General features: G+C 36.9%; 13 protein-coding genes across 29 annotated transcripts in view; 5 read left to right on the top strand and 8 right to left on the bottom strand.

Moving 5' to 3' along the window:
• The window catches only part of sns (sticks and stones), a 503,193-nt gene extending 376,681 nt beyond the window's left edge, over positions 1-126,512 (bottom strand). For all 3 annotated transcript variants that reach the window (XM_069109978.1, XM_069109977.1, XM_069109981.1), the window contains exon 1: positions 125,057-126,512. In XM_069109978.1, coding sequence (XP_068966079.1) covers positions 125,057-125,138 — 82 coding nt within the window. In that variant the 5' untranslated portion in view covers positions 125,139-126,512. The remainder of the gene's footprint in view (positions 1-125,056) is intronic.
• Positions 126,513-129,493: 2,981 nt separating this feature from the next.
• On the bottom strand, positions 129,494-138,864 carry LOC138178292 (angiomotin-like protein 1). 4 transcript variants are annotated; one of them, XM_069109985.1, is made up of 14 exons: positions 138,688-138,864; positions 137,694-137,808; positions 137,387-137,568; positions 136,826-137,088; positions 136,547-136,742; positions 136,123-136,412; positions 135,641-136,041; positions 135,420-135,565; positions 135,019-135,353; positions 134,812-134,946; positions 134,541-134,722; positions 134,306-134,460; positions 132,480-133,256; positions 129,494-132,111 (listed from the first exon to the last, which is right to left on the bottom strand). In XM_069109985.1, exons 2-14 carry the CDS (start codon positions 137,770-137,772, stop codon positions 132,073-132,075), a joined length of 3,180 nt encoding a protein of 1,059 aa, XP_068966086.1. In that variant the 5' UTR covers positions 137,773-137,808; positions 138,688-138,864; the 3' UTR covers positions 129,494-132,072. The 4 variants fall into 4 exon arrangements, with proteins under 4 accessions (XP_068966086.1, XP_068966085.1, XP_068966083.1 ...); XM_069109984.1 differs by having other exon boundaries at positions 132,334-133,256; positions 138,688-138,863; XM_069109982.1 differs by having other exon boundaries at positions 129,494-133,256; positions 138,688-138,863.
• A 393-nt stretch (positions 138,865-139,257) lies between these two features.
• On the top strand, positions 139,258-140,553 carry LOC138178296 (thiosulfate sulfurtransferase/rhodanese-like domain-containing protein 3). Of its 6 annotated transcripts, none has more exons than XM_069109992.1 (4): positions 139,258-139,485; positions 139,817-140,020; positions 140,091-140,253; positions 140,329-140,553. In XM_069109992.1, exons 1-4 carry the CDS (start codon positions 139,428-139,430, stop codon positions 140,381-140,383), a joined length of 480 nt encoding a protein of 159 aa, XP_068966093.1. In that variant the 5' UTR covers positions 139,258-139,427; the 3' UTR covers positions 140,384-140,553. The 6 variants fall into 6 exon arrangements, with proteins under 6 accessions (XP_068966093.1, XP_068966098.1, XP_068966095.1 ...); XM_069109997.1 differs by having other exon boundaries at positions 139,268-139,425; positions 139,834-140,020; XM_069109994.1 differs by having other exon boundaries at positions 139,270-139,425.
• An 18-nt stretch (positions 140,554-140,571) lies between these two features.
• Positions 140,572-141,966, bottom strand: LOC138178295 (NKAP family protein CG6066). Its single transcript, XM_069109991.1, has 4 exons — positions 141,722-141,966; positions 141,533-141,617; positions 140,982-141,361; positions 140,572-140,886 (listed from the first exon to the last, which is right to left on the bottom strand). Exons 1-4 carry the CDS (start codon positions 141,814-141,816, stop codon positions 140,709-140,711), a joined length of 738 nt encoding a protein of 245 aa, XP_068966092.1. The 5' UTR covers positions 141,817-141,966; the 3' UTR covers positions 140,572-140,708.
• A 2,854-nt stretch (positions 141,967-144,820) lies between these two features.
• nkd (NKD inhibitor of WNT signaling pathway naked cuticle) lies at positions 144,821-158,532 on the bottom strand. Its single transcript, XM_069109419.1, has 5 exons — positions 157,750-158,532; positions 151,612-151,817; positions 149,833-150,240; positions 148,971-149,272; positions 144,821-148,542 (listed from the first exon to the last, which is right to left on the bottom strand). The coding sequence occupies exons 1-5, from the start codon at positions 157,826-157,828 to the stop codon at positions 147,891-147,893; spliced, it is 1,647 nt and encodes a 548-aa protein (XP_068965520.1). The 5' UTR covers positions 157,829-158,532; the 3' UTR covers positions 144,821-147,890.
• Positions 158,533-168,019: 9,487 nt separating this feature from the next.
• Positions 168,020-173,199, bottom strand: LOC138178293 (micronuclear linker histone polyprotein). Of its 2 annotated transcripts, none has more exons than XM_069109987.1 (7): positions 172,874-173,199; positions 171,827-172,311; positions 171,120-171,582; positions 170,773-170,930; positions 170,495-170,662; positions 169,783-170,247; positions 168,020-169,694 (listed from the first exon to the last, which is right to left on the bottom strand). In XM_069109987.1, exons 2-7 carry the CDS (start codon positions 172,278-172,280, stop codon positions 169,570-169,572), a joined length of 1,833 nt encoding a protein of 610 aa, XP_068966088.1. In that variant the 5' UTR covers positions 172,281-172,311; positions 172,874-173,199; the 3' UTR covers positions 168,020-169,569. The 2 variants fall into 2 exon arrangements, with proteins under 2 accessions (XP_068966088.1, XP_068966089.1); XM_069109988.1 differs by having other exon boundaries at positions 171,827-172,304.
• A 964-nt stretch (positions 173,200-174,163) lies between these two features.
• Etfb (Electron transfer flavoprotein beta subunit) lies at positions 174,164-175,902 on the top strand. Its single transcript, XM_069109237.1, has 3 exons — positions 174,164-174,657; positions 174,910-175,308; positions 175,384-175,902. Exons 1-3 carry the CDS (start codon positions 174,607-174,609, stop codon positions 175,693-175,695), a joined length of 762 nt encoding a protein of 253 aa, XP_068965338.1. The 5' UTR covers positions 174,164-174,606; the 3' UTR covers positions 175,696-175,902.
• On the bottom strand, positions 175,424-179,159 carry Epp (Ecdysteroid phosphate phosphatase). The gene is made up of 4 exons (XM_069109236.1): positions 179,001-179,159; positions 178,415-178,652; positions 177,646-178,347; positions 175,424-177,564 (listed from the first exon to the last, which is right to left on the bottom strand). Exons 1-4 carry the CDS (start codon positions 179,105-179,107, stop codon positions 176,773-176,775), a joined length of 1,839 nt encoding a protein of 612 aa, XP_068965337.1. The 5' UTR covers positions 179,108-179,159; the 3' UTR covers positions 175,424-176,772.
• A 3,833-nt stretch (positions 179,160-182,992) lies between these two features.
• Positions 182,993-201,152, bottom strand: bs (serum response factor blistered). 2 transcript variants are annotated; one of them, XM_069110268.1, is made up of 5 exons: positions 200,518-201,152; positions 197,531-197,782; positions 187,457-187,562; positions 185,176-185,280; positions 182,993-184,960 (listed from the first exon to the last, which is right to left on the bottom strand). In XM_069110268.1, exons 1-5 carry the CDS (start codon positions 200,992-200,994, stop codon positions 184,764-184,766), a joined length of 1,137 nt encoding a protein of 378 aa, XP_068966369.1. In that variant the 5' UTR covers positions 200,995-201,152; the 3' UTR covers positions 182,993-184,763. The 2 variants fall into 2 exon arrangements, with proteins under 2 accessions (XP_068966369.1, XP_068966370.1); XM_069110269.1 differs by lacking the exons at positions 182,993-184,960; positions 185,176-185,280 and adding an exon at positions 186,316-187,365.
• Positions 201,153-202,793: 1,641 nt separating this feature from the next.
• LOC138178424 (ribosomal protein S6 kinase delta-1) lies at positions 202,794-212,652 on the bottom strand. Its single transcript, XM_069110270.1, has 7 exons — positions 211,746-212,652; positions 210,363-211,496; positions 210,132-210,265; positions 208,952-210,068; positions 208,777-208,872; positions 208,616-208,702; positions 202,794-203,098 (listed from the first exon to the last, which is right to left on the bottom strand). The coding sequence occupies exons 1-7, from the start codon at positions 211,839-211,841 to the stop codon at positions 202,928-202,930; spliced, it is 2,835 nt and encodes a 944-aa protein (XP_068966371.1). The 5' UTR covers positions 211,842-212,652; the 3' UTR covers positions 202,794-202,927.
• SMC2 (structural maintenance of chromosomes 2) lies at positions 203,662-208,246 on the top strand. The gene is made up of 8 exons (XM_069110266.1): positions 203,662-204,007; positions 204,225-204,647; positions 204,721-204,999; positions 205,069-205,842; positions 205,958-206,545; positions 206,604-207,225; positions 207,312-207,565; positions 207,648-208,246. Exons 1-8 carry the CDS (start codon positions 203,840-203,842, stop codon positions 208,071-208,073), a joined length of 3,534 nt encoding a protein of 1,177 aa, XP_068966367.1. The 5' UTR covers positions 203,662-203,839; the 3' UTR covers positions 208,074-208,246.
• A 3,170-nt stretch (positions 212,653-215,822) lies between the features above and the next one.
• LOC138178149 (uncharacterized) lies at positions 215,823-273,019 on the top strand. 2 transcript variants are annotated; one of them, XM_069109670.1, is made up of 20 exons: positions 215,823-216,213; positions 216,531-216,597; positions 216,861-216,928; positions 217,174-217,274; positions 262,857-262,920; positions 263,161-263,266; positions 263,402-263,500; positions 263,585-263,768; positions 264,125-264,311; positions 264,897-264,985; positions 265,258-265,531; positions 266,143-266,224; positions 266,312-266,464; positions 266,543-266,738; positions 267,234-267,412; positions 268,912-269,278; positions 269,687-270,030; positions 270,527-270,844; positions 271,656-271,769; positions 271,841-273,019. In XM_069109670.1, exons 7-20 carry the CDS (start codon positions 263,411-263,413, stop codon positions 271,979-271,981), a joined length of 2,718 nt encoding a protein of 905 aa, XP_068965771.1. In that variant the 5' UTR covers positions 215,823-216,213; positions 216,531-216,597; positions 216,861-216,928; positions 217,174-217,274; positions 262,857-262,920; positions 263,161-263,266; positions 263,402-263,410; the 3' UTR covers positions 271,982-273,019. The 2 variants fall into 2 exon arrangements, with proteins under 2 accessions (XP_068965771.1, XP_068965770.1); XM_069109669.1 differs by lacking the exons at positions 215,823-216,213; positions 216,531-216,597; positions 216,861-216,928; positions 217,174-217,274 and adding an exon at positions 257,866-259,806.
• A 44,986-nt stretch (positions 273,020-318,005) lies between these two features.
• CARPA (Carbonic anhydrase-related protein A) lies at positions 318,006-552,746 on the top strand. 4 transcript variants are annotated; one of them, XM_069109130.1, is made up of 10 exons: positions 408,196-408,422; positions 441,365-441,412; positions 479,152-479,288; positions 499,654-499,845; positions 524,841-524,936; positions 530,970-531,036; positions 548,814-548,968; positions 550,089-550,214; positions 551,012-551,060; positions 551,164-552,746. In XM_069109130.1, the coding sequence occupies exons 1-10, from the start codon at positions 408,221-408,223 to the stop codon at positions 551,211-551,213; spliced, it is 1,122 nt and encodes a 373-aa protein (XP_068965231.1). In that variant the 5' UTR covers positions 408,196-408,220; the 3' UTR covers positions 551,214-552,746. The 4 variants fall into 4 exon arrangements, with proteins under 4 accessions (XP_068965232.1, XP_068965231.1, XP_068965229.1 ...); XM_069109128.1 differs by having other exon boundaries at positions 551,146-552,746; XM_069109131.1 differs by lacking the exons at positions 408,196-408,422; positions 551,012-551,060 and adding an exon at positions 318,006-319,290.
• The last annotated feature ends 23,970 nt before the right edge of the window (positions 552,747-576,716 follow it).

Here is a 576,716-nt window from a genome sequence, read left to right as displayed (position 1 = left end):
GAGGGACGTTATTATCGGATTTTCATAAAGTCGCTTAAAAAGAGCGAGCATACGCCCATACTTTGGAGTCTTGCAGCTCTTCCTTTATTGCATTTTTACTTATTTCTTCCTCCCCTTTCTCCTGTCTCCGTTTTTCGTCCTATTTCCTTCTTCCTTCCTTCCATTACACGTTACAATCTTCGTTACCACCCATTACCCATCCGCTCGTTCGCGAGATGTTTTAAGGTTAATAATTGAATGAACCTCGCCACGATGAAACAATATAATTTCGCACACCCTTTGTATCGCTTTTCCTTCGCCGGCTTCGAGAATTTTCCGTCTCGTCGTAACTGGCAATGCTGATCGATAGCGAGTTAAACTTTTTTGCGATATTTTATCCAATGTTAATATTTCCGAAATAATTCTTCATCCTACGATAGACGCGACGATATAACAGCATGAGTTATAATACGTTGAAGCTTGAAAAGAAAGTACAAGGACGAGCATGAACGAGTGTTTGAATGAGGATTAAATTTAAAATATCTCCTCTTTGCAGTATTTGGAAGAATTATTGACAAGTATAACGTTTAAATAAAATTGTTGCGTTTCGTTTGTAACGAATTAACTGGTAATAATTTATCGAGTTGACAGAAATATCTAACACACTTGTACAGCAGATCATTAATCTACGTGGATCTGAAAAGCCAAGAAGCATGGATCTAGCAGATAAAAAGAAATAAAAAGATTTAGGACATCGCTATCGATAAATCGATGATGAAGCACTCGGCGCACGACACGAATTTAAAGGGAAGATAGTTAAGATCTTCGAGATCCGATCTCCTAGGAGCTCAAAACGCAACTAATTGGGCCACTTGACATCTATGCCGATCATTTATCTCCGCATTACCTCCACCGATGCGCACATCCGACGCGTCAAGCTCCCTTTAAACTCCAGAGACATATATACGCGAGTATGAGGAAAGATGAAATGCTTCAGAAAGTAGCGCTTTTCTCAGTAAGACATTTTCAGAAGAGAAAACTACGATTATTAATTGGTTAGCTGTTTTCGACGAGTATATTTTATGTTAGCCCTGTCGATAGTAAAATTAAAATACAGGGTGGTTGGTAACTGGTGGTACAAGCGGAAAGGGGGTGATTCTACGCGAAAAAAGAAGTCGAAAATATAGAATAAAAATTTTTCGTTTGAGGCTTTGTTCTCGAAAAAATCGACTTTGAGTTTTCGGTCGGTACGCGTGTACTTTATCACGTCTCGTTATAACGGATCTCACTGTAGATCGTTGTCTCGATGGAAAAATTTAAAAAAGAAGAAAAAAGAATTAAAAAAAAAGAAATTTTTATTCTATATTTTCGACTTCTTTTTTCGCGTAGAATCACCCCCTTTCCGCTTGTACGACCAGTTACCAACCACCCTGTATGAAACAGTCGTTTCATTATAAATTTCATTATATTACAACAGCCACAAATACTCTGTATTTGACGAATATACTCGTCATCGGTTACTTTTTGCGACACATTTTCGCTATGGTACCCTATTGGGGGTAGCCACCCACGTGATAATCAATCAGCTAAAAAATTCTACCAAATGTCCAAATTGGACAAATTGTGAATGTGAAATATTAAATAAAAAAAAAAAAAAACATTTTAGCTACACATTTTTCTAAGTTTTCAAGGAGATCGCAACAGCTAACTGGCTAATTAACATTCTCAGCGTTTTACACGATCTTTTTAACAATTTCCGTGTAATCTTTCACACCGACTAATTAATTTAATTATTTAATAATTATAAGATAATTTCTTAGACCGAGTTTCGGAAATATCAACGGAATGCTCGGGATAGTTTGCTTGGAATTTCGAACAAATACAAATCGACGTTACAAATACGTTAGCAAGTTACTCTGACTTAAAACAACGAAGTCTTCTCGGCCATTCTAACCTCGTCATATTCTACTACCTGTCTAAATCAAAAAATTGAAACACGGGTGAGCACCTTTCTCTCGAAAGTTAAATTACGTTCTTTAAATAACGTTTTTAATTAATTTCAACGTTATTTCCGCGACTGGACAAACACCGGCAGAGGGAGCAGGTTCTTTGCATACTCGCGGTCATTGAATAGAGAAAGCACAGAGGTTGGCGCGCGAGGACGCGTTCGTTCCCTTTCGCATTTTGCTCGCACAAAAGACCGTGTTTTTGCGGCACGCGAATTTCGGCTCTCTCCTTCGCCGACACACCTCCGTCGTCGGCAAATTTACGAGTCGAAATTTATCTCTCTACCTGGCCAGAGACCCGCGTTCCCCCTTTTTTCGCCGCTCCATATAGCCCACACTCTTCTTTGCTCCTTTTACCATTCTACTTTTGTTTCCCTCTCGCGTCACCGAAACATAAAGATATTTTACATCTCTGTTGAACTCGCGTCGCGTTTCAGCACGATCAGTAAAACTTGTCCTAATCGCGAACGTACGAATATAAAGAGGTTTCACGAGGCTGATATTCCTGCGATTAGGAAATTTTGAAGACACAGGGTAATTCGAGCGAAGATAGGCCAGGATCCTTTTCCGCGATTAAATCGCCATTGTCAGAGAAATTTATGAAGTTACAAACCAAGTACAAGTTAGCAGATCGATGCTTATGAAATATTGTTTATCCAAAGTTCGAATTTGTCGAACTAATACTACTGATTAAACTTTGTTCTACTTTCATTCGGCAACTGAATTAAGTAAGAAGCTTACTGTAAATTATGCAGTGTCTCGGATGATCACGAACGATGAGAATATTCGTTTTATGTATGTTCCTGTGTATGATAATAGCGAGGAAACGACGAACCTAAAATTTCATTTATTTGTTTTAGTAGTAAATTTCAATTTATAAAAATATTCTGCTACTCAAATACTGAATGACGTTCAGCATTCTGAAAATATTTTACAAATGGTGTACACGTCTCTCAGAATGAACCTGTTGCGGAGTAAGAAGATTGATAAAACGCTTGTTAAAATACATTGGAGCAGAGAATTCGCGATCAGCACGGAGTTCGTCTCGACGAGGTTCGCAACTTCAAATAACAGCCATCATTTTATGAAGTACAATTGAGAAATTATCGTGGCGCCAATTAAAAGCTTGCAGTACGGGGAATAAAAATAGAAGCAATCTTGCATTCCGATATCAAAATACGAATCGTTGATTAAATTTCTAAATTTCACCGTGAAATTGATATTACGAAGGTTTCAGGATACGATGAGCTTGCGGAAAAACGTTCTCTGTAATAATGGAAACTTTTATAGGCGGATGGTTACGGCGCGGTTTGAAAGAACAGAATTTCGAGAGATCGGAATTGAACAAGCTTTGTAGAACTGCTCGAAGAACGGCGTGAAAACACGGTTGATTGAAAACGATTCCTCCGTCGATATGGAATACCTTCGATTCGTCCTGGCAAGCATTCCAGCCGCGTCGTAATTGTTTTAACGAATTCCGATATTTTTTGTATCGCGTGATATTTACAACGCACGTTTTGTCTGCCTCGTATCAGCAACAAAAACCGGCCAAGTGAATTCCATTAGCGCGAAAAATACGCAACGGTTCGATTTAACGGAGTTTACTCGATACGCTTTCAAAAATATTGCGTCTCTCCCTTTTTTTTCTTCTCTCTTTCCCCTCCTACGTCTTCTGGCAATTATTCAGTCGGAAGTATTTTACTTCGTTTGCATAGGTTTGCTGGAGGAATCGTGCGCGTACAAATTTTCTTGGCGAGTGGCTAGCATACTTCAAACACACTCATAAAAGCAATACAAATCTTTTCTACCTTAATTCCTGATTCTATGAATCTTCAAACGTGATACGTATTCATTTTTCAAAGTCCTGTTGTTCGAGGAGGAACGTTCTTCCTCTTGTTTTCTAAAGAAAACGATTTCTAACCAGGAAATTCGCTTTGCGAGAAAATAAGCTCACAGGTTTCTGTATTTTCAATGATCAATTATGCTATGTTATATCACGGAGAACGCGTTTCTTCGTGATCAGGTGATTTCTCGATATTTAACGCTGGAACTACCTCTATCTCTATCAAAACCAGTGAAAATGATTGATCTTTAAAAAATACATAGTGGTGGAATATTTTTATATTTATTGATCTATCATTATCTTACGAAAGAAACTCCATGCTCTGAGATCATAAAAACTATATACTAACAACTTTAACAATAACAATAAGTAGAATAATGAAGAATATTCAGTACCAAAATCTTTGGTAACAAGAATATTAAAATAAATTTCCATTGGTAAATGTAAGAAGTACAATATAATAATATAATAATAAGCGTAATAGAATAAATAAAATACAAATATAACTCAAATTATTAGGTAGAAAATTTATCATTTCTTACAAACGTAAACTTTCTTCTGCGTGCATTTTCCGCACACATATTTTTTACAACGCTGCGAAAACAAACCTGCCCTCAGGTGACCATTAACAATATAACAATTTCTAACAAGGATTCAGTCAGATATCTGGCCATGATACTGGACAGGAGATTGACATGGAAACAACACATCACAGACAAATCGAAGCAACTCAAGGCTAAACTTAACAAATTCTACTGACTCATTGACCGACGTTCCAACTTAGGCAGAGCAAAATTACGCTCTATAAGACCATAATAAAACCTGTCTAGACCTACGGAATCCAACTATAGAGAACAGCAAGTAAATCCAACATTGAAATACTTCAATGCTTCCAATCGAAAACTCCCTGATAGATGCACCCTGGTATGTTACCAACGAAGCAATACATCGCGACCTCAAGATACCCACAGTCAAAGAAGAAATAACAAAATGTAGCAATAGATATATCATAAGAGTTAAGAATCATCGAAACTCCCTAATTACTAAATTACTTAATACGTCGGACCAGATCCGCGGTCTAAGAAAACACTATCCTTTAGACCTTTAGAAAATAAACTTATTACAAATAATTAGACATGTCACTGCGCCACGCCAGAGAAACTTACTCAAAATTCTCAATGCGAGAATTGATTGTAAAGTACTTGTAAATAAAAAAAAATATTTTTTACAAAGATTGCAAATGGTGTTGGTCTTGTTATTATTACAGTAATATCTGTCACCTATCTGACACCATTTGCGTGAATAAGACGAATTCTTTGACGTACTTTCGATATCAGATGCTCTTTGTCCTATCCGTGAGTTTTCATTGTCAGCGGCAAGTTCAAAATCTTTTCTGGATATCTGCTCATCTGTGGTTTCCTTGTATAAAATGTAGACATTTAGGCCAGATAAATCTAAAATATTAAAAAATACTTGAAGTGACCATCTTTTTGATTCACGCCGTAATTGGAACATAGTTAAGTCGTTTTTAATTTCTCTATCTAATAGAAATACACGCGAAGATGCATCGTCGTCGTAATGTACGTAGATACTCAGAATTATATCATTGTACAACCATTTAGCGAAACTTGCGGAATTTGCTGCCGGACTTCAATGAACAATTTGCTTTTCTAACATAGGCGAACCTCGTTATACACAGTTTTGCAATATTCTCCGGTAAAATTGGACAGACCCCGTTAAAATCACTTAGATAGATCTCTCGATTATAATTGTTCAGATACGCAATATCTCAAGTTTTCACCTAGTTTCCTCCGGTTTAACTAGCTTAATGCTGGGTAACCGGTACGGAGCCCTCGTTGATAAATCGAGGGATCATCTAATTACCTGCTGCATAACGTACAGTTATACGATCTCCCGACAGACGATATACGCACGTTATGCCAGAATAAACGAGATCCTCCCCTTTCCATAACTATACGTTCCTTGTCCATCGATGACGGCGACCATTACCTTCGTCGTTACAATATGAAACGACATTTGACGCGGTTTCCGTCATGCGATCGATCATCGAATAAAAACTAATCGATAGCGCGCTCGTGATTGAAAAATTAATCGTAATTAATTTTTTCTTGTTGCGTCTCACAGGTTGGTGCCGGTTAGGAAAAAGGAAATTGTCATCGAATCACGGTGTAGATGTCAACGATTATTAGAAAATGAAAATTTAACCATTCTCCGATGGTGTAATAACAGAACGATTGGAAATTAAAGAAGCATCTGTAAAATGGTATATGTGAGAACGTTTCGTTAGTTATGCAATTATAATGAACGGAAAGTGTAGTAGGAATATTTTTGATTTTATAATTAGTTAAAATTGTTGAGTTTGTAACATTGAAAACAGATTGAAATATAACACGATGCTTTTTATGTGAATAAGTAACAGAGTAAAAATTGAAATTGAACGTAAATATTGTATCCTATTGTTATCCAATAGAAGTTATAAAAATAAAATTTTCCTGGTAACTTTTCTGTATTAATTGAAATCGTATTTATTTGACGGATATTGAAACGAAAAATATATTGAAAACACGAGATAAAGCAAAAACAAAAATGAAATGTTATCTAACAATGAGGAATTGTTGTTAATGCTACATGCGTAAAAGATTGATCGTATTTCCAAAAAATATTACAAAGATTTAAAAGTCGGTGATTTCATACGATCCGAAGAGAAACATTTTAAATTACTAAAAAGAAACAAGCATCGACGAATCAGATTTCGGTTTTCTTCTATCGGCAGTATGATAATTATTAAGCAAACAGCAAATCCATTAACGCGTCGGTAAAATCGTTTTTCGACGAGAAAATTTTATTCCGTCCATTTGCAGCGTCTAACGCCTCTGTTTCCCGATTATTACAACAAACATTTTTCCTCTACCCTACGAGGTTCCCTGAAACTCAACCAAAATTAGAACACGCGAGAAACGTTTTGATCTTCCCGAATTGAGACGAAAATATTTCTTGTTTGGATTCTACTTTTCACTGAAATAGAATGCGAATTATCTACTTTAGCCAACAAATCATTGTCATAGAAATGTGAAATTTTTCCCCATCGTGGGTTAATAAAATTTTGAAAAATCAATTCCAGAGAGAAAATTCTAAATATATTTAAAAAAACCTAGAATATTCAAAGTATCTGAATATACTTATACTCATTATGTTCATTATAAATTATAATATTAAATTGAAAATATCCAAATACACTAAAAATTTTGAATATTTAATTCTGAAATTTCTCTTTTTCTTTCAAACGCTTCTTACGGTATCTTCGAAAACAACGTTCGTATTTTTTATTTCACAGGGCGCAACCGTTGAATTTCATTATTTTTTCGATTTTCTGTAACTCGGTCCTTGCAATTCCGTCTTACATAAAAGAAGCATACCAGAGAACGAAGTAATATTTTTTATTGTACATCATTTATGACGTATCGTTTTATTTTTATGCCGTACACACTTGCCACCTGACCCGACAAAAAGCTATATTTTTATACGACCAACAGAATGCGTATTAAACGTTCAATCACAGGACACGGACCCGGATGAACGCGTAAAAATTCAGTTATTTTCAACAAAATCCGCCTCTCGACAGAAACAAACCGACCCTATCGTTGTATTTATGCAACCGTTGCAACTTAACCACGAAATTTACACGAAAGCATAGAAAACCATCTATATCTCACCGGTGGAAAACGAATTATTATCTTTCGAATCTATCTATTGCTTTTGGCCACTGCTCTTCTACAAAATTTCATCCAAATCAGAGCCGAACTCCGCCTAATAATTTTACTACTCTGAACTTTTATAAAATTTGGACAAACTCTGGGATACTTATCGATATCTTCGCAGCATTGTACAATCTATTCTTAAACGGAATGTTTAAAAGGTATTTCAATAGAAATAAAATTTCACTTTTAGAAGAAACTCACGAATGAAGCGTTCCCAACTTAACACGTTGACTGCTAAATTCTTTAAAATGATTAATTTTAAAACTGTCTAACGATGTGGATGACTTAGAAAACATTGTCAGGGAAAGACGCGTAAATACAATGCAATATTTCGCAAGAATTAAATTGTATCGTACAGTGAGAAGTATATTTCGATCTATTGTTGCTACCAGGGCACAAATTATATAAAATTCGCGTAATAATGAACGTTCTGAATAAACCCAGATCTGCCAATAGAACCATCCTACTGAAGGTTATATCCTTCCAGTAACGGTACAAAAAATTGAAAAGACAAAAATTCAGAATTCCTGAGTAATCCTAATCCTATTTTTCTTTCTTTTTTTTTTTTTGTGACTTCATTTTTGTTAGAATACAACGATATTAATCTTATACAGACACCTACACAGGTATTTGAACAGGACACTTACACAGATCACACTCACTACTGTATAGAGAGCGGGGTTCAAAATCTTTTAAGGGGCCATGGGTCACTACGTACAGTCAGTCTGAGAGTAACTGGCCGACTGTCAACAATCCATAAATTCTTTACCTGCACACTTTGTTAATTATACCATATCACTCACTTATATTTGAAATACATTTGGTTCTGTAATTCTGTTTAATAAATATCACCTAATTATTATTTCAACATAAACATTGTGTCTTCCACAAATTATTTATCTTAACTTTAAGATTAAATTCGAACAATTTTAAACGAGTTAAATGCTCGTCTCGACATCCATTCGTAGTACGTAACGCACTGTATTGATCGGTATCGTTTTCGCGTAGCCACGGAATCGGATAAATGAATTATCGATTGTCAAGAAGCCGACCAGCGGTGTTCAGATCGTTCAACTTTGGGAGGGAAATTCGGGGAGAGACCGGGACAAATCCGAGTGGCAATTGACACGAGAAGTTAACCCCGATTGTACCGTTGGCTCGTGTCATTCACCATTTAACTCCGGTACCAATGGACGGAGCCCAGAAGAGAACTTCGAGGAGTTTGATGAGTCACGGTAACACGCCGATGGAACGGTTCTACGTGCCGTTAACACACTACTGTAACCTTTTACACGGATTTCATTCGTTCATATAATAGATAATCGTCTCGTTCACGTCTTTGTTACGACCACAAATTTTCTATGTACGAGTCTTTTGTACAATGTAATAGAAACGTTCATAAGTACTTTTAGAAAGATTTTTTTTTTAGAAAGTTTGGAACAACAAAAATAATAGATTTAAACGTGAACGATTGAATTTACGTATCGAATGGGAAAATACAGTGATTATAAAAAGTATTATATTTGCATAACGTTGTATTCGTTATGGCATTTAGTGATAATAAGGTACTTTTATACGATTACTGATTATTTGAATGAAAAATAAGGATATACGCAAATATTTGTTTGTACTGTAGGTACGTATAGGGAGGATTAAGGTAGAAGATTTGACTTTACCTTGGACTTAAATAAAATTGAAGAAAATTGTGCAATTCTAATGAAAATTTATATTATATGAAATATTGTATATATGTACATATATGTCAGCTTGTATGATTATATTAATAATGGTTAGCATAAATGGCTTTAATGTAGGATTAACTGTTTGTTAATATTTATAAGCGTACATGGAGGATTGTATTTATGCCATAAAATATTCAAACGATTTATCGTATTTCTTTTGAATAAATTAATAGTGATATCTAAAACTACCGATTTAATTTGGAAGTATATATCGTTTGTAAAGAAAAATGTTTCGATCCAAATAAATAAAAAAAAAAAGACTGACTTCTTTATAACAGAGATTCTCGGTTATTCAATTTTCCATTTCCCAGGAAATTATATCTCTTAAATACTATATTAAATAGCGAAAAGAATCTCCGGGATAATATGAAATTTCATTGTAAAAATCGCGGAAGTTCTTCTCTCATTTTCCCTGGCTTTTTCTTTGTCTGTTATAAGCAACTGTACTTCCACGTTAGTCAGTGAAACGGAGTTTACGAACTAGAAATTATTCATTTAACAGGAGCATCGTTAAGTATTAAACACATGTCACGATATCGCAGTAAAAAGAAACTCTGGTTTGTACCGTTTATCGTTAAATTAATTCTCATCATACATTCCGAAATGTGAAACATGCCAGTTGCTTGATATATTACCTTTGGCCATGTTTTTCTCCTTTTAATATCCACGATAACAACATGACGAAACGAAATATACCTACTTCCAGTTGTGTTCATTCGCCCCATTCATATTGAATATACTACACATTTAAAAAGCCAGTCAAACTATAAACGACTAAAACATGAAACCATATATTTAGATAACTATATCTGCTGAGAATATTTTCCTTAATAAAAATTATTTCTTTCAATGAAGTACAATTTTAAAGAAATTATTTTGCCAACAAAAATTATTCAGAGAAGCTAACCAATTCGATCTAAACATCGAAGACCTCGTATGAAAATTAAGCTTCCGATTGTACGAATCTACACTAAATGAATAAAAATAGAAATATTCCGATAAAAATAATTCCATAAATATCCCAACAATGAAACGATACCAAGAAATTTTATATCTTTAAGAAATAATACGATAAATGTCTCTCCTCTATTCTATCTAGAATAATACGAAATTATTCCTCGTTTCCTAGTTGTCTCGTAAGATACGATAAAAAGAATACTCAAGAAGAAAATTAGAAAAATACCTCTCATATTTCCAATATTAATTCGAATCAATTTTACCTATTCAACCATCCTTCAAAATTCATCAATCTCGTGGATATCTCTGCCCAAAGTAAAGAAAGAAAAATTCGCCTGTAAATCTTTCAATCTGGCGGCTGCGAAAAGGAGCCAAGTGCAAGATTATCGAGTCTCCCACGTCGAATCGTATGCAAATGTTCGCGGAGCTAAAAGCGGAGCAGCGATACGGAATTGGCGCGATCGTCGATTCCAGGAACTCGAGAACTCGAGTAATTTTTCTCTCGGCGATAGACGGCCTGGAGGGAAAGGGGAGTAGCCGAGGAGAAATTAGCATCCTTCTCGGGAATGACCGCGTGTGGTGGAAGATTAAACGCTCGGTCCCCATATTGGATCGTACTGATTCGATTCTACCTCGTTGAACCAGCCTCGCAATTGACCCCGATGACGTCTGCGAACGAATCTTTGTTCATACGCGTTGACTGATGTCTCTTTAAAGTGATTGACAGGTCGCGCAGCCTGGATCGTCCTCCATCCCTCGGTTGAGTTTCGCGATCTCCCATGATCCGTCCTCCTTTTCAATCTCCTCGAAAGCTTCATCGCAAACGTCATCGAGCTGGCTAGACGAACCGAATGTGGTTTCTTCCTGAGACGATCGCGCGACAACGATCCGAGGAAACAAATCGAGTTTCTACTCATCGCGTCGTGGATGAGCGATGCTTAATTGCCGATCGATCGAGATGATCGGAGTTTCATGTGACAGAGGATAACGTTTAATTAAATGCAATTTACAGTATATTTTATGGCTATAATAGTATGAAAAATGTTATGTAAACATAGATGATTCGAAGCTTCTTTAAAACATTGAGAAATATGTTTTTATAACTGATATATGTATACCGATATACAGGGTGGTTGGTAACTGGTGGTCTACGCGAAAAAAGAAGTCGAAAATATAGAATAAAAATTTTTCGTTTGAGGCTTTGTTTTCGAGAAAATCGACTTTGAATTTACGCTCGGTACGCGTGCACTTTATCACGTCTCGTTGTAACGTCTCGATGGAAAAATTAAAAAAAAATTTTTTTTTTAATTTTTATACTAACTACTGTATAGTAACTACTATATACATGAATTGTATAATTTAATAGCATAATCTATGTCGGTAGTTATCGGTTGAATCAATATAGCTTTCTCTGTATTTAAAAATGAAATACGAAAGATCGATTTCGTGGTTTGAAGAACTTGGTAATTGGTTAAAACTAAAAATTAAATCTTTGGAAATTGTATTTTGATAGATTCGCTGATTATGTATGTAAAAATACAGAATGCATTGAAATAAATTATCGTTGCACGATCAAAAAACAATTTTCGCTTCACACAGCCATAGAAAAAATAAGATATGGGTAGGTAAGCGGAGAAATATTACGATGCTGCCTCTAGTGTCAAACAGATCGAATTACAAACTAGCGATAAACTTCCGAACGTGTAGCTAGAGTCAAGTGTCCACCCCACTGATAGACATCACGAGTTGTTTCTACGAAACTCTTCAAACTAAAGCTGTAGACGTGGGATCTTTTTTCTAATTTTTCGTCACTCCGTATCGCTTTACACGTGTACACGAATGTTTACAAACTTCAAGTTTTTAGAATTTTAAGAATTTCTACATGATGTTTCGTACTTTCCTTTCTCTTTTTCTTTCCTCTATTCCTATTGATTTCTTCCATTTCTTTTTTTTTTTTTTTTTTCATAGACTGAACATGTAACTTGCGATTAGTAAAGACTTACCGTTTACCACACGTGGAGATAAAACGAAATCTCGGATTAAATTGAAAAATGAAATAGTACGTGTAATTACTTATGTAATCCGCAAAGAGATGCTGCAATTTCATTCGGATAAAATTTTTACTGCCACTACATCGATCGACTTTCAAACATTTCAAATATTATTTTACGAGTTCATATTTTATAACCTTCCACTGATATTTTATCGCCGCTACTTCCGTTTTATTTTATTATATTTTTATTTTACATAGTGCCATTTTAACAGATATCAACATAGTAATCTTCCGAATGTTTCCTAAGGATGTAAAGTTGAAACGTTCCAACTTCCAAATGACACTATTGACCAAAACACGTATCTCTCTATATATGAAACTAACTACCACAGATATCTATCTATACTTTATCACTTTACATGGATATCTCTTTATATAATTGTTTATAAACGTCATCATATCATGAAATATTTAAACACATACTCACATGAAAACCACGTCGAGTCGAAGTTTAACCAAAACAGAGTTACACGTATTTCTCACTCACCTGAAACAGATAAAGAATCACGCAATGAGTACAAAATATTTCAGTTTCAACGTTAAAACATCTCTTTCGGAACTAAATCCCACGAGAAACATTTGACATTTTCAAGTTTTTCATGTTCATTTTCAAGTTGACGTTTCATGTTTACGTTAAAATTGTTTGTTTAGCCAATACCTCTCGAGTGTAAAACGAGATCCACTTGAGGAGCACTTTAATTCCCAGGAGTCCGAAGATCCAAATAAAAGGCTACTTTCTAAATGCTCTTATACCTTACTATGATATCCAACTTTAATAATAGTAAAAATCATCCAAACGCCTACCACTTGAAAAATACGATGTAAAAATCATATCCATTATACCAACTAACAGCTTTACGTATTTACAAACTACGATAAATTCATACGTCCATACCATAAACAACACGATATTTGAATATTTAGTCGTGTCATAAGCGAATATTAATGTAAGCAACAGTACATACATAGAACCAAAAACTAATCTACTACGAAAAAAACCCACGCGTTACAGGCCCACGTTCAAACAGAGTTGGCCCACCAAGCATCTCGAATTCCACCAAAAAGACCTCCCCGGCTCATCCTACACCGTCATAAAAATTCAGCATCGTAGCTTCGTTCTAAAAAAAAACCGAACGAGGAAAATTTCCAGTACCCGTTAGCTTGGTGCACAACAGAAATACATTTGAAATTTCCTCTCTTCTGAGGAAGCTATCAACGGCGTAAAGAAGCGTTCTTCGACGACCTTCGATAAATTCCCTCGTGTAAACAAGAAAATCTGTCGGCGAATGGCGGCAATCTCGACGCGGATCGTTCGATTTTACGATCTGTGAGCCGCGTGCGGCGTTTCGCGCGCCTGATGCAGCATCTTTGACGAAAAGAACCGCGACGAAAAGGGGAGACGGCAACCGACGGATCGTCGTCGTCATCGTTCGTCTCTTCAGGGGACGTCGAGACACGGAGATAAAAGTACTGGCTGCAGATGTTGCAACTTCGCGGGAGGAGGCGATGCCTCCAGCGGTGGCGGACACACGCTGCGACCACATGTTCTACGCCGCGGAGGACGAATCGCCATATGTGAGCGGCGTTTTCGAAAATCACACGGTGGCCGTGTGATTTGCTGACTGGCCCGGTTCGAATGGCGTAACGACGGACACGGGAACCGGTCCAACCTCGTCGATTTTATAGGGAGAAGGATAGATGCCACTGATGGAAAAAGACAGTCACTGCGGAGAATATGTGAAACGTGATTTCTTGCAGATTTAAACGCTTGTGAACTTCTTGTGCGTTGATTCGATGTCGAACAGCGATGAAATGTAATATCACGCTAGAAAAGTTACCGATAACTAGACTGTTTTTTCATACCTGTCAATGGCTGCAAACTATTCGTTGCGTATCGATTTTATGCAAATATACAATAAAATAAATTTAATACGTCATTTATTCAAGACGTTGTGAACGTAGCTTAACTGCGAAACTTTATGTCAATTAGCTAGAAATTGGTTTAACGGATATTGCACTTCTCTATATTCGCACAAGTGGACGCGCCTACATACTCGAGAATTGTGTTTGGTTTTTATTATGGATTTTAGTGCGAATAAACGAGTATCTTTATACCTTTGGATGGTTGTGGAGCTTTAGCGTTTTAGAGGGACGGTATAATACTGTGCTGAAAGGACCAGCGACATACAATAATTATCGCTTTTGGAGACAGGACGGAAATTACTTTTTCAGTTGCACGTTTTAAATTGTCCGTTATTTTATCACGCCATAGAGAAGCTAATAAGTTTCAGTTATCTTGCTTACAAGTCTTCCATTATATTATGTACTTTTTATTAATCTCGTTGTTCTCTCCTATGTTCCAGCCATTATTTATCAAAAATCCCATCAGCGGAACTTCTTTCATACGTAATAAACTCGAAAACCGACGAAAACTTTGCCATGAAAAATGCAGCGTGAGAAACTACGTATCCAGAAAAATGAAGCAGCGATACAGCGTATTTCGACACCGGCAAGATAAATCATAGGACCGAACAAAGCAGCAAAGTATCTATCACTACGTAACTATTCCTCGCGTTACTCGATTACACGTTCAATCTGCTTTCGATGTTTTACTTTTTTTCAATTACCGTTAGCAGGTCGCGCGTGTTCGTCCGTATACCCCGTTCTCCGAAATTAATCAAACGAATCATTTGTTTATCGATAACGAAATCAAACAAAAATAGTGTGCAACAAATACGCAGCGTAGAGAGGTAAAAAACAAAACAAAAAAAGGTAGGAAAGGAACCAAAAATGAACGAACCATCGCGAATGGAACGCGGGCAACGTTTTTATTGTTTTTTTCCCTTCCTTTTCCATCGTTGGAACGCAATCTCGCGATCGAGCGAAAAATCAATGACCGTTCGAAAGCAATGACGCGAACACGCGTATATCGGTTGGAATATCTGCCCTGTAAATGCAATTCAATTGTACAGTAGCGTTGTTCGCCGATTGCACGCTATTTATCCTGCCTAATGACACGCAACTCCGAAGGAATGGCGTGTACCATCCGTGTTCTCGTTCGCGATACACATATGTAGAAAAAAAAAGTGCTGCTTTCGACGAGTCGAGTGGGCGTGCATCGTCGAAATATATACCACAGGACAAAAATTTAAAGTCGCTTGTATTTCTACCGATTCCTCTGCTAATCCTTTTTCGTGTTTCTATTATTGATAAACGATGAAAACAACATTTTTCTCAAGGTGTAAAAGAGTTCGGGCCTGGTCAATTAAAAAACGAAGCGATTTTCTTTACTTGGATGGAATTTTTAATTTTTAGAAAAATATTTTGGAAAAGATAACGCAAGCCTAAACGTACTTTTCATTTGAAATGCATTGAAATTGGTTCATCTGCATACGTCGGAGTTGCGCAAAAGTTTGACCGCATAGTTTTTTTATTATAAATATATATTTTATTTTTGTACGCCACTATATATCTGAGAAAAGGAAAATTAAACTTGGAGAATGTTCGGATCGATTTGATTCGTGGTACCGTTACCGTTCTCGATAAAATATACACGAACGTCGATGATTGTCACCGCAATTTGCATTTCCTTATCGCGATCCAGGTACAGGTGTAGCCACCGTTTCGAACTTGAGTCTGTTGACTAATCTTCTGTGGTTGAGTGGAACGTTAAGTGGCATTTAAAGCATTCCGATTTGTCGTCTTGTAGCGGTGAATTTATGATGTTGACAGCCAGCAGGATTTATTTCTGGCGATGCAAAGTAGGCGTTAGAAAGGTAAAACCTTATTCCAAATTCGATTTTTCAAGATTTTGTGTGATATATGAACTGATCTATAGTATATACATTTAATATAATTAAGTACTTCATAACTTTCATCTAAAACAACTTTCTTTTTCTCTTAAATTTCTTCAGATGTGTCATCGTATAGATTTAAACCAGATTCTCCGATATTTTTATACAAATTTCTATTTCCTTCATATATAGCGATAAATTGGAAAAATAAATTAGAAAATAAGAATTTAGAGAAAAGATATCGAATATTGGTTAAATATTTTATAAATGTTAACAAGATTAGAAATTTTATAAATCAAAGAAAATTACAGTTATCTACTTTAATTACAACCAACAAAACTAATTAAATATTTAGACACAATATATTAAAACATGATAATGTTTGCTAGATCAATGTATCATGACTCAGGATATATCGAATTTCTAATCTGATTAGCCTGTCGCTTTTTTCCGCTTCATGTATAATTTAACAGATCCTGAAGTACTTAACCCTTTGGGAACCGGCTTCCCTTTAAATTTCGTCGTGGACTATTCGCAAATCCCTTACCTCCCTGAAACCTTCCCTGCTGCACGGTTATAAGCTTCTTCGGTGTGGTTTACCGAGGATCGTTAGTATTCAACTAAGTGATATTATCGTTAAATATTCAATGATATTATTATTTTAGATCGAGTTTCTGGATAATTTTGGATAATTTCGACGAACCGTATCAAACGGAGCATGCTAAAGGGAAGCCTTTCATTTCTACTTACTGAAATTTCAATTTCATGGCTTATTGTCATCAAAGAGTTTGTCAACTTTCAATGAGAAGCATTTCTCACACCGAGTCCCGTTCGAAATTCTAAAGGAAACCTATTTCCTGCGAAATAAAATCGAACGAATGGCTTATTTATTACCATTACTATTATTATTAACCATCAGATGCTATAAATTCATTTCGATATTACTTTCGTCTAAAAATGCGTACGCCGATAATAGAACATAATCAGCGCCTAATTAGTCGACTAATATCCTCATCATCCTATAATCACCATAAGGGGACTAATTGTACGTCCAACGCTAATTGAATTACATACAAGTACAGTGTTTAGCCGACCCAATATCGACAAAGATTTCAATCTCCAATTCGATGTTGACTTTGACCTCTAACGTTAAGAACGAACGCAGCATTAATCTCCAACAGTTGCACATCTCGATCATTTTTAAAGTAGACCGACCAATTTTTATCGGAATTCCGGCTTTCTGCGCGATTTTCAATTTACTAAATCGACTGACTGTCCGTTACTTAGACGCGTTATTCCTGTGATTTTTCCATAAATCGCTAGACGATCCAACGTCTACTATAATTTCCACGCGACGAGCACCTCTCACGCGACAATGGTCAAAGGGTAGGTTCACTGAACTCTGCTTTTCCACGTTTACTTTGCCAGACGTTTTTCCCTTGCAACGTTGTTTACCTTACGCGTTGGTCCTGCTTCGGTATTATAGCAAGGGATAAAGAAAATACTCTGAGGTGGTTCCCCTTCCTGCATCGATACGCGGGACACGTGCATCTCGAGCATCACAGCGCTAATTGCTAAACACGAGCCCCTCGCCTTATTCTGTTTATTCAACGTCGATACTAATTAAGTGAAATCAGCGTACTTGAGCGTGGCTGAACCGTCAGTTTATAACCTGTTCTCGTCGGCCCAACAACTTTCTTACGACCTCGAGCATCGCCGCGCCGGCTAGTTGAAGATTTTCCAAGCCAGCTCCTACGACGCGACAGTTCCTTCAATCTCCCGACTTATTTCTTGACGTATAATTTATCCACGATGAGTAGACTGCGGATTTTCATCCAAATTCGTATCTTCACGAGCATAATTAAAAAGAAAAAATAGAACCTCGATCGAAAATTGTTTTACCTACCAAAAGAACTATACTTTGCGCGTTTTATACATTCTTTCTACACCATGTACATTCCGTAGAATTTTGTGTTTTCAGGTTTTTTTTATAAATGTATACAAACATTCTCACAACCAAGAACTCTTTTTTATATTTTCGTTTGTATTATCGTTTCTTCGATTCTGTGCAATTGCAAGCAGTTAGGTTGATGTATATGAAGGTTGAATTGTACAGGTCAACACACGTATCAAGCGCCACATATTCAATGCACTTGTATTCTATTTCAACTCTGCTCTTCGTTAACTTCTTAATCGCATCGGATACACGGTGAACGTTTAATTTTCCAGAAACAAATGGCCTGTCATAAGTTCGTTCCTCGCATGAAGACGGTATCAATGATAATAGATTCTAAGGTAAATCTCAAAACCACGGTTCACGATACAACATCGCGTTTCTATATTTTGCAACCGATGCGATTGATCGATGTAGTTTCTCAACAGCGCAAACGTGTTCTCGTCATTTGTGGATTAAATTGCGAATAAATTGTGGATCAAAAGAGAAGATATTTGACTTTGAGACCGATGGTATCGCGACTTCCAGATGCAAGAAATTTCTTTCAATAGAAATTTCGCAAAATGAAGAAACGAAAAGTGACTGCCTTTAAAAAGCGTGTTTACGAATCATCGTGTAATTGGCGAGGTATCGTGGACACGCTTAATATTGCAGTAAACATCATTGAGATTTAACAAACAGACGAAATTACGGTTAATATCGTTCACGATTCTTCGCGCTTTGTCCTTCGATTATCGCCTATTGTGACGTTTCCTTTGACAGCCAGATAGAAGCTAAATGGTAATCCCAGTGGCATGCCTCGTGCCGTGATGTTCACTATGATCCGCTTCAAACAGAATCTTAATGTCTTAATCCATTTCCAGTTCTGACTCTAGATTATGTAAACTTCGTTATCCATACGCTGCGAGGATACGAAGGGATGGATCTTAATAAAAGCGCGTACGCGTAGAAATTTCGCAAGGTACGAACGTACATATAGAGGTAACATGGTGTTTTACTGGAAAATTCAACGTAAACACGAGCCTCCAGGGCATAAACTAACGAATGACTTTGGAATTAATTTATCATTCGATCATATATAAGGTTATGTGATTTAGAAGCGACGTAATCTATAAATAATAATGTAGTAAATATTCTTGACTTCCCAAGTCATGGTTCAAACATTTTTCACGTTGGCAAATTGTTAACTCTCGGTAAACAGACATATGTTTAGTATTTTGTACACGTACAAGCCTAACCATTTTGTTGCTCTAAGCTTCTTAACGTATGTACAAAAATTCTAAGGTACTTATTCTCGTATTTACTGTATCGCGTAATCATTTATCAATTGAAGTGTTTGAAACTTCTCTCGATGAAAATGGAAGTTCTTCGAAGAGAAATTCAAGAACAAAATTTTACTTGAATCATCGATAATTCCGCCTTCTATGAAGAATTGAATGTAATAACTGTTAAATCGAAAAATGTTTCTTTTTATTCTCAATCTACCTGTATCAACAACGAAAGTAGCCAAAAAGTTATATTGGAAGAATTTGATTTCTATGCCGAAGAACAAGAAAGAGAGTCTTAATTTAAAAACAACAGTCGAAACGAAGATAAAATAACATCCTGCATGATATTTATTCGGACAATCATTGTACGTTTTCCACGAAGAAAAATCCCGAGAATTTGGACGGTTCTCTCGATATCGTACGGTATTCAGGGTATCGTTCCGCCAAGAATATTCCGCAAAGGGCACAACCACTAACGCGGGAGTAAATTTTGCTATTCGATTACCGTGTAATTGAGTCTTCTGACGCTTAACGAGCATTAACAGACATTTCCATCGTTGCGAATCAGCTTCGCTGATCTAGAAGCAATTCTCCTTAACTGTTAGGCAATGTCTTCCTTCCGTTCAAAAACTTGTCTCGATCGAAGGATGTCGAAGAAACTTGGTCGTAGAGAACCGTAACACGAATAAATGTAAATGCTGCATGGCCTTTATTGTTACGGCGAGAAAAAAAATACTTAACGCTTGATACTTAATACTTAAATATAGTAGCGTATAACGCGAGGTAGAGTGCGAGATACAAAAATAAATAGGCAGATAACGAAAATATTGGGATGGCAACTAAGTGATTGCGGATTTTGTCATTAGGTGACATTGACAAAATTTTGATTGTCATTAGGTGATATTGACAAAAATTTGAAATATTGACAAAAAATTTTGTCAATATCGCCTAATGACAAAATCCGCGATCACTTAGTTGCCAACCCAATAGATACGGGGGAAGTTGTGTTAAATACGACTTGTTCGCACAAAGATGTACATATTAATTTCAATTATCTGCTAAATAACTTACTATAAGGATATACAGGGAGGTTAGTAAGAATAAAAACTTTTTTTTTAATTTTTTTTTAATTTTTCCATCGAGACAACGATCTACAGTGAGATCCGTTATAACGAGACGTGATAAAGTGCACGCGTACCGACCGAAAATTCAAAGTCGATTTTCTCGAAAACAAAGCCTCAAACGAAAAATGTTTATTCTATATTTTCGACCTCTTTTTTCGCGTAGAATCACCCCCTTTTTGCTTGTACCACCAGTTACCAACCACCCTGTATAATAAATAAGACTGAAATTCGATGAAACTTCATCGATATGCGACTACTTATTTCTACCCTCTACTGTATCTGTATTATACGATTGGAAAAACGTACTATTGGCGTTGCCACTTCTGGTCACAGACTGATATAATTGTCGTAAAGGTCGTGAAGCTCGACAGATCCGAAGAAACGTGTACGAGTTCGTAAAACTGCTCGATATTTTTCCAGGCTGTTTTTATCTACGTCTCGTGTCGTTATCACTGTGTACAAGATACTCCGACGAAAGGAAGTAAATGAAAGCCACGGGAAAAAGAAAGGGAGAAAAACTGGAGAGAAGACGGTGAACCGTAAAATCCAAAGGAAAGCTGTTTGTTGTCGCGTTTTCCATTTCGTGAGTAGCCATTTTTCCAAGGAAATCAGCTGTTCACCGCGTATAATTCCGTCGTGCAAGTTAAGATGCACAAAATTACGACCGAAACTTCCAGGCATAATTTACGCAGCAGTTTTGTGGTTGGTAGCGAACTTCCTCGGCGATCAGGTGTCGGGATAAGGGTTTCTTCCCCGGGGCTTCTCCGCGAGATCTATCCAACAACGAGAAAGGCCCTGATTTTCGTTCGGATAATGTAACGCAATATTGTCTTGTCCAAGAAGAATTGCAAGAGAAAGAATGGATGTCTTACCGGTTCTCTAGCTGCCAATCAAGACAGCCCTCCTTTTTCTCTCTCCAACATTTCAGGTTTTAATGAACGTTTATTTTAGTTACACATTTAGATACACATAAATGGCTGGGAATAATGGTTTGTTAATTTTCACATAAATAATTCGCGTATTTTACTGGTGATAAAATATTCATAGATATGCAAATTATAGTCTTTTAGGAGGAAAGACAAAAGCACTTCGCGTTGTATAGCTTTACGATTATGAATCATTTATTAAAATGTAGTTGAAATTTTACTCGTTGAATATTCTCTATTTTTAATCTTTTATACCGCCACATTACGGTGTTTATACTTTCACTTTTGAAATTGCATATTCATGGATATTTCAAATTATTAAAGTCGATAGTTTTCCAGGTGTTTTTCATTGCCGATTATGACCTACTATACCAAATTTTTCTAATTCGTGAATCTTTGCTAGATACGAGTGATTTAACGACGCAATTACCTGACAACATTTAAATAAAAATGGATACAACTCGTGAATGAATTCTGTCTCTGTCCCTGTGACGTAATCGCAGTACAGTAATGACACCATACGCAATTATGGATTTTCCATATAGCAAATGAAAAGAAAAGAAAAGCAGAAAAGAGGAAAAGAAGAAAGAGTATCTCTAATTATTACAAGCAACACTGTACACGTATAAAAGTAAATTCCATTTACAGCGAACGCTAAGGAAAAAGAATTCGTGCTCTTTATTTCTCTACTTTGTTTGATTCGATTCGCTTGGAACAGGAAGCACGAGTTGCTACTTATTGTTAGAAGGAAGTTGGAAGGCAATAATCTGTCGTTACTTTGACGAAGACCGTGTAAGTCCCTCAGACATCGGGTATCGATCGTGTTAACCGTCTTTCTGATTGAATTGTGCAATTTGTGCATCGGGAATCCTCTTTACAATGCATCGAGCAAAATGGCCACGTATATATCTCGACGCGATTCACCATCGATCCGTCTCGGGTTTTTATTGTCAGCGCGATACTCGGCTCTCTCTGGATAAGTAAGTTTCTTTCTCAACTTCGAAACTTGCTCCTTTGAAAAATTATACCATTGCATTGTACGGATTCAATGAACAGCAACCGAAGGTTCGCGTGTATCTTATTGCGTACGAATGTTCGGAAAGTCCCAATTCGAGAACACGCGCTCTTCTAAAACTGCATCCTTTCGATTGTAAATTTAGTTGGATCCTCGAATAACGAAATCTCTCCGCCGGACTATAATTAAAATAAGAAAATAGATTATACGACAAAAATTTTACTTTTCCATCGTTAAAATTAAACGCGATCTTTTTCTCTTCCGCGTGATTACGTTAGACAGGGATTTTCCCAGCTTCGATAGGACAATCAGTAAGGCATAAAGATGGTCGTAATTCCGAAATAAAATGCATAGAACGAGTATTTGTATCATCATCTTTCGTACATACGTTTACGAGTGAATTGCATCCACTGATGATAAGATTAGTCGTAAAGAAATTTTTACTGAAACTACTAATTACACGGTTATTATTTCTAATAAACGAAAGTTGAAGAAGGTGTTCGATTACTAATTTCAGTTAATTTCAATTACTCGATTTCAGGAAGTAAAAGACACGTAGTAAAGACCTGTAAGAGCTTGCGACCAAACATTTGGAAAGTTAGAGACAGAGAGTTGGGTTAACATCTTCTACGTTCGTTATGGTTCCATCGTATAACGTCCACGTAAGTATCATGCGACTTGTCTCTTTGTCTCGATACAAACAGTGCAAACAGAAACGTTCTCGTGAACCAGTTTTACGATCGCTGTAACAGTCGTTGCAGTACAAATACGACATAGGGTAAAAGTGGTAGCGGTCGGACTGCAAGCTAACGATCGTGCGAAAAGACAAAGTTGAAGAACCTAGAGCGACCATGATAAATATAGGTAAAATAGCTTTGAAAGTCGAGGGAACTGGAGTACCAGGAGAAACAGATAGCGCCGGGCCCGGGTCAAAAAGACGCTATATTATGCTCGGAATAATATTTAAACAGCGCGTGAAACGAAACGGACGCTGATCCAACAGGAAATGCAAATCGTTTTATCGGGAATTCCTCCACGTCGCTCGTTTCTTTGTATCTCTCCAGCCAACGGAGATTAAATGCTAACTCCGCCGACTAATCGTTATTTAAAGTCTAACATCCCCTTCTCGATCTTCCGCTTTCTTTCTCCGTTCCTACCTTCCTTTTATATGTATTTATCCCCTGTATATCTATCCGTTTTATCTACTTTCGGCGAATTCGTACATTTCCTGCGAATCCAGAGGAAAATCTCAAAGATAAAACAGTATCTATCCCTTTTTATTGGTAGCTTGGACTATCTGTTAGTGTTCCAAAGTTGTAACTGTTTACAAGAAGTCTAACAAGTCAACAACAATGTCTACAAGTGCTCTGCGAGCAACTGGAATTTCGAAACGGGAATCGTCGCTTTCCTTTCGAGAAACATCGATTTCTCGACTTACTTCGCCAGACGTGACTGGTCCAACACCAATCACGGCTCGAGTCTTTGAAGTTTTTTAGTCGACGCTTCTCTTGGCTTATGTGGATTATGTGGAGAAGATGGTTAAGCCCGGTGTTTTCAGCGGATTCAATATTGGAGCTTCCCATTAGAGAACATTTTTCTCTTTGCTTGTTTATATATATATGAATTCGAGAAACGTAGATCGTAAGTCAATCGGTGCTGGAATCACACTCGAGGGGAATCAAATTTATTTTCGAATCGATTCGTCGATCGAATCACGTAAACGTTTACGCAGAGGTTTATTCGTTCTATGAATTATCGATCGAATCGAGTTCACGATTAAAGACGATAGCAGGATACTCGAGATCCTGTGAGGCAACAATTTGACACCGGGAAAATTATGATCGGCGAACGATTTGCATCCGGCCGGCATGGGACGGTTGGGTTACAGCAAAAGTAATTGAAAACTGGAACCAGTCGGCTGCAGCGGCGAAAAAACGTACAAGGTCCCACGGCAAAACTGGTTCTCTTTAAAGCCACGGCTACTCGATCCTCCTCTTCTTCTGCTTCAACATCGATACGCGTGTTTCTTCTTGTTCACCTATATTCTTGCCTTTTCAATGGAACTATAGTGATCATACCTTATTTCAATGGCTCGTGTGTAAGTTGGATTTGAAAAAATGATAATTACTGGAAAAAATGAAAATTACATACTTTAAAGAAATAATAATCAAATAATAATTTACGCGTACTTTAATCTTCTAGACGTTAGTAGTAGTAGTATTTAGTCTTATCGAATTGTATTTAGCGTATTCTATTTTTCTAAATGCTAACTGTATCTAGTTTTATCGATGAATTATCCTGATGACGAAAACATGCGATTAATTGTTTTTATTTTAATATATTTCATTCTTAGAAGAATTCTTTATCACTTGGTTCAGTGTAAAAAGTTTGCACAACTGTATAATAACTTAAGATATTCGTATGAGGGGAAACTTTGATGGAAAATTCGTAAGAAACTAAGTCATGAATTAAGTAATTCGTATAAATTGATACAACCTTCGAAATAGAAAGTTTACAGGAAAGAAGCCGAAGAACGGTCTTACTTCATCCACCGCTTTGCACGTAAATCTCATCTCAATTCATCTTTTATTTTAATCTAAACGCATTATCTACTACAATTCTAATCTTACTTATCTACAATAGTTTATTGCGGCTTGTCTTTTACTTCCTGAAATCGAGTAATTGAAATTAACTGAAATTAGTAATAGAACATTTTCTTCGGCTTTCATTTATTAGAAATAATAACCGTGCAATTAGTAGTTTCAGTATCTACGATACTAATCTTAAAACAGCGATATTGGCATATCCTAACATACGACGACTGTCAACTACGATCCCACTGAATATCAAGATTAATTCACCTAACGGATGATTTAAACACTTTCCTGAATTATCTGCAAGTTATATACTCGCACTAAATATTTTATAATTTCTGTACATAAATTCTCAAATTGATGTAAAACTCTGCCAATATAATCATACGATGCTCAAATCTCATAACATTACCAATACAATTTCAAAATGTTTCGTACAACACGTATAATATATATACAGGGTGGTTGGTAACTGGTGGTACAAGCGGAAAGGGGGTGATTCTACGCGAAAAAAGAAGTCGAAAATATAGAATAAAAATTTTTCGTTTGAGGCTTTGTTTTCGAGAAAATCGACTTTGAATGTTCGGTCGGTACGCGTGTACCTTATCACGTCTCGTTATAACGGATTTCACTGTAGATCGTTGTCTCGATGGAAAAATTAAAAAAAAAACCGCTTGTACCACTAGTTACCAATCACCCTGTATATAGAACATTTTGAAATTTTATTGACAATGTTATGAGATCTGAGCATCGTATGATTATATTGGTAGAGTTTCAGATCGATTTGAGAATTATACATATCCCTAAAATGTTTCTACGAGTGTTGGAATATTTTCTTAAGCCGGTGTAGTTGCTTTTCTCTGAAATACAACGTGAAATAGCGGTATCGCATCACGTAGCATGGAGAAACCAAACCATGTGTCCGTCATCGTCTCCGATTTTCCGAAATGCAAGGCTGCCTCGTCTGAGAACGCGCAAATTATTCCTGTTCATCCTCCGCCGTGGCTCGTGTACTTATCCTGCCGGTTGATGGTACTAGGTCCGAGACAGCGTGCGTGATTGCTGAACGGTAGATCGGATTGCTCCTCGCTGGCGGAGCACACTCTAAGACCTGCTTGCAGCGTAGAAGCCTGCAATCCAGATCGTTCTCTTCGCTTGCTCTCGTTTCACCGTTCTACAGCTGCCTCGACTCCTGCCGTTACCCACGTTCTACGTCGATCCAGAACATTCACTCTCCCCCCTGCCGCCCCCCTCCCTCTATCATCTCTCTCTCACTCTCTCTCTCTCTCGCTCGCTCGCTCTCCCTTTTCATCTTGTTCCATCGAATGCCTGGAAACGAGAACTGAATCGAAAATCGAGCGAAAACGATAGAATTGCCAAAGACAAACGGCTCTTGACGAGCATCGCTACGTGGATTAACCACCGTTCTTGAGGGGTGTTTAATGTTTTATGCGGCCCACTCGGTTAAGACGTTGGTAAATTGAAAGTAAAAGGGGGTTGAAAGGTGATTGTTAAGCGAGATAATCGATTGATTCGTTCGCAGGATGATCTTCGTGTATTTGCTGCTTGTTAATATTGCTTTTGCATTGCGGATTTTCCAAACGACGAACGTCACATGGTACGAATTTACTGGGTAAACGCATGTTTGACGCGTACGTGTGCGGATGTTAACCGCTTTGATTATTTCACCGAGTACTATAATCCATATACCGGGTTAACTACTCTTGAAAGATACTTAGAAGGTTTTATGCGATTTTTTCGCAGGATGATCTTAGTGTATTTGCTGCTTGTTAATATAGCTTTTGCATTGCGGATTTTCCAAACGACGAACGTCACATGGTACGAATTTACTGGGTAAACGCATGTTTGACGCGTACGTGTGCGGATGTTAACCGCTTTGATTATTTCACCGAGTTCTATAATCCATATACCAGGTTAACTACTTTTGAAAGATACTTAGAAGGTTTTATGCGATTCAGTTGGCTCGGATATCCATAAATCGAAGGGTGGAGAGATCGAGAAGCGATGGAAAGGAAATAATCGATTGTTTGACTCGTCGAACGATCGTCGAGTATTTGTTGGAAGTTACATTCTGGAAAGCTTGCAAAACGGTGGAAATTCGTCAAAAGGAATACGTAGAGATAATGATATAAATTATTGAATATAAATTCACCCGAGAAGCACACGATTGTTAGCCTTCTTCATGTGTTCAACGAGTTCTACAATCCACATGTAGTGGTTTAAATATTCTTCGAAGACGTTTAACGTTTTATCCAGTTAATTCAGGTAAGATGGTAAATTAAAAGTAAAAGGGTTGAAAGTTGAATGGTAATGGAAGAGAAGTAATCGGCTGTTTCGTTCGCCAGACGATCTTCGTGTACATGTCGGGTTCCAGAGAAACGTATATACGTGATTATTAACCCTCTCGATTCTTTTATCGAGTTCTGCAACCTATATACAATGCATTAACTATTTTTAAAAGACGTTTTATGCGATCGATTCTGGTAGGATGTTGGTAAATCGAAAGTAGAAGAGTTGAAAGGTAATGAAAATAAAATAAGCTATTGTTTCGCTCGTAATACGATCTTGTATTTGTTGGATGCTACAGGTATAAAGTAATTTTTGTAACAACGGATTATAAAAAAAAAGATAGATATTTGTGGAAGGAAATATATAGCGAGGATACATGCAATAATAATATGAATTACTGGATAAATTCATACGAAAGGAATATGTACGTGATTGTTAACCTTCTTGATTCTTCCAACGAGTTCAGCAACCCGTATACTGTGCTCGCTGATATCTATAATCTTTCAACGCTCTATACCTGTGATAACGCAAAATCACCAGTTCTTCCGTATGTACGATTACAGCTGCCCCACGACAAAGTTGTAAGTATAGCTGAAACTAACTTCAACCCGACGATCCCTTATCTTAACCTCTTAAGGCACAAACTTATCGAAGGTAGCGAGAGGTAATTATATTTTATTTTATTATATTCTTCTCTGAGAAAATAATACACGTGTGCATCCATTGGACAGCGAGGTTAACTGTTCGTGAAAGGATTTCATATACATATTCAAGAATATCTATGCGCGTTAATGTTTCCTGTTTATTTCTCGATTATTATAAATGAAAAATAGTTTACCAAAGAATAGAAAGAACCTGTTTACTAAAGAATATTTTTACGCTTTCTTACTCATCAGCTTGGAGTACCTCGGACGAGTAACTCGATTAAAAATAAATATAGATTCCATATTTGCTCTAATTATGTGTATTTAAATATTTAGAATGGGCTGCGTGTACATGAGAAATATCATTAAGATCAAAAGAGTCCTGGGAAAAGACCTATCATTACCCTGGAAGACTGTAATCAAGTACGTGGCGTGACAAACGCCGCGGTTTACATATCAGCTAGAACACATTAGCAGCGTGAATGATCTTCAAAGTACGCGCCATTAGAGCTGGAATGTTACAACATCTGCGAACAAATTTGTCGACCGGCAAATATTCCAGATTCTCCGTTCATCAGGGCGACTTTTCATTAAGTAGTTTAATATACGCGTAATTCACGTAATTCGTATCGAAATTAGAAAAGTACAAGACGCGGCTGTTCCAGCGGAAAGTTCATAAAAAATCCGCCCAAGTAAAGGAAATTACTGTTAATACTTGCAGCACTAACTCGGAATTAATAAAGAAATTACCAGGATATTCGATCTGATTACAATGGAAAAAGTAATTTCAAACTTTCACCCTTATTCGATCCTTCTTTATCTTGTCTCGATGCAAAACACGAGTTGAGGGAAATTGTTTTTCCTTATATCTCTTGGAAAAGTTTGTCGCGTGCGAAAACTCCGAAACGTTATCTACGAGATGCTCTGAGCGTGGCTAAAAAAAAAGAAAAAGTACCTATAGCAAAATGAAAGGCAGGCGTACTCGGTGTGAAGATACCGAAAACAGGTGCACCGCGACGGTCAAATACCAGAGTTCTTTGTTACAATAGGAAAACGTCTGAAAAGAAGATGACGAGATCCGACGAAACAAGCGTCGCGACGAACAAGAAATTTTACTCAACGTGGCTCGCTCGGCAGCTCGCTTCTTGCCTGGCTCTTTCGCCAAATGAAACTGTATATCCGAAATAATGCAACATCGTGTCTAAGTTCAGCGCGTCCAATTCTCTCTCGAGTTTCCTCGAATACGTCTGTCTTATTAAATTTCTTTTCTTACTTTATTAAACGATGCTAAAATAAGATTTCCATCCGAATAATCTCGTGAGATCTGTCGTAACAAAATAACGAACAAACGTTTCGTTAATGGAATTTCGTACGAGTTTTCCGAATATAACGAGCAAGGTGGAACGAAAATTCATGCCGATTGCTGTCTGAATTGAAGGAGAAGCCTGTCTTAATTCCAGAGCTCACGAAGAAGCGATTACATCGTCCTGGGAACACCCATCCGCGTTAATAACTTTCGAAACGCGCGCGAATTTCAAGCCCGTGCCATTCAAACTTCGACAATGTTCCATGTCGTCGGTCGACCGTTTGTCTAAAAATCGCCTAGCGGAAAGTTAGGATACCATCGCGGGGAACGACTATATTGGTAGGTGGTGTCACGTTCGCCGAACTTGTGCCATTTTTGAAAAACTTTCAAACGAACGGGGCTGTTTACACCGAGCGAAAATTTTATCTTACGGCCGACTTTGGATGTTGGGATGTTTAAGGAGTCTTCGATAAAAATTTGTTCCTCCTTGGAAACCACTTTGTGAAATCTAAGGAAGCAACGTTTTAAGATATTACGTGGATCGGGAAAAAATGAAAACGCGAGAAAAGGAATTCCTTTTTCTCCAACTATTCGCTAATGGAAGATACAGTTCTTTAAATTTTTCTCTCAAACGCACGATTGTAAATTACAGGAAATAATATCAATAACGATCACCTTCTATATTGCTCAATTTATAATTCACGAAGATGATTTCTCTGACACATACATAGTGTATAAATCTTTAATTCGATGCGATAGTTACTAAACTGCGAATATCTATAATATTATATATATAGTATCATAATATGATACCATAATATCGTAATGAGTACCACGCTTTGAATATTTTATATATTTTCGCATATTCCATTCGTTCGAGCAGTTTTCAATTTCTCACAAATACCATCTATGAAATGTTTAGTAACGACACGATAAAACAATTCCCCAACGAACCATCTTCACGCGTAGAACCTTTCATCCCATAAGACTCATGCTGCTACATCACTCATCCAGCTACCCTACCATACCCATAACTCACCCACACGCATCATCCAACGCATCTCGAGGTACATCGAAAGAAATAATAACCGAGGTGTCAACAATTTTCGCCGAATATTAATGTCTTCATAAACGTAGGCTCGACGAGCATCAGGCGTGGGTTTACGAGTGGATTCAATAAAAAATCTTTTACAACCAGCCTCCACAGGATCAGAGACCCTTATTTGTCTTGGTGCTGGTTTATTGGCTGGCAGCTCGATATAAGCACGTGTCGGCCGTACATAAACGAACGAAACGGGTATAACGGAACTCTCGAAATCTCGAAAACCGATTTCTTTCTCTCGAGTGTTTTCCTCTCAATTTCTCTGTAGAAGCGAAGCGAACGATTTCGTAAGTGTCGAAACTGACCAATGGCCGATCCTATTTCGGCCAGGTTCGACGAAACAGAGAAATGGTGAAAGAGGAATAGAAGATGGAAAAGAAGAAGGGAATGAAGAAACGGTGGCAGAAAATGACGGCATTCGTCTTCTTACGGCATCCTCCACGCCCAAAGTGACGTATTCTCCACGGAGAAAAACGCAACCTGCTCACGGACAACCGGAGACGGATGATGGTCTGCTCGGATAGGCAATGAACGGTGCAATTGCCTGCAAAACCGCGGTACGATCGAGCCAAAGCAACTCCGTGCAACTAGCTTTTTCTTCGCCCGTGAAAACACATCGAAAAAGTCGCTTTCTTCGATCGCGAATAGATCGTCTGTTTTGTACACGATACCGAGGATTTTTAATCGCCGACTCTATTTGGAGTCGAATCTCTCTTGTTCAGAAGGTGGATAGATAAGTTTCCTTTCTAAGTGCATTAATATCGTTTTGGTACGTCCAGATTCGGATAATTTATGTGGCGTACTTTTTATATGTAGCCGATAACGATTCGTTACCATGTTGTAGTTGACAATTGATGTGCACTGTGTTTGCTATGTTAAATGTTTTGGTAAACGTGTATTAAACGCGAGATAAATTTGTTTGACGTTTTAATAAGATAAAAAAGTATTGTTTTATTGCTGTGGTATTTCGTTATCCAGAATATTTCTAAGTGTCGAGTTACAAAGAACGATCACGTATACAAAAAATTTTGTTTAATTAATATAATACATAAAGTTTATATACTAAAAAAATTAGACCTGTAAGAAAACACGATATTCGTAGTACAGAAATAAAATTTCAGTGTTCGTTTTAATGAAAATTTGAAATAAATTCAATCTACTTTATCGAGTACAGAAATACCTCGTCCCAGTAGTCGACAGTAAAGCTTCCACTCGATATTCCTTATACGTATGAAAATTGGCGCAAAGTACTCGACTGAATGTTATTCGCGAAATATCTTCATCGATTTTAGGCGGCCATCGCCACACCGACGTTCAGCAAACTACCTTTGACAAGGTACGAACAATTAATGCACCTTCTCCAAGTACTTTATAAAGCAAGTGGCGCATTGTCCTGCTTTCGAAAGCCATGGAATGTGTAAGTGGTGTCTTAAATGCACCTTGTCTAACGTGTTACTCGCTTGACATGTCACGCAAGAACGGCTTCTAGTCTCTGAATAACTGCATCTTCTTTTGTACCACGCTCAAAAGACAGGTTTTTAACACGTGGAAGGACTCGCGTGTTTCTTACACGACACATTCCTTTCTCAAACGTTAGATTAATATTGAACCTGCGATTCTTGCATCAGCAATTTTAATCGATTAATCGTGATTCAGAGAAATTGATTTCAAATTAAAACTATTTCTTGCGTCTTACATCTTTGGAATTGGAATTATTATGCTTTACGCTTATTGGAAACTAAAGAATTTTGGAATTGTTATTAAATAATCAAGGAAAATAATTGGTAATTTAAGAACAAGAAATCCAAATTTTATTCTTTACTTCTATTCTATTCTTCATTTCTAATAAATTTCAACATTTTTCCTGTTTTTATTCCTGTTTTTGTCTCTTTTTTTTCAGATTATTCGATTTTTGCGAAACGCGAAACCATAAAAGCAAGCATCAGGCATCGAAAATTTTCATTACAACTTCACTTTCCGCGTAACTGCAGCTTAATTATAAAGCGCAAACGTCGGTTCAAAGAGATAAATTATTTAGGTAAATCGAGTATCAAGCTTTCGGTTGCTGAATTGTTTTCCAGCTGACCACCCCTGATTTCCAAATTATGTTCAGCAAATAACAATTCTCTTGTAAACGAAATACACGCGACGCGTAGCGCGTTTAACGCGTTTAACGCGTTTTACGCTTCAACTTCAGAACAGTTCGTTGTACCCGGTGCAAGAATTGTAAACACTTTTGTGTCGTTCAATTAAGATGTCGAGAAATACTGTTCCACTAATCGTTTCTCTTTGCTGGCCGAGTTCGAACGAATGAAAAACAATTAGGAGCGATATGCTGTTCCATTAGCTGGCTAATTCAAAATTTCACAATGTCCATTACAAAGGCAAATATAAAAAGTACGAATGCAAACGACGCTGTTTATTGCATAATATAACGTAGCCGTTACATTTTGCATCTTTCAATATGGATATTTCAGAGAAGAAAAAATAACAATGCGCGATATGTTGTAAATGTTGATATGGAATAAACGTTGTTATTTATAACGAACGTTCGATGAATATATTCTTGTTTATTTTTGCTTGTTTAACGATCCAAGTGCTATAGGAGCATCGAATGATAAACGCGTTAAAAAGTGCAACGTTAAAATCCAACAGATACCGAGTCTTGTTCGTAAATCAGGTTATTAGAAAACAAACGTTCAAATAAAATCATAAAATCAGCCTTTAACATAATCTCGACTATTACTTAATGCAAAGTTTGCCACGGAGTGTACGGCGAACAGGTTCGAAAAGGAGAAATGAAAAGGTAACCGAGACCAAACCTCAATCACAGTGATCGCCGAACAACGGCGTCCATTCACTCGGTGTTGAGCAGTTCGAAACTGCTTTCCACCTGGCTACGTCACGAAATAACCCCATTATCGACGAAAGGACTATTTAAGTCTCGGCATTCAAGGGCCGAGCCCTCGATAACGATTTCCGTTGCGTGTGTACCACGGCCAGCATGAGAATCCTTCGCCTCGAATCTCGAAGGCTGGCCGTGTTCAAGGCCACGGGCGTTACTACTTATTCTTCGACTTTCTATTTTTGCGCTCGCAGGTTCCCCACCCGGTTACCAGATTGTGCGAGCGCGTCTTCGTACGAGATGTTCTCGGGAAACCGTGGATCACCATCGGATCGCACGCTACATCACCTTTGTCGACCATAAATTTTAATTTACGAGATAACAAGAGACTGCAAAGAGCAGCAAACTTCTCTCTCGTTTCGTCGCACGTTGATACGCGTTTATGGTTAATTACAATTTAGCCGAGAGACGTTTTCATTGACAAAAAAGAACCGTGTTAAAACACGTGATCGAGTTCCGGCGAATGTGTTTCGAACGTGTTTACGACGGTACCGTGGATCAGGCTCGAAGAAAATGGCTACGATTATCGAGTTCGTTGCGACGATTTAGCTTCGACGACGATTGATTTGGGTCGACGAGTCTTGGATCAAAGGGTTTAATGAGAGAACGGTGGTAGGAAGATTATAGAAAGTCGTCTGGCAGTTCGTAGGCTAGTAAATGAAGTCGACGATGCATAAAAATCGCCACGCATTTTGCCGCTCGTAAAATCCCGGGCGCTCAATCAGAGGAATTACCAGGAGTTAGAGGATGGCTATAAGAAATGTCATTTTGTCAGGACGGTATGGAGTTAATGATTGTATCCTCTGATGGTAGCAATCAGTGCCTTCCGTGTCTCGATTGTAAAATTTAACGAGCGCTTCGTTTTAATTGAACTCGACATTTTCCAATAATCAATGAGATACCATATCCTGCCCTTGTACTTTCGACGTATCGTATATCGGTTGAAAAAGTTGGCATGATATTCCGACACGTTTCATTCCTGTCGATAAGAGCTGACGAGTCCAAATGATAAATAAACATGATAAAAGTCAGCGCTGAGGCTGAAGATTTTTTATAGAAATAAAAAGCACGTATATTTTGTTGAGGTTATTAGATGTATAAACAGAGAAACGCGTGGATAAATTGTAAGGTAGAAAATAGATTTTAATACAGAAGTGTAAGTACAAGTAGAAATATAATTTCAGCTGGTTCAGATATAACTGAAAACCCCGAAGCCCTGGTCGCCTGTTTATGGTCTGCCTTCGTCCCCATCTTTTGTCTATACTCTGTCGATGACTTCGGTGCTCGAGAAAACTAAAAAGACCAGATGTAGAGTTTTCTTAGAAGTGGTGACCACTTCAACACATTTAAAAGAGTTGACGAAACTGTTAAAAAAGTAGCTACGGTATTTATTAACTTCCTATAAAAATATTGACATCTATATACGTAGCCTGAAATTATTCTCTTTCTTGTAACGTTTCTCAACATATTTCACACAGAAGAAAGATATCCTTTTTATTTTTCCCAGGTACATCTTTTACCATTTCAACTGCTCAATTCAAGAAGAAAGGCCGCTTCCAGCGAATCTCGTACAAAATCTCGAATACTCGCTGTTCCCTCCGCTTCTTATATCCTTCAAAACGTGTTCCCTATCAATTGACAAACGCTCGATCACACAGAAAACCAGCTGGACGACCAAACCGCAGTTCTGGCCTGAAAAGCGGCTCCCTCGGCGGAGGTGGAGTAGCGGCCATCAATCTGACCGGCCTGATATCGTTACTCTTCCCTCGCACGAAATCCAGGGAAATGTTATTCCGTAGATGCTGGCCGGGTCCTTTTTGCCACACGTAACCACAGGTATAACAAAGACGGTAGCGGGACGGGAGCGAGCGAAAGCAGCCAGTAGCAGCATCAGCGGCAGCAGCACCGGCAGCAGCTTCACTTTGCCGCAGCCAAGAAAAACGAAGGAAACGAAAGGCCCCGCAGGAAAGAGGTTGTGTGTGCGCGCGGTCGGTTCAACCGGAGAAGAACCAGAGGAGGATCAGAGAAGAACAAGAGGGGAAAGGTTCGAGAGCAGGGTCTGCGCGTGGCCTCGACGTCGTTTCCTGCCCTGATTGGACGTTGGCTCGTGGCCGGCGCTCGCCATTCACCGGAAACCCAGCAGCGCTGTTCCAACGTTCGCGTGCACCCTCGCCTCTCCATTTCTCTCCTGCTCTTTCTCACCTGCTTCCAACGATCCTCTCCTTTCTTCTCTTTCTCTTTCTCTATCTATCTGCTTGTCCTCTTCGTCTCTTTCTTCTCTGCTCCATACCTGAACGCCTGGCCAGGCATCATCACCGGTTAGATCGCTCTTTTTCTTCGTTTCGATCCTCTCGTAAACTCTCTTCGCTCGTTTCACCGGTTACGAACACGAAGAGCAGTGGAGAACCTGTTCGACCGGTTCCCTAGGTGCTACCTGCGTCCCGAGCCATCCACCAGAACAGACCGGTGAACCGTGGCCTCTCTTTAGCTTCGCTGTAATTGTAACGACGTGTTTCGAGGACCCGAACCTCCGAGATTCAACCCAGTTTCGACTTCGGGGTCGAGGCACGACATTCTACCGTCCGTTTAGACTGATCGATAATAATCGCTGAAGGGGGAAACAGGAAGCCAGCGTTTCACCTTGCTCGGAGAGTTGAACAGCCGATTCCTAACTTCCAGCAAAACATTGATATCGTGAGAGAGTAACAGGCAGGAAGCTATCCAAAATCGATTTTTCCTGTGCTCGTTCGGGTGGAAGTGGTAAATTCGGGTAATTACAGATGGACGATGTTAGGGCGATGAAGAGGATTCGAGTCACGATTAGAGCAAGCGTAATTGATTCCTGTAGCGACTGATCCTGATTGATCGCTGACTGACAGTATACTGCTGTAATAGGTACTAAGTACGGACTGCGATCTGACTACCGACTAAGTTCTTCGACGTTAACCAACTCGCGTGTCCTCGAACGTTATCCAGTTATGGGCTGAACTACTTGTAACTCTGGATGGTTCGTCTGTATCGTCCATCCTGCGGATATCGCGAGCAATTTTCTAACCTTCTCTCTCTTTCACTTTGTTTCTCAGTTCTCTTGTTATCAGGAATAAGCGAGTGCAAATTTTAGGAATTTTTATTATATTTCCCTATGGGAAATGACTCTATATATCTGCCACGTATTTTCGTGGAATCGTATTCTCTTAGTCCTTGACAATTTCTGAAATTTGGATAAAATACAAAAGAATTCTTATTGACACGCGTAATTTCTCGTTCCTCAATTTTACGACTTTCCTTGGAATAAGAAAAAAAAGAAGCTTTAGCAAGATTACGACTAGCCATGACATTTATCACCAATCCTGAGAAGTATTTCTTCGTCGTTTTAATAATATTCCAGATGACTTGGCGGAGACCAGTTAGAAATCAAAGATTCCGTCGAGTTCTGTCTTCTAAATGAAAAAACGATCGGAACATTTTTTTTGAATCTCGTTATTTCTCCATTCTCTCCGGTTATTCCCCTGGTCTTCCGTTTTAGACGGTCGAGTAGATGGCGCACTTTATTAATGTCCTCGCCTTTAAAAAGATAATGGATTATACGGGGAGGAAATGGAGCGAACGACGAAGAAATACGTCTTTGACTCTCGGACAGGATTTAGATAAAGAGGCATGATAAATTCGGCGTGAACATAGACAACAGGGGACAACAACGTCTCCTCGGACGAGATGTAAAATTCGATTTCTCCTCTCTTTCTTTCTCTCCCTCTTTGTACACAGTGTCGTTAAAGGGTACTGAAACGAAATCGCTCGCTCAAGTGAGTACGTTTTAATCGAAGCATTTACTTTCAACGGCCTCTTTATTTAACCGCTTCTGTTGCATTCTCTGCCATCTCCTTTTTATCCGACCAATCGTCTTATTCACGCCCCGGAACGAGTTGCCACCGTTTTACAGGGATTTGCCGGGAAAAAATTCCCACTTGCAACAATCCACGAGAATATTCGCGAGAGAGGAATTAGTTTTGTTAACACATTCACAGTCTCCGAGATGAAGATATACTCAGTTCACGACTCTCAATTAATGTTAACTCAATTAATGTTATTAGCGAAATTTTAGAAATCGCGAGTTCTATGTTAACGGTATTGATAAGTTATCTTACAATATAACAGTCGCGGGTAAAGTTCTAGCTAAAAATTACAAACCGTTCGATATAAAATATCATAGTGCAAGGTAGTAACAGTCCGATCGTGCAAGATGATCCATTTGAACAAGCTGTGCAAAATATTTTATAATAACGTATATTAAATAATATTTACAGACAAACATATTGCGTTAGATCGAAAGATACCGAGTGTCCAATTTTGTTGTGTCTACGTTCTAAACTTTCTTTTGTAATAAATATATTCTATCCTGATAACTGCATTCACGATACACGACCGAAGTTTTTAATACCTCGATACGTAAACTTATGCTTCCTATAATTCAGTGAGATATGAACCGTTAAAAATCGAACGTTTCGTGTTACAAAGCATATTCTCTGAAACTTGCTGAAAAAAAAAAATAGAAAAAATAAAAACACGTATTCCTGTTGTTTGTGTAAAAAGATACTTACGAAATTTCCGGTTTCGAACGCATCTGACCAACAGTTGAGTGAGTAAACGTCTGTGCGAGGACTATACCGATATACGAGTCAAAGGACGGTAAACGCGTTTAAAGTTTAAAGCCATCCACGCAACTTCATCGGATACAACGTACGATTGGCCGCGTTTTAAATATCGGTATCGGCGATCGAATCGCAATAACACGTGGCAGGCTGTCGCCAGGAATTTATCCAGTCGCGAAATTCCGCGACTGGATCCAAACTCGTTTCAGAATCGTAACAGGGCAGGATCATATTGCAGTAACAAGCGATATTAACGACGGTGAAACGTTTATGACCATACGTTTTTACGCAGTCTGCCGGGAAATTCCGTGAAACTCTCCACTGGCCGAACGAAAATGCCATTCTGACCAACGCAGCTGAAAAGATACGATCCTATTCGGAGATGGAGCCGAAAACTTTCGTCGTTCGCTTCACAACCGTGAAAACCGTGTATAACTCTCGTCGGCCTGGTTCACCTATTGCCTCTGCAACTTTTGAAACTTCCAAGATATACGATTATTATCTCTCTCTCTCTCTCCTTTCCTGACATTTCCTTAACACGCAAATTATAACGTCGCCTATACGCCCGGCCAGCTGATATTCAATTGCTATAATTTAGGTTATTCGATCGAGTAATTCGACGAAAAGTAGCTTGCAATGTCAGTTTTGACGTTGCATCCACCGCCTCGATTATTACACTTAACATCGTTGCACTGTGCAACGTTATACCGAGTTTCAATGTATTCTTTGACACCCTGATGAAGCTAGCAAGGTGCAATGTTCACAAAACGTTATATTATATTTTCTTGTTGGGCGCGATTCTTACTCGAAAGCCTGGAACAGTACTAGATTCGACGCTATAGAGTCAATTTCATTAACGAATCTCTGGTTTTTCGTTCGAGTGTCGTCGATGTGCCGGAATAGCGGTGCAACTCTTTTGCCTCGTCGATTACTGGTCCCATTTGCAAGCAGCCCGTGACTGCGAGCGAGCAACCGATCGTAGAATTAATCGGGTACAAATGAAATTAGTAAGTCAAGTGGTAGTCGGAGTCAGCGAGGTAAATTCGTAGCACTTCATCCTCTTAGAAGTTCGGCCTGCCTTGTTTTCGCTTGTTACACCCGGGTCTAGTTGACTTGACAAATTGCGAAACGAGACAATTACATCTTCGCGTTCCCAGGGCTAGCGGAGCAATCCTCCCGAATTTCGTTTATAAAGTCTGGAAATCGGCTAAACAGATATGACTCGATTCGTTGTACAAGTACAATGTTCTGAAGAGAACGTCTTTGCGAATAGATAGTCTGCCGTTATTGCTTTCGAAAGTGGAAGAAATTTCACGTTCGCCCTCAAATTCTCTAGAGAAGATACTTACTTTCAGTACAAATTTTCTTTCTCTACATCTGCGTTTCACTTATCGAACCTCCCTGAACATTTAAAAATCAGGCGTTTCTCTAGAAGGATAATTCCTTTTTATTTTTAACAGCACTGCTCGCGTTTAGAGTTACTCGTCTATTTGGACAATTGGTGTAATTAACGATAAAAACGTTCCAATCTAAATACGTGCGTGCGATATGAAGATGAATATACTCGAATTAGACCAGAAGCGTAAAACGACATTATCCTGGGAAACATGGTGGAAATAGAAAACAGGTAAGGAAAGTGTAAAGCCGTGTATCGAGTATAAACTATGTGATATCGTTAAACTGTGAGAAACACCATTGCTTCTCGATTTTATCAATTTCACGTCATCGTTTTCCATTTATCATCTTCCGGTTGCTTGGTATACTAGAGCAAAACACCGTTTACTCCCTGTTATAATATATTGTTTTACGATATTGACTCATTATTGGCCGTAAATATTATTCCGCTGCCGACGTCGTCGATATTGGATCAATAATGGTTGCCACGTTGTGCTACGGCCTGGTGTTCCAAAGATCACGATGTAATATTGCGTGATCGATATTAATCTAACTCCTGAGATTGAATTAGTGCGCCTGGCCAGCCAGAAGCAATTTGTTTCGTGAAAATTTGACGCTATCTAATCTCGATAGTGTAAAAATTTCTAAGAAATATTTTAGTACGATTTCTAATCGCCTCTATCGTATCGTAATTTATATTTTTCGATCTACTTTTCGATTTTCCGCGAGACTTCTTTAAAATGTTTAATTCGTGTTTTATTAAAAGATCTCAAAAATCACGTTACTTTGTTATTTCAATATTTTTTTATTTTATATATTTATTATATATATTTATAATTTTTTTTTCGTAATATTGGCACGATAATTATCACGTTTCCAACCGTGTTAGAAACTTTAAAACGTTTGTCTCGTTGTTTTGAAATAACCCCTTTCTTGTAGTACTGTGCAATTCAAGCGAAACTCGGAGTTGAAGTAAGTACTCGATATTGATCGCGAGGCGGGTGTTATATTAGGCAGCCTGAATGGCAATTACTTATGAGCAAACACAGGTAACTGGTAATTACAGATGGTTGTTCATTGTTGCTTCATCTGGAATTACGCCCGTTAAATGACAATTGTAATATGTAGAGTCTAAATCAGCTTTCAAGAAGGACTTCACTAGGGTAGAACAACGTAGAATGGAATATTCTCAATATGCGAAAGGTCAAATAGTCATATGGTAATATTCTAATCTATATACGTAACCAGTACGCAATTTTCTCATTTTCTATCTAATCCGTTTAACCTACCCTAACTTAAATTCTACATACAGAATTATTTCTTAGAATGTCGTTTGGAAAAAAATGGAATCTAACTATGCTACTTTGAATATTTGTCTTGGATCCCTTTCAAGAGTTTTCTCGAATTTCTATTTGAAGTATCGCGTTTAATATCTGTTCCATTTATTTGAAGAAATTAAGATTCGACCTTGCAATGGTCTACGAATCTTTTTGAGAATTTTCCGTAATTTCAAAGAAATATTTTTATAATATATAGTATGTAATAATATAACATATACGATATCTACTATCTAATACTTATATCTAATATCTAATATTTATTTATTAAATAATAATATGTCATGGTTTTCTATAATATCTATCGTACGAATGTTTTAATAGCAATCACAGCAAGATTCGGGTTAAAACCACGCGTTCGAATTTATTAAGCGAATCGAGGATAATAAAATTCACAATTATCGTAAAACAACGAAACTCATCCCCGTGTGAGAAGGATAATTTAAAAAACGCAAGCTGATCGTGCGCCGCGCCTCGACTGAATGAAATTCCCGAAATTTCGTGGCATCAGCAGCGGCGTCGAAATTTTTAAATCGTTTGCCGCACGCGAACGCCACGAGGGAAATAGGGTTAGTATGGTTACGGGGTAAAATTTACACGCACACACGCGAGCCAACGAAGCGTAGCTTCGATTATCAAAGAGGGTTAACGGTTATTTCATCGAATCATGGCAGTTCGAGGCGAGTAGAAATTGGCAACAGGTGGAACTGGATTGCCGCAGAAGCCACCGCCCTGATCAATACTTAATTACGTGATTCTGGACGACACATTTGTTCTCCGTTCTTCTATCATCGGCCAACCTTCTCTTACACTTCTGTCGGTCTCAACTTTTGTCATACGTAAACATTTAGGCGTTTCTCCATAACAATACTGTGACACTCGCAATTTGCGAAAGTTGGATTCAAAATGTCGCAGATAAAACGACGCTAGAAGTGATACCATCGACGCGGACCTTTAACCTGCCGACCCGATAAACGACCCGGCTCTTACCGAACTTCCTCTGAAACGCGAGTATCGAGCTCCGAAACGAGCTTCTTCCACTGTTGCTTCTCGCGATTCGTTTTATCTTCTTGCTATCGCGTCACCGGTATGTCGCGTAAGATTGCGTTTAGCGATAGCGTTATTCGAAGAATTTAAACGATTTGTTTTATATCGTCTATTCATAGCGCAGAATATTGTGCAATTTTTAAGAGCAAAGTTAGCGTAGACAGGATAGACGTTCGCATTTTTAGGTTTCTTTTATTTTTAATTGGTTTTTTCGTTTGATTTCACACCAATGGACGTTTAGAGGATACGATGCTTGTATGTGTTTATACATTGCTCTTAGGAACACGAATTGGTCAACTTCGCTTTTGATTAATTTCTTCATTTCTACTGATATTCAATTCTCAGCATCTCGACATAGAAAAATATTTTTAACGCAAATGTACCGCAATATTTACATCGTAATTTAACTTTTGTTAAACACTGTCTTGTTTGGCAAGACAAATTCAGCGATGAGAATTGAAAACATCGGGAGCTCTTTCACGCAATCTTATAAATCTTTGAACTTCGAAATTTCAAATTACAGTTGGTCGGGAACTTGACGCATTCTCACGATACTTGTCTCAATTCCTCGCTACACCTGCAATTGCCCTACAATTACCGTAGATGGTAATCAAGAACCAAAATGCTATATTCTGGAAAACCGAACCGCCTCTGTTGCCATAATTTCGATAAGGATATCCGGCGGGCTAATTAAGGACTGTTTGCGCGATAACCAATGGACGATCTGGAATGAAACATCCGGTTCGAAGCACATTCACAACAAAGTATCGAGCTCGTATGCACAAAGACTGGTCGATTGCAACAAACGCTAACCGTCGTTTTCAGTCGAACCACCTACATAAATATACCAAACGATTATCGTCTTTACACGCGGACCTCCCCGTGCATTTTACTCTCCATTTATTCATTTGTTTATTTATGACTCGAATATTTTATACGCGATACGAATGAAAGAGAAAAAATGTTGAATTACAATAGCCTGGCAATACATCAGTCTTTCAAATTCAACGTTTCACTTTCGGATTAGTAAAATCAATATTTTTATTCAAGTTACTTCTATGGAACAATTCAAAGAGAAGATTAGCTACTTCTGTTGTTTCTAGGAATCTGCCTTTCAAAGGTATATTGAAATTACAATATACAGGGTGGTTGGTAACTGGTGGTACAAGCGGAAAGGGGGTGATTCTATGCGAAAAAAGAAGTGGAAAATATAGAATAAAAATTTTTCGTTTGAGGCTTTGTTTTCGAGAAAATCGACTGTGAATTTTGGCTCGGTACGCGTGCGTTACGTTATAACGGATCTCACTGTAGATCGTTGTCTCCATGAAAAAAATAAAAAAAAAATTAAAAAAAAAAATTTTTATTAATCCTGTATATTAATCCTGTATATTATATTATACAGGGTGGTTAGTAACTGGTGAAAATATAGAATAAAATTTTTTCTTTTTAATTTTTTCATCGAGACAAGGATCTACAGTGAGATCCGTTATAACGAGACGTGATAAAGTGCACGCGTACCGAGCAAAAATTCACAGTCGATTTTCTCGAAAACAAAGCCTCAAACGAAAAATTTTTATTCTATATTTTCGACTTCTTTTTTCGCGTAGAATCACCCCCTTTCCGCTTGTACCAGTAGTTACCAACCACCCTGTATATGAAAATAAACGAAGATGTATAGAAAGTTACCGAATCACCCAACAGTTTAACACGTTGACTGCCACGCGTGTTTTCAAAGAAATCTCCGTCAGGCCACGCGTACAGCAGTACCAAGCGTTCTCTGCTAGGTGCTCCCATCGATATTTTAGTAATGCGAATCGCTCAAGTGATGACCTCAAGAATGATCTTTCGTTTCATTTGTTCGCAACATTAAAACCACTAGCTGTTGTTGAATATAACGAAGGAAAGTGTGGTATAGATTATTCCGACCAAATGGTTTCTTATGCCACCACAATTGGAAAAGGAATCAAATGGTACAGATAACTTGGCATTCAATTCTTTCTGGGAATTCTATTGTAAACACTTTGACGGTTTACATAATTGCAACAAGGAAAAATATAAATATTAGAATATTTAGACAATTATTAGTTGCAAAATTATTAAGGTTGTCTGAAAATACAAAAAATCCTTGTCTTCGACGGAATCAGCATAATATCGCCGTTCGGAAAAATGATTCCGGAAGGAGCATTAGACGCGCATGCAAACTATGTTATGCAAATAAAAGACGTCGAATGGACCGAACAAAGGCACAAAGGAATTTGAAGAAAACAACAACTTCTTATCCAAATTGTCCCGACCAATCTCAACTATGTATAGAATGCTTTAAAGTTTTACATGCTAAATATTTCTTTTAATAAACCATTTTCTTATTTTTATTTTATAACAAGTCAACTATTATTACAATTAATTATTAATTAACAATTTATTATTATGGAATATCTTTTCAAATACCTACGACGATCCTTCGCAAGTAGTCAAATAAGCGACACCCGAATATGGGTTACGTGGCCTGACCAGAAACTTGGTCACCCGACATCCGAATACGGATGTCGTGGCGGTCAACGTGTTAAAAACGTTGTTGAAAACTTTCAAGACGAGCAGAAGCTCTACAATAGTCCAATTCCTCCGTAGCCACGGACGAAACTATTGTCTCTCTGCTTATCTATTCCACCCTCTAAAGCAACGTTTCTCTAATTGACTGATTCTAAAATTCTGCGCCACGCCAAACAATCTATCACGTTCGGTTCCACACGGGCCATTCACACCGGACGATTATTTTTGCTCGATCTAAAGAAAGATAGGTCAGTGACCCTGAGAAAATAAACAGGTATCGGTATAAAAATCATCGGTCGGAACATCTTCGAATCTGATTTCTATTTGCACGAAGGTAAAGCTCCTCGTTTAACCAATGGTCCAACAAAGCATTGTTCTGAACAAACGGAGAAAGAAAGGGCTAAACCGGAAGTGGGAGGAAAAAAAGAAGGTTGAAAGAGGTGGGATGAGAACCGAAAGAAAAATTGTATTCCGAATGGGCAACACAAAGGCCATTGTCCCGCGGCTATGTGTCACCGACAGGAGATTCCGACGAGCTGCAGTGAAATTAGTCGCGAGCAATTAACGTCCGCTCGTAGCACAGATATAAATCCGGCGCGTGTTGCAGCCACGCGAGCGCGCAGACGCTCATTCGCGCTCGCCACCCTCTGTTGTACCCGCGTACACCATCCATGGCACTCCGATCTGCACTCGGTCAGGTACGCATCAAAGCGAAGTAATGCAGTTGCCAGTCGAACGCACGCACAATACCAGCTAATGAGTCAGCTCTTGATGAACCTGCCGACGATGACGCGCGCCCATAGACAGTGGATTGTCCGATCGTTTCCCAGCCAGACCGACCAGTTCATCCCCCGGGAGCGTTGTTACTCGTTTAATTCGACGATAGATGTTCATTCGGATTACCGCGGTTTCGTTTAGCGGCAATGTACATTCTCTCGCTCTCGTTCCTCTTTCCTGTGTTTCCATCTTTCTTCCATCGTACCGCGTCCCCTACCTCTTCGCGTGTTTGCGAAACAGAGTACAGATATGCGCGTAGATTTATCGAGGGATTGCGAGACAAGCGTCGATTATGAGAATTATTATTTTTGAATTATTGTTAAATTTGGAACCTAAGGGCGGGATAATTTATAACGCCTGCTGCGAATTTTTAGTCTTTTGCCGCGTCTTTTCATTAGAACGTGGAATTCGGGTAGAGACCAGTTTGCTGGTGAGTTTTGCTCGTAAAGGTATAGATCCGCGTGTACGTTCGCTGGTTTGGTATTAAAATGAAGAATTTTTCAGGAAATCTAGTTGAATATATAGCTTGACTCCTGAACGACTCAATTAATGGCAGAATCTCGCCTTGTATAAAATTTTGTATCGCTAAAAATACACGGATAAGTTGTTAATTTTACGCTTCGTAGATCTTAGTATCGGCGCGAAGCTTAGTAGCTAGAATCATACAATAGCCATTTCGTTACGGCAACTATGATCGCCCTGTTATCAAAGAGTACGATTATGCAGTTTGTTAAGCATTCGATCGAGATAGGCGATATAAAAAAAATAAAATGAAATAAAATTGACGTCTCGGGTCGATAAAATAACGGGCAGACTATGTTCATTAAACGCACGACGACTTAATTTAGATGATGATACAGCGAAAGATAGTATTTAGAGGCCGTTCTCAGTTGATGCGATGGCTAAAGTCGACGTTAGTACCTGCACGTCGTTTCGTGAATATATAAAGCTCGTATTAGGAACGAGGATAATACGTAACAGAGTATGACATCATTTTTAGTCCTTATCCAATCTTTGTGTCAGTTTATTACGTCGCGATAAATCGTCTGAAAGATTGTTTTATTATATTTTAAAAACGCGTTGTTTTATTATTTTCGAGAGAATCAGGCGGGAAGTGATAAAATCTTTGAGCAAAATTATTTTCTATTACGAACACCCGTATGTTCTCAAACGTTAAGATATTTTACCACGCGTAACCATGAAGATTTGCAAATTCGTAACAAAATCTCTTCCAGACAAAGAATGCACCCCTATCATTCTTCCACCGAGTTTCTCCTTTCTACAAATGATAGAAAAAATCTTACGCGTCTCTTCTTCGAAAGATAATTATTTTTCTAATCGTCCGTTTTGCACTGTGCGTCGTTTTATTACATTGACAAAGAGTTAGGCGAAACCTATGGCGAGACTCTTCATTAATTGAAATCTATCAGAAATAGATTCCAACTGGAACAAATCGCAAGCGACTAATTTCTTCGAACATGGCACATTACACGTCCCAAAAACAAGGGAGCGTGCTGTGGATATCACGAGAGCTCGGTTCAATTCAACATTTCTAACACGCCACACACGGAAATCGAAATCTCCGCACTTAACGCCATTGGGAACCAGTGAATCGCTGGACCCGGGAATACACACAGTCTCTCTCTCTCTCTCTTTCCATGTGTGCACCAGAAACCGATTCAACCATGCATGCACGAAACAAGTTTCGCGGGAAACGTTGCGTTAGAAGCTTCTCTACCGGTGCACGATCGTGTACACGCTGCTGAACGAAAACGCGAGCTTCGAGTTCCGCGTGAACCAGATGCGAAACCGCTCGCTGGCATAGTTGAATTATCGGAAAAAATGATCGTCTACGATAGAAGAATTAGAGGCATGATAAACGAAGGGAACTTTGCCGATGGTTAGGCGGACGTTGGTTTCAAACAGGACAAAGTTTGCTCCACCTAGCCGATTTGTGCTTTTAGTACTTTGGTTCCAATAGTTTGATGCGGTCTGATAATTGGTAAAAGTATGTCATATCGGAAATAAAATTATAAATGGTAAAATTTTCTCAAAGCGAGGGTAAGTCAATAAATGCGTGGCAAATGGTCACGGTCGACTTATGGCATGCGGATACCTTTTCCAAGAAATAGAATCTCAGAAGTGAATTTTCTATCATTTGTGGGATATTACAATTATCATAATAACGAGATGGAAATACCTTAAAAATTACAGGCAACGTCTAACGATGGCTAATTAAACTATTTGAACTTGAGAAGATTCCATAGTCGTTGTAAAAATGAAATTATCCGTTCCAACCTCTGGACATTTAGAATTCCTATCTCGTTCCTTATCCTTATTATCGCTGTTTTAAAAATCCAGCGAATAATATCAACTAATTGTAAGTAAAACTAACAACCACTTCCCAGTATCTATTGTATTTTCTCCCCGCTCGTTGTTCGTAATTTATACCAAATACAACGCAGCAGCAAGAGAAACAGGTCTCGTTCAGATCGCAATCTTCTGCTTACAAAGCCGACATTATGCTTCACGTTGTTCTTAATTCGCTTGCGTGACACACAGAGGCGATCGTGACCAACTCAACGAAGGGACAAGCTGATCTCTTTTAAAGTTTCCTGCGATTCGTTCGACGCGATCTGATACGACAGATACGTTTATGAGAACCACGGTCGCTGAAAACTGCCTGGTAATTGAAAATCGCTCATCACGCGAATAGAACACGAGAAGTTTCCATCGCATTCGCGATTTAATGACAAAAAGAACGGCGTATTAACGCAGGCTGAAACGAAAGCGAGCGCGATTGCGGATACCAAATTACCGAGATACGTGTTCGTGGTGGATGATAGATAAAGGGAGCGAGAATGGGAAGAGGCGAGAATTCTCAGCGCTGAATTATCCTGGATCGAAGGATTTCCTGAGGAAATCATGACCGCGAGCTACGCTACCATAAATTTGTTGGGTCTGCCGCTTCCTTCGGCCATGCCAAAGTGATGCTAATTTTCTCGTAAGTGAGAGTAACGAGACGACGACAAATTGAAACAGGAAAGCTTTTAGAGACGAATAAAGAGAATCCTTTCGGCGATATTCGAGGAATATTTTCTCACTTTCGCATATTTTCATGGAAAAGCATTAACAATCAAGCATCGACGTTTCTGTTCCAAGGAATTAGAGCGGTCTCTCTGAATCCTGTAATTCCAATTACCTAAAAATTTACTCCGATTTCTCTCCGCAATCCCTCGTAATCCTATCAATCGCATTAAATCGATTTCTTATACCTAATCAATTTCAGGATGGCTAATACGCTGATTCGCGAATGCAGCCAGTTCCTGCTGTCGCTATCATATTCAACGACGGTAACACCGAGACGAATTAACCAGCTGTAAAAAGCGCAAGCTTCAAACTAAAAGGAAAATTCGAGGGAGGAAGAGAGGGAGAAAGGAAAAAGATAGAGGAAGCCATAATTCCAACCACTTCGATTCGAACGAAAGCGAGGAAAAAAACATCGAACCGGCTCGGCAGCTGGCTTCATTCACGAGTTGCGCTGCTCCATCAGTTTTCAAGCGACCCGTCGTAAAAATCCGTTTCGCGTTCGTCGCGGCACGGCGGACGTCGGGGAATTGCAAATCTTCTGATTATTACATCGACGACACCGACTCGACTGAAACTGGAATAAGAGGAAGACATAGAAATAGAACAGACAGAGAAAGAGAGACAGAGAGAAACAGAGAAAGGCGTTGAAGAAGAAGGGAGCAATACGGTACTACACGTTGCGCACCCGGTACCCTGCATTGGGACGATTTTTCCAGCGGAGCCTGTGAAACAGGTTGTTCCGGTGGTGCGAGCGAAAAAGAATAAAAGAAGAAGAACGGAGGAAAGATTATAGCGAGGAATGAACGGAAGGAGGAGAAGCACAGCCGGTGAATCAGCCTTTTTTATTCAAGCTTGCTCGGTTGCTTGGTTCAACGTACGGCAAACGTACGTACTCTTACAGGGCTGCTGTAATTTCCCATCTCTCTCTGTCCCATTCTCTATCTCTTTCTCTCTTTTCATCCCGTTTCCTAACTCCCTCCTCTTCCTCCTCTCTTTTTCTCTTGTACTTGATGGTTTTAGTAGCCTGTCTTTCTCTGCCGGTTAAATTTCTCGCTGATAAGTGGTCGAATTAATCCCGTCAAGTAGATTTTCAGGCATCGTTGGCTCGCTTTCACCGTACGATCGGTATTGTTTCGGAACGATACTTTTGCCGTCAACCGGGACACCTCGACAAATTGGCCGTGGTATCGACGCGCCTCGTACAACGTTGCTGGACGTCGCTGGAAAATTTCTAATTGAGAATCCGCCGCCACCCGGAAGAATCGACAAAGCGATCGAGGTCCTTTCCCAGCGGATCCGGTATCTGGCCTCGAACAGCCCTCGATGAATTGTCTCGGAAGGAGGAATGGAGATAGTAATAATTCCGATCGCTTTGTTATATGTTTAATCACCTACCTTCTGTTTTTTGGGGCTGACGAATTGATAGGATCAATAATGGGAGAAGCTTCGTGATAAGGCGAATTATTATCTATTACTTCTTGATTGGCCGTATTAATGTGATTTTAATTTAGGAAAATAAAGCAGCAAAATGACGACATTTTTGCACAAGTAAATATTTCATCAGGATTATACCTCGTATCGTATTATATAGTCAACTGTAGAAAGATTTCGATATTATAGAAACTGTATTTCAGAGGATAATCAAAGAACGTAACATTAAAACTTCTCAAACTATTGTTTTATTTTATGCGGATCTAACTATGTTGTATATAAATGATTATAATTAAAGTATTATGACGGGAACAAATACACACACACATAAAAAAATGATATTTCTTTCTCGGTAAAAATCAACGTTAATTTTGCCAAAGATACAGACCTTCGTGTTTCGAGATAACACTCTGTACTGTACTTCTAATTAAATCTATTTCTAATTCAAATTCTAAATTACATTCTAATGTTCCGTTTAATTAAAGATAGGTAATCTCCAAAGAGCAATTACATTACCAACATGTAATCACCTAAGCCGTCTGCCTGAAATTACGCTCGAATTACAATTATTACAGCAAATAATAATCATAATACTCCGCAGTATAACGCTATTGACAATTACAAACATTCCTTTCCCATAATTCCCGTTTCTCGCGCTGGTTACCCAGCGACACGTGCGTTAACACGAATCTCTCGCGTTTCCATTGGAATTAACACGACAATACAAAAGATAAATCTCGACTTGACAAATATGAAGCTACGTATATGATTGTACACATATCCAACTGACAGAACTCTCTAATTGGTATGTAATCGTAACAGAGATTGGCTCTAAATATCGAGGTAAATCAATCGCTAAAACCACTTTACCCGAACCCGTGGAAAAGCCACAGAAACAGGACTATCGTTGAAAAGGTGCGTCGAGGAAAAAGATTTACTAGCACTGCAACTGCTTTGCTAACATTGACAATTATATTATATTTTATATAAATTTCGTATTATGCAAAGAATGGATCTTGAGACGCGAAGAACGATGAAAAAAAAAACAGCGTAGTTTGACGCATCTGACGATTTTCTATGAGAATCGCGTATCAAAGAGACAGAAATTCTCACGCGACTTTGAAAAGCAACGCGAAGAGAATAATGAACTTGGAAAACAGTGAGTCGATAATACGCGAATATTCTCGAAGAACGATAACGCCACGTGTAACAGGCGCTAAAAAGCCTCGTAAACGGCTGGCTCGAAGGGGGCGTGAAAAGGGCGTTTCTGATAGCCTTGGATCCAAACGTTCCTATTACTGGCGATGGAATCACGCTAATCTCGCGATGAACCTAACGCACGCTTCTCCACCCACAAGCACTTCATTCCTGCTCCGATGCGTTTGACGAGTATGGATGATATTATCGCCATAGTTTGGGACGATCTTTGCGACTCACGCTTTCACGAATGAATCTGCTTTTTTCTGTTTCAGTAGGTTGGAGCAAATTCGTCCATTCGATAGGTTTAATATCGTTGCGAGAAAACTTTAGTCCCGGCTGTACAGTGTGAGACTACGTCTTAGTTTCAATCGAAGATACGTAAATTTCTTTTAGCAACCTGGCACGTGGGTTAAATTCTTTTATTAGTAGAGCGACTGAAAGATTGACGTTTTACGAGAAAACTGAATTTTTATAAGTAAAATGTAATACGACCTTTCGAATCTCTTTCTTCGTGCAGAATTAAAGCTGTTGATTTATAAGACGAGTAACGCTGTGTAACTTAAAAATTCAAAAACACAACCAAACCGGAACAACTAACCAAAATTTGACACGGTACAAGATACTTTGCTATGGAAGATTCGCCTTTCGGTCGCATCCTAAGTTTCCAATTCGATGGAACGTTCGTAAGGGAAAAGGAAACGAGGCAAGATGATTCGTTAGAAAAACTGGAATTGCCAGTGGCACAGAAATTAAAAAAAAAACGTCGTAGATAAAACGCGACTCTTTCTAAACACACGTATGCGCTAATGTACTTTAACCGATCCATCGGTTTGCTCTCTCCACGACCGCCAATAATCGGTTGCGGTTATAATTTCATCCGATAAACAACGACTACCAGTTCGACATAGAACACCGAAGTCGTAAAGCGAACGCTGCAGCTAAAGACGCCGCTGATAAAAGTTCTTTGGCAGCAATATTACAGCCCTCGACCGCAAATGGTTAATACCGTGCGGTTAGTTAGGGCGATACTTTACTAAGCGAGACCTTCCACGTAGTCGTACCTCTTATTTGCAAGTTTACCGAGAGCGATTAACAACCATCTCGGGTAGAAGTTAGCTGAATCGATCGATCGCTCGAAGCTACAGTGAAAGAAAGAGGAAAAAACGAAGACTTTCGATGAAAGGTACAACCATTGAAAAATTAGAGGCACCGGTTGATTTATTGCTCGTCTGTGTATCGTGTTTGATTAATCGAGTAGCTTGTTGTAAGCTTAAGAGATGCTGAAAAACCGAGGATGCTAATTCGTGGGACACGATTGAAAGAATTTTTTCGACAATGGGGAGGTTGATTGATTGAGACGCGAGTTCAGCGAGATCACTGCCTTCTTTTTATAGGAAAACGAGGATGAGACTGAACAGATTCTTACTTGGCAAAAGGTTTAAGGAGAAACGCGATTAACTTTGCATTTCGTAACTTGTTTCAATAATCGGAATCCTGTTTAAGGAATTAAAAGTCAACGCTTTACATCGAAACGTTTACATACGCGAAACATTTACATCTTATTGGTACATAGAACAAAACTGTACTTCATACTGTTTGAGAAAACGTAAGTAGCGTTCTTCCTCTCGAATTTCCGTAATTGTTATTAGCATTCTTCTCTATGTATCTTTCAAAATAGTTGCCTTAATAGATTCAACTGAGAAATTCTGTATACGTAGAATTTGCGCTTGCAACAGGTTTCTTCCTAAACTTAATCGATCGACAATTAGCACCACCCCTTTTTCCATAGATCTCTTAATTTATTATACAGATGCGACTTTAACAAGTTTATTTCACTCGATAAACAGAAAAAATCGGACAAGATGAAAGATGGAAGAGCAGCAACCTCGCAGTTAAAAATATCCTTACGCGTTCTTCCCACAAGGAGATCTAATTCTCCGCTCGATTATTGTTACCGTATATTGTGTATATTGTATGTATCGTTAATTATAATTATCTTCCAACTATTTAACAATTTATTCATTCCTCTTCCCTCGTATCCTCCGTCTTTATTATTCCAATATCCTTCCGGTAATACTGCACCGCTTTTCTATTATTTATATCGCGACAGTCGAAGCTGTATATACATAATATACCCTTCAACTACACTGCAATTTATACAGGGTGGTTGGTAACTGGTGGTACAAGCGGAAAGGGGATGATTCTACGCGAAAAAAGAAGTCAAAAATATAGAATAAAATTTTTCTTAATTTTTTTTCTTTTTAATTTTTCCATCGAGACAACTATCTACAGTGAGATCCGTTATAACGAGACGCGATAAAGTGCACGCGTACCGAGCGAAAATTCAAAGTCGATTTTCTCGAAAACAAAGCTTCAAACGAAAAATTTTTATTCTATATTTTCGACTTCTTTTTTCGCGTAGCATCACCTCCTTTCCGTTTGTACCACCAGTTACCAACCATCCTGTATAATAGACGCCTTCAGACGTACAAAATTGTGAATATACGAGCTGAAAAGAAAACACTTGCCAGCCAATCTAACGCGAATTAAAGTAAGACGCAGATTTCATCGTTCGATCTACTTGCCCCGTCTGGCAGTCCGTTATCGCCATTCTCCATCGTCTTTAAACATTCTTCAGCGGCGGAAATAAGTCGATCGATCGATTTCCATTACTGTCCCGCCGTCAGAAACGGAATGTTCCCTTAAATAATACTCCACCGTGAAGCAAATTACGGGGGCTGCTTATGTATTATTGATGTTCCCGGACAGAAGGTCGCTAATACGAAAGAAATGACAGGCGAAGAAAAAAGGAAAAAACGGTGCACGGTTGATTCTCGCGAGGACTCTCGATGCTCGCGGGCTAACGAGAAACGTTCCTTCCAGTTTCTCCATATTCCGGGGAAGAATTATTGACGCGCGTTCGTTATGCCCGTTTCACAACTTCCCGATACGCGGTCGCGTCTCTCTCGTCAAATGCTCGCTAGTCCAGAGAGCTTGTACAGCCCGAGAAAAGTAAATAATGGAAACGAAAATGGGATAGAGTCGTGAAGGATGAATAAAATGAAACAGCTGCCGATACTTTTGTTTACGCGCTTTTAATTAGATTCGTTAGGTGAACTTCGAGAAATTAGGATCTAACGACAGGGGTGGTAACAAGGAACACGAGCTTTCAGCAAATTAAAGTTTCGGTAGCTTTGTTAATGTGCTGATGTTATTACGATAGAAACGTGAAGATAGAATAAATGGAATGGAGTATAGTGAGTAGAAACTACTTAGTTTGTGGTAAAACTCCAGCATATGAACTCTTCACGTTGTTGTGGAAATACCATGTCCAAGTGTTTGCAAGTGTTTGTAGAGACTTTTGTTCTTTCAATTTCTTAACTGTACACAGTGTACAAGTTCATTGTATAGCTGTTCATTTTTGTGTGCAACTTGAATTTCCAATTAAACGATATAAAATAGCCTATCAAGATATTAAATATTATCTCTTATATTCTAGCATTAAACATTTCTTAAAATTCTTCGTTATTCCTGTTTAAAAGTAGCTGCAATTACTTTCCATCACGTCGTAACTCCTTATTTACACATTTGATTAAGCGATAAAATCTTGTAAAGATCTCAATTGCGTAAAGAAATGGATAGGAGATAAAATGCAACGATACTGACATACTTGCATCGATGAAAGAACAACGTCATAATTATAAATCTGATGACACCGATGCTAAGAAAGGCTACCATTATTCCTTGAAAAAAAAAAAAAGAAAAATCAAAATTACATATTTAATACAGACATTGCCATTCTCTGTACCTACGTACACGTTTACATCCTGGTGAAGTCAACGCAGTGTAAACTAAATAATAGGTGTCCATTATTAAATACCACGAAATTACAACGTTAAGCTCGTTGAACAACCTTTCAACGCGTTCTATGCCTCTCTTCCGAAGCATAACGCGTATCACGGGAATGCCACGGTGGAGACGCGACACGATCCGGCGATCTTATTTCGCGATAGGCGAAAAGAACGGCCACTAAGCTTGACGGTCACGCGCCGATTCGTTATTCATCGCGCATCGTGTAATTGCGGATCGGCGTTTAAGCGCAATTTGCCGGCCTGTTGGCCGCTCGTTTCATCTTTGGACGCTCTGTCGGCGTTTCTCTTTTCTTCGCTCTCGTTCATCCTTGGAAATTAAGCGAAGAGAAACGGTCCGCGCGGCGTGTCGCAGCGACCAATATTCCCCGATAAACGACTGGACGAAATTACAGGTCTTTCCCATTCCCACGCTATGCTTCTGTGCAACGCGCGACTCTCTGTCCAGCTTATTTTTTCGAGAAAATAATAACCGCTCTCCGAGCGCTATCACAGCGAGCTGACGGGGGTATTCAACGGTTGGCAAAAACACGAAACGAGCTGGCGACGTTTAAGAATTCGTCGTGTTTTCGCGGTGGAAATGCAGGGAAAAATTTTTAATCGTCCTGTTAGCAAGCAAATAAATATTTAAGTGATTCCTGATTCCTATAAATTCACGGACCGAAATTTCGACTCGCGGCGTACTTTCTACGTGAAGTTTATTTATTACTTATTATTTATTATAAAAGGACGCATTATGTTTTTTAAGAGCAATACATTTTTTAATGTACGAAGATTTTTTAATGTATATATAACGTATGACGAGTATGTTCTTGCGAGGTGAAAAATTTCGACATCTCGCTAGCTGCCGCAATGAGACGCGGCTGTCGTGATTATATATTATTGGTAACATTTCAAAATGTATAGAGGTACACAGGATATTTGTTAGAGCGACATATTTTTAACGAAAAATTAGCATACACCATGAATAACTACGTCAAACATATCTCTACGAAATATACTCAACTATATGTCCTGTAATTCCTATATACATTTTCAGGTTCGTTTCGAATTTTACCAACATAATCATGATACTCGTGTTTCATAACAGCGCAGAAATTTCAAAATGTTTCGTATAACGCGCGTAATACATTCATAAAATGTGTTTACAGGCGTGTGTATCTTCGCAGACACACGTAATCGTGATTCTGCGCAAGTTAGAGAACACAGAGACAATTGTATTTTCTTTTTATCGGAATGTTTTAAAATAAAATGATTCTAGTTATACGTCTTGTTGGTCAATAATCTTGTTTTCTTGTTTCCGTATAATACGTTTCATCGTTGATAAAGGAAAACGGAGCTCGGTAAACTAATTTTTGTCGGTTCAAGTCGGACGTGGAATTTCACGGAACGACTGGGAACTTGCCCCGAAGTGGTGTATTGTGCCGAAGAGTTTTGTTTCAGAAGCTGAAACAAGGCTGGATTAAGAGTTTGACCGCTGTTATTCGTTCCCTTGAATCGAGGATCTCGAGTACTCTCTTTGTTATCGTTCCTTCGCGTTTCTTCCCTCGTTTTAAGCGTTTCTCTAATTTAGGAAAATTTTCACTTTGACGACAACCGATACTCCAATGCTCAAGACAATGCTCGCAATTTTTACTTTTACACCAGCCTCTTGTTCGTCTTCCTTGTTAATATAATTTCGCTTCGCTTGGTATCTCTTGTCATTGCTTCTTGTTACTTCACGCGTAAAACTTTATTGAAATAATCTTAGATAAAAAATTATAACGAGAAGAAGACTCTTCGCTTTCAATGTTATGCTCTATAATTATATTACTTTATTCTTGAAGACTGAAATATCTCTAGTTTGCACGTATGGGATGCAAGAAATAGTTGCACATACTCTTCTTTTCGAACGAAGCCTTTTCTTTTATATCAAATCCTATACATCTCATTTTCATGCTATTAAATCTTTTTAGTCGTACGAAAGCACTAGCGAATGATACTAAAATTTGGAATACTTGGTACTAATTAATTAGTACGTAATATGATAAATTGGCAGAGAATTCTCCGTATGATTTCAAACTTTCCATTGTACGTCTGAATCGCCCGACGCTCGAAGCAAGAAAGACGAACGACAGAGTTGTAACAACGACCCGCCGCGATTATGCCACGAAACGTAACGTTTTTCTTATCACCACATACAGCAGGTATAGCGATTACGTCAACTTTGCGTCTCTCGCAACACGTAAAGGCTATAACAAACACAACACTGCGCAAATATTATTTATTTTCACTGTAGATATTTTTCCATGCAATAAATTGGATCGTTTGTGTCCAAGCGTAATATCTTAACTGTCGAGGTTATTCGATGTGTAAACAGAGAAAACTCGTGGATAAATTGTAAGGCAGAAAATATATTTGAATAGAAGTGTAATTATAAGTAAGAATACAATTCGAGCTGGTCCAGATCCGCACACTAGCTGTGTTACCCAATAACTGAAAACCCCGAAGCCAACTCGCCTGTCTACTGTTTATGGTCTGTCTTCGTCGCAGTCTTTTGTCTACACGCTGTCGATGGCTTCGGTGCTTGAGAAAACTAAAAAAGGCCAGATGTAGAGTTTTCATAGAAGTGGTGACCACTTCAACATTAACCATTCGAAGCTTTCGAGAAATCTGCCGGTTTCTCAGCGGTAAAATCTGCTTTTCGCAGCTATTGTACGCAGCTATTAAAAGATGTTCAGAACCGTAATTATTCCGTAAATTTAAGTGAAACGACCGGACCTTCGGCATCGAGATATCATCATCGTTTCCAATTCTTCTCACGTGTTCCAATACTTAGATCGTGCAGTAGCATCGACGTGACCCAATGGACATTGGGAACGAGCTTTTACGATTTAACGTAATACCAGCCGCGAGAGCTCGTGCTCGTTGCAGTGCGCGCATCCTCGTGCTCGGGCGAAACTTTCGATTCGACCGGCAGCAGTCTCACGTCAGGTGTGGATAGTCGAGTTACCAACAAATAAAATTCAATTTTACCACCGTGCCCGACGACGCCGTCCGCAACGTGGTCGGGCGTCGTAACCGGAAAGTTAGCGCGGTGAAACGCTTTAAAAAGAAGATCGGCGGCTGGCTACGGGTCTGGAAAATCGGCGTCATGCGTTCTACGTGAACGAAATGCAACGCACAGACTGTACTAAGAAGAAGGTAACTCGATTTCTTTTCTACAAACTTGGTAATTTTCGTCCGATTTAACGTTAGCAGAGCAACGTTCAATTTAGTGGCTGTCGAAAGTTCCTCGCCACGATCATAATTTTATTATTATCGTTGAACTAAACGATCTTTGAAGAGGGTATATCGTGGAATACGTGCTGTAGGTTATAAAATACAAAATGTAACGTGTTTGCGGTGTTCTGTAACTGGTGGTGTAACTATATGAAGACTATAGGAAAGGAACGTGGCAAGCCACGCTTTTTTATTTTCTACGGGAAATTTTAAAATTCAATATCCTGTTACTAAAAATATCATTATATCTGATTCTCGAGACGAACACGCTCTTTCGTCCTTTTTGAAACTTTCTGAATCTTACTCTGAAGCTCTGATAATCTTTATCGTTCTGAGTTTAACAGATCATCTTTACGATTTTAGATCCAGCAGAGTATTTTCATTCGGAATTATATCGCGTTAAAATTCTCCTGTCCAACCATAGGATGTTATTAAAATCAGAAAATCAACAAAAATATACTTATCATCCTCTCCTGTAATCTTCGGGTACAGTTCGTAGCAAATCGCTGGAGAAATGTTATTTTTTTAAATATTAGCGAATTAAATCGAAAATCATTTATGATAATAAATTGCATCGCAATTGCAGTCGAAGGTAGAGCTTATAGCAACTACAGGATTTCTGATCTTTGTAACAACGTTTATCGATTAAATGCCAAAAGCAGGATAAAAACCTCGAAACGCTCGAGGTTACGTAACATGCGTACATACGTGTAATGCTATGATAATAATACAGAAGTAATAATTGCAGATAGATCGTAACGGATATTAAATTCTCGTTAATTCCTGTGGCGTTAAAAACAGAAGAAAAAGTGCCGTGGAATAATTTAGAGGAGAATACACTGTGGACTCAAACCTGGTTAAATTTTCAATCTCACGAAGCAACATCACATTCTCGTCGCAGAACACGAGCACATGGACAAGAGGAAAAGTTGGAGAATAGTTGGGTCGTGTACCGTTAATGAGGCGAGAAAATTGCCGCACTGTTTCGATGATAGTAAATGGATTTATTTCCGCTGTTTCTATTCGTCGTCGTTCCACCTTTTTAACCCACGCTTATGACTGATATTTCAAATAGAAAGGAAGCGTTTGTAATGGAATTGGATTTCTTAAAATTTCGTTACCCGATATAGTCTCGTTTCCGGAATAAGCTTCCTTTTACGGTAGAATTTTCATGACCTTTCTCAGTTTTACAGTTTCATAACCATGATTTTATAATTTCTATAGTTTCACAATCTATACGAATGTACATTTTGAACAAAATTCGTAGCTACGTAGAACAGAAATTACCTTAAGATTCTATCATCGCCGACCACAAATTAAATCCTCGTCTCTTAATATGAAGATTAAAATAAAACAAAATCAGACCGTACCTCTTTCGAACGTAAAACAAATTTTCACTCTAACTTTATTTCTAACTACACAATCTCTATGAATCTCATAAATATTTACAAGATTACTGAATCTAAATTACTGAATGCAAATTGCGTGTAATATTCCAACGTATAATACATACTATTAACCCACTAAATATCCGCAGAAAGAATCATAAAACAAAGAGGTCGACAACTTGCTCTATGAGCACGCGAGGAAAACCAGTGTACGATGCAAACGAGCCGAACAAACGACCGCTATAAAACGCATCGATCATCCGTGAAAGGAGAGTGACCGGTCGTTTCAATGAAAACGACCAAGGATCATGTAAGACACCTGTTGACAGCTAATAAACGCGATAAAAAGCCTTCTCGTTTCACGGAGAGGCGGAAATCATATTGAAACTGACACGTCGTGTCTCGTCGATCGGTCTACGGTTTTATATCCGATTGATTAGATCGCGGAACCATTCAAAAAACGAAATCGTCGACCGCGACCGAAAGGGACAGATTAATGTCGATCTTCATCAGCGGCGCGTGAACATGCCATTCGTACGCAAATTTTATCGGTCTGCGAAGCTATGCGCCGGTTTTTGTCAGCCGACTGAGCGAACCGAATTTATTTGCCGGACAACTCCATTTTCCTGGCCGTCGAATCGGTCGACGGTCACCGTAAAGCTACGTCCCCACCGAAAGAACAACGAGCAACTTTTTGCTGCCTGTTGTTACCGCTTCGCAGACAGTAGCCGACGAATATTAACTTGTTGAAACATTTCGCTCGCAATAAAACAACGTAATGGGAGGATTTGTATCTTCTTTGCTTTCGAAGCTACATTTGTCCAAGCAACAAGTTGTCAACACGCAAGTGTGGCCATCAGTTTATTCCAAGCTACGGATGTGGAATGACTGAAGAAAACTTGCTCCTTGTAGTTGCGACAGTTATCCCCATTAGTGGTACGAAAAAAGGAACGAAAGACGTGGGTTCGACCAAGTTTTAAAAGACGTCAGAAATTTATCAGCGTGCAACCTTTAAATGCATCTGAAGAGTTACGACATGTTGATCTAAAGTAGAATTTATTTCTCATTTCTCGTTGTCGCGTGTTTCTTTATTTTTCTTCCGCACTTATCCTTCCGTGACAGAGAACAGGTATTTCTGATAGACGCAGCGCTATTATAAATAGAAGCAGACGTATTAGCAGAAAGTGTTACGTATACGAGACATATGTAGCAACGCGGAGACGATGTACGATGGAAAGCAGTATTTCCCTTGCTACTGTAGCGGCTTATGTTACCGGCAACGCAAACAGGAGAAAGAAACACGATGAAACATTGGACAACGACCAGCAAACTTTTCAACTTTGCAGGATGAAAAAAAATGTTCCTCTGTTGGAACCTTGTTGATTCAGTGAGGACGTAGCTTTATGTTGGGCGCGTCGATCACTGCCGGAAGCTGACCCTGTCATCCACCACGACGGTCTCACCGGCGAGATATCGGTGTCACGAATATAATTCCTCCGCGGAGGCTCTCCCAGTGGGAAACCAGTGGTGGAATCGCATCTCCATGTAAATAGGTCGGGGCAAGGTATGGAGAGATATAAAAGTTAAAATTTGATAAGTCTAACGAGAGATGGGTGAATGGGGAGGATAGCGCAGCTCGGTCGATCTTTCTGGAAAATAGTCGACCAGGCAAGATTGAAACGTAACGAGAAGGAACGAGCGTTGTCTTCCACTGGGTTGGGAATACGGAATGGGATGAAAACCATCGAACTGTCGAACGATATCGAGAAGATCGAGCTAAGAGTTTCCAACGGGATAATAGATAGCAGATGAAAATGGATAATTCAAGATTCCACGGTTGGAGATGGGACAGGTAATAATTTTCCGTTATTCAGATGTTTTGCGACGATTGCTATTGTTTTATGTTAGATATTTCAAGGATACTTGGATCGTTTGGGATATTTTCAGATATCGAGAATTGATTAGTTTACGAGTAGCTTGCGAAAGGTATCGAATAAATCTGCGTCCAAAGCGGTTAGGACAATGGATACCTATACACAAGGAAAATTAACATTGCATTAATTGAATTAATTGATATTGGATACAGAAATTACACAAGAGAATAACTTAATGAAGAACCTAATAAATCCCAACTTATAGACAAGTAACTTTAAGATTCAACATCTCGATTCATTCGAAAATTCGATATTTCGAGAACGTTAATTGCTATGATATTAGCTACGCGTTTGGGATTTTACAAAGTTTCAAGAATCTATTATCCATGTCCGAAAGATTTATATTTTTCAGCCTGTTCGTTGCTCTGCTTCTTTTCAACCATCAACTGGCACGAAGATCAAAAGATACATCACAGATACGCTTATCATTTTCCCCTTTCAGTTTTCCATTGCTATTTGTTATTACACATACATTTATTCATGAAACTATCTTCTCTCTTACAACAATTCGTACTATATCCGAACTACTATATTCGTACTATATCCGAAAAATAAGAAGACAAATTCTCATCGAGATTAATCATTCGTACTCTATTAATACGGTATCGATGTAAATGGCAAACGCCACGATACAAAATAACCGGTGAAACTAAAGAGAACGAGCGAATAACACGCGCCACGGTAAATGGATTTCGTCGTAAGCTAGTGAAGCTAAGCCAATGCGGCTTCGCCGTGCCAGTTCCGACATTAATAAAACAAAATGAATCTGGAACAAGTCAGTGCCCTACGCTTGTATCAGCGTACAAGATCAAATACGCCATAAATGAAAATTAGCCCTAAACTCGTACTTTACGAGCGGCTCACAGTTTCCAGGCTAACCAGATCTGCATCGTATGCGATACACGGTATATACACAGGGTACCGGCGTGAAAATCACCAGTCCACTCGTTCGCGGCGGCCATGATCGTGCACGCAACCGTGTACCGTGCACTTAGCGGATAACCATGATGATCAACCAGATTTTGAGGAACATGGCATGTGTCGCATCGTACCGGTGCGACGTCTATCAGCTCGGTTTACAGGATTAAAGGGTAAAGCAAGAATCAAAGCGAGGGGGAGTCACGGAAGAAGCGCGCCACGGCCTATCGAGTCGGTCGTTAAGCAGCGTTAATTAATTTCGACTAATTGCTAATACTGCACTCCAACTTCCCGTAATTAGAGACGATTAATTCGAAAGCTATCCCTGGCCCAACCCTCGGCTGCGCCTCGATCGATATCAATCGTTTAACGTTAGAGCTCGTAGAAGGGATGCTTCGATCCTCCTAACGGCCTTATCTCCCCACTCCTGCGCGCCTCTTTCATTAAGCGCTAGACGCGTCGACTTCGATTAAAGGGACGATTCGCGCGAAACGTTCGTTAGAAGCGTACACTTAGCCTCCGCCCGACTTTCCACGCAAGAATTTCAGAATCAACACCGGGAGATGTTATCGAGCCGCACCACGGCTGAAAAGGTTCCGACCGCGTTTCACTAGTTCCGCCGACGGGAAACTTTCCGGACAGTTACCTCCTTAGCCTCTCTTTCGAAGGTAAATGCCCGGATAGAATTTTCGGTAACGTGGAACGCGGACGAGACGCAGCATGGCAATTCCGTGAATTGTAGGAAGAAAACAGTCGGTTAGGGGCTAATTCATCTTTCGAAGGTGAATTGGTAACAATTATGTATGAAAAATGGTCGTCTTGAGATTGTAGTGGGAAACTCGGAAACGTAAATGCGTTAGACAAACTGACGGTAAATCCTTAAATGTTAGTTGGAGAGTCTGATCTAACGTCTCTTTCTAAAAGATCAGGTATCGCGCAGGAGTTAAGGAGGAAATTAGATGAAATATAGAATAATTAATAATATAATAGTTGAATAATAATTAATAGTAGAGATGAAACTTTTAATTAGGAATAAATAAATTAGAAAGTAATCGGGAGGAATGTTACAAGAAATTATTTAATCTTACGGAAAATAAATATAGCACGATGGTAAAGAACGTTGTTTCGCGTAAAAACAAATTTTGTTAAAACTTTGTTCTTAGAGCAGGTAAAGAAAATGCCGATGTTGACTGTTATTCGAACGAAATAGTAATTTAGAGTATTAAAGGTGTGTCTATGGATAGAGTAGCAAATATAGGAAGCAGCATCAAGTGTATTAAAAAATTTTTAAGTAATTGAAGTTTGCGCGTCACTGTGCGTCACGTGTGTCATTTGTTACAAGCTGAAACATCGATTATCGGGAGCACACGGTGATGAAGTGTTACACAATCTACTATCACTCATTCGATGTCACCAGTGGGCGTTCGATTAGAGTAACGAGCTTCTGTTGATCATCAAACTTTAATATCGATCTAATTAAGCTTTCTAATCGTCGCAACTTTTCTATTAACTTTAAATAAATCACCCATCGTCATCTATTCGTCGCTGTTAATATTTATTACAAATCTTAACAGAACACTGAATTTTTGTTTATTATTTAGAAATTTATTCGACAGTTTCAATCGTGGTAATTTTAATCAAACGTGACTGAGAATTTCACATCACATTACCATAAAATTTTGACGAAAATCCTCGATCTTGATTTTTGCCCAGACGAATAAATTTTTATGCGCCCATAAAATTTGATATCAATATGTTCCTCGATGAAATATTTACGCCATTCTCATAAAATAAACCTCAATAACGTGTAGCTATCTTGCTAATCTGGAATAATGATTGTCAAGCGTAATAGCGCAATCACTATCAACACCGTGGGATTCAAGATGAATGGACCATATGTAGTGCGATATTGATGGACGACGACACGTGATCTTTGAAGTTCAATATCTCGAGACTAGTTTGTGCAAAAGATAGATAGATAGATAGTGCTTTGAAGATGTTTCAAAGGTTACGAGAGTATGCGATAAAAAGTATAGGTTTTCATTAAAAAATCTAATCTTCTCATAGCTTTCATTTTTACTGCAATACTCTTTAATCCTTTTGAGATTAATCAAATTTTAAACAGAGTTACTACTTTTCTAGCATCACTGAAATTTATTAGAGACTTACTATATTTTCTACATTATGCCAAACTTATTTTACTTTTCAATTTCCACGTGTTATATGCCATTACATTATCGAGTTTATCCTTAAAAGAAAATATCTATGTTGATGGAATTGACGTCGTGCAATTTTCGTTTGGAACATTTTCTCAAATCTTTTTATATTCTTCGAATAAAGCTAAATCCGAATAAACAAAACGAACTTACCGATGCCGAACAAAGAATGGCTGCGTGATTTAAACAGCAAGATCTATGCATATGTGTTCACAGATCTCGCACGAAAGAATAGCGAGATCACGAGCGTATCTCGGAACTTGGCCCGATAGTCGGAATGAATTTATCGCTTACCTGAAACAGAAAGAGGATCCTGATTAGCATTCGTGTTATTGCGCAGATGCAAATTTCGCGAAGGCAGATTACGCGGAATTCTCGTGAAATATGGTAACTTTCGAAAACTGCGAGCAGCTTGCACACCGGAACGACGTAGTCCGATTCTAAAGCTGATTTATTGAAGCGGAAGATAAAGACGACGGTTCTGACGGTAAAAAGCACGAGACGAGAAGAGAACAGCGAATATGAGAGCTTCAAAGTTTTTTATTGTTACCGCGGTAAAGTCACGGTCCTTGCGAGACTAATTTGAAAATGGATATTGATCGCGATCTCTCGTTATCGTTGATTTTAATTAAATAATGCTTGTCTCGATGAAATATTCAGTCGTAATTGTAGTGAGCAATTAAGCGTAAATATATAATGAATTAAAACATAGAAGACTTCTGTGACTAAAGTTCGTCGATAAACTGAAGATGAAACCGATGTCGAAGTTATTTATTGCTGCAGGTATAATCGAACCAAAAAGAACGTATTCAAGTATTTTCTGTATATATTTACATTGTACAAATTTCGCATTAATAAACTAAATTTCGTCTGCCAAAGGTGATTAAACAAGAAATTACTACTGTTAAATCTAAAAACGATTTGAATAATTATAATACGTATATTACTGTATAACTCTTATCAAACACTTAAACCTTCTGAACCCTAAATTTCTACAATTTTTGTGACCTAAATTTATTTTAACAATTCTAAATTTATTTCGACGAGAAAAAAATGTTTTGTAAAATTATTTATACAATAATCCTTTTTCCCTTTCCATTTCCACAAGAAACAATCTGCGCATTATCAATGGTATTATAGCGACGCAGTCAGCGCAGAGATACAAAAGGCTGCGGCAACGATACGAGAGGCTGAAGAAGCTGAAAGAAGATTACACCGAGAACCCGTTATAATTTTCCTTATCTATCCATCTATCAATTAAGCGCAACTTTTAACGTTATTAAGCGCGTAATGTCGGTTAAACTATTCGCATACAGGGGAAACGGATTATGTGTCCTTTTACGCTTAACAGCCCGGATAATACCAGTTATGAACAGAAACTGGCTCTACGTACGTTGTACCGTGAATATCGGCGAGAATAAATCATCGTCCTTAAACGAGGAGAGTTACGATTCCCGATCGAATGCAATACCTTTCTTTTCCCTCGGACAACCTATCGAAAATATAATTGATAATAAAAGTCCGAAAGTTAACGCGTAACTACGTGCTAACTTTACAATTTATGAGCGTAACGCAATATGTGTTGCGGCAAACGGATGCGCAACAAGGAGAGAGAGAAAAGGATATACCCAGAATAATCCTTGCGTATTAAAAGCAGCTGTACTTTTTAAACTCGATTTAGAACTTTCGACGTCGTAAATACGAAATTTTCTCGTTTAAACGAAAAAAATTAAGGAAAAGTGTGGATGCGACGGATGGAGGGGGTAGGGAGAGGAACGAACGAACTGATTTTACGGCAAACTTTCTTTCTTTCCCCTCGACCTAGAAACTTTAATTTATTCTCTCGTTCGTACGTGCAACGACCGACGCAAAGCTTATTTATTCCCCCATTGTGATAGAAGAACACGCGTCTGTCCTGTTTTATACGGTACGAGCTGGGTGGAATGTGGTTCGATGAAGCTCCTTTGAAAAACCGTGGCTCGTGCCACGGCTCCTCAACAGGTACGAAAAAGTGGTTGCCAGCTGCGTGGCAGGTGAAAGATTCACCTGCCCGCAAGCTGCCGCACAAGTCGAATATCCTTACCGATTTTCTACGAGGACCATTTGCCACCTGGATATCATCGTTTGCTTCCACAGCAACTTCTATCATTAGGGAAGTGAAATGGCATATCTAGAGACAAAGGAAGTCTCTTCCTAGACGCTTGTTCGCTCCTTTTCGAATCTATGTGTATCCTCGAGCTACTCTTAATTGCAAGTGTGCGCTACCTGTCCTACAGCGTTCGATGTAATTTCGTTTTACGGCTATGACTACGTATTGGCTTAATATTCAGACTATTGGATAATGTCACGAGCAATGTACGGTTTTTGTGACGCAGTGTCCTAAATCGAGTGCGGATTATCACGATGCGTCGTGGTAGCGGTTTTATTAAACGTGCTAACCAAGAAAGACGAGTAAACTCGTGATTAGATTGCCAGTCTGCGCGACGTAATTTAATGCTGCGTTCCATTTTCGTTACGAACCAGCTATATTATACTTACTTCTGAATAGAAGATTAAAGTGTCTTTCCTCGATGAAGGAACGCGCTTTGTATCGTTACAAATTTATTCGCGTAAGTATCAACGGCTATTAACGAGTTAATTAATAATGAGAAAATATTTATTTTCGGTTAATACAGAGGCGTGTATCATCGAATAAATCCGTGTTATTTATATAACGGTGTAGAATTTTCTCATCTTCCATAGAAATTTATTTCCCCGTTAAGCTTCCTTAATATTTTCGAACGTCTACTGTCCTAAGTTTTAGTGATCGTAAAAATTGGACGTTTTAGATATTTCTCGCACTACCTGCGTTTAATTCTGTCTGTCGATATTTTACCGTATGGCGAAGCATTCAATCGGTCGATTCGAAACGTAGCATAAAAGAGCTAGCCCATAAAAGAAGAGGTAAACAAGCATTCGAGGCCGGGAATTACACGCTCGTAAATCCAGAAACTCAATTTGTCCAGTGACGGGACAAATCTCATTATACATTTAAGAAACTCAATTAATCCGCATTGGACTCCGATCACGCGGCTTCGATATCATTAAAAAAAAAATGGAACGACAGTGGGGAGGTGTACGGGAATCGGTTGTTTAACGCGTCGAATCTACACCCGTTTAGGAACGACGGCGTAATTAGCGCCGTTGATCGATCACGTGGCGGCCAATAAAACACAATAACCGTCCCGCGCCATTAATTATACCGACGCACCCTTTACAGCTTGAAACTGGGTCCACGCAGAAAACCAATTCCAATTGTTTGCTTCACTCTTTAATCACGGCATCCTTTACAACCGAATAAACCAGCCGCTTCATGGACTTGCGCTCGCTTCAGCCAGTGCAGCGCGGAGTATTCGAGGAGAAAAGCCATGAAATGGCAACGAGATCACCGTCGACGATAATTTGTAGAGCGAAAAAAGGGTCTGCCTGCTAGAATTTTGCTGAGCCTGGATTCAAACGCGGATCTTTTAATTGCTGCTGGATCTGGTCGCCTCTGCCAATCGAGCTATCCAAGCATTTTTACCCTCTGCAGCTCGTAATCAAAGGGAGCTCGCCACCTTTCGTTAAACCAACTTGACGAATACACCTGGAATTCGGCGTTCAAAATAACGACGGAAATTTGGTATAAAAATAAGAGAGAGGGAACTTGGAATATTTTAATCGCCGTGTAGTTCTTTTATTAATTAGACCAGTACTGTGTGGTAGGTTTTAATCCTTAAATAGGTGAATACTGTTGCGAGTATATTTTACCTACGATCATGTTACAAATATTTAAATTACGATATTTCAAAATGTTTTTGTATCCATTACGAGACGCAAATCTAATCTTTGTATCGTGTCACTGTACGCTCTTCGTTGTATCGACGTACTATACAAACCACTTGGCAATGGTAAAGACTTCTTTTCTAAATTAAGGAATTTTATATACTCAGGAAACATGTAATTTATGAGTCGTCCTTGAAATTTATGATCAAAAAGTAAAGCAGCTGAAACCTGTGTGCTCAAATTAAGCCAAAAACCAAAGCAGGCGCAAACGCAACGCAGATACACGTCTTCAAGCTCACCGCTGTAGAGTATTCGCAAATAATACGAAGAAGAGAATCCACAAAGAACTAAGCAGATCTATGACTACTTCCCCCTACCTCACCGTGATCTTAAAGAAGAAAGATGACACGGTGAACGACACAATCCTACACCCTTCCAACAAAGAATCCAGCCATCTTCCAAATTATCCTTCAGTATCCGTCGTTACTCGCGGAGTGACGAGACGCAACTCACCGTCGCCTCATCGAGTCGCAAAAGTAACGAACGAGTCAGGGGTGCGTGAAATGCACTTGTGCCGCCCTCGAGGATCCGTGTGTGCACGGAATCCAGCGACCCTCGTTCCGGAGGCGGCTCACGGCGTCGGAAACAAAACGCGATACAGGGTGGCTGCGTCGCGGAGTGTAAACAGTCTCGAAGACTGCGGCGTCCGCATTGTACGGCATTCGAGCGGAACGATACGAACGAGAGACGGAACGAAGCGGAACACACACCACCGGCGCCGCGTCTGCCTCTCACGGAAGCGAGTAAACGCTGGAGAGAGAAAGAGAGAGAGAGAGAGGGAAAGAGAGAAAGGAAAAGGAGAAGAGAGGAAGGTAAAAGGAGGCAGGTGGCGTGTTGCAGGTGCGCTTCGAACTCCCCGACCCTTTCAGACTTCGAATTACCGAAAGTAAACTTTCCGCGTTTAATGCGGTTAAGCCATAATCGGATCTTCCTGCCCGATACGGAGCGTTGGCTGCGCCGTCGAGCTCTTTAGGGGCTCGTGCCGAGCGCTGCAACGAGGCACGGAACGAGCCCCTATCCGCCGAGCCATGTTCCGTTGCGTGACACCCAATGCTAAATCTAATAAAAATGTGAAAATGTCTCTTCGATTGTTCCGCGCTCTCGATGTCGCGTTTCTGTTTGTCAGGCTGTTGTTCTTCGATGGTTTTGTTGCGCCCGCAGGAAAACGTGAGATGGTAATCGTTGGAAAGGAAAGGTGTAAACGTGTTAAACGTCGCTGCTGCTATTGTTTAATTTTCAGGGTTCGTCTTCAAGATTTTTATTGCAGATATATTTTGCATAGATGAATAGAATATTTTAGAAGAATATTTTTATTTCAAAATCGACGAAAAATTTCACCGCGACTTTATAATAACTTTCATAGGGTTAGATAAAAATGAAATTCTTTAGAGAATACTATTTTAATTGAAACATCTTGTGAAAACGTTATCGGTGACCGGTGATCTGCAACGTCAAGAGAATTCGCAGTAGAACCTCGCGAACAGCAATTAGAATTGACAGGGTTCTCTTTGAAGTTGAAAGAAGTTTATATGAGCTCTGATAGGAACGATCTTCCCGTTACCAAGCAAAGGATATACCTACTGAATGCTGACTGAAAGCAGATTATGTTACTCGGTGAGGGGGGGGGGGTGGATTAAGAGAAATTCAAGAAGGAGATTCTGTCTCTTGAAAAAGTGGATCTTCCTTGTAATAAGTTATGGACGAGTGAAGTGCATGCTAGTCTTTCGATCTACCCTCTGAATCACTGTATTTTATTAATCGCGTCTGTATATTACACCTGTAATTAATGGAAAAAAAATACAAAGATTAACTTGAGGAACTTGTTGCGCACAAACGATATTACACAGATCGACGCCTTCTAATTAATCTTCCTTTCTTTGCTAAATAATTGCTAACATTTGTAAATCGCCGCGAAACAAACTGAAATCTCTCGGGAAAATCTGACAAGACAACGCGATTCCCTTTATCGTTAAATGACATATCCACCGTTGTAATCGACGCCAGTGCACACTAATGAGCGCAACGACGGAGATAAAGGTTGCATTTATAAAATAACGCGGCCATAATTACACAGGCTGGCCGTGATAGCGTAATATCAATTTCATCGCATTATTAACATTTTAAACGATGATACGAGCCGACCGCTTCCACGTAAGCAAAATTAAATATGTAATTGATATTCGTCAAGCATGTATTTGTTAACGGTCGATATCTTCAGTCCTTTAAAGCCGCATTGATCGAATATCAGTGACGCGGCGGTGCTCGGCATTTTCGAATGCAAGTGTCTCCTTTCTTCGGTAACAACGTTCGATCAACAAGCACGAGCACACAGGGAAACGCGTTTCCTACTCTATAATAATCGCTGGAGACAAGAGAAGAAGACAAAAACGTACTGTGAAATAGAATCGCGACGACTGTTCGCCCCTCGAGGGCAATTTCCCATCGCATCTTTTTACCGTTGCAACACGAAACGTCTTCCCGTGATGCTTCACCTCTTTGTAAAAGGAATCTTCGTACCTCCTTATGTATCGCAATTCCGATGTACGTAGCCATTCAATTAATTCCATGTCGAGGCATATTTGCGTAACGCTCGTATAGCGTGTAATTGCAACCACGGAATCCCTTCCAGCAACGATGATAATTCTTTAAGGGGTTTTTCTCTGGGATCACGACCATTGTCCTTTCCCCCTTTATGTTTATTTCTCTTTGCCATTGTGTGCAGATAACGCCTGGGAATGAAGCGATATCGTTCTGTCTCGATATATCTAATTTCGGAAATGAACACGGTGTAATGGTACGAGAGGTGAACGTCGTGGAATAGAGAAAATGTCGCAGATTGCAAGATGTTCCTTTATTGAAACTTTAGATGTTTATAAGTGAAATTTCGTTTGCTCGTAAACGGACGGGATATTCCAGCGGAAATATAGAAACTGATAAAAAGAAATTAAACGCATATTGCGAAATTTAGAGGGCAGAATACAATACTTTTATGTACGTTCCAGCTACAACTTTTTCATTTATCCTTGCAAACATATAAATTTACGTTAGCCACAGTGGTTCGCGTATAACAGTAACGCGCATGATAGATGAAATGACACAACAGACAGGTAGAAGTTTCTGCGTGATAATTTAGTAATTAGATCGTTAATTTAAGAGATACGAGGAAAAGTGGTTAGTTAAGAAACAAAAATATTCCCAGGTCCGATATGATGGGAAAGTAGGGCGGGAAGTGATAAGCGGCGGTAAAGTTAATGTGATTCCTAATTTTCTATAATTGAACACCGCGTTGGAACTTTTCGGCCTAGTTTTAAGCTCCCACCGGAAGTCTTAAACTTGGTATGACGTGGGAACTAGCCCTTCCATCGAACCTATCAAGATTGTTAACGGCTCTTCATGCTGGAATTACACGGCCTCTTTTCAATGATGGTAGCGAAACGGAACGACCTGGCGCATATGCTTGTTTATTTGTTTATGTATCCTGGGATATTACGATTCAAGTCGTCCACGTGAACTTCATCGATATTTGTAACGAACGCATCCGTGCAAATACGATGGAAATCATTCGCTGAGAAAAATATATTTTTCTCTTGAAAACGTCTGTGATTTTCTTTTCCCCCGATGCACCGTGTCATTAGACATATAGAAGAAAGAACGAGACGCTTGAAAAAATAAAAGTTATCCAATAATCACGTGTATGAATTGTTTATTGAACGCGAAACATCATTCTCAGTAAATGAACAAAGGGCAGCGATACTGGCATATGCGCGGCGCGACTAAAATTCAATATTCCTTGGCACATGAAACAAAACAAAAGGCTTGGAAAATTCACGATATTTACAATCGAGCAAGACAAAACAGGCAAATATTATTAACAAAATTTACATTTCGTTGAAACGTTTGAATACTAATCACGAGCAACAAATACCGCGTAAATATTGATGCGCGTGTCGCGTGGCAACAGTGCTAATGAATTTTTTAGCATTCCAAGGAAATGAATTATTCGCTGAGCCGTTGTTAACTTCAAAAATTTCATAACGCAGGGGAACTCGAGTAAAGGGATCGAGGAACAGCTCGCAGGAAACTGATCTTATTCCCAGATATTCCTAACAAAAAGGAGATATTTTTCAGTGGCGCGGATACAAGTCGTGAGACTTCCAACTTTAATTACCTGAACTCCTACTAAAGAAGTCACCCTCACGGTCTCTCGTTTGACGAGGGAAGTTTTATTCCTGGTAGCCAGTATCTTCGTTCTTATTCCATCCACAATTACCCGATAAACTTATCGCTTTAATTACGACAGGTCTTCCAGGGAACAACTACTTTCAACCGTGCGTACGTATCACCTAAAAGTTGTAATTTAAGATATCCACGTAATTTCGCTAGGAATCTGTATAGTTAACTATCTTTACTGGCTCGAACGAACATCAAACGAACCACGTAGCTTATCTTCGTTCGGTCCTAATTGTTTCAAATGGAATCGGTAATGTTTCTTAATCGAAGAGACTACGGTAATATGGACCGTTCCATTTTACGTACATATATCTTTAATTACGAATTCTACTCGATAGCTATAACGCGATTTTTAAATAATTCTTTCTGATATATCCAAGCCGCCGGACGATGGATTTGGCCCGCCGTAATTGCAATTCTTTTAATTATGCCAATTATACACGGTGCAACATCGGTGGAAATATCGAAATTCGTGGTATTTCTCAATTAAAAAAAATCGCGGCGAATATATTCTACCGTCCTAATTAGCATTTACACAGAGAGGAGTTCTTCAGATCTCACAAAAGAACCAGAAACCTTCTATATCGCCGGGAACCGCATGCTCGTCAATTAAACACGAAACTACTCTAACGCGAATTACAAATGCAAAAACGTTCTTCTATCTTAAATACCGTGAAATTCGACCCTTGAACGCGACACAAGTGCGCGACCTCGTCCTGAACAAGCGTAATACGCGTTTAATATTCAGCTGAATTTTAGGTAAACTTAATTCCCGCTTAATATTCCCCAGGATTTCCTGTCCGCCTCGAGAAACGTAAAAAAAAAACTTTCCGCGCGAATTACATACGACCGTTTCGTTTAGATTACGAAAGTACGAAAAAAAAGAGAAGTTTCGATTAATCTCACCTTTCGAAGAATTCGATCAGCCGAAGAAAGCTTCTCGATTAACTATCCATTTGCTGATGACACGGGTCGCGGTTAGCGACAGCCCGTCGATCATCTTGCTTTTTTCGTCGGCTAAACCGATCTTCTTTCTGTCTTACACGAAATTGCGACGTTAACATGTTTTGACTGCTACGTGGAAAAAGAAATTACTCGAGGATCTATTTTTCCGAACACGTTCAAAATAAAAACCATGGCTACCGATGGCAAGCACCGCAAGTAACTTGCAAGAAAATAGATAAGAAGAATGTATTGTCGCAAGAGAGGAATCAAAGATCACGATACAGTGTCAAATATACGCAAAACTTGGAAATTTCCATCCACGTGCCCACATTGTCCATACACATTTGGATGGCGTGTTTACGTGTGTACACGAGTGTTCATACGGGTACAGTTTATCCATAAAATCAATCAATCAAATACTTTCATGAGTCACTCACTGACAACAACAGTAACAATCACATCGAATCGCACGACTTTTATAAAAAAAATATTTGTATCCGAAATATTCTCAAAGGATTAATAATCGAATGATTGAAAATACCTAGGAAAATCATATTCTTTCATCGCCTGTAGCCAAGTGAAACTGACAAACGTAAGCGGATGTCTAAGGTAGCACCTGAAATCCAACGAAATCCTCGACGAACGATTCAATTTTTTCGCCGGTATCCTAAAATAAATTGAAGGGGAACGTCGAGGCAGACGAAGCTTCACCCACAAGCTCGTTCCTAAGTTAAGGCATTTGTAGTTGGCGCAACTCAATCCCCGGCATCCACGAAGTTCTCTGTTCGCGTGGCATCTACGGGCTACGAAATCCGCGGCAACTTGCCGAATTTATTTACACCGTTAAAATGTTCGCTATATGTATTTCTATGTAAATGGTTGGCGCATTAAGCGAACGTGCCACTTTTAATAATATATTAATATTAATGCAGCTACGTTTACGGTAACGCTGTTCGCTAGTCGGTACCCGACTGAGACGCCAACTACTTCATCCGCGTTTCTGTTCGGGATGCGAATGTAATTGCGACGTTATTAATATTCATTTTGAGATTACCGTTACAGACATGACTTTCACGCGTGAATTCGAACTTGCACGAACGTTTCTGCGAGGGAAGTCGTTTCTCATCGTCGAGCTTCTTGCGACGCGACATTTCTTACGACATTCGAGCACGGAGGGGAATTAACACATCATGTGCTGCTTACAAATAGCTACGTCTTTTTCCTCAGTTTCTTCTCACTTAACCACCGATCGCACGATAATATATCGGTCACTTTTTCGATTGTTGCAATTTCTCTAAGAAGAGAAAGTGAGTTTTAAAACGGAACGTGAAAATGTATGAGTACGTGCCTGTGATATATCACTGTTACGTAATTATAATACGATAGAAGGTAAAAGTGGATAAACAACGTTTATCGCGATAACAAGCCAGCTTTACCTAATTGATATTTTATCTATCGAATTAGCGCAGTAACGCGTTGAGTTTTTAGGCTCATACAGAGAAAAGTGGGTAATTTTCGAAATACGAAGATCTATAGATACGGATTAACATCGGAGCTGTTGAATTTATTCGACGAATGAGATCGTAACTCGGTAAATCAATTTGTATCAATACGAAATACAAATATCGTTTATCTGTTTCTGCTGTGTATCGCGTTAAAAGCAAATTCATTAACGTCTCCTTTGCATTTCGCTTTTTTATTACAATATTTTAACGAGATAATTATTAACAAGGAAACTACTTAACATCAAATAATATACACAATATTCATCATACGTAGGTGTTTATTTCCATTGGTGGCAGAGCAGATTAATAAAATTTATACAGAAACCTTTTAATACACCCTGTATAAAGCCACGCTTCTCTTCAGCCATTTCAACTTTCTCACATAAATTAACAAGCTTCTGCAGCCCCTTTTTTTCCAGTTCCAACCGAGCGAACTCGTTTCAGTTGGCGAGCGTCTTCGACCATCTTTGACCCTTGTCGTTAACACTGTACTTCCTTTTCGTGGTCGATAACGTTGACAAAAGTTTCGGCCACTTTCTCTACCATGCCGCCAACTACCCACGCTCGCGCGATTTCGGCTTGTTAACCGTAATGACAAAGATGATCCTTGACGAAATCAAGAATTTTAATTGGAACATAGACTTGTATGGAACATAGTAACGCGATGCGAACAAAAGTTTCCGCGAAACAAAAACCATTGTGCTCGCTCGTTTGGTGCATAAACGTCTGATGGAAATGTAATTAACATCGATTAATAAATTGAAATTTAATTTGTGCCAGGCATCATTGAAAACGCTGGCTCCATGTACTTCCTCCTTAATTACTAACCAAACAAATGCGAATTAAAATTGATACTATAATTAATACGGAATTACCGCGTTGTCCCGAGTTACTCAAGAATCGAGAAAAAGAAGATGTTTTGTACGATGTTTTCTGCGCGAATTGATCGTCTCGTGAAGACTCTACGATACTAAACGAATACGATGTAGCTATTCGTCAAAAGCAAAAGCTAATTATTCTCGATATATCGGAATTTTAGCTCAGCATTATAACGAGGAACGTTATATGCCTTTACAGAGCGTGTGTCATACACAGTGACAGCTACACGAGTTTTAGATAAAAAGAGCCTGACAAATATTTAGGGCCAGTTTTATGACTTCCACACATTTCACGATCTAACCATCCTCACGATTTTCGCAATATTCAACTGGAAATATATTTCGTGTTATACATTACGATATTCCAACATTAACTATCTTTGTTTGTCGCAATGATAAAATTTCTAAAATACTGTAAACATTTGTTGGCGTCATCGTGCCCTGCAAGCAAGCTCCTCCGACGAATCTTAACCCATACCACTGACTCGCGACTCGCCATTTAATCCCTCGCTCGAATAAAACCGAACCGTAAAAGAAATTACAAGCTTCTGCTCCTTTACGCACAGAGACTTCGGTCGTGCGAACTTTCCCCAGCATAAAGAAAAAAGGAAAAACCTTATTCGCGACGCCGTGTCGGCTCGAACTCGATACGGGCAAACATTAAAGAGTCTGCAAAAGGTAGCTACTAGCTGGGAAAAAGTCGAAGCGGAATAACCGCGAAAGGGTATCCGCGGCGGCTGCTAATCCTCGCGATGTAATGATTTAATGACGCCTACACGAGGCCGTTTCATAATGCGTTTCCGGTATTTATTTATGCGCGAGACGCGGCGATAATGCACACACCAGAGCGTTCTTTCTCACGGCTCGCGCGTAATTTCGTCCTTAACGCGTCTTCTCGTCCTCGTGTAACCCGCCTCGAGGATACGGCTGAAAAGCGAATCGACCTTACCACCTTCCTCCAAGCTTGTCTCGCGTCGCTCCTCGTTCCACGCTCTGTAGAGTTCTATCCTACGGCAAGCTTATCGTGTCCCACGAAGAACAGGCGGCGAACTTTACCACGGAAGAAACGCGATAATTGCGCGCGGCCAATTTCGCCCGCGAGAACACGCTCCCGCTCCACGGCCGGCAACGACAGCTTTGCGACGCGTTAATTAAATTAATTCCAGTAATACGAACGCTACGACTTCCTTCGCCAGCGTTCAACGCTGCCGAGTACGACGGTCGGGACGTGGATCACGCTTTTCGTGGAAAACCTAGCGTTTTTCATTTCTACGTGCGATTTTTCCATAACCACGAGGAACGATTGTTGGATGTGACCACGATGGAACAGCGTGGCATGTCGTTGAACTTCGTTGGGTGGATAGGTTTTTGAAGCGTGCGAAGGTTCACCGATTGTTGCGAATGCCACGTGAAACTATTATTTTGTGATTTAATTGCGGCATCGCGCGCCGCGGTCGGTGACCACCTTTCTCGTGTCTGTACTGCCATAAAAATGCTTTAGACATACGTTGGAATTATAAGCGAATCGTCACTTTGATTCGAGTTTTATTAACTTTGCTCGGTGACACGATGTGTATTCGAAATGGCATGTTGCAGGTCAATGAATCAGTCACGAAACAGAGCATACGTTTACCTAACGACACTGAAGATAATTCCATTGGAAAATACAGAAATCGTATTAAAATTTCGTTCGTTTAAAGAGAGAAAATTTGAAATCGTAAAGAAAATTGGAAAAATTCTTTCAGTTAGATCTGGCGAAGGCAAAGTGTTGCAGGTTCCAGAAACGAAAAAAGTGTAAACGTTTCGGCGTTTTGGTACGAAAGAAAAAATTAAGTTTGAATATTTAGCCGGAGAAAAAGAGAAAGCAGGGAGTAACATGTGCTACGAGCTGTTGAAACTTTGATTTTTTTTCAGTCTACCTCGCCCGAGTCTGTTACGGTCTTCCAAGTTTCTTGGACGCAATTACGCTGTTGTTTATTTCAAGAAACTTTTCGAGTAAAAGGAAATTTTAGCATTGAATTGAAACGAGAACGCATAGACGTTAATAATAAACTTCTTTGTGTTTTCTTGAAGGGAAATTTTTTAATGAAAAGGGATCACCATTGGGTTGAGAACGACCTGTATCCCGTAGCAGAGTTAATCTTTTGTCTTGTAATATCGAGGTAGATTGCTGGCTGCAGATGATGGGCGAAATCCAACAAATACCAACTATGTTCGTAGAGAACCTATTCCATTCTTGATTAAAAGATAAGAAGAAAATAAGAAGAAGCACACGCTGTAGCTAACATTTCAATTTTCTTCTATAATAATTTCCCGATAACCAATTTTAACATCTCGAATTCGTGTCACAAATTTGCCAAGATCTAATTCTGCTAGCTATTGTATCATATCTTAAACTATCTTTGAACGTTTTATCGAGTTATAGAAAAATTATATAAGAAAATGGCTAGTGACAAGGCTAGTAACTAATCCGTAAATATTCGTTTGAAAGTATAATGTTTTTCCCAAGTTATGGTCACCTGTCTTTCAAAGACTCATCATACCAGTACTTTCAGACCGTCTGCTGATCGTTAGTCAGCTAATTTCACTATAGCTCGTAAGAAATTAATTAAAGCTATGAATCCTTAATAAGAAGTTGCGAATATCACTACGGATAATTAGAGGCTTAAAAAGGGCGTGTCTTTTTAAAAACGCGAAATGACATTCTCCGCCACTCTCTGCAACGTAACTCATCCTACCGCGATTCAAGGAGATCATTCTCCTCGCAGGCTTAATTGCTGACATCCGGCCAACGCTTCGAACGTCTATCCTCCGTAACCGCAAAAAGGACGCTCTTTTTATCAGCGTAAAACGGCGCCTGTTATATTCTGTTTTTATCCACTGTGAGAGTCGATGCGTTTAAAATGCATGCGCTATTTAACGACAGTTCGAGTAAATAGCGTGTTTTAATAGAAGAATAAAATCGCGCGGAAATTTCTTTCCCAAAGTGTTAAACGTTCCGATTGTTTCGTCGAGCTCGTCGCACAGCCTCGGCTGTAGTTCTCAGACGAGCGTGTACAGAGAAACGGCTTTGTTACAAGAGCTGGAAACATTCACGGTTCATTCCGCTTGCAGGACGATTTGATTATTGTTCGTACTCGGTGGTAGTCGAACGCGGGCGAGAATCGAACATATCTAAACAACAGAGGACGCAGTCACTCACGACGAAAGCAGACAAAGACAACGCTAACCCGTTTCCAACTGTCTATCGGGGATAACTTTTTCGGCAACTTTTTCAACAAATACACCGTTAGTCGTTGGGGAAAAAAAGGAACGTATGCCCGAACTACGGTAACTGTTTCCAACTTGCAAATGGATCCTACGAACGGTACGATCGCAAAAATTGAATATTTTCCCGGAACACTCTCCGGTGAAACCAGACCGGTCTCCTTTCTCCATCGGAAAAGTGTTGAATATATTTAATAAAAATCGCAGAGAAATAAAATCCACCAGGGTGAAACGCGATTCCGTTCTATGACTAGTACCAACATGGTATCCATCTAACTCCATCGGACAAGTGTAACGAATCGGATCGAGAGCAGTTCGGTTCGATAAAAGAAAATACAAATTGACGCGATACAGCGAATTATTATAAATTATATCGAACTGTCTCTGCTGGCAAAAGATTTTTATTTCGTCTTCCTTACTATTGCAAAGTATTAGACGTAGAGAGAGCTTCAGCGCTTTCAGTTTTATACTTCATGTACTTTCGCGGATAAGCTGTACCTTTGTAACATGTACAAAGAGAGTGCAGTATTAACGTGTCCTTTATCAACGATCATTGCGACTATTTTTTTAAATTATATCTATACGACATATCATTTAAAAGATTAAACGCATTACAGAATTTCAGTTAACGATATAGAATATCAGATCAACGTCCCGCAATCTCTTTCTACGTCTAACGTAATACGCTCGGAGATGGATTTGCAGAGTATGTTGTCGATAATGAACGGGAAATAATCGCGACGATTGATTGGCAGCGTTGTCTGTCCAATAAGCCAGATAAAATTTGAAATAGCGCGAAAAGAGCAAGACGGAAGTATCGCGAACAAAAGGTGAAAGAGAGAAGACAGAAAAGAAAGATGAAAAAAAAGAAGTGAGAGAGAGAGAGAGAGTCGAACTCTCGGTGGATCTGTCAGAGCAGAGAGCACGAGCAGGAGATGGGTAGAATCCCTTGTTTAAACAGAGGCACTTCGTATCCGGTCCGACGAGCGGCGCTTCGGTCCATGAACAAATGCGACTGTTCTTTGGATACTTTAATCCCAGGGATTGGCTGTAATTTATATCATTTGCTTCCCCCTCAAGTTTTTCCCTCTCCGCTACATCCTTTTGCTCGGCTACCTGTCTCTGTCCGTTTGTAAACCTAACCGGAATCAACGAACGCTTCCTTCTGCTTCCATCGCTCTTTCCTTCCCTTTTTCCCTTCTTCGTTTCACTTTCCCCCCTCCCCTTTCTATCATTATTTCGTCCAGTCTGTTTCCACCCGACGCGATCAGAAAAAGGGTCGTGGATCCAAAGGAAACATTAAACGTTCATGCCTTTGAGATAATCGAGAGGAAAAATTCGAATATATTTTCTCTTCTTAGATTAGACGCCTGATTTCAAGGGTTGCGTAGTTTGGAGTGTAAATAATTGCAGGCCTGAGATTAACGAGTTAAGAAAGCTGGAAGAAAAGAAGGTAGGAGATTAAATGGGTCTGAGGTAATTACTTCTTACTTACGTCAATCTTATGAATTTAGGGTAAAAAGAGATCGTGGTTATTACGGTGTTTGTACTGTAAACTATGATATTATGTGATATAAATATCATGACGTTGATATTACATAGAGAGACTTATGTTTGTAATGAGATTAAGAGATACGGCTTAATCATTTAGACGATGACGTGTAATATAGGAAGCGCAGTTTCTTCTTCGAAGAAATTAATGATATTAGAAAGACTTATTGAGAGGAAGCATAATGTATAAGAAAGTACACGGCTGTTAACATTTCCTATTAACCTTTGTAATAATATTGATGAATTACTGTGGTTAGGATTTTTTTAATCAGAAGATCGTAAGTAGTACACTAAAGTGGACAAAATTCAATAAATTTGCTAAAATGTAACCGATTACATTTCTTCTTTCCTTTTTTATTTTCTTTTTCTTCTTTTTTTTTCTACGCTCGTGATTTTATTAAGATTGGTTTAGGCTTGGAAACATACGACAAAAATACGATATGGAAGATTAAAAACCGTTGTAGTCGTGAGAGATGGTCTCAAACAATTTCCTGCTTCGAAGGAAACGAGTTTTCGTCTATAAAAATCTGCAGTAACGTATTTCAATCGCGACACATACCCTCATCTGATATTACAGCTGAAAATATTAGATTACTCAGTGAAATGTCTTCGCCGTTCATTGAGGTACCTCGGTGCTTTAAAGGCTTCGATGTGTCATACAATGTAGAAAGCACTCTTAGTTCTAGAGTGAACGTACCTATAGGAGAGGAATATTCAATGAGAAGAACTCGCAATTTTAAGACAAAAGCCTTCCAAGTTAAGCTACGTAGAAGAAGCAACTCGTAACACCATTATACATTCTAGCCATTCTACCCACCGTTTACTATTCCTCTGTGCTATATTTTAATCTCTAACGAAATATGAATTACTTCATTCTAGCTATATTAACGAAAATATTATGGAAATCTACAAATATATTGGACATCTACAAATATATATAATCAAATATATTGGAAATCTACAACACAATTACCTTCCCATTCTACAATTAATAATTCTCATAAATTGTCCATATCAATTAACCATTGAAAACATTCAAATAAATGGTTAAATAAATGGCGTGAAAATTACTCTGATCAAATGTAGGATGTTCTGAGGAACCTACAGGCAGCACGACTTCAATCGAATAGCCTCGGCAAAGATTGCGAAATAACATCCCTAACAGATAGCCCTGGAATGTGATATATTTACAAACAGAATGACAAAATCCATCAGTGTTTAGAGTTTCACCCCAGCCGAACGGTCTTGCACACCACGCTAGTAAAACACGCGAGACACCCACGACCATACAGGTTTCCAGAGTGGTGCAGCGGAGTCAGCGAGAAGCCGCAAAAAATTCAACCCTGGAGAGCTGAGCCGCAGCTAAAAACGCTCTGTAGCAAATAACGGAGTTTATTTTATGGAAATTCGTGGCATCGACTGGCCGTAAGTGCCGCTTCCTAGAATATTACCGCCTCGCAGAGAAGTACTGGTAACAGAGGAGTCGTTCGAGCCTCTTGTGAAACGAGAGACGCAGATGAGGTCGGAGCTGAATTGCGAGAACAGAGGAGGTAACCCGCGTGACATTCGAGCCTCTGTACTTGCTTGAAAGCGAAGCTTGGAAATTCGGCCTGCGCTGTCGTGTTCAACAGAAACTCCTCGGCTATTAACGTGTCATATAATGAACTGGCATTAGCTCTACCCTCTCTCGCTTCATCCCCCTGGCATTCCTGGATTACATTTGAATCGAGAGAAAATAAAATGGGGCACGTTCAGCTGTATGTGGGCGAGTTGTATGTTGTCTTAAGGTCCAGCAACCAGTTCCATGAAAGAGAACAGCTCACCGGACCACTCATTAGTATGCTAATAGCCGCGGTGAGAGCAGGTGTTAAATTTCAGGTTTCCAGCTTTCCCGCAAACTGTTCTACCCGCTAATGTCCGAACTCGCGGCTGTTAACTTTCCACCTTTCCGTGACCTGCTACTCGCCACCATGATCTTTCGCTACTTTTTTGGTGAGAATTCGCAGTTGCTGTGAAAAACACCGGGTAGAACCCTCCCTGTCTAGCTATTCTCGTTCGAAACAGCAAAATCTTCTGCTCTCGGTGGCTTACAAATAGTTATATCGCAGTAGTATTGCATTTCTGCAGTATGTAGAGGTTTTGAATTGTCGTAGAAATGCTTCTAACGAAAACTGGTTCAATGGTTTTTCAACGAAATTGGTCGTTTTTAAAGATTCCTATCGGTTAAATTCTCTTATGAACGAACGTAAATTCTTATTATACGAACGAAGAATCATAAATAATGTTTGAAGCATGGAAGCAAAAGAAGAAGAAAAGAATAGAAGAAGAGTCTCATTATATGAACAACATGACACCCGGCAAATTTTATATATAGACGAAATTCTACTGTACCGTAAAAATATACCGGTGCCATTGATGTGTCAGAAAAGGTTTCTAAATATAATGGATCCAAAATTGAATCGAATATCACCAGTGCTGTATAAAAGCACTGGCAGAAGCCAAAATAAAATATCAAGACCACTCTTCTGATCAACTACTCCGAGTGACAGACAAAAGTGATTTTCACTTGGAGAAGAGGCTTGCAAGCAAAGTGAAGCGGCTCGTACAGCATCTATAGGTCAGCCCCATCGGTATCTGTCAGGAAAGCAAGACACGTCTTCTGATCTTAGAGACAGGAACACAGTCGTTCTCATCGGTAAACAAACTGAAGAGCCAAAGTTTGCTGGCCGTGGATCGTGATGCTATTAAGGGATATGTCTGCGGTAAGATCTCTCGCTCGATCCCACTATCGCCATCGATAACTCGCTTCTCCACCCTCTGTTCCTGAATCCTTGCATGATTCGTCTCCATCGTGGCAAAGTTATCGTTTAATGGCAATCGCTTGGAATTCCAGGCGTGAAGATTCGTCCAACAGTTGCGACCTCGTATCGCTTCCTTGAGATCTAAACGACGATCTACTCGATGAAAAACAGGTACAATTGATTACACCTGCTTACGATCGATTACGACTATCCTTGGCCCAAAGGAAACGCTGCCATTTAAAATCTTTCGATTTGATCAGAATATTCTAAGAATTAGAATTGTATTTATTGATAAAAGGGAATGATGTTTATCGAGGAAAGAGTTAGAACAATGTTGAAAGAAAGAGAGGATGCTGACAGAAAAGAATTTAAGTAATTCTAGCTACGATATTTTTATTTCATTCGTCTAGAAACGAGTTAAACGAGATCTGGAAGAGGAACTTATGTCACGAGAAATGACTCGTACATCGATAAAAATTATTTAACAACCATAAACAAACGAAACTGACTCTTCCAGAATCCAATTGCAAAACTATGCCTACTATTTTCTATTTACGATTCTTTCCTAATTATTTATTCGTATACGTCGACCCTAATCACGTCCAATCCTTTCAATTCCAATCCAGAACAATCTTCAGCAAATGAAAACTCAAAGAAGCGTTGTATATTTCATCATTTTAGAATTAAATTTCAACGAAGTTTGGATGCGCCAAAACCACCGTTAGAAACCACGTACATTTCAAGTAAATTATCTTACAGCATCCTCGAATGCCGAGACCATCTCCGCCAAGGAACCGCGAACTGATTAATCCTCCCAAAGCACGGGTTCAAAACACGCGAGCAGATTAATCAGACAATAATTAACGAAGAACCGGCGTAACCCCCATCAGGCACGTAATAAGCCACTATTAACCTCCTATCTCCACGAGTATTGTGTTTCTACGCGGAGGGTAGTTCACTTATCGTATAGAGAAGATGAAGGCAAGGGGGAAATAGTTTCGTTTCAGGAAATAGGAAGTTAGCCGCAACCAGACGACTGTACGAGCCACGTCTAACGAGCCGACGACTAAACCGGCGAGTCGAGTTGACATTATCTCGAAAGAGGATAGGAAAAGGGAACGAAGTCGTGAGGAAAGTCGAGAATCGTCTTTACAGCGACGTTCGTAACGTCCGATTCAAGAATTTTCCGTTCTGTTTCGCTCAATAGGTGCAACACTGCTACTGATATCGAATTCCACGCGTGGTGCCAGGATTTTAACAGTTCGTTTCGTATCACGTTGGTTAATTCGCCAATCTCGATCGACCCGAATTGACCTTCGCTTCCACCAACTATGATCTAACGTGTCCGAATCACTCATTCTATTTATCGAATTCGTTGCTGTTGAATGCTCGGTCGTCGGCTTCTTTGATGTAATATCTTTGATTTATTCGCTGGTCGTCGCGTAAAAAGTGATTTTCCAACGAAACCGCGAATAACGCCCCTTTCTACTTACCTTTTTCTTCTCTCTCTCTCTTTCTCTCTCTCTCTCTCTCTCTCTCTCTTCGCTTTTTTTCTTCGTTCGCGCTTGCGTTTTCCATGAAAACATCGATTTGCGGGAAAATCTTGTTGGTTTAAGTAATTAGAGAGGATTGCGTGCGCGAACGTTTTTAACTCGGTCTGCGTGCGACATTTCCCCGACACAGACAACTACTTTGTGGGAGACTTTAAACAATCGCCAGAGGATTTGTTTGAGTAAAAAGTTTAACGCTTGTTTCACGGGCTCCCGTGTAATTAAAGCAAGTTCTTTTTCCTCTTCAAGGTGTTCTTTTTTCTTCCTCTTCTGAATTGTCGATGTTCATAGCGAGTTGTTTATATTGTTAGATAATGGATACTTTTATTTATGTCGTTATAGAAAGTATGTGGATTAACTTGTCTAGCTGTTTCTATTTCTTCTATTGCATTCATTCGTTAATATCATCCTCTTTGTCTTGAACTTCATTGAAATCGTTTTTCCTAATTGTATTTCTTATTGTTTTTGTTATACTGTATTGAGTATTGTGTGCGATATGTGCATGAAAGCGGGACACTGTAAAATCTTGTTGAGAAAAACAATAAAGATATGTACAAACATAATTTTATTTCTTCAAATGATCAGTTTTCGTAAATATTTTGAAACACGTATAAACGAATCATCGTAAATTCTTTTGAGAGAATCAAAATAGCGATATCAATGTTTCAAACATGACCAGCGCCATACAGATTAATCAATCACCGAGATTCTTGTAATATTAACATCCTCGTTATTATAATTCTATGCGAATGTACACACTAATATTACATGTTTACACTCGATTAATACATTCGTTGTATTTTATTCCTATATCGCCTTTTAATCCCAAAATTAAGGCGGGAAAGAGTAATTAGTTGGACGAATTAACCGTAAATATACATTGGAAATATTTCTAACTCGGAACTTCCAAACAATTTCAATTATTTCGAAGCAACTGCAAACACTTGGTAAGGTTTCATAAATCACTGGAAACAACATTGATTTTACCCTCGTAGCAGCATCGCCTGTACCCTATGAAAGATAACCCGAGCGTAAGCTTGGAAAACGAAGAAAATGAGGCGGAATAGGAGGAAAAATATGTATCAATACGTTTAAAATGTTCGAGCAGTTTTATGCGAGGGCTGGTAGTTTTTACAATTAACTGACGTTCGAGGCGGTCCACGCTAATAGAATTTCTTCGCCGATCGGGGGACAAAATAAAACAACTTTAATCCAGGGACAGAAACTTTTAAATCTTCGGTAATCTCACCTCCGACCGATTCCAGCAATATTACAGCCAGAATGAATTGTTTCTGGCGGACGTCGAGCAACGCCATGGACAACGTGGGGGAGGATATATATCTGGTGTCTCGTTCCGTGGAGTTTGCATTCTTAAGCGGAGCTTGCGCGTATATTTTCGTGTCGCTTAAACACGCGAGCATTTTCCAAGATCAATATTTACGGACGGTCAACTACGATGGCAAAGTAGTACCAACAGGGAATCGTAAATATATTACTTCTGAAAAGCTGGCTCAGGCAAGGGGATTGAACTTTTCATCTAGTTAAATGTGTATGTAAGTCGGTTTATATTTTGGGTAAACTTCAGCTTTTCGTTTCGACGAATTAAAGTGATTAGTGCAATATTGCTTTAAAAGATTATTCGGTGTTTAATATCAGTCACTTGGATCAAACGCGAAACGTGATCAATTTTGTAAAATAAATTTAATTAAGCTTGTTTCAATCGCGATGAATTCAAATTTGTAAATAATCAAACTGGCTCAATGCATATCGAAATTAATTCTTTCTTCACGGTGTACCACGAAAGAAACTCGACCGAGCAACGAAATATAGTACACTGTTTCTACATCTTGAATAAATCGAACGTAATGTAAATTACGCGGATTTTATTTTCTATAAAAAGTCTAAACTTTATATATCCAATACCAGAATGAGGAAGTATACATATATAATTATTTTCATATAAGTCATTCATTCTCAATTCATTGTTACTTTATAACGTTACTCTGTCTAACTGGATTCAACTTTCTTCTAATTAACAGTCGCTATTTTTAAATATCTACAGTCGAAAATGAACATTGGTCTAACTTACTCTAAATATTCACTGCAATCTAAAGAGTAACGGATATACACTTAGATTTCAGCTATATATTTCCAGCTAACGTAGATGCTGTTTCTAACGAGAGTTTAAACGATCGCTGTGCTTGAATATTGTAGAACAAACTTACCTTTAATTTTGTTTTAACCGCGTCGAATTAAAGTTTCTAAATTACCAACGTTCATAGGTATATTTATGTGGAAATCGATGTCCGTTTAAATAAGAATTTTTATTTTAATCTCTCTTTAAACGCATAAATATCTACAATTTCAGTAAATATCCGTTGCAATTTAGAGAGTAACAGATACGTAAACTTAGATTCCAGGTATATTCTCCACCGGCCAGCGTAAATGTTCAGTCTAATGAGGGTCTGTACGATCGGTGGCGCACTATACGTTTATCCTAATCCCTTGCACAACTGTCTATAGTCCGCGTATGTAGACATAGATCGTTTGCCCATGTACGAACGGAATATTTATCGGAATACAATTAAGTAACGCTGTACAAGAACGATAAAATGGACGTGAGAAATAGTGAACAAATTACAAGCTTACACTAAGATACAAAACATACCGATTACTAATTAATCTCTTGACAAATTTTTCTTCAAGTAAATGCCTTTTCACTTGCTTTTCTTTTTTCTTTTAATTATCTAATGATAAATGATAGAATATTGTAAAATGCAAACTGAGTATTCGATGAAAACGCTACTGTGTCGAGTAAATGACGGGGTTTTCAATGTCGCGATTCGCTTAATTTTTCTTTGAAGTTTCTTTTGGGTTGAAAAATCTCGATCGATAAACCGATCGATAAATCTACAGAAGAAGAATCGTTTTTCGAAACCTTAATGCAGAGCTTGTTATTTCGAGTCAATTCGATCCCCGATAATTTTCGAACGCGATAATCCTCGGAATTGGGTCAACGGTGTCCCGACACCCAGAATTTTCGCCGCGACTTTATCAAACTACCCTACTCGAGCCCGTCATCCTGACAATCGAAACACTCTACCAGAGCAAAACGTCAAACGACCACGCTGATAATATCCCATACGATGGACAACAAAAAATCCAATCGAGTGGACGTGACGCGATACATCGGCGTTGACCTTCGTAAACACGCACGACTCTATCAGAGCTTCAACCCCCAGAAGAAATATCCTACAACTTCATAAACTTCTCCACTCTCGATCTCGAAAACCTAGATCACTTACATAATACAAACGATAGTAGATTCATCGCAAATGATTTGCAAATAAGAATCATAACAGGCGTAAACACGTTCGTTCAAACATACAAAAAGCAGTAATACTCGAAACAGCAGTAATAGTCAAAGAACATATAAACTTGTTAAATTGTAGCCTCAGATATGAGCCATAAATTGGAAAGCAGAGATAATATAATAATGTCACAGATATCATTTTCTCAAACTTACTTTAGAATTTACCATTATTTATGGCATCACATTTATGGCATGTTTTGAAAATTGATTAATGAAATGTAAGATACATAAAAATGGAAGTCCGATTAATTTAGTTTCCGACTCTTTGTCTCGATGACAATATCAATGAGACCGAAGAAAGGTATCTGTCCTTCGACCTTCTCGGCTACTAAATCGTAGAAACTCAGCTTACGTTCACCTACGTCCATTTATCCCTCGAACTAAGCGCCCTAATGATAGAGATTGCATCGTTTCATAACACGTAATTAGATTGCCGATGTTTATACATTCGTGGAAGGTTGAAAGTTGCAAAATGTACCAGCTGCAAGTAATACGAGAAAATAGGATATATTAAACGCGTTACAATATTCAGGAGTTCAAACAAATCTCTCAATTTCTCCAATGGCGTTCATAAAAATTCGATTTTGCATAAACATAACCAAGAAGGATCGAGTGGCGAAGCTCGCGTCTGTTTCGTTCTCGATCCACCCCACGACACTTGCAGCGGTTGCCTCGGTCGGTTTTGCCGCGGGAAAAGTCAGCAAAGGTTCTCGAGGCCCGCGGCGTGCTCGCAGAGCGTCAGAGAGAGGCAGTAACTGCTCGGAATCGCGTGTCCTAGGGTGGAGTCAGCCTCAAGAGCGACGTAGGAGAGCAGCGTTCTAGGTGCGGATGGCAGCGGGGGTGTAGGTGCTGCTGCGCCCTCGGGCAGACCGCGAATCCCGGATCGATCTCCCCCATAGCTATGACGTCATGGCCGACCCACTCTCGCGACGCCACCCTCGTTCACCGACAACCGCCCCCGCAGCCCCGCAATCCCGCAGTTCCGCAGCACCGCAACTCCAGCGACCTAGCCATCCAACCTTTCCCTTCTCCGCTTCCGGCTGCCTCTCCCTCTCGCTCTCTCAACCCTCTCTTTTACCCTCTCTGTCTCTCTCACTGACGGCTGGACCGCCGACCCTGGAGCTACTGACGTGCACGCCAATATCGTCTACCGGCTGCACCAGCGTCCCTCATCTCCGCCGGGAAACGCTGCTTGGATTTATTCTAAACGCCTTTTTTCCCAGGGAGCCAAGCTGAAAGCTTCTTTCAACCGCGTCCAACTAGACAGGCGACACCTTCCACGATGTTGATCGAGGTGAATGTCTGTTTCCAGAGAATACGATCTTGCAACGTGTATGGGCTATTGAGAGGGTCGTTGTTACACGCGGCAAATTCGATCGCGATCTTTCGCTGGGTGACTGTTGCAGAGAATCGTATGGAGTAGGAAGATGACGATAAGGTAGGACAGAGATTTTTGGGGAAGGGGCAAATCGTTAGGTAGATCGCAAGTTTACTGGTTTTGGAATAGGAGATATGAGGGATAGGAGGTGAGCTTGGACTAATTGTACTTTGGTGGTTCGAAGATTTTGGGCTATACGTTGAGGTACATGATTTTGGTAGAAATATAAATGTACGAATAGAGTTTTCTTGTGCGTGTGCACAACCCCTTAACCTACGATTTACGTTCGAGAATTTTGGGCCGAAAACCTAAACAAGCTATTATATATTACTATGTATTATATATCGTACTACGGACTATGCCCGTAATATTTACGTTTGGTCCGATCATCTACTACGGGCTATGGCCGTGATATTTACGTTTGGCCCGATCATTGTACTACGGGCTATGCCCGCAGTTGTAGGTTAAGGGGTTAGAAATCTTGAAGTAATTATTGTAGGTATATTATGTTATTATTATAAAATTTAAAAATACATTGTAAAATCGTCAGATATAAGTTCGTAATTTACACCAGATAATCTATACCAAATATCAAAGTCTTATTAAAAATAGGAAATACCCTGGGATTTTTAAACGAGCGTACGTATATGTATACTACGTAGACTATGTAGTCTACATAAAAGTATATGTATACACAATCTACTGCACACATAATATGTACGTAGATATCAGTGACTTTTTATCTAATTACCACGTGTGATTACTTTATTAAACATTCTTTGGATATCAAACGAAACTTGATCTTCCAACGTTACGATCACATTTTCCATAAGAGTGAAAAGCTCCTTAAAGATTCGAATGCATAACGTATACTTATATCACTGTAATAACGAGTCTCATTTTTCTTTCCAAAGATTTAACAACATCCTCTCGTATCAGTAAAACGAATTCTGAAAAATATTTTGCCTTCATACACAAAGCTCTTGGACAATAGAATGAATGAACGTATTGTATATGATATACGTACTTGCATAAAAGACACGTAACGTAATTACGTTACTAATTAGTCAAACTACGTAGGTAACAGAAACTCCGACTTGCTGCTTTATCATTAATAAATATCACTCTCGCTCTTTATCGAATCTATTATCAAATCATCCAATATTCAGAGGAGGATCGAGACGAGTGGTCGAGAGTCTTGATTTATGGATTCACCTGGAATTTCAAACTTCAACATTCAGCGAGGGGACGAGAACAAGGGCCGGAGAATATGGGGGTGTTTCACCTTGACCCTTTCGAACGTTGTTGCTACACAAGTCGCATTTTAACCCTTCGCGAGATAGCGGCGGTTTGAAAGGATGAAATATACTCGGTGCTCTAACTTCTTCGCAGGTTATTCAGGTGTACAAAGTAGGCGGACTTTCCTCGTTTCTTTCCCCCTTGTTCTCATACTTTTCCCCCTTTTCTCAAAAACGAAAGCTAGCGAAAACGTGTCATCGCTTTTCTACCAGTGGAACGAGCGTACGCGGAAACGACGCAAGTTATCTAGTCTAACAAAGCACTCTCGTTTCGCGGGTATACGTTTCAGTTACTTGTTCATCCTTTAAATAGTCGCGCGAAGTTGCGGCCCGGTCGTTTCAAAGTGTGTCGTGTTTTCTTTTTCTTCCTTCCCCGCCTTTCTTCTTCCTTGCTTTTTGTACAGTGTACAATGAAAAAAAAAATGACCCGGATGAAAATGGAGAGGATGAAAAATATAATAACGCATTCTATTACCGTTGCCTTCGTAACACTCGCTGCGGTCGCTGTAGCTCGCCGTAAAAGGAACTCATAATGAACTAGCGTGATTACTTTTTCAAACTGAACGTTTCTTTGACTTCGCGTTACGCGACTCTCGAAGACAGAACCGCATTAGAACAGCGCGTACAATCCACGTGTTGATCAAGAACGACGATACTTCTCGTATGGAAACGCCAGACGTATAAATTGCGAACGATATCGATCTATGTATTAATAATTTTTTAAATTAACCCGGGTCTCTGAAAGTTTTCCCAATAACAGAAAGAAAAATGAGAGAGAGATTCCATTTTCTCGGCGAGACCGAAAGAAAACCCATCTCGTTGGCTGGGAGGAGGTGTACGTATAAGGATATCATTCGGCCTGCTCGGAATTATGCTGAACTTTTACATAAATTATTCAAGGAACCGGGGCACGGTTCGATGTTAGTCGCAAAAATAGCAGCTAATATCAACGCAAACTCCTCGTTGGTTAACTTTTTATCGAACAAGACGCTCATCTACAAATTATACTTGCATACGTCTGGATCTATTCGCGGATCCGATGCTCTACCATTTATTCCACACTATTCTAGAACGACTACGAAAATTTTCAGACATCATTGCTGTACATTATTAACAAATATATGTTACTGTTGCATAGAAAAATGTGTGATCTCATGTATAGTTGATGTGAAGTTGATAAATGATTGACCATTTTACGTTTTCAGTTTCAATTGTATATTACAATATTTACAGTTTCATAGTTTATATGTAATTGTACAAAGTATAGTTCTCAAGCATGAAACTCAATTTCTTCTAATTTTATAATAATAATAATATAGTAACTTTTAATTCCTATGATGTTAAGTCATAGTATGGAAACGATTATGTAATAGAAAAGAAACATGAATTTCTATTTTAATACAGTCAAAAGATAATAATAGAAAGTCAAAGCTGCAAATAAAGAGATAATTATTAATTAATGACTATCATAAATTAGCTGAATACCCGTAATACTTAACACGACTCTAAAGGAATGCATCTAATTTTATAACCAAACGCTGCTGTAAGCTGCAATAACTTAACAACGCGTATTAATTCGACTTAATTGCTTCTAATAATTTGGTTTCGTTTATTCGTGACAATTTAATTTACCAAATTAAGCGATCTTTCGACTTGACGCCTGATACGGGCACCTCTCCACTTCGCACCCCTTTCACCGAATTGTAAGCCACCATTTGCTTACATTCGGGCTATTAGCGTATTCCTGCTGTTACATTGCTCTTCCATTAAACGAGGTGCCGCAAAAAAAAAACACGCTAAATTCGAATATTTATCTTAAATTTAAAACGAAATCGAATGTGTCAGGCGAAAGGATTAATTCGTGTTTTGCCCTCATTTTTACGTATTGAGAATTTTGCGAGTATTTATGTGATCGTAAGATATTTCCTTTGATGGATTATCGGGCTAGTTTTATACGCGGTTTTAGTATTTACTATTAGTTAAACCGGTTGCTTTTGTATAAATATTAGAAATATCCCAGAAAACCAATAATCTTCCTCTGAAAAGGATCTGTTTGGTTTTGCTTGCATATTCTTTGCTGAGAATGTTTGCAAAAGAATTCGTTTTATTAGGTATTGACTAGTTCGCGGAGAAAAATTTGTAATTAACAAGTAAATACGTGTCCGGTAGTACGTTCGTACAAAAGGAATAATTATTCTTTCAAGCGTGAAAAAAGAAATCTTATTAAATTCACATGAGTGAACGCTTCAAAGAATCAGACATTTTTACACGAGAAAATTCGCGTAACTTTTAACGCGCATTACTTTTCATTTGACTTACTGAAAGTTCCCACTTTCACGCGCATAAAACACAAAAATTAATGATAATGCCAGCGAAATATTATATTAAACAAAGATACGGCTGGCGAATAAAATTAGCCAAATTAGTTCATTATGCAGGCTGCATTATTAAATTATGACAGGAATTCGTGCAACGAAACGAAGAAACTGTTCAGCCGTAAAAAGAACTTCATTGTCTACGATAAATGAACGTTTAACTCTCCGAATATCTTGATAAATATTAATTAATAATTCTGCAACAATCTACTTGAAAACTCATCTTCATTACCGTCATTTTCGTATAATCATGAAAACGGTGAAAAATATCTTAACCATGTGCGTAAATTATCCTCAACTATGTTGCAAACTTTTTGTATAATTCTCCATTTCGAAATCATCGCAAGATAAAAGCTATCGTATTGATATAAAAATATTACAATAACAATTTTGTATTTTCCAATTTGTTACGCAATATATCTTTTTTCATGCTGTTCCACGCTGCGTGTAATTTCTCGTTATACGTATACACAATGTAACAAAAAAGCATGGACATCGCCGGAAATTACACAGAACTTTTTAATTATGTTTCCCGTAGCAACGGAATGGCTAAATTTCTTTACAATCACTCTCGGCTGAAATATATTTCCCGAAAAATTCACCAGCCAGAAACAGAAAGAAATACGTACTTCGTGACGATATTCAATGCCTAGTTTTTCATATTTATTATTTATCTACGCTAACGTATTTAAACCACGATTGCATCGTTCGCCGGGAATTCATTGCAATTTTCTTTCGCATAAAACTCGAGTATCGAGTATGGATTAATACCATTTTGAATGCCGAATCACAAATATCACGTTACTTCGTCGTATAATCGGTTACACGTACTAATCGATTTCATTTCAATTAATTCTCGCTCCTTCCCGACCGGTGAATCTGGTCGAGCCTTTCATCAATGCAAAATTCATCGGTGAACGTGACCTTTTTTAAGCGACATTCCGCGAAATTAAAGCGGTATATTTGAAAAAGAGAAAAGAAGATAAAATAAAGAAGAGAGAGAGAGAGAGAGAGAGAGACATAGAAAATCAAACGTAACGCTCCGAACGAACTGTTCTCGCGTATACGCATAAACATATTTTTCACCAGTATTATACGACATTCGAGCAATTTGACCGGCGTAATGGCGGAAAAAGAATCGCGCGCCGAAAGATCGTGATTTCAACAAATAACGATATAATCCGAAAAAATGTAGTTTGCTTTTAAGCCAGGCATTTTCATCCTCGGAATCCGCGAAATATCGCGAGCTTTGTTTCCATCAAATATTTCGATTTTTTTTCATTTCCTTCCCTCTACATGTAGAGGAGCGTGTGCGTGGGCGTACGCCAGGAAAAATTTTTTTTTTTAAAAAACCTTCGAATCAACGAACCTGCAATAAAGCAAGATGAAAGAAAGTACATTTTCCATGTAGATGAAATTAAGTATAATTTATAGAAATATTCCTTCCACGTTGCTTCATACTGAAATACTTCGACGAATTTGATTGTGCCAACAGATCGATGTTCGGCTGGAAATAATCGCAAGAGAAAACGTGAATTCTGTTCTTCGATTTATATGATCAATCGCATCTTTCGTTTCATTCGTCTTGTATATTCAATTGCACCTAACCATTATAATTATTATACACGTGTACACTGAATCATCTTTTCACTTCTGTTCATAAGTATCTGTAAATCTACACTTTGGTAGTTATTGTAATTATAGGCATATAATTTTTGCGATTGTGAATTACAACTAATAAACTGTAATCACGCACGCACATACACACACACATATACATATATACATTTCCAGTCCGATTAATAGAGGAACGTAATTATAGTATAGGCAGAAAATATACATACCTAATGTTATACAACGATAATCTATTATTTACTTCTTTATATTCAATCCTTAGATGACTCGCTCGTCAACGATTACGACAATGACTACCATTTTGCGTTTTCAATGTGCGATATCTTGTCGCGCGATCGAAGAACAGTGCAGACGAGTCGGAACGGCTCGCTTTAATTTCGATTCAATCGACAATGCATTAAACGTCGGCTTAATACGCGGCAACGATAACGATCTGTCCATTACCTATTCGTAAATTGTGTCAATATTTATTAACAACTGGCAGAAAAGGTAATAGCCTGGTTGAACGGTGATTTAAATACAATTTACATAACTATTTCGATCGTGGCTGTTTACCTTGCTGTTCGTACAACTCCGCGGGGATGCACACGGTCTATTACACGCGCTCGTTTTAATTTCCATCTGCGCCAGCCAGAGACGAAAATATAAATCTACGTTTGGAACGCTCTACGGCGTTAATTAAAACGCGCTCAAAATTTTTATTTATCCCGAGACAAGAATGTTTCCAACGATACACTGCGGTCTCGTAGCTGTAAGTCTACCCTGAAATTCCCATTTCTTATACACGCACATGTACCACATACGAGATACGAAATTTGATTAATAGTATGGAAAATCGAACCTGTAAGAATTATTTTTACAGTTCCATTTTATCGTATCCTGAGAATAATCAAATACTGGTCTTACAGGTTACAGGAGACAGAAATAAACTGGTTTTTCTATCGCGTTTCATGCGCAAGGAAATGATAAAACGTTTTTCAATAACACGGCATACTATGTTTCTTATCTTTTGGCTTATTTTACGCGTTGAAGAGCATACGACAAGGAACATGACAAACGTGATTTTACTAATTTTTTTTGACTTCGATGTTACTCGAACAAATTGTTAGAATCGCATACATAAGCGTGCTAAAAATTAGCGATAAATCTATGAAACATTGACGAACAACCAAGCAAAGAATCCTTTATCCTCGCAAGTAAATAAAAGAACAGTTTTAGTAACGTGGAATTGATCATTGAATTTTAAAAATTGCTTATCGTATCCTTCGCCTGTGGTTATAAGAAAGATGGAAATAAAAGGAAAGAAAAAGAGGAATAGAAAGGAGATGATTCTTGTCGAACGTTTCAACGATGGATACTGGTCAGGCTAGGCGGGACTTTATCATCGACGAGACGACGGCTTTCAAGTTCCGGGAAATCCGTCGCGGGAAACTCTGTCCACGATCGATAGCAGTTCTTCAATTACGGCGAATGATTTATACACGAGTGATAAAACAAAACGGAAGCGCGCACCATTCAATCCGATATTTATGAAGCGCATCGGAGCGGAGCCAGTTTTTTCGTACAGGCTGAGAAACCACGATACAAGTGCCAGGAACGCATATTGCCTTCCTGACGTTGACAGAAACGAAATCAACCTTCGGCTTCTTCCAGCGACGTATTCGAATAAAACTCGCTTACGAGACATACATACGTATACCAGGTATGTAAATATGAAACCGGAATTTTTGTATAGAAAATGCACGTTTATTGTATGAAAATGATTAAAAATATTTTATTCCAAGTATTGCCCATCGCTAGCTATACATTTTTCCCACCTGTCTGGCAATTGGTGGATGCCACGCCAAAAAAACTGTCGCTCTTTTGAGGCAAACCAGTCATCGAGCCATTTTCGTATATTTTCGTAAGAAGTGAAGTGCTGGTCAGAAAGTGCGTGTCCCATCGATGCAAATAAATAGTAATCGGACGGAGCCAAGTCTGGTGAGTAAGCCACGTGCGAAAGTATTTCCCAACTGAACGCTTCGATCGTTTCCTTCACCGGTTTTGTTGTATGCGATGGTGCATTATCACGAAGCAAAATTACTTTGTGTTGACTTTTTTGATATTCTGGTCGTTTTTCACGCAAAGCTCGATTCAAATCGATCATTTGTTGTCGGTAGCGCTCAGTATTAACGGTTTCGCCAGGTTTTAACAGCTCGGTGGTCTTTTTCGGTGGTCTTCCACGTTCTTCGTTCCTCGTGTCAAAATTGCCACTTTTGAATGTTTTAAACCACTCAAAACACTGTGATTTACCAAGAGCATGCTCACCGTAAGCTTCGACAAGCATTCGATGTGATTCAGCAGCAGTTTTCTTCAAATGGTAAGAGAAAATCAATGCTGTCCGCAAATCGTAGTTTCCAGGCACAAAATTTGACATGTTCCACGCTATTACAAACTATGCTGTTGTATGAAACTTGTATTGTTCTGAGTCGAAAATGTTTGTGAGATGTCAACAAAGACTTTTGGCATCCATGACGCAGTTTAGTGATAACTACATTATCAGCTAGGGCCATCTATAGGCAAATTCCGGTTTCGTACTTACAGACCTGATACAGTCCGAATTCTTGGCAATGAGCGTGTCGCGCATTGAACTCCTCTTTCCGCGTGAAATCATCGTCGTCCGACCGTTTCCCCTTTTATTACATTCCCATAAAATATAATTATCGAACGTTTCAATGGGTGAAAATGTTATAGCAACTTGGAAATCGAGTTAAGTGTTTAAAAGTTTGCGCGTTCAGTTACGATTCGGTTTCAATTTCAGTTGTGTTATGTTTCAGCGGTGAAGGGCTATCGGATCGAAAAACTCGTGGTTGCTTTTCAACCACTTCGGTTTCGGATCATTAAACACTGATACACTTATCAGAATTCACTTTGCGATAGAGGAACTAACGTAGTAATAGGTTTGCAACATTTCCACCACTTTGGCAATTTAGGTAAAAACCTAACCCTCGATCGTGTATCGGGTTTCGTTTCGCTCGTTGCAACGCAAAAAAAGACACTAAGAACTTTCAAAAACTTCTCCAAAGCATCGGATCGCAAAGTCATTGGATCGTTTAACGAATTGTAGAGATAGTCCAACTTTTACAAACATACCATTTTTTAACGACCGTATCTCGGTTCGTATGAGATTTTACAAATCATTAAAGACACTCGACAGAATGAATTTTGGACATCAGTTTAATCCTTCGGTCGCGACAGGATGTTCTTGTTACGTAATTGATAGGGGCTAGAATTTTACGTAACCGAACACGGTGGATCGAAGACTACGTCGCCCAGGTATGAATTCTTGAAAATATCGTAGAATATAAAGCGAGCTGAGATTTCGGACACTAAATGAACGAACTTGCGTGTCATAAATGAACAGGAATAATATCACTTATTTAATTTACACAAGACTCGAACGCGTCCCCGATTGTAGGTTAATTATTCTGGAGCAACGTGTATTATTTGTAAATTTTAATCAATGTTACGCAACTGATATCTGACATTCCTGCCTCTAGAAGCAAACGTGTACGATCTCAAAGCACCTAGGACACCAGCTCGAAATATTAAATTTCGAATAACGTTTCATCGTGAAACGATATTTCCTACGTGCATGCACGATGTCGCCAACGCGAAAATTCCACTTAATGACCCTTCCTTCTTGCCTTGTATAGAAGGAAAGCGACGTTAATGATTGCCAGTCGTCGTTTCGTCACAGCCACTGTCTAATGCACTTGCGCGCATCCCACGCGACGATATATTACGGTGTTTGTAGTACACGCGAAAATGATAATGAATACACGTGTCGCCAGGGTTGTGTAACACAAAGCTATATTGGCCGACTGTATGTTGGGCTGCATACTTGCAAGCTCATGACGTTTAATATGTTAAGCAAATTGATGGATTCGCTGGAAGAAGAACGGTTCCGGGGGCAAGAACAACAAGAGCTCAAATTTTCAGGGAATTTCGGGCGACGTAACGTGGAATTATTGAGAAGAAACGGCTCCATCGATTCGCACAAAAAGGCCCCGGTAAAGTGGACCCAGAACAGACAACACGACGCCAACGAGCAACGAAAAAACCCACGGTGAATTTATGGATAATCGCGGTGGATCGACGTGAACGGACGCTTGTCGCTTTTTCTACGGTTTCTGATGGTTTAAAATCCGTGGAACGTTGATCTTGTGATAGCGCAAAAATCGTTACGTCGAAACGTTAATTTCCTCGTGTAGTATACGATATTTCAATCGTATTTATCTAAACGTTTATTTAATCTCGTATTATATTTAACAGAACGAAAAGATTTTATGGAACAAGTATCGTTGCGACGTGGACGTGGCAAACCATTGATATTCGTCGTAAAATGATTCTTTCTGTTCGATATATTTCTGTATAGTTTGAAATCGATACGAATAATATGAAAAACACGCTTAATGCAAATTCTCACGATTTCTATCTGCGCTACGATCCTCGCGATCAAGTCCATTTATTGAATCAAAAATTCAGATCTCATTATCGATACATTAGTTTATACGAATGTACAAATATTCATATATTGTACCAATCAATGTCCTAGAGTTAAGGCGAAAAGTTGGAAAGATAAAACGATAGCCCGTCCCATCTACGATCGGCGTTTGTTAAATTCGGTAGCACGCCTCGGGCCAATAGGTCGAACCCGGCCAGCGAATCTCTTCCCTATAAAACAAAGTCATTCTTTAAAACTCGAACGTTGCATCAGCTTCCGTGATCCATCCGAAACACAAAGCTACATACACACATATATACAGTAGAAGCACACTCCAACCCTGTAGCCTGGACGATCGTCGAGAGAAACCGGCCGCTCGACATTCGTGCAAACAGACATTCCAATTCCGCTCTTCGGAACGGTTTTTTCCCTGTTTACCGGATTTCGTAACGAACTCTGTCTCCGAGAGACAGACCAGTACCTAGCCGGTAACCCGTCATCAGGCCGCGAAGCATCAAAAACCTGTTTGCTCTCGATTTCCTCTCTGTCTGGGCGAAGAAACGCGCTCTCAGCGAAGAGAGTCAGAACGAGCGCGCTTGTTCGACCGTTGATTCTCGATGCCTGTTAGCCGACGTTTTCCAAGCGGAAACATTAAGACGACAAGCGAACCGACGAGCTGGAACACGAGAATGTTCTTTCACAGGCTGCTGACTGATTCCAACAATCGAATATGTATATATATATATATATATGTACATTGCTCTCTGTCTCTTTTACATATTCATATTAAATCTGGACGATGTAGGCGAGACGAAGTTCTCGCAGATTAAGTACGCTATCAGGCTTCGTATTCCTCGCGCACGGTTTTCAGATGATCTCACACCACCGGACCAAAACTTCTTACTAGAGAGACACTTTCGGCTCCCACGGCCCGCGCGCGCTGTCTTCACAATACCGCACGTACTACCAAAGTTATCTCAACTGCTTTATCCAACCTCCCTCCTACTCGTTGCACTACTCGTTCCCTGTCTTTACCCCTTTCTCTCTTGGTCCTTCTCTCCGTACTCGCCATTTTCCAACCCACTATCCGCCCCCCTTGTATTCTTCCACGGCTAGCGAGTAAAATTAAGTAAATTCGCGTTCAATAAAAGCTGCAAGGACGAAAACGATTTTCAGCGTTTCACGATGGAATGTTAAGTCAGGTGACCGTGTTTAACACAGTTATCAGCAACTTTTATGCTGAGTTTATCGTTACCCAGTGATGGTAATATCGATGAAGTCTGCAGTTAATTGTAAGCTTAAGGTTTTCTGTATTTTTTCTGTGTTTCGGACGTTTTATAGTACTATCGAGATATGTGTAATTTTGTGTGTTACACTAGATTAGCCGCGTAGTAGTGACATACATGTATGAGTATGAGTGGATTGGAGTATGTGTGTGCACAGCGTCTCGTAAAACAGAAGAATGCAACTGTTCCGTGGGTAGCGTGATAAAGAAGATGGTGAGACAAGGAGAGTGCTGAGACGCGTGCAAATATGTATCGACGAATATCTTGTAAATCGCGTGTTAATTAAATCTGAAACTATTTTGATATCAATTCTAAGTGTACTCTAAGAGTTCCTATACATTTATTTCGGCGATTAAGGTCCACAATTCTCAACAAGTACATTAAAATATTACAGATTTCTCAGAGCCTTTGCTACTGTGCACCGTTTCAAAGGTTTCTATAGTATATTTGGATATTATAGTTTTCTTGATTTCTTACGTTATTTTTTCTCAATTTTCTCCATTTCTCTAATATTTAAATAATGTTCGTGGTAATAACGTTTCTCAAATTTCTCAAATCGAAAGATGTAAGTCAGTTCGCTGTTATATTTTTTCTTCCAATTGCTATGAGCAATACGGCAACATAAATTGTCATTCCCTGACACAAAACGTAATTTATTTTAACAAAAGAACACCAATGCGTCGTCGAATTTCCTAATTTAGGCGATCACGATTGCGTACCAATCGACTTATTGCTCTCACCCGGCTATCGGACAACTGTGGATACCGATAGCTTAATAGAAACCCCATTAAAGTGTGTCTCTTGCTATCCTATCGCGCGTAATGCAGGCAAATTCGCGACAAATTGTTCCTACTGACTTTTCCGCGCTTCGAGTGCTAATCGATTCTACAGCGTAACAGCTCATTCTATAAGATCGTGGTTCACAAGGATCCAATTATTTCGATTTACCAAACGAAGAATTTACAGCAACGAAAACAGTAAACACCGACATTTAAGTTACATTTGTTAGAAGAGAGGGAAAAAGTATAAATTTCGTACTCAAGTATGGGAAAATTTATTGCTACGAATTTACAGCACATTTCAAAAAGTGATCCGATTTCGAGTTAGTTTTTTTAATTTACTCAAATTAATGCAATTTCAGTTCCATCGATTTCTACTCTGATTTTATTAGACCGCGAATATTCATGCAAATTCATATTTTTACCAATAATACTAAAAAGAAAAATAAGAAATGGAATTTCAGCAAATATTTGTTTTACCCACCAAATATCGTGTTCTTTCAATATTCTATATATTTTTGTAAATTACGTGCGTTCTGTGCATTTTAGTATTTTCTTAATTTCCCATAAATGCATAAAAATCTACGGTCTGCTGATTATAACGATCGCTATCACCACCGTTATATGGTAGCTCGCTGAGAATCTTTCATTAGTCGAAACATTTCTATTCGTTGTTTAGTGAGAACGCAAATTTTCGTAGGTAGAAAAGTCGATTGGATTCCCGAACGACCTCCAACCTACCACCCGAAACTTGTGCACCGATTGCTTTTTCGATACTTGCTTCGAGCAAGTGGGTTAGTGTGCTGATAGATTCCTTCTTTTGTGAAGTCGTTGCTTTAGAAACGAGAATCATTTATGTATAGAGTTTCGCGGCGGTTATATGAGACGGGTATGTGGAATCTCAGAGGTTTTACCGCTTTGGGAATTAGTTTATCGATAATATCGGCTACCGATCGTTGATCCATTGACTTCCGACATTTCGTTAGTTTCTTTGCTACCCTATACGATGGCTTTGGGGAAAGAACACGATAAATCAAACTTCCTGCTTCTCACGGGGAGTCAGTTTTAAAATTCAGTACGCTATCAATCAATCCCATGCTAAGGGAATCTGAAAATTATCTTTTTATTTGGTGTTGAAGCTCAAACACGTGTTTTCTCGTATTATCCAAATAACTGTAAGTATCGTAATAATTGTACGAATTTTGCCAATTTATTAGCTACTTTTGACGTACGTGCATCTTAGGACCAAAGATTAAGATCCTTCTGTTTGATCATAAAGTGATATTAAAATAAGAAGGTCGACTCTCATGCGTGTCTTCGTGTGGAATGACATTTTTAGAATTTTCCTGCAATTGGAATTTCGTTGACAGCATTATGACAGCATTATGACAGCATTATGACAGCTACTAAATATCATAACGATTTTGGGAATTTTGATATTTCCATATTTCCTATAAATGCGCCAAGGACCACGATCTAACGATAAAATATCGACGTTCGTGGAGTTAGTTACTACAGAAGAGCAGAGATTGCGTGGAACTTAAATAATGCATCATGCTGCAACGAGAAACATCGTGTTCCCTCTTCAATTTCTTGCTGAAAAACGTGTACACTCCCCGAGAGCAATATGACGTTAGAAGCAACGTTAAAGAATATGCAAGTCTGGAAACAAGCCGCACGGTAAGATTCGTCAGTTTTATTCATTCCTTTCAGACATTCCACTGAAAAATGAGAAGAAAAAGCAACGAAACTGGACGTTCCCTCCATTTAAGGCTCTGTCACGAGGCTCTAAGCTTTAACAATCGTTCTCAGAAGATTTCTTCAAAGACGGACAGTTCTTATGAATAAAGAGAAGAAATAAAGCACGAGAAAGAAGAATAAAATAGAGAGAGGTGGATAACGGAAGGAAGGAATGGTAGGAGAAAAAAGAAAATCTTTAATTGTCCAAAGTCTCTCGAGTCGCGTAGTCTAGACAACGTTATTCCGACGAAACTTGGATTTACCGAATGACGAGACCAGAGAAATTCCGGAGAGCGTTGTTCGCTTGTGCAGAACGAAAAGTTCTGCTTCGCCTTGAGGAAGGGAAGGGGGCTGGAGAAGAGCAAAATGGAGAAAGCGTGGCATCTTTCGCGACACTAGCCCAGGATCATGTATACTTTCAAGAATGTTCCCCTGTCATTCGCCCCCGCTGATGCTTTCCCGCTGTTCCGTTGTTCATACTCACCCCCTCCTGCTGTTTTGCAATCGAGTTCCAGATTCATCCGCGTTTTTCCCTCCGAGCTCTCGTTTCGATGATCTCGTTTCACGGCACGACACTCCGAACAAGCTCTCAAACTGCTTTTTAAATTTAGTTGAAAGTTAAATTTCGTGGAAATTTATTAAATTTCGTTAAATTTCGTCTAATGTATTCAACTATTGTACAATGGTTCTTTCTGATTTGCTGATTGATTGAAAGAAATTGGAAGTGTTCTCTAATTGCTATTTCCAAAAGAAGTTTAAACGTTCTTTTAACTGGAGCTCTTGTCTCAACACTGTTGGGAAGCATCATAGGTTTGATGTCCATTCAACAAACCGATCGAAGTTAGATGAAAATGATCATTCAAATGTTTGAAAACGTGGCGTTGTTAACGTATAAAAATTGTATAGAAAATTATCAAATTAGTCATTCTGGTGGTACTGGCGTTAAATTATCGCGGATGCGCTAAGAATTCAAATCAAATTGAAATTTTAATTCAACGAAATCATCCATCGTAAGGGAACAGTCTATCTATCAGATAGACGATTCTATACCTTTCCATACATTTTTACTACTGGATAAAAGTAACGTAGAAAGACGCCAGCAAATAATGTAATACGGTTTTCCTTGCTCTCTGAGTCGATCTTAAAAGAAGAAGCAATGCTTAATCATAGGAGAAGTCCAATTTTATCAGAATTGAGCAGCATCAAATTAGGCCACGTTACTATTTAACGGTAGAAGAAAGAACGTGGGACCGGTTTGATGACCGGAATCAAGCGGCTATTTTCAAACTTTATCGATTACTATATTCCACCAGTGCGTCTACTAATTAGCGGAGATGTTCTTACGAGTACTTTTTCATGTAGTGCCATTTAATGGTCAACCCAAGACCAAATCAAATTTGCTTTCTTTGTCAACACCTTCAATTCCATTTGGATATTTGACGAGTTAGAAATAACAAATTAATGGGAAAAAAATTCATGGGCATTAGGGAATTGTATACACGACTGAATCGCCGATTTTTATGCATTTATACAAAATTTAATAGACGAAAAATTTGTAAAATTTCCAAAGTAAGGTATTTGTCATGATTTGTTCATAGATGAAACAAATCCTCGTCTGGCTTCTATTTCTTTCCTTGTGCATATTCGTAAAAACATAAATTTGCATGCGCTATCTATAGGTACATGACGTCGAAGGTTCCTTGGAAAGAGAATTTGATTTCGTCGAATCGATGACCGCCAACGTCATCTGGCCAGTTAATTTCCAGAACGTTCACCCTCTGACCATGCTTTTAATCGAATGCCCAACCCTCTTTGCCTCTGGGCGACCTTCCCAACCCCTGTTCCTTCACCTTCGATTTCTATTCTTGGCGCAAAGGATCTGACTACACCTGAGGGACGATACTTCTCCGAAACGATCGATCGAGCGCGGTTAAATCGCGCGTAATTTCAAATTCGATCACCTACGTTGAATGGATTCTCCACGCGGACGTGGGTCGCTTTGAACGAGAGGCAAGAGAAGTTAATAAAGAACCTCGACGAAAAGGTCGATCCATGGAAATAAGCCAAGGGATGAATGACAAGTGGGAATAACAAGGATAAGAGAAACTGTAGAATGCACGAGGTACTATGAGGAATCTTAAAGGGCAAGAGAACAGAGTAACGAGGGGAAGGTAGACCAAACGAGATTTTTAAAGGTAATCGAAACGTGGGAAGAAAATTTTGTAGGGATGGGAGAAAGGGTGTAATAAACCATAGAAAGAGAGAGAGAGAGAGAGAGAGAGAGAAGGAGGGTTATATTAAAGTAGAGAAGAGAAAGATGGAAATATTAGATCGATGTGTTTGAAATGGTTGATTTTACGACCGTGTAAGATCATTCAGAATTTAGTGGCTAAGAATATAAAAATATTTTATTAAACGTCGATTTGAAGCTGGCCGAGTCGAATATAATTGGTATTTCGTCAATTATTTTATTTTAAGAAGACAAACTATGTATTAAAGCGATCCATGGACATGAAAGTCGAATTTGAATTGTATAAAAGCGAGCAACTTTTCAAAAGCTACATTAAAGAAACCCAAAAGCTGTCGTTGATTTATAGTAAAGATTTAATAATTATACAAACGTCGAAAATGGACTACGAGAATATCAATAATAATCAACCGCAAAGAGTACAATTCTAATAATCGTAGCTTTATTTTACAATAGTCAGGATGCAATGTATCTATCAAACCGCGTTTTAATTAATATTATACGTCGAACGTTTCTAGCTGTCTCGATCGATAAACTTTGAACGTTCTCTATTGCCAATTTGACTATTTCATTTGCAACGACCTAATAATTATGGAAAAGAACGGTGCGACAAACTATGAAGGTATAAATTTGTAAAGATGTGCATGAGAATTTATGTTACTCGAACATCGTGTGCATCTGCGTGCGTATCAGAAAAAAGTATGAAAAGAGGAAGTTTTGCGTAATCAAGTTTATTGTATCGTACGCGTTTATTGTGTGTATACGCGTGACGATCAATGCACGGTCGCATAATGTCGTATCTAATTATATACCGACAATTTCAGCGACGATTATTAGTAGCTAATGAATTGCCGGAAACGGACAATATTCGTATGCATGCGAATAATAATGGTAGCATTGTACAGGTCTCATTGAACGAAGAGTAAAAACGAAAGAAGAAAGAGAAACGAATAATAAACGTGTATAGGTTATCGTACGCAATAATTAATCGTCACGAAGGTTACCGTGGGTCGCATTTTAAATTGCGATCCGTGCGTTTCCACGGCTCAGAAAATGTTCTTGGTATTCTATTGAAAGGTACATCGTGGCTTTGAGAAACCTTTCTCCTCAGATTCCTAGAAAATTGCAGGAATAAAAAGATAATTTTACTCTGTATATATTTTTAGTTATATACTCTATCTTGTGCAAAAAAAAAAAAGATATGACCTTCCATTTAGGCCAAGAAGGAAAGATAATGATGGCGTTTCTACAGCAATTGTGTAGTTACAAGACTATATAAATTATAAAATTCCAAGTCGGTCGTAAAACCATAAAAACAATATGGTTTTATAATGAGCCGAAACCAAATAATTTGACGGTATACGAACTAGGCAAAGTTACATTCGGTTGAAAGCGTTATGTAGTTGTATAATTGTAAAACGTTGCTCATATTTTCCGTTAATTACCACAAACTTTTCCATACTTCGTCGATTATCATTTTTATTGCAATTGCCTTTAGCATTCAATGAAGAAGTTCGTCATTACCAATACCAGTTGACAACGAATTTATCACAGGTTTGCAAAGAACAACTTGATTTTTAATAAACTCCTTTTGACCTACTGAACTTGTCAAAAGACAGACTTAACTACTTACAACTGCAATCCTTTCGATCTACGAACAAAGCCAAAAGTGTAAAAATCTGTTTAAAGATTACCGTTAAAGATCCAATTATAAAAAAACATAGTATATCTCGATAATGTTATAAATGATAAAATAGCGAAACCAAACACTTTCGATACAATTTCGATACCTTTATCGAAGCGGGAACGATCCGTCATTCGAGCAGCCGCGAACGATACCCTGTACCCCGTTAAAAAGATCGCGCGCGCAAAAAAAAAAAAAAGAACATAATTACCAGTATCGCGAGTCTCTCACAATTTTTACCCCGCCAGGGACAGATCGATGTACATATATGTAGAACGCCACTCTCGTTCAGAATGTTGAAAAGCGAAGAGTCGCTATTGACCATAAACGATAGTCATCCGATGAAGAGATACTCGATCTCGAGCACAGCGGCGTACCGTGCACGATCTCGTCAACTTCCACTGAAATATTTCGCAATTCCGTAAAAACGTAAACCGTGTTGCACAGCGGTGCCGCCATTTCGATCGAGCATCGTTTCACGATGTGTGGAACGGGTTATGTTCCCTGGATCCGGCATGTAACAGTTCTTTACACGGTAAACGTATCTTTATGGTAATGAAAGTGGGCTCGATTAGAGGATGGTTCCATTTATCTGCTTTCATCCGTGAATAAAACAAAAGCAAGATATCGAGGGAGAAACGGTTACTTATTTAATAAAAGTTGCTCTGCGTTTGATGTTCCCGACGCATTGCTAATGAAATTTTCTAAGACACAAGCTACTGGTATTACTAAACAGCCTGGCGTAACAACATTAGCAAGTTCGATAACGGTACGAGTAGTACGTTAAAAGTGAATTTTGCTAACTGTTGATTATTTGGTTATCCTATTTGATGGAAGAATTGTAAAATCGTAATACAATTTGCAACTTGTCGATTTACTGATATTATTAGCTGGGGAATCACTGTGCAAGAGGACCTTGTTGTAGATGATGATTTGAATAGTTGTTTTATATGTTTTCGAATCTTATAGAGAGAAATTGGTGGTTCAGAGTGACGTTATTTTTATACTACTTTAGTTCATGAACTAGTATAGTATATAGTATATCATTACAATTCTTTAAATCTTCCTTAGTACTAACTTTCTTACAATTAATCTTCTTTACAATTAAATTTTGAAATTCGCGAACAATTCATGAGCAACGCGCGGACTACCATTTCGTGCGATATGGACTGACACGCGTCAAACTTTCGTCAGTTCTCTGAATTTCCTAAAAATCAAGCACTTTCCTTTTTTCTTTTTATAGATTAATTTTCAAATTTTAGGGCAATCCACGGGCAGCGTGCAGACCAACATCGTGCGTCACTCGATCGGATCGCGACGTTCCGGATTACGAGAAATACTCGAATCGGGATGATAGCGTGGCGGGATCGCGTGTCAACGGAATAAAAATGAAACGAGGTAAACGAGCGGGCTGCCGTTACACCGCAGCCTCGCTTATCCCGTGACGGTGAATGCGGTTTTTCAGTCGCGAACTGGTAATTGCCGACGAGTCGTAAGAGCATCGAATTACTACCGAATGACTCGAATCTCTCTCTTTCTCTCTCTCTCCCTATCTTTCTATTTATCTCCTTCTCTCTCTTTCTCCTTCTATCTTTTCGTTTTTATCATTAATTGAAAAATACAACTGCCGTGATTTCCGGTGAAATCAACTACCGTTAAGGGGCTCTGTGTCACGACAGAAGGGAGAAAAAAAGCGTGGAGAAGAAATTCATGGAAACGAGTTATATTTATCGATGAATCGCTATGTACCCTAAGCCATTCATTGAGCCGTTCTTTCATCGGAAGCTTGGTTGTAAAGATAAAATTAATAGATACGAAGCAGGTTTTAGATTCAGTCTTGGTATTGGTATATGTAGATAGGATATAGGAAGCTATTTTTACTTCGTGTAGAAAATGACGTATTAAGATGTAGCAGTGATATCCAGTGAATTAATTGTTACGTTTGTACGATAATTCAATTGACGAATGAATTTATTTGATATGATTTATGATGATTGATTGATTTATTTAATATGTCGTGGATGGAAATAGAATATCTTGTTGATATATTCCAAATTTGTTAAATTATCAAAAAATGACAAGAAAGGAACTGACTGTTATTCTAAGTTTTCTGTAGGTCAACCTCTTTTATTCTAGAATTAAGAAATTCGTCAAAATGAAGACAATTTAACCGAGTCAATCTTAATCGTGGCAAATATTAATAGAACGTTCCTTATTCTCTGCAGAGGTAGGAAACGATGGATTTGAAAATAAAAATCCTCAAACACTTGCACAAATTGCTACAAGCAGAAGCTAATTCGAGTGACGATTTAACTCGTTCCATTAATTATTAACATATTCCGCGTTAAAAGAGACGCATTTTGAAACCTTCAAATTACCAAGAAACGCATAAAGGACGAGATCAACCTTTTTTAAATTCTACCTAGAACGGTCTCTTTAGCGTTCTTTTCTTTTCGCAGAACTTTAAATCCAAGTGAAAGAGTTACATTAAAATACATATTTAGTTGAAGAAAGAGAACTTTCCTAGCACTGATTTTCTTTTACGTTTGTCTTGCTCGACCAACATCTATAACAAAGAATATCTTTGTTCGACTAATAAAACTTTGACATACTTTTGCCAAACTATCGCGACACCGTGGTAGGTAGAAGTATTGACGGAAGTAATATTCAGGAAACTTAACTATTCAGGAAAATCAAGGAAGATGTTCTTCATTCGTGATGCGCGAAAATTTAAAAGGAACGACAATTAACGAAACATAAATTAGTAAGGAAACGCTTAACGCACGCTTGAATTAACAAGGAGACATTTAGACACTTGAGACTATCTCAGACTCTCTGAAAATCCTCTAAATCCAAATCTCTCAGTGTCGAGGAATAAAAAAGATTGTTTTAGTTTCATCGATCGACAACGTCTATCAGTGATAAATTGACGACTAGGCCGACTAGCGCGGTATAAATGAGACACACGTAATGTGTCATTAATCGTAAGGACGATATCGTTAATCGCTCGTTAACGAGAATTCAGAGATTGGATCGCTCGTATTCGAGATAAACGTTACAACTCAGAAACATCGACATATGCAGGTACATAAAGAGCCGATTGTCGATCGTTGCATAGTAATTTGGATACTGCAATCGTTGTAATTTTACGTAAATAATATAAATGAAAGGACATATACGCCAACCGTAAAGGCATAATGACCTATAAAATTAATTGCAACTCGCCGTTGTTTGAAATATTAAAATATTTCCTTCGTTTTAATCTTTCGTGCTGTACGCTCCGCGTAAATCCAACTGAGGAAGTTTCATACGTTTTATCAATTAAAATGTAAATTACGTAAATGGATAATTCCTCCGAATAGAACGTAATTATACGAATTTATTCCTTGAAGGGTCTACGGTGCATACTGACGTCAGTATGGTACTGGTAAAGTGCAAAATTGGAGGCAATTTCGAGTTGTATTATTTTCGTTACAACGGAATGGTGCGTGATTTGATCGCAAAATAAACGCAAAATCAGCCCTTCTACTGTTTGCTCGCAGTTCGAATAACATTTAAAAGGGAAGAAAAATACGCGCGAGTGCGATAAATTACCTTTTAATTACTTCGCGCTGGAGTAATTAAATTCAACATTCGACTACATCGGTGATCACCAAAAAAAAATCCGATACATCGCCGTATACAAATTTCTTGCTGAATAAAAAAGAAAATTTATTTACCCATTAAACGTAAAGGGGCAAATGGCAAACCGGAATATCCCAATTTCGTGGCCATCGGTGCAGCTACAAATCCGGAAAAAAAAATTGTCAAGACAGAACATCAGTCTCCAACCTATGCCAAAAACGAATAGCAAGCGGAACAAGTAAAAAGCAAAAGCTTTCACGCAAAAGCCTATTCAAATTTTCATCTCTCTAAGCACATATTTCTTCGTTAAAAGCTGTCTCTATCGAGCCAATATTGTCATCGATAACACGCAACAACCGAACGCGGTTGAAGGATCCAAAAATTTCCGTCTCTGATCGCAAGTTGCGCGAAAAAAGCCGTAAACTGACCGGCTGTACATCGAACGAGCATCCAAAAATTTCCGCGCTCGACGCGACACAATCGACAACAAGCGACGACAAACCCTCTCGAGCCAATCTACCAGGTGTTTCACAAAAAGACATGTAGCATCATCGTAAGAGTTAGGAAACGGTTGAGTTCGATTGTACGATTCGAGAACGTGTTGGATGATCGACTCACCGATTCATCGGATGATAAGATTTTCGTCCCAAGTGGTATACAGGTACCATGAATATTTTAAATTACCGGGAAGCTGGAAAGCGAGTTACGAACGAGGAAATGCCATACCACGTCGAGATTTTGTGTCATTGCTGCAAGGTTTAACTGGCAATCGGCAGTCAATGCACGTGTTACGACTGAATAGCGAGGAATGTACAGTTTTCCACATGGTACCATAGCTAACAGTTCTTTCTCGGAATGCTATTCTTCGACAGTTTGTCCTGGAATTCTTGTCGATTCTTTGCAAAACTCATTTGAGGTAAAAGGTGCTGATTTCGATTGTCCGTGAGGCAATTACAATGAGGCGTTTACGACACGGAAGAACTTCTTCGTGCTTCGCGTAGCCTCTTATGCTGTCGCAGGCTCAGTCGCAAACATTCATGTTATAACTGTAGGAATGATATATTATAAATAACAGAAAGAACAGTATGATAAACACAATATCGTTGCACTCTCACAAAATCGAATACAATATCGCGTTTCGCGTATTTGTTACTCGCTAATTCTACGTCACAACAACACGACGAACTTCTTTCGACCATGGTAAATTCAACTCTGACAGCATTTACCACGCTCATTTTTCCCTTAACAAGCCTTGGTAACGCTCACAACATTTCTTGACAACATTAACATATCTTGACAACGTTTATAAACAACACCTCTCACGCCACGTCCTTCCCTGACGTCACACCATCCCACATAACTTACAAATATGTTATATTACGTACTAGACTGCGAATGTTTATGCGATTTTATGTTTCTGCGGACATAATTAAAGAAATGGAATTTAAATAGAAATTTGTCCCGTCTAGTAAATATCATGGCAAGTGCTCTACTGTAAATATCGCATATATTTTTGCATATTACGTGCGCTCCGCAAATTTTTGGAATCTTAAATTTCTCAAAAACCCATGAATAACCGCAGTCTACGTATAATGTTATAAAACTTTGAAACTAATGACGTTGAGGCCGATGTTTATTCAAATTTTATTACCCGTTCTGATGAGGTCGGCGGGCTTCTGCTGCATTTTCTGCTGCCTCAATTTAGCAGCAACATTCTGAAGCAGCCTGTATACGTTTCGAAAGCGACGAGACCGCCAGGAAGAGATCGAGAGGCTTCTAACGGGCGTCCGTTTCCTCGTGTCCGCCTGCAATCTGTCCACTAGCCGCAACCCCCGTTTTCGTCCATCCCCCTTTTACTTCGCGCGTCGCCAGAGACAGAAGCATTTGGCGCGCGTGTACTTCTGCCATTCCATTTAGCTGCTGCTTCGCGTGGACCGAAGAGAAAGCCCCGTATACCAACGATGCACTCGGGAGAGTGTACGATGATAACGTGCAGGGAAACGCGACAGAGAAATTCGTGGGACGAAAAGAGGCGAAAAAAGAAGGGGCGGGAGATGAGAGAAGAACATGGTGAAAGAGATACTCGGAGCCAAAGCGTCGCGCCAACGCAACGCAACGGTTAGCTTGCACACACCGGAATTTCCTGAGAGAAAGAGGGCCAGTCAACGCATAGGTGAGGAAGGGATGATTCAACGTATGCGTGCGGGGGTAGAATGTCTATGTAATCCAAGCCGGTTGCATTATCTCGTGTCTCTGCATGTCCCTTTCCACTGGCTGTCACGCGACCATGGTTTATGTTCTTTCGCCGCGACTTCTCATTCGTTTGCTGGCCGAACAACCAAGATTCCGTGTATCGATCTCTCGTCTAGCAAACGCGAAGCTATCCGATTTCGCGAGTACCCTGTTAGCTTTGCGTTATAGGGATGAGGGATGTCAAAGTAGAATAAAGGGGTAGGTTCTTTTATCTTTCTTTCCTTCTTGCTGTTTGGTTTTATTTTAGAGCGCGTCTAGACCAGGCGAACGCTGGCTCGCTCGCTCTTCTCTCATTTTAGTAATATCTTGCAAGATACAAGTGTAAGCGAGAATTTGTACGCTGTTTAGCGATTGTTCGCCGAATTAGAAATCGAACGTCCGAATGGATGCTCCAGACGAGAAATTTATAATTAAAATTTCTTCGTCAGACATCGGTGTGACAAGGCCGAGCGAACACTGAAATGAGAATGAGCATTCTAGATACTCGGGCTAATCTCTACGAACATTCGCTTCGCGTTCGTCCTGAAGTTCCTTTGGTGTAGGTGAATTTATGGACAGGTCGCTCGATGACTATACTCTCGTTCTATATTTGCTCGTTTTTCCGAAACGCACGTTTACGTGGATGATACGATGAGTTTTGAGGAACGCTGACTATCATCGAGAAACGAAATTGAAGCAATCCGTTGGATCGGTCGAATATTTGCGCCGAGTACCATTTTATGGTAGCAATCGACGTGATACGATGGGAAACTCGCGAATGTTTGGTATACTAAATAGCTCGTTTCCTTCCTGACCATCGTTAACCTTTCTCATTGGAAGTGAAACTATGTCTGGTGAAAAAGTACCTTTTAAATAGCCAGGATCGGGTCTCTGTGATTAATTACGAAACGAGCAAGTTAATCGTAGGATGATTATTAATCACTGCTTTAAGCGCAGCTTTGAATAAATGTATAGTTTGAAAAAATAATTTAGAAATAGTCGCGTAGATATTTCCAAAAGATATTTTTCAAAATATTTGTCCATAAAATTTTGATGAAAATTAATACTTCAACCTGTGACAAGAGAATCTAATTAGAATTAATATCACTTTGTTCATAGGATGTCTACACGATCGTTATAAAATAAGGTTTAGTAACGTACAATGTAATAAAACAACATAACTTTTGTCGACTTGTGGTTCATCTTACTTGTAAAAATAACGAATACTAAAAAAGATAGCGGTTGTCCTAGAAAATGAAAAGGTATGATATTCAGTACTTTTTAAATATTTAAATTCGGGACACTCTCAAAAACGAGCTTCCTCTTTCCCAGAATACCTTAAACGGGAATATTTTAGGACGAATACTTTATCTACCAAAAATATTACTTGCACAAAATCCTCGATATTTCTCAATTTCCATTAAATCATCGAAAATCAAGATTTTATAAATTAAAGATTGGAGAGGAAGATAAATGGTATACTGTTCGTGATTAATTGTCAGTCGCATTGAAAATAATTCGGCAAGACGAAAAGAAAAGAACGATGGAGTTTCATTTATTTGAAGTCAGAACGAGTCTCGTAAATTGATACCGACGAAAATTCGGGGGAAATATTAAAATTTCATTGTATTCTCCGTTGAAGTTTGCGCCTCCGCTCCGATCTCGTTGCACTTTTACTTCCTTTCGGAGTCGCTCTAATATTTTATAGGGTTTCCTCCTTGCACTCTTCGAAATAAATATCTAGCCGCCAGCGCGATATTAAATTTGCGGTTTCATACTGTCTCGTTTTTATTTAACTAGACATAGCACGTCAAATCCGTTGACTCTACTGAATATTTTACTAACAAAATTTCCCTGTTTTCCCATCGAATCTTACGTTACAAAAAGCCAGCGACATTTCAAAGTAAAGGCAGACGTGTTCACATTTATTTGAACGTAAATATATTTAAATTCGAGCGGAACTAAAACCGAGGAGAATAACAAATTTAACGACGTCAAATTGAAAAATACGATATTAAATGAAAATAATTAAAAATCACACGCTTTCCCGTGTTTCACGGATATTTCAAATTAAACGAAAACCGAAGAAAATGAAATTCAATAATGAAATTATCGAAATTTATCGTTTATAAATGTCTCGCTGACAAATGCAAACTTTTAAATCTCAAATTTAAAAGCTAATTCTTGACAAACTTGGCGGTTATAAATCAGACAGATGTTAACGAGACAAACTGTGAAGCCAATAAAAATTGGAATATCCCGTCTGCAGATGAACGTTCGTTCTCGCACACCGATGAAACAACGTTTCGGTTGGCATGTTGCTATCACCGCGGAATTAATACGAATTTCCATAACTATTGGATGAGGTTATAGCAACTATACGTGTATCCGCATGTAATAGACGAGCGGTTAAACTATAGAAACTCGTTCGAACGGGCAGTAGTAGAACGCGTCTTTAGTTTTACCTACGAATCATCCGGAAACAGAATGCCCTGTGATTTCGATCATGCATTGTGCAAATTCTCTTCGCCAGAACAACTCTTATTTGATATTTTTACAAATTTTTAGAATCAGGATTATTTTTAGGATAATTTGCCTAATAAAAAATTTTTTAAATTTTTATCATTAGAGAAGATCGATTTATTCTAGGAATTTTAACGACTGCGATATTTTAATCGAATCGAATCTTATTTTACAGATCATAATCGATAGAATTTAGTTTTAGAATTTAAAATGTTTACAACGTAGTATTTTATTCTTGATATTTGATTCTTTTAGTTCTTAAAACAGCTTTTCTCGATATACTGCGAGTATTTTGAACGATTCTCCATATACCAACTATATTTCAACCAGTCAATGTCTTTGGGAAATTTATGGGAGTTGGAATAACTAGAAACGTGTGCAACGTTGTTATGACTTGGAGGAAGTAAAAGACAGCGGGAGAATGGAAAGAAAGACAGGAAGAAATTCGAAGCGAAGTTCAATCTCGAAGAAGAATCAAGCAGATTACGGTCGAAACTTAAAGGAAGAGGAACTTTCAGTGATAAATCACGATCAGAATTTCTCATACAGATCGCGTAACACTTCAGGGATCGTAATTTTTCTTGCACTATCGCGACGCCAAAATTTTATGGACAATTGAGTTTGATATCCTAAATTTTCACGATCCAGCGTTTTTCAAACGTATGTATCTCGATCGTAATTTTATACACCGTATTCTGGGATACGATCGTCAAGTTGAACATCTTTTTGTCCATAAAATTTGTACGCAGCGCTTCAGCATTCTTCGAACATTTACATGCATTGCTATCACGATCGCTAGTATGCGTTAATACACTTTTTCACGTTCTCCATCGTCGATTTTTAACAATTACTATCTATACGATAATCTTGACAAAAATGTGAATTCTAAGTTTTCCAAGTATTCCATGATTTTTCCATGTTTTCCATGATTTCCAAGTATTCTGTCTTGGTTGAGAATCAGAAACAAGCTTTGAAATGAAGAAGTCTTCGTAAATTCTTAATCAAGGAAACTAAAATTTATTGCACGCAAGAGATGACTGGAAATTAACATAATCGTTTGTAATTTTCCTTTTGGTCACGAGCAACCTATTTCTTTGATTATAAAATTCTTCTAAGTTATTTCTAGAACAGTTCGATTCTTAATGATCTTCGTTCTTAGAATGACTTAAAAATTATTCGTAAAGTACTCGAAAGTACTTGAACATTCAATAACCTTCGAGTGAGATCAAAGCTAATATTTTCATGTTCAATGTTAAAATAGCTTGGAAGCAAAGCAATGACCGCATAAATCGGCATAATCAATTCAAATTGCAACTTCCTCAGTTACGTGGTCTAATTTTACAATAGCAAACCTGCTATTCCAATTATAGAATTATCACATATTATTTCTACCAGACTCCAAGAGAAGAAGATTCCGATCGTTTAATAACCTACATTCGAGCTTCGATTTCCATCTAAAGCTACCAATAACGAAACAAACTCGAAAACGAGTCAATCTCCGCGAATCCTCCGCCAAAGAGACGAAATTGATTTCCAACAAGAACTAAAAAGAAGGTAGACAAAAGAACGAAAAAAAAGGAAATCTAATGGAACGGCTTTGTTCACAATTTTTCAATTTATCAACAAAGCTTGACTGCCCCGTCGAAATTTCAATTCGCCAAAGAGCCGAACATTGGGTCAAAGTTTGATCGGCATCGAGCCGGAAACAAGGACGCATGGCGCGAAATTCGCGACTCAAGCAACAAATTTTTCAACGTGCCACCGATAAATCACGAGATCGCGACGCGACGCCGGATCCACGAATTTCGGACTGTCGTCGACGAATATTCGCGTTCGTCGAAATAATAGATGAAAATGAACGATGACGGACGGGAGAGAATATCAAAAATTAAGAATAAGGACAAAGAGACTATAAACTTTTGTCGTCGTATTTGAATATTAAGTCACAGTTGAGAAAACTGTAGATTCGAGGATGCACTTTTAAGAAGATCGTCTGGATGATAGTATATATACTTTAATTAACGGCTATCACTTACTTTGACCTTAAATTTCGAAGGCTCGCCGTGTCATTTCCGACGCAGACGAAAAAAGGAAGTTCCCTTTTAAAAGGGAAGAGGAAAAAACGAGGAAACGTAACACACAGACGTAACTTTCTTAAGTCGGGTCTCTGTTCTTTGGAAGTGGAATTTCAAATCAACGGTGTCTCGATCTTTTAAATAAATTCCTGCTATCTGCGAGATGTTGTTACTTCTGTTTTATTCGTCTCAAAGCGAATAACAGTCTTAATTACTATTACATTAGTTATTATTTGCGAATATAATTGGTGAATTTTCGTGGAAAGGAAAAATAAGAAAAACACGCTTCGGTGAGTGAGAAATAAATACTCGCAGTTTGCTGCACTTTTCCAGTAATTTAGCCACGTTCTCAACGATTCTGGCCGGAAAAAAGGAGACGTTGAAACCCGATACGCTTTCGTTAATTAACCAGGAATTTTTAAAAACCTTCGCGGTAAAGAGAAAAGATAACAAGAAATAACAATGATCTTGCAATTACATTTCTTTCGAAACGGCCACGCGAAAGAGAAAGTCCGTATCGAAATTAATTTTCAGATAAATTCCTCGCTTCTGTGCAGATAACGAGAGCTGGCAAATAAAACTTTCATTCCGCGACTAAACAGCGAACGAACTTCAGACAAACAAACAAACACCTTCGCCGTTCTTTCTCTACGCGCATCTCGATACACAGCCGCTATTTTTCACCGGTAGAAAACATCGGCTAAATCTACAAAAGATAAGAGCGAACACGAGATACGATTTACACGGCAATCGAAACTCGGCGGCGGCGCCATATTTTAACAAGAAAATCGATCGCTGGCAACGAAAAACCATGAAAAAGGAAGAGGAACGAACCACGTGGAAGCAACAAACGATCGACAAAGATACCTTTGATAACAACCTTTTAAAGGCTATGGATGAGATTTCTCCCTGTGGCAATTTTTTTCTGTTCATATTATTCACCTGATCGTCGTTGTGTTATTTGTAATTACTGCAAACGGTAACTTTCTTAATTTGCGTATAATTTGTTCCACATTTTTATTTTATTTTTCAAATAAAGAAATCCACCGATATACAGGGTGGTTGGTAACTGGTGGTACAAGCGGAAAGGGGGTGATTCTACGCGAAAAAAGAAGTCGAAAATATAGAATAAAAATTTTTCGTTTGAGGCTTTGTTTTCGAGAAAATCGACTTTGAATTTTCGCTCGGTACGCCTGCACTTTATCACGTCTCGTTATAACGGATCTCACTGTAGATCGTTGTCTCGATGGAAAAATTAGAAAAAAAAATTTTTATTCTATATTTTCGACTTCTTTTTTCGCGTAGAATCACCCCGTTTCCGCTTGTTCACCAGTTACCAACCACCCTGTATAATAAATAGTACATGAGAGTGTATTTTGAGCAGTAGATTTTGAACGATTTTACACTCGTCTGTACGATCAATTTCATACGCAACAACGTAATAACAAAGCTGAAACATCGAAAACCGTAAGAGATCTCGATGTTTCAATGTGTTTTATTCTCTTTGCCGGTTCTTTCGCGAACATTCGATTCGCATAAACTGGGGCGCTTTTTCCATTTGGCGGGACCAAGGACTTGGCTCTGTAAGAGAATCGCACAAATAACAACCGCAACCCTTTTGTGAGTACGCCGTAATGATGTATAAATAGAGACCGCTTTGTAATTAATATTCTTTCCTACGAACAACTCGACTCGACCTGGCGACCATTGCGCCAGCATCTGTACGTGTAATATGCAGCGAACAATAACGTCGACCTTTTTAATATTTTCTCGTGCAGGCCGACCGGCTAAAGGCTGATTCTCGTTTTTCGAGCGCGGTGAAAGGAAAACGCGTGCATCGTGTCTGCACGGCCAGCTTCTTTTTTTAATTCCGCTTGGAACGACATCGAACACGCCGCAGAGGAGTATCAACCTGTCTCGTCCGGAGCAACAACGACAAGGAACGGTTCGATTTCTTCGACTTTCGTTCCACTCTCAACGTTTGCTTCGAATCACCAGAGGAATTATTAAACGAGACTGCCTGGTATTATTATCATCGGCAGTGCGCCTGTTATCGTTCTATTTTCTTGTATTTCGTCTTTATCGTTCTGTCATTCGTTACCATTTCGTATACGTTGCGTTCGCTGCGTACGTTTTCGTTCTGAAGGTTTATTTGGCGAGAGAAAGAAGATTTGGGGATTTGTAAGTTACGAGTTGTAACAGATACTTAAATAAGTTAGCTAACTGTTTACTGCTCGTTGGTCGTTTATTATTCTAAGAGTTCTTTGTCATTTAGTATTCGTATCTATCAGTTATCGGTTTTATAGATTATAAGCTAACGATGAAAGAATAGCGTTTATCGTTACTATATATCAACAATAAGTGTATTACCTAAACGACTGCTTGAACAGTTTTGCGACAGTTTTATCGTTATACGACGAACGTAGATTTTAAACCATTGACTATACCATACTGACGTCATACTATCAATTAAAAGAAATATAAATCAATGAACGGTCGTACAAGTATGACATATGAATGAGGTAAAGTAATATTTGAGAAAATAACCGACTGAAAAGCAACGTATTTTTTTTTTTTTTAACAGAGAACAATATTTCATGAAAATAGCATAACGGAAAAAACGACACAAAGTATAGGTAAAAGAATATAATAAAGTGCGACCTAATAATATCGTTAGCCAAACGAAATTAAAAACTTGACAAAGACCATTCTTGTTACGAACCGTTCGATTATGAACGAAAAATGACGGTCCTGTAGTAAACTATATCCTAAATTTAAAGGTCCTCGTATCCTCTCTCGGCTCGAACTACTCGTGTAAAATATCGCGTTCGGAAATATTTAGTCAGCAATTTATCCTAAAAGGTATTTAAGTTCGATGTAATTCCCGAAACGATTTAATATACATCGAGCAAACCTATTTCAATTTTAAATCTCGTAACGCTTACATCCCTTTTCCGTGGCGTTTGCTCCGTGAGTTTTAATATTTCCGGATATTCTCAGCCTCGGTGCATCCTTTCGAAATTCCCAACCGTGAAGAGGAAAATCCGCAAGGAGAAGCATCCTTCTTTTCTTCGTTTTTATTTCCACGAAACGTGGTGATCTCTTTAATTCTGCGCGACCCATCGGGTTTTCCTGCTCCGTGCCATCCGCCAAATTAGGTAATTACAACCGGCTACCCAGTAAAAATCAGATGGTAACGAAATTCAGAATCGGAATACGCTAATCCCGACCTCCAGAGAAATCGAGGGAAATATGAAAATCGTCGGACGCGGCGGCAAAAAGGGAAATGAGAAAAAATGGAGAAGGTGAGAAAGAAGAGATAGAAGACGAACCGGCTTCGAAAATCTCATCTCTGAATTACATCGTCTCCGTTGGCACGTTCGTCCTCGGTCAGGGAACCTCGCGCTGCAATTGTAATTCGTTCTGGTCGAAGATACGAGTGCACCCTCTCTCAAGAGAAAGAAAAGGAGAAAGATACGAAAAAGAAAAAATAATGGAGGAAAAAGACCGGAAAAAAAATCGTGAAATTTGTCGAGTACGTTATAGAAAATGTGAAACTCGAAAAGCTTCGCGCGCGAGACACGAGGTGAAAATTCGCGATACGAACATAACTTTCCGCGTACGCCTCGTTTGTTTCCATTCAACTCCGTATATAATTGGAACGACAGCTTTCCAATGTTTAACATCATTGGGAGAACCGATCGAATGACAAACCGAGCAATTTAATGTGGATTCATGGCGATCAATTAACGAATCGATCCCCTGATTAAATGCGCGTCGCGTCTTCCGGTTAATTAGCCGCTATGACGCGTTTACAGAATTATGAGGAAATAGTTCTACGGTAGATTACCTCATATCCGATCCTTGCTTAACCAATCTCCGCCTTAACTGACCACATTTTCGTTCAGAGATCGTTCCGTGTTAATTATATCATTCGTGGTTCACCATGTCTATGGTAAAAAATATTAATGGTGTATATACAGGGTGGTTGGTAACTGGTGGTACAAGCGGAAAGGGGGTGATTCTACGCGAAAAAAGAAGTCGAAAATATAGAATAAAAATTTTTCGTTTGAGACTTTGTTTTCGAGAAAATCGACTTTGAATTTTCGCTCGGTACGCGTGCGGTACGTTATAACGGATTTCACTGTAGATCGTTGTCTCGATGGAAAAATTAAAAAAAAATTAAAAAAAAATTTTATTCTATATTTTCGACTTCTTTCTTCTGTATAATATAATATACAGGATGGTTGGTGAACAAGCGGAAACGGGGTGATTCTACGCGAAAAAAGAAGTCGAAAATATAGAATAAAATTTCTTTTTTTAATTTTTCCATCGAGACAACGATCTACAGTGAGATCCGTTATAACGAGACGTGATAAAGTGCAGGCGTACCGAGCGAAAATTCAAAGTCGATTTTCTCGAAAACAAAGCCTCAAACGAAAAATTTGTATTTTATATTTTCGACTTCTTTTTTCGCGTAGAATCACCCCCTTTCCGCTTGTACCACCAGTTACCAACCACCCGGTATATTATTTTGTCGCATTTACTCAGCTAAGGTTTTACAAAAACCATTTCACTAGATATATTTTATCGCCTCTAACGAATATTGAAATATTTGAGATAATGAAGCAACAGAGTAGAGGAAGCGGTTTGTTCTAAGAAATTTGTTAAGGTGTAATTTATCATATTATTCAAGTTCACGTATGTCGGAACTATAGAGCGTACATACTTCTCGTTCACAACGGTAATAAAATATCTTTTGACGTGCGAGATCCAGGACGTGTGATAAATCATCTCTCGAATTGTCAAATCAACCTTACCCTCTGCTCGAATACAAAACGTCGTCTATCGATAGTAAAACACGCATATTTTCAGGATCAATCACAGAATCACATCCAAGTCTCGCTTCCGGAAACAAATAGCATGAAATACTCTTCTCGAAAAATTTGGAGAATACAAATTGGAGAGATGTATACATACGGTACCAAGGGAAATATAACATTCAGATATTTTACTAAAAATTATTCAAATTCCTGTGAACGATCCAATCTATAAAATCTCTATGAAAAATTACACTTTGGTAGTTCTAGCATCAAACCTTTTTCTACTAATTCTCGAATTCTTAAACATCTATCATACGTAAACGTAAGCCAAAGTACGAAAAAATATCAACATTCTCCTCGAGATTAGAAAAGATTTTACCAACCCCTTTTACGTTTTTCATCTTCTCCATAATACTCTACGTATTGCGACTGGCAAAAACAAATCGCGTTGTTCGTTTACAAGCTATCAAGTCCCGAAAGGGAGACACTGGTACGCGATAAACAACGAAAATCCGTATAAGCTTTATGCAAATAATAACGAAACGATAACGACAACGCCAACGAGAGGAGAAGGAGCGAGAGAGAAGGGAAAAAAAGTGGGGAGAAAAACAAAAATTCGATCCACATTCGTCGTGGACACGAGGTCGTGGTTCCATTTATCGAGTGATTGGTCAGCTGAATGATTGGATGGCCGCCTTTTGGCGCAATTTTGCCAGATCCAATTCCCGCCGTGTATTTTCTTTATCGCACCCGTGCTTCAATCGGTTGAGTTTCCGTGCGCGAGAACCGTTTGCCCTGGACTTCGTCTATGCATGCTAGTTGGAAATCAGGTTCAACACCTAATTGCTCCTCAAAAAGGTTCTCATCGAAATAATTAAGCCAAAGTGGGAGCTTAATAACTTAACGAGCGCGTGGACGTTTCTTCTCTTCTCTTCCCTTTATTTCTTCCTTTCTTTCTCGTTCGACCCTTTTTTTTCTGACAGAATTTAGCGTAATTTCGAGGCAAGTATAACAAAAGACTTCCACGAAGGTTTATCCCGGGTCGTGATACCAGCGTCGCGTGCTACAAAATAGTTTCCATTGATTCTGAAGTGGTTGCTAGTTGTCTGGTTTTTGTTCTTTTTTGTAGTCCTTATTTATATCCTTTGGAAGATAGCGTTTCGACAACCTTCGACAACGCGTCGACTTTTATGGTACGCTCTCAGTATTCCTAGAATAGCGTTGAACACGTTCCTTTTCAAATTGATTTGAAAAATTGCCAACTTTTAATGAACGTTTAAAATGTAACTACGTATTTCCTAGATTCTTTTGCACGAATTAATATCCCTAGTGGAACTTTACACGTCGCAAATCGCAAGTTATCGAAGTTAATAAATTCTCTTGCATAACACTCATAAGGTTGGTAATAAAACAGACCAAGTTATGCATGTAGTTTTTACAAGTTATAAGTCAGCTGATTATTTTATTCGGTGTAAAATTGTAGAATTGGAAAAAATGAAGTTTATACCTTGTAACCTCTAACTAACTGATATTATTCACTGGTGAATTATTGTGCAATAGGATCCTGGTAAAGTGTATACTCATAGTTTATATTCGTAATATAAGAGAACATAAGGGAGAATTCAAGGGAGAAAGGATATAACCTATTGTAAAGAAATTAATATTTGCTTTGTAATAGTAGATATTTACGCTGATAATCGGATACTAAAGGTAAGAATATTATTTAACACGAATATGTAGCGAAGATGATACATGTGTCAAGGCACGTGTTCAAATTGTTGAAATGTTTGTCGCGAAGTAGATTCAACGTTCAATTCAATGATAATTCGCTTAGCAGTTAACGTATTAAAGGATTCTCACTGAAGAATCGAAAATTGAAAGAATCGTGAAATTCATTTTTTTGGCGTATGAACGCAGATATATGATTGTAAAGAATTCGATTACTATGGACTATGAACACTTATGTTCGTTCTACAAAATTTCGGATCATTTTACTTTGTGTCTGTATCTTATTTGCAATTGGAAAACGGAATATTTTATATTTTTATCATAATTAATACCTAAAAATAGAAGAAAAGGAGGAAGAAGTGCAGGTTTCAGTTACTTTTTTAGACACTGCTAATTATTCCCCAGATACGACGCTTAATATACCGCCATTTTTAATTGTACACGATCCGCGCCAAAAGTATTAAAAATGGCAAAAGAAGAAGTATTAAAGGAGGTAGCTTATTTTATTAAAATATCGCTAATTTCTCCTATATAGATACAACACTTAATATAACGCCATTTTCAATTTCGAAAGACTCACATTGAATGTATTAAAAGTAGTAAAAGAAGAATAAAAAAATGTAATTTTCAGTTAATCTGTTAAAATATTGCAGATTTTTTTAATATACTATCCTACACCTTTTCAAATTTCGAAATATATAGCAATGCGAACTTTTAGCTTTTTTCCTATCCGCGAATTTCACCATACGTACACCGACAACGATTTCACGATTTATCGAAAATCGTTTGAGAACTGTCTACAATTGGACACTTACCTTTCACGATGGTCGCAGTGGAAAAAATGGTGAAAATCAGGATCAGCCTCATCGGTGACAGTTTCATTCCGTACTCCTTCATGGTTAGAACGAATCCGCTACAGGAACATAGATGAACACACCGAACACGATAGAACGTATGTAAACACAGAATGGTCCATCCACTCGCACACCGAACGCGTATATTTATTTCGTTCTAGAAAATAAGTCACTTCACAGTTTACACGCACAGTACACCTTCCTTATTTATCGTGAAATCGACATTCAAAAATGTTCGCTGTGAAACAACGAATATCAACATAAATCGATTGCACGCTCGATACCCGCATTTAACCTTGCATTTAAGAAGTACGTATTTCCAATGAGCACGTAACTTCTTCGACGATATCCTTGTTTCGCACAGATATCACCTGACCAGTTGTTTACCACCAAACCGAAGTGCTATCACGTATACAGAACACAAATATCGCGACAAATCGTCATCTGTTAGTATTTCTCCTTATATTTAATCTTTCGTCTTTTTCACATAACACTTTTCTCGATTCTTCACTTTCTTTCAATTCGAATTCAATTCTAAATGAACGTTGAGACGTAACGCGTCACTATGTTCGAGAATCGGTAGCACTATCGCGATCGAAAAGTTTGATAATCGTGATGAAGCGTGTCTGATTGGCTGAGAGATAATCAAAAGGAAAGGATCACATCCAGAACGATCTCTCGAAAGAATCGTGTACCGTGCGATGTCAAGAAACAATGTTTCTGTAGCAACCGACGGGTACGCGCACTCTACCGGCTTATAAATTACAAACGCCTTTGTCGCTGCTTTCTCGGTGCACTTTTTCCTCTCGACACGCTCGAGACGTAATCATATCCGACAGCAGGACGTCATACGAATAGTATGGAAGCTCGCGATCGACGCGTTCGAGAGATCGATCAATCAGGGTGGTGGGGGAGGCAGGGGAGAGTTAAACTGCACCGCGAGTCCACTTGTAACAGGTGAATTGTCAAAGGACGCGGAATCACTACGTTCAAATTCGTCGACCGTCGACAGCTCCGAAACCAGTATCACTCGATGGAGTATCCACGCGAGAATCAGCTTTATTTCTCGGCCTCTGTCGTTCGTTTCTGAACACGAACATCGATGACACCGATCGCACCCTTATTTTTGCCGGTTTCCATTCATGCTCGTTGTTTTTCCTTCCTAATCTCGTGCTCCGTCGTTGTCAATCTTTCAACGATCTTCTATTATTTCGTTTCCCGTACGCGTCACTTATTACACGTCGAGAAACAACGTGGCAATTCGCGTTATCACTTGTAATCTAAGGGCGGCCGCTACGAACACGTACTCATCACTGGATCGCGCGACGATGAAATAAAACTCGGCATGTACCACCGCACACCTACGCGGGAGTGTGAACACTGTGGAATTGCTCGAAAGGGAAGGAGGCCTCTGCCCCCGCAGAGATCCACGGAGATTGCCGAGCGAAGCCGAGCAGCCACGAACGAACCGACGATCAGCATCCAACTGCACCTCCCAACCCCTACTGCCTGTGAGCGCAGTGCGCACGCAAAGCACTTGACACGATGAGGATGAGAAGAACAACGCAGATGCGGAAAATCGACGGAAAACGTCGTCAAGATACCGTGGATCCTACGGGCAGAGGGTGAACCGATTGTTTGGATCCTCCGTTCGCCTTCGCTGCTCCTGCAATCTTTTCGAACTGTCTATCTGTACACAGAGAAAAGTATCGCTTTTTAAGTGAAACGTATATGCGCGCCATATAAATAACTCGACGAGTTACACGAAGAATGGAAAATATAAATTTAACGCAGAGAATGACTACGAGTTTATCGATAATAGAAAAAACAGAGGAGCAGAAATGATTAGATAGAAAATGTAGTGAAGATGAATTTAAAGTTCACTGTAAAAAAATTACAATAGCAAGAGAAGTAATTTTAGAAAATTTTGATATAGATTTCAGTTAACGTAAAAACTATATAGACTTCCTTTCTTCTTTTTCCTTTGAAAATATTACATGTTTCTGAAGTATTAATACATATAAATTTGAATATTCTTTACTATCAAGTATTTTATAACTAATATATTACGCTCTTTTGCCTTTGTACAATTAGTTGTTTACATCTAATGATTATTTATATAAAGGTACAAATTCTTTATGATAACGATCGTCTTACAAGTATGATTTTTTATTTAAATAAAATTAATTATTGATCTTTTTGAAATACAGTTTCAAGTATATTACACGCAGGACTGTTTAACAAATTCTGTAGTACAATGTAGCTTTCCATATGAACACTGTCCAGTTGTGTCACCCGGTATAAAGTCTAATTCAACATCTGGTGTGCATACGTGCACACAAGCAGTGCAGAATTTAATAAACAAACTTCTGGTTTCAATCTATGTATATCCTAAACTTTCACAGAAAAATTATTCATTTTTTAACCAGATTATAACCAGCTACTTTTCTTTCTTCAATTTACATTCAACAACGTAATATAGGAATTGTAGAGAACTAAATTACAAAAACGTAATTGAAATTCCAACAACTTGTATCTTTTAAGGAACGTAAATTAAACTGTAACCCAGAAGCCACAGTATAAAATAAATCCTTTATTCAACAAGATATTCGATCTTGCAATGAAAGTGTTTTCCATTTTGCAGATACAGTGATGGCATTTTAAAATACCAAAAACTTATTTTACTTAAGGACCTGAAGAAAAAAGGAAACGGAATATAATTGCATTACATTTTATATAAACGTTCTATATTTCGGAAAACAACGAATATATTCGTGTAATAACAATATTTCCATATTATTTTAAGCAATGCAATTTATTAATAAATGGATGCAATGCAAATAAGCATCAAATATTTGAAACAGAAATTTAATAAAGTAACATCTTCTATTAATTGCTTGATATCAATGATGTGAATAATTCGGAAAATATTAATTATCTTAAATACGCAAATACATAATCCTTTATATGCAATATATTCAATCGAAAAATAAATATTTCAGCCAGGAAGATAAAAGTTTGTTTCTCCCTTTTTATCTCTTTCTCGACAAGCATTTATCTATCTTAACTACAAATCATTCGCTGCTTGTAACTTTTCAAAAAGAACAAGATGAGAGTTTTCAAGCCACCTGCTGCAAGGTAATAATTATCAGATGCACACAAAGTGCATTGTTTCTAGAAATGAAAATGTAACAAGCCGTCCCCAGAGATTCTAATATTATATTACAAAATACTACTGTAATATTGTAAGTGATCTATGATTCTAAGAGTCTTCATCATTTTATCACTGGATACATTTTATTATCAATCATTCCAATTTGTATTCCATGTTTTTAGAGTTATAAATAGAAATTATAGCTTTAAATAATTCATAACTTTTATCTAAAAATTTTAAATTAATTCAGTTGTCTTTAAGTTTAGTATTTGGTTATTAGTTAAAAACAAAAAGTTTTTTTTTTATTTATTTTGGAGACTTTACTGCGACTCTCAAAACTTCTATTTTTATTTATAAATCGATTTTATTCGTTGCTTTAACTAAAGTAATTTAGCTTAGCCTGACAATAATTGAATCCCATATTTTGTTATAAAGGAAAGACAAGTTGAAACAAACAAAGGTATCTCCACTCGTCTTTAAAAGTTTATATTTTAAATAAATAAATCAATGAGAATATATTAGCGACAAAATTCAAAATGTTTCCCTTTATTGTTATCTTTATTTACAATATTCATAGAGCAATCTTTTTATGGCAAAGATCAATAAAAAGTTACAACCTACGAGAAATCATCGATAATCCAAATCGTCGATTTTTTTTGTAAAATTTACATTTCACGTATTTCAACACAGATCTTTGAATATTCGTGTATAAAAGAGCAAATCTTCATTTCGAGAACAAAAAAAAAACGTACGCCAGTGGCAGTTCGCATATCCTCTAGGTTCTACATCACAATCAACGTGTGTTATAACTTGAACAATACAAAATCCACGCGTGATAATTATCTCCTGTGACTGGTACATCGTTATTTGGAAAGGAGGGTGATAGAACAATACGATAAGCGTATTATATAGAATATATATTACGTTTACAAATACAGGATGTTTCACAAGATCCGAAATATTCAAAAAATGAGAACACTCGATTAAAAAGATTTTTTTTACGATGAAATTTTAATAGGAATAAATATTTAGATAATAAATACCATTTACAATATCGTGGTTGCGATAAGAGTGATACAAAAAGATATTCATTTTCTGAGATTACAAATTTTGTTTGTAAAATATTTTAGGAGAAGATCAATATATCCATATTGTAGAAGATAATAATTTTTGTACGTATATATACGAATGTATATAAATAAAGAAAATGTTTGTGAAAATAATATGAAATAAAAACAATGCTCGTCGTAAGTCAATTTTTATTTCAAATTGCTACAAATTGCTATGTCCTACGCGTTTATCTTCCGTTTCGATAGAGATCTTTACAGCCAAAGAAAATTTCAAACTTGTTGAAAACCTTCGTTTTTAAATATTTTATATATATCGCTGTTAAAATCTCGAATTCGAAAAGTACTGAATCGTATAACTCTTATTACAAACGTGCGAATTAGGTCAGAGATCCCTCATTTTCTAAACATATCGTATCTTAATGAACACCCTACGTATACAGGGTGAGTCTTTTATCAGTCGTCACTCGGTTCTAAATTCTCCTACCATTCACGTAGGACCGCGTGCTTCAAAACGGAAGCTACACGATAAACCTTCCCCTCTAAAACGTTCACGGGAAATAATAATTGATAGAAAATTCACCCTATACGTAAAATAGATAATTAACACAAAAACGAAAACAAATAAATACGCTAAAATTATATTAGAACATATTTGTCATTATAAATCGTAGTGTGCGGCATCCTAACTTGCTTTGGCATTCTACGTATTTTTCTTCTTTTTTCCTTTTTATCATCTTTTTTTCTCTTTGTTTCGCGCGAGACAAAAATAAACGATTCGTCCTAAAAATTTTCAACGTCTCTGCGGAAACAACGACGTTACACACGTCCAGAGATTTTGTTCCCCTCTATTTTTTCCTTCTTTCTTTCCTTTCCGTTCTTTCTGCTCTCTTTTTTTCTTTCAACAGGCTACATACCATTCGTCGAAGGGATTACAGAGAATGCTAATGAAATTTCCGCTATATTTACCACGAATATCCCTGTAGTCTTCAAGGAATTCGTATCGTGAACAATAGACGTTTTAATGCACATGAATATTCGTGAACATGCATCAACTTCAGCTATGTCTGTCTGTATACATATATTCCTGGCTGTATGTAGATGTAAATTCGTGCACACGCGCGAAGGGGAGAAAATAGGGTGAAACGGGATGAGAGAGAAAACATGTTGTAGCAAATAGCGAAGAAGAAAATTTGTTTCGTCGGTATTCACTTTTTTCAGTCTTATAAGTACCTATACTAATCACGAAAATTATAATAACCTTTCCATCAGGCTGGAATTCGCAACGTGACGCGTTCAACTTCCTAGTAACATAAATTATTACTGCTTTATCACTTTCATAACTCCTTTTGTAATATTTTTTTTCTATGATTAATACACGAGAGATAAAAATACAAAACATGTACGTTATACCGGAACTTCACAATATTTTGACTATGATTTGTAATCAATCAGTTCAATTTAAATGTAGCCTGATCTTACACTGTTTAAATAACGTCTATAAAAGGAATATGCTGAAAACAAGAAATACGACGTAAAAATAATCTGCCTAAAAGGTGAATATCATCGATCGAGATTACTATCGTCAAGAGTTTCGTTGATATTAAAATCGAAATGCATTTAAAACCATGAAGCGGGGCAAGGGGAAAAGTACCTTTCGACCGGCTGAACGATACTTGGGGGCGAAATGTAAATGCTTATGAAACTGCTCCATCGTGAAATATATTATTTCTAAGTATTACGTATGATTCATCACCGTCGCTACGTTTACTATGTCACCTTAAATTAAGCGAATCACCGTTAACGATTTACGTAATTTCTCTTGGTGTAAAAGAACACTCAAAATCATCGAATCGAGACACGTACACACGAAAATGTGATTATATAAAATATATAATATGTATATATATATATTTATTTATATATATATACTAGTCGAATTGCTTGCTGTGCATCCGGACAAATCGAATTTTCGTTCGCCTTACCATAGTTTCACTTTTCCATCGAAAAGCGAAACTGACTGGATATCTCGCGTTTTGTATCTTTATATGGTTTCCAGCAGGAAACGATCTTAAAGATACATAAAAAGAAAAGAGAAGGAAAAGAAATATGTTTTCATAAGGCACGCGCAGAAATGCGATACTCCTGGCGAAAGGGTAAAATTATAAAATACACGTTCAAAAAATAACGCGTCCACTTAAGGGGTCACGCGATTGACTTTATCCAAAGGTTCCGTGTCCTTTAGAATTCCGAAAGTTATTCCGAACGTATACTCTTATTGCTAGTTGTACCGATCGTGTATTTCTTTTTCACGCAGTCTTTAACAAGGCACTTTTTCGCGTTTATTATACGAATATTATTATTCAACAAAAGGCCGCAATGTTCCTAGATGTAGTTGCGTACGAAACGAGAGGAAATCAATTCCGTTTTCATTACAGAAATTACTTTGGTAATGACTAGGTCATGCATTATCGCTACGCGACGATATATTGTGATTCTTCGCTATGTCGTTGCGATCGGCTTCGCTTCTTCGTTATTAAATGGTAATAAAGGGAACTAACGCATCGTTTAATATTATGGCTGTGTAGACGTATCGCTCGCGCATACGTATATTAGGACTTCTAAATAGGATCTGAACTCCTGAAGGGCGAAGTAGGGACGCTCTCAAAACCAGTCAACGCTTTTGATTTTTGCCTTCGTTCATTAATCCGCCTCCCATTTTATTCGTCGTTCACCGCTCTTTTCCATTCGATCATCTAACCATTCGACCCTGCTGTGCTCCTCTCTGACATCCACTAGAAAGAAATTTTCCGTCGTTCGTTGAAAATGCAATAGAAAACTTAAAACAGTAGAATAAGCATCTGTATCAATGTTTGGTAAGGAAGATTCTCATAAATGGAAGATAAAGTATGGAAAATTATATCCCACGAGTTACTCTTTATACGCTACAAGGAGTTATACACTCCTCTGAGAGAACATCTCTTTGAAAGCCAATATTTGTAACAAGGAAGACTAACTCGATTCCAAACATTATAAATTAAAACTGAATGCGGTAATTGCTCGGACGAGGTATGGATCTCGCTTTGGAAGGAGGCAACGATGACGTGGACGCCTCGCTGCTAGCGGTGCCTCCGGAGTCGCGCCCTCCGCTCTTGCTGCTCACCGTGCTTCCGGTGCTTTGTCCTCGTGAACCAGTTTGCTTTCTCAAGGTGCCATCGCTGAGGCGACCGTACTCTCCGATACGACGAGACGGCGGAGGTATCAGCGAGCGACTCTGCATTTCCCTGTGCTTCGTTTCTGAACTGGAAGGCTGTTTCTTGCGAATATTTTCACCTTGAAGACGCTCGTACTCGTGACTCGTCGTGGAGGATGGCTTTTTCAGCGAATTATTGACGACCAACTGTTCCGTTCCGGATGATTTCTTTCGACGCTGAGCCTTCGTGTCGAATCTGCCATACTCGATGGTGCAGTTGCTCGTATCGCGCACCTTCATGCTCACAGAGGTGTCCAAAGCTGGACCTGGATCTGATTTCTTGCGAGTCTCCGTGTCGCTTAGTCTGCAGTAACGCGAGTTCGTCGACTTCAGATTCTTCGGTGGCCGCGGTAACGAGCTAGGAGGAAGACTACCCGCGCGACGTGGTTCGCCCTCTTGCATTCTCTGCCTCTGAGAGCTTCTGCCCTGCTTCTCCAGCAGCATCATATCTTCGGGCTTACCGTCTGACAATCTCGATACAGTGCCTTTCAGTCTCGAGGCTGCACTCGCAAATTCCATGATACCCGGCGAAACCTCGCCACCGGAGTCGTCTAATAGGCGACTCTTGCTCGAGGCGGTGCTCGAGGTACCTGTGCTATCTACACCCGCCAATAATGGCTTGGGTATTTTTCCTTTTCGCGACGCAGTGCCTGGATTAGAGAATCCTGGAAAACAGCAAAGTGCCCGCTGAAACAAGAGAAAAGCAGAGCCGCGTTGGAAAGGAGGCCTGGGACCTGGAAAGTGGGGGTTAGTGCTCGCTACAACAGCGCATGCACACTCCAGGATCACACGGGATGAGGATTGGGTTGGGTTAGTTTGAATTAAGAAGGATGGAGGAAATGTCTTTTCTTTTTTCTTTTTTTATCGTCTAATCGAAAATATACGATTAATATATAGTTAATTATAAAACGAAAAATCAATGGCACACAAAAATTTGTATTAGTGAAAATACAGTTTACTGAGTTTTTAGATAAAAAATGAGCAGCAAATGCATTCTTTACATATCACCTATATATATATTGTCTTATGATTTATGCGGAGTTTGCTTTTTACAAAATATTAAATTAGTTTTCCTTCCAATTATCAATTTTTATTTTTATATAAAAGTCTGATAACATACGAATCTTTTGAAGGTTTGTTGTAGGTAAAAAGCTTACTCTGTATAAATTTGGCTAATAAAGCGAAATAAAAAAATATAAGAAATTCGTAAAAAAAAATGAATTAATACAACACATAGTTATGCAAATAACACAACTACAATGTACTATGCAATACTAAACACAAGAGAATAGTTGACGCATTTAATATATTTACTTAATGTATCGAATGCATCTGACAATTATTTATATATCAAACAGAAGATATTATAGATTCTTGATGATACATCAACTATTCTTGTCCATACGACTAACCCAAATAGAACATTAAAATACCTTTGATTGTATAATCTGTAATATTTTCATAGTCTCCTGTAGCTATAAAGCTAAAGTAAACACTAAAGAGTTTAACATTACAAAATCAAAACATTATGTCGAACGCAAAGAGTACATAGAAAAAAATAAAAATAAAATTTCATAAAATGTAATTTTGAAATGATTAAAATTAAATGATAAAATCCTACTTTTATCCTGTTCTTTACATAGTTACAGAACTATGCTGCCTACAGAAAATTAATTTTACTATCACGAAATTATTTCTACGTCTAGTAACTATACGTTTACTGGGAGCTTGCATACCTTACTAAGTAGCTGGGAGTCTAGTTCTTTTAATTGATCATCGAGACTTTTATTCGTTTGTTCGAAGCTCCCCTGCTTCCTATACTTGTAACTGTCCGTAACACCGTACGAACCAGTACTTCCATAACCACTACCACCACCCAATACACTGCTTACTGTTAAACATAAAAATGAATAATTAAAAAGACATTATAATTACTAGTTTTCGAAAAAAGAACTGCATCAGAAATCTTACCGAGTTCTGGCGTGCTTGTTAGTGCAGTATGGTGATCCGCTGATGTGCTTGAGTGAGACGAATGTGCAGCAGGGTAACTACCAACACCACTACTGCTACTACTATCCTTGTCGTACGTATGTTTTTGAAGGACTCTAATCATTGCATCCCTTTCAGCTAATTTCGATTCTAGATCCTTCATTCTATGAAACAGACAAGGGTTTGTATTACTGTAATTCTATTTAAATGACAAAAGATATAAAAAGATTATATGAAATAAAAATAATATTACCTAGATTCAAAATCAGCCAATTTTTTCTGTGCCGCGTGTACTTCATCCATGTGTCTCATTTTCTCAGAACGTGCCTCTGCAATTAATTTCTCAGCGTCTTGACTCGTCTTCTCTAACGCAGCTATCTTGGCGTCCCTGATTGGTCAGATAAATAAATTGTAATTAATGTGCATATGACAAAAAAATGTATTAAGCGAGCAAACTTACTTTGGTAGACTGGCTGCATCAATTGCCGCTTGCCTTAGTGCACTTTCTTCGAGATAACGTTGCTCCCATTTTGCAACGTCACCCTCGAGTGACATAATTTTTTCATCTCTTTCGCGTATTCGTCGTTTTAATTCTGCGATCGTTTCTCCATTGGAGGATTGTTCATTACCATTAGCACCACCGCCACCGCCACCACCGCCTTCTCTTAATTCCCGTTCTAATTGACCTCTCAACTGTCTTTCTGTTTCTTCTCTTCTGTCACTGGACGCTTGAAGAGAAGACAAAGCTCGTTGAAGTTGGCCTACCCTTTCTACGTATACTTGTTTCTTCCGACACTGTAAGAAACGAATGTAACAAACAACTTACAAAAAACAATTTACTGGAACATAAAAAAATATTACCTCTTCTTCAAGGCGTACAACGTTGCCTTGTGCGTTAGTGAGAGCAGTATCTAAAATATCTATGTGTGTACGTTGTTCTTGTAACGTTGCTCGCTGTGCTGCTAATTCGATTTCCTGCCTTTCTTTCGCCGCGGCTAATTCTTTATCTAGTATAAATATCGATACGGTTAAAATAATATTTTTATCAACAGAAACATTAACGAATAATAAAATTTACATACTTTGTGTAATCAATTGACCAATTAATAATTCTCGTTGCGTTAATTCCTTTCTCATAGATTCTACGATCGGAGGACTATCGGTACGTGCCGATAATAAATCTATTTGATCTCTCAATGCACGATTTAATTCGGTTAGTCGTCTGCAGTCATTTTGTAACCTCAGTCTAGCAGCTCGTTCCAGTTTCTCTCTTCGTTCACTCGACGCAGCCAATTCCTCATGAGCCCTGTGTACCTTCGCGATCTCTTGTTCCAACTTTTGAGATTTAGCAACTTTGTTATAGCATCGTTCTAATTCTAATTTTAAGGCACTGTTCTCCTGGATTACAATTTGTATCATCTCTGATGGTGGCCAAATTTCACCCGTTGCAGATTCTGTCTCCTCTCTTCCTTTCGTTTGAGGTCTATGAAAAATAAGATATTATTTACAAAAAGCGATCATTAGAAGTGAAATAACTTGAAGAAAATCGGTTTAATTAAATCACCGTGGAGAAGTTGCCCGCAAATTGTAATTATCCATATCTGGTTTGCCTATTCTAGATAAATCAGGTTGTGATCTTGATAATGTCAATTTTTCCATAGGCCCAAGAAGTCGAGATTTATTTTTTAGTGGTAGCAGAACAGACATATACGAAGGTGGTGGTCTATCTTCTGATTCGCTGTCATTCTGTTTTCCTCTATCACTATCTCTCATTCTCATATCAATATTTCCTCCATTATTAGTTAGCTTGCTATAAGATGGTACTTTAACTTCTTTTGCAAGATGTTTTAATACCTGCTTAATTTAAATGAAATAAAATAACGAACATGAAGAATTAATCTCATTTAATAAACTGTATCATAATAATATAAAAGTATTAACAATATTCATTTGTTAAACATATATTCCAATACTACTAAAATAATCACCTGTGACTGACTAAGATAATCATCTGGTATATCTGTAATTTCTTGACATCCCCCATTATTAGGTTGCTCATAAACATGATCTTCATGAGATAAATTCGATAAGGACTGCATAGTAGGGCTATTCGAATGTCCTTTACCACCACCATCACAATATAAGTAACCCATATCTCCATGTTCTCTTACTACACCTGACAACCTAAAATTAAACATTGATATATAATTCATAAATATTTACCAAAGATTATAAAAATAAGAATTTTTCTTCAAAGTATATATTACCTTCCAGATGGTACCCATGAATTATCATCATTAGCACTGTGTATAATAAGTGTGTTGTAAGAGCTTGTAGACACATCTAAGCTACTTCTATTTGACCCTACACTGGTACGATTACTTAAATTATCCTTCAAACTATTTCTATTAGAACCATTAATGCTGTCTTTAAGGCTATTTCTATTAGAACCATTCAAATTTTCCTTCAAACTGTTTCTGTTTGAACCATTTAAACTATCCTTCAAACTGTTTCTGTTGAGCAGGTTACCCTAGATTGCAATAAAGTAATTTACACTTATGTGACTTAATGGTAGTGATAGCAATTTAAGATATATCAGAATAATATAGTTAGATAACAGACATTAAAAAATGGTCACATGTATCTCAAAGATAATGACAAAGAATGAAAGTATGTGATATATAAAAGTAACTAATATTCTTCAAAAACTAAAATATTATAATAAACAACATAGATGTATATTATTTTAATGTGAGTCACTGTTAGAAAAATGATTAGAAACATATATTGTTTAGTAAATAATTACTAACAAATGTTTTCATACTTACTTGTATATTTGGTATATTTTCCTTATGACTGGAAGATCTCGATGGACTTTGCTGCTGATTTTCTTGGCCTTGAGGTTCTTGACGAGCTGTATGTCTTATAACATATCGATCTTCATTAGTTAAGTTCTCATTTGATGTTGATACATCAGTTTCACTACCACTCAAACTTTGTGGAAGACCACCTATTAAATATATATCATGTATTTTGAAAAATACAACTTTTCATAGATTAAAATTTTGTTCATTTAAAAAATCTTAGAAACAATTAAAAATATCAAGCACAAATATTATAAAACTTGTCTTGTACCTTGCATTGATAGTTGCTTCCTTTGTATATTATTATTTGAAAAAGGTAAGAATCTGCTACCTTGCTGCAGAGAACTCATTTTTCTATTGTTTCATTTACACCTGTTCTATTTAATCTGCAAATATATAGAATTAATTTTTTACAATCATTCAGGAAATACCAAAGAACAGTTTGTTTATATGTAATCTCTACATGAATATGTTATTCTAATATGCATATCACATGGATTAATAATTCATTGCATGACTAAATAAATAGATTTTGCGAAGATTGATTTATTTTTCTTTCAACATGCTTTTTGCACACTCGTACATACAATGTTAAAAAAAATAACAATGAAAGATCTATATTTACAAGCTTTTAGGAAACGTGGATTTATAACATGCCTTATTTATAACATTCTTTGATAAAACGTGTTTTTATAATGTATTTTAACCAATATTTAGAAGCACATCACATCGAAACACGTCGAAAATGCGAATGGAGATAGATACGAACAATGCCCACAAATTAATCACTCTCACATCTCTAAAAGTTAAAAACCAGTGGGAACGTAAACCTATTCATGCATTCTTCTATTTGACACTACGCGGCACTCGAAAACGAGGAACGAAGACAGAATTATCAGAAGTCAACGTATAGGAAAGAGACAACGATGTTATAGTAATGGTAAAGCAGAGCGCTCTGACAGAGGTGTCAACACTCTGGAATGTTGATAATCCGGAGATATTGAATTTTTCGTTGATGCGTAACATCGTAGTGGGATAGTATTCGAGGTCTCACGAACGCGACTCATTGGTATATGCGTGTTTGCAACACCGAAAACGATCCTGTTGCACACGGTTTTTAATATTTTTACAAGTTGCTGAACTTGAAGGGCTGTATAAATAAACAAAAGAATATACTCGAACTAGAATCCAGCGAGGATTTTTCACATGCCGCACTACAGGAATGCAAGCAGATGGTCCTAACGAATGGACGTCCGATTACTCACATTATGCGAAAGTGCAAAAACAGGACGAGTGTCGTAATTATTTCAATAAATTAATACACTTTACTGCTCCATGCACGAGAAATAAAAATTGTTAGTTCCCGCATTCCTCATCAGGGTGCGACGTATACGAAAGCGGGATACGCTCTTCCTGACTCTTCTAAACTTTCCCAACTTTTTTCTTCATCTGCAGATGAATCACTGAAAAGCAATGTACGCAGAATATCATCTTGGTATCTGTTTTTTATACCATTGCATGATAAATCTAATTTATTTTTCTTTCCTTACAGATCGAACAAAGTTTTATACTTTATTCTTAAGTAAGATATTTAAGTCAGGTTCATTGCGTTCTGACGATATAAGCAATTTAAATGCACACGACAGATTTTTGCGATAGGCTTTTATTTCATTTTCGAATAATTCTTATTTCAAATTAAACACTCTGTTGTGTACATAAAAATATATTTGATGTAAAATTCAATTAAATGAAAAGAATTTTTATCGTTTTAGTTATTTAATATATAATCTCTGATATAAATACTTAATTAAGTCGCGTCCATTGGTATATGATAGCACGCAATAAAAATTTGCATTAAGCGATATTGTTATCTTTAAGTCTTTTGAAAAATATGATTATATTACGGCGATGAATCATTTGGAAGATTTGATGAGAATATTATGATATTTATACAAATAATAATCTTTTTCTAGAACACAATTTGACTTACAGTATCTTTAGATGTATGTACTGTTTGATACTATGTTGCAACATAAGTTGTATAAAATTCATACTGTGTGATTGTGAGTGGATCAGGAAGTAATTATGAATTTTAATAAATTACGACAATTTATTTCTTTCAAATCACTACATCAAAGTTCATATGTTATACCAAAACCATTTATTTATGATAAATTGTTGAAAATTGCTTCATATAGGATATTTTTTCATGGTAATCTACAAAAAATATTAAAAAAGGAGCCTGTAAACTTATTGACAATTCCGTAAAGAATATAACGCGTGATTTAACTTTCTTGTTTTCGTGATTTTTATAGAAGTTTGTAATTAAAAATAAGATGTTTTACTGTAAATATACGATTTTATTTACGATATATCAAACATATTGTTTTTTAGTAAAACCAACTTTACAGTTTTCAACCTCAATACTTCATAATACAGATGTTAAAACCATGTCTGGAGGTGATAACATTTGCCTTAATGTTGATTATAATGAGATTCTAAAAGCTCAAAATGATAGTAGTGTTTTAATCATCGATGTCAGGGAAAAGGAAGAAATTGATGAAACTGGAAAGCTACCTGGAAGTATTCATATACCAAGTATGTTCTAATATCATCAAAATCATGCTTTAAAGTATTAGGCAGTTATTGTTGAATTTTATTATTATAGTGGGAGATGTTGCAAATACATTGTTGAGCCTTTCTGAGAAAGATTTTAAAGAAAGATTTAAGAAAGAAAAACCTTCCAAAAATACGAAGATCATATTAAGTTGTAGATCTGGGAAAAGAAGTGGCATGGTTCAAGAAGAAATTCGAAAGCTTGGATATGAAAAGTATATTATATTATAAAAGTATATCTACACATGTTTTACAGATGTATTAATTAAACCTATTTATTTATATTTTAGTGCATACAATTATGTTGGAGGATGGCTAGATTGGGAAAGCAATCAGAAAGTATAAGCTATTGTTGTAATTATTTTTACATGAGTAGATATATTTACTTATAAATATTAGTAAACACTTATATATAATTTCTTAACTTACATTAATAAACTGTTATTAATTGTTTAAAATGAAAATTTCTTAAGCTAATCCTCATTGATAAATAATATCATATGATATATAATCAATTAAGATAATATATTTACATCTATTTCCATATATGTATATATCTACATGCGTATAAATAATATTTTACAATGTATTCAATTCTTATATACACTTCTTTCATACATAACTTCTTGTTATGTTAAATAAGATGAAAATTATATATCAAATAATTACATTACTTTTTCTTCTGTTCTTGGGCTAATTTCTGATTAACCATCTCTCTGAATTGCCCCAAAATAAGATTTTCTCTCTTCTGTCGTTCTTCTTTACTAAACATAGCCAATGCTCGTTTCTCATCAGCAGAATAAATTTGGTTTTCCTTACGGATACGAACAGCTTCCATCCGCCGATGTCTGAGAAAAAATAACGTCAATGTTATAATAAATTTATTTTCCTATACTTTAGTAATTTTCAAACTATGAAAATAAATTTTCAAAGGATATCTTACCTGCTACCACTCATAACATAACCAACAGATTCATATGCAGCTATCTCTTCTGAAGTCAGACCAATTTCACCTCTTCTAGGTATACGTTTTCCTTCTGCAACGTATGCAGCCATAGCAGCACCTTCACCAGGTAAAAGAGCCTTGCCAAAATCTTTAGCAGATAATGTCACATGTGGCTTTTGAACTGGTCCCACTACTTCATCACCACTCTCATCTGAACTTGATCCCTTTTTAACCTTTGCTTTATCATTAATTCCATTCTTTTCCACCCATTCTAATTCCTCAGGTTCGCTGTCGGAGCTACTATCTGACCTTTTCTTTTTCCGTTTCTTCTTTTTGTCTTTCTTAGCTTTCTTTTCTTTCTTTGATTTTTTACTTTTCTAAAACAATGATAAAAAACATTTATTATAACTTACAAGAAAAGTCTGTAACAAATAACGTTATAAAGAAATTAATTTTTACATACACAACATATAATAAGAAAGATATATGGAACTATGAAAATAAATTTACTTATTAAATTAATGAGAAGTTAAACTATGTTTTCATACCTTCTTCTTCATCTCATGTTTCCTTTTTCTATCTTTTGGTATAATACTGTCTTTGTACTTGTTAGTTTCTTCATCTTCGTCAGAACTATATTAAACACAAAACATTTAACAATTTATAGGAATAAACATATATGTATAACATAATTGATGTATAATTTGATTACAAAATAAAATATTATAAATTCTTACTCTTCGATTCGTGTTGGTGATTTTCCCCAAATTCTATCAACACCACATAACCCAATTTGCTCTCTATCCCGTCTCCGTGCGTCCATTTTTTGCATCTGCTTTTATTTCTTATTTACAAGCTATGACAGATAGAGAATGAGAGTGCTAACGGCTATGGTTCTGGTTGTTTCAGGATTAATGCTGCACCATACGGCCAAGTGCTGAACCATGAAACACCTTAACAATACAAGAACGTATAAAATTAGGGATCTGCTCTGTTTGGTTGCACGCTAGCATAGACAAGAACCTATTAAATTGCACGGTTCTACGAATAACAAAATCGCGCAATAATTTATGTCGAAAAACTATTAGTATCGGACAAACAAATTTTTGGAAGAGTTGAAAAATATAAATCTTTATGTAACTATATTGAAAATCTGCTATCGACTACACCAGATAGTGGCAAGCAATATTACTCGATCCGATGAAGTAACAATGCAACAATAAAACTTTTATATTCGGTTGATATCACGTACCTTGAATGAATTAACGTTCAACGTGGAGGAGGTTTAATAGATCGAGCGTTAGCGTAATTTGGCATTTTATTTGCACTTGTTGTATACAAATAAGTCTGAACACGACGGTTGTAAGATCTTGTTGAGACTGAAATATCACACACGCACAGTACGACGGTCTGTTGATGATCGCCCTAGTATGTCGCTGGTGCTCCCCACCAGTCGTTGGGTCTCGTCCGTCCATCGTCTCCACCAGCCGTTGGGTCTCGTCCGTCCATCATCCCCACCAGTCGTTGGGTCTCGTCCGTCTATCGTCCCTACTTGACCGGAGATTTTTCCCGACCTTTGAACCCTCGGATTTGCAGTTCGGGGAGGATAGATATAATTCGTAATTTCAAATTTCAAAAAAGGGATAATTATTGTCTGAGCCATATACGGACGGTCACTCAAAATCCCGACCAGATAGATCTATTTAGAATGAATTAAACAGGGAATGATGGTTCTTTAACGTGAACTAAATATAGTAATGTGCTATAACTAAGACAACTGAATAGTTAATTCACAACTCACAACTAATAGTTTACAACTCCTCACAACTCGACTCTTCACTCACGACTATCTCAACTCGACTTTTCATCACTCGACTCTGAACTCACAACTCCTCCACTCGACTCTTCAGGTAACGAACACCCGGTAACGATCCGGTAAAAACTCCCGGACCCTTTTGGCTTAACGGCACTTCAACGTTTTATTGTTTATTGTTTATCGTTCACCCGATATTTCTTAGGCCATTTGTCCACGATATTACACTCGGCCATTTTGACAAATACATCGAACCCCAGATGTACTTATCGTCGCTAATTTCACTACTAACTTCAACAATGTCCCACCATTTCATATAATCAGCCGCCGTGAAGGTCGTTTGGGGCCTCTCGTGTTCGCCTTCTCACTGCACCATATAACGATCATTTCGTAAAACTTTCGCCACACGGTACATCCCAAGGAACTTCGAGTGCAGCTTTAACCTAGGACCAGCTTGCGTATTCTTGATCGCCACCAGATCCCCCGTCTTGTATGTTGTCGTCTTCTTGCGTCTCTTGTTAAACGCCCTTTACGGACAAGAGGTCGGATTGATAGCTTGCCTTCGCACCACCTGAAATTTTCTCGTAGCTGCCTCATTCTCGCTTTTCATTCGCTCCTTAGAACTCGTGTTCTCTCCATCCTTCATCAGGGTACCAACTATCTTACATTTAAAAGGGGTTTCCTTTGCACGACATTTATGGAATCGCGAACATCAGCCGCTTTCCCTTGTTTCAGCGTCGACACTTCTGAGTTGCTTCGAGTGCGTTCAAGAATATCGCCCCACGTATTACCTAGCTCTTCATCTAAAACGAAAGTCGGTTCTCTGGCTATCCGCAATTCTACGGGTTCCGAAAATGTTTTAATGCGTTCCTAGCTTCGACGATAGACATACCACGCAGTCTACGTCTACAAATTTGAATGATCTCGTCACCGATTCGAAACTGCTTCGATTTGGCTGCGAAATCATTATGCGAAGATACTAAGGAAACTTTCGACGTTCCACTGTTGCACCTGACGTACTCGTGCTAGGTTTTATTTTTTCGACTGTACAGTTCGCACGATATTCTGTAAATCCTACGAAATCCTCATCGTGTTGTCTCCATACGACGCTACCTCGGTTATGTCCGTTGTAACCGATTCGTCTAATAAATTTTTTTTCATGACAATGGTGTCCTCAAGACAAGGACTCGTGGAAACTACAACTGCCGTACATTCTTTACTACTTTCCCCGATAGGAACATGAAGAGATAAAATTGAGACTGATCTATTATTCCGTCTTGCTGAATTTCTGCATCTATCTTAAACACCTCTGGGAGTCTATTACCTTCTATCGTATCCTATCTATCCTATATGATAAGTTTATTGATCGATAGATCTATTTACGATGGATTAAACAGGAAATGACGGTTATCTAACATGAACTAAATACAATAATGTGCTATAACTAAGATAACTAAATAGTTAATTCACAACTCACAACTAATAGTTTACAACAATATGGTACAATATGGTTCACCCTATATTTCTTAGACCATTTGTCCACGATACTACACTAGTGTGCAACCAAACAGGGCAGATCCCTAACTTTATTAAATACATAGGTTCTTGTACATGCTAACGTGCAACCAAACATGGCAGATCCCTAATTTTATAGGTTCTTGTATATGCTAGCATTTGCCATCTTCAGCACTTGGCCGTATGGTGCAGCACCTGTACTGTGAAACAACTGGAACTACGAGCATGAACACTCACATTTCTTCTCTGTTATAACAATTTAAAAGGAATATTAAACATCCCTTTGGTTTTAGTCGCAGACACTAAAGGAAAATTGGCAGCATTTACAAAGTTTATTCGCGATGCAATTAAAAGATATATCTTTATCATTCTATCGTTCCATGATTTCAACCGACTTTCTAAAACCTTTTTACAAATATTAGAATAAAATATGGAGGTAGAAAAGAAGCGCACATAGAGAAGTGAAAATAATGTCAAAATTTTATTGGTTTTCTTTATGAAACACCCTGGAGTGAAAGAATTCCATAATGAATTCCGATGATGTAGTATCAAAATGTGTTTTTAATAAATATCAATAAAAAATACATTACACAAAATATCTACAATGATTACAAAGATCGATATAAAATTACATGTTGCTGGACAGCACCACCATCCAAGATTTATAAATGTACAAAGTAGCAATTGTCATAGTTTAATCGTATTGTTAGTAATATCTATTGTAATTAATAAATATTATAATTATAATCCTTTTTTCCTCGAGTACTCCGATAGAAAAATATCCGTAACAATTCCAGTTGTTAGATTCTAAGCATCATGCATTTCCAAATTAATATAAAGAAATACGTAGCTTAATAACATACTGCTAGTGAAAATTATTGTAGCTGCGTTAATAATAAATGGGTCCATCGAAATTCAAGGAAGTGTTTTCGTACATTGAGATTCGATAATTAATACTTGCGTAGTAACAGAGATATGACAAGGCACTCTTAACAAGTCCATTCTTTTCAGCTTTACCTTTTTTTTTTTTTTTTGTGAAAATCTTATGCATGTTCAATGTTACGCCTCAAAAGATACGTATAATAATTCTTGACATTAATTTCTGACATTATAATATTTTTATCACTCATACGCTTGGATTAAATTTATTACATCAGTCGTAATTATTTCAAAAACTTTATGTGTTTTAATCAAATCCTCAATAACGAACTATTGGATAATAAAAAATATAAAAACTTTTGTAGTAAATTATTTCTTTCTCAATGAATTTACTTTATGTCATTTTTATCGTTGTGTCGTATCTTAAATAATTATCAGCGATAGTCTATATAACAGAAAGATTATATAAACATAAATATTTTGCTTCAACAAAAATTCTGTGCCACCGCATATTTTCCTACCAAGTCTTCGTCATTTGTGAGTTACAGAATTGAAACAATAATTGGAAATATAGCGTACAGAATTGTAAATTTCATAATTGTTTTCTTACGATTACATTATCTTAATACTTTCTTGTATTGTCGAGAAATATTGTATAAATACAATGAAGTAATGATTAACGCCATTACGGGGCATACTATTGTATTCGTTGGAATATAGAAGCACCATCGATTTGCGATGTAATCGTTACGAGAAAAAAAAGTTTTCGTAAAAATTACAACGCTGAATATCAGATCAAGGAAGATATTGAATGACTGCAAACGCTTTAATATATTCTATAAAAGTTATTTTCTTCTATATGTTTTTAGATCAATAAATTTTACTTCCTTTACAGATATATCTTTCTCTCTCCTTTCTTTAAATCAATTTTCTGAGTAAAATCGAATTATTAACAAAATTTAGCTGATTGATTTCAATTGATTTATGAAATGAGTCATTCATTATTTTCAATAAATATTTATCTGCTAAGTAACAAAAATTGTTACTTGCTCAATGTTTTGCAATCAGCCAATATTCCTGACACTTTGACTAAATATTTATCTACAATTTTCTTATTTCATAGCTCAGTTAAATAAATACATTTCGTCGAATTACAGATTGTTCCAAGGAAAGTGTCCGAGAAAAGTTATTTTAAAACGCTTAACGTTCAAGATAAGATCTTGGGCATTCTCCTTGAGGTTTTGCTCATACCTTCAGCAAGAAAGCTCTAGTCAGAAAAGCACTTTGTCTCTTATTATTTAGTGTTATTTTCGTATTTATTCAACGCCACGAACTTTAAAATATTTCTAGTTCTCGTGATTTTCTACTTTGCATACGTATGTAATTTTTAGAAATTCAATTCATACTCTCGCTAGGCAACTTTATTCTGTATAGTGGTTACGTTATTGTTACGCACTAATACTGTTCCGTCTAAAATGACATTATACATTATAAATTAATTGAGTAAATTGTTTTAAAATCATTGTTATAGTAATCAAAACAGTTTGTATGTTCGTCGGATTATAATAAAATTTCTGTGTAGAACAAATCTTTACACTTTGTACTAAAATATGTAAAAGCCACGTAAATTAAAATGGAGGATTTTGTACGATTTTGTACGTGATTCGAGTTCGAAGGAAAACTAAAAGTATTTCCTTTTAATAAATTAAAAGTCGGTTTAAAGAATTGTATAAAATCGTCGAACTTCGTTCATATTTTACACACGATTATGTACAAAAACGAATCACTATTGTGTATGCGTGTGACTATAAATATCGAGCATTACAGTAGCGAGACGTTGTAAAAATTTCAGAAATAACAACCTTCGTAATAAGCACTTCGGTATAGTAATAGATCATTGGTATCATCTAGATTTTCATCATCTTAGATTTTCTTCGTTCACTTGTAATACTATTACAAATTGAGGAAGATACATATCCGTTGTTCAGGAAATTGAAAACGTAAACGAGGAAAGATCGTCTTATACCATACGATAAATAATTAAAATATAAACACGATTACATGTCTCAAGAATAAAACTTCTCGATACATTGCTTAGTCGATACTTACAATGATCCAAAGCTATTCGAGTATCCATTTTTAAAAATCCGCTTTGGTTCGTTATTGATCGACTATGTTAAAATCGGGTTCGATAATACCTTCTTTCTAAAAAGAACGAAACATGGCAGTGATCTTCGTAACTTCCATTAGAATATCTCGATATTTCGGAATTAAAATTTACGCAGGAACTCAGTACATTCGAACTAATAAAAATGTACAAACCGCAAAGTGTAGGAATAGATCAACAAAAGTTTGGCTGTAGGTGTTTTTTAGTACACTGATCCTTGGAAATCATAGGATGAACGACTGAATTCGATTTCTATTCTAACTGTGAAATATTCATTTCAATCACTACAATCATTATTATAGGGATGTGTAAAAACAGAAGAAAACAGACTATAGTTTTAAATTTCCAACGGTCGACCCTACAGCTAAATAATAATGGATCAATCGACAGATTTTTGACAGCCGGCAATCAGAAAAAAATCTTTTAAAGAACAGCACAGATCACTCAGTCTCCACCCTATCGCTCGAGGACTAATGCAATCACCAAAGAATCTCGTTACATTCGCGCAAAAGCTCCTCGAACGAAGAACGAATCAAACAAGCGCCTCCGTGTGGTAATGATGGTAATGATGATGAATATGTTCGTGAACGTGCTTCCTACCGGAGCTCGCAGCGGCGTTCTGCGAAAATTCTCGTTCCAACCAACGAACGACTTGGACCATAGCTCTGGCCTGATCCTGTTCCCTGGTCGCATGCTTCAGTTGATGTTTCTTGCTCGACTTACCACACTGTTGAGGCGTTTGACCAAACTGCGTCTCGCTACGCTGAACGTTATGATTGTTGGTTGGGGTTTGATTAATAGGGTGCTGATTGTTCGATATCAGATTGCCGCCATTACGATTCGCGTTAGCTTGTGCAGTGGTTTGTTGATCTGTATAGACGTTCGGGCTGATCACATTTCTCGGTAAAACTTGAGGTTGAACGTATGCTCGTGGCGGTTGCATCGTCGTGTTATTCCTCTGAAGTCCGTAGTGTGCTCGCGTCTTCCTCAGATTCCCCCTATGCTTCGCAGGTACCTTGGAGAACGACGTGAAACCCTGAGGCTTTTCCCGAGTAGGCTTATGGTAAGCTGTCGCCGTGGGCCGAGATTCCGATGGTGAACGACAATCTTGATTGTAGTGAGGTGAAGTCTCGACATGCGGGGCTTGGGATGGAATGCGCAGTTGCTCGTTCTGATGTCGTTTCCTGGTGTGTCAGAAGCGTTATCATATTTTTATTATTACTTTCTTCGAGCGAACAGTAAATAACAATTGTGAATTTAATTATTATTATAGCATATATTCGGTCGATGATATTAACATAAAGAAATCTTACCGATGGAAAAGGAAATATTTTACGGAAATATGTCGCAGATTTTTGCGAATACTACCAAAAAAATAGATTCTAAGAAAAGATCGATTTAACTCATTAAAAATTATCTGTATTATGTATCCTATACATAACATATGCGATATATATTTACGCGAGATATCAGAAAATGTAGATAAAACTACTGAAATGGAACAATCTTGTTAGGAATCTCTGTTTGAAATATGTATTTATTTGCGCTATAGTTCCTTTTCTTCAAGAGCACGTCACGCGATTTTCCATGCGATTGAACGCGAAAGACGTACCTTGATGTATGAAAACTGAGATTATTCTTTTCCATGTTCGCCTGAATAATTTCCAAGAGCTGTTGCCTTTGTAGGGCACCACTGCGTTTTCGCTGATTAGTCGTGAGAAGTGGCGTCAAGGGGGAAACTGCGGGAGAAACATCACTGTCATCGCTAATATCACCCTCGGAGCTATTGGAATAGGGTGATGGTAAATGAGGCACGGGCCCCACCCTTTTGCGTAATTCCTCCTGCTTTATTCGATTTGTTCGTGCGTTTTCACCGTCATCCTCGCTGTGGGTATCCACCTCCTTCTCTTCATTCTAAAACAGCATATAAAAATAACATATTTTTATTTATCGAATGTGTAATGTTACTTACAAATAACATCATTTAAAAAATATACAAACACTTTTTGGTATTTCTTGTATACTACATAAAACATATTTTTATCGATATGTACTTATTGTCCTACGCATTAATCTGACATCCTTTGACATTAAAATATAAAAATTCCTATCACAAACCTATCTTCTTTATATTCCAAGATTCAAATAACTACCATACAACGACGCGCAGCTGTTTCATTCAGAATTCCGAGAGTTCGAACACCCCAACAATAAAAAGGCAATCCGCGAGGAACCCTGTTACATCTGTCCAACATCAATAATAAAAATAAAAAAAAGGGGGTAGGGGAGAAAAACGGATAAAGAAAGAATCAGAAAGAACAGACCCCCTCCTATCCCGCGAACGATAAATCTCGAAAGGCAGAAATGATAAATCCGCCACTAGCTTCTAGAATTGTCGGGTTACGAAAGAGGAGACGCGGCTCCATAAAAACCCAAAGCCTCGAATCCTCGCCTCGTAGGGGCATCAATCTTACCTGGCAACGGTGTCGTGGCACCCTCCTCCTTCTAGGAACTCTACGTAAACCATGCGTGCCAGTATGGGTCCCGGCATTGTTGCAGGACGCGTGCTTTAAATGGCAGCAGGACGAATTTCCGGAAAAGCTCGTAGCAGCAGCCGGCTGCGTGGACGCGTTCAAACAGCCGCCAGCCGATCGCGTCTGGCTAGTTCTCTGATCTGGCGACACAGTCAATTTCACCTTAATCGTCTTACTGCCGCACGGTGGTACCTGGATAGAAGCGCCCAGAGTATCGTAAATGGTAGTAACCAGGCCGGCTATGTCGTCCTTTGTTATCTTCCCGTGGCCGTCGAAATCGTACAGGGTGAATGAGAATTCTTGCCGTCTTCGGTCACCCTCCGCTACCGAAACGTCGCATTCGAATTCCTGCAACCGGACCAAGAGTTGAGTAATAAAAGTTTCAAGTCAATAATAAATAGAAATGGGACGAGATATTTTATTACTTGGAATATGTAAATTGTGCAGAGTCTGCGGTCTGAGCAATATCTTATTATTGATTCTACAGGGTGGTTGGTAACTGGTGGTACAAGCGGAAAGGGGGTGATTCTACGCGAAAAAAGAAGTCGAAAATATAGAATAAAAATTTTTCGTTTGAGGCTTTGTTTTCGAGAAAATCGACTTTGAATTTTCGCTCGGTACGCGTGCGGTACGTTATAACGGATTTCACTGTAGATCGTTGTCTCGATGGAAAAATTAAATAGAAAAAAAAAATTTAAAAAAAATTGTTATTCTATATTTTCGACTTCTTTCTTCTGTATAATATAATATACAGGGTGGTTGGTAACTGGTGGTACAAACGGAAAGGGGGTGATTCTACGCGAAAAAAGAAGTCAAAAATATACAATACAAATTTTTCGTTTGAGGCTTTGTTTTCGAGAAAATCGACTTTGAATTTTCGCTCGGTACGCGTGCGGTACGTTATAACGGATTTCACTGTAGATCGTTGTCTCGATGGAAAAATTAAAAAGAAAAAAAATTAAAAAAAAGATTGTTATTCTATATTTTCGACTTCTTTCTTCTGTATAATATAATATACAGGGTGGTTGGTAACTGGTGGTACAAACGGAAAGGGGGTGATTCTACGCGAAAAAAGAAGTCAAAAATATAGAATAAAAATTTTTTTTTTAATTTTTATTTTTTTTTTTTTTTTCTTTTTCAATTTTTCCATCGAGACAACGATCTACAGTGAGATCCGTTATAACGAGACGTGATAAAGTGCACGCGTACCGAGGGAAAATTCAAAGTCGATTTTCTCGAAAACAAAGCCTCAAACGAAAAATTTTTATTCTATATTTTCGACTTCTTTTTTCGCGTAGAATCACCTCCTTTCCGCTTGTACCACCAGTTACCAACCACCCTGTATATTAATTTATTATTATCTTCCATTTGTATCTTATCGCGATAAGTTAGTAAGTTCGATAAGGTACTTAGATACATATATTAGGTTAAATTATAGCTCAAAAGAATATATTTTATACCGAGTTTGAATCGCAAAGAATCTAATGATACAGATTTGCTGTAAGGATCGATTACATTGTATAATACCTTAGGAGATCAAAATTTGTTCTAAAAGATCTACTACCTTTATGTTTGCAATGAAAGATTAAACGTAATGTTAGAGGGTTAATCGAGGATTAATTTAGAAAAAAAGTTCTCGAAATTTAACAACTAGTCGCCAGACAACAAAAACATATGTTTTATTGTTTCCTCTTTAACAAGCAAGGGAGTTAATAATACCTCGAAACTGAGTTGCTTCGTTGTACTAGCACTCGGCTGCTCGTCATTTCCGGTGGCCGGCGTAGGACTGGTGGAAGCGTCAACCGCGACCTGTGGTGCCTCTGTTTCTAATAGAATTGGCTGGGATTCCGGTGGCGAACCGCTACGAGGTGCCGAGATACCGCCAAGAAGTTCCTCCGAGTCGCTGCCTTCCGTATTACCAACCACTGTAACCAAACAATCGTTAACTTCTCAGTAATAATGGATGGACCAAGATTTAACCAATATTTAACCGCCCTCTAACTATCTTAAGATAAACTGCGACAAAAGCTATGAAAATCCTATGCAAGTGAGATTATATGTTGTATAATAATCGTCGATATTCACGCAAGTGGATTACACTGATATTTTAACGAATGAAATTTTATTTTAAGAGAGATGTTGGTTTTATGAAAACGAAGCTTAATATAATTATAAGATCAGAGTGGTTCTACTCGTTTTACGCTAGCTCGTTAAACATATTCCTCTTCATAGCTTTGTTTTACGTTGCATGAAGTTCTCATCAAAGGGAATGAAACTGTTATCTACGGTCGAGCGGCGGCATCGCTCGTAAACAAAAGTCAGAATCTCAAAGGTATCAAAGTAACATCCTCCACGGTAAAGCCTATATTTATAGTCAGTTTCTGAGTGCCACTCGGTACTTAAGTTACGGAGTGTAGGAAGTATTTTCGGACTATTTTGAAGGGGATGTAACTTTGAATCACCAGAAATAAATACAACAGATCACCAAACCTATCTCACGGTCACGTTTTTTTCACATTAAATCGAATCCAACGAGATTATTCTTTACGTGTCTCAACCTAACCCCAATCTACTACGACTTTTAAAACAAGAAAAGAAGGAAGATCTAATATAGACAAGAAACAAAATAAATAAAAGACTGGCATGAAAATAAGGTGAAAACAGAAAGAGTCAACGACGTTAAAAAGATTTGAAAAATTGAGCAAAAAAATGATAGAGGAAAAATTTTAATCGGCGGAAGCGTGTCTAGAAATTGATGGATGCGAACGCGTTTAAACGCGTAAATTACAGATCAAAGGGTTGCTGTTTCATAATTACAGAGAGACCGGATTCCGTGCATAAAAGCGCAATTATCTTTAATGCATTCGGTCTATTGCTCGGCCGAAATTATTCGCGCGGTGCGAGCGAACGAGCGAGCGAACGAATTAACGAAAGTTCCACTGAAAGGGATGGCGAGAACACATCCATTTCCAGCGTTTATTTCAGAAACGTTTTGCACACTCGCCGAAGGAAGTGTAATGTATCTTTAATGTGTCTGCATTACACTGCCGTTTACCGTTACCTAGACGCCTGTGTAAAAGCGTTCTACGAAATGAAATACTGAAAAGATATCTTTGCGCAACTACCATACATAAATGAGCATCTACGAAACACGACACGTCCGCCATGATGCGGTACATGGAGCGCCACTTTTTACAAAATTTCTAAAGTTCTCACCGACGATAGAGGAAATGCATCGTTTAAAGCGGCCACGGGACTATATTTCCTGGATGGTTGGATTGAATAAATTATATAATTAAATATAAAATGTTTTATACGCTGTGTATTCATAGAATATTATTAGAGAATGTTTCCATATCTAATACCTAAAATAACCTAAAAATAAAACTTTGAACTTTTATAATATAATTTTTCATACAAACAATTTTGCCAAGTTCGCTAATAACAATAGTTATTTATTACGTAGTTAGTAAGAAGGTGTTAATTCGTATACTCGTTGGTGGTAAATGTACAACGATAAGATTTGAATGGCAAGATCAATATAAAGGAGTGATAGGGAGCAATAAATTTGGAACGACCTCTTTCCCACCCACAACGTAAAAGGAAAAGAGAATCTTAAGTAAAGATTTTATCTAATGGACCTCGCCACACACGTAGGGACAACTGTTCAAAGGATTTTCTATATCTAGGAATTTCGTATACACATATCGAAAGTTAGGAAATTGAACGCCGATATAAAAAAATTTCATCTTTCTTTTTTTCTTACGAAACACATGGAAACTATCTCTGAAAAAGATACTTAACTTATTATCTTTGTCAATTTAATTGTTTTATATCTTATCAAACAATGTCAATCTTAACAAAATGTCAATCATAATACTAATTTGTCAATATCAATGATGATTAACAAAATCTAATAATAAAAATATAAATAAATAAGGAAACGACAGAGGTGTAATTTAACGCAGCGTTAAACACATTGGTGCACACTTTTCTTATTTCATAATGATCAGTATAACGCAATAAGCAATTCAATTAAGAAGGAAAGCTTTTAATTTCTTTTGGAATTCATGGATTGTAATAGGCGGTCGTCCTACATGCGTCCAACATCCAGCCATAGTAGAAAGAACAAGCTCTAAGAACTGTCAGCAATTACTGCTCAGACTATTGATCAATGAATATTGAAGATACACGTTAGAATTTTACGAGGGTCTTGCAATAGGTGCGAGAGTTTAGAAAAAGATTCAAAAGTTTCGTATGTTTTTTCCGTGATGAACATTCAGAATAAAAATTTCTTTCGGAAAAGCTAAACGTTTACAAATTTTGTACAGTTCCTGTTATTTTTAAATTTGTATTATTTTAGTATTTAAAAATTTGTTAGTATTTCATCGTATTGTAGTACTAAATTCCTTGTTATTGCTATAATATTTTTTCTCGACTCGATAAAACAATGCAAAAGGAGAAAAACATATTGCAGTCCCAATTAAAATACAACTACGCGAATGTAACATAGCTAAACGTTAGAATTATTTAAGCTAGTTGGATCGGATTCTGTTGCAAGATGGCCGAGCAATCGACCAAAATATTAAGGGAATGCTCAATACATAATCGGGGTTCGATAAAACGAGTTCCGCGGCGATTCGAGTTCCGAGTAGCCGGAGAATGTTTCGAGTGCTTTGGCCACCGTTTACACGTTTCCCTTCTACGATGGTAGGCCGTCTCTTCGGTCTCGAGGAGGCTCCGCTTTTATCTTAATTCACGCGATACATCATTAAGCCGGTGCAGCGTGATTCCAGTAAAATATATACTTAAAAACGTCGGCATCAAAGGGACCGCGAAGCAACGATAATTAGCGATACGAAACTCGTAATAAACGAAGCCGGCCGCTAATTTCAATTACTCGAGACCAACGGGGGGAAAAAGAATGAAAAAGGAGGGAAAAAACGACGAGAAAACGCTTGCACACGCGCGCAGAAAAGAGAACGAGGAAGGAAAAAGAAATAACGAAAGGGAGACAAGGAAAACCGAAAGTAGGGCAGAGATAAAAGAAAACACGGGAGAAAAACGAAAAAACAGAACCAAAAAATTAGAAAAAAAGAGAGAAAAAGAGAAGAAAAAGCGGGATAATCGTATCTGCATAAAGAAACGGACGCATATACGCGTATAATGATACCTGCCGTGTGGTAATTACGCCCGTAACTCTTTCGTGGGGCGAGCGTTAAAGACCCAAGACACTGAACGCACCGGGGGAGAAAAAAAAGGGAGACAAAGAATGGCAGAGAGCGAAAGAGAGAAACAGAGGGAAGAGCGTGATAGAGAGGAGAGGAAGAAACATAGGAAGAACAAGGGGAAACTGAGATGGAGAGTGAAGACCACAGTGGAACGGGTAGAAAGAGGGAACAGAGAGAGAGAGAATCTTTGCTTTGATATCAAAGGAATAGAGAATAGCCATGGACGCCTTTTATCTAACCACCGGACTAATGTATGTAACGAACTTGCAAGGTCTCGATAATTAAACTCCACCCTTGACGCGCGACCCTCCTCCTCGTGCAGCTACGTGTATAATCTATAGTACGTGTATATGTAGTCTGTAGTACTATATATACGCTGTGTACGAAAGAGCGCGCGAGCGCGCGCGTGTGTTTATACCGTGTGTACCGTACCGCTTTTGCGCCCTCTTGAATGAAAAGCAGCGGGAGAGCGGGACACAAGCGGCTTCTGCTTTCTTCTTTGTATATCACCCCTTTCTGTTTGCTCGGCTCGTAACTTTTATCATTTGCCGACGCAACAGCTTTCCCTATCCCTACTCATTCGGCTCTCGACTCGTATGAAAATTTTGCCCCGCGACGCAAGAGAAAACACCCATAAAGAGAAACACCGTAAGAGAATCCGAGATCGGCCGATCTTCAAAAGCGGGATTCGCTGCGCCGCGCGCCTCGCCCATAGACGGATCCCGGCAATTGTTCCACGATTTTCGATCAGTTTCTCTTCCCAACGACGCGACTGTAGGACGGAGGATAGAGATAGACTAATAGACGACATGGAAAAATATTGTGTTAGTTGATTCTTGCTTTTACTTCTCTTTTCTGTCCTTTTCTGATTTTTGTTTTCCCTTAATACGATAATTTTTAATCAGTGAGTCTGCATGGCTTTGATTTACAGTATGACAAATGTAAGAGACGATTCGTAGATTACGTAATACTAATATTCGGAATGAAATGAAATTTAATTTTGTCTGTAGTGAATATAAAATATGAAAAGTGAAATATTATGGAAATATAACGAGTAATATTTATTATACTGACGAATAAAATGATTAATTTGAATAAATTTTTATTGAATATCATGGAATATCTGACTTTTATTGAAATATTTACTGTTTTTAAACTGTTATTTAAACTAGCGACTCTTTATTTCTGAACGATCCACTTGCAAGATGCGAACGAAGATCTGTATCAATTAAAATTTTTCGAATTCTGGAACGCGGCTAACTAGAAGCGCGTTTTATTTTTACCCTCCATCTTACGAGTAGATGTTAGTCTTCTGGTGGAACATACATAGCTATGTTTGTTTCATTAAAATAGGTTTACAAGTGTTAAAAATTATGGACTAATGACATGTTAAGTGTTATTTATACAAGTGAGAAACTGTTATCCCCTTCGCACCGAAATTTTTTTTCGAATAACTAAAAGTAAAATTAAATAAGTAAGATAGTAAATATTAAAATTTGTCACCTTTCTCTTTAGAATAGCATAGCTAAAAAATATAAAAATAATTCACCAGTGGTTTTTGATAGAATACATGTCGCATTCTTTTCATCGCATATCTTTATTTGCATTTATAAAATGACTATGTTATTTCTTATAGTATCTATACATATTATGTAAATGTTTTTTTAGTTTATTGAAAGATCGTTACCATGTAACGATAAAGTAGTTATTTGCTGATAGAGTGCCGCCTTCGATATCAATATCAATCATTCAAATATTTATCTTCACGCTTACAATATTTTACACATACGAAACTAAAAATGATAAGTGTCAATGCGTATTTCAAGCGCTATTCAATTTATTTCTATCTACTCTTTTTGAAACTAACAATAAAACAAAACATATATTTGTATTATTATTACAGTTTACAAATAAGTAACTGCACGTTCAACCATATTTCAACCAATATTTAACATTCATAAATATATACTGTTGCATAAACATTATACAACTAGTATAACGACGTATTGCCTAAATAGAATTTATAACATCATCGATGAATTTATAAAATATATACCAAATAATATTAGATAATACCAAACTGTATAACAAACTGTAAATTTCGTCTCTGAGTCGGTAATAATCCATAAAAGTGGTTGATGCGACGTTCAATAATTAATTGAAATAGAAAAAAGGAAAATAATAAAAATATTTATCATTCAAGTGCGTCAGAAAATATTCGAAAGCTCTACAAATTGTTCGAAAAATAAGAAACTAATGACAGTTAACAGACAAATTTTTAGCAGAACAAGGTTATAGATCAACGGGTAAGAAAAATGCAAGTATGACGTAACACCACGTGGGATCCACTTCTGTCATACTGCAGTAGCATCATCGAGAAACACGCACCACGCGGCTCGCAACTCGGGCAAAATATCACGCCTATAACCGGACCCTGACCGAACAAATCCGTATATGGTATATCTCGATCTATCCATGCATCGGCGATTTCGACGCACATCGATATTTTGACGTGTATATATGACAAAAAAGAAACATAAAGGAAGAAAAAGCGGGGGTCGAATGGATAAAAGTAGACGAATAGAGTTGATAGCGAGAAAGACAGAGAGGCGTCATAGTAGCTTACCAGAAAAGGGTCTATAGCCAGCGAGGAACCTTGCCCGCCACCACTTTACGAATCCAGTAGCCATGAGACCCTCATGCATCCACAAACGTTGCGCACACTTTCCTTCCAGGCTTCTTGTTTCGCCACTTTGTTTTTATTTTTCTTCCCAAACTCGTCACCGTATTAAATTCTTCCTGTTCCTTCGCGTCGCAACAGCCAGCCGTATGTCACTATGACGATCGACGAATATCGCCGTGTATCCGATGTTAAAAAAACACGGCTGTGTTTTCACCTGACAATCATTCGTCGTTCTCTAGTCGTGCCCGATTTCCCCCGTGCACGGTTCACCGTAGCCACTGCTAGAAATTGGAAAACACACTTCCGCGAACTTCATACTCTCCTGATAACAGTCGGTCGACATCGGTTGATCACACAACGATCGACGTGCGCGACAACGCACCGAACGAACGACACGTGTTTTCGAGGGTTGGTTGCAGCGTTTGAAGTTACGACTTACGACCCAGTCGGCGCCCAGTCAACTTTCTCGTCTTTTTCTTTCTATCTTTTGTTTATCGTGCTTTCGACGCAAAGGCGAAACGTTCGTGCTCGCATGCTCGTTCCCCTGTCACTGACTTTCAGTTACACGCACGTAGGCAGCCGTGTGGCTGCGAAACGAACAACACTCGGTGTCGAATTTAATCCAGGTAAAAGCGACGAAAGAGAAAGAAACGCGGTCGCGACGAGAGAGGTCGGTCACACGACATCGCTCGACTCGTGGCCCGACTACGACTACGGACGATCGTTCTTGCCTAAACCACGTTCCCCGTAATTCCCTTTCCCCTTCCATAGGGCGCTGCGTCGTCAACAGTGCCGAGCCGTGGATACATGGGCCCTGAAGGTAGGAGGCGCGGCTCGGAACCTCCGATTCACGCTCTTTCTGTCCGTCTCTCTTTCACCTCCCTCCCTTTGCCACTTTTTCGTCAGCTTTTCTCTGTTACTCCATCGAATCCGTCTCCTTTCCTTCCTCTTCTCCTTCTAACTACACCGGCCGTCTCTCTTATTCTATTCCCTTCTTCTTCTCGTAATTCCATCTCCCTCTATTTCCCTTTCTTTCTGTTTCTCGCGTTCTTCCTTTTCTACGTTTCCTATCCTATTTTCTGTGTTCTCTCCGTCTTCCTCCTATATAACCTTCTTGCTCTACCTCCATCTCTTTCCCTCCCGTCTTCCTTTTACCTTCGTACTCGTTTTCTCGTACTAACCACGCGTATACTTTCCTTTTCTCCTGATCTTCTCTCTTTCCTTTTTGTCCAGCGAAGGTCTATGAGAGAGGCAAAGAAGGATAGCTTCGTACGGCTGGTGGGGTTTTGAAAGAAGCCGATGATGGTTCAACGTGGTCTACGACGACACTAAATGTCGACGCCGCGACGTCGAACGGCATGCGTAAAAAGGGAACCGGGGGCCTCCTAAGGATTTCGATTATCGCGGTCGCAAACAAACCTTCGCCGGATTTTTGCGTCGGTGATCGCGCGCGGACGTTGCTCCGATTCGCTCGCGGAGAAAGTCGCTTTTAAAGGATTCGGAAAAACAGGGCTCCTGTCTGAAAGGACCCGACGTCGAATCGTTCCTGCGGGCGAGATTGTCGCGTCGTCGAAGTCGTCGCTAGAATCCCGTAATTCGTCAGAATGACGCACAACCAGACTACTGTACCTTCCGTCGCGGCAAACTTCAACCGATGAGTAATGGTTTAGGGTCATCTTTGGTTTTTACTTGGTCCGCGCTTTAATCTTCCGTCCACCAGAGATAATGATAATTATTCTTAATATTTCGACGCTACGTTATAGCAGAATATTTATCGTACAACATCTTCTGTTGCTTCTGTTAGCGATCTACGTAACAAAAACATTCGTTTAATTATCGTCTTAAGGATGAATGATAATTAGGCCAGAAATTAAGATGGTTTTAATGGAACTAAAATTTGAGTAACTGTTAATAACTTTCTAAATTTTAATACCCACTATACTTAAGGAAACTCACAGCGTTTCCCGAGTTAAGCATAATTTGAGAAAGCCGAGATAAATGCCATGCTTCCTAAACATTTTACTATTTGTTTTTCAATTATTCAAGGTTAAAGTGTATAAATGTAGTAGTGTAGTGGGATAAATGGGAAATACTCTTTTTGGAGACTGTACCCGCACGCTATTATCTCCTAGCGGTGTTTCAGAAGAAACATAGGCGTCACCTTTGACAATGTAATGAATGAACTTTACCGAAAAGCACTTTGTCATGTATACACGAGACCCAGTAGCGGTCTTTCGTGTCTCTTGTTAACATAATTCTGTGTCAAAATCATTATTCAATTTTCTACTTATCTATTAATATTCATTTTCCACGTTTCCACTAACTTGTAACTAATTTACACCAATGGATATATATGCACAACAATTATAACTCCCTTCTTGGAACAAAACAAATCGATAACAAACAACGTGAAACATTGAAATTCTTGTTGTATCATCCATATCGTATCGTCGATAAAGCTGTTGTATTTCGTCAACGAAGACGATAACGCCTACGTATAAAAGACAATGAAAATTTGTTCGTACAATAACGTTTCAAAGAATCAGAATCGTTGAAATAACAATAAATCAGGAAAACGAAAAACACGGTCCCTGAGTAGCTGCGCCATTGGCTTGACAAGTACCCCCTTGCTCTCCCTGTACGGAAAGTCTCTACCCACCATGCCACGCTATGCCGTGCTGTGCTACGGTTTGCCGTGCCATCCTCAACCGCGTAGCGTGGCTAGTTGTTTCTTTTCTTTATTCCTTTGTCGGAAAGTCGGTGGCGAGTCTCGTTTTTAAGAGAAGAGTAGAGGGGAGGAGGCAAAAGGAAAACGACAACCGCTCAGCAGGGGCTGAGGAAGGAATGGTCGGGCCGGGGCTAGGGGGAGGGGCACGGGGAGGGAGGGAGGGCCACGCAGCAAGGAGAATAAAACGTACGGTTCAAAAACTCAGTACAGACTAACCTCGAAATAAAGCCGGCATCTCGCTCGGGAAACCAAGGCATATCTATTAATAATAAACTGTTTTCAGTGAACTGTCTTCCTATCGTCTGGAGAGAAAGGAGAGCCCACGACTGCTCCTTTGCGAACGCGACACGCCGCGCCGGCTTTTGCATGGTCTCTCTCCCATTCGAAACCGACGTCGTCTGGCCTGGGCGTCCGTTTCGTTTGCGTTATTATGTAATGTTACGTGCGAATAGCCACGTGTATATGCCACGCCGGCTAAGATGCTGTTGCCACTATTAAAGAAAATTACCGACACGCGGTAGTAAATAGGAAACGTCGTGCATTCTTCGATACGGTCATCGACGTATCGAACTGCTCGTGCGATCCGTGAATGTGAACATAAATTCTGCTACATAGTATCGTTCCGTCGGGACTTACCGGTAATAAAAGAATAGGGTGAGATCGAGGGAAGTGAGATATATATTTATCGAAGCGCTTTCCCGTAGGGTACGATATAATAGAGAAAACGCAATACCAGAGAGCTTTAGATGTTTTTCATGGTAATTGTCACGCTTGCCAAATGTCTAAATTACAAAATTTTATATCGTCTTGAAATTTTTAGTATGTATGATTAATCGAACGTTCTTCTTCAATTTTTCGATTGCTTTGAATGGTTCGTTAAAAAGCAATCTTAAATGAACAGTGTAAATACCACTTATCCTAGCTACCAAGCTACCAGGCTGTGTTATCTCGATACTCGTTATCAAACGACACTTCAGCTTGGCTGCAGGCTTTGTTTCTCGAACGTCAAAGATGATGATTTCGATATGATCGTCTTCTAGCGATTGCGATATCTTTCACGTTATTTGTTCCTCTCATACAATTACACTCGTTTCGAATACAAACGTATCAATTTGTATTTTTCCCAATTGTTCTCGCAGAATGATGTTAGATTGTTGATTCGAATTTTCCAGCAGGGATCTCTGCCGTTACAAAAATATCGCAAAATGCATCACGGCAAGGTCATTATCATCGCATCACTTGACACTCAACGTGCGAGGGGAAGTAGTACGCGTGAATTATAATGTTAGGCGACACTGAAATACACGCGGGAATTTTTCTTTTGAGCGACGCGATAATTAAACATCGACGAAAGAAATTATTTATCCTTGATTCAAATTTGTGTAATTACCAGATTGTTAAAATCATACAATCTAACGTATTTTTAATCAAATTTCAATTTTTGTTCGAATACAAAAGTCTTCTATGTGTTACACAAAATCGTAATAGGCGAACAATATGATTCATCTGTTCTGAAATTGTACCGTTTCGTTTCAATATTTGTCGAAACTCCAAAGTGCAGTCTTATACTACTTATGAGTAATCAGAAAGATTAAATTATAGAAATTTAAAGAATTTAATTTGTCATAATTTAAAGAATTTACTTCGAAATCGCGTCATTCCATTCGTATTAAAAAGAAAGAAACGAAAGCAAAATATTCTTCTATGAATTATTAAAGATAAACAATTTTATTTTCTCAGCAAAGTCCATTAAAATTATCATCTAAACTTTATGTTCCTTGGATTGCGTTTCAGAAACGTTCGATCTGTCTTTCTTTCTCCTCCCGACTGGACTATCGGGAGAAAAACAGGAAGGGAAAGATGAGGAGGAGAAAGGAAGAAATAAAAGAGGGAAGAAGGTCCACGACCGGATCTTATAATTACGCTAATTAGGCAGTAACGTGTAAAAAGAGCGGCGCGAGTATTTATCGCAAGGTATCGTGGAAGGTATACGGAGGTCGGCGAAGGAGGACGTCGTACGACAGAATACGACAGGAAAGGCTATAATACAGTTTTGCCGCGAGCATCAGAAGCAACAGCAGCAGTCACGGCGGTAAGCAAGCGAGCAGCAACGCCGGTGCCGAGAAACAGGCAAGTCTGACGTCGGTTTCGTTGTACGCTCTTCGCGTCTGACAGATGTCTAATTTGAAGAAAATCCAAACGTAGGAATGCCTTCTTAAAAGCCGACTGAGAAGCTTAAGAACAGAGTTTGTAGCAATAAATATATATCGGGATAGGTTGGAATAACTCAAGATTGGAGTAACACTGTTTAATAATAAATATATCAACAATACGAAGAAGTCATTTATGACTATTCATAAATATTCAACTATTCGTTTAATTGTAATAAAAGATCGATGAGTTGAAACGAAATTCTTGTGTAACTGTAAATGCAACTATGCAAATATGTAATTATTTCTACGTTAGAAGACGGATATCTAGCCGGGTAAAGATGACTAGTGTTCAGTTTCTAAGTAAGCAGGTCAGACTGTGCAAATTTAGACTTTGAAATAGAAAGTAAGCGCAGCGATGAATAAAACTGAGAGATAGAAGCAAGTTATCAATTAAACACAACAGCAATTTTAAATTACGAGATTGGTCATAGCGTTAAAAATCTACATCAACGTTAATCATATGCCTTAACGTCTCAACACAGGCCTGGACCGAGCATCCTCCAAGATTTACGAATAACGAGGGATGTTCAAAACTCAGGAGGAACTTCCATCCTCCTTCATGAAAATTAGCCCGTTCCAACGTACATAAGTACATGAGACTCGTTTCGTTTGCGCGTGTTTCCCCTAGCCAGAGCGAGGGGTGGTGGTGGTGGTGGTGGTTCATTCAAGCGGAATTATCGTTATCGCTGGTTTCCCGTTCTATTTTTCCGTGGGTGTGTAATCAGCGACCGACAAACCCGGACTGAACGTGTGTGGTTGCTACCCGTCAGAGATTTTTCTCTCATCAGGCCAGAACAGGCCGGGACTGAGCGTTTATGGGTACCTTTGCTGGATGGATTCGTCGGAAGGGGAGGGTCGTGGGATAGGGGGGTTGGGTAGCGGTGGTGGCGGCGACGTGAAGGGGAGAGAGAGAGGAAAGAGAGAGCCTCGGCTGGATTACGGGCTGGTCGAGCCGGGGCGGGGGTGGGGGGAAGGAGGAAGCGGTCGGCGCGTTTGATCTCAGCCGCGGGCGCCGACAAAGCGTTCATCCACTCTCCTACAACGGCGTGCTGTCTCGCGAGCAGGAGCGCGACAATGCTCGCCGAGCAAAGCACGCGAGAGAGACAATGGATAAAGCGAGTCAGCTGGTAAGGTAGCGTAATACAGAGCAAGAAGGAAGAGAAGCGGAAAGAGAAAGCTTGAGCAACGCCGGACGAATGGTGCGCCGCGGCACGATGGGAGAAGGGAGAAAAACACAGAGAGACCGAAGAACACATGGAGGGACCGAGAGAAAGAGCTCCCTTCGGTCGGACGAAGAGGTTACGAGTGGAAAAAGAGGGGCCTACCAGCCAAGAGAAAAGACGGAGAACGAGAGAGTGTGTAACTGTGAAGGAGAGAAAAAGAGACCGATAGGAAACAGAGATGGCTCGTAGGAGAAAGAGAAAGAGCTAGAGGAAGGGAGGGAGGTTGGAAGGAAGAGAGGAACGGGGAAAAGATCCGAAGATCCGTTCCACGATCTGGTGCTGTCGCGCTCGCTTTAGCATGGCACTGCCACTCCCTTGCGCTGGCTACACCAGCTTTGCTATTAATAAATAATGCTCCGTGATCCGCATTACAACTAAAGCGATTCGTTCCGCTCTTGCCTCTTTATTCCCGATATCTTCGAACGCTTGGATATCCGCGAAATCCCTTGTCCCTTCCGTATCGTGTCGGATCGACGGTCTTTTTTAGCGGGTCTGAACTGAATGAACCCGCCTGCCCCCGGTTCGACGAAGCTCGTATACGACTTTGAGGAACCTTATGCCTCCTTCTCGGTCGAGTTGCGAGAGACGCGCCAGAGAGGTTCTAATTTAGAGTATTAGAGAAGCAACGACGTGTGAGCCGGCGAACATGGTTCACGGAAACACGGACGCGTCCATTTGATGGGTCACGAAACTGCTGTTTGTAATATTTCACGTTTATGACCCGTACGCGATAATGACGACGGTCATCAAAGGATGATGATACGTTAAATTTAATGCGAATAAAACAACTTTCGGATGATTGAACGACAATTAGAATATCATTTGTGTTAACGCTATTTGTTTTAAGCGAGTAATTTAAAATTGTATAGCTTTCTTCATATAGTTATTTTCCATTTAGAATTCCAAGAATGATTTCTTTCGATATAATTTTTCGGTCGTGGTAATTTTCCAGTTTTTAACTTCCAAAGCGATAGCGCTTGGATATCTTGGTAAACAACAATTTTAAGTACATACTTCTCAGACGCTATATACGTGAACGTAATTTCAAATACGTAATTTCCTGCTTTATTTCATTTTAAAGATCCTTTGGTAACTTTCAACGGCAATCTAGTTCTGTATGGTGGTCATTCGAGCAGTACATCGACCGTAACTTACAGAAATTTTTATTCGTGAAAATGTTGTACATACAAAGCTCCGTGTTTTCATCCTAATATCGATTTAAAAAAAACCGCATAGTTCATATATGATTTTTTTTTAGCCTCTTTTCGAGTCGTTGCACTCGTTGTACACGCTTCGATTGCATCTAGGCGAATCTCAAGCTCTGGAAATTGTACGGGAATATAACGCGAATAAAAACTGACTCCGATCACCAAACTCACAATATCTTTTATTATTTGTAAAACGCTGATTTCTCAAATTCTTCGTGAACTTAAATCACAGGGGACATATAGATTGCACCAACCATCATCAGCTTATGATTTAATTAATCCGACAAAATTACGAAACAACGTACATAAAAGGAAACAATACACGGTACGGCAGGTAGAGGTTCCTCATTGTGATTTGTAATTAATCATTTTACAATTAGATAGTAGAAACTCCTTGCAAATGGTTTCCAAATAGTAGAATCGCATGTAAATTGTATAGAATAACTTCTAGAAAAATGAATCTCAAAAGGATCGAGCCAATTTTACTTGAAACGCGCTCTCTATACATGTACAACTTTTATTTTCTGCCATTGTGCTCCTGGTCAAATAATTCTTCGTGTTTTAGGTACTGAGTAGGCCATATGAAATATTATTAAATATGTGTGTCGTCGATCAATAAGAAGTATGAATCGAATTTAACTTTCGATTTAATTTCCTACTAAAGATCATCGTAGCTACTTTATTATAATATTTAAAAAAAGATCAGTTATATGCGATCTAGAAAAATAAACAATCTCAAAAAATACAATTGGAATAAAATTATAATACAATCATACCTCGAAAAAATTAATATCTTTATGCTAAAAGATTGTCTTTATCATATTTTGTACAATAATATAAGACTTTTGAAAATTCGATTCAATTCTCGAATTGAAAACGACAACTAAATTTACACGAAATATCAAATATCGTACATTTACTATTTGCGAATATTTCCTAATGTAAATGCTAATTCACGCGACCTCGAAGCAAAAAGGCAGTCTTTAGTAACGCGTTTCGAGCATGGCTCGATATTTTCGCATGTGGGCTGTACTTTTCGACTATGTAAATATCTATTCTTACAAGAATCATAATTAGAGGTAATCGCACGATCGCTTTTATTTAATCATTTAAATGTCTATCTAAATGCGATACGCGTAATACGGTTTGTGTACTTATTACATAATTAGAATGCAATCGTGACATTCAGATTAATAAGGGACATATGCTGTAAATTCATTGAAGCAGTGCTTAGAAGTCAAGTGAGAGCCAATAATAGATTTCGTGTGTGTAAAAATAATTGGCACCGCAAACTGACCAAGATTATTATTTTGGATTGTATAAGATACAACATTTGATATCGTTGGACTAAAACATCCTTCTCATTTAATACAAAAATTAGAAAAATATTAAAAATCAATAAAAATTTTGAACCAATCAAGATTCATTTATAAAGATAGCACCAAAATAGATAAATATAAATTTTGTTTTCGTATTTCTTATCTCAACGTAATATCACTTTTATATATTTAAGTATTGGATGAAAAGGACATTTCTAGATGCTGATAATATCAAATGTTATATATTTGCATATCATATATAAGTAAATCATAATGCAAATAAAATGAGGTCCCTCTAAATTATATGTATCTAAAATCAGAGATACAATCTTTACATTATTGTAGAAATAAGTCATATATCGAGGTAGTTGAGATCTTATTTAACGTAACACTTTAAACCGATGTTTCCTAAATTTTGGGCTAAAGATTTGATACTTTCATGACAAACTATTTGTACTTTGAATTTTACATATACTTTTTTGTAGCAAATGTATCTTTAGCTCTTAAATTTTGAACAACGATTTCTAGTCTTACTTTAAAAAACGCAATCGCGAGAAAAAACGAAATTAAACATACGAATTATTTTTCCTATAATAATGACAATACAAAATTTGGGATTTACTGGCTCGAATAAACATTTTTTCACATATGTATAATAAATTAATACAGATGAATACAAGTTTACAGTTCATCGTGTATAAAGTGAAAGATGATTTTCTTTACTGGTCATTTACCTAGTGTCTACATGTTTAAACTTCGATCTTTGAAATTTAATACATTAGTTTTAGGTATCCTCAACAAATATCAGCCCGCACGCAAATATATAATTGCTTTTCGATTCAATTTCCTTCGTACTATTCTCCCGTCTTAAATTTGCAAGTGGCTCACGAGAAGAATATCGAGAGCTGTATTTATTCGAGTTATATGTTGTAATCGATTTTGCTTCACGAAATGATAAAGTGCAGCTTGTCTTGAAAATTTATTATATATTACATATCATCCATCGACGCTAATGATAATATTTAGTCATAATTATTTGCACCATCCTATGAATCATCTCGATATTATACAACTAATTTTCAGAATTGCTTTCAAAGCAAAATCGAATAACAATATAAGCAAATTCCTCGGTTTTCATTAGAATTTTTTTTCCTTCACTAAATTTATACATTACGTTTGCGTATATTTTAAATTTATACATTATGTGTGTGTATACTTTAAATACAATATGCAATGGACCAATGACAGGATTGGTATCTTATTCATCTCCTATCTCAAGAATTAAATTCACCTTAATCATTTATTATAATAATTATATCCTATTTTCAATAGAAGTCGATATGCCTATTCGTTTAAACGGCATTCTTGAGTTGTCTTTAACGTTATAAGCTTATGAATTATATGTACATCGTACATATGTTCAATGTTTCCTGAAATAAGAGACAAAGGATTTTGCACTGTTCATTCATATTGCAACATAATAAATTGGAACACACTGTCAAATGAATAAGATACATTAGCCTTCAAGATTCCAAACGCTTGTATAGATTTTTATTCATTTTCACAATTTTGTTTACCTAATTATTATATGTACATACAGATAAAATCATGTAAATGAGAAATTATTTTCTCATTTAAGTTTGTGCAATATTCAACGGCCGATGCATTAAATAAGTTCACACAATTTCGACGACCGAATTTTTAACGAAAAAAACGATACAATTTTAATTAATAAAATTCATTTTTCATTTTCCTAAAACCCAAAGACTTTTCTCATGTAAAACAACTATGTATTGTATGTCCTTGTACCACTGTAATGTAAAAAACAAATACATGCCTCGATACCTTCGTTCAATGTACATACATAGTAATAAATTGATTTTCATAATTTCCCTTTCTTAATATTGATACAAAATTTGTATCCCCAATAATATATTTTGACACAAAATATAAACTATAAACTACATTAAAATATATGAATTTAGATTTGGTGAAGAGTGTGTATAAATCATAATCATCTATCTTTCAGTAAATATACACTTTGTCCATAATCTTTGAAAAAATAAAATAATACATAGATAAAGTAAGTTTTTACACATTTAAATCCAGACTTATCAGAGTAAATAAGTGCTATTTTGTTTGTTTTTTTTCTTAAGAAAGGATTATAATGTTTAAGTGGTTAAATTATAGTTTGATACCATCATAATTAATATGATTCTCTTCATTTTTTATAACAATGAATTATATTAGAAATTCATTGACGTAAATGATTCAAAAATAAACTACAGTTAAAACGTTACATCTCCAGGCATAAGACTCTTTCTTTTATGAATCCATAGATTCAACAACAGGACAAGGATTTACAGTTGAGGGCACTTTTTTCTCTGCCTGTCTTTAACATAGGCGCTGGACCATTTTATATGCTATTTTTTAAACAGCAAGGATTCAGCATAATGTACAGATATTGTATTTCTAAATCTACCGATCCATAACTTAGAGATCGATAATTCACGGATTGTTCTCATTCTCTCGTACTCTATTTTCTTTCGTTTTCATCTTTTTATAGAGTACGTTATAAGCCCCAGATATATATATTTGTACATAGCTATCATATCCAATGGAAAGTGTACATTAAACTCAACTGAATCACGTACAATTCACTCACAACATCAAAAATAGACTATTGCAAGAGTGCATTAGCTTGTGACACCCTGTAGATAGTTATTACTCAACCAAGGTACCGTTCTTCATACACATTCCATGATTTTCTTCTCCTGTAGGAATCTGAAACGTAGACGATATGTACAAATTTTGTATGATATCACAATATCACTCTTATAAGTCTCTGAGTCTTTTCTTCGTTTAAATGCGACTTGCCGCATCGTAATATAAATTGTTGATCCCACATTGTTGGACTATAATATAATGCAGCATCTGATAGATAATAAGATCATATATATTACATTATAAATCGATCGCAATTTTTAAAGAGTGTACTACGTGTACATATTGCCTACGATGCAGATTCTGTTCTAGATGCAGTACAGGAAATACAAGTAAATTACGTTAATCTTATGCTCGCCCACGTGGCTTTTTTCGAGAAGCTGCTTCCTCGGTTGGCGCAACACCTGTGGTTGCAGCCATGCGCTTTGGACGACCTGCTGTTTTGTTACTTTGTTGTGTGTTTTGTACAGATGCTAAAAAGTAAATTGTGATAGTTTTAGAAAAAAATTATACCAATATATTGATAGATATGGAGACTATATATTAATGAGAACTTCTTACCACGTAGTTTCGTCCTTGAAACCCCACTTGCGTTATTATTATTCTGTTGCTTTGTGCTCTTTTTATTTTCACTTTTTTTAACATCAGTATTATTTTTAATTGCATCTATTGATGTTGCGGATGTAGTTACAGTTGCAGTAGTAGTAGTGGTAGTAGTAGTTGCAGTACTATTAGTAGTGGCTGCAGTAGTTTCACTTCCAGACTTTGTATTTCTGTTCAATGCTCTTTCTGCTCTACTAGATCCCTTTGCAACGGATTTTGCAATAGCCAGAGCTTTGTTAACCGTTCGCTTTTTAGAACGATTCGATTTAGGTGATTTCTTTCCTGATTCTTCTTCGGTAGCATCATCTTCAGAGAAGCTTTCAGTTCGTTTTGATTTCTTACGCAAACTTTGTTTTTGTTTATGCAAGTTGTGACTTTTTCTTCTCTTTAATTGTGACTCATCTTTATAAAGTGAAAGGTCAACTGTGGATAAGATATTAACATTTCAATTTTATGAAATATTTTTACAAAATTTCAAGAATATAAATAAGAAACAAGTAATATTAAAGCTGAATCTTATTGACTTTGAAACAAGAAATAATGGAATAAATTAAACACTATCAATAAAATCTATTAAAGCTGAACAGACACAAAATTTTAGTAACATTAATAAATGACATTTGAGCATTTTTTGTAAAAGTTTATATAAATAGTATATAAAAATACTAACGTCCATCTGGGTGTTCTTCCGTTACTCGAGGCTTTTCGGATACGCCTGCTTCAACATCAATTGCTCTTTTCAAAATATTTTCTGTACGTAATAATTCAATCTTGGTTAGCTGGAATTTATTTTTGTCAATTTTGTTTAAATTTAAATTCGTTAATATACAGTCGAAATCTGAAATTTAAAAAAAGAAAAAAATAAACATAATCTGCATCGTATAACATAATAAATATTACAAAATATAAGCCAAGTGTACATGACATTTAATAACTATTATATATTACCTATATAATCATAAAAATCTGGTGAATATATTTCACCATTGTTTTTATCTTGAGAGAGCCAACGTATACGAATTCTTCTGCTAGATTTATATATATTTTGCATTGCTTGACATACGTAGAAACTTCCTTCCGCATTTCTCACAGCCAAAAATTCATTTCTAATAATGAATATCAATAAAAGTTAATGCATGTGATGACATTATTAATTTTGCTTATATTTATGTTCAAAACCAACGTAAATTATCATATTTGTGAATGAAAATTTGTATAGAGATTAAACTTTTTATTATTATTCATCATTACATCATATTTTACATTTTTGGAAATGTCATATGACTCATACTTACTTATAGAATACTATAAGTTTGTCGTCAGAAGCTTTCGATGGTGGAGGCTTATTTAAATTTTTTACAAGCAATGCAATTTCTGGTAGTGGACTCTGATAAGGCTGTGTTTGAATTCGATTTCTTTTTGGTTTGCTTGCTCCATCTGAATTTGCTGAAATTCCCCTTAAATCTTTCAATTCCCTAGACTTTCTCTTATTTGTTTTTGGTGAACCAGTGACCTTTGTTTCAACCTTTGGTGGATTATTTGTTTGTGGTAATGCAGAATTATCTGCCACAAGTTTCGTACTTTGAGTTGTGGTTTTTGACTTCTGACTATCAGATTTTACTGACCCATCTTCTGATTTGTGTGATGACAATTTTGTTTGCAAATTTGTATTAATTGGAATTCCATCAGATTCTTTTGAACCATTATTTACAGGAGTTTTCTTTTCTTCAACTTTGTTTTGTAATTGTGGACATAAAGCTAAAGTAACATATATATGCATAGATATAGGTAAGTATATTATATTTGTACATTTTTACATGCATTATAATGTTAATAAATTCAATGTGCAATACATGTAAATAACTCGTTGAATTATTATATCCAATGATATACATGTAAGTAAAAATATCCGTGATGCAACATTGAAGTATATTCGATGAACAAAATATATATAAAATTAATTACATACTTAAATTAATAAGAAATTTATATTTTTACTAACCAGGAAAATCTAAATTGATAGGTGTCATCTCTTGTTCTGTTTGAACTTCTCTTTGTGAATCTTGTGTAGGATTATCTGGACTTAAATTATTATTTCTGTTAGATTCACTCTGCTTTATAGAAACAGACATATTCTGTTCTGTTTCAGTTTTCATAATCTCTACTCCATTAGGGATTAATTTATCCAGGTCTGGTTCCTTTTCAGAATTGCTGCTTACATAAGGTGGTGTTTGATATACAGAAGGTCTATGATCTTGTACTAAGCTCAAAGGTTGACTGGGTGGTTGTAATGTAACATAGCTTAATCCAGTTCCTGGTAAAGGCTTCATAGATCCTGGTTCTGATCCTGATACGACTTTCTGTGCCATTGCATTCATAGGAAGAATAGAATGACTGGTAGAAGTTGGGGATGTACCTACTCCAGGTATTGTTGATTTTATGGCCGATGTGCTCATTTTTCACTGATTAAATACGTCTTTCTATATACTTATAAAAAGCCAATGTCAATTAGTTGAAATTAGCTATGCATAAATATACATTTATAATACAGAAATATTAAGAAATAAATATATATATATATATATGAATAACGTTTGCAAAACTATTGATATATAATTATTTTATGTTTGGTAGTATGCTAGCATTCTTCATCAAAATAATATCAAAAAATAATATCAAAAGAATATCAAGAATAATTCAACAAAGCAGAGCTAACATTTCATCAATATAAATAGCGATTTGTATCCTTTCCACAGTTTGGTTATTGTAATCAATGTAATAACAAACATATGAGATAGATACCAAATCCATATGATGATTAAGAAAAAGGCAAAGAAGCAAGGCTATAAAAAAGAAAACACTCGTATAAAGCATGAAGAAAACGAGGGAGAATCTCAATAAGAATTGAGGCACAGAAGGTGGCTGAAGAGGGAGGGGGTAATTAGAGGAGTAAACATAAACACGAAGGAAACTTTCAACGGATTTAGATTCTATATATATTTAGAGAATCAACGCATACTTTCAATCTCAAAAATTAACATTTAATTACCTCGACGTTATCACGTCCTGAATATGGATATATATTCCTTTGCTAAACTTGCACGGATAGTTGACCACTGCGCGTTAACACACGGTTAACTCATTTTCCCACACACTTTCTTTAACGCGTGAACGCTTTTTTTCAGCTAACATTTCATTCGGCATACGCGTAGCATAGTCGATTTATCAAAGATATCCACTTAACTTACCGTATTCTACAAAACAAAACGATAAAGGCTTGCGCGCTATAGAAAGCCGTGATTTTACCCGCACGAAAAAAACAGGAATGCCAGACGTTAGATGGCGTCGGTTCTTGGACGCCATGTGTGGCGCAAACTTGATTTCATATTCATTCTGATTGGTGCAACAGCGATCGCTCAAAATCTCTTTTATTCTAATTCCATTGGAACATGAAAATTGTATGTAACTATTTTCATGCATTTTGAAAGTTTCATTTGTTGAAACGGATATGTGCTAAATTTTCATTGATTCAAAAGCAGCATGTTTGTTAGTAATATTCTGCAAATGGAAAAATTGCGAAAATTTCTTTCTTTCTTTTGTTAAAAATATCATGCTTTAAAAAAAGGGTTTATCAAATATTTAAAATGCTATTATACATAAAGTAGTAATAGTTAATGATTTATGACTTACTCTACAGTTACATATATGTAATGTATTGAGTCATATGAATATTCAAATCATTCAACGAAAATTTCGTTATTCTACATGAACCATGTATTAGATCAAAAGAACCGAACTGCATCGATCATTTTTTTAGCTAATACCTTAAATTATAATATTAAAGTATTTGTTAATCTGGGAATAAATTAATTTCGTAGCAGTAGTTAATATGTATATTTTATGTATTGAATGATTTATATAAAAATCCTTATTATTTAATATTAGAAATAATTGATATTGTGATTTATAATTATAATGCCGATTGAGATAGTTCAAACTAATCGTTTTAAAAAAATATATAATCATCTACATTATATTCTTTTTGAACGATAAAACAACAGTAATTGAACTAAAATGCATGATTCATCTCCTTACTGTTTTATTTAAGAGATGCATGTAACATACATTTTATATATATATATATATATATATATATGTACATTGAAAAATGGAAAATGGCCTTAACGTGTAATATACTATATGGAATAAAGCCATAAAACGAAAAGTACTGTTGTAAATTATTTATGAATTTGATTCAGATAAAAATGTCATCACTAATTGTATATATATATATATATATATATATATATACGATTACAAATCTCGCTGTTTCATTCATCATAAATAAGTTAGGATCTATGAAAAAAGTTATTTTAAAAACAAGCCATGTTTAATATGAGTTTTACATTCTGGCTTGCAAATTCGAGACATTATTTTTATATTTTTATTTTTTAAGCAATCTTTTGATTATTTAATCTAAAATCTGAAATGATCATGTTATGACGTTCACAGTTACATCAGCGCGAACTATATGAAAATATGTTCATGAAATCAACACAGGCATTTATAACATATCAAAGCAACAATGAACTTTAGACCATTTACCAAGTAACGGAGTGAAGAGTGAAGAGTGTTAAGCAAGTCAATAAAATACTCAGACTACATACACCGTATATAGCACATGAGAGGTTAAAGTAGTTCTGTAAACACCTCGATAAATATCGTGAAAAAAAAATTATAACTTGTAATTGTATAATTTATCGACCTCTTTATTAATTAACAATGACACGAGCGCTTGTAGGTGTAAAGAGAGTTATCGATTATGCAGTTAAGGTAATTATCAGTAATATAATAATAAATGAGAAATAGTATATAGTACAGATTACAGTAATTGTAGATCAATGGAAAGTATTAGCTTATGTACTATGTAATTCGTAGATTCACTTAGAATTTATATTACAATAAAAAATGAATATTATAAATTTAAATAATTTAAAATTATATTTCTTAAGAAATGTGTACATATATTGTTTCAAATATTATCAACTATAGATAACATTTTTATATTTTGTTATTTATTTTTAGATTCGTGTCAAATCAGATAAAACAGGTGTTGTAACAGATGGAGTGAAGCATTCAATGAACCCTTTTGATGAAATTGCAATTGAAGAAGCTGTACGAATGAAAGAAAAGAAATTAGTAGAGGAGGTCATTGCAGTTTCATGTGGTCCTCCACTATGTCAAGATGTGATAAGGACTGCACTTGCAATGGGTGCTGATAAAGGCATTCATGTTGAAATATCTGGATCTGAATATGAAACTTTACAACCTGTTCATGTTTCCAAAATATTAGCCAAATTAGCTCAGGATGAAAAAGCAGATTTAATTATTGTTGGAAAACAAGCTATAGATGATGATAGTAACCAAACTGCACAAATGATTGGAGGTATTTTGGATTGGCCAACTGGTACATTTTGTAGTAAGGTAAGTTAATTGAGTAAGACCTTAAACAACATATTTTACAAGTATCTTCTAATATAGATTATTTTTTTGTAACAGATCGAAAGAAATGATAGTGAATTAACCGTAACACGTGAAGTTGATGGAGGTTTAGAGGTTATTAAAATGAAAATGCCAGCAGTTTTAAGTGCTGATCTTCGGCTTAATGAGCCACGATATGCCACATTACCCAATATTATGAAAGCAAAAAAAAAGCCAATTAAAAAACTAACAGCAAAAGATCTTGGTATAGATACTTCAGCAAGGATTGAAATTTTGTCAGTCGAAGAACCACCAGTCAGACAAGCTGGAGCTATTGTACCAGATGTTGATACATTAATTGCAAAATTAAAGGAAAGTGGACATGTGTAATTATATATATTGTTATTGAAAAATTTTTTTAAAATTATTTCATACTGTTTTACATTGATGTTATTTATATATATAAATATATAATTACATTTTTACTAAAGTCTATCTTTATATAGAAAACTTTTTATACATTATGGTATGTTATATATTACACTTGAATAAACTTTTTCTGCAGTAAATAAAATAATAGGTCCCTTCATGATATAACTGGTATTTGTAATGAAATAACATCTTATATATTTCTTTGGTAAATAACATTATTTTTCTACATTAATTTTGTACTTCTATTTCTTCACACATTATTCATGCCAACTATTGTTTCATAGACCTGTACAGTGTGTGGAAAAATTTTATTATTTACTGATTTTTGTAATTTTTGTACACAGATTTTTTGTAAGAATAAAGTAAACCTTTACTAAACATAGTAGTAACAGATTCTAAATCTGATTATATATTCTGCGTGTATAATAATACGTTCAAAATACATGCAGATTTAAACATTTGAATAAATAATAGATTGATTCAATAACCATATGAACTTTACAAATTGTGATTAACATTACAGCAAATCATCATATAATCAATTTTTTAATTTCATAATCTTTTAAATACATTCTTAAAAACTCTGAATAAACTCTCAATATTTGCCTGTTAAAGGTTATAAATACTATACTTAGTCTTTACTAAACATTTTCTAAACGACCAGTAGGAAATCTATGAGAATATATCTTTTTCAAAATATTAATTCATACATTCATTTTAAATGTATATCTTACTTAGTATATCTCTATAGAAAAGGTGGAATTAAAAAAATCAATACCCGTATTTATTGCCCTACAAATGTTAATTGTTTTAAATATTGAATAGATGACTGGCATATTTTTTATTATGTTATAAATAACCCAACCCAGAAAATAATCTTTTTAATACTTTTTCCCTCTTTCTAATGTAGTTTATATAAATTAAAATACATATATTACAAAAAATTCATTGCATCTGCATAGTCTTTAATGATTTAAGTTTTAGTAGTTTAAAAGATAAAAAGAGAAAAACTGTATTTAAAATATTAATTACTTTTTACAATAATACTTTCCAATCAAATCTAGTATTACTGGTATGGGTTATAGGAGGAAAAGGAGGTGGATGAAGTTGCCAACCATCCAACCCTTCACGTGCTGTTAAACATGCTAAATATGGTACTCTCTGTGCTAATCTAGTAACTTCAGAAGCTGGTGGCACTTTCCCACCTGTTAATTGTCTGGTACAAGCGGCCAAAGAAGCAGCATGAGCTACTATTAGAATATTTCCTACTGTATTTTCAATAATTCGTTTGATTAATTCATAACTTCGTTCATAATACTGGGCTGCATTTTCTTTCAATGGAAGATCTTTTGCTTTAACAATTGGGTTATAACTTTTATCTACGTTAAAACCTGCTTTTATTAATTCTTCAGATGTCATCCAAACAGGAACACCATTTGGATACCATGCTAACCACTCTATGAGACCTGGCTCTATTTTCATTGGAATGTTTAAATCTAATCCTTTTAAAATGTGGGCCAATGTTTGTATACATCTTAATGAGGGAGATGTAAAAGCCACGTCTATTTTAATACTAGATGATTTCATAGCTTCTCCTACCAAACTTGCTTGTACTTCACCTACAGTTGTTAAAGGACTATCGTTTCGAAAGTCCTGTATATTTCTTGATGGTATTTCCTTTGGCATATTCAAGTCTCTACGAACATAGGATCCATTTGATTCAAAACAATAACGAATCCATGCTCCAAATGTAAAATCTACTCTTTCTCCATGACGGCATATAAAAATTTGTCTTGAGGAACTTGGAGGTACTTCAGAAGCTTCAATCTGTATATGTAGAAGTACAATGAAAGATTAGAATTCGAATTTTTATATGGAAATAAATAATAGATAATTGATGTCATTTACTGATTCAGTAGTTGTAGCTACTCCATCAGGGCTGTCTATGGAATCACTCGATAACAATATTGGTGGTTTCCGAGTTGGGGATATTTCTTCTTTTCCTAAAATTCCGCTTTTATTGTCAGTAATTTGTATGGTAGAATGTAAAGTCCATGAATCTGATTCAGCTGTACGTTTTGTATGATTCAAAGGTAAATGCCCTGAAATACCAGTTAGCCAAGAGATACCTTCAACCCAACCATCTGTAGATACACTACACGCCCCTTCTGGAATGTAAATGTAATCTCCCACTCTCAATTCTAATTCATCGTGTTCCCTAGGCATGTGAGGATGTGTCACTTTATGTACATGTGCATTTTGTAGCCTAGAATCTCTGGAATATAATCTGAGTTCCCAATTAGTTGGACAAATGAGTGTCAGTTTTTCCACCATCAAGCGCAATTGTTGATATAAGTTGCTGGGAAATTGATAAGCCAATGTCAAATGTAAAGATTTTATTTGGGGTTCTGCAGAAATTCCCAAACTTGAAAGTTTGTTTGCATAACAAATGGCAATGTTTTTTAGCCATTCTGTATTTACTTCCTTAACAAATAGACCCATAAAATTAGGAGAAACATAAGTTTCTAATTCAATATTATCTGATAATTCATCTTGGTTAACTATACTTTCAAGCGCGTTTACCAATTCCTCAGTAGATTCATCTGGTGCCTGCAAAAAGATGTTTTTGTACTACTTGTGACTTTTATTTACATGTATTGTTAAGATGATGTTATACCTTGAAAAATGATACAAGCGTAATATGTGGCACATAATTATGTGCTCCATTCCATATGAGTTCTTTACTCTCTGACCAAAATCTCATAAGTTGCTCAGCTAATTCACCCGTAGGACAAGCATACAAAACATATTGTCTATGGGTGTCAGAATCCAAAGTTGGATCTCTAACATGAGCTACTAGCCAATCCGATGCAAGTTGAACACCTCGATGTCCTGTAGCAGCTAATGCTTTCTCTCTAGAAGCAATAGAATATTTATTTGGATTGTTACAGATTATACAATTAGTCAAATAATTCCAGTCGCGTTATGATTACATAATAAAAGTATAGAATTTTTTTGAAATTGCGTACTTTGTACATCGATTTATTAAAACAAAAAGAAGATAACGATAAAGAAGTATATATGTTAAATTTTTATGATAAGCATAGGCAATGACGAATCAACAAAGACAAGAAGAAAACAACAATGATACTTAATGTTTGACAGCTGTTTGTTTACATTGAATGTATTATAATCGCACGCAATTGTTCGTAGAATAGCAAAGAGATATCGATAGTGTTTTACAATCTTACTCTAATACTCACGCTCGATGTTTCGGAAAACCTAATTGTAATAGCGTTTGCAACGGGGTTAAATGCTGTTTTAAAATCTTCGTCGGAGTTGGATTTTTCCGCGGCGGTAACGTCGCCATGACGGTCCATTACACCTTGATACTTGCTACTTGCTGCCAACATTGTTCAAAGGAACGCTTTACACGTTTTTATATCGAATCGAATCTTCGATTCGATTTTCTTCGTCTTAAAACATCTGTTTTTAAAATCGCTTAATGTGTTCCAAAATTTTCCATTTATGTATATACATATATGATAAAATCACACGAAGCGTTAAAGAGAATCGTTAATTAACGATTCTTTCTTAAGAGAAATAAAATTCGCTGCTATAATAAATAGACTCTGTATTTTTAATTTGAAAATTACATTTAATGTTAACGTATTTCGTTCGAATATTGACGTTAAATTAGAATTTTTTTTCTACCATTTGTGTATGAGTTTATCGACATTGGTATACAACCATCTTATGGCCGAATTAATTGAAGTGTCATTTTAAGTAACAAGGAGGATACAATTTCTCAGTCAATTTCTTGAATTAAAATAATTTGTCTCCAATTTTTAAATATTTTTTTAAGTTTAGGTATAAATAACAAATTCGTGTTGATTAATTAAATAAAGATAAGGATGTAAAAAACAATTAAAATAAATAAATAAAAGGATCGGAAATAATAACTTCTGGTTCGTATAATTGATATAAAACCCACAGTATCCACAAAAATTGTAATTCGAATAATTATATTTCATTTCTTCGTATCCGACGTATTCGTCACAACAATTCTAACAATGTTACATGATCGGTACATTACGTAAAGTTAGTGTAAAAAAACAACGATATGTCTACATATGTTCATTCGTTACAAACATTCTTCATGCTGTAATATATATTACAGTAGAGAAGTAATAAAAAAACATTGCAATTCATGTATAGCCGAGGGTTGTTGGAATTTTATCTATAGTATGATTGCGATTGTTATGAATATAATTATTTGTTACATAATCAATGATTTGGTTCGATTTTTTACCATAGATGTATTTCTCTGACATTTCGGGAGTTCTTTCTCTTCCTTTATGTATAACAGATCGGTTGAGTCATTGAATGATCTTTGTAATATTACCATTTTATGTACATCATACGCATACATGGAAATATTAAAGTTTGCTATATAATATTTTTTAAACATTTTTTTATCCACTAGTAAAATTATTATGATAAGTGTACAAGACTTTTGTTATATAAGAAATCTTTAAGTTTAACGTTTATTTATCACGAATTAACGATTATGTTTCGGTGAATTTGTAAGAATAGGCAAAATATCTTTAGATTATTGACAGAGATATAAGGATTGGAAAAACTGGAATAAGTTGTAATTTACACTAAATATTGAATAATCTCTGATATAACTACTTGAGAAATTTAAAATTTTCTACTGATATTTGTCTTGATAAAATTACATAAAATACCTGTAATATTCTTCAAATGTCTTTATTCATAAGAAAATTATAAAATCCCAGAAAAATTTAAACAACCCTCGCAGCGTATATTACATAGATATGTATATATAAATTGTATATAAAATAGAACGCATTTAAATTTGTCATTCGTCGAGAATTTGGATTCCCAACGGTCATGCTGAACATACGAATTGCTCTACTATTATACAAACATTAAGCTCGAGCCATGGCCATCGAATTTTTTGAGGTACTGCACTTTATGAGGTTCATAAGACATCATTCGCGTGTTACTCTTCATTTTTTTAGATATTAATTGCTCGTCTTTACATCCGAAACATAAAATTTCATGAAAACCAATGATTCTTATACTATCGTCAAATTTTCTAATTTTACTCGATCGTGTATCGAATGTAAAGAAATATAATCGACGAAGAAAGTAAAGAACACTCGTTAAGCGTAGATAACAATAACGCACAAAAGCGAAGTAAAATTTTCGAAAGTAATATAGATAGTTCACAAATAGACATTTCACGTGTTCCTTCATTCAAACATTATTCCATCTTCCTTTAGCACTTCGATAAAGTTCCATCATAATTACACGTGTACACACAAGTTATAACGCTCGAATTGTTTCGTCCCATTATTATTTTACCATATTTGCCTCGTGAACGATTTATAAATACCTTAGCTGTTGTAAATATCATTTTCATATGTGATCATAAAATCACTCTCCAGTAGCATGCGTTTTACGAACTATAATTATCTTGTAATATTGCATGGTGCGGCATTAAAAAGTATGTGTGCATTTGTGCGATAACAGAATGTAGAAATTATTGTTTGAATTTTCTTCTTTTTGCCGTTTCATATCGATTTTAATTTACATAACGCGAGATTAAGGTGAATTCCATTCGCATTTGAATAGGTCGATGTGCATCATGTATACGTATGTTTAATTTTCAGAGAGCTGTGTACCTTATCTTTTTGGATATTTCTTATTATAGGGGAAAATTGTTTACGGTAGTTATCGATGTAATTATTGCACGTGGAAGCACGAAGGTTGTAAGTAATTTCTATCATTCTCTTGGAATAACAGAAGTCGTTTTTCAATATTAAAAATTATCTAACGAAGTTAAAATAGAACTTTTGATTGCTGTCGCCGATTCGCAGGGTGACAAGAAGTCAGTTTGGTATTCGTAAAACCGCGAGTATTTGTTTTATGAATTTTTACTATGCAGGTTTTACGTATTATTTATTTACAACAAAACCAAAGTATTTAAGAACGAAGTTTAGCGAAACATTTTTAAAAACGAGTTACGTACTACTGTATATGAAATATATTTATGATCAAGAAAGATATAAAATGAAACGAAATCGAACTTCCACTATTTCACGTAAGATTATTTTAATCACTAACAAGATGAAATAATAAAAGAAATGCCTGAATTCTGTCATGTAATTCGTTTGAACAGGCCAGCGTTGAAAATTTCGAAAGATATAAAGTGAAATTTGATGTTTTCAAGATATTTATGATAAATGCATGATACAACGGTATTCCCTTTTGGACGAGAATGTATGGATTTTGGCATAAGAATCTTTCACATTATCCCACGGATCGTACTATCGTTCATATTATAAATCTCTTATTCTTATGGCAATCCATACAACGTATTCATTGCTCAAAACAATGTTAAGATAATTTTATACAATGTACAGGTGATAGAATATTTCATTTATGATATAAATTTCTATCGAAACAGATTGTTAGAAGTTCCGCGATTGGTTCCTTCAATTCAGAGTTCTATTTAAATTTTTATCAGATTTTTTTTATCAGATAAATTTTTTTAAATTTTTATTACTTTAGTTTCTTAATTTTCATTAAGTAACTTTATTACATTCTACAGCTGCTTCGAGCAATGTTACGATACAAAAATTAAATGCTTGTTTATGTTTCATTGCACATTTCAATGACTAGGTATAATACGATCTTTTGACTAGCATTATCTAATGAGAAAAGTTAATAAAATTCGTAATACATTTGCATTAAGTTTAAAAAATTCATTCTAAGGAGCACATAGTACTTATAAGTGTAATATTAAAGTTTTTTTCTTCAACTTTTTCCAACATCTTTTAATTCTCTAAGAAGGCACTATCAAATAATATCGATTAGACATAAATATATAAAATACATAAAAAATTCGATAATTTTTAAAAAAAGTACATCATCATTTTGCTTCTTTTCTAAACTACGCTCTTTCTAATTTTTCTTTCAATAAGCAGGTACCATTCCAGAATACTTTCATGACCTAATAACGTTTACCCCAAATAATATCGATGAAATTTAGAGAAGTAAAATAAATTCGCATTAAAGGGAAGCGTTACATCTTTAAAATTGTTTAATAAAGCAAAGGGAAAAAGAAAGAAATTCATTTGGTAAGTTTGACAATGTTCCTCGCGCGTGTCGATAGTACTATCCGTGTAAAAATCATAGATTCATTGTAAAAAAAAATACAAGCTTTTCGCGTGTTATCTATCACAAGCTGATAGTTTATTTCCATATCGTGTAAAATAGAGATTACTGTGTGAGTAAAAATACTGTTGAATCAATTTGGCTGATAATGATGCGTGCTTATCACTATTTTACGGTTAATGATTAAACATTATGATCGTATAAACGAACGGTTACGATTGCCAACATTATCACTGACCAATTGAACGGTTCCGTTAATTAACCCGATCTCGAGACACTATTATCGCCTTTTACATTCTGTGACTGATTCACGAGGAATTTGTGTAATTTCTATGTTTCAGTAACACCGCGAACACGTCGTTGTTTCTCGAGGAATCATCATCCGGGTAAGCTAATAAATAATACAATTCGAATAAACCAAAAAGGTCTTTGGTTAATCGCACTTCCGTGTTAGAAAATATATCGAATATTTTCTTCTCTATAGCTCAAAAAAACGATAACGCTAGCTTATAGATTATTTTTAGAAGCACCCTGTACGATTGAGAAGTCATCATCGCCACACGATTCATCGATCTTCGATATCTCTCTTTAGTTATCTCCCTTTTCTCTCAAATAATTCGCGAACAACCATATGAACTTGCGTTTCCTAGGATGAGAATTGCGAACGAATCGCCGCAGTCGAATGGTGTACCGCTTCGAGCTATAAACCTGTAAGTTCTGTAATCGTTTCGTGATGATTTACGTTGGAAAAGAAGAAAACGTTAAAAATTACAAGCTTCAAATTGTTGATATATATACAATTATAGTACATAACACACGTGATACATAAAATGTATCGCTAAAATTTCGATATTTTATTATTACTTGCTCATTTCTCTATTATTATCAAATTACTGCACTCGAATGCGTCTCATTCGACTCACCAATTCCACGAATCTTCAAATATCCCTATATAACGTTTAACGTTGAAAAAATATCGAATTCCTTTCCTCTCTGTTAAGTAATTTACGAAACGTTAAATAATAACTCGAAAGGCAGTGAATTCTACGAAGACAGTGTAAACAATTAATTCGTGGCACGGTTATTGGGTAAAACCTTCGACTAGTATTGCACGAATATCGATTAAACGCCGGCTAACAAAGTCCAGTATCAATAAAAATTATACCAATGCGCATTGATAATTTCATACCACAACCAATCGTCGGTCAATGCTAATTTACGCACATAGTATCGTACGCAAAGATCCATCGAAATTTGCCACCCTTACTCTCGACGTATTCATCGTTGCAATTTGATTCGTTCTCTGGTTTTATACAATCCTCTATAAAATACAACACAGTACCGATAATTTGGCAAAATTTCATCAAACGAATATCCTCGACCAATGACAAGCACCTCCGCGTTGCAACGCGTTACCGTCGCGACCAGCTAGATCGCGAGCGCAAAGGAGATCTCGACAAAATCCAGCATCTTGCAAAATACAAATCAGTCGATCGTACACGATAAGCAGCAAATTCTATCCGTATGTATCGATAGCATTGCAGAGAACGCGTCCATTTCGATCGTCGGATCAATTCGGCTCGGACGTACGATCGAAACAGGTCATCCCGTCGCGTCGCTGAAGAGAAAATGTTCCGCGCGAGATTTCCGAGTTTCTGTATGCGTCACGGTTCGCTCCGACCTTCTTTGGTGAACCGAAACGATCGTTGGAAAAAAGATGGCCCGTCCAATCTCGTCGGGTCAAGCCTTTTGTTGCATCGTCGAGCGACAAGCTTCGGGGAGGGTTTTTTCTTAATCGAGGCTCGATCCGCGATATATCACTCACGATCTTTGCTCAGGTCCGATGGTAGCTCGCAGCTGGACGTGGCCGATGTCGTTGGTGATCGCGGCGACGGCGACAGATTCATCCTGGATGTAACCGGAAGCGACAAGCCGGCGGCACTCATCGCGACGTTCAGCGGTATCGTGATGAACGGCTGATTATTCTGCGTCGAGTTAACCGGGGCTACCGTGCCTGCGAAACAATGCCAAAAAACCTCTACTTGGGGAAACAGGAAGAAGGACGGGCACGCGTTTCGCGTCGGGTAAACGTCTGTAGCAAGAGCAAGGTGCCGGTATCCATCTGGGTTTTCGTTTCATTTCGTAACGCTCGGCTATCGGAAGGATGGCTGGATGTGTGTGTTTTTTGGGGGGAGAGATCGATTCCAGGGGATGATCATGGTTTCTCACCTCCTTCTTGAGAGATTTGCACTGGCTGGCCGTTTTGCCCGATACCGAGTAGAACCCCCGGAGTCGGCGAGTAAATTACTGTCTGTGGCATCTGGTACATTATACCTGCACAGAATCACGGCCGTTTTCATGAGAAATGACATGATGATCGATTAGTCATTTTATGGTGAATAAATGTTTATCGATAACGATGTGATTCAACCCTTATTGTAGACAATCTAGATTCCACGGTTATTTAACGCGTTTACAAGTAAGCTTGAAGCTTCAATATTTAAAACTTTCTTGTAAATTTCGACGTGAAAATATTTAAAGAACGAAAGATGAAAACTCTGTTAAGAGAAATATAGAAACAGGCATCCGATTGGCCGCAATAGGGTTGATATTGGACTTAATGGGTGGACGAGTGGTTAGAATTAGTAAATGGACGTTTTTAAATGTACAGTTAACGATTTTTGGCGTCACATACTTTTTTTTACTAAAGTTTATGAAGAGGAAGAGAACGGAGCGAGGCGGTATAACGGATTTACTCATAACCGTCTGCTTTTTGGGTTTCTTTCACTACTTAAATCGATCGGTCGTAGGTCGAAAACACCGCTAAAAATATATATTTACGTAATCGACGTGATACGAAGGATGATATAAAGCAATGACATAATCATTAATATGACATAAAACAGAGATGCACACAAAACGTTATTAGATTTTTAGAAATGTAGATTAACAAACTTTTATATTCAGCATCTGTCTCTTCCGTATTTTACAATTACTCGTTTGAAAATCTTCAGATATCTTGTAAAAACACCACTTATATTGAAATAAACTATAAAGTCGACGTACCATGTATCAAGAAAACTAATACAAGAACTGTTTCAGAGGAAATTCGATAAAACATTAACAGAGAGTAATGTTTACTCTGAAATAGTAAAATTGTGTAATTGGACCTGGTTCTTCTTATCTATTCAAATATCTACGCTTTATTATACAGTAATCATTCTTATTTCATATATCGATAGATAAATATATTATAATTTTTACCTACTTTAACGAAAATTATCTTCTGTTGATGTTCCATCGAAATCTATCTTTATCCTCTATTTTCGATCAACTAATCGGTCGATAATCTTATCCAAAGTAAATTTAGCAAAATCGTCAGAACGGTGAAGAAGCAAATGAAAATCATAAAGGAGAAAGAAGTTCGAAGGGACGATCGAGTTTCGATCGGAGGGTAAAAGATCGGCGGGACGCGGATCGTGCCGGTCGGAGATATGAACGCGTGGCGAGTTATCAAAATTCCGGCGGGGAGACTGTTTGTGCCGCGGGGAACAATGGAAAGGCGAAAAAAAACGTACGTCATGCGATCGGTAAGTCGGATGGCATCCACTCCATATATTAGCATCGATATTTATGTGTACACCTGCATCGGAGCGCGGCTTTCGACCGGATCTTACTTCCCAGTTAGGCAGCGCGTCGTTGTCTTAGTTTGGTCATCGCGGCCCGTACAACTCCTTATGTACTCCCCTACACGGATAACCTCGTCATCGCTCGCACACTTTTCGCATTTTAAGTGTCCTCTTTCCTTTATCTTCTCCCTCTCTTTTCCCCTCTTTTCTCGCTCGCTCACACGCGATCGCGCGCGCGTACGCATCATATACGTTTTACCTCTTCTGTGATACCATTCTCTCGTTCTCCGACGTTTCTCTCCTCTCCTCTCCGCCAAACTCTCCTCTCCTGCTCTCTCTCTTCGTTCTATCCGTATCTATCCCTTTCTCTGTCTACCGACCTACCTGACTGATTGGATTGTACACGTTTGCCTTTGCTCGACTACCTACGGCCTGGCTCTAACGATTTTCCACGCCACGGCTTTTACCGCTTGCTACTTAGTCCGCGACTCGCGACTCCTGCTACGCCCACGGGGAAATTCGTTAATTACTCGCCACGTATGCGCAGCTGTACGATTGTCTTTCGTACTCGGCGTGGCACGGGCCGAGAATCGCGGAACGGACAGGTGAAATTGTTCTAGCACGACGGAAGGGAGGAAACCACGCTTGGGAAGCGTCCACGTTCGACTAGACAGCCACTACTTGGATGGAAAAGTTGGCGAGGATACTCCACGTACGGAACTTTTGTCGTTAATAAATCCTTTATTTGAGAGCATACATGGTGTTCTGTGTAAATTGTCTTTAGTTCCTTCTGAAAATGTACGACGAGAAAAGTTTCATTCGCTTGGGATGGAAATACGCAGGATGTTTCTAGGTAGATAGTTTTTGGTATGTACGTTTACCTGAGTGATTTTTTGAGAGATCCTTTGACACAGGAGAGTCGCCATCGCTGGTGTCTCCGTCGCTTTCGTTCGCGCAAACGTCCGATCTAGGTGAAGTGCCGTCTTCCTGGAACAATGAAACGAAATTTGTTGGTACGAATGGTGTACGCATATTGTTCGTATTTGAAATAAAAACGTTGTTTACGAGTCCTGAAGATAATTCTGGTTAATTCGTACGAAGATAAAATCGATGAGAGAATAACAAATAGGAAGAGAAAAAAAAACAGAAGCCAGCGTGAATCAGATTTTAATTTTGTTTGCATACATTAAAGTTCTCAAGAACGTGTCGCCCTGCTACAAAATTTATGAATCATCGTTACAAGGCTCTTGCCTCGTTCTACAAACCACTACTCCTAGAATTCTGCCTACAATTCATATGCCTAACATAGGAAGTACCTGCAATTAACCGACGCAAATTAATTAAAAAACCCGACATTCTCCTCTTTGCCCAACGTTCGAAACTTCTATTACAGTAAACGAACGAAAATCAAAGTTGAACTATCGTCAGAATCGATCGTTTCATCGACCGGTACCGGGCAAAGCTTCACGACGTTGTCGTGAAAACGATATCACGATGACGTACGATCTGTATCAGGTCTGTAAATTCCGGATGCCTAACGAGCGATGCGGCGACAAGCAGAAAACAAGCCAGAAGAGAGGAGAAGCATCGCGGCTCGATTCGTAGCCTGTAAATCGTAGATAACGCCTCTGTAATAATATCGGCGAGCCAATCAAACGGGCAACTAACCAATCAATCAAGTGGAGCCTACCAAGCAACTAAGCAACCAACGAAACAACCAACGAACCAACTTACCTACCTACCTACCTAGCAGGGAGAGATGCGCGAGCTTGTTCGCGCGCCTTATATGGCCATCCGCGCGGCCTCAACTCGTACCGCGCTTCCACGGCAGATTCTCACAAATTTACGCAGGACTACGGTTTCCCCGGGTGACTTTCTCTCCCCCGGTCATACCGCCACCACCGACGGATAGCTTTTTTTCCCTAGGCTTAACCGTTTGTGCGCTGAACCTGTGCGTTTTATACATGCATTTCGATTCGTTCGTTAGGACGCATGTGTGTATACACGTGTCGACCGACGGTCGCGTTCGAGAGAAAGCAAATCGACCAGTCGAGAGTAAGGAACCGATGCTCTTCGAGAGAATTAGGAAATGCCTGTCTTTCGACTGCCAAGGAAGCACCGATTTGGCGAACTATTCCGTTCGTGGTTGCTTGTTTCGTTGTGGAAGATAGTTTCAACGATTTCGTATTATAGTAGAATTCTATTCAGAATCTTGGTTCCTGGACTACCGAATCCTCGTTCATACGAATCTCTATACTTTAGTTTGTGAATTACCGTCCTCCTCAATCCGATTGAATCTGCTTAGTTTGGTTCATGAACTTTTCCGAGTTACGTGCATTTATTTGAGAACATGAATTCTTATTATTATTAATGTCGGAAGTTAGAAGAAATCTCAGGCAATGGGAAGCATCGATGAATTCCATGTTTTTCGCCTGAGCTCGGACAAATCGGGTTTTACCGTAGCGATAGGAATAGAAGTTTTTATTAACGGTTTCGTCACGATGTCGTTGATCAGCTGTATTTCTTTTTGGTTAATCTTAAGTCAGTAGTAAATTTGTACTACGGTAGAATGTACTACATGAAACGATTTAGTGATACTGATTTTAAGTACGAATTTGCCATGGATGTTCGTGTAGTTTGGATGATTTAAAATGTCGAAAATAATTCGAGTTAATTGAAGTACTGTACTTTCGAATCGGTAACTGATCGAGCAACTCGATCACGTCCGTTGTTTTCTAGAAGAAAACTGATATACCAAAGAAATAGATGTTTCCCAGAAACGTATACGGTCAAAAAAATGAAACGTCCTTTAGCCTCGGAAAAATAAGGAGCAAGGAAAGGGATCTCGAGTGCGCTGTAAGGGTTCAACATTCCAAAAATAGTTGAAACCGAGTCAATTAATTAGACTGCTCCACTTTCCAACCAGTCATTCACCAAAGACTTCAATTATGTCTGCGGTGAGATATATCATTTATCACTTACGAGTAGCAAAATCGAAGCTCAAAAAGCGTCTTTAAAAAATAACAAACTTTATCTTCAAAAGCCACTTATTAATAAAAAAAAAAACAAAGCATATTTACAATTTAATATGAACGTACGTATAAAATTCGAAAAGTAGTCTAAATTACTCGAATCATCGATCGAACAGCTCGCAATTGTCCTTTCGATCGACGTCGAAGCTAAAACACTGACGCAAAAATTCGAGAGTCATATCACATTCCATGCATGAAACACGGAAGCTAAGAGAGTGTCTCAACTTCCGTGAAGCGTCAAATCGTTCTTAAGTCGTAAGCTCGGAAGGCTGGTGGCCGTGGTTTCGTGACGGTTCGTGGAGGATTTCCAAAAGTGCCGGGAGGGCTGGTTTCGCGACCCTCGTCCGCGTGCAGCAGGCGTTGTGTCGACGATCACTTCCGAGTCGTATTTGTACCCCCCATTACCACGGGTGTGTATAGAAGGCGCGACAAAAACCGGCATTCCTGATTCTTAAGTTGGACTCTATATAAGTATCTGCCATCGCGAACATTGCCTGTATATGGCGACAACCAGGCTTTGACAAAGGTGACCGTATATGGTATTCTGCTTCCACCTTCCATACCTTCTCTCTCTTTTTCTCCCTCTTTCTTGCTCTCTCCCTCTCTTCCCCCGCCTTCTTTCTCTTTTCCCTTCCATCCGATTACTCCCCACCTGTTTCTGCCCTTCTCTTTTTCGCCCTGCCAGCCACCAGGAGAGCCGCCTGTTGTCTTCGTCGTTTCCTCGTGGCCGCGATCCACCAGGGTGCCCTCTTAGCGAAATGCATCATAATCGTTAAGTCGTTAGATCGTAAATCGTGGCTTCAAACCCCTGCCGTAAACGTGCCCCGTATCAAACCACCGTCAAGGGAGAGAGCTTTTCAACGTTTCTTTTTCTTTTCTTTTTTTCTTTTTCATTGTTATTACGGTGGACAAAGTTTCGATCCGGTTTCTTTTACGTACTAATGGGGTGTTTAACGCATCCTAGGTTTTTGCGTCTCTTTTTATTTATTAGCTTAGCGTTTATTCGCGCAGGCTTGCAGAAATATCGTCTTCAACTCTTTCAGACTTGTTACATTCAAGATCCAAGATGTTTTCTTTTTTCTTAATCCTTATATGGAAATTTTTGGGTGGAAGATTGTTTCAAGTCCGAGAAAGGGATGTGAAAGATGAAAGAGAATTTCATCTTTCACCTTAAGAGAATTAATTTGTGTTTTCTTTATTTTTCTTTTGAAACTACGTTGGGACATTTGTGTCTGAAAGAGTCAAACATTAAAGCAATGTATAGGAAAGTTCAGGAGATACGATTTTTAAAAAGAATCGTTAAATTTGAATAATCCGTGCGTATCGAGAAGCAGACCTACCTTGTGAGTTATGTTGAAGGGATGATTGGCAAAATGGAATACTGTTGATCGGTGTCTTATTCTCAAGCGGATCGGAATATTCTTTCTTTACAATAATGATCGCAACGTAGATAGAATTATTATTTAATCTTGTATAATTTAACGCATCTCGTTCGTTCTAATTCTTAACATAACTGTTTTTCCTCTCCATTATCTATCGCATCAAGGGCTGATTATTGTTCTTCGATAATTACATATACGAAATTTTACGTTAATTCTTTAAAAGAGAGAAAATAAAAATCGTCTTAAAGAGTAACAGGAGTTTTATCGCGTTAATAATTATTCTTCATCCGTTTACGAATGATACCGCTGTTCTCTACGTTATTTACAAAACAAAAGTGAAATGGTTTTTCAAACTACATAAGACAACAAGTACCATTAAGTTAAATGTAGCAACTCGTTTAGGCTAATCGCGAGAATTATATTCACGCACAGACGAAAAGTAAAAAAGCGTCGATACGATCTCGTCGATAAAGCAACAACAAAATCCAATATAAAATTAATATAAAGAAACACATTTTTAAAATGTCTCATTTTTTCATTCTTTGTTTAAATAACAATACCGCTAATCGCAAGAAATCAAGTTAAAAGTGGTTCGATCGTGTTAATACCCCTCTTTGATCGAGGCTAGTTTCTTTAATCATCTCGACGCAACTAGTTTAACGTTTCACGCGAAACTATTACCTAATCGTACAGAAATTCCTTTCTTTCGTTTTGTACGTTTCTTCATCGTCTTCGTGATCGTTATCAACGTGGTGATCCGCGCGGCAAACAGGATGTAAAATAAAAGGTACGAATTATGTATCAAATGGTCGATCGAACGGTATCTTCGCTAAAACAGGCGGGTTTTTTTTTATACCTACCTGTTCGCAAACGACTGGCACCTTGTGCCAATAATTGTTGGCATTCGTGTGTATATCGGTTAAATGTATCGTTTGACGAAACGACGACCAACACTGTCATGGGACCGTATTATTAAGCGAAACAATATAATACGTACGTGTAATATAAATATTATCACAGTATTTTACAGTACACTATTTACACATGTGATACATAAAAACTAAGGCACGCCAGCCGTACATTTCGTGATTACCGTGTTGCGTTCAGGATTATCGTATAATCGTAAAGTTAATTATATTATTTGTACTTTGTGCGTCGACGGGAGAGACCACGGATAAATTACATTTCTATTCGGATTTGCGATTTTTCTTTCTTTTTTTCTTCTTCTTTTTTTTTCTTTTCTTTTTTCTCATCCATATTTTTTTCTTCTCACGTTTAATCTCCCTTACTTTTGCGCCTGCACGTAATGCTCTCGTGTGCTTATTCGTTTTCTTTCGCGTTTTCACCTTCCTTTCTTCCGACGTATAAACGTTTATCTATTTTACCTATCTACCCTCTATATTTATATATTTTTATATATATTTATATGTATCTGTTCTTCTTTTTTTTTCCAAAAATATTTTAAGCGATACAAAAAAAAAAAAAAAAAAGGAGAGAAGAAGAGAAAACAACACACCACACGTACACACACACGTAAACATGCATATTGTGTGAAGAGGGAGGAGAATCGAGGTTTTCTCTACTTGTGGAAGAAACTTAAGGGAAAGGGAAACGGAAGAGGGGGGAAATGGAGAACAGGCGGGGCTCGCCTGGGAATTTAAATTAACAAGGTATTTTAAATACTAGCTACTTAATCTACGAAAGAGAAAAAAAAAACAAACAAATACTACACATGCCACTTTCAGTACAAACACATTACGGAACAATGTACGATGCACACAACAATATCTATATATATATATATATATATGTATATATATAGATATATATATACATGTATGTATGATGTATATATATATATATATATATTCAATGCGCAACAATGCCAAGCGTGCACCGCCGGGTCTACTGGCTCGGACTCGCACCCACGTACTACGATTTCTCGTTTCTTCGTTGGCTTTTTTTGCGTTTCGTCCCGGGGAACGAAAGGCGAAACGTCTCGACCCGAACGACATGAGTATTTGAAAAAAATAATGGATGCCTCGATAAGGATATTTGATGGGAGGGGGGAAAAAAAGGGAACGCTCGGACGATTCGATTTTTCCTTTGATTCCGGCCTCGCCAAATCCCACCAACTACTAGGTACGATGTTTGTTACAATATAAAAGTACGATCGAGCGATTTGGAACTGAAGGGAGCCAGCGAAACGCTAATTGGGAATCGTACTTTCTACGATCGTTTTTCTACGCCGGTAAAATGGATACCACTGCTCGAAACAATTAAGAGAATACGGCCATTCTCGGTTATGCGTTCGAATAAATCGAATGTCGAGGATGAAATAACGATACTCGTAATCATTGTTAAACTCATTCTCCGAGTTTTGCAACGTTTGACTCCCTTTGCGAGAGGATTGTGATCCGGATGGACGATTCTTCAATTACTTTGGAGCAGATCGTTAAATACTATCGACATCGTTAAATACTATCACGCAGTTAAATACGAATGATCGAAATTTATTTTTCGATTGTCAAATCACGGTTCGCCTCAGTTCCATTTGATTCTCGTTGCTCGGCAACGATCGATCAACTTACAACGTATATACAGATCTTTAAATAAATAAGAGAGATTCTATCGTTGTAAAAGATATAAATACGATCAAAATAGAAAGAAGAGAAGATGATATATATATATATATATATATATATATACGTATATATATATATATAATACACGGCTCCTCGAGTAATTCATCACATGAGTTACTATCCTAAGTGCACGATTAAGAACTGCCTCTCCATTCTCGTTTTGATAAACGAAAATTTCCATCGATACGTGTCTTTCTATGAGTTTCGTTCGTTTCGCAAAGAAATACGATTCGAAGGAACCACGTATCGTAGAAAAAAGTCTTTGGACTTTGATTAACGTATAGATCCAGCCATTAAAATTGTCTATTTTCTGAATTTCCTAATGTCTTACTCTTTAATCTTGTTTTCGTATCACGAGCACCATAAAAAAGAAAAACGAAAATGATTGTAGCTAAAATTTTCATCCGTTTCTAGCATTTCGAACGTCTCTATCGAGATCGTTGTCTTTTTATGAATCGGTCTTTAAATTGTGAAACAAGCGAAATTATCAAATTCACGCAAATTACAAAATATCTTACTCGATACTTAATTATTAAAATTATAGAGCGAACTTTTGCTCTATGGATATTATAACGGATATTTCTATAAAACTATGTATCAATTAACGTATTTATAAAAATCGTAAATTCCATGATTTCAATTGTTTCTTTAAACTCGAACTGTCGAGAGCAAGAGGACGGTCGATTTCGGATCGTCGGAAAAATTCATCGATCATCTTCGTCGTTGTTCACTCGGGTAGATTAAAACAACGTGGACGTAAATCTCGTATACATTTACAGTACGCGTCGACTGGACTAGATTTATACGTTGGAAACGGAACACCGTACGTTTTCTTGCGCTCCGATCGGTTTTCATTGAAAACACCATCACACGCCTCGGTTAACGACAAGCGTCGCTCGATCACGATTGATTTCCAAGAATATGTCGCGTCGATCAATCGCGGGACTCATAACAAAACCGACTCTTGTAAAATCTTTCAATCTTTTAGACAACAATGTATTTCTAGTAACCAGCTACGTTCACATTATGATGGAATCGATGTTATAAAAAATGATCTAAAAAGTGATCGTGACTTGTCATCGAATGAAAATTAACCGGTTCTATAAAAACTTTTATCGCACAGTCCACAACGTTATAATTTTATTAAATATCATCAGCGAGTATTACTGGTAGGCTCATAGAATAATTTATATAGCAAAAGTGAAATGTATCGACCAGAAATTACAAATGTTAAACTATTCTTTTGCTTTCCTGGAGAGAGCTAAACGCGTGGACAAGGGTTGTTTTTATTACGAGCCCTTAAATTTGTTAAACTTGAAGAAAGCACTGCTCCCTGAGCCTATCAATATAACATGTTTATTATACCTTGAAACAACGAATAATAATCGAACGGTAATAGTTCTTAATGTATTAAGTACCGAAAAGCTGCTATTTTAAGTACTGTTCGACCCTATCCTGAGGATGACAGGTGTCCTTAGAAGCCTTCTACTTGCGATACCGAGTCGAAAGAAGAGTTAATTGCCTGAAACTCTTCCCAGCGAGCCAGCCGTGGCAAAACATCGTTCTGATTGTCGTTAACAACTGTACTAGGATCTCGAAGCGCGCGCGCGAGCGCACGTTACCATAAGTAGTCTCGATTTTACCTCGTCGACTGATTTGGTTAAATCTTTTTAGTGCACCTGGCACGCAATTATGCGAGCTATTTTCTCGCTGTTAGCGTTCTACTCGGTCGTTTCATAAGCCTTCGCATTGACGTATCACGAGAAGCGGATTTGTCGAGAGATTTATCGATAAATTAATTCAGAAACGATAGGAAATTATGCAAATATATTTATAATAAACTGGCATATCGAATGCACGGAAAATCGATGATTTCATTGATATAAAGATTTATTTGAATTGGAAAAGAGAAAGATTTATGAAACGACCTGATACAGGCGTTTAATTTCGTTTCAAGTTTTTGCCATGAAAATAGTTAATAACTTGTAATCGATATTAAATTATATAGAAAACTATTTCATATAGAAGATTGAATACGTTAAACACGATCATAACATTGAGTCAACTTTTCTAATTATTAGTCCGGCTACGATCTTCAAAGTTTTTAAGTTTCGAATTTCAATAAACTTTTATAAATAAAAACGTTCTTAAAGGGAATCTTCGTATAAAATTAAAACAAGTGTCATCGCGTAAATATCAATAAACATTCTTTCATATTTTTCTCAAACTTAAACAATTTTTAAAGATAGGAAAATACTATCGATGATCCAAATGACGTAGCAGGGTTTTAATCAAACGAAACTTCACTTCCTTGAGATTTACGTCAAATTAAGCGTGAACGTGCCGGGTGTTCGGCATATTAATCTCTAGGATCGTAACTAACGTCATTCGCGCTTCGTACGAGATGCTACTCTCCTCCCTACACGCACACACACACGAAAAGAAAATAACCGTACTTTCATTGACACCGGATGTGATGCGCCTCATCGAGAATTTCGATATTCATCGTCCGGAAAAGAAAGTCGGATGTCGTCCGGAACTTCCTTCGTCACGCTGATTCGTTATTCAGCTTGCAAACGACGTACGATTTTACGTCCATCGAACGACGCGTTCTCGATATAACGAAGCATAACACAACATAATAAATCCACCGTAACGATAATACGTCTATTCTTTAAAACGCCTCGAAAACGATCAAAGCACCGTGGAAAGAAAAGTTTAACGCGTTCCCGCGCACCTAACTTGAACGCGATGCACTCGCACCATGGACGGAATTGCACCGACGCCGAGGCGTCTGTTCGAGGAGCCCTTTGCCGCCGTGAAAAGTAACTAGGAAACAGAAGAGAAGCTTCAAGAAACCTAGCAAGCATTTCTACAGGCTCGAAGCACGGATCGTTGAAAGAAAGACCACAACCTGGTTTTATTCTTCACCGATCCTGCTTCTTGCTAATGAAATCGCTAGAACGATTAAGTGCCCCCATGGAATCCAGTTGAGCTGTATAACGAAACCATTCGAGCCTATATACAGAAAACACAATAATCTTCGTGTTGTTCAAACCTACTGTCGTTCAACCAATTTACATCCATCTGCAAAATCAACGTATCTACTCCAACATCGAGTAAATCTCGTAGCGCGTATCGCGCGAACACGGAGCGGCCGTTCGAAGTCGACAATTGTCACAGTCAATCGACGACAGACGTCGTGCGCGATAAGCGTACGCGGATAATTGCGGTTACGCCGGTGGTTCGTGTCGGCGACGGTAGTCTTCTAACTCCGCGGACACCGACTCTTATCGAGCATCTCCTCTCTATATCCACGGACGCGTTCAACCTCACGTTCTTTTCTCCCTGTACCTCTTCCCTGTCTCGATATTCCGTAGTCATTGATCATGGAAGATCATACGCGAATCGAACACGGTAGCCAGCGATGGATACAACGGATGCAACTGACGACGTGACGAATGCAACTGGCGATGTAACAGATGCGAGTGTGCGATGCATCGGACACGGACAGCTGGTAAGAGTCGGAGGACAAGCGATAGTTTCAAGTACTAACTAGGGTAGTACTACCGTTGGGGATGCGAATGCGACATGTGAGGATGGTAGGCGGCGTGATGGGGTGGCAGAGGCGACGGACAGGACTGTTGATAGGGACCACCGGCTAACATGGGCCCAGGACTGGAACAGGGTACCAGGTGCGAGCTCGGCGAGGCCGCGTGTGCATGCGCAATCAAGTGCGCGTGCTGCGCGTGCGAGGGTGGCGCGTGCTGCGAACCCGGCGGCGGTGGCGGCGGCGGGGGTGGCGGATGGCCAGGAGGCCCTCCGGTCGGTCCGCCACCAGGATAACCGCCGTGCAGCGAGCCACCGTGCGGCGAGCCATACACCAGTTGCCTTACTTTCTGCTCGTCGTCGGCTATGTTGTAGGTCAGTTCGGTCTCCTCGAACCCGGTCGCGGACATCCTCTGGTCGCCGGAGGAACCGGAGGCGGGAGGGTCCGGGCTGTTCAGACAGGTCTGGATCAACGCCTTCCCGGCCTCGCTCGTTATCATCGGCTGCAGCTTTCGTGTCGCGAACGTGTACACATGCCCGGTCTCGCTGGCTACCAGCAACATCACCTGTGTACCTGTCAGTGTCGACAGCTCGTACGCCTGCAACCAGAGATAACGATTAATTAGGGATGTCCCGGGCTCCTTCTTCGGATCGTATTAACGACGCTTTGCTCCAGATTTTTCCTTCTTTTTGCACTTTTATCCTCCGTCTTTTCGGACTTTGGTTTTTGTCTTTTTTCATTGATCGAATACTGGTTTTAGCCGTTTTTAAGCGAGATGGATTTTAATCGAAGAAAAGTTTTTTCAGGAAATTGAAGAACGATGGAAGGGTATAACAGTGGGACACTTGTGTTTCCTGTTCGATGGAACTACAAGTTTGAAGATCGAATGTATCGTAAATTTAACTCGCTGCATTGCAAATTCATATCGTAATTAATTAAGATAGTATCTGCTTAAAGAATCAAAGTACGGATGTAAGTAAAGTAGCAAACTTAGATTCTCGAGTAACGAAAGCAATGTTTTCCATTCGACTCTTAAACGATCAACGTATATTACAAATACTTGCTACTCAGCGATCTTTATAGAGCGGTGTTATGCAAATTATCACCGCCTGCATAATCATTAATATACAATTCTCTTAAATAATTAAACGAACACACACGAATAAAAAACGATATGCGCACTCAGCGCTTTATGTTCGAGAGATTATACCTTGTAATGACATAATAATTATCAAGGTTTACCGAAGCGTTTACTAGCGTGATGCGGATGGAATTCTTTCTTTTTGTAGTGAAAACTGACAGCCCGCTATTGTATATTTAAGTTGAATCTAAATTATAAAAATTCAGCCTACTAACAAGAAACCTACCGGTCGAGGGGGAACAACGCAACCATACCATAAAAATGAATAAACATAGTGGAACGTTATGAAATCGTTGTCTTTAACTTAGATCAGAATGTCGCTGCGTGTTTACGCTCAACGAAAGTATTTTGTTTACTTAACGTTTGTAATTTATATATTCTTTCAAACCGAACCTATCTGTCGATTTTCATATGTGTAACGCAAAATTCTATATTTTTTATCTAGAATACTATGATAATGCGATTAGGTGATTAATTTGCAGCTTGCAAGATCCAGAAATTTACAATTTTTCTATTTATTTTGCGATTTATTTTTCGATTACTTTCTGTATATTAATGATTGATAAATCATTTTAAAAAATGTAAATATTATCATTATAATGTAAGTATCGTACAGATAAAAAATACATACATTAAAAACTTAAGAAGAATATTTGATTCAGCGCGTTAAAATTTTATATTTTAGCGTTTTAAGAACTGTTAGAAATTGGGAACTTTTTTTTAGCAATACGTAATTCTTTTAACACTGACTACGAATTTAGCCTAATATTTAAATTCGTACTTTCTCTTACATAATGCCCCTGTTTATTTTAAGTTTAACGTAAGTTTCCAGTTTTCCAATAATGTTATAAAGCAGTTATGTCAGTTTCGTGTCAAAACATAGCTAATTATAGAGATCCGTCTTTAGAAAAGGGGAACAATCTATCTTTGGTTTTCTATATTTGTATGAAAGATGCAATTTGCCTTAGGTTCTTCTACGGATTTAGCTACTCCGCCGTTTGGATCAGATAAACAACTGTAACATGATTAAATTAATGTTAAATTAAAAAAGTCTGACTTAAAAAACAATTAGATTATTTTCAGATTATTTACTCGAGGAACACGTTGTTAATAAAAAGTTTATAATTATAGTGAGCGATAAAAGGTAAACAAAAATGGATACATCATTTTCGAGAAATTAAAATAATGCGCTTTTTAGACGAAAGATTAAGTTTGACGTGACAAGACGTAAAAGCAATTTTTACGATATTTTGTAGTGGCTACAACGCGTTCGTTACCTGAAATATAAAATACAACGTTAATGTCAATATAGATGCGTAACCGTTTACAGAATAGATTCTGTTGTGTACGAAGCTTTAACAAAAAGAAAAAAGCACACATAAATTTTCTGACGTGTAACTTAATCGTGTAATTTATAACTTTAAACGTATATTTATTTACTGATTATCGTTAAACGACCTCGCTAACTATTTTTATGTAAATTGTATATAATTAAGATTAGAGAACTAAGAAATATGTACGGTCGATTCGTAAAAAGTCATATAACAAGTGCTCATCGCAGAATCATATCATAAAATCACGACTAATGTACTATAGCTTTCTTGGGCGTATTTTGATACTAAACTACCAAAGCTGTCAAGATGATCATTTAGTAATCTTTCGTAGTAATTTCATAGATTACAACGCTGCATTTCTAGGGATTTTTTAATGATTTTTGTAATGCATTATGTATTTTTTCATATACCATATGACTTTCTTATTTTACCATTTTCATCTTTCTGATAAAAATTATGTACTTTTGTAGTCAGTAGGTCTAATGGTAATCCAAAATACACGATTAAGTTACTGGCGTACAAATATATACGACAGCGAAAGCACAGTTGTCACTCATAAATCGCGCGCTCGCTAAACTCATCGGCTTACGTTTGATTTGCGCAATACGCGCAACCACACAACCATAATACACTATTTACATTTGCTATTTGTGTCATGTACTTTCTTATCTCTAATCTCTCGTCAATTTTGAATGCACTTAAACACCATGTTTGATATAGGATTCAATGATCACACGAAAAGAAACGATCGATCGTGACGATCGATCATCGATACCCGACGGATTCAACACACTGTTTTTGCGACAACCGTTTTAATTAACGAGAGAAATAAGGTCGACAGGTTTGTCGGATACGAACCTTCTTCATGATTCCGGTTTTCCTCTTCGAGAAGGTGGTATACCTCCGTAGTTTATTGTCGATGTACTCCATTTTAATCTTGACCCGTCCTTTGGTCTTCTTACCGTTCGAGGGGGGTGACTTTTTCGGCTGGCCCAAACTTGTAAATGACTCCTCGAGATTATCGGGGACACAGTCTGTGGACATTGACATGGCCTGCTGTTGCGAAAGTGCCTGCCGTGCGTTACTGTCATCGTAACAGACGTCCGAAGTGGTCCTCTTGATACCCCTCTGTACAGATCCCACGCCGGCATTCGGTGCGCCTGCAGCAGCCGCCGCTGCCATCATGGTGGCGCCACCGCGGCTTATTTGAGAAGTTGTAAGTTGGGAGGTGGACGGTCGGCCGTACATTTCCGAGCCAGCGTCGCTGCCTATCATCCCCATGCTGTAGCCAAGACTTGCGTACCGACTATCTCTTCCGCCGCTAGGGTTGTCCATTACGGACTCGCGCACATTTATTCCCTTTCCCTCGGCCCTTCTCCGCCACGGAATCGCGAAAACTCGGCGCAATGTTTCCCACGTGATCAACCATCTAGAGGAACACGGGACAACAACGCGCACTGTACGAGCGCTCCCCGCGAACTGAATGCGCGCAGAGTATCGTAACTTGACCTACGTGCTAGCGCGGTGCCTTCGTGCGTTCCTGCGCAGCTGCTACCCCCACCACGCGCCACGCACGCGATAAAAAACTAGTCCACTCGATCGAGATAGAGTCACCTGGAAGAAGATCTTTAAAAATTTCTTCGTAGAAAAATTAACGAATCAACCGTGGTCCTTGATCTGGCGTTAAATCGGTTTTGCGCGAATTTGATATCCCAAAATTTGCGGCTGAAAGATCGCGCGGAGTGGTACAGGAATCAGCGAGAGGGCGTCCCCGGCTGCCATATTTAGAAGTAGACGTTACCATATTAGGGAAAGTTTGCCAAATATGGTGAACAGAGGTGGTCCTTCCTTTTCAAATGATCACTCGGCGCGCCGCGACAAAACACCAATCCAACTGACAGTAGCGCTTCCTGCACGCCTCTCCTCCCCTCCTCTTTTACCGGTATGTCCTTCCTATTTCTACGTGCTTACTAAAACATACGGCTGATAAGCGGCTTTCTGTGTTGATCCGCTATTTCTTACTATCTTCCAGCTTTCATACTTTTTTATCTGCTTCTGTTTATGTTCAGATCGATGTATTTCATTTCTCAGTCAATTGTGGTTTGATCGAAATAAACAGTTTGGTTAAAAATAATAGGGCGAGTTAACATCTTATAATATATAAAACTCTTGCAAAAGTTTCTTTGTATTGATATATTGTTTCTGCTCAACATTAACATTAATTTGAATATCATACTTTTAATTCCAATGAATATCTAATCAATATTGTTGTACACAAGGATACATTAGGGACCACGTACTGATATTTGTTTGCTTTTAATGTTTAAATATACATATGTAGAAAGCATTGGAAATTGTGCAAGAATTCTATGTCTCATACAGTTGAACTTAGTAATGAATAGAACAATTAAAATTTCATGATATTCATATTAGTAAACTTTTTTTTCATGCAAATGTCTTGACATTACTTCTTATAATTGTAAACATGTTCATCCATTGTATGTTTATCTAGCAAGAGTTCATACAAATCGAATGACTACTGATTTGTTTTATTGTTCTTACATAATGTACTTGTTATGATTCACAGAACTGATATCTTATTATAGATGGAGGTATGAAGAATCTTACATATATTAATAAAGAAAAATATATAGTATAAAAAGATAAAATAAAAATCTTTTTTAGATAAAATAAATTAAAATTTTATTAAAACAGTATAACTATACATTATTGTATTATGCTGTACAAGGCACAAAAAAAGACACATAAGAAATTGGACTTACAGTATTATAAATTAGTAATTAACTATTATTATTTTTATCATAATAAATTTCCTATTAACAGCGTCATTCATTCACCTGATGCTATTGATTGTGCAGCAGAAACTAAAGTATCATGAACTTCACGAACAAATGAAACTTGAGCTCTTACAGTCATCAAAAACTGAGGATATGTTAAAGCAGGTCCTTCTTGAGCTCCAACAGTATCAGTACGTGTTGGTATAACAGATACTGGTAGGTACCTTACAGAGCTAGAATTTTGTGATAAACATTCTATAGAAGTCTTTAAGTGTAATTCTATCTGATCGCAAATTGAATAAAATTCTTCCATATTTTTATTGAATCGATGATCAGACTGATCCACACCACCCTTTAGAGATCCAACATCTACCAAACTGTTTTGATGTAATGTATGTGCTGCAGTTTTAAGAGCTATGGCTAATGATTCCCTTAATGGACCAATTAATGATTTAACTTTGGAAATATTGTCAAGCTTTTCTTGAGTTTGCTGTTGTTGTTGTTGTTGTTGCTGTTGCTGCTGAACCTGTGGCTGTTGCGTTTGTTGTGGATTTTGCGCAAGCTGAGGATTTACAGGCTGTGTCATTTGGCCCACTCCAATTGTTCCTGGTTGTTGAATTGGTGGGATATTCATAGCGGTCCTAATAATACAATAATTTAAAAAGGTCTATATATTATGTATAAACAAAAATAGAATTCAAATTTGCAGTTGTTATTAAAAATTATTATACTGCGAATGATATAAACTTTGATTTATTGAATTGTATTGTAATCTTATATCCGATTCTATAAAATACCTTTTACACTATTTTTAATTTCAATAATTTCCAAGATACCTTTTATTTTAGTGCTAAAGAAATTATTTTCTTTGTAGTTTCACGCCTTCTCTCTAATAAAGTATTTAAAAAATAAAATGATATTCTTTTAATATTCTAAAATGTTTTGTTGTGGTTTGAAACCGAAACTTAATTAGATCGAGATGCTAGCTCGTTATTGACATTTTATACCACAGGTTAGGTGCGTGTTAAGAAAGTCATTCTAAAATACCCTAGATCGTAAAATGACTTTTCACTTTATATTTTATAATAAATTATATTCGCTATATTTTGGAACAAAATATTAATTGAAATTATTGATAATTGTAATAACAGTCACAAAATTAAATGAGAGATTTATACATAAATTTTTGAGTGAATTTTGGAACTCAAATGTGGAAGAGATGTCAATGGCTGCAGATGGCTACTTGTTCCCAAGTTCCCACTCTATATTATCCTAAATGATGTGTTATACCGGTCAGTGTCCACAATTTGAATTTATAGTTTTCTTTAGTGCGATAAGTGCAACTGAAGTGATATTTTCAAGTACATTTACTTGACTGTACAATGTATATTAAGTCTATGGTACTGGAAGGATTTAAATCATATGGGAAAAGAATCGAAATAAATGGGTTCGATAAAGAATTTAACGCGATCACAGGATTTAATGGTAGCGGGAAATCAAACATCCTCGATGCAATATGCTTTGTTCTGGGAATTTCGAATCTTGGACAGGTGACACATTGTTTTTTACCTTTTTTTATTAATGAAATATTTTAACTGTAACCTCAGTGTACTCTTGCTTTTCAATACAATTATAGTTTTATTGAAAATAATGTGATGCGAGTTGCGTGTAGTTACATTATAAATATGCTTTAAACAATTTTACTCAGACATTAATATTTGTATTAAATTAATTGGAAGAAACATATTTTTTATCCTTTTATGATAGGTGCGTGCAACATCATTACAAGACTTAGTTTATAAATCTGGTCAAGCAGGTATAAAGAAAGCTAGTGTTACTATAACATTTGACAATAGAGATAGAAATTCGTCACCTATGGGATATGAACATCATGAAGAGATAACAGTTACAAGACAAGTTGTAATTGGTGGCAAAAATAAATACTTGATCAATGGATCTAATGTACAAAATAAACGTGTCCAAGATATGTTTTGTTCTGTCCAATTGAATGTAAATAATCCACATTTTTTGATAATGCAAGGAAGAATTACGAAAGTTTTGAATATGAAGCCTATGGAAATTTTGTCTATGATAGAAGAAGCTGCAGGTACTCGAATGTATGAAAATAAGAAAGAAGCTGCTTTAAAGACCATAGAAAAGAAAGATAGTAAACTAAAGGAAATAAATGATGTATGGATTAATTCTAACAATTAAGTCTGTCTAATTTAATAGTACGTAATTGAATGAAAGTACTTTATTTTAGATTTTAAAAGAAGAGATAGGACCAAAACTAGCAAAACTTAAAGAAGAAAAAACACAATATGTTGAGTTTCAACGTATAGAAAGAGAATTAGACCACTGTAAGAGAATTTACTTGGCATGGAGATACGTGACAGCCTTAAGAGAATGTCAGAATGCAGAAGAGAATGTACAAAATGTCAAAAATAAGATAGAAGATAAAAAAAAAAGCATTAGTGCTGGTGATGAAGAACTTAAGAATATAGAGAAAGAATTAGATGAAATGGTTAAAAAAAGGGACGCAGTACGTATTTTAAATAAAAATGTATTGTTACATTTTTACATTATTTATTCATCTATCTTATTTTTATAGGAAGCAGGAGGTCAATTAGAATCTTTGGAGAATGAATTAAAAGAAGCAGAAAAGAAACAATTTAAATTGACCGCTGAAGTTAATAGTAATAAAGAAGATATTAAAACTGGCAAAAAAGAAATAGAACAATTAAAAGCTAACGTAGTTGATGATGAAAATGCTTTTACATCAAAGCAGAAAGAATATGCCAAAGTTGAAGATCTTTTTAGGACATTAAAAGAGACAGATGAACAGGATTGTAAGGCAGTATTACTAGCGCAAGAAAAGTACCAAAAAATTAGTTCTGGTTTGTTAGAAAGTCAAGATGGTGAAAACGCAACACTGGAACAGCAATTAATAAGTGCCAAGCAAAATGTAACAGAAGCACAAACGCAACGTAAGCAATGTGAAATGACATTAAATCATAATAGAGAACAACTAAAGAAAAAGAAAGTAGATTTAAAAAATACTGGAGACGAATACAGAAAATATACTAAAGATCTTGAAAACAAAGAAAAAGAAATAAAATATTTAAAAAACGAATTAAAGAAATTAAATTACGAAGATGGATCTGTAGAACGACTTAAAGAAGAAAAACGTGCACTAACGAACGAAGTATTAACATTGGAAGATGAAGTGGATCATTTTGAATCAAGATATCCTCAAATTAGATTTGAATATCAAAAACCAGATCCTAATTTTAAACATGATTCTGTGAAAGGAGTCGTATGTAAATTAATCACAGTAAAAGATAAAAAAGCAGCATATGCTTTAGATATAGCTGCAGGAGGGAAGGTATTTAATGATTTTTACATAAAATTTATTTTCTAAGTAATACTATTATGCTCATAAATACTTGTAATACTCGTATATTCAAATTTAATAGCTTAATGAGTTCTAAAAATTTCAGTTATATAATGTAATAGTAGATACAGAAACTACTAGCAAGAAAATACTTCAACATGGTCAGTTACAAAGACGTGTAACTATTATTCCTTTGAATAAAGTAAATGGAAGGCCTATGGATAATCAATTAATTAATTTAGCACAGAAGATAGGTGGTGTGGAAAATGTTCAACCAGCATTGTCTCTCATAGATTTTCCAGCAGAAACTACACCTGCTATGACTTGGATTTTTGGACAAATCTTTATTTGTAAAGACATTGAAACTGCTAAAAAGATAGCATTTCATGATAATATAATGAAAAAGTGTGTTACTTTAGAAGGAGATGTTGTTGATCCTGCTGGTACGTTATCTGGTGGTGCACCGTTAAAAACTGGATCAGTTCTTTTGAAATTAGACGAATTAAAAACTGTACAAAATAAATTAAACTTCAAAAAACAAGCGCTTCATAATGTTGAGTCTACATTAATGAATATAAACAGTGTTGCTGAAAAATACACTTCATTAAAACAAACGTTCGATTTACGGAACTACGAAATCGATATGGCGAAACAAAGATTAGAACAAACAGAATATTATAAAATAAAAGAAGAGGTATGTAGAATAAATATAATTTACAAGAACGAATAGTTACTTAATAAGTTCTTTACAGATTGAATCCTTGGAGAAAAGTATCGAGCAACTTTTGCAAACAATGGCAGTGGCAGAAAAAAATGAGAAGGAAAGTACTACACATGCTCAAAATCTGGAGCATCAATTGAAAGATGCTGGTAATATCCATGAAAGACAATTAAAGGAAGCCAAATCTGAATTAGAAAAATTAAAGAAAAAAGCTGAAAATAGCCGTAAAGAGTGGGAAAAACGAGAACAAGAAGCAGAAGTGCTTAAGTTGGAAATAGAAGAATTACAGAAAAGTATTGTAGCTGGGAAAGAACAGTTAGTAGCATCTGAAGAAAAATTGAATGTAGTAGAAGAAAAAGTAACTGTGTTGGAACAAGAATTAAATGAAGTGAAAGCTAACGTAAAACGTATACAATCTGGTATAAAAGAACAAAAGGACATTATTAATAAGCAAAATGTTTATATGCAGAAGCTTATGACACGAAAAGAAGATATCATAAAACAAAGTAAAGAAGCAGAATTAGATATTAAAAAGCTAAACCATGAAATTAATTCAATTAAAAATATTGCTACAGATTATAAAGAAAAAGTTTCAGAACTTACACGGAAGTATGAATGGATTGAAGAGAATAAAATTTATTTTGGGAAAGCTGGTAATCTTCTTTTTACATTTCAATTACATATTGCATTTGTTTTTAATTTTTAAGTAGTGTATCTATAAAATATTCATGTTTTATAGGCGGTATTTATGATTTTAATGTCAATAAACCGAATGAAATGGAACAAAAAATACAACAGCTGCAATCGATCCGTGAAAATTTAAGTCGAAATATCAATACACGTGCTATTAGTCTTCTTGATAAAGAGGAAGAACAATATAATGAAATGGTGAAGAAAAAGAAAATAGTTGAAAATGACAAACGAAAAATATTAGAGACAATTAACCATTTGGATGAGAAAAAGAAAGAAACATTATTGGAAGCTTGGAAACAAGTATAATTATTTAATTTCAGTTAAGTTGAATTAACTTACATATCAAATTTATATTATATAATTATTATATGTTAATTTTTAGGTAAACAAAGATTTTGGATCAATTTTCAGTAGTTTACTGCCAGGAGCTGATGCAAAATTGCAACCCCCTGAGAATCAAACAGTTACTGAAGGATTAGAAGTGAAAATTGCATTTTCTGGAATTTGGAAAGAATCGTTAGGAGAATTATCTGGGGGACAAAGATCTTTGGTTGCCTTGTCCCTAATATTGGCTATGCTTTTATTCAAACCTGCTCCACTTTATATTTTGGATGAAGTTGATGCTGCATTAGATCTTTCTCATACGGAGAATATTGGTATAATGTTAAAGAAACACTTTAAACATTCACAATTTATTGTTGTGTCATTAAAGGATGGAATGTTTAACAATGCTAATGTAATATTTACAACTAGATTTATTGATGGAATGTCAACAGTGTCTAGAAGTGAAAGAATAAGAGTTAAGTAAATATATCATACATTTTTCAATCTACATAAATCTATTTGTATAAATATACATATATATAAATTAATTTTATATCTAATAAGTATTTTTTTAAAATGATGCTCCTGTACAATAGTATGTTGAGTAATTTTTATAAATTGTCTGAAGTGCGTGTATCATATTTTCATTATTAAAAAAATTCCAAATATTGGATTCCATATCAAGATATAGAAATATAATTTATATTTCTAGAATTATATCGATTATATTATATATACATATATTTACATATGAGTATAATAATAAATGATAATGATAAAAAATTAACTTTGTCTTCATAAACTACATCTTTATAAAATATACATATAATTAGTAAATTTTAATATTTTGCGAATATATAAATGCTTTTGTAAAATACTGTTCAAATATGTATATCTTACTCAAAAGAAGAACTATAAATCTCTGTTTTAAAAGGAATCCATCATTGATGGGAATTTTTTTAATATCGATATATTCTCTAAAAACATAGTAAGAACAAATTTCTCATATCTTTAGAGTGTATTTACCAAACTTGACCAATTAATATCTTTGAAGAACGGATGTTGTTTTATCTCAGGTATTGTCATCCTTTCGTTTGGTTCATATTTTAGAATCTGCAAATTTTGCAAAAAATTTATATTTTATGTTCATAGATCATTTAAATATAAAATGTGATGTAAAAACATACATTAAGAAGCAAAGACTTTGCATTTTCAGAAAGCTTGTTAGGAATGTTAAGTATGGAATGTGACTGAAATAGACCAGGGTGCTTTGCTTGAAATTTCTGCAATAAAAAGTATTTATATAGTATCTGTCTTATATCATATTTCTGTAAGAAAATTTTTATTTTTATTTTTACATACATTGCCTACTATTAATTCATATAATATAACACCAAAACTCCAAATATCTGTAGCGGATGTAAGAGGAATCATAGGTGAAAACGTGCATAATTCGGGAGATGAGTATGGATATTTGTATTTTAATAAATCTATATCGTGACGAGGTACAACATATGTTAACTGTACGTGCTCATTATCATCAAGCAATATATTATCAGGTTTTAAGTCAAACACAAGAACTTCTTGCTGATGTAATGCTTCTAGCGCTAAAAGTATTTCAGCAGACCAAAGACGAATTACATTTTCTGGTATTGTCCAAAGTACCTGTTCAGTGTCTACATTACTGTTTTTTGTTGATTCTGTTAGAAGTACATTCCTTTGAATTTGCTGATTATTTGATATGCAATAGGTATTCGTTTCTAGTTGATTATTAATTTCTATTAATTTATTTAATTCGTATTTTTTTGGAATATTATCATTTTTATTCTCTACTGCAAAATATGTACTATCTAAAGAACTTGTTGACTTTTTTCTTTCAAAATGAAGATTTTTGTAACTATTTTTTAATGATGAACTAGCACTGCTATTATTTTGTGACAAGTAATTAGAAGTTATCACATTTCTCTCAGGTATTTTTTCGTTTATAATGGATTTATTCATGCCGTCAATTTTTAATGATATATCATTAATATCTACTGATACTTCATTGCAACTTTTTGATTGGTATATACTGTTTTTAAAATTTAATAACGAAGTACTATTCTCATGATTTATGAAGCAGTCCGATTCACATAAACGATTAACAACCGAATTACTTTCTTTTAAAGTTGCATTAACCGATTGTAACAGTATTTGTGCCTTCTCTAATAATTGCGTAGTAGATACATCGGTATATTTTTCGTAATTTTCTTCTACTGTAATCGGATGTATCTCCATTTGTACTTTGGTATTTGTACTTATAAGGTTTACATTTTCCTTGAGTATAGTGCTTTCAGTTTCATTTACATCATTTTTCCTTAAAGTAATATCACTAACATCGATTGTTTTTTCAGTATCATCTTTTGCAGTTTTTTTATCACAATTTTTATTATTATTGGGATTGTAATGTGATGTTATAAAATCCCACAATCTTCCATGGCTATAATGTAATTCAGTTAGTTTTCAATGAATATCAGATAATAATGTTATTCTTAATACATACCTCAGATGTTGTAGGATAAGGAATACACTTGTTTCTGTTTCAACACATGCATGTAAACGGACCATGTATGGTATTTCACCACGTAATATATAATTATTTATACTTTCTTTATTTGAAGGTAACTTTTCTATGGCCTGAAATTATTAAGAGAAATGTTAAATGAATTTACTTTGGTGTTCCATATTTTTGTTGTAATCAAATTACATCTTTAAATTATCTATATAATGTTACTTTTACAACGTTGAAGCAGTTTTGACGAATATCCTTTACAAGCATTACTGACTCTATTATTTTTAATACTTTGTAATATTGAAGTTCTGATATAGGTTTATTTAACACTGAAATATTACAATTTAGATATCTATTATAAAGCTTCTCAGCATGGTCTAAATATTTCGATATCTTTTCTTTAATTTTTTCTGCTCTTTTTTTATTTGTATCAGATTCAACACCAGATCGAAGACTAGAGATTCCCATTTTATATTGAGTAAATGCCTCTTCATACTCCGTAAGATCTTCATGCTTGACAGCTGCACTCATATGTGCAGATGCAACTAAAATATATTGTGGTGAATCTGCCCATGATTGTGGCAGATCGGAATCTTCATGAGTATTTATTGAAGTGTTTAAATCGTTACTAGTAGTATCAGTATTTATATTAGTGTCTGATGTTTGTACAATTGCAGAATTACTCCTAACATTATAATTTTTATCTTTATAGCAATTGTTATTTTTGTTACAAATTAATTGATTATCTCCTAATTCAGAGACAATTTTACTGTGATCATTATCTTCTATTAGCAATTTATTATACTTGCTTTTTGTCATAGATACTTTTTTATTTTCAGTTTCATGACTTAAATCATTTTGTGATAAAATTTGTTCTTTGGATTCAGATGCTTCTTGAGACTGCTTTACTTCATTTTTAGTAGCAGATAAATTTGTCAATGAAGTTTGAATACCTTTAGGTTGAAGAATACTTTGAGAAACATTATTTGGCAGAGAATTTATGTAAGTATGACGATCCTCCTCTGCAGATGTATCAGAACTAAGAGATTGAGAGCAATCATTTAAATAATAATCTGCATGACTAGATTCAAAGAACTTTATGAAAATATCACTAGAGTATAAATACGAATGCCTGCCTATAAATTCTAGAAACTTTAATGCACATTCCCTTCTCTCTTCAATAACTTCAGCTTCAAATCTGCCAAAAAATTTTGGTTTTGGAAATGATGGAAAGCTTTCCTTAATTCGCGATTGCGAGTATAATACATTTAATTCTGAGTGGAGTTTCTTAAAGTCATTATAACGTTTCCATACAGATACTTTAGAAATTTCTTCATGAGAGCTTTTCAAAAATACCTAAAAAGATATAAATATATATAGTTATAAATTATGACTCACAACATTTCTATAATTAAATCATAGAATATGTTAATTTATCACAACATGTATTAAAAATGAATTTTAAAATTAATATAATATTAAAAAATCACGAGAAAAAGCAAATAAATGAATTTAAAGATATTTTCTTTGATATTTGATTATTAATTTATCTGATTATCGGACTGTTTTACTCTATATACATCATATTGATATTTTATATCATACCACAGACGTGACTTTGTAAATAGTAAAGCCTTTCTTATGCCGTGTCGTTTCTGGAATAATAAAACGCCTCACCCATTTGTCTTTAGTGGGTGCCATTGTTTATACACTTTAACTATAAAACCAGAAGCTCAATAAATTGATCGCTTTATCGCTTTAATTTGTGTATTTCTGTCATCATACTTTCATGCATCTGGCTTTTTTCTTCGTTTACGTGGCATGTATGTCGCGAATGATTGATTCTCAATTAATGTCACTCATATATATTTGCATTTATTGGTGCGATAAACTAGTTGGTTATTGTAGATGATTGTTTATAACATATGTAGTTTTATTTTTTTTATGAAATTCGTATACTTCCTACGCACTACAAATGAACAAGTGTGGAATTACGAGTTTTTTTTTTACTATTTTTGACAATTGTCACAAAGAATTAGATTGCAATTCTCAATGCAACCTCGTCTCACTATTTACTATTTATGTGTTGCAACTGAACGAAAAAGAACGATTATTTCCACTCAACCCTTTCTTTTTCACCACCTGAGTGGTACTGCGCTTGCGATGCGATGTTATAGACTTAAGAATAGAACAACATACATAGAATAGGAATCGGAATAGAAATTGACGCGTAGGACAATGTACAGTGATTATCATTGACGTTCTTTAAAAGCTACCCTCTTATAAACATACATATCTGCTTCCTTATCTCCATTGCTAATTTTAGAAGTTGTCAGATTTGTTTATATTTGAACAATCATTAATATTAAACTGGGTTTACAATATGCTGTAGAGAATGCTTTAATGATATAATCTTTTAAAATACAATTCTATGAATCATGTATTTTACATTATACTGTTCTTTGGTTTATGTAATTCGCAGACGAAATAAAGGATGGACTTAATATCACGTCGTACCTTCAACGCATTTTGTGTCACGTGTTTCTACCATCCATTACTATGTGGTGTATATATGACACTATATACCACTTTCGTGTCGCATGCGACGTTATCGATATAATATAGTAGCGGTTTGAATTAAAACTAAAGTCCTTTATGAAATTATAAATAAAATACATATAGGAAGGATATTCTATAATCGCAAATGAAATATAGAATTTTATACTTATACATACTCTTATTAATGGATAACTTAATTATGTCTAATGAATAGGACGAAAAGAACAATGAAAGAGTAAAAAAAATCAACAGAAACTTGCTTCTGTGGATAAATACATATATATACTGATCAAGTACATCAACCTTTATGAGTATACTAAAATTGAGACTTAAGATTTGTGTAATGTCTTCCGTGATATCCTGAGCGATGTCTTTTTACACAATGTTTTGCGATATCTTGAAATATTCCATGGCGTCTCATGATGGTTGTTATTATTTTATTTCTTGCCTAATGGAAGAGAAAAGAATTTTGGAAACATATCTAATAAAAGATTATATATATAGAAATATATATACATGTATATATAGAATATACATTACATACATAAATGCGATAGACTTTGGGCTACAGATTGCGTAGTTCTTAGGTTGGTATCATTCTTTGAATAGTAATATTGGGAAATATTAATGCTTGTATCCTTTTTCAAATAGTAATATTACGGAATATTAATATTTGGAAAACACGACATAAATTAATACTATTTATCGATAAGATATCTACACTACTACAAAATCTTATGTTTTATCATAATATAATACATAATTTATATGCATATTAGAAAGAATTATGTAATTAACTTGCGTAAAAATTTCAAATTTTTTCATTTTTTGTAGAATTTCCTATGAAAGTAAGTATCGAGAAAATGCAGTATCAGGGTAATAGAACATAATACCAGGATAATACGTACCTGAGTCATCTGTGTTCTTGATGGCAGAAATAGGAATTAAATTTTAAATTACATCATTTCGCGCGGTGATCTCATATTGAAAAGTGGAAGTAACTGCAGAGAGTTTGTTATAAATATGGAAAGTTTAATATACATCGACATGTTAAATGCTTCAAAAGGGTGAGAATCTTAATTTGAATCGTTCTGTATTCACAGTTATTAACATATTGCAAACGGATTTAGTGCTTGAGGTCGATCATGAAAATTCTCATATTTTTATTGTTCTCATTTAGAGAGAAACAATTTAACTAAATGCTGAGCGTAGTTGGTAATAACTATTAGTCTGCTATATGTTAACACAATTTATAGTTATTTGTCGTATTGCCATGTAAACATACGAATATGGAAATTTTCAGGAAAATCCGATTAGTATCTGGGTACTGATAGAATGTGATACGTTCCTGAATCAATCGTACTCTGGTGGTGAATTTTGAAATTAAAATTTGAAATTACTCCATTTCGCGCGGCGTCATATTGAAAAGAAGAAGTAACTGTCGAGAATTCGTCGTAAATTCGTCGTTCATGGAAAATTTGATATACAATACGAACACATTGGTTTAAAATGGTGAGAATATTCATTTGGTTCATTTTATAATACAATTTATAGTGATTTGTCGTTTTTCGATGTGAATAGAGGGTTATTAGTTTTCGATCAAAATCACCTACATCGAAAGGCGCAAATCACGTATTATTAGAATGAAATTTTATTCCTTTTTATTTCCTTTGACTCTCTTCTTTCCCTTTATTTTCCTTGATAGTCTATCCCTTATTTTTTTTACTTTCTTTTCCTTTCCTTTTATACATCAAATTATGGTAATTAACGAAATATAATTCGATAGTCATTCGATTTTACGGTAATAATAATTTTACGATATTTTATTTTAATTTTGTTCGTTTACGTTATATCAATTCGTGCGTGTTTACTTTATATGCGTATCTCCGCGTTTCAGTCTGACGTATTGTTTTTTTCTTGAAACATAATATCGGCCTGTTGGAAACATATCCTTTCCAAGAATTCGACGACTCTTGTTCGTACACACTCGACTTACCGGCGACGTCCTCCCCACCCCTCGCCAACCGAATTCCCTTTGGTAAATCGGCACGCGGAGCTCATTCTATCGACGAAAATCGGATTGATTAGTTGTATACTCCGCAACAAGTGTCCTCTTTCTACTACGTAGTATTTTTGTAGTGATTTTTCTACCAAATTCACGCTACTGCTATGTCTAATTAATGTACGTTTCATTCATTAATTCAGTATAATCTATTAGAATCCATTATTAGATTATTTTTTTTTCTTTGATCTATTTTTTGTTATCGTATTTACGGGTAGCTTGTACAATGAGCTTTCAGAAGCAACTTTAACCTTAATTGCTAAAACCCAATTAATTGCTTCACTTTGGTATAATTTGTTACTTTTATATACTTATTTTAATGTTTCGGTCTCTTTTTGTGCAGATTATTGCTTGATTGCGAGGAAAATTTGAAGACATTAGAGAGACGCTACGAAATTCGAAAGAACGCCACGGTGTCTGATTAATTTGATAGTTTTCTATGCAGATATGGTAACGCTTGACTTATTCTAATGAAGGCAAACGTATTTATACGTTTGTTTGTTCTTTCTATTGGACACTTGGTAATATTTATTTAGTATGTAATCGATTCTTAACAAATAATTCGCAATGTTAACACCATTAATACTTAATATAACAAAATTATAAATTACTTTATGATTTATTAAGAATACGAAAGTGAAGACGCGATTAACCGCTTCTTATTTCGGATATAGACACATATTAAATTAGTTTTTTATTTCAAACATATTAAATGAAATGCTTTATTATTTAACATTAACGTAGAATCTCCAAAGTTCTATTTAAATACGAAATTAAAATAACTTACATTTTGCTGCATTCCCGCGAATTTTCTGCAATAATATTGTCATTTCACAATTTTTTCAGTAATTCCTATTATTTTCGAGAAGAAATGCTATTGCATGCAGGTTTAAAGACATATTTTGTTAGTATAAAATGTATTTGAAACCCTAATAATGGATATTCAGAGTTATAATTTGTTCAAATTGGGTGCATTATGGAATATTGATAGAGATTTGAATAATATTTTAACTAATAACTGCATATTTAATATTTCATATTCTAATGTGATATTTGTCTGTGGTAAATGAATAATAATTACTTCATAGTTTTGAAAAAGCAGTATTTTCATAAATGAACACTGGATAAGAAGAAGAAGAAAAGTAGTATTTTAATAAGAATTTTTTCTTCTAGAAAATTTTTGTGACTGCGCGCAATGCGGTCAGTAAAGTCAGTGTTTGCTGCGTTATATTACTTTTCATATTTTTTTAGAGCGTAATAATTTTCATTAAATTTAATTATAATAATCAGATGCGAAAGTAGAGTCAGTGTGTTCGCCAATTGTCACTTGATTTGAACGGACGCGTTAATAGCCTACTATTCTTCTTCTTTTTTGTTAAACATTTGCTTTCGGTAGTAGAGTCGCAGGTCTCGCAAGAGGATATGATAAAGCCTCTCTTGGAGCTCGACAATGTAAGTATTTTATTATTCGTATTTAGTTTGAATTACTATTAACTTCTGTTGAAAAAAACATCAAAGTTTTAATGTTGAGGTATACAATAAAAACATTTAACGTTCAGAAATCAGTAGAATCTTAATTTTTATTTTTAATTTTTATGTTAAGGTACTAATTTTTATTTCAACAATTAAGCTGTATTAGAATTTCAATTCTTTTTGTTATTAAAATTTCAAATTTGAATAGAGTTTTGTTTTTCGTTATTTAAAATTTTTTAAGAACCAAAAGTCCGTTTTCAAGGACAAATTATAGCATTTCACATGTTTTGTTACAGGTTTTTCATAATTTCCATTTTTTCCTCTTCTCTGGGAAGGATGTAGCGGTACTTCAAATTTGAGCATGTAAGAATCTTTGCACATTGTATTTTATTAATTTTATTCCTTGTATTTCGCTGTAATTATTATTAATTAGAAATTAAAATCTGACTTTTAATTTTTTTATTAGCATTCCAATTCCTATAGTAATTAGAGTTTATTAGGAGTTTAACGTTTTTGTTATTAAAGTTCTGTCTTTACAGAATTTCATATTTTATTATGTCAGATTTTTTTATTAATCATCAATGTGCTTCTCAAAATAAATTATAACAATTCATATTTTGTTAAAGGTATGTCACTTCTTCCCGTTCTTCCTGTTCCCTGGAAAAGATTTACTGGTGCTTCAAAACCAAAGAATGTAAGTAACTATTTATTTTGTGCTTCATTTAATTCAATTCTTTATATTCTACGATAATTATTATTCATTAAAAAATAAAATCTAATTGAATATTTGACAAGTTGAACATTTTTCATTCTTGAATTGAATATTATTACTAAAAATTTTTATTTAATAGAAATTAGTCTTTTATTTTAAATAAAAACTTTTAAAGTAATTAACACCATCATTACGAGTAAATTAAAATATTCTATACTTTGTTACAGTTTTCTCCCATTGAATTCGATGATTCCAATTTGATGATGGCTTGATGACGAACTCCCTTGGATCAGAACAATATCGAGGACAACATTCTTCACATCTAATCGTGAGTCGCACGTATTTTTGTTCCTGCGGTCTCTCAATCATGTCGAAGGATGAAAGGTCCGAATTGACACGTGTGATTGGCTGTATACGTAGAATTTTTGACGAGCATAGCGACCGCGGATATTTATTGTACTCGTGAGTAGTAACATTTTCTTGTCTATCATACAAGATACATATTACAGAAGTATACAATTCTGTATGTAGGTACTTCATTTGTAAGATGTGTTCTGTTCAATTTCTTATTTGTAATTTCATAGGAAATTTTTGTTTCGGTTCAGGTCACTACTATACTGTATCGATAACGTCGCATGCGACATAAAAATGGTATAAGAGTAAAATTACCTCAAAAATATGGGGTGTGAAAAAGCATTGCATATCAGGTCTATTCTATACCTCGTCGGTGATTAGAACCACAGTTAGAAGCGACAGACGATCTCATTCTTAGATAATAATGTGGATTTACGTACACAGGGTACGACAGTTGCATGGTGCAATCGATTGCTTTCAATGAGATACAATTTCGTTTCTAGATGGCGCAACAATGTTCTGTCTATGAGATTCGCATCTTTAATTATTCTTATATCCAACAATAAATTTATATGTTAAACAAGGGGGGTGCATATGCTCTATGAAGTATATATAACTTGTAATTAATATTTTCTTAATGCAGCGATTGAATAAGATAAGCACATACTTCGTATATCATTTTTTGGCTATGATCGAATTCAAAAACAGAGTAAGTAATTTAACTTAAATTTTTAAAATGATTACTAAATGACAAGTAACATGCATAAAAGTAACGTCATATTCTGTATAAATTGTATTTAAGATTTTCATTGTTTAAAGTTATTCAAGTCATCATATCCATCGAATAAATTTCCATATCTATAGTATAAAATTAAAGACTACTTAAGAAAGAAAAGTATTACTTTAGTATATAATGATTATTGTTATACGTATACAACGTTTCATAATCTATTATAATACATGTTCGTTATATCGTTATACATTTTAGGATTTTATTAGAACTTTGGTATTCAATAAACCTTGTTTTCCACCGTGAAATTATGTATGGTATATAACCATATCTGTTCTTCAAATTGCAGTTGGTAGTCGATGCACTTTGTAGACATTATGCAAAAAAATGTACGCCTGTTAGATGAATAAATATGTATATTCCGTAACGGCCATCCTTTTGTCCTTCGTCGTACTCCCTTCGTTGTACTCGCCACCTCACTCCAGATCTTATAAATTATTTATTCTCGACGAAACCTGTGCGCTCCCACCGCTAAGACGATTACTTTAATTAATGTCGATCGTTATCGGTGACTTGAAAGCCAGAAGGGTAGGAGTCACGTCAACGAGATGCTTTTAAATTCTAATACGGCGAAGTGATGCCACGATCGCATCCCCCGTCCCATTTGCGGGATTCCTTCAGGACACGGTGTTTCCTGTCTATTTCTGTACCGTAAACGAATCGATTTTAAGGTGTCACTATTCACCTGCGCTCAAATACTCTCTTACTTTCTTTCATTTCCCTTTCTTCTACTTCACTCAAATATTTCTACGTAAAACCTTATTTCTCTCATTTTAATTTTACACCATCACGAAGCACTTTATTTGTGGCTTTCATAGTCGACATAGCTACTTTCAGTCTGTTGATTACTTTCAATTTCTTGTTTAATTCTATAGGAATAAACTTTGTTGGTAGAACGAGAATTTATGTTTGATCTTCTGTTTACTATTTAAATTAATATTCTCTTTATGGTGATCAAAGTAATCACGTACATTGAACTTTTTTTTAAGTTTATGAATTTTATCGAAGAATCTTCCAAATTTTCCTCCTCATATCAAAGAGAATTCTAGCACGTGAATGTAAAAAGAAATAACATAAATTTTTATATTCCATATGAATAAATGTGTACTGATAATTATAAAATCGGTTGACAAAAGTTGACAGAAGTTTCTCGTTGAAAGATGGTTGTTCGTATATGAAGGCCGTGGGATGCGATTTAACAGAATACCGCTTTTAATTTGATGGGGATTGAAGGATGTGTAGATGTAAGCTGCAATTTCACGTGGAGCTTTCTGCCCGAGGCTGGTCCGTCTGGAAATCTGCACTTACAATCGACCACATTTACGGTATTACGGCTTACTGCAAACGGAGAACCATGAATGCCATTTGGAAATCATTGCCGATCGGACAGCCAGAGAACTGGTTGTAATACTCTTACGAGAACGACACAAAGTGAAAGGATCCCCCGATTTGATCTGTTTGAAAAGGTCCGGTTCGTCCTTTTTTCCTTCGTTTATACCGAAATATGTATTTCTGATATCATATTGAATTTGTCTCATAAAACGTACCTACAGAAACCATATTGATTTCTGTTCAACCTATTGTCCTATATGTTTGTCGATGAGGTTGAAACAATATTTAATAATAAAATTCATCTTTTGTAGTATCATCTTATATTTGATAAAGTGTTTTTCAATTTGTTTAACTAACTCTCTATAATATTAAATGTATGGTTGGGATTATGTCTCCAATTAAATAGAGACAGATTTTATTTTTAGGGAAGTTTACTTTGATCTGCAATTTTAATTTCAATTTTTTAGACTGAGGATTATTAAATTCAAATTACAATTACGATGTCTCTAGTAGTAGTAGTAGTAGTAGTAGTAGTAGTAGTAGTAGTATTTATTTGTTTCAGCTTTTACATACCTTATAATCGTACTATACTTTAACATTCTTACATTTTAATATTGTAGTCTTTCCCCCATTCATATGTATATTACTTTTGCACATATCTTTGGTTTCGTACGTTGTGTTTATTTACATTTCCTTTTACATTCTTATCTATTTGTTTATTTCATTTTTCTTATTTACATTTTCTACTTATTTGCCCATGTCCCATCTCATACTTCTCCTTTTCGCTTTCTTGCACCTTCCTCCTCGCTATTTTCAAACTCCTATACCAGTCTATAACTTTTGTGCGATATGTCTTTGACAATAGCTCCTGCTTCTTCAAATTTACTCTTCCAAGCTTTGTGCATTCCTTTAATAAGTGTTTCAGTGTTTCTTGGCTTTTTTTTTTACCAAGTATATATCTTCTTCTCTCTTCATTCAACAATATTTATTATATTTCTCCATATCCCTACATCTCAATCTCGCTTATCGTACAATTACTTTGTGCATTTATTCTTTTCTTATCGTATGTAGATAATCTAGCAATAAAACTGTTACGTGTCTATATATATATGTATATTGCGTACGATACCTGTATATTCTTTAATTAATATGCTGAATATCTAACGTTCACTTAACACTTCATGCGAAATTTCATCCATTAAATTCATCTGCTCCGAACTTTTATTTTTATTGAAAAAAGTCTCGAACATTTAACTTAACGAATGATTATACAATTGATAAGAATCTTAGCGCTTCCTCAAAGTTTATGGAAGCTTAGACTAGTGAAAACGTTAGGCTTGGACATAGGTGAATCCTACCGCGTATGCGTTTATTAAGGAACTCGATTTAGGAATTCGAATGCACTATTAAAAATAACAATTAATACTCATCATGAGCGTTTAAAATCTAAAAGTGTGAAAAATTAAGCCGGTATACTTATTTACATTGTGTGTTGTTCAGTCATTTTGACGGACCTCGTATGGCATCGCGTTTTCTTACGATCATCAACTTTCGCAGCCGAATATTCAGCGGCGTGATAAAAAGATGATGGGGTGGAGCGACGAGGATATCGGGCGTGGAGGGTAAAAGCGTTTCCATTTAATTACAATCGATCGAAGTAGGCGAATCGCCTTCAGTGGCATTAACGTAGTCGAGACGGTGGTTTTATAGACGGTCAGCCAGGGGTAGTTCGTAGACCAACGTTAAAACCACCACTCAAATTTGCAGAACTTTTTATTTCCACCCTCCTCGAACCTTCTTACCGACTGCTACCTCAGTTCTCTCTTCGAAAGGGTTTAAAATCGCAGACGTTTCCTATCTTCTTTATTTTTTTCTTTCTTCTCTCTATACCCTTTGTACCTTTTTTCCCCTCTTCTCTTCTTCACGTCATTTGGTTAAAAGAATTTCTCCTCTTCATTCCTTTCACATGCTCTTTTGCCGGAAACCAACACAAATGTTTGATCTACTTGATGCACTGGGCGTCTTTAACCATCTCTTCTCATCGTTCTCGGTTTCGAATATTTCTTCATCTATCTCTACCACATCAGGCTGAAATCTCGTGTTCTTTTGTGCCTCTCTTTTTCTCTTCTCTTTACCAGAGGGTTAAAACGCGTATAGTTCGATATTTCGAGAATTTCTTACTCTTTCTCGAGCGAGGTTGCTCGTATTTTTTTCGCCCTGAAGCATAGGATGGTGATATTCGAAATGATATTAATTAGTTCAAGAGAAAATCTCTGTGGAATTAGTGCGATTTTGTTTTGAATCTTCCGAAATATAGAAAGCTCGTACATTGTGACACGTTTTTAACTCTTTGGAACAGAAAGTTTAGTGCAACAAAAGTTTAATTCTATTTGTAATTACACATTTGTTTCTTATCAGTGTTTAAAGGTGTGCTAGATGTCTGTCCTTTCATACAAAAATAGATGTTTAATATTTAATTTTAAAAAGACATTCATTTTTACCACACCATCTACAATAACAAAGCGTTCTCACGCCATTAAGTCATCGCAATAGTCAAGCACAATAGAAATACGTGATATCATACAAAGCGAAGCAACGCAATCGAGTGTGACAAAGCTAAAAAAGGATGTTTTTGATATCGTGAAAAGTTGTACCTCGTGGAATAATTCTTCAAATATTTCCTAACATTATTAATATCTAAAATAATACGTCAACGAGTCATCTTAGTCTATTACGAAGTCGTTTCTTAATTACAAAATGTATTTAGTAAAGAAACAAATCAATTATAATGAACAAAAATTTATTCGATAATCGAAACGATCTACAAGTTAGGGAGCAGGTAAATTATTAAACGATTAGTCGACGAACGATTCCAAAAATCTGCAAATGTAACTAGGATATAATATATTCCCACGAGAAGCGAAAGAGCACGTAAAAAGATAATGGCACGTAGAATAAAGACCGAAGAGATTATTCCCAAGAGTTTGGCATAAACGACAAGTTAACTCTCCCTTCTTTCTCTAACCAACGAATGATTCCAAAAATCTAAGGATATCCATGCGCGATTAAAATTCAACGATCATCCACCGGATATCCGTATTATTTCTTTTTCGAAGTTTGCGATCTTACTCTGGATTCTCTCATATTTCGTAGCTCGTTCGTGATGGCCATTTGTCACTTCTCGAGTAAAGTTCAATGCTTTTCGGGCCATTTGACGTGCGCTACAAAAAATGTAAAAAAAAGGAAGAGCAGAAAGGAAGGAGGAGGAAAAAGCAGGAGGATGGTGGAGGGACGAGGCAAGAGGAGGGCAGGAGAAACACTTCGAGGCAGAGCGAAAGTTTCGAGTTGGCGTTATTGATGTCTTCGGTGGATGTGTGCCGGGGTTGGAGGTGGTCGCGGGTGGTAATCCTGAGAGCAGCCTCAAAGGCCAAATGAGAAATACTTTCCGATCGGGCAGCGAGGCTTAAAGGACTTCATATAACGTCTCTGAGCCGTGAGATCTTAGACTCGCGTCGAGATTTCGACGCTTTTATTATGTAACGAATGTGCGTTCGTGTTGGTTCTTCTCGATTTTTCTTCACCTCTCGTTCCGTTACCCTCGAATTGCTGTTCTTCGTTTCCAAGCCGGCGAACTTTTGTAATTACGAGTCGCTGTCTTTAAAATGACGGTCCGAAATTAATCCCGAAGAGACGATTTCTCCTTCGAGCTACTTCCACTCGCTTTTTCCTTTTTGTGATTTTTATCTTTATATTTATACTTTTTATGTTTTGCCGTGAAAGAAAGAAAGACAATGTACGGGTATAAGTACGTACATAGAGTGTTCATGAATATGTGTTTTAAATACTTCGACTATCAAACAATGAAGGAAGTTTTTATTTTACATTATTTAATTCACATTATGCTAAAAACTTCCTTACAATACTATGTTACAAACTCAAAAATAGAAGTATTGAAAAATATAAGTTTTTTTTATTAAATTTTCATATCTTAAATCAATTAAATAGCAGTTTCTCGAAAAGACACATCGTAGAGTATACGATCTTAATTTCATTTCACCGTTTTAATCGGTTTCGTATAATCCGTAGAATCTTGCACCGGTAATGATATAATCTTCAAGGCAAAGATTCATTAAGTTTTACACAGAAGGTAGACGTGAAATGACGGAAAAAGAAAAAAGGAAGGATACACGTAGCCGGTTAAACGAATTTCCTGATGAAGAAGCTAAATTGCACGTATAACGGTTGAGAATAATTGCGTTGCTCGAATAAATATGATTCACTGTTCCCTGTTTATAGTTTATACTACCGAAAAAGCTTGGCCGATCCTTATGCCTCTCGCGCGATAAACCCGACGTAACGAGAAACCACGGGGCAAAAACCGGGGAAAAGGAGTTGAAATTAATTGAAAGTACAGCCAACGAGGTGCAACGTCGTTTAACAGCGAACCGGTGTCCTGAACACGAAGGCACACGAAAATCTCGTAGGCGGTAATAATAAAGTAGGCGATAAATAACCGCGTTTAAGTGGTAACGTAATTTCAGTTTGTACCCTTACAGGACCATTAAGGCCATTATTGCGAATCTCTTAATTTGCGAAAAACACTGTTTCCTCAAGAAGGTTGCAGGAACGTCGTTTTCACAGGCGTTAAGTGGCAACTAGAGCTCGAAATTGCGTTCTTGCACTCGTTGGAATATTATTCATTTTGGGGGTGAAAAGGTCGTTGATGTTCTCTCTCATGGACCCCCCCCCTCCAACCTTCGTTCTTTAATTTCATTTTGCTCTGTTTGGAACGGTAAATAGAATGTCGGAGGTGCTCGAATTATGGTCCTCAGTCGCTTTAAGATATATTTCTGATGATATTTTCATAGAGAGTAAACGTACTCCAGTTCTATTAGAAGTATGAACGATGAAGAGGGTTCCTTTTTTCGTGTTTCGGATTGTGTGATAATTAAGTTCGCTTATTCGATACAGTTTGATACAACAAAGTGTCGATTATTAATTAAAGTAGTGAACTGGATCGATATGTTTAGAACTCTGTATGCCCTACATTTTTAATTGGGGGTTGATGTTTAGCTAATATAGTTTGCCATGATTACATTTCTGTCAGTAATTGTATAAAAATTAACTTAAAAATAAAAAAAGAAAGAACAGCCATTCCAGTATATAAATAAAGGTTGCGTTGACTCATTAAGGACAAAAATTGAGAAACGTAAAAGCTATAAACAATATATTATTATTGTATTAAAAACTTTGTTTATTATATTGCACGATAAATACTTCAATTTTTTCAAATTTCTCGGAAGAATAAGTAACGGCGAACAAAATATGGAATAGGTCCTCTCATAAGCACATTATCAAAAAAGAAACAAAACTTAATAACATAAATTGACTGAAAAAAAATTGGAAATGAAATATTGCGTTAACGCAACGTTGGTCCTTAATGGATTGATGAAATTAACTTTGAACAGAGCAATATTAATACAGGGGCGAAAAGAAAACTCTCCACGTTGAGTACTGTAATTTAAAACAGCGTAATTTACATAGCCACGTTTAATCCAGCAGCCGATGGAAATATCCATAGAAGTTCGCACGCATCTCGATCCAAAGCGGCCAAGTTATTACATTTATCTTCTGATCGTCTATTTTCCTGCTCGTAACAACTTGTTAATACCCGTGCTCGGTTCGCATGAATTTTTCATGCCCGGTTCCATTTTTTTTCGCTCCTTCGCTTAAATGATTCCGCGCGACGCGAACGCGAAACTCTCCCCTATTTTTCCCTCTACTTTTTTTTCTCATTATCCCCACCTTTTTCTATCCTCTCCGTTTCCTCTTCTATCGTTCTAGCAAGCCAACCCTGTTAATTATGATTAATCATGTCTCGGAAATTAAAGCGATTAATCTTCCACGTTGTGACGACCGCGAGCATGTTGGTTAGCCTTACGCTCGTGTAACAACAGCCACGTGTAACAGTGTGCGCTCGAACCTTATGTTTTCCACGGCGAAGTGGTTTTCTCAATTAGTTCGCCCGCTAATCGTTCCCGGTGACTTATGTGCGTTTTCATACTGGCTGCCGTGAAATCGCCGGAATTTGAAAACGCGACGATTTTAAGCTGGCGACGTTTGTTACGAAGTATATCACTTTCCCATCTCATCTAATAAAGAAGAAGTTGAACTTGGGCAAGTTCGTATAATCGAATACACATCGTACGATACTGTACGAAAGCTTCAAGCGTTATTCAGATTAATAAAGTTTCTTGAAACCAAGCAGCCTGACTGATCTTAAAATATAGAGCGAAATTCCGTGAAAGCGAAGAAGCCAATCGATTATCTCTCGACCATCGACAAATCAATTTTCATTAAATCTCTAACCAACCTCCACTTCTCTCACATTATTCTTCGCTCCACAATTCTTCATACTCGCATTTCACTTAGCAAGCTCAATCAAATTCACCTTTCCGTATCCGTCTACTCCCTTGTTTATCAAGAATTATCGCAACGATCGCTGCTTTGGGCCGTTCGTTCCAAAAGATCTTCCAGTCCGGCGAGCTTTCTCGTCGTCGAAGGGCGAGGAATTTCTGTTTCGACACGCCAGTCGAGTAGAGTGTCGGGGGGAGGGGGGGCGACGGTGGCTCGTGTTTCTTATCGGCAGATGGGAAACGAGGAGCTGGCTGGAGGGACGGCCACGAACAAAGGCCGTCGATATAGCCTCGTAAACCGTAAAAAGTAGGAACTATCGCGAATAAATAACCGATGGAAAGAGTGGCCGGGAGAGGTCTTGTGCGATGGGGTGGGTGGATGGTTGAAGAGGGGCGAAATGAATGCGTGTTACGTAGAAAACGGGGCTGGCCGTCGTTGAATAGAAGTGTCAGAATAGAAGTAGAGAAACAGAGCGTGAGTGAAGGAAAAAGATAGAGAGAGATTGGTGGGGAGAAAGGGGTGGTTTGGTTCGAGAGCGTGAAAATGCGGGGGTTGCACCTCTTGTAAAAGAGAAATAAATAAACTCGAAAGGCCGATAAAGTCAGTACCCGCTGTTACGACAAACTCGCTTCCTTTTACCCGGATTCACCTTTTCTCTTTGTTTCTCTTGTCCCTGTTCACCTCTCGCGTCTCGGTCCAGAATTCGAAAGGGGAAGAAAAATAATGCCCGTACCGTGACCTCTGTCACGCGCAGAACTCCGTTACTAGGTCGCTCTTGGATGCACGATCAAACTCTTCTGTCTTCTACCCTCTTCCTTCTGTTTGCGTGTGGATTTTGCACGCTTCGTACTCCCTGACCCACGCAAAATTGAACGCCGCGGATTATTCTCGTGACGGATTTTTCTTGATAAATTGATTGATAGTTTTCAATATTTACTTTCTTGTATGAAGAATGGGAAACGTTTTGTATTTGTCTCACACACCTATTATTTGTGTTAGATCAGTCAAAAAGTTCTGCTGTTGGGTTTTGTCTGTACGTTTGTGATTTTATTCGAGGATTTTTAAATAAAGAACATTTGATATGCATACATGAATAGTACAAGATACAACTTATAACGAAGCAGTGTAATATTGCTGAAAAGGAAACAACTCCTTCTCCGAAAAAGTGCAATTAAGCATTGTATTATATACGTACAATCATGTCTCTGTTTTAAATGAATTGGTAATTTGTTTAGATTTCTGTCATAGTTTTTTATCGATCTAATATTTTATCAGTTAGTTGTAGAATTTATCTGTATTAGATATCCATTTACCACTTTGCATTTATATTACATTACAGAAATACTTTAAATACCAAAATTGTAATTATATTCACAATAAGAGTAATTATTTAGATACACTATATTTCACGTGCTATTCGATTAAATTCTCTGTCAAACTCTCTGACAAACTCCTTCTCAACTATCCAACAAACTCTCTCTCAAAAACTCTCGTTCTCAACTACCATTCTCCACAACCATTTATCCTTGCACCCGCACATTCTTTTACTCTCTATTTCTCTATCTCTGTCACTCAATTCGGGTCTTTCTACGACTCCTAAAAATCTTGGAATAAAACGTTACAATATCATTATAGTCTCTGTTCGCCGAATTAAAACCGCTTGTAAAAGTTTTCTTTTCTGTGCAACAATTTATATAGAAAATTTTTCTCGATTATTCAAATTATTACTAAATATGCAAGCAGGCAATTATTTAATAAGAGCTAAATTTTATTTTCCTTTGTATGTACTTCTAAAGATAAGACATTTGCTTTCTGAGAAGTTGTACACTAACAATAGGGACCTAAGTAATGAAATTGAGAAATTTACAGAAACGAAGTTGATGATTAGTAATTAATAAATTTTGCTATTACAGTTCGTTGATAAGCCTTTCAAGTATATAAAGAAGATAAACGTTGTTAAAAATTTTCAATTGAATTTGATCCTAGTTCAATGACCAGGATCTACACATACGTTTCCAAAAAATTATCTTCTTTGTTAGATTCTACCATTTTCCCAGAACATCCGATAGATTGAAAGTAACTTGTGTTCATCGCGAATGGGAATATTTCGAAAGGATGTCGGCGTGACTGCGAGTTTCTGCACGCAGAAACGCAGAATCCATACATCGACACCATCGAATTCCTTTCTCGAACAGTCATAAACTACTCGCGAAATATCTTTTCCCCATTTTCCATTGCATCGTTTCGTGATACCTAGAACGGCGGAAGGGAAAGGGCAGAGAGACGACGAACAGTTGCAAGAGGGAAGCGGAAGGCAAAGGAGAGAAGAAACACAAAAGAAAAAGTGGTGAAAAGGCGGACAAACGAGCGAAAGGCGTAAAATCGCGGGAACCGGTGCACGCTGCGAGTACATAAACTCGAAAGCGCGATAAACTTCGCAGCTACGCCTTGCAACTGCTACGTTTCCTTCTCTTTTTTCTCTTCCGCCAATTTTCCACCCCCATTCGCCGCCCCCTTTCTTTCTTTCTTTCCTCTATTTTATCCTTCTCTTTGGTAAAATTGGTCGACGGCCGCTCGTTCGTGATGCGAATCACGCGCAAATCGCTAAGTAGTAAAGTCAGACGATGGCCAGACATTGTTGCCACTCGCAGAAACGCGCGTAATGTGAAGGTTGGATTTTTCAGTGGACCTTCGTTCGTTGGGCAAAAGAATGATATGCGAGAGGAGGAGGACGTTAGTGATCCCTTTTTGTGGAAGATTTAGATACATTTTGGATTATCGTTTGTGATCTAATATGAAAGTTATATTAAAAGAAAAATATTCTATTTTCTAAAATCCAGTACGTTAGCAATCAATTGTGAATTACCAAGATTATCTGCTTTGGTTCTGGAATTTAACACGTGTTTTCTCATACTCTTCAAAATCTTAGAAACATTGCTCGTCATAATATTAAAATATTATTCGTCTTAATAATTATACCTTTGGCGGCCATAATATCTTGTGCATAAAATCTCTTTTGCCTTATGTTCCATTCGAGAAAGGGGAGATAAGATTGTTTAGAAGAATAGAAAGTGAACGAAATAAAATTTCTTGAATCAAAATTCGATGAAAATTCCGAAGATTTCATTGAGATTGAAATTTAAGAAAGTTCAAGCGTTGTCGATCCGATTGTTCGTAAAATCAACGACGAACGCAGGGTGATCCATTAATTTCTAGGAAACAATGTAGCAACAACAATGGAAGGCCCTGCAGTCTGGAGATTTTGGTTAAAGTATATCTTCAATTATAGAACCGGAGCACGAGGTTGCTTTCCTCACTCATCTCTGTGTTCCAACAGACTCCGTGCTTCAAAGAAAACTTCCACGCAACGGAAACAATTAATTATTCAATCTGTTCATAGGCGTTATGAACAAAAACCGAGCCGAGGTAGAAAGTTGCAAAATCGAAGAACTTTTAACAGTACTGAATTTTTTAAAACACTTTTTTTCAACTCGTCCTTCGTTCTTCATGTTATTGATATCGTTAGTAAAATATATAGAATTTTTGAAGATTTTTTTCTTGAATCTATATAATTAATATTAATTAATTTCGAAAATGAAAAGGAATTACAAAAAGATAGTGATAAGTAAGCAATCGTTCATAGTTAGAAGAATTATACGAAAACTGCTCTCTTGGAATTGAAACGCCATTTTATTCCACTATTCGAACTTCGACTGACTAATTTCCTTAATCGTGCTGTAATTTAATAAGAGTCCAAGAAAGTTCAAAATTTAAATAATAATTCATTGTCTAAAAACATAATTTCAGTGCTTTTAATCGTGACTAATTTTTATTTCAACAATGATCTAAATTTAGGAGCAGACACATCTGATTTTTAATATTAATCAGAGTACCCTCGAAATTTTGAAAAATATAAAAAAGAAAAGGAAGTGTTATAGATAGCACGAAAAGAGTATCTTTGAAGGTAAATAACAGAATCATCCTGTAGATCGATTGGTCATAAGCGTGAAACATAGTGTCTAAGTAGTGGATGTACGGTCTGGAATTTGATCGGGACCATAACTTTCACTATCAAATATTCATTCAATATTGACTAATAGATGTCAGCCTGTTGGAGAACCAATACGTGCAGAAAATATATACATATATACATGACGGACACGTTCACTGGATGGACCACTACCGTTTAAAAATGGCAAATCGATCGCGGAGTGAAATTTCAGTTACGAGACATCATTCTTGATATTTCAATTATTCTCGTAATTTTCGTAACAAGATTAACTTTCGCGGTAATTTATATTAATCAAACTATTTGGAGGTTCTTAAACTTCTTATGGAAACAAAAATAATAACAATTAAGAGATATGTTCGTGAAATTTTATTTTTAGTTACTTTAAATAAATCATCCAAATAATCATCTACTATCAGAAGGGATAAACTTTCCATTCGTTTATTTCAACTCGGAGTTACTCTTAAAATACAATAATACATAAAAAAAAGAATCAAGATTAAATAGAGTACTGTTATAATAACACGTCAAACATTTATCTCAAATAATTGCGTTTGCCAAAAATATGGTAGCAAGAATTTAAACCACGAGCCCTATATTTTTTATATTTTCGTAACATGACATTATCATTGTCTCGATATGTTTTAAGCCTGTAGTGCGATTCGATCGTACACGTAATGTAAACCAGAACTCAACCTCCGACGATTGTCGTCCGAACAGAAAATCGAATCGACAAGGGACCCTTGTCAAATTTTCCGTTGAAGATATTACCGTGGCTTATATTGAAGAATAAAACGAAAGCAAAGAGGGGAAAAAAAGATTAAAAGGTAGAGAGATAAAAAAAAGGACCGATCCCTTTATTTCTTTATCGTTGCCTGGGGAATTCTACGCGCATTGAACCGGTTAATACCGAATATCCGAAGGTAATTATTCAAATTGATTATCCAGTGGGCATTTGCACGTACAATTGGTTGACGACGATACGATCTTTTTTCGGCCCAGTAAGCTCCCTCTCGATTTTTCCCTCTCTCTTTTTTTTCTCTGTTGCAACAATTGTAAACGATTCTAGCTGTATAATATATTCAAACGTGATCGGTCGATCGACGACCTCACGCAAATGGTCTAATTGATTTTTTGAAACGGTCGCGGAATTTAAATTGCCTCGAAAATGAACTTTGCACCGTGAACACGAAGAAGCTGGAATTGCTAGAAATACCTCGAGTTTTAGTTTTAATTCCCATCCAAATTCTTCTTCCATTTCGTTCTTAGTTCATGATGATTTATCTGTCGATCTAATAATTCAACGTTTAGTTTTGTTTTGTCACTGGACGGAATGTTCTATTTCGATTGGTGAAAAAATATGGCAAAAATGATACTTGCAGTGATAATCGGAGTGGAAACATACCGTCAAACAAATTGCGGTTTTTAGTATCAATTATCTTCAAAATTGATTAAGATATAAAAAATAGAATTGTATATAGAGTTTCTGAATAATAGGAACACCTTGCAAATTTATAATAATTTTTTCAACAAAAGAATATTCTAAGGGTAACTATATTGCTTAATCAAATTCTCTTATGTGTATTATATAATATTAGTATAGAATCTCCCTTTGTAAGTTTCAACATTTCGAAGATATTCCGAGTTACATATATAAAAAATAATCACATCAAAGGATTCTTTGGCAAGATGTTTCCATCCTTAACAAAGGAAATTTGTTTTTGCATTGCAAGCATATCTTCTGTAATATTTTCAAGTTGATTTAAAAAAATTCGTCGTTCCGCGCTCTAGTTTAACATCATTCTTCTTGGAAATTTTCTAACAATGCACTTCGCGAAGGAAATCTTATTTTACGACTCGCCACTTTCCTAACGCTTTACGACATTCCAACGCGTCGTGCCTTGGCTAGCTTATTGTCACTAAGGAGAAAGAAGCGTAAGGACGAGGGGCCGATAATCGAATGGAATTTCGAGCCATCGTTCGCCGTTGGAAATAATGCCACCGAGGAGGATAAGAATGTTTAGAAGATAGAAAGAAACGTTCCCCTCATGGCAGAGGGTAACTGCCATGATGTAGGAGCTACTTGGGGGACAACAACGTTAAGGAAACTGATAACCAAACGATTATCGTGGAAATTCATGATTGATAAAAAAGGAATCGAACTGTGTATTCCTTCGGGAATCATACGAGTGTCCCCTAGAAAATTATGAATGAAAATCGTCTCGATCAACAATCTTTCCATACAGACGATACAATTATGGATACAATTGGCAGAAAATACTTGAAAATTCTCTTGAGATATATACGTAACATTCCTAGAGAATTTCTTTTTCTCTGAAAAGGTTGATAATTAACAATAGAATAAAATTGAATTATTTGATCACGAGAGATCAATCCTACATACGAAACACACACTTCTCTCCAAAAGAAAATAAAAAAGTAAAAAAGAAAACAGAATCACTCGAAACTAAATTCTACTGTCGCAGAGAGTGAAGAAATATCTCGAGAAGAGGTTGGTGAAAAAAGATCCAAAATTCTATCTCGCCTGTTGTCGCCAAATAACTTCTTCCTCCACCCAACTGCCACCCTCTCCTCGTAAATTTTTCCAAGTATATTAATCGTGTCCGTCCAAAGAACAGACAAGAAGAACTACACATATACGTTCTAGGACTAGAGAGAAAGCGAGGATAGAGTTATTCCAAATGGTAACGAATTTCATCGGCACGGAACGCGCGCTGTACAAAAACGAATTCAGGGCTTTATCTCTGGCTGGCTAACGTCGAACAACTTCTCCCGCGATTCCCTATGAACCGTCAAACAATTTATTGAACGTCGCACCGGTGTATCAGTGACGTTTATTTCGAGCCAGAACGTTTTCGCTTTGCAGCCAGTAGCTCGTCCTTTTTCGTCAGTCGGTCCGATGTAGTATAACTACCCTTCCTCTTCTCGTGCGTATGTCCGCCCTTTCGTCCCGTCCCTTTCGCACTGTTTGCCTTTCCCATTTTTTCTTCCTCTTCTTTTTTCTTCTTTTTTTTTTTTTTAATTTTCGGTAACCAGTCCGGTCGCTGCGGTCTGTCGGCAGTGAAATTGTCGAAATCGATCGAGCATTTTCAACGACCAGGTCCCACGAGTGTGTCCGCGCGAAATCCACTTAAATACACTGGCCCATTTTTACTCACACCGTACACGCGAATTGAAACGCGATTCTTTGCCCGGTTGCGGTAGAGAGAGGGAGGAGGAGGAGGAAAAAAAAAGAACATCGTCAAATGAAAAACCATTCACGGCGACTGTGAAATATTAATAAAGTTAGGTCGGTTCTTTTTTTTGCTGTGAATCCGAGTCCTGTTTGTATGGGGGTTCGCGAAGAGTTCCTCCTTATTTGGTGTCCCCTATCCGAAATGTCACGTATTCTGCGTTCAAATTACCGTTCCATATCGATTCGATGTAATTTCGTTTGCGTAGAATTCGATATTTCGTAAAAAACGGGTTCGTTCTCCTATTTTCCCTTTTAAATAAAAAGAAGAATTGATAGAAAGTCGTTCTATATTTTAATATCTGAAATATACTAATTAATCATTTGTAACATAATCATAGAAAATAAATCAAATTAGATATACAGTAGTGACCAAACATTTGCAATCACATAATGAGAGTGAGAAAGAGAGAGAGAGAGAGAGAGAGAGAGAGAGAGAGAGAGAGAGAGATCCTACCTATTTTTCTGTTATTCCAAATTAATAATCCAAATATCCGCTAATTGCAATTTTTTAACGTGTTTTCGATGTTAATGCAATTGTAAGTTTTATTTCTATGAAAATTATAAAATTATGGACAAAATATTTGGCCGTTCTTTCCGTCTTGGTAGGTCTTTAGCTCTAAAACGCTATGTCTATTACAAATATTAAATCACAGGCGTATACTTTCGAATGAGTTTCATCCTTCATTAAATGGAGAATCGTCATCAAACTGTGATCGTTTGCTTCCATCTGGGAGGCACGTGATTACACCATCGGTCCAGCAGAATGTAACATGAATTGATATTACAAGCGAATTTTCGGGACACGGCTGAAGCGATCAAGTCACAGAGAAAATGGAAAGCATCGTCGCGTGATGCTAGCGAAATAAACAGGATCGTTGTGCGTAATTATGCCGAACGCCGCCGGTCAACGCAAAATCATTCATCTCTTACTCCCTCTCCCGTTTCGCATGTTCATCGGTCTCCCTCGTGTAATGGAATTTTCTCGTCCCTTCAATGTACTGTAACGTTTTATTTCGACAAATAGCATCCACGTCTGCCCGCGATAACAATATGAAACCAAATATATATTAGCGATTAAAAGATCCATATGGCGAATAAAATGAAAATTGAAAACTGGGACTAAATTATTACCGAATGCTTTTTAAACAGGGGGAAAAAAGAACATAATCTGATATTACAAATATTCCTTTATTTCCCAAATATAAATCGTATGTTATTATGTAGAATATGGCATGAATCCATCGTCGTGATATTTGAGTTGGTAGTTTAACAAAAAAATATTTCAAGTAAAGGTTTATAACAGTATATTGTGAAATTATACATATGAAATATGGAAATATGATAAAATAAATAATTATATATCAAATATAAAATATGATCAAAGATTTGAAAGTATCTTTTTAAGTGGCTTTAAAAATGCTGGAAATACGTTTTTGCTAAACTATGAGAACCAGTTTAAATATCATGATGTAAAAAAAGAAAATTCATGCTGCATCTCCTGTATGTAGGTATGTATACCTATATATATATTTTTTTTTAAATAAAATACCAGTAAACAAGCGAACAATATTCTTTAGAAGATGTGACAGGATTTTGGCTCGAAATATTTTTTACGCATATTACGTGAAAAATTACACTCGTGGGTAATATGCATACAGCGTGTAAAACGGCTTGTCAAGGATTCGCATGTGTGAGCTTCATTTATGACAAGCCCTATTATGAAAATTTGACGTACTGGTACGTGACGCACATATATTTTAGCCTGCTTTATCGGTCACATATAAATTTGATGCTCTAACCCGTCATTCATTGCACATAAGCGACTATTTAAACGTCACGTTTGGACATCAACAGGCACTGATTTATCGATGGTACTTAAATTTGACACGAAATCGCGTGAATCGGCCTGAACAGATCAAGATTAATCAGTTTTCATGCGAAACATCCTCCCGTTACCCTTTAAAACATTAATATTCCAATAAAGAAATTAAGCTTCACATAAATTTTCACGGTAGTTGGTGTTGTGATATTAGGTTGATTAGAAAATTCTGTCATTTTTGTCCATTGGAAGGACAGAAAAAATTGTGCAACTTATCTCTACTGCAAATTTTTCTATTTGACATCTGCACGATATACAACAACTAAAATACTCTTTGTGATAGATAAATTTTAAACAACAGAAAATTTCATCAGCAATGTTACACTACTTTTTATGAGTTACGTTTGCAGTGTTAAAATATAATGGTCATTTCATTTATCTACACGCTCTAGACACTTTAAAATGAAGTTGCAAATATAAAAGCAACATCTGATGGCGGAAATTTCTAAAGTTTCTAATGTAATTAGTCGATAATACGTAAAAGAATATCATTCTTTATTATTGGGTTATTTCTCAGAGTGTTACAAGTATGAGAAAATAGTACAATAAAAAAGTAGCAAAGTTTAAAACGAAGGTAATTCCGTCAGTAATCTCACGCACCGTCTGCAACGACTCTTTTTAGTTTTTTACCCTGCACATCCGGTCGTTGTAAATAAAATTCCCTACGCGACGGCAAGTCAGAGCTGAAAAACACCCAATGCCTCTTGAAAGAACCTATTCCAAGGGCCGTAAAACAAAGGAAGATGTTTGCGATCCGAAGGGAACGAAGACGTCTTACACGAGTAACGGTTCAAAGGAACAATAAGACTATCCAACATATGTAACCTGTCTCAAAACAGTGAGAGAAGCTATCCAAGCTACTTGGAACCACCGAAGTTTCCAATTCTGACTGCATCTAATTAGATCCTTGGCTAATTTTTAGGGCTTTCGGTATTTGAATGACAAAATCTGTTCGATTCGACAATTTGCATCAATTTTCTTGTTCACGTAAAGAATTAAAGATCGAGGTGGTCGATTGACTAGTTTTTCCAGCTTTCAAAAATACTTAATCTCGACTATTCTATAACTTCACAACTCCGCGCCTTTCGATTTAATCGCATATTCACATAGACTTCACTTAATAAAGTATTGAATTATTTCAAACTGAAACCGATAAAATCCGGAAGTTCAATAATCCTTCGCAGACGACCTAAAACTCGATCCTTCTCTTCTTGAGTTCGTCGCCGGGAATAAACCGCGAATTACCATTCCGGTGAAAAACGTCGCGAGATAGAATATTGTATTCTTTCGGCGAGCCCGTTACCTCTGTTGAAAAAGAGTCGGGTGGGGGAGAGGGGTGTGATGGTGCAGGGAGAAGTAAGGTGCATGGGGGTGGTTAGAGCAGAAGTCGACAACAGTACGTAACAGCTGACGCCATCAACTTCGAGTAGAGGCACCTTCCACCGGGCCCGTATTTCTCTCCCCTGAAACGAGCGCCATCGTCCTTCGCGGTGCTTGGATGGTACTTGAATACAGAGCTTCCGCACTTCAATCCATCTGTCTACTCCTGTTAAGAGTCGGCCGTCCTATTGGTCGACGTTCCGAACACACACGAGAATGGCGTCGCTGGTCGGGGAGATTAAAACCGACGGAAAATGAAGTCGTCTTTGAATCGGTTGGCTACGGTTGCCTTTGAGATTGGGTAGCTTCGCGATCAGAGGTTTGGCATGTTCCGGAGACGTTACTGGGATTAAATACCTGATTTTCTCTGTATCATTTTTGTAGAAAAGGAGGAAACGGGTGACATCGGTTTGAAGAGTGGTTTTAACGAAAGGTGTAGGTATTAGTTTTATTACGAAAATCTATCGAGTTTTAATCGTTGAATTCTATTAAGTTCTACCAAAATAACGTATTTCAGAACTTTTGCTTTTGGAACTAATGGAACCGTGCAAGTACTTTTAATAAAGATATGGTTATCGACTTTTATCGAAATAGGAACTTTATTACATATAAGGGGTGTTTGGTAACAAAGTAGAACTTTCAGGAACGTTTGTATGAACTACAATAAGAGAAACATAAAGAATATAAAAGTTAAAAGCTTTGTAGACTTTGTTTATTAACTATTAATATTTGAAAATTGACTAAACTATTTCTGAAATTTGGCAACCTTCTTTACATGAACTAATGTAGAACTGTTTTCTCAGCACAATCATCTGCATATGGATAACGTATCTAGATATAAGTCACAAGTCAATAGTTCTAGTATCAAACAACTGGATATTGGTTTCATGTTATTTAAGAGGCTCTTCCTATTACCTGGTGGAAATTAAATTTAATTAACTGTAACTTTCTAATTGATTAAATTCTATTACGTCTCCGTTAATAAATATTTGACAGGCATTTTTACAGAAGATTGACAAATATAATTAAAAGAGACGCAAACAGAATTGCTGAGATTAACACGTTAGTTAAAATATTGGAATTCAATGAACAGTCATATTGATAGTACTGTCAATCCTAATATCAAAGTGATGATGTGAAATATTGAAATTCACGTCATAAAGCGCTGAGACAGTTTTATTTTTAATATATACATGATTTAATCGATATTTTATTGGTAAAAGATATTATGTATGTCTTTTGAAGATCCCCCGGTGCTTTTGTACTTTATAAAATATTTCAAGATCGTTAACAAGATATGTTACATATAAAATACAAACAATATTTTTTTCGATGTAACGATACTTTTCGAACGTTACTTTTCGATGTAAACGATAGAAATATCAAGATAAAAAAACATTCATCAATATTCCATATACTTTTTCACATGGACCAAATGTAATATATTAGAAATTTAATGAAATCCGTAAAAAGCATCAATAATTTCATGACAAATCGAGGATTTACGTGTACGTCGATTTACTTTTTTTCCCCTCGCTGTGCACTGGTCAAGAAAATCGATGAAACAAAATAACGACGAGATCGTGAATCCGCCTCCACGCTGTGACGTTTTTGTCGTCGGTTCTTTTCGAATCGGTCGTGCAATAATTTTGCCACACAAAAACCATAACTAATTCCCAATGCAAACAGTTCCTCCTTGTTGTTATTTACCGGAGATTTTGCGACTGGGAATAACTGCATTTCGCCTGTTTGCGCAACGAGAATATTGCGGCGTTTCTCGTTGATCGGTCATTCATTCGTGATACACATCCACGTGTTATTGTAAAACAGCGGCCTTTTTAAGCGTGAACATTCAATTTCTGTTTTCCGGGGTATTTCACGTCGGGGGATTCCATCCTCCTAATTCGCCGTATCCTCTCTTTTCTCCGCCTCTCTTCTCTCTGCACCTGCCCCCCTCCTCCCTGAATTATTAAATATCGATTATGGGAAATCGTGGTCTGTTAATGGAAAAATGCAATATTCAACCACGACAAAGCGACGTGACGTAGTCGCGAGTGAATAAATTAATTACGAATCCCGATGACTTCACGCTACGCTGGGTAATCCGTCCAGAATGGGAACAAGTTTTTGTACTTCTGTCGTCGTTGTTCTTCATTGTTTTATTTGTTCGCTGATGCTTTAATGTCTTTTTATTTTCGTAATGTTTATCGTAACGTTCTTCCATAATTAGAGACACGGATAATAATTGCTGCACTACGAATATTTATACGAATAATTAAAGAAATATCTAAAAGAAAGGTATATTAAAACAGCCAGAGTATAATATTATAGTATGTATAACGTTATTGAGTTATAATATGTTATCTGAATAGTCTTCAAACATTTATGTAGAAAACAAATTACTATGTAAAAATATCGGGGACCTAAAAAGTTAAATTACACGAAAGTTTTCTCCGTACAAAACTGTCGTGTCTCTTTGTCCAGTTATAATTAAACAACGTTGTTCACGAAGTGTAAAAATAGCCGACAGAAAATTAACAAAATTCAATGTGTCCTAGTGTACCATCGCGTGATTTACATTTCGCTGGGTGCTCGACGTGTGAATAATTAATTATTAAATCGAGGGGGTGTTGCGTCAATTTTCATCGGTTCCACATATCGTTAAACATTGTTCCGTCAATATGGAAATGCGATGCGTCCTGAATTGTTGAAGTTGCCATAACGTTGACGAGGTACGCGTTTCGTCGTGCGATCATACTGTGGAAATTATTTATTTCACCCTTCCCGATTCCAGAGTTTCTATTAACTGGCTACATTTAATTAACGATCTCGCATCTCGTACCTTGTTTCAACGTTTCGATAGTAGAGATTTTCCCAATCAATGCGCGTGTACATTATTTAATCGAAATACGAAGATCGAACAGAAGGGATCGAGAAGTAATAGAGTTCATATGGGGAGTAACCCTTCGTTGACCCTTTGACCCTCGGTAGAATAACGAAGTTCTTGCTTTGATTTAGATATCACGTAGGGATTGTACCGATAGAATATTATTCTGTCGTTTCTACGAATCTGATCGTATTATAAGTACCTTTCTTTATCGCTAAGTATTAGTATAAATATTTCAATGTTTGGAAATTTAGGGTTGTTCTTTATCGTAATCTTTATTTTATATCGCGATTTCATAGTATTTCGAATAACTAGAGAATTCATAAGACCTTCGTCAGTGCTTTCTTTTTATAGAAGCGCGAAAAACTACTCCAATGCCTTTTAATTTTTCTAAACATCTTTTTTATCTAATCGTCTTTTTTTTTAATTATTCATCAGCTTTCGCAACCGCTGCGAAATCGTTGCATCGTAATTTGAACTATAAAAATTGGGAGGGTTGACACGTGTTCTAGAGATCGCTGAGAAAGCTTCAAATCTTTTTGTTGACGCAAGAGATGATTTTTGGTATAGTCAGGGAATATTGATCTTAGGGAAGTTACAACGAGAGTTTTACTTTGATTTATGACGTTAATGCGTTTGTTACTCGGCGAAGCGTTTATACGAGGGTGTTACAAGAAGGTGTAAAAACGCAGCATCATCCATCCAGGTTTTGGAGTCGTGCGCCATTTACCATCTTGATTTAAAAGTTTAGGAATACACGTAATATTCAACCAAAAATATCAGAATATCTTTTATTCTTAATAAAATTTCAGTAGTACATATAAATCACAAACTTATTAATTATCATATCAGATTAATTGATCCTCTAACGATTGCTGAACATTTTGCAGTTTTTAACCGAACATAATAATCGTCGCAAAACTTTTGACCAAGAATATAAATATACTAAATCAGCCGTTACAATGTATGAGAATCCACAAACCATCAATTTGCTCATGTTATAGGATAAGTAAAATACACCTGTGAGATACAGCTATATGCCTATATGGGTTTGCGGCTTAAGATTTTTTGGGGTGAAACGGAGAAAATTTTCGTGGATAGTAGAAGACGTACGAGTGGGTCGACGTAATAAATAAATAGAGGTCGATGGCGTTGTAAACGTCCGCCGTAAAGTGATTTAGCCACTTCATTGGCTCATAGAGAGTTAAGTGCAGACGCTGGCTACATAAACGCCGGCCAAGAGATTCACTCCGTTGCCCTCTTTTTCACTGTTAGTTTCTTTGCCCACGTCTTTACACTCTCCGCCTCTTCTCGCAGGGTGTCCATCGTCAGCCACGTAAATCCCTGGACTACACACGAGCTTCGCGGTTTACTCTCCCACTCAAGATCCCTACGAACGTAAAATGTGCCTTTATTTTTACGCCGGATTTAACCGCGGCCAACCACTGGACTTTTCGATCCTCCTCGTGAATTCCGCTGTGTCAATAACCAACCAGCCACTTCCGAGGCCACTGGATCCTCTGCTTACCTTTGGCTCTCGTCGACGTGGCCGGATTGTTAATTTTAGAGAGCGAACCGTGTGAATGAGTATGGCCTTTTTGAGGAAGATCTAGGGGATGATCAGAGGAGGAGTTCGTGGACAGGTTTTTGAAGGCAGGTTTATCCGTGTTTTCTTGTTCAACATTTGGAATTCGTTTGGTTTAATGTCCTGTGCCGGACGAGATAAAACATGGAATTTTTTTGTTTTGTGGAAACTGGGATTAAAGCCGGCGTTGGAACTTATACTTTGGGGTACTAAATCGTTTGAAAATGGCAACACACCAAGGGTGTCGTCTGAAGAAATCTGTATTATTCTTGTTAGTGAAACAATATCGCATAGAAAGAGTGTTACACAGGACACGCTGTAAAATTAAAAACAGTGGTATTAGTTTTAAGATGAAGCAAAGAATAAGTTTACAATCAAACCCATCGAAACTTTGAAATATTGTTAGAATTTTTCAAGCATAAGCACTTAGTGTTTGGAGATTAATCGAAGAACGATGGATTTAGTTTAAACATGGATTTAATCCGTGTTGTGTATAATGTGCGATGTATATCTATATTAAGTTTGCGTTAGAAATACAGGATATAAGATATTCTGCAAGTTTTTGCAGCTTAATATTTTTGTTTCGAGTGATAAAATGGCGAAATGGTTAGATGTATCTCAACCGAAATGGTCGTCGCGACCAATAAAACTTAGGAACATATACCATAATGTATGTTCACATAATTGTTTATGTTCTAGATTTATCACGGTTGTGTCGTATATATCAGGTCTGTAAGTATGAAACCGGAATTTGCCTATAGATGACCCTAGCTGATAATGTAGTTATCACTAAACTGTGTCATTGATGCCAAAAGTCTTTGTTGACATCTGACAAACATTTTCGACTCAGAACAATACAAGTTTCATACAACAGCATAGTTTGTAATAGCGTTGAACATGTCAAATTTTGTGCCTGGAAACTACGATTTGCGGACAGCATTGATTTTCTGTTACCATTTGAAGAAAACTGCTGCAGAATCGCATCGAAGCTTACGGTGAGCATGCTCTTGGTAAATCACAGTGCTTTGAGTGGTTTAAAAAATTCAGAAGTGGCAATTTTGACGCGAGGAACGAAGAACGTGGAAGACCACCGAAAAAGACCACCGAGCTGTTAAAACCTGGCGAAACCGTTAATACTGAGCGCTACCGACAACAAATGATCGATTTGAATCAAGCTTTGCGTGAAAAACAACCAGAATATCAAAAAAGGCAACACAAAGTAATTTTGCTTCGTGATAATGCACCATCGCATACAGCAAAACCGGTGAAGGAAACGATCGAAGCGTTCAGTTGGGAAATACTTTCGCACGCGGCTTACTCACCAGACTTGGCTCCGTCCGATTACTATTTATTTTCATCGATGGGACACGCACTTTCTGACCAGCACTTCATTTCTTACGAAAATGTACGAAAATGGCTCGATGACTGGTTTGCCTCAAAAGAGCGACAGTTTTTTTGACGTGGCATCCATCAATTGCCAGACAGGTGGGAAAAATGTATAGCTAGCGATGGGCAATACTTCGAATAAAATATTTTTTATCATTTTCATACAATAAACGTGTATTTTCTATACAAAAATTCCGGTTTCACATTTACATACTTGGTATATCTTGTACAGCATGGGTATGAGGTGAATTGGTCGTGATAGGTGTTGAAGAAAGTCTCGAGTATAATTAACAAAATATTTATTAACAATACTCTCGATGTACACTTTACGTAGAGCTCGCGATTACACTTAGCGGTTCGCACTTCGCGATTACAACTCGACTTATGGACGATGCGTTACTATAGAAATCCTAAGATGTTGAAAGTATGTTATGAAAATGTTTCGACATCTGGCAATCATCTTGTCCGAAGGGTAGCGTCTTTGTGTAGGAGGCCACGGGACAGGAACCGTTGGAAGGTTTGCTATCGAGTGCCGCTACAAGTGTACTGATATTCAACAACTTTCTTCAGAATGGCTTCTACAAATGCTACTCAAAATCAATAGTTCACAAATGCTATTGATAAATTTTCTTTATCTAGTTAATTGTGAACTTCTTTGATCACAGAAGATTCTATATACATTCTCGAAAAGTTTCAATTTAATCTATTTATATTTATTTCACCCCCTCTCTCGTCTCTCTTCATTTCTTCAAATTCAAAAGATCCTCCAACTTCTGAAGCTTCATTCAAATTCTCTAACTTAACTGGCTCTGAAATTAACGTTTGTAGCTACCAAATCATCTGACTATAAAAAATATCGAGTATTTTACTCTATTATTTTTTACTCTTTTCTTAAATGTTTCCATTCCACATTAAAACAATTGAATGTCCCCTTGTTTAGCATTTATCGAAGTAATGGTAGGTCGAAACGACCAAAGTTTATCGTAACATGACACAATCAGAATTAGAGAATCTCTTGAGACGCGATACCAAGATCACCATCCTTCGTAAAATCGAGGACCCTTTGCCTTTTAATTCCCAGGCCTGGCAACTTCCGGTCGATTTGAGAGCTCACCATGGAGAAAAATCGCCAGATAAGCGGTCAGATTACCGGTGAACGGGCGTTATCGTTCGATCGAAGTGGGTGGAACAACTTCAACGAGCCCTGCTTTCCGAAACGCGACGTCCCAGCTCTGATTGAGTCTGTTTCACGAAAAGGACAGGGCAAAAAGCGTTTCCTGATTATGCTCCTATCAGGATGGGTCTAATTGCTACTAACTTTCTCTTCTATACGACTGGTAAAAATCGACGGACAATCTCTCTCGTGCGGATTAACGAAATCGCATTAAACTGATCCTCATCTTGACGATTTCGTTGGCCAAGTTTTGTACGATAGATACTCGATCACTCTTGATGAAACGAAGCTCAACATTTAGGGTAAATAGATTTCTTTTTTATTCTGTTGGTGTTTGAGAAATAGGGACTCGTAGATTGTTATACGATTTTTGAAGACTGGAAGTATTTGTAAATATTGCGAGTCGAACAGTTTAAGTTAATTATGAAATCATAAACTAGGTAAAACTTACAATTTTTAACAGTTTTACAAACTGATTATTTGATTAAGTTAGTTAATTACTACCAGCATATTTTTATAAACAGAGATTCGGATAAGAGAAACTTCAATTATTCAATATATCAATCGATATTGAAGAATTTATTTTGTAATAACAAAAACGATAATTTTATGGTACATTTTCTCCTCTTAAATTCCCATTGCAACTTTTGTGCCTCTATTAAAATTTGTATATTGCTCAAACGATCTCCTGTAGAAGGATATAAATTTCAATATTCACTTTACGCTACACGGTTGTTAAGATTTTCATCCAAGTCACAGTTATCGATCATCAACCGAAGGGAGTAAGAAGAAATCTAGGATAACGAACAAGCTTTGATTATACATTTTTCCTAAAAACTTTCTCTATCAAAGCAAAGTGGCGAAAAATTCACGCGAAACGAGCAGCACAATCAAACACGGAAATAAGCACGGCAGAGTAGCTGGCATCGTCGAGAGCAACAGGAAAAACAGAAATCGTTCAGTTTATTCACGAGAGAGCTTGTTTCAGAGAGGGATGACGTGAAGGACGTCGGTACGGAGCCTCATCCGTGGAAAGAGAGAGGTTCTTAACGGTAAGAGGGCATGGAAATCGTACAAAGACGATGAAGACGTCAGACCGCATTCCCAACGAGCACGGATGCTTAATCGAGCAGATAAATCGCGCTGAGGTACACGTCGCGAAACGACTCTCTTGGAATAAGGGTCCTTCTCCGTCGAACTCGTCGAATACGAGGAGAGCTAAGGAATAAATAGGAAGAAAGAAAGGGAAGGAAGTTAAGATGAAAAAGATAAAAGTAAAAGAGAAAACCTTATGTCGCTGCAAAAATATTTATTTACTCGAATCTGTGAGTACAACAATAACAGAAATTTCGTTTACGCGGAGGAGAAAACGACGAAACGTTGAATCGTGAGGGATCGTTCGTTCCGCAGATTTTGCAGCGTTGCTTTTTCTTGCGCGAATGTAAATAAGATGTAAGTGCTCCTATGTATCTTTATTAATATTTTTATTAAATGCTACGAGAGAGAAATATAATTTATGTACATATGTAGACGCTGAAAAAGTATGTACGTAAAACTGATGATCGATAAGGGTTACTTCTGTTGGTTTGAACAGGATTTCGGTAGTAGACTGATGAGTTTTTGGGGTAGCTTCAAGGTGAACTTGGTTTGGAGACTTGAAAGAATTTGACTTGGGCACTTTGGGTATCACGAAATATTATCCAAAAAAGTTTTTTCTGAGATGTTCTTCTGGAAGTTCAGCTTCAACTAATCTTTTGTATTTAGTATGTAGTTTCTATAATAGTAACGTTCATGTTAAGTATTGATATAATATTTTATTTGTATATTATAATGTTATATTTATATAATATTCAGTCCTAAATCATGTCTAGTGAAAAGGATTAATGCAAATACCTAGGATTGACTGAAGCTTCTCCTTTATTCTTTAGAAAATCGTCGTCGAGTCAAAAATATACCGTGTGAAATTTTCATTCCCGCTTACGTTCGTGATTTTAATTTCACCGCAAACACCGGCTAGAAAATTTATGTAGAAATATTCATCGTCGGTGTACGGCGCCTCGTCTTTAGTCTTCTCTTTTTCTCCTTCTATCTTTCTCTTCCTCTTACGAAGAAAGTTCGGTATAGTTGCTCGCGACGGTGTAATTGGAGTTCGAAAGTTTTGGATTCATTAGTGCCGAAGCGGTCTTATCTCGAAGATCTAATTCGTGATACTTCGGGGATAGGCCGAGAGGCCGCCTGTTACTTTCAAGGACTTTCAAAGAATCTCTCGTTCGCCTTCGGTCCGTGTACGTGGTTCGGTTCTTCGAACGGTTCTCGATTAATGCCACCTTTTCCGACCGCCAAAGACTGAAAAATTCCACGGGTTATATTAAGTACTGTGCTAGGAGACCGGTGGTACTTGGTGAAGGGTTCTTATGTTATTGAGGTAAAATGCGTGCTCTTCGTGAATATTCATGGGCTAGAACGAGGCTAATGAGAATTAGAATGCGTTATAGAGTACGTGATGCTGAAGAACCGGGTCTAATGTTGCGAGTCTCAAGCCCTTGATGCTTGCTGATTTGAACTAAATATAGATTCAGAAAAAATTATCGTATAATAGAACTGCATTTATCAGAATCTGTTGGGGGACAAACAGTCTACGTAATTGGAGTTCATGTAAGGAGTCACTTATTTTCCTCACTACCTGTCATCTTTCGTTAACATAAAATAGGTGTTCAGAGATAAGTGGATACAATCGGCAAAAGTTTAGTTAATCGAACACTAATTAAAATTTTGTTCCAATAAATGAAGTTCAGACTGATGAAATTTTACTATAACCTGATATTTAGTGCGATTTTGGAGTACAAACTTATCTTAAACTTAGTTGTTGAAGGATTTCGTTTTTTGTTTCCTCTTTATTTTGATATTCTTCTTTAAGATAAAGGAAGGAGGGGAGGAGACTTGTCAGTGAGGTCGTCAGGGGAACTCGTAAGATGAACTCGTAAGGTGAACTCATAAGGTGAACTTTGTAATAAAACTACTTAGCAGGCCAGTGTTTTAAATGTTGGGATGATAAAAATTAAATCAGGGGTTGTGTGTGAAGAAAAATGTATATGTATGTTTCCTATGCGTATCCTTTCGCCGTGTACTCCTCCTATGACGTCCATGGTGTCTATAAAAGTGGAAAGGATTTAATGTCTTCTTTAAATAACGAATTTGTCCGTACAATTAAAAGGAATAAGATAAAAAACATATTATTTTCATACGTTTCATTCCCAATTCGACGATCGATACGTTGTTAAAAAAGAGTGTTGTTTCGTTTACGCGTCCAACTACTTCAATAAGATAATTTGCCAATTACAACGTAAACAAAGGACGTTTACGTGAATAATCGTGTTGCCGTTCAACGGGCCGGACTAATTACCTGTTCCTCACGAGGCAAGGAACGGCATAATTCTCCGGTGAAACGACAGCCGGTAGATTGGAAACTCCTTGAATTCACCGAAACGATTCCGGTTGGCACGCATTCGCTGTGCGACCACGCGAAATGGATTAGTTTCGCAAATACACAAATACTGAGGGGAGCGTGTTTCGCGGCCGTTACGACTAATTTAGCCGGCGTGTATCCGCGTTAAGGGTTGCCGATACCGGCTCGAACTTGTACGGATCACGTCGATTTCCCTCGGCCCCGAGATCGACAATATAGGAACGATGAAAACCAGGCGGTCATTCCGGTTATCGCTGATAGAAATTTGAACTTTGTATAATGAAGTAATTACAGTATTTGAGAACCGAAATATGATATTGATATGTAAACGTTGAGAGATATCCATTATCCATTAAAAATTTCTTTGGTAAACTGTCATATCTCCTGGTTATAATAATAAGTGAGTTATTATACGTCGAAAAGAAGATCGTTAGGTTGAGATATTCATGTAATTCACTAGTTTAAAATTAATTTTAAACTTATAGTTTATGATCTTATATCTATTATCTATTTATTGTATTTATCGACAAATTTTCCAAGTATCTATTTACATATTGAAAAATTGTTACTAGTGTTTCTTTACCTTTAGCGTGTTGTGTACGTTCACCATTTGGTCAATCGTGAACGTAGGTTGTCAAGCGTTTAAGAGCGAAGTGCTTCTGCGTTAAGTCGATATTCCATTATAATCCACATTCAATCACTTCAAGTAGATTATCGATGGCAGGAAGAGATTCGCGCCTTGTTTCCTGATACCCTTCTGCTTCTCGGCTTGCCATCAATCTTCGATAAATAAATGGCAATCAATTTCTTCGGTATTCGTGATAGATAAAACAGACTGTATAACACTACCTTTATGCTATTTATTTCCATTAGCCATTCAAACCATTTAATTTCATTTGATCCTTATTCATTAGACGAAAAGAATATCTTTAAATGATTAAGAAAAGAAATCTATAAGAAAGACGTTCGAAGCTCATCGTTGAAACGAGCACGGAACGACGTTGATTTTTCAGAAAATTTCTTGAGAAAAGGTTCAAGAATGTTCCGTGGATTCTAAGGTTCTTCGCCAGAAATCGGATAGAAGGTTCTTTTTGCGACGGATGGAATCACGATCACTGCAAGCAGGGCTAGTCCCACTCTCGGCTGACCGTAATCGGGCCAACCCACTGCTAAGTCTGACTACAACTGGGCGTAACCACTGCGAGTAATCCAGTTATTCTCAGCGTTCGTCGGGCTATCTCTCCTCTTTTTACTGCTAACGCGTTGGATGTGTCGCGACAAGGGTTACGGTTCTTGAGATTGTTGACACACTTGCCTCGGTTAACTGGAAAATGGCCGATCGGTCGAATTGTTAAAAATCCTTTCGAGGGACGGACATTGTAATCTCTCGAAGTTAGATGGAGCCAGAAACGTTTTGATCGTACAGTAATTTATCAGTTTCATTTTTATCGAACATTTGCGAGACGATGTTAGATTAGAATTAGGGTTAGATACGAAATTAAAATGTTATACATATAATTATATGGAAATATATAAAATCTGAAAAAAAAAGGAGATTTGCAGAAATTCAAAAGAAAAGAAAACGTAATTTTAACAAAAGAAATGAAAAAATGATACCGCAAGAACGCCAAGAATTTTAGAAAAGAAAATTTCAGAAAAGAAATCTGATGGAAATGAACATTAACCAAGATATAACGTTCCTATATCGCGAAGGCTATTGTATATGATAAAACAGTGATGGAATATTCTCGTGTCTAGAAGGAAAACATTTGCCGACAGTTTCGCCTCTCTGCCTAGTCGCGGTTCGTTTTACAGCGGGAAATTCGAACTACGCCTTTATATATCGGATTGACTTCTGAGGTGGAACAGGGAGGCTTCCGGTTACACATCAGACAAGTGATGGATAGGGAATAAATGGGGAATATCGGCTGGAAATATTAGAGATATTAAAAAGGAGCCACCCCTACTCGTCATCCGCGCCGGCATCCTTTTAGAGGCGGCCCCTCCGCCATATCCGTCATCTCGACAGATTGAAATCCGACGCCATCAAATTATTCTTATCGAGCGAAGCCTGTCGGTGAGCTTTGTCGGAGCCTAGGATTTTTCTTTCATTCGTCTCTGTTGAGATTTTTCCGTGGTATCGTCAATGGAGACCACGAATGTATTTATTTTTCATTTTTTCTTTCTCAATTGTCGTTTTTTCGTAAATGAATAATGGATTTTTGACGAAGACAATAAAATTTGGAAGATTAAATCGTTATATTACATTAATTCGTGGAAGACGTTTTCGACAGATCGATAATACGATTTTCAATTGGGTTTAAATATAAAGGCGATAAAAGAATAAACCTTCGATGATTAAATTGTGGAAATTCATTGTTAAATCGTTTTCTATTATCTTTGAGGTTTTATGCATCGCTGAATACTGTTATCTTCATCCCCTGACTCTCAGGAATTTTCTGATTTCAACTGAGCAGAAAATATTATTACTTTTCCTTCCATCGTTGATTCGTATATCGTATCTATGTTTTATTCATAACAATCTTTGTACGTACAGTCAATAGTGGAAACAGAATTCCGTGAACTTGAGTCTATTTCGAAAATTTCTAAGTGAATGATTTCGCTTGGGAAATTAATTTTAATTTGTCAATTTTCCACCCTCGTAATCCATCCACTTCTGTGATTAAAAAACTTTGGTTCGGTCAATTAACCATAGATATTGAATTTTTTCCAAATATCTTTACAAAATTTCTATAAATACTTATCCAAGTAGAGATTAATTTAATTTAATCGTAATTAACATTAAAATTTTCATAGAAAAATATCGCGATAGTAAAGTCTTAAAGAGCCAAACTTTCTCTCAGCAAACGCCTTCTGAAAGTTCCTATCTCTTCGTTCTATTTTTCCCTTTAAACGCGAGAAACGCTTTCCAAGTTACAGGCAAATATTGTTTGTTCGTTTGGTTAAAATTAATCCACTGTCGCGGTCACTTATTCGGGGGTGGCAGCGGATAGGGCTGAGAAGAAGTTCCGAGGGAAAACGAGCAGAAGTTTCTTCGCGGCGCGGCGTTAGATAATTCGGAAACGTGTTTGACTTTTAAAATTTATGAAACTCGACTGACTAGATTAGACTCCTAAGCAAGTTTGCGGTTTTCATATCTAACTTTCGTTGCTGTTTACGCACGGTGACTGTTCAAACTTACCCTCTCTCAACCCTCTCTTCCCCGCGTTTCTCCCTTCTCGTCTCGTCCTTCTCCTCTGCCTCATGGTAAGTGCGCAAAGGTCTCTATTAACAAAGTTTTAATCGAATTCATCACAATGCGCCGTTTCGTTTAATACAAATTCGCCCAGTCAGAAAGCTGCCGTCCTTCCGTTACCCCGATGACGGGCGACGAGTAAATCGTGCGAATTCTCGCGAAATTCCTGATATTTTCTGTGACCATGAGTTTACTATTATATAGTCAGTAAATATAACAAACACGTAGGAATTCGTAAAATATTTCATAATCTGACGATTACAATTGCAGGAGATCGGAATAAGTTGATACAAAAGTGGATCGGTTCTAATATAACTAGTAGTTTTTTTCAAAATTTCCATACAATTATCAGCCACGAATAAGTTAACATATTACTAACCAAATAATTTCGAAGAAAAATTCTATAAATCGACAACTACAAAATACACATAAATTTTCTTCTACCTTACCTCCTCTGTTATTTCTCTTTTGGAAACAAAATAGACCAATGAATGGTAATTAAATAATTGTCATAAAGGCGTTGTCAAAGTTTCCGAAAGGGAGCACCGAGGACGATTCTTGAATGGTCTACGATAGAAAAGAAGATTACATGAATTCACGGCGGAGCCAATATCTGGTGGCGGCGGTGGCGTTGGGGAATCGAGGGCGACAACTATAATCAGAATCAATCGTCCCGTTAACGAGGTAGTAATTCTTCCCCTTGAACGAGAGGCGACGAGAAAAACAGGAAAGTACGGGGTGAAAGTGTTCTCTCGTTGCAATACGAGCGTCACGACGCCAGCTACGTCTTCCTGACGATCGGAATCTGGACTGGAGTTCCAAGAGCTGGGGGTTGAACAAGGGGTGGTAGTGGATGTGACCATGTAAGAAACAACGTAAATTGTTAAGGCCAGGCCCTGCCTAGTTGTAAATTAGAAAACAGGCAATCTTGCACCGGTTGGCTGTTTCCCTGGTTCGTTCTTCGTCCTTCTTTCCTACACTTCCTCTTGTACCTTTTGCTTTTCTCAGCTCCGTGACTCAACTGTATCTCACTCTTCTAACACATGGTTTTCCCTTCTCGTTTCATCTTGTGCACGGAGGGTTTAGTAGGGGCCATAAAAAAAGGAGAAGCGAGGGTCTTAGAAATCCGGCCGAAATTAAGCCGAAACTTACGGGGCCAACCCTCGTGTAAGCGACAGCATCGTTCGAGCATCTGTTCCCTTGTTCGCCATTAATTAGCTCGTTTTTTGGCCCTTTACGATCCGTTTGATCTCCGCTTTCGCGTAATAAAATTCGTCACTGGGGACCTTGTCGGAAGAGAGATTAAGACTGGACAGGAAGGACGGTAATGCGCGCAAAATGGCGAAACACTGCTTTCCAATACTACTTTATTATTTCTTTTCCTACTTAGTGAAGTTATATGTTTATTTATGTTTCCTTGATTGGGAGAAGCTTTTTTTTCTTCATTCAAAGAAAAAAAGAAAAAAGGAAAAAGAAGAAAAAAAGTAACTTGCAAACATAAAATTTCTCTCCACTAGGAAAAAATTAATTTTCGATTTTCATTAATCACTCCTTGCTCTACTTATTGACTGTTACTAATTCATAAAATTTTCAATTTTGATCTTTTAATACCTTGTACGCTGATTCAGTAAAGTAAATATGACAATGAAAACAAAAATATTCTTCTTTAATCGAATATTTCACAATAATTAATCTTTCCATCTAAACTTTAAATTTCCATAGAATACTTATTTTATTCTTGAACATGATATATGTTGTAGAATATTAAAGACACAATTATTTGTTATTACGAATGAAGGAACAATTACTGCGATTTATCAACTTCTATCCTCGACTTATTCAGACGATACATCAACCGTATTAACAATTCGAGTTAAGAAGATTATGTTAGTATGATTTTACAAAGTTCTGTTTACGAGAATTCACCAAAAAACTGTCTTAACGCGCACATTGTGCCGGTGCCGACGAAATTTTACGCTTCTTTTCATACAAAGAACGCATCCTACGGATTCATTTGGCTAATGGAGTAACGTGTATGATTTCATTTTCATTTATTAATTTCGTTAATGGCATAATCTCCAGTTTATATCGGATTGCTGGCGGTCGGTTGGTGCGCAGCATCTCGAATTAATTTTCCAAGAACCGCGGAGCGAAAAGGGGGCGGGAACACGAGCGCGTGTTACCCCTCCAGGAGCGTCGGTAAAAAATTAATTTTCTTAATGCAACACTACCTGCAAAATGAGGTGAGTGTTGAGATTGCGAAATAATTAGTGTTTCCCAAGCTTGTCCGCAGCTTAAGGAGAATGTTTTCCGCGGATCGAGATATGACGTTTGCGAATCTCGGACCTTGACCATTTTTAACATATCCTGGTCCTTTCTTAGGAATTTTACAAACCCTTATCTTACGCGAAACATTAGTTCTTCTTTACTAACAACTTTGCATAAGATATTTAAATCTTTGTAGTTTATATTTAAGTCATTTTATTATTTTTTTAATTGATTGCCTTCAGCTGTTTGTATGAATAGAAGATTAATAAAGATCATAAAACTGTCATAATAGGTTGTTAGCGACTCAGTTGAATTTATAGGTTGAGTTTTACAATATTTTGGAAAATATTCGTTTGTTCTAAAATTTTAACAATTATAGTGATTGACTAAAAACTTTGCGCAGTCTGATCGATATTCGATTCTTCATTTTCCAGAATCCTTCTGTTAAATTAAGATTTTTAAGTCTGTAAAAGGTTTTGTGGCTTGGTAGTATTTCAAGTATATAAATTAGTTCAAGTAAAGAAACACGCAAACAATTTATTCCATATAACGATTATTAGATACGACGAAGTGCTGTAATAGAGTCTGCGTAATAAATTTTACGTAATTACTTCGTGTGCGGGTTCTCTATCTTTTTTTCTCTGCTTCCATCGAGTCCGTAGAAGCGGAACTGTAGATAGTCGATACTCAATTCGCTCGTACGATGGCTGCGAGGCAAATTTATAAGGATGAAAGCTTAGGAATTTTCCTTGGAAGTTAATGATCGGTCCTGGAAAATCATTAACGATATATCTTCTTTTCTTGAAAAATTTTTCTCCTGCAGTTGCATTAAATTAGGTTACATTGTTTTAGGTAGATATATCACTATATTAAATTAATTCTGATGCGAAGCGTAGGTAAAAAGATGTAATTATTTATTTGTTATCTCAATGTTTTTGAACTTATTTCGCTAGATTTACCGGGGTGAGTGTCTCGTAGACGTCTGAACACTGAACTCCGCATTTCAATCCACGGTGCTATTAAGAAGATGAAATTTGCAATTCAGATAGGTAAGAAATGCTACTATTTCTCGCGCTCGGATTGACGTTTGCCACTTTCCCGATGAAGAAATCGAGATACACCGCGGAGAACCGATAAGCTTGCAACAAAATGCACATTCCACTTTGCTCCATTTTTCTTGAACTTTCCATGTTTAAACAAAGTATCGAAACTCAAAGGAAATCGCAGAGACTCATAGTCATAATTTTGCGGCCATGAATCTATTAGGCTATTGAAGTTTCCAATTATTGGAAATTTCTATCGCAAAATTGCGTTTCATTTGTGTTAAAAACCATAAAGGCTCGCGAACCGTTCCGAAATTTGTTAAATCCTACTTTCTATAAAAGAAGAAATTATAAAAACACGCAAAGTAGAATTATGGTATAGAACTCATAATCGAAATTTTACAATCAGAATTTCGCTGAACTACATTTAATTATCGAAGTTTTTAATTATTGAAACTTTCGATTAAAATATTATCTCTCTTCTCTTCACATTCATATTCGCCTATTCTTTGTACAATTTCAATAAAAAATAAAAAGACTCCAGGAAGCATTTCAAAATTTAGCGAGTCCATGTTTCGGCATAATTTGAATAAAATATCGTATACGTGGTTATTTAAGGTTAAATTAAATTAAATTTTATCTTGCCTTAAACCATGCCGATCAAATGATCGAATAAAATGATTCACTTAATCCTAATACAAGGAAGAAATAAACTTCCCTTATATTACTTGCAAAATAAAATAATAATTAAAACTAATTAAAATAATTCATTGGTCTACACGAATACTATTTTTTAGCATAGCTTCAACTAAAATAACCTAGCCTACATTCTACGCATAAAACAACCGCCAATATCCATCTCCATCTACGCATATCTAATCACCATTCCTTCCTCCTGCTCGCAATAATTCTCACCCATACCTCAGTCTCCCTATTCCTCCTTCCCCGCATCATTCTACCGACGAAACCGTCAAAGTCCTAGCCGTCATCGAATTCGATGGTCTAACGAAATCATCGGTATGCTGCTATCGGTGGTCGAATAATTTTCTATCATCCTCGTGGGTGGTGGAGGGGGGGGGGGTAGGGAATGTATTGCCAGTGAACCGGAGCCACCCGTTTCGCAGCGACGATTCCCTTCCGCGTTCCGATCGAAATATGTACGGCACGTTCCTGCAAGGTAAACTCGAAAGGTACGGGGGCGCGGTGGTATTTGTCAGGACTCGGCAGACGTGCCCGTCGGTATCCGTCGGAGATATTATTCAAGATAGGAAGCAGAGACGGAGCCAGCCAAGACGAAAATGGCCAGTTGGACAGTTGGACAGTTGGCGGTCGAGCAACGTCCTTGTCAAATTCTCTTCCTTGTTGCACCATCATCGTCGTTGTGTTCCATTGGCTTTGTGTGTGTGTATGTGTGCTAGTATGGTTAGCTAGAACGAGGAGGGTGACGAGCGGAAACGAAGGAGGATCGTAGCTGTTTCCGGCTGCGTTCGCTGTCACGTCGAGTTTCCACGGTGTCGCGAGGATGTCTCTATCGAGTTACGGCTTTGTTTTTGGGTCGATAGACTACTCCATCGGCACTTCGCCCGTCCCCCTAGACTTTCTTTGACCCCCTTTGACTTTGTTTCCGGCCTCTGACCGATAAGCACGATAGCCAGGCAAAATTGATTTCTCAAACATTTCGTGCACTGTGTGTACTATGATGCCCGTGGACCGAGGGGAACGGAAGTTTCCGACTTCCATAGGCCGGCGTACGCCGCCACCTCGTAATAATACTTTGTCCGTGTAGAAATCGATTTCCGTCCCGGCTTTACATGGCAAAGCGACCTATGCCGAGTTTATTCCGTGCCTCGGCGATCAGTTAGAAGACCGGAGATTTGCAATATGTATGTTTCTTCCTTCCATTGGTCTTCGGCTTGATAAACTGATGGAAGGTTATGGTTAATTAATCGATTTCTAATTACAAAGAAGTTAGGACGAACAGCTTTGAAATTCGCGGAGATACACGCGATTAAATATCGATATATCGTGTCGATAATCTATGTCAGTGGAAAATCTTTTCGGATTTTCTATGGAACTCTGTGAACGCGTACGTATTAGAGAATTTAGAGCGATTAATTGGTTGCAGTTTAGTTTTGAGGCGCGAATGGAGAATTTGACGATGTAGATTTAGAAAAAGGCATGTAGCTGGATTATTTAAATTGTATTTATCGAAAGAAAAAGAAAGGTCTACCGTGATCGAAACATTATTTTTTATTGTGAATTTTATTTTGAAGAATCATCAATTTTGTTTTCCTTTATGATGGTATTTATAAGGATTGAAATGCTCAAGAAGTCGTTAATAAAATAAAAAAGAATGATAGGGGAAGAAAACGGTGGAAAAACTGCAACGATATACTGGTGGACGTGATAGCAGTTAGTATTGGCTGAAAATCGTTCGTGATTGGAATCATAGCCAATTCTATCAAAGCACTCCTGCAGCGCTGCACGTTTCGTGTTTCCACTAAAAACAAGCATCGTTACAAAAACGCAACGCAAGGAATATCAATGCACCGAAATCATTTCACCCGGACGAAGTGATCCTGGGATCAGCTTAGGGGATCGTTTTTAAATATCACTTTCCAATCGACCAAGCAGAATAAATCGCGAATTAATCGAACTTTTATTTATGAAATTCCTGGCAATTTATTAATGAAAATATATCTGACTCTTAAACTAAGTGACAAGATCATTATACATGTAAGACATTAATTTTATTATAAAGTTCAGGTATACACATACGAGATTATAGCCAAGAATTTGTTCCACCGTAATTATTGATAAGGCTTCTCGTTCTAATTCCATACCTAGAAACTAAAACTTATTACAGATGTATAAAAATAATATAATAAAATGTTGTTAAAATTGTTTTATTTATTCCATCACGAAAGATAGCCAATTTTCTATCATGTTTTGTACTTTGTAAAATCATCAATATTTGCATCCACTCGAACTTTTCGTTCGTTTAACACTTCCTTCTCACTTCAACAATGTCCTGCTTTCCTCTTGGACGTCACAAATTCTCACGGTAAAGCTGGTAGGGAGGAAATAGACGATTTTTTTTTCCATTGCGGAATTCGATTAGGCGTCGTTCATTGTGTAAAGGTTACTGCAGCGAGAGCATCGCCACGCGCGCCGGCTCGTTTCAGCGAAATTCCACTCCTTCCACTCTAACGTCTCTTTCTCCCTTTCCCCGCCGGTTTTAGGGGAACGAACCCCTCTGGTAGCCTATAACGAGGAAGAAAGCTTTCTTTATCTGGGTTGCAAAATCGAATTGTCGTCCTTTCGTCTCGCGGGCTCTTCCTCGCAGATTCTCGCACCTCCCTTTTCTCCGTGAGTTCGTGAAAACATTTCATCCGAACGTCCGACCGTCTCTTTCTCTCTCGATCGTCCTATTCAACTACCCGCAGAAGTTAAGGACTCGTTGATGAAGCGAATCAGATATTCCTTAGAGAAAATAATCCGTCAGGAATTCAAAGGGGGAACTCTCACTGAAAACTCCTGGTTAATATTGTTAATTCATGATATGAGAAAATCCATTCGAGCTTGCTGACAAACTTCCTGTATTTAATTTACATCGCGTTCCTGTCAATTATCGGAAGTGGAGAAAGTTGGAAGGATAATTTGCTTATGCGAACTGAGCTTTGGATACGAGGTTTATTTGATAATAGAGTTTCAGAAAAGAATGGAAAGATTTCAGGATTCGCGAACTCGTTTGTCCTTTTGCATTTATTTTATTATATTTGCAATTATATTCGGATTGTATCAGATTTTTTTTCTGACAAAGGTACTTTAATATTATACGCCTGCGTAATTTTTCTCAAGTTCGTATTTTGTATCTTTCAATTGGATTGACATAATTACCATAAATTGACAAATTGCGAAGTACAAATTGCCAATACTAAGTTTTCCTGTATGATAACAGAGTTTTATTCGAAGTAAAATTGTAGAAACTTCTTCTGCAATACAATTCTGTAACCCATAATTTGTCATTTGTCGGTTTTCACTAACATTGTTGATAGTTAAATTATTATATGAAAGAAGACCCTGGTAGACAATTTTGTGCCTTCCTTGTCTTACCGACAAAAGAACATTTCCTTTCATACTACCTTCCTCGCAACACCTCCATCCCTTACCCGTTTCAATTTCCCATTCTTCGCGTTTTTACAACACTCGCCACACTTCGAACGCTAGTCCAGGAAGTCAAAATTCACTTTTCTCCGTCTTTTACCTTGGCGGAAAGAAATTTCAGACAGGCGAAAAATGTTCCACTGTTTGCACGCGGATGGAAGTGCGAATTCGCAAGGCTCGCAAAACGGAAAGTCCTCATTTGTTTTTCTCGCCGTTTTAAGCGCCTCTTGCAGTAAACGATATCTTCCTCGACTATGGAGAACAAGCTCTATCGGTAGTAGTTAGCGCACAAAGAGAGAGAGAGAGAGAGAGAGAGAGAGAGAGAGAGAGAGAGAGAGAGAGAGAGAGAGAGAGAGAGAGAGAGAGAGAGAGAGAGAGAGAGAGAGAGAAGGTTGAACCTGAGGGCTGACTCGACTGACTGGAATAGCGAGAAGGGAAGGGTCGAGGCAACTTAAACAGCGGGTAACAAGAAGTAGCAAGTAATAATTGAGTCAGGCAAGTATGCCGCGGACCATGCCGGCAAGCTGGAGAACGCCGATGTGGATGTACCTGACCGGAATTCGGAAACAGTGGGAGAAGAGAAAGGGGAAGGAGAACCGGGTAATTCCGGCGACTTCGACGATAGAAGATGGTTCCTCTTCTGGCTCGTCGATCGGATAGAATTTAGGTGTTTCTTGGAATATTAATGCGACCTCACGCGCAATCGGGCCAACTGGGATTCGACTGTTCTAGAAGAAATTGAAGTGTTATCGCCTGAACACTTTCACTACCACGGTCGAGATGTGTATGAGACATCGAGTAATGGATGAACGTTGTTCATGCGACGCTATGCACGAGATATTTTGCGTGTCTTTCCATTAACTCTTAAACGATATAAACCGAGAGAAACTGGTGCAAACCGAGCATAGTACCCACTATAAATCGAAAATAGGCATTAAATATTATCGTACGTAATGAGATTGTTAATTCTTGTTTTCTATAGAAAGTTTAACCTGTGTTTTTTTTTACTTGATGTCAGAAACGTAGGAGATCTCGAGGATAAATTCATAATTGTTTTCTGACTCGTTCATTTTCAATTCTTCATCGTTTTATTGCACCGTTAAGAAATTAAGAATATCACGTGCATGGATTCAAGCGCAGTTTAATTCTTGAGATATCTAGCGCTCTTGTGCGGAGTGTAGATTAAAATGATCGTTAAAAGTGTAATCAAAGAGATGTAACAACGTCGGGTAAAAATATTGGGGACCTCACGATCGACCCATCCTTCTATTGTGTTCCGAGTGCAGTTTTCCTGTAGAAGACAAGGCCCATTGCTAGATTTGGAGTGGGGACACGTGGCGACTGTCCAGGCTCCTAAATATTTTCTTCACACCAGCAACCACTTGACCCGAGTAATGTAGAGCTGCGATCGGTTTATTTTTAAAAGGCGGATCGAGGGACCAAGTCGTGTCCTCTTGGCGAAGCTGTAAATTATCGCAAGACCCACATGTAACCCAAAACGCAATTCGTAAGAACTCTAAGTGTATGTTATTGTAAAATATTGAACAGTTTTCTATGAAGGATTGACAAGAGACATTTTCCAGTTACTTTTTTTATTAGTTTAGTTCCTTATATTAATTATGCTTATTCGTTGTCAAATCTAAAAAGAGGAATACAGACGAACAATATTATTGATAAAAATGAGCTAATAAATAAATTGTTAAAAATTAGGAACGAATCTTTTATTTGTCCTCTTGTTCGAATCAGAAGTCTTGCAATTTTAAATGTAGCAATAGTATAATAATAGGTGTCAATAAAAGATGAGAAATAATTCACGATCCATTTCTCCCCATCATTAGTAACAACAGATTCAATCCTTGTGCCTTATTATTCCAAATTAGTTCAACAATACCTAAAACTCTTAAAAAATATATAAAAAATTCTAATCTTTTTCGACTGAGCCAAAGGAAAATTCTACGACTCGCGTGTCAAAGATTAAAAGGACCAGAAGACAGGAAGATTACGCCATTGGCTGGAAACGTTTCCGAAGTTGCCCGTTTGGTGGCGATATGCGCGAACCGATTCGGGATCGTGGCCAACGATTCCTCGTTAGCGATCGATGCGAATCAGGCTGCGAGACGACGTCCACGTGTGGAAAGTGGCTCGGTTTCGAAGGTGACACGCTCGGATGCTGAGAAATGTCTCAGAATAACCTGCTGCAAGGATACAACTGTGAGTAACACTCGAGAAAATATCAAATTGACCAATCTCGTTCCTTCACCCTTATTTTCTTCGCTGCTTCGTCTTTCTCCTTTTTGATTCCCTCTCGGACGAATTCCATCCCGTTGTAAAACTCTAAATAACGATGGATTAACTCGTCGCGATCTGTCGTTTGTCGGCTCGTGAAAAGTGAGCTGTGATAATGGCGGCTTTCGTTTATTTGCCACCAGCCGGAAAAAAAGGCGAGGACCGACGATGTCGGACTTCTGCCGATCGCGACGCGAACCTTCAAAATTCCGTCGTTTTTTGACAGTCTTTTCTCTTCTCCTCGATACAACGGGAGGAAGTCTCGGGCTTTTAACGATGATGGCTTCCGGCTCTCTTTCCTTTCGTCCGCGAATCCGTAAATTTTTAATGGTGGCGAAAGAAAGCGCGACCTGTGACATTACACGACTTTTTTACGGGATATCGGTCAAGATCGTTGGAATGATTTGGTGTCAGTGTGATGGAATCGTTAACAGAAAGAATTATGGATTATACGCTGCTTTGAATATGTACGTATAATTGTAACATATCGCGAAATGATGGAAGATGGTATAGGAGTTCATAAAATTAATCTCTCAGTGGTAACTGTGGAAGATACGTTTGTTAATAGTTAATCGTTTTAGTTAATAGTTAATAGTTAATAGTTTTCCATGTGAGTATAATTCTTATGTACTATGCAGTAATTCACAAAAGTCTTTGATAACACTTTGATTAAAATATAATCGTATAAAATTTCAGTGAAACGTTAATGTGTTCTATGACAAAGACAGCAAATGATTTTATTATTTTCTGATGTGCTAAAAAATGAACAAGTTAGTATAACACTTAAATAAGTTGTTACATGTGCTTTATTTAAATAAAAGTGACCTCTTCACGAGGTGTCACAAGACTAATGTAAGCGACTGTTCGCGTTCGCCTCATATTATATATAACTCTAAAAGTATAAAATTAGTTTTTTAGCTGCGTCTGTTTTTATAAAAATGTCCAACTTGAAGTATTTGCTAAATCGGAATTTTGTAAGTTTTTAAGGAAATGCGAAGCAGTTCATTTGTATAAAGCTGTAAAGAAAATTCCCATGATTGTTTTATCGCAAAATATTTTAATAATTAAAAGATACTGCGATAATTGTTTTAAGATAAACTCGTTCAACTATTTCTATTCTAAACTTGAAATTCGACCATAGTTTATTCATAATTCTGTTCTTTTCTTCAAACTCTAAAAGCATGCATAAATTCGATAATACATAGTTAGAAATTAAACGAATCAGTTGTACGAGTGATACATCGTCGAATATTTCTGCGGTCGAATGCAACATTGTCTCAAACTTGTGGATCAAACGCTCGGCGAATGCGTTACATTGTTTCAAGAGGCACCTGTGTCGCTATTGTCGACAGTTCCATTTAAATCAGTCATCAGTCACTCAACTGACGCATCATTTAGAATATCGCTTCACGATATCCTCTGATGAAAATGGGTTTCGATTTCGGTCAGCGTCAACAGTTTTATTATTCAGGCTTGCGATACAAAATACCTAAATCGAAATTATTTCATTAGAGTAATCTTTAGCCTAAATAACAGTGTGATAGAAAAGTTAGATAAAATTAACGAATGATTGGTAGGTAATAGAAAAGATCTCATTATTTTTTTACAAGGTTGTTTATTTTAATAAAGCTTACGCCCTCTATGACTCTTCGAAAATTATTAAAAAATGCTAAAAAATGTTAGAGAAAAGAATTCTTAGTAACAATCAGCTTCGCTGGAACTGCTGAAAACATAACCATCGTAATTTTATCGAAATCAGAAAAAGAAAGGAGCCTCGAAGCTCGAGCTTTTAGTCAATACGACATACAGTCACGAAACTATACATACACCGAATATTGTGTATCTGGCTTACCAAAGAAAGTAAAATCGTCCTGTGTTATAAAGTTATTCATACCTACATATCAATACGGTTATTATTAATGCATTTCTAAAAAGAATTTAAGAAATTTAAACATTCGACTGACAAAAATATTGGGATAAAATTGTATAAAAAGTTACAGTATATTTTCTTCAATGCCATGGAGATAGCTGGATATCATTGATATTTTAACGTACAAGATATTAATGCAGTAATAAACCTACGATTTTTATGATTTCGTATAGATACGATAGGTCTATCTAATTACTATGACATTGTGTTTCATGTCTTTTTATTTCCTTTTTCGTAATAAAGGCAAAGATGAATAAATAAAAGTATAACAATATCTTAGCAATGCATGTTTTAACGTGTCAGAACAAAAAGTCGTGGAGGTAATATTTTTATTATAGTATTTTATATTTAGGGAGTGTCGGATAGATTTTTGTAACTGTCTGTAAGTAACACGATTTATTCATTGGTAGTCATTATAAATTCTTTTAGTTGGACACGATCTAATTTCACAAAGAGCATACAGAAAACGGTAAAGTAACAGCAGTTGCAGTAGGCAATGGATTATTAAATAAGAGGGAAAAAAGACAGAAAGAGAGAGGAAAAAAGGAAAGACGGAAAGAGGGGGGAAAGGATTATTTTGTCACGAGAAGTATTAGAGTACAAGAATATTGTGCTCTCCTTTTTCAGAAAGAATCTTAAAAGCTTTCTACTAAAAACATATGCACTATTCTTCTTCCTAATCCCCAACTCTCAAGAGCTTCAACGGAGAAATAGTAGCATCTCGAAAATAGCTGTTTAACAATGTTCTTTATTTGTAAATCTTCCATTCCCAGCTTTGCGTAAATTCGTTCGAAACAAATATGTAATGGAAAACGCTGTCTTCATATTAATTTACTGACATTTTTGGAACTCGTATCTAACATTCTACTTAACTATGAAATTAATTAATTTAATCTCAATTTAATATCGAATCTTATTTTTTGATATGGAGAAAACAACAACGAAGTTCTTTTTAAGTAGGCTAACTAGGCAGATCTTGAGGTAGGTTAACGCAGGTTATTATATAGCTCAAGATGTCCCTTTACAACGCTATTCAATTTTTTAGGGGATACCCAGTACGAGGATCCGCAGGTGCAGTTTACTCGTCCTATCCCGGAAGAAGTCATCAGGTGAGCTTAAACAATTGTATAGTGAACATCAGCGTTGTATTGTAGGTTTATTATGTAATTTGCAAAATTAAATTAGAAGCGAAGTTACTAAAAGATAATTTTATTGAAAATTTTGAAATTTATAAAATTGTATCTTTTGAATTAAAAATACTGTATAATAGAATTTAAGATAAAATTGGACGTAAAGTTGTTCGAAGATATTAAAAAGATGTATTTCATTGGTGACTTTGGGTTTTACAGTGTTTATGAAGTTTATGTGAAAGAGGAAACCGCAGGTTCTGAAGGGAGGAACGATGTCACCGTTGTGCCGAGTTTGCCATCCACAAATGATCATCAATTAATTCAGGTAATTATGAGTGGTAAATTAACAATTAACTTTCCTTTATTAACTATAATTATTAATAACATTACGCGATATATGTACTGTAATTTTCTGCACCGTAAACACTTCCTACAGAGGTTCAATCTAATTTGTTTCCAGGGTGATTGCATGAACCTAAATGTAGCTATAGATTCTGAAGTAATTAACATTGATGGTGCTGTGACGAAGTTTCTCGGAAAAGATGCTTTCAAATATAAGGTAAAAATATGAAAATTATTTGTGTTGCTTTGATTTCTAATTAAATTACAAGATAGGTGATTTCCAAACTTTTACTTTTTATAGATTCTCGATCAAAATATTAATTCATCTGAAGATAACGTTATGGTGTATTCACATCCGGTTGTCGAAGGACCTTCCTCGTCCTCCACTCGACTGATCGATAAGGATGATCCACGGTCGAAGCTTCATTTTGTGAAATATTTAAAGCGAGATGGGAAAACGTTGAAAATTTGGGAATGCGGAATTTGTTAGTAATTTATTTATCGAATCCTATATGGATTGTTGTCATACATTGCACGAGAAAAGTTTTGTTCTTCATCACATTGTTTAAACATTTAAAAACTCGAAAACTTGCAAATTTGAAAATTCCAACGTTTGAAGATTTGAAAGTTTTAACATTTGAAGATTGGAAGATATTCATCGTTTGAAGATTGAAAATTCAATGATTTTTATATTATAATATTATATTATTATACATAATATTCTTTTTAACCGTACACAAGAATCTTGCACAGCGCGAAATCAATAGCATTTCTTTCGCATAACGCTCGCTATTTGCGACAACATCGCTAGAATAGCCCTAAAGCTTGATATTCGATCCAGGTTCGAAGGAGTTTCGGCATCAGTACACATTGATGAGGCATTTGCCAACACACACCGACGAGAGAAACTTTAAATGTGAGGCTTGCGGCAAAGCTTTCCGGCAGTTGTCGACATTGAGCCAGCACAAGGCGATACATAGTGATGCTAGGCCGTACGTTTGCGAATTTTGTAAGAAAACTTTCAACAGGTCAGTGTACTATCAAAATCATTCTACGATTTTCATCTAATTATTTCTTCTTATACATATTTCTAATCTAATCTGGGCATTTTTCATTCGCTATATAATAATTTAAATCCCGTTTGAAATATTTTTAACGAACAGTATATTCATATAGAAATTGAAACTACAATTTACCTAGAGGAAAAAATGATGACAAGCGCCGCTTGTGAGCGCGCACGGATCATTAGCGTTTTGAATCGCTGCAAAATTGCGCGATTGTGCGCGAAAGCAGAAAGGAAATTTTAACGAGCACGGATATGCTGGTCTTTTTATAAATTAATCTCCATAGAGTATGCTTTTTAAATAAGTAAGCCTGTTCGAATGTGATATAATTCATTAATTGAGACGATTTCGATCTCGAAGCTTATAAAACTCTTTGTGAATGGGTTATTGAGTCGATTACGATAATCATGATCCTACATTTTTTTTAGTAGGATCATGTATTACTCTCCTTCGATTTATTTGCGTTGAAAGATGGCCTTATTTTGTGAAAAATTGGAATTTTTATACTTCTAACAATACTGTCATGTATAACTAACTATGACTTTCTAGAGTATCTACGTTGATCTCTCACCGAAAGACACATTCGGAGCACAAACCGCACAAATGTCAGGTTTGTGGAAAGGGATTTCATCAGAAGGGTAATTATCATTTATTAAGCTATTCGAAGTATGCAAGCTTTTTCAGAATTACATTTAAGAAAATTTTGCGTTCAAAGTTAAGACATTTAAATCTAGAATGCTAACAAATTCTTTTGCGAACAAACTGCGGATACGCATTATGCAAATATCTGGTCCGCGTTTTGTGGTGTCGATCAATTAAACGGTGCTGTAACAATTCTGAAACAGCCTGTGCAAAGTAAGTAAGCCGGAGTCGGGGAACCGGCAACAGTTAAATACCGTTCCGTTGTCAGGCAATTTGAGGAACCACGTGTTTACCCATACCAACGAGAGGCCGTACAAATGCGAGCTTTGTGGCAAAGGCTTCAATCAAATGTCGAATTTGGTCTGCCACAAGGTCAAAGCGCATGCACACGCGGAGAAAATGCAGCACGTGTGCGGAATCTGCGGCAAAGAGTTTCCGCGTCGATTCTCTTTGAGATCGCACGAGGAGTACAAGCACGGGATAAAGTATCGACATCCGGCTGGTGTGCAGCCGGGCATCGTCGATCCCAACGTCATAAGAAAGTAGGTAGACGTCACCGAATAGAACTGAACGACGCTTAATTTGCCCCTTGATAGACGGCTTCTTCTTTCGCTGAATGAACGCAACTTGAATGTTGATCTCTTAGTCGGTTAGAATGTAGTAGAAAACTGACGGTCTTCTCTTTTCTTTTTCTTTTTTTCTTCCCTCTTTCCTTCTTTTCTTTCACTTCTGTAAATTGATCTTCTTTTCTAGAGTCTTCTTTCTTTAACACACATTGATGTGCTGATTAATGTTTCTAATATGCGGAAGAATAGAGTTCTTAACACGATTTTAAATTTCAATGTAAAGATTATACTAGAATATTTGACGCTTTTAAGTAAGCAAACGAAATTTCAGGTTTGGATTCTTTTCAGAAGAGAATTTTTATATTTTACAGAGATGTAGTAGAGGCGTTCGATATACATACTAGAACATTTTTAACCTTCTTGACAACTTGAAATAATACGTTAATAGAAATTTACGTTATAAAATAAAATATGTTAATGAAATGATACTAAAAAATTAGTGTTGAATAATAAATGATAAACGATGTAGATTGCCTACGGACGGTTAAAAACTAATTCTGTATATAGTGATAGATATTTTGTTTCAGTAAAAATGTTAGGATCGTGCAGCTGCCAAATGGTGATCGAGATCAAACTATAGAAGTAAGGGACAAGGATTCTTTAATGGCGGTTAGTAATTCATTTAAGCAACAAGAATCATATTACAACATTTGTAGTCTTTGGAAATGAATAAATTTGTCACATATTTTTTAACAGTCCGACGTAATGGAATCTGTAGTAATAGACAAGATTGATACGAAAGCGATGGAGATGGCACTGATCGAAGGACAAATGCCATTCGCGTTATTTAAACCAGCCAAAGGAATTCCTGTCCTCGTGAAAGTTTCTCCAACAGGAACTCATAAAAATGTAATAATTTTATCAAACAATTATTAATTCCTTTTGTTCTAAGCTTTATTAAAAAGTGGGCTTCATCTCTGAATTTAGATCTTGACTCCTGCTACAGCAGAAGATTTACGTATGGCAGGGAAGATGAGTCTAAGTCCAACGATTTCTGCTGACGCTGACAGGATCAAAGCAGTTCAGGTAAAAGTACCCGTGGTAGCCACAGTTATTCAGAATATAGATCCTGATGGTAAAATGAATTTCATCGTTGAACCACCGGGACCTGAGGACGAACACGGTAAGTAAATAATAGTTTTTCTTATGATCTGAACATTTTATTAGAGTAAAGAGAAGAAAGGATAAAATTTATGCAGAAAGAATGAAAATGAAAAGTATAGGAATCTAAGAGAAAATCTTTATTCGTATATTTAATCAAAAATCGCTTCAGTTTCCAAAATGCAAATTATTTAAATTAGTGTTTTAAATCTATAAAATCGCTCTGAAAAATTATCTGGTTTTAGTGCTGAGAAAAAGAAAAATTTTATAGTACGTTCTAAATCTATAAAGCTCCAAGTGTTAGCAAAACTGAAAATTCAACTAACAACAAATTTTATAAGTACACGTTAATTGTTTCAGTAATGGTATTGTTTTTAGCGGAACGATTTCATTTCGCAATATGTTTCCAAAAGGGCTTTTTAACGCGTCGTTGTCCGTCTATAATTGGCTCGTTAAAATAGCGATGTTTTTCAAAGTGTCGCCGCAATATGGCGTTTATTTGGTGCACTGTCGACAGAGAGCTTGGTCACGGCATTGGATTCTCAGTTCACGTACAGCGACCCGGTTAGAAACGAGCCCGATCGCCAGAATGGTCCTGTTGTGTCCTCAGCGATGGAGGATTGCAACGAACTGCTGGAACTGGCTGCCCAGGGTGGAATACAGTTCGTGCGCGCTACCGAGGATGGTCGTTACGAGGTGATGAATCATTCATCATCGATAGCAAGATTTTTCAGATTTGAGAACAGAGCTTTTGAAATTGTAAAATGAAATTCCTTTGAACGAAATATTATTTATTCGGAATGATATAACAAAAAATTATTAGATTTAAATAGATTTATGATTGGCAGGATTGCGATATTACATTCGCTGAAATTATTTTCGTTTAAATTGAAAGAACGGAAAAGATGTTAATCTATTGATTTTTGGGAATAAATATGGAGAACGTAGCACGTTCATTAACACGTCCAATAATTAAAAATTGGAATATTTCCAGTCATAAAATTATTCCTTGTTGAGTTCTTTTCCATTCGTCGATCGTTTTGATGTAGTAATCCATATTATTTCTGGATGTCGAATTTCTTGTACCCAGTGGTACGTGATTTCCGAGTATTTTAATTGGGATCAAAAATCTCGTTCTGAACATCTTTGATATCGCTTTGTAAATCGTTTTATTGAGCTAGCGTGCGAAGAATATTTATCGTATCAATTTCTATTGTTTTGCGACGAAATTACATGTTATATGAAAAATTAAATGTTAGCGGTATAGACGTACCAAGATACGATAAGACACCTAAATTTGAAATAACGAAATAAACTATACAATTAAAATCACAGATGTTCATACCTAGTAAATGTTGGGAACGATTACAGAGTTACTATTGTGAACGGTTTTATTGTACCAATCAAGCGAACAGAAACGAAGAGGCTCTGTAAGCTTGATACATTGATATACAGCGCGATCCTCTCGCTAGTTAACTCAAAGGATATGCCGTAAATCACACATACTCGTCTTCATTTTATACGCACACATACATATAGCCGTCTCGGCCCTGATATAGCGATATCGGTCTCTGATGACAGATCACACATGATACGGCATCATCGCCACGATGGCAATGGGCGGCACTGTCTTTCAGTTAATTATATACATACCGAGAGGATCACTCTGTATTCCGATACTGTTAGAAAGATTAAATTTGCAACTATTAACATTAACACTGCTGAGGACTAAAGCATAAAACTTGTAATAAATTTGTAAATTAAATTCTAAAAACTCTCGCCATCGATTGATGTTGCGGCACGCAGGGGTGAAAGACATTCTTTTGCAGAAAATCATTTAAATCTTTTTAATTGTTTTGGACAATTTAATTACGCGCAACGATTCAATTAGAGCCCATAACAATTGGAGAATCGTTATTGTGAATAGTTTCATTGCTCCAATCATATAAATAATTAAAATATAAAGATTGAATTTACGTGGTATTCGTAAGATAAAAATTAACTTTAATATGATGATTAAACAATATATAGCTATAGATAAGTGAGTATGAAAATTAAGTGACGTAGAAAAAGATTTTCTAACTGTTCTGACAGTATGAAAATATTCTCTTCGATTTCCTGCTTTCCTTCATTAATTATAATTTTATTTGATCATATGTATTTTATTCTGGCATTAATTATTCTTTGTAATCTAGGTAATGACGAACAGCGAAGCTCGTGATCTGATGGCACAGAATTCACACGACGTGACCATTCTTGAGGGCGAGGATGCAGACGCGATCAATGTTGTGAATATGCGCGGTAACGGGGAAGTTATTATCGGAGATTCTGATAATCAGATCATGGTACTTGATTCCGCCTCCACGCAGAAATCTATGCCGATAGACGGCATTGAGATCCTAGAAGACAAAGACATTCGGATTCTCGATAGTAAAAGCCTCGACGATCGTTTTGTGGATGGCATTAGTTTCCTGTCGCAATCGAAGATCGATGATCTGATCTTAGGCCCAAAATCTTTGTCCATCGATGGTGGAGTCTCTGTTGGCGAACATGAAGATGAAGGTGAGTTTTACTACGTTATTCTTTATTTCATTCCTTATTTTGTACTAAACCCTTTATCATAAAATTGTTTTATTTTATTAATTTCTTACACACATTACGATATTTATATCGTTATTCCACGTTATTCAACAATTGTTTACGTGTGTGTATTAATCTGTTCCATTATTCCCTTCACTAGTTTAATAATATTTTGAAGCAATTATATTTTTTTGTATTTTTTTTTTAATGAGCATAAAATTGATCCAACTTCCTCGAAACAACAACATCGAATTTTTCGAATTGAACAAACTTTAATTTTCGTTGTAAAACAAGTTATAAGCTAAACCAATATTTATTACGTAACAACCTGATATTATTCGAAAATTTTCTTGAATTTTTATATAAATCTTGTATTGGTATAATTCACAGCTATAGGAGTGCCTTCGAGCCAACAAGAATTAACAAATATTCTTAGTCATAGAAGCGACATTTCGACTCTGTCGACTGCTTCTCAGCCTTCGATATCGTCTTTGTTAATGAAAAATCATCCATCATTGTCAATTTTAAACGACACACTTCCATATCTGAAGAGCAATACCAGTTTAGCCGAAGATCTTAATATTCTGGGTAGTTCGACTATGGACGATCATCATTCCGTGTACGAGTCCAAGATAAAATTGCCCTGTGTTTTCGATAACAGTGAGCCTGATACTGGTTTGATACCCATTAGTCAATCGGACATGAAGATCCTCGGATCGGGAAGCTCAAATAAGGTAAAAGATTTAGACTTTCATTGTTTCATCGTTTATTTTAAACTTTTAGTTAATTTACGCTCGTATTTTGATTGTACTATTTGTGCAAGCTAGATACAACAAAATTTCTTACTAGTATTATTTTTGTCTAATTAAATACTTCCTCATTAGTGTTTAATTTCTTTAGGGAAGAATTTTCTAAGGAAAGAGGAATTTTTCATTTTTCATTTTTTATTTTTTCGTCGTATATATTTAAAATATTAAAGAAGATAAGTAATACATATGTTGAAAAGTATTTTTAAATACTTAATACTTAAAAAATATAGTGTATACATTTGGAGTTATATTATTTTCCTATCTTTTGGAATTGTACTTAAATTAAATCTCCACAGATTAAAATATATTCAAAATGATTTATTGTTAGTATCTTCTTAATATGAAACATGCTATAATTTTAAGTAATTTTTAGATTTCCCAAGTAGTTATTCTGTTCTGAATTTCACGCTTGGAATTCAAGGTTCTCGGTAGTAAATCAAATTGTCTACCGTCATCGAAATTGTTCTCCGGGTTGAATGAAGTGAAGATTCTGGGCCCAAAAAATCATAATCAAGAGATCATGACGTCACAGTATCAGGATCTAAAGTTACTTAGTCCGTACGAGCAATTTTTGAAGAACACCGCTTCGAACACTAATGGCTGCGACAGCGGCGTAGTCGCCACTTCCGGTGGATGCAGGAAGGAAGTAAAGATTTTAGGCAAGAAGTTGGGAACTGGCATTATTACCAGTACGGAGGAAGGTAACGTCGTGGAAGTCATCGAGGAGAAAACTAAGCTGGTAAGAGATTCCATGATTACCCTCAATTTGTTCGCTCGCTAATCGTATCGCTCTTTCGTACATCTTCCTGATCTTTAAAGTTGTGTTCATTTAATATTCAAAATTTAGGATCAGCTGAGATCAAACTGGAGTTCTAAGAGTTAATTTTCCAGATAAATAAATGTCGATATAAATGAGATATAAATATTTACAGATTTTTTGATTTTAAAAGAAGATATTTTAGAATTCGAACATTTTATTGGAAATTATGTTCATTTCCTTTCAAAAAACTAAGTTCACATACATTCCTTGTAACGTGATAAATTGATAAGAAAATAACGTGACTTAAAAAAATAATAAATTTACTGATGCATGTCTAATCGAGGAATCAAGCGCTCCAATTTTGCCTTTAACTTTTTTATATGGTTTTATTCATCTCCTCGACATTAATCTACTTTATTACATAAAACTATATATGCGTAAAGCACTGTAAATTACCGAGACAAATAAGAACGCAGGAAGAACACAAAGAGCAAGATTCACCATTATAACTATAAGAAATTCAACATCAAGAATCTTCATGAATTGCATTCACAAACATTCAATTTTCATCACACTTTTAAAAATAATTTTCAACATTTATGTACTCGATAATGTGTACAAAATGAACAAAGAAAAAAAAAAAGAAATACCAGGAATCTTCACCAGCTGCACTCGTCAACTTCAACCTCATCATACTTTCAAAATAATTCACGATCTTCTTTCACTCAACAAAATCATAAGAAATATATTAATTATCAATCAACCAAGAAAAATATTAATTTTTTTGAAGATGATGGACTGCGCAGGAGGGCTTTGCAACAGCTCCGACAACACGGTGATCTCGTCGCCCCGGTTGGACAGGCAGATCAGGGAAAATGGTGGTCCAGACAACTTCTTGCTCCAAGTAAAAAAATTCGATTACGCTTGCGATTCATAGACAGTTGAAACAAAGAATATTTCCCCCGATCTATGCAGGCTTGTAGCCCATGCGACACGGACTTTTTGAATTTCGAGAATCGTTTGAAAGACACGTCGCCGGCTGGCCATTTTGAACGAACTCAAAAGGATTCGAGGGACAGTTTCAGCTCCACTGGCGGTCTTCCCGATCTCGATTGATCAAGAATTCGATTTGGCCCTCCGTTTCACTCTCTCTGTTTTCTCATTGAAAGTTTCAGACGCTGTACGAGAGGAAATGTCGCCACGAGATCTCTCAATGGCTGTGAAGAATGGATGTGATTATAATCACGCATGAAATTAAAATTTCATCGGTTCTTCGTCGGTTTTTTGTCAGTTCTTCGAACGATTTCGAAGGACTCGTACAAATGGCAGCAATAGGATTCACTCTTTTTTTTCTCATTTTTATAGTTTTTTTTAATTTTTTTTTACATTAGAATTTCCGTATTTTAGGATCGTGAGGTCTTAAAGAGTTTCGAATTCTTGTGATTTTATTCTGAACGTCTTACAGTTAGTTGAGGCGAGGGTTATTCTCGATAGCTCGTACTGATTTTTCTTCGCTTCCTTTCAAGGTGTTTTTTGTTGACTCGCGAAACGAGTAAATTTTAACACTAGGGAAAATTGCGTGGAAGACACTGGAACGCTTTTAATCGATCGGATTCTAAGAAAAATATAGGTAACCTCGAACGTTCGCGAGGAATTTATAAATTTAAAAGGAACGCTAGCGTTAGACGACTAATTTATTTTTTTAATTTTAGAATATTTCTAAGCGACGGACAACAATTTCATTGAGATTCGGGAATTGCTAGGTTTTTCGTGGCTTCCTGAAGTGAAAGAAAGAAAATAAGATAAAAGGAGGGAAAAGAGGGAGAGAAAGGGGAAAAGAGAGAATGTTAATGAAAAAATATTAGTAAAGGATTTTTAGCAGAATGTTATAGTACATGCGTGAGAATTTAAATGAGGTTCGTAATTTTATGGGAAATGCTAATGATTTTACTTACGGATGAGAAAGTTGTATTTTTGCGCGGCGTCCAGGCCGACAGCTTGTAAATTTTAATTCGCGTGCACGTGCTCGCGTCCCTTATGTTCAAGTACGCATTGTTCATTTTCCGGGTTTCTATTTTAACTTGGCCGATTACATTGTATAAATTCGAATAGTATTTTATATTTGAATTTCGAGGTTGGAGAATAAAATTATATGCAGAAAATTATCTACTGTTGTAAAATTTATTCGTATCGCTGTATTCATGACAAACAGCAAGATTTATTTAATTTACGCACATGTACTGCACGTTTTCCGTTTAAAATACCATGCCTGAATCAGAGATTATGTTTCTTGTTATTCTATTATAGAGATAACAAATAATATTGAAAATATCGTTGGTATATTTTTATTGATCTTTCTGCATAAATGCAAAAATTTGAGATTGTAATGTTAATATTAAGATTGACCTTTTTTCCTGAAGATTTGTATAAATGGATGATTTATCATATATTTAAAACGACATAGAGATTGAAAATTAGAAGTACACTTCGTACATAATCTGGACAAGAATTTGTGGCTTATCCTTATACATTCAACTAAGAAATTTATCTAACGGAAACCATAAAACAAAATGATCGAAACTACTTACTAAAACTAGTGAAATATCCAAACCACTCTATGTTTCACTTTGAAAGCTAAGCTTGCTCCAAAGGGATACACGCATACATATATCTTCCTTTTCTCAAGATTTTTCCCTGGTGTGGTCGTTGATCCGACACAACACGTGTCACTGTCGCTTTCCACTTTTCACGTGTACGGCTTCGTGATATATGTAGTTTTTTTTCCTTCCGACACCCTTTTTTCCGGGAAACCCGAGGGATCGGTGGATTCGATAAAATTTACTCGACAGAAGGTGACGTTCACCACGCGAACTTCTAGCCACCTTCATTTCCGGCTGTGTTCTCGTTCTTCGTCGCACTGGTGTCACCTACGAGGCGGACTCAAATCAAGTTGGGTTAGGTCCGGGATCCAGACAAAGGGAAGCGTCACGGGAAAATTTCTGGCGGTCTGAACAGCTTTCCCTATTCCTGTCTTTCTCATTCTCCTTTATATCGTTCCTCTAGCGCTGGTGCTGATAACGTCGAAACGTACGGCGATTTCGTTTCCTTGTTCCGGATGGATTTAATAGCATCCGGAAATAAAATTAGCTGTGTTGTTCGTGACGTAATTGGAGCGTAAAGTTAGGTATTCGATGTTATTTTAATTTTCTTGTTTTTGTTCTTTCTATTCTTTTCTCCTTGGTAAAAAGTGTAGGGTAAAGTTTACGCTAGACGAATTATCGCTATAATTTAGCAGCATTGGTTATTCTGTATGTTTTGTATATTTATAATGATATCATGTAGGTACATGAATATGTAACAAAGCATCTGTAGGTATATAAACCTATCGAATTGTAAATCAATCAAAATTGTTATGATTGCGCGTCCCTTATCCACATAGGGCTTGAAGAAATGAAAATATGTACATATTAATATTCGAGATGCCAAGGTTTCTATCTTTTTATTCTCTTACCTTAAACGAAGCGTAGGGAAACTGCTAGCTTCCTTCAAAAATTAAAAATTGGTGAATGATTATTTTCTTCTCAACGAAAATGACGATAGCTGGATTATAAATTGCAATTAATGCTTCTCTAATACTAAAATTGTATAGAATGATCTATTATTCATACGGAACTCTTGGAAGTTAAACGAGTTAAAACTCTGTTATTATATTCATCTATAATTATTATATTGTTTAATCTGCTATTGTTTCATACTCCATTATATATCATCAAACTATACAAAAAGAGGAGAATATAATACCATTACAGTTACCATAGATAAACTTCAATTCTCCTGAACGAACTTCCATCTTTGGCGTGCACGTGTTTGACGAATCGAGGGGAATCGACCGTGAGCCGATTCGAAAAACTTTTATCCGCCAAAATTGTGTGAACGAATCGACGTAACGCCATTGACTTCTTCGTTTCGTCTCGCTTTTCGCCTTTACAAGGTGGTCTTGACTTGCGCGCGGGCGTTCGCTCGCTTGCTCGCGTGTTCACGAGGAGACGTTACCCGTGGAGCGTTCACGGAGGGAGATCGAATTTGCGAAATGGCTGTGTACGAGGGTTGAATTTCTGACGAGGTAATTCGCGGGGGAAGCGTAGCAGACCGACGTCCCCGCGTAGAACGGAAAAAGTTGTAAGGGTGAGAAATTCAAAGTGAATTCCACTGAAATAGGCGTCCCGACGATTCACTTCGTTACGGGTGACAAGTTATCAGACCTTTCTTGCTAGAGCATCGTTCAATGGACGGAATGATTTTCGTCGTTCTTCCCTGTCGATGCTTTTTGACTATACAGGGTGAGACATTTTCACTCGTAAGTGGATATTTCAATCATAATATTTTTCGTACGATATCATTTTTCGAAGCGTTAAATACATCATTATTTGTTATAAAGAAGTTGTATAACGAGATGAATTATTAAGAGATGAAAAATTAAGACCGAAAATAAACCATTTGTCAAATTTAATATTACTCGCATGCTCATACTCGTGATTACATGTGTGTACATTATTTCTCGTAGAAAATTAAGAAATATATTGTTTTCTCTGGTTTTAATAAATTTGCGATTTTCTATCTAATGGAAAATATATTATTGTATAACAGTCTAGTTATACAGGGTGGTTGGTAACTGGTGGTACAAGCGGAAAGGGGGTGATTCTACGCGAAAAAAGAAGTCGAAAATATAGAATAAAAATTTTTCGTTTGAGGCTTTGTTTTCGAGAAAATCGACTTTGAATTTTCGCTCGTAACGCGTGTGGTGCGTTATAAGGGATCTCACTGTAGATCGTTGTCTCGATGGAAAAATTAAAACAAAAATTTTTTTTATTCTATATTTTCGACTTCTTTTTTCGCGTAGAATCACCCCCTTTCCGCTTGTACCACCAGTTACCAACCACCCTGTATATATATTTATCAGCGAATATAGCTCAGTATGTTGCATCTACTTATATACATATGTTATGTGCACGCATTATCTATGTGACCTTATCGTTTGATTTTGTATCGAAAAAGATTAAATATAACTTTGCTCGTTAACGAGGATCGACGTTGATGTGGTGTAGTCAGAATTTTGCCAAATAGGAATTAAATAGAGTCGTTTGGGAAATGTAATTGGCGAAACTTAATTACGAGGCCCTGACTTCGATGCAAATTGCTTTTGCACGACATTTGTGCCCATTTCAAAATGGTCCACTTTCGAAAGTCGATCTCGTCACGATACTAAAATTATTTCCCCTTTATTACACGCTCGTTATTCGATTATTATTTTACACCAATCCAATCAGTCATTTGTTACGCATTTTTCGAACCAGTTAACGAACATTTTATTTATCGTTCGATTCAATTATCGTTGTACAATTGCTTCAATTATCCTGAACTATTTATCGTTTGTGTATCATGATAAAAAAAAGAATTAATTATGTCACACGATCGAATAGAGTCATCCGTTGTACGTCGAGCCAACGATATTTGCATGCAATCTGATTCCCGCGATGCGTGTCGCGTTAATCAGGTTACATGAATTAAGTTGCCCCCTGTTATTTAACATTCATTGGTTGATCGATCGACCTTGTTTCTGACCGGTCGTTCTGTCACTGGATAGCGTCACTAACATATTTACCAGCAATATTCATAAACAAATAACTCGGTATTCTCTTTCGTCGGTGGTTCGATCAGTCGAGGGGACGTTGTTAGATACTCGACCCATAATCCTTTTTCTAACGATGCAAATGAGGCTTTGAAATAGTAAACCATGTAGGCAAACAAAATAGAAGTATAAAGAAGAATAGAAGAATTTAAAAGAACGATTTAGCTCCAATCTTTAAATTTGTGTTTTAGAAACGTACGAATTATATAAAATTAAAAAAAAGTAATGAAAAAAAAAGAAGGAAAGGAAATTAAGGGAATAATAAGAAAATAGAAGAGATAAGAAGAAAGTGATTAAGTATAGTAGAGTAGAAAAAAAAGAGCGAGAAGAACAGGAGCATCGTGGTTTTCCACGGGGCAAAAAAAGAAAGGTAAATTCGTCGGTAAGAAACTGTGCGCTAATTAAGGCTGTTTCATCAGAGATTCCCTTTTTCGAGGGGGCTGGGGCTCGGCTTTTAAATAAATTATACCACGTTAAAAGCCTCTTCGCACTTCCTCGGATAATCCATGGGTTCGTTTCGCCTTGGAACTTGCACTCTAGGAAGGATTCCAGCGGATAGGAAATGAGCTAAGCCTTCTGGTTATAGGTGTATCATAATGCAAGTAATAACGCTAGTTGTCTCGGTGAATTACTTTCTGCTTCATTTAAATGGTAAGATGGATGAATTGGACATTTATATGGTTTACTAGACGTATTTTTGCTAGAATGTAACGTTCGTTGTTTAGAGAATCTTTAGAGAATTTAATAATAAGACTAGTGGAATGATCGAGTTAAACGTCAATGAAAATGTGTGTTAAATAATTCGTTCCGTTTGCTATACTCTTTAAGTGTTATATTTTTCTTGTAAAAAAATTCGTGATTTTGTCTTTTGTAAGATTTTGATGTCGCGGTTTCTGAGTGATACAAAGTTTCCTATTAAGTTTTGAAACATAAAGATTACTAAATATTTGTTAATTAAAAATTATACTTTGCCCATTATTCTGAAATAAATTTTTTCAATTTGTTAAGTTCAAATTTCAACAATTAGAAGAAATTTTTAAATGTATAACTGTATAGATGTTTTACCAACACACATGCATCACACGCCTCTTATCATATTAATTTCGACCAACGGGGTTTGCAAATGGATGTTTCTTGGACCATCGGATGCATTTCTAAACAATTCGCTGCGAAAGCAGTCGGGGAAAGGTACGAATTCTTTGCGATTACAGTCGGGAAAAGGATCGAGCGGAATTTCTTTTTCCTAGTTTCCGTCGAAATGCCGAGTCGAAAAGACGATACCTTTAACGCTAAAATTATTTCGACCGACAAAAATTTCAGATAAATCTGTTTTTTATAGAAGTTGCCTGTGAAATTCGGAAAATCGTGCCACGGAAATTTTTGCTATTTCCGATTCAATAATCTTTCCATTATTTTTTCAATATATATGAAATTCTAAAATATTATGAATTTTATCTCTGTAAACCATAGATTTTGATGCTATACTATTCGTATTTTAGCTTTTTAAATAAAATTTGTCTTTTATTTGTTAAGATTTGGATAAATTTAACTGTTTGGATTTAAAAATTATTGCAATTTACTGTTTAATCTCTAAGCCTCGATGAAGATAAAGATTAAGCAATGCAAATTTAAAAAGTCTCGAAGATAACAGTATTGGACGTTATAATACGAGATGTGGTAAATAGAAGCATTGAATATATCGAATTTAACTAAATCTAGCAACAATTAAAGCACCTAAGAAAACCTATACAAAATTTCATGATTGACTGAAATGTAAGAAAATTTCTAAAAAGAATATTTTACGAAATGTTGAGAATAACGAACGTGAGACAGACTGATGTATAAACAAGAGCACAAATCAGACATGGGAAGAGGTAAAATAAAATCGTCGTTTGCTCTGTGTAAAATGCAACATACGGGGGATACGGGTTGACGAGACGGATGAAAAGCACACGGAACGACGGTATTGTTGCTCGTAGAATTGTAGATTACTTTTACGATTCACGATCTGCGTGGTTAAAGTAACAGAAACAGTCCGGGTTACCGTTAACCGTTATGTTGGTACATAAATATAAAACGAGTCCTCCGTAGCCGAGTCGACTATCAAGTAGTAAGGATGGATGCCAAGTCGATCGTCGAAATATTGCGGCCTGTACCGGATTCAATGTTGCGAATAAATTTAGGCGCGGCTGTTTTATTATTTCAAACCATCCATAAATACGCTTTCTTCCATTCTTTGTTGCCTCTTGGAAAAAATAATTATCTTTCCGAACCACGAACTGGTCAAATAAATCTCTATCGAGGTTTCAGATTTATCAGTTTGATAAGAGGAAGAAGAAGGATAGGAAGAAGGAAAGATTTTTGATAATAGTATGGAGATCAAGTCATAAAAGAAATAATCGTTGATTTTGGAAAAAGTACACTTCTCAGATTGCAGATTCGATATTAAAATACGTACGAGTATTTTTCCCCAGTTACTCCTTTAATATTTCATTCTTTTTCCAGGCGAACTTTTTTTCACATATACATCTTTATGTTCAGATTATTTCCCAATTGCTTCATCCGCACAGAAAAGAGAAAATACACATGAATTGGGTTGAATGAAAAGTGATTCTTCAAACGACCTGCACAAATTTCGATCTAAACGAAACCAGATTCAGAGTGATTTCACCGTCAATTATGGAAAAACTCAACGAGCGTAACGAATCGTAGTTTACGAGCACTTTTGTTCAACGATTGTCAATTATCACGTTTGTTCCCCATTGTTTCGCTCAAAATCCCACTATCGACAATTTGACGAATAATTTACGCATCAGTTACAAGTTTCGTATCGGTAAAGGAATAATATTCAGCGTGTCAGTAGTAAAAGTCAGCACTAGGTGCTGACTCAAGTCTTTCTTCCCTATTCTTTTTTTGTCTTTTTCATTCTTTTAATAAATTCGAAGAAAAGAGATACGAAGGACTGCGGCATCCCTGTGGGAAGGTTATTTAGATTTATTCGCGAATCCTCGAGCCGACGATATTTTCCCCGAGTGCACGTGCCAATACCAATAGGCGGAGTGGTTAATACCGTCTGCCCTGGCATCTATCCTTGCTACTTGATAGTCAGCTTCCATTCGAAAGCTTCGTCTTATACCGCGGCCTATACAGTAATCCTAACTCTCATCCGCTTTTTTCTCGATCCCTGCATCGCGGTCGGGCTTCCTCTTGCCATCGAACTCGATGGTATAAATGTCGTTGGTGTTTCAAAAATTTCATCTCGATTAAGTTCTCCGTCCATTTGATAGAAATATTCCTATCCAAATCGTTCGTACACTATGTCATTTGTAATTACGAAAGTAACGAAAACAAAAATGATTGTAAGAGAAGAGTGACAACTTCAAAGCTCGAGGTAGATTCTCTTGTTGTTTAAAATATTTTTCTTTAAATATCCTTTATTGATAAAAATAATTTCTTTCCATTTTTTTGAGAGTACTAATTCAATAATTGTTAATGTTTTTAAATTTAGAAGCTTCAATGTTACTGGTCCAGACGAGAGGAACACATAATACTGTAATAATATAATTTTCATTTAATTTGTTATATCGCTCGTTCTTACGAATTCATATATTTATCGCTTATTTTTGAAACAGTTACATCTTTGACTATAACATATTGTTCTCTGCGTCAACTATGAACTATTCCTATCCATTAAGTGATATTTGTTTTCGGCTTAAAATTTTGTTACCTTAATATTATTCACTTTCGAATATCGCGAAATAGAATTGGAAAATACTTCCACGATCGGGTAAGAGACGATGGCGTCATTTTGATGTCAGTGAAATGAACAGTTTTTTTTGACGCGCTTAACGTTTAATATTCATATTTCAATTCCGATAGAGCGTCTATTCCAGGGGGTAAAGTTTCTTCGTTGATCCCCGGTTCGGCTGACCGTAGGAATTTCTTGTTACACCGACGAAATCACAGAGAGCTGGTTCCTCCTGACGATAGCAGGCTCGATTTTGTGGAATATCCGGATATTCCAGCGTTTTATCGATGTCTCCTCCGCGGTAGGTCACGCGTCACCCGAGTAATGTCTGAAACTACCGTAGTCACCTGTGGAAGTTAGATAATTTTCAATGATAGAAATTGATTCCTGAACAAAAGCATTAGGATTCATTCTCGTTAATCTCTCTTTGGAATCATTAATAAAGGAGCTTTTACTACTAATTGAGGTCTGCTCTGTCCTTTCGTACAATATTCGAGATAAGTTTGGGAATATTAGTGTTTTTTACATGTTTTTATGTTTCTTCGTCGCAATATAAATTATTTAATGAAACAAGCTATAAATTATAATTTATTATTGTTGAAGTGGTCACCACTTCTAAGAAAACTCTAAATTTGGTCTTTTTAGTTTTCTCAAGCACTGAAACCATCGACAGAGTATAGACAAAAGACTGCGACGAAGACAGACTATAAACAGTAGACAGGCGACGTTGGCTTCGGGGTTTTCAGTTATTGAGTAACACAGCTAGCGTGCGGATCTGGACCAGCTCAAATTGTATTCTTACTTATAATTACACTTCTATTTAAATATATTTTCTAGCTTACAATTTATCCACGAGTTTCTCTGTTTATACATCAAATAACCTCAACAATCATTATCACCGTGTATTTTAAAAATAATTCTGTACTTTTAATAGTGTACGTACAAAATTAACGAATCTTTAAAATTCAATGAAAATTCAATTAAAACTTAGAAAGCACTCATGCAGTAGAAAACTGATTTTAATTGCAGTTGATAAAAATAAAAAGCAAAAGAATAGCAAACTTTTCAGGATAAAAGTTTCGTTTATGAAATATTCATTACAAGGATGCAGTTTCAAATGAATATTCTTTTTCCAGTACTGGACATTTCTTTTTCAAGAGAACCCTTAGAGGGCGCAGCTAAGTCACGAAGGCTCCCGCGTCCCTTGCATCTCGACTGACGCGCGCCCTTTTGTGCAGGACACCCGATATATCACGATGATTCTCCGCGAGCACGCCTTTACGAGCGGTGCAAAAAATTTATAACCCCAAGATGGAATTGAATTTCCGGTCGGCGCTGGCCGAATACTGATTACGCCGCACTTTATACACCTTCCCCTTCCCTGTAACCCTCCTACACCTTCCTTTTTGCGGCCTTAATCGTTTGGCACGATTGTGCAACGCTGACTTCCGTCTACGTTGGTTTTGCGACGTTTCGTTCCTCCAGGCCGTTGCTCATTTCTGCTTAACGAACGAGAGCTCGATGACGGTTGTTAGCCGTCTCTGATTTCATTGCGTCAAAAGAGCTGTGTACTTACATAGTGCTTCATCGTAAAAGTTTTACCAGTTTAGAATCTCGTAAACATTTTATTTGACAACGTAAATGTATGCGACTGACAATTTTATTGAAATTCTTCGTAAAGTAAAGAGATTCTAAATAAAGCTAAAAAATTATAAGTAAATTAGGTAACAGTAAGATCCTGGAATTAATACATACAAGAAGCAGAATTTGCAAAGTTTGCTTTTCAATAATTATCCATGTTGTGCTCCATATCGTTTGTTGTTATTTATTGAAATCAATTCACGATTTTTTTTTTATTTGCTAAACTATGATATTATGAAAGAACGGTTAGTAACGGAATTTTACAAGTTAATAGAAGTTATGTTCAGGTTCAAATTTAAACGACCGATTCTATTATCCTTTGTTATTTTCCTTTGATACTATTCTAATCACTTAAACGCCCAATTCGGTTAATACAGACTCTCTCCTACAATGATTCATCAATAATAGAAAAGTGACATGATATTCCTACTTATCACGCGAGTCACTTAAATCTCGGAAACGTCCCTCGCTCGTTCTATTAAAAGCCTGTCCGTGATAATTTCAACTGGCGACAGAAATGATTGCCGACGAGTACTTGACTAGGGGTTGGGTGATTCGAGGAAAAATGAATTTTCATTATTAAGTATCGAGCTTAATCCGAAAAACGGCTGCTTAATGGGTCGCTGATGAAAAATTTTAAATTATTCCAGGACTATTATAGCCGGGGTCGGTCGTAAAATTTCCATCCTCACGGTGTTATCGCGATTACAAGAAACCAGCTTGTTCCACCCCAGAAGCGAGCAGCCCTTACATTGAGCCGGTTAAATCGGAGCATTAACGGCGATGTAACATGACACATCAAGAATTGAAATTCCTTCCTTTCTCGTTCAATTATAAATTAGTTAATGAACGAAGTGCTTTATTGATTAATTTCCAAGAGTATCGAGGTTTGGGTGTACTAATAACGAAAAGTATTACATTAATTCATCTCGTTATTGTTTTTATCGAGCGAATTTATTACTTAACTCTCGACAACTCATCTTTGAAAGTATTTGGAATTTTTATTTCAGTATCACAATATGCTGAAGAATTTTACAAGTTCCTGTAATTGACTATGTACTCTCAATTATAAAAAAATTGTTCAAACAAGTATACAATATTATACAATTATACAAGCATACAAGTATACAAGCATAATTCAGAAATTTGTAGAAGACAGTAATTTGATATAAATATGTATAATTACCAAATATATACCATAATATAAAATTCCCAAATAATATACAAATAATATACTCTAAAAGATTACACGTCAACGATAATGCCGAGTATGTGGATACCTATAGTTAAAGGATTAATATTGATATTATGGGAAGTGATTTTTGTTGAGTAAGCTAGGTGTGCCGATCGTATGGAAGGATCAAAAATACTCATAGTATACACGACTTGCTGATTCATATACAAATTTTCAGAGTGCAGACAGCTAAGATTTTATGTCTAATAAATTCTTTCTATTTTTTAAATCTAAATATACTCTATATCGACTATTCTTTGTACACAAGCTGTGTATCGAATTCGTAAAATTTAAATGGTTGATAATATGGCCTCGATGAACCACGGCAGCGTCGAACATACTTAGCCAGCTTTTATTCGGTGAAATGACCAATATCGGGTAGGTTACATCATCGATTCGCGGAATCGTTGCTATTTTCATTGCGGATCATCGGATGACGAAAATCGCGACCCTCGGTGATGAATTATGGAGGCTTGAAAAGGCCGGGGAGCTGGCTCTTAAAAGGCAGCTATTAATTGTACGATAGTAACGGTGACGTTGAAAAAGACGTGTAATACTGGTGGTCCGTGAACAGATGTAGAAAACATTGGCGTAAATTATGTAACCGCGGTCGGGATTTTGCCAGGTTTCGCAATCGACCGACCGCCGTCTGGAATAATTTGCAGCTGTTTTCAGGACTTTCGGAAGAAGAATAAGTGTTGATGATTAATTCAAGGAATTTTTCTGACATTTTTATCACGAAGAATTATTTGTTCTTAATTCCTACTATTATACATCTTTTAATCGCGGTTGAGAATTCAGAATTCTCCAAATAGCTGAATAAGAATTTCTCTAAATTTTCAATGGATTAAGGACAGATATAGGTCTTTCTACACATCCATATTTTATTTCATTTTATTTAAGAAAAGTGTCATTTGGCGCAAAAATAAAAGGTTTTCTAGATTTTAACGATTCCTATTAACACCTAGTGTACTTATACTATGTGTGTATCGCGTTTATACGAACCGTGAAAATAATTAATAGCGATAATCTGGAAGGTGCATGTAGACCGCCAGATGGTGAGTTTAATAAGTCAAATTAAATTGGATTAAGAGGAATGGTACCATTTGTGCAATGCCCGAGAATTTTGAATATTATATTAAGAATTTTCTGTGAGTCTGTGTCGAAACAGCTGCGAACTGGTTTAGGTACATCACCGATATAAAACCGGAAGTGAAGCGGGCAGCTTTTCGCAGCTTCAACACGCTTGGCACACTTTTAATTAATCTTGATCCTTTTAACAGTAGTTTTCAGCAACACATATACTAAATTAAACTGCATCAAACAGAAAAATTGATTACTCATTCTTTTTTTTTTTCGCACTTTACGTGTGTTTTTATACTTTTTATACTTTCTTAATATCCAAAGTCTCTTTCAGTGTTGGTGCAAAAGCTTTTTTTCTAATACCTCTAAGATCTCTAATACCTCGAACTTCTACATTCAGCAGCTTCATAGACTTTGACATCTTCTTCCTTGTGTCTGGCTCCTTGACTTTTCCACTCTTACATCCTGTCGCCTGTTCCTGAAGCGTATCAAAGTTTCGTGCGTTCTTTCGGCTTGGTCGCTCCTTGTCGCCTTGATTTCTCATCCTCATAACATTAACTTTCGTCGTTCTTGTTTGCTGTTGCTGACTTCTTACTTGTCGTTGGCTTCTTACGTTCCTCTTTCTTGAGTTACATACACCGCTGCGTTGATTGAAGTTGACTCAACAAGAACGTTCGGCATTACACTCGTTTTATTAGAAACACACGAAAGTTCGTTAAAGCTGACGATTAAATTCTCCAAAAGACCTTGTTTTTATATCTTAACTTTATTGGTATATTTGACAACTTTTATCAAATTTGGAGAACTTTTTGCAGAAAAAAGAAATGAATTTGATTAGGAAAAGTTCGCGAGTCATAAATAACAACTTTTACTGATTTGTCAGTGTCATTAAATCCAGCGAAATAAATTCTATTCTGAAGTAGACTTTTAAGTAAATACCATAATTTCGTTTTAATATTTCAGTCACACAATCACAAATGTCAAATTGTAGGATACACGATCGTACAGTTACCGCGATAAATGTTAAATTACACGATGTACAATCGTCAACGTGTGATCTCCAATCTTTAATCGATATTCATTGTCGACACCATGATATTGCAGAAATATTATCCAGTAATGCGTTGGACAGAGTCGGCTAATTTAAAAGTAGATCGTTTGACATCGGTGGCCTCGATCGTACAAGCGGTATAACACCACTGTCTGATCGTATCAATCACATCAGAAACAAGCCAGTCGATACTACGCGTTACCGTAATAGTGTGTCCACGGGTTTATTGCCTCGTAGCCGGCCCTGCGGATAATGCCAGTTACATTTTGACGACGCGCTTTATCGCCAGCCATTTCGATTTAACCGCAGTCATCTTTAACCCGCGAACACTCTCTTTTTCTTCACTCTGCAAAATAGATAGCATGGTTTTGCACAGTATGGTATTAGGGTAGTATGATATTGGATAGTATGAACAGGCGGGAAATATTATTTTCCTAGCATTTTACTTTACATGCCTTAAACAACCCTGAAACCTTCCCCTTTGCACTTTTTAGGTATTTCCGTTGCAAGTGGAGGTGTAGTGGAAACGTAATAGAGTTTAAAGGGCAGCATAATTATTGGATTTCACAACAGGAAAGTACTAGAGAAGAGGGACAAAAATCGAACGTTATCATATTGAAGTCTCTTTTCAAGTTTTTACACGTAATAAAACTTTCTGATAGATCTAGTAACAACGAGCATAATGATTGCGACGTTAGATGATTCGCGCGCTTCATTAGTACGAATCTCATTTTCACGACTGTAACATTGTAACATTGTTCGTATGGATGTAACGAGCAAGTTTAGTTCGAATAGTAAATTCAGTTTCGATTCTTCAAATTAAAAATCAGTAAATATAGATAATATAATATCTCTTGTTAATTCTTTCCAGGGTGTCGAGCGGAAAAATAAATAAATGTATCTAGTACTTGAGGAGTTTCTAAAGACAGCACGATTGACAAGACGTCAAAAACTAGCATTCAAAATGAAAAACTTACAAACAGGACTTTCCAACCTACGTGCAAACGACGAACGCTTCATTCTCGAAAACAGTGACCACATAATTACTCATGGTAATTGTGTGGTACATCGTAAAGCAGAGAAATAATTTCCTGGCTTATCGTTGAACTAGACGATGGATTACTTATCGGATATCGTAGTGACTATCTGAGCAAAAGAGTTATGGATCTGATCAGATTTCGGTCCATTTCACCGGCTTGCACACACGGTATTCTGTCTCGGAACTTCGGCGTATGGTAATGTTATTCGTAATGCGTATGCGGCCAGTCGGATCTTGTTATGGGTCGCATTTCGATCCCGATCTTCCGGCTGGCAAGATTTGTAGAAGTCGTCGAATCCGATCGGTACGCTTTTTGTCAAGCCGTTTATTTATCGACACTTGCCCCAGCGTTTGCGGCCACGTTTAATCCTCATTTGCAATTTCGATTCGGCTCGAGTAAATTGAAGTGCTTGCACTCGCGGATATCCAGCTTCGTTTCCGCCTCTGTATCTTCATTTCTCTTTAAGTAACTTTATACTCAAGCTTATACAGAGAACGTCCCTCGTAAATGTTACGAATTTTGGAATTTTGTGGTAAAATTCTACCGGCGTTAGAGGAGTTGTAGAGCGAATTACGAGAGAAAAAAAAAGATAAAGAAAGAAAGAAAGAAAGAAACGGGAAGTTATTTCTTTCAGTGAGAAAGGATTAGGAATGTCAGATGAGATGCGGATCGTTTGCAATTAATATTCCATTTAATAAGATTTTATTAAGATAATACGAGCATGTTTTCAGTAATCTGGATGGTAGTTCGTAAAGGTTTCTTTCGTCCCTCGCTTATATACTTTTTCATACATCTTTCATTCTGATACCTTTGGTACAAGTATCATATTTTAGTCCGCGCGACGGTAGTTCTAGTGTTAAAAGTCTTGAATGAGTTGTGTGGCAAAATATATAGACTCTACTTTGCTCTTTCTTATCATTACATTTTCTTTTCCTTTTCCTCTCTTCTTTTCTTTCCTTCTTGTCCTTCCTTCTCTTGGTCTCTTCCTTTCCTTCGTACACTACTATTTCCCACTTTCCTTCTTTTTCTTTTTTGTTATATTCGATTTGTCTAAAAGTTGGCTTATTTTTAACATTGATATTCAAATATTTGATATGAAAATTTATCCTATTTCTTTTTGCATTACTTGAATAATTTACTTACCGTTATGCCATTATAGCGAGATTATGCGAGGAAGGATTGACGAAACCGCGTTACCAGCGACTTGTTCCGCTAATGTATACTCCCATACATTCTGTATAGTCCCGCGAGTGGAAATTACATCATTCGTAATTCATCCTACCTGACTTTCTTCTTACACCCATTAGAGATTCTGCACTTGATCCTGTAGTTTCTCTCTATCTCTGAACGAAAACTTTCCTACGAATTTCAAAAGTTGCGGCGGGGTATGCCGTCGATGCTGAATTTTTCAGGATCCTCGAAACCAGTTACAACAAACCTGATAATAAAATATTTCGACTCGTGTGATCGTGAAATAATCGACGAGCGTTGTCGACGGTGAAAAGAAGAAAAAAAGAAGGACAAGAGGAACGGGAAGGAAAGGGAGGAAGTGACGAAGAAGAAAATTGAAAATAAAGGAAAGAGACGAGGGGAAAAGGTGGATAAAGCAAATTCACGTGGGAAAAGGTAGGGCGAAAGCGAGGCTGGGGGTGAAATGGAGGGACAGGAGCTGCTTGGTACACCACGCGCATCGGATAAATTTTCAATCGGACAAATTCTGAAAGAGCGGTCTCCCTCTCCTCCTCTGCACGCGAGCGAACAAGTTTAAAAATCGATGGAGTCTCGAGTAACTCCTCCTCCCACCACCTATTCCTCTTCTTTCGCGTTTCTCTGAATAGAACAGAACCTACGTACAGTACGGGGGTGACAGGATGCGTACAACTCGTGACATAAGGTATACGTTATGTTACTTCTTTGTTCTTATTCTAATAAATATTTATGCTGTTAGCCCTCTAATCAACGATACTAATCCTGGAATGGTATCGTTGACTCATAAATCAGCACCACGATCTGAATTATATTATATTTAATTTTAGAGTACACGTGTAGCTTTATTCGTTATTTTTGTACTTTTCGCGGTATCCTTCCATATACATTTTATTTTGATTTCTTGTATACAAGTTTTATACTTTACTCGTCGGTAGTCGTAGTATCAAACTGAACATTCTGCACATACAGGCTGTTGCTGGTTTATCGAACTAGTCTCGTTGGAAATCAACGATCCATATAAAAACCACGCGAAGCATCGTCCCTCTAGAAATTTCATCGTAATATGTTTTCAGCAAAGAGCTGGCTTTAGACCATGAAAATTTTTATTAATAAGAGTGAAGAATATTATTATTTGAGGAAGTAAATCGAATAAACGTTGTTTTTCGGTGGAAACAGCGTTAAATTAAAAGGTTTTCCGAAATTTTTTCGCGTAAATCTTATTTCCGTGGAGTGTATCAGGTAGATCTCGAGTATTGGATGGTTCGACGCTTCAAAATTTCGGATGCAGCCCACGTAGACGCTAAAACGCCCCCATGATTCAATTCGCATCAGCCATCCCTCCGTATTCTCCCCTTTGCAACCCCTTTTCGTGCGCATCTTCGAACGCGAGCTTTTCAGTCGCGCGCTAAGACATCTTCTAGCGTGTCGAGCTGCACACTATTCGTGCCGATTGTCTCCCTTTCATGTATCCTCCTCGTGATCTTTCTCCGTGCAACCCGATAGAGTGGCCATTTTCCAGCTGTCATCGGTAATTTTACTTGGCTTGTTACTACAAGCGAGTTTATGAAGAAGATTCGCTGAAATTCGCGAGTTAAACGTTTTTATTCGAAATGGAAGTCTTTATCTTAAATAAAATTTCAACTAAGAATGCGAATTTAAGCGTCGAAAAGTCTTTGAAAATGATCTTTAATAACGAACGCGTATTAATTTTTATTCTACCGTGAAGAATTATTTTCTAAAAGAATTTAGAAGTATTTATTAATTATATCTATATCTGAATATGTGCAGCGGCACTTGATCTGAATGTTTTTGTTGAACGTCAATTGATGGAATATTGCAGCGAAGATAGCTTGTACAAATTTAATTAAATCAATAGAGAGCGAACGAAGTCGATTCGTATATTTTTTGGTATGCAGAAAATGAAATTAATTAAAAATTTATGTTCATTACTTTTGATATAATTGAATTTAATTAATTTAGCGTCTTTCAATACGTGGGCAATTTAATGAATTTCTCTAAGCAACTTGAAAGTCTTATTTCCTTTCAACTTCTACGTTAGCACCTTTCACCCCTTCTGTAGTAGAAAGATATGCAACGAAATATAACAAGAGGAGGATATTAAACGTTCATCATTCACTGCATTCCCACGCTCTTTCATCAATTTCTAGAACTTAGTCTTCAAAACCTCTCATTCAGGAGGCGAACGTTTTCTGTTTCGTGTATTTTATTCTATAGGAAAAATGACGGCAACAAACCAACAAAATGCGGGGAGCGGTGCAAGGGGATACAAACGGATGGAAAGTTATTAATACGAAATGCGATAAAAAGGGCCAGTTAGAGGCACGGGGTTGCTTTTTCAGCGGCTTTCCACGGCGTTTCATGCTTTTGCCAGTGTCGGTACGGCGAGAGAACCGTGGTTGCGCTTGCGAGCTGATTCGAATTGATTCACGGAACGAATGAAAGGGCTGTGCCACCGTTGAAAAGGATGAAACGCAAACTTTTCAGCCGCCGCCACCGCCGCTCGTGCACGATTTCTTCTTTGCGTCTCTTTCCTCGCTTCTTTCTCGTTTCTCACCTCCGTCCCTCTTTTACCATCGACGCTTTTCGAGTTCCTTTCCCCGTGAATCGTGGTTTTCGACCACTTGAAAAGCCCGGCTATATTTTGTCTTTCGTTTTCTACGCGAGAAGAATTAAACGCCGTTGACACGCGACATATTCAGAATTATCGTGTGAGAGCTGGTTCTGCTCCGTTGGCTGAACACCACTTCTAATGAAATGTTTTCTAAAATTCTTTCTGAATGTCTCCGGGATGTAAAGTAGAATGTGCTGGATGATTCCGGCCGAGAATTTTTATCATTGAATGAATGGCACGTGGTAGATTTTTTACTGGACGAGAAAGATTTGTATTGCGTCGGGTGAATGACATATTTAGGTTGTGTTTTGAACCAGCTCAACGTATGTCGTTCCGTGTGAGATTGTAGACTTTGCTTGGAGTAGATTTTAATGTTTCTTTCGTGTAAATTTAGTTCATACAGTTTTATTAGGATTTATAGAAGTGTACGAATTACTGGTAAAATGTCTCTGTTATGATAGACAGATAATAGACAGAATGGAACTGGGTTGGTTCTTATCTAACTCGAATCCAAGCCTGTTATTGTCTTCCAACTTTTATATCTCGATCATTCTCTTACCAGGTATGTAAATATGAAACCGGAATTTTTGAATTTTTGTTTATTGTATGAAAATGATTAAAAATATTTTATTCGAAGTATTGCCCATCGTAGCTATACATTTTTCCCACCTGTCTGGCAATTGGTGGATGCCACGCCAAAAAAACTGTCGCTCTTTTGAGGCAAACCAGTTTTCGAGCCATTTTCGTACATTTTCGTAAGAAGTGAAGTGCTGGTCAGAAAGTGCGTGTCCCATCGATGCAAATAAATAGTAATCGGACGGAGCCAAATCTGGTGAGTAAGCCGCGTGCGAAAGTATTTCCCAACTGAACGCTTCGATCGTTTCCTTAACCGGTTTTGCTGTACGTGATGGTGCATTATCACGAAGCAAAATTATTTTGTGTTGCCTTTTTTGATATTCTGGTCGTTTTTCACACAAAGCTTGATTCAAATCGATCATTTATTGTCGGTAGCGCTCAGTATTAACGGTTTCGCCAGGTTTTAACAGCTCGGTGGTCTTTTTCGGTGGTCTTCCACGTTCTTCGTTCCTCGCGTCAAAATTGCCACTTCTGAATTTTTTAAACCACTCGAAGCACTGTGATTTACCAAGAGCATGCTCATCGTAAGCTTCGACAAGCATTCGATGCGATTCTGCAGCAGTTTTCTTCAAATGGTAACAGAAAATCAATGCTGTCCGCAAATCGTAGTTTCCAGGCACAAAATTTGACATGTTCAACGCTATTACAAACTATGCTGTTGTATGAAACTTGTATTGTTCTGAGTCGAAAATGTTTGTGAGATGTCAACAAAGACTTTTGGCATCAATGACGCAGTTTAGTGATAACTACATTATCAGCTAGGGCCAAATTCCGGTTTCATACTTACAGACCTGATATACAACAAATAGGAAGATTCTTAAAACCTCGAGGAAAACCTCAGTATAATATTGACACAAGAGAGTAGTCACGTGTTCTGTAAATAACAATTCTTTCTTCTCAAAGTTAAGATATGTTTTAGCTAGGGAAAAATTCAAGTGTCTCCCAAGTTTTCCCAAAACGTGTAGCAAAGTTAAATATCTGAAAAGAGACCTATCTTCTCTATCACAAATCTCGTAATGTCAGTAAATCAGATACTACGTCTTCTCTAACAATGCTCGACACCCAGTCAACAGTTTGTAGAACCATATAGTCCTGGAGTTCGTTGCTTAACTGATCGACGTTTACTTGGGTTCGCGATTTCCTGCGAAAACATTAGCGTTTGCGTGTCGCGATGAACAACACTGGTAGCTGCTCATCAGCCTGCTGGATTTAGCTTTGCATGGCACAGGTTATTCGCTATGTTGTCAGGGAATCTCGGTTTCAAGCCTGTGATCATTAGAGTTCCACGGTGCATACAGGTGTACACACATATGTGTGTATATCTATATGTACTGTGTGTATCTGTGTGTGTATCTCTCTCGCTGTGTGTGTGTGTGTGTGGTGTGTGGTGTGTGGTAGACAGTCTTTGACGATGTTCCGCAGAATTCCTGTAAGTCTGCACAAACGATCGTCCTAATCTTGCATGGAACTTCGACGGTCTAGTTGCACAAAGGTAACCCTTCTGAACTTTCTCTCTGATCGAGTTTTTCAAGGCAAGTTTGCAACGATCTCTCGGATCTGTGTTAAGTGTTGATTTTGGCTAAGCGTAATATTAATCCAAGATGTTGCGAAACATCTTTAGTGAGATGGTTCTGTTTGAGATAATTTAATTTTAATAAGATTATCGTAAGATAATTTCGTATTTAAAATAGCCGATTGTAGTAGAGAATAAGTGCGAGTGTTTTTGGAAACTAAACTGATCAACTTAGCTTTTCTTTAGATTTTTTAATTTCTATGTCCATGTATCGAATTAATGCACAGTTCAGAAATTCATTTGTCGCAAGAAAATGACAAACAATACTCAATGCTAGATAAGATGCAAAGAAAATTCTTTTTACGATGTCTAATTCCTGCTTCAGTATTTCTCATTAAAGAACAGTTTGTTATTATGTCAAATGAAACTCAAGAAAAGACTCAATTTCGTTTAAAGTTACAAATTTATGGATAATAGTACTTTTGAGTGAATAATTTCGATCGATTCATGGACTTCAGAATAATTCGTCTAGTATGAGATAATTCTCTTTTTAGTTGTAATATTTCGTTTAGGTAACGATGATATTTTGAATAATATTTTAAAGTGAATTTTGAAATAGCAAGGGGAACGATGAAAAAGGGCACTTGCATCTCTGTTGAAATTCTGCTAGTTATTTCGTATCGTGCTTGTCAAATATTTATTCAATAATAAAAACGTAATATTATTAAATTATTATTTGTGATAATTTGAATTGTAAGTAAATAGAAGTGGTTGGCGTTTGGGTTAGTATTTCTTTCAGAAGCGTTATGAATCGGAGAATTTAATTGTGTAGGATGGATTTCAGGATAACAAAACGTGAGCGACGCAGAGAAAGTGGGTGACGGGGCAGGAACGGAAGGGGTAGAAGTAAACTTCGAGATTTTGAAAGCAAATATTGATTTTCCAACCCAATTTGCGGCGGTTTTAGCGAGATACGGAATTTTATTAGTTTACCGGTAGATCTATGAAAAACCGTACCGCAAAATACACATGGAATTTCAATTCCCACGGGTACTGAAGCTTCTGTGAATTTCGATACTACGGATAAAAGGATGTCCTTCGAAAAATACATAGTTTAATAATTATACGACAACAATATATATTGATGTCCTAAAATAAGACGGGCACTTAAATATGTCTTCTTAATTTTAATTATATGAAGAATCTTTAATACGTTGACATTATAAGACGAAAATCATACATTATATTATACACGTATTATATAGAAATATGCTTGAATTAGATCTTGAAATGATCTGGAACAACAAAAAGCTACTTTCGAAATTCGAAAACAATGTTAGTAGAATAAAAGAAAATCGCATCATTCCCTGAGCAAATGGACAGCAATTAATTAAAATAGTGTTCAGCATTAGCATGTACAGGTTAGTAACATTATCCATTCTTGCGGTACAATTAAGTAATTGGATCGTGGAGTACATAGAAACGATAGGAAGAAATGAAATCACGGGTAACGGTATTCCGTGGAATCGCTTGAATTTATCGTAGTCGGTCCACCATGAGATCTTGATTGACTATAGCTGGAGCTAGTTCAGATTACTAGTTACACCGGGTTACGGTATACGCTTGGTAATGCTGTTTCGAAATCGTGACCCATCGCATGCTGGAACAACTTCGACACTCGTGTTCCATTCTGTTTCGTGGTAACATCTCTGTGCCTGGCCAACCAGCTGGTTGGTCGATCGCTCTCACGATATTTGCAAATATGAGTATACGATTTAATCAGACGCGAATTCTCTTCGAATTTCGAATTTTTAATAATATATTAAATGTAGTATATATAAGCCGGATAATTAGGTTTCATTAGTTTCGGTTTTGTTGCAACTGTTTTATCGAAGTTGCGAGCTAATAATAGATTCGTGTTCTGAAATAAAGGAAAATATCTCGTTCATTTTAATTACAAAATCTTTGAAATCTATACAAATATGTTTGCTCGAAAATTCCAGAAAAAATCCTATTTAAATTTCTCTCGATCTCATTGTATTATACTACAAGCGTGTGCGATGAAATATTTTGTGATTCAAATACTTGAAAATATCCCCTAAAATATTATTATAAATATCTAACGAAATCGTATAATTTTTGAATTATCATTTTGTCACATAAAATCATGTTATCATTATCATTAGACTCAATAGAAAACGAAGCCGATAGAAATGCACGATGCACCAAGCAAATTTCCAGAAAGAATTATACGTATTTAACGACGATTGCGCGATGCATCAAAAATGAAGTTCTTCGAAGATCCGTCACGATACGTTGGTAATTATTTCGAAACAATTTACAAACAGTTGCAAATATCGCAAGTGGTACGACGTAATGGTGGAACGCATTTAAACGCGACGATAACTCACTGTACGTCCTCGATATCCCTGATTTCGCGGAAACAGTGAAAGGGCAACCAGCAATGGCGTCCCAAACGAGGTTAATCGCGGTAAGTTTCCGTAGTAACTTTATGCCGTTCTGTTAGCCGGCCGGTTCACTGTTTCGCTGCACCGTATCGTCGCAAATAGGCTGATTTATTGGCAATTATGGATCGACGACAAATGCCAGCCGTTTGCGGACCGGTTGCGGTAACCCTACTATGCAATAATAATTACTCGGAAGATCTATGAGTGTGAACGTACCGTCCCTTTTTCTTTCTACTGCGGTTCAACGTTTATTTCGTGGTAATTTTGAGACTTTACGTTTAATATACGGTCTTAATCTCTGCATACAAGAGAAAAATACAATTTGCGGTGTATCCTTTATCTTCTATGGATTATCTGTGGATCTGGTATTACGAACGTGATAAATGAAAAATTCTTATTTTCTATATTTCTCCTCTTCAATTTACGATGTTAATTTTGGTGTAAGCAGGAGACATATAATTCGCGGTGTATTCTTTATATTCGACGGAATATTCGATAAATTCTTTGCTTTAAAATGCTTAAATCTTTGCTTTTTATAGAATTTTCCAATCTTCTATTCCTTTATACTCAATTATGCTTAATCCTTAATTGTTTCTTTAAATCGTGAGAAATAAAATCGGTTTCATTCGGAAAACTTCCTATTTTTCTATAAATCCGAGGATCATCGTCATTAGAAAATACAAATATAACTCGACGACCTGAGAAAGATAAGCTAATAATGTTGAAATGATAAAATGTAAGCCGGTCGAGTTAGGAGTGTTTGTACTAAAACGCAGAGTATACTCAGCCCAGAGTGTTGGAGATATGAGACGAGAGTGTTTGAAGTATTTCAGATTATGGTTTGAGTGTGTGTATATAAATGACAGTTCAGGGTTGGAAATTAAGAGAAATCCGTAAAATTTTCGCGAAGCGAAATCAGTTATTCACTTCTCTATCCAGCTCTCGAATATAAAAATGTCTTCGCGAAAATTCAATTCAGGGTTGAGAAAGAAGAAGCTCTACCCCTTAAAACGAACTCAGATAAACCATCGTACGATTCTGTTCCACGAAGTTCCAGCAATTTGAAGATAGACAAGATTTTTCAACCAAAAATCAATGATTTTGTAAAATATATCAAGTTAACAAAATATGTCAAGTAACTAATAATTTTTCCGAGAATCGAGTTTTAAATAATAGAAGTTGTTACCATCGGAGTTTTATCAAACCTTGTATATATAGATATATAAAATCGAAAAGGAGAACTTAACAGAAAAAGGTGAAGAATTGTAAAAAACAAAATCATTAATCAGTTGCCAACAAATCATTTTTTATCTTCATCTATTTTACGAAAACCAATAACTATTATTTTCATCCACTTGAATTCCTTGTACAGGGAATAAATTCACAAAAATTACCAACCTAAAGCACCTAGTACAAACGATGAGATTCCTCTAAGTAACAAATATCTTTACTGCATTTATCGCTCCTTTGCACAAATTATTCCTATTTGTCCACCCTATTGTTATACGCACGTTCGTCGAGATGCCTTCAGAGATCGTTGCACGACTCATGACTCGTGTCGTGAAAGGCAGCTTGAATAGGCTGGTAATTGCAAGTGGAAAGGCGGAGGGAAGCGAGGGCGCTACACGAGGTACGTGTGGAAAATTGAGTTTCGGATATGAAATAATTAATGCGGCCTCGCGAACGAGACGCACGTTACGAGTTACCACATTAGCCGTCTCTTTCGCCACCCTCGTCTCATCCTGTTAACCCTGGCGCAGCACCGCCACCTTTCCATTTCACCTTCGCCACCGGTTGGGTCTCGTACCGCCGTTTCCGTCCATAACTCAAAATCCCTCAGGTGTGCTAACCGCGTATACCGGCGGTCACGTTGGAATGTTAGGCCATGAGCTTCCACCGTTATTAAGCCCCTACCATGCCCGAGCGACCGCCATCGTTTCGCCCTATCCCTTCCATCCAAATGATAGCGAGCTTCTATTGAAATTTCACGTATTCTCGAATTTTATACTTATACTACCTGTCCAAGTTAACGGACAAGGTTGCACTATTACTAGGCCATTCCGCGAACAGGATCGTGAAGGGAGATACGCGAAGGATAACAGTGAAGCTATCGGGTTTCTCTGCTTGTTCTCGTTTAAAACGTTAGTCTCAGTTGGTTTAATGAGCTTAATCTGTCAAATCGCAAGGCAGGTTTGTGATAATAGTTGTCCGACTACGTATTCATCTATGCCACTATGAAATAATCTTGTCATAACGTGCAATCCGAATTTTTTTTGGAGACAAAGCTTATTATAACGAAGCGAGAGAGATGAATTAGTAACATTGGGTGATATTGGAGGTGCATAATTAGTATTCAAAAGAAATCTTTCATAAATTTCAAAAATTCATATGCTGCAAGGAAAAGTTTTTAAAAATAACGTTTATATTCTCTTCATGTATATTAGATTATTTATATACATATACATATACATCTTCAATCTACTGTACTTCTTTCATTTTAGTCTTACCACACACTGACCGATACTACTTGTTTGAATGTGTTCGTTCCACCTGTGAGGTACCCACGGCTCACCTGCCTCCGTTTCTCTTTGGGAACGCTAGGTGCACCTTCTATCGTCGTTTCTGATTATAATTCAAAATCCCTCAGGTGTGCTAACCGCGTGTGCTGGTGGTCACGTTGGAATGTTAGACCGCGAGCTTCCACTGTTATTAAGCCTTGTCCACATTCGCAGGCGGTGCACGTGCACCGTGACACGGACGTCAGGACGCCCTCCGACTCGATGGTCACCTATTGAAATTTCGACGACTGGTTCTCGAGTTTCCGCTCAACTGTGTCGCTTTTAAGATCGTTCCAATGCATGTTATTTTGTTAGACAGTTTATTAAAGTCTCTTTCTATTAGCATTTCCTTATATTGTGCTTTGTTTTAAGAATTTTTGCAGTTTAATTTATGATAATGAAACTTTTTCTCTTCGGTTCTTTCTCTGCATCAATGATTCTACAATTTAATTTAACTTACTCGGTAGACTCTAGAACGTAGATTTTTCAATTAGTCAGGTCGTTTATTACAACATTGTAGTTTGGATGTTTCAAAGTCTTTGGATCTCGAAGAGGGGATGATTATAGACTTTGGTTGTTGAAGGTTGTTGGTAATACCTACATAGGGTGGAAAACCAAGGGACGAAATGAAACATTAAAAGTATATAATTATGCAAATAGGTTCCTGCATGAGAGTTACTGCTTTGTCTCAGCGCTCATAATTAAAACATTTGCCTTGCCAATAATAATAACTTCTATATATACAGGATGGTTGGTAACTGGCTGTACAAGCGGAAAGGGGGTGATTCTACGCGAAAAAAGAAGTCGAAATTATAGGATAACAATTTTTTTTATTTTTTTTTTAAATTTTTTCATCGAGACAACGATCTACAGTGAGATCCGTTATAACGTACCGCACGCGTACCGAGCGAAAATTCAAAGTCGATTTTCTCGAAAGCAAAGCCTCAAACGAAAAACTTTTATTCTATATTTTCGACTTCTTTTTTCGCGTAGAATCACCCCCTTTTCGCTTGTACCATCAGTTACCAACCACCCTGTATATACAAGGTCAGGTAGGAAGTATATACGTGCAAAGTACGTTTAATAAATTAACATTCGCTTCAAATAGCCGGTCAAATGAAGTATGTACAAAAGCACGAATGCCCACTTGTGATTAAAATACTTAGAACGTAGCCTTATCGTTTCTGTGTTGCGAGTACAGTTTTATTTTAAACGTTATTCATTTTCTCTTTCCATTGCGCATTATAATAAATTAATCATTTAGTCTACTACTGGTTCACTTCACTCGACCTATTAAGTTTTGTAGAATATCGTCTCTCAACCCTCACTGTATTTAAATATTGGACCAAATACTACTTACAATTATCGTAGACAAATTTTAATCACTTACCTGAAAATATTTTTGTTCGTTTGACAACACACTGATTTATACCACTTGACCAAGTATCCTACTGTAATGTGTATCTAATAATATCGTATTTTGCCTGACAATTTCTTTAAATATCGAATCAAGTACTACTCAAAACTACTTTAAATAAACTTATATCATTTATCCCGATAGAATACTTTATAGTCTGACTATCTAACTCAGTTACTCATTTCACTTTCCCAACCAGTAATAAGTAACAAAGTTGAAAGCAACGTCGTCCTATTCTGCCACTGAAATTTTCTAGAATCGTGAGATAAACTCTGTCGCTTGTTTAGTGCTGAGCGTGATTCGTGATTCGCAGCGTTTCATTAGGAGTAATAGAGAAATCTTGCGTGAGAAACCACGGAAGTTCGGGAACAAAAACAGACCTAGAAGGAGAACGTAGCGTCTCTGGTAACAGCGTGGAGATGGACATAGAGGAACGTCGAAAGCTCGACGAAGGTTTTTGTCGGTCCAGCCAATTTGTCCGACCCGATTCCGACAAGTCGTCGCAAGAAAACATTTGACAAACGTCCGGATGTCCTTACGAAAGGGCCAGGCTGACCAGGCTTGGTTTTCCAGGCGAATCCCGCTCGTCGTTGTCTGGTTCCTCTGGAAAGACGAATGTGCTTGAAAGTTTCATGGGCGTTAGAGGAAATCAATATGTAAGTCGTGTCCGGTGATAGTTTATGTTTGCCGATATATAGAGTAAAATGTAGTATCATATTCGAAAATATTCCCTTTTTTTCTGGTTAAATTTAGCAATAAAAATAGGATTTGGTGTATAGGAGTATGGGAAATGATAGAATGATGTTTCTATATTATTTCTAAGATGGATCTCGTTTGTTATTAAGATATAGATAACGCTATAATAAATTAAAAGAATTATATCAAATGTTTAAAAATTGTAAAGAAGTTAAAAGTACGTACTTCGAAATTATGTAACCTGATCCAAACTTAATTTACAATCAATATGATGTTATTATACTCATCTATGTTCCCACAGATATTAGCTTAGGATTAACATTTGATAATAAATCTTATGAAAGTAGAAGTATACAAAAATTCGTTCGTTGTTACAAAAAACTACATAAATTATGTAGAACAAAACAAGGTCTTTTTGCTCAAATTTTCAAGAATAATGGCATTTACGTATACATTTGGCGTTAACGAAGATTGAAGTTCGGTTAAGCAAAACGATTGAATATATACGGAGGCTACATGGTCGACAGATAAATTCATTAAGAGGACCAAAAAAAAAAAAAAAAAAATATAAAAAAAAAGAAGAGAAGGAGAAAGACAGGAGAACAAACGTCGACGTACACGAGAGGCAGTTTTTTCTGATTCCTCGTTAAATTTATTGTTCTTTAAATCCCAAAAGCGCCAATCGCATTAAGCGGGCAACGCGACGGTTTAATCGAAAGTTAAATTTTACGAGACGACGAATGAATCAAATTTAACGGCACAGTAAAAAGGATTAGTCTGTGTGTAACAACGCTGTTCAATATTTAATTGATGTCTGATGTAACGTTTTCAATGCGGCTAATAGTCGATAACGTGATCGTACTTTTTACTCGTGATATTGTATATTATTATGCCATTGTTCTCTCGTTACAAGGTCTAGCAAGTGTCATTCTTCGTTACTACAATTATTCCACAAAATTTCGTTATTTCTTTGCAATTATTGGAAAATTATAGATTACGTTATTTTACCTTTATTCCATACTTCACATTCGGAACATTATTCAACGCTTTATGGAAGTTAATTGACATATTATTCAGTATTTTTCAATTCTCTTTAGACCTGGGCGTTATTTACTTTCTGAAGCTCTTTAAAAATACAAAGCAATGTTGTAATATCGTTATTTAATTTCATTAATCATTAATTTCGTAAAACTATTATTTTATTGACTACATAGTGCGTAAAGAACGACGTGATAAATGTTGCATAAAATTATTTCTTTTTCTAGCAACTTCCACCCTTATCTAACAAATATTCATCTTTCTTGTAACAAAGATAATTCACTGATTTACAAATCATCTTTTCATATTTCTCCATGAGATAAACCACGTAGAGAAAAACGGGACAAGAAATATTGGAAAAGTTATGTTTCCTAAACTTTCGAAAACCGTAGCACGTTTCGATGGCGAAACAACGAGAAATCGGTTAACGTTAGTTGGAATTAAGAGTTATATGGCCCACGTATTTCGGCACGTTGTCGAAAAAGAGAGATCGTGCGAGCAAGCAGAACGATTTCGTTAATTGATCGAGTCCGGCGGGAGCTTTCGATTAACACGACGATACATTATGCCACGGAACGATAGGAAGCGTCGTGTACCCGGTAATTCGGCGTGCCTCCCGACGAAATTGAAATCTAGAAGCGTCGTCGATCTAATTACATCTGGTGTCGATGTATCGGGCGCCGACGAATATTGCCGGCCGAAGCCATCTACGAAGACCGCAACAATTACCGGATCGAGCGCGACCAGCCCTGACTTCCTCGGTAATTTAATCGTCCCGCCGATATTGGTATTGACTAACGATCAAGAAAAACTGGTATCGTCGGTGTTCACTTGTTGGCTTGTTTGTAACGCCTTTACTCGTGGCTATCCTGCTTTTTATTTCGTACTCTTTGGAATTCTATCCTTCTGGATCTTTTTGAATCGGACGTTGCCTGATCTAGCGAATTGAGAGAATTTTTGTTATGGTAAGTATTATTTTATTTATTCATTTATTTATTTGTTATTGTTCTGGTTTGTATTTTGATGTATAGGATGACTCGTGTGACGTGGTTTGCTTAAATTATATTGTTCCTAGCGAAACTTCTCCTGTATGGCGTAATATGATTGAAAGCTTCAATTGTGTAAACGAATAGCTGATATATTTATATAAAGAAAAACGATATATGAGACATGGAAATAAATTATTTCTGAACAACAGTGAAGATCGTTTGGATTACATTATTGCAATATGTGGCTTACTTTACATTGAATCTAAATCAATATAATGAATATGTATGCACTCATATTGAGTTGCAAAAATTCTATTATTCGAAACATAAACCATTAAAGAAATGAAATAAGTAGAATAGATCATTCGTGATCGGACGAAACAAAAGTCAGGGATATGGATGGTAGAGCAAAGAAAGGAAAGATTCTAGACAAAATTAGAAAATTAGAATTCCTGACATACGAAGTAAAATACAACTATTCTCCATCAGACACAATGAAATAGTATCAGTTTCGCAAGAATTATAGGATCTTGTTCGGAGAAGCGGAATAGGACGGTGTATGGTCTAGCACGTGGTCGAACAACCAGGTCTGTATCTCGCTGGGGCAAGCGGAATTGGCGGAATAGATAAATAGTTAGAAGAGATGTCACAGCGGTTGGCCAGTTTGGACCGCTGTATTGGCTGATGGAGGTGTTAGATTGGCTGGTTGGTCGTATGGCCGAATCGAAGGTTTCTCAGGAGTTGGACTTCTCAGAGTAGAGTCGTCAGATTGGTCGGCTCAAGGTAGTCGTAGTTCGACCGAAACGTTCAAGTGTCAGGCGAATGCGTCGGGTTAACGTCATTGAGGGCAACGACAGTGAAATTGAGCGCACTGGAAACCTTCGAAACGCGATTTCCTGTAATTTTGAGACGCTTAGATCCGTCTGATATAGTTCCTCTAAGTGAATTCTTTGGTGAAACGAACGTCCTTTCTGAATCTCCTAGAATTAGAATTAAATTGCTTTTACGTTTCTTCCGTTACGTTACGTTATTAACCGAGTATTCTAATGGACATTGGTAGCACAATTCCAGAATTTTTCATTAAAATAAATTGTTAATTATTCAAAAACTGACGAATAATAAAAATTTGTGTGATTATATGGAAGAAGGTGGATCTATTGGACAAAAATTAATTTCAAAAAAAGGATATGTATTTACGATCGTCTTCAGCAACTTTTAACTAATTAAAAAATAATCTCATAGAACCACTCAATTGGAAGATTAAGTTATGTCATTTCAAGAAATAAAGCATTTCTTCCGAAAATATTTCCACATATTTCAGTGTCCATACTATACAAACATTGCGCAAAAAACCTTTAGAAAGGTTTCTACTTAACCAAGCATAAATACTCGAACGCCTCGAAGAATTCTCATAAGAGAAGAGGACAAATCTTGGAGAATGGCCGGTGTTTTCTTGGCCGTCGAATCAGGAAGTCTGACCAGCAGGTCCTCTCTAAATAAAGCATGAACTTGGGGAAAGTTCGGTTCCAATTTAATGGCAAACCGCCGGACTCTCCGGTATGTGGCACCGGCCACTTGGCAATCCGCTTGAATACGCCGCATCCTCATCCACCAACCGATCGGCCTGCCTATCTTCTGTTCCATCTCACAATCTCGACCTCCAACCCGCTCCCCATACTCCCGGTATCCTCCCACGATGGTCGTGGGAAACCACGTCCTGGCGTGACTCCAAATTGCGTGCAAAACCATCAGTGGTAAATGTGAACGACGAATAGCCCATTCGAGCTACTGTTTGGGATGAGTGTACGTACCGATCGCGATCGATCGGCAACACCGTTGTCGCAACTCGACGAAAGGTGGATAGCCGTTAACGAGTCTCTTTCGTTCGAAGCGTGTTTCACGATACCTGGATATTATTCTAGATATAGTACAGAGTATCTAAGCTTCGATACGTTAAAATTATAAAACGTAGTAACATAAAATCTTGAAAACATCTAAATTCATCTTACAATGAATCGTTCTTTTTTGTCTTTAATAGAAAAAGAAAAGTAATTCACATGTTTAACTTATGAACGAAAATCTGTATAGAAAGAAAAATTTCTGATATATGTATTTCAACCCAATGCATACACTCCTAACAGCAATAATATCACACCACCATAAATACTTCGAAAAAATACCTGTACACTCGCTACATACCTTAAGAACGACCCGAAAATCTCGAACAATCGGTAAAACCGAGCAAAAACGATGAAAATCTCTCACAATGGAAACAATTTCAATTGGAAAACAGTGGAACCACTCGGTTTATAATTATTTCCTATTCGTCGCCGATGGTAGAAAATCCGAGGCTATCTGGAGAACAGTTGGAAAACTCTTTCGGGGTTGATATTAACGGCATTTCGTTCTGCGTTTCTGGTTGAAAAGCACGGGCAGTTTATCAGGCGAGAGAAGGGTGTAAACCCGATTGACAGTGCGATTGAATATCCCGTAGGCCCTTGCGAGTGCAAGAGTGCATCGTGGTCACGTTTCTCTGCCTCTGGTTTCATAGTGCCTTTTTGTAGGCGTGTTTAGCGTTGTTCGCCTCCTAGCGAGCGTAACGGACTATTCGCCGTCGACAATTTATTGAATAGCACATTCACGTAGCGTTTCGCGATGTCTACATATATGCGTTTCGCGGTAGCGCGTGCGTGGAAAATGATCAGGAAAAATGTGGAAACTGCGCTGAATCCTTTATCTCCCCTTTCTTTTTTGCTTTTCCATCTTCCTCTCTATTTTTCGCCCTTTTTTTTATGTTTCTTCTTTTTGCGCACCGCTATACCATCGAGGTGGCGCGTCGTGATTTCTAGTTAATCCGATCGAAACTGTATTTCGCATTGTGTAACTAGCGTGAAGAAAAAAACGGCAGAATGGAGATCGAGGGATTTTTGTTTATCGGACCTTTACTGTAAGCCGCTAGAGTACACATTATTATTTTTCAGAACTTTAGGGAATTTATTGCCTGATCTTCTCAATTTTACTTTTTGAGGCGACATTCTAGGTTCTACAAAGTGTTTTCTACGTGTCTTCGTAACGAGGTTGATCTTTGAAAAATTTTCACGTTACGTGTAAATTTCGTTGTACGTTCTAACGCTCAACGATCGATCATGAATGTTAATCACGGTCGTTTCCTAAATATCGAGTGTTCTGTAATTGGTGATACAAACAGGAAGAGATAGGGGCAAAATATTTTATATAACATATGCAACATAGACATACAAATTTTTAATGGTATTAGTGCAAATATTTGCGGCGGTTACTGTATAGTGCAATTTAAAGTATAATACAATACTTAATGGGCAAAACAAAATTCTGTAGATTTCATTCCTCTAACAATCTTCACGAAACTGTGAACTTTCTTAAACCTTCACTTCCAGTCGTCATTTTTCAATCTCTTACACGATGATTAAATTTCTCAAAATTCCATCAGCTCGATATTTGGCGAAGGATACGTCTGAATCCGAGAACCGAACGTTCGAAGCAATTCAACGCAAACAGCGTCGTTGTGAAACTCATTCGTGTCTCTCTCCTTCTCTTGCCTTCCCTTAATTTCATATCCCGTGTGTCGTTGGTCGCAAAAACGAAACCAAAAAAAGGGCGCACAGAGGTGGAAAAGGGAGAAAAGAGACGCGAGAGTAGAAACGTAAAGGAAAAAGGATGGAAAAAATATCGCGTAACGGACGTTATTCCCTGGTGCCATCGAAACGTGTAAAATGGAGCTTTTATGAGTGCGGATTCACGGTGCAAGGTTGCCAGCCTTTTTTTTTCTCTTGCTTCTTTCCCTCGCGTTTCAACCACCCCCGTGTGCTTCTCTGTGCATTCTCGCGTTCCTTCTGTCGCATCGGGGTGACGAGGGCCAATAGAAAGTAATATAATACGGATGGAAACGAGGCGTGTGCCATCTGCAAGCTCGTGTTCATACGCACGAGACATCTGCGTGTCTATACGCGCGTCTCTTCCACGGTCCATTTTAAATTGAATCACTACCGCAAGCCAGTTTGCAAGCTTCCTCCCATCCTTTCCCTCCTCTCATTCGAATTTCTCTCTTTTTCCACATTTTCCATTGGTGTTCTCTTCGCGGCTGTTTTGCGAAACGGACGCTGTTGATATCGAAACTCGTCGCTTTTTCGATGGCCACTGGTGAATGTTTTCACGCTGTCACGTTGCTTTGAATAGTTTTTGCCAGTTGTTGGCATTCGAAGATTACTGAGACAATCGTCAGGCAAATAATAAGGTGCACATCGATTATCAGGTAAAAGTGGAAGAAAAAAGCAAGGAAATTGAGTACAGGTATCTGGAGTAGTAACTGGGTTACTTGTATTTTATACAAATTGTAGTTAAGGTGCATCCATAGTGCATAGAGATGTATGAAATTAATTTTAAAGTATATACTTCAGTTTATCTTCTCGCGTCTAACCATTTAAAAATACAGCTTGTCTCGCTTGCTCAAAGCACTCTATATATTTTATTCATAACAAGAATTTATCTTCTCAAACTCACCGCCTTTCCATCCCCCAAGCTCTCAATTGCAACCATCCATGGAAATCATCAGAGTTTCCGCTGGTGCTTTCCCTCGCTCCTATTTATCCTCTCATAGAAGTGTGAATACATACCAAGACCAAAGTATAAACCGACGACGGAGAAAGAGAAAGGAGAAGAAGAAGGAGGAGGAGGAGGAGGTGGAGTAAAAAAGGAATCTCCTGGCTGCAGTGGCGAAGTGGTGAAGTTTTGGGTCACCGGACTTCCATTGGCATTAATTAAATTGAAAGTTCGCCGCGCGATAATTTAATATTTCAGCTGGCGCGAGCCTTCGAATTTAGAAAGGCCGCGGAGAACTTCCCTTTACCGTTTCGCCACTCTAATTTGCACGCTTTGCGTGCCGCGAAGAAAAATCCTTCGCCATCCTCTGCCCCGCTCTCTTCATCCACCTTCATCCGGGTCTTTTTAGCTGCGCACGAGGACGTTCCCTCGGGATTTCGCCGGTCTACGCGTCGATAAAACGCGTTGCCGGATATGCCTGGCCTTTTCGCGGCAAGTTTCAGCCACTTGTTCGCCTACCACGAATTTTCTGCCTCCCGTTTCTTCGATACCACCGCTGATTCCATTGTCCTCGATTATACGAACAAGCCACCAACTTCCGTCATGGTGCCTCTGTTTTCGTGGTGTTCAGTTTTCAATGTATACTTTATGCGTTTTCTTCTTTATTCTATTATACGATCATTCGTAAAACTTTGCTCACCTCGTGCAACGATATATTTTTTATATAGTCTGCTTTTGGCTACGTTCAGGTTTTTAGCGATGTTACTGGAGTCTTTTTTTTATATATTATGCATTCTTTTTTTTATTATACGTGTAATTACAAAAATGATCTATCTTCATATAATTTGGGTTTTACCTGTCATTTTTGTATTAGTGCACCTACTCGTTTTCTTATATAATAAATAATTGCGTATCAAATTATTTTATATAGATATATTTTTATTCGATATTTGCTACAAATATATTATTATAAATATTAATTTTATCCTTATTTCTCTTTCGAGTAATGTAGATGTAGATATACTTCATTGTCTGTCATAATAGCTAGCTTCTCCTTCGTTTTTCTTACGGAAAGTTTAGCCATACTTGCGATCGCACATTGTTATTTACCGCAGAATGAATGCGACTAAAATTCAATTAACTTTCCGAAGCACACATAGACGGAAGATTATGCGTGAATTACAAGCTCGAATGAGACAAATATTTGTCATATATTCGTAAATATCGTATGTGATAATTAGCGAGGCCATCGTTAAATTGATTCAATTTTAAATTTGATTAACTTGATTGGTTTCTTCCTATGTTAATTATTTATGAATGTTTTATATTCATTCTGAATGATTTGCATACAACATATAAATAACGATTTTAACGTTGTAATGTCTCCAATTAACTTTTCTCTTGCAAAATACTATGAAAATCTTGTAGACAGTACTGTATAAAATAATGTGAATTAAAAGTATTCGTGTCGTTATCTTGTAGGTTTCCTTTTCATAGAATTTGTACGTTATAAATTTATTTGCATCTTTACTTTTTTCTATACATGGCAAATTTCGCAGTGAAAAAATTACGCTGCAGTTCGGTAATTTCTTAAAAAATTAGTATTTATTGGATAACATTTGCGCTAATCAATGTACTATGTGTCTGCTCCCTTTGAATTTTTCACAGAGACCAATAAATTTGATGCTGTACCAATGAAGTATAATTTTATTAATCTCTTTGCAAGAAACAGATATTTACAATACAATTTTAAAACAGTACGAGCAATTGTGCAAATAAAATATTAAAATATCAGAGACGCATAAAGTCTCAGAATACCTATATTTCCATTTTAAACTTATCGATAATTATCATAAAATACTTGCAATACTTATGAGACTTTTAATAATAATTCGTTCTCCCTTTTATTCATTTCTGAGAGCTTTAAATTTTAAAAATTTCCCTCACTCCCTGCGGAATGTCGACTATCTATCGAGCGGAATGACGGAAATTTTACGACTTCTCCCCGTCAAAAATTTCACCGGGACAGGCGTGCATTTGAATACGAATCCCTCGGCAAACAACAAATATTCGAATTATTCATTCGAATTGTCCCTTCCGCGCCGGTATCAATAAACGAAACCTGAAAAACCTACACCCACACCACTTGGCCAGTAACGTCGAAAATGGTAAAAGCAGACTTACTTTTGCGCTTAAAACACTATTACTTTATCGAACGAATATAACTAGAAGTAAAAAGTAGGAAATGCTTTTAAATTCAGAATTAAGAATTAATGCTACGTTTCATTTGTATGATTGTCATCTTTTATGATTTTCTTCTGTACAAACATTTTTACAACTTATCTCTATTGAAGTTAATATCTACATCAATGATCTAATACTATGGAGAATTTCAACATCCCACAGTTACAAAGAATTTCTGTAAATAAATAAAAATCCCATTTTTCGTAATGCTGAACACACGAAACACTGAGGTATAAAAAGCCGATGGGTATGAACGAAGTAAAGACAATATCCGAAAGTCACGAAGAGGAGATTATCCACGTTTAATACCTTTGGAACGCGCAAGGCCCCGTTTCAATCGACGGAGTCCCGTAAGTACCGTCATTTCGGTGGCCGAATAAATTCCCACGGGGTGGGTGCGAGGCGTTAAGGGTGCGACCGTGGCAGTTCATATAACGACGCGACTCGGCTGGTAAGGGCGACGATAAAGGTAAACGACGGTCTCGTCACATCTTTCAACGCGTTCTCGGGCCCGCTCCTTTATTTTTTTTCTTTTTTTTCCTTCCGCCCTTTCAACCCCCTCAACCCTCTTGTTCGCTAGGCTCGGTGATCTGTGCAGCGTCGCCATGGTCGCTCGATTCCGCCCGACGAAATGGAATATCGATACGCGGGAACATCCCGAGGGAAGTGTAGCGAATATTGAAAAATTCTTGGCTGAAAGATGAAAAAAATGGACCAGTCGATCGGGGAAACTGTTCCAGGGAAAAGGGTTGGTGTTGGCCGGGGATGTTTGCACTTTCTTTTTTGCACCTTTTTTCTACCGAGGATATAATCGGGGCCGAATCGATCATCGAAGGGAACAATCGTACACGGAGCAGTTTGCTTATTCGTGAAATCTTGCCGCGTAACGAGCGTTGAAAAATCGGCCGATTGACGATTTCCACGCTTCGCGAATTTATTCTCATAACAGTCCACCTGTTATCGCGGCCCGCCGCTGATAGGCAATCAACTTTTTCCAACGATCGACGAATAGTCTGTATACGTAGATGTGTATGTGTATCTACACACGTTGAACGTGCATGCTGTATTTTTCTTCCTCATTCTCTATCGAATCACTGATCGTCCATGTGACTACGGATATCCGGATTTTTGTTCTGAAAAGATTTTAGGTTGTTATTATTTGACTGTTCATGACAATTGGAGGCTTGAGAATATATAGCGGTATAAGTCAGTTCGTTGTTAACTCTTATAAAATGGTGTTTTACATTTATTGTTTTAAAACATTGGTGATATTTGTTCAAGTCCTTAAAACGTCAATCACAACACGGGATAACGGATACATTTATTTGTTATCCAACTAAAGGCATGATGCTTTTAAAAATTGCAATACTAAACTAGACTCACGTTCTCGAAGTCTTGATATTATTACCATGATTATCAGTCTATCGATCGTATACTCGTATATTATAAAAAAATTATATTAAAAAAAAATTAAGCAGGGTTAAAGCTTGTTTTTGAAAATTTTTTCCTTGTTGTTTAATTTTTGTTTCAATTTTTGTTTAAGTTTCACTCAACGATAAGTCAGGACATGGATCACTTCTCGTCACACCCATTCCACTATGTGAATTTTACTTCATTTTGATTGCTAGATAGCATTATCGTGTAAGAGTTGGGAAACTTTGACAAGAATCGTCTCTAATATGTGTCCCACAATTTTATGTTTATGCTTGTAAGGATAGATTTGTTTGTAATTGCAAGCGTGTAGTTGCAAGTGCATAGAAGGTATTTTGCCGGGGAAGTTAGAAGATGATTTATGGTAACTGATATTCACTTGTGTACGAAGAACACTCTGTATATGTTAGATACTTATTTTGAATACCATAGATAACGCGAAATTGGAGGTTGAAAGATGAGAAGTTAGATGTTTGTGCTTCTTCGTTGAAATGATAAAAGCTATGAAAATATTTAGTGGTCTGAGAGCTGTTACGTCAAACATTTGTAACGCATTTAATTACTCTTTCAAGATGGTTTGTAATATATTTAACTTCTTGGCGTACCATTAAATTTCGAGGAATTTCCTGGTTAAATGCCGTTTCATTTTGTTCGAATCTCCATATACACAGTGACCCAAAAGGAAACAGTTTATATTATTTTCAAGATGAAGTAATTTCGTAAAACAAAGAGATAATATCATACATAAAATAACTTTGTACAATACGTTAACTCTTTAGTAGCAAACGACGATTCTGATTTTCATTATCACTGTACGGCACAAGAAGTGAATAGCACGTCATAGTTATGATTTGACGCTAAGATGCAAAGGCTAAGAAGTTGATCATTTTTATTAATTTCTCAAAATATTTTCATACATAACATATTTCAATACTGGTACATATTTACGTACTAATTATGCAATAATAACAGAAAATCGTAACGCATAATATTATGTGCTAATATTACAATATTAGCACAACATTTTAAACAGTGACATTCATAAGCAGTTATTACTATAAATAATTTTTCATTCTGGTTTTATTTTTCATGGTGGTGCATTTTATTTACTAGATCACCGGGGTCAAAGGGTCGGGACCGGAAAATTTTCACGAAATAACAAAAGGAACACGCGATATAAACGTGTCTACCAGGTAATTATTTTGTTTCGACGAACGGTTTTATTCGAGCTCACTTATTTAATCCGATATTTCTGCCTCCAATTAGTTCTCTCAGTTAGAATTTCGAAAACTGACACGATCAGACCGTAGAGACCTGCCAGTCTGACTGATACCTTAGCCTGACGTTCGCCTTTAAACGGTATATTGTTAATTGCACGAGAAGCGGTGCTACAAATTCATCCGCGTGCGTCAAGCGGAATCTAATTTCTTTGTTGGATAGCCACGCTCGGTCTGTATTTTAATGATCGCGCAGCAACGATCGGTTTGCTCGCGGAATGTCAATTAACCGTTGATCGAAATATCGAATTAAACGTACATAAACATGTATCGACGGTAGCTGTATGTCTACATCTGTTGTTTGTTGCACTAATTTTCCATACTATGCCGTTGGTTTTATTATAAAAGTGATAGAATCAGGAAAAGTAGATATTTTTTAAGAAATCGGTTTGGAATAGAAAATTGTTAACTGTTAATTACTATATTATGAATGTTTATGTATTTGTGAAAAATTTGAAGGTGCAAAGTATAGGCAAATTATATGCGAAAATACAGGATGTTCCATAGAACTGGGGTAAAACTGGTAAAATACAAGACGGTACTCTTGTGTTTACGTTTCTCTTGTTTTTTAAACACTAAACAGTTAAAATACCTTTTAAGAGACGCATTTTCAGAAATAAATACCTCAATACTTTTTTTATGGATAACAAAAATCGAGAGAAAAGAGTTTCAAGACTATCGATAATCCTTCTGAATAAGAATCCTCATACCGTCAAATTATTTTATTCCATTATCATTAATTCATCATGAAAGATACTTTTTCTGTAGTATTTAATTCTCACTAGCAAAGACCAGTGCACAACCCAACATCCTTACATTCACCACTAAAACCGCCAAATCCGGTCGCTGCGTACAATCCAGACAGACTCGCCATTCCCCGCTTTCTCTTCGAATAAATTCCCAATTCACTTCCCACCCGCTTTTCTCCTTTTTCTCTTTTATTCTCGCTTCTTGCAAATGCAAGGACGCGACCCGGGGGTGTGCGCGAGGGGTGTCTGTAATCGGGGAGGGTATGGGGAGACGAGGGACAGGGGACGGTGAACGCGGCTCATTCGAAATTTCGATTAAATGGGATTTCGATATGCGCGAAACATGTCCCGAAGGGAAATTTAGCGAACGCTGTAGTCGGGGCCGGCCAGTAGCTGCTTCGTCGGGGAACTGAACGCAACGCAACACGGTTTCGAAGGGGGTTGGGGGTTGGGGGTTAGAGGAAAAGGGATGGAGGGTGAACGAGGTAGTTTTCGCCGATAGAGTCATTGGCCGTTCGACTGGATAATGCGAAATGAAATTGTCACAATAATCGTTGGCGAACGGTATACGCCGCGGCTGGATAAACTTGGACAGCTATACGCGGTGGTCAGTTTATCCCGGTATAGTCCAGCGCTGTAATTCGCGCGAGCAGGAGTTTCGCATCTGGGGGAGAGGGCCGGAATAATGTCGATGGAGAACGCGCGCGATGTTTGCTTAAACCGGGTTGAATCGACGAATAATTAAAATTAAATAATAAATTAGGCGGCCAAACGGGGCTCGATCGATTGGATTACGAGATAAAAAACGAATAATAAATTAATAGATGGTGAAGTTTGATTCTTGTGTTTTATTGGATTTTCCTTTTCTTCGGTCGGACAAGGGAATGTTTAGGAATTATTCCAAGGTAGAAGTAATTTGTCATTTTCTTGAGGATTTTAAAATCGGATTCTTGGTGTGTTGATTCTTTCTGAATCAGTGACTTGGCGTCGATTTAATTCTTTCGTCATGGTTGAAATATTTTTACTTTTTAATTAGAATTACTCTGATTGATTCTTTAAAAAAATATTTTCCGATCGTCACATTATAAAATCTACCCCTAGTTGAGATATCAGCAGGTTATATTGGTCACGTGATCTATATTGGACAATCGACACTTTGTTCATTAGTAGCTTGCGTAAACCATACGTACGTGTATATGTAGGTCCCGTTAATAGCGAAAGGATTGACGCAGAAAATTGGCGCCGATCAAAATCGAATAACAAATCGAATAACAAATCGAATAGCCCAATTGATATATCGATTAACGCATTAAGGAACAAAGTAACGAATCAAATAACCGAGCAAGCGGGTATACGCGGAAATTATTCGAACGAATTCACGTTGCGTGGAAATTATTCCAACAGCATGATATTCATTTGGAACACGTTAATTAATCATTAAGCTTAATTTAAAAATTTGACTTCGGTTCTTCCATAGGAAAAACCGTGTCCTTTGTAATTTTTAACAATCGCGTTTCACGTGTCTCCCAAGTACTCGACGTTTCTCGGAGTTTTAAAATTTCCTCGTGGTTCCCCACAAACTCTCTCACGTTTCGTTCATTTTCTTCTTGTATACAATACTTTTTATTTCTACTTTTCAATGTATTTTCTTCCGAACTTTCTTTATCTCGCAATTTTTGTTTCATCCTCAACTTCGTTCGAATCTCCATATCGTTGGAATTTCGGTTTCGCGTCGGCCATTTGCATATTTATCGGTCGGTTCGGTTATCTGACACGTACGTGTATATTTTTTAATTATGTCAGTGGTCTCCGTCGAAAAACGCGCTCGTTGGCACGAAAGTCGCGGACAACGGCGACGTTCGGCCCCGTTAAAACATTAATTTCGTCCGCGAGACTCGAAACACCGGCAACGCGCCGCGTTCATTATTAACGGCCGCGCTTTCGAACAACCTCTTTCACCCCCCGGGGCGAATTCCACGCGGGATTCAATAATTCACGGCCGCGTTTTCTTCTTTATTACAACCATTAAACGGACGGTTCTTGGTTTATTCGGCAAGTTATTACATCATACGTGTTGCCACGAATGTTCGTTTCAGTCGTCAATCATGCGATCGTTTAAATAAAATTCGTGCGATTAAAGATGCATCGGCCGAATAAAATCACGATGAGTTAAAATTAAGTACTTTCATCGGTAGATTTTAATAGATGATTCCGTTTCGCAGACGGGTTTTTAGTGGATTTTATTTTGGATGGGGGAATATCATTTGTGACGGACGGGGGATCGGTTTTGTACTGTAATTTTGTAATTTATTCCGTCAATATGCATGCAAATGAACGTCACGCGATAAATACGTGCACTTTATGGATGTGAAAATACGTTTCCCGTCCAGGTTTTACAAATATCAGCCAATACTGACACGATACATATTTTATTCGATTTTAAATATTTCTTACGGGGCGACGAATTCATTTCACTGTATATTATTCGGAGAAGTATCTAATCTAGACTTGCGATATATTTTAAACGAAGAAGTGGAGAGTAAAATACGAACGAAGTAGTATTTTGTGTTATATGGTCAGACGGGTGACCAATCAATTCATTCGTCACTGCTTAATCGTAAAATTATACAAATCATGTAGAGAAACTTTCTAATATAACTCAGAATAAAAATAACATATTCCAATAAGATGTATGTTGCAATAGGAATCAAGTAGTATTACCTGGCACATGGCCAGCCGTGCGATCATTCGGTATTTCTTCACAGAATTCTACGAATCTTTTACGGCACATTTTTAATATAATCAACAAACTACAACAAAGGATTGTCGCCTTGAATTGTTCAAAATAAAAAGTGGAAAATAATATGCCAATAATATGCCCAGATCAGAATAGAAGCGAAGTAGTCTTCATCAGTACTTTCCCATAAAATTATACAATTTTTTCATAAGTAAAGCAAAGTTTTAAAGATCGTTGTCACCACGAGATTTTGAAGAGGGAAGAAGGAAAAGTACACCGATAACTTGCACATATATTATAATAGTAATAAAGTTGTATTAGTTTGTGTGTAGTCGGATAATTCCATTCATTTGCCATTTTCTCATCTTAAAATCGTACGAATCTTTTACGGCGCATTTTTAATATAATCAACAAACTACAACAAAGGATTGTCGCCTTGAATTGTTCAAAATAAAAAGTGGAAAATAATATGCCAATAATATGCCCAGATCAGAATAGAAGCGAAGTAGTCTTCATCAGTACTTTTCCATAAAATTATACAATTTTTTCATAAGTAAAGCAAAGTTTTAAAGATCGTTGTCACCACGAGATTTTGAAGAGGGAAGAAGGAAAAGTACACCGATAACTTGCACATATATTATAATAGTAATAAAGTTGTATTAGTTTGTGTGTAGTCGGATAATTCCATTCATTTGCCATTTTCTCATCTTAAAATCGTACGAATCTTTTACGGCGCATTTTTAATATAATCAACAAACTACAACAAAGGATTGTCGCCTTGAATTGTTCAAAATAAAAAGTGGAAAATAATATGCCAATAATATGCCCAGATCAGAATAGAAGCGAAGTAGTCTTCATCAGTACTTTTCCATAAAATTATACAATTTTTTCATAAGTAAAGCAAAGTTTTAAAGATCGTTGTCACCACGAGATTTTGAAGAGGGAAGAAGGAAAAGTACACCGATAACTTGCACATATATTATAATAGTAATAAAGTTGTATTAGTTTGTGTGTAGTCGGATAATTCCATTCATTTGCCATTTTCTCATCTTAAAATCGTACGAATCTTTTACGATGTCTTTTTCATATAATCAGCAAACGAAACAAAGGATCGTTATCATCTCCTAAATGAAAGAAAGAGGAAAAAATGTACCCATGATAGGAGATTTAACGGTAATAACATTTAAAAGGTAAAATTTTCAATCGGATCGTCCACAGAATAGATTTATTGTGCGCAGTGAAATCCGTTTCAGCTTGGACAGGGAAATTTTATTCTCTTTTAGGCATTAAACTCCTCCCCATAGAGGTACCAGCAGCGGTTAATGAGGGACAGCTATTCTCTTTTTTTCTCCTTTCTACCTTCACGAAAGCCGTTCTACGCGAAGCCGAAAATTGGTCGACAAAAGACGCGAATAAAGCGAAAGACGGGTGGACAAAAAAAAAAGCGACGGTGAGAATATCGATATGCGGGTAAAGTAAAACAGAATCGAAATGAGACAGGGGGCTTGATGGTGCTTTGAAGAACCGCCGATCAAAGCACAACCTGGCAGCCAAAAACTTCTTTTTTATCACTCGACGAATTCATTTCCGCCTGTTTCTGCTCGGTTATTATTGAAATTTGCCAAATCGCCGAGCGAAAATCTGCCCATCTCTTGAAAGGATCGCCTAAGAATTCACCGCGTTAGCCTATTCCATGAACGTTTTTTGGATTCTCCTTTTTCCTTGATTGATAGCGAACAAGCTGAACTAATCGAAGACTCCAGGTGTAAAGTATCGCGATTTAAGTTGTTATTTATTTAGTGTATAAAGGGTTCTGTAATCTTTCAATGTGAGTCATTTCATAAAAAAGAAACGATATTTTAATGTTTTTAATTTTTAAACATTCTCCTCGAACAATATTAATTTTTAAAGATCCTCCTGAAACAATAAATGATGCTTACAAAATTTCTCTTGAGACAGATGTTTATAATTCGAAGATCTGTACGTATAAAAGAGTCAGAACTGAATACGAAATGATGGTCTGTTTACCTTCGATACGGATGCATCGATCGATATTTAAAGTTGTCCTGTGTTAAACGAGCTATAGATCAACGCGTTGTTTATTACAGATTACACTGTCACCGCTATTGGATAATTATTTACGTCTCTGTAGAGACAGCAGAGTTCACGGCAATGCTTTGATACGGAGAAACTAATTAATAATTACATCGATCGTGTATGACGCGTAGCTCGTTAGTGCACCGGTAGCTTGCATTACTTCCGATATACACGATCGTGTTATAGAGATTAATTAACGATCGCCGATGAGTATCGATGCCAGTGGAATTTTCTCGTAAAAACTTTCCGAGGTGTCGAGTATTCTCATGTTCGATATAACGTATCGAAAACCAACGGGATACGATGTTAATGATGTTCGAGTGTGTTGTATTGTCTCTTGTATTATTGTGACCAACCAATAGTAGAATTACGACATTCTAAAGATGAAATCCTAAAGTTATTACGAGGAAAAACTTTTAAGTACATTAGGAATTGTAGGTTTATATTGCTCTTGGAATTTTGTTTCGATACGTTTCCTTTCCTTTTTAGTATTCGATGCAACATGGTTTTAATTTCATCTACGAATGATGCATAAATCGAAAGCGTACGAGTGCGTCAAGGGAACACTGTGCAAATTTTCATGCAGATTTCAGTTTGCAGAGTCTCTTTGTGCTTCGTATCGTGCCACAAGTATCGCATATCAATCTTACCGTTAATATTAATGTCGAATGCACAGATGAAAGTTCTCACTCATTTTAACAGTTGTTTTTAATCAAAATCATGAAAACATATACTTAAAACTCTGATATTTCCAGCGATAAAGAAATAAAATTTCGTGAATACCGAATTACTATAATCTACTTAATCTACTTAAATTAATTAAATTAATATTAAATTGATTATTGGTATTAAAATTATCGATATTGATTGAATAGATATTGAATTAATATCAGACAATTCTCCATAGTCTAAGAGAAAACAAAAATATACACTTAAAACTTTAGTATCTTTAGCGTTAACGAAACCAAATTTCTTTTACTTTTAACAACTTTTTAACAACAGAATCATTTTTCAAAAGTCTGCGAGAAAATAACCGAACGATATTGCTACCGACGATATCCCAATTCCAAGAAACACAAGAAGAAGTCAAAAGAGACCGGTGATGTTTTTGAAAAGCGTAGGGTGAGACGAGTGGCCGTTATACTAATTTGGCGGGTGCTCGTTAACGATCCCTTTGAGGTCATAACTTGTGCCGCAAGTTGGATTCCCGCGCGCTCACGCTGACACGCTCACGTTGACACGCTCACGTTACGCGATCTTGTTACGTGCGCGCGTGCATACGTGTGTCTGCGCTTTACGTGCGCGACTTTCTCTCTGTTGCACCCCACCAGACGGCCGCCTTAGCCGCTGCTCACAGTCAGTTCGCTCCTTGAAAAGCGCCGCGACGCTCGCGAGTCGAACGGCGAGTCACGCGTAACCACCGTGGGCTGGTAGTGCGTTTGCGCGACCGATCGCCGCGCGGCCTGTCGTGTGGCGGCCTGGCTGCCGATGGTGGGGGTGAGAAACGTGCTCGTCACCCTCGAAGAGCGCCTCGAGAGACTCAGTAAGCGCCGCGAGTTCGCCGTGGCCGGAAATCTATCGTGGCGTTCTTGTTCGTGCTTCATGGCTTTCGGCCTCTGACGCGCCACTTCTCGACTCTATCGCTCCTACGAGTGCGTACGTCGAGCTTAGAAATATCGTTATTTATCATTCGAATACCTTCGATACACGTAACACGTTGGAAATTGCTAACAGATCGAACTGCGATATATCAAAGTTTAGTGCAAGAGTCGAGTCGCGTTTCGTGTAAGAAAGTTGAACGAGGTCTGGTTCCTTGGTGATACAAAAGGATTTCGTTTCGGATGGTGCGCAAAGGAAGAAACAGTCGTGGCCAGACTGGTTGCTTTATCTGTTAAGATCCGTAGAAATTCGACACACGGTAAAAGCAATTACGTTAAGAGGTCCCTGAGTCGGGAGCAGTGTGTCTCGAGAGACGATTCGGTCTCTCATCCCTCGCTCCTTGCGGCAAGCTTGCAAAGGATCGCGGGACAGTTTGTGGTTAGCTGACGTCATCAAGAACAAACAAGCAGATCGAAGATCCGCAGGAAGAGGGATATTATATATCTGTGTTGAGAGACAAAGAGCCGCCTAGGAGTCGTTGTCCCAACAGAGGGAAAATCAGAAAAGGGAATATCAGTTGCTAGAAACGTACAGAGGAGACAGAAAGGGAGAGAGATTTCATCTGGAGAAGTCTGAATTCCTGTCGGAGCTTCGTTCTATTCGATGACGATTTAAAGTCTTTTTTCTAATTAACTGTAATTGTTCGTTTTGACTCTCCTCTCGATCATCGAGTTGAAATCAATCCGAGTTGATTGCTGATATTTTCCATTTGGATAGTAACGGCGTGAACATCTAGAACTCCCACGGAGTTCTCGTGCAAGATGATAACAAGTGTCAGGATCGCGATGAACGTCCGCCTGTCCCTGGTCGACTGATCGCCAGAGACAGTTCGAGAAAGAGGGAGACGAGTCTTTTTCCATCAACTAGATTGAAAAACGATGTCCGACAGAAGCAAGTGAGGATCCCTTTTTTGCGTGTCCCCCTTTTTTTCGGTAATCTCTACTCGACGGAAGAAGATGTGCCTGCGACACTTACTGCTCTGCCTGTTGGGCGTCATCGTCATCGTCAACGGTGAGCTTTTGTCTCGTTTCTTTGTAGGAAGAGCTTCCCTGATTTTCAACGAAAGGGATTGGTAACGCTGGATGTTATTGAAATCTGGTGATATAATAGAAAAAAGCGATGATTCGTGTAACAGTGTATTGGGAACTTAGTATGAAACGTTTTCGTGTAAAGATCTGTTTTCAACGAAAATTAATTGGAATATTTATTAAAGACACGTGTATTTTAGTTGCATCGAAAAGATTTTATTTTAAAAATAACGTCGATATGCAAACAGATGCTCGAGTTAATGAAAATGATGATGTGGTGAAATTCTTCACTAGCTCGATTATATCTGTCTTATTTGTTAATTGAAGACAATTTTAATTATTCTCAGAATAAAGTGTAACATTTCTTTAGGCTCGTTCAATGAATTATTTCGTGACACCCAAATTTTCTAAAACTTTTTATCCGTAGAACATTGCAACGTTGAATCTTTTCGTGTTAATTTAAACTATAAACTAAACTCCGATTCTGACATTATAGTTTACGATTGCTGGGATAGCTACCTTAGATTCGTTAACCAAGCAGATTATGACTAATTAAGTGTGCACGTGTATTTAACGAATATCTAAACATGATTTTTTTGAAAAATATATACGAGTACGTACGTGTCCTGCTGTTAGACGAGGAAGCTTTCTTCGATTGTACCAAAACATTTCATTGATTGGTTTCAAAAACATTCCATATAAATAATGATTATTATTCTCAGTCCTTTGCGCTCCATTGACGCTGCAGACGTTAATAATGTGAATATTGTTTTTGATATTATTTTAACCGATGAAAATTGGAGAAAAACGTTTTTACACAGTTACATACGAAAACTTTTGGTCTCAACAAATTCTACCATAAAAATATTTTGAAGCTGGTATATGATCGTGTGAAAAATATTTTCGCAGTGCAGAGAATTCATACTAATAATAGTATCAAATGAATGGCGTTTGGCCATTACATATATAATGCACAATCGATGTAGTATAATATCGTATACATAGTATTACAGAGTATTGTATGGTAATATTATATGATATGTGCACTGCTATTCATAAGTCCTTACAGAGACCGTTAGCAGATTTAGGACAGTGATAAATTAATGTTTTACATACCAATTAAAATTGACAGTTACGAACTGTCTGCATTACAAAGAACAAAACTAGATTGTACAATATTTCTACAATCCTATTAGGAACTTATTTGGATAGGTATTTCTTTTAAAAGTTAAATCTCGTTATCAAATGTCCAGTAAATTATGAATGGGTGTAAAGACGAGAAATCATATTCATATTATTATAACACGGATGTTTGTGCAATTGACAAAACTTCAAAGATGCAAATGTATAATTCATAAAGATATATAAAATATCCAAATCAAATTACTCTTCGCAATAAATAGTAGATGAAGATAGTAGATGATAGTATATTCATAAAAATATGAATATGCATAAACATCCGGAGACGATAATATATAAAATCAACGTAAATAATACACGAAAGAAATTGAATGAGAATCAAAATGATAGTCGAAGCAAATAGTATACAGTGTGCAAACATTTTCGGCCAAATAGATTCTCCACGCCACAATCTAAAAGGGATATCTAATACCACTTTGTTTAATACAAAAATAATACACTGAAATGAACACTGTTGTATACTTATTATATAATAATAGTATAAATTCTTCGTATAAAATATCGCTTTTAGCGGAACATGTATCTGACCAGAAATTTTTGTATCACCGCTGTAAATATGATCAATTTACATATCTACCGCTCACTGATAAATTGTGCTGCAAAATTTTTTGAAAAAACAGCTAAATAGCTGCTCTGTTTTGTTAGTTTCATGCATCGCGATTTATCGAGAAAATATCTATGTAAACATTTTATTTTGATTAAAATGGTCAGAAAACTGTGCTGTTGAATTGAACTGTCTGAATGTAGCAATTGTAGAAGTTGTTTTTATCCTCTCAAAAGGAGTTGGGTTCGTTGACGCGTACATTGTAGGTTGATAGGATTGTTCACGTGGATTTCCTCGAAGGAGGTCGTACAGGAGCCGTTTTTGTCCCGTATGACGAAGGAACGCGAACTCGGAAGTGTCGTAAAGCGCCAGACAAGTTTGCAGCTAACCACCACCTGACCGAAACTTTTTGCCAACTATTCTTTTTTTTTCTTCCTGCCTCCACGCTTCGCTCTAAATTAGTTAATAAAGTCGGAGAAAAAAGAAAGGAAGCTCGTTTAATCTGGTTTTAAACGAGTGGAATACGGTTAATCCTCGAGCTGTTGACGCTCGAGGACATTCGAACTTTGTACCATTTATGTAGCGACGACTTAACAAACTTTCGAAAAGAAAGGAAGAATTTTAATTTCCAATATGAATACTGATAGTGTTTTACTTTGTTACTCTAAATTAATTGTCAACTTGTTAAAGAGCAAAACCTAGCTTTAACTGTATCATGGTTGGTTTTAGACGTAACTTTTACCTCCAAATTAAATTGCCGTGTTGTAATAATTACTCTTTATTTGTAAGGATGTTATTTTACTGATTCCATCATTTATCTTTCAAATTTTCAACTTCGTCGTGTATAACATTTTTATTTCACTGATACTATTATTCTTCCTTACGATAAATTAGTTTCTATTCTTTCGAAAAATATTGTTTAACGTTAATGTATAATTTAATTGAATATAAATCCTAAGGTGATACCAATCGATTACGAGTGATCTTAATCGCCTCAGAATTCGATTTTATCCCCAATTTTCCAATGATCAACTCTATTAATTTGTACGTAGTTAAATATTCTAATTGTTCGACTAAACACGAAAACCGGAAAAGAAAAAGAGATTGGTAGTGGACTGTATCCCAATTTATCCCCAACGGGCGCAGAAAGCGGAAATCCATAAACTATCGGGGTTTCATCCTGCGAAAAAGACGAAGAGCGAGAGAGGATTCTTAATCCTCGCAGGAACGAGCCTAAAGTAGATGGGGTAGGACGGGTTACGGAACGTCACGGTAGAGTTAAGTGAAGCTAGATTACGGACGTTAAGTCGTCGAGTGGACGTTAAAGCAGCCGTGTGCCCGTTCCCAAAGAGATTTTTCGGAGTTGCCGGTTTACAGCAAATAGTTGCAAGGAAAATAAAACAGGGAACAACCCCGCGGGCTAACGCGTGTCGTTTTTACACGTGTCGGCAGATTTTACGGCGTGCCAGCCCTCGTAATCTACGCAGAGCGAGAGACAGAGAGAAACGGTCGGATACACAACAGTGAGGGAAAGAAGAGAAGCTAGACAGAGAAGAGATATAGAAAAGAAAATGAGAGAAAGCGAGAGAGGAAGGCGAGCTAGCAATGGACGAAGAAAAGGGGGATTGTAAAAAAAGCCACCGCGGATCGTGGGGTGTTAACGCGCGCATTAACAGAGCTTTCGTCGGGGGAAATAAAAAACGATATGCATGGATGGACGGTGGATTTTCGTGTCGACCATAAAAAAAAAGAAAAATAAAAATAGAAAAAAATCCTGCAAGGTGAAAGAGTACGAGGCCGTGAAAGTGAATCAAAACGCGTTGTTCCTGCCTTTTTTCCTCGCCTGTTTTGTACCTTTTTTCCCTCTCTATTCTTCTTCTCCCTTTTAGCCTTGTATCTTTGTCAAGAGGGGAAATAGTCGATGTCGATTCGCTTTAGAACGGGGGAATGAATGAATGAAAATGCGTGGCGTTTTATGAGTTCGTTTTCCCAGCTGCTTTTCTGCCTGCTTGTACACAGCTATTCTCTCCGTTTGCCTGATAATTCTTTCATTTTTTTTTCTGGTTCGTGCTCGTTCCTCTCGTTCTTCTTCCTCTTTCGCGGAACTCTGACGCGCGAAAGATTCGTTTAGCACGGATCGATCGGTTTTCTAGGGAAATCGAGCAAACGAACGCCGGAAAATTGCACTGTTTACATTCAATTACTTACCAGTGTACCTTGCAATAAACAAGATTACGCGTCTAATGAAATATGTACTCGCCTCGACCCGTTTAATTTCATTTGCTCGTTCGAGTGTTCACCGCTGCAATTCACCGGTTCGCTCCCTCTGTTTCTCAACCCTAGCTTTTATTGCTATCGTTTCCATGAAGAAACGGTTCGTTTATTGTTTGGAATTAAGTTATATTCGTTTACATGCAGGCTTTAAAGTTAAACGACTCTGCTACAAGCGGATGGACAAATCGCCATGTCACTTGAGGATCGTACGGTTGCTTGAAATAATCGCAGGATTAGCACGTTCGCAACGTTAGAAACGAAAGAAATTATGTTGTTGGTATATTGGCTAATGTGTTGGTAATATTTTATATAGGGTATAAGTGAAGCGAAAAGTGTGTCGTAGTGTCGCAAGATAAATCAAATCGATGTGTTTGTAGTTATCTGAGGTGGCTGATCAAGTAGTGTCTTGTACTACTTTGTTTCGTTTATTCTTTTTCTTTGCTTTACGTGTAAAAATCTTATACTTTAAGCATATAAACATCAAATATATGATATCTAATATACATATATAAATTATATATGATATTTAATGTACATATATAAATTTTTTGCAGATACATGTATATGTACATATAAATGTATAACATCCGTGGAATATTTATACATCTGACATTTTATTCCATTTTGATTACTGCTCTGAATTTGTGAAAGATATTCATTCTGACAAACAGACATATTTTATCTCTAGAATATAATTCTATTTTCAATTTATTATCTAATTATTATATACTGTACTGAACAATGTAATTTGTTTCATTCAAAAGCTCGTTGGCTCGTTCTTTTCAAAAATATCGGTTTACCAGCAAATTGGCTTTTATACATTTTGCAAAACATATCTATTCTGACAAGCAGACACAGTTTATTTCCATAATATAATCTTATTTTATTTTATTATATAATCGACTAACTTCCTGAAAAAAGAACCTACAGGTTTATGATAAACATCTATATGTATATGCTGAGTGTATCTTTTATTTCAAGTTTCAGTTCTTTACGAATCATTATAAAATTATAATGCTAGCATTAAAAACATTAAAACTGAAACTTCTACCATTCGGTTCATTTTATCTTATGAAATTATTTATCTTAAAAGTTTCTCGATTAATTCGTAATACCCAATAAGGTAATTTATTCGTTTCAAACCTCGGCGATTTATTGTTTTCAAATGTAGCGCGTATCCGGCATGCTGAGATGTCAGTTAAAAGCGCCGGTTCATTTATCGCGTGAGCCTCGAGGAGATGAAAGGAAAAGAGATAGACGAACAGGTAACCGCGACAGAAATCAATCTAGGCATAGGGTGAGACGGTGGTGCACGGTAATCTTCAGATTTACTTTTATTAATCCCGGTTGATCGACCCGGTTGCCAACCGAACTGCGAATATTTGTCGGCGAAATTTACCGAAATATTGCAGCCATTACGGCGTTTTCAAATATTTCGTAGCGAGCAAATATTTATAGGAAGCTCTAAAACTGTATCGTGTATTCGGTCGAAATGAGGAAGTAAATTTTTCTCTATTCCCCGGCATCGAGCCGAGCGTACGCCCATTTCCTCTTTCGCCCGAACCCCTCAAAGATTCAACAGGACTTTAATCGTTCACGAGCCTTTCGAATCGAACATAATTGTTTATTCGTCAATTTTTTTCGAAGAAATTAATACCGTTTCTCTTTTCTTTGTTCCATTTTTTCCTCCTTTATTCCTTTGTACTTACGTCGGATCAACTATTTTGATTTAAAGTATCGAGTTTCTTTCTTGTAAGTCGGTTTCTAAAGAATTTCGACGAAATTGAGGTGGAATTTATGATAGAAAATTTATTACACACAATTCGTTTTCTATTTCAATAAGGTAGCAAAACGTTTTCGATCAGAGTGCAATTTTATCTGTAGAAAGAAGATTTTGTTATTTTACGTCTACGTTTCTAGACTTTTCAATTTCATATTATTGTCGGAATTATCGTCGTTGCATAAGTTTAAATGGAATTAAATCATGAATATGATAAGATACATAAAATGGCTATAACCATCAGTGAGTCGCGCAGCAAAATGCAGTTTCCAGCGAATTTTAGTAATTTAAAGAGAGCTGTCGTATAAAAAATGCTGGCGATTTTCCATGGTGAGGACACGGTCGTTTCAAAAGCGTTACGCTAAGCACATTAATATTTAGGATGTAGTATTTGCATTTAAAAAAGTAAAGGTCCCTCAGCGGTGTACAGCATACGGATACTTAGAGAGCGCTATCTGTAATCTTTTACCACTTTTCATGCCACCTAAACCGACACTAACTTCCCCGTTAATGTGATTACGTTCTTCCATTTCACTTGCTTGCGCTTGTCCCGTTAATACATTACGCGGAATCAGACGTTAATCTAGCGGAGATTAACTGTGACTGACTTTTCACGCACATTTTAGGACTTTTAACCATAACGACGATAATTGTCGTCAAAAATGTTATACAACCGGCTTGAAAATTCTTTTTGTGCCACATAATTTCTTTGAAAATTGTTGCGCAATCAGGTTGTACTATAGCCAGAAAGTGTCGGATAATTTTGCAAATAGAAGTTACTTCGGTATTTATTTTTATTTAAAGTATATTCAAGTGATTATAGCAGCGACGAGATTTTTATGATCTATGACTTTCATCTAATTTTTTCAAGTTTAACTTCACAATTTATGACCTATAATTGATCTCCAATCTTAGTAATGCGATATCGATGAACTCTTGTGGTCTTTAAGTGATCTTTGACTTTAATGATCTTTCGTTACTATCAAGTGACCTGTGGAAATTCTCCAATTATTTCAACACTCAACGAAATAACTTCGACGATTACGTTCCCTATTTAGAATGTTGCACTTTGTCTCAGAATACAACAATCGGCAACAAAAATCTTTACGACGACATTTCGTGCAGGTGTAGACGTAATTCGCTTAAACATAACACAAAGTTTAATTATCTTATTTGCACTTAATCGCTATATAGCAATATCAAAGCATAGAGATACTTCATGTTCCTATTTTAAAAAAGAACAAACCAATGATATTTTTGAATTTAATTGATTAACGTGTAGACGTTTGGGATTAATTAGTCGCTCTATAACAATGTCAAAATACCCACAATTATGTGAAACTGCCTTATGTCTCCATTATGTAAAAGAGCAAGTATAATGGAAGTGAAGTTGAAACTACCATTGTTACGTTAAACTCGAGCCCTGCTTCTGGCTACTTGGAAGTTAAAACCGGAGTACGGAAACGTGGCTGGAGTCCCTCATTCGCCTCCGTCGTCCTTTTCGGTGAAAGGAAACGCGTGTCAGCGTTATACATTGAAACGCAATCAAACAAACAACCGAACGATGCGCCGTCTGCAGCGTAATAGCTTTGTCTCGCGATTTTGCTCTCACGTAATCTACGTGAACGAGAGGTGCATTCGAGAATTTCGTTCGTTACAATATTCTTCCTTTTCTTTGTTCTGAATGCTGGTTCTGCAACCATCCCCGGGTTAGGGTTTGACAATAATTATTTATTAATTAGTTGTTATTTATTTATCTATTTGGTGATGTTAATCTAGGTAGTTAGCTCAGTAGAGTCATTGTACTATGTGTAAATGGAAAGTTCGCCAAAGTATGTGAGATAGTACAACTGCAAAAGACGTACTCCCTTCTTTTTCGATCTGTCTAAAACATTTCGGTCAATGATAAAAATATCTGCGTCCTCTTTTTGAGATCGATTGTCGCTGAAAATAGTCCTAGTGTACTATATATAAATTATGCTTGGATTCCTCTCATTAACTTTCCAGAAAGAAGTAGCAAGAATTTCGATATGAAAATTTTGAACGTCTCTGATTCTCAAGGCACGACACAAATGAGTCGTAAGATCGAGATAATAGCTTAGAGAAGTGTCATAATTTTCAATCTGGATCTTGGTAGCTTCGGAACAGCGCAGCTTTAGCCTGCGTCTAATCGTTCACATTATCGCATAAACGTGCTATCTCGATTGAACCTCGTCGACTGTTATCGTCGTTATTGACAGCAACCAGCTCATAATTATGCGAGAACCTCGATAAAACCAGACTCGAGGCGGGCTTGAAGTGACTAGTCTAAATATTTCGAATATACGTGTCGCGTCGGGATTATTAGCACTTTGCTCGATGTCTTTGTTCAGAGGATAGTCGATTTAATTAATTAAATTCTCCGTTGGTATTTTGTAGAGGAACTGATAATAGGAAAATAGAAAGGGACGTGATAAGACTTTATACTATTTTGTTTCAGAAAGTTTCAGACTGTTTGTTGATATTTCACGCTTAGAGTTTGTAGAGTTTGGAAATTACCGATTTTTAGAACAAATTGAAATTAATATTCCTGGTATATTTGGTACTTTCCATATAATGCGGAATCCTAGATTTATAAATTTCAGAAAAATATGGATAAATTAATTATTCGTTTAATACCGCGTCTTAAACGATTTTATTTTAACTACCTACTAAATATATTATTTTCGTCAAATTGAATGTCGTTACCTCCTCACCTAAAATTAATCACATCACCAAACAATTAAAATATCTTCGTCACTGTCAATCTTCCCTCTAATACGTAAAGACAAATTAATCTTCGATGTAGCAAACAAAGCAACAGGAAAGACAAAGAAAACATTCATAATCGGTGCTGGAAAACTATTGGAATATGACAAGGTAAAAGATCGTTAGCAAAGGTGGAAAAGAGGATGAAAGCGATAGTTGGCAGAGTGTTTGTCCTGATTCATTATCGGCCGTGGCCCGACGAGTACGGTTGTCAGTTATTTCGAGCAAATTGTTATTCGCCGTCGGCTCGAAGCGTCAATCAACTTGATTGACGGCGCGTCGCGGCGCTCGGCGTCGTCAGAGGCGTCCTACGCCCTGTTCGTGCGCGATTCCGCCCCTTTTTTCCGCCCTCCTTCTGAATTATTCACCCGTTTCGAAACAACTATATCCCTTCGACCACGTTAATTGCTTCTACGCAAAGACGTCTGAAGGTTCTTTCCAAGTTCGAACCAGGCTGATGGGTCAAAAGTTCGCGAATGAATACAGAAGTGGGGTTTCCTGCGAAACTTCCACGGAGAAATAGATGGAATATCGAAGCATGTGGGAGGATGGTTTGTATTTAGCTTGTACTGTAGCTTCTGAGACGATCCGCGTTTTAGGTTATTCTTTTGTGTTCAGAATGTTATTCCATTACATGTTTCTATATCCTTCAGCGTTTGGTCCTTAACGCGTAATATTATTTGATAATAAAATTGTTTTTAAAAACGGTAAAATTGTTTTTTATTGTTTGAAAGTATAATTTGTGAAATATCACCGTATAATTTTAATTATACCTAATCGTTCATAATCTACTTTCTACACGTTAAATATTAGCAGTGAACTTAAAGAATACATAGTGCAGGAATATATTTCATCTTGGATGACAACGTTGTATTCAAATTTCTTACGAGATTATTTATCATAAAAAGATGATTTACTTATTAACGTGTTACTTATTCATGTCGTTGATACGAAATATGTAAGAATAAAAGTTGAAAATTAATTGGAGCAATAACGAACTTAATTGCATTAGAAAGTTCATTTTTAAAAGCGTACCTTTTCTTTCTTCTGTTCGATGATACGAAACACGCAACTGCAAGAAGAGAATGAAATACCATGAAACAAAAGTCCACTCGCACTTTCGACGAGGAGTTTATCATCCTGACGGAAGGATGTTGAGATTATTTTCTCGAGTTTTCTTCGCGGCTCGAAACTGCCTCGCACAGGATCGACCAGGCTTACCAATTTGAAATGATAATGCTCGAGGTCTGGCTCGAGATAAATAGCAGTTGCATCAGCGTTCTTCTTCCGGTTTGAGGGCCTTGCAAGCCACTCGAGGACACTCGAGGTACCGCGTTGCCATTCTCAGGCCTTCGTGACGCGTAGAGATTGGCGTAGACTTTCGATGAAGATCGTTGATTATGACGATAATGGCTGTTGATGGCGGATCATTGAAATAATTAAACAGAGAAACTTAGATTTTTCGATTAACGCGATCTTTTTTTATACTGTACGATTACTTGCTTTTCTCCTTTATCCAAATCTTTATATTACTTTATATTGTAACTCATTGAAAACAGCTTTACATGTATTATTTAAAAAAAGAAAAATGTTATTGAAGATCTTAGAATCGATGAAAATTTTCCATTCATTTTGTCTCTGGCTCTGACTCTGTTTTTATACTTGACAAACTAGTTGCAAGGTAAAGAGAAACTTTTTCGATCCTGACTCTATTAGTTTTGCGTGGTTAGCGTGGCGGAAACTCGTAAGTAACTCGGCGGTTCAAGATATAAACGTGCAAAGTCTAGAAATAAGACTTTCTGGACGTTCTGTTCTTGTCAATGGTAGTCGAGAACCGATTTTAGCATCGATGTTTTTACCTAGAGATGTCACGAATGAATCAATAGGCAAGAGGGATTTTATTTTTGAAAGGTCTCTCCAAATATGGACTCTGCAAAATGGTACTTCGAGGATGCATAAGTTATTCGAAGAGTAGGTATTTGTGTGCGCCTGTATTTTTCATTTCATCCAACCGAAGTGATTCCATTCAGAACAATGTTACAGCTGAAGAAGATTTATCACATACTGTGTATTTGTGTGAATTTGTGTTCACTTAGTTTTTCTTTCTTATACTAACTGTATGGTTTATTGAACAAACACGAGATAAAGAGACCCGTGACATTGTCAACTTAAATACCTCCAATTTTAAATCTTGACACTTAATTAATTTTCTCATAAATTAATTTGTCATAAAACTTGATTCACTATAAATGAATAAGTTAACGTTTATCGATTCGTCATTTCACTGCAAACACGCGACGATAATAGAAGCAAGTAAAATTTCAGCCCTCTCGTTCGACGTAAAGGAAACTGGCTGGGTGCATCTGTATTTGTGCATGGGTGACTCGTTGTCCTCGTCGTCTTACACCGCGTTTCTCGTATGAAATACTCATCGTGGCGCACATACGATACCCAACGAACGTATCCCGTGTTTCGCGTGCGTTTCCGCGCGGATGGCCACGCTTATAGCTCGCCAGGCGGAAACGCGCCGCTGCCACGTCGCGTCGGCCTGCAGACGTTTCCGTGACAGACTGTCAAGTTGCAAGCAGTCGAGTCTGTTACGCGATTAGTCGGATCGATCGTACGTTATCTATTCCACATGTGTGACATTCTTATTTCATTACTTTATATAACGTCATCATTGTATTGTATATTTCTCGACGAATGAGAGATGATTTATGATTCAGTTCGATGAAAATGCGTCTGATAAAAATACGTAGTTCTCTAACATGATTGCATACGATTATTTAAGAATTCTTTAAATCTAGTTGTCAAAGATGTAACTTTGTTATAGGGTGTTAATGCATGTTTTTAGATAATGAGGTTGTTTAGTATTTAATAAAAAATATACACAAGAAACACAAAACCTATAGCACAGACGCGAGATATAATTTTGTTAAGGAGGATCAACAAGCTTCCAGGAAATAAATTTATTTAATACTTAAAGCAAATTGCTGTACATACGACGATCCAGGTCAATCGTATACTTAACTGTACGAACGTAAAGAGCAGCAGGTTCAAATATCTTTTGATGAATAGATTTAAGAAGATGAAGATACAGAAACGGATTGTATTAAAATCTCTATTTAGGTGATAAACAAACTATAACGAATTAAAATGATCTAACATGAAATTATGATGTTGAAATTAAAATAAATGCCATCGAATATATTAGAAAATTTAACTTTTATCGATGAAAAAAATTGGCTAAGTGATCATTCTATTAATTCTATAACCATTGAAAATGCTCGGAAGTAATTGCAAGGGACAGGTTTAAGAGAAACGGAAGAGTCGAATTCACGGGTCAACTTTAATTCAAGACAGAATTACGAAGCAGAAGAAACGGAAATGAGGGAAATCTCCCCCGACTGCGGGGGGTTTCATAAGCAACGGGGGTTCAGAACGAATTCTTTTCAACTACGAGACACCTTCGCTGTAATGCTCGGCATGTAATATGCTGTTGTGTGCAATATGCAACGCTGCCGACCAAATGGAGTTGGAAGGGCTTTCTCATTCGTAATTTAACGCGATGAGATTCGAAATGGCGAATTCAACGACGGGCAAAATGTTCTGTACAAGAAATATTGGACAAGCGAAAAACGATTAGAACACGTGAAAAAGAAAGATTTGTCCGTTCGTTAGGCCTGGAGACGGTAGTTAAATTATCTTAATTATTGTACGTAATTGGTTTTATTTGTGCCGATGGTGATATTGAATTAGTAAATTATTAACAGTATTTATGTATGAATATTTGTATTGCTAGGTTTCCTTTAATTGGATATTGATACGTTAATTAATATTTTTGATACTGTATGTGATATGATATATTAAATTACGCTATTTAAACAACTAAAACGTATATTATATGTATGGATCATTGTGTATTTTATTGTGTTCAGTATGTATTATGTTTCACACATTCTATTTTATTTATTTCTCTTTAAAACTGAATGACCGGTGTTTCAATGTGATTTTTATTTTTTTACTACCATTATGTCAGATTTGTTACTACATTTTACTTTTTTTTTTACGAATTTCATGCAATTTTTACAATCTTTCCTTTTATAAATCTACGCAATTTACGTTTAATAACTCATTGGTAATTTCTGTTTCTACAGTGGAACCTTTTACTCTGGCGTTTTATATAGATTAGATTTAGTAATGTAACGTAATGGAAATTTTTAATTCAAATGCAAGCAAATTACTGGAGCGTAGGATTACCGGAGCGAATTACTAATACATCAAGGATTTTATAAATTAATTTATAAATATATTTTAATCCTCGTTGCTCGTACTATATTAACTTCTCTATTATCTATTCATCTCGATGAAACTTTAATTAACCAGTTACCACTTCAACTTATACCTGTATCACATATCACGAACAGTTATCATTCTACTATTAAAATACTAATTTATCTAGAGAACAAAAAAAAAAAAAAAAAAGAGGAAAGAGTTGTTTGTTCGAAATATTCAAAAAACTGCTAAAATTCATATACTTCCAAATTATTCACGCTACTGTTACTATTTCTGTGGTTTATTTACATCATAATGGCTGTCCTAGAATTATCGATACGACGAGGCGCCCGAGGTGTAAGCACAAAGCTAGAACGTAATCGCGATCTAAAATTGCATTAAATCGGTCCGTATGAACAAGTATCTCTTGTACTGCCGTTAATAACGTTAATGCTGACTACTGTGTGCACAATTTAATTTGAAACCAAATTACGTGGTAGAAGCATTATCTAAATCGGTATTTTCATCGTACAATGTTCTCTGAATTAGAAATTACGATTTCGACTGCAGATCCCACGGCTATGAATTATCGCAGTATTATCAAATTAATGTTATTAATCGTTAATAACTAATTGCAGGGTTAATCAATCCATTTACTTGTCTAGTGTACGCAATTATACATATAATACGCAATGTTATAGAAACCAATTATGTAGCGACGAAAGGAACTAAACCTTTCATGCTTGAAAATAGGTAATGGTAATTGGACCTTTACATCTCTATTAAGCAAGATTATTGCTTTGTTACAAATTATGCATTCTGCATAAATACATTGATCAATAAATACATTGAAAAATATATGATTCTATGTTGAAAGAGAAATTTGTACGTCCATCTACAAAGATAAAGGAAGAACATCAAATTAAGTTCCTCTTGAATCTATTCAACTTTTATTTAGAACATTTTCTCATAAAATAATTTGTTTATGGGGAATTTATTGTCGTCGAGTTGGATACCTTGCTCTGTATACTATTGTATAATATTGTATGAGTGTCGTGTCGCAAGCATATCATATTCCATAAGCGAACTAGAAGTACACTGTACACACACCACCATGCATGACAATTGTAGCAACTACATGAAGTTCAAGCTTGGTTCAAACGTAGAAGGTAGAAAAATTTGTCTGTCATTTTACTCGACTATTTCTATTTAAGCAGCTGAGAACTATACTTACTAGGTACAACTATGTACCTTCTTTTGCATAAATTGACGCATGAAATCACTAAAAATGGAATATTAAAATTTTCCAAAAATTTACTGTTAATATTTAATGTTTAATATCAGTTTACAATTACACATCGTCCATTATACCTTCTACAACCCGAGCACGATATTCCTTATCAAAATTAACTAATATTCGTCAATAATTTTTAATAACCACAAACATGTTCGTTAATTTAAACTAAACAAATACTTGAACCACAAAAATGAAATCTCACCTGTCGTCTTTCCTTTACTCGGTCCATTCTAATAATTCAGGCGAAAAAATTGCCTAAATTGCCATAACAATTTATAGTATTCCAGCATAGACATGTTTGTCCCATTTGCGAGTCGCGATTTAACGAGCTCAAAATGCACGCACGGCGCTTCGGTCGCGAGCTCGGTTTTTCCAGCCGCGAAAAAAGCGAGATTATCGCGACGGAACGTGCCGCGGGACATGGAACCGCTGCAACGTCGAGCTTCCCTGGGGACGAAGAAGGTTTTTCAGGATCGAGGCGAGGAGCGATGCGATAACAAATACCGCCCGCCATCTTTTTTCGATGCATCGCGTTATTTAAAGACGCAGTCGAGCATTATAAGCCAGCTCGGCGATCGTTTAAACGCGGTACAAATTTTCCTTCGTTTTTCCTTTTTTCTTGATGTCTTGTCTGTTCGTTTAGAGTAATGGATTAAGTATGATTATTCTAAGATAGCTCGCACAACTATTAAAATAGTCAGCCTAAATTCACACGACGTTATAATACACTAATAGACCATAATATCAATTACCCTAGTTAAAATTAATATAATTTACGCTATTTTGGAGGATTTCTGTTTGAATTTCGCAATTGAGGATCTGGATTTTTAATAGTTGTCATTTTTACGTAGTCGACGTTGGTAATTAAAATCGACGTTCTCCGCTTGATACCAACTGGGGTAACTTAATCATATTTTTTTTTGGGTTATTCTCAGACCAGTGTGTGTTCCAATGATAATCGTCCAAATAATCTTCACCATTAATTTTGAACTACCTGGCTAACTTGTCCTTCATTCCATCCATCCACAAGCTTTTCACTGCCTCCCATATAAAAATCAATGGTAATATTCGCCAAACATTTTTATTTACCATATGATTGTTTTCACACATATTTTAGGAGCTAAGGCTCTCGTTCAGAACCAATACGCGTGAAAACGGAGAATTTCCAAGAGAAAGAGAGACAGAGAGAGAGAGAGAAAGAGTGAAAAGGGGTGAAAAATGCATTAAGCCGAGCTGGAAAATATCAGGATGCAGAGAAGAGGCTTATTGCGAAGTATCGTGCATATAGTCGAGTGTTGGAGCGTTTGGTATGGTTGAAACGCGAGAACAACGTGCTAATTAGGAGCGTAATCGTATTGTGTGTGTCTATCAGAGGGAGCGAATCGTGTAATGTTTCGCGCTGGTAAAGGTTTGTTGATTCAATAGCAATGGGTTTCTCTAGTGAAATTGATTGATCATTGATGTTTTATACGGTGGCTAATTATCGTTGTTGACGTGATCAGATTTTCCAGTGTTCCTTCGTGGTTGCTTCCAGATTTGGAAAATGTTGAATCCTCGCAAAATTGATTTATCTAAAGAATTTGATATTTATTCAAACATAAAGAATTTTTATACGATATAGTTAACACTTGAATTTCATTTCATTCTTGTTGATGTTGGAGACAAGAAAATATAATTAAAACAAGAGAACAACTCTACTAAGGTTATGATTTTATACTTACTATTAGTATAGTATCAAATGGAAAAATTAATTTGAATTATTATTTTTACTTTCAATACCATTGCAAAGCATATTTTATATTTTTATTACATCTGTTTCGTAACTTTATATTATATTTTTATCAAATTACTTCATAAAAACAGTTATAATTGTAATTTATCCCCTAAAACCTTCCCTTTCTAATATTAATACCTAAAATATTTTCCAACCTGTCGTTCCTGTATTCTATCCAGAATATCCTGTACATCTTCTTTATTAGAATTTCCTGTAGAACGGAAATAGCGAAATTGCGTTCTGAGCTGGTAAAAATCCTATTGGCAAGGCCGATGAAATTACGAAGAAGATGGGAAAAGTATGTTGTCGTGAATTATAATGCAAGTGACACCGCGTTTTGCTATAGCATTAATTTCCTGTCGCGCTATAACGACCTGTATTGTGGTTGCAATTTGCGGTTAAAGTTCGTACGCAGCCTTGTTGTTCATCTTCGTTTCGCTATCATCGTTGCGCCTGGTTTCGCATTTTGCTGTTGTTGTTAATAATAGTCATGGCCCTGTAGTTTTGACCACGGAACGTTCGAAATCAGTCGTTTCGAATGAATGATAGACGACATAACTAAAAATTTCTCTAATTTATCGTCTAAGCGAGAGTGCCTACGGCTAGCCATTTACAATTGCACGAAAGAGCTGTAATACTCTCCTGGTGGTTCATTTTATCTAATTAAATACAAATTTTCGATGCAAACGTAATTCCGTAATTGATTAAAAAAATGTTCTGCTTTAAATATTTTATCAAAGATACACAAATAAATGTAAAATATTACATATTAATTCAATTCCACCATTAATTTAGAAGCTTTTTAGATGATCGTTGAATTCTGAACGACCATTTCCTTATCATAATAACATCATTACAAAGGTAAAGGTCACTAATTATTTTGAAATGAGGAACGGTTCTTCAAATAAAGTACTGTTATCATCGCTAAGGAGAGTATCAATGATTACTCGTGTTGCAATCAAGACGATAATCGGACTTTATCGATATTCGAAGTACTGATTTCTTAATTGGAGCAGTAAATCGTTTCTCATTATGATTCTACGGGGTTTAGGTATATTCAAAGTATCAACGTATTATTATTTAACTAAGATATATATCCGCAATCTTTTAATGATATTTTTCAAAGCATCTCAAATCTTGTTTCCTACAGGATCAGCCAGAACCTGTTTAAAAATAATTTCCAGCCCTTTCCAGGCACCAGTTTAAAATAATTAAACTTTCCAAATTCCTTTCAAGATGAACGAATCTTCGAACTTGGTCCCCCCTCGATCTAAATTCCATCGAGTTGAAAGAGTGTTCGAGTGGCGAGGGTTTCTTGAAGATTCATTAAATTACAGGAATTGACGAAGGGAAAGTCACTTGCCTGCCACAGATTGTCTATATCGTTCCTCGTTTCCCGGACACCAAGTACACGTCGTTTCTCCCGAGATTCCTCGCGTTCGAAACGATTAACTGAATTCCTTGGGGCAGTTGTGCACGTACCGGTGGAAAAAGCATGGGTTCTTTCTATTTCTTCCTCTTACTCGTCCATTCGATTCAACCCCCTTGATACGTGCCCTTTGGTCTAGTTTACACAAGCATTGTCGTGGCGATTAACGTCGAGGAACTAGCTACACTTAGCAGTAATTTAACGACGATGGTGTGTGTTTAGGTTTATACGTGTTTTAGGAACGTGAAATCAGAGGGTGTAAATAAGGGTGAGTTCTATTCGAAGAGGAATACTTGATTGATGACAGATCAAGGGGGTAACTTTGCGTAGGGGAAAATATTTAAACGAAGTTTAGAAAGAATTTTAATCGATGAGAAATTGTTGACTCGAAGAAGCTGAAATTAGAGACTTGCTATATTGGGTGTTTGATATATGCGAGATAATTTTTGAAAATGGCTAGGAATATTACACGATGAAACTACAGGTGAATTTATCGTTTAGTTATTAACTTTGTTAAAGTACAGTGTTATGTATTGAAATTGGGGCGCAAGATCTAGCGTGGGAAGATTAAGAGAGAAATTGAAATGAAATTTGCTTATATTTGTGAATTATCGACTCGATAATTGTCATAAAGCATATTTAAATCTGTAAAACGATAATAAACAGTCTGTGTGGAACAGAGATTTGGATCTTATTTATATTTTATGGCAAAGGTTAGGCATTTCAGTAAGCAGAATAAGGACCGTATTTGTCCAGACAAGTAAGATATTGAAGGATATTGATCATTTTCATTCGTAAGTAGAATGAGGATGGTCGGATAAATGGAATATTAGCTATAGAAAGACATTCATTTTTGTTCATTTTTAAAAAAAAAGTGCGTAGTTCACTATAATTTGAACGTATTTTTATCAAAAACAAATTTATGATTTAACTAAGCTATAATGTGTTGCAAATATCTACACAACCTAAAACGTAAACGAATGAATATCTTTATTACTTTAAGACTATTACTCAAAGTTTTAAATTGTTCTTCGATTCATACAGAAATTCGCAATGGAGTCAGCAAACTGAGTACAGTATCTAGCGATCGTCGGATCCATCACTATAATTAATTTTCTCGCATTCTAAAGGGCGCGCAGTCATCCCGACGTTTCCGACCGTCAAAGATGATTAAACCGCCGGCCCGTTATTACGACGATTTCACGGCTCGGTCGAGGTTATTCGGTAAGCAGCGGGATTATAGTCACGGATATAGGGTAATAAGGATTCGAGGTGGTAAAGACGAGAACTTGAACGTACGTGACGGGAATCGGAGCTCGAAGAAAACTCGAATTACTTTGACAAACTTCGCCGTCATACGTGCTCCCTCTTGCTTTCTCTTTCTATGTTTCTACTTTGTTCCACGAACAACGTTTCCCCCGTCTCATTTTTCGTGTCGATTTTTTCCAAATGTTGCATCGACCTGGTTACAAGTAGACGACAAAAGCTCTACGTGCAGTCAAGAAAGTATTACTCTTTGTTACAACTGTTTGTCTTCTATCGTGATTTTCTGAGTTGGTCGTTTCGGCTCTCGATCATTTTTTGACTTAATGGTGGCATACGATGGCTCCGAGCTCTAGGTCTTGATACGCAGTACTTTACAGTACAACGTTATAGTCACGTGACACTTTTTTGAGATAGTTCGGAAGTAAAGCGCTATCCGTTAAAACGAAAGCTACCATAAACGCCTGAAAGTCGGGCCATTTGGGTGGCCGACGTGTTTTATAACATCGACGTATCAAGCTGCCACGAGCAACGAATTTTCGTTTCTAAATGTGCTGTGAAAACCCATAACCCGAGTTTCGTAGATTAGTCGAAGTTCTCATTCATCGTCATTTTTCCAAGACTACTACCGTTATAGTGGAAATAATTTTTAGCCTTTAAAGTATAGAAATTTTCAACTGAATTTTCCCTTGTGCTCTTCTCTTCATCCACAGCTTTCTTTTACTTCTTTCATTTCTCGGAATATATGTAGTTTGAGGAATAAAAGTTCTTTACGTATAACGTACGGGATACTCTACAGGTTACAAATTTTCCTGTCGTGTTCGATAGGGTAAAACGTAACTAAAAGTCGGAACGAAAGTCTTTAACTTTGTTAAAGCTGGAATGACAGTATGGAACGCGAGAACAGTTACAATGTCCTGGAAAAAGTAGCTAAATGTTATTTACTAGTTCGTATATCGGGTTACGTTAATAGCTAGGTTTATTGAATTAATGTTTCATTTTATCGATAGATTTAAATATTTGCAACATTTCTATGAAAAACGTATTCGTTTTGCGGCTCATTAATTTGTTTCTCTTTTATTTAGAAGTATGTACGATAAATTAAAATTGATTGAAAGTGAATGCATTATGGCTGCTTTTATATTTTTATATCGAGGAATTAACGAACGTATAAACGTACATATTTATACACGTCTGAAAACAGATGTACCTTTTTGTATATTTAATTAAATGATTTAAAATATAAACGGATAAATAAACGTTATTAACGTAATTACGTATACCGAGCATTTCGTATAACCATATTATACAATTATGTTAACTGGAAATTAAAAGAGGGTATATTAATACATTAATATATACATAGAGAATAATTTGTTTGGAAAAGTTTGAATCGATTTTGAAAGTTACATGCAGATTCAAAATGTAAAATACGATTTTGATAACATGAGGTTAGTTGAAAGCACTCTCAACTTCAAAATCGCTCTTATACTAAAATCTAAAATTATAATTCATCTGGCGTTTTCTCTACAATTTCCATTTGTAAGCTACACACATCCATCATATGCTTACAATGTGTTAAAAAGGATAAATAATATTTAGAAAAAATGATTATAGATATCAAGACAATCAAGAAGATTCCTAGAAACAAATGTATTTTACTCGTACTCTATGCTCCTGATTCTATATATGATAAACATCTTTTTTAATATCCTCTACATAATCTATAGAATATTTACACATTAATTTTTATAACTACTAGAAATACAAAAGTTGTTATAAAATTTTCAATATTAAGAAGGTAGAATGTTTCGATACGAGCCTAGAATCTTTGATATTACGAATATCGAGCATAATTTGGATCTTATGGTTTCCCAAAGAGTGATGACACTTATTAAAATTGTGATTCTTATTCCCGTAAAAATTTCACCAAGGCTGCAACCGCATTCTGTGAGACAAGGACAATCTTATTACTTCTTTCTCCAGGGAAAATGCGCTAAGACCACGAGAGAAGAGAAAATTGGCTCTTTCGAGATGCATCGCGTTAGTTTTAGAATTTCAGATCAGAATAATACGAACCATAATACTTACAGTAAAGGTCTCTCTGTGACAGTCAGAATGTTTGAAAGTAGAATGAGGAAATTAGTAGACTAAGCAGGTGTTGGATGGCGTACTATCAACTTTAATTCGCAATAGTCTAAATTAAAATAAACCCTTCAGATTAGGCAGAATATATTAATTCGATGCATATTACAATCTATTCTCTTCCACGATACGTTTTCATACGTAAAATATGTTAGATACGTAATCGATCTTCTATAACAATAAATGCAAAACACTATTTTATGAAAAGCTATTTTATGAAAATAGTGACCTTAACTCTACTGTCCTGAAATTTTTGTATTTCAATCTTGCTCTCACTTTGGCAAACCAAAGGAACGTGTAATTATTCCAGAATATGTTTAACATAACGCTTTTTATATTTTCATCAAACTATCTTTTAATATTAGAAAAATATAATCCGGTTAAAAATAACCGAAAGAACTCGGCAAGATTGGATCGCTATAATTCTCAGCCCTCTAAATATTCTCATAAATGTATGAACATCTTCAACCTAGCCATCACATCTGAAACCACATCTAAAATAAGAAGTTTCGACCTAAAAACTTTCGGGCTTTTTCGAATAGAAACTATTCAGAAACGCTGTTTCGCTTCGTAGAAGATCGAACTCGCTCGATATCCTCGCAGTCAGTGGAAATTATATCCGGCTCGTCGAATTGATATCGACTTCCGGGTCGAAGATCCACCGGTGTCTGGACAGAGAGAAGCTGGATTTCCGACGACGAGTAAGTCCCAAGCAGGAGTCGTAAGTCGGTCGACAAAACGCGGCAAGCTTCTGGGAAGAGTTACGACGAGGATACTACGAGGTAGAGAGAGCGTTCTTTCGAATAAAAGTAAGAGAATCGATGGAACTATCGCGTGGATGTAAACTCGATATCGGCGTCAGACAGTCGGACGATTCCTCGAGATGGTTGAGACGCAAGGATTTCTTCGTTGTTCCCCGTAACGGAAGAAGTTTTCGGCGGGAAAAGTTGCGACGACGATATGGCCGCCTCTTAAAACTTACATACGTACGTTTCGACAACGGGAAGCTGGGTCGCGACGTTCCCACGGGACGGCTTTTAACGCGTCGGCTGGAAGAATTATCGACGTGCCACGAGATACGCGAGATCTTCTCACGGTAACACGAGACTCGTCACGGAGCGGATAACAGGCTCACGAAAGTATTCGTATAGTTGTAGATGCGTTTTATGAACGTATTATGTGTGTTGTACGAAATGTATTGAAGTAACACGTAATGAATTTTGGAATGTCATTAGTACTGCTGTGAAAATCGGCTGTCATAATCGTGGTGGTAAAGTTTGAGGCAAATCTGAAAATACGTCACTCAACAAGCTGACTAGAAGCAAACTGACTGGAAGAAAAACTGAAGGATATCGGAAAAGCATGATGAATTATATCCCTTATCTTATATAGGATAGCAATTTGAAAATTTACTATTAATCAATTCACATAATTCACAAATTGACATAAGTCTTTTCTGTATCTTATTATTATTTATTCTACCAAGGTGTTCTTTTTCTCAAATGTATCATATTAAAATACTCCATTTGAATTACGAGAAAATATCAAAATTAGAATATGTATAAAAATGTTCTTATCGTGTTTCTACTATGTGCTTTTCCTATCTCATTGTAACACTCTCTCACTATATGCATATTAATCTATTAGGTTGTCCCAAAAGTTTCTTTCGTTTTATATGAAAATAATAGATGCACAACATTTTTGTTTTTATATTATTTTGTTGAATTATGTATGATCCATTTTGTTCCAATAGAAAGGAACTTTTGGGACAATCTAATACATTTTTTCAAAGAGCTAGTAACTTTTACTACTCATAACTTTAATTCTAGCCATCAAATACATTACAATGTTATTCTACTTCAAATAACATTCAAATCGATAGAGTGAGTAAAGGAAAAGAAAAATAAAATGAAAATGGCAATAACAATTGAAATTAATATGTTTAAAATGTTTTCGTTATATTTTGTAATATTATGGTAGACATTTCGCCATTGCACCGGGAGCCCATGTTTCTGTTAAATTGTATTCATCAATGTAGAATTATCATAATACAGAAAAATTACATCAATATATTACGTTACATATCCCGGAATTTTCTTCTATATAATTTCGTTATTTATCCATTTCACACGCTCTAATGTTTTTTATATAATTAATACGTGTCTAGAATATAAAATTAAAATCTGGTTTATTTCCCGAAGAAATCAATGCCTCCGATACAAGAATATGTAGTATGAAACAATGACAGAAATAAATAAAAATTGCAAACATTGTAAAATTCAAAATTCAAAATTATGCCAACGATTTAAGGTATTATAGATTATAACATTCAACTCTTATTGTCAATTATTACACTGTAAAAATAAATCATCGAAATTTCACTATAATTTTCCTAAAGCTGCGTTAATGGTTCGTTAGTAACATACGTAACGAATTTATTCGAGCACTGATTGGAAAGTTGCAGATTTATCAGGAACCATCGAAAGCTTTCATAAAACGTTCAAATAACGTAACATTTTCTACCTTCGATCAGAAAACATCTTATGCCTAGGTAATCACGATTCACGTCGTAGAAATCGTTTTTTTTCTGTCTATTCCTGGTTTTCCCTGGCTTCGAGGAAAACGAAGCTCGATAATGTTTGCCGAAAAATCGATAGCTATTAAGTCGCTGACCCGAAAGATTATCGAACGCTGTTCCACTTTCATTCTCGCTCGTATCTTTTCCCTTAAAAGTAAAGATCCTCTTCCCGTTTGATTTACATTCTGGTCCCGTGATCCCGCTTTCTGTCTGTTTTATAAGAAAGCAGAAAGACGCCTCTTTCGTCGATGTGATGGGTTCAGCCATCGTCAGGGGAATTTTTCGCATGGCCAGAATTCGATAAATAAGTCTCAGAAGGTGCAATAACAAGATTTCCTAATGTCGAGATATTTCACATGTATTTTGTTAGCAAAAATTCTCACGCAGTTACCCCTAGATATTCATCAGTTTTTTGGAATTTCTTGCTTGCCAGAATTTCGAGTTATATATTTGTAAAAATAACATCGATATCTTTTGTATTTGAATATACATTATTGGGACAAATTGCAGGATCGCTACGTGTTCTATAAAATTCATGAATTTGAGGAAGTCACGTTGTTCGTTCTGGTTTTGCTAATTTGGAAAAATTTTTAATCAAAAACTAGGAATTATTAGAAAAAGCTAGTATATAAGAGTCTCATGGTGGGTACAACTGGAAAAGTGATTTCAAATTTTTTACCAATAGCATAGAGGCAGGTCATGCTGCATCGATCACTCTATATTTTTTTACTTTAATTTGGACTAGAATAGACGAAGTAGAATAGACCAGCAGGTTTATGATAGAAAATAGATAGAATTTCAAAAGAAGTGATTTATAACGTACGTGGAATTTAATGAAAGGGGAAAAGTTGTTCTGAAGTTGAATAACAGGGACTAAATAAATGGAAAGAATAAAAATACTGTAATTTCATTCGCGATTTTGAGGAAATTTGCTACTACGCGTTATTCGGTATTGTACGATTATCGTAAAGGGTCAATCAAATTTTCATTATTTCATATCGATCAAAATTTTCCATGAAATGGTCAATTAAAATATAACGATTATTCCCATTGGTCGGAAACGTTTCACCGGGTTTGGTTAGGTTAGATCAGCAGAATCTTGCCTTGAAACTTTATTCGCCTACTTCCTGTGATACGAACATCCGGCCATGAATGTCTGTGAAACTGTAGCTTTTCCTGTTTCCTGCTGAATGGGGAGAAATGGGATTTGGGGGATAAGTCGTAAGTCGACTAACAGGGAATGAGGAAATGAAGGGAGGTGGTTGGCGGCTGCAGCGGAGGATGAGTATAGAAGTTGCAACAAAAGGCCGAGCGAGAAATTATCGACTTTCATGAAGCTCATGAGATTTATCGTAATAATAACAACGAGCACGGGAACACGTTCGTAAAGCGTAAATCGAGAGCATCGTGAATGTCTCAAGAAACGCATGCAGCCATGTCTCCTGGAACTTTCAATTCTCGTGGTTGAATTTTCTTCTCCTAACTTCTTCTCTCTTACGAGCTTTCTTTCTCTAATGCTTGCATCTGTGAATTATTGGCACAATAATTGTCACGAAGCATATTTAAACCTCTAAATAAATATGAAATATAAAATATTTTGTGACTTAATATGTGATAAAAAAAATTTCATAAGTAAATAAGTAGAACGAGGAACGTGTCTAATCAGATGAGTGACGCATGAGCTATTGCAAATACATTTTTTTAAATTTTCTAGATTAGATATAGAGATAAAATTGTAAAGATTTTGATCATTTTCATTTATAATTATTTTAAATAATTATAATTTTCTCCGAATTCTTTCGGTCAATTCTTTCATTCAATTCTTCGTACCTATTTGTGATTATTTTTTTATCGAACAATTTAATTCAACCGTTCGAATAAGTAGTCCTCGTTTATTCGAAGATACTTCCTGGAATAATTTTCCCTTATTTTTTACACTAGCTTTTTTCCTAAACGTACGGCCGAACGAGGAGAATTTGAACGAACTGGAATTTGTCGCGATGTTGGTTGATTTTGGTGCAATTTGCTTTTAGCGAATAACTCGGTTAGGGGAATTTGCTTTAAATTTACTTAGTTAGCGAAGTTTACCCGGTGGAGCTAATTTTGGTAAAATTCACTCTCGCTAATTAAGACTCGGTTGTACAATGGGCAAGTTAAGACACGGAGACCGAGGAATGATGCTTTTTACGGTATTAATAATTTTATTCCGAAGTTATACCACGCTCGGGGATTTTTAAGTTATATTCGGTTTGCGAAACAGGCTCGGTTGAACAGAGATCTCCGAGATATAAATGAATTACGAAGTCTGGGTTAATGTAGTTTTCTGAATAATGCAACGAAAAAATGTTCGTATTTGCTCAATTTAAAACAGTTGGGACTTGCCTCCCTGCCTAATTAGTCCACTTATTTTTCTCCGACAACGGGTTCATTAATTAACTTTACCAAAATTCTTTATGTGGAAATCGAATAACAAGGAGAGCAAACATTCCATACAATAGTACTAAATACTAAATACTAAACATTCTTCGATGATACCATATGTTTTGTATTTAACAATTAACCATAGATCAAGTAGTTTTACGGCAATATCTTTCTTGTTACCGCAGACGTGTAATTCAGATTACAATTGATAATTATATTTATTAAATCACTGTGATATAGAAATTAATGTAACACGGATACAATCAATTATAAAAGCTCGTATTTACTATAGTTTAACAATATTTAATAGCTTAATAGTTCGTTGTAAGAATAAAGTTCAAAATCGCATTGTTTTTCCATAATTATTGACATTCACCGAAACTGTAGGTTACTGGGAGTAAAATAATAATCGAAAAGGAGTTTACGATCGACAATGTGTCAGTTCGTGATTGCTGGCAGCATCCGTTAATGGGATCCGGGAAACGAGGGTGGGATTAACCAAAGAACTTTTAGAATCGATAGACCTTTAAAAGGAAGTTTGCGGTTATAACCTAAGTTCGGCAATAGAATTCCTGAGTTATGGCTTGTTCTCACACGCGAACGGAGGTCCGTTTAGACTGATGAAAGTATGGGAAGAAAATGAAACGAAGAGAACCGAAGGGTTTCATCGTTTCAATTGCTTTTCCAATCAAAACTTGATATTGCCGCAAATTATTTAAGTTTCCGTGTAGAGTAACGTATTTCATACAGTCTAGCGGATTGAGATATATTTAGAAAATCGTCAATTTTAAGATATGTTTCAGTAGGAATTGTTGAGTCTGTTTAATAGGCCTTTTACGAAAATAGAATAACGGAATAGAATGATAGAGTTGTTTTAATTGTTTTCTGATAATATATGATGTTTTGGTGGATTTTCATAAAACCAAAAGATTATTAACTAAATTAATTACATGGTTGACGTGTAGAAGTAAAATATCTTTTCTTTGTTTATATGTAAAACTTTCGTAGAGGATTTTATTTCGTAATAACAATAAAGCTAAGATTTCTTCTACGTGGTTGTGAATGTATAAATAACGTTCATTTGTTGGCCATCGTCGTTCGTATCGAGTGTGACGCAATCGGGTACTAAAAATTTATGATATATTTGATACGAGACGGTATGACATCGATATATCGACGATATTGCTAGTTACATTCAAACGACGCTCGCCCTAGCACCTCGTTCAAAAACGCCTTCTATATTTCGCGTAGAATTCCCTTGCTATGGAAATTGTAAAATCAAAATCGAAATAAAATTGCTTTATATAGAACGTGTTTCACACTTTCTAAGTTCGGATCTTTTTGAAAAAAGAAAGAGAGTTAGGAACGTTGACTAGCGTGCTTTTATCGATACAAAACAAAATTGTTACTTTGTAAACAATTAAATCCAACATTAATTTATATATTAATACGTAAATTTATATATTTGTTTACAATATAATTGTATCACATACGATACATACGAAAGTCTTGTGATATGTATTTTTAATCGGATTTCTGAATTGTGTTTCAACCAAATTGTAAGTATATTAATAGTACGTAGTTTAAATTAAATTTATTTATAAATCTTCATTATGTAGGTTCATTTTCTCTAACTTTAGAACCAACATATTAACTGTTCCAAGACTTTTAAACGGGGATATAATCAAAACGAAATCAGCCAAATCAAACATTGCTACAATCTCTCGTATCAATTTTCTGTTATTAGCTCAACTTTCCCTATAGTCAAGCTTTCTTTTTTTAACCGTCTTGGGGTTGTAGAGGAATAAGAGAAAAGAGTACGACTCCCTTAAGAGCGAAACTTTTCAAAACGTGTAAGGTGCGTGCAGTGTAAGAAAAGCTCGTCGAAATTGTTGAACAGAGGTCGGTTTAATTTCAGTGAAGAAAAAACGAGTCATAAAGTGGCCACTTGGTCGAACTCAACGGAGGATTTGGTGGACGATGTCGGGTCTTCGTCCTCGTCGGTTCGTCAACGGTTAGAACGAGCAATGGAAGGGAACGAGGGATGGAAGTGACAATAACGGCGAAAGACCATAACGTCGTAACACCAATAAAACCATACTGCTGCCAGTCGGAAATGAAATGAGCCGACAGTAAAAGCGCGGGAATGCGACACGATGCATATAAGTTCCCGCTTATTTCAATTTGCACAGTTAGTCTACTTATGATCTTCTTGATTCATGCTTGCAGTCGTACTTTTCGAACGATTAGTATTGGAGAGGATATTTCTTCTGGTTGATTTCGATTTGGATTGGTTTGAACAAGTTTGGATAGATTAGACTGGTACGAATAGGTTTGATGGTAGTGGAGGGCCGGTTCAGAGATTTGGTATGAGTTAATTTAAACGAAGATTGATCATGGTTGAATTTGAGTCAGTCGAAGATAGAATACATTTAGCTTGCTTGTTTTATTTTACAATATTATGAATTTGGAATTCATTCATTTGGAGTTTTATGATCGATCGATTAAATATTTTAAACAGTCTGAGTACAATTTATCATGTTAAACGTCGGTAAATGATCCTTTGAAACAAAGTCTTTTATTAAGCAATGACAGGTTTTACAGGGTACGCAACGTTTTCCATGGAAAAAAGTAACGAGGAACGTTGCCCGTTGCGCGACCAAGGAAAGATTTCCGATCGACAGAATTATTTTCCAATTATTTTTGCCCGCTCAATCGGTTCGCCTGTGCATTGCTTCGCGAAGAACGCCAACGTTCCAATAGTAGACGGAACGAACACATTCTTCTTCTGTATCGAATCATTTCTTTGTGAAATAATACCTTTCAAAAGAAACGCCTCACTCTGATTAATTCGTATCCTTTGACTTTTCTTCATTATCAACAATGGTTGTTTAAATAATCGATAATTACCAACTATTGATTTAATCAAGCGCATTAAAAGAATAAAGAATCTTATATAAATTTGTGTTAAATATTATTATACAATTATTACGTTAATACCACGTTATTCAATTTTATTCAAGTTAATTTATTAATTACTGTATATTGCTACGCTTGTTTAACGAATTTTCTGTATTTTAATCTCGCGATTATTAGAAACCAAATTCGCTATATAAATTATTGGAAAAGTGGATATTGTTTCGTTAACACTAGAACTACCGATAGTTAACACGAAGCTATTTCTACCAAAACTAGTCAAAGTGATTGGTCTTTAAAAAATACGTAATAATAGAATATTTTTATATTTATTGATTTATTACTTTCTTATAGAAAGAATTCCATGTTATGTAGTACATTTTTGGTATTATTAATCCATCTGGGACGATGATCACCAAACGATGACGGTTGACACATTTATAAAATTGTAGAACCAGTCATTTTCACTGGTGTGGTATTTCTAGTGTTAGTATCTAGCGATCTAACGATCGATCCGGAATCTTCCTGATAACTGATATCATCATATTGAATGATACGCAGGAAAAATTTTACAAACGTGTGGCAAGTTGTACGAAACGAGGAAACTAGTTGGTTTGGGGCTCGATAAACAGATTGCAGAATCCTTTTACACTTTCACAGGTACCAGTCATTTTCACTGCTATTGATATAAGTAGCCTTGATACAAAATTATTTTCAGTTTGAATACATAAAAAACAAAATAAAATTCATTATATTATTCCTTTAGTTATCGTTACGAAAGTCATTAGATCATCGCGGGGAAAAAAGTATAACATGAAGTAGGAATTTTAAAATAAAATTGTAAAACCAGTCAATTTGACTGATATGGTAGTTCTAGTGTTATGTGGACATAAACTATAATTACCGTAAGGGGCCCGTAATCGGCCGTAGGACAGCCATTAAAATCGTGTTATTTACCCAACGTCGGTTCACGATACTGATCGTTTAAGAAACTCGGATTTCGTGAACGCTTGAAATCCCTTGATAAAACCAATATTATCCCGGTATCGAACTTGGTGAACTCTATAAATTTCCTTCTTATCGGCTCGCGAAATTTACGAGTCTACCCTCTCGAGTAATCGCGAGGACAAACACACCTGCATGTATGCACGGCGTTTCCTAACACGCGCGGGATATGTTCGAAGAACAATCTTAAATGCTGAAAATTATACGCCAAGTGTGCTTGTAGATATAAACGTGCAATTTGTATATTATTAAATGGAATATCTTGATAGGTCCATAGACAAGAATCACATTGATCTTCGTGTTTGGAGTCTAAACATGCAACAAGATTTTTTAAGGGTTACTTTTTAAAGGACAGTGGATCGTGTACGTAATACAGTCAGAGAAAAAAATAAGAGAAGAGGCAGTGAAAGTAAGGCATCAATGAAATTGTATCGAATTAGTACCAGTGCTGTATACTTGAGTATTATTTTTTCATTGATATCTATTTCCATTATCTGCCCATTTATCTTTACATCAACTTAATACATACGATATCCTACTGACTCGTAAAAAATTACTTTTGCGATGAATTAATAATTTTCTCATTAGAACTTTCTATGCTGCTTTCCTCTAAGTTTACAATAAATTTATGATTTCGTTAGTAAGTGACACAGCGAAACGAACTAAATTCTAACAAAAAAGTCTGCCTCCAATTATATGAATTACAACCCAGTAACCGACCGAACGATATTACTGTAGTCGATGGTGCGTGGTTCGTGTTCATTCGGCAGGTCGTCGGAGAAAACTGCGAAATTGGCAACTGGACGCGAACTGATGACATCAGCAGCGGTTCGTTCGGATGTACGAAGTTAATGGGACAAAATATAATCCGCGGAACGGATCGAACGATAACTGAGGCGAACGTTGGACCAGAAGCTCCGGATGGACGCGTCGAATCGGCAATACTCACGAAATTCGAAAAGTATTTGATATTCGTGGCTCGTTCAATCAGTACTAGCCCGATTGAAATAAACTTATTAAAATCGTACGGTACAATTCGATCGATGAACTATCGATAACATGGCATATATGTATACGTACTACATATACATATATTTATACGAGCCTTTTCAATTAAACTTTCTCTGCGTTGAAACACCGGGTGGTACGGCCGCGGAATAATGCAATTGCGATCGCAATATTTCGAGCGTTTTCCCGCGGACCAGTCGAACGCAGGATCGCGAATGCAGTCGAGAAATTACGTACGGTTTCGTTGGAAACGATGTGCTTGTTCCGTTCCCTTTCGCCTTTATTTAACCAACTCTTTTGTTTTTTCCAATTTTCTTCCTGTTCCTTCCCCTCTCCCTGTATTTCCATTGTTTCATTTCTGTTTTATTTCTTTTTTTAATTCGATTCAGGTAGCGCGGGCCGGTTTCGCGCACTTTCCACCCCCGAAGCATAACCCTGTCTCGCGTTCGATTTTAATTACGAGCTCGGCGAAACGTCTAAAAACGCCGACTCAAATGGCTGTTACCGTCGTTGGCAAAATTACGAGTCGTTTTACGTTTACGTGGTGAAATTATAGCGAGTGAATTGGCCTGTCTTTATTGCGAACCAACCGCCAGTCAGTTGCGTAAAAAGGAGACGATTTATTGAGTACAAGCATCGCGACGATGGTAGTTGATGTTACTAGTAAAGAGATGGCTCGAAGAATTTCCTTCGTTTGTTAATCTTTCGTGCTTTCGTTAGAAGACTCTCTGAGCTCTCGATAGTTCACCAAGTTTCGCAGTTTTTCATCAATGAGTCGCGAAGATATCGTTTTTCATTCGCATCGATTGGAGTCTATTTCCGTCGAAAGTGCGAGTTTGCCGATTTTTCTCGGGGAACTTAAAAAAACGTGTTTTTGTATTTGTGAATGGATAATACGAGGATTGAGAGCGAAATTGTACTCTGACAAGGAATGAACGAACCGAGTAATTTAGTTGTTGAAGTAAATATGAGAACGAAATATTCAATGCAACAACGGCTTTTATTTATGTTACTTGGGTTCGATGTGGGAAAAAGCAAATTTCTTCAATTTTGTATGATTTTCAGTTTATCGAACTACGGTTTATTGGAATAATTTAATGCTATAAACTCAAAATATAAAATATACAAACAATACACGAAATATTTGTCGCGTTCTGTGTTTGTTACATTTATACTTTTGTGCGTTATGCGAGAGTACGGACTGGAGAAATTCGATCGTTGTATGATTTTAGATAGTAGAATCGAAAAGATACAGTTGCCAAGCCTTGATTAGATATATACCAGTATAAGTCTAATCTAGGTTAGATAAGTTTAACCTTGTTAGAGTAATCTAACGCGGATCTTAATCCGGACGGAATCCAGACCTACCCGAAGTTAGGTTTGCAGTCGTACACGATTGGGCTGCGACTTTGAAACTTAATTAATGTCGAAGTCTATACTTCCTTTTTCATTATTAGTTATTTATCTGAACCTGGTATAAGTATCAATATTTGTCTTCAAAATTCATACAGATGAAATTCCTCAGTTACTTTCCTTTCGATTGAAGAATCTTTTCAAATCAAATTTTAGGAACACGCTAATAATTCACATTCCCTTCTGATATAGAAGTTCAACGTTTGTGTTAATTTCATTTTCCAACTATAACTAATTCAGTATCATTTTAAATGTATCTTCTAATAATAATTATCCTATGACGGACGAACAATTTCATCTCTAATAATTATCTCAAATTCAGTTATTCTTTCAATTTATGCTCTTTCAAAGAAATACGATCTGTGCATACACAATGTTGCACCAAATAATCGAACAGCGATTAAATTTACATTGCACGATTTATAAGTAAAGCTTCATTCAAAAATTCTAATCAAAATTGCACCGAAGTCAATTATACACCTAACGATAATTTATCACCAATGATTATATCGTGGAGCTTAAGGGAGGCTAAGTATTTCATTGATACTATAAATCCAAAGCTTGTCCCGTTTCTAAATGGACAGTACTCGCGATAGAATAGCTGGATTCGAGCTATATATTCAGCGAAAGACGTTCCACTTAGCTGTGTATCATCCTCGAGAGTGATAATTCCAAGTTGCAACGGCGCATAGCAGTGGCAAGCGTAAAGTCGTGAGGACGGAACGTCGGAATGGAAGTTAGTTCGAGGCGGTCGTTGGTATCGGCGTTGCCGGAATCAATGCACGGTATTGTGAAAGGGCGTTTAGCAGGAAAACGTGGACTGCTTGGTGGCTAACTATATAACGGGTGTTCTCACAACTATCTCTACAGCTATAATTAGCGTTCACGAAAATGTGCAAGTTGGGATAAGAATCTAAAAAAGGATTGAAAAGGAAATTACGAAACATAGATTAAACGGAATCCTGTGTATTTGTCGCACGTTATCTATATACAGGACAGAGCTTTTCTAATCAGATTTTTTTTGGAAGCGTGAAAAATCTTTCTATGGTTTGATGGACCCTTCCCGATCCGAATTTTCTTTGTTGTCGTGACAAACGAATATTACAATTTATTAGAATCTTTTGTTTTAATCTAATTTTGTTTTAATCTATTTAAAGATAAACTTTAAGAGTTTAAGATAGGAAGGAACATTCTCTAATTAGTAGAATGCAATTATACAGAGTTGAACGAGCGAAATAAAATTATAAGAATAAAGATACGTGTATCACGTGTTACTATAACGTGTTAATTGATGTTCTTCCTTTGTCTACATTTTAATTGAAAGATTCTATTTAATTTCAAAGCGGCGTTACCGAATTGTATCATGAAAATGAAGGTTTGCCTGCTCCGAGAACGGTGAGATGAAATCAATACCTGAAACTTTAAAGTACAAAGGTAAGGAAGTCGCAGCTTTGCAAACCGGCATTGTGGGGTTGTAATTGAACTTCGTGTAAACGAAGTTGTTCGTGGTTACGATTGCAATCTTTGTAAATACGGGGAGAAGTTTACTAATTTCATTTCTTACCTAATCTACGGTCCTTTGGCATTAATTTAACGGTATGCTAATGATAGTACTTTATTATATCCAATTTATCTCTACCATCTCTTGTTCTCTCCCAACATTTTACATTTATAATACTAGAACTACCAAAACTGTTGAAAGTACCAATTCGTAATTTATCATAGAATTTTTGTAGATTTACAACTGTATATTTTTAAAATGATTTTTTCATGAAATATATCGATAAAAGCTTTTTTCTTTTTTTGCTTCCTATACGAGTTTTATATTTTAGTCATTGGTAATCACTACCGATCAAACTGGTAGTTTGAATAATAAATCTTTACTAGCAATCGATTAATCTTGAAAACAGTTTTCTCTGCAAAAAAAAAAAAAAAATACGTTTGATTCATTCTATGTTTATTTCATACCTTCTTTTGAAACTTCTTCTTGACCACAACAAATACCTGTATCCGAAAAATATACTCGCTTTCGAATAGTCCACCCCTTATACGAAGAAGGCGAAGTTTTATCGAAGGCAAACGATCTCTCGAGTGGTCGTGCTTGAGTTTCGCAAAGCGGCGCCCTTTCAAGATCACTGATATCGGTTGACCGAGCCGAGTTGGACCGATTGACCGACTCTGAAACCGCTGGTCAGCCAAAGTGGCGGAAAATGAAGAAAGTGCACGAGATCATCTCTGCAACCATCTTCCAGACTCACAAAATCTTTTATCCTTATCGATAAACCATTTCTATTACGCGATTAATAAATTAAAGGTCTCTCGACTTTTTATTTAGCAAAGGCGTATGTTAAGGCTGACCTTACCGAGACTCATTCTACTTACGCTCGAAGTTATTTTTTTATTATTTCTCTAGACTTTTAGCTTGTTAGGAAATGTTATAAAATGTACAAAAATAAAGAAGAAAGAAAGAAATCAATAATGGAAATTTTATGTGGAGAAGATTGAAAAAGTTGTACTTAAAATTTAGAAATAATAAGATGGGTAATCGGAGTAAATTAAACAACAGAATAAAAAGAAATTGTAGAGGAAAATTTTGCTTGGTTTAACGAGTCCTACTATCTAACCGTAAGATTTTCTCGCACGTGGGATAACAAATCGTGTTGGTAGAGCTTATTAAAAAATTAAAAATTCTTTACCACGTTCTCGTTAAAAAAAAAAAAAAGAGGTACAACGTAATTCAATTACTATAATAGTTTTGTCTTTTGCTTTGAAGTTTAAATGAACTTTTCGTATAATTCTGAAATTAGGCTCATTCCTCGCGGATACTATCTTCATTGTCGAACATCGCCGTTAATAATCAATTTCATCTCGTTATTATAGTCTACCATACATTATCATGTTGATAACAAAGAATAAAATGGTTGTTCTTTTACCTGTGTATGTATATTTTGTAATTAAATTACGTCCAAAATAAACAAGTATCTGGGTACTTCTGTGCTGCATCGTGACTGTAATAATTCAAAAAGCACGAGTTATATTAAAAAGTTCACTGATTATACGTAACATAAAGTCAAAGAAAAACACGTGACAATTTTAACAATGCTTTTAATAACGGTTTTATTAGTATAATCAATTCGTGCTACGTACACAATCATCAATTCGTACCGTAATATTCCCGAGGAGTTTAAATATCTACCCGTTGATTATTTTTCCAAACATTGTACACCAATGTTTATTAAATCGATTTCTTTCTTTTTACTTTTAAACGCATTTTTGTTACTTGGTAACATAGTTATATTTCCAAAATGCGTCTCAATGTATTTTCCTCAATATATTTCTACATTTTTGTTCCTTTCCATGTTCGATTACATTTTTACATTATCGAAGAATAAACTATCGTCACAAGCGGATAAATTTATAAGTAAACTATAACTCGAACATTTCGGCGTAGCTACTACTTTCATGAACACTTGAAGCGTGGTTACACTAAAATACTTCAAACATTGTTTTATATAATGCAGTTTTATAGAATTACGATGATAATAAATCTCCTTTCTAAACGAAAAAGTATTGAACAACAAAAGAAGAATATAAATTTCTTAAATTATTTCTGTCCGAACAACATATAAAGAAGTAATTTCTCAAAATATTTTATTTCACCTGAAAAAATCATGCATTTAAATGTCAAAAGAAAAATCTCTTCATTTCCTCCTTTTTCTCCGCTCCACCACCAAAAAGCAACCTCCCTGGGACGCAGAGACTGATTGTATGAGCGTGCAGCTGCGTCCTCCAGGATCTTCCTTTTTTCTATTACGGGACATTTACCCAGGAAAAATAATGCTCGCGCACATTTCACTCGCGTTATCTGTTGGCCGGTCCAGCACCGGCTCTTCATTCCTCTTACAATCCTCGCGTTGCTTTCTGTTGGCTCGCGCAAACGACGCGTCTGACCGCGAGGAGAAATCTGCCAACCGGCTCCTCTACCGATGTCACCATCCTAAGAGCTCTTCGCGAATTGCGTTTTCTCATGCTACTTCTAGGCAAAATATACACCATTGAACATTTTCATAAATATACTGAATCTGTAACAAAGTTGTGTTAATTCGAAATAAACGTTACAGATATCAACAGACTGCGGGTGTATAAGCAAATTTAAATTTGTGCGAACATAAAGAAGTGAAATCTACGTGGAAATTCATTTTATCAACTAGACATGCACCTTTCGAAATATTTGTATTCTGGATATCAATTTCATACCTTTCCTTTACTTCAACAAATTCTTGTGGAAGTAAATTCTCCGAAGCAGTAAAGAATTCTAAGGAAATTTTCTTGTTTTAAATTTCATCATTTTACGAAATAAAATAATCGTAAGGTTTCATAGTCTATGTACAGTAACTCGCCTCGGTTGTATTCTGGTCCATTGGAATGGACTTGGACGTATCGATATTTTGTGTCTTTTTAAAGTTTGTATTCTGTATCGTATCATCGTTTACGTAATAACGCGTTTATACTTTATTGGGATACACAGTTGCGAAATGTATAATTGGATCGCAAGTAATTTAGATATTTCTCTATCCATCGTTCCTTGTCTATTTCCAAATTTGTAAATAAATTGATCCTGCAGTTGTCAGTCAAAATTCAAGCGAAAAGAAATCACACTTACACCAATGAAATATTCATAGCATCAGCCGAATATGGAACGCGAGAAATGAGTCCTAGATTCTAATTACGAGCCAAGTTCCCCAGGTCGTGTCGTCGAAGATTTTCATCAGAGGAGGGGAGAGGAGGCGCACCTCCGGGTTTCAACCCTTGTCGTCGTCGCGTATGCGAATCGAGAGTACACGCGTGCGTACATCACGTCACAAAGACAGATTAGGAAACACGTGTGTCGCGTGTCATCCGCGCCACGGATAAACGACAGCTGACAGATATTCCAAGAGGCAGAACCAACTGAAGCAGCAGGATTCCAGATAGGTATCACAAAGACCAGGAGATAAAGAGGTTCGTCGGCTGACTCGTTAATGCCAGTGTATTTCTAGCGTAAAATAGAATTCTTCCTAATTTGAAAAGTAAGTCACAAGCGAAAATTGCGTGCATAAAGCGATTTTAACGTTTAGAATCGACAGCAAAAATATGTTATTCATGTTTTGTGACACCTTATATATGAAAACCGGAAAAAGAGAAGAAAAAGACAGAGATGAAAAGAGAAGGAACGTAGATAGTATTATAGAAAAGTGGGTGGGATTTCATTCCGTTCTCTGATGAGAATCTTTTTTGCGAGGCGCAGAATTTGCACAAGCCTGCGCCGAAAGCTATAAACCCGGACCACGAGAGAAGAAACCGTCGGGAAAAACGTATAATTGTTAATTGTCTTTCCTAGACAAAAGACAGAATAAACCGCAATTAAAGTTTTTCTTACGCCCCCATCTTTTTGCCTGCTTGCTATCTGTCCTTTCCGCGAGCTTCCACGGTTTTTATCGTCTTCGGAAGTTTTCCCTAACCCCTCCCCTCTGATTGTTCATTTTCGTTTCGAACTCGAAAAAGAGAGAGAGAGAGAGAGAGAGAGAGGGAAAAAGAAAAAGAGAGACTCCCTTTGTGCGCCGCTTTAAAAAGGTACGCCCTCCACGGTGTTCCATGTTGCGGACGAATGATTGTTTTAATAAGCCTTTTACATTTTTATTCAGTCTCGTTCTGACTGTAACGAAGTCTTCTTCTACGATTCTGCTACCTCGTTTCCTTGATTTCGTAAAGGATGTACAAATTGTAAATCCTGTTCTGTTTATCTCGCTGTGATTCGAGTTTCAATTTACATCGTATCTTCACGTTATTGGAAAATGATCTCTGTAGTAGTGTTCCAGTTTTCTTTGATTTATTCCATTTGTTACGATATTACATATATACTACATATTAATGCCATGTACCGAAAAATGCTACAAACTTGACAAAAAATCGTCTTCAGATGATTTCGTAGTTCTTTATATTTCTTAATTGTCGAGTATACCCGTGAGAACTGACATTGTATCCAGCGGCAAGAATATTATTACGAAACTTTGGATCCGTTGGTCTTCGATTTTCGATATTATAACAGTTTCCTCCGCGAAGCAGCGGAGGGACGAAACGGTGGGTTTTAATTGAGATTTTTTTGTAACTATTTCCCGGATGGTATCTCGTGTTACAAGATTTCACATTATCTCCGATGGAAAATGACACCCATTCGGTTCGCGACTAAGGGTCTCTTCTCAATTAAAGTTTGTTGCAAAGGATCGAGGTGTTTGCAACAAAGTTCCCTCGTAATCGTTGGGTTAAGATTGAGTTACTTCCGAGTGACAACAGAAGCTCGCTAACAACTTCGTTACTGTTTCTGCTTGAATATAGAATTCGTTCGGCTTCTGGTAAATTTGCGCTCGCATCTTGTTTATCTTCGCAGAAATACCAGTTTATCATTGATTTGTACACCTTGATAAAACGTACGTACTGTTACTACAAATCGATCAAAATGTCTGAATGCGTGTGAATGTCTATACTGTGTGCGTTTCAGAAGTTTCATTCTGCAAGACAATTACAGCCACCAGTCGGAATCGTCGGTTGACGTTCGTCTTGTCAAAGGTATACAATGCACACACGCGTCTATGCGGGTTTCCTAATCTCTCTTTAATGTAACAAACACACGAGTCCGGTTATAGTCCAGTCTGGAACGTCACGTACACGTCGGGGACAGCTATTCGTGGATAGTGCCGCACGCGTGATTAATAATTGCCACGGTATATGGCTCGTTGAAAAATTGTTTAGCCACGTGTTTAGATAGAAGCACGTTAAACCGTGCTCAAATGCCATTATTCGCATGGAAATCTATTTTCGCGTATATGCGAACTGCGCGAGGCTCGTATCAACATTTTCGCACGTTATTTATCTATTTGTCGCGTTTGTGATGCCATCTGTGATTAAAACGATGGCGTGGAGTTTATTCCCTATCTTTCATGTTTACTGATCTTTTTTAATAGAGTCATGGTCTATTTGGTGAAATATTTTTAGGAATTTTTGAATAATTTGTATTCTACCAGGTATGTAAATATGAAACCGGAATTTTTATACAGAAAATACACGTTTATTGTATGAAAATGATTAAAAATATTTTATTCGAAGTATTGTCCATCGCTAGCTATACATTCTTCCCACCTGTCTGGCAATTGGTGGATGCCACGCCAAAAAAACTGTCGCTCTTTTGGGGCAAACCAGTCATCGAGTCATTTTTGTATATTTTCGTAAGAAGCGAAGTGCTGGTCAGAAAGTGCGTGTCCCATCGATGCAAATAAATAGTAATCGGACGGAGCCAAGTCTGGTGAGTAAGCCGCGTGCGAAAGTATTTCCCAACTGAACGCTTCGATCGTTTCCTTCACCGGTTTTGCTGTATGCGATGGTGCATTATCACGAAGCAAAATTACTTTGTGTTGCCTTTTTTGATATTCTGGTCGTTTTTCACGCAAAGCTTGATTCAAATCGATCATTTGTTGTCGGTAGCGCTCAGTATTAACGGTTTCGCCAGGTTTTAACAGCTCGGTGGTCTTTTTCGGTGGTCTTCCACGTTCTTCGTTCCTCGCGTCAAAATTGCCACTTCTGAATTTTTTAAACCACTCAAAGCACTGTGATTTACCAAGAGCATGGTCACCGTAAGCTTCGACAAGCATTCGATGCGATTCTGCAGCAGTTTTCTTCAAATGGTAACAGAAAATCAATGCTGTCCGCAAATCGTAGTTTCCAGGCACAAAATTTGACATGTTCAACGCTATTACAAACTATGCTGTTGTATGAAACTTGTATTGTTCTGAGTCGAAAATGTTTGTGAGATGTCAACAAAGACTTTTGGCATCCAAGACGCAGTTTAGTGATAACTACATTATCAGCTAGGGCCATCTATAGGCAAATTCCGGTTTCATATTTACAGGCCTGGTATAAATATAAAATGTTGGAGATACAGAAGATTGGAAGTAGGTCTATTTGTATCTGCATATGGCAACGTCAATTAAACAGTTTGACAAGCTCTTTACGTCCCGCGTCAAAAAGGAAGGCTCGATACGATTCGTTGATGAACATTTTGGACGAAAATGACACTCTGTAATTTGCTCGTAGAGAAAAAATGAGGACGCCATTGATTTTGTGCGTTTTATATGTTTTCTCTCGTTAACGTGAATGGAAATTGCTGATCGATGAACATGGTTAAAAGAACAACATCGATCGAAATTAATAATCATGTACGTTCCGAACGAACTAAATTAATGAGTTCCGATAAATTCGATATTGATCAGACTGTGCTTAGTTGAAAGGAATGCGTTGAATTTGTGTTACGTATACTCGAGATGCAATTTGTTACACGATCGACGTATCTCTGTCGATATGACTGAATTTGTGTGACGCGGCTCTAGAGAAGCGTACATTTCTGTGTATCATAATGATTTCTCACTTATTGTTATTCGATGCGATAAAAGCTTATGTAAATTCATGCATCGACTAGTCAACGCGTATTTACATTTGCTAAATCTTATGTTTTTGTTTTGCAATGTTTTACATATGTCGGTATAGGTATACTGTATCTTTACAAGAAAATTATCTTGAATGTCAGAACAGACGAGATAAATAAATTATCGTTATAATTACTGTTATATACAGTGCAAGACAAATTACAGAATTCCATGATAATTTATTAACGATTTAATACCACTCCCTCGACTCTTACACGAATTTAGTTAAAAACATATATTAACTGAATTCCCAGAAAGCTTACAATTACACGAACCATTCAGATTATGGTCGATATCACGGGTTAATTGATTTTTTAATACCCAAAATCCGTTCAAGCGACCCGAACGAAATTCGCACGCACGGATGTGATGGAATCTAATTTCGCACAGGTGAAAATGATAAGATGGTACGTTTCGAACGGGCCGCGAACGCGATTCACGCGCGGAACGATGCATTTTTAATTACCAGGCGATGCATCGATGCCGTCGAGCGCGGCAGTTTTAATTAGCATGCTTGAATTTGTCGTTTCCCATGGAAATTAGGAAAATAATATTTCCGATAATGCCGTGTCTTTCTACGACCGCATTTTCCATTACTTTCTCTTGATGGTTTCCGGAACGTTCGCGATGAAAAAGAGGAAGGAAATGACGGAACTATGAGGACTGATCGATCGTCTATGCGACCAGATGATCGCTTTAATTGTCGCTTATCAAAGAGATGAGTCTTTTTACGAGCTTAAAAGAACCTTCCTTATCTTAACTGTAGAAATCTGAGAAACGGATGGATAGTCTCTGCATAAAGAACTTTACTAGAACGTGTTGTTATGAATGTTGATGAAAAATTATATCAGAATTTATTCTACTCTTGCAGATGCCAATATTCCATGGTATATCTATCGGACTTTTAAAATCAATTTCATCATGTCGTAATAATAAATTGATACGGGATCTAATCTGGAAGTACTATACGTAAAGGAAGAAAAGCATACTGGCTAACTTTAATTTCAAACTTTCCAATTCAACGATCTAGCACCCGGTTTTACCAGTAGCCTCAATTAACCGACCTAAAAATACCTCTCTCGCTTGAGTTACACGTCTGCAAAAATTCCAGCAACTCCGCACATCCCATCCCCTATCTTTTCAAATTTTCCCGCTACACCCTTCCATGCACTTGCGCACGCTGAATAAATACAAACCGCTACCACAGAATACACACGTGAAAAAGAAAAGAGAGGAGAATTTCGAATTTTCAGCTTCCAACCGACAAAAGGAAGATACAGAGAAGATACACATGTACGTAAAAGTAAAAGGACAAAAAGGAAGGCAGGCAGGATGTTGGAAAGTGTCGACGAAACGAAAGTCGACGACGAATTTCTGAGATATTTTTGGCAAGAAAATTTCGGGAATTCGACGATGCAACGTGCCGCGAATTCTTGCAGGAAATTTATGGATCCTCGACGAAGTCTCGGTCGCGCTTCGTAAGGGAGCGAGAGATATAATTACGACGGTGAAGCGTAAGAGGGGATGTGAGAGACGCGAAACGAAGGGTCGGATAAGGATGGAGGTCGTGCAGGGAAAATAGGGTTTCACTCGTTAATACCCGGAGTTGGTAGCCACGTTAGGGAGCAGTGAAAATAACGAGGCGTAAATCGATACAATAAAGCCGGATAAACTGGCCGTTGTTTAACTTTTTCGAGATTGCTCGAGGCCGCAATTACTCTGATAATCGGCGGCTAATAGCGGCTGCCCGGCACGATTCATCGTTGTCCCTGTAATTCTCTGTTTACCTGATTCCAATTGGATATTTTCGAGAGTCACGCCAAGATGTCCAAGCGGTTAAGGGCTATCGAACTAGCACGAAAGAATGCAACGGTTTGCGCGTTAATTGACGAAGAGATTGTTCGCTGTATCGACCTTGTTTATAGGAGTTTCGAAGTTTTCTCGATCCTTCTCGATCACTGAAGTTATAGTTACTAAGCCTCTGACTTGCGAGATACCCGGGTACGCGGGTTATTCGTGAAATACCCGAAACTCGCTGGAAGTCCCAAAGGAGAAGCCGCTAATCGGACATTATTAAAATATCAAGATGATAACACATACAATGATCGAACCGAAGACAGGTTCTATTTTGCAGTACTTATAAACTGAGTACCAACGTCTGTTTTGTATTATATGGTATAGTAACCTAACCTCGGAGGGTATCAAAACTTTCAATTATTTCATGTATTTGAGTGTCTCATGATATATCTGATTAGCCGGGTAATTTTTCTATACCCGGATATCTCAGAGGTTCAGTTCAAAACGCTAGCTCTAATAGTCGTTGCTATAAAATACCTTTATGTAGATAATTGATACTCGATATTTATTCTTTTCTATTCTTTATTTATGATAAAAATGTATAATAGTAGAGTATATATAGAAATGCATAATATAGATACTGACATAATTAAGTATAATATTAATGAATTAGGTATGACACCGACGAATCCACTCCACTAATGTCTAAACTGTCTACTATATTTCCAATAGAAACTTAAGTGTACAAAAATAGAAAATCTTGATGTATTAGTACATATATACCCCCATATTTGTCATATTAATTCTCTTTGTTAATCTGCTATTTAATAGCAGTTATTATACATATACGATCATTACCGTCTTCACAATAATTCGTTAATTTTTTCTCTATACAAATTTTTCGTTTCTTTATTGAAACAATTTTCCATTGCTTCTTTACAGTGTTTACTGTTACTTGAGACTACGACAGATGCTGCAACAAATTGAGGGCAACTAAATACTCGATAGTTTTTTACAAACATTTTCGTTGTTCATGCAAAAGAGTGCTCGTTGTTTACTTTGCTCGTCGACGAGACGCAGGGCTTCTAAATTTGATAATATTTCACTGTCCATTATCGTGGATACAAACGGTTTGAATTACTATTTCGATTCTATTATATAACACTGAACAAACTGTCGAAGAAGCCTTCTCTGAAGATTTCTAGGTGTGCGATTAGAGATCAAAGTATATTATTCAAAAGTTGCTTCATATTAGACCAAGCATCGCCAATTTCAATTTTTAGATGATACTTTGGTACAACGATTTATATTTATGTCTTCCATTAGATAGATGCAATAGCATAAGTATATAAGGGTATTCGTGGTCAGACTCATTGAAAGTCTAAAAATTGCTTCATATTGCAATCTGTTAATTCTTGAATGACACCTTAGTACAATAATTGACATTTATATTTTTAACTGAATAGACGCAGTGGAATAACTATATTCATAGTCTGGCGCAGTAGTAAAACTAGATATTGAACGTGCACAGTATTATAGAGACATATGTGATCATACACGCGATTGCAGTTCAAATAAACTAGAAAAAAGTAATGACTTGAAACAAAATAAACACACAACTATGTATAGAGGTAGTATGATAACAAATAAAGAATAGAAATTTATAAAAAAGAGAAATAGTTTATTGAATAAAATCAATAAACTATTGATTGCAATGGTAGCTTTGCAATCGAGTGCAAGTATATTGTGACATACTGAAAGAACGATTGGTAGCAAGGAATCTTTATGGGAATTTCATTTTGGAGATTAAAAAGAGGAAATGGTCGATGGAGTTTTGTAATTTCCACGGACGAAAATAGCTGAAGTATTTGTAGTTTGACGCTGGCTGTTTGTTAAGCCGGAGCCAGGCCAGCGCTGTTCGATCACTTTTATTTCTGTTTGCCCGCGGCCAGTTATTTCGGAACTTGTTTCGCCGATACACGTATATATGGATGTTCTTCTGCAATAAATATATCCGCATTGCCAGAATCTCGTTAATAAAGCGTCACCGTGAAACGTAAATCGTCCGAATCGTCGGAATATTCGTGGAAGATGATTTCGATATGCGTCTGTCGAGGCGTTAACATTAATTCAGTTTAAGATTCTTCTTTTAACTATGGTATATAATCTTGAAATAAATTTCATTTATTATAACGTTACATTCCTTTTTATTCGATTTCGGTTATCGAGGTAAATCATATTACTGTAACATTCTTCAATTTCTATTTCCGTAAAATTCTACTAAAATTCTATTAGCATTTTATGGTATAAAATCAGTCGTCAGTTATGTTCTATTATCTCGAGTAATAATTTATTACGCGTATCAGTAATCATAAAATGTCTGGCTAAACCCCAATATATCTGGTACTACTTTTACATTTTTATTTCAGATCCAATTCTCTCTTTACAGGATTTCATTTAATCTAACGTACTTCGATCGTTTAAAAAATTCCCATTTGAATTCAATCCAATGCACTGTATCCTTCGCAAATGAAAAAGTAGGATACTTTCTGAGGAACTTATTTCGTTCATAAAAACAAAACCAATATACCCATCCATTAAATCTTTTAAACCAAATTACGAGCAATCAAATCAAATTTTATGTTCTCTACAATCTGCAAGAAAAATCGTATATCAAAAATTCGCTGTTCTTTCAACTGTACTTTTGAAAACATCAATACTCAAAAAAAAAAAAAAAAAAAAGAAGAAAGGAAAAAGAAAAAATAAAAGAGATAAATAAATGGCAGAACCATCCCTGTATCTTCCTCTGTTTACACCGTTGAAAGCAACCATAACTTAATGCATTCACCCCTTAAAATCCTTCTGAATATTCTTTGCTCTCTCGTGCTCGGCTGACGAATAACGCAGATGATCTACAGCCACGAACGAAGTTGCCCAAGGGGTTGAAAGGGGTTACGGTGGAAAAGATGACGGAATCCAGGAACAAGTTTCATCGCGGCAGCAAACTACGAGCATCGTTTACCGGAAAACGTGTGACAGAAAGTAAGGAGGCGTCGCAAAAGGGGAAGGAATGCTGTGTCCCACGGAGCAATGGGTTGGCAATGCTAGAACGGGGTGAGGGGTCGAAAAGGGGTGAAGAAACGGCCGAGCTTACGGAGCACGGGTGTAGGTTTACACTCGGTCCGTTAAAAGGTTCGCATTCGTCCGCTTTTATGGAAGGCCAACGAGACGAAATGGAATTGTACCCCTTTCACGACGACCAGCGGCTTGCCAAACAAGGGGATCTAGAAGAATCCCGATATCCTTGGCAAGATTTCTTTTGATCGGCTTTCGACCCTTTAATCGATTCGTTCGGGCGAGATTGTACCGAATGCTTGGAAACAGGGTGCGAATAGTTTTATTTCCTTTTGCTTTTCTTGAGGGGAGTTTCTGGCGTTGAATTTGGCGAGTAGATTAGTTTAGTCATCAGTTAGGGAGTGTCATGTTTGGAGAATGAAAATCTATTGAGTGTTGAAAGATAGTGGAAATTGTAGAATCTTCTTTATAAAATTTGTAAAGTTTTTTAAATATATGTTTCGATATTTCGATATAAAGCTAACCGTAAGGCGTACAAAAAAACGTATAAAATTTTTAGAATTTCTTTTCGTACTCGCTATGTTAAAAATAGGAGAATTTTATAACGGGAATGCACTGAAAAAAGCTGGAAATGGAACGTTGCTTTAATTCAACGTTGTCCCTTAGTGGATTAATTGTCCATATAAAAAAATTGTGAAAAGTAGTTCATGTTTAAATTTTTTACGAGGTTAGTAGAAGGATGTGGAATATTTTATAAATCCTCGTTCGATTTTAGAAGCTACCTTTGCGTTTTATTACATTTGAATCATAAAACAGGGATAGTCTCTCTCTTTCTTCTCTGAGAGAGATATCGGTTATAGATCATCGTCGTCAGAATATCTTTCATCTATTTACCACAGGAATTCCTTGCGAATTATTCCATGCTTTGCTTGAATCTTTTGTCACCAAAGGCAAGAATCTTGAACGCGCTACTGGTCAAAGAGTCACGGGTGTCATTTGTATGCGGACGTGAAGATTTTCTAATCAACTTTGCTCGTTGCTGTTGCTCTTGTGTGTCAAAGTATACGAAAAGCGCCTTCAATGGAATTAGTTGTAATTAATGATTTTTTAAATATTACAGTATATTAAAAGTAATTTAAAGGCATGGTCGATGTCGAGGAAGTAGTACGAGTGAATTCGTGATCAGACGATCGCGTAGTATCACTTCAATTAAATGACACGCGGCACAGTAGAATACACACGTATATAACCAGACAGAGTAATAGTAGGAATTGCGGAATCATAGAATAAACAATTTTTAACTGTTTCTTTTTTATATTTGATACTGATGAATTATTTATCTAATTCTACAATTCTATACTTTGATTCAATTAATTATCATAGAATTGACGATTTATTAAAGATAGCCATGCAGAATCAACGAATATTTTTTCTGCGACGAAAACGTTGATTCACGAAAGCTAAGGGTATCGAAACTACCGCAATTTCATCAAACATTCAACGATGTCATAGCGATTCGATATTCGTATAAAAAAATTCGATACAAAAAGAATTGGATGAATCAAAAGCCGAGGAGAATTCAATACAAGATATATCAACATTATTTCCTAGCACATAACAAAATAAAAATGAAAATTCACATACTGGTCAAAGTATTGATCTATAAAGCGTTTTTAAAAATTTAATTTATGGCGTATAATCGATCCAAATTTTCAACGATTCACCATGAATCTTCTATCACATATTAACACATTTAACTGCGATAGTATTCGTAGCTCGTACGACTGACGATTCGATGTTTCGTCGTTTACGTAACATCCTTGTGTCGTTTATCGGGATGGAAAAAGCAACCGGGCCAGAAGAACGAGAGAAAAATGTGGTGGACAGAGGGAGGAGGAGTTTTCACGCGAAAAACGAAACGATCCGATGGCATCATTGAAAGATGATAGCTGGAAGGCGCATGGAGTGTCCCGGAACGAGAGATCGAATAAAGGCAAGTCGCGTTGGTGAATAAAAGAAGCTCAGATGAAACCAAACGAGTTGCGCCGGCGTCGAACGGCAGTAGAACGAGAACCGAACGAGTGCCCGGCTGACGGATAATTAATACCCGATTTTAACTGGGAATCGAAGTCGCGTACGAATATAAGGCGTCATGAATTTATGGAGGAATATTGGACAACGATATCGAGGACATAGAGAAACGTTTCACGTTACGTTTTATCATTTCTCTTGCTTCTTTTAAGAGAAGTCGATGAACAGACTCGTTCCCATCGTATAATGTGATTTTTATTATCACCGCAGGTTCATCCGCGTTAATAATAAAAGCACCTGCGTTGAAATTGTAATTGGAGATTTTTAGTAGAGTCGAATCATTTAATTTCGATGTAGTTTAACATTAATGCAGAAGGTAGGCAAGTATATTTTTATGGAAATAGGAAAATTGGATTTTGAAATTGAAAATTCTTTAATTGTATTACTTTTTCTTTAATTTTTACATTAAAAGAAATTAAAATATAATAAACATTATGATTTGGACGTTTCGTATAATTCTACATATTATGTGCGTTCTGTATATTTTTGCACATTTAAATTTCATACAAATTCATAATTATCCTTATTAATTATCGTTGGTTGATCTTCCGAAACACCGTTATCTTTCCAAAAGGATACACTAGATACGATACTTACTGGAAATTTACGAAATAAAATCAGCGATATTGCAATCATTCCTTTATAAAAAAAAATTACGGTTACCATATCTAAACCAACGTTACTTTCACACAATCTTCCTATAAGAAAATAAAAACAGACCTCCCTTAACAAACAACGAAGCTCATAAAACCAATCACGTTTCGTAATAAAATATTGCAACTTCGTCGCGATAAGATATCAAATAAAATAAAGAATCGTAATAAACTCAGCATCCTATTGTCGAGATGAATGTAGATTTTTGAGCTGATGCAGCAGTAAAAATTTCACTCGGTGAAACAAGTTTGTCAAATCTTTGATGCTGCAGCGAGCAAGTTTTTACGAGGACACGAAACCGTGGCGGTTTATAACACGGCCATGGCGTAGTTGGTTTTAACGCGATGCTAATCTGGAAATTCAGCAACGCGTTGTTAGCATCTGCTTCGAAACGCGAACTCGTATCTTCGCGGAACTGAACTCTCCTCGTATTCTCCTTTTTATTCCTGCGTAGTAAAATCTTTGTTGCCGGAAACCACGGCCAAGGTAGTTGGAGGAAGGGCCACGTTTAACGCGAACTTTCTTTGAAATTTCATTCGAACGAATTCGTAGATGTAAAATTCAATTGGCAAAGCCTGATGAGCTTCTCTTTGTACAGGATGTTAAGAGCGGTGTAATTTTTAATTGCGATGCTAACTGTTGGTGTTTTAGGTTGGCTATATAGGAAGTGGTAAAGGGTTACTAAACTGATAATGGATATGGAGTCATATAACGTGCTACGAGGAAATTGTTATTCTCCATTATTCGTGTTTATGTGGATGAAACACAGCGCTGGTTTTAGAGTTTGATTAAACGATTTCGTTCCTTTGTAGAAAAGTACATTCTATCCTTTTATTTTCTCTACGCTATTTCATATTTCTGATCTCTATTTTGAATTTTTAATTCTTGATGGATAGTTTTATATCTCCCTCGGATATAAAACACATTTGTACGAATACATTTTAAATGGAAGAAATATATCAAATTATGGTGCAATATCATACTGAGACTATAAATTTTCGACAAGTAGCTGTTCATGTAAAATAGTCGTACATATTAAAAATTATCTAACGCGGGAGATTGTTGTAGAAGTATGGCTTGAATTAAAATTTACAGGGAAATTCTACGTGTCATGCTGTACATACCGCGGTTCAAACAACCGTACAGAACTGTATGTTTAAAGATTCAGAAATTAAAATTAGACGTGTTACACGTTGCACGAAATTACATATCTAATACCACTTGCATAAATGAATCGCTTTCGCTTATTATACATTCAGTACCAGTCAGCTCTACAAACCTTCCCTTATTAATCCTTCCTTCGAACTTAGTGTTCAGAAAAATCCTTGGAATTTTTTTACACAGAATTAAAGATCCAAGAAATTTCAAAAATGGATTCCAGAAACATAAGAAGTGTACGAAAGGCAGGAAAGGGCAAGGTAGATTTTTAGGCATTCCAGGATAGGATCACTCGCTATTTCTACAGAGTGAGAGGGTAGATTTTAAATTACCTCGCCGGTATCCGCCGCTCGGTTACCAATTCTTTCTCCTGGCACGTTGTACATGCATTAGCGGCGATACGCTCCGACGTCCCATTCCAATACCTTTCTCAACCCCTTATCACAACATCAGCGAACCCCTTTCTACCACCCGATGTCCCGTTAGTGTGTTCTTCTTGTTTATTTTCGTCGACACACCCCCCCGCCACCGCCATTATGTAGCCAGCGCTTTTTCGTGGCCGACACCAGACGGTCTTTCTTCTGGTGCTTCTGTTTCCCAGTGGACGACAACTACTCTTGCTGTCTGCGACGCTGTTCTTAGGGCTATTGAACTCTGATAATTCGGAATGACGTTTATTGGCCTGCTTTTCTCTCGAATCAACGCCAATACTCAGCGTGCATGTTCGTCGCGCGATACATTTGCTGCTCGAGATAAATTGCAAGCATAGTTAACTCTATTCGATTCTTTCGTACCTTGTACATTTTCGCTAATTGTTTGAAGTTCCTTTAGTTTGATAGACGTGCGATCGTTTATTTGATGATAGAGGATTTTGTGTTGAGTAATTTGCTTCTTTATTGCACTTTGATGTACACTCACAAGTATCGATCGATTTGTTTTTAATAAAATGAGGTTTAATTACAGAACCGCGCAAAGATTTCTTGATAAATAAGTATAAAATGTGTTAATATTTATACCGTTCAATTATTCCTTCTGTGATACACGGAATTTCTTTCGCAAACTCGAGCAAATGATCGCGTATATTCATTATGAAAATACACATTCGTGCAGCGCGTCGTAACTCGGATAATAAAGGCTGAGACTTAAGTTCGTGTAAGTACCTCAAGCTATTTAATCAATTAATTTGTTCTTATAAACGAGGTTCTATCGCACGCGTACAATCTCTGCATACAACTTGAACATTTATACTTCGCCTCGCTAACACCATCGCATCAAATTCCAAGGATTCTTAAACCTCCATTCGTCCATCAGTAAACCGTGTTCCTCGTGTCTCGACTTCCTCAACCGCATTTAGACGAGATCCGCAACGCTCAGCGTAACATCCACGATGCAGCATTCCACGCTGGCATTCTCAATCTCACGCAAGATCACGAGAAATCTAGAAATCGCGGTGTAGGAACGCGCAAGACGGGCAAGCAGATTCGCACGATGCTTCCCTCCCCTTTGACTCGTTTCAGTCGAATTAATACGTTCGATGAGAAATTCCGGGCTCGACGCCAGATACGACGGAAGCACGATTTCAATTTGCCAGTCGGCTCAAACAGGTTCCCCGAGGCGTAGCCACGATGCGTGCGCATACCGATGAAACCCTGTGCACACCTGGAAATATCCGGCGCCCTGCCGCGTGCGTTCCTGTCACGGATCCGGCTTGTTTCATTATTCGCCGACTTCCTGCCGGGGGGTCTATTTCCGGTCTTGTTCGGCACGAGAAATAACTACGCTGCGATATTTAACTCGCGGGTACACACTATGGGAACGGGAAACGAGTTGAGTTTAAGTTACGGTTTGTAATTGACCAGCGGTTTTTTACTGTTTGTGAGATCTTGGATTTTTATCTCTCGTAAAATGATCTTTCTTTGTTATCGTATTTTTCTGTTTTTCCTTTCTGTGACTTGAAAATAGAGAATTAGAGTTTGAATTAAACGATCATAGTTTGATTGTACCTGGTTCTTTGATCTATTCCGCGTTATTACTTTCTCGCGATTGGTCGTTATCATCGTATGGTTTTTTTACTTTTCGCCTTTCGTAAATAAATTTTATGAATGCATACATTGAAAATAATAATAAGGGAAACTGAACTATACGAGAGATACGTACGTATATATATTGAAGTCGTAAAAAAGGCGAACCCCCATTTTCAACCATGTTAAATTATTTTGGCGAGCACTTAAAGGGTTAAGAGCATCATCAAGACCTATTACTTCCAACATTCTCCATCTTCTGTGCATCTCTAATACCTAACCCGTTAGGCTCCTTGTATTAGGAATTTCTATAATCATCAAATGAAAACTTAATTTAATAACGAATCAATTTTACCGCGAAATATAACCATGTACAACGTAATTTGTCTTAAAAAGAAATCAATTAATTGATATGAAAAGAAAGCAGACTGCCTGAATAAAACATCTTGAAACAGAATACTTTCACACTACAGACTATTTTCTTCGTCACACGCGAGTAATCTCTTGATTCTCCTCAAGCCGACGCGATACGCGGAGTCAAAGAGTCGAGACAGGCTGTTCGATCGCGATATATAACACGGCGATGCCCGAAAACGTGAGCGTATCGCTCGAAGAGATGAGATAAAACGATGTCCCTGACGTTATACATCAGCAATAGCGGCGAGCCAATATCGTCTATCGGCTTCATATTATCTCGGGCAGCGCTCGTCGCAAATGGCGCGAACATCCGCGAAACGCCTTCCTAACTTATCGTCATAGGAAGTGGCCCACCCATCCACGATGAGTCAACCCCTGGCGTTCCTATCCTCCGTTCAACGTTTATCCCTACCACAGGGCCGCTTCTCCGCTATATCCGGCGTGGCAAGAGGCAAAAGAGCCTCCAGTAGCTTTAGAACCTCTTTCTTTGTGAAATATACACTCTCTAAGTCCTCTCAGAAAGGAAACCCCTATTTTTCTCGAGATCCTCTCTACATGCGAGCTGAAGTACGCAAGTCGCTCGAGAAGTTAATATTTGTGGAAATGGAAATTGTGGCTGCTTGTTTATTGCGAGTGTGTGAGGTTTAAGGATTAGAGTGTTTGAGATTAGCGTGTAAAGGAAGAGCGTGTGTGTATGGCAGATATGGGGGTAGTTATTGATTGTGCGCGTGAAAATGATAAAATAGAGAAAGAGAGCACGTGCAGATGTCAGGATGTTCTGTAGTAGAACGTTTATTGTCAGAAATTTGCGTTTTTCTAACTCTGTCTATATTGATATATGATGCGTTAATTATTAATATATTGATTTATATAACGATTGAATTATTAATTTGTTAATCGATGCTACAGAGTAGAAGATCTTTTAAGCCTAATATTGTAGTATTTCGAATTAATTGAGCTGTGGGATCCTGAGAAGGACGTGAGAATCCGAGTTGCTGAATATAGTGGTCATCGGTCCTGTCATAAACCACCTGCAAGTTGTAGGAGCTACAACGGACAAACCGAGGGTTGCGGGATTTATTGCAGACCATCCGGCGATTGTAGAACTTGCTCATCCAAAAGCCGAGAGGTTTGTTACGAAATAGCAAGAAGTAATGAAATTTGTTACAAGTTATCCAGAAATTGTCGATATTTGCTTACACGATTTTTCGGCGCGATAATTATAATCTCGAAATAAAAACGGAAGAATCTTGTGACGGGATCGATAGAAAACTCGTCAACATCGTAGGACTCAGTCCATAGTTTATTCGCAGATCATAGAAGGGACATATAAACACTGATTTGTATTAAGAAAAATATCAGCTTAAACTTGAAAATCACTAAACATCACAGATATCAACAACAACCCTCTCATATTCTTTTCAAACTTGAAAATTAAAAAAAAAAAAAAAACACGTCTCAAAAAATGTATGCGGATCTGCAGCATATCACAGGGTACAAATCTTCATCCGTCAATCGTTAAATTCCTTGGGCTTGTCAAGCCTGCCACGACAAAGTATATCTACGATTCGTCGAAATTCGCGAATAACGTTCTTAATACCCTGTGTCATGTTTTATAGAGATCGTATACGGAGGCTGTAAGTTTCGCGCAGCTGCGCGAGTTCCAGCCTCTCGACCGACTAGTCGTATTTCTCTAACTTCGTTACCACAAAGAAGCTTGCTGCTTCTTTTCCCTCGTACAATATTTTCCAGGCACTTTGCAACGCCCGTGGAAATCTCGGCTTCCATGGTGTATTTTCGCGTAAGAATATCGACGCGTTGTATGACAGAACAGAGAGCGTTAGAACCTTTGTCTTGCTTCGTACAATTAATCACGAACTCCCATTCTTCTTTCACAAATTCTTCTAACTTTATGATCTTTCCTCCAGACGTGACTAATTTTGTTTTTTCGTCGTCCTGCTAATTTCCCGAAAAAGCTTTTTTGTTTGCCCAACATTAAACTCCTTCGTTTTTACGTATACTTTTTCTGAAACTTCGTTTCCTCTTGATCGCAGCTGGTTTATTCTGACTTGCTTGTCTAAGCGAAGGAATTCTAACGAAGAGGTTTATATCGCGATACTCTTCAAAGTTTCCCTGAGGTATTTTCTCGTTGTAGAAGCGTTGTTTGTAGTAATGTAAATATTTGAAGTATGTAGGTTGTTGAAATGTCAGTTATCATTAACGCATTAGTCACGGTGAAGCTGATTCTGATTAATACATTGAAAATAATAGGATAGACTAGGTCTGAAGATAAGGTCATCGAGGGAGGCAAGTAAAATGAGTTTTTGATGAGTTTTCCCAGGTTCTAAGAATTTGCTTAAACCAAATTCTAATTTCATCCGGCAAAATGTACGCGATACATGTATACGATAAAATATGTATGTTAAAAATAGCCTTCCATCGCGATTGTGTCATTACCTACTTCGTTGAAAACATTTATAAATGACTTGGTATCATTTATTCGCTGTTAAACCATATAATACTTGATACACATCGTATATTCGTTCCACTGCTGTGTCTCGGACTAGTTACAATTTCAAATTCCTACTCGTATTTCGCAAAATGGTGCTACAACGTCGAAGGAAATTGCACGAATCATAATACAAATCTAATTCGAGGTCGAAGAAAAGGATATTCAAATGGGTTTGTTCTTTCGTGAATTTTTAAGAATTAACTGATCAGAGAGGTCGGTTTAAGTAGTACATTATCTTTCAGTGAAAACTTAATTCACTGTCGCTGTAGAGATCCACTTATCCTGTCTAGCAACCGAATACATAATCTCTCCGCTCCCCTCCTCTTCGTCTTTCGTCGTCGTCCTTTGCGTTTCTGTCTTTTATCCGCCTTAGCGAGCAGCCTCGGAAAATCTTAGGAGATTTCTACCCTTTGGACCCAGTTACTTGGTCGAGTGCTTCATCCCATTTTTTATCCTTCGTCGAGTAAGAAACTTGTAATAATTAATTAAATTCGGGATATTTTATGTACTTGTATATTTTGATCGACATTTTTTTATTAAGTATAAGGTCTTTTTTATCTTATTTTATTCTCTTCTTAACATCGTCTGTTCCTATTTCTTTATTATCTAAATTACTTCATCTAATTTTTCTTTGTCGAATTTTACCGTTTTCAATTTATGGTAATACCGTTGAATTATCTTCCATTTGAATTTCCAGAAATCCAAAAATGGCAGTCCACTATAATATTTTGAAAACTCCGAGATTTGTGCAATAGTTCTAATCCAAGGAATGATATTTTTCACAATCGAGATTTTCAATCGAGAATACAGCAAAAAGAGACAATAACGAAGCTACGTGAGTTTCGCGCTACCGGTTGGTTATTTTTCAAGCGGTAGCGTCGGCCAATTTCGTGGGATTTTCGAAACTTTACGGCTCGAAGGTTTCCCAAATTTCGTCGGCACGGTAATAGCAAAGTTGGCGAACGCGTGTATACAGGGGACACGAGGAATCCGACAACTAATTGCCCGGAACGTTAAAACGAAGCGAACTCTACGAAACCTGCAATCACGCGAGGCCATACGCGTTCGTGCTATAATTCCTTTAAAATTCATCCTTTTAACCGGTCCTCGTGCCTTGTTCCTCTGATCATTTCACATTTTTCCTCCAAACTTTTGATCCATTGATCTTTCATAAAAGTTATCTCGTTTCGTATTATGGAAATCGCCGATGACATTGGATAACCATCGAACTTTAAACTTTCCTCTTCATCCAAGCAATGCTAGTGTAAAAAGCAGTGATTATACTGCAAATTTGTATGCATTTTTGCGAAATCCAAGCACACCAAAAATGCATGGAATAGCACGTAATATACAACAAAATATAAAATATCCGGAGCAGATTGTTCGTTGAAATTTTTAATAGATAAAACAACTCTCTATTTTAGTTCGGTTCCTTTGTTATCCACGATTCTCTATTACCTACAAAAAGTATGAATTTGCATATAAATCTGCGCTTTAGTGATAATCGATAGCAGTGGGAAATTACGTGATATTACGCAGAGATATAACGTCGAATGTGTTTATTTCTTTAAGGGGTAGGGAGCGTAGCATTACTCACTATGAAGTATTCTTAACAATCTGTCAGCTTGAAAGGGGCGAGAAGAATCATTACGAGAGAAAGGAGGATTCGCGAGAGAGCCACAGCTGCTGAAAGATCAAAATGTATAGGTGCAACGAGCGGGAACGTGGCGGACGTTATAAAAGCGCGGAAAAAGAAATTCAAAGCACATTATATAAGCTGGCCGACTTCGTAGAAGCACGAAAACTTCGGTGAGGTTTTATTCGTCGTAGAGGGAAATTTTGAGCATACACTCGCGGATGCGAGTCAACCGTCTGAGTAACAAGTATTACACAAAGTGTTCTTGTCCTTTTTCTCTTATTATCATTATATCGTTGAGGATATTAATTTGAAGACGGTATCAGAATGCGCGGGAACTTCTATCATTCTTTTTATACTATTTCTTCTAATGTTGACGCTATATCTCGCTTATATCAATCGTCATCAATTACTCATTTCTATGTCATTTGTACGTGTAAGCGATAAATTAAATATACATTTAATCTCGAAAGACACAGACCAATTATTTTAATGTTGTTCCAAGTAAGACAAGTAGATACCATAATATTTAGTTTACATTTACATTCGTATTGAATTGAAAGTCGTTCTAATACGTAAACGACTCGATTTTCCCAAAGCGCGAGCAAAAATTCGCGATACATGGTATTCTCAAACCGTTTGGTAATCCGATTAAACCGTTTCGGAAACGAATGCCAGTCGTATAGGTCCGGAATTCTCTTTCATTTCCCTCTCAGGACGTATTCTTTTCTTTCCTATCCTTTTCCTCTCTAATTCTCCTCTTTTATTTCCATCTATGCACCTTCCACTTTCGTTCCTACATTTTTTCTCTCTCCAACCTTTTCTCTCAAATAACTTCACTATGTACTTGAACTTTTTCATATCTGCAACTCTTTTCCCACCTCCTTCGTCCTCTTCTTTTCTCACTTTCATCTTTCCCCATGTTTCATGCTGTTTCTTTCGATCAAACTTATGTAAACACTCGAGTGCAACCTATTTCCATCCCCTTTCTGTCTCTAAGACTATTTCCAACGCTCTCGTAGCCCGATGCGTTTCTACAAATAGTCGTCAGCGAGGCGAGACTTCGGGGTTTAGCATCCAAATGGCGGCAATTTGCAGTAGGTGATAAAGGTGATAAAGGTGACACAGTGGTTGCAAGCCTGCTAGCAGCCACCTAACGCCACCAGCTACACTCGCACCCCACCCGGACCTCCTGGCGAGGTGTTAAGCTCCTAAATAGCTACCCGTTGGTCTGGTTCGCCGAAGAAAATAGCTGGCTGCAGCGGACGACGACGCGATGAAGTAATTTTCCTCCGAGATGCTGTTGATTTATATTGAAACGTCCCAAGACTTTACTTTCGATACAATAAGAAGACAAAGTTTGGAAGAATCCGATTTTTACATCGGTTAACTTGATTAACGGTTCTTGCACGATATTCTGCTCAGAGTTTTATATGCGTAGGAGGTTTTATACATTTGCGTGAGAAATCTGAAGGTGCAAGGATTCACGCAATATACGCAAAAATACGTAATGATATATCAGATATAATACTCGAATGGGATATTTATTATTGGGTGGAAAAAATCTCTGTGCCAGAGTCCATTTCTTTAGTCGTGGTTATGAATCAGGAAACGATGAGATTTTTGCCGATCGTGTTAAGAGCGAACCAAGGTATGATGGTTGTACAATCATTTTTAGTGGAAATTATAATGGAAGAGAAATTTATTAAAATGTTCTCACAACTTACACTACTCTTCATAGATATTTGTATGCTTCTATATGAAACATACACTTTTTTTTTTATTTTTGGCTTTGAATTTTGTCCACTAATCATACAACTAATCTTATCTCATATAAAAGACCTCTCAAAGGCTCTTTTATCTCAGAGAAAAGACCGATTATTCAAGATGGACAATGATTGTCTAGTTTGAATAAAAATTACAAGTTACATCGATAAAATATGTGTTTCTAACAGTATTTTCAAATTTATGCTAATTTTACGAATTAAGAACGAGAGAAATATTGCCCATACGAGGAATCACATAGAGAAGTGAAAACTAAAAGACTCACAAAGAACGGGCAGATTGTAGACATAAAGAAAGAAATATTTTAAGTTCAAAAGAAGGAATTGATGCACTATGTTGGTAAGTGAAGCGAGAGAAAAGAAGAGAGAACTCGTATCGGAAAACAATCGAAAGGTTCACAGTTGCAGGTTCGACGCATGTCAATTATAGCGTGTTTCTTGGTTGTTCGTTCAGTAGAGTTTTCTCTTTCCTTCTTTCGGCTGACAGTTTCTCGTCAGACAGTGATGACGTACAAACCTAATATCCGTGGAGGTTAGCCGGCTAATTAGGGACTAGAAGCCTAATGACCTCGAACGATGCTCACGCTCATAATCTTCCCCTTAATTGATAATCAAACCCATCCACAGAGACTTGGACGTAATTTGCGCTTTAAATCGCGGTTACACGGTCCCAGTCTATCCCTGTTTGCGGATTTTTCGCCCGTGAAACTCTTACTTTTCTTCACTTCACTGTGAAGAAATGTTCAAGAGAAGATCTTTTTAAATTTTATATTTTACAGAATAGGTGTTTAGAAACTGTTTTCATAAACTGTTATTTAAATTGAGGGCGGATATTCGTTTTGGAGCCGGTAAAAGTACCGATTATGTGAAAATGGGATATCGAAGTATGGAGCTTTCTGTTTCATAAAAATTCTATGTAGTGGTAGAAGCTGACGATTCTTTTATAATTCAACGATGGAATTTTTATTTGGCAAGAAATTGAGGTAAATCGAAATGTCAATAATTTCCAGTGTGTTTCAAAAACGAAATGAATTTTAAATGGATCGAAGATGGAAATATTGTTGCGTTCTTGAAATTTCTGTAAATAATATTGAATTTTCATTGTAACGTTTCATCATTGGTACACTGCTATTTGCGAGATTTCATCTATCTAAGGACCTTTATTCACTTTCCGATTTTAATATGTTCAGACGATTTCTAAGTTTTAGAAAAATGTCCCGAAACCCTATTGAACTCACAAAGAAATCAAATCGTCTAGATCCTTCTGAAGATGCAATTTACAGTTGGAAGAGTAGTTAGACAGATGGGTTCAATGCCTCTCTGTGGTTAACGTTAATAACACCAGTCCTAATTTAAATTCCTTTGGTAAAGGCCGGTAAAGGGTGCTGATTAATCGCATCGTGCTAGACCATCTTGAACGTTCCAATCTTACAAGTCAATTCAGGTACCTATTGTTCCGAATTGCTGCTGATTAATCTAATGTAATCCATTAGGTGAATCGATTCAACTTTGTCAAACATCATGATATATTTTCCGAAATTATCTGATCTTATCTAGTTACGTTATTTCCTCAATTATGGGCAAACTCCGAGTGGAATTATATTATTACGTACATACAGAACGAAATCGTAATTCTGTAGATTAAAATTCGTAATTCGACTGTTAAATTTGACATTTACTGATCGTCAGTCAGATATCTCAAGTCTTTTCCTAGGAAAATATAATACAAAAGTATTTCAAGCATTTTAATAGAAATAAAATTCTTTTCAAAGAAATGCGAGGGGGAAACTTCGCTTAGATCGTCAACGACCCAGTTTACCTGCAGAGGTTTGAAGAAAAAGAATACCAAGAAAAACACTATTTTATCGAACGATCGAGAACGTCGTTGTAGCGATTCAACGCAAAATGTGAAAAGAACGTGAAACGCAGGCGTCAAGTTTCGTGAAGACGTTGAAGCGGGTTTCGAGCTTTTCACGCGGTTACTCCCATGGGACAGGAAGTTCGCGACTCGTCTATTCCTCACGACTCCCGAAAGTGCAAAATATTTTTGAACGCGAGCTAAAGTCGGTGAAATGAAAACTGGCAAACAGATGTTTCTAGAAAACTAGGAATTCTTCCCTATCTTTTGTTCCTCAAATCGATTCTTTCCTGCTGTTAACATAGTTATTAATTTATCAGGATTCGAGTTTCATTAATGATCAAAGGAGAAAGTCTTGTGTTCAAAATTCTTGTGTAAGAATCACGACGAGTTATGTCAGATTAATATATAACGTTTGCTCCATCTGGTTTTCTCACGGAAGAAATTCTGTGTTGTTAGACGCGATTAACCTCGTCTTGTTTTACTGAAAATAAGCTTATGGTGTTTGTCTAATGGTTAGCCAAGTATCATAAACACAAACAGCGCACGCTAACGATCACAAGTTTGCGGGGAAATGAACACTTTCTGAACGCGGCCTAGAATAGATGATTTTACTTTACAGAAGCAGAGAACTTAAATTTTGATCCTTATCAACTAAGTCCTTGTATTTTTGCTATTACCCTAGTTTTCATTGTATATAAGAAACATAGGAAAATGAATCTAAGCGTTTCGAATATCGCATACCTTTAATTGTCACAAATAGCTCTTTGTAAATTGTAGCAGTTGATGCATCTGAAAGTATTCACGATTCAAATTAAACTTTATATGCTTCGACGTATTACTATAAATTATACTTTCGTTGAAGTTTCATATTCATTGACTTATTTGATATTTATTGAAACAATAATTAACACCATTCTATAAATCGCAAATATGATTTTACTTGTTTCTTCCTTTAGAAGCACAAAACGATTCCTTTTGGTTTCTTCGAATTTTTTTCATTCAATGAATCTCTTTCTTCTTTTTTCTCGTCGTTCGTTCGACATTTGATAAAAAGTTAGTTTAATCATAGAGGGAAGTCGAGCGATTATCGATGCGTAGTCAATCGACTCGTATAAACTCTGCAGGCTGCTTTCATAATTTCGTGGATTTTGTCTGGTCGCGTTAATTAACGCCGGTCAATTCCCAGTCGAAATTTCGCTGCGCGAAAAACCGTGGCTTATTGCGACGCCACGAATTCGTGGATAAACGCGAATTGTCGACCTGTCTCGCCGCATTTGCCGGATTATTATTCGCACGAGCAACCCTCTGTCGAAATGAACAATGCGATTCACTTCAAGCTCTTCTATCCTCAATTTTCAACTATTCTTTCTAAATTGTCTCTGCCTTTGCTGTGTCATTTGAAACCTATGCTCTGCCATCGAATGGATTTTAATTTGAATTCGAATTCGAGCAACACCGCGATGAATACACACCAACTTCTTACTGTAATAAATTTTGCCATACATATTTTGATATACACAGGCCAACAAAAGTATTTGAACTTTTGTAGAGACATATTTCCCATATACTGCATGCGTTATACGAAATGTTTTGTTAACATCGCATCGTTTTTAAAGCTACGATGGACATCAATGATTTGTCGGTCGATTCGACGTTATCGAAAATACCATGATGTGTCTGAAGTGTTACATGGCCAGTCAAAAATACGTTGCTAGGTCAATCATCGTCTACGATATTTTGGTCGATGAACGCTTAAAGCGGAAGTAATCTCTCGCTATCTCTTCCCTCCCATGGAAACTTCTGTGGTTTTGACGTAGCTCTCTGTGGCGCGTGTCTTTGATTATCTAGGGAGAAAGAGGACCACTGGACTGGGATCTAACTGGTCTGCCAATTGGACTGTCCAGACCGTCGACAAATCCCTTCTCTTTAAGACAAATGTTCGAGATGTTCGCTATCTGGAATTGGAATCTGTTTAACGTTGTAGGGATAGAAACGTTGGATGTCAAACTTTCAGGTATTTCCTGAATATTGTAGCGAAGGAGAAAGGCCATTTAGATTTACCTAATATTTCATCGTTTTCGCTATAGTACTGCCAATACGTTCTGTGACTGGAAAAAAGTAACGTTCTATCTTGACAAAATTTTAGTTCAGTCATATCAAATGTGTGATTCATTGGAAGAATGTTTAATTTAATTTATAGGAATATGGTAATTATGCTGATCGTGCAATATATCATCTTTTTTGTTTGAATATTATAACAAGGTATACTCGTGCATGTCTGAACTACAATATCTGGTACAGTGAATCAGCGACGATTCGGTGGAAAGCGTTTTTTTTTTAGTATGGAAATCCCACATTACCATTTTTCATAAATAAAAACCACAAGTGGAAACATGATAAATTACATTGTTTTTTCTGTACGTGGGAGTAATTTCAAAATTCAAGAGCATCATCTCTGTTGCGACGAAAGTGCTGAGCCACGACACTTTGGCCGGGTAGCTTGGTTCTCGAGCAGCGGCGAATTAAGTTCTACAAAACGAAATTGCATGGCCGATCGCGTTATTTGTGGCCCATTACGCGGCCGCGGCGTCGAAAGAGTTTCGGGCCGATGAGAAAAAAGTTTTGTTCAACGTTTGCTGTTAATTAATTAAGGACACCGGGCTGTTTCCTCTAATGAACGATGACAAATGAGAATCGATGCGGCTCCGAGGGACGGTAGTCGAAAAACTTTCCCCTCTTGCGAATGAAATTTCGAAATTTCACTGCGTGAAACACAGCCAGCTACGTGTATCGAAGCCCGAAATTCAATGGGTGGAAGCACGAAATACATATCTCATCGATCATGCTCGCGCCAATCACTTTCGTATCGGGATCGATCAATATTTGATGCTGCAAACACGGCCGTTCGCGCTCCTATTTACAATATAAAGCGATCCGCACCACGGACAGAATTTAACGAAATTACTCTCCGGTTTGCCGGTTCGAACTTCTTAATCGCGTGGAATTTGCCTTTGAACTTTTGTTAATTAAGGAAGGGAAGTTATGTATGAAAAGTTACCATCTCCACCTTTTATTAATTTCTTCATTTCATTGCATATATAGGTACACGATTAATGTCTGATTCTCAAGAACAGATGACTTAGACCAGTTCCACACTGAGATACGTTTGTAACAGATACTGAATGTGTGAACGTATACACCAATAAATTCGTTCATATTCTCGCGATATTATTCTGTGTAGCTTGGCAACGATATTTTTCGTATGAAGGCGACGCAAGAAACATTAATACAAATATTTAATAAAATCGCGATACGTGTATCACGATACTAGTCTTATTTTTATAAATTGATTTATTACAAGATAAATAAGTGAAATTTAAAGAATCATGTCCGTAACATCGTTACTTTTCTCTACGTTTTAATTTAAAGATCGTCGATCAATATGGCTTCTTGATATTAGAAAGAAATTTGTGATTTGAGAAAAGTACTTAGCGTGTACATACTTCATTTTTCTGTTCGATTTACTAACTACTTTGCCGCAGAATAATTTTACAACAACACCATATTCTATCGTTTGGTAGTCGCGTTTTTACACACTGAGACCATCTGCTAGAACCGCAACAGTACATTAGCATTTTTACGCGGCTCTCATTAAGCGCGATCTAATCTTATTAAAACCAAAAATTCCCAAGAAAAAGAAGCACAGGCAAGGAACTTAAAAGGCGTAGAGAAGGGAAAAAAGACGACCGAGGAATCCGGATAAAAGCGACGAAGAATTCTTTCGGAAGTACTCGAAAAACTCTCGTAAAAGTTTTACTTAAATGCATTTCTCGCATTCCCCGGCGTGCGTTCCACTAGTTCACGTGACACCAAGGGTTTTAACCACCGTAACTGTAAATTTTTAAGCGAGTCCATTTCCTGCCGCAACACAAGGGCCCTTTTTACTATTTCACCTCGTCATCGACGGAACTGCCACTGGACCGTCCATTGATGAAAGTTTTCTTGTCGCTTATCCCTACCATCAGATATTATCGTCAATCTTTTGAACAAAGGTTATTTATCGAAAAAATTGAATTTTACAATAAGCAAATGTTGTCACCCATTTGATCCTTAAATACATAATCTTGCTGAATACGATAGAATCCTTTGAAATTGTCGATTTACGTGTGACAAATTCAGAGAATGCAGATAAATAACTTGAAAAGTCTATCCAACTTTTTGGTACATTTAGACTTAAGAAATTTAGAAAGAGTTAATTAGCCTCGGAGAGATTCAGTAGGCGAAAGAGGTTTTAAAGCAGTGAACGATCTCACTGACCAGGCTTCCTTATGTAATAATAATTTATCAAGTATTAATACAGGTGAACTTATACGTTGCGATTTATAAGTTAAAACCTTTATATTTTCACAATTTATAATTATACTCGAAAAGGGAAATAAAGTATCGTTTTATTTACCATCAAACTTCTTATTCGAGAGAATTTCACTAATAATATCGCCTTGGTAGTCTACAAGATCTCTTGCTTGAAAATTTCATTCCCCTAATGTCTTCTCTTATATTTACTGTCGCGTAAAACGCACATTTGTGTGTGATTCTGGATGAAATTTCACAACATAAGTTGACTACGCTACACGTAAAATTGATCTAAATAATTAATAATTATTTAAATAATTGAATTAAATAAAAAAATGAGTAAATATCTTTTTGCTTAATTTCATGAAGCGTCGAAGGGGTTAATTGCTATTCGTAAGGGTGAAACGAACGTAGATTAGTTGAGACTAGGTTGACGTAACGGAACAGACAGGATATTGAAGCGGAACCCTGTCGGCGGCACGTTTAATTTGCAATATTTTCGCTGCATAATAATCGATGTAAACGAAGTTGCTACTTTTCAGCTATGCAAGAGAAATATTATGTTATCTAGGTGGCGTGAAAGCAGCCACGAAAATTCACGGGACTGTTATTCCACAGATATTTCAGGGAACTAATATTACCCGCTTGCAAATAATTCTACACGCCAATTACGTAATAATTTCCTGAAATGTGTTCCTTGTAAATTCCATCAGTCCTATTAAGCCTCATTAATTCCGCTCTTATATCGATTACACCTGAAACTTTAAGCTCTATTTAGTTATTGCATGAAGGATGTGTTGTTCCATAAAATATCAAGATAGTTACTTGCTCGAAAGTTATAGTATTTTGCCTTTGTTCGAATACAGAAATTTTACTTGGCATTCGCGACTACCAATTTATACAATACTTTGAGCAATATATTTTCATTATGATAGTATAGAAATACTGTCGATCGAGACAAGCAGCATTTATATACCCCAAAGAGATTCTCCAAACAATAAATAAATTCTGAAGCTCGTCACGCTCGTCATCTCGTGTACTTGTTTGTTCATCGAATTTTATAATGAAGTTATAACATGTTAAAATTGCCTATTGGATGCAAAAGCTTGCTGAAAATGAAAGGGAACTTTTTGTTGTAGCGTGTTTTTAAACGCGTTCGCTATGCCAAAGAGCAGGAAGATGGAGGGTTGAAGGGGGGTTGCAGTGGACATATAATAGCATCGTCGATTGTTCTTTGTGTCGAACGAAGTTTGTTGGACGAGAAAGGGGTGGGTGCGCCCTAGTAAAGGTCCAACGAAAGGCTACCGTACTTTCTGGCGTGTAGCCAGTCTATGTATTTGGATGCAAATTCAATCGAGCTCCGATGAATTTTGTAATACTACGATCTCCGGGAAACAGATGGGACAGATGGCGTCATTAATTCATGAAAGATTCGCATGGCAAAGTTAACGAGATGTTTAAGAGAATATTTGTCTTACATTCGATTACGAAAACTCCTTACTGCTTTTCGATCTATCAGTTACGAAGTTTATATTTTATCAAATTGCGTATAATTCTTTTGGAATGAAAAAACGACTCGATTTCCATGATTAAAAATGTATAATATAATGCAGTTGTTGGTTATTGTAAGAGTAGCCACTCTCCGCTGTTGATGGAGGTATTTCTTAGTGATCAATAGATTGCAAATGTTTGTAAGTACATATATGGGAAATTTAAATGCGCAACGATGTACAGGATACGACAATAGACTCGTTATGATATCTAAAGTGCAAGATAAATCTTGATCTAGATTTCATTCCTTGAATTATGTTTATTAAAATGTGAATTTGTATAGTCCTTGGTCTAGCGAGAATTTCGATGAATCTTTACGATTGCGTATTTCGTACGTAGTTGAAATAAATATTTTATAAAGCACAGAATTATTTGGAAAAATAAAATTCGATTAAATTCAAACAAACTGATAGAACGACTATTTGCTGCGCTTTATTTCTTCCGACGAGTACGATTATTGGCTCTCGATTGGAAAGGAATCCGCTGTTGCTATCGATCAGATACTATCCTAAGGTACGATTTCTTAATGGACAATTAAGTTAGATCGTTAAGAATCCATCCAAGTTGATTTTGAAGTGAAATATCTTGACAGAACGAAAAGAGAAGTGTCTCAATTTAATTAATGATTTACTTGCATTTAACAATATTTTATACATTGAATTGTGCACATTAGTAATTTATTTATGAGAATTTTTTATTTATTTGTTTACGAATAATTACAAACAGTGAAACAATGATTACAAATTACAAAGAAAATAAAGACAAGTAAAGTCAATCGAACTAAAAAGAATTTGTAAAAATATTACGCGAAAAATTGATGAATTATACAAATATTACAAGGCACATGGTAACATAATTAACTGCACCAACCGTGATTCGCTGTCGCAATTTTTCTCCAACAAAATTCTGAAGTGTTTGCACATTTCACAAGGAAGCGACAGTATTTGCCGACAACGTTTCATGTTCTTGATGTACTATTTGTATATGTACTATTTCCTTCGCGTCGTCAGAAATATCTGCTAGTCGTGAAAATTGTGTGCACCTCGGCAATTCTGTGCGAATCGACAGATTTTTCAGATATTTTTCTAATAACTCTGAAAATGTTATAAATAGACTGTGGATATTTACGTAAATTCATATTTTTATGAATCCAGTTAAAAGAATAGTATCCTAGCAGAGGTGTCTCCCACGTATTAAATATTTGAACAAATAATATTTTATATATTTATATATTTTATATATTTTTGCATATTACGTGCGTTCTGTAAAATGTTGCATCCTTAAATTTCCTATAAATACATAGAAATCAGCAGTCTAATAACAAAATTAGTAAATTTGGAGAAAATTATAAAAAATCATTTCGTCAACAACTGTAATTTTATTGCAATGTGAAATCCGAAATTAGATTAGATTCAGATTGGACATCTGTGAACATGAAAATTTCTTTAGAAAATTGGTAATTAAAACTTACCCAATTACTAAGGAAATGATCAAGAAGATAAAAATTTTATACTAAATTTTGTCCAAATTACATATGATAGCGCCGCATTCATACGCATATAGTTGCACAAGGAAGTTAGGAAGTTTGGCAAACGCTGTGGCCATCGTGTAAGGCAAAGTTTATTTGTCCAGAGTTACGAAATTATTTTCCGTTGGTGAACCAGAAAATCAGGACTGAAAGCAGATTTTGTAAAAGCGTCTCTTCATTCTGAGTTATTTCCCACCTGAATACGCTACTTTGATATTGATCGGGACATAATTTAACGTCTTGGGAGCGAGATTTTCCAGAGATTTTCAATCTTTCATTTTAAAGCGGTTTAACGTTATTTATATCCTTTTAATGAAAGTACCTTTACTACTCTTGTAGTGGTATATACCACCTGTTCCAACAGACGTAATATTAAATTGTAGTATTTGACATTTTATAAGAAGAACGGCTGCGAAATTTCTAAGAAATTAATCAGAACACTATGACAATAAAACGCTTTTGGAACACAATACTTTAAGTTAAATAGCTTTCTGCAGTAGATATTTACGCGTATACCATATTTTAGAACAAACACTGCAACGAATTATTACCAGAAATATAACCAGAAATTTAAATTAACTCTCAGTTGTATCAATTGCAGCTATAGTAAATCTTCCGCGAATTTTCTCACTCTGTAATTTGGAATCAATGTTATAGAGATGTGAATTTTCTTTGTTTATATTCCATATTCTTCCTTAATAATAATTTTCTTTATTTTGATACATTTTTTATTAAAGAACTGCCCGTGCATACAAAATTCCAATCTAAGATTTTTTAAATCCTTGGATTCTGCATTCAGACAAAATTACAGTAATCGACAAATAATAAAAATATAATATCTCATAGATTTTCTCAAATTTACGAATTACACTTGTGTATATATCCCCTTTTTTCCTTTTTCGTTCGAAATTAGAACTCGTTCTGAATAGAATAAGTTTCGAAAGAATTTGATAGCTTCCACTGCGGTACAGTCGTTCGAGATAAACGACGAAATTTGCATACAATTCTCATCGATTTAATGCGTTTCTTTAGGAACATGGAATCATTTGGAAGTAGAAAGGCAGCAAATATAATGCGCAGCCAGGTAAATTCATTCGTAGTCGATGAAAACTTTCATTTTGATCTTCATATTTGAGTAGAAAACGTTTGTTGTTAGTTCATAAGAACGCGGTTAACTGTACCGGTTATAAGACCCAATTCGACCAGCTGATAACGTGGCTCCTTATGTTGTTTGCAGTTCCTTTCGTTCCCGGTTGGCAGTGTGCATTCTTCGTGACCAAAATCCTTTGTATCCTTAATTCGATTTAATTAAAATTTCGATGATAAAACCTTAGTATCCGCGAGAGAAGTTAAAAGACCCATAAAGTTGAGACAACAATACAAATATGCGTTACAATAAACTTCTTATCTGCAATTGTTATCTACTTTACAAAATTTCATACATTTGTTTTACTTATTTTTAACTAACAGTAAATAATATAACTAACAGTTAAAAGTTCGCATTTTATGCTTATGAAGTTTTAACAATTGGTAATAAAAAAGCAGACTTAATTTTAAAATTTCTACAACTTCATAACTAATACATTAAAAGTAAAAAAATACAAAATTCAAGAAGAAAGTACAAAGTATAAGAATATCTCACCGCATTTAGTTTCAACGACATTCATAATTATTTATATTCATCGCGCGTTATTTAACCAGTAACATAGTACGTATTAAGTAAAACAATACGAAATTAAACATTCGCCTGTCAAATTAGCGCGCCAAATTCACACGCCAACCTAACCTCGTTATCAGCGACATCTATTACAGCGTAGTAATCTGCGATAAATAGTCACGCGTCGAAATTCTCGTATTTTCTCTTAAACTGAAGAATCTTGTGAGTGGTTTCGAAGAAACGGCGTGTTTGATCTCTAAATTAGTATAGAAGAAATAGTTTCATGTAAATAATGTCTTGTGTCGTGATCCGAACGAAGTCAGTCGTAGTTCGCGCGTCGTGGTAATAATATCGTTGGCGTTTCGTGTTCCACGCAATGTTTATAGTTTTCCGTGTTGATTCAGAGCCGGCGGAGCAACGTGGATCATGCGTCCGTTCGTCGTGTTCTAACGTCGTAATGAATTATTCGGCCGGTACAGTGACGTTTTACATCGCGTTTTATTCGCCCAGTCATTCGTGTGGTGCGGTGATGTTGCGTTTCGTGCCTTGCCGCCGAGCTATTGATAAGTTATGAGGTTGGTGCCACGTTCGTGTTGCATTACGGGAAGCTGGTAAATAATTTTCGGCGTTGCCAGGTACTGTTACGAGGCATTGCGGTACAAGGTAAGAAAATTGTAAAATCTTTATGACAAAATATTTTCATATTTGTCTTTTACTGGCGTGTAAGCTCGTTTTTTAGTATGCAGTGGAAGGAAACAGAATTGTAAATTATTAATCAAAGTATAGATATATGAATGGGATGATTTTAAATATTCATAAGCAATAAAATTGGAACTTTTATTGATGGTAGTATACATATTCCACTATCCAATAAAAGAGTATATTTTCTAAAGGTATATTTATTTATATTTGTTCATATTTTCAATATAAATGCCCTGTAAGTAGATTGACTAATTTTTATAAATTGTAGGTACGTTTTCGAAAGTATAGATTAACATATTATGTATGTGCTTAGTAAAAGAGTATAAAGTATAATTTTCTTCTAAACTCAGACGTTGAATTATAGATATATTGCGTAAAAGTTTCTTGTATACCGGTAGAAGAGTCAGCAACACAATTCTATAGTAAGGTTAGAAAAGAAACATCTAATAATGAATATGTATTGAGAAATCAATTTTGTAGCAGATAGTTTGAAATGAAATGAAAGGTACATTACTAAAGATTGTTCTACAAATTCCCATGATATTATCTCAAAGCCAATTTACTTTAATCTCTAGTTGTTTTACAGTTTACAGTTTAGTTCTTTCAATCTTTAGTAGATACACATGGTAAAATGAATATCTGCACGATATACATAATAACAATATGAAAGAAACAAATCAGTCTATGCGGTAAGATCCATCTTTTGAAACAACCTTCATTAGAGAGACAAACAATACGTATAATCGACAATATGTAATTATGTACGATATGTAATGGTCTAATGGATCTTTGCCAATTTTGTTTCGATAAACTGATTTTTTTTGTTATCTAAACACTTATAAACTTGTATCTCACTTGAGATTTTTGTGTATTTTGGTTATAAACTCTCTGTATCTTTATTCATATGTAATTTTCTTTACTAATGGATTTCTTTTCGCCAATAATCACATAAACACATTCGTGTTTATTTTGCATCATCGATATCGCGTCACGTAACTGTGTCCAACGTCCTCGGTAGCGAACGAGGTCAAACGTGTGCGATCTTTCATACGTAAGATACCCGGCGCTTCTAGCACGGCGTACTTTCGCATGAAGGCGGTGGTCGTCCATCGCTTAGAACGAAATCACACGGTTCAATTTCACGGGTCAGGGCGCGCCACGCACGTGAAATTCCCCGCCGCGCGATATATCGACTCACGGCATTCGAACAGCAAGATACTGGCTACGGAAAAATGCGCTGGAAAGGAATATCGATAATTGCTCGTGGGGAACCGATCGACGTTCACTCGACGGAATAGCCTCGGCCCCATTTGTTCCAACGGCGTGCTCCAGGTCCCGCTGTGTTTGGCCGGAAGCTAATAATCCACCGTGGAAGCCGGAATAATACCGGTCGATCGAAAAATGATGGAAGATTAATTAAAAATCTCGGTTTCGACGATCTCATCGTGGCTAGCCGATTTCGAATCGATCGTGCATCGCTCGAGATTTAATTGGGCGAGCTTATACGCCGCAAGCGAAAGTGGATGAATATGTCTATGGTTTTATATTGGGTGATCTGCTTCTGAATTTAGAGTTAGTTGAATTCCTAATGAAGGTGAATTAACGGTTTGAAAATCTCGAGTTTCGTTGTAATTGTATATTTAGATAATTTAAGACCGCTGCTTTTAATTTAAGAAAAGGTAATTTAAGATCCGCAGCTTTTCGTGTGGATTGAATATTTATTCAAAAGAAGGTATCTTTTTTAAAATTTTTGGAAGCTTGTTTTTCTTTTATTTTGGTTGTTAGCGGTATATTTTTTCGTCATCTGTTTTTTAATAGACATCAAACTACATTGCAAAAACAGCGGTCTTCCTTTATCACGAATCACTATATTTGAAAATATTTTGTCTGTCCGTTGGTTGACAAATGGATCTTCTATCATCGAGGTGGACAATGTACTTCCCTGTCAATTTCTCGTGTACAGAAAACAAAAACATGTGTATTTTTGAACAAATTTTTGTTTGACTTAAAAAAAAAAGCCGGGATACCGGTGATATTCAGTCCCGAAATGGTGAATTCGTACAAATGAATAGGAGAAAAATGAAAAAAGAAAGGTATAAAAAAATCCATTCGTACAGTGAATTAGATAGTTGCATCCATTCGTTCACTATTTTCATCATAAATTTCTTCAAATCGATTTAAATCATAATTGAAAAATCTCTGTTGTACCCGAAGCAATCCATTTTTTCATCACTATTAGGTTCTTAAACTCTGTTACGTGTAAATCATTTTCATGATATTTATTTCGCAAAAATACAGGTATGATTTTATACTTTATTTAGCAAATGAAATATGCTTTAAATTTTCTCGGAACTGTTCGTTTCTTCAAAACTTAATATAATCTTTTAGGCAGAAAAAATTCTTTGTCCCAAGCAATTGGAGTTTATTAAATTTTCTAATTGAAGAAAGAGTTGGCATAATACTAAAAAAAATAATAATACCGCGTTGATATAATATGTTGTCTTCCTAAAATTAATAACGATGATGATAACATAATATTTGTTTTGATATACGCAAGAAAAGCAGACATTTTATTACAAAATGGCAATTTAAAGTGTTAATATCAATGAAATCTTTATAGGAAAGAAAAAGAAAGAAATGAAATTTAATGGACATGAACTGGGATAGCATACAGGGCTAATTCTGTATACAGGGCGGTAAAATATAGGTGTGCGATATTCATAGGAGGAAAATCGTGTGGGTACTTTGTTTATTAGCAAACAAACAAGAAAAGCTTTTCTATTTCCTCATAAACAAGAAAATTGCAATTATGAAGAATTTAATAACTACCTCTGGAACCATTTGGAAAAGAAAATTGCTTGGGAAGGTTAAATAAATACCCTCGGAACCAGAAAACTAATCATCAACCGTACACTTCTAAGATCGTATGAAAGCGCGTAGCTCGGATGCGCGTCACGTATTTCGAGACACGCGATCGAGTGTCGCGGTGACAATTTGTTTGATTTATCGACGCGCTTGACACTTGGTGAACCACGGCGGCAACAGCAGCAGCACCGACTTGCAATCGATACCGGCGTTTCGAACTAAAGAGAATAATCGTGTAATCATTTCCACGAATCGAGTTATTCTATTCTTCGTATCTACATTCGGATGCAAGAAAATTTTTCTAGATAAAAACTCACGATTTTACCATTTTCAAGAATTTATAACGATTTCTTCGTCTTCACGGATTCTGTAAATCCACGGTCTCGAATCGAAAAATCCAGGAATCGTTATTCGAGTTCGTGAAATTCAAGATCACGTGAAAGATATTGGAAAGGCCTTCATCCTTCTGTATTGTATTTTCTTTTCTACTTCTTACTGCGGATTCTTTTTTTTTCTTACATCGATTCACGTCCACGTGTAGTTCAGCGAAATCGATTCCAGATCCCTTTTCCATCGTTTTATCTTGGTCCGATGTTTCAGTTCGCTGGAAGGCGCGATTCGAGAGCGTTACGATTCGATTTGGTCCGGGGGAAAAAAAAAAACACGACTGTTGCGTGGCTGACTATCGAGCCTCGTTTTTTCCTCGTCGATCGTGCTACACTATCGTGTAATTTATTTGTGATTTTAATGAAACACGAAAGTGGAAGGAGGGTGTGTTGTGGGGATTTGATAGGGAATAGCGTGATTCGTTCGTCTGGCTCGGTCGCTAGATCGCGCGAATTGTTCTCGGAAATTAACAGCAGACCCGATGTGAAATGTTCCTGGTAAAAATCGTATCGCGAACTACTATTCTCGATGATTTGTGCGTGATAACGCAGTGAATTATCCGGTTCCGTCTGATAGATTAATGGAGGAAGTATATGATGTTCAAAAGAATCTGCAATTTGCAATAATTTTATTTGAACATGAACAAGTTCTTTTTTACCAAGCCTATTAAAACTTCGTTTTATATTGTGATAATATTCGTCGAAATAAAATGTGTTATTTCACTATAAAAAAGAAACAACGTATCATGGATTAACGAATTCTTTGCTAAATAAGCTACACGTTTCGAATGAAACAAAAATATGTAAATTTATAAAGAAAAAATTTCTTAAAATCTTAGAAGCATCTTCATCTGGACGAGACTCGTGTATATAAGAAAATATTCCTCTCGAGACAGAGGATAATGGATAGTTAAGTGGAAAATTTATAATTTATCATTCTGATTAGTTCAATATAATTTACAACGAAATTTCTATATGAAATTTCAATGTAAGAAGATATTTCTCGCAAAATCACATAATAAAGGGACGAGAGAGGAATTTAACTCAATATAGAATTTCGAAGGATTAACGATAGAATCAATATTCTGACAAAATGAACGATCAATTCTGTTTATTTATTTCTGAAAGGCTTTACTGAAAAATTATTTCCAGCCGAATTGGATATACTGTCCCGCTTGTTTTGATAGATGTATTTATAAAACCATCTACTGATCATCCTGTGCGAAATTTAACCGATGCCTCCACATGCTCGAGTTTTTCCATTCACTGGTGACATATATTCCGACGTACACACTAACAGCTCTACCACCCTTCCATATATCCGATTATAAATTGAAACGAGAAGCATAGTGTGTATAAATTAAATCGTTCGTTTCGGCGGATTGTTATGACGGTGAAAGGGTCGATTTGCAAATAACGATCTAGGAGTGGCGTTACAGTGACTAACTAAATACTGTGTACCCGTTTATTTTACGCAAAAGAAACAAAAACAAAAACAGGAGAATTAATAAAGGTAGCGAAAGGGAGTGGGAGGAGAAAAAAATTGAATCAGCCATTCAACGCTGCACGCGAATAAATAAGCCCCCGATATTGCTTTTGTAGCTGAGAAAATCGATAAACTTGTGAATTATTCTAGGGAGAAAAAAAGCGGTCCGAATCATGGCGCGAATCCGATGTTGGATAAAAAAAAATTAAAAAGAAGAAATAAAAACGATTCAGGGTATTTTATAAAACGACCGATGATTTCTAAAATTTATTCTCGTAACAAATGACCGAGGTTTGCCGACTAAATTGTATACGAGCACATAGTTGTGTATGTGTGTTTTTCTTTCTTTCTTTTTTTTTTTTTTTTATTTGTAGGTAAACTGCAATCACGGTCGAGCAATTTTGTTTTTTCGCTATTAAAAACGAATGTGTAATTTGTTTTATTGTTCGTTCAATATTTTCTTCTTTTTAAAATTTATTTTCTCTGTGGGAGGTGGTCAATTTTTGTGGGCCTATCCTAAGTCTATTTGTGTATTTAGTTGGTGGCGATCTTGAGATTCGATTAAAATATTGACAGTAATTTCTTTCGGTGAAAGGATGACCTCACTTTCTCTGTTCTCCGATGTTTGATCTAATTTCGACGAACGCGCAGTTTAGCACGTCATTAGCATAATTAACAGCCGAGTAATTTCTACTTAACACTCGTTTTGCCGGAATTCCTGTCGAGAGTCGGACTTTCATTCCGTTGTCAAACATTGTCCGAACGAGAGTTAATTACCTCCTTTGTTGCAGGTTATATCGCTTTCAAGTAGATTCGTTAGTTACCACATAGAGGGAAATACTAGTTAATTTTAATTAATCGCAGGTGATTCAAAAATTTATCTCTTAATAAATCACCATTTCTATATCACCAATTCTATATCCTAAACTTTCTTATTGTAAATAATTACAGTATTTTTAGATAATTGTGTAATTTCAAAGAGTGCAACGTATCTTCGATTTTTTGATTTGATCCGTAGAGTAAATTTTTGATGAATTAATTAGAGAATTACAGAATGGGAAATCTAATAATAAGAAATGATTCAGAAAAATCTTTATGAACGAAAAATTAAATTCTATTATTTATAAGATTTTTATTACAACATCGAATATATGGATTCTTCATAGTCTACGTAGTTCCGATGGGAATAATAATCATAAAGGTTTCAAGTATCTGTATACATGTCGAACCGAACAAAAGTTTACATTTTAGTAAAATTTACATTTTAAGTAAATATCTTGTCTACAATTTAGAAATCACGTACATATTTGCAGCGAGATCGTTGCATGTCAATCAGCATACACGCGTCGAAGTTCAATCTGAAGGTCAATTTGGAAAATAGGTATCTCGAGCACACTGTAAATCCCATTGCAATGCAAACTAAATCACCGTTGCCAGATGCTCAACTGCAATTCTATACGCGCATAAATCCTACGGCCGTAGCTGATATAGTTTGGCTTTATACACGGTGCCGGATATATCGTTCTTCCTTCGCAATTGCGAGTCTGCGAGAGATTCTCTCGTCGCGTCAGAATTCCTATCGCGATAACAGCTGATTGATTCGAAACGGGGCGCAATATCTCCGAATTGAAAAATCCGGTTATAGAAAACGGATCTCTGTACATCCGGCTCATTCGACGCCTATAAAACTGAAATTTCTAACAGATCCGATGATATGCCGTGTCAATTATGTTTCAGAAGCATTTTCAAATTTGAATTAATCCTCTTTGCTGCGATTTTCGATGAGACACGTCTCAACTTGTCGGACATTTTCGGACTATATTAAGGGGACGGTCATTTTAATATTTCCGAAAGAAATGACGCGAATGAATAATATTAACAACATTAACAATTAACAATATTAAGACTTTATTTAATTTGTATTTTCCTAGCATCGATTATTATTTTCAAACAAGGTTTCCTTTCGTATTACAATAATGTATTAATTAGAATTAGAATAATTAGACAATAATTGGAATTAGAAATTAGAAATTATTATTAATTAGAAATTAGAAGAATTGGAGTTGGAGTTAAAGTGTAGAATTATATACAGATTTTTAAAAAGAAATTTGGTTTACTGATTCTATTGAGAATACATAATATGCAGCAATGGTATAACCAATATTATACTAACCACGGTCAAATATGTAATCATGCGTCGTTGATGAGAGAAACTATCACACATACAATAGTAGGTGAGTGTGTAAAAATCGATAGGTTCGTTAAAACGATTAATTCCATTCGTTCCTAGCCGAAGCTGCTAGCAGACCACGGGCTACTTGGAATTTTAGCTGTTTCGCGAGCAACCAATTTCTCTAACGACTGAAATTCCGTAATTTTTCACCCTCTTCCTCCCTTTGAAACTCGTGGAAACTTTTGTGCGCGTCCGCCTCAAAGGTTTCTCAAAAATTACCATAAATTCGTCGACGTTGAAAGAACCTTCACCTGTATTCTCTGATTGAATCCTAATTTCCCTCGGAGATTAACCCAAAGCGGTCTTTGTACTATGAATACAAGCACCATTCCACTGGCGTTTGTTCTAGAGGTAGTCTAATCAAAATATTTCGCCGTAAGGTTATCGAAGAATTAATTGCAGCAACTGAATTGGATACATTTGATAATAGGCTGGTTAACATCACAAGGTCCGTTTTATTTTATCTTGAGCATGTATGTAACTAGATATCCTCGTTGAATTTGTTTGAAAAGATAGTGAAGATCAGAGGTGTTCAAGCCTTACGACGCTGCTAGAATATTTTCTTTTTATTTCTTATGTGTCGATTTCTTCTCCCCCTTTTTTTTATGAGAATTCTAAATCAGAAATGGAGGAAAGTTATATGCTAGATTAATATCTAATGATCATAGACAGTCAATTATATTTTCTTGCATTTTCCTCTTTTTACGCATATCTTTGTATTTTATGGTCTACGTTTTTACGATTTCTCATGTAGAATCTATTCAAAGGTGCAAAGAAATAAAATTCCTTTTATGCTTGTTTGCATTTATTACCGTTCCTCCATAATGCACTGGAATATGTACCTTTTACCTATTTTTTTTTTTTTTTTTTTTTTTTTTATAGTGAGTTTACTCTTAAGTATACTCATCTCTAGATTAACTCTATCTTTACGTCTATAACATAGATCTATGGATCTCTTTCTACATTCTATTTTCTATATAATATACGACAGATAAAACACGTGAGAATCTTCGCTCGTAGGTAGCATTGACTAATCGTGAGTTAGCTAAGCTCGTGCAAAGGATAACGGCCTAATTGAAAAACAGAGGTCGAAGGATAATTTCTTTTTTCGATCTCTAAAGCCAGCCTTCCCCTAATCGTACGATGCCCCTACACGTTTCTCGGACTCTTTGCTAACCGTGGACCGGCTGTCGAGGAAGTATTTGCAGGCGACTGTACAGAAACCCAATTTAGTCTGCGGTCGACTAATCCTATCCTACTACATACCATCAGTCGATAGCTCGGGCTTGAACCTTCTCTCTCTCCCCCTGTTTCATCTCTTCTTCTTCGTCCACCTTTCGTTGCCTCTGTTACTCTACGTTCTTGTGCAGCCTGTTTCCACGATTCCGTCGAAATCGTTCGATGCTTAAGAGGGCATCGTTTTTCAGACAGACAGGATCTTTCTTTCATGTGTGTACGGTTTAGCGATGTTTATTAGATGCCAGATTTCTGATATTCTTTTCGTTTCGTGAACACTCCAATCTACTTCTTCAGCACAGATCTGAAACTGTTGCAATCCTGAAGAAGTGGCCCAGAATGTTAAGTCAGATAGAATAATCATGGCAAAGTTGTAAAAGAGGAGTTCGTAGTTTGTCATTTGTAACTCGATAATTTACTAATACTGTTAATTGGTAAATTATAGTACAAGAGGACTCGATTAAAACACACGCGTAAACACCTAGAGCAGGTGGTGTAAAAACGAAGTACAAAGATGGTGTGTATAAGTATGGCATAAGGATTAGTATAAAGATGGGAAAATGTAACATCACGGCTAGTATAATCCGATATAGCATTGGTTACATGGTCGGTTCAGACACGTTGACGCGACATAGTTCGCGGAACGTTCACGAATAGTTTGGCCAACAATTTTGCTCAGTATTTTACGTCGTTCTACGAGAATCGCCATGTAGTACGTGCTATCCGGTCCGCATTGCGTGCTTTCTCGTGGCTTTCTCTTGTCGGCCGATTGGAAAAAGAAAAGAAAGAACGACACAGGTTAAAAGGTTTCGTGCGACCAGCGAAATTTAATGACGCCGAACAACGAACTTAGAGAATTTATGCGTTTATACATTGAATAAAACCCGAATGTTCTCATTGCTGCGCCAAAAATGTACAACCGTGTCAGGTTTCACTCTGTTCCGTTTGATTTATGGATATTCTTTGCAAGTTTCTTGAAATATGATCGCTTAAATCATGTTGGAAGGAGAATTTTCTAAATTCTTCTTTTTTGAAATTTATAGGGGCTTGTTCGTATGTCATTTATTTTTGTTCCGACATAATTGCTTGATATTCAATCGTGGGATGATTATCGAAGAGTGAAAGAGCTTTAGGCAAGTCTCTTCATTTTTGATATTCTATATTCTAGAATCGTTATATTTAACTTTTAATTTAACTTTAACTACTTGAGGACCACACTATGGAAACAGAAAAAAGGAACACATTAGTAAAATTCAATTTCTAAAAATTCCATAGATCTAACAGGAATATCAATTCATCCAATTATATAAGACTTTCCGTTCAAATTACGTATGTATAATTCGTATCCGATACGATTTCACATTTCTATGAATCGAAAGAATCAAATTTTCTATCGATAACAGTATCCAAATGAAACTTTAGAAACTCCAAACTTTAGAAACGAAGGGTGATACTCTCGATAGGATTCGATGTTTATACAAGTGCGATGCCAAAAGCGTATAATAAACAGAAATTAATCCGGGCCCTGTTGTTAATGAAAACAACGATGCGAAGTGATACAAGTGACCGCGTAATTAACATGGCCGCTAGCGAATTCCTTAGTGACAGCAGATTTCTACGTCCAATGTTGCTTTCGAGTGACTACTCGTATAGCGTACACGTGCAAACGGGTTGTGAAACCATTGCAAATCGATTAACTTATCACAGACGTCCCAGTCCCTTAACCAATTGCCTTCAATTATTCAGCCGGTCAAACTGTAACTAACTAACTCGTCAACGCAACGGTTCACGCGTTATGCACTTCGCATCGACCGGATTCGCGTAATCGATGAAGCTGATTAGCCGGATGGTTAATAGTTAATCGAATAAATCGATCAAGTAATATTGTGGACCAACCGATTTGTCCTCATAACCTGTGGTTGGTTCCTAGTCTGTAATTGGTTGATCGTGTTAGCCAGAATCAATTGATCGGTCCATTCGTACGGCCCAATTGATGTTTATTGATCATTCTATCTGAGTAACTCTTCTTGATTTGTTTCAATCATCGGCTTTCTGTTTCGAGCATGAAAAGGTTGATGGATTGAGAGAATTTTAATTTACACTGTTGGCTGTAAGTATTAGGATTCCTATTCGTTTTATTTATTGGAAAACTCTAACAACTTCTATTTTATTTAATGCCTTGTACTACAAGCCACATATCATGCGAATAACGAAATATATAATAAAAAGATAAAATAAATAGACGAAAGTAAGAACAGTGGAAAGCGTATAATTTTTATTGAATGTGAGCAGGTGTCTCAATATTTCTGGTCGAAGCTGTGTGTTTTTGAAGTTATTTTTGAGTTGATAGTTTCTTTTTTAATCTTAAAAAAGTTCTCAGATTTAAAGAGAAACTTAAGAATGGTTTTTAATAGATGTTTATTGATCCATTTGGATAACTTTTTTTGATTTGTTTTAATCAAAGTTTTCTTTAAAGCATTAAAAGCTTGTTCATTAGAACGTAAGAGAGTTTTGGAAATACACGTCAGAAGACCATAGCAGGATTAAATAATTTTATGGAATATTCAATGCAAACGGAAAAACGAAATTTTGTTTTATTTATCTCAGCTGTTTAATCGAGTTAATGTGAAAATTGATTATATTATACTCGGCTCCAGTTGCAATTCAAGCTTTTTATTTACCTGGAGCAAACTGTTTCTCCACAAATACATTAAGAATTAACTATATTAAGCTAATAAAAGAGGTTTCTAAATTAAAATTGTTCCCAGAATAATTGCAACGGTGTAAAACAAATCTCAACTTGGGTATAAGCTGGGGAACAGAAGTCTTAAAAAACATGAGGCTAGGAGGTTGATATTAAAAATGCAAAGCATCGACTCAAGAAATTTGTTTTTCTTTACACCTGGGTATCTGCTGGCCGAGATAGAGCTCCAATTTATTGCGTTGCGAGATAGTAGGTCTCCAGAGCGTGTAACAGAGTGCAGATTTGTTTTCGTGTTCTGTGCTTCTCAGAATCGCATGGTTTTATGATTCGTTTCCGCACATAGTCTGTATTTCATAGAATACTTTCAAGCCTTGTTAAAATACAATTTTGCTCTTCCATTCAGGATATTACCAATTTAATTCTTTTCCTTACATTCGTAATTACGAAGTATAAGTATATACAAATTTTTATCAATCCCACCTACAATTACGCAAAATTTTTATTTAACGTACATTTGTTCACGTCGGATCACTTCAGATTAAAACTATTTGTTACATTGCAATCTTATATTATTGTAGGGATGATGGAGCGGATGACTATTACGGGACTATCATTTTATTGCTATGTGAAAAGAGTCTCTTGTCTTTACGCTGGCACTCGTTGCAACCGTACACACACACACACACACACACACACACACACATCCATGTACATCCTTTTTAGTCTAAGCCAAAAAAAGATTTAACAGATGGGTTCTCATTACCGATAGCCCTGTTCCCTTAAACTATCTACAATGTAAAACTTACCCTAACTTATACACCGACACTACGTTATGATACATTAAAACTACTATGATCCCTATTTCATAGAATAGCTTCAATCATTGTTAAAATATAAATTTCTTCTTCCATTAAAAAATTTGTAACATAATTACAATTTATACGAAGTTACACCATAAAGGTATTTGTACCCTTCGTAACTTTTACTCCTCGTATTCCAATCTCGCTATCTCATAAAATTACACAGTTAAGTAACTTCGTGGAATGAACGATGCGAAACCTAATGCATTTACATCGTCTGCAGAGCAGGGCCAAAAGTTGTGACGTTCAATCGTCGTGAATCATTTCATAGCATTGTAGTTGCTCCATCTCCAAGTCAAATAACCATACGCGTTTCCCGCTTCGCGGAGGGAGCTGGAGAATCGTATTGCCGGTCTCGTGACACGCGTAACTGTTTCTACCGCTAGAAGCCACGCGGCTTAGGTTCCCCTAGCCGAGGATCCATTTTTCAGAATGCCGGGGACGCATAAAGTTCGCTTCGAGATCTGCAAGTCGTCCTTCTTCTCCCTCGCCGCTGGAGTAACTCGACCGAGTTTCCTTTATTTTTTCCCTTTCCTCGTGTCGGTGGTTCTCTCGTTTCCAACTTTCGACACAATGCCCTTTGAATTCTCGGCAGTCACCACGCAGAAGGCGGCAGTGTAATCTAAAGTTCGAAGTCTCGATTAACGAGAAGTCGAGGGAGAGGGAGAAAGGAAAAGGAGACAGAACGAAGGAGGGCGAAAGATCGAGTAACAATAAGAGAGAGAACGATAGGAAGGATTTGGAAGGATCGCGGAGACGAAATAATATTTCCAGCCTTCGCTGACTCGAAGAATTCAGCGAGGAATAACCGATTTCAAAGTTGTATGCACCCCTTTCAGAAATATTCTCTTCGATTCTCCTGTAACCATTCTCGCGTCGAACGAAGCGAAGCCATTAGCTGCTATCGTCCCTATTTACACATCATAAAAAGAAATTTATGTGTATAGATTTCGTACCATCGATGGCCATGTTCAAATCAGGTCTTTTCTCTATCAATATAATATATAGTGACTTGCGAAAGAAAATTTTATTGTATGTATTATGTAAAAATATTTTTAAATTTCTTCAGCACTGTAATCAGACATTACACGTAACAAGGGCTAACAATGATTATATTTCTGAAATTCGAAACCAATCTGGAAGTATTTATAGAAATTACGACATATCTACTGCAAGAGGAAGAACAGCTAAGGATGCAACGAAAAATAAGTAGAATGGTCTCTTACTGGCCAGGCGCCAAAGCTGTCAGTTGGTAGAGGCAATTAAAAGAGTGTAGAACGAAATAAGTAGAACAATCACTTGCGGGTCAGACACAAAATCAATTCCTGGCGCCAGACAGTCAAACGTTTTTCTATACTGATTCCGTAGATAATCCAAAACATACGACAATCTTAGTACAAATATCACACGAGAAATATAATAATAATACAATCATATATCGTTTACATTTTTATGTACACTTCCATAATTCATTGTATTCTAATTTATCGTACTCGCATGTCGAACAGGCTGTAACAGAGCCACTGTCTCACCCGCGTTTCGCGGATTTTGAACTCGATGATACAACCGTTATCGTCGTTATTATCGTTGTTATTATCTTTTCTAAGCAGAGCACCGTCGCCGAGATCCTTTCCTGGTGGATTCTCGAGAATCTGGGAGGAATTTATCGGGGCCAAAATACCGAACGGAGAAACGGGGCCGGGTTGGCGAGAAAAAGGAGAAGTACGAAATAACGGTACGCGACCTTATTTCGACGAGGTATTTGCATGAGCTCGTAGGTATTTCTGCCATGGAGAAACGAAGCCGTAGCCGGAAGTCCAGAGGAAGGGTGGAAAAAGATTGCGTTCCACGTACGGTCACACCGTGGTGTGTATAACCTATCCCCACCACGACTAACGCACGTTGAGTATGGTATAGTGCAGGCTACTAGGAATTATCTTTCAACGTCGCGATACCGTTATGTACGATATCGTATAGGCTAACTCTTCAAAGTTGCCGCTTTTAAATTACTGGTTTCGCGAGAGGATAAGGTCACCCTCTTCCGGCTAGATTCTCTGTAACGGTGGTTCTCTGTGCTCGGTTTTATTGCTGCTCGTGGAATTGGCGGAAACGAGGGAATTGCGTTGGGCTAGAGGGTGGTTCATGGTTCAGTCTGGTTGCGTGGCACGAACAGAGTTGAGGCGATTGTAACAGGAACATCGAAGGAATCGACTTCGATTTCGTATTTCTGGAATTTCTTGCTGCTAGATCGTAGGGTGCTTTCACGATTTTTGTTATTGTACACTTGTACAGTTGCGTTATGTCAGGTCGTCTTATACGTTTGGTTGGTTCTTATTAAAAGTTTGATGCGAAATTGTAGAAAAGCGTTGTGAATTTAATCGTCGATATGTTCTACTTCATATCGATATAATAATTCAAAGATATATTAAAAAATCGTATTTTTCTAGAAACCAGATATTTTTCGAAAGATTTACATCTCGTGTTTAAAAGTTGCGATTTGGTTATTTAGTGTTAATATCCTAACTATAATAAATAAAAACAAATATCGTTGACGTGGCGTCATTGAAATCAAAAAGAAGGAGCTGGAGGAAAGTGAAATATCTGATAAATCACCGAGGATACATCAAAGATCGCAAAGAGTCAAGTAGTAGAGTTTCAAAAAATTTGAAAAGTCTCGCGCGTAGATACGACGTGCACCGTATTTTCTACGTTGTACAAGTAGCAGTACGCTAGAGAAACGAAAAGCTCACAGCCGGTCCAAGAAATTAGAGGAAGATTTATTTGACGTGTCGGGCGGGGAACGTTCGCGAGAAATCTCCGTGTCCACCGACCCAATTCTTGATCCATAAACACACGAAGTCGACCGGAAACGCATTCCTAACGTGTGTTTCGAGAGTTGCAGCAGAAGGTCGACTCGTAAATTTCCGGTTTATTCGATTGACCACCACTACGAGGTTCGCCCATAATCCTGCCGGGCGTTTGGTTTCATTGCTAGTGCGATAATAATTATCCGGGAGTCGAAAACGCAGCCAACAACCGAATCAGAAACGTAGTTTCATCCGTTGGAAACTACGCGCGATACGAGATTGCCTGCATTCTGGGCCGCGATCGCCGCGAAATACTGTGTTGCGCGCAAGGCGGGACAAGGTCCTGGTAGAAATTATCCGGCATTTCGAAACCCTTGGATTACCCTTATCGCGCGACCCAAATTCAAGCCTCACCATTCCCGAGCGGATTACCAGACCTCCCGCGCGTGCTAACATTCCGGAGAAATCCTAACCTGAAACATCCTGTGGGGGTTATGGATACACACACACACATACACACATTCATACGGCAACGATACACGGGCGCATCTTCCTACAGATAGATAGGGGCTATATGTTGCGCGAATTGAAAATCGTGTGTGTACGTGTAGGGTTGTCTGTGTGCAAAGAGGAAACAGAAGGGAGTACACGCGAACGGGTTGCAACGCAGGAGCTCGCGTTCAGTCCGATGAGAGAAATGGCTTCTGTGTACGTGCATGAGTCTACATAGGGTGACTGAAAATTCGACAGCGTGTGGATGAAGTTGATGCTTGGTATAAGTGACGTGATTTTAAATGGGAAACGCTTTATTGATTTCTTTGAAGGGCTGCAGAAAATAGGTATCTAGGGTGTAGTTACTTTCGGCTGAAGTTTTAAATTTGATTATTGTTAAATTTGATTTATTTGTAAGAGTGATAGGTAATGTAGGATAATGGAAATATCGAAGATATATTGAAAGTAGAACGTTGATTGATCCTTTCAGGAGCAGCGTTAATCACCTCTACGAATTGAAAGATACACTGTGATAATTATTACATTACTGGTATTAACTTTTATGAATGCAATGATAGGATTGATAAAAGAAAGCTGAGTTTATAAGATATATTATAATATTATCACAGTAATATTTTGAATTTAAATATATGACAAATTCAGCGTATAATATATGTAATGTAGCTCAGAAGAATATTCGCAGCAATTTAATTGCAAAAAACCAGTTTTTACTTTTATCTTCATGTTTGAAACATTCACAACCATACATAATTAGATAATCAATATAATCGCAAAAATAAATATATTTTTTTCCATTTCGAGCGTCTATAAAATAACGAGATGATTAAAATTCGGACACTCTGTACATGGGGATGAAACAGGGTGGTATAAGTGAGAACGTACACAGAGGCAGGGATTGAACGCGCAAACGCGGCAGACGGAACCACTCGTACGCACTCGTAAGCGCACACCAGCGGAGGGGAAACGGAAATAGAGGCATATGCAAACGTATGCCGTCAACGAGGGTATTGTCGCCGGTCCTGTTGGCATTATTGGATTAAATACACTCGAGTATCCGATCGTTGAGACAAACGACCGGCCACAACGAAACCGCGCTTGTCATTCGTAATTGGCTCGATGAGCAGGGATCATTTCCGGTTGGCTTGTTGTAATTCGGTTCAGCCAATTGATTGACTTTTATCCGTCGACGTGTTTGAGATTATCATTGAATTTTTAAAGACAGATATTAAAATTTTATTAATATCGCGAATGGGAAGTATTACATTTATTTATATATTATATATTATATATATTAAATTAATGGTTTTAGTGGAATAATTAAATAATGGGTCAAACGTAGAAGATGTTTCTTCGAGACTTTTTCACAGATATAAATAAAGAATATATAATAGATATTCCTGCGTCAGGAAGAATTTACGAGTGTATATAGAAAAATTGATAGTATAGAGGAATAGTTTCTAGTGGAATAAGTAAATAATTAGTCAGATATAGAAGATATTTCTTTGAAATTTTTTTATACGAAGATACATAGAAAGCATCCAATATTTTTTCCTTCTCTGGTAAGGAATATTTATGAATATTCTGTATTCTGTATAAAAATGATAGAGAAATTCAATGTTCTGGTAGTATAAATAGATAATTAATCTGATATCGAATTTACTTTTGGATATTTTATATGTATACGTAAAAATAAGTTATTTCATATTTCTTCTTTCAAATATCGTGAATTGTGTTCAGGTAGATTAGTAAATACTGACATCGTTGTTGATGTTGTTGTTGTCGTCGTTACTATTATTGTTGTTGTTGTTGTTGTTGTTGTTGCCGTTATTAGCTAAGAGGATTGAATTACGTACAGTCTTAGTTACAACTGTACCTGCACTACGTATCTGGAATGTCATGGTTGAAATGGTAAAGGACTTAGTGGCGTGTGATTAAGATTTACGTATTAATTAAAGTGATTATGTTTAATCCCTTACAGTGATACAACTATGATGATCGATTTCTTTTATAAATTATCGATTGGTCGTTCCGAGTAACGACAGAATATTTGATAGAAAATTGCAAGGTAATTGGAAATTACTCGCCCGATTAATGCGTATGTGAATTTCATATTAGACCGTATATATGCATCTACGTATGCGATTAAGTAGTATATGCAGGCATGCGTCAGACATACAGATTCGCGTACTAAGCTCAATTCATGCATCAGGTTTACATACAGTTGACAGTAAGTTCACCATACGATGAACATGCGATGAATATTATCTGTGTTACGTGTTGAAATATCATTAGTACCGTAATTTCGATGTTTCTTATTAAATTTTTTGGAAACAGACAGAAATATATAGCATTTTGTCTTCGTTTCTCGTTTTATATTTTCGAATAATTTCTATCAAATGGCTGTATATTATTAGTTGCAAAGATAAATTTGATACCTTTATATTTAATCATTTTTTATTTAAATTCGAATATTCTCAAATTTCAACAACCTAAAAGAAAAAGATTTCAAGTTTTCCTCCCTAATATCTTCACAAAAGAAGATCATTCTTTCTCGTCCAAATCTCAACAATCCACCACGATACGTAGTCCATTTCTTCTCAGCATCTTCCCAACGTTTCCATCCGATACTCAAATTCTATTATTTTTCACCAATCCCTTATTCTCAAATTACGATAATTCAAAGCGTAAACGTTATCTATTTGTTCTTACAAATTCCTCAGTATTTCTAAACATATAGGATGTTAATTTCTCTTCGGCACTTTCGCGATACTTTCATCGGTTCAATTCCCAAATTCCAATTGAGTTCTAAATAAAGTACGCGGTACATGCTGGGACCTGCCGCGTATTATAATATTTTGCAAGATTTCCACACGACAAGCGAACGTGCACCGCTGTAAGGATTTGCTCGCGTTGCACAGCCGCCAATGTGCAAATATACATGTACGCTCGGGAGCGCCGGTCGCGTTTGTACATAAACACGCGTTGAATACGTAAACTCATGCCAAACAGCTGTGCGTGTCTCAAGCGTAGTGGCGAGCTCTCGCGAGCGCGCGTTTCCCCAGAAATGGATGCATATGCGTGCAAACGAGGGAATTGCCCGTTGGTCCAATTGGCATTATTGGATTAAATACACTCTCTAATGCAGACGGACGTCTAAATGGATCTGCGATTGTTGTCTGTGGTCACGCGATCCACACGTTCGATAGCATTCGAAACGTACATCCTTCTCGATACGAGAAACTTCACTTTCTTTTTCTTTTGATTTCTTTTTTGTTAGTTTTTTACCTCTTGTCTTTTCTTCCGAATCCTCGACAGCTCGGTCTTCCAACTGAAATTGCTTGCACATCCTAAGTGCCGTTCCTCCGGTTCTCCACGTAGTTTCTAGGTTTCTAGGCAATTTGTTTGGAAAGTTTAGTTATTAGAGTTGTCGAGTTGGATAGATTGATTTTATTTTATTTTCTCGCACGATTTAAAATGTATTGGATAATATGCTTAATACGTGTTGATACATGTTGGTTTATCCTTTTGTAGCCATCGAATTTTCACACTCTAATCTCACTTTCAACACTCAAACGTTCACCCTAATCACAGCGTTAACCTTAAGGTTATTTCTCAAATTTTCTTAAAAACTATGATCTTCTGAAAACACACAAGAAACGAAAGATCCTCGTTCACACCTTAGAAGTATTTTAAACATATTTACGCGACAGGGGTAAGAAGTCTAAGCCAATGCATTCTCTACTTTTCAACATCTTTCTCAATATCTCTTCAAAATAACCGAACACCATATTTCATCACTCGCCATTCAATGAAATCACATGGCGAAAGAATAACCTGTACAGAACACAATAAACCATAGCGAACGCTTGATCACCACACAGCTACTACCCGTCGTCAATCCCTTGGCTCTTAACGGGCGGAATATCAGGTGAAAAATCTGCCACGAAAAAATTGTTATTCGAGCCGTTTCCACCGTTCTCGTGTTTTCCCCTTACCCTTTCATGTAGACTGGAAAGCAGTGTCAGTCTCTGGTAAAATTCTGGCGGAAGCCAGGCTTTCTACAATGGTGTTTCGTAACGGGACGCTACATCATTGCAGTATATAGAAAAACATAACGCACCGTATGAATAGTCACGGTTCGTGAGAGCATTGTTAAACACCGATGAAACGCGACTCGAATCGAGAACGCGGTTCGAAGTCGAGCACGTACGTGTCGTCGACGGGGGAATTGTTGCTGGCTATCGGGCCCCGTTAACGTTATTGGATTCTGTACACTCGAATAAGCCATCAGGCGGACAAGCAGCCGCTCGAAAATCGTATTCGTTACGCGAACAGTCACGCGTCTTTGTTATTACCGCGTGCTACCTTCTCGCGACCATCTGTAAACGTATTCGCTTTGTGATGGGGAACGTGCGCAGGCCCTCGATACAGAAGGAGGATACTAGAGAGGAAAAAGGTTGGCTTGTTTTACGGGATGAACCTCGGTGTAGCTCGAATTACGGACAATTCGCGAGAGCAGTACAGGTTACTGTGAGCGTGATGCCGAGCGAAAATTGCCTTGAAAATCTCTGCCTTTCGGTTCTGCTACCTGCTCATAATGTACGTAAGTATACTGTGATCTTTGAATGTTTTGTTTCGGTTCCAGTCATATTATTATAGATAGGTTGCAGTGATACGTTCCCGTTAATTGTTTCGAATATTTGCTAGCTACTTTTGGTAACTCGGATATACGAAAGGAATGATTTCATTGGAAATTGAAATATTTTAGTCGTGATTTCCTATGGGAGTGATAAAATATATGTACAGTATACATTTATACACAGTATGGGTGTTTAGTAAACAGTCGGAAATTACTAACGCACTACACACACGTTAATTAAATTACCTAATTATTATTATATAAAGCGTATCTATGCAATGGTATCGAAGCTTGTAAAACAAAAATCATATAAATATCTCGCTCTAGGTACTACAAAATTTACAATAGAATGAGAAATAAGACATTAATTTCGATAGAAAAAACAATGTACTTGCCTTTTGAAGAATCGACGCGTGAACGTCTTTTTACGTTCGAAAGAAACAATACTCGAACAAACTACTTAAATATGCTAGCAGATCTTCTAAAAACCCTCTATATTTATACATCACTTTCGATACCCGAACGTTTCATTTCTGACGAAAGCTATATCAACGGATAATCGCAGGAAAATAGAAAATTAGACCAACGAGTTTGGCATGCCGCAAACGAGCAATTACAGATCCGGTAATTCGCGCAAATGACCAGGATGACAAAGCTCGGGCCGGTATGTACGCGTTACGACGAATGTTAAAAACACAAACACAAACCGTAATCCCGTTATTCAGCGTGTGCTAGACGGGCTCCGTGGGAATTACATTAAATCGCTGGTGGAACGGGATTTCACGGGGTATGGGAGCGCAAGGGGCAAGGGGGAGTAGCCTTTGTGGCCGGCGAATTCGTTTCCATGTAATTAGAAGTGCGATGTGCGGTTCGGGGTGAAATTTTGAACAAGCCGGTACTCGTCGGGCGACGAGCGTGCAACGCACGACGAATTTACAGGCGGCCGTTGCAACTGACGCTTTTGTCGTTCACGTGCACGCGTCAAAATGTTTATCGGATTAAGTACACACACCCGATCGTCGACCAGAAGAGATGTGAAATGTATAGGGACGATTATTATCCGCAAATAATCGCCGGATCCTCATTGTCATAGATTTGAAGTTGCGAAATTCGTGTTGGAATCGCGGGTTAGTTGTGTCGTGCTTTGTTATTCTAATGTTTCAGGAAATCAGGGATTCAATGGTAAAGAGGTACATTTTTTGTATCATTAATTTTGGTTCGCAGAATTTAGAGTACAGTCTACCATAAGTTAGTATTGTAGCTGTCTTCTTCATTCATATTCTTTATTTGTTATGTCACTGTGTAATTTGAGGATATAATACATAGTTTAATATATAGTTCCGACGTGTATGCTCAGTATTGCCTTCTGTTTATTTAATCAGCATATTGGACGTTGCAGAAGGCTAACGTTTTCTTAATGTTTGCTGCGATACACGCTACGTTTAAGATATAATTTTCTGACTGTATATGGAGAGAATTTTGTTTCGAAAAATCATGTAATTTCTCAGTATTATAAAATATGTATTACCTAAAAATGGTATAAAGGTTAGGTATGTTATATACTCAGGAATTGATTGACGGCAAATTTAATTCTACGACTAAAGCGAACAAACATATCCTATAATATACATATATTTGGCAATATATGTACTGTCTTAAAAACAGGAGAATATATTCTTACAGAAAATTTAGACAATAAGAGTTAGTTCATATTAAGAATGAAGAATCAAATAGAAAAAATAATGCATTGGGAAATGAATTTGGTATTCGATATTCTTCTTACCATCCATATTAACGTACTGTCTGACCATATACGGAGTCATTCCACAAGCACGCCGTTCAACTACGATGTTATTCTTAGGTTCTCGAGTTACACGTTGTACTATGTGGAGAACGGAGACACGATTGTGTTAAGGCGTACGTCAGCAATAGAATCATCGTAGTTCCTGTCGGGATTATTGGATTAAATGCACTCGAGTAACCGATCATGTAGACGACAAACGCTAACGCTTCTTGTTGAAATGGGGTTTGTCATCCGCAAATAGTCACGCGACCCTGGTTGTCATGATAACTCAAACACTGTGACAAGCTGAAGGCGAAGCACACTCGAGTCTCACATGACGAAATTCATCGTCGAAGCACGCTCGTGCTTTGGAAACTGCGATAATGTTCCTATATGGATTATTGAAGCTTTCGCGGAAGAATCTTCAGGATTGGCTATTGAAACTATCGTTACAATATTCTCTTCCAATAAGCTCACCTAATTTTAAACTAACCTAATTTTCTTAGTAATTAACAGGGTCAGTTTGGTAGTTTGTTAAGCAATACAATGAAAAAATTAATTTTCTTTTAGTACGATAAGTCTTCGGGTATGCTTCGTACTAGTTGTACAATCTATTTTTGAAATGTTACGATTAGTTAAAAAATAAATAAAAGTTAGTTGATCCAATTAAGGGAGATTTTATAAATGATAAAAGTGCGTTGATATATTTTTTGCTACGATATGCATACACACACACACAAAGTATGCAGCTGCTTCTTTAGACTAATTGTGTATATTCGAATAAAATTCAACATTAATTCATTCAAAAGTTTTTAATAATTTGTTAATAATAATACACCTGGAAGTTGTAGCTAATGTTCTTCCCTTGTTTCATCATCTATATTCTTTTCATCCCATATTTTCTCAGAAAGTTTAATAATTGAGGTATCATACACATTACCAATAGCAAGATACTACGATAAAACACGGCGGTATTTTTATAACTCAGACCTGAATGGGAGGCCGTCAGAAAATAACGGTAACGTTTTCCGACCTTCTAGCTACCGCCTCTATTGGGGTGCAATAGTTTCGTCAAGATCCCCAGCGAAAAGAGCAACTTCACCGGAAACATCTGCGCACAAAACGACATAATAATTCTGAGACAAAAACCTGTCCGTGTACGAGGCAAATTCGCCACGAACAATTAAGATAAGCGGTTGAATCGAGAACGTAAACGGAGATAGTTAAGGGTGTGCACGACAGTCTGTTTCACGGAACAGCCAGTAAAAGGGTTACGGCCGACCGTCTCGACGTTGGTTAATTAACATTCGCCACGCGTCGATCTCACTCTCACTCTTTCTCCCTCTCTCTTATTCTCTTTCTCTCCTTCTATATGCCTCTCTTGGCTCCCTCTTCGTATCTCACGATATTTACAGTCTCTGACTATCGAATTAGAATCATATAGAATATACCTTACATATAGAAACTTCACAATAACTACTAAATGTAGTTTCACTGGATATTCTGATTTATTAATATAATGGATAATCTAATTATTTTTGTGATTTCTGCGAAATATATACTTGTACTAAATATCTTGTACTTTCTATTAGGTTGTCCGGAAAGTGTCTTTCTTTCGCAAACGTGTTTTTTACAACAATGCACCTTCATCCAAACGTGAAACCAAGTGTTTGAAATGTCGCGGTGTTTATCTCAGCAGAACAAAATAGATCGTACGTAATTAAAATAATATAAAACATAAAAACGTTGTGCGTTTATTATTTCTTCATAGAACGAAAGAAACTTTTCGGACAACCTAATATATATCTTCCCAGATTTGTTTTGAACTTTTCCAATATAATCGAGATAATCGAAACTTAATGGTGCAACTGAAATATCAAAATATTTCGTGTAATGTACACAATATATTCATGGTGTTTAGAAGTATTCGAACACTTTCTTATGTTTTCATAATGCTTTAATAATGTATAGCGAATTGTGTTATTATAATTCGTTGGCGTTCTTCAATTTGACTAAAAAAGCGAGAAATATTGCAAGTTTTAGATTTAGAACGAAAGTTGGAAAGTTTCGAATCGGATACGATGTATTCACGGCAAAGACAGAAAAAGCGACGCAATGTTTTTGGATGATACGAGTGATTCAAGTGTAATCCTAAATACGGTCCTGGACAGTGGGACGGTTTTGGTCGGTCGATTTTCACGAGGGCAGAAGGCGTTAATTGGCCGGTCACCGGGCGTGCCAGTCGGCGGTTTCGATGCACCGCCGGTGAGCTTCCGGTTTGCCGATCAAGTGTAATATCAAAGAGGAAACGAAGTTTCCGATCGGACGTAATTTTTACTCTCTCTGATATTCGTTATGCTTGTTGGAGCTCGTTAAACCACGAATTATCACTGTCGACCGAATTAATATCGAGCTGGATCACGTAGAGTCGTTAATTAACGCGGATGTGAAAAAACATAGAATGAGTATTCGAAAAATTGTGTAAAAATTGTTCACAAGAAATATAAAACAACGATTGTTTCGTAAATCGTTAATGCTGCCTCGATTTACAGCTGCCATGCTGCGCCCTCGTTATCGTCGTATTCCGATTTTAATTACAGAGTGTAATTGTCTATGCTTTATTCGTTAATTTCTACTAAACTCAATCTGGCTGACGTCATTTGCATTTATTTTATTCAGCTTCTGCAACCTTTCGATACCGTTGACCTAAATACCAACTGGTTAAGCTTTGAGGCCGGAATTTGAAATTCTCTTGGTGAATGCGACACCAGAATTCTTCCGCTGGGTTCTCCGTTTCTCAAAGGTATTTTTCAAAAATGCATAATCCTCTCTGAGATGTGCTCTCTTTCATGCCTCACTTTTCATTTTAATTTCCTTCTCGTTAAACTCGTTATCAGATGCAAAGGATAAAAAATACGAATGGTACTTTCCGAGCGTTACAAGGATACAGCTATTCGTGTGAAAGCGACCAGGTATTGACGAAGAATTCTGAATCAAAGAACGTTGACGAAGAATTTTTACATTCTCCAATAGATCGCATATTTTAACAATTCCTGATGGTCCCAATTAACCAAGTGCATTCCTTATTTAACAGGGCTCTGGAATAATAGTTGATATAATACGTTAGTATAAAAATAGATGAAGAACTTGTTCAAACGAAATAAAAAGACGCGATTATTTTATATTTAGTGCGGACTGCGTCACAAGATTTACATTTGCGTCCGTATCATAAGATTTTACGCAAAAACATAGGCCATTAGTTGCCATCATTCACTTCCTGATCTTTCACATTCACTCGCCATTCACTTGAATTCAAAATATTCAATCTAAAGTCAACAGTCGAATATCTCATCATCTGTTTGTAATATATCAAATAGCAATACATTCTTCTTCATTCCAAAAATTCTCCAAAGAAACCCATTAAATATAAACCCATTTAAACAATCCCTTATCATACCTAATGACAAATTTCGTATTCGCCAAACCGCTCTTGAACTCTCCGCTCCAATTCCGCTGGAGGAATACCTCGGTGCCTCCGGATCGAACGAGCCACCCTCTGACATCCACGGACTGGCCATAAAATTCAAAGTTGCCAAGGAGCAAGGGTGTCAGTTCGCGAAAGGTTAACAACCGGAATATGGATTCGCGAGATGGGGGAGGTTGGTCGGGCTCACGACCCATAAAGATGGCGCATACGCTCGGTTTTCTTGGCGGGTACGCGGAAAACACGAGTGGCTTGCCTCCTCGTGGCCAGAGATTGCCAGGACGACGGGGCTAACTTCGTTCGGGGTTAGCGGTGATTCGATTTACCTGGAAGGCCAGCAGGCCAAGTGTACAACACGTTGCAAGCCGGGACAGCAATATGTAATCCACTTTAACCGCACACGCTGTCTCGCCCTTCTACTCCTCTTGGCTCTCGGCTGGTCCACGTGTACGTCGCTACGTTTCTACCCTGGCTGGTTCTCTTTTATCTCCGGCCTCTGACCTCTCTGTTGATCCTCGACAAGGCTTAAGCATCGGGCGCCATTCTCCAGTTTTCTCGTATTACCCCGGCTGGAAATTGATTTCCACGAAATTGGAGTGTAGGGGATGAAAGATTAAAGGGGAAGATGATGTTGACGATGGGTGGGGGGTTTCTAGGGGTGATTGCCAGTCGTACGTGCATTATGGTGTCAAGAGGCAGGAAGGAAAAATGGGAAGGACTGTTTGTCGGTGGATGATGTTGTTTTATATCTGAAGCTGATTCTTATTGTCGATTTCGTCTATACGTAATTTGGGGTTTTCAACGCGTGACACGTTGCACTCGACACTTTTACTATCCGGCAAGCCTTTTAGATAGATTTTGTCAGATGCCTAGCTGTTTCTCTTTGTATTATATAATATGAAATTTTTTATATAATCTCAATCTTCATTGTTTATTATTGGTGTTATTATAGAAATACTAACAAGTTACAATTACAAACAGTTTTATCGAAAACAGATATATATATCGTTTAGTTAGTTGATGATACAATACATTAAGGTATGTATCATCATATGATATCATCGTATATTATCACAGTATCACGTTGTTTATACGTAAAATAAAAGAATTAAAAAAGTGAGAATTTAAGCGAATGTGTAAGAAATTTCGTTTGACCATTTTTTTTTTTTTTTTTTAATAATGCTATTCGACTGTAACAATCTGGCTCTTTTTTTACAGTGAAATGTTCTGCAAGTTATATTAAGTAGTTTCGTCTAGAAATTCGTAATACTTACGCGTATTTCTATTAACCTTCCACGCTCGGCGTTTACTTTAAATCTCGGCGTGGTCCAGATTCGAGATACCGGCATTACGGACAATTGGTATTGCTGCAGTAGCTGCTACGTAGTTTTGGAAACGCGTAAGACTGGCACGTGATCGAAATTTTCATCGCGCTGTTGTATTCCGCCGCATTTTCGAATTCGCTCAATGTGTTGGAACCTTTTGGCGCGGTAGCGACGCAAGACTATGGGAACAAAATCCTGGCGAAAGAAAAAGGAACAGCGTAAACGCTGTAGTATTTAATAAAGCGGTCTTAGCAAACTCCGCGCGTGATGCAATTAGGAAAATCCGTGGAGAGAAAAAAGGAAGAGCTATGAAATCTGTAGGAAAATTACGTCTCGAATATAGTAGCACACCAACGTATACTTTCGATAAACGTGAAGACCAGGCGGAAAAAATATGACGAGTGCAGTTTTCGTTTTCCATCACGAAAATATTTGAATACTTACCATGGAAAACTTTAATGCATGGCTATGTTGTATCATAGCAGTAAAAGATTAGTATACAATATGAATAGAAGAATAAAGTAATAAAATCTGGGAAACTTGTTGATGGAACTGGAGATGAAAATGAAGATATGAAAGGTGAGTGAGAGGAAACGAGGAAGCTAGGAGAGGACAAAGCAAGATAAAGAAGAAGCAGAAAAAAGGAAATAAGGAAAGGAGAGTAAGAAAATAAGAAGAAGCACAGAGATGAAAGGAAGAGAGGAATATGATTATGTAAAGAGGAAAGACAAAGAAAATAAATTGAGAAGAGATGAAATTAAGGGAGGAACGAGAACAAAGGCAAAAAAATTGATGAAAAAAGAAGAAAATATCGAAATATGTATTGCCATAATTCAACAAAAACTTTGAAACAAACTCTATCTCGTCCGAACTTTTTACAAATTTCTAACTATTAAAACTAGGTCAACCGTATCTTACGACTGCAGCAAATATTAATTAAAAACGACTATTTTTCCTAATTTCATAGAAGGCAGGGAAGTTGGTCGAAAGAAAAGAGGACAAATTTCGTGGCAATTATTCCGTGTCGCGCGGATTAAGAATGGAGTGTCAGAGATATAGCAACCTTTCCAGTTGATCCAGCGTTATAAATGAAACTTCTCGCAGGTGGTTCTTTCGGGCCTACAGCGAGAGGAGTGGCCAGCTAAAACGGATTACATATTGCCATCCCAGCTTGCAACGGACAGCGCACACTTGACCCTGCTGGTTGTCTGAATAAATCGAATAGCCCCTAACCCAAACGGAATTATGTTCTCCTTGCCAGGCGATCCACGAAAATTAAAGAAGACTTTATCCATGAAGAGTTCTCTCGTAAAAACTTAGCCTTTTCGTTCCCTTCCGGGGAAAAACTAACCTAATTCTTTTTTTCTTTATTATAAAGTAGATCCCACGAAGTTTATTATTTCATATGAATTGAAGGGATTACGCGTTTAATCTACCAATGATTCTTAGATGCAGTTTTTAAGGATGTGGTTACAAATTGAAATACAAGTTGAGGAAGTTATCCTTGAAATTGGAGAAAATTGAACAATTTTGTTTCGAGAATTTAATGCAGATAATCGATGAATTAAACGTTGATGTTATTTTCTGCAAATTTTCAAAACTTTAAGACCGTTAGATGCTTTATAAAATTTAAGAATGTAAGAGAAAGTGTTAGCTTAGAATTTATTTATTTTAGAACATTTTTGGCTTGAAATTTGATCGAAGCGTAAGAAATTATTATGTATTTATATGTGTGGAATTAATTTCGAATGAATAGCAGAATCAGTATAGATATAATTGGGAAACTGATCCAAAATTTTTGGATCCCATATATATCAAATTGTTGATTGCACGAACGAGAGATTATCCTCCTCGTTCCTATCAATCATTCTCGCTAGAGCACGCTATATTTTACAACTCCGATTTGTGGTTATTACAATTATGGAAATGTCGAGCGAAACCATGAAACTGCAGCGGTATTTCATCTAATCAGTATCAATAATTTAGTAAATTAATTCAGGAAATCAATTATCAGATCAATTAACTTTCAAAGATTTATTATATCTTCTTATCGTATTAATAAATAGCAAATATTATGTAACAATAATATAACTAATATTCTGTCTCGTTAAATCTTCCACTAAAAACGTTTTTCGAGATAACAATTCCAACGTGACTTTTTTCTTTGATTCTTGGATTCTATGGAGTATCTAATAAAAGAGAAAATCTTTCGGTAGTGTAAATAATTTCTTCACCACGAAAAATAAAGATATTTCTGTTACCAAACATTTTCACAATTGTTATTCATTTATTCTTGCGTCTTCGATTACAATTCAAACGATAATCCACCTAGCGATTCTTAATGGGATGGAAATTTATGAGACGCTGGCTGAGTCGCCAAGCAAAGTTCACGAAGGAAGAGAGAAATGAGAGGAAGAGAGATGCTATTCGCTTGGCAACTCGTAAATTCTAAGCAGCTTAGTCGCGACGCTCGCTATTCGATCCCTTGTTACGTTCTGCTCTCACAGATTGCGGCTGTAAGCATATTCCTGCTCTCTAATACTTTTTCTCATTTATTAAAACTACCGTTAGCTTCAAATACAGTTTTTCCAGCCGTTAATAGAGCGATAATGAAAAGGAAATCATGAAAAACTATAAAAACGCGTAATGATTTTATCCTACGATTGGACGTTGCGCGTTATTAGAGAACTAAGGGAAATTTAGGAAAACCAAGAGAAATTGAAAGTAGTATATTTACAACTGATATGACAGAGTGATGGAAGACAGTGAATTTATAATTTTAATATGAACGTGGGCATACTGTTTCGAGAACTATAAGGAAATATTACATACGTATGATGAAGTTGATTTTGATGACACTTTGGTGTTGCTTGGTTGATTGGCTATACCAACGAAAATACAGCTATCGAAAATCGTACAAAAATCTGCCGGTTCTTCACGCTCACGATCGATAGCATTCACAACACAATTTTGTAACGTACGACTCAACAGCTCTCGATCAACCGGACTAAAGTCGCTCACATGAAATTAATTCAGTCTATGTACGTATATGTGACGTATTTCAAATTGCTATTTAAAAAAACGCTATACAACGCTGTATATCGTTTGGTTTTACGACATCAAGTACGAGCACAAAATAGGGGAATATTAAATAGCCTATTAAGTCGGCCAGGCATGATTCAAACTCATCAACGTTCATGGAACATCGAATACATCAGCGCGCGTTTCGTGACTCGTTTTGCTCGCCTCGTTAAACTTCTTTCGCAATTTCACGTACGAATAGAACAACATCGGGAAATACAAATGACCGCCGCATACCGTACAGACGACGAAGAAATTAAAATCCAATTTTTGATCTGATACGCGGGATATCCAATCGACGCCATTCGAACGCATACACCGCAATTTCTACCGATAGCTCTTTCTACCGATTCGAGACGATGATCTACGATCGACGTTCGTCTAGTGAGTGGGCAAACTGAGTTTCACCACCACCCGTCGGTCACTTAGAACGACTCAGAGCTAAAAAAGACAAGTACATAACACCGGAAAGCCTGACACGGGGTCGACAACCTCGAACAGAGACATTAACCTTTGGACTGAATGCTTGCCACGGTACCATGGCGAAGTGTTAAGCTACGATAGAATTATTTTTAAAAAGGATGATCAATTTATGTGGCTGAAGTTGGATATATATTTAACAGGTCAGATATAGATACGAATTATATTTAGTTTGCGCAGTTTCTGCCAGTATATTTTAGTTGCGTTCTACAGTTACCTCTTTGGTATTGGAACTTTTGTTTGATTTAGCTCTTGCAAACAGATAGGTATATTTTAATATACGTATCTACCACTAAATGCAAAAGTGTAGAAAGTTCATGTATATTTTTGAAGTTTTTAAGTTTCATTTGAGAACTTTTATATTTTAGTTATATAAGAATCTTAGTTATTTTATAACATAGTATTTATGTTGTTGAAAGGGAGAAATTTTGGGTAAATAAACTTAATATTGTACAATTTATCTGCTGTCGTCAATCTGATAATCGCTGTGATTACGCTACCAAACCCTGCAATCAAAAATTCAAATTTGGGTCACAGCTGATAGACAAAATGTTTTGATCACTAAATAAAAAAATCGATTTTTTCTTCGTTTCTTCCTTTGGATTTTAATGACTTTGAACGCACACGTTAATCAGAGGGTTACGCTTAATCCAATGCATACGACTGAACAAATATGAAGTTGGTTGAAGCTGATGCGGAGTGTAAGGACGAGGTCCGGCTGAGTGAAACTGAAGTTGACGAAAGTTGCGCGGGTCAGTCGAGCGAATTGTTGACAATGTTTAAGAGTTCCGGAGTGGAGTTAATTACGAATCCAATGGTAAGCCTCGCGAATGTAGGAATTGTAACAACCGGAAAGTTTCCATTCCGGGGTTGAACGAACGCGGCAATTCCTTCATGGAAATTTTCGGTCAATCGACTGTTCTACCAATGCATTCGGGTTTCGTATTGCGCAACTTTGTTCCACTTTATTTGCACATACGAAATATTGGAAAATGTAACGAAATGTGTGAAATTGATTAATTGACGTCTTCGTTCAGCAAATACAGTTTTAGAATCGAATAAAAATAAGGAAAATCCAGTCAGAATTTAATGAAAGAAAATACAATGCGTTAGCGTCAAACACATTGTGGGGCCGTTTGTATTCACAGAAATAAGAAATTCGCATGTCATAAACGGTAATGAAAATTCACAATGCGAAATCAAATTTAAAAGTCCACTCAGAGTTCATAAAATTCAAATTCGTCTTGAATCTCGCATTCTATCAATTCTAACTCAAACTAAAATATGTATAAGAAATATACAATTCATAAAATCCTGTAAATATCTTAACTTCTATCAAAATCAGTTGTTTCCATAACGTTATTACGAAAATAAGGAAAATTCATTGAGACGTCGCTTTTCCTTCTTGGATTATATAGATCAAGGAGGAACTGGTTATTTCAATGTTACTTTGTAAGTCGAAATAAAACGATGGTGGGGTTAGGGTTGTGGCTTAGGGGTTCATTATACAGCTGTAATTAGAACGGCGCCTAGAAAGCACTTGTCGCTGAGAGGGTGAGACGGGACACGATATTAGTTCATTTTCGTGTCCTAATGTCACCGCACCAGCACGTGTTTACGAGGCTATATTTACGAGTATACACTGCATACCGTCCTGACCTGATCCTCATTTTCACTCCCGTCCGTGCAAACCTAATTCAATGGCGTAGAACGAGCGGGTTGACCAGGAATGATCCAGTTTCTACGAAATAGATGAAGCGTTTTGAGTAACGTAAGTACTTTGATTTAATTTTAATGACTCTTTATGGAAACATGTTCCGGTCCTTCGTACAAACTTTTTAGAACTTAGGAGCAATTATCTTTTAGTATACTTTTAGTCTTTGTTCATAATAATAGATCTTGTCGTATTTTATTTCTATTATTTCTTCGATATTTATTTATCAATATTATAAAAGCTAAATAATTTCGTTTCAGAAATTGGCTTAATGAACTTTTATTTTTATAATTTTTTGATAGTTTACGATTAATAGAAGCTAAACAATTTTATTTGCCGATACATCGAATAATTGATTACCCAACAATTATCTTGACTTCGTGAAACTCTGCATTCATTACTTTTTAATATTTAATTGTCGATGAAATCTAGACAATTTTCTTGTTTCAAGTAAAACATTGAGATGTTACAAAAGTAAAATTTATTTCAGGTGTGGGATAAAGAATAAAATATAGGTTTTAGTGGTATTTGAAATTACGCAACATTCATAGCCTGTAAGTTTTACGTATGAGTTACGTAAATCTCGTCGACAAATTCGCGCTGCCCTTAAAAATTCAAAGAGCTAGGGTAAACATCCGGAAAATTTAGTAGAATCGTCAGAATACATCTTGCAGAACTTATTGCGAAGAATGTGCGATGTTACGCCACTGTTTCATTTCTCTCGAATAGTGAGACCGTGGGCAAATATATGGGCGATTATTTTCACGCGGGCAGACATCACGCTATACTATGACTCACCGAAATTATTCATAAAGTAATACCGTGTTATGCAATCCCGGTGACAAGCGAATTAACTTTTAAAATCATTTCCACTCGTACGCTAAACCTTTGATATATTCTTCAACGACAGGTGGTTATTAATTTTTTTAGGTTTTTTATGAAAGTCTACCAGATCTTGTTACGAACGAAGTAATTAAATTTTATTATCGAGCAATTATCTCGAACTGATATTATCTAACAAGAATTTCGTCCGACCGTTTTTTTCATCGCCCCAAAATTTTTTTGTTAATTTAGAACTTTTTAATTTAGGATTAAACAACCGGCAACTTTACTGCCACCGCCGATAAACATGCTTTTTTTTTACGCGAAATTTTGGTCGATTAATCTGTAAAATGCATGAAGTTTTTAAATAATTAAAAATTCTACGTAGCTAGAACGCAACGAATCGATAGTACAAATTTCATTCTGATAGAATCTTCATTATAGAAACATTTTACTATTTGCATGTTCTAAGTATTAAAGAAACGTTTGATTAGCTGGAAAGTATATTTCTTTCATTTACACTAGCTATAAAAACTAAGAGAGCGTTTATAATTATTTTCCAATGAAGTACTTTATCAGCTTCCACCTTTCATTTTTGTACTATCTTGCAGTCACTTAAAAGTGCTACTAAATGATATGATGAGCTGTTTATTTATCTGTTACCTATAAACGATTAGGTATTAGATTTCAGACTACAAATAATAATTTTATCAATGTATTCTCCCATGTGTAGAATAAATTGTGCTCGGAGTTAATTTAGGTTACTTGCATACTGGAAATCCACTATAAATTCTAATGAAACCTATTTGGAAATGATCAAACTCAACGCGATGTAAATATCGAACGCGTGTTTCCAGTGGCTGCAACGATTTATTTGCACCGACGCAGAGTGTCGGTTATCGTGACGTACAAGCTTATTGACCAGAAGCATTTTACAGTTAGCTTTCGATATTCTGCCTGTGACTGCTTACCAAGGAAGAAAGGGCACGTGCGACGCGATTTGAAATTTCATGATCGCGCCCCTTTCAAAGCGTTCGGAAGTTAGCTTTCCATGAAAAACTTGGTATCGATTGTGTAAAGTTTATTGCGCCTCGCTAGCTTTCTCGATCAGGACCGATGAACGCGTTTGAAAATTTTGATGATAGAAATAAATATCAGGGTAAACCGAACGCGTTTTCTGTACGGTAATTCACGAAAGTATTCGAATACTTGTAGAAACTCTTTATGAATATATTATTATATAAGTCTTTTAATCGAAGATGGAGGAAGAACTAAAAAGAATTGGAGTTAAATAAGTAGAATAGTCACTTATTGGTCAGACAGCGTCTTTACACTGTCGATGAAATTTTAGAATGCTTTGCACAACACGTGCGACATAAAAGTTTTTTATGGCAAATGTTTAAATATTTCTAGCCACTGGACGTACGAACGTGGTACAAGGATTTTCTTTCTTTTTTTTTTTGAATCGTAAGAATTCTTGTACGTATCAGCGAATGATTTATAAGTTTCGAGGCAGCTTTGAAGTTCGAAGAAGAATAATAAATAAATTTCGTATGCGTGCAAGTTTCGTTTCTGAGGCTGAAACTTATCCCTTCTTGGTGAATGCAGCGTTCGCCCTTCCTGTGCAAATGAATCATCCGAGTTTACTGCTTCGAATAACCCGTCCGTGTACAAGAATCCCTTACAATCGCGTTTTTGAAGTTTCCAAGATGTGGAAGTTCCTTAATGCGTTTAAGCAACTTTCCTCAACTGTCATTTGACGGTGAACGGAAGTTTGCTCTCTTAGTTAGTCTTAAGCTATTACTCTCTTACCGTCAGAAAAATCACTCTTATTGCTATTTTATCGTCTCGTATTCTTCCCCAATTATCCTTTATTCTTCCCCATTATACCGTTATTATTCCTTTTATTATTTTCCTCCTTTCTATTCCTATATCCATACGGAAAAATATATGAAATTAAATTAGCAAAACAGAATAGACAGATTTTAATTATCCGTGGGATATTATAAAGAGAAACAGCATTCATTGTTTGCTCTTGTCATTTTAGTTTATTCGTAATGTTATTTAATCAGCTAAACAATTTTTACTTATTTTCCTATCTGCGATAATTAGATACGTATAACGTTATAAGATTAGAAGCTTTTAAAAAATTGTAAAAGTTTCGTAGGAGAATGATTCTCATAAAATCAGATTCTGAGAAAATGCACGAATTTGAAATTCGAATTGTTTAATTTTCTATATAGTAATGTCTTCGTAGTAGAACGAAACAAGCGATAAGTTACAATATGATTTTTGTTTGCACAATGCAATGTGTGCAAATATATAATCGTGTGAACACGATAGAAGTTGTGCACTGTGGCTCGCGCGATAGACAAGACCACTTGCGACTGCGGTTTGACCTCTCTAACTTTACGCATTCTGATCCAGAGTCTGAATCGAACCGTGGTTTCCACTATCGGTCTCCCAATGGCCAACGAGAACGGAACCGAGCCATGATAAACACTTGTTCTGATTCTCTGGAATAATAATATTGGATACGTTAGAAATAATATACCGAGTAAGAAAATATTTCATGTATAATAATTGTTTTAAATATTCTAGATGAAATTTGTCCCACGTTCTTTGTCAACAGAGATTTTTAAAAGATTCCATTGACTGTTTCTAATTATTGTATTCGTTTTTGACGCAATGTTTAAAATAATATTGTGAGAACTTTGTATTATACTTATGTGAATTTATTTTGTTGAATAAGAAAGGACAATGAATAAGTTAGGAGACGAGTATTAAGAAAGAAATAGCGGTTTCTGGTAGCATAATCTTGATTGTATTATGGACTGTAGTATAATCATACGGTATCCTATGCGGTCAGCTAAACCGCATGATGAGATACGACACAGTCGCTCAGACCACATCATGGATTAGAGCACAGTGACGTGGATCATGTCACAAGCTATGTTATGAGCTATAACACAGTATCTTCGACGAGGACTGTAGAAACATTCGCGTTTTCTTTGACGTTATACCGAATAATTCCTTTTCAATCAAATTTATATCAATGAGTACCTTCGAGAATGATTATCTAGGGAAAAGATTCAGACTTTCTTGTCAATTTATTTTACATAGCATCCTCCTAAATTTCCAAATAATCGATCCTTCCATTTATTCTAATAATCCCAATAGCGCCGTATTACCGAAATAATTTGCACTTTGAATATCACAGATCCGAAGAAGCGCGTTCTTCGAGGATTACTTCAAGGATGATATATTATATCAAGCAAAGATCCTAGCATATTTGTAAAACCAATGATACAAACATTTCTACCACTTCCTGGCTCGTTGCACGAAAGAATTCGTCTTTCTATTACCGGTGCGAAATCCCTCCCACAAAAATCCTCTTTTTCAGTTTCTAATGTCATCAATTACCAAATCGTACTGCGAAGATCTTGCACCTTTATTAGAGGCACGAAGCTCTCGCCACGTGTCGAAATGTTCGCGACGATTCACCAAGATATCGTCTAAAGGAGGAAGCGAGATCTGCTCTAAAGCAGAGAATCTGGGCTTATCGCGAGGCATCTTTCTCTCGGCGACCTGTTTAAAGCAGCGAGACTAGTGGAATCGAGGGCTTTTCTGACCCGGCAGAGTATTTTCACTCCCGATCGTCCTCTAATCCCATTGGCCGGCCCCCGGGGATGGGTGGTTGGTCTGTTCCGGCTGGGGTGTCGAGATCGTTTGATTCGGCCCTGTGCGCCACCGCCGCCGGCGATGCTCGAAGAAAACGCCGGCGATGGTGAACCGGAGAGAAAGAGAAATGAAAGAAGAAACCTGGGTTCAAAAGGGGACGAGCCGTTGAGTAAACAAAGGAGGAAATGGAGTAAATAAAAAGCAACCGTCGAGAGAGGACGTTGAGATTCGTTGAGAGCGTGCCTGTGTGCACGTTCCTCCATAACTCTCTCTCTCTCTCTCTCTCTTTCTATCTTTTGCTCTCCCACGTACCCGGGTTCGTACATTAAGGAAAGCAAACTGGCGAGAGCGTACGGTTCGTCCACACACACGCGACTCAGACATAAACTTCCACGATGCACCAGACCGGGCCTCCACTCGAGAAAAAGAGAGAAAGAAAGGGGGCTAAGAAGCGGCTGAGAAAGGGAAGAACCGTGGAAAAGGGGAGCAGAGAGGAATAACTGGCAACGATAGCCTTCTGTCTGCGTTGGAAAGAGATAGAAGAAAAAGGAAGGGGGTGGTTGTTAGTTAGGGGAAGGGGTGGGAAGTTGCGGAAAAGTAATCCGAACCGCGAGCTTTATAGTTTTGTTTATTCCCTCGCATACAATTACGCTGATGACGCGGCGTAAACCCAGCTCAGACCTTTTATCCTACGACCTATCCTCCACCTAACCCGCGAACACCCCTGCCGCGCCACCAATTTCCTATGGTGAGTGCGAACTGCTACGTTCGCAGCACCCGTTGCTTAAGATGAGAATCAGAAGAATGGGCGTGGAAAATTTCGCATACTGTAAATTGTGCATGATGACTGCAGGTTTATAGGAATCTCACGAAAAGTATTTTATCGAGAATCTTGAGTAAAGCGTTCTCGCCGTAAACTGCGCGTTCGTGCGATTAGTTTCTGCGTTTCGATCGATTATTACATCTTTTTTTTAGGAATAAGTAGAAATTTTCTTTTATTCGATACTGAGATTTACAGAAATCTACGATATTACATGTATAGCTTTAAAATGAAAACAGGAGATTCTTAGTAAGAATTTTGTATGTCATTGTATTGGCGATTCTCCAAACGAAAAGATTCTTATGTTATAAGTTGTGCATGCAAAATTTTAAATGAAGTTGTAAATTAGACATTTGTTGTATTGGTCTCAGAATCTTAATCAGAATTGACAGGGGGTGAGTTAAATCTTCATACGAATAGAAAATTCGTATCTGAAACGTTATATAAATGAACAGAAAATTTCTTTAATTCAACGTCTAAAAAGTATCTTCACTCCTGTGTATGAACGATATTAAGATGGATGGAGAACTTTCCGCATTTTTCCTCTTTCTTCTTACTTCGCCTTCGAACTGATTGATCTATTTACACAAACTTCACGACACGTTACTCGAATTACTTACTGCAACAGTGTATTGGATACCTGTGTTTTCGCGCTGTTCAGTTCTTCTCGAGTTCGCGGCTTTTAGAGATTCAAGATAGGAAATCAAGGAAGCTTTACTTTGCTACAACAAACTTCGTTGTTTTAACTAGTTTCGCAAAGATCGAGCACACAAAGAAGAACCATGCCTGTAGAATGAAAACTATTTTGCGCTTGAGGACAAAATATTATATATTAACTTCATTTGTGTCCTTTATTGTTCGAGATAAAATTATAATCTGAAAATAACTTTTCGTATCTAAACTGAAATAGAAATTGGAAATCGCACTTAACTATAATTTTTTCCTTTTCCACTAAACGTTCTCTTTTACTGAGTAATTACGACAATTAATTTTATTTATACTCCACTATATATATATACACACTAAACATTCTAAACATTCTAAAATTATGTAACCACACTTAAACATAATTTAAACTATCGTATATCATCACGAATCGTGATCCAATGATTCCTACTAAAAGTTAATCACTCTTACTGCAACAAAGAAATTCTTGAACCATATCTTGGAGACCTGATTTTTACTAGAACCATTCCAAGAAAGAGTCGACATTTGTCAAAGGTCCAACCTCGAATTGCACTTTGATTCAAAGACTAGCGAGACAAAAGTTGAAAGGGGTAAAATGACGGTGCGCCGGAAGCGGTTCGGCTAACTTTTAGCGGCGGATCCGTGGCACTCGGTCTCTGAATAGTTAGCTGGCACGATTATCCGCTTAATGAATATCGTTTAATTCATGACGTGCGCCTCATATTTGAAACAATTGTATTCCACGCCGCAAGATGAAACACGTCCGCATGATTATACTACGTAGCATAATCGCGAGGTCAGCTGCGCTACTCTCGTCGTTTCTCTTTTTTCTTTCTGAAGTACTCTCGTCGACGCTGCTTCTTTTTCCTACATACGGCTCAGGGCGAGAAAAATGTTCGCTGCGAAAGTTTTCACGCGAGGAGACATTCAACCGTTCTTGTTCGAGTTACGATGCGAAACACCGTGCAAGACGCCTCTATTAATCTTGCGTTATAAGTGGTCGAAGAACTGTTCTGCTTTCTCTCTTTTCTCTTTTTCTTTTTTTTTTTTTTTTTGCTGAGTTCACTGTTTTTAAAAGACAGCTGCTGTTTGACAAGTTCTACTTTTTTTACTTGTGCATCGTTATTTTATTTTAGTGCCCGGTACTTTAAATAAAAACTTTGGAAATTGTTTTCATTTATCCGTTTTTATTTGAAATATACACATTACTATATACATACAAATTATATACATTAAAATTAATTATATTTTATTACAAAAATTATATACATCTGTGTTTTACGTACAATAGGGAGCTGAAAAGATTTCGCTTAGAGGGAATGCGGATCTAAGTGATCGGACAGCAAGGAACACGTTCCATCTCACACGTATTTTTCGACGACAGCATACTATTTGCCGAGACGGTCACACAAATTAATCCGATCGCGTGAACGAAGACAGATCCCTGTTTCCTTTGTCCCAAGTGACATCCTTCCCGTTCTCGACGATAAGCGGGACAGGCCGGAGCTCTGAAACAATAAAAGATAGAAAAAGATTTCGTTAATAAAAATTAAAATATTTTTAAATTATATACATAACCTGATGTATAATGACGTATATCCATTCTGATAGCGGTGACACTTTAACGATTTTAAGGTCACCTGTATTCTTCAAACGGATCTACAATTTTTTTTATTATTTATTATAAATTTAAATTACTCGTACGGTGGCTATAAAAAGACATCTATACGTAATCTTAGTTTCCAATAAAACTTTAGGTCATAAGATTCCACATTTTGTTTTCATAGTATCAAATCTACATAGTCGTGCGAAATTATTACTACGAAATGATATAAAAGTTAATATACTTGTACTTAATTAATTCTCATATAAACGCTATGACAAATACGATGATAGGAATAATTTTTATAGTCACTGTATCTGAATATGTTTCTTCCGTGCGTGTAATATTCGTAGATCGATGCATCGTTATGAAAGTTGTAAAGCGTGGCCACGTGTACGTGTGCGCTCGCGAGGCTGATAGAACGCGTACCACGCCTAAGTTCACGAAGCCAAACAGGAGGGGTTGTGACGTAGTGTTGCGGAGGCAAGGTGATAGAGGGTTAGTCAGAATGGGTACGGAAGAGTTGCTCTATGCGGGCTGAATTGTAAACTAGCCTGAACTTTCTGCCTTCTTTTCTGGTCGTTGCCCGAGGATGGGATGGAGGGTCGAGTGGGAGAGGCTTCCTTCTTTAAATTACATTTGACCACTCGTTTGGGCACCCTCTTTGTTCTCCTACTCTCTCCCTTCTTCCGTACGCTCGTTTGTTCTTTCCTTCTCTACTTCTTTCTTGTACGTGCAGCTCTTTCATTTTACGCCCACGGAGAGAATTTGTTTGGTGGCACTTCCCGTGGCAGTTTCAGTTTCGTATTTTATTTCTCTCCTGGAATTAGGATTACTTTCGGTGGAAATAGGGCTGGAGGAATGGATGACTAATACTTGGAAAGATCAGTGAAGTAGTTTTCAATTGAGAAATATTATTACTTCTACCAGCAATATATTTTGTCTCTTAAAGCAAAATTAGTCGTTTCTCTTGTTCTTTTTTTTTTTTTTTGTTTAGAAGGACGATAACAGGTTACCCCTTAACAATTGTTTTTTAGATGTATTAAAATTATATTTAAGATAAATTTCAAAGTGTATTAAATTAGTTTAAAGATATGACTCTTGTTTTTTCCATTAAATTGATGTTATATATGTATATAATACATAGAGCACGCAATATTTAGAAACTGAAATAGATATTTATTTATATCCCCATTTCTTCGTTATATCCATGGAAATATAAATCTGTAAAAAAATTCGCTATTTGTCTACGATATTTCGTTTTCTGAGGTTTCTGCCCGAAATTCTAGCAGTTACTTCGTTTCGAAGTTATGATCGTCAGTAGAACCGTGAAGTGATTGGTATTTAACTTCTACCTCTTCTTCTGAATTTACTCTTCAACAACATCAGGCAGCTCACGAGATTCTTCAAACCCTAATTACACCTTAATCGATCACAATTGAACCACGTAGAAGTCAGATCAGCTCCATCAAGATAAATCATTTGAATGTCAGCAATTAACCGCTAATCGTGTATTCGCTCGCCAAAATTGAGAAATTTATAAAAAGTGAATTTCATTCAGTAGCAGACTATTTTCGGAAGATACCTTTTTCCAAGAATCTAATTTCCTCGAAAATTTCTGTTCGGTTCAATTCCCCTTAATCATAGAAACTCGACTTTCGTATCGAAGAAAGAACATTTTCATAAATTCCAGATCTGTTTATCGTCGCACAGTAAACGACCGTCCGTACTATCGAAATGCTGGGAACAATGTCGGTAATTTTCTGCTCGAGATCAGTCGTATACCAGGCTCCAATTAATAACACGAAAATGTTTCGTGCGCCGTAAGTCTGAGCGTGGTTACAGGCATCCCGGCACAGAGATACGGTCTGCACGGTTAGTTATAGACTTATTTGATATGCCCGTTGATAAAAGAAAGGCAGAACCGATAGTATCTACACCGTTATTTGCCCAGTCTTATCTGGCCGAAACACAGAGGAAGAGAGAAACCAGCCGGGTCCGGTGGACTGTAATTTCGGTACGGCCTCGACGATCGATATCGTGTTTAATCGGTATCAGGCTCACGTGCTTTTCATTTGTATCACGTGATATTTACTTAAATTATCGAAGGACCACGGCTTTTAATTTGTCTGGCATCCGACGTCCGGTGGGTGAACAGTTGCTACGTTTTTCCTTAATCCTCGACTTTCTATTCGATCCTGCTCTCTTGTTCAAAGTAGGCACCACGTGTTCACTTTCCCTCGCGTTGAATTAATTCTCATATAGTGGCAGCCTCGATTCGAATTTCATCAGTCAAGTTCCCTAGGTTTTTTTTTTGCCCTTTTTATTGCAATTTTTCTCGCTTTGCGATTTAAAGTATCGAATCGTAGACGAGTTATCGTATCCTCGACGTATATATTATGTGTTTAGTATATAAAGCTTTGTATGAAAAACTTGAGTTGTCATTTGAAAAATATCTTCTAGAAAATATAAAATTCGACGAAGGTCAGCCTTTCGAATTTTTAAATATTATTTCTGCTTAGTCATAAATAGATTAACAAGCAGTCCTAAAATATTTGAATAAATACTCCAAATCAATCGTTATAATTACACAACGACCAAGCGAAGATAATCTGAAAGATAGAAAAATTCGTAAACGAATCTTCCACATGCTCAAACGTTACTTCCATCCAATTCCAAACGAATCAGCAACGGTGTTGTAATACTTTATTAAATTTTGCAAAACAACGTTGTCACCATCGACCTATAGGCTCTTAATTCTTTCTTCCATACATCGCAAGCCCTCCGTTTGAAGCTACCCTTCGATCACCCTAAGCAGAACTCGCCACCCGTCGAATTATTAAGCGGTAAACCATCAAGTGAACGTTCCCCCGTATCCTGCGATTCTCTTCTGCCCTAATAATCCGACACCTCGGGGTCCGCGCTTACCATGAATTATTGAAAACTCACTGGAAAATTATTCCTGCCGACCTAAGGGCAATTTACGGTCGCGCGTGTGTTGGAGTACGCGAGTCGTGAAAGGGCGAGTGCGCCAGAAGAGGTCTCTCCCTTAGGGAAAAAGCGTTCGAGAAAAGCGGGATAATGGGCGACGAAGGCGAAACGGTTTCCACCAATTGCTCGTGTAACAAGCCCGACAATTTGCCGATCGAGAAAGGTGTAGATCCGGTGATTACGCGACTGTATTCATCCACTGTGTACACTTTCGATTTCTCGAACAGTTGCTCGTGGATTGCAGCCTTTGAGGATACGCATTCGAACAGCGTGCAACACGTTCGAGTTGTTCCAGTGAGTGTTCGTGAGTTGATTATGATAGACCTTTTTGTGAGCTTTTGTGGTATGGAATTTACGATTAGCATAATGTTTGGAGATGTTGTTACGTGGAGTAGAAACAGTTTTCTTATGGCGTAAGTTCGTCATAGTACTTTATCGAAGCACGAGTACAATTTTTAAATTATATTATATTTAACAAAAATTGTGCACATGGCAAAACTAAATTGCGAATTACCATTCACTTACGTATACGTATAATGTTCTGAGAACTCGTGCCAAGTTCTATTGCTCAAGTTGAAGAAGTCTAACATCGAAGAAGTAGTTGACAGAAAAGTCAACAGACAGATATTTGTGGCTGTTGAACTTGTAGAAGGATGAGCATAACGTCTTCAAATCTTGAAATGATCGTGTGAATAATTTATACTTGTCGCGTAATAGTCATACGAACGTTTATACCTATGGAACAAAAGGATTAAACGAAAAATATAATTTTACCTGAAAACATGAAGTTTCATGTTTCTTATAAAATTAGAGCTCCTACACCCACCGTATTTAAGGACATGCTAACGGAAGAGGGCAATAAAGCCGTAAAATAGAAAAGAAGGATACACGAGGTGAAAAGCGGATGATGAAGAAGGGAAAATAGAAAATATTAAAACGTACAAGGAAAAGCGCGAGATGTAAGTTGGCGAGCTAAGACGGCAATTAAAAGCGTAATATATTATACGCTCGCGCTTCTTGGATTAATCCTGTTTCGGCTGGCGGAAGTATACGGATCGAGGAAGGTAACAGTTTTATACAGCGTTGCTTAGATCTTTTTCGTGTGTAAACCACGCATTATCCTTTCTAGCACTGCGTATCGTCTTCCCTTGAAGACTTAAGATGAAAGAAAAAAGGAGGAAGAGGTCGTATTACATGTCGTGATCTTTCCCTAAATCCTCTTTTTCTTGTAACGGTGGCGCATAGAGAGGAACCAAAGCTTATAAAGGGCTCAAGCCGTGGACAGTGGCAGAGTTTAATTCGTATTCGCATCATGGCGAAGTCCAGATTAAGAAAACTCTCCGGATATTGCAAGGGTAATATACGAGTTGCTCGTCCTGAAATTATATTCATTTTTCCCGCCACGATGCAGCTACGTTTTTCTGTCGTCGTTTCCCCGTACCGTTTAATCCCATGCGCCGTTTTCTTTTTTTTTTTTTTTTTTTTAATTATTATTGTCCACGCATGAATCTTCGTACACCATTTTCGTATCCTTTAGTTCTTTCTTGCAGGAATCGATGGTAGTTAAGTAGCAGGGATGTTTGTTATACTACGATAGGAATTAATTCACTGTTTAAATATTTTACCAATGCATTCGATGGATATAAAGCAGCGTTTTTACTGTAAACTATTATTATATTTAAATTAGTTGAGATGCGTGGCTATATAATTCTTAAATATATAATTTTTGTAAAAATGACAAAACACTGTAATATTGTCAATTTACGTATCCCAAAGTGGTAGAAAGATAATTTTTAAGTAACTTACCTCGTATTAACTTATATTCATCAACAGAACAGAGAAATCTACCAATGTACGAAGCTTCAAGTAAATACTAGGGTAACTCAAAGGTTTTGTACTTCCCTTACAGGACGTAAAAGAAAGTATTCCTTTTAAAAAGCCTTTCTGACGAATCTATTAGCTGATCTCGAAACGCGTTTCCCTTTTTTCTCTCCTTCTTTGTCGTTACAATTCTCTTTCTTCGTCATTACAACAATACAGAATAAAATTTAAAGAAAACACGTACATACAAATAAAACGAGAAAGGGAAACGAAGCTTCGTAACCAGGAAAATGATCGAATGGAGGTCATCTGAGACAGAAACGGCGCGTACGAACGTCCAGAAAATTTCAGACGAAATATCCAGAAGGCAACGTATACGAGCTTCCTGTTGATTACGTTTCCACGTCGTCGGCCGCTAAAGAGGCAGCGGGCACATTAAGTGGTGGCGGAGGGTCAGCATCGCCATTCAGAGGCGTTCGTTTAAGCGAAATGCGAAAAACGCGAGCGCGGAAAGGGAAATCATATTACGGTGGGTGCGGAAGGCGAGACGGAACTACGGATCACGCCATCTCTTTCACCCTCTTTTCCCGTCTCGTTTCATTTCCTCGTTTTAGCCAACTTTTCTTTCGACTCGTGTGCTTGATACGGCCCGGCTATCATAATTAAACAACCGACAATTCGTCCAAGCCGACGGGGAAATGAATAGCCGTGTGCCGCAAGAGGCTCGTGCAAAGCAGAAATATTGCGGGAAATATTTTAATGCGTCCATGAACGGGACTTGATGTGTGTTCACGAAAGGATGTAGACGGATCTGCAGATGAAAGTAACGAGCTAACGTTATTGTATGTATTAGGTTGTCCGAAAAGTTTCTTTTGTTTTGTAAGGAAATAATAGACGCACAGTGTTTTTTGTTTTATATTAATTTATTGAACTATACATGAACATAATAATAGAAATAGAACGAAATAGATCACACCTAGTTCAATAAAATAATATAAAGGAGAAATTGTTGTTCATCTGTTATCACTTTATGAAACGAAAGAAACTTTTCGGACAACCTAATACAAGTTGTTTTCTAGCGAGCTAAGAGATATTTACACTGTTCGTTATAAGTATTAGGATAACTGTTGATATTCGTTATAAATTGAATACTCTTGTCTGGTTTTGCGTTCTAGTTATCTTGCTTGATACGCTTTATGATTTTTATTGTTATGTTTATAATGTAAGATACTAAATAAAATACAGTCTACTATAATTTTTCAATAATCGTAACAAGTAGATATTTTAATGGTTACCAGCGGTGTATATATACACGTTTTCAAAAGTATTTGTACCTTTTAAATACTTTATACTATAATAAATAAATATTATAATAATTAAATATTTTATAATATATGTTTTACGAAAAATTTGGAAATTTAAAATAACGCCATGTTAATCGATATAGGTATACATATTGTTAAGGTATAGAGAGGATTTGGAGAAACAAATAGTTTAAAATTTATTTGCAGATTTTTCAACTCTGCTTGTACGTTACTCTCTGAAGGACTCGATAACCTACTCGCTTGGTTGTTTGTTTTCTTCTGATTACTTCTGATCACTTCTAATGGCTTTTAATCCTTTAACATATCATACGGGCATAGCCCGTAGTACGATGATCGGGCCAAACCTAAATAATACAGGCATTCTCGAACGTAAATTGTAAGTTAAGGGGTTAATAACTTCTAACCGCTTTTAATCGCTTTTGCCTCAACTGATACCTGGACATCCTTCGACGCTCACATACACTTTCACACATACAGTATAAGTGTACCATATATTTAACACATATATCTATAATCTAAAAATTATTCGCCAAATTTTTACATATCCTTCGTAAATTACTCAATAAGTCGCTTTGGTTTTTTAAATCTCCAAAATCCATGCTTCATTCGTTCATTCATTACCGTCACAATCTGTTGATGAAACTAGTACATACATACTGACCTACATCCGCTAGGTAAAGTTCTCTAAAATCAAGGAAACCCCGTGGGCACAATAACTTCGAGTTACACAGGCAATTTCTTCCACGATTCATGCGTAGAAATCTCCGCTTTATGACTGCGATACAGGGCCGATAAAAAAATAGAAAGGAGGCAAAGGAGACAGAAGTTCCCTTGATATTTCAACGACAATTTCATCGACAACGAAATCACAGTATCTATTCGATATGTTGCGGAGAATGTTCTGTTCTGGCCGTAATTATTGCTGGTAGATACGTTATTATCATTGGTAGTATTGATGAAACAGCCCTAGCGGCGAAGCTACTTCAACGATTCAGCGGTTAAAACGTGGAAAAGTCACGCGATCGAACGCACGAACGGGCCGAGTTGAAACGAAACCTCTAGTTAACAGGTTCGATGCGTTAGTTTGCCCAGTTGCGTGTTTCCGCTTCTCGAAGTTGCGGTTACATTCTCGAATTTCAAGCACCGAAATAATTAGCCGATGTTCACGATTTTGTGGAAAAGCCAGGACTTTTCTAAGGAATACACGCCGTCAGTTTTTGCCTCTCGTGTTCTTTATGTATTTTATTTCTTTTCAAATACAGAAAGCCACTCTCTAACTCATTTTTCTTTGCGAATATAATCCCGTTAAAATTGTGATGGAAACAACAAGAACGTTAAACAACAATTTTGTAATATCGTTCTCAATAAAAAAGAAGGGTCAAGACGATTGTTGCTTTCATAAAAAATTTACATTCTTGAAACAAATTACAATATAATTTTTCAAACCATTTATCTGAAAACCGATATCTATTGCTATGCAGCAACCTAACAGTTATCAAAAATAATTCGACAATCTGATCCAAAAGAATAATTTCATGCTTAAAATATTGGAATCTAGTTGTCCGATAATAGACCTCTCTCAACAATTTCAACGACTTGAACAATCTATCCTCAAACACCAACGAACTAACTTCCAATAGAAACTTCTCTTCTCATGATATGTCGGAAAATATCCGTCAAATGTGAGTGAACAGCGTCGTTCCACGCAGTCGGCAAAGTGTCTTGCTGTTCCCATTAACCAACACTTGAACACACTAGGTTAGAATGTGACAACAGGTGTGGCAATTTCGCAATTACCTTTCTTATCGTGGCTGAACGAATAATACTGGAATTACAATGCCGCTGAGCGAGAGCACCTACGGCGTTAAAAACAGACAGCGGGAAGCGCTAAAACCGGGCACGGAAGTTACGGGAAGAAGCGAGTGCCACGCGGCTAATAAACCTCTTTACTGCTGGTGACGAAGGGCGAGGAAAGGTGTGATACGAGCAGAAACTTTATCTCGCATGCTGTCGTGGAATTGGTTTTAATAAAAAGTGTGTCAGGCCGTTGGAAATAGTTACTTTTCAACCGGGCCTGTGATACGGATGTGATTTCTCAACCATTTTTTAGTTCTAGATTTTTTATTGACACTTTTAACATACTTCGTTTTAGGGTAATTGTTTAGAATAGGATACGTCTCATGTATTTTGATAACCGAATAAAAGAGTAACGTGTCTAATCAGTATACGATTATTCTACTTATTTGATCTTACAGCGTCTTAATTCTTGTTATTGGCTTATATCTTTGACTAAAAATCTTAGGATAGTTACATTTGCTGCGAATAGACAGTTAAGAATAACGTGTTTGACCAGTAAGTAACTATTCTACTTATGTGATCTTATATTCTTCTAATTCTTATTGCCTTACATGTTCGGTCGAAAATCTTATATTTGTTGTGAATGTAAAGCGCTCAGAGATACGAAGAAGTATTATCATTACTTTGTTTTGTTAAAAGTCGCAAATACCGAGCTACACGTGCGAGGGTTCGCGGGACAACAAAAAGTGTTGTTTGCGGTGGAACGTTGATTGTTGGTGAGAAAGTGCGAAAACGTAGGTCTCGGCAGCTATCTGGGCTGGGAGCGAGCCCCGTTTAATCCGACCATAATTTCGCCATTAAAGTTAACAACGTCTCCAGGTCCCAGGCAGTTACGCGGCTCCTCCACTCGGTTGGCCGTCGTTGAATATAGAAATTTCGGTTAACCATAATTATAACGGCGCGACTGGAGAGTTGGGGTCCCGCTGACGATCCTCCGCGGCGCGGAAATTATTAATTCCTTCTCTCTCGAGCCCTCGCTCATCCTTCCGTAGGCGCTTATTTTCGTCGAGATTTGCTACGCGGACCGAATGCCGGAAGAGATACACGAACGACGTCGGAAGTCCCGTGAAGGCCCGAGGCCACGCGATTAACCTGCTTTCCAGGCTTTCCATCCTCGGTTCGTTCGAGTGACTTTTAAGCGTATTTACGTTTCCTTTCGATGGAGTCGATGGAGCCCGGGATTCGCTCGCTGAAAATTGGACGACGACACGGTTGCTGTTACAATTGCTTGAGGAAGGAGTGACATGGGGGAGCGGGAGGAGTATGGAAAGTGGAAAACGAATCGTGGAATAGTGGGATGGCTGTTTATCGAGCACGGTACAATTTAGGTTTTTGAATGTTTGATGTGCAGGAGTTTAGTCCAGAAGGTACAGCGACTCGCGAAAATATTCGAACACTTACTATCGGAAATGTTTATGAATATATTACGTGCGAAACTTGTTAAAATCTTACACAGTGTTTACTTTTCTGAGTTTGCGTTTCTCACAGTAATTATCGTTTTATGGACTTCTGTATTATTTTCTCTTATTAAGAAATAGGTACTGTTATAAAATTTACATCGCGCGAAGGAATTTATGACGAACATAAGAAAGATTGACTTTGTTCGAAATTTCGAATATTATAGTATTTTTAGTTTTCCTATCGCTATTCATTTCTATTAATGTGTGCAATATTAACATGATTTTCTAAATTACTGGTAATATATGGAGTATCGATGGAGTAATTTGATAGTGCAATTTTTGAGAAAGTGGTTTTTAAAATAAAGTAGTTGACGTGAGAGATAGACAAGAGATAATACTTAGACCCGGTAGAAACTGGATACTAAACTTATTTCTATGGGATAATACACTTCGAATTCCCCGAAGCGCTGTCCCAGGCCACTTGCGATAGAAGTTCACAGTAGTGCAATATTGCATGAACTAAGCCTTTGCGATAGTTAGTAAGAAATTAATTCGATCTTACTTCAATCTAAAATTAATTCTGCCCTCGAGTAAGCCTTGCAAGAGCTAATATAAAATCGTAACTGGAATATCTGAGATTACAAACTGTTAAAATATTATTTAAATACGTAATTATTAAATTTCAGTAAGTTAACAATATATTACTTGGAATATTCTTTCGCATTCATGTTTCAAAATCAATTAATAAACATACGGGTATCTTTCGAACCTATTTCAGAAATTTTAATCATCATATCGATAGTTTAAAACTAGCTTCGCTATTTCCTAAAACGTCCATTTCACGAAACGTTCTATATTAGAAATAGCGTGGAAAAAATCGAAGAAATTATAGTATAATTAGATTAGATTAAATTAAATTAGACTATTCTGAATTTACATTTAGAATATCGCAATTGTAACGAGGTGAAATGGAAAATGCACGTGTCTGTTCGGTAATCTATTAATATCAATCTACAATATTAATCGAAAAAGTTCACTCGTTACTATGGTTATCAATGTCGCAGTTATAACGATGTCTTTACCCATGGTCTCTTTATTTTTTAACAAGTCGCTTCATCGTGTCATTCTTACGGAAGATAAATTATGTGATATTCATATTTGGGAAAACTAAAAATGTCCTGTTCACAATTGATTATGTCCTTTATTATCTCTTAACTTCGTAATCATAGAGTTTTCTATTCAAGGAATGACAGGCTGAACATGTTAACAGTTACTATAAAGTCAATTCAGCTGGATAATAAAAGAGAAGAAAATGAGAAACTGAAAAAAGAAAAGTTTCAAGTTCGATCTTCGGAACATACGAGAAATATTCTGAAACGGTGGCCGAGGAGGAAATTGCAAACAGGTTTTGCGAAGATGTAAAAAACATAATTAAAGTGAAATTACCGCGAGCGAAATAGAAAAGAAGCCATCCTCGTTCCGCTGTTTCGTTTAAATTCTTCGTCCTTTCGTTTTACTTCTTCTCCCTTTGGTTCCTCGCGTCTTCGTACACGCGCCAACCGTCTAGTCTGTGCATTCTGTAGAAACGTTTCATCGACAAGCGGTTCCTTCTTGCCTTCCGCCAAACGGACCACGGTTCATTTCTCCTTCGATGTTTAACAGCGCTCGTTACGCTGCTACGTAAACGACGGCAAAAGCGGTTCGTCCCTCGTTGCGCAATTCGACGCAATTAAATAACTTTCTTTTTTGTCCCGGCACTATACGAACTCTTATTTTTCGAACCTTTGACCATTCGATCGTTTAAAGGAACGACACGGCGTTTCCTTTATTTTAGGAACTAATTGAAAAAACAGAACTCAATGGAAAATTGTTCAAGCGCACTTGTTTTCTCATTGGTGAAAATAATTTATTTCTAAGATTTATTGATGAATTACGGTTTCATTTTCTTGCCATCAAGTACTTTTTGTAGCAGGAAATTTGTTGATGCATACACCTTCGTAGCGTTCGTTGGAAAATGCACAGAGTGCACATAATACGCAAAAACGTATGAGATAGCTTTACCGTAGTATTTGTTACGATATTTAGTAGGTAAAACAAATTTACGTCTGCGTTCAGTTTTTTCAATTACATTCGTAAAAATATAAATTTGCGTAATTATCCGCACTGTATCCGTAACACACCCGATGAACTCTATCGCGAATTAAGAGAACAAGGATGTGAAACGATCATGGCTCGCATCGAGATAGGACACGGTATAGAGAAGCATGGGAGATTGACAATGGCGAGAGGAGAGGGCGGAGATCAGGACAGGCCGAGAAAGTTTTCCAATTTGAGGCAATTAGTTTGCCCGTGCGGGGTTGGATGGCATGCATCCAGATAATCGAATATGGGTCACCGTCGGAAGTGGAATGAGTCGCGCTTTGGTCAGGCCGAGAGTCTGACGACTGTGGTGGCAAGAGCGGAAAGCTAGATAGAGAGAATGTTGGAGAGGGACATAGAGTAATAGAGCGAAGAGAAACGATGGAGGAGAAGAGAGAAGGTTTGACGTGCGCACGTGGACGAGGGTCGACTAGAAAACCGGAGCTCCAAGCAATAATTGTTCGAGGGAGAATCTCGAACTATTCGATACGCTTAGGGCATTAAAACGTTCGCCACGGATGGAACGCCGGATGATTTGCATATAGAAAAAACGACGAGCCCTGGCTCTCGACAGCACCGGCCGGCTGTTTCGAGGCGGAAAAAGTAATGAATATGGAAAGGGACGCGGTAATGCGGAAGATAAAGTGTTCCTCGTGGAATGAGAATTCAATTATGAGGACGTTGAGTGCTCCGAGACGAGACACTCTCGCTCGCTGAATTTTAAGCGATTTAACGATTACCGTTTCCGATCCGATCTCTCATCGCGTTTGCAGATTTCCAGCATTTCTTTTTTTTTTTTTTTGTTTTTCTTTTTTCTGTATGGAGTGTATATGGCTAGATGCGAAGAGTATCGGGCACTTTTTTCTGTTTTTTGAATGGAAATTTGAAGAAGGTTTTTACGGTGCAATCAACGATCTTGCGCTGTTACGTTTAGGAATCCTATGTTGCTTTCTCAGAAGGCGTTTGAAATTTCATAAGCTTCGAAAACGGACGCTGGTTAGTCTGGTTTTTATGGTGCTTTTTCTGTGATTATCGAGCCCAGAGATTAAATGTTTTACGGGGTTTTGAAACTGTGGTCTGGTTTCCTTTCCTTATATTTAAATTTTGCGTGAACGTAGAGACATTGAAAAATTTCCCGTGGTTCAACAAATATATTGTTATCACAGTATCACAAACGCATCAATTTCTTCAAATTTCATGAAATATTGACAAATTTGCGACCAAACCCTCGCAATTTCTTTCTACAATCACAGTTTTGAAGAAGTAAGAATCTAAGTGTATATGTAAATTAATTGAAAAAGATAATAAACTGAAACGTAGTACGTCAATGTCAGCTTGTAACGAAGTAACATAGAATTATTACATAGTCGTATAATTCCTTGAAAGAAACTTTTGAAAGAAAATATCTCGTTTCAAGAGTTACAGTCTTACTGTTGATCGCATTCTTCAGTTTCAATTCTGAATCACCATTATCAATCGATTGATCGATCATTTCTCGACGCTAAGAAGTTCAATTGATCGATGCTCTTCGTTGCTTGATGGAACTTTAAAGTTCTCACCGGTGTAGCAGAAGTTTCTAAAGATATACGAGTTAAGAAACTGGCAAATACCATGCATTAATTCACTGTACAACGTAAAATATATCCCTTTTCACGCTTCGGACATACAAATCTATTAATTTATATTTTTAATTTCAATATCATCGCTATTCCAATAACAAGTTTGACAAATAACAAATCAGGTTTATTATTTTCCAATTAGAACATCAATATATTATTCTAGTATTCTATTATTTGTTGTATATAAATGGATCGTACATAACAGTTAAGCAATACATAGTGTGTTGCCGAGTTCCAAACACTTCGATAATAGTTGTGTTTCATTGCTTTACAGAATCCGAGGCCAGTTGGGACGAATGGTGGACCTACGACGGAATTTCAGGTAAGTCTTTAATCCACCTAAATCCGTCGGTAATTCAACTAACAGGGAAAGACTTCCAGAGTGTAAACTCATAAGATCTCAAAATATTAAGACCAAAGATTTAAATGATATAAATATATCCTTATTTTTAATCTTCGCGTTAAACAAATATCACGATATAGTTCATTTTCATAAGTAACGAGTAAAATAGAAGTAAAAAGGAAATGTAGTATCTCTTTGATGAGAATTTCCCCGCCCCCCTTGCCTCCACCCAGTGACTAATATTACATCGCGCTGACTCCCTTCATTTTGGAAAATCTGATTTCCAAAGGAATTTCCATCAATTTTCCGAGTTGCCGGATAAAGTAATCGCCTGTGTAATTGCGAATCGATACCGATACCGGGCTGCTCAGAAAGAGAAATTAATCGGCACGAATTAATTTCCATTAATATTCGAGGATTTCACAATCGATTGCGTCAAGTTCGTCGAGCAACGTTCCGGTCTTTCGAGAACTCGACGGAATAATGAGATATCGGAAAGATTCCGCGTTAAAAATCACTCTTTCTCCGGTTGTCTACGGTAAGGCTAATATTGAAAAAGTTCTCTGACGAGCTGATACCTCCGGGACTATATTAAGAAGCTATGTTACGATAAATCGACATTTTGTTTCTATGCAGAAGCTTACATACTTATTTTCTTTCTTTCAATTTCTTTCTATATGAAAGTTTGTCTTCCTATCTTATTTTTATGATGCATTAAGACGCAATGAACTTCCGAATAATTCGATGCATTTACAGGGTCATTGGTAACTGGTGGTACAAGCGGAAAGGGGGTGATTCTACGCGAAAAAAGAAGTCGAAAATATACAATAAAAATTTTTCGTTTCAGGCTTTGTTTTCGAGAAAATCGACTTTGAATTTTCGCTCGGTACGCGTGCACTTTATCACGTCTTGTTATAACGGATCTCACTGTAGATCGTTGTCTCGATGGAAAAATTAAAAAAAAAGAAAAATTAAGAAACAAAATTTTTATTCTATATTTTCGACTTCTTTTTTCGCGTAGAATCACCCCCTTTCCGCTTGTACCACCAGTTACTAAAGACCCTGTATATTAGTAATTCAAAGATTGCACATGAACTGTAGCATCTTCTTTTTTATAAGCTAAATATTATGCTTTGCCCTTTATGTGTCTTCAAATTATTTTTAAAATTCTACTGCAGAGAAATAAATTATTCGACTCGCTTGTTCATTAACATACAACACAGGTAATATAGTCCACTTGTGCATTGTTAAAAATTCATCATCCAATTAATCCATACCTAATTTCGATCATTCTCGAGGTAACAAGAAGGTTTCGGGATTTAAGTTGTCGGAGACAAGAAAAATTGATCAGTTTCCGTGATATACGGGGTTGGTGGCGACGCGAAGGTCTCCTAATTTTCTTAATTTTAAGTTACGACGCCATCGAGTGGCTCGTGGCGCCGGCACGAATTTTTTAATCTCGCCGCGCCGCCGAGTTTTTATTAAAAATAAGACGGCCACCCGATAGGGTCGTGCGAGGCACGAGAGCCTCGAGTTTAGTGTTGTTCCGCCATGTGAGCCAGCTGCCACAAGAGATACAGTGCCGTATAACCTGGGTTAAGGCACGGTTCCTATAAAGCCTCGACCTGCCCCTTTCCGCAAAATTTTCGCTTCGCTTCTCGGTCGAATTCCTTTTTATCGCGTGAACTTTCTCACATTCGACCTTCGTCTCACTGTGTGTATATATATATGTATATATATGTCGGGTTAATCGGGTTTGTTGGGTTGGTGCTGGTTCTTGGGGCGCCTTGTGTTTCTTCATTAGGACTAGCCATTATAGTTGTTCAAAGGTTTATATTTACAGTATTATGTACAGGAGTTGATTAAACAAGGTTTAACTGTATAACGTAAAGTCACTCTTAAATATACCATGTTCTCGGGTTTAACGAATCCACGGTCAACGGGACAACTTTTTGAACATTTAGTTATAAGCTATTCTTGAAATGACGTTAGCTATGACGTTCGGTATCTTTTAGACTAATCGTTTGACGTTGTGTATCAACTCTCCAAGGTGATCATACAAATAAAAGACTGACACGATCACACTTGTCAATTGCATATTGATCAGGGTTATCAACAAAATTCCAGGCACCGTTACTAGGCTCGCGTAGAGCCGTTATTGCTCCCGCCTCGGGACTTGTTTGTTAATACAACGTGTGTCCCTCAACATTTGTACTTCTACGTTCATCCCGAGACCGTGGCTACGTTCGGTGACCGACAGTGTCACCTCAACCTCAAGTCCACTGTTATAATACTATATTGAACAGCTTAAACAAACAGTTTAACCGAAAGTATTGGGAATCTTCCCAAAATTCCAAAAGAAAGGCCCGCCATCTATACATCTCCGACACGGCCATCCTGACAATCACCCGTCCTCGGGTGCATCTAAAATATTCGATTTTCTTAACATTAGACTTAACACAATTGACATTTTACAATCTAACTAAATATTCCAATTAGTCAAGGGCCCAGTTCAACAACAAAGATTCCGATGAAATGCTCTTTAATAAATCGAAACACAACAATCAGTAACATTACAATTTCGTCCAAAGTGCTAGTTGCATCCTGTGAACCACCAGTCATCAGTTTATTCAATTTAACACCTGTTCACACCTCAATACTACTGGTCGTACATGGTCGTACACACTAAAGTACACACTAAATTTCATCACATTACCACAATGGGCGCTCATGAGAACACTGAACTTCGTTCTCATCACCACACTGGATGCACATGAGAACACTGAACTTCGTTCTCATCACCACACTGGATGCACATGAGAACACTGAACTTGGCGTTATAACGTACTAGGTGTTCATAACGTACGAGGAAACACCATGCTAGATGTTATGGTCATAGTGTTAATGCTCCTCAAAAATCGATACTAGATACCATGAACATAATACATTGTGTACGAGGAAACACTATGCTAGATGTTATGGTCATAGTGTTAATGTTCCTCCTGGATCGGTGTACTCAAACTGTCATTGTCACTTCCATCACCATTACTACAGATATCCAACTCAGCAGGAATGCAACTATCTGGCATTTTCCTTAACTTATCATGACTGTACTTGTATGATCGTTTACCATCCAACGTCTTTAAAACGTACCTGTTTCCTTCTAAAATCTCTGCTATTACAAATGGGCCCCTAAACTTTGGATCCAATTTGGTTTGATTTCTCTCTTCGTTTTTGCGCAACACAAAATCTCCAAGATTAAATCTAACTACCTTAGCCTTAGTTTTATCATATCTTTCTTTATCGTACTTAGCGTTAATCTCAATGTTCTTTATAGCTTGCTGTCTTACATCGGAGATAACTATTTCTCTTTCTTCCATATTATCAGGCAACAACAAACCGAAGGGTCTTGCTGCTTTGCCGGTCAATAACTCTAATGGACTTGATTTTGTCACACGATTGGTAGTGCAATTCAAAGCCAATTGTATTTCACCAATCGCATCTTGCCACGTGCGGCCGGTCGTCTCCACTGTAGTGAACATGTTTTTCAAAGTACCCATAACACGCTCCACCTGCCCGTTAGCTCTACTGGCACCGGTTGCTATCAAGTGTAGTTTAATTTGTTTTTCACTACAAAAATCTTTGAACTCTTTACCAGTAAAGCATCTACCTTGATCCGCTATTACTCGGCAAGGACTCCCGAATAAGAATATAGCTGACTTGAGTGCTTTAACAGTATTAAAGGAATCCAACTTACGCGTATGGTGCAAAAATACAAATTTAGTAAAAGCATCAATCAAAACAATAACATATTCTTTCAAGTCACTCTTTCCACTTAACTTGCCCGTAATATCCATGTGAACCGTATGCCAAGGTATGCTGATTTTAGGTATAGGATATAGTTCAGCTTGAACTTTACCTGAACTCGTCTTGGAAACCTGACAAGCATGACAGTTCTCCACGAATTTACGAACATATTTCGCCATTCCTCTAAACCAGTGATACTCATACAGCTTTTCAAGCGTTTTATCCCAACCTAAATGCATAATTGACTGGTGCACATGATTAATTACGGACCACCTAAAACCTCTTGGGACAATAGGCAAACTGAGAGTCCTGCCTTTTCTTTGTATTTTGCGGTAAAGGGTACTAGACCGTAATTCGTACGTACTTGCAATATCCTCCGCGAGTTCATCATTTTGTAACTTAGTAACAATTTCCGAAATTTGAGGATCGCGACGCTGTTCCGCTAACAACCATCCTTTAGAAATTTCAGTCAGATTAATTTCCTTTTCTTTAATTTTGTTAATTTCTACGCGATCAATATCTATAGGATTCCGCGAAAAGAAATCTACATGAGCCATTCGTTTTCCTTCGCGATACATAATGTTAAAATTAAAGGTTTGTAAATACGCCCACCACCTGTGAACCCTGTCATTTAAATTTACTTTATTGCTGGACGCCTTCAAAGAATTACAATCCGTTACAACAAGGAACTCTCGTCCATGCAAATAGTGTCGGAAATGTTTAATAGCGTTAACTACTGCTAACGTCTCCAACTCATACGAGTGATATCTGGATTCAGCAGGACTAGTTCTTTTGCTATAATATTCCACTACTCTGTTTTTCCCTTCAACTTTCTGCATCAAAATAGCCCCATATCCATCTAGACTGGCATCGGTATGTAATTCTATAGGATATTTAGGATCAAATATCATCAACACTGGTTCATCGGTGAGAATTGATATTATTCTTTGTCTTATCTTTTCGTGCCTATCCGTCCAGCTTATATTTTTATTACTAGAAGTAAGTGCATATAAAGGCTTCATTATTTGTGAGAATTTTGGAACAAATTTTCGAAAATAAGAAGCCAAACCAATAAACTGCCTGAGCTACGTAACGGTCGTCGGTGCGGATAAAGAACTCAAGGCTTGTATTTTACCCGGGTTGGGGCGAACTTCACCGTTGTGAATAACATAACCCAAATAGAGAACCGAAGTTTTTAGAAAAGAGCATTTAGAGAAATTAAAAGAAAATCCAGCGTTCACAAGGGTGTTCAATACGATATCTAATCTTTCTAAAGCCTGGTCAACCGAATCAGCGGTAATTAGTACATCATCCAAATATACAACTACGTACGAATAAGCAAGATCTCCTAAGGCCTTAAAAATTGCTCTCTGAAAGACGGACGGTGCATTTTTCAACCCAAACGGCATTGTTATGTATTCGTATTGCCCGTCTGGAGTAACAAACGCTGTATACTCCGTGGAATTTGGATGAATAGGAATTTGATGAAACCCACTGGCCATATCCAAGGAAATAAAGTACTTAGCTTTCTGCAATCTCGCGATTTGATCCGCTATTAGAGGTAAAAGAAACCGATCCGCAACCGTGTTTTTATTTAATTCTCTGTAATCCACGCATAGTCTCTCTGAGCCATCCTTCTTTTTAACAAGTAATATGGGGCTCGCGAAAGGAGAATTGCTGGGCCGTACAATTTTCGCCTCTATTAATTTGCTTATTCTTTCACGTACAAGTCTTCGCTCTTCCTCACTAAGCCGGTAAGGACTTCTTTGCACAGTGACGTTAGGATCTATTAACCGTATCTCTAATTGTCCCGTATTAACGCGAGCTCGTGGAAACCCCGTAATAAACGAGTCTTTGAATTTTTCAAGAACAGAAATCAAACGGTTTTTATCATTCCCTATAATATCAGTGTCAACCTCATTAATATTGATTTCGTTTTCTTTGACTTTACTACACGCACTAATTATTTTTGCTCTATTAATAACAATGCCGTTTTGAGTAATATTTACATCAAAACCCTGGCTCAAAATTTCACGACCAATCATTATATCATATTTTAAGTGACTATCAGCAAGAACATGAAAAATTATCTCCAATGTAAATCCATTAATACATACTAAAGACAAAATTTGCGAAGTACATTTAACACAGGTATCTCCTATTCCACGCATCATTACTGTATTAGTCTTTCTTTTACCGGAAAATTTCAATGCCACGGATTCTTTAATTAACGAACACTCAGCCCCTGAGTCGAAGTAAAATGGATACGACTCACCCAGATGAATTAATTTACCAATGGAAGCTTCCGTTACACAGAAATCAACCCGTTTCTCGTTTTTGGAGTTACTGCCTCCTTTAGGTGTACTGCCGTTATTTTTCCCTTTCCGCAACATTGGGCAACTGGGCGCAATATGACCCTCCTCTCGACACTTGAAACATATCACCTTCGATGTAGCGGCTGATTGACTTTCGTTCGGGTTTCGTGTGTTCCTCTGTTTCCCAAATTTTATCCTTTTTTGACACTCCATCACTTTATGTCCGAGGTTACCACAGTAATGACACTTAATCCGGTAATCCGGCGGCTTATGACGTTTAGCTTCAGGACCCGCAGAAAAGTTGTCCGTAACAATCACCGGCCTCTTCTTTGCGTAAGAGAAAGCTCTCATTTCCCTTAGAAATTCATCCTCAGTCTTAATATCACTTGTAAGTGCAACCCGTTCAAAACGCTGATCTTGCGTAGCCAATTGGAAAAGAACAGTAGCGTTGATCACCTCAGCCATAGTTAAATTTTCCCATCTTGCCTTCAGGAAGGAACGGAGACGTATACCAAAAGCTCCTATAGTTTCATCTTTCAGTGGTTTTTCATGAGACATCTTCATTAGCGCTGAGGTAGCTGTTTCTTTACCACCAAAACGCGCAGTGAAAAGGTCTTTAAATTTTGTCCAAGTAATATCTCTACCAACCAATACTTACGTTAGCCATTGCACTGCTGTACCTTCTAGAGCACAACTCAAAGCAGTATATAACACACTGCCTTGCAAGGGATTTTCTTTCATAATCAGATTTACTACTGCACACCATGCAGCTGGGTCAGAACCTGCGATTTCTGGGTTAAAACGCGGAAGCGATAGATTCTTCGTTTCCGCACCCGGTTCTGTCACAAGCGTCCGTATTAACTCACGCATGATTGTTATATGCTCTCGCATGGACAAAAACGGCTCTGATCCCACTTCTGATGTCGGGTTAATCGGGTTTGTTGGGTTGGTGCTGGTTCTTGGGGCGCCTTGTGTTTCTTCATTAGGACTAGCCATTATAGTTGTTCAAAGGTTTATATTTACAGTATTATGTACAGGAGTTGATTAAACAAGGTTTAACTGTATAACGTAAAGTCACTCTTAAATATACCATGTTCTCGGGTTTAACGAATCCACGGTCAACGGGACAACTTTTTGAACATTTAGTTATAAGCTATTCTTGAAATGACGTTAGCTATGACGTTCGGTATCTTTTAGACTAATCGTTTGACGTTGTGTATCAACTCTCCAAGGTGATCATACAAATAAAAGACTGACACGATCACACTTGTCAATTGCATATTGATCAGGGTTATCAACAAAATTCCAGGCACCGTTACTAGGCTCGCGTAGAGCCGTTATTGCTCCCGCCTCGGGACTTGTTTGTTAATACAACGTGTGTCCCTCAACATTTGTACTTCTACGTTCATCCCGAGACCGTGGCTACGTTCGGTGACCGACAGTGTCACCTCAACCTCAAGTCCACTGTTATAATACTATATTGAACAGCTTAAACAAACAGTTTAACCGAAAGTATTGGGAATCTTCCCAAAATTCCAAAAGAAAGGCCCGCCATCTATACATCTCCGACATATATATATATTTAGAGCTTTCATTCGCGCTCTGATACTTCAAAGTATGGCTAAAGTGAGAATTCTGGCACAAATGCAACCTGATTTACGCTTCTACTTATTTGCTGTTCTTTCTCCTGGTTTTGGAATATTATATTTTTTGTGCTTGGAGCTAGAGTTCATTTCGCTTGCGGTGAAGCTTTATGCTGTTCAATCAAACTTTGCAGAACTCCATTTTGTTGGTTCAATAAAAATCAATATATCGCTCGAATGGTAAGTGTTAAGTCAAGTCATTAAGAAGAAATTCAATTTCCTGCAAGCGTGGAAAGATTGTTTTGTAATTCTCAAGTTCGACTGAGAAGTAGTTCTTGGGTGGGTGTATGTAATTCGTTTCAAAAAATATTGTTGATAGGGTTCTTTGGACTAGCTCTTCTAAGATGTTGGCGCTTATGTTTGCTAGAGGCCCAACTTACCCAACTACTCCCTCTGCCTACAGTAGGTCCTCGACTATTAAATTTTCCAGGCTCAGAAAATTCAGTTTGTCCCCCGCTATCGTCTTCCTTGAGCCCGGACAACTGTCGCCTACAATGTTTGCCTCGAGAAACAAAGAATCCATACCGCTGGATTTTGTCATTGAATTTCACTGGCAGGCACGATCAGACCACTACAAGATCAGAGCAGGGGACTCTGTGTGACTTATTACTGTCATTGATGGCTCAGGAGTGGATTTTTAGGGTGCACCGAGGTCTCATATCGCGGACAGATGGCTCGGCCGTTTTTACAACCAATAACGGACTCCCTCTGTAGATATATACCTGTACCATCTTACGCTCGTCTATCTATACGTTCAACATATCTTTGATTTCATCCCGACTGTGGAGAAAAATATCGTCATATGTAGACTCTACTTTGTCGTTTCTCTTCGCTGCGTGTACTCAGTGGATACAATGTTGGATGTAAAATGGTTCACGAAACCTATTTGAACACTCATCATAGAAAACTTTTATATACAGGGTGGTTGGTAACTGGTGGTACAAGCGGAAAGGGGCTGATTCTACGCGAAAAAAGAAGTCGAAAATATAGAATAAAAAATTTTTTTTTTTTTTTTAATTTTTTCATCGAGACAACGATCTACAGTGAGATCCGTTATAACGTACCGCACGCGTACCGAGCGAAAATCCAAAGTCGATTTTCTCGAAAACAAAGCCTTAAACGAAAAATTTTTATTCTATATTTTCGACTTCTTTTTTCGCGTAGAATCACCCTCTTTCCGCTTGTACCACCAGTTACCAACCACTCTGTATATATGTATGTATATTGTACGCGTTGTATAAAACATTTTGAAATAACAAGTATAATACAACATGAGTTGAAAGTATAATAAAAGAATATAGCAGAAGACAGTAATCCTGACAAATGATGCGACTTTAAATAACAAAACACAGCAACAACGAAGTTAAAAATAGACCCGCTAAATATTAAGATTTTTTAATACCAAATAAAACATTTTTTTCAAGTATCAGGATATATGACAGAGCTTGGAAATACAGAAGAATTTTTTGAGAAAGCGTGAAAAAGGAGAATGACAAACGAACTCCCGGACAGATATTCGACGTGGAATGCGCTGGGGAATGAAAAATTTTCAATGCTATGAAACTCCTCCAGGTGGCTTGGGATTAAGCCGACCCCCATCGTGGTCGCGTGTTTCGCGATGGTACGCAACTGGTAACCGTTGGCAAGCCTTGTGCAACATTTGAAGAGCACTTTTCCGGCCCTTGGAAGTACTATTTCGAAGTGAAAATGAAATTTCTACCGCGAGACGAGACTGCCTTCATTTACACTATGACGTATGCCAGCAAGGGACTTAATGATACACTTGTTAAAATGCTCAGACGGTGCACCAGAGAGAGCATATCTTGCTTAATCCGCGAGCATAAGGGAGTTAATTAAGAATCTCTCACTAAACGCCAATGGCTTTGAGAACTAGGGACACGTTTATCTTGAAACATTGTTGTTAGTGTCTGACTACGCGTTTGAAGAGTTGAGAATTACAGTGATGTAAGTCAGTCTAGTTTTCATAAAATAAAGACTTCTATATTTATTATTGTTGAAAACTGTGGATCTTGATAGCCGAAATAATGTTATAGGAACACTAAATTTATATTTGGAATCAATATTAGAATAGTTATATATTTATTTTATGGACGATTTCTAAGATATTCATCGATACATACTTGCACGCGTCTCAGTACTTTCTTCTATACTCGACTGTTAACCGACTGAATAGTTTACATTCATCTGTTTTCGAAACGACGCGCACACACACATACCTCTACACACTGACACCCACATACAAGTATCTCCACTACGCATTTAACCCAGTCCAGCACACAAAATTATACATATCTCAATAATTATTATAAAATATCCACTGTATTTCTTTAAGTCGCGAGAACGTATCGCTTATATCGTTATAAAGGTATAATTTAATTTATTCTGAAGATGAAGGATGGTATTTTTCAAGTTGAGATGAACGTGATTAAAGTCAAATTTTGAAAATCTGGACTCACACCAGTTTGATTTTCAGCTCGTTATTTGCGTCGAGCAGTATAAACTTATAAATTAAAATCACAATAAATACATTGTTTGAACCGATACTTTTACATAAAATTTCGGAAATGTTCAATCACTCTTATCACCCGAATTTTATCCTATTCATCGGAAATAAAAATTCGAGTCAAGAATCAATTTTTCAACAAATCTGTGAAAAAGCATACTACATCCGCGAAAAAGAATTGCATCGAAACTAATTAAATTCAAAGCTGTGAAACAAAAATTGAAAAGTCGCAATTTCCAAAGTGAATATCGATACAATCAATTTTGGTCGTAACATCGATGCACACATACATATATTCGGAGGGAGAGAAAAACCCCGATAAAATTTCTCAGTGAAAAATATCTGTAATTTCGAGTGATTTCAAGGTAGTACGTATTTCATCACACCCTTTACATTCATTGATGAAGGAGGTCGATGGGATAGTAGGTCGAGGACTCTAAAAAACCGCGTAAAACAGAAACGAATATATCTATCCTCCTCGTTTGTTTCATTGACGTTTCACGAAAAGAAAGCGAGGTATCTACCATTGTGTCTGAATTCGCTGTCGTGTCGAAATCAGTTCTGTGTTCACCGCAGGGTCGTACAAGGCTAACAGGGCTGCCCTTTGACCCAGACTTGAAGTCGTGCGTTCGACAATGCACTGGGGAAGGCAATCCGACACAAAGGGTCGTCGCAGGGGCGGATTCCTTTCATCGAATTTTCCGTAGCTACTTGACGTGGAGAGTACGGTTGACCTTGACGAACCTCGATAGAACAATCCTTCCGTTTGCAAATGAATCCACACAAATGGCCACGTTTCAAGCGAAACGTTGAGATATCAAAGTGCAAATCCTACAAGGATTTATAGGATATTTCGAACAGGTACTAAGAATGCTGGCCTCAAACAAGTTCTCAATTAATATCAAAGTGTTTAATATTAAAATAAAATAATGTAGTAATAATTTCGTTGTAGATTGTAACATATTAATAATGTCTATTAAATGTCTATCAATATGAAAATTAACGGTAAATAATCAAAACAAGGGAAAAAGATAGGAATCTCCAATCTCTTTATTGAATCAAACGAACATTATACGAAGAGCGTGAAGTAAATAAAGATAATTGCACATAAATAACGTCGTAGTAGCTCGTAATTTTCACTTTTTCACCTATTCCAATATTGTCGCGTGGTGATTCAGTACGAGGCCACGCGTTATACGTTCTCTTCGATTTCATCGCTTTTTTGTCTACCACGTGGAATTAACGTGATGAACGTAATTAATATTTCCTCAGATCTTAAATATATATTTTTAACAGATTTTAATAATTACACGTGGTAGACGCTACAGATCGACTTATAGTTTCGACGCTGAATTCTATTGTTATCGCAAAAGATTATTATCATAAAATCGTATTAACTGTTACAAAAATGAAGTTCCAGATAACAAACGATACATTTCTCTTCTGTCTATGAAACGATCCAAATGATATAGTCGTAAAATATTGTAAAACGATGAATTAGAAAATACGATAAGAATTCCATGAAAGCATTATTTCAATAATAATAGTGTTATATCAGCATTGATAAAAAAATAATAAACCGCGTCAAAAATCTCTTAAAATTCAAACAAACATCAGTCAGAACGCTTTGGAATTCATTTACCGAAATTGATTTGCTTGCTGTAACAATCTACAACTAATTACCTAAAATTAATAATTTTAAATAATTAATAATCTAAAATTAATAACTAAATAATTAAATAACAATCTAGAACTGAATCAGTAATTGTGCATATTATCGTGAATATATATTTTATAATAGTATATCGCGACGGTTAATCAAATTTTTACAATCGATCGATTAATCAAAATATTCATCCCTGCTTTCTCGCTTGTTAGTATATTCGAAGATTTACGTGATTTACCTGAATGATTTTCAGTTGACCTGTCGTTACTTCGCGTTACAATATCCCTTCAAAATAAGAAGAAACAGAAGAAGAGGAGATCCTTGGAACAAAATGAAATTTTACCATCATAATGGCAGATCGTTTGATTCGTGTCACTACCCTTATTCACCGAAAATGAATTTTTTCTTTTTCCCTTTTATTTTCCTTCTGTGTTTTTTCCCCATTTTCAAGTTATTCCAAAGCGACGAACCACGAACATCTAAGCTCGTAGGCGGCCTTTTGGAACTTATTAAGCGAGCTCTTTATGAAACGGGCTTCGTTAAGGTGAAAACCGGGTCCGCATTGAAAGTGGAAGCGGTCGTGGTTTATTTTATAAATCCGAATGAAAGGCAACAATCGCATCCCTGTTATCCAACGAAACAGATAAATGTGCGTTGGCCTGGTTTCGATGACAAGATTGCCTGAGCGACGGTACGATAACACTGCCAGTCGTCGTCTCGCTGTTCGCGGATTAATAAATTTTAATCGCGGTGTCGCGTTAATTCCTATTCTATTCTGACAATAAAGCTCGGAAACGTATGAGAATTTTCGACCGATTGAATTTTTCAACGAATCGCGTTTGTTTGGAGAGAAGTGACTGGAACGAAACTTTGAAAATTAATAAACTCTAATATCGATTTTAAAAATTGTAAGAATTGCGAAACGAACATTTCTACGGATGACAGTTCGTCCTAGTTTGAAGTTCTCCGTGTAAATGACATTTATATCGTTATATTTTTGAACTGTTAATGTGTATTTTAGTATCCGCCAGAGAATTTTCAAAAATATAAAGAATAAAAAAGAAAATATAAAGAAAGAAGAAGGAATTTCATATGGCTTTTGTAAGAATGTATCAATATCTTAAAGGAAATAGTGAGAATTGTAAGATCAGGTTAACATTTCAATGACATTTGACAGCGGTTGTGCAGCATCTATTCTTTTCTCCTACGATCGCGGCATTATGAATGTTTTATGCCGCGTATTCCACCGCTGTGGTGACATTAGGCCTTTCGTCCGTGCAGTTCCTGGATAATCTCCTTTGGAATGCAAGAACGTCACAGATAAATAAATAATTCGTTTCTCAAGTAAGTTCTGAAATGTATCGACTGTTGCGTATTTTTAACGAACTCGAGAACAATTAAGTTGACGCGATATTTATATCGTTGTCGTGTGATTTTATGTATCAGGGAAATTAAATTATACTTATACATTTATGATTATACTCATATATACATATACTTACATCAGAATATATACGATGAACTTTTTTTCCCTTAATTAATTCTTCAAAAATGAACCTGTTAACACAAATGGAGTTGATCAATTTGCTTTCTGTGATTTCTATCTGTCCATTTTCTTTTTTTGTTTGTAATTCGTAATAATCGACATTATGGTCATCTGTAACCACGAAAGATAAATATCCCTTTTAGCAAGATTTATCCCATGACGCTAGGAATACTAGTGACCATGACAATATTACGCGAAATATGCACACCAAAACGTCGTTTCGCGCCAGAATGTGGAGAATTTCTCTAATTCAACAAACACAATGAAGACTGACCGCAGTTCCGCTTAGCTTTGTCGACGTTCCGCTGATAAACAATCGAATTTATTACCGTATCTTTAACGCGGATCGCGAACCTGCTCAATTAAGCCTACTTTAATCCGCGGATTATGGTTGCATTATGAACTGACATAGAGCGTTCTTGTTTCCGTGAATCGCCGAAAGTAAAGATATTACTTTAGAAGGGGAATTCACATCTGTGTAAATTGTCATAAGAGAATATACACGAATTACTTATTTTTTCGAGACAGGACTGTTTTTGGACTGTGGAAAAGAATTTGATCTTTGTCAATGTTCAAGTGGTCACCACTTCTAAGAAAACTCTACATATGGTCATTTTAGTTTTCTCAAGCACTGAAGCCATCGACAGCGTACAGACAATAGACTGGGACGAAGGCAGACCATGGATAGTAAATAGGCGACGATGGCTTCGGGGTTTTCAGTTATACGGTAACACTGCTAACGTGCGGATCTGGACCAGCTCAAATTATATTCCTACTTGTACTTACACTTTTGCATTAAAATATATTTTCTACTTTACAATTTATCCGCGTGTTTCTCTGTTTATACATCTAATAATCTCAACAGTCAATTATTAAATGATAACTCGTCATTGAATAAACGAAACATTCTATCTGACGTTTTTATAGAAAGAACATAATGCTTTCATACTTCACCAGCATCCGATAGACATCGCGTTCACCGTTCGAAAATGAAGAGGACGAATCGCAGTTGCTTCCGAGGCGGCCTCGTAGTATTTTGCCACAGCTAGATGCATCAAGAGTTGCGAAAAACGAGAAAGTAGGACGAGTCTATGAATAATAGAAACGAATGAATATTCGAGCAACCGGGAATATTCGTAGCCAGAATGTATGAAATAAGGTGAACGTTTTCGAATAATCTCGCGAATCTGAACGGGACGTATTTTCTAATTCGATTCGGAGACTGAGGTGCTGGGTTCATTCGGTCAGATTGCTGCAGTAGAATATTATTTTAGGGAGCGACATTACTTTTTAAAAGTAAGGATTATGTATTTTCTGTGGAAGGTTCCATGGAATTCGCATAAGTGCTTTGCGAAAATAGAATACCTTTGCGGCAGAGAGACGCGTAAATTTCAGTTCCGTTGACGTTTCTTCGACGTGTGTTGCACATCTGTATATCTATTCGTGTTTCATTAACATTCAGAACTGGGTTTTGCGTACAAAAAATTAACATTGTCGATGGTATGAACGTCAAACATGATAAATTATTACCTTGCTCGTTCGGAATTAAAAAACCAAAAAGATTGTTAATTAAAGTACACTTGTTTACATTAGATAGCAGAATGAAAGAAAAAAGTCAGTAATCAAAAAAGAAACAACAATGGCCCCAACAAAGAATAACACTTCTATTTAATAGCCTGATCATGCATTGGCTTATTCCACTTAACCAACAAACGTTATGTATTTAAGATCGTTTCAAATAATCCTCTAGCATCTTTCTGGACATACTTCGACCATTCTGACCACGTACCAGGTTACTCCACTCTACCAGCCGTATCATCTTCTCAATTTCTTCAACAACAAATACACAAAAATCGTATCAAATACTACTCGTCCAAATAGAATCTACAGACCTATAAATATAGATGATCGATTTAGATGTGAACATTTCGAAAATTACTTAAACATATAGTGAATTATACTCCTCACACTATCAGATAAAGATTTGAAAACAAGTCAATCGAAAACACATTTCGTAATATTCTCATTCTCAATTGTTTATGCATCCAAGGAAACACAAAGAAAAATCCTGAAACATATCATTGTTCATGAAACATAACACTGTTCCTTCCTTTTCACCAATGTCAACTAATCTTATCAAACCGCATCAAACAAGGAACCGTACCAAACTTATTTCCTTATCTCTTCGTTTCAAACACTTGGTCGTATTAATTTATCAAATACGGAAACAGAAAAAAAAAAACATGAGAAACAAGACGAACTTAGAAAAGTCGTTTGCCGACCGGTTCAAAATCTGCGCGGGTGCATATTTGCCCTCTCGAGCGGTGGTAATGTATGCGTGCAATCCAGCCGGCTGCTGGATGAACCGGCACCAGGAGAGTTGGTTTTCCGGAAACGTATTCTATGCATACATGCATGTTCAACACCTGCGAAGCCCGGTCCGGCCAGGCAGGATGTTAAATTACGGCATTTAAATAATTTCATTTAATCTTTGCGCACGGACCAGGCTCTCGCTCCCCTGCGGCCCTTCCGCGCACCACGTCCTTGCGATTCCTGGTTCGACGGCCGAAATATTTTCTCGTGTAATTTCGCGGACCACCGAAATAACCGCGGGAACTGGCACGGCCACCGACCGGCCACCGGAAACGCCTTCCACATTCTCGTTACAGCCTGTTTCGTTTCACAGGGATCAGAGCTCGGTGAAACGATTTTCCCTGGCGACGAACAGCCAAAACCCACGAAACATTGATATTGTTCTCGGATCGTTTTACGTTTGTAGATAATCTCGGCTATCGTCGACGGAATGTAGCAAATTTTGAAAACTTCAAGGTACTTGGATATATTTTTATTTCTAGCGATATCTATGGATTATTTGCAATATTTGTATGGGCAGAAGTTCTTATATATTTAACGTTATTTACTTATTGAATGTTTAAGATGCTATATTTCTTAACATAGCGAACAGTTGTTATATTGTGTAACGAAAGTTATAGAAATGATATGCGATTGATACACCAAATAATTTATTGTGTTTTTAAAATAATTGTTCGTTATGTATCGCTAAATTCTCTTTTCAACTGGAAATAGATTTCACAGTTATATTATTACATTATTATTATTATATAAAATTTTTGTATATTTGAAAAAATAATGCATTTAGGGATTAACGTATAAAATAAGACGCGAATTACAATTTCTTGCCTGACGAGAAAACAAAGTCTCAGTTATGAGAGATTAATGGAATCTGAACGAACCAATCGTCCAAAGTCAACAGTAAACATCTAAGAAACGAAGAATGTCTACTTAAAAATCCCATTTCTTCAATTCGCATCTTTCATCCGATCATCGCGCAGCTGATCTCTCTGAGCTGAATAATTCTCTCTTAATCTTCCCCTTCGAAGTATCGTTATCTCTCTTCTATCTCGCGTCACTCGAAAACACCGGCGCGGATCGAGTATATTTAAAAATCTCTGGCTGATCCGGCCACGGTCGGCTTCGTTCCACTTTCCTCCACTGACGAGAACTTTGTCGAGCCTTAAGTCAGCACGACCGCATCCTCCGACCACTGATAAAGATGGAAAGTGGCCGGGCATTTGCATGTTTATTCCGCTTCTTTAATTCCAGCTATCCTCTCGACGCGAGTCGACTAGCGCCGCCGTTTCCATCCGGAAAATACGTAGGAAGGAACAAGAGAAAAGAAAAGGTCTGTTTCACCAGCCTCTCTTTTCTTCGCCGATTCGCTAGTTTTCTTCTTTCCTTTTTCGAAGCTTGCGCGCCATCTGCCTTGCCTAGCAAGCTTGCCCAAAATTTATACGCGTATATTACGCTCGCTTTCCGTTTTCTCTCGCGTGAAAATTAACGAGCCTGCGGCGAAAACAGGAAGGAAAAAATGTCTGACGCGATAGATGATGAAATAGTGAGGATTTTTAGCGAACATTTATGAGACAATAGTTCGAGATATTTCACTTCGCGAAGAAAATTTACAGTCAATTTTTTTCTATCAGAAAACAGAGAACTTTATTCTAAATAATAATATTTAACATACGGGTCGCTATATGCTTCTATTTGTATGTATGAAACTTGCGGTCAATATGCGTGCTGATTCGTATGATTGCATCGACTCTATCAGAAATAACATTCTATTCTAATAACATAATATTCTGCATAATACATTCACTAAATTAAAGAAGTTTCCACCGAAAACAATTCTCAAAAATACTTGTCCGACTATTTTTATTTTCCTGCTTATACAACTTTTATCCGACAACTGTTTCAACATCTAAGACACTGGCGTGTTAAGTTGTTTTACTAATGAGCCCGCCAGCAAGCTCCGAATAAAACGTTCTCTTTTTTCTCTTTTCTTCTGTCTTTCTCTTTATTCTTTCTCCACAGCGCCATAGTAATATATATCACGTATCTATACCAATCGATATCAACTTGGACTCTTTCATTTTTGTTACTTTGAACCCGCTAATTTTCATTTCCTCGCACGCAACACGAACTTAACTGAAACGGTGCCATTTCCTAACTTGGATCTAACCCTATTCTTTTTCCACCCATTTAACAATTGTTGCAACGATCGGGGCATTAAACGTTGAAACACTGCCTAACAAAGGCGAAACGAAACGATTCTTGGCCGATTTTCGTTCGGTTCGTGATCCGACACCATTTGGACGTCGATAAAAGTTGAGCGGGAAATTCGAGGCCGAAGAATTCAATACAGAGGCGAAGGTTGGGTAGTTGGCGCGATCAATCCGACGATTAATCGCCTGGCGAGTCTATTTTTCATCGAAACTTGGAAGAACTGAATTCCCTGCTGTTCGCTTCCCTTTCTTCGTCGGAAGTTTGCGGCACGTTTCTTAGCATCGCTCTATTAATTAATAATTCACGACCCATTTTGACCGGCTTTCCCCTCCCATCTCTAACTTTACGATCGATATTTTCTTCTTCAACTTCGTACGCTGCCGCTGTAAATTTTCTTTTATGGCTGCCGCGGTTTCCACCGACTCGTTTTCCTTTTCGTTCGTTCGTTCGATCGAGAAAATGGAAAAAAAGAAACACAGCGAGCACGATCGTGCGAGTTCCCCGTTAAGGGAAAGAAGTAGAATTTAGTTAGAGACATCTGTCTCCCCTTTCGAAGTTTTTGCGTTTAATTGGACGCGAAAATGGTCGAAGAGATCCCTTCGAGTGAAGTAATTTAATTCACGGGGACGTGGGCTTCGTTGATTCGTTCGACAGCCGCGAAGTTGTTGCAGCTTTTGTACTGTTTTCGTGTTTAGTGGAACGGTTGATAAGCGGAGCAACACTTTGCGCTCTCGGTTCACAGGGAAGAAGAGGTAAATTCTATTTAATTCCCTGTTGAGGATGGAATTCCGTTCTTTTAAGGACCAAAGTAGAAGTAATTAGGACCCTCCTTAAGCAGAAGAAAATCTCTTTGCAGCAAACTTTTACCTCTGTATAATCTCGACCTTATCACTCATTCATGCGCACCCCCTTCTTTTTTCGAATTAAATTCAAACTCGCTCCGAAAATTTTCGAATTTTAGTAAATGGAAATTTTCTACGTTACGTTCTTTATATAAATCGCATATGCTTACAAAGTTACAAAACTCTAACGTATTAGCTTGTTCGAAAAGTTTCTTTCGTTTCATAAGAAAATAATAGACGCGCAATGTTTTTTGTTTTATATTAATTTATTGAATTATGCACGAATGTAATAATAGAAATAGAACGAAATGGATCATACCCAATTCAATCAAATAATACAAAACAGAAATTGTTTTTCATCTATTATCACCTTATGAAACGAAAGAAACTTTTCGGACAACCTATAAACCAGTTTGATTATATTTTGGGCGCTTATAACGCGTTAATCCATTAGCCACTTACGAAAGTGAAACTTTACGAAGGAGATGCTCCGACGTGCAGTGCATCGTCTTGCTTCATACAACGACGACGCTGTGTCTTCCTTTATAGTCGCTCATCGTTCATTTACAAATATCGAAGCCATCTATCTCTCTCGTTAATATCACTACTTTTGACCAGATTCGAACATTACTATTGTAGTATCGTGGACAGATTGTCTAAGAAATATCGGGTGAACCAGAAACAATATTGCGAGAAAGCCCATCAATGTGTCGTCGGCCCTTCAATCGAATTGTTACGCGGAAGAAAGGCCACGGACGGTTGCGGAACACGTACGTGGTGGGACTATGAGAAAAGACAAAAGGATGCTTAACACGTTCGTCCCCACGTCACGCATATCTATGTGACAGGTATATTCTCGTGGGGACCCCGTCACCAAAGTATGGGTGACGCTCTTCTTGTTCGAGTTAATTAAATATAGGATATTATATATAGGAAAAACACATTATACCATACTTTTTATTCATTTATATTCTGGATAATATATTACCTTATTCTATATCGCATGGTATTTGCTAAAACATTCCAAACACATTTGGAGTGATTTTGGGCACTTCGAACAATACTTGTAGATTCCGTCATCACTACTCTCTCCTCACTTTCAAATATATTTTCACACTGTTTACTGAACATTTTGAGGATAAAACAATCGCTGATGTACGTCTCACAAGTGTGCTTCTCGACTAAATGGAAGATCTGAGATATCTGCCATGAGATCCCTCGGAGTACTCTAACTGGAAAGCTTATCGCTTGCTCCATTTCAGAACTATACAGGGTGGTTGGTAACTGGTGGTACAAGCGGAAAGGGGGTGATTCTACGTGAAAAAAGAAGTCGAAAATATAGAATAAAAATTTTTCGTTTAAGGCTTTGTTTTCGAGAAAATCGACTTTAAATTTTCTTTATCACTTTATCACGTCTCGTTATAACGGACCTCACTGTAGATCGTTGTCTCGATGGAAAAATTAAAAAAAAGAAATTAAAAAAAAAATTTTTATTCTATATTTTCGACTTCTTTCGTCGCGTAGAATTACCCCCTTTCCGCTTGTACCACCAGTTACCAACCACCCTGTATAATCTTTTCTTTACAATGAATCGAAGGCGATAAACAACGAATTCCCGCTTGTCGCTCTATTTACGTTCTGCGTACCGGCGGTCGGATTTGGGCCCCGCAGGAAAATTAGCCGAATCACGCTGCGCGAAGAACGTGTTGGGAAAAAGACGAATTAACAGACAGTAGTTAGTTAAGAAATGAGAGTGTGGTCAGCGATGTCAAGGAGGGTGATCCGCGTGAAAGAGAGCGTTGGAACCGTGGTGACGAGAGTTGTGAATTAACTATTTAGTTGTCTTAGTTACAGCACATTACTGTATTTAGTTCACATTAAATAACCAATCTTTTCCTGATTAATTCATTCTAAATAAATAAAAAAATCCTACACTATAACGTTAAAAATTTCTTCAAAAATAATCGTAACTCAGCGCTTACTTCTAAACACTGTCATCTCTGGATAGCAGTTGGAAAACGAAATTCTTATAGAATGGGCAGAGAGCTTCTAGCGAAGCAGTCGACAACGAGTGAACTGCTTATATTCAAATTGAACTCGTCGGTTCGGCTGTTTCTGGCTCCGTATCATACGTGTTCGAGCGTATTCAGGGGTTGCTGGGTGAATGCATTACCGGGCTACAGGTGCAATTACCTTAGTTAATTAACGAATTTACAACAGCGACAGCGACGGTGTGTAAATCGGTCTGTTGTACGGCGGGACCGGCGCGGCGTCGCGAATTGCGAACTGGCCGATATCGTTATCGGTCGCGATGCGTGTAAGCTTCGAAAGCTCGTTCCCGTTGTTTGTATACAGCTTTTCGAATTGCTCGTAATTCCGGCCGTTACTCGTAATTGCCTCTCTGCGGCGTTTTATCCCTTTTCGCGCTTTTGTCCCCGGTCCATCCCTGCCTACAATTTTATTTTTTATCTTCCTATCTTTTTTTTTCATTTTGTTTTGTATCTGTTCTTTTTTCTCTGTTTTCGTCACGGGCTTGCAACTCGTATCTAATTTTCGAAGCGAGTTTTTTTTCCCGCTGTAGAAGTGACTCGCGTATCCAGGCTTTTACATGGAAATTTCAATTTGAAAAGTTACGTGTATAGATTGTTGCGTCGATGCATGCTGTTCTCCGAGTGAAAAGCTACGATCGCGTTTCGGATTTCGGATGATGATTCGGTTGAAGATACGAGATCTATCGCGTGTCCTGTGTCAGAAATTTGTATCTTCTGCAAACCACACGAGCAGGTGTGGCTGTGTCTGACGATATTGTGTTTTTGATGACCGATGCATCATTTTCGAGTTACTGTACTATCTACGTATTTCGAGTATTAGATTCGAATAGCTTTAGCTTTGATTGTTTGGATGGTTTTAAGACAAGTGGAAAACGTTTCTGGAATTTCTATGGAAGATTAATACGTCCCTAGGGGATTCGGACGAAATGTCAGTTCTTCTGTTACAACAAAAAACTGCAATAAAAGATAATTTCTTTTCTTCGCCAAAGAAAACCCCAGATATAATGTCCAACCGATCTAATCCAATAATAGCCATTCGATAAAACACATATATCCAAGCAGAATAGGAGATGTCGCATAGTTTCCATAAAACCCGCAAAACTTAATCGAATTTCAACGACCTTTTCAAGCTTAAGTATCATCTAAAACATATCCAGTGTACGCTCATAAGTATACGCCTACTTCAGTCGTATTAATTGGTAGTAACAATATTGAAATTTTATCAAATTGTAGAAATTCAGTAGTCGTACAAGTATTAGTGTGTAGTTGTACTAATACTAGAAGCGTGTAACTCTTATAGCTACGTGAATGAACATATTGACAAAAGAGAATACTCTTCTAAAAAAAAAAACTTTACGTCATAAAAATCACAGAACAAGAAGTAACATTGCGTGACAGAAGTCGTCGGAGAAAATCATATGTTACAGTATAATCAAATATGAATCTATGGAAACAAACTGACCTAACATTTTTCTGAAATCTCGCTACTTCCATTGTTGAGAATTGTGAATCTCAATTGCCGAAATAAAAGTAAAGGAACACTAAGCTTACACTTAGAATTCAAATTAAAATAGTCATAGATTTATTTAATGTTGGAATACAACGATATTAATCTTATACAGACACCTACACAGGCATTTGAACAGGACACTTACACAGGTCATACTCACTACTGTATAGAGAGTGGGGTTCAAAATCTTTTAAGCGACCATGGGTCACTACGTACAGTCAGTCTGAGAGTAACTGGCCAACTGTCAACAATCCATAACACTCACTCATATTTCAAATACATTTGGTTCTGTAATTTTGTTTAATAAATATCACATAATATTATTTCAACATAAACATTGTGTCTTCCACAGATTATTAATCTTAACTTCTTTGCACTTTCTTTGTCTCGCCATCTTCCACACCAAACTGCCAACGGGACAGTTACATTCATCTGTTTTTCGAGACGCCGCTCACACACATACTTCCACACACTCATATTCACATACGTGTGTCACTACTACGCAACCAATCTAGTCTAGCACATAAAATTATACATATCTCAATATCCATAACTTTTCAAACAAATCAATGTACATCTTACGAAAACTAAGCAAACGGCTGGATAATTCTAAGAGGTAGCGAACGCGAGAACAAGACTTCATATCGTTTGCTCGTAAAACAGAACCAATTACCTCGATCGATTTCCTTTAACGAACAAAGCGAGTACTCGCTAGGGAATCCTGACCGCGTGGAAAATCAGCCATTCAATGATATCGTCGTTTAGGGATGGTGGATGCGGGGTTACATCTAGATTTGAACGCACCCGATGAAACGACGTTGATTAATTGGACCACGGTAATTAATTCCAAGCTCGACAGACTAAGGTGCGACGAAGACTTTAGACGTAATCCACCTGCGCACGCGCCATTCCCTCCAAGTATATTTCATTTCACCCCGTTATCTGTCGCTGATAATCTCGAATTTAACTATCGGAACTTGAAGACTTTATTTTTAGTAGGAGCAGCCGTGAAAGTTTTATTAGAAACCCTGGAATTTTTCCGAACTCGAACTAGAAGCCCGAGACGAATGGGATTTTCCTTCCTGTTGCCAAACTTTTTCTTTATCCTTGCCAGCCTGCCTCTGTGCTCCGTAACCGAGCAGACGGGGGCGGGGGCCGATCGTCGATCGTTTGACTTGTCGCTCGTTACTTGTTACTTACGAATGTCGTCGGAACTTTCACGGTGCGTTGCTTCCACTTCAGAGAGGAATCGAACGTTTTATCGAGCGATAAAATCGGCCCGGATCACTGGGATTATTTTAAGAATGGTACGTACCATTTCAGAGTGTTGCTTCAGAGTTAGGGATCGCGGATCTTATTTGAGAATTGCGGCGGTGATAAATTTTATTTCGTGTTTAATTCGACTAAAATAACAGTCTTGCTCCTGTTTGTTACTAAACAGAGTTGAACAAATTTTATTAAGATTGATATTCATTGTACGACTTTATCTCTGGAATTATTTTTGCATTAGAAATATATTTATCTTGAGCCACAATAAATATATATTCCAAACGCACTATAAATTTCTTTTTTTTTTTTTAGAATTGGATAATCAGAGCGACGCACCGTGTGCGTTAATGGCAGCGAAAGTATAAAAAGTCTAAAGATATGAGAAAAGAATTGATGAATTGCTAGCAATGAACGATATTGTTCTTAAACCACTATATTAGCGTGATCATGAACTTTTAAACAGAGAAATGAACGGATCACGATGGTAGAGCTATCTTGGTCGAAGCATTTTTTCCTTAAAATGGAGTTTTGTCCCGCGGACACATTCTAAGAGGTCCGTGACAAGTTTCGCGGAAAGTTTCGTCCAGATCGGAGTAGCGTGAAGTTTAAAATTATTTCGAATGTTATCCGAACCGTGATGGGCACGGAAGCTCGAAAGTCTCCGGAGTGCTGCAAATCTTGAAAGCTTTGAATGTGTTACCGAAACTTTCGTGGCTTCTGACGGTCTCAAAAATTTCACAAATCCAGATGATTTTAAAACTTTCGGCCTGTCCTCGAATCGTTCAAGAAAAGAAATTAAAGAACGCGTGATCGTTTCCAGTTATTTTTTACCTTACCAGTTTTATAACTGCTCTTTCTGACGTAATTTACGAACTCGCGACTGAAATTTGGAAACTGTGAGTTTGAAGTCAATAATAGTGAGAGAGAGGGAGAGAGAGAAAGAAAAAGATAGAGAATGGAGAGACCTACATTACAAACTAACTAAAATAAGTACCTTCTGAATGGTCCATTGTGAGTTTTTCGACATTTTGCTACACTCTCAAAAGATTAATAGAAAAAATATTCGAAGAGCGCAGCCTATCTATAAAACACTTAATCCCATTTACATTTTTATCTTTTCAGAAAATCCACTTGTCTAATAAAAAATTTCAATCCCCTTATCCATCCACTTGAATCATTTCCACCGTCAGTGTACCTAGAACCTTTGGAAAAGGAACGAAAAGTATTTAAATAGAACAGAAACGGAACAAACCTCATCGAACAAAAGAGAAGGGTCAGAAAGGGAAGCAACAAGGATAGAAAGAAAAATTCTAGACACCGAGCGTACATTCGCGGCTTTCATTGGTCGTCCCCTCGATTTCCACGGGAAACTCTCGTTTTCACGGGACGAGAGAAAGAGATTTATCGGCTCCGTGAGAACACGAAAAGTGTCGCAGCCAGCCAACGAGCTTCTGGTTCAACCTGGCTGAATCAGGGGTAAGTAGGCGGGTGGCGCGGGTGTAAAAGGGTCGAAGGACTTTTTTCTGAACTCATCGATCGTCGAACCAGGTTATCTCTTTTTTCGCGACGAGACCCCTCTTAAGATTGCTGTTTGCAGCGAGCTTGCCTGTCAAAACAAATTAATCGGGGATATTAATGAGGCAAACTGAAGCGAAGCAAAGAGATGGAGAGGGTGGAATTTATTAACAGACGGAACAATTTAATTAAGGTTCGCGACCGGTCACGCCGAAGGTTGATTTAACGGGCGTTTATTTATTATTAAAACAATTAAGAAGCTTTCCTGAAATTGAACGCCATAATCGGGAATATCGAGTGTTGTGTCCTTGCCTTTCTGCGGTTCTCTGATTTTCCTTTCGCTTGGTTCTTCTTCGCTTACGGTGGTACTTTTTGAAACGATAAATCTAGTAATCTATAAGTCGAGTATTTTCTTCGTTCGATATTTTATCATTACTGTTTGTTCCTTCTGTTCGAAGCGTTTTAATAATTTTATTATTTTCGTACTTTTTATCATTCGAAAATAATCGATCAGATTCTAAATTATCTTTTAAAATGAGAAAATCCTCTTGGAAATCGAGGGATTGAAAAGTAAAGATTTCATCTTTAAAATAAGCCCAGATAGACTCTCGTATGATATTTTCTCACGAAGTTATTTATAACAGTTCAAAGAGCGACAATTTCTCGATCGAAATTTAGTGGTTCTTTAATTTTATGGACGAGTGTAAAATTACATTCGGATCTGAACTTTTTGGTATCCACTGTACTTCTTTCTAGCCAATACGAATTACAATAAAAACGAGTATCGTTGGTGGGTTTCATCCCTTACGATATCGACAAAGGGGAAATCAACAAACGCTAATTACGATCATAAAGTTAGGTTGAACGAGCACAAAGTCAAAACGGTCGCATGATCGTCGTCGATGATCCCATCGTAAAATATTATTCGAGAAAATATTTTCTCTCCCCCATGGACCTTTTAACCATCTTATATTCATGCTTTTGTTTCGCGTCTACTTCCTACAACGCTCGTTATTTTTCTTCCGTGCCTTCATCCGGTATTTCCGAGTGCATCGCGCCGCTTTTAAGGCTGTAATCATTTTGTTTTTGAATATTTCATGCATATCGAGATTGATCCGGTAGGGATCGGGAATTTTTATGGAAATAGCTCTTCTTTCTTTCCCCTTTTCTGCCCCTTCCAAACTTTCTCCAACCCCCTTTTCTCCCTGTCGCTCCACCGTGCTTTAACGTAAGTAATCCTTCCGCCGTCGTATTTGCATACATTCCCTCTGCGTATCCGGAATGCTGCCACGCGTTTCCGACCTTTCCCTTTTTCCTCCTTCCTCTCTTCCATGCTTTATAAGGCTCTATCTGCAGATGTAAAAAGGGGAATTATATAGATAAGAGGTATAAACTTTGTAGCATGGAGATATTTCTTTTATTAGGGAGAAATGATGTAATCTTCTTTATGTCTTAAATATTTAGCAGGTGGTATTTACATTTTATTACAATTTGATTTATAATATAATTTCTCAATCTTCGAATGTATTAATCTTTTCGCAAATTCCTTTTCTATAATAGAATCTTTTAACGAATTTGTTAATATCTTAATCGCTACAAGAAATTTATTAATCTTGTAATTTACTTCATTCTATCGTTTCAGAGAATTTAGAATGACATTCTCTCGTAGCAAATTATTCATTTCATATATTCGATGTTGATGCTGATTTTTCGCTATGATGTTTATCTTCTATATTTAATAAACGTTATACCAAATGCATACATGGTCCACTGTTTGTGTAACTTTTTCTCAGGAGAGATGGTAGATTTAATCAGTCGTATATCTTATTTATTATTATAGGACTTTCCTCTATCGCGCAAAAGGAAATTTTGTTTCCATTGGATTTAATATACGGCACTGTCACGTTTGCTTTTATACGATGTCACGTATATTATTGATCTTTCGCGTTGAGGCAATTTTGATGTTTGTTATCACAATAGACAGATCGTAAGAATTCCCCCCAGTGTCGATATCGAAAAAGGAACTTCACTGGTTTTATCTGCTTTAAGAAAAGTATTTTCTTTCTCAAGATATTCGTGGCCATCTCATCCATGGAGAGATATTGGCCGCTGTCTGGTTATCGATAGAGCTTTATTTTAAAATCAAATTGAAAAGTCATGGAACATTGTGTTATGGGCACTGTATTTATATATAGCTCTACTTAAATATAGATATTATCTAACTTTCCATTCTTCTTCGAAAACTTCCTCTTACCTATAAATCAGATTTCACACGCGCAATGTTTAACTTTAACACCTGATTCCTCAAAAAGATTCTTTACACATAGAACAGGTTTCGCACGTGAAGCGACGACTTTATCATTTGATTCCTAAGGCACTTTCTTTGTCCATAAAACGAAATATTAACTTTAACACCTGATCTCTATAATCAACCACTTTCCTTTCTTATCTTACTCAACATCCACAAAATGATCATATTGAAGATTTTCCATTTTCAATTCAAATCATGTTTATTTACACAACCGAACTAATATTATTAGAGAAATATCACAAACTGTCAGTTAAAAGCTTTTAGTTACCAATATCGACAAATACTCTTACGTAACGGCAACAAGTTGACAATCAAATTGCAAATTTGCAAAGTAAAAGTTTACAACCCGTATCCTGTAATTTGTCAATTCGTTAATATCATTAGCTGGTAGATTATTCTTTAAGTATACCTTTAGAAGTCAAAAGACGCGCTTAACACTGAAACACTGAACGACTTCCCATCACTGGACCCTCGACCCGTCAATTATTGCACCTCGTATTCCAAGGACAATTCGAATCGCCCCATTCTTTCTGCCAGAACTCCCTAAAAACGAACGAGAAAAGAAAGAAAGCAAAAAGCAGAAAGAAGAGAACCCTTCAAAATGTCCTCACTCGTAACAAGATCCTCTTACGCCGCGAAAAGGGGTTCTCTCATTTTACATTCGCGTCGATCCCGACGTGGAAGAAAGCGTCTCCAGTCGTCTGGCTCTATCGGGCAATCTCGATTCCAAAATGCCGAAGAAGGCCAGATATAAAAGGGAGGGGCTGACGGAGAGGGAAGGTGCAGCATCGAAGGCAGCCTGTTCACCCCTTAAAGGATGGGAGAAATAGGGGTCCATTGGGATCGCGACAGCGCGCCAAGTCCAATTAAGATGTTTTTCAAGCAGCCAGCTTTTAGCCCGTAGCAGACATCGAGGCGTCGCGACGCCTCGGCCTCCTCCTGGCTTCTGAATTCATATGCATACATGAATACATTTCGCCCAATCAACTATCCTTTTCCGAGGTTGCCGTCGCGAATGCGCCCCCCACGGACCCGTATGGGGGTGGCTGACGGTTTTTAGATGGCAGAAAATCCACACGCTAATGAAGGCTACCCCCACTACTCCACCTGTAATCCACCGTTTCGTAATTAAGCTTTTTCTACGATGGATCTCGCTGCTTTTTTACGAGCTCTCTTGGAACTCGAGCCGAGATATCGCGACTCATCGTGAGCTTTCCGAGTTCCAAGAGCGACAAGATTGATGGATGGGGGTGTTTATAGACCGATCTGAGTTACGGTGGTCGAATTGGTCGAAATGGAAAAACGGCTTGAGAGGTGAAAATGTTGTCTGGGATGGATGACTCAATATTGTTCGGTTTTATTGTTCTCGAGAAATTTAACGTTTCTGCCATCTGTGTGGCAACACTTGTCGGCGCTAGTCGCAGAACTTTTAAACACAGTTCAGGAAGATGGTACACAGAGTAATTTGTCATCGTTTCCGGTTCGTCATTCCAAGCTTTCGTTTATACTCGGGTGATTCTTCAAATTAATAAGAGGAATTTAGAAATTACGATCGAGTAATGTTCAGGGTCGTCCATCGATGCCGACAAAGGTTTCGAGGTATTTTTATAACCATGAAATTGGAGACAGTTTCGTGGAATCGATGTCTAACTCGGGAAGATCGTGGTGGTAATTGCACGAGGTCGAAAAGTTTCTTCGCCACCTTGAACGGTCGGTGATTAGCGTTTTCTCGGAATTCTTTTGGTCTTTCGTTTATTTTCTAAATTACCGCTACGTTTGATAGCTGATAGGCTTGATAATTGTATGCAATTTGCGCGTGATTTTCTGAATGCACGATATGAAGCTAAGAGGGGGAAAAGAAACCTTGAATTACGGCCATAGCGCCCCGATACATCCGTGCTTTTGTTTCATTATTCATCGCTACTCGAGAAAATTAAAATTCTTTTAGCAAAGGATTCATTTGATCAAAGCGATGCGATAAGAACCTGACTTCGTGCATTAGATCTCTTTGCATTAAGCGGTTATATAATAAACAACCAAATTAAAAGAAAACCATTAATTTTTACATTTTTTAGATGGATATTATGTTTTACTATCTTCCTATATTACTTTTAGGATATAAAATGGTCACGTTACAACTATTCAGAAATACAAAAATATTCGTGTTACATTTTCCCACAATTATCTTTTTGTATAGATGAGCAGTATAAATATTTCAAGTTGCTGTTATCTTGAACCTTGACTTTTGCTTGGACTTTGGACATTTCTTGGACATTTGAAGAATTTCAGTGGTTGGTCGGGAACGCCACTGTTAGCCAAGAATTGACATTTCATTGTAGCCGAGCAATGCTTTAAGCGTCGGAGGTGGCAAGGATTTATGATCAGGAAATGCCTACAGAGATGGTTAGGAAATCTTCGAAATAGATATATTGTTCGAATTCTCCGGCTAGTGACAATCTCGAATGACATATGTCTGGTATCGAAACTATTCCACTGACCTCTTACAATTAACACCGTCTGCATATTGCAACAGATTCCATCATATATTTTATCCGGTATTATAATAAATGGAAAATGTTATTAACACCGTTGCACTTGGGTAAAGAATAAGATACTTTTATTTCGATCAAAAGCATTTAAAACATTTGTTTATTTTAAACAAATTAGCATTTTAAACAAAGAAAACAGAGACACGTTTTTCTGAACAAAACCAAAACTTTTTAACTAAAAAATTTTTGTAGTTTTAGTTGAAAATTTCTTGGAAAACAGATCGATGACTCGTGCAAATACGTCATTAGACTTAGAATAGAAAATGCCCATGACGACATACGTGGGCACATCACAAATGTGATCGTGTCAACGAAACTGAGGATGATTTAAAAACCAATTGAACCCCTATAATTCTTACCGTGGAGAAAAATTTACAAAGAAGTCCTCGATCATGAAATAAATCAATCTTTCAACTACAGAAACCTCAGAATCCTGGAAAACCTTACGATTCTTCTTTCACCCATCGATCCAAGTAAGAACAGCCCCCGTGGCAATTTTCAAGCCGTTCCATCCACCGATTAATTGTTTTTATCGAGAAATCCCGGCGGGGCTAATCCGCCCTTGATTAATTCCATCTAGCCAAGTCGGTGCTCCTTATCGAGTGGAATCTGACGAACCTCTTCGTTACCTCTGTATTTAAGCTCACTGACGGACAGTTTAAGACAGGAATCCAGAAAGGATAATTTCGCCCTTCTTTCTTAGAACAGGCGGAGGGAAAAAATCCCCAACAATTATCCGCAGCGGTGGCTAGCCTGTAATTACGTCAGTTAACAGGTCTCACCCTGCAGAGGGTGTGTATCCACTTGTCCTTGTCCGCTCATTACGAATTATCAGACACCCGTCCTTTCTTCCCCGCAGGAAGGACAGGTGGATAATTAAAACAGGTGTCAGTGAAGCAGTTGACACCGGGATGGGGAAGCTGGGATAGAATAAGGGTAGAATCCAGACCGCAAAGGGGATCAACAACGACCGCGATGTAACTACGAGTTGTGTTGCTTCTCGTACTGTAGGGAAAGCTGTAGGTGTGTAGAAGGAAGGGATAGGGTGGGGAGAGGTTTGCTGAACAGGTAAGGGTGAGCAAGGAAGATGAAGCAAAGGGTACAGAGGATGGAAGAAAGGTTGGAGGAGGGCAAACGCGAGGCAGAGGACTCGAACGAGGCTGCGTTAGCTTCTACACTTAATCACTTTTGCTAATTGCAGAATGATTGCTCCGCGCTTGAAGTTTCAATAATGGGGTTGTTACACCTCCCTTCGTGAAAGAGAGAGAGAGAGAGAGTGAGAGAAAGAGAGAGAGAGAGAGAGAGAACAGTCTCGCAACTGGTTGTACACTGGAGTAAGGCTCTCCAGTTATCACCCTTTCTCCTGTTATCTACCGCCTCTTACCTTACCTCGTTCCGAGGCCACGTTTCCCTTTCCTCCAGAAGCAACCCCGTTTTGCAACCCCTCTCCAATGGCTGCTTCCTCCAGGTAGCTGATGAATGCCATAATAGTCTACCTGCCTTCGGGTGATAAGAAAGTAATCATTCCATCTGGCCACCGTTATTTCATTAACTCGAAGGTTCACCCCGACCACTGGCCAACCCCCATCTGGATCGGAGTTTCCGCGAAAACGGCGTTGGAGAGACTGGCTGGATCCGTCAGGCTGCTAATTATGCAATTATATCGTTGGTTAGGGGGCGAGGCTCGGTCGCTCGCTGTTCGAAAATGAAATTCCTCGGCGAGTGGGCTAGGCGATGTTATAAATATCGGGTTAATGTTGCGTCGCTTGACAAATAGCCGACGCCTGGACGCGATACGCTCAAGCGAGATACTATAAATCCTGACGGTGTTGGTTGGTCGTGTGGGCCGGGTACCAAGCTGGTGTTTTCAGCGTTTTAGGAGCTGTGTGTCAGCTACGTGGCTTATACATTGGCTTTTGATCGAAGATAATTATTATGATTTTTAAAGGAAATGAAATTTTTTAATCGAAGAGAATCCAAGTTCTGTAATAGGCGTGTGTTTTTTGACGATAGAGCAAGTTTAATCAGTAATAGTGTCTGTGTTTAGTAATTTGCGATGTAGTAATAGTCAAGGGCTTGCGATGTAGTAGTAGTCAAGGGCTTGTGTTGTTTGAGGTTTCTATTGGTTTCCATTTTGCCTTAGTATTATTATGAAGAGGAGAGCTTGATTGAACACATATAATGAGAATGTAATATAATCAGTGAATTGTTGCCATATTAGTCTTTTAATATTATATTTAATATATTTATTAATTTATATTTAATATTATACAAGATACATTTCCTATCAAATATTCTGCGAATTTTCTAAAATTAACTTTTTAAGTCATATGACATTAAAAAAACACGTTGTACACATAGGTATATTTTATTGACAAATTGAGATGGTATACAAATATTTCGAAGCCTGACAAAATTAATTGCTATATTCTCACTAATTTAATAATTGGAATAAACATTTAGACAAAATTACTGAATAAAATCGTAAAATCTCTTCCACTTTCCAAATAATATCGAAGAGTAATAGCGGAAACACAGGTTCTCGTCGATAACGTAGCGCTAGGTATTTAAAAGGAAATTTTAATATTTAACATGTAAAAACTGCTCTGCGGAAGCAACAGAGTATCGAAAATGCATGCATTATACAACGAAGCGTTGAATGTCAGGTATTACGAAACACGCGTGAAAATCGACTGTGTAAACTAGTTTTCTCCGAGGCAAGTTCATCTAATACAGGCATCGATACGTTATCTGATATTTTTTTCATTATTACCTTCAGTTTTCATATTTCGACCGATAAAACGTTCGATATCCTATCACATCGAAACGTATATATTATGTATGCAGATTTTACATTATATACAGAGTGTTCTAGTTTTTAAGGCAAAATTTTATTAGGATATTCTATACATATGAATATGAAAAAAGGTTGTACGAACATAAAAATTGATAAGGGAAATAGTAAATAAAGATAGAACTGTACTTAAGTAACTAATATCGAATCTTGAAAATTTTGCTTCGTAAAAGTTGGAATGTATTCTGTATAACCATAGAACAGATACAACGTGGTAACAGATATTGGCGAATATCGTATCGTTTCTTTCGTTTTCATCTCGCATAATAAAGCATAATTTCCAAGAAAACTGGTTACTTTCCACGCGAATGTAAAAATTTTCCCGATCGAAGTTCTCATTCACACAACGCAGAATAAACGGAGAACTGTACCAAATGCTGGGAATTTGAAACTAGCTCGCAATACAGGATCAACATCCTTATTGCAAATTACTCGACTGTTCTATCGCACGATGTGTTTCGTTTCGTATATCTGTTTACTTACCTATGAATATGTACATTGTGGAGAGATCTGTCCTCTCTACTCACCGACACGCTATTTCGTCCCTCTGGCTCATAATAATTTTACATTTTAATGGTCGACACGTACGAACGAAGAATTGGAGCACGAGACGAATTAATATTTCGCTTTACATATTTTCCATATGGACCTGCGTTTCTAATAAATTAAACATCATCCAATAGACAAGTTACTTGCATTTGTATTAACAGCAAAATAAGCGTGCTTGGCCATACACTTCATTTATACAATAGGATATGCTAGAACCAACTATGCAATTGATCTTCCTTTCTATGAAATATATCTTTCTTCGTCATAAACATCGATTTATCCCAGCGTATCTATACACTGTGATACGTATCTAAATGTATTTAGAGATTGAAATAAGAAAACGTTAAAAATCCCCCCCAAAAAAGAAAAAATGCCGAAAAAATAATATACAATTAATTTACTTAATTTTAACACGTAGTATGCAGGTTTGAGTATTTATTTTATCATTTCACTGGTTGTTCACTTTTAATTCCTGGGTTCAACTTCAAAGGCGAAAGAGATGAACTTTTCCACCGATTTAACGATGATGATACTTGATACGAACGTATAAAAAACCGGTTGAGCTTGGAAAATGTTAACAACTTGAAAAGCACCGATACTAAATTAACTGAAAATCCTGTTTCGACGAGAAACCTTTAAAAAAAAAGTGCGCGAGATTGCTGAAACGGGAACATTTACAAGCACTCTACCAACAAAATCGTTAAATGCGCATTTCCCTTCCAACAAACTATAACACGTAGCGACGCGTTCAACGAGTCGTTTGTTATCATTCGCGAAATTTACGGCTATGTTCTTCCCCCAAAAATATTCCCAACGAGTCCAGATAAACTAGAAAAAAAAATACCAGTGATTTTTTCTGTTTTCACCGTGTGAAAGAGGAACAAAGAGAAACCCGATCGTGGAAGAAGAGGGGTTGTAACGGGCCATTCGAGGGTGAGAATCGTGGAACAAAAGGGGTTAATTGCGTCGATATGTCGATGATAAAGGCGAGAACACACGACTAACAATCGCATCGCGGTAAAAACGCGACTGTGTGTATCGGCATTGACCCCGTAATTTTTAATTGCACTCGCGTGTCTCGCTATCGTTATCGCACCCCTCTCATTAACAGGGCAAAAAGAATCGTCCGTGAAACGTTGCACAACGATCGTTGGTGAATCGTTTTCGGAAATGTTTCTTTTAACGAGCAGACTATGATAGCGCCGCTGTTAAGAGGTTTTCCACGATTTCGAAAGGGGTGAACGTGGCAATCGGAGATTAATTAATAGGGAAATTAACCACGTAGTTGTGTTTGAATAAGAATGATTGTCGAAGAATTATTAGCGCGAGATAGGAATATATGTTGGAGTTTATTAAATTCACGATCAGAAGGAAACAGACTCGAGAAAATGGATTTTCGAAGAAATTTAATTAAAATTAAAATTAAAATATGTCCGCGAGAGATTGAAGCGTCACCTAGCTTAGACAAAATTCAAATTAGCAATTGTTATCGAGGTGCAAGAAGGAACACCGAATTTTCCAAAATGAAATGTTCTACTGGCTATAAACGAAGCTAGAACGAAATATGTTATGGAAAATGTGAAACTGCGAGGCAGCAGGGAAATCACGTCCCCGTCGTAAAACCGACTTAAAACTATCTTTTGCTAAAGCTTTATTATTAATTGCTATTGTGTACCGTCCGAATGCACGAGGGATCTTTAGTTAGGGACGAAATTTTCACTGTGGATCGGCCAACAATGTCGCCGCGAATATTCTGAATTATTATGCATTAAATGAAGATGAGAAAGTATCACGGAACACTTTGCTGGAAAACCGCGCGGCGTGTATGGATCGTTGTATAAGATTCTCTTTGTGTGCAACGTCGCGTGCCGTCACGGTGGCAAATTCCCGTGCTGACGTGCCTGGGGCGTCGGTTATACGAGTTGTTTATACGAGCAATAATTTATTACTTACCCTTACGACGCGTCGGATCGTTAATATCATAGACGTCAGAACTATGGAAGATGGAGAACGCGGCGGAATTGTATCGTGCTTTAAACGAAAAGACGCGCGATACTTCAACCGCGACTATGGTCGTTTTAGCTCCCATGTTAACGACTACTAACGAGAGATTCGGCGTCGTTCATATCAATTTTCCGTATATTAAGATTCGCTATCTTTGTATTGTTCTTTGTATTGCTTCCTTTATAGTTATTTTTTAATTTTATAGTACTCGTCGAATTACGATCACTTGTAGAAATTTAATTGTTCTAATTATAAGACTTGCTGTATCATAAATGACAAATTGTCCGTGGCTGTTCAAATTATTAGTGAATGCGTAAATGGTCGTGTATATGTCAATTAATTTATTACTCTGTAATGCCACAGAGAAAAGTCCATAGGAGAGTTTTTTTCCAGGAAAGTACATTTTCGTAGCGAAGCAATTTCTCTGACTCGAAAGCTTATATCGCTTAAATCATTTATGTACTCGTTCCTGAACGACATACTTTTGAAGGCAAAAGTTCAAAATGTTTGGTGAAATGATGGGAAAAGTACGAGCTATAATCTAAAGGGGATATTTAGCTCTTTGAAGTTTCTACGCTTATTCTGATTGAAGAGGAGACGAGAATTCGCGCAACAGTTCCAAAAATTGGTATTTACGAATCAGTATTGAAAAACCTATTAATATCAACTAAATTTGCATCATATCGGGAATCTATCCTTAGATTGAAAAAAGAAAAGAATCTTTTTCTCATTTGTTGTATAACGTACAATCTTGTAAATGTTTTCTATCGTGTTGTTACTGACCTTTAACACGGCGCCTATTGCAATTATGTGCGAACAAAAGATGACGTATTTCCCTAAAATTAATTAAATAAATCGTATCTTACATAATGAAAACCCTATAACAATGAACAGTTCTCGCTGCTTCTTGTTCAGAAGTTCAGCAAAAGAGCTTGATGCAGATGAGAAACGAGATCATTCCTCTTGGTTAACCCATAGATTCACGAAGGAAGGATTCGTTAGTTGGAACGTTCTTGGTATATCGATCCTCGCGATCCACGCGAAAAGAAAGTTAAATTTCTCAGAGGAGACGGCGGGAAATGCGAGCGGAAACGGGCTGAAGATGAAGAGAAGGAAGAGGGAGAGCTCCCTGTTGGTTCGTGTCGCCCTACGAAACGAGTTCGAAAGCCCTTTTACCGAATAAAAGTTGACACGAACTGGTAAGGTTCCGAAGGCGGGCTACGCCGGCGCAGGCCACACGGAAAAGTTGAAATTATAAAAATTTCAAATTTCCAAACGGCTGACAGACGACAAGACGACGATTCGCGGTCGCCTGGGATAGCCACTGTCGCGGTTTTTCGACCCGTAAACTTCGCCGAACTTGGAACCGGGGAAAATTGGAAACCGCCGGAAAAAAATTGTTTCGTCGATGCCCACGCGGCGCTATCGAAACGCTTTCCCAATTTCAACATCACCTGATAACGCGTTGATAGCTGCAGTTGTGACTCTTTCAAAAGACTGTGTTTTTTTCTAGAAAGAAGATTCAGGAGGGGACGTTTGATACGAATGATAGTCTTCGTTTGGAAAATATTTTACGTCCAACTTGTTAGTCGTGGGAATTAACTGATTGATTGGATTACCAATCTCTTGGATGTTGTAATCTCTTTATTTACGACCAGTTAGTATTAAGTCAGTATTAATCTACAAATGGGAAAGTAGAGGAAAATTATCTACGAACAATTCGTTCTTAAATTTACTTTAGAATTTATGACTTCTTGTATCATTTGTTTGCGATAAAGAAACTTATGGAGGTAAATCGCTTGTCTTTCACTGATTGTAATAATTCGATGATCGTAAATCATTTCGATCTATTTTCTTGGGTAGAACGATTAATTAATTTTAATTAGAAATTTTTGAAATTTTAAACGTCGGTATGTAAATGAAACGTGAATTTACATTATACCTCTGTGGAACTTTGTAAAAGAGCCAGTTGTAACATTCCTCAAATAACAGTGGTGTATTTGATAAAATAACATGCTCGTTATTTCTGAAAACTAGCGACCGTAGTAATTCTGAAAGTAATTTTAAGATTGCAAAAGAACGGTTTAATTTATATGACGCGGTGAAAATAAAAAAAATTGCTTGTAAAAGAAAATTAGGGAAAATCGTTAATGTATGCATGTTTTCACTTTGTTTGCAGGACCTTCGTTTTGGGGTCTGATAAACCCCCAGTGGTATTTGTGCAGCAAAGGAAGACGACAGAGTCCTATCAACATCGAGCCTGACAAGCTTCTCTTCGACCGCCACTTGAGACCAGTGTCGGTCGACAAACACAAGGTAATTTATCCAGTGTTCTTCAATGTCCCTTTATTTCTTCTCTTTTTATTCCTCGTTGGAGGTGCTTCGACTTTTGAGTAAGCTCGTGTATTCAAAAGTAAAGAAGGATTGTATACCGAGTCGATTCGTGACAGAAATTTCTATCGTCACGCCTTTGTTTTAATGGAGATGATGCTCTCTTCGTGATATTTACTTTATTTAGTATTATACGTTCTGATATAATTTATATCTAACGTCAAAATTGGCATCTGTATTATTATTAAAATGAATATTATTAAAATGATATTTTTTATATATTATATTATTTCTTATACTATATTTATATATTATTATTATTTAATAATTTCGAACTTAAGATGTATTATTAGTTATCTTGTAATATCAAATCATTTCATTTCATTTATTTTCATTAATTTTCGTTCATTTTATTTCTGTTATTTGTATGTATGTGAAAAAGTCAATTGAAATGTTTCTTCGGATCAAACATTTTACATTTTATTAACTGTCATAAGATATCTAGTTTTACCCCCTAACACCATAGAAATAATTTTAATCTGAGCTTTGGGAAAGAATAAAAGGAACGGGAACGTTAATACAAAAATGGAATATATTATTGTATGAGTATATTAATCTAGGAAAGAATACATTAATTATAACAGCGTTTCAAAGAGGAACAGTATAATTAAAATACCACGGAATAATAATAAAATTAATAATAATATAGAAACAAAATAATATTAGCTTTCACAGTCCCCATTTGGGGATCTCGTGTATTAAATAAGTTATAAATTTCATAGTATCGATTGGTATCCCCAGCAGGGGATTCTTCCTAAATATTTCATACTTTAAAAATATTTTAGTTAAATGCAACAAAAAAGCGATTAAACGTTAACTTATAAATGAATTTAAATTTAAATTATAAAATAAATTTATCTGAAAATTTCGAAGCAAAATGGTAAATAAGCAATACTATCTTAAATAAGATAAAACACGAAAGACTAATGGAAATGGAAATAATAACAAGTAAAGAAAAATATAGGAACAGAATATATATGAATAAAAAAAAAGATGTAGGAAACTTTCTAAAAAAGAATGGCATTCGTCTTAATCGAAACTCACAAATACCACCTCAGGTTAAAAAATAAAACACATCAGACAGCGATTGATTCGACGCGTCGCAGATACGTGAAGTAGATTCAAGTGAAAATTAACATTTTTCGGATGATTTATTTGACTGGGTAGACTGATATCACGGGGAGACGCATTCAGTTGAACGTGAGTAGCTACGCCGCGACTATTCCCAGAGCTGTCGCCGGCTAGTAATGGATTTTGAATTCACTCTGGACCATTCTCCACTTTCTCTCTATCCATTTTTCACCACGCCAGGGAGTTCGTTAGTTCGATAATATATCCATTAATTACCAATCTGGCTGTTTAACGTTCGTCTTATTGGTTCGTGATACCTTAGAACCACGAAAATAATAATCTCCGATTAATTAAACGTTTATTCGTTCTTCAGTTTCGCTACGCGTGAAATCATGCTAATTCTCTTTTACCCTAAAAGTAATCACTGATTTTAGCGTTAGACTTCTTTGACATTCTTGATTAAATATCATAGATAGTATGATTTTAAAATGGAAATAATCGTCATTTGACAATCTAATTTAAATCTCTTTGCTCTTAAAATAGTCTTTGATTTTAATAATAATTGAAATAAAAACGTAATACAATTGTTAACTTTATTCTGACGCGTGTACATTTCGCAATATCGGGAGAACGATATCAATTTTATGAATTCAATTATGTATAGAGGAACATCGAGAAACAGTAGCAAAAGAAAATTCTGACTTCGAATTCCACATGAAACTTCTCTCAAACCCCTCATTACTCAGTTTATCTAACCGCAATCCAAGCTGAGATTCATTCATAGGATGTTCATCTGAATCTCAACCTCGCTTGATCAATCAAACGATCACATACTACAACGTACCACTAGTTTCTTGAGGCCACGGAAATATCTTAAAAAATTCTAAAATTCCCCATTTTTTCCCAGCGTCGCAATTCGTAGATTGTGGACCTTCTACCTTACAATCGTACAATTTTACGTTAAATACAATGACCAAATAGTCTGTAACTTATCAAGTTCATCTATGAAATTTAATTTCTTTTATTAGCAAATCTGTTAATACTGCATACAAGAGAATGTATTAGTACCAATGACTCGAAAATCGCGACATACAAAATGTCACTGATAAACCTTAATTCTATTTTGCAAGGTGGCATATTTCGCTGTTACAATTTACTTCACAATCGCGACTTAATTTTATCCTAAAGATTCGCTTCGAAACAAACTTCATCCAGGCATATCAAGCGATAGCAGTGGCAACCGCGAGGTAAATGGTAAAAAAGCGGTCATTGATTTCGCAGATGCGAGGATAACAACGGTGCGCCGGGCTATGGGGGCTCGGTTTCACCGTCATTCGTTTCCCTTCCGCTTTTTGTTCGCTACGTCGGGCTGGTTTTATCGAGCAGCCGCCGCGTGGATTGCATGTGTGGAAATTAACGCAGCAGCCGATTTACGCGGGGCCCATTTTCCGCTGTGAAATTGATGCGCGCTGCGGCGCCGTGACGAGTCACGTAAATATTGTAAATCTCGCCTATGCGACTTGCGAACAACGACGAGCCACTGCTTGATTAATCGTCGAACCATAATTAATGAGAGGACACAGGCATCGAGGACGGTGAGGGTGGAATTTTGTTCTCGAAATATTTTCCTATTCATCGGCTTTCAATGGCTTTGGAAAATATTTGAACGTTTGTCATAGAACATTTTTATGAATGTGTTACGTGCATTGCACGGAACTTTTCCAAATGATCGAAAGAACGTGGCAGGATCAAAAAGAAAAAGTAAGAGGAAGAGGGAAAGGCGATTGTTTGCTTTGCCAGGTGAATATTCATCGAGGGAAAGATTGGAGTTCCACTTTTCAAACGCGAGCTGAAATTTGCAAGAATCCTTGCAACGGTCGAGCTGATGTATCTCTTCTCCCTTCAGATGGCGAAGCAATTTGTTTAACGGTTCGACAACACACTGTTGTGCGATTGTATGTCGTAGACACTGTCGATACGCTCGGAAAGATCGAATCGAATAGATATTGGTTTTCTAGAGGGGAAAGGGTTTTACTTGTAAGATTAATATAGCGAATAATGAGATTCGAGTAATCAAATTTGTCAGGAGGAAAGTTTCTGTATTTTATAGAAAAAGAGATTTTTGTTTGTTAATAGAATATTTCGAAAGTAATGTAATAAATATATCGAAGATAAGGGCATATTAGCATTAAATTTTAAATGAAATTTTATAGACAGTAAGGTACGGCTTGTCTGGCCAGAAAACGACTATTCCACTTGATGTGTAATATTTATACTGCAGTGTATATATTTATTATGATTATTTCGTTCATTCGATTCATTGTATATTACACATACTGTGTCTGACCATAGCGATTATTTATTCTACTTGCTGTGCAATATATTTTTCCCATATTAATACGTAAAAACGAAATATACACTTGTAACGATTTAGCACATTACTAATAGTATCGAAATAGAGATATGTATGAGTGGGTATTGCGATCGAAGCTTTCATAGAAAACAGCCAAATCCAGGATCGCCTTTTAATAATATTAACTCGTTATCGTTATTAACCCTGCTAGCCTCGACATCTCTATCGCCAGATCTCAGCTCTAGGATCTCTCAACAGGCCATTCAATTTAATTAGCGAGCCATTAAATCGACTTACTAACGAATGTTCTAATAATTATAAAAATGACAAATTCTTTATCTAAATCATTAATTTCATAAATAAATTTCGAAATAATAAAACGATATAAAGCACTTATATTTACACACAGAATTCCACCAAGTGACGTTTGCTATAATTTTTCGCAAGAAGGCCACGTCGTCGCGATAAATTTCCGGTTGATCCCCTAGGGACCGTAATTCACTATCATTTCTCGAATTTATCAAACTTGGAATATAATTCTTTATCAAATAAAGTATTCATAGAATAGAAGACCTTTCGAAGATCTTTTATTTGCAGGATCGATCGATTAACGTTGCTTTCGTCGAACAACGTTATTTCTTGTAGTTTCCCTCTTGGATGCATGGCTTTATCGCGTATTCGCGTGACGTAACGCGACACGAGAATTCCACGTCTACTCGTCTAGGACGCGAAAGTGCAGTTGCGGAAATTGTTTTATGGAAATCGCTTGGCGAAGGCTGCTTGTATCCACCGTGGAATAAACGTCGATACACTTCGACACGAGCCAAAGAATATTTAGGAGAGACTGACGCGTTCTATTACTGATTTCCACGAAAGCAGTTTGGTTAAATTGGAGAAAATTTACTGGCCAACGTAACGCTATAAAATATTTATCACAATCGAAAGGAATTTCACTCCTTTGTTAACAAGTTCGTAATGGTCTCGTTCTTGGAAATTGTTTGATCGAGATGATTTAAATATAATTATAATAAATTTTTGAAATTGTGCAATTGTTTTATTTTCTATAATTTATTATTGTGATTCTAGTATAAATAATTTTATGTACAGGAAGAAGTTCGTGAGCGTTGTCGTCCTATGTTTAGGATAAAAAAATTTTTTATATATTTTCCAAAGATTTTCAAAATTGACCTTTTCATTTACTATAACTTGTTATTTGTAGTATAGACAATTTCATATGAAAAAGTTGGTAAGTGTTCTCGTCTTGAATTAAACGACTGGACGATAACATCGATCGTTGAAGGAATTAAGGTTAGAGATATAAATGTGCTGATAAATTTGTCCACGTCCAATGTGAATTTTTAATTTCATTCAACTTTTCAATACTCGATGCGCATCGATAGCCAGCTTCAGTATCTTTCGCGATGGTGTTAATGCATCCATCTTCCATTGCAGCAGACGCAATTAACATAGAGCGTATTAATGTATTTCGTATTTTTTAATTACGATCGACAATTTCGTCTGAACAACGCCGAAATAAAATCGCCAAATTCATATTAACATGCAAATGCATCGTTGTTCACGTAACAATATATGCCAGATCGACAGCGATTTGTTCGAAAAATATCGAGTTGCTTGTTGATTACAATGACGTTGGAAAAGCATGTGAAAGTTGCCAAAGTAATTAATACATAATTTCGATTGAGAGTCGTAAAACTGAATCGAGCGAAGAACTGAATTAAAAAGTAGGTAAGAAACTTTGACGGTGTATAAATCTAGCGAATCGAGGCGAAGACCGATAATTTGAAACAGAACTGGAACGAACAATTTACGGAGATAATTCGATTTTGCCGAAACCTTTCTAAAATTAATCGTAGTTCCCTTGGTCGTTTTTACGTGCATCTTCGTAACAAAGTATCGACAATTCTATCGTAATTCGGAAATAATTGCTGTTAACGCCGCAATTATTTTTCGAAAATTTTCCTGAAAAACTAACGAATTACACACATGGATAGCTGAACGTTGATTAATTTAATAAATTATTCCTATTCAATACACAAATTGCGATATATCGTAGTAAAACATGTTCTTAAAACGCTACAAATTAAAATCTTCTAGTATCTATATATTTGTAACATACAAAATAAAAAAAGTATACGAAATAACAAAAAATAGTTCGAATCTCCAACTATTGCAGCCTTTTGGATGTATAAAATTTTCATGAAAAATGACAAATTACTGATTTTCATCATTCCGACAACTGTACGTTAAAAAGTACTAGTTTTATGAAATAAACAACGGGAATAGAAAACTTTCCATTTTTCACCGGAGTTCGCTGCTATTCAAAGAAAGTTCCATGACCGTTTGAGCGTCGTGGTGATGGTTCCATCGTGTGAAAAGCGCGAAACACTGACCACGTGCGCTTTGTCCGATTTTCGCGAAAGCTGTGCTGGCTACGGTCTCAAAGGCGAAACCTTTCGTTTGTTACGCGAAACGTGCTAACTCTAATCGCACCGTGGATACGATAGAAACGAATCACGTGGCCGCCTCAGCTGACACGGTGATTGCCGGCACGTGAGCAGAAGTCCCGATTCGAAGCTCAGCCCGAACATGACCGGAACTTCCTTTAGACTGTCTATTTCTCAGCGAGAAATGCTTCTCCTTTTCTCGGATTTTATAATTTCTTGGAAATGGAATTAGTTGGAAATTTTGATAATTTTAGATATACATGTAGACCTATAGCAACAATGAATAGCAATTTAGTTTGATGTAGATACTATTGATAAAGTGGACAGTTTTTATCAATATATTATATTAAGACTTTTTGATATTTCATTGGTACTGTAATGAAACACGAGCATCATGATTATACTGGTAAAATTTTACACCAACCGAAAAATGTATATAAAGTTACAGCACATTTACTACAAATAGACTATTAAGTAAAAAATGAATACATATAATTAGCGTTAAATGTCCCGTGAAATATTAAGGTTTATCAATGTAGTGGATAACGGATTGTTTAAATAATTTTCTGATTGCTATAAATATACACTTGCAAACCAATTTTCTACCTGGATTTAATTTCTTTCAATTATATCCATAAGAATATAAATTTGTATAAACGTATGTATGAATGCATGAAACAAGGACGAAACAGAAAGGAGAGAATCGAAGTTCTGTGATTAAAACCGCGCAAAATGTAACAAACTCAACTGCAGTTCGCAGAGTAATGCATCTAAAGGAAACAGAGAAATGAAAGGGCACGAAAAAGTTTCTTACATAAACAGCAAACAGCAGCCAATAAAAATAACGCAAAGCCAAGGTACTTGGTAGCTCGATGATTAAACGACTTCGTTGGTTTCCTCTTCTGAGGGACTTCATTGTTCCGGGCAGTTCGCGAACCGCGGGACTTCAAACGAACCAGAGGCGCGTCATTTTTGAGTTTATCAAACAATAACACTCTTGGCGAAGTAGCTTTCGTGCAAACACTCGTCGCGAGCCTTAAAGCCCTAGCCGAGAGTCGTTTGTATTTCCTCCCTTTTCTTTTTCCCTTCGTTTCTTTTCCTTTCTGGCCGCGGTTGAGTTTCGCTTCCGCCTACAGCTCCATCATCCACGGTGTTGCGATACTTCTTCCCGAGAACTGCGAAACGTTCGAGACTTTTGTTTCTTAGCGGGTCAGCCACCCGTTAATGAAATAATTGAAGCGTTTCTTCGTAGGATTTCGAATCGCACACCGAGTAGTTCCGCGATACGTTTCGCTGCTTTAAGCTTTGATTTTCGATGGAAGAATCTTAGATCGTTGAGAAAATGTTTAACGTTATTTAGGAAAAACGAGTTACATGACTTGTCACTCGGGTTCCTAATTTTTTGGATAAAACCGTCTGTTTACTTATAGAGCTCCGACGTATTTAACGAGTCGTATCGTATCTGTTGAAGATTAATTATATCATATTTATACCCGTAAGGAGTAGAATCGAGCTAGTTGGAATTAAATTTGTCTATGGTAACTTCGAATTCTATAATTATGAATGTTTTTGGTTATCACAATGTTTCTGATTCTAGTTTTAATTTCCTTTTTAAAAGTTGTCTCCTTTTAAAAAATTGATAGACATATTTACCTACTACTGATTGTATTTTAAAAATTTGATTCTATGGGGACCGAATTTTATTAAAGCGTGACAAAAATTTGATTTTGTTACTCGTTAATGATAGAAACTCGTCCTTTAACGTTTCTATGAATAAAACATAATTGTAAGCAGAAATCAGACATAATCTGTCATTAGTAACGGAAAGATGTTCTTTAATATTTTTATTAACACATAAATTTACAAACCCACTAACAATTACAAATCAACTAACTCATTCTCCCGATAGCAACGCCTCTGAAAATTATCCGCCGATTTGAAATTGAAAAAACAGCTAACCAAATCATTCTTCAAACACAATAGAAACGCCTTATCAAATTATCTTCGCTTCCAAAGAAAAAAAAGAAGCAAGCAAAAAAAGAAAGAAATAAATCAAGGAGCACGAATTCCTGATAATAACGAAACGAAAGGTGTTCCTTTTTCGCGAATGGTCGATTGTTTGACTTAAACAACGCGTGTGACGCCGGCTAACCGATGCGAGTCGGGAGGTGAGGAAGAACGCTGGAACCCTGTTCCCTTTAGGCGCTTTTGTGCCTTCGGAGGATAGCGATTGGACGTTGGAGGGGATGATTCGAGGGTGGACCAAACAATGAACAGAACCCAAACCATGGTTCGTTTCAAAGCGTAGAATGCATCCGATGAGCTTGCCTCGTGAGAACGCGGCTACTTGCGCCTGGGAAGATTGACTCCGGCTCCGGGAAGTTGGCATCGGGGGGTTGGGTTAGATTCGAGGGGTTGGAAAGAAGATGGGAAGAGAGAGGAAGAGCAAACGATCCCTCGGGTGCGCGTTTAAACCTTTTCACGGGCATTTCCGTGGAAGGCACTTTGTGTCCTGCCCGACAAATTCGAACTATGCGCGTTTCTTTTCGTGCCAACCCCTCGCAAACCTCCCACCTCCCTCGGACTCTTCAACCTACCGAAACACTCTGCATAAAGATGAAACGTTGCTCGTGGAAATTCCACGAGAAATTTCGTTCGACCCTTCGACAACGAAGTCGCAACCAAGAACTTCTAAATATTGCGTGGATTTTTCTGAAACTACTGTTTCGAGAGTTCTGCGGGTTTCGAATTGCGTTTGAAATTGTATCTTGAATACTAATGCAAGATGAAGTTTGAGTTGCTGGGACGAAAGTTATTGTTTTTCTTTAAGTAACATGGTTTCGGAAATTTTCATATTGTCAGGAGCGAATTATTAATTGTCAGTGTGGGAATGTTGTATAAACGTTAGCCTCTTGGAGTCTTTTAGAACTTTAGCAACTGTGTTAGAGTTTTATTCGACTTCTAACTTCGAGAAACAGCCTACTTACTATAAAGCTAATTCTTGGTGAAACTTTGGAATGCTCGAATAGAACAATTGTAATCCAAATTCCCATAAACAGTCATATCGTATCATTACAAGGCTCGATGTTATTCGTGATAACTGAGACATTTAGTGTCACATGCTACTTGAAAGGGAAATTATGCCAGTGTTTGCGACGTTTGCGATATTGTAACACCTCATAATAGTAGTTAAGGGTTAATCTACGTCATACCATTCTCAAATATAATACGCCTTTAAGGGTAAGACATTTCACCTTGTACCTTTTGTATTAGATTTATATACGAAAAGATTTTATGGAAAAATTATTGTTGTGCAACAATACCTTTATTCACCACTGTATATGTATATATATGATATTGCATATTATTAATACATATCAAAAACATTGAGTATATCGAAAAATCATAAAATCATTCGATGTCTTACGGAGCTATATTAATGAAAACAAATCGCGTATATTTTACGTAAACTAGAGTAAATTTGTCTGACTTTAAATAAAGTCTCGAATCGATATTTTTGTCGAACAATTTACTCTCGCACACAGTCCGATACGATTATCTCTTGGTTGGTGTAACCGTAATTCAGAGTGGGAACAGAACAGGACGAAATACACCGAGACAAGTTATGGGTATCAAGGTTTTGCCCTTTGTCACGCGGTTCCCGACTGCACATGCACGTTTCTACCGGGAAGATTAATAGTTACATTACAGGGATGCGTCAGGCCAGATCCATTTGGGCCTGTTTCGCGGTACTTCCTTAGAAATTAATATTCTAAACAGCCCATTAATTCCGCGGACACGCGAGACTTGTCGCATTAATAATCCAAGGATAATTTGCCATCTCCCGCGGATACCGAATACTGTACACCAACGTAACGTTTGGAAAATTTGAACATAAACTACTATACTTTATACGTAGATACAGTTGCTACAAAAAGTATTGTCGTACCATTGCGTTCATTATATTTGCATATTAATTAATTTATTTGTACATTCATAATACATTTATGAAATTGCCAGAATAAAATCCCTGAAACCTGGTATTTTAATAGATTTGATTTCCGGTACCAGCTGTAGTACGGTATCAACAATTATAAATTATAAAGCGTCTCTTCTATTTAACTATATCCCATCTCCTGTTCACCAGACAGTATATGAAACATAATCAACTACATAATCACGGTAGCTTCGTAAAACAATTCGCTTCGCCTTAGAAACTGAAAACTTTATCCCGAGGAAACCTAAACCTTCTCCCGATTCAGCAACGACTTAAAATGTCCGTAGTCGGCAGAGGATAATCCAATAGCGAATAGCAAAGTGAAAAACCGGATAAAAGCCTTAACTATCGTCAGCCTTAACTACCCGAGCCGGAAGCCGCAGTGACGTCACATCTAGTTTCAGCGCTATTTAAATACATCCCTCGGTCCATTTCGTATCCTCACCAATCCCCCTTACAACACCCACTATTCCTAGGACACGAAAGGTATACGCGAAGGGCAAAAGGAACAGTCGAAGGGTGGTTTCATGTACCTCGTGAATTTATACGGCGTTTAACCTGGTTTAAACTTTGGCACTTAAATTAAACAATAGGGCGAACCACCGAACCACCGACTTGCCGAGTCGAACGTACGTCTTCGACCGAGGTTCCTCTGTGCTTTTCTCTCGATTCCATCCCCCCTGCCCTTTTTCATCCCTCTTCAACCATCCTACATGCAGTCCTAGTTCTGATCTTCGCCCATGTGCACGTTTCCGCCAGTTTCAACTGGATTCGTCGTTCGCTAGGCGATCCCAAAATTGTCAGACAGCGTAATTTCGCGATCGAAACCGAACCGATTCGAAGAGAATCCTAATTCTCCGCGGATTGGGACACGAGCCACGAACGTCTGGACTTCCGATCATCGTGACTCGTTTCGTATGTGACCCAGGATGGTTGTGTTAGCCGGGAACGTTTTGAAATATTTCTGTTCGGTTGGAGAAACGGAATTCAGAGTTTATTGACTTTCCACCCTCGACTCTTTCCCGGCCCTGACAAAAATTCGATGAACCGAAGTGACGGCAGAAACGCGTTCGAGAGGTGGAATTTGTGAACCGGCCAGAGGAACGTTTTATAGGGATTCTCCTGCCTGTATTTTTCAGTTCCGGTGTTACTGGCGAGTTTATTGGTTGGGCAGATTGGATGGGGTAAAGATACGTTCAAGATATTTCAGTGAAATGTTTTTGTTGTTTTAACTGGCTTCGGTGTACGCAGCAGTATATTTCAATCTTTTTCGAGCCGTGTAACGTCTTTTGTGATAATTGAATAACGCGCTACTTTCTGTTTGTAATAGGAAAATCATTTCGATATGATATTTTTATTTGACCCAGTAACGTAGCCATCAAACAAATGAGTATTAAAAATCTTGAGCGGCATCCAATTGAATCGTGAAATTGTGGAGCTCGCGATAAAGACTGTTTTTATAGAATCCATTAACTTTCATTGAACAATAAATCAAGATATAGATTATTTTTACGATATCAATTCCACTATACCGTCAGACTGTGCCAACGACTAGAATGCGTTATTATCTAAAAACTCGAGGAAAAGAGAAGAATCACTTTTATCGTGAATCTTTCACTTATCGATCTTTAATACTGAAATCCAAATGAATAGAAATTTCCAATCAACTACGATCTTCAGCCTCGTAAACGAATTCTAAAATTCTACCTATAAAGATTTAACGAATCAAAGTGACGAGTCAGAAATAGAATCCGTAAGAAATCTACGCCGTGCTTAATTTCTGTAACTCACGTTACTCGCGTGATCACTGGAAGCATGCAATTTTAGCTATTTTCACAGAAAGATAGTCGTATGATCGATAACACGACAGCGTAATATTTGCCGGAACACGGGCTGCTTGGTGGCAGAGGGGAGGAATTGTTACTTACAATTTATTTGAAAGCTCCATCCATATCCTTTTGTATCCTCGTCGGGTTATGCCCTGTCCTATTCTATTTCAGTCCCCGTCCGACCGTACACGGATCCATTCTACTCGCTCGCGTGGAAATACACGAGACCATCCTATTCCCCTTATGTCTGACCGTATGCGGTGCTGTTCTACTGGGCATCCGTTTGAACTTACGCAGACCCGCTGCACTTCCTCCGCCTCTTGGCCTCTAACTTTATCAATAGCAGCCACGACAAATCCATACAAAATACGAAGGCACCCCGACGCAATAGAACAAGAAAGAAACACGACACTCGTTTCGTTTCGTTCGATATTCATTTGTAAGCAGACAGATAAGCGAAATCGTGACGGAGTAGCAACGAATATTTGAATGTATTCGCCGAGATAATACTGTGACTCTGTAAACGTTCGTTCGCGAACTGGAGCTCGTTTACTCAGGGCAACGGCTTTCTGAATAAAGAGGTGCCATTGTTACTTTTTCCTCGCGAAAGAGAATTCCCTTCGACACGGCCATTGTTCGCGAATAAACCGCCAACTATCCGCGACCAAGCAAATACTCGGCCTTGTCCGTCAGTTTCGCTGCTTGCTTCTTCATCTTCTCCTCGAAATCAACTGTGCACAGAAGTGAGACAAAGTTATTACAGTTAATTATCATTCCCACGCCTTTGTGCGAATATCTCCTGTCGATATAATCAGTAACGTGTTAGACTTGATTTCATTCTGTTATTTCTTGTTTCCAGCACTCGAAATTTCGATAGAAGGAACTCGATTCGTAGACATTCCAGCTATACCAAAACTATGAATTTCCATAAATATCTGCAGTTTAACAATTATCGTTCCAATTAATATATTATCAATTCTAATACTTTTACATAAATTCTATATATTCTCCAATTCCAACAATGTACAAACTAATTATTTGTGCAAATGCGAGTAAAAATACTGTGGTATATAGCATCATGCACAAAATGCTTTCGTATATAGTATCGTCCACAAAAAAGCTAGCGATTGCCATAACAGGCGAGAGCAATACGCGTGTCAGTGTCCTTCGAGTCGAACGGAATTCCTCGTTCTTTATCCATCGAGAATAATCGGAGCTCTTGGCGTTCTAGTCTAACAGGATAAACCAGAAACGTGGCCGGTATATAAATCGTCGTAACTGTCGTATAAACAGCGACTGGTTGTTAATTAACTCGCGATCTGACTATTGTTCCATAAGAGTTGGTATTCCCGGCGCCGCGTTGGCTCCTTTTCACTCGGCGCGATAGCATCTTGGTTGTCGATGCTCAGGTATAATCGTCAAATAACATTTGCATTTCGCCACGCTTTAAGCAGATTTTCAAGGATAGTCGCGAAGCTTTTCAAATTCTGTTGATTTGATTTTACGTACAATGGATCTCTGTTGATCGGCTGGTTTCATTTAATCGAGCGAGAGACGTAGATTTATGAGATGAAATGATGATATTGCTTTTACGAACAGAAGTGTTAAGGTATAGAGATTCGGAAATATAAATAGTTTACTTTATTCACACACAACAGCTATACATATACAGGGTGGTTGGTAACTGGTGGTACAAGCGGAAAGGGGGTGATTCTACGCGAAAAAAGAAGTCGAAAATATAGAATAAAAATTTTTTTTTAATTTTTCTATCGAGACAACGATCTACAGTGAGATCCGTTATAACGAAACGTGATAAAGTGCAGGCGTACCGAGCGAAAATTCAAAGTCGATTTTCTCGAAAACAAAGCCTCAAACGAAAAATTCTTATTCTACATTTTCGACTTCTTTTTTCACGTAGAATCACCCCCTTTCCGCTTGTACCACCAGTTACCAACCACCCTGTATATTACACTCTGAAGACCTCGAATCGTCTTTTGTCTCAACTGAGACCTGGACGCTCTCTGACGCTTACACACGCATTCACATGTACAGTGTAAATGTATCATGTACCTAACAAGAGAAAATATTGTCAGTGATATCTATGCATCGTAATAAACGAACACCTTTTTGGATTACAATTTGACATTTTATTAAGAATTAATTGATATTTTATGTACAACTCGTTTCTTCCTTGCACGTGTTGTAATTGTATTACATTTGAATGCAAATAAACACAATGTTAAATACAATTCATACGTCACAAGCTACATGGGAATGAAGTATCCAAATGGCTAGAAGTATCTACAAATTTTATGATAAGAATAAACGCACACTTCTCCGAGCCAATAATTCCACGAATAACTTTCTCGCCAACCCACCGAAAGGTCAAAATTCCAGCTAGTAAAATTGACGATATCAGGAGGAAAGGTAACATTAGAACCACCCATCACCCTATCAAAATCCCGTGAGACACTCGAGACAATTCCGGCTCCGTCAGAGCGAAGAATCCTTTCTGCGTGAATCCGCGAACCCTTTCGATCGATGGAAAGCGCGAAACTTTCCTTTGATGTTCGAAACTCAGCTAAAAGAAACTCGCCAGCCGCATTAATCACCGATGCGCCGATGAAGTTCGTTCACCGGCGGACGAACGAAAGGAAACGAAGAAGATTATACCGCAATGGTGTGGCGGTTCTTCGTCTCGTGAATTTTCCAGCCGCCGCCACGGGGAACAAAACCACGAGGCCACACGGCGATTCAGGAGAATTCGCGATGACGATTGTTCGTTCAGCGGCTGAACGACTTCCTGCTTCTATCGTTCGTTGCCTTCGTGAAGGAAAAGGGTGGAACGCGTCGAAAAGGCTCGTGAAGACGGGTTTGAACTTGGAGGTCTTGTGGAAAGAACCAAGGGGACGGTCTTTGTGCAGATTCGGCCTCGTAGAACTGCTTCTCGCGAGTCTTCTTCCGGCGGCGGCCTCATTGATCCGAGTTCGAAGTTGCCGAGAATGGAAAGGGGGATGAAAAAGAAGACAGAGAAAGAGGGAGGATTATCCGCGAATTAGAATCGGAAAGGTGGAGATCCATCGGAGGGATAATGAGTTATGTTCTTTTGGGTGAGTTATGCTACTTCTTGGCGTCGTTGGATTTATATTCGCTCAAGTCGAAAAGACTCGACGAAGAGCTAAGATTTATTCCGGCTCTCATTCCGAATTTTTATTCTAATATTCGGCTGATGGTTTTCGATCATTTTTCATTTATCGATGCTCCTTTATCGTTATAGAGCTTCTTCGATCTGAAACAGATATGAAAGAATCGCCATTAATACATGCGATATCTTTTTATATGAAAATTTGTCTCGCAAGACTAGCACTCTTTGTTTATTGAAAGGCAAATTAAAAATTACAAATTAAAAATTTCATAATTAAGCAAAGTCAGAGTGGCAAGGAGATAGAACGAATTTTCAGAAACCGATATATTCACTAACAAATTCAGCGTACAGAATTATCGAAAGCGAAAAATATAAAGTTTTATAAATAGCAAATTCTTGAAAGGGATGAAGTTGAGAAAATAAGGGAAATAAGGGAAGCGTAGGGAAAGAACATAGCAGAGAAACCTAACGCACATTAAATACAATTTACTAGAGGAAACATCGGCAATCGAAGGAAACTTAATAAACCGGTTAAAGAAGGGAACGAAGCGAAAGAAAAACGGGCGCGACGAAGCGGAAACGGCGACATGTTTAATGGAAGAGAGTGGAAGAGAGTCAGGGCACAGCGTATGAAGTTGGCCGGAATAGAGCTCGGCCAGGGCCAGGCGCGGAAATCTATTGCAAAATAATAAGTTATCTGCCGGCGACTTTTGCCGACGTGTCGTCCGCGGCTGCTTTCTCCCCGAGGTTACCTCATTATTTCTAACTGATGACGCTATAATTCAGCTTCTCGCGACGTACAAGAAAATGGACTTCCCGGCCTCGTCTTGCACTTCGTCGGAACCTCTAACTCTCGTCTCTTCCCTTGGTTCTTCGCTCAACCAGTAAGTGTGTATGTGAGAGAGAGAGAGAGAGAGAGAAAGTGAGAGAGAGAGAGAGAGAACGGCGACAACGGCGCACAGTGTCTGGCCTTGCTATTCCGTCCAATTAAATGCCTAATCAATTATCCGCCAGTAAAGGGACGAGTTCACGCCCTTTCTTGCTCGTAGCTCCCGAAACACGTTCTCCTTGTCCCGTCAGCCGCCCTGCCGCGAAGAAATTACCAAGGTATCAAGGGGATCACCCCTGACCACCCCCGTGTTTCTGCCGCCTCGATAATTGGCCTACCCAACTTGCCGGAATTCGTGCAAGCCTGAATTCGTGTCGCGAACCTGTCAAACAACGTTGTTCGTCCTTCGGGCAGCGTAGCCTGCTTTGGGATTTCGTGATGAGTATTTTGTGAAAGATTTATGTTTAGTGGTGTTTAATTGTCGCGTCGTGATTTGAAGAACGTTTCACTCGATTAAGTTTGATTTATGGAACTGGTATAACGTAGCTGTGTCGTGGTTAATTGAGATGGGGATTTTAGAGAAAGATATGACATTTCTCTGACTTGAATAAATCGTTTCGCACAATCTACGTACCTCTGTATCTTTGAAACTACTGTAATCTTCGGATTTTTATGTTTCAATCTAACCTCGATCTCTCGTTCCAGCAATGGAAAACGTTCTGTAACGTTGGAAGAGGACGTTTAACGTAAGATTGAGACGAGAAGTCACGCGTGCCAATGAGAATTTTCTCGTATTTTGTTCGAGATTGGTATAACATTGAAAAGGTACGATTGAGTATTTAAAAATAATCAAAAGATTCGGCATTACGTTTCACATGAATACGTAAAACTCAGCAATCTAATTGTAACCGTAAACACAATCCAGAATTATCTTGTACCTAAACGTAGTCTATGTTAATACTTTTCTATTTTTATCTGAAATTTCTTTGGAAAAAAGAAAAAGAACAGAAACTACTTTATCAAATAATCTGTACTTTGATCAGTAGCATTTAATGAATAGAGAAATCGAATATTTAATCTATGTTTAATCTACATGGTATTATTCTTAATGAATAAAGGAATCGAATCTATATTTGATCTATACAGTAGATAACGAATAATGAAACTGAAACGAAATGCCTCATAAGTCTCCTCTATGTTATTTTCCATCGTTTCGGCTCACGAATGTATATTCGGCACACGACTATTAACAAGAACGAGATGAGAATTACACGTGATTTCACAGATCTGAGAATTCGACCAACGTTTCGTTTTGCTGATGGCGTACTAATTAGAAGGTCGCCAGCAAGGAAAACGTTCCCGTGGTGGAAAAGACCGAAGATGAGAGCCACAGAGTTCAAGATAGAGTCGCGTGGAAGGTAATTTAGGAATTTGGGAGGGAGGAAATTTAGTAAAGCCTTGACCGTGCACAGGGCTCATCTGCCGGTCTTACGAACCCGACGCGAAATTAACGCTTTGTACGCGGCTTCGAAACTGCGAAACACCGCGAAGTAACGCCGGTGTATAAAAGGCCGCTTCATTAACTTCGTTACAAAGAACTCTTCCCTTTCTCTTCTCGCCTCTGTTGCGCATATGTATTCGTGGTATCAGTTAACGTCTTGGCGATCTTGGTAAAATCTGTAACTTCTACAACTTTTCTTCCGAGCGTCGTTTTGACAAAAAGAAATCTCCCAATGAAGAACAATTATCATTAGGAATTACGGGAGAATCATTGGGAAGAAGTGACAATATGTTTGCTTTTCTTTTTGGGGAAAATAGCTTAAGAATTTTCAGGAAAAATTGTAAGGAATTCATGTAGGAAAATAATTGGAGAATTTTTAATGAAACTGTAGTATGAATGTGTATAGTAAATAATTCAGATAGAAAACGACAATACGTTTGTGGTGAGTAAATAGTTTGAGAAGTGTTAAGGGAAATGGTAGATAAATAAGAGAAGATAATTTATTGAGAATTTTAATGAATATTGTAAAACGAATTTACATGGTAAATAATTTGAAAGGGAAGCGACATTAAATTTGTAAATGAAAATTTATGGAGCCTTGTTATGGAACGCTTTTACATTGGACATTACAATATTTTACATAAATTAATACTTTATATTTGCTATTTTATTAATATTTCGTAATGAATATTTTATCATGTATTTAATACAAATTATAAATTATAAATTAATATTAATTTATCATTATAAATTAAATTGTTCAATAAAATAACAGCCATATACATACATAGCTGATGTAGAGCAATTATATTTACGGTACTTTGATTGTGTTGTAAGATTATAATGAAAGATCACATTAATTCCACAATGTTATTTATTTGTAATAAATTTTAAGATACATGTACGCGTAAGAAATAAAAGGACTATTGAAATGATTTTCGGAATGAAACGTCCATGCATAATGAATTCACAGTAATATGTCTGGCTAAAGACGGTTCGTTACTACTTCCACTGCTTTGCTCCGTATCACACATGTATTCTTCGTTTATCGTGCATATAATCATCCTGTAATTTTTCTCCATAAATCTTGAATATCCTTGCATGAAAATTAATTATTATGCTTCTTAGAAATCTAGAGAGATTTATATAAAGTTAGATTATGTTTCTGAAATAAACCATATTTTTGTTTCTATATAATGACAAAGAAAAAGGCGAATTCAATACGCTGTCAATACAAGTGATCTTGATAAAAGAGAAGATTTTATTGAAACAGATACAAAGCTTTCTATTTCTTTACTTTCCGTTCAAAGCGTGCTCAAATAATATTTGACATATATATATCTCGTATCGTGATATGACAACTTGCATTGCCTACATCATTCTGAAAAAAGTCATTTTATAAAAACTATTGCAACCAATTAAATACACGATCATAAGAAATATAATTATTTAATTATATTTAAACAATTATTCGATAACATTTATTCAATTTCGATGAAAGGTAAACGCAAATCGTAATTACGGTTTTATAACACGGAACCAGGAAGAGGAAATGCACTTGTTTGGCGTACATTGATAGCATGAAAACAAAATAAATAAATTTGACATGTATCTGATGCTATCCTAATATGAAAGCATCATTGTCTCTAGATAAAGGTTACACGAAACAAAGCAGTACGTGAACACAGGAAAATAATTCTATATGGTGTGTCAGTACCACAGTAACACAATGACCAGATATCAACAAACAAATGATGAGAGAGCAGCAGTTATCGATGCAACAATTAGTAGAGTCATGATGAACGGTTTCGGGCGTTAAAGCGTGCTGGACAAAACCGATCGAAGAAGGTTTATTGAAGACAGTTTAATCGGTCGTTAATTCTTGCTTGAATTGTAGAACACATCCGCTACAAGCTGGTCGAAATTTTACGCAGATCGCCGATTAGTAATTCAATGGACGCCGGCTGGATTGAAAATTTCCCCCGGAGTAGCGGTGATTTAAATGAAAATGATTTGCGCGGCACGCGTAATATGGGATAATTGCGTTTCGTGCGGGACTTAATGGAGTTACGCCATTTTAATTATACATCTCGCGTCGGATCGTGTTTTCCTCTGTGGCGTATTCTTCGGGCCCCCGGTTTTTCATCGCGTTACCATCGCGACTTTTATTCAGTTTCGATGAAAGGAAAACGCCATTCGTAATTACGGTTTATAACGCGAAACCAGGAAGAAAGAGGAAACGTGCTCGTTTGACGTTTATACTTATATTTTCCGTTAAAATATCGTGAGGAATTTTTCATGGAAATTTACGTAAATTACCGTATCCTTGTGGAAATGGATTTATCGAATTTCAAACTGTAGAAAATATTTAGGTTGAAAAGCAAATGGAACGGGGCGAGAAAACTGTGGCTGCGGAGTGGGGAAGTTTCCAGTCGACAATATGGAAACGAGAGAGGGAAAATCGAAGTTACAAGAAATTTATCAGGCAGTAAAGTTATGAAAGTGATGGAAGAAACGTTCCTTTTCGAGATTTCGATCGATGGCAAACGCGACTATCATTTCCAACAGTTATAGTATATTTTCATTTGCCAGGAACCGTGTTTGCTTTTCCTGCTTGATAAAATCCGTCGTTTTGCGTTTATTTTACGTTATAGATACAACTAGATTACAAAAATGTTACGTTAATTTTACGTTGTGGATATAACTACGTTGATGTTACTTTATATCTACACAGCATAATAATTTTTTGAATAATTTTCTGCCTAATACGTTTTAATAAATTCATAGTATGAATAATTAACGATGATAATTTATCATACAGATTCGTTTACAGTAGCTTTAGTTTTTTCCATTTTTGTTCGATTGTAATTATTTAAATTCCGTTTGAAACATATTTGAAATTTGGAATTTCAGAAATGGAATATTTTAAAATATTTATTGGAAATATAATGAATTGCCATTATAAGACCATTCTAGTCGAGACAAGACTTCTTCACATTTAATCCAGTTTAAAGTAGAACTTTAACAACAAGTTGGCTAATGATAGAATGGTAAATCGATTACGCCAACGAGTAAGATTTCGAATTGATTTCGTTTTCAGGTTTCCGGGCATTTATACAACACCGGTCAGTTCCTGGTATTCAGAGCGGATCGGGAAGCGAAAGTGCGAGTCAATATAACAGGTGGCCCACTCGCCTATCATTATCAATTCGAGGAGATCTACATACACTATGGAATGGATAACGATTACGGATCGGAGCATCGCATTAACAACTACGCTTTTCCTGCAGAGGTGAGTAAAAGGTTTAAGAAATTAAACGCGAGCCTGTTCCATTTCGCGAAAGCGATTGCCGTTAGAAGAATATTTATTATAAGTGAAATTTAGCTGAAAGCTTACCAGAGAAGAGGAATTATAAGATTGTCCATTAAAAAGTGATTATAAGAATTTATTAAAATATGCAAGGTACAAAATCATGAAGAGAGAATGTTATATTCCAAAACCGTAGCTAAATATTACACCGGCAAACACATATTCTTCGTGCACAAAAATCGTTGAAATCTATTTCTATTTTGTAAAAACGATTGAAATGATAAAAATCAAAAATGATCGCTTGACAAGCCAGGAAAGAATGTCGCGCAAAACGTAGCGAAATTCGTTAACAATTTTATGGCCGCCGGTTGAAAAGTCGAAATTCCAGAGACTTCGGTCGTACGCGGAATTTAATATCTGCAGTCCGGTGAAACTTGATAAAATCCGGTCATGAAATTGGGAAAAGAAACAGGTAAAAATAACAGAACAGAGAAAGAAACGATTTCATATCACTTAAGCTACGAAACGAATCTAATTTTAAACAATATCACTGTTTTATTCTGTACAAAATAAAACCATGGAATAGAAAAATAGAGGAAATTCATTCGAACGAAAATAAAATATAAATTAGGAATAACGTATTTAACGTACGATGGGAAATTATTTGTTAAGCGAAAAATTTTTAAGTCATTGAATTTTTCACCGACATTGACCATATTGATCATTCTCGACTCAATATTGATGGTTCTCGTTGAAAATCTGTCAGTGCCTCTGCCTTTAATTATATATTATCATGAGCCTTCGTTTCAATGTGGAAATCGAAATCATTGAAACGAATCTCTTTCGTGTCTCTCTTCCCACTTTCAGTTTAACGTTGAAAAAGTAAATTCAGTTGTTTCCTGTTTTCATCTTTTTTTTTTTTTTTTACTGTGCCGCTCCAACAGAACAAATGGTAGGCAATTTTTGTCTGTCCACTTTTTTTTTACGCGTTGCTGGTCCCATGGTCGTTCTTGCTTATTGCCTAAAAATTGCATCCTGACGAAATTCAAAATCACACAGCGTGTCAGAGCTATGGGATGAAGAAAGACACGACGTAGTAAATTATCAAGTGACATATGGTCGGACCACTTTAAAATTCGAGAAAGTGTAATTAAAGTGTGCAGGACACGTAGACACCGAAAAATCTACAAGAATAATTGAAACGATGTACAATAAAATCCATGAACTAATTTTGTCAAATTTTATTCTATCTGTTCGACACTGTATTGCCACATTTAATTAACACGCCATTATATTAAAATTAAACAATCATATTTTGTACCAATTATTAATTTGAATATTTCCAATATTAAAATAAACACTCCTAAATAAATAAAATGCTAGCTACACTAGGTTGAAAGTACAAAACAGGCTAAAAAATATTAGTTAGATCTGTGATATTCGTAACGAGAGTCATCAACGAATCATGGACAAGGTTAAGGGTGCAACCAGGATGCAGGAACCTGACAGCGTAGTTAATCGAAATTAATCACGGAGCCGACTTCGTAACGAGACAAATTAAACATTCGTTAAACGCGACGTGACGATGACCCAATTAACTGCGACCTGCTCATCCTGCCGGCAAGCAGACCCTCTCCACGTGCGACCCAATTCTCTTCTCCTGGACGGTCGGCGAACCGCGAAAGAATATCGTCGAGCTACGTTGCCCGTCCTCCACGACTTCTCGATTTTAATTAGTGTAGAAGGCAACACGCTCGTTTCCACGATTTTGTTCCCCGTGGCGGAAAAATATAAAAGTTACTTTTCCTGGGAGTCACCTTGGACTTCTAAATTAGGCTATGATGTTAGAGGAATTAATGTATCTAATATTTTACTCGTAGACGTATATTTTCCATATGATTTTGGAGTTTCTTCTTTTACTGATACATCGACAATGATAATTTTTTTTTATTGAGAAATGCAACATATTATACATTATTCCACCACATACACTATTTTACATCACAAAACACGAATTACGCGTATATTATTTTCCTAAACTGTTAAGTATAATTTAAAAAAAAATGAAACAAAGTAACGAACGGACACTAATAACGTGACAGATGTTAGTTGATTTTGCTTTCAATAATAAAGGATCGAAAGCAGAAAGAAAATTATTTGAATGACAAAGACCATCTTAAAAACACGAGGGAGAAAAGATCGTCTCGCACTCAGAATTATTTAATTAAAGAAAAAAATAATTAAATAACTTCATTGGCTTTTAAGGAACCAACTTGTAGCACTTATAATCTCATGCGCTGGGTATCTTTAAAAACAGTAATTATCTCACTCGATGTTATCCTAAAATTGTAGAGATGATATAAACACGGTGCAGTATTAATATGCGCACACAGTATTCTACCGATTGATATTTCGCGTCTCACTACCTATTTCGATGAAATTAATATCGGATTCTCGATAAAATTCCAACGAAAGTAAATACAGCGCCGCATGATCAAACGGAAATATCCAAATAATCTCCATGCAAATATCCAAAAATTTGATAACACTTTATCTCCGTCATTCATTGTATTCACTAACGAATTCATTTATACCATACGAAACCATATTCGTCTAACATAAGTAGTCAATGGTAATTTCTTCTTTCTTTTTCCTTTATTCCACTTAAGCATATTTTTATTGTATCTTATACAAATAATCTATTACTATTTTAAATGAAACGCAGAAAACCTTTCATCTTCCTTCAAAAGCCAAAAGTTTGCGAATGAATATACTCGTTGGTAAAAATGATCAATTTTATTAATTGGTTAAAATAATCCAACTAATCTTTCTACTGTCAAATACAAAAACACATATGAATATCAAAGAAATGTCAATACCAATATTGCAACACTGTCTTGCTGAATCACCAAAAAAAATAAAAAGAAGTAGAAAGAAACTATTTTCCACTTAAACTGTCCTTCAAACCATCTTACACTTGTCCATACCTCTTCAAACGTAATTGGAACTTGCAACTAACTCTTTCACTATCGATATAACTCAAATTACATCTTAGAATTCCCACATTTGACATGAACAAACCGGATCAAACAACGTCAAACCGCACAGAAAGAAGTTGCCCGAATGGATCATAAGCCGGAAAACAATTATTTTCGAATCAACGCGGCTGCGACGCGGTTGAAATCGATTCGAGGTTAATCGAGCACATAATTCAGCGGCAACGCTGCGTGTTTGTACGCAGCAAATCCGAAATCCACACGCGAGCAGGTGCGAGCGGGACGCGGCGCAATCAGCGGCCGTGCTTGTGGCCCGCAGCCGCATCCATTTTCACCGCGTCCTTCTTTCGCGCTTTTTCCGACCTGTTTTCCGCCGCGCCGACCGTGTAACTCTCGCTGACGAATGAACTGGCGAACTACCACTGCGCTGAATGATAAATCCTCAACTCGTCGCGTTTCCAGATCTGTGTACGCGTATGTACGGCTGTGTACATTCCCATTCATAAGTATTAAGACACTTGGGGAAACTCAAGTTAACCTGAGAAATTATTAGAGAATTGTCAAAACGTTTAATCCTCATCTGGATCCTCTAATAATTTATCTACTAATAATCTTAACGAATTGCCAAGTCAAAAGTTGTAGATTATGAACTTTTAGTTTATAATTTTAAGACTTGAATGATTTGTAATTCGCAAAATTTTCTGCAGAGCTCATATTTGTTTCGTTGTTAAACTTAATGCTATTACACAAGAAAATTATTAGAGCGTTGATAATTTGTAAGTTGCATTTCGTAAAAATTCAATAATATTATTATTGTGATGCCGTGCAAGGGACAAAATTAATGGATTAATTTATTTCTTCTAACAATATCGTACATATTTCGTGAAATTAACGTTTAATAGCATTGAATATTATGTTTCCCATTATTGTCTAAATAGAACTTCAGAAATGGAAACGTATTTTCATTTTGTGCATACACGTGACTTTAATTGCTGGGAGAAATAATTTCCTTCTCCTGTGAAAAGGTTATGAACATGTAGATTAACTAAGGAGAGTAAAGAATACTTAATTAAGATTTCTTAAAAGCATGATGTAATTTCGTATTCATAAGTGCTTTAAATATGTAAGAAAATTGTAATTTGTTCTGTGGGGAAAGAAATGTGCGAAGGAATATTAATTTTGGCACAAAAGCAGGAAATTCTTCGAAATTCTAAATGGAATCCTCATATATCCTCGTTTTAAACATGATTTTCTAAATATACGATAACTCGTAATAATTTCGAATTAAATTTATCAATCTGAGTGTCAATATATCACGCTCTTTAAACGTATCAACGTTAGCTGTAATTGAAATTCCGCGGAGATTACATGAAACTAATTTCGTGTAACATTATGAGTTTTGTTACTTTTGACATTGAGAAATTGATACTAATCTTGAAAGCTACATATTCGAATTAATTAATTTTCCAGTTGTATATTTCGAATCCCAAGATTCTTGAATATATTCGTATTCCTGTATCGCATACGTATTATATGAACGGTTCTTTTACTCCCAGTAGCATAAGTCAACTGCGCGCTCAGTAGTACAAATCAATCATAAACGGCCAGGCTGCTTCCGTTAACATAAACAAACGTTCCACGATAAATTTTACAACGATGCAGCTTAGCATATATCAATGAATCATCGGCAGTGCGAGTCAATAAATATTGAATCATTAACAATTCCAGTGGCAAGAGTCAGCCTTGAATCATTAACTATCAGTGAGAGTACATATCATAACTGGATGCGTGGTCTGGCATAATAATTCCAAAGCTACCATCCACCAACATTGATCTATATATGTACCTCTACGCTTCTTCATTTTTTCTACATATTTTAATTAACTCTTTCGATTATAGTAGTGTTCTTTTGTACAACTTTTGTCCTACAACTGTGCGATAATAATTAATATAAATATTATAAATAGGCTATCTAATATGATAGAATACTATGATGTTGGAAATAAAACAAAAATTTATTTCAGTAATTTTAAATGTTTTTTATCTATATACAAAAGAATTAAAGACATCGTAAAATAACTCCGAACAAAGAACAAGCTCACGAAACCATTTATTAAGGAAATAGAAAAGACCTTGAAACACTAATGGCCGGAACTAATATATTGAAAAGTAGTGGTAATTACGCTCAATAATAATGGCGGAAGATCATGCCAGCCGCAAGGCAATTATGATTAAAAATTACTCTTGTTCCCGAGCTACCTTTTACATTAACTATTATTCGTAACTGTTCGACGTGCGTGTTCTCAAAAATATTCACGTAGATTCATTTAGCAATGGGAACAAGGACAGGCCGATTTTACAGTTCTATTAAGATCATTCCGATTCTTCATGTCGCAATTATTTATTTAGTTACACGCGATTCTTCAGTCTCGACGAATCACTGATTGTTTTTAATAATCACGAGAAACAAAGTCGAATGAATCGACTATTACATGCTTCATGACCTGTTCCAGTCGTATGTGCTTTTCTTTTTTCTGTCTGTTTTTTCATTTCATTTTACGTTTGTTGTTTCTCGTTTTATCAGAAAGGTAGATCATTGCGACGGCAAACACAGCTGGTCCATCGTCGTTTAATTGCAAATAAAATTTTAATCTGGAAAGAGATTGCATTGATTCCCGGCGTAAACTGCCTCCGCGATTTCCATTTTTATTCGACCGGGACTCTGTGCATATCTGCACGCAAATCGATTGCCGTTCGAATTCGTAAACGACCGAGAAAAAAGGAATGAATGATGCGTCTATCTTTCGACATTCTGGCTCGTTGACGTCCTAATAGAGATAGAAAGCTGAAATTTTCGAAAGGCTGGATCCGATCGTGAAAGTTTCAATTTACTTCTTCATTGTTATATAATAGATCATTCCCGTTAGTATTTACATACTAATTAATTATGCCCAAGAACATTAAACTTCGTTTGATTTAACAGCATTTTCATATAATCACAAAAATGAAAATGAAACGTAAAAACTTATAAAACGTTTCTTCGTTGAAGAATAATGCTACCTACAAATAATTTTGATAGCCACTGCATTTCAGTGCCAAATATCACAACAAACATTTCTTCTTACTTCATCAGCGCCACGAAAGAGATCGTATTAAACATTTGCTAAAAACACACTGCAAAAAATTCCAAAACTTCTCAAAATCAGTCTTAAAAATCATTAACTCGGTATCATCATCGTCTAAACCATTCATCTATCGAACGAGTCGGATCAATAATTAATCGACAATACGATGCGCTAGGCTAATTCAGTCTAGCACACCGGCCATAAATTCGTGACTCTCAAACCGGGAACGCCTGTGTGGACATCCGGTTCAGGTGCTGAGACAAGGAGGGACCATTCGAGGAGCCACTCGAGCCACTCCATCAGCTCCTTCTCGAGTAGGCTTTCGGCATCAAAGCGGCTCGTCGCTCAAACATGCCGGTAATGGTTCAGACTCGCTCGAGTGCCGTGGCTCTGGGAATCCCCTTGTCCTCCTGCCAGCCCTTTCAAGCAGACCCTTCGCCCTTCTCCGTGACCCGTGCTTCTTCTGGCTGTCTCCCTTCCTCACGTTCTATTCTCCTATTTCCGTTTTTCGACGGACAAGACGACACGACGCTATCTCGCACGGATTTGCTTCGATATTTTTGTACCACAAGGTTTCGTATACAGTCGGGGACAAAAATAAGGATATGGACAGGTAATAGTAAAAGGTAAAATTTAATCGAACTAATATTAGCGTTGTATACTTATTTATTATATATTCTCATAATAAATAGATTATTTAGTGAATAATTGAAATAACATTTTTGTGTAAACGAAACATAGTTAACGAAACATCGTTGATATCTAACAAAGGCGATAATTTTGTAGGTAGAGAAATTCTGTTTTCGATTGAAAAATTCTTCTTCACGAATTAAAGATTCATCTTAATGGGATATTCAAATTCGTTGTCCCTAATTCTACACATAGAAAGGACTAGCATCTTTAATATACAATCGTAAATTGGTTTTTCAATTTTAAATGAAAATTTACGATATAAAATTTCGTTCTGTACGAAGGGAGAAAATGTTAAGCTGGATATTTCTGTAACATCGTGAATTAAATCGTAGTTACAGTTGTTTGAAGAAGATTTTAATGATAAAGCGATTTAAATTGAAATTGAAACTACTTTCATTTGCCGCATCTGGGGACGAAAGTAAATGGCCGTTTGACGATTAAATCAGCGAAGACGGATTTCGTAAATACGTTAACAGACATTCTCGCCGCAGGCGGACGGGCTATATACTCTATCACGAAATTCTGAGATTATAACTTGAGCTCTAACCCGGTTCCGGTTCTCATAGAGCAAAGCGATCCCACCTCTCCGTCCCCATAGCGTCCCAATAAACCCGGTTAACCCGTTCTGTTATCTCCACTTCGCTCTTTGACCCTCTATCCATTACATTTTATCTCGTAATCTGTTCTTTACTTTTGATCACTTTGTGGATACACTCTACATATACAACGACGTTCCATAACGAAGGATAATATCCATTAAAAATTATTCAAAGGTATACTTGAATTAAATTAAATTATTTTAATTGGGATAAATCATTTATTTTAATCGACGATTATGAAATAATATTTGATTATTTGAAAAATTCCTAGAGGGCAGACTTTTAGGAATTTTTCGATTTACAGTATTTACGTTAGGTATTTAGGTATGAAAAGTTCCACAAGACCTAAGTAATTCATAATGTACTTAGATTAATGTACAATGTGAAGTTGAAACTTTGAAACAAATTTTCAAAGTCGTCTTTCCCGAGACTGAAGGCTCATAAGTAAAAAAGAAATTGTTCCACATTTTCGATTTATAATTTCTTGTAGAATCGCCCATCTCTCAGTTTTATTATCGGTAACTGTACTCTCTGTATTATCGTACGGTTAAAAGTTTTAACGATTAGGATGATGATATGACATTCTTTTTCCTATTTTCACTCGTATACAAATTATGTTGTAACAGTATTTAAGAAAAATACCTGGTACACGTTTGTATGTTCTTATTAAACGATGTATCTGGTGAGACGGTAATTTTCGCTCAAGTTATCAGCATGATCGGTGCTGTATCATTTCCCGGGATTCGTAGTATCCGGTGCACGGAATTTGCTTTGTGCCGTTCTTGTTTACAATCTCGTACAAATTGGCCGTAGCTGCGGTTGATGCCCATACAGACGTGTCCCGTTTGTATCGGTTAGACCGATTACCGTCTCTGTTTGCTTTAAATCGCGAACGGTTCGATCAAAAGCTCGCCGATTGGAATTGAAAAAAATAAAAAGAAATGCGCGCCAGGGATCATCCTAATCGTTCTTTCATTATCATTCTGCGAACGTTGCGCTATGCAGCAGCTATTGTCTTTTTGTTTCCATCGTAGAATAGAGAAACACGACGAGATTCGTTTCTATTCTAAACTTTAAAAAAATTGATCCACTATGCTAGCAGCGCGAAGGAATTTTTGAAATCTCTCTATTACTTCTGTATCGGGGGGAAATAGTTCTGGGAACTGTTTGAAGAGAAGTTGTGCAGCTAGAGAAACTTTCAGATTACTCGAATTGCGAAGTTAGTTGGTGGATTTTTGGAGAATTCGGGAATTTAACAATTTCGATGTTATCAAAGTTGGCAAATTCTTTACTAGAGTTTGCACTATTTTCATTTTTAGTGTTAGATTAGTGTTGTAGGAGAGTTGCGCAAGTTCTAGAGTTATTAGAATTGTTAAGGTGATTATCTTACGATCTCAAAAATTCTCAGACCACAGGACTTTTTCTATCTAGAAAACCTCTGTAGAGATACACGTGCTTTCTTCCTGTCAATAAAATTGGCTTAAAACTAAATTCTAGAACAAAGATTCTTCCTGACATTAGTTCGAAAAAATATAATACAAATTTATACTACTCGATAAATTGTTCCTGTAGAATTTATTCTCCCATAAAATAATACTCGTTGTAACAAGATGGAGAAAATACAGCAAATCTCGACAGATTATCAAAAAGAAAGTGAGACAATTTATCGTACCAACAACGACGAAAGATCGAATGCATGGTTGATATCGAATCGTGTATTTTGCACGGGTGAATATCATCCAGTACATTCGTGCCTCTGCAAACATTTCGAGCGTTTTCGCAACATTCGATAACGTTCGACGGTACATACAGAATCCACGTATGCAGAACACCTCGCTTTTTGCAGATTCTCGTAATGTTTTCGCATTTTTCGCGACGGTAGTTCGTGTCTACATTTGTTTTCGTTTCCATTTTAACGGAAATAAAGAAAACTTAAATAAATATATTCTTATAAAACGAATATTTCATTGGACAAAGTGTTTTGATCGATTTATTTCATTTTCATTCGTTTCTCTTAGTTCGTTATTTCTAACATACGTATTAAATATAAAGTAAATGGAATAATTATGATTCGTTGAATTCATTTGACTCTTTACTTTTAAAACGATTGTAAAACGGATGTATATTTTATTGTAAATACACTGTATTCATAAACTATATCCGTTTAGAGTTTTTCAAGATTTATGAGTTCGTTGTACACACATAGGATTTCGAAATCCGTCTGTGAACAAACTCCAGTTCTTTTTACGATATACTGGTATTGACATACACAGTTATAATATGATATATATCCACATGTAAATATTCTACGATTGTCGATCTTCGAAATTCATCGACATCGATACCTCCTATATAACATTTCGGAACATTATCAATCAATCTAGCGAAACTTATCCAAAGAGGAACTTTTCGATTAAAAATTTGCATGGAAATAATAGCCATCGTATATATATTTCTATTCACAGCTGATATTTTACAATTCAAGAAACATCACATTTTAATTCTCTGTAGCTTATGACAGAAAGAAGTTGTAATATTAATTATAGCTTTTAACAACTAATGTTAAACGTGAACAAACCAAATTATGACTAAGTATAAGTATAAACCGTTAGTTTATTTATCAACCTGTATCTATTTAGAATATAACTGGTAAAGAACAATTATAATCTGAGTCAGAATTAACAATATGATAAAATAGCAAAACAAAAATTTACAGTAGAAGAGCAGTTATCTGAACTTATCGAGAGACAAACAATTTGTACAATTGGAGTTTGCTTGTTTTCTCTACTATTTCTTATTTTTCATTCGTATCGTGGAAGATCAAGTTTGTCATTATTGTATGAAAATATTTAATTACTTACAAAATGTTCACACGTTTTAATAAATAGACGTCCACTCTATGACCTAAATTATTTTCTAATTTCCCGATTTACTAATATTATCGTTTGATAAATCATTATGTAAATGTTATTTTTTAATATAGGCGATCAGTACGGATAAACTTTTATAACTCTTGATACGAGCAAAATGTCCCAATAAAATAAACCGTTTCCGTTGTCTGGAGTGACGAAGCGTGGTCACGTCGAATCGCAATTCAAAGTCGTTCCTCCCGACGTAATATCCGGAAACGTGGCGGATACTCGTTCACCGTAAACGTTATTTACATACCGCGAGCTATACGGTTCGCGACGAAGCGATCTCGTAAAAGAATACGATCGTTAAATTGGACGACGTCGTGTATAACGCGTTCGAACGAAATTCGGTTTCCGTAACCGCGCGTTTCGTTCGCGTCTAATATCGTGAAATTAATTTCCTTCGAGTCATCGTAAAATCAGAGCGTGGACGATCCGTGGCTTTGATATCGAATTAAACCTCGATCCAATTATGGAAAGCAGTGATCGTTTCAGGAAAATTAAGCTGCATCGTAGACCGAACATTTCGAATAGTTATTCGTTATTATTTGCATTAGTTTAATTTATAGGTTAGTAATAGTTTATATCTTTTAATTATTAAAATCATAGGTTGTAGGTTTGATTAACACGCTATTCAAATAAAATACTAAAATATTAATGAACAAAATATTCAATCTAATTTCAGAATATTTTGTCCACTTAGAAAATATCAAAATTATTCAAAAAGTTTTCTCAAATTTTACACCCTATGAGATGAATTACGTTCATTACAATTATTAAAATGTGGTGTTTAATTAACACGCTATTGAAATAAAATACTAAAATATTAATGAACAAAATATTAAATCTAATTTTAGAATATTTTGTCCACTTAATTACTAATGTACCTACATCAGCAATTATAACTGTAGAAAATATCAAAATTATTCAAAAAGTTTTTTCATATTTTACACCCTATGAGATGAATTACATTCATTACAATTATTAAAATATGGTGTTTGATTAACACGCTATTGAAATAAAATACCAAAATATTAATGAACAAAATATTAAATCTAATTTTAGAATATTTTGTCCACTTAATTACTAATGTACCTACATCAGTAATTATAACTATAGAAAATATCAAAATTGTTCAAAAAGTTTTTTCATATTTTACACCCTATGAGATGAATTACGTTTATTACAATTATTAAAATATGGTGTCCAAAGCAATCCGAAAGGACACTTTTAAAGTAAAACCTCCTACTGTTACGTTCGCAATAACATCCGTAAAATAAAACTTTCCACTAGCATCACCTTTTTGAAAAGGCTTTTCTCACATTAGCGACCGTCAATCTCTACTGTGAAATCGAGTTTGTCAAAAATGGTTTATCCTTTTTCAGCTTCGACTCGCTAAAATGATATTTTTATAAAATAAAAGGGAAAAAAGTAGAGAGGAAAGGATGGTTATAAATTCACGCGAAGTAAAAAGCAATACGGTAGAAGATAAGTGAAACGCTAAAAGGAAAAGCGTAAATAGTTGCAACGAGAAATGAATGATAAAAGTGGATGGGGATGTGCTTAACGCGGAGGAATGCGGTCGGTGGTAAATGCCGTTGACTGGCGTTGATTCATGGCGCATTGAAAGCACCCGATGCTGCTCATCGAGAATGCTCAGCTATAATTGTTGGCCGCACTTCAACCTTTTCATTACTTCACGGCTCGACGTGATCTCCCTCCATTCGTCACCTGTACTTCCATACCGTTCGTTTCATCTTCAGGCCACTATGAAATCATGAAAAAGATGTACGATCGGTTTTTATGAATTTTGGATTGTATTATCAGCAAAGGAATGTTTCCATTTTTAAATAAACTTTTTCCATCATACGATTACGATTACGAGTTGATTAGTAAGTTCAGGGAACGTTTGAAAAATAGATTGGAAATTATAAAATGTGATAAATATATTTGTAGCAAATGACGTCAGGATTCACTGACAATGTTTTGTATACGATTCCCTGGAATTTTGAAGTATCAGCTTTTTAAGTATTCCATTAAATACCATGCTTCCTTGTTTTTGATTATAATAATTATCGTAATAAATAAATTTAATCTAAATAAATTTAAAATATACACTACTGACCAGAAATTTGGTATTTCGAAATACTGAAATACGTTCGATAGAAATGCACTGAGTTAAAGAAAATTATTAATTGATAAATGTAATATCAGTTTATCATATTCTTCTGCTGTAATCTTCGCGTAATACAGACAGTACAATAAATTAGTCTAGAAAAACACTCGCATTCTATATATAGCGAAGAATTTTCACGGAATGCGAGAAAGTTTCTGCATTGAAGGATCACACGAGGAAAATGTATTTCATTCGGACTTTCGTTCGTATCGGCATTCAATTTTTCGTCGAAGATTGAGCTGAAACTTCGTGGCAGTGCTGCGTGCAATAAGAAGACGGGGCTCTATCGCATGGTAACATTTTTCGTCGGAGAAATGGTTCCCCATACGGGTTTCTACGGTGTATCTTTGCGTGGAAAAAGTAAGACGTGCCATAGAATCCGAAAATCGCCTCTTTCGGGCACGCAAGTAGGTCAGAGAACCTGAGTCAGACCATGGCTGTGTATGGTTGGGCACAAATGGGAAGCTTCCCTGGCCATTCTCGAGGAAATTCCATCAGACACACGAAATCCTCGGCTCAAGATGCTCCAAGGAACTCGATTTTGTCGTTAAATTCCACCTCTTTGAACCTGGTGTACGCCCGACGTCTTTTTTTTCTTATCGTGATTAAATTGAATGATTCGAAGTGATCCATGATGCGTGCTGTACCATTTGCTTGATGTGAAAATTAACGTTATAAAATATCAACTTCTTTTAGTTATTAAATTTATTTCTACGTTATTACATAACATATACGATACGTATTTTGATGATAAAATCTTCTCCTTTGTTAAATCTTGTAATACTCCACAATTCGAAATTTCTCACTACGAAAGAATCTACTCGTCAAATGATTAATCAAACCAAAGCAAACTAAACCACATGCAAAATTACATAAGATATAGGGCATGAAATAAAACAAAATTTAAGCTTAAAATTAAATAACCCAGCTGGAATCCAAGTTAACGCAACAAAACTAGTGATATTAAATGAAATATTACAATACTCCGCTATCCGAAATTTCTTACCATAAAACAATCTACCCATTAATTTGCTAATCGAACCAAATCAACAAGGATATGCACGAAAGAATTATACAAATGATATTGAACAGGAATTAGATAAAAATCAAACAGAATCCGCGAGGCGATTAGATCGAAAACGAACAACAAAGGGGTTTAACGTGAATCGCGAATGTAATTAGTCGCGTTCCAGTCGATGGCAGTCGCGGATCCGAAATGCAGGGTGGCCAATCGATCGATTAATTCTAGCATTGGGTTCAGAATAGATCAATGGCTATGGAAATCGGCGCTGCGGGATTCTGAGGACCCTTTTGATGACCGTAGGTATTTACGAGAAGCATGACAGCCGGCATGCCTCCGTAATGGTCAAACAGCGTGCGACGGGATTCGAGTGCTATTATTATGGTACCGCGGAGGACGCAAATTGACAGGCATAATTGGTTTAATTTCTACGCGAACGTACAACTGGGAATCTCGTAAAAATCGTTCAACTGCCCAGTATTTTACTGGAAAAGTTGATTAATCTGTCGTTCAGAGATTTTCTGAATCTCCTTCTTCAACATACGTATTACCATTATATTGTTGGGAAATTAATTGGACCAAATCTCGAGTATTTTAACGAATTTTTAGAAAGAGAAGAAATCTGATTAATTCGTTGTTTAAAAGTTTTCTGAATCTTCTTCGATTTGCCATTATAGAAACAGTCGCCTATTACTGGAAATCAGTTAAGTCCAAATAAATAACTAGATTAAGATCAATTAATTGATATAATTAGTTCAATTTATACACAAAGTTCTATAGTTATAAAGGTAGTGCAGACAATCTTATAGTAAATAACCTATTTAATACACTAACAGAAAAGAACAGAATAATGAAATAATGAAATAATTTATACAGATCAATTACTTAAGATCATTTGTATTAACTGAATATTTTATTAATTGAATGTTTGTCATATTGTAGATAAACGTTTATAATATTAAGGTAGTTTTATTCTCAACTTATAAATAGAAATACTTTTGACATTTTCTTATATCGTTAATTGAATAATCTTATATGAAAATAACAATGTTCTTTTAAAAAAAATGATCTTTTAAAAAAATGTAACCTTATTACATAATCCAGTATGCAATAATTTCTGGTATTTACGGATAAATCTATCTCGAAACACAAAATCAGTGTGGCTCTATCCAGCATATTGCATAAATTACTGCGAATACTTCTCGATTTACACTCCAGTAATGATCCCAACAACCATGACGCCTGCGCCAAATGTTTTGTCGAATAATCAACGATTTGTAGAAAGGTATTCTCTGTGTGTAGATAAAGGTATGCGAGCAATTCATCAGCACAATATGCGTTATCGCACGCGAGCCCGTTATCGAGAGTATTCTGATTTTACTGCTCTCGCTCTTTACCTCTCACCTCCTATCTCTCACACAGTATGTAATTTAACTTCACGGTTTAATCTTTCCGATGCAAATGCCAGATAATAACGTAAGAGAGGATTATCGTCGAAAGTAACCAACTATCGCGGTATTATTACTGGAAATCGTGTCATCGGTTTATAATTAACTAGAGCCACTCTTGTTCACGAAAAATACGAATATCAAACTTCCACGAAAAATATTCGTAACTTTCGTTATCAAATTAAGCCTTTATTCCTGAAATATTTAATCGATCTATCAGTTGTCTAACAATTCTGAAAGTTTTATATTTGATATTCCTAGGAAAGTTAATTCAATCGTATTTTTCTATAGCGTTCATCGTATCTTGTAGTATTTATAAATCTTGCAGTATTTATAAATCTTGCAGTAATATGAAATTACGTCATTTTTTTATGATAAATAGCATTTATCAGGAAGCCATCAACACGTTGTAATTTCATACAATTCTATTATCGATTGTTTGTCGCTTCGTGGGAAACTCGACTCGTTAGTCTAGCAGGCATGTACTCGGGAAACCACGTGCTCCAGGCTATTTCCGCGATTCTTCTCGCGACACTAGAGAGCGGAAAGCACGGACAAATTCGCCCACGCGACCACCGGTAGAAGTTAAATCAGAAACGTCGGCGCAAATTTGCTTAATTATTCCGCGCAGAACGTTAACCAGTCGAGAGAGCGTGGCTGCGCGTTCCTCGTAATTGTAGTGGTCGTTTATAGTTGAACGACTCTCGTCGCGTTGCAATTGTCTGTTGTCAGAAGTGGCACTCTTACTTCCGGCCGGTGTTAAAAGGCCGTCAACTCGAGAACACCTCGATTTTTTCCTCCTCACCGACGCAAACCAACCGAAGTTCACGGTGAACTTGCGGGGAAATCAACTTCTCCCTTCAATTCTACGTCCTTAGGTAATATTTTCTTCTCGTTTTTTCTCTCCTTCTCTCCTTCTCTTCCTTCTTTCTCTTATCTCCGTTTTTCTTTCGCCAAGTTTACCCGGAAGAAATTGACTAATGAATCGACGCCTCCGTGTTCCTCGGTTGAATCGTTGTTTAACGAGTTCGTCCATCGAAACAGTTTACCGAAAGCCGCCCTTTGAAGGGCCCTTTGTTGTCGTAACTTCTCCCTATTTCAGTCGATACGAATGGAAAGTCGTTGTTATCGTGAATTTCGTTGGTTGTCGATTGTGCTTGGTGAAAAGGGGATGTCTTCGTGAAAAAAAGCACTAAGGCTCCAGCAAGTTTTACATTATCATATTATTCTGCAGGGGAAAAAGAATCGCAGTAAAATTCGTGTAAAAGAGTTGCTTTAAACGTCGCACTTAACGTTGGCTCGTTGTAGAAATGATAAATCGTTAACTCGATATTTGTCACGACTTATAAGCCAGAAATACGATTTCAATTTGATCATTTTTTATAGAAATTAAATCAATTGATATGACTTACGTTTAATTCGACATCTCGTACTATAGCCCATCACGCTCGATGCTAATCATTCCAATCGATACAAATCGTTAGAAACCATTTCCTATTCCATCATAAACCGCCGATGTCTGTATCAAAACCGATAAACCACAATTGTAATAAAAACTTAACTGCCATATATTACGATCGAATGAAATTGTTAATACGATTTAACGTCGATAATAAGCTTGTTCCGACTTTTTTCACAAATTAAACCGGTTTACTTGTACGTATCTACATATGAATGTGGAAATCCCAACGGGTACACGTATACGCGCATCTACATATTAATGCACGCGCACCCTCGAGCTCGCTATGCATTGTCGCGTTGGTAGATGTATAGGGTGGTACGCGAGTGCCGTTCGTGTACGCAGTACTCGTGAGTTAATATAGCTAGGGAGAGAAGGGTGAGAGAGGGAGAGAGAGAGAGAGAGAGAGAGAGAGAGAGAGAGAGAGACGAAGGGGATGAACGCGTGGGATTACAGCTGTATATCTATCACGCTGGAATACAGCATTGTGCCAGAAATCCTGATGGCATGCCCATAGGCCGCAGGAACGTCGTGACGCGACGACGCCGCGTCTCTAACGCACGAATTATCCTTCAAACCTCAAGCCGTCGCGAATTTGCTCCAGTAGATACGGTTGAGAATTTTCCGCGAAATCCAAACGTTAAGAAATTTGCCAGCAATTTTACATATCGTCTTAACTACTACTAGTGTTTTTTTTAATAAAGGTTAAATAATTTGTTCTTTTCTATTTTGAGAAATTGGATATTTATATTTATTGGAGATTTTTTCTAAATTGTTTCTTTCAAGTGTATTCGATTTTTCATTTTTTTTTTTCACATTTGAAATTAGTTTCTTTTCAGAAAGAATCGCAGGTTTAAGAGTTGGAGGTATCTGTTTTCTCTTATCATTTGCTTTCTTTTCACTTCTTTCTTTTTTTGAGGTGAAACTTGGAGAAATTGAAAATAGTTTCCATTATGCCATAGACGTATTAATTGCCACGAATATTCACATAATGATCACAAACAAATTATTCCCTTTCAAAACATTTTTTATTACTAATGCACAAATTACTTTGTGAAATAAATTTCGTAAAAAGTAAATGTGTTCATGAAATATATTGTTCATAATTCACAATAAAATGGAATGTGTTAAATTATAACTAGATCGCGTATTCTGATGTATTTATAAAGAATTTGCACGTGCAAAATTGTATAGAATGTATATAACATGAGAAAATATATAAAACATCCAAAGTATAGTGCTTTCTGTAATATTTGATAGGCAAACTAATTTTCCATCGAGGTTCTACTTTTTTAATTATATCCATAAAAATATGAATTTGCGTAAAAAACCGCAGCTTAGTTATAACATACATTGAATTTTCTTATACCAAATTGTAAAATTGCAGTGATCTAACTTACGATAACGTGGCTTATGGGATAGTTCAGATCACTATCCTATAATTCATAACGTAATCCAAAACATTACATAGCAGAACATGTTGCGATCCAGGTCACTATGCCATAACTCATGGCGTGATCCAAGTTGCTATACAAGGGACCGACCTACGTCCCACCTACTACGCAAAACACCATAATACAACCTAAATTATAATATATTTCTACACGATTTCCTGCAATTTATACCTCGTTCTAACCCACAATCAAATTCACGTTACTCAAGTAATCATACAACCAAATTACCATATAATTCAAGTATAATGTTATGTTCTTACCCTTTAATATACATACAAAAATTAATTTCAACTACGATGTTTTAGGAATTTACTGTGTTTTACGCAGGCTTTTCATTCGTCATTTCTTTTTAAACAATAAATAATAAAAGGTATATCTGACAATGAAACGACAATCACATTAACTATTTATACGAAGATATATAAAACTTTCTCAATTCTCAAATCTTAAGTCTTAACTCTAACTGATGCTCCAATGAATCTCAATTTATCATTTAGGCTTACAATACCATCTTATGTATATACTTTTAAATTTGTTTCAAATTTAATCAAAATAACCACGTCGAGTCTCACTTATAAATAATATAATAATAAATTGATCGTAAGAAAATAATTTGATGTTTCATACTTTAGTCGTTCGATGGTTCTAACGTTGATCATTTCTGAAAGAACAAGACTATCGTATGATTCCATACTCCACACGAGCATCTGCAGAAGGATTCGAGCAAAGCAGATACGTAATGCCCGTACAAAAGCTCAATCTGTCCCATCACGACATCGTCGTCGGAAACGAAATCGCTGAAGCAGCTTTTTCCAAAGAACTTGTAGACCAATTGAGCAGAGATATGTGACACGTACACGTGTGAGCGCGGTTTCCATCCTTCAAAGCGAGTGTTTAAAGCGTTCTAATACGTAATTCTGGCTTCGCTTGCGGATTTCCAGTGTTTCGACCCGGTGATTATGCAGTGGTGGTAACAAAGTATCGGCCAAAGCATAAAGGTAGTATGGGCCAAGGATGGTAAGAGGCAGAATGCGGATGGAGCGCGAAGATCCATCCAACGAACCATCGGATAAAGCGAAGATACTTGAAAGAGTATGTCTGTGTTTGCGCTCGTAGACGGGCTGAATCCTGAATTTCCGGCAAACCACCCCCGACCCTAAGATCGCCGAGAGCCGAGACGATAACGAATCTCGATGTCAGCTAGTGGACCATGGTGAAGTCGATCGATCTAACGAGCCGTAGGAAAAACAGGCAGCTCGTAGCTACCGATATTCGGAATAAGAGTATGAACGAAGTGGATTCCTCCGTCGACCTTTGAACTTTCGGTCGATGTTGAATCTTCACGGATTATTGCTTGTTCTTTGATTCGTGTTATAGGAAGATTGGAAAGTTTGCTAGATTTCGTTCTTTTTGCTACTTTTAAATTATTTCAAATTAGGTATTTTTCGTACTACAACACGAATCAAAGCTATATATTTTACATTTACGACCTCTTCATCTTTCAGGATGAAGGATTAGAGATTTTTCATGTCATAGAAATTTGCGTTTGTGTTATAGAAAGATTGAGAAGTTAGTAATTTTGTTGGTTTGATTTGACGAATGTCGACGATGAAAGATTAGAGATTTTTCTTTTAAATAATCAGTCGGTATTTCATAATGTTTGGTAGTCTCTTTAGAAATTTTCGCTTTAAATTTCATGCTACGTTCTAAATAATTTTCCAGTCGAATTCAATTGGAGATTCGTGTCGAGATTGAATTCCCCAAATTTCGATGAGTAATTTGTTCGGCGAGTAACTGTACCGAAAAAAGAGTATCCTCTTTTCGCTTCTGGCAAAACGTGTAATCCTCGTTTCTTCTTTTCTTTCATTTCTGTGCGTTTCTATGGCGTTTTATTCGGCGGACGTAGGGTTCGTTAAAACTTTATTGTACATTATTAGCACCGGTGGAAAATTACGGTGGCGCTCTCGATATCAATAAATTAACTGCGCCGCAGGACGTTCTAAATTGCATTTACTATTTCCCTGCAGGGCATTAAACATAGAACGACTTTCGTAATCGCAGTTGTACTAGGATTCGATTACACGGGCTGCCTAAAATTTAATTAAATCGACACACGGCGAACCCCTTCGCGCACAGGTACGCTTTTCGCACCGTCATTTACCAGATCGCATCGTGAAAATTGTAAAATTTAATTTACATCCGGCTGGATTCAATTTGTCTCGATCATTGACTGCTATAATTTTTTAGGTGTATTCCCCTGGCGAAATATTGGCGACGCGAATGCAATCATGAAACTTAACGAGAAAATATTTCATCGACCCGTACTCTACACCTCCTTGTGTAAACCAATATATTATGTAAACATGTTTCTCGAATTAGCACTGTGAAAAATTTCCCAGAACTTGCTTGAATTTGTTGAATTGCTTATTTGATCCTATTTTGGAAGTATCATTTCTCTTACTGAAAAATTTAATAAACAAAATAATGTAGTGCAATAATGAGTTCGTTACATTTTCTTAAATTCTGTTCTTGAATTACATCACGTTCGAAGCAAGACTGCGATATCTGACTTGATACTATTTAAGCACGTCTCTAATACTTTTCCAACGAATCTCAATATTTACCATGAACGAGTTGAGCAAAATTACTTGTAAAACATCAACTGTAACCCTTTTAACTAAACCGGAATCGACGAAAATAAACGTTTCAAAAACCATTTCAAAAAGTAAGCTTATTCCACTTTCTTTGCCTCGTGAACACTTAATGACTTCAGCATCTCTTACCATAATTTACCTTGCCGAAATTATAGGCGAAAGAAAACCATTGTTTACATGGACATCCATGAACCAGAGTCTACGCAGTACACTTAATTTCCCATCCGTCTCGCGGTATCAACAGTTGGACTATATTTTCAGGAGAAAAGTCTACGTTTCTTCTTACATTCCACGCGAGGAGCCTCTGGAAAAACAAAAGGATAACTTTAAGAGTGTAGCATGAAGTAAAACGCGGGAAAATCTAAGGGAAGTGAATTCGTGTAGGACGCGGCGAATCTTCCCCTTTTGCAAGTAGTGCTAGTCGTACTTTGATCAGACGCGCTGGATTTATGCTCATCCTTGGCTTTCTCTCTCTCTCTCTCTCTCTATCCATCTATCTATCTATCTATCCCTCTTCTATCACAAGTGTCGCCGCTTATCTCTCTTCGGAAGGTTCATCGTGTTGCAACAGCGTCAGCGACGTCTTTGAAGACTCGTCGCATCGTAGGCCTTTCAACGAGGTCGAAGCGGCGGCGGAAGTGCCGCGGCAATGCCATTATCGAGAGAAAGAAACGAGTGCACTGCCTGCATGGGAAAACGAAGAAAGCTGGATCGGTGGTTAAAAGTCGACGTTTGATTTTCTACCAGTCTCTGCTGCTCTTTCTCTGTTTGAGCGCGTCGCCTGCTATGTCAGATCGAAGCAATTACCCTGATGTTGGTATTTGTAATGGTTAATTTGTAATACGAATTGTAGAGTGTACATTTAGATTTAATACGATTAGATTTAATACGATTTAGATGTAATACGAATTGTAGAGTGTAATTGTAGAGTTTGGTAGAGTGTATCGCTATTTAAGAAGAGTATGTTATGTTCTTAAATACTACGGTGATTTGATATTGGGAGTTTTCATTATAGCAGATTAATAATTTAGGCAATTGAGTTCTTTGAGGAGATGAGTTTGTTTTTGAAATCTGTTTACAAAGTACTGTATAGGATTATTTCTTCTTTGCAAGTATGCTACAGTTCCTCAATTACATTTACAAAATATTCTATAGGTGTTTCAGGATTAGTTTTGTAAAGTGATTGATAAATTTTATTCTCCATTAACTCCTTCTTCGTTTTTCTCTTACATCAACAGATTATATAAATCAACATTTATTTCTATCAAGATATGTATAATTTTGTGTGCTAGACTGGATTGACCGCGTAGTAGTGATACATGTATTTGAATATGTGTGTGCGCGGCGTCTCGAAAACAAAGGAATGTAAACTGTTCAGTTAACAGTCTGGTATGGAAGAAGGTGAGACAAAGAAAGTGCTGAGACGCGTGTAAATGTGTATCGACGAATATCCTTGAAATCGTTTATCAAATAAATCTATAACTATTTTAATATAAATTCTAAATGTAAACTTAGTGTTCCTCTACCATTATTTCGGCAATTAAGATCCAAAATTATCAACAATTTCTTCTTCAACCATCGAATTATAATCAACGAATTACATTAGAAAATTTCACTTAAAACAAAGAGGTTAAACAATTTGCCAGATATCTACTAATTCAACATGTAGCTGGTTGGGAAATTCTAATCAACAAATTGCATTATCAGTAAAGAAGCATAAAGAGAATCGAAACAAAGTGAGACGAATCGGTGCTTTCCGAAAGACTGGTCGAAATTTATGACGACGAACGCGAATGGTCGTTTCTGTAGGGAGAAAAAAGAGTACGGGATAGGGTTTAGGGAGACGTAGCAGTTTGTCGCGTCGGTAAATTTACAACTGTAATTTACACGATCGTCGAATATCCGTTTCGATCTTAACATCGGCGTAGAAGGAACGTAGAAGCTTGAAACAGCCCCGAGCGTGATTGAGAACACCTTTGAGATGCGATTTAGGAAAAACAACAAAGGGAATTGAGAAAAGATAGACGATACCTGCAAAGCGTCGCACGTTCGTTCTATTTTCTTAGCTGCCTCCTCCTTCATTCAGCTTGAAACGATAACGATAAACATTCGTCGATATTTTTCTCTGTTTCAAAAATTTTCTCTAAATTTGTCCTCATTTCACATGACTCGTATATATTTCAATTCAGCTTTACTTTAATTATCTTGCTAGTTTCAGTTCTACGTGTGTTTTTATAGATTTCTAAATTTATGTAACATTTATGAGATTTTCTTTTAAGTAGTCTTTATACAGTTTTTCTAGTTACAGAATCTTTATGAAATTTGTTTCTAGATATTCTTAATAATTTCCTTAATTGAACAATTTTCATAAGATTCATACAAATCGGTTACTCTTTGTAATTTCCGTTAATTGTGAAATCTGTGCGTTGCTTACGAAAGAATTTATGATTTCACAGTGAAATACTTTTAAAATCACCGACGTTAAATTAATATGGAAGTTGGAGAGCGGATAATTCCAGAAAAAAATAATAGGAAAATTCCGCGATCCTGAGAAACGAATATCCAAGAGTGTTTCACTGATTATACGAAATTACAGTATTTCCTTTAGTTGGCCGTTTTATCGAAAAATTTCTTGATCTCGTTACCGTGAATTTTCCTTGGCAAAACGAGCAACGAGAACCATTGACTTCCTTTCGTTTTACGAAGGATAGAAAAAAAAATACAGGCCAGTATCAAGAATGCATAGAGGAATCTCTATCGACCAGTTATTTACAAGGGAAAAATGCGATGCTCATAGAGCCGTTTCTGTTTTATCGAAATAAAATCTCTTAATAAAGTGCACCGACATGGCGTGGGAAAAGGTATCAACCGACTCGATAGCCTCAAAAATTTTTTATTATTACCTGACGATACGTTGTCAGAATATTCCGAATAATAATTTTTTTTCTGTCTATATAAAATACATATAACCTTCTGAAAATACGTGAAACGTATACGGATCGTTGGTTTATTGGTTTGAATAACGTCGGAAGAAATATCGAAGGTACGAGATCAATTTTCGTCGAGAACGAAATTATTCACGTGATTCCGTTTGACCGAATGAAACATAAATCGTCGCGACAGTGGTCAAACAGCTTAAGCAATTTCACGGGTTAATATCTAACGCTTGATTAATTTAGTCGAGCCGAGTTAAGCAGGGTTAGCAAAGTTCATCCACGTCGCGTCAGAATCTTGTTTAATTATTAAAAGCCTATCTCTGAGGTGAAATATTATTTCCAAAAATGGCATTATATAGCTTTTTAAACTGATTTTGATGTCTGATATGTTAGTAACGCATTGGATAGTCTCGTAATTAACTTAAATGTTTGTTACTATTATTTGTGAATAATTAATTGCTGTAATAATTTTTTATTCTTTCCACTAGATTTTCTTCTTTGTTTTTATAAAACCTTTTTCTTGGCTACTTCTATTATTTTTGGCTTAACTTCCAGCATGATTTAAGGTCTAGATTATAACATCTAAATACTTTAAATATATAAAATGTAAATATAAAATTATAAAAACTTTCTTGGTTTCGAGAAACATTCCAACAAATACCTTGATATGACTGAAATGATACGTTGATAATAATTGACATTTATCCACTGTACAAGTAAAATTCATTTAAATAGATAATAGAGAAATAAAGATAAATAAAAAAAAGAATCTAGACTAAAGAAATTTTCCATAGAATTTCAACTTTCTCAAAGCTCGACCATCGAAGCGAAGCATTTAATCTTTCCGAGTAAAGGAATCTCATAGAAATCGCAAATTTCTCAAAATTCGAAAGTGGAATCGAAACTACGGAAAAAATGTGCGAGGATCTAAGCTGACGAAAATTCGATCGTACCGCCAGAATACACGAACTTCCGAAGAGCAGAAATTTTCGAAAAGTTCCACATACTGAAAACTCAAACACAGTTAAACGTACATAGATGGTAAAATGAAAGGGCACGTGTATTTACCCGAACGAGGGTGAATCGAGGGAAACAATGGCAGGGCGGCGTGGCAAAGGTACGAGGTATGCTCGTGCACGAAGGATTAATTCTCGTGATGTACAGGAAATCAGTGGAGATAGAGGGGCGAAGGGCCGGCAAGATCCCTTTGAAATCTTTCGGCGATTAATTCATTCGAAAGCGGTGCGGAACAAGGCTCACGAAACGAAGCGGCTGCAGCGGCGCGTGCAATTTTGGCAAGACGATTCCGTGGCGGGCGTTTTCTATGTACACGTGTATCGTCGGGCCACAAAGCGGCCACGATCCCGCTGGTTGGTTCGTGTGAAACGCGAAATTTGTCGGTGTAATTACGGCAAGGGGAAATACGAAGACGCGTTGCGATTACGCGGCCAAATAAATCCCAGTCTGCCTACTTTCTGACGTTCTTCCTCTCTCTGTGTTTCAGATACAAGTGTACGGGTTCAACGCGGAACTGTATCACAATATGAGCGAGGCGCAACACAAAAGTCAAGGCCTGGTCGCGATCTCGTTGATGGTACAGGTAAGCGAATGTAGAATATTGTAGTTTCTACGAAATGATTAAAACGAGGAAGTTTCGCGGTGATTTAGGAGCTTCGTATGCCGGGATGTTTAGATTTATGTGTGTTCGTGTGTGTGTGGGGGCACAGAGGTGAATTTGGTATGATTTGATTTATATGGTTTTATGAAAGAGCAGGACTTTGATATGTTGATTGTGTTTTCAATTTTTGGAATCTAGATGATCGAATCTTTGAACTTGAATATTGCCGAATACTTATCGTTATTTCGGTTTGCACGATTTGTTACTGGAGACTTTATATCGCCACTTTTTTCGTTACATGTTAACGCTTCGTATTATGAGCGTATTTACATTGCTAAATAAAGTGTGCGTTCCATCTGTTTCGCATCAATTTTGTAACAAACGTTCCACTCTGCCACCGTGGAATTACTAGATAAATGAATATGCATGAGATATATGAATGGTGTTTGAACAAAGAGAATATATACGTACGCGATAGTTATTTTGATATCAAAAAACATTTATAATTCCTTTCATTTCGAAAAAAGATAAATAAATAAACATTGGCGAGATTGTAAAAAAAAAATAAAAGCATTGGTAAAATAGCAATGAAATAAGTACCAAAATATATCTATACTATCGATACTATCGTAGAATTTTGTAGACGCTCCGATTAAATTTATTTTAATGACGATTAATCGATCTATTAGTTATAATCTATATTAATCAATCTATATAATAATCTATTAAAAACACAAATATGAATTCCCAAATGGATCATGGTAACGAGACAGAAGGGATTGAAAAATAAGGATAGTAATCATAGAATTCTATATGTCGACGAGGGGTAGTTTAGCAATCCTGGAATTTATTCCCGAATTTGTAAACTAGGTATCGCGTGTTTACCGTATTCTTTCGATCGATATAATTTACTCCGCCGTTAAAAATCATAATTAAGAAAATTACAGAAACTACGAGTTTGTTATTAACGAAAATGAAATTCTAAATATTTGTAATTCACAAATTTTTATTCCCAAACAGATTACCTCTGCAAATTCATATTTTTCTAAATGCAAATTAAAAATAAATAGACATTTGTTTCATAGATATTTCTTGTGTATAATATAAATAAATAAATAAGAAAATATATATTGTACACTTTTGTAGGATCCTTTGCACTCCAAGCTTTCTAGATTCTCGAATCTTCTCCCCCTTTCTTTCTTCTCGGATTTGGACAAAATCATTTTATTATATAAAAACAGAGCAAGGTCTATTTAAAAAAATCGAGATAAATATAATAGAAAAAAAGGAGGAAGAAAAATGTACGAGGAAGAGGTAGAAAGATTTTATTCGCGACGTTCTTATTGGTGAACAATTATTTCGAAGTCTCGCAGACAAACACCCGGCAGGCTTCCCGGGGCTGCGTGCCGCTTGCTCCGAGAATAAATTCCAAAGTTTCGAAGGAAACGTTCTGCTTTCGCCAGCTCGTTCCACCTCGTTCTTATACCCTCACATTTTCTCTCACGTCGACGATCGTCTACGTTCTCTCTCTTGCTCTTTCACCCCTTCTAGAACCGGTGTTCCGCTAGAAGAAACTGGAAAGCCTGCGATTCTGAGGCAACAAACGCCAGGAAACAAGCGTTTATGCTTCTGATTTCTGGCACGATAGTTCAACAGAATCGGCTGCTGCCGCTTCACTCAGACTGTTTATCGAAACATCGACTCGTTTCTAGCTCGTTCTATTTCCTTTTCTGATTACCATTCCCGTTTCGCTCTTCTATATATATCATGATTGTTAGAAATGTTCTTGCAATAAGTTTATACATTCTAATGTTATCGTTTCGAGTATTTATTGAACGAGTGCTAATCTAATGATTCGTTGAGCAGAATACATCTTCTGTAAATTTTTATGAGTAATTCTACAAATTAGATCAAATTCCTGTATCTCCGCCTCAGAAATCTTCGCTTCTTTCCTTCGATCTCTGAATTAAATTTCTAAATCAAACAATTATTCCATATTACTCATTTATTAGTGGCGAATAAAAAAGCTATATTTTAACTGGAAGATTTACCAAAAAATTAGTCAATTTTCGTAATTATTGTATCATCCCCTTCGGGTTAAGATTCTGTTATTCAAACAAATGCGCACACTATCGAATCGGATTTTTGCAATTGTATAATATTATTATTAGAAACAAGTACCCCCTAATTTGAAAAATTCCCATAAAATTAGTCAACGATAATAGCTAATATTTCCCTGGTCAAAACGATATGGTCTTCAGACGAATTACAACAAAATTCAAGAAATCAAACAATTCCAAATTAAACATTCAGAATCATATAGCGTTACTACTGAAAATAATTACTTGAAAAACGCTGTAGCTTGAAAAAATTCTCATAATATTATTCAACTCTGGTAGTTAACATCCTCTTCGCCAACATCCATCAGCAGTCACGCACCATCAAAACCCAAAGTGGTGTTTTTCGCGTGCAAGCGTAATTTTCATCTGCCTTTAGCAGCGGTTCCCAGCCGCTAATGACACAAAAATCCACGCGCGGCTCGTTTCCAAATCATTACCCAAAATCAGTGGTCGTCAGCCGAGGAATTAACGACGCGAGACCAGAGGGGAGAGAAGAAAAGGCGAGAGCGTATTCTCGCGAAAAAGCGTGGTACGCCGGTTGACAGGGATTTTCCCTCGTTTTGCGCGGCCGCGCCGTTTACTTGCGGAATAAATTTTCAAAGTTCCAGCAGCCAGCCGGCCCCCATCTTCCTTTTCCCTTACCTTTCACGGTCTTTAGCGGCTGAAACGCGCGACCGTGAAACAGAGAGAACAGCAAAAAAACGACGAGGAGGGAAAAGATTCCTTTAGGATGCATTAAGGACGCGGCGTAACGGAGGTAACCTGAATGTAAACCACTTATTTGGAAAGTTTACAATATTTTAAAAAGACCATGATATTATAGAGACGAGGTACCTGATTTTTCACTCTTACGTATTTCTTATACGTCCATGGTTTTACGGAGATATCGTGTTTCTTGAGAGATCTTTAAAATTTGTTGGACAGGTAAAAAAGTAAAAAGATAAAAAGAGATTGAGAATTTATGTGGCGTGAATGAGTTTATACGTTGGTTGGAATTTTCTACATGTGAAAGTAGTAGATGCTTCTCTCTTTCTTAGATTTCATCATACCTTCTTATATCATTTTTTCATAACACGTCACGCAATTTTGCATTGTTTCATTTATTATTCTCGAAAGTATTCGACGGTTAATTATTTTTTACTGAATGTAATTTATCAAACTTCAAACTTCTTCAATCTATCTCAGTTTGAATCAAGCTTGAATTAGGACTGAGTTAAGTTTGAAATAGATTTGAATCCGATTTGAGTTACATTCAAGGTAGTTTTTAATTAATAAATTAAAATAGATTTCAGTTAAATTTGGATTACGTTTAAATTACGAACTTGCTCGAGTCTTTAGATTTAAAGTATATTTGAATGAAATTTGGAATAGATCTACGTTAATAACTCACACGTGCACCAATTCACACTGTTCAGATCACGATCATTTCTTTGATAACATAGTCACGGCAACGACGAAAATATTTTAGAACCATCCCCAAAGCGGCTGCCGTGTCGCGGGCCAATCTTTAACAGGTGCTCGATCTCTCGACAGGGTACGGTGGTAGCTCGTAAAAGTGTGTCGTGGCAGAGGGGCGTCGTGTTGACGGGTGTAATTCAAACGGATTATACCCTGGGGGTGTCTGAGGGATAAGATCCAAATGAGTCGGTGGCAGCATTCCCTGTCAACGCTTGAACAATCCGAAGGGTCTAAATGAGCTCCCGGATATTTTCACTCGCGCGTTGCTACCCCATTCCACGTGTACCTTTCGTGGGACACTCGTGTCACCCGTTTTCACCGGGATGGATTTATCGACTGGAATTTTAGTCGTTTGTTCTGGATCCTTGATGCTTGGTGGGAATTACGACACTGGGTTTTAATGAATCCGGGGCGAGGTGAAATTATTGGACAATGTTTGCGTTGATTGAAAGCGACGTAGGAGGGGGTTGATAATGAAAACGACGTGGTTCCCTTTTCTACATTTTCTGCTGGATTTACTTACACGATTTTTTCGTTTGCTTTTTAAAGTTTTGTAGACAGATTTTTCTTCCTTCTTGAGAGCAACAAATTTTATTCATTACAAACTATTTTCTGCTTGAGAATAGAAAGCGAGGAGAAATTAAAGGAATATTTATTTCGTAGAAATATCGTATTCATTTTCGTACGTTTGGTTTCAGCAATAAAGACATTCGTAACAAATTTAATGCTGCAAGAATATACGGAATGTACGTAATACGCGAAGATATAGAAAATATTGAAAGTAAAGTGGCCGTTTAATGTTTAATTTCCGTATTTACGTTCCCATGAAAATATTTAGTAATTATACATCGTACTAATTTAATCGTAAATCTTGATTTTCGTAAATCTTTGATTTAATTGAAATTTGATTTTACTGTCTTATAGTTGGTAATTTTTACTGCATAATTATATCTCACTGTATCATTAATTACTAAATATTTTATACACGTCATTGGAAGTAACTCTAATATGTATTTTACCAAGGAAAATAAATATTATCGTTCCCTTATTAAATCGCGTAACAAGAAGTGCAAAGCGAACGTAATAATCGCACGTTATGTTATTAGACCGAACGACCCGTATAACGCAGTAACGTAACCATTGAATTTGCTTTATTACAGCGAGCTGAAAATTTTATTATCAGTTAATAAGTTATCGAGCTCGGAAGCTAATAATCCAGCTTGCCTCTATTTTGTCTGCCGGATGAAGACGCGATAATTATGCCGGATATTGTCAGAATATATACTTGAGATTCGCTTCCTCCTCGGTATACTTATGTATTCGAAAGAATATTTAACAATATCTTCCTTTAGTCATGTCTCGTTACAATGCTCATGAAATTTCCAAACTTTTTATATAATACATAAGATACCAACATAAAAGTTTTCCATGGTGAATGTTCAAATAGTTTCATAAGCCAATGCATATTACAATACACTGTAATATCAGTCCATATAGTATTATAATTTTATATAGCATTTTCGCATAAATCGTTTAAAGTAGTACTTCGTGGATTATAAAATCGAGAAACTGAAAATTTCGAGGAAATATGAAATGAAATTATCATTCCGTATCTGATCAACGTAAAAGTATCTTACCTTTCTTATCGAACATGAATGCTTTGATTGGCAAAATTAACCTTAAACAAACCTTTATGAATCTCTATACTTATCTATATCGATCCTCTTTCCAAGAAAATCAAGAACAATACATATTCAATTGTTCGAACCGTACCAAACCCAAATCATTACCTACTATCTTTCTGACATTAACACCACTCCCATCCACATAGTGACGCCACCTTGAATAACGAATACCCCGTAAAACGCCATGAATTTCCAAGCGTCGTTGTCGCGGCAACAATGATACTCGTAAAGTCACGATGGCCTCGAACTTCCCGGTAACGAGACTCTTAAGTCGAAACGAAGATAAGGATGGACTGTGAACGAAGATAAATAGGGACGGAGAAAAGAGTACGGGGAAAAGCTATGACGCGTATGATCGGTAGACTAGGGCCCTGTCCCATCACCAGGGTAAACGACGAAACTCTTGATCCAGCCTCGATGGCCAGATGAACTTTTATTATTTATTTCTTACTTTAGAGAGTTGTCGGGTCGGTTTTAGCCGGTTTAGCTTTTACGGTTACGTTTAATAGCCGGCCAGTGTGGAAGTTTCGAAACGACTGTTCGCCTTTGCCTCTTTATGCGGTGCACTTAGCAGCGTCGAGCCTCCCATTTCATGGGAAATCGATGGAAAACGTATTAGGGCATTAGGACATAGGATGAACGAGGTGTGTTGCAAGGCAAGATACATGGTTATTGTGCATATCTTCGCGACATTAATACAGGATCATTCATAGTCGATGCTAAAAATAAAATCTGTTCTTCGCATGTTTTAGATCGGCGAGACGCTGCACCCAGAGCTTCAGATCATAACGAGCGTGTTCAACAAAGTTAAGTACCGCGGTAAGTAAATTTCTTCTCTGTTAGATCAGTGTATAGGAATTGCGTGTTTCGGAAAGATTTTGCTGGAAACTGTATAGGACATAATGATAATTTAGTGTAATGCAAATAAGCTGAATATTTTCTAATCTATGAGACCGTAACGGTGGTACTAAAGGTATAGTGAAATCGATTAATTTGTAATTCATAGAAATTTTGTAGATTTACATATGTCATATACCATGTCATATACATGTCTACGTCATATACCAGGTCTGTAAGTATGAAACCGGAATTTGCCTATAGATGGTCCTAGCTGATAATGTAGTTATCACTAAACTGCGTCATTGATGCCAAAAGTCTTTGTTGACATCTCACAAACATTTTCGACTCAGGACAATACAAGTTTCATACAACAGCATAGTTTGTAATAGCGTTGAATATGTCAAATTTTGTGCCTGGAAACTACGATTTGCGGACAGCATTGATTTTCTGTTACCATTTGAAGAAAACTGCTGCAGAATCGCATCGAATGCTTGTCGAAGCTTACGGTGAGCATGCTCTTGGTAAATCACAGTGCTTTGAGTGGTTTAAAAAATTCAGAAGTGACAATTTTGACGTGAGGAACGAAGAACGTGGAAGACCACCGAAAAAGACCACCGAGCTGTTAAAACTTGGCGAAACCGTTAATACTGAGCGCTACCGACAACAAATGATCGATTTGAATCAAGCTTTGCGTGAAAAACGACCAGAATATCAAAAAAGGCAACACAAAGTAATTTTGCTTCCTGATAATGCACCATCGCATACAGCAAAACCGGTCAAGGAAACGATCGAAGCGTTCAGTTGGGAAATACTTTCGCACGCGGCTTACTCACCAGACTTGGCTCCGTCCGATTACTATTTATTTGCATCGATGGGACACGCACTTTTTGACCAGCACTTCACTTCTTACGAAAATGTACGAAAATGGCTCGATGACTGGTTTGCCTCAAACGAGCGACAGTTTTTTTGGCGTGGCATCCACCAATTGCCAGACATGTGGGAAAAATGTATAGCTAGCGATGGGCAATACTTCGAATAAAATATTTTTAATCATTTTCATACAATAAACGTGTATTTTCTATACAAAAATTCCGTTTCATATTTACATACCTGGTACGTATATAGGGAATTTGAGTATTTTGACAATTTTTGTACAGTATATGGATAAAAGATTGATTTATTCTTTCATAGATCTTTCTTGTTCCTTTTTTCTTTATTCTGAATAGGCTGTTTTCAAAATTTCAGGTATCGTCTAATTATTAATTCAGTAACCGTAGCATTTTGCATCGAACGAATTTTCTTTAATCTTGAATGAAATAAATTCGGAGTTTTGAATAATGCAAACTAGTATTGGAAACATAAACAATATAAATTCTATCTAATCCAGAAAAGTACGTTTGATCGGTTTACGAAGCAGAAATTTCTAGACCATAGAACGTAAATTCATGAGGTTTGCAGACCATGATCTATTGTAATTTCACGTATAATGCGAGCGCCTTTCGTCTCTGCTGCTAGCGTACACTATCAATACGCATTTACGCACTAATACTGCCGCAGACTATCTGATGGTGTTATAGGCTTTCAACTCGCTGGCAAGCTCCGCTACCGTTTGCTTTTGCGATGGGATATTAATAGTTTCGTTCGTGCCGCGCCGTATAATGATCACGATTTATCCCCTGTTACTTCACCATCCTATTAGGAATTTCCGATCTCTCACATTTGCCGAAATTCTAAAGCTTGCAATCTCATTAACAGTAAGAACTTTAATGTTTAAACCTTATCCTTACGTTTATTTCAAGTTTCTAAATTCTATATTTCACGTTTGAATTCTTGACAATTTATGAGGCATTTACTTGAGAAATCGCCGGATAACATTTCCTTGTTGCTGAAGATGTTTGAGCTAAGGTATAGTGAAAATCCTACATATAAAATCTGTCTTACTTTTGAGCTCTACTAAACGTTAATTTTATGAATAGAACTTTACATTCTCGCTAAAAGAAAGTGAATTTCCCTATTTCTGAATATTTCTATAGAATTCTGTGGACTTGAGCACACTATCCATGTGATAAAATGACTATTGCAGCAATTATGAGTGAAAAGCGCGAACAATAACATTATTAGAAACTGTATAAGTACCCTTTCACCTCTATGGAAAATTCTTTCAAGAAAATATTTCATATCTCAGCCTATTCTAAACCGACTCATTGCCACATATTTCCTCGTGAAACACTTTCCGACACTTGCAAGCCTTTTCCGCTGAATGAGCTCCCTTTACAAAAATCCGGCTTTATCTTTTCTCGCTCGCTCACCACGTCATTCGGATAACTTGGTTGTATACGATGGACGTACGTAATGGATGTATGTCTGTAACCTGAATAAACATCGCTAATTCTGTCTCGTACGACCATTCGAAAGTCAAAAAACGCTCACCCGTGTTATCCACTATCTTGATGAAATACACATAACAGACGATTCATCGTTGCGTGTCCGTGTCTTTCATTCGCGACTGCAATTAGTGGACCGTCAAAAGGTGTCGCGCAAGGCACGTGGAAGAGGCACAGATGAAACCCAGGACCCCGGGTTCTGGTTTGAAAGCGGAAACGAAACGGAGAGTAGCTTGGTAGACCGAGGGGGTGAGGTAAAGAGAACGCGCGACGATGAATGCGCGGTTCACGCACCAAATACCACCGTGGACCGCTTCAGCGAGCCGCGGTGGAAAGTTGGCCGCGCACTCTGTCGCTGGGATAACCCCGGATAATAAATAAAATGGTGCCAGGAAAGGGAGTGTGCCGACGCTCCAGGCTACGTAGGGGTGGCGCGGGACTCGCTGACTCGAGAGGGTGAAAAGTCGAGGGACGGAAAAAAGGAGAGAGAGAAGGGGGGATGGAAAATGACTCTCTTAAGGTAACGAGTCACTTCACCGCGGCAGATATCCAGGTTTCTCGAAAGGGCGACTTTATCTCGTCGTGAGAGTCGATATTGTGGGGTTGTTCGTGGCTTGAATGAGAGGAAGAATTGAAGGGTAACGGGCTACGATTAGACGTTTAAAGCGTGGGGTACGTTTTCGGGATTATTGCCGGTGATGAGATGAATGGCGTTTTTTGAGAGTTTTATGAGAGGATAGAGATATATGATTATGGTTTTGGAGTGCTGTTAGGTGGAATAAAATAGAGGTTAGATTTGGGGGTTGTTTATTTGGTAAATTTTGGGAGATCCTTTTTCTTGTTTCTGACGAGTATCTCTTAACACTTTCATTCACGAATTATTTAATGTCAATGATTATTATCTGTATTTAGGAAGAAATCGAAAATAACTTCGCAAGATCAGATAACGCTATTAGAAGGATTTTATCTGTGAGAAGTAATTGACGTTATATCATAAAAGATGCTATATATTTCCGAAACTCGTCTCTTTATATCTTGTCAACCGATGCAAGAGGTTTCTCCCTTTGATCATGGATCAACAAAAATCATCACCTTATCCAGAATTACCTTCTCAATCGGCAATCGATGACCGAATAAAACAGCCAATAAAAGAGTCTATAATCAACAGCAATAAGAAGAAGCCTCATATAAGGACCAAACTTATAACGTCGTAAAAGACTGTAGTCTGTAAAGAAAAGCACGTCACAGGAATTTCTCAAAAAAATATACGAGCGAAAGTAAACGGGAGAAGGTTTAAACCCGAAGAATGAATTCGATGGAGCGACGAGATGAGTCGATGTTCCCAAAGGGTGATCCCTCCACGGTAAGGGTACTCGACGTTAAACGATTCGTCGATGGAAGCTCGGTTGCGCAGCTTTTTACGCGGTGGACACGATCTACACGACAACCGGTCGATTTACAACGAGGGACAACGATGCTCAGCGTCCAGCTAGCTTGTGTGTGCATAAATTCCTCTATACACCGTGGCGTCATATTCTAGTGTGCGCCGCGTGTACGTGTGCCGTTGTGTGTGTATTTTAATCAATACCCTGTTGACACCGCGACCACGGCACATAAATCATGAGACAATGGAGAAATGCCGTGGGGGGTGGACCAACAGGGGTGGATCTAAGTATTCCATTGTCGTGTACCGTCGGCTCCTGTACCGTCGATGTGTGCATGTACGCCATCCGCGATAACAATGGGGACCCACGAACGCGCGCACGCCATCGCTCCTCGAAAAGTTTCCAGGTATTTATTGCGAAATTTCGCGAGAAAGCAAGATTGTATCGCACCACTTGACTTCCGGCCGAACAACCGGTCGTCGACAGCCTGCCTTACGGCTCAGGCATGATTCTGCAGAACGTACCGCTATTTTGGAGATTCTAACGAGACGAAGGGGTGAGTTTTGGGATGATTGGTTACAATGTTACAGATATTGGAGTAATGGGCTTGAGAAATTTACAGATGGGAGGGTATAGATAAGTTTTGTGTAATAAGTTATACATATTTTGTCCGACTTTTGCTAATAATTTCCGAAGATAATAGAAATTTTTGTTTATATGCCTTTAAATTCTAAAGAGAAATGAATGTTGTAGAATGGATAATACATTTTATGTAACATTGTAAATTAAATCTATTTTATTAGAATTTTTCGTGATACTTTAGTGTATCAATTTAACTTAGGCAGATAGTTAAATTTTTTTAAATTGTTTATTTATTTCTTTTGATACAAAGAAGATTGCAAGATAGTATCTACAATAAACGTTTGATTTGTTTTCTTAAGCGATACCAAGTACACTGCTTGCGAACGAAACGACTATAGCAAAATTTAATCAATGCTCGTAAATGGAAGAGGAACAGAACCCAGGGCCACGATCTAATCCCATTACCTGCCATTTTATTCTATCGTTTCGACGCAATGGAAATGACAAATGAAAACTTTACGGCTTATCTAAATGAAATTAACGATACCATTTGACGATACTTAAACAAAATTAAGAAAATATTTTGCTGATGATGGATTACCAGGAATACTCGTAATTGTAATTTTTCATCATTGTCGAGAGATTGTGTCATGTGCACATGATACACACGCTCGCGCTTTACGAATCAAATGTAAGCGTTCCCCGTGTATCGCGCACCGCATCGTAAATATCGTTAATATTTATGAATCAGTTTAATTCAAACGTTGTGTACGTATGCGAAATTCTATGCGCGGGAAACGCATGACCCGGTTCGATTGGTTCATCAGAATCAGTTGTTAACTCTTGTAACGCGAGCATGTGCGTTTATCGATGTCGAACATGTAGAATATGATGGGAATTAGGGTCTTATATGGGTCATTACATAATACATGTTGCAAGATAAAATTATGTTTAACGTTTGAGAAGTTTCGAATTTTTGAGAAATTTCTTATTGTCAACAGTTTTGAGTATGTTCGACTATTATGTTCGAATTTTATGAAATTTAGAACTTTTGGAAAATATGATAAAAATTTGTTAATAAAGGTAGAAGAGTCCTTATAATTGAGGTTCGTATGTAAACGTGTGCGACGAAAGTGAAGTAAAAGAATTGTAGAAGAAAAATTTCATTGTGAAAGTTGAAAAAGAAATTTAATTAAACGCCAGCTTAAATTTGAATTACATCAAGGATTTGTATAATATATGATTCTAGTTTAGCCCTCATGTGAAAACCTATCGAATCACATTATAGATTTAGTATATAGATGTAGATGTAGTAATAACGGTTAACGCTACATGTTGTCCTGTTATCACTTGTTAATTTATATGTACATTTCATTATTGATTATCAAAACTAATATAATTTAGTTTACGCAAACACAGCTATCGGGCGAATGGAAGTCAATATGCAGAATGCAATGGTTCAAAAGTGTAGAAACAAATTAAGAATTGCGAAAAGAGCAGGCGTAATTGATAAACTCTGTGTTACTCGTTGTTAGATGTTTTACGGTATTAAAATGAGTGGAGAAAGACTGAAGAAAAGCGATTTATTATGCAATATGAAGAAGAGCCATCGATCTTCAGAACTAAATCCTTTACACCGTACAACTTTTCAAAACTCAAATATAAGACACAGTGTTCGAACTACTCGAGAAAAGAAATTTCTTAAGAACTGCAAACTCCTCAAAACTCAGACATAAAGCCAACTCACTTTCAATCCTTCTCGGAGGTATTAACGAACTAACAATTTTGTCAAAAGCATCTGTATGTCTATAACGTTTCCATAAACAAAAATAAGAATGATAAAATTGCTATTTTGACAGATTTGCATGTTCCTAGTGCGAAAGAAAATACTGCATGTATTCGTGAAACGGAAGCTTCGAATAACAGAATGGAGTTGATGGCGAATCGGAACGTCTTATACGTTGCAAGAAGGTCGGCTACATCTTCCGTTGTCTTTCATCGTAAACGGCCCCGGTAATATATGGAAACAATAAAACACAGAGAGACGAAATAAGACAAGAACGGGCAACTTTCCTGAATATGAATATAGCTACGTGTCTATGCAGGGCATTTTCCAAAGTGAGATGAAAAATGCGACGCATTACTCGCCGACGCAGCGAGCAAATATAAAATTCTTTATAGCTTCCTGCTTCGTTCGCGTGCCAACGATGAATCCACTGCGTCGTAATGTAAGCATTTATATTAACTTCCATCTACTCGTGATATACGGAATGACACGCGGAACGAAAAATACTTGCCGTTACGATTTTTCCAATTTCGATGTTACCAATGAAATTGAAGAGAACTGCGTTCGTACAGTACGATAGAAACGCGAGACACGACGAGGAAATATAAGTAGAATAAGCGATTCGATGCTTACATTGGAGTAAATTCGCCTTAATTGGAGATTTCGCAGAATAAATTGAGAATATTTTCTGATTAATCGTATTAGTAATAGATTTCACATTTTACCAATTGTTTTCATTGTGGTTTATGAATTTTGTTCAGTTAAATCCTTGGCTTATTGATATTTGTCAACTACTGTTTTAAAAATACCGTCTGACGTATTCAGAATATTAATATTTTTTCATAAAATGCAGATTTGCCTTTATTATTGTAAAAGTTATGGAAACAGATATTGAAATAGAATGAAGTCACTGTAAAATATAACGTTGTTTAACGTGACTATAAAAACAAATAGATAACACATTTAAGGGTTGGTGTCATTCTGAATATCAAATTTCTTAAAATTAAATAATAAAATCGTCTTAAAATTCTTACTAGGCATTTTTTCTATTTGTTACGATAAAGATATAAATTTGCATAAACATCCATAGTCTGCTTATTACTTTGACCTCTGAATGGCTTATTTAAAATTACAATTTAATGTTCATAACAATTAAGCGGCATTCTGCGCTTTTCTGAATATCATCCATCTGAAAATTTGTTAATTATTCGTAAGACAAATTCACCTAAATTACTGTGTCGGTAAATTACAACCGCCCATGTTCATTATATCTACGTGTATATAATACGTATGAATCTCTTGTAATGGCTGGCAGATACCACGAGAAACAATACAGAAAACACGATCGTACAGTAGACCGTACGATATTCGAAGCAACCAGAAGGATTTGAACCAGAAAAATCCGTACGCTGTCTTTCCAAGCCACTTTACGTTGAAAAGGTCCATGCTCTATTATCTTCGAACGCGGCTCGAGGGATGCCATGTGCAGCATGCATGCATCGCGTATTTCCACTTTGTTTCGCCTAACTAATGGCGAGCTTTCGTCGCGACCTTTTCATCCCACGATATCTTACCCGCGTCCTCTGAGAATCGTCACACGTTCCTTCATATGAGAACAATCAACGAATAAATAAAATGTTACGTCGATTCAGCTGCGATTGAGATTGTTTGTTCCTGTATCAATTTCAATTTTTTATAGAATTAAATATCCGAGATAATTTTTAAATAATTGTTAATTGTGTTCTGTATGTAATTGAATTATTTATTGTTAGTAATTTAGTTGAAATTCACATTTAATATTTTCCAGAATATTGTCATTTATTAACTTAGCTGTTTAATTCGACTAATTTTATTTATCGACGAATTGTGTGATTAATTAATTATTAATTTAATCATTCTCATTATTATTATATTATTATATATCAAGTGATTATACAAGAATGTGAGATATTTGTATGAAAAAAATGTCTTGCTTCGTTCTTGCTTATTTCGTCGACGAAACTTTCCTCAGTCGATGAAAATATTTTCCACGGCTAGGGAAGACAAAAAGGAGGATTTACCAGGGTGACGGATCGCTCTCGTGAACAATTCTTTTTTTTTTCGACAGTTCGTTCAGGGTGTAAGAACCGGCAAGATGGTAGCGACTTCAAGGACCGAATTTTCGGCAGGTTTTTGATGGATTAAGGGAGGTTTGACACCCGCTTCACTGTGTCGATCAAGAAGTTACCCTGGAGATTGAGGAAATTAATGAACACGTCAGAAAATTAGTAAAGATGGAACTCGTTATACGAAACAAATCTTCTAGTTCACACAGTTATGAAGATACTTCTTTAATATCTGATACTTATCTGAGACAAAAAATGGCGAAAATGGTTCCGCCGAGCATAAATTTTGAATTATTCTAAAAGATTAGTGGCAAGAATTACTTTAAAAAGGCAAACATAAACATATTTCGTGCACAATTGAGAAATCTTCAGAAAATAAAGCTGAATAATTTGGCTTCTGAGTGGCTCAATTATTCTACAAGTCCCACCACATATATTATCTTTTCTTAAGAAATATCGCGATTTCTATAAGACAACAGTAAAGATCGTCTTAGGTAATTAATGTTACAAACAAATCTAAAATTAAGGTACAGGACCTTAATATCAGGAATATTTGGTATGCATATGAATATGTATGTGTTATAAACGAGTCATCCATCAAATATATTCGATCGGTATCTAGCCGGGAGCAGTTTGACGCGTAGAATCCTTCCATGTTGGACGACGGCATTTCTGAAAGCATAGAGCGGTCATTGTTGATAGCCAGGACAACGAAAGGGGCGCGGTTGGTCCGTTTGCACGGCTTTGTTCTACTACAGAAGGCCGCGTACAAGAAACTGATCCGCGCGTGCAAGCTGTCGGCTGGAAATTAGCACGATTGCAATACGTGCTGGCAGCTAAGGGCTTTACCTTTGTGCTCGAATTGAGGAATTTCGTGACGCTTTGTAACTCGGATTTTTCACTAATTTTCTTGCTTTTATCGTGATACGAATATATAGCTGTTGATATGTAAATAAACCGCAACAGTTAGTGTTAACCGTTTGCAACTAATATAATTGGTCACATGCCTGTATTACCAATAAATCAAATAATTTCAAAAACTTACGCGAATTTAGGAGCGGAAAAGCCACATGGTACCGAAATACAGTCTGTATTATAAATTAAGAGTCTCCGAAAGAATTGGCAGACATCGAGGTGCTGCAAGAAATGGCAGAAACGTAAATTGCAAATTCTTTCATACAAACTTTCAGACAACTTGAAAAATTCGCAATATGAAATATATAATATAAAGAAAAATACAAATACAAAAATTCGTAATTGATTTAATCGGATCATAGTAACTCCGGGCAATTCACCTGATTTACCATTTTCCATTTTTAATTTTGCCATCTTTATCACTCATACTGATAATCCGAGAATTTGTATTGTATCCATGCAACAACACCTTACTCTACAAACTCTTTATCGACGATACCAAATACCTATCAATGCACACACCGGAACGCAAACACAATCGTCTAATTAAATCATTCAACCACAACGCGGCGAACACACAAAAACCAATGTCCATCAAGCAGGACAAAAGAATGATTCGAACCTCGGTTAAGCAAACAACAGTGAGCTCCGGTTTCCGCGTGGCAGACATCCAGGAAGCCGTGGGAAGGAGCGCAGGCCGGCGCATAAATTTGAAAACGATTTTGAATACGCGATTTGACGGCGTGGTCCCGCGAGAGCTCGCGTGCGCGCACGAACAAGCGATGCCGGGTAATGAACACGGTGAATGTACCATGAATCATTGGGAACGCTTGTGCGCAACGCGGATGAAAGAACGGAAATTTCATTCTTTCCATGGATTCTGGCCTTGACACGGTAAAATTCCTTGACAGCCGGCGCGAATGCTCCCGGGAAACCGACGTGCATATTTTAAAAGACAGACGGAAACGGGAATGTGATGCCACCCTTTCGGTATAATCCGTTGTTCCAGCCTCGTTCCTGACTTTTCTCTTTTGGCATGCCACGCGATAAAGCCATTTTTCCCCTACGAAAGCGATCCGACGTGTTCTGCTTTTAGGTCAAACAGCTCGAAGCGAAATAATAGCACCCCTCGGTTAATTAGGGAGAGAGCTAAACGATTGGACGTTTAGTGGCCCCTTTTTCTTTCTATTTTTTTTTTTTTTTTTTTTTTTTTTTCGTGCGATTACAAGTTTTAATACGAGCAGCATGGATCGTGACGTTTTACGAAATTAGTTATTGGTCAAAATAGTCGTGTTTCGAAGAGTGAGTCGGGAAATAAGAAATTTTGTGTGAGCTATTCTTTGCTAACTTTAAGTTGTAGTAATTATTTGAATGATACAAAGATTTTTTTGGTGCAAATTCGTATTTTTATGAAAATAATATTAAAGTGGCATCTAAGCAGAAATCTGTTTCAACGATTGAATATTTTAACAGCTATTGTATTTTCGATATTTTCGTGTAATATGTACATTCTGTGCATCGTTCTCGTTTGCTATTAAACACCGATGGAACTGGGTGTCACATTACACACGGAGCAATTTACATACTTTTGGAAATCTTGCTTGCAATCCTCTTTAATCTCTGTTCTTTGGTTTTCTCATCAAAGATTCGGAAGGATTTGTACATCAGACCCATTGTTTCTGATTTCAAGTTATGAAACAACAAAGCAAGTCTATAGGTCGGGCTTTTATGCAATTAGGTTGGTAAATGGTTGCCAGAGTTTGATTTAATCATACCGGTAAATACAGAATTAATTTGGAAAACTGAGTGTGTAATGAAATGAGTGACCTCGAAAGATATCACGTTTGTATAAATGAAATTAAACGCACGCGTAACATCCCATTAATGAAACGACCGATCGAAAATAATTAATCTTGTATCAATTAAATGGAGCTCATTGTTTCATCCCACTTCTTCACTGTTTCTCTTGTTCCCATCACAACAAAACAAATCCTCATTTTCGTCCAAAATTCATAGTAATTATAAGATATAAGCTTATACCGTATCTCATGGTTTCTATTAATTATGTTAATTAACTTCGCAATAATACTTCGTTCAAATCATTTATTCCTGCTACCTGACACAACATTTTAGAATATCGTCTAAGCTTTTTGAGCAGTAAAATTCTACATACTTTTCTATATACTTCAATTCTGTAGGTTCTGTTTATTTTCACACCTTCAAATATCACGTGACTGCATAAAAATCCACAGTCTAACGATAGCTATTATAACTCTTCCCCGATTCAGTCGCCATTAGAAGCTGCATGAAATTACAAACATTGCCAATTATCCTAATCGAGCGCATTAGCCCGTTTAAGAGGCTTATCGAGACAAATTTACACTCGTTCTGTTATCTATTATCGGACAGACCCAGTGACTATCGGCGATGCTTCTATTGCGTCAAATGTTCTTTGAGAAACACACGTGTGGTTGTCGTTGCGTGGAAGTTGAGGGCAAAGGGCTCTTAGGAAAATTGACCGACCTTAATGGCTCGACCACACATCCGGGGATAATGATGATGACAGTGGCGATAATCGCGATATAAGAACAGCGATGGAGCACGCCATCATAACCTGTGTCCTCTGCTGTGTCAAACTAAAGATTAAAACGTAATCACTATATGCGGCGAGGATGAACCTGCATGACATTATCAAACGTTTGTTGTTTATGTCAAATATTTGCGTTCACGGGTATTTGTAAGGGATCGCTCTATTTCCAATAACGTTCAGCTTCAAAAGATATTGAAATTCTTCGAATTGGTATCGTTAGAGTCAGTGAAAAATACATTAATCGCGAGTTGGTTTACTTGATTTTTAATTTGTTTAATATTATGTTAATTTTACACGAACAACTATTAATAATCTTTACCTTATGAAACAAAAGATACTTAAAATTTAGTAATTTGATTAATTCAAATTTAATTCGTTGATCTGTTAAAAACGAACGTTGCGTTGATACAACATCTTATTTGAAATTTTTCTTCGACTTACATTATTGAGTTTTGTCTTTAACATTAAGATTGTGAAAACATTACTTCGTATTTTTGAATCACTATCTTTCATACCATGTGGAGTCTACGATTGTACGAAGTTTGAATAAATCATTGTATGTATTCAGTTTATACTGTATATTTAGTTTAGTAATTAGTTTATGATATAGTTATATTCAGGAAGGAGATTGAACCCTTTCAAGCTGGGATATAACCAAGGATAAAATAATACAATAAATGGACATGGATAAAAAGTATGTTCAGCCGGTATTTTAAATGACGTTGGCTTTATCTTGAAAGTTCATTTTATATTATTAGTATTCAGCGTGACGCCTCGACCTCACGTTACGCGGTTATAAATCCGCCTCATACCGCTCCTCTAATTTGGAACACGTTCTGCCTTCCCGCTTGCTCTTGTTAGATTTAGAACGAAGCAAATATTCCTTTGTTCTCGCCACTTTCAACCATATTTTCAATTGAATCTTTTTTCGTTCCGTGACGTTATTTAGTACGAAAAATTCTACAAGAGGTTAAAATTCCAAAATCGGTCATTTTCAAACGGTGCCAGCTCACTCGAAATCGATGAAATATTTTCCTCATGCAAATATTATCCATTCTTCCTCGTGATATAGTTTCATCGTAAAAAGAGAGGGAGGGAGGGAGGGAGATAAATGGTAAAAATCAAAAAACTTCATCCATATCGAATGAAATTCCTGTTTTATAAAATCTGAACGTGTCTAAAACCAACGAAATAGATATCTTTTTATTTCTAGGTCAGCAATACACGCGTGCAATGAAAGATATTCCACAATTTTATCTTAAATGTTTCATGAGAACTCATTTTCTTTGTACTGAAATCATATTTTTGTCCTTTTAAGTGAAAATTTCCGTTGATTCTTCATTTTATATGGATTTCTTTATTTTATGTTTAACAAAAGTGTACACGTGTTCTATAGTACATTTCCTTCCATAATAAATTTCTATACTTTACCATTTTACATTTCAAGTTATTAAATTAACCAAATCAGTGCCCTAGCAGAATAAAAGTGAAAATATCAATTTCACGAAAATTGTAAACCGCGGCAGATTGACGTCACGGGACGTTGAAAAACGTTCAAATAATTTTTCTATTTTCATCCCCTTTTTTTTCCCCATTTTTTATAATCTGTGCGTCGTTCGTGGACGCGTGCACGCGAACCTTCTGCGCCACGTAGCAGAAATTCGAGAAATCATTGCCTCCGCGTTGAAGCGCTCTCCGAAATCGGATAGAACGAAGCGACGTGTGACACGTTTCTCAATTTCTTCACGCTTTTTTCTCGCGACCTCTGTGCAAGAGTTAATGCATTTCATTAATCACCGGACGACCCTCTGGTCTTCTCTTCTTTCCATCTGAATTTCAGAACTGGTTCCATCCCTGCTGTGATACCTGGCCTCACCCTCATTTCCATCCTTTCCACATCTTTATTATTATTTGTCACCTGCTTCGATGCTCCTCTACTTTTCCTTCTCCTCCTTTCTTACTTCCTTTTTTCTTTTTACTATATCAGTTCTCTTTTCCATTTCACGCGAAAATTCTTTTTAAGGCATTAGATGTCTTTTCGCGATTGTTAAAACAAGAGCAAAATTAAGATACAAATAAATTGGAATTTGAAACACCCTTTGTTTTTCCCATGGAACAAACTCTTCCGTATATTTTACAAGGAAATAAGAATATTACAAGCATTGTTTCTAAATATAATTAATTACTATTTTAATGTGAAACAGTAATATCATAGATAAAATATTTAATTCCTTAATGAAGTTATTATTTGTTTGATTGAAGCAAATTCTAATATAATCTAAACTTTAGAACGCCAATGTACGTGCATGACATACCTTGAAAAAATATTCTTTGAAATATGTATTAAATTATATGTCTGTATACGTATATATTAAAATAAGCAAACTGAGCGACGGATAAAAAGTTGTATCAGAAAACGTTTCTCTATAGAGTTACGTTATTTTGCATAATTTATCCTCCATGTTATATACTCTACAAATAAATACGATTTATCCAAATAACTAAAACATCTTCCTAGCCTCGTACTCAAAGCCAACCAACCATTTGCAACATTGAAAATCGGCCACCAATCATCCTCAATTAATCCACATCTCGACTCATCAAGCCATTAACACTCCCACAATACAACGTTCTCGCTGCAGCCCCATTCTCCCCATTCCAACACAACAGCCCATTAATCACACAAAGAGAATCCTTCCAGCAGCACCCTCCTTCCCTTCGATCCTCGGACACGCTTGATATTTCTCCGTCTCGGGGCGTCCTCCTTATTATTTATCACAGCGCTTTCGCGTGTGACGCCTCGAAGAAAGAGAATCGGGGCCGCGCGATAAATAAAAATAAAGCGCGGGGACACGCGTCTTCACTGCGCGTCCGACGTCGAGAAAACGAATGGAAAGGAGCGTCTAAGGTGAGGTAAGAGATGGGAGAGAGGGTTTGTGGATAGAAACGAGGGTCGTGAAGAAAGAGAAAAAGAGAGTCCGCCACTTTCTGCCCTCTAAGCGGGCTGAATACTGTCCTAAAAATGTTTCCTCGCCGCGGAAGACGAGAACAAGCCGGATGGCTGAGGGTCGCCACATTTATCCGTTGTGTCAGCTCACCATTTGCCCCGACACACGCTCGCTCCTCCTTAGTGTCACGTGCCTCGATACGAGGGGAATAGCTGGCTCGCAGTCGCGACGTCGCGACACCGCAACAAGAAGCTTTTCAACTCGCCACGACTCTCCTATTCGAGCGTTGGCCATTCGACGATGATTTTTATTAAAGCTCGATTAATGACGCCGGAAGAAGCTTGTCGAGCGATGGAAAAAGGATAGAGAGTTCCTTTTTACGAAACGGTGTCCGACTTTCAGATTAATCATCCCTGGGATTAATTTACAGAACGGAACGGGAAAAAGGGCGGAGACCACTGAATCGAGCCATGGGATTCAGTTGGTGGATCGTATGATAGTTTATGAGGATGATTAGTAAAGTTTCCAGTGGAACTGGGTTTTGCCAGGGTTTAGGGTTTTTGATCAGATTTTATGTTGCGCTGAGGTTTTTCGTTTGCAGTGTGTTTGAAAGAGGAGGTTTTTAATGAAAGAGATTTTGTAGCGTTTTCTTATAGTAAGAAACGGAATGATTTGTTTCTCAGTTATTAAATACGTAACTTTTTGTTTCTTAATGAACAAGAACATGTTTCTACATAAACATCCACAGCCTGTTTATGATTAAAATAATTTAATCTTCATAAGTAATTTTGATTATTACAACCCTTAGAAAAAGAAAAATATGGCAAGCTTTATTATGCAAAATATTTTACCATTAATTATACTAACGATTGCTAAAAATTACCAGTTTAAAAATCAGGGGTTTGATAATTTCTATAGAAACAAGTATCTTCCTTTGTTCAAATGTAATTAACATAACCGATAAATCCATATCAAGAAACCCTATCCCATTATAATTTAGCAAGTAGTACATCAGCTTCCTAACTAAATAATTAATATCCACTTCCTATATCAAACTGAATATTTCAACATTCGTTAGAAATTAAAAACATACAAACAGCGCAAGAATATAACGAACATTCTTCTTTAAAGCTATTTTAATTGTGAAATTTTCGGTCCGATAAACCATTCTATCGTATAATTCGACGATTATTCGACGATTAGTCGTGTTTCATTGGTTTTCCAGTTCGCTTGCGATTCGCTCACGGCCGAGCGAGCCTCGTTCAAGAATCGAAATCGCCGCTGTGAAGTGAATTTCTTCGGGTCCTGGTCACACCCTATCGATTATTCGTATCGTTGCGAGACGACGACGACGACGACGACGACGACGACGACAACGTGATACACGATACACACACGGGTCACCCCTTTTACGAGTGAACGCGCCACGTCGAATCGTTAAGCCGACGGAATAACCACGATTTCTCTTTACGATCGTTCGACGACCGGCATCAATTTGTTATTGCTTCTCTTGCGCGCAGATTTATATGCGCTGCAGAATTACGAGCTCGTTCCTACTTACCAACTATGCGCAAATCATCCATAAGCAGTCTTGTCAGTTATGAACAGATAGTAGAGTGCTTTGATGGAGGAAAGAAATCGTGATTTTCCTACAGTGCTCGATCTTAACTTGTATAGTCGAGTGAACTAGCTATTTTCTATCTATTAACTCATCTATTAATACGGAAAAATATACATCGAGGTTTTGAAATGTTTAATAAAATCATTAAGAATGAATATAACATGTTGTACTAAGAAAGCAATTTCAATGATAAAAATAAGAGCGTGGGGTCTTCTATGAAAAGAATGTCTATGATATAACAAATAAAAAGCGCAAAATAAGAAACACCAAAGGAAGAATTTCGATACGTAAAAGAAATAAACAAAGTAAAAATAGAATTTGAATAATTGAAAAAGCAGCGGACGAAGAAAGGAAGTCGATAACGTTAAAGACAGTGCCTATAAAAATACTAAGACAAAATGAGAAGAATAACAAAAAGGATTACACGAATAGTCGTAGAACGAATTCTAGTAATATGTAGAAAAGAAGCAGTGCAAAAACAAGCGTAAAAGGATATTCCAGTAGTAAAAAGGACAATATAAGGTTACCAGTAGAAACAACAGTCGATTTTACGACCTCGTTGTATCGTGGAAGCTACTATAGTCCCCTACCTCCATTTACCACGAATAAATAAATAAATAAATAAATAATATATACAGTATACAAAGTTCCTTTCTCTTGGCGCCGGCGAGCCAGTCTCCTGCTCTTTTTTCCAGGCTGTCTGTTTCGCGAGTTGAAGTTCAAAGAGTGGCCTCGGACGAATATCGAGTAATTTTGTCGCGTTTGAAATAACGTCGCTGAATATGCAACGCAGCGGTTCTACCGATAGAATAAGAGAACCCGCCGAATTTTGATCGTTTAGCATGCAAATACTCTGGAATTTAGACGACAGGCTCCGCTCTTTACCGATGCGCTTTCGTTATGCCGCACAAAGAGTGTTTGAAAAGTTTAGCCTTTATTCTGTTTGCTCAAGGTAGGCGATTTTTCTGCTCATACAGGATCGGCAACATTGATTTCGTTCGATCAGTTTAATAATCACGCCAACGATTTACACAACGCGTTACATTGTTTAAGATCGAAAATTTTACGTCTTACGTTTTAGAATCTTTGTTGAAACTTTACTCCTTTAATTTTTATACGTCATACGCATAGAATATGTCAAATAAATGGCAAATTTCTCTTGATAATTCAAATTATTATTAGATTATGGAGGTTAGTCCGAACATTCATAGCTAAATTTTAGAAAAATGTATCATCTTAACGATTAACGTATGCACTGTTTTTTCCAGTATTTTTCCCCAAATATCGGGTAACTTCTAATTCTTTTTTTTTTTAGGATAGTTTTCGTAAAAAAACAGGAAACATCAAAAGCGTGTATTGTTGCAACAATTTCGAAATCAACAATGCGATGGTGGTTTAAATGTCCCGTTATCCTCATATAGTTGTGGTGTTTCTGTGCAGGCGATTTTGCGCCCGTACGTCATCTGTCTTTGAAGAGCCTCCTTCCAAACACGAACGATTACATGACTTACGAGGGCAGCACGACTCACCCAGGCTGTTGGGAAACAGCAGTATGGCTGATCCTCAACAAACCTATTTACGTAACAGCGCGAGAGGTAAGTGTTGATCCTCTTTACCTTCTCCCTATCTACCTCAATTTGTATTCCTCCCTCGAGCTTTTTTTATTACCCTTTTCGTGTGTAGAATGGTCAATTAGTCAATCTTCTATCTTTCGTTCTGTGTAAACGCGTGTATAATATAAACGTAACACGATACTAATTTTGAATACGTGTACGTGCATCCGTATCCACGACAGTAGTTTGAGAAACTTCTTAATAGGACTGAAAGGATCGAAGAAAGTTGCAATTCCATTCAGAAAAATTTATCCCATTATTAGAAACATTCAATCATTTGTTCAGTTACAAATTATGGGAAAAACTGCATTTGTTAAATAACCAATTTGTAAGCAATTTGTCGTTTTCTTATATATCAGTAATATTACAAATATTACATCGCTGCCGAGTTAGGACGAACGAGCGTACCAGCAACTTTCTTTAGTTTATCTATATAAAATATTAAATAAGAGAAACGTCTCTGCGTTGAAACTGCACATGTAACAGTTTATATTTCGAACGTATTTGAAATCTGTGCCCAGTTGTTAGACGCTAGAAGTCATTTTTCACAAAATTACATTTTGACCAAATACGCGTACTTGGATTAACACAGCATATCACGTATGAGTTAACTCAAGATCTTGCGAAATTGTCCTCGTAACACGGCGAGGAAGAATTTATACGATCGTTACTCCAACACCGGCACACCAAATGAAGTACATATATACATATACAGCAATTTCGTTTAATTATTCACCGTCCAAGAGGATATCTATTTTTACGAAAAAGGCTACTAGAGAGAAACGAAGTACGCTAAATTTTACGATGAAATTCGCGTAAATCGTTGGTCCGCGTTATTAATCTCCTTGCACCGTTGCAAAATTAATCGCGGGACAATAAATAATTTAATAAGGTGCCAGGCGCACCAACACCAATACCTTAAAGTACATTACTTTCGAGATTCAACTCCCGTTTTCCCGGAGCTATTCTTGCGCTTCCACCACCCTTATTTCAATCCTTCTCCCTTCCACGACCACGCCATTACTTAACAAGCTCTGCTTTATGGTTAAATATTGAACGAGGGAACGGCATCGTTACATCGTAATCCTAATCCCATTTCCAGCTTTACGCACTAAGGCAACTAATGCAAGGTCCGTCGACCACCCCGAAAGCACCCCTGGGAAACAATTCGAGGCCGCTGCAGGATCTTCATTACAGGACTATACGGACAAACATCGATTTTCACAAGGTGAATTGCTCTATTCTATTTTCCATCGTCTCTCCTTCCATCCATTTACTTGGCCGCTTCTGTTAATTTTTCATCGACTAATCGCATTAACCGATGTGGAAGCTTGGCTACAAGCGTGTAGAATAAGTCCGATTTCATCGTTATGAATGTTAATTCGAAGTTCAAATGTAAAGCGTGTAAATCGAGAGAAAGCGATATCATGATTTGTTTTGTGTTAATGGCGATTAAGTTCGTTTTTAACAGAATAATTTAAGGATAGGGTTTGTATTCATTTTCTGGATCAGGAAAAATTCGTAAAATCGGTGAAAATATCCGACCAGGTCGCGCCACCTAAAAGAAATTTATTGATCAAAATTAACTTTTAACAGTTTAATCCTGCTACGCTCTCTGGGCCATTTCCGATTCAATAGATTCTTTTGTTGTTAAGAAACTTCTTAAGTTTGAGAAAAATATGAAAGTTGTTAACAGGCATGATTTCTTATCTCAATTTTGTGTTAAATTTCTTCGTAAAATACTACGCGTCGTTTGGCTCTTTGAAACAAGAATGAGATGGAAATATAGAAATTCAGAGTCCAAGAAGAGTTCAATCCCAGAGTTGAAAAATCGCAGCAGGATTATTATTTATATTATTTGGTCACTATTTTTAATTATTATTATATTTAATTATCGAATAACAGAGAAAAATATTACTCTTATATTTCATCTTACTCTATTAATGCTTTAGAGGCGCTAATAATACGTTCCGACGAGAAACGATTAACGAAAACCAAGTTTTGTATTTTTTTTTTTTTCGGCAGCGACCGGATGCAAAGTGTCCATCGATGGCTCAGGACATGCACTATAGAGGTAACCCAGGATAATATCCAGGCTCGAGCGGCCCCAAACTTCTTACCATCTAGCGAAGGGATCGTCTCGATGAGAATCTGAAAAGATGACTTTTTCTTTCCAGCGAACACGTGGCAGGACGATGGCTCCCTCTCGCACAACGGCGTCGTCTGAATCGCGGCCGTCATACAAACCAGAGACGTTTTCGGCTTTCAATGCGACAGGTTCACGCGAACATTTCGTAATAGGCATGCAAAAAGAAAAAGATCACTGTGTACAGGCTTGACAAGGTCACGGTTCAGGGAACTCGATTCGTCCAAATGGCAGACAAAATTCTGCAGATCTTTCTTATTTTCATTACGAAACGAACAAATGAAATAAGATCATCGAGAAACTTCCATTTCATTGCATTTGTTATAATTTGAAATTCGAACATTTTTTAATTCCATTTCTGTGTTATTGAAAGAAATTTCAAATATTCAAATCTTTTCCATTTGAACTCGAAGATCTTCTTTGGAAATCTATTTAACGAACCGATAAAAGATTTCTTTCCGGAAGCTTTAAAGCGATTCAATTCAATCGATAGACACGACATTCAAAAATGTCAAAAGTCAAATTTCGAAAAGAAGATTACAGAAATGTCGGTTGTTCTAACTTGTACGTCAGAATGACATGTTGACATCTTAACTGAATAGATATTCTAACTAAAAATATTGCTGCAGGAACAAACGAACTACGTGAATTTCGATTAATTCCATTGAAAATTGATTCGTCCAATGATAGTACACGTTCGGTGGGATCTCTCCCTAAGAGAAACAAAATCGCAAACCAGTTTGATACTTGGAAGCTAAATTTACGCGCTGATAATCGCCAACAGATGCGATAATTAAAACGAAGAAACGATCGATAAAGATTTACTGTATTTCGACGTGGCACCGATTTTCGTCGATTCCGAGCAGCTGCATCTTCGAAGGTGTGGAAGAAGATTCACGAGCTATCAGGGACGGGCACGGGGGTTCCTCGAGTTATCGCGGCCGAACCGATTTTGACGGGGATGATAAGTGTGTTGGAGCGCGGCTGGAATTTGTATTTGTCGCCTGAACACCTTCCGGAAATCGTTCCTGTCGTTCGTTGGCAAAAAAGGGGAGGCAAGCGCTCGAAATCGAGGCGAACGTACCAAGAGATGGGAATATTTCGTGGAACGTTCGCCTGAACCAGTGTCCAATGCCCTAATTGGTCGTGTTTCTCGTGAATTTCGAAAATAGCGAGTTAATTAGGAAATATCTCTCTGTTCATGATTGTGAATCAATAATTGACGATTTAATAATTCACGACGAAGATGTATGATTTGAGGTGAAATTGCAAATTCATTACGATTCTGGGAATTCAGGATGAATAATTAAAAATAAGGGAAATTTGGAGAAGTTTGTACGTGTAGAAGAATGATAGCAGGTTTGTATGTAAACGCGATCGCTTTGTAATAATTCGTTGTGAAAGTCGACGCGGAATTTGTCAGGTGTGTAAATTGATTCGGTGCATTTTTTAAAATCGTCGAAATAGTTGTTGCACAAGTATTGTGCAAGAGAGCCTAAGTCGTGCGTTCTCGTGAAACGAAACTGCTTTAAGTAATGTTTCTCCCGATACACTGTCCATTAACATTTTATATCTTTCCAGGTGTTTCTTTAAAGCGAAAAAAAAAAAGAAAAACGCAAGAGTCGTGTAGATGATATTTTCGTAGGAAGTATCACAAAACGAACAAATATTTGATCAAAGTATTTAATTGAAAAAGTTAATAGAGTTAAAGCATCAAACTAATTTACACATCGAATAAAATTTCACTGGAATATTCAATAGAGAGTTCTAGGAATTGATTGAAAGAAATCTCATGGTAGTCGATACGTTGAACTACAAATAAAAACACTCGCCATAATTGTATGTCTAAAGCAAACATCATTTCGTAAATTGTCGAGAAGAACAAATTTTATTCGTAATTTGTATAATGTAAGTGATCGTAAAACTTCGCCAAAGAGTGACCATTGTCCTTTCTGCGATATTTTTTTATTTACTAAACCAGAGAACAATCGTGTGCCTGTCGCTGCTAACAGAAGAATCGTGCTCGTTCCGCTTTCGAATAAAAACCACCCTCTAGAAAAGAAACAGAAGGGAAAAAAGGGGCAGAGAACAAAAATAATAATTATAATCCGGCCATTGGCCGGGCACCAAACGACACTTGAAAACGAGGGGATGGAATTGTCGACTTACTTGACAGGTTTTTGTCAATTATTTTATAACCAATATACGTAAACGTGACGCTGAACGTACGACGAATAGAAACGTGTCAAAGTAAGAAAATTTCGAAATAGATGGAGAGGATGATAAAACGATCGAATGTTCACGATTTCTCTGAGCGGAACGAGCGATTCGACGAATAAAAAAATAGGTTTGGATGTTTGGAGGATGAGAGTGGAAACTTAAAGAACGATAAAAAGAGGAGAAAGAGGAGTGATATGAAATTAGAGTCGCGTGCTAGACCAACCGCAATCGCGAGAGGAATAAAAATTGGATTGTTCATAGCTTAGCCGAATGGACGAATGATCCAGCGCTTTTGTATATAAATACAGATACTAAGAAACCGTAAGAAAAGGAACTACTATTAAAAATAGGTGTAAGCAGATTAAGAGGACACTTAGAGGGAGGCTGGAGGAGGATGTGTATAGAAACCTAACGTTGTATCATACGAAAGTGAACGTTTAACGATTGTGGTTAATGAATAACGATAACAATAAACGCAACGTTATATTGTAGATCACGTGTGTTCCCTACGGATTTTTTAATTTCTTCATTCACCCTCTTCTTTTAGCTTCGTCTAAGGTTTCTTCGAATAATTACTGTCGGACTAATGGGGAATAACAATTCGCGTTTATTCCTGAGGCATAATTGGAACTTTGAATTTAAAGTTAAACAAAGAATTTCTTAATCTAACGAATCGTAACATTATCTAATAAATTTTTAATTTATATGAACTATAACATGTTATATGTCGGTATACATATTAATTTATCATTGAAAATATCATGAGAACAGTTGTAGAAAGAATCGTTAAGAGAACTACTAGAAGAAAAGGATTATAAACTACATATTTTTAAATGGTTTATACCTTTGGATTTAAGAAATTATTATGTTGTATTAAAATGGTACTCCTATAATGACACTGAAGTCAGAAAATCAACAAAGATATAGATACATACTAATCATATTTATTTCCTATATCTTCAAATAATTTCATGTAAATACTTCACGAAACAAATAATTACAATCAATTATATTATGCGTTAACCACGATCAATTAAGATTAATCGCAGTCGATGAATCTATTTAGTTTGGCCATGTGACCGCGATTTTTATCAGTTGAACGTAGCTTTGAATAATTATTCGAAGAAACGGACGATCTAGCGGAAGTTTCTTTATGGAGGACGAAGCCCCGTGGGACTCGCGACAATCTTGCGAGTAGACGATCGAAAAATCCCGGTACATTGACAAATTGTCTGAGTGGAAATTGGGTCGAACGACGGGCAAAGTTCGCGCTGCGAGGCTGCGTCTCATCCTTCATTAATTATCTCCTTGTCGTGGCAACTTTCGACGACGATGCTCCGCCGGGACCAGCCAGAGGTAAGTGAATTTCATTTTACGAATTTCCGACGTGAAATTTTCGCGCCCATTGCTAGTTGCTGCTGTTTTTGGACCGATCGATCATCAACGACAATGTGTGCTATTTGAGTTTATGTTAGGGTCGATTATTAAGTATGACATAATTTAGAATGACTTTTATTAGCATTAGAACCCCTCGTCTGTTATTTGTGTTGACCCAAATATCCTATAAATCTACATGATAATTAAAGTGATTTGATGGAAATAAATAAATAAGTATTCGTGTGATTGTCCTCTTATCTGAATAAAAGTCAAGATTAATTTTGTTAAAAGACGAAAGTATCTGCATATTTTTAATAATTGTAAAAAATTAATTTTTCCATTTTTACAAACTTTATGAAACTGTAAAATCTAAATGGGAGAAAAATAACAAAGAATAATATTCAGTATTTATATATATTACAAATATATATAATGTAAAATTTATATAAAAATTGTATATATTACAAATGGGATATTGCAACGTTGGTTAACGATTCCTTTATTCGAGAAATAACTATGCAAACTTAATAAATCATAACATTATCATTAGAGGAGAAACAGGAAACGCATCGACAAGGGAATGACCGCTCAAATGTGTCTGTCATGATAAGTAGCAGTATAGACGACGTGATGTCGACGTTTCTCTCTCTCTCTCTCTCTCTCTCTCTCTCTCTCTCTTTCTTTCTCTCTCTCTCTCTCACTCTCTCGAGGAGAGGACATTGGACGACAGTTATGACAAACGAAACAGCCAAATATTCAATTTGCACGACAGGCTTTGGAACCATTCCGCGGAGAATAGCTCGCGTCATACAAACCAGACAGACTTATCAGAACGTGGACGACGTCTGACGAGGGCCATTGACGTGCTCGAGGCCGTGGAAACCTCGATTACGATTCGATCGAGTTGTTTTATCTCTCGACTGTCAATTAGCCGTTTCCGGTGTCGGCTAATTGTACCAGATTGGGAAATCTGAACCGTGATTTTCCATGGAATGTTATGGTTCGAGTCTTTCGGTGTTTTAATGATAGGCAAATCGTTGAGGTCTAAATATGAAAAGTTGAAACATTTTTGATGAACGAAAAATCATTTCTATGGCTTCAATTTCAGTTCTCTCATATTGATTGAATTATATTGGTACCTGTGATTATCGGTAGCTCTTTTAAATATCACGAAAAATTATATTTGTAGTTAACCTTCCTCTATGTCACTATGCTTGTCTTCTGGAATTCACTAGGTTTGTCTTTTCAGTTCAATTGATTGTATAATTCATACCTCTAGGATTAAAAATTCAATAATTCAAATCTATGCGCACTAAGATTATAATATACTTCCCTTTTAATCCTCATTTATGTTATAAATAAATTGATTTACACTAACAATCAACTCATTGAATATGAAGTTATGTGAAAATTATTTTGTCACTATATCAAATTTGTATGTATTTTAATAAATTCATAAAAAAAGAAGTATTTGAAGTTTGTATTGGGTTGTCCGAAAAGTTTCTTTCGTTTTATGAAGAAATAATAGACGCACAATGTTCATTGCTTTATATTAGCTTATCGAATTATGCACGAACATAATAATAGAAATGGAACGAAATGGATCATACCTGATTCAATAAAATAATATAAAACAGAAATTGTTGTTCATCTATTATCACTTATTCTTATGAAACGAAAGAAACTTTTCAGACAGCCTAATATATAGAATAATTTCCTGCTAATTGTTTATTCATACCTAGCCAATAATTAATGATATTCAAGTGCACTTGATAAATTTTCAAATACGATTTTCTCTAAAACTTCTTATGAAACGAAAGAAACTTTTCAGACAGCCTAATATATAGAATAATTTCCTGCTAATTGTTTATTCATACCTAGCCAATAATTAATGATATTCAAGTGCACTTGATAAATTCTCAAATACGATTTTCTCTAAAACTTCTTCTACATCTTCTTCTTGTTTTTTCATAAGGAATCACCTCACGTTCGCTTGTACATGTTATTCGACCACATCCTGTATATCCTGGATAAAAGCAGATTTTTCCAAAATTCATAGTTCTCAAACCACCTTTCAATGCAACGTTATAATTTTTACTCCTCGTTAACGCTATTCTTTTATTGTATTTTACGAGCATACACCATTCTTCACACGACATATTTATATTGTCAATTGTTATTCGCTATCGATACCATGAAAACCCATCAAATTTCTCCCTTTCCTACCTATAATACTCTTTTCTGTAATCTTCTTGCGTTTCATCAAACCATCTCATCAATTACACGACTATAGAGTTCTAAACTTCCTCTTTAAAATGTTTTTTGTCTCATCTTCCTACGACTTCCCGTTTCAAAGATATGGCCGTTGAAAGATGGCCATAATTTTGAATATTTCCCTGTCGTCCTCTTTCTTGCACACTCGGGCCTCTTCCTCGCACGCACCCACTGACCTACCCCACACTAGCTGCCCACCGGCGGACGCTGAATCGACGTTTTTTTCTTTACTATCACTACTACGCTGCGTGCGTATTTTCACGAACGAAAAGTGGGTCACGCCGCTTCCGGGAATTCGACCGCCATTCAGCTTTGCGCGCGCTGTCCTATAACGTCCTTCGAATCACTGTATCTTGCAAACCGACTGAGATATCAACTTGGAAAAAGATGTGTTCTTTAGAGTAGGGGTTGCTCCAGCTTTTGAGTGAATTGGGTCGAGTTTGGTTGATAGTATAATTCAGACCTGATATCTTTAATATTAGAAATCCAACGCTGAGATTATAACGTACAAAAATGTAAAAGAAAATCGAATGAAGATATATTTTTTCTTTTTTCCGATGGTGTGTGTGTGTGTGTTTTAGTATGTTTGGTATGAGAAGGATCTTTATTGATCGTTGGAAATTACATTTTGCCGGATTATAGGTCTTTAATTATGGATACTGATTACCGAGCTAGTTAAGGATAAGATGAAACGATAGATAATTGAAGATAGAATGTGAACGATAGACAATTGAAGATAGAATGTGAGGAATAGAAAAAATAGGGAAAATATAACGAAGTTAATTAATAGATAAAAAGGAAGATTCTAGAACTAATCAAGACACGGACCAGAATTTCCTATTTGTAAATCAATTTTTACCCCAACGCTACTGTAAGATCTCGAGGGATACCAAACTTTATGAATATTCTAATAATTTTTCGTCTCAAGTATAATGCTTATTATACGCCATCCACGCCTTTGTCAAGCTTGTCCTTCACAAATCTTCGAATTCTCAAACACTACACCTCCCTTATCAGGAACAAGAGAATCAAAAAACGACGAGCGATTAAAAATCTAAAGGATGTACCGATACATCAAGTACACGAGTGTCGCTCAAAAAACGAACAAAGCAATGAGCAACGAGGTCCCTCGCCGGTAATTACGTTGACCTGGTCTGACACAAGGCAAGCGTCACCAAAAGAGACAGAGAGAAGAGTGGAGGGTGTGCTGAGTGGCAAAGTCGCGAACGAGGTAAGAGGATGAACGAGATATGCTTACGAAGCTTCAAGTTCCTCGAAAGACAGAGACATCTTCTCACCCGTGAGAGGATCGGGTAAAGGGGAAAAGAAGAGACAAAAGTAAAAGACTAGAGGAAGAAGATAAAGAAAGAGATGAAGAAAATAAGAGGCGAGGAAGGCACTCGATCGAAGTGAGAGGAAAGAGGCCCATCGCACTCTTTTATGGAAATTAAGGATGTGATTTCGGTTCCCGTGAGAACAAGCTTCAAACTCACTCGCTTTCTGCTTTCGACCCTGTCCTTTGAGGCCTGTTCGTGGCCCCGCGGCTCGCCATTTTTTATAGAGCACTCTCGTCGCATCGATGCGGCAAATTGTAAATTGATTTCCCTCTTATCTTTTTTCCCAGCTGGATTTCTTCTAGACAGCAGCTCGAGACGCGGTTACATTCGATCATGGTCGCAGCTTCTTTGATTATTCTGTTCTCTGCGTGCGAATTGCTTCTTTCAGGTGTTCTTTGAACATGGAGAATTTCAGGAAATTATTGGATGAGTTTAAGCACGCATCCTCGACAGTCGTATATTTATTGTTTCTTAATTTAGAGAATATATGTTGGTTAGAATCTTTGTTGAGAATAAACTTACAATTAGACGGTATTTCTTTGGAAATTAGCGAAAGAATGAATTACGAACATTGAACTTCGAAGAAAATGTATATAACAAATTTTGTGAACAACTCGTGAAATGTCGCAAAACAAGATACATCGTCAAGTATTTCTTTGCTTTGTACAAGAAAGCATCAGCTTTTAAGATACGTGTGTATCTGTGTGTATACATTTTTCACATTCTCTCTAATTAAAATACCAAAACACCGACTGAATAATAATTAAATATCTAAATAAAATTAAACATCTCTTAACAAAACCATTAATTGTAAACAATATCCGCAACTATTTTACATAAATAACACACTGTGAATTCAATTTATCTCAAAATAGATATATAAAGCATATTTGCTTGCTACCAAATCAAATTACCACAATACTAATTCAACCAATTATCAATCGAAAGCAACAAATTATCATGTGATCTAACACCACGGTCTTTTCCTAACCCCATTAATCATAAACAATGTCCAAAATCGCACGAATCAGCTTCGGGTATGTTTTAACGAGATCACCGAACACCGGCAACAATTTTCATCAGCCGCGTCCACCGATCAGCAAAGCAGTCGATAATCGATTAACGTAGTTGAACGTAATCCGCGATGATCAACGAGGCCCGTGGTTAATCGGGCCACGTTTTTGCCAGAGGAATTGGATTTTTCGTCTCGCGGAGCTCCTCTTATTCTCGTTCCTTAACGCCATTCGATACGATCTGCTCCAACGACGCGATTTGTGCCCGATCGAATCGGTGTGCGAGCCTCGTACGTGTGAAATGAGGTAATAAAAATATTACGACGACCTTCTAATCTTTCTCCTTATAATGGTATCCATAATTCCTCGCCGCGTTGCGTTGCGAAGTCGCGATCGGTTCCAACCACCTTCCGGTTCTGATCCTCGTTCATCTTTTCACCTCTATTCGACATAAACCATCATGATGGTAGATGTTAACCTTCTGCTCGATGTAGCTATTTTCGTGAACGCTTCGGAGCCATCGTGCTTTTGATGCGCACTTTTTTCAAAGGAGATTGATGGAAGAATAAGGTTTTGGTGGAGAGACGTAGACGACACTGCTTTCGGTGAACACTTTTTAGAGGATTTGTGAACTCAGCGTTTCAGATTGTTGAGAATTTGGAATTTGAGATTCTTGGGAATTTAGTATGTGAGATTTTTAGGCACTTGCGAATCTAGCGTTTGAGATTTCTGGGAATCTAGGAATTTAGTATTTCGGATGTTTGACGCTTGGCAATTTTGTGTTTCGGTTGTTTTAAATCTTCAAAATTTGATATTTCAGATATGATTATTTAATACTTGAATGTTTCCGAAATTCGGTAATTTATGGTTTGGGATTTTTCGAGATCTTGTAACTTTTCGTTTTTTCCGAAATAAAATTTTCCCTTTCAAGTGAAACACTGGGATATTATAATTTTAATAAAAGAATTATAGAAAAAGAATCCTCGCGGTACTAAGAATTTCTTGATGAATACCAAAATCTGCGATCTTCGACCGAAAGACTTTCCTTTAGAAAAAAAAAATTCCTTTTTACAATCGCTAAGTACCGACAGCAAAACGTTCGCAATAATACACAATGCCGCTTAAAATCCAATAACAGGATAATTGACGAAGAAAAAAAGGCAAGCGAAACGAGAATATCTTGGAAAGGAAACTATACACGCGTTTTTTATTTTCGTTCGTCAGCTTTCAATCCTGTTGAAAGCTGTTTCGAAAAAGAGGGAAAGCGTCTGGATTCGGCTGAAAGAACGAAAGAGAACAAAGACGTTGCCTTTTTTCCAGCTCTTATTGATAACGTGGCATAATACAGGAACGTGATTTAGATCCCGTCGAGTTCGCCAGGATACTGCGACGCTACGTATACATCGGGATACCAAATCGTTTCTATTCGACAACGAGGAATCGGCTTACCTACCACAATGGCCGCTTGGAAAACGATTTTCCACCGGCCCTGAAAAGGACCAAACCTCCATAACAGACTTACCACGTTCGAACAATTCGACCCCGTCGCGCTGAAAAGCTTTATACTACCATTCCAACGTGCTCCGTGTGCATTCGACGCCGGCACCAGCCGGACTTCCGGCCGCTCAAAGAACCCGCTGCCACACTGAATTGATTAATTAATCACCGGTGAATCGATCGCTACGAACTCGACGATTTTGTAATAGCGTGATATCCGGCTATTAAAATAATGATCTCTAATTTTTTGGAAATTGATATAAATGGTGTTGCTTTTTAAATATCAAATGATTTTCTTTTTTTTTATTTATTCTTATACGAAAGAGTTATGCGTGAAAGAAACTTTTAATTTGAGAGAATTGTTGAGACGAAGCTCGATTTTAATAGGAAAATTTGATAGGAAATCCGCGTTCTGAAATATTAGAATATATTACAGATAGGTAAATTGTTTGGTACCAGGCACAGAATTTTATCGTATCAATCGAGGATGAAAAAAATCGTATTTTTCAATTCTTAAAAATTTGTAAATGGTAGATTTCTTTATCTTGAAGAAGTTAAATTTCTTTAGAAGAAAAATCTTTGATTTGTGAATAGAGGTATACTTGGTCAGTCACCTGAATAATGTCGCACACTTTCGTCGCCAACTGAAAACAACTTGGTCAGAATCCGATAATACCATATGTGATACAGAAAGCAATCAGAGTGGGAACAGTCTGAGAGCAACATAGTTAGAACTGTTTCCGGTAACTAGGAGAATTCGCATAAACCACGTTATGACTTGGTCTGTACTCGACATAGGCAGAAACTACTTGAGTCACTTTAGAGAAACACAAACAACAACTATATTAACAAATAATAATAACATATATACATGTTGTTTGTTGGAACAAATGAAAGATTTCTTCGAGCGATGAAGTTTACGCTAGTTTTTGATCGATATACGTATGAGAAGTTGCAAGAAAATGGCGAAAGATATGCCATCGCGTAAGAACATTGTGAAGTTTCGGTCCGTTACAACGATCTTGCCACTTTATTACGCTTGATGAAAAAGCACTGTGCTTCCTCATATTTACGACACTTTTATTACGAAAACAACTGTTGGTCGTGGGCTGAGAGCTCCGATAGTTCGCCGTTAAACTTCTATTAACTTTCATGAAACTCCGACTCTGTCCTGGCAAGTGCATTAAGGCCGTGAGTTTCGCTAGATATTCACTCCACGTCCTATGACTCATCATTTTTTCAATAATCTTCAGCCACAACGCATGAATCTTACCGGTAAAATGGCGTGCGAATTTCCAAAAATTAAATTCAATCGCCAGGAGAAATTGCAAATCGATTCACCGAAATATTCTATCAGATGCGATTTCGTATAAAAATATTAACAGAGCTTTTAACTATTATTTACCATGGTCTTCATATAGGAATCGTAAAAGGAAATTTCTATAAATTTCCAAAAACGTAGTTTTCGAATGGGAATTTGTTTTTGGTTCGAGAAAGTATATCAAAGTAAACATATACGTTTGATATTTTAAGAACATACGTCGATTAGCCATTCGTTGAAAACTAAGTAAAACCTATCGAAATACAAAAAGAAAAAACTTTCAAAAATGAATAGAATCAAGAAAATGTCAACTCGAATAATCGTAACGTATTTTTAGAATCTCTGGGCGTTACATTATGAGACAGAAAAATCAGAAAAAGTTTCACCGTAATTACAACGAAGGATCTGAATTACAGGGAAATTAGTTGGGGAAACTAGTTGAAATACTTTTCCCATTTAAAGGGTGTTGATGATGCGAGCGCCATGGGGTAATCGAAAAACTGGCGATCAATTATTTACGCCATTCCCATTAACAGTGTCTCTATCAATGTATATCTTTAATCCATTTTCGTTCGTACATCAATTAAACCGTCCATCTCCATTCGCGATGGACGTCGGGCCAATTAAATAAATTGCCGGAAGCTCTCACCTTCCATTCCTCTCCCATGGCGAAATGGAAAAAATGTTGGATACCAATTTCGAAATAATATGGGGCACGGTTATCAATCGAGCAAAAATGATCGAGAAAGTGCTTTTTCCAAAACGTGTGTCCCAACGAAATAAAAAAAAAGAAAAATAATAAAAGGAAGAAATAAAGGGAAGAAGAGGTAGGGAAAATTAATAAATGTAAAGGGATGGAAACGGAAGTGGATAAGTATCAATGAATAATCATTAGTTAATTATAGGCGAAATAGCCAAATATGGAAAGTACATTTTTAAAAAATGTGAACTCGTTAGAAAATATTTGAGTAGGTATGTTTCACATAATACATGTATATAAAATTATGCTTATGCTACACATAGTATTTGCGTATTATGAGTAGATATTATTTGCATTTTTACACCTCCGAATTTTCCATAAAATGGATAAACGTCCGCAGTCTAATCGGATTGCTTTATTACGAAGAATGATTTGATACAAATCGACGGGGGAAGGATGAAGAAATGACGCAATGCTGAGTATTGGATTTCAGCGGATAGGATTGTTACTGCGCTGGATAGCGCCGATTATTATTAAGTTAATAGAATTACGGCGTGCTGCCGTCAAATCGTGAATTTATGGAATATAAAGAACGGAAAAATGAATTTATATATTTATAAGGCAGAATTCGAAGATCTTGTTGCGTTGTTTATCGTATTTTTTCATATATTTATGGCGCATTTTTTATGAGATTGAATTATTGCGAACTTCATAGTATTTTTTAGGATTGACATATTCCACCGTATATTCGCTGAAATTGGAACAGAGTTATTTATTATGGAATCCTGTCAAATAACGAAAAATGCTGAATCGAAAAACGTACTGCTTCAAATTACGTATCAAATTCCATTAATTGAATTAGATCCTTAAAAATACCATTTGCAACGATATTCAATATTCATTAAACGTATATAACGTATCGCGAAAATAAATACAACATATATATAATGCAATTTAAATGGATATAAAATTGTAAACATAAAAAGAAACTAAATGAAATACCCTGGGTATTTCTTCCGTATTAAAGGATCGGCGATAAAGTTTTTATTTCTGCTTTTAAAAGAATCGAGCTCGTTTTATTTCGTTTGAAAACACCGATTCAAGGGACGTAACTCGCTTTAAAATATTCCGTCGTTGATTCGAGGCCAAATCGAACCAATCGAATTGAAAATTTCAGATTTCCCTGAATATCTAAAGAACTGGTTAATACTTTATCTATAAGATTATATCTAATTGTGTAACATATATAAGTAACTCTATGTATATGTGTATGCGTGCGTGTATGGAGGGCGTGTATGCGGGAGATTACAAAATAAAATATTAATAGTTCCATTTGCGGTATGAAATTTTGCTTCGTCGAACGAATAACAAATTTTGATAAAATCGACGATTATAAAAAAAAATTAACTGTTCTGATTTTCGCGTATATCGGGCTCGAAAATCGCGCAGAATTTTCTATAGCGCGGGTTAAGCACGGTTTAACGGATACGATTAAATTAATTTTAACTTCGTATTAATCCGCCAAACAAATGAATTTCAGGCATGTAGAAATCCGCTCCCGTCGTCGTTTCGTACCGCTATTATTCCAGTTATTTTAATTACTTTCTCTGTTTGTTAATACGATTTTATTACAACGCTCCCGTATCTGGTAAGCTTCCTTATAACCTATTTTTATTTCTGAATCATGTCGATATTATTAGAAGAAGATTATTAACCAATTAGAAACACGTAACTTGAGTGGAAATAAATTAAAATCAACCGGGAACTATATGTTACGTAAAGATTGTTCAATTCGAAGTTCGATCGATCGATAGAGTAAAACATTTTTTGAAGTGCTAAGTTATAGAGCAAAGAGCGGAACAACAGTGAAGCAAAAAAAGATTAAACGATCATAAGAGGTGCTCTAGGTGAACATTCTCGTGGCGGTTCCTCCGAAAATACTTGGAAGTTGCACAAAACAGAACTTGCATCGTGAAGGGAACGTGGAAAATGCAGGACGTAGAGGAGAAAAACGAAAGGACGACAGTATGGAAAAGGAAGAAGACGGAGAAGAAAACGACGAAGAAGCTTAGGAGGAAAGTTTTCAATTCACTTCGCCACTTGCGATCGACAAAGGACGTTCTCTTTTCCGACTCCCTTCTTTTTCTTATCGTCGAAACTTTCGAAACTGTCGTGTTTCCGGGCCAGCTTGTAGCTTCTTGAATATTTTCCGAAGAACAACGATTACTGTGAGCACGTGCTGTGTAATTTTGTTCGAAACACCGTCGATCCTTAAAACGCGATCCCTGGAGGACTCGATGGCACAGTTTTCAATCTTTCGTCGCTCGTATTTCTGAAATTTTAGAAGCTCCTATTGTACCTGATATTCTTCGTTGAATGGATATTCCGGAAAATGGAAAACACTGATCTTTTGTTTTTTTTTTTTTTTATTTAGTTGTTTACATTCACAATTTGTCCGATTTGGACATTTGGTAGAATGATCTTTTATGTGGCAAAATATTTTACATACATTTGTTTCTTCATACGTCCGGAAAATAAGTAACGAAAGAGCATTCATAGTCAGATACTGTGAAATCAGAAGAAAATAAAACAAACGATAGTAGATCGTTCGTAGTCGAATATTTCAACGTCAGAAGAAAAAAACAGACCAAGTAGCAGTAGACCTTGTGTAATCAAACGATATAACGGCTTGAGGAAAATAAGTAGTACTAAACCTTTTATAGTCAGACATTGCAACATCGGAAGAAAATAAGACAAACAGAAGTAGATCGTTTACAGTCGGATGACTGTAATATCTTAAGTAAGTGAGTAGTAAAGTAAGTAGTACTAAATCGTCCACGGCCAGACAATATAACATCTTACAAAAGGACAAGGAGCAATAGACCGTACATAGTTAGACATTTTCACGCTTGTCATGGAAAGTCCTTTAAACAATAAAGCAAAGTAATAAAGCATCGAAAAAGTCGCAAAGATCGCATAACAAAGAAATATCTCACTATCTTAATTTTCGTTAAATTTTCTCGATTGACGATGATACGATAAAGATAACACGTGGAATAAAACGCAATCAGGTGGACGATTAAATATACATACTTCGTTTGATTTGGTGCGTCACAAAGGATGCAACGCGATGAAATAATATTGCAGAAACGTTTCGAACGTAGCCAGCAGAAGGCTGCATACCTTAACGAATCGTCGATCAACAATTTCACGCATTCGACAATAAAGGGTGCACGAGAACTGCTGGCAAGCGGTGTGGGGAAAGAGGGGGAGGAAGGGTAGAGAACTAATTTCCGGGGAATTTACAGATCGTTAGCGTGTACAACTGAATGTTGACGTGAATTTTCATACAGACGTCTCCAGTGCTTTTAACCAACAAATCGCGGTAAATTTGTAACGACTGACAGCCCCATGGAACGCGTGCTGCACTTCCAATAATTAATTCGCTAAACGTTGAAATCGTTCGGCCGTTACGATGCGAAATATTTGACTCGGTGGAATTCCTTCCGAAGTGAAAAGCGTTTGGGAAAAAGAGAGAAAGAAAAAAATGTGGAGGGAGAAGATCGGCAATTGAAGTTCTTTGTACTATTGATGGAATCGCGAATATTTCGCGTGACAGCGAGCCTAGCATTGGAAATAATTTCTTTTTTTTTCTGTGAATGCGCCAAAATATCTATGTAGTTCATGAAAATCTGACTGTTCGACCTGGTACAAGGTATAACGACCATGTACATTGTAAGTATGTGTATAAGTAAATTGTCGTAAAAATGTTTTTCTTTTTTAACTTTTAATATTAGAACTTCCATGTGTATTATTAAACAAAATGTTTATTTAAAAAATATGCCATTGTGCATTACATATATTTGTATAGAATCATGCTCATGTCACGACCGGCACACTTCAAATCCGACGGATAAAGATGTTCTAGAAGAAGGCGTGCGTGAAAACGCTCGCGGACGCCTAACAAACGCGCGGATAGTGGGGATATTGCGGGGTGACGAAGAAAAAAGAAACAGATCCAATCGAAAGTCAAATTGTAAGAGCTTCAGTCTTGGAAAGTCACGGCTGGAGTTCAGAACCAAATCGTAATTAGTGTAAACCAAGTGTTCGAAAATAAATTCTCTTTTTATTTCTTTTATATTTTATTTTTCTTTTCATCTGAGATTTTCTTTTTTTATTTTACCTGACACTCACGTCGAGCGAAAACTAACGTTACGCCACGAGGCTTACCATAGGCCGTATTGCTAACTGTCGCTCGTAGTACTTGTTGCGACACTCAACTAAATAGCGACCAGTCAGATACAACTGATCGGTTGGTATCGCGAGCCCTGACGTTATTAGCGTCCAAGGTGGAGGATCATAATAAATGTACAGAGCGAGGTTTAGTTCACTTTATTTATTCCACTCAATACTCTGAATACAACTGTCTTTAAGTTCACTGAGTTCCACTTAATACTCTGAATAAAACTGTCTTTAATTCACTGGCTATCCTGTTAAATATAATGGTCACTGACTGAAAACTGTTATATGTTGACTCTTAGAATACTGGTGCAAGAGTGTCTCTTGGTGATGTTGCTGTCGTAGAGGAATGTTCGTGGTGGGTGTGTCTCAAGTCTGTTCCTAAATCATCATTGGGTAAAGACGTATGTTTGAGGATGGGCTGGTTGCCTTCATGAAAGTTCGCGCGCAGGTGACCTTACACTTGGGGAAACCCTGAGATGTAGCATAAAATAAAGAAGTTTCGTGCCTTATGGGTTTTCTCCGTGGGGTCCTAAAGTACCTTGACTGTACAATAGGCCCACTGTTTATGATGAGTCCGCACTCGGGTAGCGTAGATCCTCGACGGTCGTCCTGCCCGAGGATCGCATCTGGTTCACATAAATCGTCGCGGTAATTACCAGGAGGCCACTCCAAATCTCGAACAGTACTACAGTGTCGCGACAAGCGCATAGTTGATCAAGCAGCGAGTTCTAGAAACGTCGATTCGTTTAACGTGACCGTTATTTTATACACAAAGAAGGTGGCATGCGTGATCATAGGCGCGAACGGTGGCGTAACCGAGAGAAGACAAAGAGGAAGATCGAAGGGCAATCAGTATCATTTGGGGATTCAAACGTTATGCATCGAGAGGTTCTGACGAATAAAATTAAAATCGCTTAATGTAACAAATACATCGAGAAATATCCTACAGTCGGGTCGAATTACTGTAACAAACCAATTGTATTATCATTAAATAATTTGTGACGTGCTCATTATAATATTAAATATTGTCAAATATACAAGTTTATGTTAATCCTGTTAATTCAGTGTTAAACTCATTCTAACCACCTCTGTTATCTTAATCGAAACAGGGGAACGACCAATTCGCGAGAATTTAGCAAGAATTTACGCCCCTCGCTGACGCGTTTTCCTCGCGACCGCGTCTCTCCGCGAAGCGGTCGTAACAGCTAGAATTATTAAAAATCATACAGCGTTGATTTCTATTCCGAAAATCGTGTCATCTTCAACGAAATAAAATCAATTTTATTCGAAATCCGACACACAGAAGTTCTAGCCAAGAATCAGAGACAACATTTTAAATACCGAAAGCACGTCATACGGCTGCAATCGAGCTTTCTTGAACGCTGTAACTGTTCATTAACTATACGCCAGTTTCCTATTTTCATGACGAAGAAGAATACCAAAGTTTAGTAAAACACGAACTCCGGTCTGTAAGCAGTTCGCCCCGTTTCTCGTCGTTGAAAGCGTTTTGAAGCTTCGTAATTTCCATAACCGCGTTACCGGGGGCATCCCCGATGAAAATAACGCACGACCACTAGAAAGTCGTCTGAGAATTTCCTTGGCCAAACATCCGGAAGAGATTTGAAGTCGGATATTCGTGATCGAGCAAGAGCATTTGAATTTTGGAAATTTAGAGGAAAATATTTGATATAATTTAAAGTGGTTAATACGTTATAAAAATATGCTTTTTGCATAAATAGATTGATGTTCTAACAGATTTTGATATATCGATATATTCGATATATCGATCACTTCGTTCATCAAATATCAAAATTAAATTTACATCAAAATTGAAGTTTCAAATAAAAATATAAGAATTTAAATCAACATAAAAATTTTAAATAAAAATGCAAGAAATTTATGAAATAGGAGATACATTGCTATATATGCAATGATTAAATGATGGTATGGAAAAGACATGCTTTTGCGTGACCAACGCAAGACATGTTAATAAAATGTCAAACCTTTGGGAATTTTATCCCATTTGAAACCCTATTAGCGGTCATTTTTATTACATGTCATTTTCTTCATTCCTTGCGTGTTGCTGTTAAATATTATTTCGTCGAATCCTATTCAGTAACGTTTTCCATTAATCTCGTAATCGATTAATTACCTTTGATTGAGGCGTTGCGCGTGTGTATACCCAATAAATGGGTACGTCTATACTCATGAAAATATAGAAAAGAGTCAATAAAATTCAAAATTCCATATAAAATGGATATAATACATATAATATTAAATCGCAGAAATAATCGATTATTTTAAATAATTACAAAGCGAACTTGTCTCGATAAAACGTACAAACAAAATATCTTTGTTTATTTGTTTCCCTGTCATTCTTCATACGAATTAGAATTCATGTAGAATTTTTTCATAGTTCTTTAAAAAGTACAATTGTAGTTACGAAATTATTTATGCTGGAATTTCCACAGCGTATTAAATCGATAAATAAATTCTTTAATAATATTCCCAGTAACAATCTAGTTGAATAATAAAATCTCCATTTTCGATAAATGTTTTTCAACAATTATTTTCGACAACAACAATTTCATTCATCAATTGTATTTCCAATAAATTTGAATAATAGTATAGTTCAACAGGAGCATTCGCAATAATGCTGACAGTAATTTAACGACAATACTAACGATAACATTAATATTAGAGAAAAGTACAAACAAAGGGAGAGAATACACCCTTTTCCAACTGTATTCGATATATTGCTATTTACTCTGCAGCAACTTTAGCGCTGCAGGTTTCTTCTCTCGGCCCCTGGGAGGACGAAATCCATTTACTCTTCATTATGAAATAATGAGGGGTGGATTAATAAGCGAGGATGCAGCCAGAGGAGTCGGAGCGAGGAGAACGAAATAGGGATGGCATCGAGCAACGAAAATTTCAATTCGAGACAGAAAGAACGTTTCACAAGCTCTTCTGAATTTATGAATCGCCGTTTGTGGTGAAGTTTGCATCACTATCGCGCATTATTTCGCCTGTTGAAACGTCGAATGTAGATGGAAAAATGACAAATTGTCTAGATATAAATTCACGTAGTCGGGAAACACGCTTTTAAACTTTCCCTCGATTGATATTCTTAGCACAATGTTAAAGAAGGGGTATCTCGATTGATCGATTTGCCTCGGCGAAAATTTGCGAACGTAAGTTACAAACGAATATTAAAATGGATTAAAATTGTAGTTTTAAGAATCGTCACAAAATGTTAACGTCATGCCGATCTACTTTACTCCATTTTTCTTTATGACATGACAATATTTGTAATAATATCAAATAACGCATTCTTTGCTTTTAACAACACACTCTAATGCGTATACTGCCTTCTCGAAAATATGAACTTTCCAAGATATATATATCATCAATATACACTACAACATATAAACTTTATAAAATGAACAATATCGCATCCCTCGTCTGTACCAGGTCTAATAGCGGAAAATTATTCAGTCGCAGACTGTTATCGAGTTTCGATCGTTCTGGCGACGAAACTGTGCCTCTAACCGAATAAGGAAAGAAAGAGGGAAAAGGACAAACACGGAGAGAAAGCAGCGAACAGCGAGGAGGATGAGGGGCAAGTTTTCGCGATGCCTCGACACACAATAAAACTCCATCGATTTTCACTTAGAGAAAAGTCAGCCGTTCTTCCCTTTTACATTTATTCGAGTTATCTTCGTTTGTGGTGTTGGCTGGGAAGGCAAGAAAGCGGGAAAAACCGTCGCTCCTCCGAAAGTCCTCCTCTATCGGGCCGCTATTTTTCTGTCCCTTCATCCTTTAACCTGAGCAAAATGGAAACTCTTCGACGACTCATTGGCGGCGGTTATCGGCCGCCTTATCTCCCTTACCAGGTTATTTATTATTACCACGGTTGGGACGTGCATTAAATTTCCATTAACCGCGTTAAACGCAAGCAAATCAACGAGTTCGCTTGCGTAATTTATGCGCGACGCCGCTGATTCCTTCGACGCGTCGACCAAACCATCCTCTAACGTTCTCTACTTTATCTTCGCGATTCTCCTCCAGCCTCTTATTAAGCTCCTCGCGAGCTATTTTTTCCTTCAGATAAATGCCACGACGTCGTTACGCGTTCTCTTTACACGATAAGCGGTGATGTTACGGAGCTTTCTTTAATGGAAAATCGTTTTTCAGAGATTTGTGATTTTTCGGGTATTTTGAAAGTCGCGTTCACATTAGGTTAGAGCGTAGAAAGTAATTTTAACAATGATATAATTTTTGAAAATATATGTACGTTAAATAATTCTGTATAAGATTCTCTCCAATCTCAATGTATCTTCTATACAAAATCAACAAATCGTTTGCTCGTATCGGGCCTTGGACCTCTTTTCTTTTATTTGCCATTTCGATAAAAGGCTACATTAATTTGAAAATCGATAAACAGATATCGACAATCTCTTACAGCTAACTCAACACGTACACCTAATCGATGATAATTTCCATTTCACGATGCCTTATACAATGTAGAGATTTCTCATCGCCTTGGCTTACAAATGCAAATGATTTCTCATTATATTTCATCGTAAGAAAGTTGCAGAAATGGGTACAAATACGTAGATCGTTTATAAGGAAGTTAACTACTTCTCACGATAAGATAAACTATTCCAGTAGAAAATTTATTCAGAGGAGAGTTTTACTGAAAAGAAAGGAAAAGAAATAGAATTTTCCAATGTTGCAACGCTTTCTCAACTCGTATACTTTTAATCTCGCGTGCTCGTCATAAACGCAACTTGTTTGCTATTTCTTAGCCGGTCGTTTCGCAGTGAAACCTCTTGCTTTTTGACCAACGTATAAAGAATTGAGAGTTCGAGCTAACAAACAGAACGGCCAATATTCATGGAGAGGCTATCCGTGAATTTTACATTTCAATCGAAGCGAACTGGCCCGTTCTGCTAGCCATTTCCGTTTCGTATTTCAGTGAGCTAACAGACGTGGTAACTTTAATGGGTGAAAACAACAGCCAACGAACTCGAAAATAACATTAAATAATGTCGCGCGATTGTTAAAGCTTCCATGCGCTTCATCGGACTCAACGAAGAAGTTAAGTTTATTTGTGTTGATAGCGGATATATTTAATAAATATATCGCTTATCCGCAGCAACGACGACATAAATAAAAGATCACGATTTTAAGAGAAACGAGGGTTTGGACATTTTGCATCGTCGTAAGAATATCATTCAAATGATGATATAATAAAATAAGAAATTTGGAATATTCTATTCCGTACAATGATTTGATATATAAAATTGATATTGTATTATATTAAATGAGCACCGACCAATTAAAATGGAGCATAAATTAACACCATCCTGCGGCAACTTGAAACAGCCGCGCGAAAAAGCGCGAGTTATATAAATTATGTAAATTTAATAGAAGCCCGGAATATGAGTTAATTAACGAGCTGAAACGCGATACAGTGATATTTCGAACACAGAGAAATTTACTTTTAACGCTCGAAGCTGCGGCTCTGCCAGAATGAACGTGTATGGAATAAGTATTATATTTATACACACACGAGAGATTATTGTACGGGACGTTTGATTTTTAGAAACAAGTTATAATAAAATTGATAAATTGTACACGTTTAAATACGAGCGTAGAAATTTTACACTGAAATCCTGCAAGCTTGGATTTCACAGCATGCAAATTTAAATGTAGAATAAATAAAATAAACAGACAAACTTGCAAGCTCGATTTTTGATTGCGTAAATTCCGAATCTACTGCAAATTGGGAAGCTTGAATCTTGGAATCAGAAACTCAAACTCGAACGAGCCTAAGATTTAATTGCGTATGCCAGAAATCGAAAATAAATCGGCAAGCATACAATATGAAGTTAAGAATTCCTTGAAAATTGCAGGTCCGCACGTTGGCGAATTTCAAGTAAGCGCATGCACAATTTAACAAATTATTAAATCCTGTAAACTCAAGCATCAGATTCAACATTCTACAGGTAAGTCTTAAATTCTGCAGTAGATTCTTCAGGCAAGTCTTAAATTTACAATGAATCAGAAGCTTGCGGGCTCTCCGTTCAGAAACTTCTTGGAATCTACAAAAAATCACGAACGATGTTTCCACATCATCAATCTATGAATCTACGATAAATTGATTGACGATTAATAATTAACGACGCTTGGAAAAGTAAAAGAGGATCAATGGCCTTGCGACATATTGAGATTTACAAATAACCGCGTTAAAAGTTTATAGAATAAAGAAAAGAAAGTGGGAATGCTCCCTTTCTGGGTTGTAAAAATTTTACGATGTCCACGTCATTTCGTGCAGTGGTCTTTATTTACCCGTAAAAGTTTCATAGTGTTATCACACTTCGCTGCTTGCACCAGTGGGACGAATTGTTTCATTGGTAAGTGCTTGGATATTTTTACGGACCTGTCTAGATCTTACACACGCTATCTCTTTTTCTTATTTCCTCTCACTAAAAAGTATAAGAAGAGAACTCCTTAAAACGTCGATATAATTTTCTATCTTGCAAATTATCTTCCTTCTTGTCCGGTTTCTTGGTAAATAACATTCAAGAAATGATAGAACTGGCATAAAATATAATACATAGAGGTCTCGATATTCACTTTCTCAGTGAATCGTTTATTTTCGAGAGAAAATAAAAAAGATCCTACAATAGAAATTTTTATCTCGATCACGGTTTTCTATCGACACAGTATTGCAAGGCAGTTTCACTGGCTTTCAGAAACTTTGCCAATTGTTTACCTGTCAAAATGGTATTGCGTCTAAAGGGAACAGTGGTTCCATAAACAGTTGTTTCCACGACGTTTACGGTTACGTTCTAAAAGGAAATACGCTATCATGGTCGACGAAGTTCGGCTAGATCGCCGTTGCAATCGTTCTATGATTGCGCCAAGCGATCTAGGTACAGGCATTCAGGTCGTTCAGGGCATTCGAACCGTACTCGGTATTGACATGCACGCTATGTCAGCGATCCTTCGGTTCCGTTCACCGTCGCGTGATCCAGGCATTCGAAATCTCTGAAACATCTTGCGGAAAGAATCGTCCAACGATCGTCGAGCAAACGTCGATGCAGCTTTATATCTCGATGATACTTGAAAGAAAAAAAGAGTGAAATTGCAGAAAAGATGAAAGGAATATTAAATATCTTCCAATTATTTTTCTACTACTTATCTTTAACGTTGGCATGAAAGAAAGAATAATTTTATGGAAACGATGGAATTTACAATAATTTTGCGAATTTATAATAATTGTGTAACGATAGAAATTATATTAAATAAGTCTAGAATCATTCAGCTAAATGAAACGGTATATACAATACGATATTTGAAAAAAGAAATAAGATGGAGAAAGTACCATTTTCAAAGTAGCTATTGATTAGTTAGTTTTTCTACTTAGAAGGTAAAAGTTTATGAAGTTTGCACAAGTTGTGAAGTACGATAAACAATTTTATTTTTAAATCATGTCAACTCGATTGAACACCCTAGGCTGCAAATAATTTTTTTTTTGAAGTACTATAGAAAGCAAATGGAGCATCAGCGCATTCAAAGACCAAACAGTAACGTGAAGTATGAATTCATACTGCGAAGTATCCTATATTTATTTTGAGTAGTAATTCACTCCCATTAATAAACTCTCGTTGTTGACACTGATATGACAATGTATAAATATATATATATATATATATATATTGATTTATCGATAGGCCCTAGCTTTTATATATTTCGCTATAGTTGTGGCAGTATATTCGTGGTATTTCTATCGGTTAGTGGCACGACGAGACCAGACGGGACGAAGCTAAAAACAATGAAACACGGTACGATTCGAATTCCTCTATAGACCGATTTGTTCGGGTTGTACGTTGAAAACCGGCGATTGTTTGACAAAAACTTCGCTTGCTAAGCTCGATTCGCGAACCGGTTTTGCCATCCTCAGCTCGAAGAAATAATGGCAACTATTAATTTGTTGTCGCCACTACGATCTAACGAAATAATCGATAAAACCGAAGCGACAATTATTATCGTGCTGGTCGATTTATTGGACTCGGATGCTTTATAAAATTCTTTTCTAAAAAAAAAACCGCCGCTGCTATGACAAAATCGTTCCTATAAATTTCCAGCATTCTTACAATCAATTCCTCGGGAAAAAATAACGATCTCCACGGGAATATACGGTGGGTCGCGGAAATATTATTAGTAGTTTCGAGAGAAAGTAAGGAGAAAAGGAAATTCGGCTGATGAACGCTTTGCAGTTTGTTAATTACAAAGGTACTGTTTACTTACACGTGGGTACAAATGAGTGGAAACAGTAGAAGCGTCAATGAATAAAGTGTGAGATTAGTACGAAAAGGAATAAAAATGAAAGATATATGAAATTATATGTAATAAGAAAAAAGGAAGCAGTCTATATGTAAGACAATTATTCGAGTCACCAAAAATACACTGTCGCAAGTCAATAATATTGCTACAAAAAGTGATAAATTCGTCCTTTTTATCATTTGCAATTTTATCTCAATCTCAGTCACCATAGTGTGTCTCAAATGTTATTAAAAATCTATTTTGTGCTGCATTTTATGGTGTATTTCGTTTAAGATTTGCCAAATGTTCGGATAAATTATGGAAGTGTACATGAAAATATTCAGGTCGATTACATAACAAACAAAGCAAAAATTGAAACAAAAATGGGAAACATCGACGTTTAAAGTTTCAAAATCAATCGAAAGAGAGGACAAAAATTTCAATCGTATGATTCCTGGTCACTACGTGGTAGTCGATAATAAATTGAAAATCGTCCCAGCAATGCAACGATAGCTTTACGAAATCTGTCAAAATTCCCGTGCACAGATTAGAATTTTTAGCTCACGCGAATTGCGCGAATTTCGACCGCGCTGGTTGTTTTCGCGACGTAACGCGTCGCGACCGACGACTGTCCGAAAATTTCGCCTGGACACGTAGCGTTTCCCTTAATGGGTCGCAATTTTCTCCACCGATGGGGAGAGAAGCGTTTCATAATTGACGAGTACTCGCTTTTTAACCCTCGTTACCCTTCCCCCTTTCTCCCTTTTATATTTATCTCTCTCTCTCTTTCTCTTTCTCTGTTTTTCTTCCTCGTTTATTTTCTCTGTCCTTATACAGGGTATTTCATAATAAATGGACAATATTTAAAAAACACATTCAGCATCTAAAGGGAAGAAACAGTTCGTAACATAGAAGTTAGAAAAATGTTCAGATATGGCGAGCTCTGTCGCGTCATATCTAAATATCATTATAGGAAATACTCAAAATGACTGTCTTGCATCTCGGTGCATGCATCCATTGGATTTTTATTTGCAGAAATATGTACTTGAAACCCATTGTATACTCAACGTCTGCCGACAGCGTTGAGATACTTCGCCATAAAATTGAACAAGGGTTTCAATAAATTCAAGGAATATCGATAGCTATTGAAGGAGTCGCCACATCTGTAGACGTCTGCATGCATCCATTGAAATGCAAGAAGATGATTTTGCGTGTCTCCTATGAAGGTAATCAGATACGAAATGACAGAACGCAAAACTCGTTATA

Source organism: Bombus flavifrons, chromosome 3, assembly GCF_040668555.2.
Source record: "Bombus flavifrons isolate JBK064 chromosome 3, iyBomFlav1_principal, whole genome shotgun sequence".
NCBI lineage: Eukaryota > Metazoa > Arthropoda > Insecta > Hymenoptera > Apidae > Bombus > Bombus flavifrons.
This window is presented reverse-complemented; position numbering and strand designations above follow the sequence as displayed.

What these genes read in the sequence shown, in the direction of transcription:
- LOC138178424 (XM_069110270.1), bottom strand. Translation starts at nt 211,841, where the DNA reads ATGGCACCCACTAAAGACAAATGGGTGAGGCGTTTTATTATTCCAGAA. An exon ending in ACTGCTTCAACGTTGTAAAA is followed by an intron (nt 210,266 to 210,362) that starts GTAACATTATAT and finishes TAATAATTTCAG; the next exon opens with GCCATAGAAAAGTTACCTTC. An exon ending in CAAAGTCTTTGCTTCTTAAT is followed by an intron (nt 208,703 to 208,776) that starts GTATGTTTTTAC and finishes CAAAATTTGCAG; the next exon opens with ATTCTAAAATATGAACCAAA.
- bs (XM_069110268.1), bottom strand. Translation starts at nt 200,994, where the DNA reads ATGGACAACCCTAGCGGCGGAAGAGATAGTCGGTACGCAAGTCTTGGC. An exon ending in AAACCGGAATCATGAAGAAG is followed by an intron (nt 197,783 to 200,517) that starts GTTCGTATCCGA and finishes CTCTGGTTGCAG; the next exon opens with GCGTACGAGCTGTCGACACT. An exon ending in TCTCTCAAAAAATCACTCAG is followed by an intron (nt 185,281 to 187,456) that starts GTAAACGTACAT and finishes GATTCTGTGCAG; the next exon opens with GTATAATGTACCAGATGCCA.
- Epp (XM_069109236.1), bottom strand. Translation starts at nt 179,107, where the DNA reads ATGGCGACGTTACCGCCGCGGAAAAATCCAACTCCGACGAAGATTTTA. An exon ending in GGTTTTCCGAAACATCGAGC is followed by an intron (nt 178,653 to 179,000) that starts GTGAGTATTAGA and finishes TATTGCTTCTAG; the next exon opens with AGAGAAAGCATTAGCTGCTA. An exon ending in CGCTTGTATCATTTTTCAAG is followed by an intron (nt 178,348 to 178,414) that starts GTATAACATCAT and finishes ATCTTTTTGCAG; the next exon opens with GCACCAGATGAATCTACTGA.
- Etfb (XM_069109237.1), top strand. Translation starts at nt 174,607, where the DNA reads ATGACACGAGCGCTTGTAGGTGTAAAGAGAGTTATCGATTATGCAGTT. An exon ending in TTATCGATTATGCAGTTAAG is followed by an intron (nt 174,658 to 174,909) that starts GTAATTATCAGT and finishes ATTTATTTTTAG; the next exon opens with ATTCGTGTCAAATCAGATAA. An exon ending in CTGGTACATTTTGTAGTAAG is followed by an intron (nt 175,309 to 175,383) that starts GTAAGTTAATTG and finishes TTTTTGTAACAG; the next exon opens with ATCGAAAGAAATGATAGTGA.
- CARPA (XM_069109127.1), top strand. Translation starts at nt 408,221, where the DNA reads ATGGGGAACGTGCGCAGGCCCTCGATACAGAAGGAGGATACTAGAGAG. An exon ending in GCTACCTGCTCATAATGTAC is followed by an intron (nt 408,423 to 441,364) that starts GTAAGTATACTG and finishes ATTGCTTTACAG; the next exon opens with AATCCGAGGCCAGTTGGGAC. An exon ending in GACCTACGACGGAATTTCAG is followed by an intron (nt 441,413 to 479,151) that starts GTAAGTCTTTAA and finishes CTTTGTTTGCAG; the next exon opens with GACCTTCGTTTTGGGGTCTG.
- LOC138178292 (XM_069109982.1), bottom strand. Translation starts at nt 137,772, where the DNA reads ATGAGTTCTCTGCAGCAAGGTAGCAGATTCTTACCTTTTTCAAATAAT. An exon ending in ATTATCTTAGTCAGTCACAG is followed by an intron (nt 136,413 to 136,546) that starts GTGATTATTTTA and finishes TAAATTAAGCAG; the next exon opens with GTATTAAAACATCTTGCAAA. An exon ending in GATGCAGCCAGTCTACCAAA is followed by an intron (nt 134,947 to 135,018) that starts GTAAGTTTGCTC and finishes CTGACCAATCAG; the next exon opens with GGACGCCAAGATAGCTGCGT.
- LOC138178293 (XM_069109987.1), bottom strand. Translation starts at nt 172,280, where the DNA reads ATGAGCACATCGGCCATAAAATCAACAATACCTGGAGTAGGTACATCC. An exon ending in AGATTTTTATGATTATATAG is followed by an intron (nt 170,663 to 170,772) that starts GTAATATATAAT and finishes TTTAAATTTCAG; the next exon opens with ATTTCGACTGTATATTAACG. An exon ending in TTCAAGGACGAAACTACGTG is followed by an intron (nt 169,695 to 169,782) that starts GTAAGAAGTTCT and finishes TTTACTTTTTAG; the next exon opens with CATCTGTACAAAACACACAA.
- LOC138178296 (XM_069109992.1), top strand. Translation starts at nt 139,428, where the DNA reads ATGTACTGTTTGATACTATGTTGCAACATAAGTTGTATAAAATTCATA. An exon ending in AAAATTCATACTGTGTGATT is followed by an intron (nt 139,486 to 139,816) that starts GTGAGTGGATCA and finishes ATTGTTTTTTAG; the next exon opens with TAAAACCAACTTTACAGTTT. An exon ending in CGAAAGCTTGGATATGAAAA is followed by an intron (nt 140,254 to 140,328) that starts GTATATTATATT and finishes TTTATATTTTAG; the next exon opens with TGCATACAATTATGTTGGAG.
- LOC138178295 (XM_069109991.1), bottom strand. Translation starts at nt 141,816, where the DNA reads ATGCAAAAAATGGACGCACGGAGACGGGATAGAGAGCAAATTGGGTTA. An exon ending in AACATGAGATGAAGAAGAAG is followed by an intron (nt 141,362 to 141,532) that starts GTATGAAAACAT and finishes TCATTGTTTTAG; the next exon opens with AAAAGTAAAAAATCAAAGAA. An exon ending in TATGTTATGAGTGGTAGCAG is followed by an intron (nt 140,887 to 140,981) that starts GTAAGATATCCT and finishes ATTTTTTCTCAG; the next exon opens with ACATCGGCGGATGGAAGCTG.
- SMC2 (XM_069110266.1), top strand. Translation starts at nt 203,840, where the DNA reads ATGTATATTAAGTCTATGGTACTGGAAGGATTTAAATCATATGGGAAA. An exon ending in AACTAAAGGAAATAAATGAT is followed by an intron (nt 204,648 to 204,720) that starts GTATGGATTAAT and finishes ACTTTATTTTAG; the next exon opens with ATTTTAAAAGAAGAGATAGG. An exon ending in TATTGGAAGCTTGGAAACAA is followed by an intron (nt 207,566 to 207,647) that starts GTATAATTATTT and finishes GTTAATTTTTAG; the next exon opens with GTAAACAAAGATTTTGGATC.
- LOC138178149 (XM_069109669.1), top strand. Translation starts at nt 259,773, where the DNA reads ATGTCTCAGAATAACCTGCTGCAAGGATACAACT. An exon ending in CAACAGGAACTCATAAAAAT is followed by an intron (nt 266,465 to 266,542) that starts GTAATAATTTTA and finishes CTCTGAATTTAG; the next exon opens with ATCTTGACTCCTGCTACAGC. An exon ending in GGGACCTGAGGACGAACACG is followed by an intron (nt 266,739 to 267,233) that starts GTAAGTAAATAA and finishes CACTGTCGACAG; the next exon opens with AGAGCTTGGTCACGGCATTG.
- nkd (XM_069109419.1), bottom strand. Translation starts at nt 157,828, where the DNA reads ATGCATGAGGGTCTCATGGCTACTGGATTCGTAAAGTGGTGGCGGGCA. An exon ending in CGAAGCAACTCAGTTTCGAG is followed by an intron (nt 150,241 to 151,611) that starts GTATTATTAACT and finishes GTCCGGTTGCAG; the next exon opens with GAATTCGAATGCGACGTTTC. An exon ending in CTCAGTTTTCATACATCAAG is followed by an intron (nt 148,543 to 148,970) that starts GTACGTCTTTCG and finishes CTGACACACCAG; the next exon opens with GAAACGACATCAGAACGAGC.